This window comes from Macaca nemestrina, chromosome 7 (assembly GCF_043159975.1).
Source record: "Macaca nemestrina isolate mMacNem1 chromosome 7, mMacNem.hap1, whole genome shotgun sequence".
Lineage (NCBI taxonomy): Eukaryota > Metazoa > Chordata > Mammalia > Primates > Cercopithecidae > Macaca > Macaca nemestrina.
The window spans coordinates 102214811-102789602 of NC_092131.1; the positions used below are offsets into that span (position 1 = coordinate 102214811).

Genomic DNA, 574792 nt, shown 5'->3' on the forward strand with positions numbered 1-574792 from the left:
GCATACACAATGGAATGCTATTCAGCCATGAAAAAGAGTGAAATCATTTGCAGCAACATGGATGGAACTGGAGGCCATTATCTTAAGTGAAGCAACTCAGACACAGGCAAATATCACATGTTCTCACTTATAAGTGGGAGCTAAATAATGTGTACATATGTATGTAGACTGTGGAGTGATAGACAATGGAGACTCAGAATGATGAAGGGTTTGAAGGGGGTAAATGATGAGAGATTACTTAATGGGTATAATGGCCATTAGTTGGGTGATAGATCCACAAAAAACCCAGACTTTACCACTACGCAATCAATGTATGTAACAAAATTGTACTTGTACTCCATAAACTTATAAAAATAATTAATAAAGAATTACTTATTAATAATTGTATCTACGGATACAAGAGTTTGGCAAAAACAGCAAAGGTATATTATAAGAATCAGTTGTCTATATGGAATTTACAAAGAGTATTATATATTTTATCGTTATTATTTGTAAATTATGTGCTATACATCCTTTATATCTGTAAAGTTTATGTGTGTATATATGTATGCTTTTTTTGCCACATCGTGGGGTGGACCCTAAGACTTATCTCCTGATCTCCCGTTTGGGGCAGCCATCAGAGTGCAAGTTAAAAGTCTCTAGGATCCTGCCGAAACCCTCAGAGTACCAGCCAGTTTCAAGGTTCTTTAATCCTCAGTTTTGGGGTCTGTGGATTATGTATGTTTGTGTCAGTTCAGAAGGATACACCTAAGAGGATATATCTCAGTTCACTGAGGATACACCTAAAATATATTTTATTTATTTATTTATTTATTTATTTATTTTTATTTATTTATTTTTTGAGACGGAGTCTCACTCTGTCGCCCAGGCTGGAGTGCAGTGGTGTGATCTTGGCTCACTGCCAGCCCCGTCTCCTGGGTTCAGGCCATTCTCCTGCCTCAGCCTCCTGAGTAGCTGGGACTACAGGCACCCACCACCATACCCAGCTAATTTTTTTGTATTTTTTTTTAGTAGAGTCGAAGTTTCACCGTGTTAGCCACGATGGTCTCAATCTCCTGACCTCGTGATCTGCCCGCCTCAGCCTCCTAAAGTGCTGGAATTACAGGCATGAGCCACCGCGCCCGGCCCTTGTTTAATATTTTATTCAGCATTTAGGTTTTTCTTTAGGAGGATCATTCAGATTCATGGTTTCCATTGATTCCCGGCTACACAGGGTTGGCTAACCTTTAGGATTTGCTTATTAATTATACCTGTTCACTCCACAAGGATGCAGACTCAGTCATCTAAGTACGTGCAGCAAATCAGCAGACTATAACTGATTGTTATGCCACTTCCTGTCTCCTCATGAAACATGCTTGGACTTAGGGTGTGACGCTTTGGGTGGCTCCATTGTTCTGAGCTGCTTTGTTGTGCTCTCATTTTGTGAATGGGTACAGGTGGCTTTGGCTTGAGTGTGATTTATTAGTAGTAGTAGTAGTACTTGTACTTGTACTCCATAAACTTATAAAAATAATTAATAAAGAATTAATAATTGTATCTACGGATACAAGACTTTGGCAAAAACAGCAAAAGTATATTATAAGAATCAGTTGTCTATATGGAATTTACATATAGAGGTGAAGCCAGCTGGACTTCCTGGGTCGAGAAGTATTTTGGTTCTTCTGCAGTCCTGCTAAGGTTGAGTAGAGCAGCATTCCACAAAAAGGGGGGGTGGGATTCATTTTAATGGGCATCTTTGGCTGACTGATAAGCAGCTGGGCCCCTGTCTCAGTCTGCTCTGGCTGCCATCACAAAATACCACAAACTGGGTGGCTGAAAAAACAGAGTTATTTCTCCCAGTTCCGGAGGCTAGAAGTCCAAGATCAAATATCAGCCAGCTCACCTCCTGGTGAGGGCTGTCTTTCTGGCTTACAGATGGCTGCCTTCTCTCTGTGTCCTCACACAACAGACAGTGAGTGAGCAAGCTCTCTAGTGCCTCTTCTCTTAAGGACACTAATGCTGTGGGGTCAGGGCTTCACCCTTGTGGCCTCATTGAAACTTAATTACTTCTTTACTCCAAATACAGCCACATGGGGGATTAGGGCTTTAATATATGAATTTAGAGGGGACACAATTCAGTCTATAGCAGGCCCTCTGAAGAGGAAGCCCAGTATGAGTTCTAGAGTCAGACAGACCCAAGTTCAAAGCCCAGCTCTGCCATTCACTAACATTGTGAAATATTTTTCTGACCCTCAGTTTCCTATTCTGAAAAGTAAAAGCAAAAAGTTCAATTTCAGAGGGTGCCTGTAATGATTAAATTAGAAAATGTATAAAAAGTAGCCAGCACAGTGCCTGGCACACCACAGGGGCTCCACAAATAGTTGCCAAGATGATGTTACTTAAAGTGTAGTCCACGGACCAGCAACAGCAGCATCACGTGAGGTCCTGATAAAAATACAGAATGTCGGGCCCCATCCTGGACCTGCCAGATCAAGATCTGCATCTTAACACCATCCCCAGTGATTTGAATGCACGCTGAAGTTTGAAAAGCACTAAAGTAAATGCTATGAATTGGCCCAGTTTGGCAATAAGGCATATTGGGATTGCTGTGACGTAAATCAGGGGGCCATCACGATGAGCCAGGGCCAGCCAGCATTGTGATTTCATTTGACCCAGCTCAGCTCTGAGCAATGCTTGAATGGAGGAAGGGAAGGGAGCCAAAGCCTGGCGACCAAGACTCTTGAGAGCTGACCGCAGGCAAAGTTTCCCAACCATCCAACTGCATCATCTCTAAGGGCAAAGCTGGGCGAGGCCCCAGCTGGTGCTGCTGCTATCTAGGGGCTCTGGTTGGTGGGCTGGGTCAGTGGTCAGCAGTGGATACAGAAGACTCTTCCTCAGCTAGTTTCTTTCCCGCCTTGTCTGAGCTACCAGTTGTTGAGAGAACCTGCCACTTCTCTCTCAACTCTGGGCCTTTGCACCTGATGCTGTCTTCACTGCTTTTTTCCCCTGGCTCTTTCCTACTCATCTTTGAACGCCCAGCTTAAGGCAGGAAGCTGTCTCATAATAATACTAATTAAAAAGCTGTCTCATAATAATAATCCTCAGCTGCTCCTGTCCTTGCAGGTGTCTACCCAGGGCTCACTCTCACCACACTGCCCTATGAATGACTGTGCCCTTGTCTGCCTCCCAGCTAGTGAGAGGTGAAGCCAGCTGGACTTGGGTCGAGAGCGGACTTGGAGAACTTTTCTGTCTAGCTAAAGGTTTGTAAACACACCAATCAGCACTCTGTGTCTAGCTAAAGGTTTGTAAAAGCACCAATCAGCACTCTGTAAAAACGCACCAATCAGCACTCTGTGTCTAGCTAAAGGTTTGTAAACGCACCAATCAGCGCTCTGTAAAAATGCACCAATCAGCGCTCTGTGCCTAGCTAAAGGTTTGTAAACGCACCAATCAGCACTCTGTAAAAACACACCAATCAGCACTCTGTGTCTAGCTAAAGGTTTGTAAACGCACCAATCAGCACTCTGTAAAATGGACCAATCAGCGCTCTGTCAAATGGGCCAATCAGCAGGATGTGGGCGGGGCCAAATAAGGAAATAAATGTTGGCCACTGAGCAAGCAGCTGTAACTCGGTAGGGGCCCCTTGTATCCTGTGGAAGGTTGGTTCTTTTGCTGTTTGCAATAAATGTTGCTGCTTCTCACTGTTTGGGTCTGTGCTACCTTTATGAATGTAACACCCACCATGAAGGTCTGCAGTTTCACTCCTGAAACCAGCAAGACCATGAACCCACTGGAAGGAATAAAACAGCTCTGGACGTGCCACCTTTAAGAGCGGTAACACTCACTGTGAAGGTCTGCAGCTTCACTCCTGAAGTCAGCGAGACCACGAACCCACCAGAAGGAAGAAACTTTGGACACATCTGAACATCTGAAGGAAAGAACTCCGGACACACCATCTTTAAAAACTGTAACACCCCGATGATCTGCGGCTTCATTCTTGAAGTCAGTGAGTCCAAGAACCCACTGGAAGGAACCAATTATGGACACACTAGCTCCTTGAAAAAGTCTAAACAGCCTTGATGTTTGGGAGGTGAGCTTAGGATCCAACAGTGCCTCTGCCACTTTCCATCTCCATGACTTTTAGCAAGTCTCTGAATTTCTCAGAGCTTCACTTTCCTTATCGGTAAAATGGAGACAGCTCTTTTGAGGCTTGAATAAGATTAAGGGAAACACACTATGCAAAACTTTGAGGCCACGATTCAGGTGCGCAAGAAACATCACACTTCCTTATTTTCTTTAGTTCAGGTTAAGTCTGACTGCAGTAGGCTGGAGGGAAGTTTCACTGCCCCTGCAGGGCATTCCTTCCCTCTGTTTGCTCACACAGTAATATTGGAAACTTTCATGATGTCCAGAGAATGAGAGAGAGGCCTGAGATCCGGAGTCCCACCCTGGACATCAGATTTGTGCACTGGAGTGTGCAGGATGATGTAGCAGGTAAAAGGGAATTGGTCCTACCTCCACTACACACCAGCTATGTAGCAACAGGAAATTTGCTTGATCTGCCAGCTTTCTCTTCCTTAACATGGGGATGATGATAGTGCCAACCACACAGGGTAGTTCTGAGCACACAGCTGATCTATAGAAAGCTCTTAGCATAGAGTGAGTGCAAAGCATGTTGATTTAAGAAAGGTTAACTAGGCCAGACGTGGTGGCTCACACCTGTAATCTCAACACTCTGGGATGCTGAGGCGGATGGATCACTTGAGGTTAAGCGTTCAAGACCAGCCTAGCCAACATGGTGAAACCCGTCTCTACTAAAAATATAAAAATTAGGTGGGCATGGTGGTGGGCGCCTGTAATCCCAGCTACTCAGGAGGCTGAGGCAGGAGAATCGCTTGAACCTGGAAGGCAGAAGTTGCAGTGAGCTGAGATTGCGCCACTACACTCCAGCCTGGGTGACAGAGTGAGACTCCATCTCAAAAAAAAAAAAAAAAAAAAAGGAAAGGTTAACTGTTGCTGTTATTGTTACGTATAATGGGAGTCAATGTAAATTGAAGTGATTGTTTATTATTGATTGTATAGTCAGCCATCTTGCTAAATTTTTATTTCTAATTGTTTACTGATTCTTTTGGTTTTCAATGTAATCGCATAATTTGCCACTATAGTTTTGTTTCCTCCTGTCTGAACCTTACTCCTTTAATTTCATTATCCTGTCTTATGACCTGAGTTTGATCTCTGCAGCCATGCTAAGTAGAAGGGGTGACAGTGGGCATTGTCCTCATCTGGATTTTAAAGGAGATGCTTCCTATATTCCCCATAAAGAATGATGTGTTCCTACGGCCCAGAGTTCCCCAAACTTTTTGGCACCGGGAACTGGTTTTGTGGAAGACAATTTTTCCATGGAGGGGAGTGGGGCGGTGGGTATGGTTTCTCATAAGGAGCATGCAACCTAGATCCCTCACATGCACAGTTCACAACAGGATTGGACCTCCTGTAAGACTCGAATCCCGCAGCTGATCTGACAGAAGGTGGAGCTCAGGTAGTAATGCTCGCTAGCCTGCCACTCACCTGCAGCTGTGCAGCCTGGTTCCCAACAGGCCACAGATCAGTACAGGGTGGTGATGGGGGACCCCTGCCATAGCCTTTCAGTAAATTATGTAATCGATGTGTTTACCTTCTTTCATGCCTATTTGTGGATCTCTCACCACTGGCCTTTAGACCCTTGTCAACAAGAGACTGCACCTGCCATGAATTGGAAAAATTCCCCCAGGGTTGAACTTAGCAGAGACTGGCATTAGCCAAGGGTCTAGGCTGCCTGCTCCATTTTGAGGCTGCCCCTGAGTCCAGCCTTCCACCCCATCTCTCAACCCTCAGCTCCCACCACTAGTCCTCTTGTCCCACGTCTGGTTGATTATGAGAGGTGTGTAGAAAAACTTCACCTTCCTGTTCACACCCAGGAGTGGATGAACAGATCCAGGGATTAGATGTTTGTTGGCCTCTGTCTTGAATCCTGCCTCCTAACCTCAAGCCAAACAAGGCCACAAACCAAATCCAGCCCAGAGCATTGGCCCAGCCATCCATCCACCACCACAGGCCACATCTTCGCTAGTTGTGGGAAGTCCTTTCCCAGATTTTCGCTTAAGATTCCGTTCAGGGAGCCCCAATGAGCTGGGTGCGATGCAGTGACACACTGGGGAGTCTGGCTTCCACACACTGCAGATAAACAGACCCCTCTCTCTCTCTTTCACCTTGGAGACCCTTTGCCTCTCCACACTCTTGCCCCGCTTCCTCCCTGTCCATCAAGCCCAGGCCTTGAAATCTCCCAGTTCTCCCTTTACACTCCACACCTTATTAATATCACTTTATCATTGGCAGGTATGAGGCAGAAGCTTCCTCTCCTAAGGGGTGGTGGAGGGAGGCAGCCCTCTTTGGCCAATAGCCAGCATCTGGCCACAGATGGCCCCACTTAGACCTGGCTGTGGGAGTGACCCCAGGTCTTCTCAGAACCTATGGTTTTATGCAGGAGTCCTATTTTCTGGAACTGTCTGGCTCTCTCACAACTCCATGTATCTGTCTCTCCCTACTTAGCACATAGTGAGAAATACAAATGTTTGTACTTTGTAGACAGACAATGTTTAATAAAGAACTCAAACTCCTACAAGGGTCTGCAGGGTTTGCAGTGGTCACTTGATTGTTCATTCTGCCCCAAGCTCCTTCGGTAGAACCAGAACCCACATACTATGGTCTGAATCTCTGTGCCCCTTCAAAATTCGTGATGAAACCCTAACCGCCCATGTGATGGTATTTGGAGGTAGAGCCTTTGGGAGGTAATGAGGTCATGAGAGCAGAGCCATTATGAATGGAATTGGTGCCCTTATGAAGGAGGTCCGAGAGAGCCCAGTCATCCCTTCCATCTGTGAGGACACAGCAAGAAGGTGCCATTTAGGAGAAGGTGGGCTCTCGCCAGACACTGAGTCCACCAGTGTTTTGATCTTGGACTTTCCCGCCTCCAGAACTGTGAGAAATTTCTATTAAGCCATCCGTTTTCATTATAGCAGCCCGAGCAAGCTAAGACCCCAGTGAGGGGTCTGGGGCCTGGAGGACCATTGGTAGAGTCAGGGCCTTGGGGACATGCTTTTGGAAGCCCTGCCTGACATTATATAGAACATATTAAAAGACCCCTAACATTTCACATTAAATACAAATTTGCCATAAAATAATTTGAAATTATCCGGGGACATTTCTGTCTCTTTTTTTTGCTACCAAAGCATACTTTTAAATTTTGTTACAACACTTTTCATATGTACAGAAAGTAGACAAAGTATAATACAATACAAATCTGTAAGATTCACCACCTAGCTTAAGAAATAAAATGTTACCCAGAGGGTTGAAACATCTGTGTGGCCTCTCTGATACACTCTCCTTACAGCAGAGATAACTACCACCCTAAATTTGGAGGATATTGTTCCCATTCATTTCCTTAAACTTTATATCTATTCCTTACAGATATATATATATATTCCTTACATATATTCCTTACAGAGATCTAAAGTGTTCACCTTTTTTTTCAATTCTATTACAATGATCTATTAAAATAATTCTTATAATTTTGCATGTGAAGTTATTTGGTTATGAGTTACATAAGTTATGATTGTTCTGATTTTTAAGTCATCGTTACTTAAATTCTTGAAGAAGGAGAAAAATCTAGCCAATAAATTGATTTCAAGTGTTATGACGTATTTCAGATATAGTTTATAAAGCTGAAGTAATAGTATGTTTTGTGGACATTTAACAAAAGGGTCACTAATTTTGACTTTGCACTTTTCCTTTCATATTTTGAGGCCAGTAATTTTTTTTCTCCAGTCTTATACATGTTTATGTGTGTATGAAAACCTCCTAGGACCTAGCACTTTAAGGACTTCACACTACTGCCTTTCCCAGTCTTGCCACAAGAGTCCTCGATGGGTACACAGCAGCAATGATACCAGAAGCCAAACTAAAGGTGGTGGTCTGGAGCACCTACTGAGCCAGGGCCCTGTCCTAAGATTTTGGATCCATTAATTCACTTACTCCTACAAGGTAGGTACTACTGCCAGCCCATTTTCCAGAAATAGACACAGCATGGTCATGGCCAGGTAGAAAGGGGTGGGGCTGGGATGTGAACCCAGGCAGTTTGGACACTTCACGATTCTGTGTGCCATTTTCTGAGCCCCAAATGTACATATATGTACGTGTATTTTCTCAGACTCCTCACAAAAACCAGGAATTATCCCCATTTTATAGGGGAGGAGACTGACCCAGAGAAGCTCAAGGACTTGTTCCAGGTCACACAGCTGAAAGTGACAGATTCTGTGATTCCAAACACTGCCTGTGCCTTTAAGGACTCCACAGGACTGCCTCTCCCAAACTTGCCACAAGGCAGCCAGGGTGAGTTTCCCATACCAACTCACTACCGCCATCTCACCCCTCTTTCTATCGCACAACCTTGCCGGGGAGGAGGGCGGGGGCAGTCCTGCATGTGTTAAGAGAGGGTGTAGACAGCACCAGGGGCCAGAGGACCTGACCTCACCGCAGTTCTCTGTCTCTGTTAGCCCAGGGCCACTGCAGTCAGGAGGGGGCTATTTGAAGACCCTTGGCCCAGGCCTGGCTTCTCCCCACTCCTCCCCACCATCCTTCTCTCTCTCTGGGTGGCTCTCCTGCCCAGGGCAGGTGGGAATCTGGCTGGTTGCTTCCCAGGTGAGATAGTCTCAGCTGGCTGCTTCTCCTCCCCCAGGATCGAGACTTATCAGTCATCAGAATCATTCCTGCCATCCAGACCCAGCTCAAGGTCATCCCCAGAAGGTTCCAGCACCTGCTTACTACACAGGCCCCCTTCTGCCTTGCCTAGAAATGGGGAGAGAGGGGGTGGCTGTTTTTTTTTTTTTTTACAAGCCAGATTCTTGCCTGGAGTCCTGTATATTCCAGTGCAGGGAACAGAGCCAGAGTAAAGTCAGAAGGTGAAAGGACAGCGGGCTTTAGACCAGAAGACCAGGGTTTGGTCCCAGGCTCTGTGCCTCCCTCCTATAACCTTGAACTAGTCACTTTCTCTTTCTGGGCCTCAGTTTCCCCAACTAGAAAGGGTGTTGTAGGGCTAGACACTCTCCAAGATCCTCGTCTTCTAGGAGTGTGTGACTAAATCTGTCCCCTCCACCAGAATATTGGGTTTGTGGCAGTATTGAGTTTATTATATTAATATATAATAAAAATTATATATCATATTATAATTTTTTTTTAGTTAGAAATACGGGTAAACTCATCCCCTGCCATCTCAGGAAGAAAACTCACTGACTGTTCAGCCAAGAAGGAAAGAGGAGACTAAGATGGACCCAACATCTAGAGGACAGAAGGAGGAAGCAGAGGCAGAAGCAGGAAGTGGGAAGCAGGAAGTGGGAAGGGAAGCCCAGCTTTCCAGTTCTGGCAGTGCAGAGCACTAGAACTGTAGATGGAGCTTTTGAAAATGGGATGCCTAAACCTTACTGCAGCCAATCAAATCGGAATTTTTGGGAGTAGAGCTGGGTACGGGTGTTTTTGGAAACACCCCAGATGAGTGTGATGTGCCATGAAGGTCAAGAACCACCATTTGAGAGCAGTGGTTCTCAAACTTTGGTGTGCCTCTGAACCCCCTAAAGAGCTTGGTAAATACAGGATGCCAAACCCCACCTGCAGAGTTTCCCACCCAGCCAGTCTGAATGGGACCTGTATTAATTTCCTGTGACTGTCGTAACAAATCGCCACAAACTCTGTGGCTTAACCAACAGAAATCTGTTCTCTTACAGTTCTGGAGGTGTGAAATTAAAAATGAGTCTCACTGGGCTACCATCAAGGTGTTGGCTGTGTTCCTTCTAGAGGCTCAGGGAGAATCTGTTTCCTTGCTTGCCCCCTCTTCTAGAGGCCACCTGCACTCCTTGTCTTGTGGCCCCTTCCTCCATCTTCACAGCCAATAATTGCATCATTCCAACTTCTGCTTCCGTTATCATATTTCCTCTGTCTCCAGCTCTCTTGCCTTTCTCTTTCACTTGTAAGGACTCTTGTGATTATATCAGACCCACCTAGATCATTCAGGATGACCTCTCCCTGTCAAGGTCCTTAACCTAAGCACATCTGCAAAGTCCTTTTTGCCATGTAAAGTAACATATTCACAGGTTCTAGGGACTGGAATGTGGACACCTTTGGTGGGGGTAGTGGGTGAGGGCATCATTCTGCCTCCCACAGGCCTAAGAGTTTATATTTCTAGCAAGCTTCCAGGTGATGCTGATGCTGATGCTGCTGGTCTGGGGACCATGCTTTGAGAACCCCCACTTTAGAGTCTATGGAAGATGAGATCCAACTGAGCTGCAGCTGCCCTGAAAGGTCATTCTCTAGGAGTAGAAATGGGGAAGGGGGATTTTAGCTAACATTAGCTGATCTGGTCTCTCTTTGGCTGCCTCTACCTCATGCCCAGGAAATGTAAAAACAACACAGAAACAAGACCTTCAGGGTAAGAGCAGTGTTTCCTTTGGATGCGACATGTTGGGAGAGTCACCTTAAGGTGGGAGCACACAGGCTCAGCCAATTTAAGTCACAGGCAGGATGGAGGATTATAAAATTTTTTTCTTCAAAAGCATGGGATGCTTCAAGTGGGACCCACATGGAGACAGAGTCCATGACTGGATGGTATTTTGAAGCTCTGTAGACGGAGGGGCTCCAAAGGCTCGTCTCCCTGCAGACTTTGACTTCTTGGTACCTACCACCTGGAGTGTTCTCGTTCCCTCTCCCGTTACTATAACATTCTTTTTTTTTTGAGACAGAATCTCGCTCTGTCGCCCAGGATGGAGTGCAGTGGCGCGATCTTGGGTCACTGCAAGCTCCACCTCCAGGGTTCATGCCATTCTCCTGCCTCAGCCTCCCGAGTAGCTGGGACTACAGGCGCCCGCCACCACGCCCGGCTAATTTTTTGTATTTTTAGTAGAGACAGGGTTTCACCATGTTAGCCAGGATGGTCTCAATCTCCTAACCTAGTGATCCGCCTGCCTCAGCCTCCCAAAGTGCTGGGATTACAGGTGTGAGCCACTGTGCCCAGCCCCCACTTTTTTTTTTTTTTTTTGATACGGAGTCTCACTCTGTCACCCAGGCTGTAGTGCAGTGGTGCCCTCTCGGCTCACTGCAAACTCCGCCTCCCAGGTTCAAGTGATTCTCCTGCCTCAGCCTCCCAAGTAACTGGGACTACAGGCACATGCCACCATGCCCGGCTAATTTTTGTATTTTTAGTATAGACGGGGTTTCACTATGTTGGCCAGGCTGGTCTTGAACTCCTGACCTCATGATCTGCCCATCTCAGCCTCCCAAAGTGCTGGGATTACAGGCGTGAGCCAGTGCGCCTGGCCTTTTCTATAACATTCTAACCTCTTCTTCCCTAACTTCCTCTTCCTTTCCCTTCTCTTCCCTTCCTATCAGGTCCTGTCCAACTCCCACTAGAAACACTTTCTTCTGGAGCATTGCATTAATTCTCCTTCCAGATTTTACTGGCCGTTCCTCTCCATTTCTTAACACTTTCTATGCCAACTGAGAATGATGCTCATTTAATTATTTTTTGTTGTTGTTTACTTATTTGCATCAGGTCTGGTTTCAGAAAGGACTTAAATGAGTCTAAGATGATCAAAGAACCCAAGCTCTATGTTGTGTTTGAGTTCAAATCTGCTGGAATCACTTTTTTTTATTATTTAACTTGCACAGCCAGTGAAGAGAAAAACTGCACCCAGGGGTCTGAGATTTTTCTAACAGAAGAACCTATAGTTCGTTTGTAACCTAAGTGAGCAAGTTTTAGTTCCTTCCACAAACATTTTCTATATTAAATGAATAATATACATTGTTTTCAGGGCTTCCCAGGTATGGGGACCCTGTACTCGACACTCAATAGCCACCTCCAGAAGAACTCTGGATTCATTTGCTCAGGAGACATTTTGCTTCATCTTGGAAGAACTTAAATGAGACAGAGACTTGAAATTTAAAACAAAGTTTTTTCCCACTTTGTCTTGATCCTTTTTTTTTTTTTTTTTTTTTTTGAGACAGAGTCTCACTCTGTCACCCAGGCTAGAGTACAGTGGTGCAATCTCAGCTCACTGTAACCTCTGCCTCCTGGGTTCAAGCAATTCCCCTGCCTCAGCCTACCGAATAGCTGGGGCCACAAGTGCCTGCCACCATGCCCAGCTAATTTTTGTATTTTTAGTAGAGATGGGGTTTCACCATACTGGCCAGGCTGGTCTCGAACTCCTGACCTCAAGTGATCTGCCCACCTTGGCCTCCCAAAGTGCTGGGATCACAGGCCTGAGCCACCGCACCTGGCCTTGGTGTCGATTCTTTATGCTTTTGAGATCCTTGGAATGTATATGTTCTTCCATACCTCCCTTCTGTTTCCTTCACTGAAATTCAAAGTCGTTGACATAACAGTACTCCCTGTAGTTTCTTTTCATTTTAACCAAGTCTAAATCGAAGTGATTTTTTTTTTTTTTTTCGGTGAGACGGAGATTTATTCTTGTTGCAAAGGCTGGAGTGCAATGGCGTGATCTCAGCTCACCGCATCTTCCGCCTCCCAGGTTCAAGAGATTCTCCTGCCTCAGCCTCCCGAGTAGCTGGGATTACAGGCAAGTGTTACCATGCTCGGCTAATTTTGTATTTTTAGTAGAGACGGTGTTTCACCATATTGCCCAGGCTGATCTCGAACTCCTGACCTCAGGTGATCTGCCCACCTCGGCCTCCCAAAGTGCTGGGATTACAGGTGTGAGCCACTGCACCCAGCCTATTTTTTTTGAATTATAACTACTATTTTCTTATAGGGATACACAAAACGAAGCAAGATTATATAAGTCAAATGAAATAAAAATGAAAAGGGTACAACAAGGTTAAGGACATAAAATTGAACCAGTAATGAAGCTACTGTAAAAAGACACATCATGGAGTTGTGCATTTTTGCTGCAAGTGGGTACATATTTGGTGTGAGGTTTCCTGGCAGCCAAGACCAAAAGGGAAAACTAGTTAGTTGCATAGTTCATAACTGTCCATGTGGTAGAAAATTCGTCTACTGCTTAGGAATCTACAGCTGAAAGACCAGAAAGACCCTGTGGAAAGTGGGAAGCCACATCCTCAAGAACATCTTTCCAATAGATTCAAAGATGAGTTTTACAAAACATTTCTTTTGGCAAAACACAGGAGAGTAAAACTGATTCTGTAGGGAATGTTGTGAGTCCTCCCAGGGATTCATTCCTCTCTTGTTCTGGCTTAAACCTGGGTTAATTTTAGAGTGTCTGGATCATCTGGTTGACCTTAAAGGAGAGTTAGATTCCCAGAAAATAGAAGGTTGGCCAGTTAGGAAGCATTCTGTTGCTTGATAATTGCAAGCAACAGAAAGTCCAGCCCTATTGGCTGAAATAAATATATGGCTGGTCTCGTGTGATTTAGAAGCTCAGTGGTAGTTTTAGCATCAGATAAGACTTTATTCAGAGCTTAAATGCTCTTGTCTTCCAAGTATGGGAGTATCCTGGACCCTCCCCCCGCACTACCACCAAATGCAACTAAAAAGTTAAAAGCCCAGCATAGCAGTGGGCCTGTGTAAGTCCTTCCTTCCTATAGTGACTTGTCAGATTAGTTATGATTAGTCAGATTTTGAAAACTATTCCTATATTTCTTCTTTATATTGACTGGGGAAGAGAAGGTGTTTTCCTCACCATTCTCAGTGAAAGTCCTGAGTTTTAATCTGATTGGATTAGATTAGGTCACACATTCATCCTTTAACCAATCACTGTAGACTGGAAAGCACTAATTAACCTAGGCTAGATTACATATCCTACCATTGACCTCACTAGACCGAGGATGAGCAACTTGTCTAGGAACAGGGAACAGAAGCAGTGGAGCAGAAACTCTTGGATTTTAGAATCAGACGGGTCCAGGTTAGTTCATTTTCTCATCAATTCAAAACACCGGGTGTAATGTACCAAATAAAACAAATCTAGTCCCACCCCTAACAGAGACATTAAAGCAGTGTATCAGTTATCTATTGCCATGTAACAAACCACTCCAAAACTTAGTGACCTAAACAATGACCATTTTATGTGCTCACCATTGTATGGGTCAGCAATTTGGGCTGGGCTCAGCTGGGTGATTCTTCTGGACTAATTCATGTGGCTGCAATTGGAGCTGGATGATCTAAATGGTCTCACTCCTAGGTCTGGCCATTGATGTTGGCGGTTGACTGAGCCAGGGGCCGCCAGCAGGCTAGCGGGGGCTCTTCACTCAGCAGCAGGGTTCCAAGAGGACAAGCCCAACACACATGTGCTTTTCAAGCCTGTGATTATCAGGGCTGTACTGCAACAATCTGCCGCAATCAGTAACGACCACATAAGAAAGCAATGACAAGTTATGATTACTGCTCTGAAGAGATTGAGCAGGATGGTATAGGAGAGTTACTATTCCAAGTGACCTCTGGGCCAGCAGCATTGGCATCACCTGGGAGTTGTGAGAAATCCAGCATCTCAGGCTCCACTGCAGGTCTCCTAAATCAGAATCTACAGTTTAACAAGATCCCCAGCTGTGTGTGTAAGGTAAAGTTTCAGAAGCTGATGACTACTGGGGGGTACTGAGGAGTGAAGGAGGGGGAAGAAACAGCACAACTAGTTTATGCCACTTGGTGTGCTTCTCACATCCTCATAGTTTCTGCCGTGACCTGGCTACCAAGCCAGCAGGGGCATTCTTCCACGGTCCTGGAGCTCCATAGGAGGGCCCCACATTCACAGTCTCACCGTGAGGACAGCTTTGGTTCAGTGGGTATCATCCAGAGGCAAGCACCTAAAACGGGAGTTCCACTGGGCTTGGCAGGGAGCTTGCCCCTGATAGGTGGGAACAAATGGGGCCTCTGTTTATGCATACACAGTGCCAGGTGGGGACAGAGGCCAGTGTTGGAGCAGCCAGTTCTGAGCTCCCTAAAGACCCCTAAGAAAGCCAGACCCTCAGGGCTGCTTGGTTCATCAGTCCCTCACCTGGCATGGAGGGTGATGGTGAGTTGTTAGGTCCATAGCCGTAAGGCTGTGAAGAAGCTTTCCTGGTGGGCAAGTAGGTGGCATTCTAGAATGCCATGCTAGAACGACTGTGTGTCCCATTTGCACAGGGCAATCCTGTTCACACCTGCCGTCCTGTTGTAATTATTAATAATGCCGCTTCTCATTCTGGTTTGGATCATAAATTAAAAGGGTCACCCTAGTTAAAGCCTGAGTTTAATCTCAGAATACAGGAAGGTGCCTCTGAAAGAGCATTAGACCCTGAATCAGGAATAGGAACTCTTGTCTTTCCCTGTTTCTGGCAAGCTGGGGGACCTCAGGCATGGCCCTTTTTCCTTCTGGCTTCAGTTGCCTTATATGTCAGAATTGAGGGGTTGGATCAGACAATCCCTGCTAGCTGGGGAGTAAATGAATGTGAAAAGTTATCCTTGGGGGTTCTGCTCTATCAGCTCCATGTTGATGAGGACATTGTTCTCTCTCTAACATCTTTGATTCTATGTCCTCTGGGGACCCCACATTCTGCTAGATCCCCCCCTGGTCCGCAGGTTGCAGGAATCCTGGACTGGTGTTTCTGAGGCTTTGTCTCGGGGCTCTGTGCCAGAGGGGCAGCACTGCCTGTCTGCCTGCCTACTCCCCCATACTCTGCTCCACTGGGACCCTTCTTTAGCTTGTACTTCCTAGTTGTGTGACATTTGGTACAAATAACTTAATCACCTGTGACTGTTTCTCCATCTGCCATGGGAGATAGCGATGTCATTCTTGCAGGATCATGGATAGTGTACATAGCATCTGGCCCATAATAGGAACTCACCAAGGCATTTCTATGCCTCATATGTCTTAAAATTGACCACCTGGAGGACTCAGTTCAAGTCTTCAATGAGTTGAGAACTAAAGGAAGTGATTTACAAGCGTGAAGACTCTAGAAGTTTCCTCTCTGTAACACTCTGCAACACCGTGAACATTTCTTTAAAAAAAAAAAATTATTTACTTGTTTAAATAAATAAAAAATTAAATAATAAATAAATAATAAATAAATATAATAAAAATTATTTATTTAGAGACAGGCTCTTGCTCTGTCACCCAAGGCAGAGTGCAGTAGTGTGATCACATCTTACTGCAGCCTCCAGCTCCTGGGCTCAAGCTATCCTCACGCCTCAGCTTCCCAAGTAGCTGGGACTACAGGCATGTGCCACCATGCTCAGTTAATTAAAAAATATATATTTTGTAGACAGAGAATCTCGCTATATTGTCCAGGCTGATCTCAAATTCCTGGCTTCAAGTGATCTTCCTGCCTTGGCCTCCCGAAGTGCTGGGAGTACAGGCATGAGTCCGCATACCTGGTTATAAGTGGAAGTTTCTATGAAAGTTGTCACTCCTCAGCTCTGCCTCACAGACTACATATTCCACCTGCCATTTGACTAATTGCGGGGAGGAAGGAGGGAAGCAAAACGGACATTTTATCCTTTAAAAGGATCCCATGGCTCCTGAGGGCTTTATCCTAAAAACACCATGTTGTGAAATCAAACTTTCTTGCCTGACTCTTGCTTCTGCAGTCTTACTTTGGGACATTTTGCTCCAGCAGAAAGAGCACCACCTCTGCAATCTGACAGCCTTGTCCCCTCTGAACTCTACCGCCCTCTTTTTGACAAAGAAATATTGTCCCCAACTCACAGAATCATGAGGGTTATGCTAGGTGGGATTGTAAAGTATCTGTCCTGTGGTAGGTCTCAATAAACTTAGCTTTCCCTGCCTTTTATCCTGTTCTCTTTCTGATTGCTGAGAATATGTACTTTTCTGTGGGGCAAGATAAGAAAGCAAGAGTTTTAATGTTCTAGTTTCTTTCTTTCTTTTTTTTTTTTTTGAGACGGAGTCAAACTCTGTTGCCCAGGCTGGAGTGCAGTGGCGTGATCTTGGCTCACTGCAAGCTCCGCCTCCCGGGTTCACACCATTCTCCTGCCTCAGCCTCCCAAGTACCTGGGACTACAGGTGCCCAGCTGTTTTTTTTTTTTTTGTGTTGTTGTTGTTGTTTGTATTTTTAGTAGAGATGGGGTTTCACCATGTTAGCCAGAATGGTCTCGATCTCCTGACCTCGTGATCCGCCTGCCTTGGCCTCCCAAAATGCTGGGATTACAGCCTGAGCCATCATGCCCAGCCTAATGTTGTAGTTTCTATTGCTGCATAACAAATGATCCCCAAACATACCTGCTTGAAGCAATAGGCTTTTTGCTCATGATTTTGTAGGCCAGAAATTTGGGAGGCTCCTCTGGGCAGGTCTTGCTGGGGATTTCTCATGTAGTTATGGTCAGATACTAGATGGTGCTGTCATTATCTGAAGGCTCAAATGAAGGAGACCAAGCAAAAACTGCATGACTTTTTATGACCTAGTCTCAAAAGTTACATACCATTGTTGCAGGACTTTTCCTTAGTTCAGTTAAAGATGGGATCCTTGTCCGTCTCGCAAGGCCAGAGTCCCTCCATTAGAGCACTTCCCGTCCCCACCATTTGAATCCCAGGTTCCGCACAGGAAGAGGAGAGCCTGACTCCTCCTTGCTGCAAGGGGTGTGAACTTCTGTGGCTCCACCCAGTGCCAAGGCTGGTTGGAGCTTTTTCTGGGGAGCCCTTCCTACCTGGCTGTCTCACCATCACTTCTGCCATATTTATTTGTGGAAACCAGATTTGAGAGGAGAGCACATAGAGCTCACTTCTCCTTGGAAGGAATAGCAAAGTAACATTGTTGGCCAGCATGTGGATGGAAGACATTATTGAGGCCATGCTGAGAAATACAATTTGTCACATCTCCTAAAGTCATATGTAAATGGGAGCTTTTTAGCAGTCAGGATTCTTGCTCATAAACTACAAAAACTGGCTCTGGTTAGTTTAAGTGAAGATAACTTATTTGAAGACCTTTAGGACTTACAGAATTGATGGGGTTGGAAGAACAAGATTGGAAAATGAGTGAGAACCAAGGAGCTCTGGAGGACTGGGTGGCAGGTGCCCCAACAAGGGAGAGAGCATAAGGGCTGTCCAGTCCAAATAGCCTGAGCCGCCACTGCTAGAATAAATATGACCTCCACGTACCCGGCTCTGACAGGCAACACTTAGGAAGAGCGAGTTGATTGGTTGAGTCACATCCTTGCCTCCTGATTGGACCAGCATAGACAGAGGGAGGAGCCATTTGGACCTCCTGCTTTCTTAGTGGGAAGCTAGGACGTCCTCCCGCAGAGATTGTGCTCAGTATGAGATTCTGCAAAGGAGAGGTAGAATGCTTTAGGGGCTGAGTGGGAGAAGGGTGGGTAGATGTTGGATATTCCCAAATGGCAAACATCCCCCAGAGAGCCCACAGATTCAGACACCCCACCTGCTGTAGTTAGTGCCCGCATTAGTACAAGGGGTGGAGAGCTAAAGAGGAAGCTCAGAGGGAGCAGAATATCCTCAAAATATTAAAGGACTGGCACTTTGAGAAGCAATTTGATTTGTTCAACACAGGTAGTTGTAGGACAGATTTTTGGCTTAATACCAGGAAGAACTTAAATTTTTTAAAAAATTATATGTTTAGTGCTTTGAGTATGTAATACAGTCACTGAAAAAATATTAAAAGCAACGCTGTGAAAGTCCCCCTCCCACTACTGTTCCTTATCCACTCACCCCTTACTTAATTCTCCACCTTCACTTCTGATGCTAATCTTAATAGTGTCTTGTTTATGTTCCCATAGATTAGTTTTTCCTTTTGAGTTTTTAAATTTTACTTTTGGCCAAGTATGGTGGCTCATGCCTAAAAGTGAGACCCCATCGCTCCAAAAAAAAAAAAAAAAAAGCTGGGTGTGGTGGTGTACACCTGTAGTCCCAGCTACTCAGGAGGCAGAGGTGGGAGAATTGCTTGAGCCCACGAGGTAGGCTGCAGTGATCGCACCACTGCCCTCCAGCCTGGGAGATAGAATGAGACCCTGTCTTAAAAAAAAAAAAGAAAGAAAGATAAAATTTACTTTAAAAATTGTGTGAAGATATACATAACATAAAATTTACCATTTTAATCATTTTTAAGTGTATTGTTCAGTGATATCAAATACTTTCACATTGTTGTGTGAACATTGTCACCATCCAGCTCCAGAACCTTTTTCTTTTATTTATTTATTGATTTTTAGTTTCTTTATTTATTGTTTTGAGACGGAGTTGTGCTCTGTCTACCAGGTTGGAGTGCAGTGGTGTGATCTTGCTTCACTGCATCCTCCACCTCCCAGGTTCAAATGATTCTCCTGCCTCAGCCTCCTGAGTAGCTGGGATTACAGGTGCCCACCATCACACCCAGCTAATTTTTTTGTATTTTTATTAGAGACAAGGTTTCACCATGTTGGCCAGGCAAGTTACAAACTTCTGACCTCAAGTGATGCCCCCACCTCAGCCTCCCAAAGTGTTGGGATTACAGGCGTAAGCCACCACACTGGGCCCAGAAATTTTTCGTCCTGCGAAACTGACACACTGTACCCATTAAACAATCACTTCCCATTCTCCCCTTCCCCAACCCCCGGCAACTACCGTTCAACTTCCTTTCTATGAATTTGATTACTCTAGATACCTCATGTAAGTGGAATCCTACAGTATTGCCCTTTTGTGACTGGCTTATTTCACTGAGTATTATGTCTTCAAGGTTCATTAATGTTGTATCATATGTCAGAATTCCCTTCCTTTTTAATAATGAATAATATTCCATTATATGTAGACACCACATTTTGTGGGGTTTTTTGTATTTTTATTACATACATATATATATAGGAGATAGTGTCTGGCTATGTTGCCCAGTCTGGTCTTGAACTCCTGGACTCAAGTAATCCTTCCACCTCAGCCTCCCAAAGTGCTGGAATTACAGGTGTGAGCCACCACACCCAGCCACATTTTATGTATTCACTGATTCAAAGACGAACATCTGGGTTGCTTCCACAGCTATTGTGAATAATGCTGCTGTAGACATGGATGCACAAATATCTCTTCAAGACCCTTCTTTTAATTCTTTTGGCTATAGATCCAAGAGTAGAATTATTGGGTTATATGGTAATTCTATTTTTAATTTTTTGAGGAGCTATATTATTGAGTTTTGAGGTTCTTTCTATATTTTAAATACAAGTCACTTATCAGATATGTAAATTGAAAATATTTTCTTCTAGACCGTTATTTATCTCTTAATTCTCTTAGCAGAGTCTTTAAAAAATCAGAACTTCTTAATTTTGTTGAAGTACAATTTATCCCCCCAAATTTATAGATTATGCTTTTGGTGTCATATCTAAGAAATCTTTTCTTTGAGAAGTCCTGTTGTTTTCTATTTTACATTTAGGCCTATGGTGCACATTAAGTTAAATGTAAGTAATGTGAGGTATAGATTGAGGTTTGTTTTGTTTTTCATATGGATGTCCATTTGTTGTAGTGCCATTTGTTGAAAAGTTTATTCTTGGCTGGGCGCAGTGGCCCACACCTGTAATCCCAGCACTTTGGGAGGCTGAGGCAGGCAGATTGCTTGAGCAGTTCGAGGAGTTCGAGACCAGACTGAGCAACATTGAGAAATCCCATCTTTACAAAAAATACTAAAAAATTTAGCTGGGCATGGTGGTGCACACCTGTAGTCCCAGCTACTTGGGAGGCTGAGGTGGGAGGATCACCTGAGCCCCAGGGGTCAAGGCTGCAGTGACCTGTGATCAGGCCACTCCACTGTAGCCTGGACATTGGAGAGAGAGACCCTGTCTCAAAAAAATGAAAATAAAAGTTTATTCTTTCCTCATTGAAATGCCTTTGCAACTTAGTCAAAATTCAATTAACCATATATGTGCGAGTCTGTTTCTGGACTCTATTTTGTTCTATTGATATGTACCAGGAGAGTCCAATCTTTTGACTTCCCTGGGCCACATGGGAAGAAGAAGAGATGTCTTGGGCCACACATAAAATACACTAACACTAACGATAGCTGAGGAGCTTTTAAAAATTGCAAAAAAAAAACCTCGTAATGTTTTAAGAAAGTTTATGAATTCATGTTGGGCCACATTCAAAACCATCTTGGCTGCATGTGGCCCATGGGCTGCAAGTTGGACCGGCTTGATGTGTACTATCCTCTCACCAGTACCAACTGTCTTGATTATTATAGCTTTGGAGTAAGTCATAAAATTAGTATAAATTCTCTAACTTTGTAGTTCTTGATTGAAATTATTCTGACTATTCTAGTTCCATTGCCTTTTTTTTTTTTTTTTTTTTTGAGATGGAGTTTCACTCTTGCTGCCCAGGCTGGAGTGCAGTGGCGCAATCTTGGCTCACTGCAGCCTCCACCTCCTGGGTTCAAGCAATTCTCTTGCTTCAGCCTTCCGAGTAGCTGAGATTACAGATGTCTGCCACCACACCTGGCTAATTTTTTGTACTTTTAGTAGAGATGGGGTTTTGCCATGTTGGCCAGGCTGCGCTCGAACTCCTGGCTTCAGGTGATCCACCCACCTTGGCCTCCCGAAGTACTGGGATTACAGGTGTGAGCCACCGTGCCCAGCCCCACTGTCTTTTCATACAAACTTTAAAATCAGTTTGTCCACTTTTGTTGTTGTTGTTGTTGTTGTTTGTTGTTTGAGACAGAATCTCTGTCACGCAGGCTGGAGTGCAATGGTGTGATCTCGGCTCACTGCAACCTCTGCCTGCCAGGTTCAAGCGATTCTCCCGCCTGTCTACTGAGTAGCTGGGATTACAGGCACCATGCCCAGCTAACTTTTGTATTCATTTTTAGTAGAGACGGAGTTTCACCATGTTGGCCAGGATGGTCTCAGTCTCTGACCTTGTGATCCACCCACCTCGGCCTCTCAAAGTACTGGGATTACAGGTGTGAGCCACCACGCCTGGCAGCTTGTCCACTTTTACAAAAAAAAAAAAAAAAAAAAAAAATTCTGCTGGAATTTTTATTGGAATTGCATTGAATCTAAATCAGTGTGGGCAGAATTTATATCTTAGCAATATTTAATTTTCTAATCCGTGAACATGGTATGCCTCCTCTTTTTTTTTTAAGGTTTTCTTTGTTTTTTGTTTGTTTTGTTTTGAGATGGAGTTTCGCTCCTGTTGCCCAAGCTGGAGTGCAGTGGCGCCGTCTTGGCTCACTGCAACCTCTGCCTCCCTGGTTCAAGCAATTCTCCTGCCTCAGCCTCCCGGGAAGCTGGGATTACAGGCACCAGTCACCACGGTCCTGGCTAATTTTTTGTATTTTTAGTAAAGACGGAGTTTCACCATGTTGGCCAGGCTGGTCTTGAACTCCTGACCTCAGGTGATCCATATACCTTGGACTTCCAAAGTGCTGGGATTACAGGTGTAAGCCACTGTGCCTGGCCTCTTTGATTTTTTTTTTATTAGTGCTTTATAGTTTTCAGCAGACAGACCTTGCACATATTTTGTTAGATTTATACCTAAGTATTTCATGTTTTCTGGCACTACTGTAAATAATGCTTCAATTTTATTTTCAAATTCCAATTGTTTATTGCTAATATATAGAAATTTATTTGATTTTTTAATGTTGACCCTTCCCTTTTATTGTTAATCTTCATTATAGATTAACTTCCCTCTTACCTTTCTCACATAAAGACTTTATGGCTATCACATTGCCTTAAGATGGAATGTTAAATACACTCTTTTAAAGTGAGTGAGGAAATGAAAATCAGCTGTAAAGTAAGGAAAACAAACTGTAGAGAAAAGCAAACAGACTATAACTAACTAATTAATTTGTTGAACTCTTATACCACTCTCATATAGAAAATGCTGTAATTCCATTAAATTTCTTTGTTTTCTACCTGTGTAAGCAAGAACTTAACTCTTAATTTTGGAGCACAGATCCCATTTCTCTGGATTCTTTGTCTCCTGGATGATCATTTCACCTTTTCACTTGAATAAACTTTAAACTGGATTCTGATCCTTTTAATTCTTTCAGGTTTACAGAGGGAAGATTCAAGCCTCAACAGGTCAGGTCAGTTGGACAAGGTGACCTTTAAGCCCTCTTCTAGCTTCATGAAAACAGATCTGAAATTTGCCTGATCTCAGCAATGGTAGTGAAAAGACTGTGTACCTGAATGATCTGGTGGCAGGTATGTCCTGTGCACTTAGTATTCTCTAAGTTCTGGGAGGGGCGGATTATCTCGAAGCAAATGCCAGGAAGAGGCAGAAGATTCCGGTATCCTGATATGCTTAGCAATATCATCTCATTCACCAGACAGGAAGCCCGTGTGCCTCTCCTCTAAGGCTAACTGTCAGGAGGGTAAGGTGTGGGTGGGTTTTATTCACTGCTCCATCCTCGGAGGCTAGCAAAGTGCCGGAAGAGGGAGAAATCTCTAGCGTTTATAGACAGACCAACACTTGTACCCTGAAAGGACACAGTACTACAAGGGATTGGTAGAGGTAATGATTACAGGCAACAGACTGTTCAAAACAACTATATTTAGACAAGTGTATTTTTGCAAAACAATGAAAGCTCAGTGTTCCTTTCAAAATGAAAACTTTCCTTTTCCATACCTCACTATCAATTATTTCAGTCTCAGATATGCCCCGTTCTGTTTCTCCCACAATATTTGACTTAATTAAGAATACGGTCGATTATTTACAAGGAAGTTATTCCTAAAACTGTTGTTCAAAATCACATCTGATTTTTTCACCTGACTTTTGTGGTATAGACGTTTTTGTTTTTAATGATGTTACTGGGGTTAACTTTTTCCAAAAGTGGTTTCTAAGAGTGAAAACCTGGGGGGAAATCATAAATGGCCAAAGAGGTTAAATAAATTGTTACCTTCATTAAGTAAAATACTTGCAGCCACTATAATGATGTGAAATTTTCTTTACTGGTAAGAAAATTTCATAAGGTATTACTGAGTGGGGAAAAAATCAGTTTATAAAACACTATGTAAAATGTGATTCCACCCGGGCGCGGTGGCTCATGCCTGTAATCCCAGCACTTTGGGAAGCCGAGGCGGGCGGATCACAAGGGCAGGAGATCGAGACCACGGTGAAACCCCGTTTCTACTAAAAATACAAAAAATTAGCCAGGCGCGGTGGCGGGCGCCTGTAGTCCCAGCTACTCAGGAGGCTGAGGCAGGAGAATGGCGTAAACCCAGGAGGCGGAGCTTGCAGTGAGCCGAGATTGCGCCACTGCACTCCAGCCTGGGCGACAGAGCGAGACTCTGTCTCAAAAAAAAAAAAAAAAATGTGATTCCACTTCTGTTTTAAAAAAATTTTATATACGTAAATATATTAATATGCAAATATAAGCATACATAAATATAAGTATATAAATATTCTAGAACAATATACAACAAAATATTGACAATGATTATCTCTAGGATTTCAAATCATTTTTGTATTCTTTGTATTTGTTATAACAGGGTTTCTTTATTTTTTACTTTTATTTTTATTTTTTTTGAGATGGAGTCTCTCTCTGCTGCGCAGGCTGGAGTGCAGTGTTGCAATCTCCACTCACGGCAACCTCTGCCTCCCAGGTTCAAGTGATTCTCTGGCCTCAGCCTCCTGAGTAGCTGGGATTACAGGCACCTGCCACCACGCCCAGTTAAGTTTTGTGTATTTAGTAAAGACGAGGTCTCACCATGTTGACCAGGTTGGTCTTGAACTCCTGACCTCAGGTGATCTGCCCTCCTCGGCCTCCCAAAGGGCTGGGATTACAGGCGTGAGCCACCATGCCCGGCCAACAGGGTTTCTTCATAATCAGGAAAGGCAATAATGCTACTGTCATCTTATGAAAAACATTTAAATAAAAGTACATTTCCCTCTAAGAACACAGCTCTGGAATTATAACATAAGCAATTAGAAATGAACAAGAACTAGATCTAATACAGGTTTCATAAAGTCTGTTGCCCAGCTCTCTTGTGGCCCCCAGAGCTGTCCATCTTCACTTGCCAACCTGTGCCCACAGCAAACCCCCTTAACTCCAAGCCCTGGTACTCAGCACCACCAGCCTGGGCCTGAGTACCTCTCCCTGAGCTGGGCCTGCATGGAGCAAAAAATGTGTAGGCAGCCAGAGTCCCAGCTGCCGGGGAGGCTGAGGCAGTGTTGCTGCTGATAAAGCCACCGTCCATCCAGTAGGGATGAGACTCTTTAGACATCTGTACAATCTCTGGGCCCAAGAGTTTTCCTTTCTCTATCTTCCCTCTCTTCCTCCTCCCTTTCTCTTTTCTTCCCTTGCTTCAACTTTCCTTCCCTTGCTTCCACTTCCCTTCCCTCATTTTCTCCACATCTCCCAAGCACCTGGAGGTCACAAGGGACACAATGATGAATCACCCACAGTCCCCCTCAAGGGACCTGCAACTAGAGAGGGAAGCAGGTGAGTCCTAGAGTCTGCCTCTGTGTGCTCCGTGCCCTGAGGGAGGGCATCCTGGAGGAAGTGACATCTGCATCAAATCCTGAAGGATGAGAAGGAGTTGGTCAGGAAAGACAGTGGACAAGAGCCCAATCTTCATGGGCAAGTTGGTTGCTGCTTCAGGTTCCTGACTGGCCCTGGTGTTCCATAGGACCAGTCCTGCCCAGAAAATGGCTTTAAGTCATTCGTTGGCTGGGGTGAGCTCCCTGGCCATCTCACACCACTGCCTCCCTGGCAGCCCAGCCCACCTGGCCCTACGATGCAGCAGGGCTTGGCTGATGCTCACCCCATAAATTCTGCTGAGTCAGGGTCTGTTTCCATGCTCAGGACTTCCTGGAGGGGCTTGCACAACTGCTCCGCCAGGTCATGCCCAGGTTTTATAGTTCTCACCATCAGCTTGGCGATTCTTCATTATTTTGAATCCAGATCCTTCCTGCTGCATTCAATCCAGTGTCTTTTGCTTTATCACCAAGGTTTTAAAAAGTGAAGAAAAACTGGTCTCCCTGTTCTGTAGAAGAACAGCTTTTCATCTAGAAAGCTGTCCCTCCTTCATTGTTAAGCCCTTGGGCTTTAAGCAAAGATGTGAGGTCTGCTTTAAGCAGGAATGTATTTGGGGATCTTTCTCATTACTCTCGCCTTGACCGTGGACCACCCTGGGCATTCAGATTGATTTGCCACTTGGGGGCCATGATTGAATGAAAGACCAATCCAGAAATTATTAGTTCATATGGAACACTGATTGTCTCTGTGGGTAAATCCACTACCCTCTCCAATTTTCTCCTAGTAACAGTTTTAAAAAGTATCTCGTAAGAAGATAGACCTTGGAGAGATCAGTTTTAGGATGAGTCAACCTTGAAGTTAGACATGGGAGCTGGAGACCAGGATAGGAGTATTGCAGTAAGGGTGAGGAGGCTCACTAAGATCATTCAAAGAAAGGAGAGCAAATAAACATCCATTGTTGTGTAATTTTAAAATGTTTTAATACATTCTAGTCACCAGGTGCGGTGGCTCATGCCAGTAATCACAGCACTTTGGGAGGCCGAGGTGGGCAGATTATCTGAGGCCAGGAGTTTGAGACCAGCCTGGCCAACATGGCAAAACCCCATCTCTACTAAAAATACAAAAATTAGCTGGGTGTGGTGGCACATGCCTGTAATCCCAGCCACTCATGAGGCTGAGGCAAGAGAATCTCTTGAACCTGGGAGGCAGAGGTTGGAGTGAGCTGAGATTGCACCACTGCACTCCAGCCTAGGTGATAGAGTGAGACTCCATCTCAAAAAAAAAAAAAAACACGAACAAAAACAAAACAAAACAAAAAACAAAAAACAAAAACATATGTTCTATTCAACAAAGGAGAGAGAAAGACGGTTTGGAGGTAAGTGCTGGACACAATCATCAGAAGGAAGCATTCATTGGGGAAGTTGATTTAGAAGAATTGGAACGAGGTTGGAGGCGAGAGTCTTGCCAGGTTGGAACAGAATCCGGAACTGCTGCCTGGGCAGCTCCCACCAGAGCCAGTAGGGACTGAGGTTGGGGGATGTGAAGGACTTTGGGGTCAGCGTGGCTACACAGGCCTTTATCTCCTTCCTGTATTCTGTCATCGTGAATGGTAGCCTTCTATGGAGAGGCCACATGGGCAAGCCCTATCTTCCTACTCCACTCTATGATCATCTGTCAAAGCCCTTTGAGTACGTGCTCAGTGCTCTCTAGGTTCAATGCTCTACCCACTTTAAGTTCCTGTAGGGAGTTGGAGAAATAAGTTGGGACATGCACACCCATGTGACTTTTGCCCTCTCCCTGCACCTTTAACTTCTGATTCATCCCTTGCGAGCAGCTTCACCTGCATGTGCCCACGGCATGTTCTGGTGTATTCCCTCATGTTGAAATCAATTCAGTCCAGAGAGGAAGTGACTGGGAGCCACCATGGGGTGTATCACTGGTCTTTAACTGGATGTTAGGTCCAGAGGCAGGACAATCAGAGACCCATCTCAGGGCCTTTGCTCTGTTCTTAGAGGTAGAAAGCAGCCTGTGCCCCAACTCCCTCACCCCCTACAAACCACACTCCAGGCAAGGGGGGCCAGCAGTAGTCTGTGGGTCCTCTTTTCCTTGGGAGCACACCCTGCCACAGTGCTGCTTCCCAGGAGAGAGCCATGTGGACAAGCCCCATCCTTCTATTCTACTCTGTACTCATCCAGCAAGTGCTGCAGAGCCACCCCATGGTGGCTGTGCAAGTGGCCAAGGATACAGGGCTTAATAAGACACCATCTGTTGTAGCCAGCCTCCAAGATGTATCCCTGGGATCCTTGCTTCTGGCATTCACACACTCCTTGGCCCCCTCTCACGTTGAATTAGGGCTGGCATTGATCACTGGATTACAGTAGAAGTCTCAGCAGATGACTTCCAAGGTGAAGGCATTGTAGTTTCCACCTTGCTCTCCTGAATGGCTCCTTCCAGGGAAAGCCAGCTACCAGACCATGAGGACACTCAAGCAGCTCCATAAACAGGACCCTAGGGAAAGGTACTGAGCCCCTGGACAATAGCCAGCATTCACTTTCTAGCCATGTGAGTGACCTACCCTAGAAGCGGACCCCCAGCCCCAATCAAGCCCTCAGATGACATATGATTGCAACTACATGAGAGATCTCAAACAAGAGCTGCCCAGCCATGACATTTCCAAATCTGCAAAAATTATGACAGATTTTTAAAAAAAAGATTATTGCTGTTTAAAGCCACTGCATTTTGACGTGATTTGTTATGCAGTAATAGATAATAAAAAGCAAACCGACTTAGCCATTTTTATTGCTGTTCTCAATTCTCTACAACAGCATACCTCCTTATGTCTTGCACACTGGGTAAACTACAGCACCTGCCATGCCTTGGATGAATGCATGGGAGTGGAATTGCTGGGAATTAGGATAGGGGTATGTTGGCTTTTACCAGTTTATTTTCCCACCAGTAAAATGTATGGGAGCTTAAACCTCCTCAACAACTCTTGGCGTTGTCAGTCTTTATCATTTTAAGCCATTCTGATGAGAGTATCATAGAATCTCACTGAGATTTTATTTTGCATTTCCCTGACAACTAATGGTGTTGAGTGCTTTTTCAGGTGCTTACTAGCCCTTTAGGCACCCTCATTTGTAAAATGCTTATTCAAGTCTTTTGCCCCCAGTGTTTGTTGGTTCGGTTGCCTTTTCCTTATTGATTTGTAGGAAACCTTTATATATTCAGGATATGAGTCCTTTGTCAGATATATGCATTGGGAAAAATCTCTTGTCTCTTGTCCTCTTTTTAATCTTTTGATTAAAAGAGGGTTTTGTTTTAATGAAGTCTAACTTACAAATTTTTAAAATTTATAGTAAGTGCCTTTTATGTCCAGCTTAAAAGATCTTTGCTTGGTCATGGAGACTGCCCCCCACCCTACTCTGTCTGCTTCCAGGAGCTTTATTGGTTTACTTTTCACATTGAAGTCTATGATTTATCTTGAATTAATGTGTATGGTGTGAGGAAGGGGTCAGAGTTTTTTTTCCCCCTTTTTTTCCCTTATGAATATGCATAGAAAAGACCATCCTTCTCTCTATAGAATTGCATCAGCTCCTTTGTTGTAAATTAAGTGACCATATATGCATGGATCTGTCACAGACAGTTTTAAAGGTATAGATTTCCAGATCCTCAACTTCTCTATGTCTTCTTTTCTGATGTGGATCTACTTGCCTCTGCAGTCAAACCTCAAGCCAGTCTTCTTTTCCCATCTCATTTACCTTTCCAAACAAGGCCAATCTGACCAATCCCAGTCTGACCATGGGACATGAACTAGACATGTGCACACTACTGGAAACTCAAAAAAAGCAGTGATTGGAGAATGCACACCCCCTGAGACAGAGACCCCTTCAAAGCACAGAAAGCATCTGCTATAGAAATTGAGGGGAACAGCACTTTGTTCCATTTACGGGACAAATTCTAGGTGGCAAGACTCTGTGTGTCGTCTATTTTGCTTAGAATTAGAATTTAGAATTGAAATATTATGGGCGGGCTTTGTCTTGAGGCTGTGTATTACATTTATTTGAGTCTGAAAATGACTTCAGATTTTCTTTTGATAGATAGTAAGTCTAATTGGGCTGACTGGGTTGGCAATGAATTCTGGCTTTGCCAATTAGCTTATATGGCAGATATTTTCCATAAATTAAACAAACAAAATATGCAACTCTGAGGTTCTGGAGAAACTATACACAACATGAGGGAAATTATGTTTTCTTGCAGCTGTTAAAATTATGATATGAAATTTAGATGTCAACTTAAAATTGTGGAACAGAGTATGCAGTTTTCCAAAATTTATTTAGGGGATGTACAACAGGAAATGTTGAAGACTAGTCTAAAGCAGTGGCTCTCAACTCCGGTTGCAATTGGAATCACTTAGAAAATTTGAAAGATGATGATGCCTGGGCTTCTCCCCAGGCCAATTAAATTAGAAGAGCCAAGAGTGAATAGTTTAAAAGCTCCCCAGGTGATTCAAAGTGCAGCCAGGCCTCAAACCACTTTCTCCATCCTCCACCCTGCCCTGTTTCTGTGTACTCACGGCCATCTCAGCCCCTCTCCCTTCCTCACCCCCAACGCTCAAGGCTGTCTCCCCAACCCCAAGACCCATATCTAGCCCCAAGCGTAGACGTTACCTCTTGGACATCCACAAGCCTTTTGAACGTAGCATGTCCCAAACCAGCCTTGGCAACATTTTTGATCATGCATTAGTAAAAACTGTGGGGAGTGTATACCCCAAAATGTGCATATTTTTAAAAAGTATACACATTAATCACTATGTTAATATGTTATGCGCATTTTAAATGGCTATAAAACAGAAAATATAAAAGTATGAGGCCAAAAATTAGTATAATTACAGATTTTAATATTTTCTCTCTACATTCTATGGACAACCTCCATGTCTTTGCACATGCTGATCCTTCTTCCTGGAATTTCCTTCCTTTGTCCTCATGTACAATTTTCTGCTCATCCTTCAAGATGCAGCTTGCAAGCCTCCCTTTAGACACCTCTACAGGTGGAGCCGACCATGCCCTACCTCCATGGCACTGTCAGGGGACCCTTATAGGCTTCTTTCTTCATACCTGTCATGGTATATTAATCCTGGTGTTTGAATGTCTCTCTCTCCCCTGCCAGCTCAAGAACCTGTTGAGAGGAGCACCTAGCATAAGACCTAGCTTGTGATAGGTTTGTAATAAATGCATTGATGATACAGTGAGTTGAACAGTGGAGTGAGCAAAGGGGAGGTGGTCAAAATGTCTAACAACCCGTAGAGTGGCTGGGTGGGGGATGGCGGTGGTAAGTTCAAGGGCATGGCACCAGAATCTGCTTGACCATTTGGTGAAGGCTTTCATGGCAGAAGGGGAGAGGGCAAAGAAGTGCATGCAGAAGAGACTGCAAGGGCAATCTGAGCTCACTTTTATGATGAACTGCTCTCGTGAGAACTAATGCACTTCCTAGAACTAACTCACTCCTGTGTTAACGACATTAATCCATTCATGAGGTCTCTACCCTCATGACCCAATCACATTTTAAGGCCCCACCTCCCAATTCCATCAGTGACAATTAAATTTCAGCATAAGTTTTTGTGGAGACACTCAAAACGTACTATATATATAAAATATGCCTCTGCAGTCAAACCTCAAGCCAATCTTCTTTTCCCATCTCATTTACCTTTCCAAATAAGGCCTTTAACCCAATCCCAGTCTGACCATGGTGCATGAACTAGACATGTGAGATTTTATTTTGCATAAATAAAAAATATGTATATATATACACTGTGTTTCGAGTGTCCCCATAAAAAATTAACATTTATATATATCGTATTGTGTATGTATATAACATTTATATATATCATATTGTGTATATATATATAACATTTATATATATACATAAACATTTGACCTTAAACAACACAGGGATTACGGGCACCAACTTCCCAGGCAATCAAAAATTCACATATAACTTTTGATCCCCAAAAACTTAACTACTAATAGGCTACTGTGGATTAGAAGCCTTCAATAACATGAATAGTCAATTAACACATATTTCATATTTCATATGTATGATATATTGTATTCTTACAATAAAGTAAGCAAGAGAAAAGAAAATATTAAGAAAATCATAAGAAAGAGGAAATATATTTAGTATTCATTAGGTGGAAGTGGGTCATCATAAAGGGCTTCATTCTCATCTTCATGTTGAGTATGCTGAGGAGGAGGAAGAGGAGGAGTTGGTCTTGCTGTCTCAGAAATGGCAGAGGAGAAAGAGGTGGGGGAGCTGGAAGGGGAGGCAGGAGAAGCAGGCACACTCAATGCATTTTTGTTGTTGTTGTTTTGTTTTGATTTTTTGAGACAGAGTCTCACTCTATCACCCAGGCTGGAGTTCAATGGCGTGATCTTGGCTCACTGCAACCTCCGCCTCCTGGGTTCAAGCAATTCTTCTACCTCAGCCTCCTGAGTAACTAGGATTACAGGCGCCCACCACCGCACCCCACTAATTTTTGTATTTTTAGTAGAGACAGGGTTTTGCCATGTTGGCCAGGCTGGTTTCAAACTCCTGACCTCGTGATCCACCTGCCTCAGCTTCCCAAAGTGTTGGGATTACAGGCGTGAGCCACTGCGCCTGCCAGTGCAATTTTTATTGAGAAAAATTTGTGTATAAGTGAGTACACGCAGCTCAAACCTATGTTGTTCAAGGGTCAACTGTGTGTGTGTGGGTGGGCGGAGGGGGGATGGAGAGAGAGAAGGAGAGAGAGAGTTCTTATAAGGAATTGGCTCACACGATTATGGAGGCTGCCAAGTCCTGAGATCTGCAGTCAGCAAGCTGGAGACTCAGGAGAGCTGATGGTGCAGTTCTAGTCTGAATGTCAGCTGACTGGAGACCAAGGAAGAGCCAATGTTTTAGTTCTAGTCTGAAAGCAGGAAGAGCACTGATACTGCAGCTGGAACGCAGTTGGCAGAAGTAGTTCCCTTCTCCTTCAGAGTGAGGGCCAACCTCTTAATTCCATTCAGACCCTCAGCTGATTGGATGAGGCCCACCCACATTTGAGGGCAATCTGCTTTACTCAAATGATGATCTCATCCACAAACACCCTCATAGACATACCCAGAAAGAATAGTGTTTGACCAAATGTCTGGGCACCCCATGCCCAGTCAAGTTGACCCATAAAATTAACTGTCACAGCAGCCAGGGCAGAAATGGAAGTGAGACAGTGGTGGTGGAGGAGCTGCAGCCAGCACCTGAGGCCCTGCCCTGTGAGAGGTCCTACAGAGATAATGCGGAGCTTATGCCAGGCCCTGTCCACCTGCTCACCCTCAGGGGCAGAGACAGTCCTCCAGCCAGGAATAAGGCTGTGCCAAGAGATTCCCTTCAGCTTAGGCAGAGTGAAGATGCCGTACCCCAGTGATTCTCAATTGGGGCAGTCTTATCTCCCAGGAGACATTTGGCAATATCTGAATACCTTTTCAGTTGTCACAGTGAGGGTGGTGGTCATACTCCTGACCACTCACATCCAGCGGGTAGAGGCCAGGGGTGCTGCTAATGCACAGGACAGCCCCCACAACAGAGATTGATCAGGCCCCAAATGTCACTGGCACTGAAGTTGAGGAACCCTGCCCTCACCTTCTTTACACCACACCTTCCCTCAAACTGCTCCTGGCGTGCCCTTCTCCATCAAGCCAACTTGTTAAACCTCTTCACGGCTGAGATCATGCTACTTTCTTCTTCAGATCTGCCACCCTCTAGCTGGGTGACTTTTAGGCAAGTGATCTGACCTCTCTGAGCCAGAGTTTCCATCTTGTAAAAAAAATCCCTTCCTGCATGGTCAGCTGTCATGAAAAGGACACATGGTGATGGGCAGACAAAGACAAGGCTTAGCTTCATGTTTGACTCCTGGGAGCACCCAGTTCATGGAGGCTGCTGCTGTTACTAATCTCTGTTTCCATCTTCCCCTGGAAATCCTGAGGTTTATTTGTGAGTCTTTGGACTGATATATGGACAACATACTCTGCATTAGCATGAAGAAGTGAGTGAAGACTCTCCCTTGAACTGTGTGACTGAAACAGCAGAGGTCACATCTCGATATCTCAGTGCCTTTATAGTGCCAGGGATGGGGTAGGTGCTGAGCGCCTGGTATGTGCTCACCCTATGCTGTACAAAACACAGAAAGCCCCACGGGGTTTGAACTGTAATTAGGTAGAGGGTGTGTGGGACTCCCCTTGGATCGCTGACTTTGGCTTCTGCTCCCGACCTGCATAGGCAGATATTTTCTAGTAGATATCAGAGACTCCGGTTGATAGCACTACAATGGCTTTTCTCCCAACTTTTTATTTTACAAATTATCAAGCCAACAGAAAAGTTGCAAGAATAGCACAATGAACATGCATATACCCTTCACCTGGATTCACCACTTTTGTTTCGTTTCTCTCAGTATACATGTTTGTGTGTGTTGGAGACATATGGCATTTTACCTCTAAACCAGGCATCTCCTAGGAACAAGAACAGCTTCCCATATAACTACAATACAATGATGACCCTCAAAAAACTTTGCATTAATAAATCCCATTAGTTAACATACCATTCTTAGTTCACTTTCCTCAGTTGTTCCAATAGTTTTTTTTTTTCCCAAGATTTGTTTTGATCAAGGAGCCAATCAAGAATCAAAGCATTTTGTGGATTTGTCATGTCTCTTTAGCCTACAATCTTTGCCCTCCTTTTTTTTTTTTTTTTTTTTTTTGACATCCAAGACACCTACATTTCTTTTTAAGACTGCAGATCAGTTGTTTTGCAGAATATCCCTGGATTTGAGTTTGTCTGCTGCTTCTGTGTGATTAAATTCAGGGTATGCATTTCTGGCAGCAATAGCACATTTGAGGTTGTGTCCTTCTTGGGGCAGCCCATCAGGGAGCAGCACGTGATGTCTAGTTCCCCACTATTGCTGTTCTTATTTTTGATCCCATAAGTTGTCATGCAAGAGAGTTTTGCAGAGAGACCTACATCCTTTCCTCTCACTCCATAAGCCACCTACACTGAAGATCTCCCCATGAGTATGGGGAGGCAGCCCTGTCTGTGGCTGAGGGACTAGAGATGATGGAGGCATGTCCAGATCTGCTTCCCAGGGCCCCTAGCCCCTTCCCCCAGCCCTAATCCCCACTCCCAACTCCAGGGAGGGCATGGGACTCCCTCCCCTGGGCCCTGCCTTTGCAGACTTTTCAGAGAGCACCAGAGGGGAATGCCATTACCCACCATCATAGAAGCAGCACCAATTATATTTGTGACATTTTTCAGTTTACAAAAGACTTTCCTATTGCTTTCTTTTCTTTTCTTTTCTCTGAGATGAGGCTTCACCATATTGCCTAGGCTGGTCTCGAACTCCTGGGCTCAAGCAATCCTCCTGCCTCAGCCTCCCAAAGTGCTGGAATTGCAGGCCTGAGCCATTGTGTCTAGCCCCCATTCATTTCTAGTGGCAAATAGTAAAAACTGCCACTTCATCAAGTATATACCACCAGTCTCGGGGTTAAAAGCATCATTATGCATTAAGGTCATCTTAAGGTCATCCCAGGTACTCCTGTCACCCTCTGTATGGATGGGGAAACCAAGGCCCAGAGAAGTTAAGCAGCTTGCCCAAGGTCCCCCAGCTAGGAAGTGGCAGGGCTGGGACTGGGGCCCCGGCCTCCTAGAGCCTCTGGGTCACTGTGCTAAGCCCCAAGCTGCATGGTCTGCTTTGAGCATCACAGCAAAACGAGAGCTGAGCAGCACAGACACGGAGGTACCCATTTGCAAATCGAGGAAATCAGGCCCAGAAAGGGGGTGTGATCTGAAAAAATTTGTGAAACTGGGACCAGCCCCAAGAACTTCTGAGTCCTGGCCTAGAGTCTTGCCACAGCCTCGGGCTGCTTGTGGGACCAAGGCCAGAGATGTCAAGGATGCCAACAGTCATCTCTCAAGGGGGATGAGTAGAGAGAAGGGTGATAGCAGGGACAGTCCCAGCACCACGCCCTCAACACAGCCACACCAGAGCAGGGGAGACTCCACCTCACTTGGAAGAAAGACAGTCTGAACCACCTTTGCCTCGAAATCCATCTCCCTTCCTGCCAGAGTGGCTACCACACCCTGCCTCTCCCTGGCTGGGGAAAGAACCATTGTGTCCCAGCTGCCAGTCATCCCTACTTGTCAAGGCACACATATTTTAGGAGGAAGAGGCTGGTTCCTACGGAAAACCCCTGCCTGGCCTGATAGACTTGAGCTGCAGGTTTCTTAAACCCCGGTCTCAGATGACAAGCCAAGAATTCCACCTCTGGGTTGTAAGCTGAAGTAGCAAGCTGGGGTGGGGTGAGGGAGGTAGCCTGGAATCATGTGGTAGGGTGTACATGAGACAAGAAAAGCCAAAGGGCAGAGAGTGAAGGTCTACCTATTATCTGCCCTGCAAATCCTAGATCAAAGTCCACCTCTTCCACGGAGTCCACCTCTTCCACGGAGTCCACCCTGATCGCCCCAGGGCCCATGAAGCTCTCCTCAGGTACACAAGTTTGCTTGTTGGGGCAAACTTGTACCTCCTCTTCTATAGTGCAAATCTGGGGGCCATGCTTATACAGTTATTTGGGCCTGATATGGAGCTGTGTGCATTGGGTGCTCCGTACATGTTTTAAATAGCTGAATAAATTGAAAGAATCCATTCATCCATTCATTCCATTGGAAAAATAATTAATGGGCAACAACTGCAAGCTCGGATCTCTTCTAGGTGTCCTTGCCCTTGGGTGCTGATGTTCTAATGTAGGAAGACACCACAGACAGATACTGGAAGCACTAGGAAGAAACAGTGTATGAATGCATGACGTGGAGGTTGGGATAGGAGAGAGCGGGGAGAGAGACCGCCACCCTCCCGCCATCTCATCAAGCCCCTCTAGCCCCAGCCCCCTTTACCCACAAGGACAGACACTCTGGAGAGCACCTGGGCCTTGCCTGAGGTGGGCAGGCAGGCTGCTGGCCATGCCTTATGTGAGCTGGAGACAGAATGTTCTGGGAGGGGACATTTTTCCTAGGCTTCTGGAATAGTGGCCATTTTTTTTCCCAGGAGCACCAGAAATAAAACTTCCAGCCACCCAGGAGAGAAACTGAGAGCTTGGCCCATACTAAGACCAAGGGCAGTTGAGGAAGGGGACAACAGCCTGGGGTGTTCAGAAAAGGGCAGTCACAGCTGGGCGTGGTGGCTCACGCCTGTAATCCTAGCACATTGGGAGGCTGGAGCTGGCAGATCACCTGAGGTCAGGAGTTTAAGACCAGTCTGGCCAACATGGTAAAAGCCCGTCTCTACACAAATACAAAAATTATCTGGGCATGGTGGTGGGTGCCTGTAGTCCCAGCTAGTCGGGAGGCTGAGGTGGAAGAATCGCTTGAACCCGGGAGGTGGAGGTTGCAGTGAGCCGAGATCATGTCATTGCATTCCAGCCTGGGTGACAGAGTGAGACTCAATCTCGAAAGGGAAAGGAAGGAAAGGAGAGGGGAGGGGAGGGGAGGGAAGGGAAAAAAGGCAGTCGTATCAAAATGCTGTGGGCTGGGAGTGGGGCACCGACAGATGAACTGATTTTCCCTGCTTCCCTCCATGGGGCCTTCCTTGGCCACTCAGTGTACATTGTACTTCTGGCCGCCTCTCTCCCACTTTCCTCCCCTCCGCTCCACACAGCACGTATCACCCTCCGACATGCTGTCTGCTTTACCTATCCATTGTTAAACACAGTAAATAAGTAAGGTACGTACTAGCAGGTTGTTTGCCAACCTTTCCCACCCTTCCTAGAATGCCAGCTCAAGGACTGGGATTGTTGCTTCATTTGTTCACTGCCATGTCTCAGCACCTAGAACAGTGCCTGTTTCACACTAGGTGCTCAAAGAATATTATTCATTCCTTCCTCCAACCTTCCGGAACACTCCCCAGGTGCCTTTTCTGTGCCCCATACTGGGCTGTGAGCAGGGGACAGATTTATAAATAAGATGTTACCCCTGTCTTAACAGAGTTCATGGCCCCCCTGGGGAATGAATGACTTCAGAGGGTGGTGTGCTCCCCACCCACCTCATCCCAAAAACTCTCTGTCCTAGCCCAGCTTTCAACTTGGACCTCCAGTAACTGGGCCTGTAGAGCCTGCAGAGCTGGTATTAGCAGTTGCTCTGCTGTCCGTGGTCTTATCTTCTCAAATATTATGCAGGGGGCACTAGGAGAGGGCCCCACTGTGTCAAGGTGGCAGGACCTCACACAGGGGACAGGTGCCATGATCGATGTGGCTGGGAGGATGCTAGGTGTGGGAAAGAGAGGGCTTAAGTGATCCTCCCACCTCAGTGGGAAAGAGAGGAGAATGTGGAAAGGAGGAAGAGGGCATGATGGGAGGAGAGGCGGAGGAAGCCGAAGAGGGCAGCCTGCAAACCCCACACAGGATAAGACACAGTGGATGTGGTTGAGGTCACTCCAGGATCAAGGGTGAGTCCTTTCCTGGGTGACTGAGGTCCTGGCAGGGCTACAAGAGGCTGTGAAGCAATGCACTCGGCTTGTCCAACCAGAGAGAAGGCTGCATGTGGGTGGTGAAAAGCAACAGAGGGGGCTAGCTCCTCTAGGCTGGGGGGAGCCTTGCTGCTAGAAGCAGCTTTGGAAATGACCCATTCACACACTTCATTTTCCAGGTGAGGATGCAAGCCCAGAGAGGTTAAGAATTTGCCTGCGATCACCAGCAGAGGCCAGGACTCCTTCCAGCATCCCACACTTGCCTGCCTCAATTCTTCAACCTTGATTACTTATCTTTCTCTGGAGAATCTCAAGTGTCACATACTTTTTAATTGTTCCAGGCACTAGGAAAAAAATGAACAGGAACTGAGGGCATGTCACATTCCAGGCACTGTCTGGGCTCTTCACTGTGCTGTATCTCAGAGTAAGTCTCACCAGCTGGGTACAGTGGCTCAAGCCTGTAATCCCAGCACTTGGGGAGGCCGAGGTGGGAGGATCACTTAAGCCCAGAAGTTCAAGACCAGCCTGGGCAATATAACAAAACTCCTCCCCTACAAAAAAAATACAAAAAGCATTAGATGGGCGTGGTGGCACAGACCTGAAGTCCCAGCTACTCAGAATAAGCCTCACCAAGACCCCAGGGGACATAACTGTCTTGGTTTTACAGATGAGAGAGTAGAGACTCAGAGAGGTTAACAATTTGCGCAGGGTCACACAACTACTCCGGAAGCAGAGGTGAAACCAGGGACTTCAATGCCTAGCTTTCCCTCTGTTCCCCCTATTCTGCAGGGGTCACACCACCCAGGCCCTCAGGCTGTGGAGGCTCTGGCAGTTGGTCTTGCCACAGAGAAAAGGATGGAGAGAAGGCTTCCGGACTGGAAGAGGCTCCCTGGGCCCCTTCCTTGATTGGTGATTGCTGGGGCTCACTGAGGTCAAGAGAGACCTAGCAGCTTCCTGGAATAAAACAAAGGGAGAAATGCCATAAAGGGTTAAATGCAATGGTATGTTGATATACTATAAACAAATAATTTTTTTTTTCGAGATGGAGTCTTGCTCCGTCACCCAGGCTGGAGTTCAGTGGCACGATCTCGGCTCACTGCAACCTCCACCTCCCGGGTTCAAGAGATTCTTCTGCCTCAGCCTCCGAGTAGCTGGATTGCAGGCACCCGCCACCACACCCAGCTAATTTTTGTATTTTTAGTAGAGATGGGGTTTCACCATGTTGGCCAGGCTGGCCTCAAATGATCCACCTGCCTCAGCCTCCCAGAGTGCTGGGATTACAGCCACAGTGCCCGGCCAGGATTTGTTTTTGAATGTTAATTCATGATGACCTATATTAGTTGAGTGGCCCAAAAATGTAACCCAAGAAAAAAACCATCTGATAACAGGGTCTCCCTTCAACCTTGTATCCTCCTGGTAGTCTGAAGTCCGTCATTTGTACCTCTAGTCTACCAAATATGAAGGTCAAGGGCAAGTGGCCTTCTTGTGCTGGCTGTGGGTAGTGACTGTGCTTGGCTGTGGCTCCAGGTTTGTCCCACTGAGCCTCTGCAGGGCTCCCGAGTCAGCATCTCTCTCCTGGACCCTGTGCCTTGCCCCAGCAAGGAGTCCCCCAAGGGGCACCGGGGTTCCAGCACCACAGGTGTGCTAGGGGACTCTGGAAGAGGTCTGGATGGGAGGGCAGTTCTAACAATGAGCAAGACACCCCAGCTTCCCTATCCTTAAAGCTGGCCAGCCTGGCGAGGAGGTCTTCCACCTGCCCCCTCCCGGCCCAGGCTTCAGGGACCACGCCACCCACTGCCCTCTATCCCATAACACCACCGCTCCTGTGTGGAACCTAGACGCTCATGAATCTACTTGCAGCAGCCTCCCCATCCCAGTCCTTTTCTCCCTCCCTCCACTTACTCCCATTGCCGTGTACTTAGATGGTTTTCTCCCCAGCAGTGAACGCACATGCCTGAAGTCAAACCCTCCTTCTAGCTCCTTCCAGAGGGGACAAGCAGAATGGTGCAGTAGAAAGACTACAACTTTTGAAATCAGACAGCCTGGGGTTTGAATCTCCAGCAAGTTCCTTAGCCAATCTGAGAACTCAAGTTTTTCAACTGTAGGATGTACCTACAATGTCCACTTAGCAAGTATTTAGTTGAGAATTTAAATATATATCTAAAAGATCTGGCAACTGCAGGCACTTAATAAATGGTCCCTATTGCTGGTATTGCTCAGGCAGTGTCTGGCTGCTTCTTTGCCAAGGGAGTGGGAATACCCTGGTACCCCACACTGGCACAGTATGGCCACACTCAAGTTCCAAGCACCCTGATTAGGTGCTTAGCCTCAGATGTTATGTATGGCATTAGTGGCTTTTACAAATCTGGGATTTCAACTGGCAAGATATTTTAAAGCCAGCATTGGCAAGAGTGCATGGGAAAAATCATTGACCCCTGGTTCGTAGGGTGCACGCTTTGTCTGGTAAAATCTTTCTAGGGGAACATCTAGAGATATGTATTAAAACAGCTCTGCCTGCAGGAATTCATAGAAAGTTGTGCAAAGAATTACATATCTGGATGTTCATGACAGCATTATTTGCAATACTAAACAAATAAAAAATGTCCTCATCGCTCCTCACCTAACACTAGGGATTGTCGAGAAAAGGCACAGTATATCCTGCTATAAAAGTAACATTGTGGCAGGCTGGGTGTGGTGGCTCATGCCTGTAATCCCAGCATTTTGAGAGGCTGAGGCAGGGGGATCCACTTGAGCCCAGAAGCTCGAGAACATCCTGGGCAACATAGGGAGACCCCGTCTCTACAAAAAAAAAAAATAATAAAATAAAAAATTAGCTGGGCCTGGTGGCACATGTCTGTGGTTTCAGCTACTTGGGAGGCTGAAGTGGGAGGATCACTTGAGCCCAGGAGGTCAAGGCTTCAGTCAACCACGATCAAGCCACTGCCCTCTAGCCTGGGCTTCAGAGCAAGACCCTATCTCAACAACAACAACAAAAAGGAGTTGTAGAAGTATAATATGGGGAAGTGTTTACAAAATATGAAAGCAGTTAAAAAGGCTATAAATTAGTGTGATCGTTTGAAACACTCCCCCTGGTCCCCTCCAGCCCCTCTTCAATGAGATAGAAAAAGACAAGAGTACATGCACTGAAATATTAGTATTGCCTCTGGGTGGTGGGATTATGGGTGATTTTTACTTTCTTCTTTGTGTTTTTCTGTATTTTCAAAATCTCTACAATTATCTCTGTATTTTTAAAGAAAAATTATAAAATCACATTTATTGTGACAATATACAGACTAAGCATAGATTTTACCTAAATATTATGGTTAACTCATGTCAAGATCACAGATCTTAACCAAAAGACAGTTTCTGATTATAGATCAATGAACTTGTGAAAAACTCTTAAATTGTTCTTACAATCCTTTATACGTGTGTTTTTTTTCTTTCTTAAAACCCTTGTATTTTGGAATAATTTTAGACTTACAGAAAAGTGCAAAGACAGTCCCCATATAGCCCTTACACAGTTTACCCTACTGTTAACATTTTACATAACCGTGCACATTTGTCCCAACTAAGAAAACAACATGGGAACATCACTATTAACTAATTTTCAGGCTTTATTTGGATTTTACCAGTTTTCCCATTAACATCCTCTTTCTGTTCCAGGGTCAAGTCTGGGGTAGCACATCACAGATGTCTCCCCAGGCCGCTCTGTTGTGTGACAGTGTCCCAAACATTCCTTGTTTTTCATGTGCCCTGTGTGAATTTCATAATCAGAAAAAGGACAGATGATGATGCAGATGATGATGATGATGATGATGATGATGATGACTTAGGTCTGGAAATTCCTTCTGATCTTGTTTGGAGGCCAATGATCCCCGTTTCCCTGTTCAGCAGAACAAAAGGAGAAAGGCCCCAGTATCAACCAGAGACACAAAAGTTGGGGCACCCTGATCCTCTTGCCCACTGCCTTATCGGCCTCTGCTCCTGCCGCTGTCCCCCACCCCAACGCGGGGAATCTTTTGGGACCCTTGGCTTGGGTTGGGCCCCTGCCAGTTGGGCGAGCGAGGCGCGGGCGGTGCCCAAGTCAGCTGCTCCGTGCCCCACGTGGCCACCCCGCCCCCTTGCCCGGGTCTCAAAAGCCCCGCCGGCCTCCGAGCGTCCGAACTGCCCTCTGCCCGCCCGGCCAGGCACCCCTGCAACATGGCCTGGAACACCAACCTCCGCTGGCGGCTGCCGCTCACCTGCCTGCTCCTGCAGGTAGCTATGGTGATTCTCTTCGGGGTGTTCGTGCGCTACGACTTCGATGCCGACGCCCACTGGTGGACAGAGAGGAAGCACAAGAACTTGAGCGAGGTGGAGAACGAATTCTACTATCGCTACCCGAGTAAGTCCCGCCGCCTGCAGGCCCAGTGGAGGCATATCCGCGCCGGTCCCCACCTGGCCAAGGGCTCGGCCCAGCGCAGGGCAGAGGAGGGGATCTGCCCTGCAGCCGCGGACTCCCCATCTCGCCAGCTTCTGCAGGGCATGCGTGGGAAATTGTCAGACGTGCACAAACTCCTTCTCCCCGTGAAAAACTAGTAGGGAAAACACCGGGATAAGGTTTTTATTTGACCGCCCTCCCAGCCGTCATAGGCCCCCAACATCCCTGTCAGAGAGCCCTGCTTGGTATCCTAAAAAGACCTGAGTCCTCTCGCTCCATTACCAACCAGTGGGTGACCTGGCTCCCTTGTCCAGAGGAGCGCTTACTCCAAATAAGCGGGTAGGTTCCATGTCGAGGGCCACAGGGATGGTTCAATGGCCGGCCAGCCCTGCTGTGGGCAGAGGTGTTGTGGGACCACTGGTGGGCCAGAAGGCCAGGACACCCACCCCCTTTTAGTCTGGAGAGGGAAAACAAGCACTCCTGAATTTTCTGGTGTCAGCGGTGCTGCGGTTAAGAGCACTACCCTGCAATCACATACCTCTCTTTCTCTCGTGCTCTTGTGGCTCTTACCATAAACCAGGTGGGTGGCCTCAGGCAAATGCCAACCTTCCTAAACCTCAATTTCCTTATCTACAGAATGAAAATAATGGTAGGGCCTCCCTCACAAGGGTTGGGGTGAGGCTGTGGCGAGGCAGTGTAGGTAAAGCTCTGGCAGAGAGTTGGGGTGGGATCCTCTCTTCATAATGGAGCAATTGCTACAAGAGCACCAAACACAGGTGTCCTAGGACTCAGGAGCAGGGAGAGCTAGCCCAAGGTCACTCTGAGCTGCCCAACCTCTGGACTCCCAGCCCGGGGCTCTTCCCAAAATCAGAATGTCCTTGTACTTTCTGATTTTCCACTCCATCCGCCATCAGTCAATGACAATTATTCTAGCTGGTGGTGTTCATGTAGTCATTGACTGTTAGCTCGGAAGGGACCCTAAAGCCCCTCTCCAGCATCCGCCTATATCAACTGGTGTTCCCTCCGCACTTTAGACATTCTCGGCAACAGGGGATTCTCTATCTCCAAGAAAACAACTGCACACTTTCAGAATGGCAGCCTGCATGAGAAAAAGACTGAGTTTGGGGGGCTGCAGGCTTGGTGGAAGCCAGCCATATTAAGTGGCTGCCAAAAAGTTAGGGCTATCATGGGCTGCATTAATAGTTACATGATGCCTAGAAGGGAAGTAACAGACAAGGGGTGCGCCCCCTGCTGGGGAGACCACAGTTTCTCCTGGGCTCCATTTAGGGATGTTTTTAAAAAGGCACCTTGACAGCTGCAGCCTTGGGATTCAGGCTCCAAATCCACTATTCACATTGTCCACCTTTCCTCTCCTCAGCGGGGGACTTTCCAGCAAACAAGTGAGGCAGGCAAGCTTGAGACCCTCCTTTGCCTGTTCTTGTCCCTCCCTCCTGCTCTTGCTTCCCACTTGACCCCAGAGCACAAGGGGCAAGGCCTCCCATAGGCGTTCACAGGTGCTCAATGTGTCTGGGGAGTGGAGGACCTCAAGATCTTAAATAGGCTGGGTGTGGTGGCTCACACCTGTATTCCCAGCACACTCTGGGAGGCCAAGGTGGGAGGATCGCTTGAGCTCGGGAGTTTGAGGCTACAGTGAGTTATGACAGCACCACTGCACTCCAGCCTAGGTGGCAGAATGAATCTCTATCTCTCTCCCTTTCAAAAAAAAAAAGAGAGAGAGAGAGAGAAACTCTGTAATAGGAGCTGCAGAACCTCACCAGTGGGGAGGTACAGTCCTTATATCTCCCCAGCTCTTATCCTCCCACCACTCTCACCCACCCACCTTTCACACCCCACCTTCACGTATTCATGCAACAAGCGCTTATCTGTAATGTGATCATATAATTTATCATCATCGGAGGACACCTTTGAGAGTGAAGGTGATGCTGGTAGTAATTTGCTGGGACCCAGGGATAAGCTATGACTGTCCCGGCAAACCAGGGCTGTGGTCACTCTGGATAAATAAGTTGAATATCCTGGGTCTCTGTTCCCAGACTTTTTGGAAGCAGAGAGGGGCACCGTGGTGCCCAGGGCTCAGTGGGACCAAGTGCTCTGAGCAGAAGGGATCTGTGATGGCTTCCTGGGAAGTGGTGGATGGCGAGGAGGGGAGAAGCCGAGCAACCAAGGGGGCCACTAAAAGGGGGTGGTGTTGTGAGGAGGGGGAGTGGTTCTGTGTGGCCCAACAGTAGGGTTTGTGAAAGGGATGGGGTAAGGATGCTAAGAGGGGGAGAGCCCCAGCATCAAGGAGGGCCTTGAGTTTCCCCTGCTAGTTCTCTTGGGGAGCTCTTGGCCACTGGAGCAGGAAGCAGCAGAGGAGAGGGGTATAGGGAAAGAATCTCGGCAAGAAGTGGTGGCCACCCCTCCAACTGCACGTCTTCTCTCCTTTAATCATCACCACAACCTGTGAGGGAGGCACTGTGACGACCCCTATTCTGCAGATGAGAAAACTAAGGCCAGAGAGGAGAAGTGTCTTGCAAAGGTCACTCATCTGGGAAACCAGGGAGTAAGAGGAGCAGCCCTGGGGTCTGAGCCCATACTCCTGACCTACTCTCCTCCCTATTCTCAACCTTCCTCCTTTCCCCTCCTCCACTCACGGTGGCTGTGGTTAGGAGTTAGAGGGCACAAGGCTTCCTGGCCCATGTGAGTCCCCAAGCCTGGGTTCCTGGGCAGCGAGGTGATTCCTAGGGGATTGGGGTGATGGCAGGCCTCAAGGTGCCCTCCCTGTTCCTGGATCCAGGCCATCAACAACTGTGTGAGCCTCGTTTCTACTCAGGGGGCTAGTGAAGCCTGCTGGCCATCTCCAGTGTCCAGAGGAGTCCAGCTCCAGTTGGCTTGGCCTGAGGATAGCTCCCTAGGCATGGGCCCCACAGCAGGCAGCAGGCATGGAGCCAGTTGGGGACTCACCCTGGCAGTGCCCTTGGAGGCCCATGATGGGGGCAGTGGCTGTGGTTGCTGAACATGCAGCTTCCCTGTGGGCTGGTGATCCAGGGTCTGGGTGAGTCGCTGAAGGCAGTGGCTTCAGGGAGGCTGGCCCAAGGAGGAGCCACCAGGGCCTGGACTCCAGAAGCTCCCTGGAAGACCAAGGAGGGAGTGGGACACATTTTGGGAGATGACCCAGGGTGGAGGAAGCTCTGGTTTCAAACACTGGAAGGACTGTGTCATGAGGCCAAAGCAGGCTCCATTTGATAAAGGACAAGCTTACCCACAGGCAGGAGGCAGTGGAACTTTAGAATTAAACAGATCCTATTCGGGTGCATCACTGCATGGAGGAGCCAACCACCTCACCACAGCGAGCCTCAGAGTGCCCATGTTAAGGTGGAAATATTATTTAAAGTATAGGATGTCTAAGAAGAGTCAAGATGACAGGTGACTGTTAGGGCACTCATCTCCTGGCATAAAGAGAGAAGACAGTAAATGCTGCCACTGAGTTCCCCAGAAGGGAGTAAGTGCTCCTTCCATTAAGGTGATTAAGTATCAGCACCTTGTTAGAAACATGGTGGAGACACGTCTCCCTGAATATTAGTTGGAACTATTATAGGATTTAAATTATTTTGTGCACTTCCCAATCACAAAATGCTTTTTGCCTGCCCTGTCAGGTGGGGCATTTATAATTTCCATTTTATGATGGAAGTAATGAAGTTTCAAGAGGTGCTGGACACTCTCAGCCAGCCAGTGGCACAGGCAGGGTCAGAGCCAAGCCCCCCTGCCCCAGGGCTTACCTGCTTTCCAGGGTCTTCTGTGGCATTGCTGCCCCGACCATCTCCCCAGGAGATTTTGCAGTGTTGATGTGGAAGAGGTGGGCACGGAGTCTTGGGGAAATTAGGGAACTGGCCAGTAGGTCTCAAACCAAACAGTTAGGCTGGGCTGTGAATGGGAGGGGGAGGGGGACGGCACCCAGCCCCTGGAGGGCACTGTCCTTCCTGTGCTGATGCAGCAGAGGAGAGGGCTGCAGGGGCCCATTAGTGTGGGACCCTAATGATCCCCTAGACTCAGCCATCTTGGTGGGGGACTCATCTACAGAGGGAAGCAACAGGAGCTAGAATGGGGCTGGGGGCTGGGAGTAAGGGAAGAGGGAGAACAGCTGGGTACTAGTGCCCCCTGGAGGCCAGAGTGCCAGCCCCGCCCCATCAGGGACCTCCAGGTTGAGGAAGACAGTTCTGGGCAGGATAGCTGGAGTCACCAAAGCTGGGGAGGGAGACTGAGGGTCAACTTTGGTTGACCCTCAGCAAGTTGCCAACCAATGCAACCTTGTCAGTCTTGAAAGAGAAAAAGAGAAACAATAACTAATATTATGGGGCAATTGCTAAAGAGCCAGCTGCCTTTGCACAGGGCTTTGATTGGGTTATCCCATTACGTGTGTGCTACAAAGCTCTGCAGTGAGCACTGTCCAGGGGCTGTTACTGTCTCCCATTTGACTGACAAAGAACCTGAGATCTGAGAGGTTCTGTCCTGTTGTGCTGAAGGTCCATATAGTTTGGACCCTCAAATCATCACTATTAAAAATCTTTTTTTAAATTATTTTTATTTTTTTGAGACAAAGTCTCACTCTGTTGCCCGGGCTGGAGTGCAATGGCACAATCTCAACTCACTGCAACCTCCGCCTCCCTGGTTCAAGTGATTCTCCAGCCTCTGCCTCTCGAGTAGCTGGGATTACAGGCGTGCACCACCATGCCCGGCTAATTTTTGTATTTTTAGCAGAGATGGGGTTTCCCCATGTTGGCCAGGCTGGTCTCGAACTCCTGACCTCAAGTGATCCACCCACCTCGGCCTCCCAAAGTGCTGGGATTACAGTCATGAGCCACCACGCCCAGCCTAAAAATCATTTTAGGTAGCACCAAACTTCATGAAACAGAAATTAATAAATGGATACATTTCGATGCTGAATTAAGACCAGTTGGACAGATAAAGAGATGGGAAGCAAGAGGACAAATCGGGGAGGTGCCCAGGGAGAAGGAAGTGGGTGTCTGTGTTCCTGATGGAGGGAAGAGAAAAAAAGAGACACCCAAGACAGGGTGAAAAGGAGAGACAGGGCACCCGCCAGAGCAGGGAGAAGAGCAGGGTGAGAGGGGACAGGCAGGGAGGATGGACCAGGAAAACAAGGGCTCTCTGCTCCTGCTCTCAGGCCACACAGAGGCCAAGGCAGCCCTGAAACCACACACGCCTTCCCCTGCAGCAGTGGCTCCCTTGGTCCTCTTCAGCTTTGCCCCTGCCAGCATGGCCCCTCTATACCACCAGGCAACTGATACTCCTCTCCTCGAAAGGACCTCACTTGCAGTGATGCTGTCTTTCCCCAGGGGCTCCTCCCACCTCCCTGCCAGCGCCTTCCTTGTCTTCTCTGCTAGCTTCAAGGCACAGCCAGTTCTCAGCTTGTGTCTTTCTCTCCCTTCATTCCCACATTGCAATTCACAGCTCTATTTGAAGGCCTGCCAAATCTCAGACCCCAGCTCCAAGCCCCCACGGCCAGGCTCCATTTATCCCCTCACCCCGCACCCACTGCCCAGCCCTCACCCCCGTGGTCATCTGAAATTCACCACGGCCAGGCCAGACCCAGCACCTCCCTCCCACACAGCAACCTCTTGCCATTGCCTTGTGTTTGTCAACAGCACTGCCATCCTGTCATCCTGCCAACTCCCCTCCCTGCTTCTGGAATTGTCATCTGAATTTGTCACCTCCCTCTGTTTTACACCTCTCTTCCAGTCTGTCACCCATCAGTTCTTCCCAGAATAACCATAATACCATTTATGGTGTTTCACATACATCAGCTCAATTTCTTCCACAACAGTTAGAAATGTGATAAACCCTGCAACACGATCATACATGAAATCAGCTGCACACATTGAGAAACCTAAGCTGAGGTGTGTTTGTTCATGTAAACTCAGCACCGATGCTAAACTCAGAGGGAAGCTCAGAGCACCACCCTGGAGCAGGACCCACAGCTCTCCCACACTGGCTTGTACCCCTGCCCTTCAGTGTGCCAAGCCCCCTAAGCCTCCTCCAGGTAGGTGATAGCTGAGGGGTCTGTGGCCTTGGCCTGAGCCTCAGGGAAGCCTGGAGGGGAAACAGATGAGGGCAGGCAAGGTCCAGGCAGCTGTGCCGTAAGCAATGCTCCTGCAACCTTGGCCAGGCTACAGTGGGCACCAGAACCTATCAGCCCTCCTGGTGGGAGGCATTGGACTGGAGGGGGGCTGCAGCCCCTCCTGTGAAATCCCACCTGAGCTCCTGGACCACTGCTCAGCTGGCACACCTGGGTGCTTCTGAGACAATAACAATCGTTCATTCATCCATAGCTATTAACTGAGAGTCGACCTTGGCACAGGCATGACTCTGCCTTCTTGGAGTTTTATAGTGGAGTGGGATAGACAAACAAATGCATAACTTCAAATTATAACAAGAACTGTGAAAGAAAAAAGGATGCCATAAGAGAGAGAACCTAGGAAAGAAAACAGGGTGCCATAGGGAGAGAACCTATCTTAAATGGGTGGTGAGGGAGGCCTCTCTAATGAGGCGACAATTTGCTGAGATCTGGCCATTCTGCAGGAACAGCATCCCAGGTGGTGGGAACAGCATAGGCAAAGACCCTAGAGTGTGGGACTGAGAAGCAGAAGGAAGGCCAGAGCAGCTGGAGCACCAAGGGGAGGTGAAGATGTGGGGAGGTAGAGATCCCCTGGGAGGCAGGTAGGTGAGGGAGTAGGAATCCCTGGGGAGACAAGTGGATGGGGCTGGACAGGCCAGTCAGGGCCCTGAAGTCACTTTTCCTTTTGACTTTTTATTTGGAAATAATTCCAAATTTACAACAAGTTGCTCAAACAGAAATAGCACAAAGAAGGCTACACTGTGGCCGGGTGCAGTGGTTCATGTCTGTAATCCCAGCACTCTGGGAGCCCAAGATGGGCAGATCACTTGAGACCTAGAGTTTGAGACCAGCCTGGCCCACATAGCAAAACCCTGTCTCTACTAAAAATTCAAAAAAAAAAAAAAATTAGCTGGGCGTGGTGGCACATGCCTGTAATCCCAGCTGCTGCAGAGGCTGAAGTGGGAGGATCGCTTGAACCCCAGGAGGCAGAGGTTTTGGTGAGCTGAGATTGCGCCACTGCACTCCAGCCAGGGCAACAAAATGAGACTATGTCTCAACATTTAAGAGAATACTATATACTCAGACTCAGCTATTTGCTCACTCTTTCTCTACACATATGCACACACACATACGCATACTCACACATACACATGTGTGCTTTCTTTTTCTGAACCATTTGAGGGTCAATCACATACATCATGGCCCTCTACCCTAAACTACTCCAGTATATTTCCTAAGAATAGGGATATTCTCTTCCATAACCATAGTAATAAACTTCATAAATTTCCATTAATGCAATATCTTCATCTGTTTATATCTGATTAATACAATATCTTCATCTGTTTATACCTGATTTTCTCAATGGACCCAATAATGACCTTTATAGCACTCCCCCAACCCTCCCAGCCCCACCAAATACAGAATCCAGTCTAGAGTAAGGTATTGACTTTAATAACTTTTGTCATGTCTTTTAATCTGGAACATTTTGAAGGTCTTTTATGACTGATACTTTTCAAGAATACAGCCTTACCCCTTTTTAATAGCATGTTCCTCATTTTGTGTTTGATGTTTTCTCATGATGAGATTGGGTTCTGCAGTCTCAGCTAGAATCCCACATAGGGGATAGGTCCTTTTCAGGGTATCACATGTGGAGGCATGGGTGATATTAATTTTGATCACCCAGTCAATATGTTGCCCAGTATAATTACTGTTTTCTTCCTCTGCAACTAATAAGCAGTCTATAAGGAAACCCTTTAAGACAATGCAAATGTCCTGTGCATAATCAAAATTCCCGCCTGCATTTACCATCCACTGATTGAATCTTTACCATGAAAATGATGATTTTCCAACTCCAGCACTTTTTCCACATTTACCAGCGTAGCCTCAGCGTTCTACTGTAGGCAAGAGCCCTATCTGCTACCTCATTTATGTGTTTACCAACTTATTATCAGTATGATCTCATGAGTTCCTTTTTTAATGGTTTTAATTCATTATAACACATAATTACTTTGGTGCTCAAACTGTCCCAGATTTGGCCAGTGGGAGCCCTTCCATCTGGCCCCTGTGTCCTGTGACATCTGCAGTTCCTATTAGTGTGTTATGCTTCTGCAATTCTCTTTGCTTCTCAAAGCTCTTTGTCTTCTCTTATTTTCTTGGAGTTTAGAACCATACAACATAAGTGCCAAGAGGGCAGTTAAGATCATCCTAATACATCCCTTTAGTTTGGTCGTTGAGAAAACCGAGGCTCTGAGAAGGGAAGTGGCTTGCCAAGGCCACATTGTGAGGTGGAGAAGATTTGGGTCAGAACTCAGAATTAGGCCATGCCTGAGTGAAAATAAACAATGACATCTGCCCATTTGGATCACCTAGTATGGGGTAGACACTGTGCTAGATGCTTCTTAACATACACATCTGCGTTTAATCCCTGCAACATCTGTGATGTAAGCGTTACAGAAGCAGGTGCCGAGCCCTAAGTTAAAACACTTAACTTTCCCAGAGTCATCCACCCAGGAGATGGAGTAACTGGGGTCCAAATTCAAGTCTCAGTGATGCAGGGATATGTATCTGCTGGAGTCGGTGGTGGGATGTGGGGATGTGATCAGCGTAACTGATGTGCTTGGCCTGTCCAGGCTACTCCTTGGCCAGATGAGCATTGATTCTCCATAGCAAAGGAACAGGATTGTGGTGGAGAGGGCAGGGCATCATAGCCTCAGATGGTCTGGGCTATAAACCTTAGACCCTGCGTGTAACCCACACCTGGCCTCAAATTCCGATGCCCAGCTGCCACCTCCAGCCTGGGCCAGCAGAGCCACCCAGGGAGGAGGGTAGAACCAAGGAACTGCCATCTCTCAAGGAGGGTGCTTGGGAATCTCTTGGCACTACAGCCCAGTGGTTTAAATAAGCTAAGGTGGGGGCCCACCTCGGGTCCCCCCGAGCGCCTCCCTTTCTAGAGAGGCCTTTATGAAGGGACTGGAGGCTCTGCTGGCAGCGTTACCGCGCCCAGCCCCAGGGTTCAGATGTAGGGATGGGGAAACGGGGCTAGGATGGTGGAGCAGGGAGACGGGCCAGTGGCGGGGAAGACTGAGGCGCTGCCCCAGCCCTCCTAGTACAACCCAGGGCTGGGATGAACCTTTGCTAGACCACCGAGTCCCGGGCTGCACTGTCCCTGCAGGCTTCCAGGACGTGCACGTGATGGTCTTCGTGGGCTTCGGCTTCCTCATGACCTTCCTGCAGCGCTACGGCTTCAGCGCTGTCGGCTTCAACTTCCTGCTGGCGGCCTTCGGCATCCAATGGGCGCTGCTCATGCAGGGCTGGTTCCACTTCTTAGAAGGCCGCTACATCGTCGTGGGAGTGGAGAAGTGAGCGTGGGTCGGCCCCGGAAGCGGGGCAGACTGGGAGGGGTGGGGCTGGGCAGGTGAGCCTGCGGGAGGAGGGCGTGCCCATTGGCGGGGCCGGGGCTTGGGGCTGGAGGGCAACTCCTCCTTCGGGCCACACTGGGCTTGCGAGACACACACACGCACACACACACACACACACACACACACACACACTTACTTCGCTTCCTGATCAGCGACTCTCCAGGGTGGGAGTCGTCCACGTGTCATAGGAGGGTCTCCCTTCTCCTACGACAAAAGCTGCAGGGACTTGAGGCTAGACTTTCCTGTGGGGGCAGGGTCCGGCCGGGTGCAGCCGGGCCCGGCACATCAAAATCGCCCAGCCCTGTGCCCTGAGAGACCGCAGCTCACGGGACTCCGGTGGGAGAGCCGGGATGTCTGCGCCAGCCTCTGAGGCTCCTTGTGAAGGGAACAGCGAATGGGGACTCCAGCCAAATGGAAGTACCTCTCTCCGTGCCTTGCCTCACCGCCCCACCCATCCCAGGGAACAGGTGCTGGAAACAGCTGTGAGACAGGTGTGGGTGTGGAGTGTTAGGGCTGAAGCCCCCCTCCCCCTGCCTCAGCCTCCAAGGGTGGAGCACCCTACCGTCACTTCCCAGCTCCGTCCTTCTCATGACTTCTCTATGATGACTTGGCCTGATAAGCACCACCAGCCCCTTCTTGTCAGGTTACTCAGCCCCTCCCTCTGTTCTGCAGTGACCTCCTCCAAGCCTCAACACACCTCCCCAACCCACAACACCACCAACAGGTTATAAAATAAATTCACCCAAAGCCAACTTGCCAAAAAATCAGTGGACAAAGTGGTCAGCTCACTGAATGACTCCTTTATCAAACTCTCTATCCCATGGCAACTTATGAAACCTATAGCAATTTCTGTTGCTCAGGTCCTAATCAAGAGCCTTTGGGAGATTTTTCCCGCTTTAACCAAGTTTTAGTTTATTGGAGGTTCTTCTTTAAGTCCAGTTTAGGCAGACTTTTATTTCTGTAGATATACGACAAGGTTGGCTAAAGAAAAAAAATTGTTTTCCTCCATTCTTCCATCCTTCAAGAAAAAAAAATTTAATCTGAGAAAAGTAATCATTGGTGTTTGAAAATGAACATTCATTAGCTCACTCATAAACTGTCCACAGAAAGGGCGTAGAGGCGAACTGGTATAAACCATCTTTAAAGGGCAAATCCCTGCTGTTGCTTTTAGGATACCAACCAGTTCTGATAGGCCAGGTGTCTGAAATCTAGGACACGTGTCAAATATTTGCAAAAAATTACCTCATCCAAGCCAACTAATTAACCCATGAATTAAGAGAAACAGGAAAGGTAGTTGACTGGATAAGTGTTGGAACCAATAAATGAGTCTTTTTGTGTATAAGACCCTTGACACACATATCATATCACCCTGAAGTTCAAAATGCACAAGAAGTTATCATTCCCAAAGCCATAGATCCGAAGTATAAAAACACCTTTAATATATATCATTGGCCACCACAGCAAAATAGCTATGGCTAAATGAATGTTTTTAATCTAAAAAAAAAATTCAAAGGGAATTATTACAAACCGTGAGTTAACAGGTTTGTGGTGAACCAGCTGTTCAGCAAGTTGGTCACTTGAAAAATCTGAGTTTGGACAAATTGGCTCTCAGGAGACTGATTTTTCAGCACCTGACTTGGAGCTGATTTCTGGCGCCCAAGGCTGGGATGAGCATGTAGTCCCCAGACCTGACCTTGTGGATCCAGAGATGTGGAGCCCCCGCCCCCGCTGGCTTCTGTCCTGTCCCTGCTGAAGAGTCTTCCAAGTTCCACCTGTCACTGTAGAAAGTGCCCCTCTGCCAGCCCTGCCCAAGCCTCCTTGGCCCTCCTGAGATATGTGGCATCTGGATCTCCATCTCCCAGATGCTGATAGCCCAAGGGATGGGCCTTTCTGTTCTCTCTCTCCTTGTTTTTTTGCTTTGTTTTGTTTTGTTTTTTGTTTTTGAGATTGAATCTCACTCTGTCTCCCAGGCTGGAATGCAGTGGCATGATCTTGGCTCGCTGCGACCTCCACCTCCCGGGTTCAAACAATTCTCAGCCTCCTGAGTAGCTAGGATTACAGGTGCCTGCCACCAAGCCTGGCTAATTTTTGTATTTCTAGTAGAGATGGGGTTTCACCATGTTGGCCAGGATGGCCTTGAACTCCTGACCTCGTGATCCACCCGCCTTGGCCTCCCAAAGTGTTGGGATTACAGGCATGAGCCACCGGTGCCCGGCCTCTCTCTCTCCTTTCTAACCATCACTTCTATCAAGATGAATCGTCCAGCTGCAGTTATGGGATCTTGGGCAAATAACTCAGCCTCTCTAATTCTCCATGGCCCATCTGAATGATGTGGTTAATGACAGTGCCTGTCTTGTATGGCTCAGGGATGGCACAGGGGAGCATATATAGTACTTAGTAGATACCCTAGAGCCTAGCACTTAGGAACTGCCATCGCTCATTTAGCCAGGCCCTACTAGGCCCTGGGGACACAGTGGTGAATGAGGCAATAGTGGAGTGGACAGTTCAGTGAACACTCTGTATTGGGAGGGACTGGGAGGGACTGGGAGGGACTGGGAGGGACCCCACCCCCATTCCACTAACTGGCCCTACAATTAGTTTCATTCTTGCTCCTCACCCCATTCTCTCTCTCACACACACAACCCTGAGCATGGAAGGGGAAGGGAGTCCCCAGTAGATGTGACAGTCATGAGGAAGTAGCCCCTTTTATCCCTACACCCACCCCATCAGCAACTCTCCCAGCCTAACAGCCACACTGAGGGTCTTGCCTTGGAATCCAGAGGACAGCTTTGCTGCTGGCAGGGGACAAGGAGGCCAGGCTTGGGCAAAGTGGGCACATGGATGGAACCAGGGTCTACACAATGTCCACTCAGCTGTCTGCCTCATCAGCCCTCTACTGGGCTGGCAGGGTGTTCAGGGTCCATGCTTCAGCAGGACCTATGTACCTGCCCCTTTGCCTCCATCCTCCCTGCTGGCCTTCCTGCTCCCTCCTTCCATCCAGTACCACCCCAGCTCCCTCCTTCCTGCAGAAAAGCCTCTGTTTCTTCCCTGGACACAGATCCTCTCTCATGGGTAAGGTAAAGGAAAGGTCCCAACAGTTCAAACTCAAGCAAGGCCCTGGTCACCAGCAGAAGAGGTGTGTGCAGAGTGAGAGATAAGGATCTGGAAGCAGAAACTGCATCTGGTTGGAGGAAACAGGAAGGCTTCCTGAAAGAGGAGGCAGCAAGAGGAGGTTCTGGAAAAGCAGGTAGAAGTTACAGGGCAAGGCAGGACCCCAAAATATGGGGCATGCTCAACAATAGCAGCGAGACCACATGGCACCCTGAGCCCAAGCTGTCTGCAAGCAGTGGGGGCCTGAGATAGGGCTGCATGGGAGGGGGCATCTAGTGTGTGCTGCTGTACTGGTCTTGTCTCATGTGTGGTTTCTTTTCATTCTTGGAGTAGCTGTAAATGTTAGGTGCCCATTGGTGTAGATGATGAAACTGAGGCTCAGAAAGGTTCAGCCACAAGCCGAAATCCACATATGACCAAAGTCCAGGGCTTCCAGTGCCACTTTTTGCTGTTGCCCCAGCTTCTCCACTGGCCTGTCTCCCCACAGTCTCATCAACGCTGACTTCTGCGTGGCCTCTGTCTGCGTGGCCTTTGGGGCAGTTCTGGGTAAAGTCAGCCCCATTCAGCTGCTCATCATGACTTTCTTCCAAGTGACCCTCTTTGCTGTGAATGAGTTCATTCTCCTTAACCTGCTAAAGGTGAGCAGGGCTCAGAATGGGGATGAGGTGGGTGGAGATGCTTTCGGGGGACAGGGTATGGAGAAATATACAGCTGGGGAGACATGCCAGCCTGGTGAGTCACTCAACCTCCTGAACGTCACTCAGTTTTCTCATCTCTAAAGTGGGTACCAGACAGGTAGATATCATCGTCCTCCTAGCAGATCAATCCAGCACCTGGGCAGAGCAGGGCTTCCTTGAATGTTGTTTTTTTCCCCCTCCTTTTTTTCTCAACATCAGATGGAATGAATAGGATATCCCTGCATATACTCTTGCACACATACCACATTTCCAGATTGCTCTGCCAAGAAAAGGCATCCAGTGTATTGAGGGGGCAAATCTGTAGGGCAGGATCCCAGGTGAATGGCCAAGGTGGCCATGGTGTGTACGACACAGCACCAGAGCTGCCATTCACATGGGCCATGACAGGAGTGCTGCTCCCTGGGGGAGGTCAATTCAGTGGCTCAGATAAGAGGCACCTTAGACCTTTGACTCTATCTCAGAAGCCTCCTTAGTGCTTTTGGACAGTAGGGGAACTCACGTAGAAACTGCACCCTTTTCTTAGCACCCTCCTCTTCTATATTTGGACTCTGTCTGGAACTCCCCCTCCTTGGCAGGGGGTGATTTAGGTCACCCTAAATTCAGTCATTCATTTTGTAATTTTTTTCAGCTACGAGATTAGTCCAAGCTACCGTATCTTTTCCTCCTGACTCATCTCCCTGGCTGCATTCTTGCCTTCCTTGCCCCTAAGGAAAATCATCTCCAGCAGCCAGAGTGGCCTATAAATAATGCATAGAGAAGAGGCCAGGCACTGTGGCTCATGCCTGTAATCCCAGCATTTTGGGAGGCCAAGGCAGGCGGATCACCTAAAGTCGAGAGTTCGAGACCAGCCTGACCAACATGGAGAAACCCTGTCTCTACTAAAAATACAAAATTAGGCCAAGCGCGGTGGCTCACGCCTGTAATCCCAGCACTTTGGGAGACCAAGGTGGGCAGATCGCCTGAGGTCAGGAGTTCAAGACCAGCCTGGCCAACATGGGGAAACCCTGTCTCTACTTAAAACACAAAAATTAGCTGGGTATGGTGGCGCCTGCCTGTAATCCCAGCTACTCAGGAGGCTGAGGCAGGAGAATCACCTGAACCCAGGAGGCAGAGGTTGTGGTGAGCCGAGATCACGCCATTGCACTCCAGCTTGGGCAACAAGAGCAAAACTCCGTCTCAGAAAAATGAATAAACAAATAAATGAATAATGCATAGAAGACCATTCACCCAATGAAAATCTCTCAGTAGTTTTAACATTTCATTCAGGAGAAAATCCAAACTTGCTATAAGGCCCTTCCTGTTCTGGCACCAACTTTTCTCTCCACATATTGTCTACTCTCTCCCCATCTTATTGTCTACTCTCTCCCCATCTTCCCGTGCTTTGTCATAGCTTGCTGTCTGCTCTTCAGGCACAAAGCTTGGTCCCACCTCAAGGCCTTTGCACTTGCTGTTCCCTTTGCCTCCAAGGGTCATCTCTCAGTCCTTTGCATTACTGAACCTCAGTATGCATACCCTCTCTCTCTCTTTTTTTTTTTTTTTTTTTTTGTTCCCGAGATAGAGTCTCGCTCTGGAGTGCAGTGGCATGATCTCAGCTCACTGCAACCTCTGCCTCCCGGGTCCAAGCGATTCTCATGCCTTGGCCTCCCGAGTATCTGGGATTACTGGTGCGCACCACCATGCTCAGCTGATTTTTGTATTTTTAGTAGAGACGGGGTTTTGCCATGTTGGCTGGGCTGGTCTCGAACTCGTGACCTCAGGTGATCTGCCCGCCTTGGCCTCCCAAAATGCTGGGATTACAGGCATGAACCACCACTGTGCCTGGCTTACCCCCATTTTGTAGATGAGAAAGCTGAGTCTCAGAGAGATTAAGGGGCTCACCTAAGGTCACACAGCTAGTAGAGGCATCCATTAGGCTGGGAGTTGAGAATCCCAGCGCTGTCAACAACCAGCTCTATGACCTTGGATGACACACTTACCTCTCTGGCTGGGTTTCCCCCATCAAAAGTGAAGGAGTGAGTCTGTGATTCTATTCATCTGAGATTAGTTCTGAGTGGGCAGGAAGGAGGAGGTTAAAGAGAAGGGGAGGTGAGTGTGAGTGGGACCAACATTAATCGGGCACCCGTTAAGCACCAGGCCCTCGCCAGGGGCAAGTCGCCTGCATGAATCCTGATAGCAGCCCTGCTATGGCACTAGCAGGTGGTGTAAATGCAGAGCTTGTCAAATGAGAGGCACAGAGGTGGAAACCAGTGGGTGACAAATCAGGTAGGGCGTTTCCCTCAGTTCTGCCTCTGCCTTACCTCCTCCAGTGGTATGAGCAAGTCCCTCTCCAGGCCTGGGTTTCCCTATCTGGAAACAACCAAATCTGCTGGGTGAGGACACCCTGGCATTTTGCTGATGGGAATCGCTACCTTCTCCCCATTACCAGCCGATTGGTCTGTGAGGGCCCCAGGCTCCATCCTGCACCCTGAAGAGTCCGAGAAGGCTGGAGCTCTGGGCGTGTGTGTGTGGCAGGATAGGGACGGCTATGAGGAGGGAGGGAGAGAAGGTGCCAGAGTCTGACAGGTCCCTTGCACCCCAGGTGAAGGATGCAGGGGGCTCCATGACCATCCACACATTTGGCGCCTACTTTGGGCTCACAGTGACCCGGATCCTCTACCGACGCAACCTAGAGCAGAGCAAGGAGAGACAGAGTTCTGCGTACCAGTCGGACCTCTTTGCCATGATTGGTGAGAACTGCCATGATAACCGAGGGCCACCATGATGGATGAAGGCGGCCATGATGGGTGAAGGCCACCATGATCAGACCTGATCCCCACATGGTATGGTGGGTGGCTGCCAGTTCTCTTTGGGGGAAGGGCAGACAGAGTTTGCCTGTAGATACTTCTAGAATCCCATATGTCTGTCCCTCTTCCCCATGGAGCTGAAAGAAGTTGGTCACTCATCCTGTATTTCCCCTAGAATGCCCCAAGGCAGACACAGTGGTAACCAGGAGCTGCTCACTCCATCCCCTGGGCTAGGGCAAGATGTGCATTTCCACTTCTGTGTCCATTCATTCCAGAGAAGACACTGACCACACCCATTCTGGTCTCTCAAAACCCAGCCCTGCCCTCCAGGAGCTCCTCACAGTGTAGTGGAATAGACAGCAGTGCCACCTGGAGGATCTTCCTACAGTAGAGAAAAGATTCTCCCTCCTGGCGCTGTGGGAACAGGGTGCGGGCATTTAGCCCAGAAATGGGGGTCAGGGTAGACTTCCTGGAGTGGTGTGGAAGGCTAAGTGGGGGGTGAGGAAGGCAGGGAGGGCCTTCCAGAAAAAGCCCCTGCATGACTAAAGCTGCAGAGGTGGAAACAGCTGGGTGTGGGGTCACCTCTAGAGCTAAAGGACAGGATGCCTGCCTGAGCTGTGGGGCTCTATCTAATGCCTCTCCTCCCGGGCCCATCGGGCCTGTCTGGTCTGACCAGGCACACTCTTCCTTTGGATGTACTGGCCCAGCTTCAACTCAGCCATATCCTACCATGGGGACAGCCAGCACCGAGCCGCCATCAACACCTACTGCTCTTTGGCAGCCTGTGTGCTTACCTCGGTGGCAGTATCCAGTGCCCTGCACAAGAAGGGCAAGCTGGACATGGTGAGCATGAGGGCATTGGGGGTGTGGCTCTGACTGCCTGGGCCTGGAGGGCACTGATCATCATGCCCTGCCAACAGCTCTGAGGGGATCATCACACCCATCTTGCAGATGAGGCTGGGGGAGAAATGATTTGTTTTGAGAACATGGCCAGTTTTCAGCAGCACCCAGAGCAAGGACATTCTTTACCTCGTATTTTTTTTTTTTTTTTTTTGAGATGGAGTCTTGCCCTGTCACCCAGGCTGGAGTGCAGTGGCGCTATCTAAGCTCACAGCAACCTCTGCCTCCCAGGTTTAAGCAATTCTCCTGTCTCAGTTTCCCAGCTAGCTGAGACTACAGGCTCAGGTCACCATGCCCAGATAATTTAGCTAATTTTTGTATTTTTAGTAGAGAGGGGTTTCACCATACTGGTCAGGCTGGTCTCAAATTCCTGACCTCAAATGATCCACCCATCTCAGCTTCCCAAAGTGCTGTGATTACAGGGTGAGCCACTGCACCCAACCTGTCTTATAATCTGACACAAGCTTCTTTTTTTTTTTTTTTTTTTTTTTTTTTTTTTTTTTTTTTTTTTTTTTAAGACTGAGTCTGGCTCTGTCACCCAGGCTGGAGTGCAGTGGCCGGATCTCAGCTCACTGCAAGCTCCGCCTCCCGGGTTTACGCCATTCTCCTGCCTCAGCCTCCGGAGTAGCTGGGACCACAGGCGCCCGCCACCTCGCCCGGCTAGTTTTTTGTATTTTTTAGTAGAGACGGGGTTTCACCGTGTTAGCCAGGATGGTCTCGATCTCCTGACCTTGTGATCCGCCCGTCTCGGCCTCCCAAAGTGCTGGGATTACAGGCTTGAGCCACCGCGCCCGGCCACAAGCGTCTTGACATGGGCATATGTGTGCTGAGACATTGTCAGGAGTATCAATTATTTGGGGACACTGTCACCAGGCAGAGAGGTGGGGACTCAGGCACCTGGGGAAGGGAATCAGACACAGATTGGCACACCTGTGTTTATCCATACCCACTTGCAGGGAGTGACATGGAATAGGGTCAAGGACAGGGACTCTGGGGCCATACAGCCTGGATCAAGACACCTTTCTGCGTCTTGCTAGCTCTGTGGTCTTGGACAAGTCATTTAACCCCCCTCACCTCAGTTTCCTCATCTGCAAATGTTGCAAGATAACTGTCCTCACCTTGCAGACTTGTAGAGATGGAAAGAGCTGACCTCCACAGCCAGCAGCACGGCACCCGGTGCAGATTAGCGTTCAGACAGCAGCAGCCAGTACGTGTGTATGGCTAGACCCCATAGGCACTTGACGTGGACTTGCATCCATGGCAAGAACATTCAGACACGCTAGTCTGGGCACACAGGTATACATGGTACACATAAAACAACTGTGTGATTGTTGTCAGGGCTCACTGGCAGGTGCACCAGCACGTGGAAAATGCCCAGACCTGCTAGGTGGGATGGGTGGCGTGTGCAGAGAGACTCAGGGAGCAGCTGTAGCAAGCCTGGGTGGGGGCTGAAGTCCTCTGCACGCTCCTGGCTTGCTGAGGTGAACTCCCAGCCATCCCTGGCTCCCAGGGCCCAGGATACACCCTCGCACAGCCAGCGAGTGAGCTCCTCCAGGCCTGGTGCTCCAGGGAGAGGACTGAGTTCTTGCCTGCTCTGCCTGCCCTGCCCAGGTGCACATCCAGAATGCCACGCTCGCAGGAGGGGTGGCCGTGGGTACCGCTGCTGAGATGATGCTCATGCCTTACGGCGCCCTCATCATCGGCTTCATCTGTGGCATCATCTCGACCCTGGGTTTTGTATACCTGACCGTAAGTGTCCCAGGCAAGGGGCTGGGGGCTGGAGAATGCTGAGGTCTTTGTGTTCCTGACAGTGAGCTGAGGGTTCCTAGGAAGGGGGCTGAGGGCTAGAGAATCCTGGGTCTCTGTGTATTTGAGGGCCTCTGGAATCCCCACCTCCCCACAACCTTGATGCAGCCCCTGGCCTGAGCAGCACCCACCTCCCCTTTCCAGCCATTCCTGGAGTCCCGGCTGCACATCCAGGACACATGTGGCATTAACAATCTGCATGGCATTCCTGGCATCATAGGCGGCATCGTGGGTGCTGTGACAGCGGCCTCTGCCAGTCTTGAAGTCTATGGAAAAGAAGGGTAAATGTGGAGGAGGCGCAGTGGGACGGAGCTTCCCCCTTCCTTGTCCCATCCCTTCTTCCTGCTATTCCTCTGGGACCCAACTGCCTCTTTCTCCCTTTCCTTCCCCACTCTGGACCAATTGTTTCATGGGCCTCTCTCCCCAAACTCTGTCCCTTCCCATTAGAGGCCAACTGGTATGTCTGGTGTCCCCAAGTTGTGATGGGAAGTCTGGGGCCCATGGTACCTGCTCACATTTTTGGGGTGGCAGCAAGCGGTTACTTGGCTTCTCCATGGGGCCCTGACCTGCCCCCTGTCTCCACCCCAGGCTTGTCCATTCCTTTGACTTTCAAGATTTCAAGAGGGACTGGACTGCAAGAACACAGGGAAAGTTCCAGATTTATGGTCTCTTGGTGACCCTGGCCATGGCCCTGATGGGTGGCATCATTGTGGGTGAGCAGAAATGGCTGAGCCAGAGAAGGGGGGACTGCTGTGGGGCTCCCTGGGTGGGGAACCAAAGGGCGTGCAGCACAGGTCAGCCTGGAGCCTCCAGGAATCCTTGATCTCTGCACTTCTAGCTACAGGACTAAGGCAATTTGGACTTCAGCCCAAGGGCCCTAGGAGGATTTTCCCAGCTGAGGGAAATGGCTGGGGTGAGCAGAGGGAAGGCATTTCCTGACATCCTGTAATCTCCAACTTTCTGTAGGGCTTATTTTGAGATTACCATTCTGGGGACAACCTTCAGATGAGAACTGCTTTGAGGATGCAGTCTACTGGGAGGTGAGTTCTGAGGGATTTGTCCCTCCGAAGGAGTGCAGCTGCGTTCCCTCCCTGCCTCCACCTGCATCAGCTGGGCTGGGGCCTGCAGACCCAGATGCCGGGGGTGGGGGTCAGAGCCTGCATTACCCTACTTCTTCATCGGGGGAGGCTGTATCTCATGGAGGTTGAAGACTCTTCCCTCTAGACCCCAGGGCTCGGAGTGGGTGGTGTGTACCTCTCTTTCTGCACACCCTAGCGGGGGTGACAGAAGCAACCTACAGTCAGGGCTGCAGCTGGAGTTTACTCTTGTCCCTAAAGACTCAGTCAGCTTTATTCTAGAGCAGTGGTTCCCATGGTATGGTGCCCGGCACCATCAGCATCACCTGCAGACTGGTTAGAAGTGCAAATTCTCACGGGTGCAGTAGCTCACAACTGTAATTCCTACACTGGAAGGCTGAAGTAGGAGGACAGCTTGAGCCTAGGGGTTTGAGACTAGCCTGGGCAACATAGGGAGACCCCTTCTCTATAAAAAATAATAGAAAACTTAGACGTGGTGGCATGCGTCTGTAGTCCCAGCTACTCTGGAGGCTGAGTCGGGAGGATCACTTGAGCCCAGGAGGTGGAGGCTAAAGTGAGCCCTGATGGTGCCACTGCACTCCAGCCTGGGCAATAGAGCAAGATTGTGAGAGAGAGAGAGAGAGAGAGAGAGAGAGAGAGAAATGCAAAGTCTTAAGTTCCTCAGACATATTGATTCCAAAACAAGGGGGTGGGTCCAGCACTCTGGTTTAACAAGCCCCCGGGTGATTCTGATGACAAACAAGTCTAAGCACCACTGTATTTGAGCAGTGGTTTTCAGCGCTAAGACGCACACTGGAATCACCTAGGGAGCTTTGACAGCATTCTAAAGCCCAGGCCCCAGCCCACAGAGACTTGGATTTAACTGCTCTGGGGTAGGGTCTAGATGTTAGAATTTTTTAAAGCTTTCTTGGGGATTCTAACACCCAGCCCGGGTTAGGAATCACAGTGCAGTGCTCAGCTTCAGTCTCCATAAGAACCACCTGGAGACCTTCCCAGGCACCACCCCAGAGGTTCTGATTCAGTAGGGACCAGGACTCTGCAAGTGACAAGCTCCCTGGTGATTCCGATACAGAAGCTGAGTTCTGGACTGTGCGCAGTGGCTCATGCCTATAATCCCAGCACTTTGGGAGGCCAAGGCAAGCAGATCACCTGAGGTCAGGAGTTCGAGAACAGCCTGGCCAACATGGCAAAACCCTATCTGTACTAAAAATACAAAAAATTATCTGGGCTCAGTGTCTCCTGCCTGTAATCCCAGCTACTCAGGAGGCTGAGGCAGGAGAATCACTTGAACCCCAGGGGGCAGAGGTTGCAGTGAGCTGAGATCGCGCCACTGCCCTCCAGCCTGGATGACAGAGCAAGACTCCATCTCAAAAAAAAAAAAAAAAAAAAAAGAAAGAAAGAAAGAAAGAAAGAAAGAAAGAAAGAAAGAAAGAAAGAAAGAAAGAAAGAAAGAAAGAAACTGAGTTCTGCAGCATCCCACCACTTTGAGCAGCTTGAGGAACATTGTTCTAGATATGAAAGTGGTGGAATGTCACAGAACTCAGTTTCCTTAAAATGCCACAATCTGGGCTTTCTGTGACTTCAGGCAGACCTCTCCCCATGAATCATGATTGGAGGTACCCACTTGCCATTGGATGATGCAGGATGGCAGGACTCCCCTCATGCTTCCTACACTGTCCCCTCATGACAGGGTGAGGACTGGCCTGTGTCTGTGGCTCCTGGGACAAGGGGCCACCCATAATGCCTTTCACTTAGCTCTGTATTTTTAAAACCATACCAGAAGTTTTAAGGGTAATTTTAACTAATGTCTACTATAACTTCATGCATATAACGAATGTCTCTTAAATTAACTCTTTAAAAATGTTTTAATTAAAAATGACTAGGTGCTCATTAAAGAAAATCTGGAAATAGAGAAACATAGAAATCCCATCACCCTATGTCAAGCAATATTAACGTTTTCTGATATATTTCCTTTCTATCTTTTTTTCTCTGCATAGATTTTTCTTACATGGTTGAGATTGTATTATTCACCCAATTTAGTATCCGTCTCTTTCTCCTTACTGCTCTATCATAAGAATTGTTCTGTGTTATTACATTCCTAATAAACTTTCTTTTCTCACAGGATAATTATTTCTATTCTATATTTAATAAAGTCAGAACTTAAACTATTTTAGACACCACAATTAGAAAGCACACAGATTTTATGCTAATGAAATAAGTCAGAAATGTTATCAATTCCCCTATGTAGAAGTTCCCTCTTGGTTCTGTTTGGATCTTTGTAATTTATTGCAAGTTCACACCTCTCAGCTCTATATACCTTGAGCAGTACAGACATCCCCCAGTAACCTCAGGGAATTGGTTGCAGGATCCCTTGCTGGGATGCTCAAGTCCCTGATATAAAATTGCATAGTATTTACATATAAGCCTACATGTATCCTCCCACATATTTTAAGTAATCTCTAGATTACTTATACTACCTAACGCAATGTAAATACTGTATTTTTATTTGTATTATTTTTTATCGTTGTATTGTCATTTTTTCTTGTTGCTCTTTCTGAATATTTTCAACCTGTGATAGGTGTAACCTGCTGATACAAAACCCATGGGTATGGAGGGCTGGCTGTACCTGGTTGGGAATAATGAAATTCCATGCCAATGGAAGGAACACTATCAGGCAGTCCCTGAGGCCCTGAGTGGTTTACCTTGGGAGTGAGGTGGCTTCTCAAAGGATGGGGATTGGACCAGTGTTCCCTAGGACCACGGATGAGACAAGGGCAGGGCTGACCTGCCCTGCCTGCACTCTACCTCTCTACCCACTTCTGGCATTCCCTGCACCTTCCCCATACCACTTTCGGACCTGTCTGCAGTTTACAGAGCTTGCCATACTGCCTTTTACTGCCTCTGCCCCTTACTCCTACTCATCTTTTAAAAGTGGGTTCAGCACAACTTCTCAGCATCCCCCAGGCTGGGTTATAAGCCTCTGGTGTGCACTTACAACTCTTACTGTCACTGGGCGTTTCACTGGAATGCCTCACCATTACTCTCATGGGGCAAGGACCCTGTCTTATCCTTGCCATGCCCCAGCACCCAGGATAGTGCCTAATATAGGGTAGGGGCAGGACACCTGTGTTGAAGGACCACCCTGCTTTCCGTGGCATGTGATCCGCATGGCGATCACAAGGTGGCGCTCGCCACACACCATTTGCAGCTCCAGGAGGTTCTAGTCACCAGGGACACCCTTGCCTGGCCTGGGACAGGGCCCTCGGAGTTGCATCCTCTCTCTGCAGATGCCTGAAGGGAACAGCACTGTCTACATCCCTGAAGACCCCACCTTCAAGCCCTCAGGACCCTCAGTACCCTCAGTACCCATGGTGTCCCCACTACCCATGGCTTCCTCGGTACCCTTGGTACCCTAGGCTCCCAGGGCAGGTGAGGAGCAGGTGAGTATGGGCTTGGCTTGGTCTGTGGGGATGACAGGGAGGTTCTCCCAGTGGGGGCCCAGCTCTCAGAATCAGATGCTACCAGCAAAGAGGCAAAAAGCAAACATCAAGAAATGAGGGCTTCCACCCCTCCTGCCTGAGGTGCAGTGGGCACACGGGTTGGCAGGAGAGCTTCTTAGAGTCAGACAACGTGCATCCAGGACAGACACAGAAACATGTGAAGACACAAGGGCATGGAAGGAGACCTGGGAGCACACTTGGCTTTGTGACTGTGCCTGCTGGCTGTGTGACTTTGAGAATCTCTTCATCCCAGAGACTGTGCCTTGATTTCCTCATCTATAAAAGTGTAGCTGACAGGTCTGGCTGTATTCAATTGCTCAACTCAGACGAGACCCACCCTCCCCTCTTTTTTTCCATCAACTAACACTTTTCCTCCTCTGCAGAATGCACCAAGCCCTTGCTCATGGCTTTCACATCTAACCTTCCCAAGATCTCTACAAGGCAGGTAGAATTACTGCCCTCTTTTTGATAGATGAGCAAACTAAGGCTCAGAGAAGTTCTGGTTCTTCAAGATCACGCAACTAGCAAGTGGAGAAACTGAGGTCCTTGCTGGTCATTGTTACTGTTCTTATTATTGTTATTTAACTTCCTTGGAGGCCAGAGCTTGGAAATAGCTGGGTCTGGGGCAAGAGGCTGAGTGATGTGGCAAGAGAGGATGTTAGGGTGCCAGGAAAGAGAAAGGTGAGGCTATGCCCAGTTGCCTTTAATGTCCACCCCATCCAGAAAAGAAAATGGTACCTGAGAGGCTACAGCAGGACGGGGCAGTGACCCACTGCTCTTGGCTGTCTCCCTGCAGGCTCCACAGACTGTCCCGGGACTCCAGAGGAGCTGGTGCTGACCTAACTAGGGACACAAGAGCGAGCAAGCAGCACCCCCACCTGCTGGCTTGGCCTCAAGGTGCCTCCATCCCTTCCCTCCCCTTCATCCCAGGGGGTCTGCCTGAGAATGGAGAAGGAGAAGCTACAAACAAAGTGGGCATCCAAGCCAGGTTCTGGCTGCAGAAGTTCTGCCTCTGCCTGGGGTCTTAGCCACACTGGAGAAAAACAGGCTCAGAGTGGGGCTAGAGCCTGGGGGTGAACCTGAGCACTCCTAGGAGACAACTTAGCTGCCAGTCACCACCTATGAGGCTCTTCTACCCACTGCCTGCACATCAGCCAGCATCTCCTATGCTCCCTGGGTCCCCTAGACTTCTCTGTGTTGTGTAGGTGGCAGCCTCCGGGAATAAACATTCTTGATGTCCTTTGTAAAATGGGTGTGAGTGCTCCAATGGGGCCAGTTTGAGAGAGAAAAGGACCTAAGAGATCTGCTTCTGCCCCAGCCCTTACCTTCATCCAAGGGTACCACCCACACTACAAGGAAAACCATCCCAGGCTGAGGAAGCAGAACCTGGGTGCTGGAGCTTGCCTTCAGCCTGGGGCACCCAGCAGGGCTCAGCTCTGGGCTGGGGTCTTGCTTCAAGCCCCCTCCATCAGCTACTCCAGAAACTCAGCCCTTGAGAAATCTGGCATCCCTTTTGTGCCCTCCATGTGGTCCTGCTCTGGGCACTCCAGCAGGACTGGGAGAAGGGAGGGAGGGCTTCTTTGGGCCCATCTCCTCCTCCCCATCCCTTCCCTTCTTCCTCTCTGCCAAGCCAGCCTTCTTCTCCCTGGACAGTGCGGGAAGGTTTCAGGAGGGTAGATCTCCCAGGCTCACCACCACCCTGGGCAGAGTAGTACACACTTCCTGGTCTCAGGGTCTCACAGTCTAGCTGGGGGACAGACCTGACCCTCAGAATCCATGCTGAACTCTGACAGGTGTGGCTGGACAGGAAGTCTGTGCCCCGTTGGCTTCTCAAAGCAGGGCCACCTGATCAGGGTTCTGGAGGCTGAATAAGAGTTTACCAGAAGGATGGCAAAGAAGCAGCATGGGCACAGACGGGTAGGAATTAACACGGTGAAGTATGTTACTGGCTAGAAGAGAGGTGAGGCAAAAGTGTGCCAGTTGGAGAATAAGACATGGAATCCGGATCTTTTGTGGAGCAAAGGCTCCTGGGAAGAAGGGGTGAGGGAAGAGGGAGGAGGTCTCTCAGCCTCCAACTCCGCCCTCTCCTCTGCCCCCTTGCAATTCACACACACACACACACACACACACACACACACACACACACACACACACAGCTGCATGCCTCTTACTAGTGCAGTGGGGAGGGGAAGGTGGGATCGAAATGCAACCTATTCATGTTCCCGCGATGTAACACCCCTCATTTTCCATGCTGGGTAAAGACAAAAACCCTTTACAACCTGTTTCTGGAACTTGTCAGCAGCTGCCAAGAGGAGCATGTTAATTAAACGTCGGCAAAGATGGAAGCCGGAGGCCCTGGCTGTAATTGGACAGTTTGCTTCACCGGATTGAAAAACATTGTGACAAAGGAGGAGGTGCGCGGCGCTCGGCAGGGGTGCGGTGTGGCGGGGAGGAGAGCTGTGGCTTTGATTTCAGCTGATCTGAGCCCCAGTCTCCCTCCCCCAGTAGAGCCGCCTGGCCCAGCCCCATACGCCTACGAAGGGCCTGGGAGGGGCCCGCAGCTTGAGAGGGTGTGGGGTGATGTGGCTGGGGATGCCAGGGGGTTTTGGGGGGGGTTCCTGAAGCCCACCTCCCACCAATCCCCACCCCAATCCCAAGCACCACCAGGCCAACAGTATTGGGCCCAACCCAGGGCCAGGCTTTTAGGGCTCTGGGGCTCACCCCTCCTCCTGATCACATGACCTGGGTCCTGGGGGCTGCACAGGGAGGGCAGGGGGCCAGCACTGGCTGGGCCATGTGCAGGCTGCACCGAGAGCCTATGCCCAGTGCATCTGTTACTGGTTGAGGATAGTTGTCCAAGTGCTTGGCATTTTGAACAAAGAATTGGACAAAATGTACAAAGGCAGCAAAAGCAGAGATTTATTTTAAACGAAAGTACACTCCACAGGGTGGGAGCGGGCTCCAGCAAGCAGCTCAAGAGCCTGGGCTACAGAATTTTCTGGGCTTTAAATATTCTCCAGGAGTTTCCCATTGGTTCACTCTATGCACATAAAGTAGTGGCCCGAGACCAGTCTGATTGGTCGCAGAAGAGGACCAATCCAAGGTACTTTCATTTCCAACTGCCAAGCAGCAACTGCCATGCAGAAAAAGGAGGGATTGAAAGGCAGTAGCCTCTGATATCTAGTCAGCATGCATCAGCCTTAGGTTCCCTGCCTCTCGACCCTATTCTCCTGCCTCATTTCCCCCCTGAGAGACACGATCCCCGGAAATCTTTATAGGGGACAGATGGACTGATGGTCTTTCTTCTATAACTGTGTCACACTGACTTGAGGCGCAGTCCCTACCTACTGGGGATCACTGAACTCCCGCCCTGATCTATTGAGTGGAGACAGGGTAGTTTCTTGATGGCCAGGGGTGCTGTCTTCATTTGGAACAGGCTGAAAACCTTGTCACAGGATCATCTGAAGCTTGATGGTCTCTAGATGAGAGGAAATGAATTTGGTTAAAAGATTTAATGGGAACTTCAGGGGGTGGATACCTATGCTGTCAGGAATGTTTGTTATAGGAATGAATTACAACAGTCTGCTTAATTTCTATAAAGGAAGTGATTCCAATCATTTGAAAGAAAGCAATTAAACTGCAAAAAATCTGAGAACATGGCTGCTATTATCCAGCCTACAGTAACTATGCAACAAAAACACCAAGGAAAGTTGGTAGACATTTACTTGTCTTTTGGCTGTCTGATGGGAGCTTCAGGCTCCTGGTCCGGGGCTTCAGGTATCACAGACTTGATCCTTGAAACATGTATCCAAGTATCTAATCCTAGTACCTTGACCGTAGAAGGCATAGCCAGTACCACTGAAAATGGTCCCTTCCATTGGGGTTGCAATTGTTGAGCAGGCGATCCCTCCTTCCATGTGTTAACAAGTACCTTATCCCTTAGCCTGATTTTGGGTTGCTGGTTAATTCCCGGTATGGGGAGCCTTTGAGTTCCAAACTTTTGCAAAGCCTGCTGAAATTATCTTAAGTTAGCTAGGTATTTTACTAAACCAGCTGTTTCTGGATCAGTAATTAGATCATTAGTTAAGAATGGCTTTCCATATAACATTTCATAGGGGGTTATTTTAATTTTTGCTCTAGGGGTATAACGGATTCTTAAGAGGGCTAGAGGCAGTAAACTGACCCAAGTTTTTTATGTTTCCTGACATAGTTTAGCTAACGCTCATTTTAGAGTTTGGTTAGCCCTTTCTGCTCTCCTGGAGGATTGAGGCCTCCATGCTGAATGTAAATAGTATTTGAATCCAAGAGCCTTAGCAACCCCTTGAGTTATTTGGGAGATAAAAGGTGTGCCATTATCACTTTGGAGGCTCTGAGGTAACCCAAACCAGGGGATTCTTTTAAGAGAAACTTTATAGCCTCATTAGCCTTCTCTGTTCTGGTAGGGTAAGCTTCGACCCAACCGGTAAAGATATCTGTTAGCACTGACAAAAACTTGTATCCTCTGCAAGCTGGCATATGAGTGAAGTCTAATCGCCAGTCTTCCCCTGGGTAAGTTCCTCTCCTCTGGACTGGTTCTATTAGAGGAGACATTTTGTTTCCTGGGTTAAGTGCACACAGTGAGCAGGCTTGACAGACCTGCTTGACCACCGAAGCTAAGTCAGGCCCAATGAAGAGCCTGTTAACCATGGCCAGGGTGGCATCTCTCCCCTATGGAAGGAGTCACCCAGGGTTTTTATAATTCTCCACTGGGCTGTTTGAGGGAGATGTATTTTTGATCCCATATACCACCAGGATCCTTTTTTTTTTTTTTTTTTTTTTTTTTTTTGCCCCGCCCGCCCTCTCGCCCTTGTTCCTTTATTAACTGTTCTTCCTGTAGTGTGTGTTCAGGATCCATTGGAAATTGTAGAAAGGAAATCAGTGCTAGGATCTGTTGGGATTGCACCCTGAGGGATGTGGCTTTGGCTTCTCTATCAGCATTTCTGTTCCCTTGTGCTATAGGGGTTAAGTCCCTTAGACGCCCCCTATGGTGGATTATAGCTATGGCCTTTGGCAGGTGTATTGCTTCCAATAGCTGAAGAATTTCAGGCCCATGCTTTATGGGGGAGTGTTTGCTAGCTAGTAGTCCCCTTTCTTTCTAGATTGTAGCATAAGCATGAACTACAAGGAATGCCATATGTAGAATCTGTATAGATGTTAAGCTTTTTCTTTTGTCTCAACATTAATGCTCGGGTGGGAGCAATGATTTCAGCCTTTTGTGCTGATGTGCCAAGGGGCAGTGACTGGGCTTAGATAATGGTGATGTGATTGACTATTGCATACGCAGCTCAGTGCTCTGCATTTGACACAGAACTGCCATCTGTGAACAAGTCCTCAGAATCTGGGGGAGGCTGATCTTTTAAATTAGGCCAGCTAACATGTGTGTGCAATGACTGGCTCACAGGAATGATCTGTTATTGGGCCTATGGGTATTAATGAAGCTGGATTCAAAGTATTACAGGTTTTAAGGGTTACATCTGGATTGTCTAGGAGCATGGCCTGGTATTTGGTTAACCTTTCCCCCATCATCCAGATGTGTCCCTTTATCTCTAAGACTGACTTTACCTGATCTGGGGTTAGAACTTCCAGTGACTGGCTCAGGGTGATTTTAGTGGCTTCCTCCACTAACATAGCAGTGGCTGCTGTTGCCCACAGGCAATTTGGCCATCCCAAGGCCACCCTCTCCAACTTCTTTGAAAAGTAAGTGTTTGGTCCGGGTTCTGATCCTATTTCTGGACTAGCATTCCCAGAGCTATGCCATTCGTCTCTGCTATATACAAGACTAGGGCTTAGTTAGGTCTGGGATCCCAAGAGCTGTAGCCTGGGTAAGGGCTTATTTCAGCTTGCAAAGGCTTCTCTCATTTCCAGGGTCCATTCCATTAGCTCATTTTCAGGCCTCCTTGTTGCTTCATACAGGGGTTTTGCCATGAGCCCTAAATTTGGTACCCATATTCCACAAAACCCAGACATTCCCCAAAAAGAATGAAACTGCTGCTTGGGGTGGGGAGGAGGGGAAGCAAACCACATATGGCTTGCATTCATTCTGGGAATACTTGCCAGGTTCCAGGTGTTAAGATATACCCTAAATAGTGGACCTGTTGGAGAGTAATCTGAGTCTTCTTTTTGAAACTTTGTATCACCTGTAAGCCAGGAAATGTAAGGTTTTTATAGTATTTTTGTCAGAAGCCTCTTGGGTTGGGCTAGACACAAGAAGGTGATCCACATACTGGAGTATATTCCCGTCCCCCAGTTTCAGACCCCTCAGATCCCTCTCTAAGGGTTGGGCAAAGAAGTGGGGGCTATCCTGAAAGCCCTGGGGGAGCACTGTCCAAGTGTATTGTTGTTTTTCTCTGGTATTAGGATTTTCCCATTCAAAGGCAAAAGGGTATTGGGACTCTGGGACCAGAGGAATGAAAAAGAAAGCATCTTTTATGTGTAGGACTGAGAACCATTTTGCATCCCCTGGCACCTGAGCCAAGAGAGTACATAGATCCACCACCAATGGGTGGAGAGAGATAACAGCCTCATTAATTATTCTGATATGCTATACTAGCTGGTATTCCCCCAAAAGCTTTAGAATGGGTAAGATGGGAGTATTGCAGGGAGAATTGCAAGGTTTTAAGAGCCCATGGGTAAGTAATACCTCAACTATGGGCACTAGGCCTTTTCTTGCTTGCAGCTTAATTGGGTATTGTTTTCAATTGGGAAAATAGCTAGGATCTTTAAGCCATATTTTGACTGGCACTGCTGTTTTGGCCTTCCCTGGTTTCCCAGTATACCATGCTAGTGGGTTAATCTGTTTATTAATGTGGTCTGGGACACTGTCCGTATTTTTTACTATCAGCAATTTCACTAGGTGATGCTTAAATTATAGTAGTGCCCCTATTTTAACCATAGTATCTCTTCCCAGCAGGGGGACTGGGCATCTTGGTACTACTAGAAATTCCTGTTGGAAGATTTGTTTCTTAAATTGACAAATCAAAGGAGGAGTAAATAATCTTGTTTGTGGCTTTCTTTCCATTCCCATAACACTTGCGGACCGGGAAGAAAGTTTTCTTGTATAAGCAGTAAGAACAGAGTAACTTGCCCCTGTATCAAAAAGAAACTTAATTTGGGTGCCCATGACCTACAGAGTTACCCAGGGCTTCTCAGTAGTAATTACGATATTCCTAGACAGGGGCAGTGAGGAAGACCTGGGGCCCCTTCAGTCTTCATTTGATTCCTCCTTGTGCACAGCTAGGGTTTTACCTGATGGAGCTCCTCGGTAGGAGCAAAGGTAATGAATTCTCCAGTGCCAGGGGTCATAATTGGTGCCCTCACATTTTCAGCAGGGGCTTGGAGGGGGATGAATACAGTCCTTTGCCCAGTTCCCAGCTTTCTTGCACTTGAAGCAAAAGCCCTTTCTGGCATCATCATTCTGGCCCTTTGGGTTTCCCTTGGATGCTTTCTGGGCATTCAGGGCATTGCCGATGATGGCTGCCATAATTTTGGCTTGCTATTTTTCTTTACTCTTTTTTTTTCCTTCCACCAGATCATGATTGTTATACACCACAAAGGTGATATCAAGAAGCTGATTGTGATTAGTTTGTGGCCCCACCTGTAGCTTTTGGAGCTTATGTCTAATGTTTGGGGTGGATTGGTGAATGAAATGTGCCATTAATATTTTGCTTTCAGGAGAGGAAGGGTCCAGATTAGTATATTTTTTAAAGGCTTCCTTCAGTCTGCCATAAAACATGGCTGGATTTTCCTTCTTGCCCTGTGTAACCTCACTTACTTTATCATAAGTTACGGCCTTAGTTATTTCCTTTTTCATTCCTCCAAGGAGAGCCTCAAGAACTTTAGCCCAGTTGTTTATACCCATGGGTGTGTTATAGTCCCAATTAGGGTCAGTAGTGGGGACTATGTCTGGGCCCAGGTGATTGCCCTGTGGGTTTTGGGCAAATAAATTGTTTGCTTCCTGGCGGGCAGCCTCAAAGATTCATTCCTTTTCAAAAGGGGTGCAACAAGTTGCTAGAATGAATTGAACATCTCTCCATGAGAGATCAAAGGCTAAGGTCAAAGTTTGGAACCCATCTGCAAATTTCCTGGGATTCTTGGAATAGCTTGCTTGCTTTTCCTTACATTGTTGTACATCAGTTACAGAGAAGGGGGCCTGCACTAGGACTGTCCCCTCCGCTCCTGCTACTTCCGCAATGGGTAGCAGGGCTGGCGGGAGAGTTGAATATGGTGTTCTCCTCCAAGTGTGAGGGGGACTTAGTAGGGTCCCCGGTGTTTTGGTTTTAGCCTCAGGAGCCCTCGGCAAGGGGTTATATGGGGGTGGTTTCTGTCACCCTGAGAGAGAGGTGGCCCTTGTGAAAAGGGGTCGTCTATATCTAGTTCTGCATTTGGACTTTCCTTTGAGGGGATTATTGGGTTTTGGTATAGTGCCATGAAGGCCTATATGTGTGGGATTTCTGACCATGTGCCCTGCCTTTTATAAAATAGGTCTAATTGCAGGATGGTGTCATAATTAAGGCTACTATTGACCACCCGCTGTTCCAGGCTGAGCAGCTCATAATGAGGCCAAACAGTATTGCAGGAAAAGAGAATCATACATTTTCTCTTTAGATTGTCAGGGTCAAGTTGATTTCAGTGGTGGAGGATGTAGCCAAGCAGGGAATCAGGTGAAATAGATGGAGAGTTACCCATAGAGGAACAGGTGGAATTGATGGAGAGTTGCCCATAGTGGTCTGGAAAAGAGAAGAGGACTTTGACAAGTGGAGGGCTCATTAGGTGACCCAAATTTTACACGGGTCATCCCCCTGGAAAAATTCTGGGCCCTGACTGGGGTCCTGGGGGGGCATCCTTCTTTAGGGCCCCATCTTAGTCTATCAGATGTCTCTGACCTTAGATCCGACACCACTATGGAATGGTTTCCTCCACCACTGATGGCCCACTATGAACTTTCCCTCTTGTCCCTGGATGAAGGCATTGACTTCTAGAAATTAATTTTCAGTCAAACCTTTGGATTTTTTCCTATCCCACTTAAAACAATTATTTAACTTTCTAAATTTAGGCAAGATTAAATTGTACATAAATTCCCTTTTATGAATCCCCCCACATGACACACACAAACCATCTGCCCAAACCCTCTGACTTGTCCTTAGCCAGTTGAGTAGGGGAAGGGAAGAATTTAGCATAAGAAAACAAGGTTTAAGTCGCCTGAAATGTAAGCTCACCCTGGATGGGCTGCCACTGTCAACTGCATCACATGGAGGGTTCAGGGATGATAACTGGACAAGACAAAAAAGAGTCCTTCCTGCTTCCAGGCAGGCAGCTATACCCGTTCACTCCTTGGCCTTCAGGTAACACCAGAGGGTGGTCCTGGCCAGTTGCCCTCAATTATTAAAGAGCTGCTAGGAAACGGCCACTCAAAGACTGAAAAAGAAAAGGACTTGGTCCCTCACCCAAGCCAGGCAGTGGGGGTTAGGTGCTTCCACATAGAAACCTTTTGGTTTCACCATAAAGTAGCCCTGGCCAGAAACCTGCAGTTGCCTCTGTGCATAGGCGCTATCCACCGAGGGTCCTGAGTTGGAGAGAAAAAGAGAGAAAGAGGAAAAAGAGAAAAATAAATCCTAAACATTGGGCTTACCTCCTGACTGGCTCCGCAACATATGTAACCAGTTAAGGGTAGTTGCCTGGGTTCTTGGCGTTTTGAACAAAGAACTGGACAAAACACACAAACAAAACAAGGCAGTGAAAGCAAAGATTTAATTTAAACAAAAGTACACTCCACAGGGTGGGAGCAGCCTCGAGCAAGTGGTTCAAGAGCATGGGTTACAGAATTTTCTGAGGTTTAAATACCCTCTAGAAGTTTCCCATTGGTTCACTCTATGCAAATGAAGTAGTGGCCTGCGGCCAGTCTGATTGGTTGCCAGAGGGGAAGAGTAGGCCCATGACCAGTCTGATTGGTTGTGGGAGGGGACCAATCAGTGGTACTTTCATTTTTCAACTGCCACACAGACAAAGGAGGGGTTGAAAAGTCAGTAGCCTCTGATATCCAGTCAGCATGCGTTGGCCTTAAGTTCCCTGCTTTCAGACCCTATTCTCCTGCCTCACCTCCCTGGCAGAGATCTGGGTTGAGGCCCCTCTTTCCAAAACCAGCCCTAGGTCACATAATCAGCTAGATATGACAAACGTGGGCAACTGAGAATGTCCTCCTGGAAAACCCAACTGTAAAGTGAAGTTCCTTAGCCCTGCAGAGCCCAAGTTTCTCTCCACAGGGATACAGGGGGTGCACACAGACTGCCCCATCCGTGTGTTTGATGGTTGTACTTCAAGTCCCCTCTTTGTTCTTGACTTGTGAACAATGACACAACCTGGCATGGAGCACTGACTGCGCTGGGCACCGTGCTGAGGGTCTTATGTGCCTCAGCTCATTTAGCCTCCCAGCAACCCTGAGAGAGAGAGAGGCTGCAGCATTCCCATCTTACACGTGGGGAAACTGAAGCCTAGATCAGATAAGTTACTCAGTCAAGGTCACAGATCCTTCTGATTCCAGTGTCTGAACCTGGGCTCCGTGTTCCCTGCTCTCTGACTCCAGGCTCCAGGTATTTAGGATGACCTGACAAAAGGATGGGGTTCCTAAGTAGACAATACCCTTCCCAGGGCCTCCAGACTGGGAAGCACAAAAGATGGGGTTACAGCAGACTGGGGGTCACTCCGGAAGGCCGTACACATGTTCCCTATTCTCATACACACGCCCAACTTGCATCTTCTAGGGTGGAACAGTTAACAAGGGCAGAGCCCCCACTTCAGTCCACTTCTGCCTTGGCCCCTACTTTTCCCCCCACCCCACTCCTATCCTGAGCTGCTGCCCAGTGGGAGCTCTATTTGGGGTGGGAGGCCAGGCTGGGGCCTATGAGAGCCCCAGCAAGTACAGGAAAAGGAGCCATTGTGGCTCAGCCCCAGGGATTAAGAGATACAAATTGGATGTGGATGGCTGAGGCCATTGACTAAAGTCCCTGTGAGCTGAGTTCCCAAGCTGGGAGCAGCCCAAGTCCTGTCCCTGGGCAGCCTGTGCCTGAACGGTGTCCAGGCAGCCTGCTGGGCCTAATCCCGTGGGAGCTGCAGCCCAAGGAGCCCCAGAAATACCGCTGCTGGGGAGAGAGGCTGCCCTTGATGGGGTCGGGCAGCCTAACCCTGGATGCTCAGGGCAGCCGCCCTGAGAAGGGATGGGAGATGAGAAGAAGGTGCACTCACAGGAGTGTGTGTGCACATAAGCCCCTGGCCTGGGCATTGTATCTGTGTGAGACCCTCTAAAGATGGGCAACCCCATGTATTAGGGGCAGTGTCAGGCCCTTTGTGTGTCTGAGGTTTGGGGCACAGGGAATGGGACCTGATATGCCTGACTGAGGGAGTGAGGCATGAGGACGAAAGTGGCAGAGCCCCCGCCCAGCAGGCCCAAGTGGGTGCTTGGTGTGTGTGTGTGTGTGTGTGTGTGTGTGTGTACTTGCACATCGTCTAGCGGGGCGCTTGAGAACAGCCCTTCAGAGGTGGTTGGAGGGGCTCTGTAAATTGTAATCAGATTAAGGGACCAATCACTTAGGGCTCTTGAAAAGGCCACAAGGTTTCTAATCAGCCCTGAGCGCCCGGCCCACAAAGCCCAGAGGAACTCGGCGGGAGTCGCCCGCTGGGGAGCCAAGGGGGTGGGGGGCGTTTTTCTTCCCTCTCTGTCTCTTGTAATTATGTCAATTTGCTAGCCAAATTGTTTGCTCGAGTGGACAGGGGGGCTTGTGCCCCATTCATGTGGTAATGTGGGAACCGGCGGCCTCCTGGCTGGGAAAATAGAAGGTACCAGGGACCCTTCTGCAGGGAGCAGACAGGCCCAGGGGGTGTGGGGCACCCAGGCCTCAGGAACTCATTCCTCACCGTCGTGGGCCTTTTTTCCCACCAATTCCAGCATCTTCCAGCTTGCGTTGTTCTCTGGGATGTCCCTTTGGGCTGGCTGAGATGAAGGATGGGGTAGAGAGGCAAGGACCCCCAGAGGGAGGGCTGGACAAAAGAGGTGACCTCCAGGCTCCCTCAAGGTGAAGGTGGGCAGCTCTCTGTACCCTGTGTCTGTTCCCTTGTGGGACAGGCTGAGGCTTGAAGTTTGGGAGCAGCAGAGGACTCAAAGATGCCAGAAAGATGGGGTCCTGAAAGGGTGAGTCGCACTACACACAGATTCAGGGACAAGCAGAGACTTGGAAGAAAGTTCTTGCTTTGTTTCCTGAGCCTTTAGGCAGGCACCAATCACTGTGCCACCCTTTGTTTACACAGAACCTGACAGCAACGCAGAGAAGTAAGTACTGGGTATCCTATTTCACAGACAAGACTACTGAGGCTCAGAGAAGCTGAGCGACTTGCCCAGCACCACAGAGCTAGGAGATGAGGAGCAGAACTTTGAACCCAGCTCTATCTGATTTCTCTGCCTCTTCTGCCCTGCCCCTACCATATGGGTTCATTCCTTCCTTCAACCAGCAAACAGGAACTGGCTGTTCCCCAACCCCAATTCTGTATGAGGAACTAAGGATGCAGAAGACTAAGATGACCAAGGGAGGGCACTGTCGGGACGGTTAGCACTAGCATACTGCGGTGTGTGCTGCAATCACTGTCAGCGTGGGGCTGTGGCACACAGCAGTGTCACGCCTTGGACACATTGCTCAGGAACAAAGGTCATTAGGAACAATGGTTGTTATCAGTCCAGACACAGAACCTGCAGTGCATGCATTTCTCTGCCTCCTGGGCTACTCAGACAGGGTCTTCTCTCCTCCCCAGGTCCCCCTTCAGCATGGAAAGACTCCTCCTCTCTTCCCTGGGTGTGGCACCCCCAACTACTTCGTTTCTCAGATTTGAAGGCCTTGTCCACCCTGGCCACTTCCCACTGGACCCACCTGGGTCATCAGTTTCCTTGTGAATGTGAAGATCCCCCTGTCCACAGGTGTTCACAAGACCACCGTCCTCACCACCCACCCTGCCTTCACCACCAGTGCCCCTCACTCTTCCATTCCAGGGCCATTGGGATGTGCCCTGCTGCCAGCTGGCAGGAGGCTGGGGTGCGGGGTGGTATTGCGAGTCAGGGTGTGGAGAGAGATCTCAGAGATCAGAACCCCTTGTCCCCCAACTGGGAGAAGAGGCCAGAGTTCATGTTTACTTCCATATGGGAGATGGCCAGAAATTCATTCTTCTTAGAGCAAATCCAACTGGTTAGGCAGTTACCATATGACTTCCACTGGGCAAAGTAGTAGGAGGCAGGAGTGCAGGGAGACCTAGGCACTCCCTAAAGTTCCCTAGCCCTGTGAGGAGAGGCAAGACTGAAACCAATGATATAGTACCCAGTCCAGGACAGGAGAAGACTAAAGACCAATAACAGCAAACACAAGGCACTTCTATGTGCCAGGCACAGCTCTAGGCACTTTACATATATTATTAATTCATTTAACCTTCACAATAATCCTATGAGGTCAGTGCAGTTATTATCTCCATTTTACCTCATGAAGAAACTGAAGTACAGAGAAGTTGAGTAACTTACCCACAGCCACACAGCTAACTGCAGAGCAGGCCCCTGACCTCACTTCCCTCCCTCCTGGCAAAACCTACAGAGAGCGCTTGGATTTGAAGAGGCAAACAGGAGAATATCCATTCCAGCTTTCTAGAGACCATGATGTCTAGGCTGAGTCCTGATGGACCGGTAGGAGTTGCTCAGGCAAAGGATTGGGGATGGAGGGACCAGTGTCTGGGAGGCAACAGAACATCCAGATCAGGAGTGGTGAGGCCAGAGGGGAAGGCAAGGACCTAACCAAGGGCAAATGTGGATCCTATACTAAAGCTAGTGGCAATGAGTCATTGAAGAGTTTTAAGCAGTAGGGGTGACAGGATCAGGAACAGCATTCTCCACTCCCTTCCTCGCTGTTGGGGATACCAACCTCAGGGCTTCATTTAATTCTAGGAATTGTCACACTCAGTTTTGCCCCAGGGCCTTTGCATAGGCTGTGCCTGATGCCTAGAATGTTCTACACACCCTATCCCATTCCATTTTTTTCACTGCTACACATGCCTTTTTTGTACTCTGTACTTTTTCTCCATAGCAGTAATCAAGTTTGTGTTGCTATACTTCTTTTTTGTTTGTTTGTTTGTGTGTGTGGTTTTTTGTTCTTGTTTTTGTTTTTGTTTTTTTGAGACAAAGTCTCACTCTGCCACCCAGGCTGGAGTGCAGTGGCGTGATCTCAGCTCACTGCAACCTCTGCCTCCTTGGTTCAAGAGATTCTCCTTGTCTCAGCCTCCCAAGTAGCTGGGATTACAGGCACCCATGATGGTGTACTTCTTTGTGCCTTTTGGCCAGTCTCCCCAGTTCCAAAGGGCAGAGACCCCATCTGCCAAGGGATGAGCTGGGCACATTGCAAGATTGATCATTACTTGTTGAATGAATGAGTGAAAGAATGAATGCATGCATTCACTTTGGATACACTGGGAGAATGAGATGGAGGTTAGCAAGCAGAGATACCCTTTATGAACACTTATGAGGCTTTTCTGGGACTGACCCAGGTCAGCGACATGCAGGCTGTGAATGTGGGTGGCAGGCGTGTGAATTAAGACAACAGACATACTGAGGGGCTTGGGAATTAATTCTGATGCAGGACTTATAGGACCTAAATCTACCACCTGCTGCATTCTTCCCTTTTTTGAGCAGGGGCTGTAAGAGTAGAAGGCCCAGATCCTACCTAGATAATTTTTTCCTCAGCCTAGACACCCCGTCTCACCTTACACACCAAAAAAAAAAAGTTGGAAAGTTGTTCTTTGAGTTGGAGAAGGAGATAACCAGAGTGAAGTGTCTAGGCACAGCACAGCCAATCAGGATGGCAGGCAGTAAGAGTGGACAAGGCTGTCACCCTTGGAACTTGCTTTGGGTGCAGAACACCTAGCAGGACCCCCATGCTGACCCTCCTTTCCTTGCTTGCTGATACACTTGGACGTGGCTTTTGGCCCCTGTCCACTCTTTTCTTGTTTCCTGAAGGCACCAACAGATGCAAAGCCACCGTATTAAAAGATTTTATGCCTGAAACTCTCCTAAACAAAGAATCAGAGCTAAGGCCAGAAACTCTCCTAAACAAAGAATCAGAGCTAAGGCCACAGGGCTGGACCACATAGGACCACTGGTAGAGACTGCTAATTGTCCCACTCTACCTATTCTACCCTTCATAACTATTTGTAGAATAAAGGGGCATGTAGCCTCTCAATATAAAACTACATTTCCCAAACTCCTTTGCCGCTAACATGTGGTCACATGATCAAATTCTGGCCAATGACTGGAAGTGGAGTACACAACTTCCTAAGTCAGGCTCCAGGAAGGAAGCACTTTTCTCTTCCTGCCCCCTGACATGCAGATTAAATTGAAGTTGCATGTTAACAAAGGCAGAGCAACAAGACAGAAAGAGTCTGGGTCCCTGATAATTATGGGGCCACCATTCCAGCACTAGGCCATCCACCCAGATTTTTATGTAAGAAAAATAAACTTGTGTTTAAGCCCTATTCTTTTGGGTCTTTTCATGCAGCAACCAGACTGACATCCTGACAAATATACAACCCGTTGTAGAGGGATAGGAAGGGCTCAGAGAAGGGGGTGTGGGTTGGAAACACACCTTAAAGTTGAGGATTTGTGAATCTCAGTCTGTAAATTAAGGCAATAACACCCAATCATTCTGTCACCCCTTTCTTCTCTCCCCAGCCTGGGAGAATTTTTCTCTATTCCAAGGGTGTTGGAGAAAGGAGAATCCCCTCCTTCCTCTGCTTCTCCAAGATATTGTGTCTTTGCTCACAAATCTGAATTTTTCTAGGGGCTTGGGCATTGAGAAACAGAAGCCAGGAAGGTGGTAGTATACCTGTATTTCGTGGACAGCCCCATGCCAACAGGATGGCAGTGAGTACAGAGTGGACTACCCAAATGGGAGCAAAGGAAAGAAAAATACAGGCTCAGGGGAAGGATATAACTGATAGCTATTTACTTGGACTCAATGGCACATGTGTGACTGGGGAAGGACCCAGAGTCTCACCTCACCAAAGTGAGGAAAGACATGCCGTTGTGTCCAAGCCCAGAGATAGTTGGCTTCACTAAACAACATCCAGGATGCTTTATTCATTAGCTTTTTTTTTTTTTTTTTTTTTTTTTTTTTTTTTTTTTTTTTTTGAGATGGAGTCTCACTCGGTCATCCAGGCTAGAGTGCAGTGGCATGATCTAGGCTCACTGCAACCTCCACTTCCTGGATTCAAGCAATTCTCCTGCCTCAGCCTCCCAAGTAGCTGGGATGACAGGTGCATACCATCACTCCCAGCTATTTTTTGTATTTTTATTAGAGACGGGGTTCACAATGTTGGCCAGGCTGGTCTCGAACTCCTGGCCTCAAGTGATCCACCCGCCTTGGCCTCCCAAAGTGCTGGGATTACAGGCATGAGCCACTGCACCTGGCCTCATTAGCATCTTGATATAAGGAAAAGAGGAGATGTGTTGCAGTTAGATAGACTTAGATTGAAATCCATCTTTGCCAGTAATTACATATGTGATCTTTGGTAGATCGCCTCACTTCTTTGAGACTCGGTTTTCTTATCTGTAAAATGTGGAAAATAACATCTATCTCAGAGTGAGTTGTGAGCATTAAAGGGGATAATTAGCACAAAGCAGATGGACAACAAATACTATGAATATTAGATATAAAAAAATAGATGATCCCACTTTCTGGTATTCTTGCCCTTGTGTAACCTTTTCTCCTTTTTGTTTGGCAGGACCTGGAACTTGCTGCTAATGAATAGAATACAGCAAAGGTATGGGATGCAGGTGATTCTGTGTACCTGGTTACATAATTAAATAGATAAGATTGTAGCACCTGTCTTGCTGGAGTGTTTCACACTCTTGCTGGCTTTGATAAAGCAGGTGGCCATTTCAGGTCCAACTGAGAGTGGCCTGTAAAACTGAGGGCAGCTAACAGCCAGCAGGAAAATGAGCCCTCAGTCCTGTAAATGCAAGGAACTGAATTCTGCCAAGAGTTGCATGAGCTTGGAAGTAGATCCTTCCTCAGTCAAGTTTCCAGATGAGGACCCAGTCCTGACCCACACCTCGATTGCAGGCTTGCAGAGGGCCCAGCTCAGCCATTCCAAGATTCTTGACCCACAGAAACTGAGATAATACATATGCGCATCGCCTGCCTCTGAATTTGTGATAATATTGTTCTGCAGATATCTATATCTAGCTATCATAAATGATGTATGTAAACAACCACGTATCACACATTTGTTTGGTCAAGCATGGTATCCCATCCCTCTGACCACAGTGATTGGCACAGATAAGGGCACCTGACAAAGCTAGGCCAATCAGCCTTCTTCCCTGGGATTTTGTAAACAAAGGCAGAGAAAAAGGAGCCTTGTCTTTCCTCTTGGCTTGCTCAGACACTATGACGTAAGTTTATGGTTGTGAAATCCATGTTCTTCTCCTGCTGCATGGAGGAAACTCTACACAGCAGGAAAGAATAAAACTGGCTCACAAAGAGGAGCCCTGAGACACATTGAAAAAGGCTGATTGCCATAATTTGAGTAGCAGGGACTGTGACACCTGAGGCCAGTCCAGCCCTAGATATCCCAGGTTCATGAGCCATTAAATTCCTCTTTTTGCTTGTCCTGGCTCCCCTTGTATTCCCTGAGCTCCTGGAGGTCAGAGCATCTGCCAGCTTCCACATAATGTCCCCATATGGCCCAGCTCTGAAGGTTTTTGCAGAATAAGTATAGAAAATGGTGACCGGATGTGAGAACCTTACTATGTGTCAAGGTCCCCAAAGAGCATTCACTTATATGACCTTATTTGATCTTTACAAACAATCATAATCATTACTGCATGAGTTAGATGGTTTTGACTATTACTATTGGGAAAACCCCAATAAAATGGCTTAAATCATAAGAGGATTTATGAATTCATATAAGAATCTCCCCAGGGACATTCCAGGCTCATGTATCCATCCAGTTTTGCTTTCCTATGAGTCTTACAGCTCCACACCTCTTGCCATTGGCTTCAACCTGAGGTCAATATAAAGGTGGCGAGCAGCTCTGGGTATCACATGCAGACCTAGCAATGCTCAGGGGAAGAGGAATAACCATCTCTTCCTTTTGTGTACTTTCTTCTTTTCAGACATGTTTTTAAGTTAAATTTTATATATATATATATGTTGGTTTCATTTTAGTTCTAGAGTCTTTTTTTTTTTTTTGAAAACTGATGTTATTTTGCAGCTTACCCCCCTTGTGTTTCTATCAGTTTTAGAACATTCTGTAATTCAGTGGTTCTCAAGTGTGGTCTGGACCATCAGCATCACCATCATCTGGGAACTTACTTGCTACAAACACTTGAATGAATGCCTACCAACCTGTTGACTCAGAAGCACTGAGAATGGGTCTGGCCATCGTATTTTAGTGGCACTCTGGGTGATCCTGATGTATGCTCAAGTTTGAGATCTACTGCTCTAATTTACTTATTTATTTATATTTTTTGAGACAGAGCGAGAGCAAGAGCTCTGTTGCCTAGACTGGAGTGCAATGGTGTGATCATAGCTCACTACAACCTCAAATGCCTGGGCACAAAAGATCCTCCCACCTCAGCCCAAATAGCTGGACTACAGGTGCACACCACCACACTCAGCTAATTTTTAAAAAAAAAATAGAGACAGGGTCTCACTATACTGCCCAGGGTGGTCTCAAACTCCCGGGCTTAAGAGATCCTCCTGCCTCAGCCTCCCAAAGTGTTGGGATTACAAGTGTGCACCTCCACACTGGCCTCCACTCTAATTTATTTACCTATTTCCCTGTTGACATTCAAGTTGTTTCCAATTTCTTGTTACCTGTGCTACCATACAACGCTTTTTATGTGCTTTTGCATCCTGTAAGAACATCTCTTCTCTCAAATTTTTCTTGGTTAATTTTTCACGTTGACTCTTCCAGATGAACTCTTCCAGAGGAGTGAGTCTGCTTGTAATTTCCAATCGCAGTGGGATTACACTGAATATATGCTTTAATTTGGGAAGGATTGACATCTTGACAATATTGAGTTTTCCCATCAAATATTGAAATCCTACAGGATTTTTAAAGTCACACAATTATATGTAATTTAGTTATGCTTTATTATTATCCCAATTGTAACAATTGTAGAAGATACTTTAATGGTCTTCTCCTTTCCCTGAATTTTATGAAATTAGGAACATAATCATGAAGGGTCAAGTGTATGATCTTCTTGTTTTTCTTGAGATTGTCTCATTTCTTATGTTGGACTCTCAATTGTTATTCTGTTATGCTTATGTCTCTTTTTGAGAGCAAAGAAACCTTTCCCAGAAATCCCCCAATAGACTTCCCATGTTCTCTTGGCTATGACAGTTTTAACAATGTTGCTCTTAAATTATACCTCTCCCTTTGAGAGGTGAAGTCTATACCCTCCCTTGAATCTGAGCTAGGTGGGTCAAGCTCCTGCTTGACCAATAGACTAGGACAAAAGTGACACTGCCAGTTTCTTAGGGCCCAGACCATAAAAAATCGTCAGCTTCTACTTCTTGTCTCTTGGGACCCAGCCAAGCAGGAGTCCCCTGGCCCCCAGCCTAGGCTGAATGACCAGTCTACAGCTGGCACAACTTGCCAGCCATGTGCGTGAGCCCTCTTGGAAACGGGCCTTTTAGTCCCAGTCAACTTTGCCCAACTGACACCACATGGCAGAGACAAGTTGTCCTCACTGTTTCCTCCCCAATTACAGATGTGTTGAGCAAAATAAATGCTGCGATTTTAAGTTTTGAAGTTGTTTGTTAGGCTGCAGTAGATGACTGTGCCAATGGCACAGCACACTTTGATGCCTAAACCACTCACTGGTGTGGGGACTGGGACCTCTATGAATGACGTAAGCCACCCAGAACCCTCCCCCAGAGGGTGGGGCTAGTGCTATTAATAGAACTGGGTTAGGCCGGGCGCGGTGGCTCAAGCCTGTAATCCCAGCACTTTGGGAGGCCGAGACGGGCGGATCACGAGGTCAGGAGATCGAGACCATCCTGGCTAACACGGCGAAACTCCGTCTCTACTAAAAAATACAAAAAAAAAAAAAAAACTAGCCGGGCGAAGTGGCGGGCGCCTGTGGTCCCAGCTACTCGGGAGGCTGAGGCAGGAGAATGGCGTGAACCCGGGAGGCGGAGCTTGCAGTGAGCTGAGATCTGGCCACTGCACTCCAGCCTGGGTGACAGAGCCAGACTCAGTCTCAAAAAAAAAAAAAAAAAAAAATAGAACTGGGTTACCCTGGGGCTGGGCACAGTGGCTCACACCAGTAATCTCAGCACTTTCGGAGGCCGAGGCTGGCAGATCACTGGAAGCCAGGAGTTCGAGACCAGCCTGGCCAACATGGCAAAACCCCATCTCTATCAAAAATACAAAAATTAGCCGGGTGTCATGGCACGTGCCTGTAGTCCCAGCTACTCGAGAGGCTGAGGCAGGAGAATCGCTTGAACTTGGGAGGTGGAGGTTGCAGTGAGCTGAGATTGTGCCACTGCACTCCAGCCTGGGTGACAGAGTGAGACTCCATCTCCCAAAAAAAAAAAAAAAAAATTATCCTTGGGCCTTTAAGTTGCTCAGCAAGTCAGGATACACAGTATCATAGTACGATATATACAACTCTTTACAGTAATATGCACGTATAAATGTGTCATGGATATATAATGTGTAGTATGCAAGAAAGTGCATATTCAACTGTACTTGCACAGTATTTTTTATTAAAAACATCTTGAGTGTGAATCATTACGTGCCTGTCGATTAAATGCATACAAGATAAACACCACTCACTGTAAATGCTAGAAGAAGGACTCACTCATTGAATAAACAAAAGAATGAGCCCGGCCTATCTGCTCATCTTTCCCCTCAGGCATCTCCCCTGCTGGCCAAGTTTTGTTTGTCTTTCTCTTGTGCCTGAAATGCCCCCACCTGAGTCGCTGAGAACAAGACAGTGAAGTGTCCCAAAGGCCATAGTTATGAGCAGCACACCAGTGCCTGATACGTGATCCAGCCTCCCTAGTTGGCTGCTACCCCCGGTTGCAATGAAAGGTGACTTAGTTGAGCCCCTGGATACACTAGGGGCTGCACCTGAAGCATAAATTGTGTGTGTGTGTGTGTGTGTGTACTTACACACATGGGTACTTGTGAAAAGCTGTGTCATTAAGGACCTGGCATTTCTCATGTTCCTAAGAGATGCCACCATGGCGTGATGTCAACCAATAGCCCCAATCTCATCTCACACAGGGAAGGGAAGGATAGGGGTACCCCCGGTATTTTAAATCCCCTAGACTGTACTTGAGGGTATTGTAGGGGAGGAGAACTTTATGTTTCACTTGATCCCCTCCTGTGCTGTTACCCTAAAAACCAATAACATTTTTTTTTAATTTTAAGAATTTGAAAAATTGTGTCTCACCTGTTCCCAAATAAATGTAAACTCCTTTGATGGGCAGGTGGGGTCTCCCGTCTGCAGCGCCTCCCTGGATATCAGCATAAGCCCCGCTTCTGCCTTTCAGAGCATGGTCTAGAACAGGTGAGTTCTGGAAGTCTGCATTGTGGACCCAGCTCAGGGGTAGCTCTGGCTTCACCTGGGCTTCAGATGCAGGTGGGCATGGCCTGGGCATCACAGCAAAGAGCAAATCGTCTGGGAGGGTGCTGATTCTCACCCCTCAGAGCCTGAGAACCACAGAGACACCCCCCACCCCCTCCCACATCCCACCCGTCAAGGGCAACGCCCAGACCTGGAGCTGTGTGCTCTCTGCCTTCTCTCCTCCTCTGGCCTCTCACCTCCTCTCCTCTTGGTCTTTTTCCTTCTCTCTGTCGCTCTGTCTCTGGCTCTCTCTGCCTCAGTCTTGTTCTCCGTCTCTCTGTGTCTCTCTATCTCTTCAGGCAGCCCCATTTCCTATCTCTCTCTCTCTGATCCTCCCACTCTTTCTCTATATCGATCTGATCCTCATCCTCCCTCTTTCTTTCTCTCCTCCTCTCTCCCTCTTCCTCTCTGCTCCCTTGCCTCCCTTCCCTTTTCTCCCTCTACATCTGCCTCCTTGTCACTCTCTTCTTGTTTTCTCTCTCTCTGTGGCTGTCTCTCTCTTTGTCCGTCTCTCCCACTCTGGTCTCCTCTCGCTCCCTCTCGCCCTCTCTGGAGGATGCTGCAGGATCATGCCAAGCCCAGAGGGAAGGTCAGGGCACCCTGCAGGGACCAGCACACCATGAACCTGTCACTTCTGCCTCCAGCCTGGGAAATAGCAGGGCTCAGGAAAGCCGAGGAATTGCAGTCACTCTAGACAGAGCATCTCAATCAGGACTGACAACTGAAAGCAGAAGCCCCACAGTCAGAGCGCTGCAAACCTGCTCTGGGGCACTACGGACAACTGGCATGGGTTTCTGGGCACCAGCTCTGCACTGCAGCCCTCTTCTGGCTTCAGGGCAAGGGGGCCAGAGGGAGAATCTGGATTCGTGTGGCCACATTGGAGCTTCCCTTGCCTGCAGAAGAGAGGAGGAGGAACTCAGTGAGGCAAAAAACAAAAGTCTCAAACTCTACTCTCTGCAAGCTATGAATCAGCATTTTTTAATTGGCAAATTTCCCATTTTTTAAAAGTCTAAGTTTTCCCCTGAGGGTCTGGCACCACTGGGCTTACCCTGGCAGATCATTGCACATTCCCCTGTCTCCCTGGCCCCTCCTTGGAGAACCTGGTTGCTCCCCTACGGTAACCTGCCTGGCCTCTGTGAGCTCCCAACTGTGTGGTGTCTGGCAGAGCAGAGAGTCTTTGAGCAGAAGTAAAGACCCAAGTGCTACCACCAGCTTATCACGTGACATTGGGCATGTGCTCTCTGGGCCTCCGCTTTCTAATCTGTAAAATGGGAGTTTAGGTGAGCCCAGCAGTAGGACTTACCTCTTTTGTTTTTTTAAACAGGATCTCACTGTCACCAAAACTGGAGTGCAGCGGCAGTGGCATGATCACAGCTCACCGTAATCTCAAACTCATGGGCTCAAGGGATCATCTCACATCAGCCTCAGTAGCTGGGACTACAGATATGCACCTCTATACCTGACTAATTTTTAAAAATTTTTTAGAGATGAGGTCTCAGTATGTTGTCCAGACTAATCTTGAACTCCAGGGCTCAAGCGATCCTCCCACCTCAGCCTCCCAAAGCCCCAGGGTTACAGGTGTGAGCCACTGTGCCTGGTAGGACTTACCTTTTTGAGCACCTGATGAAAGATATGGAACTTCTTCCTAGAGCAAAAGTCTGTGCATAGAGCTGCCTGTGATTTCAGTGGTTCACATGTCCCTCCCCTGGGGGCGCTGGGTCCCAGGCTAAGAACCCCTGCTCCGCTACAAGGTCCCTTCACCCACCATCTCAGCCAACTGAGTCTGGGTTCAGGCGGACCCACCGACTGAGGTCTGGCTGCTGGGAGCCACCCCTTCCCCGGTGAGCCAGGGCTCTGCCTGTTTCAGGGGCAGTCCCTGCCGCCCATCGATATGCAGGAGGGGGTCTGGGCTGGCGCTAGATTAGCATAGAGCACTCCAGGAGGTGAAGGCCCACCGGGTGGCTTCTGTGTGCAGCGCCCGCCTTTGTCCTGGCCCAGGGACCAAGCAGGAGAGCCCAGGCGGCTCCTCCACTTTTGACTGCCAGATGAAAAGGGGCGACATAAAGAGGCTGCCCGGGCCAAGCATGGGGGCGCTTTGTGTCCCTCCAGACGGAGTTACAGACGTCTGTGAAACATCAATTACAGCTGAATAAAGACGTCTGCTCAGCCCAGACGCGCCTCCTTTCAGCTGGGAGGTGTTTCCAGGCCAGGCCGGGGATGCCTTTGGCAACCTAATTTGTGACTCTGTAAGCAGCCCTGGCATTCATCACACCCAGAGAGGATGGGAACGGTCTAGGGTGGGCTGGCCCAGGGCGCAGCACAGCTCCAGGAGGTGTCCTGGAATGCGGGTGGGGGTGGGGAAAGGAAGAAGCCACTGACCTCCCTTTCCCTCTCCTCCAGGCCAGGATGGTGGGGAGGGTGCAAACTGGGAGCCACATGAATCCCCTGTATTAACCAGGCTCCCTACCCAGGCCTTCATCCATGCTAGAGTCGCTCCTTGCTCCAACAGCTCCTGGCTGTAACAAATTAGGGTTCACTGGTCCTTTTCCCTGATGGGCTGGTGAGATGTGTTGTAAGGGGACAGGAAAAAAGAAAGCCTCAGACTCAAGTCCCACGGCTACCAGAAAAACTGAGCCCATTCCTTGACATCACTGAGTCACAGGACCAACCCTGGCCCACCACCCTCTTGCCGTGTGAAATGAATAAGGCCGCATTTGCCTTAAGTCCCTGTCCATCAATTACTTGCAGCCGGAAACAGTTCTACCTGAACATATTCCTGGTCTTGCACTTTCAGAGTGACAGAAGGGCTTCTGCCATTTAGCGCCACCTTGGGAGGATGTGGCAGGGCCATGATGGGCATGAGGACCCAGGACAGGGCACTGGTTCTGGGCAAGGTGAGCTGGGCTACCCCTTTCTAAATGGTGGTGGTCTCTGGGATGCCCTTGCTGCAGGAGACCTCACCCCTGGGCAGTCTTGGGCAGCAAAGGCATTTCCTGAGGACCCCATGCACCCAGGGGCACTTGTCTTGAAACGTGCCCAGCAGGACCAGGCCAATGACCCTTTGGCCACCATGTGTCAGACCCTGAACAAAAGCCAGTGAGCCACTTCTTATGGGAGTATGGAGGAGAAAGGGCCCTAACAAAAACCTTCTTGCGTCCTAAGCACCCACTTCTCACCCTATGAGGTGTGTTTAGAAGGCCCCAGAAAGCTGAAAGAAAGTCCCACGATCCACAGGACTTAGAGGCAGCCAGTGGTGGGAAGAGGATCATAGCCTCCGAGCCAGCCTGCACAGATACAATCCTGGCTCCACTGCTCACCAGCTGGGGGACTTCAGTAAGTCAGTTGACTTCCCCGTGCCTCGGTTTCTAGACTTGCCAATGTAAGGATGCAGGCCCTGGCACACCTGGAGCAGGCGGCAGGGCTGGGGTTCCAACCCAGGGTGGCCTGCCTCCTGAGCTCGCGAGCGCCCCACTCCCCAAAGTCCTGGGGAATGTGGAGCCTCAGTGCCCACTTTGACCTGGACTGTGTGAGGCAATGGCCCAGAGGGAGGGGGAGCTCCCTCCTTTCCTCCAGCTCCTCCTCTCCTGGGTGTCACTCACACCCATCAGTCCCCTGCTCCTGCCTGTGGCTGAAGCATCTGTAATGTGAGGAAGGGCCCAGGCCTGCGTGTACCCAGGTGTGCCTGTGTGCTTACAAGTGCATGTTGTGTACGAGCCTGTGTGCATGTGATTGTACGTGTGTATGTGTCACAGATACATATGGCTGGGGCAGAGACCACAAAGCTGCCTGACACTCTGGAGGTGTAAGACAAAGAGGGGCCACAGCCATGTCTGGATGATTGGGTAAGTCCTGATGTGAGGCCAGCTAAGTAAGACCAAGGAAACTGGGATGGATGCCCCTGAGGAAGGAAAGGGAAAAGCAGGCTCAGCCCTGGATACTCACGTGGCCAGGCCACAAGTGGTGTTGTCCCAGGGCATGCACCTCCTATGACAGTGTATACCCACTGGGGTGGGCATGTACACCTAAGAGAATGGGAACCATCTGCTGGGGGTGGGTGACATTTCTAGGAGCTTGTAAGTAAGCCTATACCAGATCAATAAGGACATATAAGATCATTCATATTAATCTTTTTGAGTAGCTAACACTTTCTTTTTTTTTTTTTTTTTTTTTTTTTTTTTGAGATGGAGTTTTACTCTTGTCACCCAGGCTGGAGTGCAGTGGCACAATCTCGGTTCACTACAACCTCCACCTCCCAGGTTCAAGCGATTCCTGCCGCAGCCTCCCGAGTAACTGGAATTACAGGCAGCCACCACCACACCCGGCTAGGTTTTGTATTTTAGTAGACACAGGTTTCACCATGTTGGCCAGGCTGGTCTTGAACCCCTGACCTCAGGTAATCTACGCACCTCAGCCGCCCAAAGTGCTGGGATTAAAGGCATGAGCCACTGCCCCCAGCCTTAAATAGCTAATACTTCCATCTAGTACAAAAAAAGTTCTGCGGTGAGAAGTCTTCATGGCCTTGTCACCCATCTGCTCAGTTCTCACCACTCCCTAAAAGATAATCACTGTTATTAGTTTCTTATGTGTCCTTCCAGAGCTTCTTTGTACATAAACATGTACAAAGAAGAATGCATGACAATGCAAACGTGACTCTTATTTTCACACAAAAGGTGGCATAGTGCACTATGTCATGCTGTTTTTCTTTATGGTAGTGTGTCATGGGGATCTTTGCAACCTTTCTCTATCAGAGCAAGGAGATCGTTCTCATTCTCTTACTCAGCTACATGGTTTCACCTGAACCCATCCTCTCTTGAGGCTCATTTGGGTGGTTTCCAACCTTTTTCACAAATGATGCTGCAACAAATAGTCTTGCACATAAGTGAGTTCTCACAGTATGAGTGTACCTGTAGGATAAATTCCCAAAATGGGCCTTGCTGGACCAATGCTTATATGCATTCGTAATGGTGCCAATCTTGCCAAATTGCCCTACAGGCAGCAGGTACCGCCCCCAACCCACAGCTTATCATTAGGATCTTAACCAGGGTGGGTCACTGACTATTTAGGTCTGGGTTTCTTTTGGAATCAGCTCTCTGTCGGAGATCGAGAGGGGATTTCCTTCTGCAGCATGCTGGCCTTCCCGCTTCCTCCAGCCCTGGTCCAGGCCCACACTAAGCCATGCACACGTCTTGGCTTAGCCAGCAGCGAAAGGGCCTTTCCAACTTTCCTAGCCCAGCACATCTGTGCAGGGGTCTGCACAGCCACACACAGAAGCCCTGTTCATGCTTGTGACTGTCTCTCTTTCTCTCCTGCCCATTCCTCTGAAACAGTCAATAAGGATGGAGCTCCTTTGCCCCCAAACCTCTGCCACCACCACACAAATACACAAAAATCCCTTCTGAAAAATGCAACAGTAGAGCCCTAAAGGAAGAAGTACATCTTTCCATGTTTACTATTTAACAGATCCATGAGCGCCTGCTATGAAGCTGGCACCTGCTAAGTGCTGCAAATGTGACTTTTGATGTTGGCCAAGTCTCTTGACATTCAGGCCCCAGTGTCCTCTTGAGTAAAAAGGGGCATGGACTCTGAGGATTCCAAGTTTCCTTCTAGCTTCAATGACCTACCACCCCCAAATCGTGCTGTCATTGCATGTATATATCAATGGAAGAAGGCTTGGAAACACTTCCACAGACTGACTAATGATGGCAGTTGTTTGCAAGAATGACTTCAAAGAGATCAACCCGGAGAGCCCTTTGCAAGCTGGTGAAGAGTTTTGTGTGTGCGTGCGTGTGTGGTGTGTGGACGCGTGTTCAGTGAGGTCTCCCGTGACCTCCTGCCAACTACACGAAGGCTAGGTTTTGGATCAGCCAGTCCTTGTTGGAAATCCTGTTATGACCACTTCTGAAGTTTGTGAATTTGTGCCTCTGCTTGCCCCTTTGTAGAAATGGGCATCTTCACATTTCTCTCAGGTGGCTATTGTGAAAATTGAATGAGATCTTTTAAAGTGTGGGCACCCAGCAAGTGCTCAGCAAACATGATCTGACTTCCTGGGAGTGTCCAAAAGCCAGCTTCTGGGCTGCCACGCAAGGGCAAGCCAGGGTCAGGCTTGGAGGCGGACCGGCCCGGTGCCCCCCAGCCAGGCTGCTGGTGAGTCTGGCGCCACCGTGGAGCAGGGGCCCTGCACTCTCCCTCCTAGGCGTCTGGACAGGCCGGGGAGGCAGACGAGGCGGGCGAGTGACAGCTGGGAAGGTTTAATTGCTCCTCAGTGGCTTGGGAGCACCTCCCTCCCTTGCCAACGATCTGCATTTCAATGTGAGAAGAGTGGGAAGTGGGATGCTGCTCAAAGGGGTTACAATGATTAATCATTTAAAAAGCAAGATCTTAATTACAGGCCGCAATTTTTGCTATTTAAGGAGTCCATTAGTTGCCAGAAAGAAGAAGAAAAAATTATCACAGGTTATTCTCCTCGGAAAGTAGAGTGGAGGGGGGAGGGACAGCAGGGGAGGGAATCAGCTGCTGCTTCAGATGGGGTGGGGGGCAGGGGTCCTACCCCAGGAAGAGGCCTGGGCAGGAGCAGGATGGGCCCTGCCTTGGTGTGTGGGGAAGGGAAAAAGCTGTTCAGAGTCCCCTGTCTCTCCCCAACTTGGGCCTGCCTGGAATCCCACCTGTGGGTGTCCCGGGAGGCCTCCTCCTGGGCGTGGCAGCTGGTGGTCAGCCCCTCCCCACCCCCACTGACCCCTGACTCCACCCTGCTCAGGATGCAGGGTTAATTGCCAGGCCCTCCCCTCTGACCCCTCTGTGGATTTTAGTTTTGTCTGGTCTCTCAGCCCCCAGGGTATACAAAGGGGACTGGTGGGGCAACAGTGTTAGGAGTCAAATAAAAACAACCGAGCTTTAGTGAATTAATTGACTGATCCTCAGGGGACTAACAGGTCAGAAGATCAAGTCCTAGCTTCCCTAACCTGGCCACCTAGAGGTTGGGGCACACTTCTGCCTCAGAGGAGGGCACTGCTGCCTGCCCAGGAGATCCAGATCTGAGCTCCAAGCCTCCTCCTGAGCCCTGGCTGGCAGCGCGCTGGATCCTAGAAAACAGCCCCAACGACAAAGGGGGCCCCACCAGTGGCAGGCTGGTGCTGTGCGGTCAGAGACCATTCCCGGGGCTCATCCTGCAAGGAATGCCAGAAACCCCAATCCAGATTGCAGTGCGCCTGATGCTACAAGTGCCGACAAAATCAATAACTTGGATGAGTGAAAAAATGAAAAGTGTGAGCTGCAACCAGGCTTCAGGCTATCCTTGTTCCTATGATACCATATGTTTCAAACATGCTTGCAAACAAGTTGCAAAGTTTACCAGCCTACCTAGAGGAAGGGTTTATTCCCCGCCAAGCCTCCACAATATTGGGAGTAAAATAAATGAAATCTCTTGTATAAACAGTCCCTCCTGCCAGACGGATTAAATGGCTCTGTGTGTTTGAGTCTCCATCAGCCTCATCTGTTCTAACATTTAGGCCCCCAGAGGGCAGGCTGCTAAATTGGATTGAATGATAACCCTAGGGATTTGGGGGAGTGGGGGAAGAGAAGACCCTAGGCACAGACCGACAATCTGGGTTTGAAATCAAAATAACCCAACTGATTTCTTGGTGACTGTACCTTTGTCCCTGCCTCCTCCATCCTCAGACCCACCTACCAGGCTGTTGAGGGGAGGAGAGTATCTGTCCCTTTAATTGCCGTATTCCCACCTCCTGGGGTGGGAGCTGCACAAACCTACCCCCAGCTTCTTCTCGTCCCCCTATCACCCCCACCACTGCTGATTAATTACAGGGTTAGGCACCCAAAACAGGCAGTGACTAGTGCCTTTCACTGGTCACTGCCTTCAAGCCACGGTAATCAGCAGTTTTAGCCTGTCACTCTCTTGACACTCTACTTAGATCAGGAAATGGCAAACGTGATGGAAATAAGGACTTTATTAACTGTTTCCTCCTTTCCTAGTGATAGGGTGATGGGCAGGTGGGAGCTGGGCTTGGAGGATCGAGAGGGGTGTCGGACATTTGGAAGTCTTCAACCGGTTGCCACCTGGGCAGGTGATGTGCAGATCCCGGGGCGACCGTGGAGCATAGCCCCGGACTTGCTGGCCGCAACTCCACGCACGGATCTCTTGCGCAGGTCATCCAGGCCTCTCATCTGCCACTGGGGATGGGATCCCCACTCCGCCTGCCTCCGAGAACTGGCAAACATCCGCACCAGGGAAGGTGCTTTAACCCCAGGGAGTCCCCAAGGGCTTCCGGGTGGCAGGCCACCCTCTCTCCTGATAGGGCCTGTGCCCCATCGCGGCTGCTGGCCCCTGCAAATCTTTTGTGAAAATTAGGAAAGGGCGCCCTCTTGGGGCAGATGCAGGCCTCGCAGGGCACAGAGGCTTAGGAATTAGGGGAAGGCGGGATTTTAACCCAGCACAGCCCTTCAGGGGCCTTTTAAAGGTGCTGCCAGGTCCTTCCTTCCCTTCAGTCTTCACAACAGCCCCTAAAACAGGCAGGTTGGTATCTTACACATGCAGAAACTGACGCTCCCTGTTCTAGGACGTCATGCAGAAACTGACGCTCCCTGCTCGCCTGCAAAGAGCCTCGTGGGGCCTAGGACCTAGGGTTTCATATCTCCCAGGTAGACACCCCAGCAAGCTGCCACCCCACTGCCACCCCACAGAGACTTAGGATGGGATCAGGACCCAGTCATGAAGGGGGGCAGGTGACTTCCAGGCAACCCAGCCACCACCTACTGCCTTCCCCGGGGTGGCAGGTGGCAATCAGAACCTAGAGCCCCTGCCCCTACCCCCACCGACATGGAACACCCTCAGCTGCCCCGTGTAAGCCACTGCAGCCCGGGTCCAGAAGCACATCAGAGGCTCCCAGCCACCACCATGGTCTCTGATCACACGGCACCACAGTACTGCAGACCCTGCGTGACCCGGGAACCCAAGCAAGATGACATAGTCTTGCCTGTACACAGCAAACGTCCCCGCCCTGGAGCTGGCCTGTGCCCGCGCCCTCCCGCCACCCCGCCCCTTGCCACTTTTCCAGTAGGGTCAGTGGTTTTCAAGCATTGTCCCAGGAGGGTGGGGGCTGGAATCTTCACCAGGAGAAACCCAGCACCAGCCCCGGCAATGACTGGATGCCAAACAACTCCTTTTTTCATTTCTATCATATCCACAAATACTTATTGAACCAGGCACCAGGCCCCACCCAAGTGCTTGGGATCCACCAGTGGAAAAAACCAATAAATACCCTTGCAGTCTTGGAGCTGACATCCGAACTTGACTCCAAAGCATGAATAGGTGGGTTCGGCATCAGAGTTGGCTTCATGCCTTTGCTCAAATGTCACCCTGTTAATGAGGCCTTCCCTGGCCTCCTTATTTGCAATGGCAGCCCCAGCACACCCTGTTCACCTTCCTGCTTTATTCCTCACCTTCAGATCATGTCTATAGTGTACTTATTTATCTTGTTTATTGCCCACCTCCTCCACCAGAATGTCAGCTCTGTGAGGCAGGGATGGTCATGTGTTTTGTTCAGAGCTGTATATCATGATGCCTGGATCATCATGCTCAGTAAAAGGGCTCAATAAAGGTTGTTGAATAAGTCAACGACACTCAGCCTTGTTTCACTGTAGAGCTCCTTGCTATGCAGCCTCAGCTCCTCTCTCAGCTCCTCTCCCAGGCCTCGCCCACAGGTGCTCCCCTCAGGCTGTGAGGTTTGCTCTGCCCTCCTGGCTCCACCCCTCCCTATGCCCAGGATTAGTGGGAAGCCACAGTGGCCTTGGGAAGAGGATGGGCATCTGGATGCCCTAGACCTCACCCAGGCCACTGACCCTGGTCTGCCCACTGGTCCTGCCTGACCTGGTGCCGGCTTTGTGCCCACTGCCCCGGCAGTGCCCTCTCTTCCTCTCTTCCCTCCTCCCTGACACAGCAGGTGGATAGAGCCTGTGCAGCCACAGCTGCATTACCTCAGGGGGCAGCTTTCCAGCTCCTTGTGACTTGCCACCATCTCACTCCCATCTATGCTCATGGCACAGTGGACAGCTACCAGCCTGGCTCATGGCAACCTCCAGCTCCTGGGCTCAAGCGACTCCCCCTGCCTCAGCCTCCCAGGTAGTTGGGACTATAGGTGTGCACCACCATGCCTGGCTAATTTTTAAAATTTATTTATTCATTTATTTATTTTTTGAGATGGAGTTTCACTCTTGTTGCCCAGGCTGGAGTGCAATGGTGCAATCTTGGCTTACTACAACTTCTGCCTCCTGGGTTCAAGTGATTATCCTGCCTCAACCTCCAGAGTAGCTGAGATTACAGGCACCTGCTGCCACACCTGCTAATTTTTGTATTTTCAGTAGAGACAGGGTTTTACCACATTGGTCAGGCTAGTCTCGAACTCCTGACCTCAAGTTATCTGCCCGCCTCAGTCTCCCAAAATGGTGTAAAAAATTATTTTAGAGACTGAGTGTCGCTATGTTGCCCAGGCGGGTCTCAAACTCCTGGCACAAGGGATCCTTCCACATCAGCCTTCCAAAGTGCTGAGATTACAGGATTGAGTCACTGCACCCGGCCTACCATTTTCAAGCATGTTGACATTCAGGATTGGGCCTGAGCCCCTGAAACCAGCATGCAGATAGCCAGGGCAGGATTGCAATGCCCATTTTACAGAGGTGGGCCCAGAACTCACAGAATGAGGTGCATACATCTCATACCTGAGGCTTGGACCCAGAGCTAATCTCAGAAGGTTCTAGAGCCCCTTGGGCTGGGACACAGTCCCTGCTGGGGTCAGGGACCCGATGCCACCCTCTGGTGAGAGAAGTAGCCCAGTTTCTCCCTGCCCATCTCTGAAGATCCTTGCAGTTTATTCACTGGTTCATTCAACCCTCATTTTCCCAGAGACGGTACCTATCACAGAAGATTGAAACATACTCCTGAACAGGAAACTTTTCTGGGACTCAGTTCTTTACCTGTAGAAGGGGCTTAATGATAGCATATATTATTGTTAGTACTTATTATTAGTAATAGAATATAAGAGGTCATTGTGAAGAGTCACTGAGGTATGGTATATAACATGTTCTGCACAGTGTCTGGTACACAGGAAACATTCAATATATTCATTAAATAGTAGCGATTTTTATTCTGGGTCTAGGCATAGAGATGCAGCTGGGTGACAGATAGACTCCCTTGCTCTGGAAGCCTTGTGTCACCTGGGGAACCAGAGTGTCAGCATGCAGCATGCAGGCCCACCCAAGGAGGAGCCTAGCAGAGGGGCAGCTAAGTCAGCCAACGGGGTCACAAAGGTGCAAAGGCCTCCTAAAAGAAGGGACCACTAAGACCGGATACATGCTTAGGAGCAGTCCAGGAGAGGAAGGAGGGATGGCGTCTGGCCCAAAGGCACAGCAGGTGCTAAGGTGGGTCTGCTGGGGCAAGCAGAGGCAGAGGGAGGCCAGCAAGAGGCCTGTGGAAGGCCCTCTGTAAAGCTGGGACTTCTGGGGGTACTGGGGACATGGCCCAGCTGAGCTCAGAGAACGAGAGGGTAGATAGAGAAGGAAGAGGGGCTGTAGAGAAAGGTGATGGCAGAGGGAAGAGAGGGGCATGGAGAGGGGCCAGGTGAGTGGGGTGCCCTCAGGCACTGGATCAGAAAGTCTGGATGTGGGATGGGCATGGTGGCTCACGCCTGTAATCCCAGCACTTTGTGAGGCCTAGGCAGGTGGATTGCTGGAGGTCAGGAGTTCAAGACCCGCCTGACCAACATGGTGAAACCCCATCTCCACTAAAAATACAGAAAAATTAGCTGGGCATGGTGTTGGGCGCCTGTAATTCCAGCTACTTGGAAGTCTGAGGCAGGAGAATCGCTTGAACCTGAGAGGTGGAGGTTTCAGTGAGCTGAGATCGCACCACTGCACTCCAGCCTGGGTGACAGAGCGAGACTCTGTCAAAAAAGAAAAGAAAAGAAAAGTCTGGATGTGTTTACCATCTAGCAAAGGGAGGTAAAGTGATAGGGAGAGGGGTCCTTTTGTCCAACTCAAATGGAGATGCCGTATGGGCTAGCTCTGGTGCTGCAGGCAGGACCTCCATAAGCACTCCCTGTGGACCCAAGCCCTGTTCTGGGAAGAAGTTGCCCAGCTTCCTAATAGCAGTCCTCCAAGCTCTGAGCACTCTTGGGCTGGTGAGCCAGTATGGGATGAGGAGGGGGATCCCCTGGTGGTCCTCCCAGAATCCTCTCCTCCAAGAGCCAGGAGTGTCTGTCATCTACTGTGTGAACTCACAAAACTCTTCCCCAATCTGGGTCTCAGTTTCCTCATCTGTCAAGTGGACCCATTTCTTTTCTCCTCTCAGGTCCTGGTGTTGGCACACATTTAGTCTGGGGTGCTCAGCCAGCCAGCACCAGGGACTCCCTGCCACCTGGATCCCTTACTACTCCCACACTCATAGGGCCTGTGACCGACGAGTGCAGGGAAGCCATGTGAAGGGCAAGAACCTAGTTGCTGGACTGAGCAGCCTCCTGCAGACATTCTGGCCTACACTGACCTGGCTCAGCCGGGGTCAGGCTCTCTTTAGAGCTGGCAAGAGGCCCAAGCTTAGCACCTCTTCGAGAGGGTGTAGCCCATTGCCCTCCCATATCTGACAGGTCTCCTTCTGCTCCAAGAGACAGCGAGGGGTTGGAGTGTCTCTTGCTGCCTCCTTCCTGGCCTCATCCCCACAGCTGTAGCTGCACTCTCACCTCTGCCCTGAGCTTTTGTGGATGCTGAATTCATACAACATCTCAGAGGGAGAGCTCCTGGGTGGGCAGACAGATGCAAAGAGGAGATGCTCCAAGGCCTTCCTCCCACCCTGCTCTCCCAAGATTCTCCTCTGCCCTCATGTGCGAGGCCTGAGCAAGCAGGACAGGCTCCCTGGTTGAACTGATGGTCTCATCTCAGGCAGGATCTAGGTGTATAATGCGGCCTCAGGTCTGGGCTGACAAAGGATAGTCTGGTGTAACACAGAGGCCTCGTGGGACCTCAAGCAGGCTCTGGGGAAGTCAGTGACCAATGAGTCCTGAAGAGGAGGAAGCTAGAGCTAGTGACCCTAGCAGATCTCATGAATGCTCAGAGTTGGGCCCGGCACAGTGGCTCATGCCTGTAATTACAGCATTTTGGGAAGCCAAGGCAGGCAGGTCACTTGAGGTCAAGAGTTCAAGACCAGCCTGACCAACATGGCGAAACCCCGCTCTAGCAAAAAGTACAAAAAATTAGCCAGGCGTGGTGGCATGCGTCTGTAGTCCCAGCTACTTGGGAGGCTGAGGCAGGAGAATGACTTGAACCTGGGAGGCAGAGGTTGCAGTGAGCCGAGATTGTGCCACTGCACTCCAACCTGGATGACAGAGAATAGATGTCATATGGCTTAGCATGCCAAAAAAAAAAAAAAAAAAGCAGATCAGAGTTGAGTTGAGCCAACCCTGAATCCTTGCTCTTCTGCCTTCTAGCTGTGTGACCTTGGACAAGTCATTGGATTTCTCTGTGTTTCAGTCCCCTGTGCAAAGTAAAAGGCAACAGCAACACCTATTCTAAAGGGTTGATATCATGGAATAGATATAAAGTACCTGGCACAGGACTAACACTGAGTAGTTACTCAATGAATGGTAACTGTGATTATTTGTATGCCCATGGACAAGTGGCTACATGGTACTTCAGTGCTCTGAGCTATGTGACCTTGTGCAAGTTGCATACCCTCTCTGGGCCCTCTACTGAGGGACTTCAGTAGAGGAAGCCCAAGACCTCCCTTTGATGTAAGCTTTGTGATTTGTGGGCACTCTGGGATGACAGGAGGAGACTGCTCACTACATTGTTTATAAGAGCTTCAAGTCCTAGGCCCTTGGAGAGGACTGGAGGTAGAAGAAGGAGGAAGAGGGAGGGAAAAAGGAAGGGACAGAGGGCCCAAGGAAGAAGAGGATGTGAAGCAGGAGGAAGGAAAGAAAGAAGGGGAGGAGGACTGGAGAGGAAAGCAGAGGAAAGGGAGAGGAAAAAGGGGTAGGAAGGAAGAGAAGATGAAAGAGGAAGAGGAGAAAGGGGAGGAGGAAGACAGAGGAAGGGAGAGGAAGGAAAATAGAAAAGAGAAAAGGAGGAAGTACAGGAGAAAAGGAGGAAGAACAGGGTGGAAGCGAAGGGGGAGAAGAGAGAGGCAAGGAAGAGGCATGAGAAGGAAGTGTCAGCAGGGCTGGCTCGGTCACTGCAGAGAAATCCAGAAACGAGCTTGCTCCTAAGGATACCAGAAGGACCCGGGCTTGTTGGAGGCTAGAGCAGGGCTGGCTCTCTCTGGAGGGTTGATGTCCTGAGCCTGGCCCCTGGGGCTAGCAATGCCCTTCTGGATTCCAGGAAAGGACCTCTAGACCTTGAGTCACCGCCTCGTCTAACCCAGAAGAAAACAGGTTGGGTAAAAGCCGTCGGCCACTAGGTGGGCCAGGATTTCCTCCAGGAGTGCTCCCGGGGCATATGGATAGGCCCAGGAGTGCCATCCTCAGTCCCTCTTTGGCAATGAGGGGTGGGCAGAGAGGTAAGGGATGAAACAAGGGTGAAGGGCTTTTCTGGCCCTTTCCTAGACAGGCCAGAGCCGTTAGACTGAGCAGAGGGGGCCATCCCCAGGGGATCAGCCGAAGTTGGGTTCCCAGAGAGCCCCAGTACCTGGGCAGGCCAGGCAAGGCAGCCAGCCCTGGAGCAGCCTCTGCAGGCTTGGCCATGTAGTTCACCCCTCTGGCCTTCCCTGCCCCCTTTCCTGAAGGGGAAGCACAGACTTAAGTGTCAAAGACCCACTACCTTGAATTCCACTGTGAGACCTTGAGAAAGTCACTTGACTCCTTTCAGCCTTGGTTGTCTATAAGAAGGGGTAGTACTAGTACTAGAAGGACTGAGTGCAGTGATGGCAGCCCAGGGCTTAGCATGCCAATGCTTAAAGGCATAAGGAGAGGAGAGGAGGAGGTCAAGATACCTTTCCTTCTCCCTCTTCCCTCCTTCACTGTGTCCCTCCTCTGGCACAGCTGCTCTGTGTTCACAGCAGGCACGAGGACCCTGCAGGCATGCCTTCCAGCCCACTCCCAGGCTGTACCCCACTTTCCAGCTGCCTCTTGGGGTGACCCACACTCAATCCACCACCCCAGGATGCCTCTATGTCAGCAAATCCTCCAAAAATGCTTTGCAGCAGGTGAATGGAGCACACAGCGTCTTCCTGGGGTCTCCCTCGCCACCCCAGTGGTAAGCCTGGGAACCATTTGCCCGTGTGTGTCCAGGATGGGCAATGGAGGAGCAGTGAGTCCATGGCCTCTGTGAATGCCTGGGCCCCCTGGGGGACGGGGGAGCTGGGATAGGCTAGATGAATAGATCCTGGGCCCGGAAGTAGAAGGTCTGGGTCCCTGGCTGCCTAGGAGGGGGCAGGAGTCTGCCTACTTGAGGAGCCTGGGAAACCCTCTCCCAGGCAGGCCACAGGCAGGGGTGGGAAGTCAGGGCCCGCGGGGGCTTTGTGCCCTGCACAATTGCAGCCGCTCTTCTGGATAAAGGGACGGACAAAGGGGCCTTCGGAAGTGGCCACGCTGCTCAGTCCCGGGGAGGCCCCAGGAAGCCGGCTCTCACTGGCCGCCCACGGAGGCATCCTCCCCACACCCCCCACCACCCACCGGGGGGGCCAGCTGGGCCCCAGCCACCCACAGCCTGGGCAGCTGCATTGGGAGTGAAGGAAAGTTCCTTTGCCCAAGGGGCCTAGAAAGGACCAGAAGAGCCCCAAGGAGGGTTGAGTTTGGGGGTGGAGGAATGCTGCTTTCTTATTTCCCAGGACAGCAGCAGGAACTGGTGACGGAGGAGGGTGGGCTTAAGAATGGCCTTCAGGCCTCTGATGAACCATGGGGCTACTTTTAAGTCTTCTCCCATGAGGAGCCACTGGTTTGCAGACAGAATGCAGCTCCTGCAGACTTTGAAACGGCTCCTCTTCCGGACCATCCTCACATCACAGGACCCATTTCCTTAGCCAGCTGCTTTGTCAGATACAAGTCTCACCCTATAGGCACAGTACCCCAGCAAGCACCCCCAAAGCACCCCAACTCGGAATTCAGCAAGACTGGGCTCTGCAGTTCTGGCTTTGTGGCCTCAGCAAGCTTCACAATCCCACTGATCCAAGGTTTCTCCATCTCTCAAACAAGTTAGAGCTACTGCTTGTAGGATGGGGAGTGCATTAAACGAGATGCCTGGGATCAAGCCCCTGACATTCATGACGATCTGGTCTCTAAATAGTAGTTTTGTTCCTTAGGCCCAGTGTGAATGTGGAATGGTCATTAATGGCACATTAGCTGTATTCAGAAGCAGTCTTGGGCTAAGGCTTGCAGCAATCTTAGAGTATGTTGAGGGTAAGGAGATGAGGTGGTAAACACTCCTGCTACAGCATCTACCTGCCTTTTAATTTTGAAATGACTTTAGATTTATGGAAATGTTGCAGATGGTACAGTGAGATTGCCCTAACATTAACCTCTGATATTGCCATGGTACATTTGCCATAACTAAGAAATTAACATTGTTTCAACACCATGAACTAAACTCCATACTTATTTGGATTTCAGCAGTTTTTCTGGGAATGAGCTTTGTTCTAGGATCCAGTCTAGGGCACCGCATTGCATTCAGTCACCTGTGTGTCATGGATGAAAGAGCAGAAGGTCCCTTCTTCATTAGCTTTGCTCACTCCCAGAAGGAAAGGCCCGTTTCCTGGAATAGGGAAACGACCCACACAAGCCTCCTGTCCTGCTGAGTCTCCCCATCAGGAAGCGGGTTTCCTAAGCTCATCAATGCATTTAGGAGCTCCCTTCCCAGAGCTCTAGACTAATGAAGGAGTTCTGTGGCTTCTTGCTAGCGTGGAAAGCTGAGGGAAGAATGCCAGAGCAGAGCTGAACCACACAGATGGGAACTGGGACACCCAAAGCATCTGAGAGGCCCTGTGTCCCTGCTGCTTGGTACACACACACACACACACACACACACACACACACCCAAATCAGACCTTCCTGTAGCTCAGAGGGTGGTTCAGAATCCAGAACTCTTTTCCCAAACTCCAAGCACTTGAATGAGAACGAGAATGAGTCCCAGCCCATCCCCCAAGCCCACACCTGCCACTCCTCCCACAGAGCTGGTTGTGGTGCCTGGATGTGGGCACTTCTGGGTCCCAGCCCACCCTGGCAGCAAGAGTCGGCCAGGCTCCCAGGAGCAGTGGAGGGAAGGCCCCTTTGGTGTGGATGAAGACAGAACAATGCCTACTTTTTCAGGCAGCTGGCAGAGCCTGCCAGGCCCTGGGTGTCTGAATGCCCATTGGAGCCAGACACTGGACTCTGTTTCCCAGGCAGTCCCGTGCCAGCACCTGCCCCCACCCAAAGAGAAGGAGCCTTTCTTTCCTGCTGGCCAAGGCCAAGGCTCCCAAAAGAGCATCAACGGCAAGAGGGGCTGACCTTTGTTCAGGAAACGGGTTTCCTGGCCACCCGCACCCCACCTCCACTTGGGAACCTTGGAGCTGGAAAGGGAAGTGTGTATAGAGGCCTCCCTTCCCCTCTGTGAGTCTGCCCTGCTCCCTCCAGACCCTGAAGCTGCAGGACGGCCAGCCGGCCTTGGCAGGCCGCCTCCCTGCCCCCACCCCACCCCACCTATTCATCAAGGGCTCTGAATGCTGAAGACCTTCACAAGGCTCATCCTGTTGGCCTTGAAAGGGACTCACATTGAAGACTGCTGCAGGGTGTGTTTGGAGGGAGGGAGGAAGGGATTCCAATTGAAGTGACTGTGCCCACTTGGAAGGTTGCAGAATTGAGACCCACAGAGGTGCCTGATGATGAGCCCAGGCTCCCCAGCTAGGGGAGGAACATGGATTGTGTCTCCAGACAGCAGTTCAGGATTTGAGTTGCATATGGCTCCCAGGCCATTTGCTCTAATGATTCACACCACTAGTTCTGTGTAAGTACGTGAATCAAGGTATCCTCAAGGGGCCTTGGATACTGCTGGGGTTATTTGCTATCCAATACTGACAGTTCCATTTGGGGCCCATGGACGAGCAAGTGCAGAGCCAACTGGGATTTCTGGAAAGCCTGGGACTCACCCAGAAGACAGCCTCAGAGACATTTTGGTGTGGCTGTCCGGAAAGCCAGGCTGTGGGGCATCCTCTTCCATCAGGCCAGCTCTGGGAGATTCCTAAGCCTGAGAACTGAGAGCAGCAACACCCCTCCCTGACAGCTCCATCCACTCACCCCTCGGCCAGAGAGAGGGAGCAGGGGTGGACCTTGTGCCTGTCACACACAGTGCTGACACATACAGAAACATATGCAAGAGACACGAGATCCCCTCACCAATAGATGCAGGGAGACACAAAGATGAACACACACACACAAGCACACAGCAGACAATGACTGTTGGATCTTTATCATGGGCCCTGTGACGTGTGCCTGGCCCTGATCATCTCATTTAATCCTCACACAACACACAAATGTACACAAAATGGGACTTAAGCAGAGAGACCAAGACACACATATTGGAAACCCAGAGACAAATACCTTGGCCGGGCGCGGTGGCTCAAGCCTGTAATCCCAGCACTTTGGGAGGCCGAGACGGGCGGATCACGAGGTCAGGAGATCGAGACCATCCTGGCTAACATGGTGAAACCCTGTCTCTACTAAAAAATACAAAAAACTAGCCGGGCGAGGTGGCGGGCGCCTGTAGTCCCAGCTACTCTGGAGGCTGGAGCAGGAGAATGGGATAAACCTGGGAAGCGGAGCTTGCCGTGGGCAGTAGGCTGAGATCTGGCCACTGCACTCCAGCCTGGGCAACAGAGTGAGACTCCGTCTCAAAAAAAAAAAAAAAAAAAGACAAATACCTCACAGACTCAGACACACAAAAAGGACAACCAAACCATGGACCCACAAAGGTAAACACACCAGTGATGTCCCAAGGGCCAGGAGGTAGGACAGAGCCAGCCAGGGGCAGGCAGGTGCTTTGTCTGTAGAGAATTTAAAAGTCATCATGCTTTTGATTATCAACTTGCGCTGCAATTCCTTAACTGCGTCTGTAAAATGATGCTCCATTCCCCTCCCCAAATTATTCTGTTAATTCTAACCTGTTTTATTCTGACTTTTTATTGGGGTAAAGTATGCATAACATAAAATTTACCATCTAACTGCTTTTTCAATGTGATGTTTTCTATGATTTTTAAGTGTACAATTCGGTGGCATTAAGTACATTCACGATGTTGTGTGACCATCACCACGATCCAGGACTTCATTATCCTGAACAGAAACTCTGTACCTATTAAACAATAACTCTCCATCCCCCATCTCCCAATTGCTGGTAACCTCTATTCTACTTCTGTTTCTGTGAATTTGCCTATTCTAGGTACCTCACATGAGTAGAATCATACATTTGTCTTTTTGTGTCTTAAACTGTTTATTTATTTTTATTATTTATTTATTTATTTATTTTTGAGATGGAGTTTTGCTCTTGTTGCCCAGGCTGGAGTGCAGTGATCTCGGCACACTGCAACTTCCGCCTCCCAAGTTCAAGCAATTCTCCTGCCTCCGCCTCCCGAATAGCTGGGATTACATATGTAGGCTTCAAATGTGCACATTTATATTACTTATCCTTTAGTTAACCTTGTGTTCTACATGAAAGTTAATTCCAAGAACTCCTGGCTCCGCTGTTGGCCCCTAGACAGGTTTTGATGGTTGGAATCTACCAAGTCACTTCAGGTGCAGCCTGTGTCTCCAGGCCCTAGCTCAGTGATAGTGAAGTTGTAGAACAGAACTTGAATTGTTTAATTTTATTTGTGACTAAAATTTAAAACTGTGAATCAGAGAGCAAGCTGTGAAGCTGCAATAGTTTTTGTTTGGAAAATGCAAATTTTACATTATATAGGGAATATTTTATTGAATTTGAACAATGTGTTTAAAAAAATTGAAGTCTCTTTGCAGATTGTTAGTATTTTAGTCTTATTTAATTCTAATGTAATGTTATTCATTACTGGGACAAATCAATATGTAAGTATATTTCCCCTCTTTGTTTAAATAATGTAATTTAAAAGTATTTGCCCATTTTTTCCCTTTTTGAACTATAATGACTATTTCTTATTTTATTTATTTTTGAAATGGCATGAGTTTATATAGGAAATTCAATAAAAGAAAATTTTGGCTGCCTGCCATTTATTGTTATTCATTTCATGATTACTACTGCCAATAATTTTGTCTTATAGAAGAGGGGTAGTGTTAAAAATCTGCTCAGGGTATATGCTAGGTACCCCGAGATACGTGTGCGTGTACACACACACACACGCCCACGTGCACCATCTGCTAAGTGCCCAAGTCCGCTGGTCACGAGTGGGTGGGTCTCTCCAGCCAATAGCAGTACCGGTGGTGGGAGGGTGGGTCCCAGAGTGGGCGCTGGCGGACAAGGTGGGGTCGGGAATGGAAGGCAGAAAGGAATAGAAGAGGATTCAGGGCCCAGCGAAGGTCCTGAGCGACAAAGGCCGCCTCTGTCGCCTACTCCTGCCCCTTGCCCGGTCTCTGCTGCACTTCCGAAATCTACCACGAGGTGTCACTGTGGCAAAGGGATCCCCGCCTCCGGACGCTTCCGAACCCGCTCGGCGACGTTTGCTGAGCGCACTCGGTGCCAGGAGCCGTGACTGGCCCTGGGGAGTCCAGACAAATGAGGTACAGCCTCTGTCCCTGAGCACCTCACAGCCTGGCGGGAGGCTCACAAGGAGATCCAGTTGTGTACAGCCTGGCGGTGAACAAGGACGTGGAAGGGCGCTCAGAAGCGGCTGGGTCCAGAGGGCCTTTAGTCCCAGCAGGAAGAGCGCAGGCTTTCCCACGAGGCCCATCAGGGAGCCCAGCAAAGTCTGAGCGGACGTGTGCTCAGAAAGGCGCTCTGTGTGCTATTATTTGTGTTTTTAAAAAACGAAGGAAGGGTGCAAAATAAAGACTATACATTGTGAGTGTTCATAGGATATATCTGGAAGATATTTTAAAATGGGGGACATCAGTGTCCTCAGGAAATGAGATTCGTGGCTAGGCAAAGGGATGGGGAAACTTTCACTGCGTGTATTTTGTTCATTTTGAGCCATGGGAATGAATCACCTTTCTGAAAAATACATGAAACAAAAACTATTAAATTAAAATGTGTAAAGTCTTTATAATAAAAACAAGTCAGTTAAGATCATTTCAACTGTGTTGTGTAGGATGAGCTGGAGAGACCTTCAGAACTGGGCATTGGTCCTGGGGAGGAGTTGGAGGAGACCTGGCCTGGTGGGGAGGTGGGGTGTGAGCACAGCGCTGGGTTCTCCAGCAGTGATGACAGGCACAGGGCTTGGCTTATGGATTTTTCTAGGGCAACAAAAATATAAAGGCATGAAAAACAGAAGTATCCAGATTTTTTAATGGAAACTACAAAATCCAAATGAACAAATGTTTAATTAGATGTCTACAGAATGGAACTCATGCCAACCAGCCAATTGTCACATAATTCACAGAGCAGAATGTGAGTGTGTTTTAATAGGTTTGATATGTTGCAGGCAGGGAAGTCCAGTGGGGGATCCCCAGGACCTGCCTCCATTCTATACTTCCAGGGCTGAAGCCAGGCACCAGGGAGGCTCAGAAATCACATCCCATACCAGGAGCAAGTTTCTGAGGTTTGGATACTCCTAGACATCCTCATGCCACAGCCCCCTCCTGCCCTAAGTGAGGAGTCAGAGCACACCAGGTTGAGGGCAGCCTCCAGCAGTGGGGCTCTTTCAAGGGTGTGTGTGTGGAGCAACAGTGGTGGGACAGCATCAGTGAATGTAAACTACACCACAATGGTCAAGCCCACTCCCTGGACAGAAAAGGAAGCTGAGCCCAGAGCAAGGCAGGGACTGCCCCAAGGCCACACAACCAGTTAGTTGGTGCACTGAGACTCATCCTGCCCACTCTGGCTCCCAGATCTTGGTGGCCTCCACTGGATCACATTGATGCCCTGCACACCCTACTCCTGAAGCCAAGAGAGGACCTTCAGGGACCTCTTGGCCTTCCTCAGATAGCACTGCCAGCTATTCATGACTCCAGAGGATTATGTGGTGGGATTTAGGAGAAACTCCACACCCCAGGCCTTGCAAATGGCTGTGCCTCCTGGGGAGAGGAGTGGAGGGGAGGGCCTGTCCAGGCTGCTGGACATTTGCCAAGTCTCAAGGCACAAGCCTGTGAGTTGGCCTTCCTGTGTCACAATTCCACCTCGCCACAGCAGGCCTCCATCACCAGCTCACCCCGCCCCACAATCCTGGTGCATGCAAAGGCATCTGGATTCCCAGGCCTGATTACATAAAAATTTAAAACTTACATGAAGCAAAAAATACCTCATATGAAGGTAAATGAAAAGTGACCGATGGAAGAAGATGTCTACAACGTAAGTAAAAGAGGAGTGATATATATAATACGTAAAGAGTTCTTATAAGTTAATAATAAAAAAAATATGAGTAACCCAACAGGAGGCAAGGGTCCAATGAGTAATAGCAGGAAAGGAGCTTTGCAGGAAGAGCTGGACATGTCTGAGGGTAAGTGTCCTGGGAAAAGTTGAGAGGAGGAAGCTTATTCTCTCCTGGTAGGCACAGAATCAGAACTGAACCATCTGTCTATTATTTCTTTATGACTGAGAGGCATGAATATTCCCTATACGTCAGCTCAATGGAAAACACACACACACACATACACTCACATATATACACACACACACATACACCCCTAAGCAAATGTCCTCCTGAGAGCCCCTCTGTGAGTCTTCTAAGATGTTTCAGGCCCACAAAGGGACTCTAGGAGTGAACCATGAATCCTATGAGTAACAGGTGAGCTTGAGGCCTGGCGGGACACTTGTAACCTCCCTACCTCCACTCCTTCCTTCTCCTTCCTAATAGAATCCCAGGCAGCCACCCCATCGCAGGCCCAGCAAAGGATTCATGATTGGACCAGACCACAGATTTTCAAGAGGAGCAGCGGCGTCCCACAGGGTGTTACATTTTTGTGGGACATAATTTGTAATGGTGGGGGCACTATGGATATTTGGTGAGCAGGGATCGAGGTTAGAATTCCTGACAGTTGGCCGGGCGCAGTGGCTCAAGCCTGTAATCCCGGCACTTTGGGAGGCCGAGACGGGCGGATCACGAGGTCAGGAGATCGAGACCATCCTGGCTAACACGGTGAAACCCCGTCTCTACTAAAAATACAAAAAAAAAAAAAACTAGCCGGGCGAGGTGGCGGGCGCCTGTAGTCCCAGCTACTCCGGAGGCTGAGGCAGGAGAATGGCATAAACCCGGGAGGCGGAGCTTGCAGTGAGCTGAGATCCGGCCACTGCACTCCAGCCCGGGCTACAGAGCAAGACTCTGTCTCAAAAAAAAAAAAAAAAAAAAGAATTCCTGACAGTTGCACATAGCAAAACTTTGGCCTGAACCCCACATGACTTTCAAATGTTCCACTGGACAGGAATATAGGTGAAAAATCTGAGCCTAGAATCTAATCTCACATGACATATTAACAGAAAGGTTTTTTTGCAAGACTTTCATATATATTGAAAACATACTGCAGCAAACCGCCACTGTGCACATTGAGGAGGCCTATGCTTTGTTTCATTGGTATCTTCCCAAGAGTTACCACCTCAACACAATCATGTCACTAGTAGCAGTGTTACCACTGGCGCTTTGGTCACCAAAAAACCCATCTGTATTTGCCTGTATCCATTGCTGCTGCATTCATGGAGCTTTTAGGTGCAGGTGAAAGCATCTGATTGTTTCATTATGCTTTCTAGAATACTTTTGCCTGAGCATGTTTCTTGAAATATACTTTATTAATTATATATTTCCTTTTGTTTTTCTTTTAGAGTTAGGTCATTGCATTGCTATTTTCGCAATTACATGTGTAAGTAGGTCCCACTTCTACAGATTTCATCAGGATAGCAATATTTGTTATGAGAAGGGAACCCTGAGCCTGATGGGATCGAGAATGGCTGGTCTGAGCCAGATGGCAGATGGCACTCCCCTGGTGATGACTATGGGTTTGTGGATTGGGCGGAGCAATTTTTGGCATCTTCACTCTTTGGCATGAACAAGGAGGCAACAACACGGGCCTGATGGCTATTGGCAGCCATCTTGTGCTCATGAGGGAAATGTTCCTGAGGATAAAGCCAACGTGGAGAACAGAGGTGGGGGACCTGGATCTTTGGTGATGTCACCGAGCCCTGATGCTACGGCATCTGAGGATACCCTGCCTCTGCATCTCCAGCCCTGTGAGGTAAATGTTCTTACAAGAAAAACAGTGGCAACCAACTGTTAGGTTCAATGGCATGAATGGTTTGGGTTAAATGGCACTACTGCCCCGGTTTCCCTTTCAGAAAAAGGGATCCTGGTGAGCATGGATACAGCTTCCTCTTACAGTGATGCCAACATGGCCATTCATGTTTCTGACCACTTAAAGGCCACCTTTAAAGGCCAGACGTCAGAGAAGACAGTAGCAGCTGCAGTCTTCTTCCTGCTATAGGCTTCTCTCCACCTCTGAGAAATGTTCATGGGGCTCAAAGTGAGTGGGGCAGAAAGGCTATGAATCTAGGTCTCCATAGGAGCTCAAGGCTGAGTATCCACTGTGTAAACCAAGAGTGGACCCAAGCCACAGAAAAGCCAGCCTGGCGGAATCCTGGCCTGTTGTGCACATCTGGAAGACATGCAGGAACTACCCAGTCCAGCTCCCTGTGTATCAGTCAGGGTAGGCTATGTTATGGTGACAGCAACCCTCCAAACCTCAATGACTTAAAGAAACTATGTTTCATTCCCACTCCTATTTACATGCCCATTGAAGATGGGCAAGAAGCCTCTGCTCATCCAAGTCACTCAGGGATGCAGGCTGCAGGGAGTTCCATATTGACCCATACGCCCACCATTCCTGGGAACAGAAGGAGAGCACAGCAAACCCCAAACTTACTGTCCTTTAAGGCTTCTGCTGAAAAAGTCACATATCTCTTCCCCACATGTTTCATTGGTCAAAACAAGTCACATGGCCATGCCTGCCTTCACCAGAGATAGGTGCATACTCCTCCTGCCAGGAGGGCCAGTAAAGGAGAAGACACTGCATATGAGGACAGTATACAGCCTCCTGCACCTGATTTGTGGTCATCTATGTGGTCACCCTGATTCTACCTGAGCTCCCAGAGGACCTTTCCATGACAGCAGGTCTGACTGTGCTGGCCCCCATATGAGGGCCTTCAGGGGACCTCGTCCCTGACCAGAGAAAATGCAAACCTTCAGCATGGCCATCAAAACCATTCATGGGGCCAGGCACGGTGGCTCACATCTGTAATCCTAACACTTTGGGAGTCCAAGGCAGCCAGATCACTTGAGGTCAGGGGTTCGAGACCAGCCTGGCTGACATGTTAAAGCCCCATCTCTACTAAAACTACAAAAAATGAGCCGGGAGCCGGGCATGGTGGTGCATGCCTGTAATCCCAGCTACTTGGGAGCCTGAGGCAGAGGTTGCAGTGAGCCGAGATCGTCCCACTGCACTCTAGCCTGGGTGATAGAGCGAGACTCTGCCTCAAAAAAAAAAAAAGAAAAGAAAAAGAAGAAAAAAACCACCACAGTCTAGCCTCTATTTACTTCTCCAACTCCTCCCTCTTTATTTGCTACTCACTCACTGAGCCATAAACATTTAGCAAGTGCTTCTGTGTGGTGCTGACCACTGTGCAAAATGCTGAGCATGAAAGGATATACATCCTTGTGAGTCCCTTAAAAGCCCGGATCACCTCTTCTTCATACCCAAAGACTCTCAGCAGCAGCAGCCTGCCATGTGTTAAGAAAGAATGAGACAGCTCTGTACGTGCTGATATGGGACCACCCTTAAAATAGAAGTGAAGTTTAAAAAAGCGAGATGCAAACCAGCCATAGTGACTTGCATCTGTAATCCCAGCTACTCTGGAGGCTGAGGTAGGAGGATTGCTTGAGGCCAGGAGTTCAAGACCGCCTGGGCAACACAGCAAAACCTCACCTCACTACCCCCTTAAAATAATTTTTTTTAAAAAATTAGCCAGATGTAGTGCCATGCACCCATAGTCCCAGCTACTCGGGAGGCTAAGGCAAAAAGATCCCTTGAGCCCAGGAGTTTGAGACCAACTTAAAAACAAAAGTCGGGGGCAAGATGTATAACAGGGTGAATAGTGTGCTAACTTTGTTGCACAGTGTGATTGAACACATGTGGAATATCTCTGGACAGATACAAAATAAACTGATATTAATAACTGCCTGTGAGGTGGGGAACCCACCCCAAGGGACTGGGGGATCCACCTAAGAAACTTACCTTTCTTGTCTACCCTTTGTTTAGTTTGAATATTTTACAATGTGCTTTAAAAAAAAGAAAAAGTCAGAGCCTGGTGCAGTGGCTCACACCTGTAATCCCAGCACTTTAGGAGGCCAAAGCAGATGGATTGCTTGAGGCCAGGAGTTGGAGACAAGCCTGGACAACATAACAAAACCCCATCTCCACTAAAAATACAAAAATTACCTGAGCACGGTAGTGTGTGCCTGTAGTCCCAGCTACTTGGGAGGCTGAGATAGGAGGATCACTTGAACCTGTGAGGTGGAGGTTGCAGTGAGCCGAGATCGCACCACTGCACTCCAGTCTGGGCAACAGAGCGAGACTCTGTCTCAAAAAAAAAAAAAAAAAGAAAGAAAGAGAGAGAGAGAGAGAAAGGAAGGAAGGAAGGAAGGAAGGAAGGAAAAAAAGAGAAAAATGTTGTAGTATATGCTATTTTAACTTGGTTTTATTTTACACTTTCCTGGTAAAGATTCAAACAATAGACAAGGATATAAATGAAAAAGTACATGTGTCCCATCCCTTACCCTCTTCCCCCTGCCCCAAACCCAGCTCCTGGTTGCCCGTGCTCAGCTTCTTGTCACATAGGCAATGTGTGCACTGCACTCAATTCCATCTTAGGTGTGCACTGCAGGAGATATTCTCTTTTTATGCTTTTGTGAAATTTTTAATTTTTCTCAACAAGTGTATTGTTATGGAAATAAGAAAAAAATACATACTTTTCAAAGTGCTCTGAATTAAGACAGGGCTTGAGGCTCCTGCCTTCCTCCTCCCTTCAACTTGGGAGAAACAGGCTTGACACTACCCCCGACCCCACTGCCATCCACACCATCCCTGCCACCTCAGTTTGGGAAGTGACTGGGCGGCAGAAGCAGTCTTTCTAATTCCAGAAAAGGCCTCCAGTTCCATGTTGAATAAAATTCAACATAAGTCCCTTCCTCACCTCCTCCTCTGACCTCATCACCTCAACCCTCCTCTCCCTTTCCAAGCATCTGCCAACCAGGCCTCCTTTCGGATGCCAGAGTAGTACCACAAAGAAGAAACCTGTTGCCCTGTTGATTTTTCAGAGGGACTCAACCCAGGAATTTTCCTCTGTCTTGTTCTTCAACAGGAAGTCTCTAGAAATGGATCTGAAATACAGCAAAGGAAGAAAGGGAAGCAACTTGAAAAATCCCTCTTTCACGTAGATGTCAGGTTAAAAACGACTGGCCTTGTTAAAACCGCACCTTAATGAGGCTCCTTCCCAGCCTAATTGTCACCATGGCAATGACCCCTGGTGGCCATCTTTAATTAACTCAGTCAGAGTCACCAAATGAGCTCCTCCAGCAAATTGCTCACTAGCCCAGGCAGTCACGCGGCCCCTCCTCTGTCCTCTGCCCTCTCTCTTCTGGCACGGGTGATGGGACAGAAAATTCTCAGCTCTGGTTTTCCTCTCTACCTGCTGGTTCTCCTTGGCATGGCCAGGGAGGGACTCAGACACTGGTAATAATAATAAAGTAATAACAATACTAGTGTTATGCTAAGCACTTTTTCTGTATTATCTCATTTAATTTTCACAGTAATCCTAGGAGGGATGCACTATCATTATCCTTTTTTTTTTTTTTTTTTTTTTTTTTCTGATGAGAAAACTGAGGCACAGAGAGACTCAGTCAGTCAGAGGCAGAGCTGGAATTTAAACCCAAAGTGTCTGGCTCCAGAGTCACTATGGTAGTCCCTCTGCTAGAGATGAAGCTCACAGGGTCTCCTGCTTCTTCTGCAGCACAATAAAGACCTGGAATTGCTTCCATGCCCACTACTTTCCAACTGTATGACCTTGGGCTACTCACTTCACAATTCCGAACCTGGTTCCTCATCTGGAACAGGGAGGGTCATTAAAGTGGGCTGAGGGTGGATCAGGGGCATGAACAGCCTCATCAGTTCTGTTCAATAATGACCCCCCATCTCCACCAGAACCTTCCTGTTTGTAGTCACCCTGGTGTGGCTTTAGAAGCAAGTTGGCATGGAGGTTAAGAGACAATAAATGAGGCCAAATGTTGTGGCTCATGCCTATAATCCCAGTATTTTGGGAGGCCAAGGCAAGTGGATCGCTTGAGCCCAGGAGTTTCAGACCAGCCTGGGCAACATGGTAAGACCCCATCTCTACTATATATATATATATATTTAAATATATAATAGATCTATTTTATATATTATATTTTATATAGTATATGTAATATATATTATATACAATTATACATTATAATATATTATACATAATATATCATATATAATAGATATTGAATATATTAAATATATCTATTATATATTAAATTTATATATTTATATAATATATATCATATTAAATATATGATATATGATATATTATAATATATAATGTTATATATTAATTATATAATATATTATATATTAATAATATATTAATTATATTAATAATATATTAATTATATACACTATATTATATGTAAATAACAGAAAGGACCTCTGTGAGGCCATATCGAAAGGTCAATTATCAATCCTCATCTTTCTTGGCCTGTCAGCATATTGGATACTTTTGATCTCTCCCTTGTTCTTAAGATACCTCCACTGCCCCCAACCCCCAGCCTCAAGGACATCACTTTTTTTGTTCTCTCCTTCTTCAAAGACCCTCCCTCCCAGTCTCCTTTACTGATTTTCTTTAATTTCTTTCTCTAAAATGAAAGTACTCCAGTGTTCTGCCCCTGGAACACTTTTCTTCTTTGTACTTTTACTCTCTAGTGATCTCATCTTGCTGCATGGTTTTAGATAAGACCATAAGCTTACCTCTCCCACATTAATATCTCCAGCCAGAACCTCTCCTCTGAATGCCAAGTTTATATGTCCAGTTGCCTACTATGCTATCCCCTTTGGCTATCTAGTAGATCTCTCAAACTTAACATGTCCAGAAACAGCTTCAGATCCCCATCCCCAAAACTCTACTCCTCCTTCAGCCTTCCCCAGTTCAGGAAATAGAAACTCCATCCTTCCAGGTGCTCAACCTCAAACCCCCAGGGTCATCCTTGACTCCACTATTTCTCTCCTGCACACCCCTCTAATGTCTCAGCAAATATAAGCAGTTCTATCTTCAAAACATCAGAATTAAGCCAGTTCTAACCCATCCCTGCCATCCTGATAGGCAATTAAGGTGGAAGAAGGAGACAGGGGCTAGATCATTGAGGAGGAGGGATCTCTTAGCTCTAGCAAGAACTTTTAAGTTTTAATCTGAATGATATGGAAAACCATATGAGTACTTTACATAGGATCAGATTTGCCTCTTGAAAAGACCATTCTGGGTACTGAGTGGAGAATGGATTGAGGCACCAAGATGAAAAGTAGTGAATCCTGTTAAGTGGCTATTAAGGTTTTGCGGAATGATCATGGCGTGGACTACTTCCCTTCCAGGCTGAATCTCTCACCTGAGATGGGAGGAGGCCGTCTCAGAGGCGGAAAGGCTGACCCAGGATGTGCCTGAACAAGTGAGCTTCTGTCGGTGACCCCAACGGAGGCAGCCCCAGTTTCAGCACCACTGGGAGGACAGCTCCCATCTCGCCTCAGAACCAGAGAATCCAGAGCCTCTGCACTGAGGCCAGTCCTGCAGTCTTGGGGTCCAGCGCCCTCTCAGAGACTGGCAGCTAGAAGAAAAAGGCGAATGCCCTTTCTCTGAAGACTTCTGTTTGCTACCCTTCATAACGGAGATAACGATGCCGCCACACCGCCAAGCCAGACCCTTACGGATTTTAGGGGTCACCAGTGGAAGGGGAGACCCAAAGCAAACCCTCTGAAAATAGTGTCTGTCGTAGACACCGGAGTTTATTTCCCCGACTTCGGAAAATTAAAAAAGATGCCAGGTGTGCAGTTGGTTGGGGAAAAGGGCGTTTCTGCACAGCTTCTGTTAGCCTGCACTGCTCTGTTGTATATCTGCTGACAAAGCTCCCAAGAACTAAGTTGCTTCTCTGAGAGCTGGACAGTTTAATCATTCCAGACCCAGTGCAGATTTTCTCCCACCAATGGCAGAGTTTCTCTAGGATGGGGTAGTGAGAGGCCCGCCCTCTACTCCTGGCCCTCCTGGCTCTGCCCTCTCTAACTGAATCTAGTTTCCCCTGATCACTTTTGAACTGGATTGATTTTTTAATCTGGAGCCCATCAGGATTCCTCTTTCAGGAGTTGGGGGATGCCACTTGGGGTCGGTGGCCTGGGGAAGGCTTGCTGTGCCGCTTCTGGCTCCTAAAGGTGCTGTCAGGAGGGTCAGAGAAGATGGGAAGGGTCTCAGCCTTCTCACTCAGAAATGACCTTTGGGTTTCAGAACCCTAAAGAGGAGCTTTCTCTCAGCTTCCCTATGAGAGGGGAAAGGGAGCAGCAAAGACTCTGACTTTGACCTTAGGGACACCCCAGACCACAGTGGGAACCCACCCTGTCATAGCCATCTGCTCCACAGTGCTACACCCTCCATTTCTGCCATTGCCCAGGTCCACATGGGCACCCTGTGCCCACCTAGCTTCCCTGCACTAGGTGGGGGCTTGATCCTTAGGCACGCTTCATCCTGGAAATGTCCCTTAAATGGGCCAGGCTCCAACTTCAGAACTACCCTGCTCTAAGGGACATCATAAGGTAGATACAGAAGTTGGGGGATGCCAGGACTAGGTTTTTGGTGTGAAGGCAAGGCCAGACCAGACCTAGAATCAAATCCCATCCCCTTCTCTTTTTGCTCCCTCATTATGTGACCTGGGGTAAGTCACTTTTCACTTCACCGCTCCTGGACTTAGATTCTAAACCTAAGTAGCTCCTCCCAAGGGGCTGCTGTCAGGAGTCACTGAAACAAAAGTAAACTTCTGATCAATGCCCCATAATTGGCCCTCTGTTGATAAAATATGAATGCCTTTTCTGGAAAAGGGATACGTGAGGAGGCTTCATAGAAGTAAGGGAGACTCCCCCTTCCGCCAACCAGCCCATATCCTGTATCTTTCTAGACTCCTGCAACCTTCAATGGGGACTGGGCAAATATGCTGCCATCCAAAAAGTGAGGCCCCGAAGGTCATCTGTCCTGACCAGGTTCCCACTTCAGTTCCTCAGACCAAGACCCCAGGTGAAGGAGACCTCTCCTCTCAGCCAGAATTATCCTGTGTGACTCTCCTCCCTCCTGGGGTCCCAGTACTCCATTTTAGGAACTTCAAAAGGGGCCTGAGGGACAACAGGAGGCTTCCAGTTGGCTGCCCCAGGAACAAGGGCATCCACTTCCTTTCATCAAGACTTCCACTACCCCATCTGTAAAAGTGGGAGAAAGACTCCTCAGATGAGGATTAAACGACACAAACATCCAGCAAGACACTCAACACTCGGTCTTGACAGGCATCCACAGAGGTTTACAGTCTCCCTGAAGACGCTTGCTGGCACTCCTCTGAGGGGCTGGTATTTTGGCTCCCAAGGGTTCAAGAGGTTAAAAGATCTGGCCGAGTTCACACAGCTGGACATGTGGAGCTTCGCGACTCCAACCCAACTTCTCCAGACACAGAGCGTCTGGGAGGGCAGAAGCCAAGTTTCTGAGCTTGCTGGGCCAAACACCAGGGGCCAGGAGTGGGCAGGGCCGGCGGGACCGCCAGCTGCCTCACTGGATTCACTGGTTCAGCCACTCTTCCGGGACCACGTGGGCCAGCAGAGAGCATGCGTCCCCCGCCTCTCCCTCTTCCGATCTCGCCCTCATCTACAGGGCCAAACCCAAACCAGCCTGCTCTGGGGCAAAGGGGAAACCGTCTCCAATCATTTGCTCCTCAATATCTTTCCGATTCTGGCATCTTTTGAGCTGAGGTGCAACTCCTTTTGCTAATTAGCTGCAATGATGAACTCTCGGGAGCTCTGATATTTGAAAATATCTATGAAAACTACTCCATATATACATAGATGCATGCATATATACATAAACACATACCAGGGCCCCCAAATTAGCTGTCCCTCCAGCTGCCGACCCGCCACCGCCACCGCAGAGTAGTGGACGAGAAAACCTGGCGCTGCGGGAGGCAGAATGAGGAATGTCCCGTTCAAGGCCAGAACCCACGTGGCACCCCTGCCCCGTTCCAAGGTGGAGTCTCTGGGCTTTACCTCTTCCCGGTCTAGCCGCAGGGATAGGGGGAAGGGTGGGGTGCGGGGGGATGGTACTGTTTCCACCCCCAAACTGCCATGAGGAGGCCCCTTGTACCCACGCCTGCAGCCCGGAGTGTCCTGGCCAGGCAGCTTTACTTCGCTGAGTTGTACTGAGTGCCTGCTCCGAGCCGGGTGCAGCGGAGAAGCCGAGCTCCGGGTGGCCCTCCTGCAGCGCAGGCACGCACCGACTCGGGATCGCGGCCGGGACACCGCCCTCAGCCCTGCGCTTCCCAGGCCAGGCCTGGCCAGGAACCAAACCCGTGCCCCGCTGCAGCAAAGGGACGCTCAGGAAGTCGGCCCTGCAAGTCTGCGTTGGTTCAAAAGCACCTCACTGCGCCCTCTGCAACCACCCGCCACTTCCCGGTCATCCTGCCTTCGCGGCGCTCCCCAGCGCCTGGCGGGGGCACTGCACACAGTAGGTGCTCGGTCAAGGGTAATTCCCTCCCGCCTTGCGGTCTGGAGACCGCAAGCGATGACTACCTGGGCTCCCCCTGCTGGAGACCGCAGTAACGACCCGAGGCCCCATCCTCTCTGAACGCTTATTTTTTTTAACTACTGTAGACCCTCCACGCACCCCCACCCCATCTCCGCCTCCTGCCAGTTACCGGGCAGAGGCTACCAGGAAGATCTTATTTTCCCACAACTTTATCCTGAACGCAAACAAAATGAAAAATGCACACATTTACCCAACAAATATTTACTGAGCACTCACTCTAATATTAATCACCACAGTGAACACTGGGTACTTACTGCATGGAAGGCATTGTTGGGCTCTTTTACATGTATCAGCTCATTTAATCCTCACAACAACCCTAGCAGGATGGTACTATTATTATTCCCGCTTTGCAGTTGAAGACACACCCAGGCCCAAAAAGACGTGGCCAAGCTCTCTCAAAGCGGGGAACAGGCTTTGAACCGGGATGTCTCCGGATCCCAGGCTCCTAACCATTACATCACACCATGGAACGCTATGGTAAAATTAAATATATATATATATGACACAAGAAGTGGCTTCAAAGCATCCCTTGTTCTCTAATTCTCCCTGTGAAATTTTTCCTACTAAGAGAAACAGACACACGTTTTACCTAGAGAGAGATGTTGAAGTTTTCTGGTCATTTTCTGGGTATGCATTTGCTTGGGCCACCGGCAGATATAAGAGTAAGATGGTTGCCCCACATATTGAACAAGATGTAAGGTTTAAAAAAAAGTATGCAAACAACTACCTGTCTGAGGTCCCCACCCCATCACTTCAAAGCTGTACTTCCTTTTGGAATAGAAGAGAATGAGGCTCCATAAGACGCAGTGGACTGTTCTTCACTCCTAAGAAGTCAGGAGCATGAAGGAGCCTGACATACTTCTTTTGGACACTCCCCCCACCCCGCCCCAGCAAACTGAATTCGTCACACTCTTTATGAGCCTCTCCTTTGTTCCTGGAGACCTTGAATGGGTCCAGCCACTACCCTCACTAAGAGCCTGGGCACAGCTTTGGTGGAGGTGATAAGTGCCAGGGTAAAGGTACACTGTGCAGCCTGAGTTAGGGTGAGAACACCCACCTTGGGAAGGGTGCCATAGTGAGAAAGCCATGGACCTAGACCAGGAGTACAGGAATTTTAGAGTGTAGAGAGCCCTTGGAGACCAGCTAACGCATCACTTATCCAGCACAAAGACTTGCAAGGTGCAGGGTCAGATGCGGTGGCTCACGCCTATAATCCCAGCACTTTGAGATGCTGAGGCAGGCAGATCATTTGAGGCCAGGAGTTCAAGACCAGCCTGGCCAACACGGCAAAATCCCATCTCTACTTAAAAAACAAAAATTAGCCAGGTGTGGTGGCACACAGCTGTAATCCCAGCTATTTGGGAGGCTGAGGCACAAGAACTATTTGAACCTGGGAGGCAGAGGTTGCAGTGAGCCGAGATCATGCCACTGCACTGCATCCTGGGTGATACAGCAAGACTCTGTCTCAAAAAAAAAAAAAAAAAAAAAAAAAACCTTCCAAAGTGCCACAAGTGTGCCTTGGGCACAGGATGTTAAACGATCCACTTCAGTCCCTGATGCCAATATTCCATTGTGGAAACTAAAGACCCATTACATCACTTTCCTCTCTGCCCCAGCCTTATCCCTGTCCCCTGGCCCAGGCCTATCTATTAACTGTGTGTGTGTAACTTTCCCATTTAAGACTCTAAGATCCTTTGAAGACAGGCTTGTATGTTACTCACCACTGTACTCCAAGCACTGGGCACAGGATCTGATAGAGAGTAGGAGCTGAACTAAACAAATGAATTCTCCCACAACATCTCTGCCTGGTTATCATGCTGCCCCTATTGGAATCCTCCTAGAGATGAGGCACTCACTACTTCTCCATGGGACTGCATCCCTGTGCATCAGTTAGCAGGTGAGGTCTCCCTTCTGCAGACTCCCAGACCTAGTTATCACCCTCTGAGCCTTTCCTGAATCCTGAAAAAAAGCTACTGATTGTACCAGAGAGCCAGACACCTGCCTTCTGTCCTTGGAGCATGGTCCAATCTAGAAAAGGGAGATCTCCTCTCCCCAAAGGGCATAGGAGACCCACCTGAGCCCCAGAGAACCCAGCCCACTTGGGGGCTGAGTTCATAGCATAGTGTGTAGTTGAGTGGGGGCTTATCCTCAAAACTCCCCGGCATGTCTGGTAATGAGCGTCTGGGAGGGGCTGGATAGAAAATATGGAAACACTGCAATGTCATGTTGGTTCTATAGTATTTTCCTGAGTTTTCACATGTCAGTGTGAGCCAAAGGATGAGCATGCATCCATGCATGTGCGTGCATGTCAAACTACTTGCACGTAGGCAAGCATGGACCTAGGAATGTGGCCAGAAGTGAGTCTATGTCCTGGGGAGGAGGGGTGGTGCGCCACAGTGTGCACAGGCTGGTGAATGCCCCCAGAAAAACTGGGGTCTGGATGACCCTAAGGGTGTGTGTATGTATACGAGTATGCAGGAGTGTGTGTGTGTTCACAAGCAATCTGTCTGAGGGGCTGGCCGTGTGTGTGTGTGTGTGTGTGTGTGTGTGCGCGCGCGCATAGATATAAAGACAAACTGCAGTCTGGTTCTGTCTGGGTAGCATGTGTGTGATGTGTGTATATTTACAGATATTTCCTAACCTAGTTTGGTGACATTGTAATCTTGTGGCTGAGCATGCATGTGTACATGTATGTGTATATATGTGTTTACAATGTAATCCCAAGCCTGCATGTGAGTGACTAGTGTGACTGTGTATGTTTGTGTTTTACATGCACATTCCAGCCTGGTTTCACACCCCAGGACTCTATGGAATATGAAGGTCCTCAGATGAGCCCAGCACATCCTGAGGCTGGCTGAGTGCTGGGTGGAGTATGTATAGGTGACTGGTGTTTACCAGTAACCGTGACCAGCCACCAGCCTTTGTCTGGTGCCCACTTCCCATGGCCCCTAAATTCCTCACCCTGGTAGGACCCTGGCTGTCCTTGCTCTGGACTGCTTTCCCCAAGGAGTCCCTTTAACTCACAGCCCCTTTCCTGGCCAGGGGGCTGGGAGTTGGGGGATATTCATCTCGGGGAGTTTTTGTTCTGCCTCATGAAAAGCCTCAATGGCTGGGAATACCATTCTAATTACGGGGAAGCCCAGCTTATGTGGGGGACACAAAGGGCTGTGGTCTCATAGCAGCTCCTTCCATCCGTCAAATAAGGCCGTCTAATGACGGGGTGAGAGCTGTGAATGCCTAAAACAAACTCGAAAAGGAGGGAAAATAAAGCCGCCGGGGGCTTAAAATATATTAAATTACCCTGATTAGGAGCTGTGGCTTTGCAGGCACTAGTTGGAGAGGCTGGGGAGGCTGTGAGTCCTGCTATTCACGTCAGGGGGGAAGAGGGGTCAGTAGGTCGGGGGCGGGGGGTGTTCACAGAGCCCTGGCCCATTCTCATGCTAACACCAGAGACACACTGCAGGCTTAGTGGGCTGGAAAATAGAAATGAATTTGCCGTAATCCTCCTTCCTCCCTCATCCTCTCCCTCCCTCCCTCTCTCTCTCTCTCTCCCTCTGCAGCCCAGGAGAAGCTTTGCCTAATCGCAGCCCGTTAGAGCCTGCTGGGCATTGGGGCAGAGCCACACCCCAGAGCCTGTGTCCCTCAGCTCTCTCATTCCTTGCGCCTTTCTGTGGGGCCCAGAATGAGAATGGGCTCTAGGGCATATGTGAAAGAGCAGTAAAGGCAGGCGGTGGGGTTCTAGTGGATGGGGAGTGCCAGGCCCCTTTCCAGCATACAATTATTTACAATCCACAATTACTCCTTTAAGCACATGTACACAATTCAGAGACACAAATATCCCTTCACTCTTCTACACACACCTCCTCACAACACATCTCTTCACAAACACACACTTGAATAGGCACAAATATATCTGTACACAATTTACAGACACATCTACTCCTTCAAGGGCAAACACACCCAGGCACCCACGGAGCTCTTTACAGGCACCCACGCATGGAGACATAGCCCTTGTCAGATGGCCATAGGCTGCCTCCAACATACACGTGCACCAACACGTGCACCAACACACATGTGCATACCCATGCAGACCCCTGCACACCCCTTCAGGCATACCTCCAGAACCACGACCTAGTACAACTGCAATGTTTCGCAAGGAGGAACTGAGGCTCAGAGGGCAGCGGAGGGGCCGCCCTTCCCCAGTGCTAGTTGAGTCAGCCCTGTTTCTAAGTGCTGCAAGACCTTGGATAAGTCATTGCCCTCTCAGGGCCTCAGTTTCCTGCTATTAAAGAGGATATTTGAACTAACATTCTAGAAAACCCTCCCAGTTCAGAAATTGGTAGGAGCCAGTCTCAGGGACTATCGCTTGTGTCCCTCCCCTCCCTCTGCACACTCAGGTGGAAGTCCACGCCTCCACGGTGCACACAGTGAATCCCTCCAGTGTTCACAGGGTTACAAACTAGAGGGTCCGCCGGGGAGTCCTGTAGCCATATCCTCGTAGGTCCCGCTGTAAGTGGCTCCACCGTCCCGCCCGCCCGCCTACCGTCAGCTGTGCTCTCCTTCTTGTGACTTTGTCGGTGCGACTATCCCGGTTTGGGACGTGAGGGTGTCAGGTGTGGCTCTGAACCACCGAGCCCCACAGAGTGGTGCCAGGGACCCGGGAGAGGCTCCCGAACGCGCTCCTCTCCGGCCCCCAGCGCCCTCTGTCGGCGAATCTGGAACAGGCGCGCCCGGAGGAGGCCAGACGCGTGCACGTGACCCTGGGACCTGACCCCGGGAGTCTGCACAATGAAACCTGCGCCCGCTGATTCTCGGCTTGGCCGTGGGGAGCCAGGGATCCGCAGGCCAGACTGGAACAGAGGCCACGAGAGTGAACTGAACAGAGGGAGCGTGGGAAGCGCAAGACCCGGCCCCGCCACCCGCTTCTCCTCGTGGCTCCTAGAACACCTCTACCTACCAGCACCCCACAGAGAGCAAGCGCGCGCGGGGGTATGGAGGGCACCCAGGCCAGAGCGAACACACCAGGGCCGGCTGCGTGCTGCTAGCGAACCTGAGCCCATTGGCCGCAGCGTTTCCATCCGTGATGTGGCAGCCAAAGTGTGCCAGGGAGAAGCCCTGGGAAGTTCAGGAACCTATCTCCCACCCACCCTAGGCAGAGAAGGCAAGGACCCGCGAGCCCCCACTAGATACCCCACAAGGGCACCCGGGTCAGCGGAGGCTGCTGCTGCCCCTCTTTCCTGGAAGGCAGCACCAAGGCTGAGCTAAGCCGCTTGCTGAAAGTCGGACAGGACAAAACCTGGAACCGCAGTGGGGAAAGCTGGTGCAACCGAGATCCTTCCAGCCTGGGCATCAAGACGCTCTAAGTGGTGATCTAACGGCCTGGGAGTTGAGTAGGGTCCTGGGGAAGCAAAAGCCACAGCTTTAAGATGGACGCTCCTGGTGTGGGCTAGATTGTTTCAAGGAACCCAGGGCCGACATGAGAGGGGGACCACAGATCCTTCGCTAACCCCTCCAAGGGGTCCGAGGCTTGCACATGATGACTATCCAGGAGCCACAAGTACTCCCAAGTCGGGATGTGAGAGCCCAAATCTCAGGCTCTGGCACTTGGTGCTCCTCCTTGCCCCTGCGGACACGCTACTCCCTACCTGGTCTCAGGTTTGTTGGGCCCTCACTGGAGCTGTCTTTTTGGGGTTTATTTAGGTGGAGCCCCACGTGCCTTCTCCTGGCTTCCCAGCTCTAGGTCAGCTTTCCGCACACTGCTGTCATGGGCGGAGGCACTCCCGGTGGCCACCCCTTCAAAAGAACCAAAATGAAGGGGGGTGATTAGTGAGGGTGGACTGTAGTGGGGCGATTTGGGGAGGTGGGAGGTTTGATGACAAGCCACACTATGTGAAAGGGCTGGGCTTATGCTCTTTCCTGCGGTCTGAGTCCAGTCTGGAGGGCCTCGACTCTAGGGTTTCCCAAACGGCCGTCCCAGGCCTCAGGCCTGGCTGCACCATGCAGGTCGGGGAACCGGCCTTGGGGGAGCCCTGCTCTGGCCCTGATTCAATTCCACTTCTCCTTGGTCTTTTGTGAGGGGTCGGCTTGGGACCCCAGAGGGCGCAAGAATGTGAAGGAAGGGCTTGGCTGAGAAGGGTGAAAATGAGGGCTGCTAAAAGAGAGGGGGTCGATTTGAAGCCTTTACCACTTCCACCACTCTCTGCTCCAGCCGTGCCTTGGGGGCCAATCCCTGGCCTGGAGAGCCTGCAGGCACCCTCCCTTACTTGTCCCCCAAACCTTTCCCGGCCACACTCACCGCCCATAAATTCCATAAATTTGTGTGGGTGCGCACACACCTATGCCACCAAGGCATTTAACACAAACACACAAGAGCAACGAATTCGAATTCCAGAATTTTCACCAAATAAAATTAAGCTTCATTTGGGAAAGCTCGTCCCCTGCACCTGGAGGTGGGAGAAGGCGCAGAGGAAGAAGGGGCTTGTGATATGCCCTGCGGAGCTGAAAGGAATCCCTACCCCCAGCCCTCTCGGAGGCTTCCCACGGCCGCGACCTGGAGCCCTTGTTCCGGGACTAGGAAGGCTCGGGCCTGACTCCCCGGCGACTAGACGAGCCTGCGTGGGGTGGAGGCAGCCCGAAAGCCACAAAGCAGAAATGTCTGGTTTTCCCGCCACAGCAGCCGCGGGGGTCCGATTTGCAACGGGAAAGGCCGGAGATATTGGGAATTTGGAACCGTTCATACTTTAAAGCCTACGTCCAGAAGTCACTTTCACCCCACAGTGTCTGCCCTCATGTAAATGGCCCACCCATCAGTTACCTCCCGTGAATCATAAAGGCAAACAAGATCTTGTTGTTTTTCTAGAATATTCCAAAAATGAGCATCTGTGTTTGGGGCGAATTCCGGCGGGGCCGAGCTTGTTTTCTCCGACATGATGGCGCTACCAGGGCTCTGGGAGGTTCTCCGGGCCAGGCGCCGGCCTAGTGACGGGGGCTGGGAGGAGCTGGGGAGGCATGGCCATTGGTGTTTCTGCGTAGAACCGCAGTCCAGGGATCCCGCGTCCGCCCCGCAGCAGTCTCGGGTTCTCCGGCGCGCCCGCTCGCCTCTCGAGAACCTAGTCCCCGCGCAGGCCTCCCCAGACCCGAGCCGGGAACACCCTCCGGTGCGGTCGAAGGACCCCGAGGGCCCTACCCAGTCGATGGCAAGAGTCGAGGCTGGATTTTCGGCGGCCGCCTGCGTTCAGTATAAATGGAACGTGCTAGGAAACTCCGATATGCAGCGATTTTCTAAACATCCCTATACCTGAACCCCGTGTGGCCACCGCCATGAGTCACGCAAGGACTGGGCGACGGAAGCTCTGAGCTTCTATTTGTAAAACACAAAATAAATCGAGAGGTGAATGAAGACAAAGCCATTTTTAAACGTTTGATTGGTGAGATCTCCCCCACTTAGCAAACACTTTCATTTTCAGAGCTGCCTGTGGCCATAAGCAGGTTCAGAAAATCGATTGTATTCCTGGGTGAATTCCACCCAGGGAAACGAGTTCTGGGAATGCGCGCCCATGTACACAGAAAGCCCACAGTTTAGAAGGAATGTATGAGTGAAAAAGAAGCGAGCATTCAGTACGCAAATGTGTTTGTAAATTTACTTTTTTGCCTTTGTGGGGATCTTCCCTCCGTGGTGCTGCCACCGGTGCGCGGACTGAGCAGGCCGCCCTTCTCCCCACTCGGAGAACTCTAAAACCTGAGGGCCTGTGCCGGAAGCTGCTGTTCGGCCCATCCGGGTTCCCAGAGGAGCCACTTTTCCTCCTACAGGTCCGGGGATTGCATAGTATCTGGATCCTTAAATTCTCTATCCCCTATGCCCAAGACTTAAGAGCCAGATCAAGATGTAGGGCCCTACTGGGGGAAAGTAGGGGAACCCAGGGTGCAGCTGGGGCCCACCCGACCAATGCTGACAGGCACCACAGACACCTCGGGCCGCCTTTCCAATATTTTGCTCAGTGTTTGGGGGACCCAAGGGGCAACGTGCCCGCACGTTGATGCAAGTGTGACCCCTGTGACTGGAATGCCGGACAGGGCTTTCCTAAGTCCCTGCATTCCGCGCATTGACTTTTCCTATCAATGGGAGAGACGCAGGCTATTGACCCAACGGCCTCCTTCTCGCCGCCTATTGTCGCGGCTCAATCACGCACTTACGGGAAGAAAAGCGAGTTTATCTTAGCTTGGAGGAGCCTCGTGTTGCGAGTGTGTGTGTGTGTGTGTGTGTGTGTGTGTGTGTGTGTCTCAAGGGTGAGGGGAATTCTGCAACCAGAACTGCGCAGATGGGTTGTGGAGAGACACTTTCAAAAAGGGCCAATTTCCCCTTCACAATGAGCGCTAAGTACCTGATAAATGGGGTTGGTGTTTATTCATGAGCAGGTACTTTGGAGACGGCGATTAGAACAGCCGCCCGCGCTGCCTCGCCAAGGTACTTAAAGCCGGGCAGGTGCAGCGCGGCGCGCGGCCCCGGCGCACAAAGCCCGCGGCAGCCGTGGAGCAGGGAGGGGCGTGAATGCGGGTCGCGCCTGGCCCCGAGGGCGCGCTGCGCGCAGGCACCTTAGTCCTTTGTTCCTCACTTGAAGCCAAGGCCACTTCACCAAGGGGCGCCCCGGGAAAACCTCCCCTTTAATTACCAGGAATTTCCCTTCGTCACTCCTCTGGGAGCCCAGCCGGGCAACTATAGGTCTAGCGGTGACGGAGACTCAGCATGGGTCCAGGCTTGGCGTTTGCATAAGTGCTGCCTGTGAGCTGTCTATTAGCTAACCAGCTAAGTAACTAACTAAAATAGGAAGAAACAGAACCCAGGCCTGGGAACCGCGCCGGCACGCGGCTCAGGTCGCCCCCGCCGCCTAGGCGCCGCCTCTGGCGGTGCGGGCAACCTCGGGCTTTCAGGTTTTGTTTCAACTCCAAGGGGAGAAAATTGGGGTCTGTCTCTTTCTACAACTTCTTGGCGCCGAGGTCGTGGGACAAACCCGATCTCGCCCTCCGAGCTGCTGCGGAATCTCTAACAACTCCCAGCTTTTGCTCACGACAGGCAGCCTCTCCTCGACGCGCGCGGAGAGAGCTCAGCAAACGCCAAGGCCTTGCAGGAGAGAGCGCAGGATCCCCTGCGCTTGCGGACTGGGAGCGGGCGAAGGGACTCCTGGGGCTGCGCTGGGAAATCTTTTCTGATATACCCCTAGTAGCTCAGGCGCTTGGGGTACGTAACGTCCGGAAGTCTGAGGCAATAATGGCTGGCTCACCTTCAGCCCGACTCCTCGGGCCTGCCCGGATGCTTCTTAAAAAAAAAAAAAAAAAAAAAAAAATCTTTTCGAAAAGCAGATCGAGATTTTTCCCCAGTGCAGAAAATCAGAGAGGAGAGACCTGTTTCAAACAAGTTGGATTCCCTCTGGGGAGAAAATTCTTTCAGAGTGATAGGAAACAAGGCAGGGGGACCTGAAGTCACCCACTGCGAAGAACCCGACGGCTCTCTCACCAGGCCCGATGCAGATTGACCAGGAGTCTGTAGATATTAACGTTCATTACAAATTTTCTTGGAACCTTGGGGTTAGAATAAATTATAGATAAAATAATTATGATTCCCTGGGAAATTCGACAACCCGGATGTAAGCGCAAACCGAAAGTGGTAATCCAGGGGCGCCTCAGGAAGGAAAACAGAGGTGGGTCGGGTGCCCACGGCCTGGACCGCGCAGCCACCAGCCAGTCCTCTACCGAGCTAGACCAGGGGCCAGATGTGCGGGCGGCCGAGATTTACTAAGAGAGCAAGGCTTCCTCTTGCATCTTTTGCCAGGACCTGAGTTAGGGTTCCAGGGTGAAGTGGTTCCTCCTCTTACAGCCTGAGTCTCCTGCGCCAAAGAGACGGGTGAGGTGGTTTGCAGGATAGTCGGGCAAGCCGCGGAGGGCCGGAGACGCGCGCGCCGCCGCGTTGACAATGCCTTACGAATAGTCTCATTGCACGAGGCCTCGGGTAAACATTACTGAGAGGTTGAGGAGCGGTGGCCTAGGCGCTCAGCTCCTTACTCCAGAAAGGCGTGTAACCTACAATACTGGGCACAGGAAGCTAACGGCATCACCAGCCTGGGGTGGACAGAGCGCGGCCTCCCCTATGCCGGCGTCAAGATCATGGCCTGCCCCGGCAGGGGGCCCGGAATTTAGGCTGGAAGTAGAAAGTATATTGGAATGGGTGGGGGAGTGGGGGATAAAGATGACGCATCACGAAGCAGTTTTTATATTTCCATTCCCAAGACCTTTAAGGCACACTCAAGAGATGCAGGTGTGATCAGGAGGGCCACCAGTACTAACACCCACTATTGATTTTCTTCGCATGAAAGATTTAGAATAAATTACAAAATTACAATGAATGTGATTTCTAGGGAAACATATGTCCAGGTGTAATCTTTGCAGCCCCCTCCTCACCTCCTTGGGTGGGCTCTCCACCCACCTTTTCCCCCAATCCCAAATCCTAACCCCTCACCCTTCGCTGTAAGTTTGTTTTTTCTGAAATGGAGAAAAAGCTCCCCAAACTGGCAGGAAACCATAGCCTACAGAGGCATTTGAGCACATGCATTCCGGCTGGCGCAGCACCTCCCGCTTTCTGATTTGTGTATTTCACTCTGGCTAACCCCCACTGACCTCGGGTCCCCCTCAGGCAATCTAGTGACTTAGGCCAAGACCTGCCAAGCAGGAGCCCTGGGCGGGCACAGCTGGGTAGATCAGACCAAATGCACCCAAATCTGACTCCAGAACCATGAAGAGCAGAACCCTTTAACCCATGAAAACTTTTATGTGGTTTTGGGGTATGTTCAAACAGGAATCTCCAAAGAGTTTTGGTTACTCCAGCTATTATAACACAAATGCCTAATCTTTGTTTGGTGATAGAATCTCCACATCCAGCCAGGAAAGTCAGGAACATTTCATTAACCTGACATCCTCTTCACTGTCAGTTCAGTGACTGATGTAAAGCTGGTGCTACTAATGTCAAATTCTAACCAGAAACCACCAGGCTAGAAGATAGACTCCTTGACTCACAGGGTGTGGTGTAGGCTGGCCCTTCCTGAGGCTCACTTCCCACCCCAGCTCCCTCCTCACTGCAGCAACCCCCTCCATGGGGTAGGAGGGTGGTAACCTTCAAGATGGAGCCTCTCTGGGGAAACTTGGAGGAAGCCCAACCCTGCCCTCTTTCCCCTAATCCTCCATCCTCTCTCTTGGTTTGTAATGAAAGGACTGAGATTTCTCTGACCCAGGACCTAACAAGGCAGGGATTAGGTAAGCATGTGATTGGGTAAGCAGGATCTTCCACCCACCTCACCCTTTGCAAAGTACCTTTACACGCAGCATCTCCTATAATCCCCCCCACTTGCCAGGCCTCCCAAGGAGGCACTGTCAGCTTCCTTCAGGAAGTAGAAGCTCAAAGAATGAATCTGGGTTACCTGGAGATCTCCTAGCAAGGAGAGGTAGAGCCAGGATTCCTCCTGGCATTCTGATTCCAAGTCCAGGGTGGTGGTCCTTGACCCTCCCCACACAATTCCAAGGAGGACGGGGGCATCTTTCAGGCAGCCTTAAGGGATAATATGCGGACCTGACTTGGCACCAAGAGGTGAAGACATTCAATTGAATGCCACTGTCATTGAGTCCCCACTTCTGTGCAAGGTATATACCAAGAGTGGGGAGGGCAACAAATGTGGCTTCCATGGCCCCTGGCTCAGGGATGGAGTAAAGCTCCCTAAATTGGCAGGAAACTATATCCTACCAAGGGCATGCCCAGAGCATGGGCAGTGCTCCACAAGGACAAAGACAGGTCTCCAAGGACCAGATATAAGGCCCATTGGCTCTCTAATTGGACACCATGGTACCTCGAGTCCACTAAGGCCTTTAGAAACTATCTGGGACTTATTTTCAGAGCAGGCAGGTGTTTTACTCTGCTGGCAGTAGAAGAAGCTAGGCCCTTGAAGAGGCTCCAGTAAGGTAAGCAGCTCTTCTCCCCAAGACCTTGACACGCAGCCCCAGTGTGAGCTCTGCTAAGAGATTACGATTCTAGTGTCCACTTTGATAATAGCCTCCAGCAAGTCCTTCTCCATCTGCTTGTTTCCTCATCTGCCAAGCGAGGGGGCTTATAAAAGAAGGTTCCTAACATCTCTAACCTGGGCCTCTAAGAAGTGTGTGTGTGGGGAGGGGGGTGGCTACAAAGAACTCCTTGCAGACTTCTAAGGATACTTGGAGAATGAGTTTCACCCAAAAGAAGCACACACTTCTTTCTGAAATTTGGTCAAATAAATAGCTTGATAGTGGGATAAGGCACACAGACCCTGGAGCTAGCTCCCTGGGTTCAAATCTGCCCCCGATCTGCAAGGAATAGCTATGTGGCCTTGGGTCACTTTACTCAGTCTCTCTGTGCCTCAATTTCCTCATCTCTAAATCAGAGGTCCTGGGGAGGATTAACTGGCACAGGCTAGCTATTAATATGATTTGCCCACACCCCTGGATACAGACTTGTCCCTTCCCAGTCCTCTTGGTTTATGCCATGGACTGTCACCAATTCTACCCCTGTTCCAATGCCAGGATTTCAGCCTTCCCTGGATCCAGTATCTGGTCAGGAATGGGATGAAGAAGGCAGGCACCGTTGTGTTGCCTGCTTGACGGGTACCTTGACTGAATAAACTTTTTACCTCGGCCTGTTACCTATTTTTGGATATGGAGAGAAATTGAGCCTGTCTCTGTCTCTCTTCTTAATAATACCCCCAAGTGGAGACAGCTGTGTGAAAACATGTGTCCTTGGCTTTAAGGGGTGAGAGAATGAGGGAGACCAAGCTGACCAGTCCCACTCATGAGGGATCCTGTCAGGGGGAGGCACAGCACAGAGTTTCTGATGTTTTTGTTCACACACACACACACACACACACACACACACGTCAGATCCCTGAGGGCAGGGGCTTTTCTGTTTTGTTCTCTGCTGTATCCCCAGTGCCTAAAACAATGTCTGGCACAGAATAAACACTGAATTAAAAAATAAATATAAATTACATGAAAGGAGGCAGAAGCATTCCACTGACTAGATCTATTATAGCTATTATACGCACTACGTAGGTCAGTCTCCATTTTTAGTCAAATTTCTGGTGGCTCCACTGAGACCTTGCGGAGGGGTCCCAAGTCATGTGCAGTTCATGAAACGTTAGCTCCTCTAGGCCCTCTAGAGACCCCGTCAGATGAAAAGCAGGGTCTAGTCTTAATTTATTTTCCTCATCAATAGGTAATAGTCAGAGTTTATGGCTAAGAAAGTAAAAAAGAACATGCTTCAGATTTCTCTCCTTAAGAGTCATCTTGGCCTCTAATTCTCTCAATTATCCACAGGGCCTTTCAACCCCTCCCCCTCTCCGCCCCCGCTCACACACTCACACCTTTCTAAGTGCTGAGAGCCCAGGAGAGACATGGTTTCAAGGGTCTGTATTTAAGACATTGGGAGTCCACATGACCTACTGAGAGTTTGAATTATCTGCGTACAGAATGAAGCTGCTGTCATTCCACAGTCCTGGCACCCCTCAGCTGCTTGGTTAAAGCATGTGGAGATGTATTGGTGTTGTATTTTCTTTTCGGAGTAGGGAGGGGCATTGTTTTCTGAAAATGCATAGTGACAGTAACATTGTCATTAGAGGTGATTGATGGTAATAATGGCTGTCATTCAAGGATACATTTATGACTCAGGCCATGGGCCAAACCTAGCATCTTCTTTCATCCTCACAAGTCCATGAGATGAGATCAATTTGCAAATCCATTTTACAGATGAGGATATGGAGATTTGACAAAAGTCACATGGTATGTAAGGGAGAGAGCCAGAATTTAAACTAAAGACTCCAAAGGGGGCTGTTCACTGCCCCCCAACCCCTGACTCCTTTCTGTCTCTGGGTGATAAGGAAAGCAAGGAAATCCACATGAAATATGACTTGGGAGAGGAGGCATTTAGCCACTACCTTAGGAGCAAAGCTACAAAGTCGGTAGCATAGTAAAGCACAGTGAGTCTAACCCTTCCTGCCAAGTATAAAGCCTACTGGACCTTCTTCTGGATGTGAGACTGAAGGCAAGTTACTTAACCTCTTCACACCTCAGTTTCCCCTTCTATAAAAGGGAGCCATCTCCTTTAGTTGGGAGGACTAAATGAGTTAATATATAAATAAATTATTGTTCTCTCAGTCTACTGCAGAGTAGTATTTATACCACCCCTTGCCAACTGTGGCTGCCTTAAATGTCCTCATTTTACCCATCCAAGTTAGGGAACCTACAGGAGAAAAATAGTGGTTTGTCCGAGAGCTCAGGCCGGAACTGCCCATGAGGAAGAGGAAGAGTCTAGAGCAGCCTTTACAGATGGTTTTACAGATGGTTTTGCAGAAAAACGTTCCGTTTTCCCTTTTTAAAAAAGATGTAAACATCTTCCCAGGCTCCTCTGACATCAGCGTGTCAGTGATGAATCATCGGGAATCTAAACGCACACACTAGGTAGGTCAGTCTCCATTTTTAGTCAAGTTTCTGGTGGTTCCACTGAGACCTTGCAGAAGGGTCCCAAGTCGTGTGCAGTTCATGAAACGTTAGCTCCTCTAGGCCCTCTGGGGACCCCGTCAGATGAAGAGCAGAGCTGCACAGGGGCTGAGGGGATCCCTTCTGGCATTTCTTCTTCTTTTTTAAATTTCAAAGCAATTTGCATAGAATTTTTCTCCTTTCTTTTTTTAACAGAGCACACAGAACCAGCGTTTTCAGGCTGGTTCTTTCTTGCAAGTGAGAGACTTCACATGTGATGGAACAGAGGAGAGGAGCCCCTGGGAGCTGTTATATTTGAATCAATATTAAAAACAAAAATTTGACCATCTCAATGCTTGTTAGATTTATATGTATGTATGTTTTCTTATTCATTCATCCAGAAATGACTTCATTTATTGAGTATTTACTAAATACTCAGATATGCAGCTGACCCTCTGCTGAAGGTGTCAAGAGAGGGAGAGATGTGAAGAAAATCTGGGTAGGCCTCCTGGAGGAGGAGGCACCCGACAAAATTTGGCCAATTGGAGTTGGGAAGAAATGTATTCGGGTAGGCTGGCGCTTCAGCATGAGTCAAATCCCAGAAGTGAGAAATCCCAGGACTACATAGAGAAGAGGGGAAGGAACACACAAGGACAGCAGTATAGCTGCAGGGAAAAGACCTTCTTCCCCTTTCTAATTTGTTACTTCTAACTTGCTGTGAATTTAGAAGCCAAATATTGTGGATGTTAGAACTGTATGTAAAGCACGGATACAAAAATGACCTCAAAGCAAGCACCTGAGAGTGAAAGGCAGGTATAGGGGACAAGATTTGGGCCACTCAGAAGAAGCCCCCTGTGCCCTTTCAGCTTGGGAGTGCACTGGGGCAGCGGGATGAGGTATAAGCTAGGTACAAGCTAACACCTGTCACCGCACGGAATCCAGGAACGAGGCATGCAGGGACAGCAAGAGGTCCCCCCGCACACACAAAAGAACTCGTATGGTCCTTGCACTGCCACTAAGTCACTGCCCAGCCTAGCCCACCCGACCCCAGCAACCACCATTTGGCCCAGGACTTTATTTTAGGCTCTGGGAATGGGATGGGGGAGTGAGTGGGCACAGTTGATTCCCCTAACAGCTGAGCCACACACACATGTCCGGCTCTTTAGGAGGGGCCTCAGGACCTGGGGAGCTACATTCTAACTAGGATCCCCTCCAGCCCAAATTTGAGAGGAGCCAAGGAAGCGCCAGAGTCAGAAACACAGAAGGGGAGACCAAGAAGCTAACCGGGAGAGATGGGTGAGCCAAACGACTTTGGGAAAGGCCAGCGATCTTACCGGGCCTCGGCTGGGCGCACTTGCCCTCCATAGCCACTGCCCAGGCCTGGTACTCCCCAGAGCCCTGGAGCGACAGTGCACTCCCCATCCCACCGGAGGCCCAGCGGGGCTGCCCAGCAGGTTTTCAGCACACCATCCTCCGCCCCGCTCCTTGGGGCCCGCAGAGTCCCTGGCGGGGGGCGGGGCACAGGGATACCGGCGAACCCCGCAAAGGGCTCTTACCTCCGCGCGGGCATCCGTCCGACCAAGCACAGTTTGCCGCTGGGACTGAGGGGTTGGGGAGGCTCCCACGGGCTCGTATCGCGCCTCCACTCCCCTCCGCAGCCCCCCTCCCTCCACGCCGGCCCGAGCCCCTAGATCCTTCGGTGGTACCGAGCGGCGACGCCGGGACCAGGGGACAGGCGCCGCGCCGGCGGGAGGAGGAGGCTCCTGCGGGGCGCGGCGGGGCGGGGCGGGGGTCTTTTCTGGGCCCCGCCCGGGAGGGGACGTGGGAGCGATTATCCCAGAGAACAAAGGCGGCCGGGTAAGGCTCAGCGCCCCTCGGGCCTGGCCCTGAACTTGAACTTGTATTTGACACTTTGTCCGGAAGGTGGCGGGGAAGCCCATCTGAGCTGGGACGGGGCTCGTCGGGCCACCTTCCGTCCTGGGTAGGGGGCAAGCCCGCCCCTTTCTACTCCCAGAGGGAGCGGGGCATCCTAAGGGTCCCGGCGCGCCCCAAGCAATCTTGGGCTCGAGGGTCCTGAGATCCCCGCGTTCCCTCGGAGAGTTGGAGTGAGGACGAGGTCCTGGGTCTCCGGGCCAGAGGAGTAGGCCGGGGTCCTACGCCGCGTCCCCCTCCCTCGGTCCCACCCTCTTGGGCCAGGCCCGCCGCCCTCGCTGCCCGGGGCAGGCCGGATTCTTTGCACGTCGTGTCGGCGGCCGCTATTCAGCCGCTAATTGAACGTTAATGGCAGGTGCGGATGAGGTCACCGGAGCTGGCTTTTCTCACACATTTTTCATGCAAATTCGCGAAACTCTAAACAAATTTGAATAAAAAGCTCTTTGTGCCGCGCGCCCCCCAGTCGTCTCTCTCCCGCTCGGGGTCCTGGCTCCTCCCGGTGCCCTGGGGCTCGAGCCGGGAGCTCCGGGGAGCGCCGCCTGCCGGTCAGTGGTTCCGCCCTACCAGTGGTTAAACGCGGCCCGGGCTACTGGGGGGCGGGTGAAAGATGTTTCATTTGGGGTCGTGGGCCCGGGTTAGGTTGATGGGGCTTTTAGGGAGGCAGTGTGTGCAGTTAAGTGCCTGGCATCTGGACAGACAAACGTGAGTGTGCTGGCATCCTGGCTGCAATCCCCCCTCCTCCACCACACACGGAGCCACACGGGCCACTTTGGATGGCCAACTTGGCCTCACTCTCGTTCTTGGTTAAATAGGAATAAGGATAGTGCCCAGCTATGCACACAGATGTGAAGATTAAGCCACGATTTAAGACACAAACTAGCACTTAGAATAGTGCCTGGCACAGTAAGTCTTGATTATTCTCTGCAGTCCAAAGGCCTTGTGAGAATGAATGCTGTGATGAAAGCAGGGTTGTGAATTAGCTCATACACGAGAAAACTTACCAGGGGCTTTCAAGAGACTCACCACCCCCGCCCCCCCCCCCATCCCATTCTGGTCACAGAGATGAGATCTGGAGGCCAACTCCACTGCTTCCCAGCTGTGTGGCTTTGCCTATTTCTTAGTCTCTCTGAGCCTCTGTTTCCTAGTCTATAATATAAAATTCAGTCTTACGGAGTCATTGTGAGAATTACATGAGAAGACACTGATGGAAGTTGAGGAGGAGTGTGGGGGCTAGCTCCCAATCTAGAACCTCCAGGACCCCTCTCCTGAGGGCAGGGCACCCTCGAGGCAAGGTGGGCCTTGCACTGGCCATGACCTTCTCTTCTTGCCCAAGTGACCCTAGCTCAGGTCAAGAAGACAGATTTCTAAGCCTTGTAAGACTTCTTGCTCCATCCTTTGCACCCATACCAGGGTCCCCACCACACCCCAAGACATGAAGAGTTGTTTTTGCTGGTGGCAGAGTGCTACTTTCCTCACTCATGTCCTCCTAGAAAAACTGACCAGAGACATGGAAGGCTTTGCAAAGAAAATTTATTCATTGTAGGTTGCAAGAAAGGCAGGGGGTTCACAGCATAGGAAGAGACCTCTCCCAGAGGATGCTCTAGTACTCCCTCAGGAGGACCTGTGGGGCTTGGAAGGGTCCTGGTGATTCAAGCTACCTGAGTGCCATTGCTGCTCTCCTACTTCTGCCTCTCCAGCCTCAGTCTTTCCAGAGCCCACCAGGCCAGCCTCTGGCAAGCACTGGAGCAGGTCTCGGGAGCATCCTCATCTTCCTGCCAAGGACCCCAAGGAACAGCCAATCCTGCAGGGATACAGATGACCAGCAGCCATGGGCTCCAATCTGTATGAGGCTCTGTAACCCTGTAAACCCCTCCTCTCACCCCGCTGCCCAGTCCAGGTTTGGGCAAAACCCAGGGGATGGCATTAGGTGGAACTGTGGGAGAAGCCCAGCTAAAAGACTATTTGAGGTGACCCTGCAGGGCAGGGGTTAATGTCTCTATATGTGGGCACCGGCAAGGGGAGTCTGCAGCTTTAGGGACCTCCTATAAGTGGCCAAACGAAACAGGATGTCTTTGGAGCAAGGTACAGACTTCAAAGTCAAAGAGACTTGGTTTTGATCTCAGTTCTGGCACTTACAAGCTGTGTGACTTAGGACATGTAACTTAACTTTTCTGGGCCTCAGTGTCCTCATCTGCAAAATGGGTGTACCAATGACACCCACACACCATAAAATGATGAGGAGTCACTGCACTAAGGCATGTGACCTGGGACCTGACAGCCTTCTGCACTTGGTCACTCTTAATGCTTTTTTCCTTCCCAGTCCACTGGCCCCACAGCCAATCTGAAGTGACTGTAGCTGTGCCCAGGCCTCAGGGACCAGGTTTCCCAGACCCCTCTGGACAGCCCCATTATGCCTCTTCCTGCCCCCTGCCCCTGCTCCCTCCCAGGCTACTGAGGCACTACTGAGAGCTCTGCAGGCTGCTGCAGCCCCCGACCTAAGGCAGGTGTAACCTGACCCAGTGCCACCAGGGAGGGTAGTGTGCAGCATTACCTCTTGGAGACACTTTCCAGGCCATTTACTCTTTCAGGGATGAAGTAGGGGTGGCAATTGCCCTACTGGGCACCCACACCTCTTCTGCTCTGTGATGTCTTTCTCTCCACACATGCTGCTTATGCAAATAGGCCCATTCACAGCCCTGTTCCCCACCCCCCAGCACGGTGATACTTTTGGGCTATGGCCAAATGGGAACACTTCCCAGTTCACCATGTCCAACACCTGGCATGACCCCGGTGCCTCCAAAGGCCTCCTCCCCCAAACAAGCAGGTCCTCAGGGCAGAGGGGCAATGTCTGCATGGAAAGAAACTGAGAGCCGAGATCTAGCCACCATCCCCCACCCACCTCCCCTGTCCCTAGCCAAGCTCCTGGCTCTGCCCCTCACCTGCAGAGGAGCTGCAACAAACCAATTAACTTCTTTTGATTTGGTGAAACTGGAATAATGATACCCACGTAAGCAAGACCCAGAGACAGTAAGCCTGGCACTTAGTAGGTTTTCGATTAACACTAGCAACCATGATGATATGTGATTATTAGGCCCCAAAATGGCCCATGGCTGAAGCCACCAGTAATTGTGGGATACCTTCTCCAGTAACATCACTACCACCCTCTTAAAGCACCCACGCCAAGTTAGTTGATAGAAGTTAAGCCTATTATACTGAACAACCCTTTACATCTTTCAATAAAAGTATCTTAGGAGCACGAAAAGAAAACAGAACAGTATAGAAGAGTGCATTCCCCCATGCCCACTCCCTAGAGGTAGCCTTCCAGTACATACTTCCGTATATAAGCATACTTATGACTCACTTTTAAACATCTACAAATAAGATCATACTCCACAGCCTGTTCTGTAACTTATTCTATTCACCTTATCATGTGAACTGGCCAACCTTCCACATCAACTCATATACGGAGATCTACCACACTGATTTTTACAGCTGCATAGGTATTCCACAGTATGAACAGACCATAGGTTCATGTCCATTTCTTTACACTCTTCAAAAGAAATGCTCTGATGAACATCTTTGTATGTAATTCTTTGGGAACTTTTACAAATATGCCCACAGAGTAAATAGTGCCATTTTTGTGACCAAGTATATTTGCCTTTTACATTTTGATATTGCCACATTTCAGAAAATATTGTAGAATTTACACTCCCCAACTGACAGTGCTTGAGAGTGTCTTGAAATAGGCATGTGATGGTACAGAAACCACAAAATTAGCCTGCCAGTTGGTGCAGGCCACAAAGGCACCCACAGAGCCAGCGGAGAATGGCACTGGACTAACATGATGTCCTCAGGGTTGTTCCTAGTGGCTTCTTCCTACCCAGGCCTGTATAGGCTAGGGGCCCAAGGGTGCCCTGAATCAGAAGGGAGTGGGGCCCACAGGGGGACTGGGTGGAGGGCAGGCCAGCATGTCCCGCCTGAATGATTTCCTGCAACCATTGTCTCTGCCCTGCCTGGTCTCCTTGGGGGGAGTTTATTCAGAGGCCCTTGGAAAGGGGGCTAGGCAGGAGGAAGGTATGCAGTCCTCACCAAAGGCACCCAGGAATGTGTCATAGGAGGGGGAGAAAGAGGAAGGGGGGGAACCCATCCCTGGGAGAGACGGGACGTCAAGAACCCCTGACTAATGAATAGCGAGTTTGCCCTTGAACCTCACTGGGTTTCGCCATTCTCAGGCACAGAACAAGAGCTGAGACACGTCTGAGCCCAGCTGCACAGGGACGGCGGCGGTTCATCTCAGACACTTTGACAGGCCGGGCCTTTTCCCTGCATAGCTCAGATCTGCCTCCGGACTCCCCTGGCAACAGCACAGCAGCATGGCTCCCGGGTCCAGGCCCTGCCTGCTGTGAGCAGGAGGAGGGAGGAAGAGGAGCACCAAGGGGAGGACAGCTGGGGAGAGGGAGTCGTTAACTCCTAGCAGGCTGGAGTCCCTTGCTTTGGCAACTTTGCCAGTGTGCTGCTCTTGGTCCTAGGCTGGAAACACGGTGAAGAGCTTCCGTTTGCTGGAGGCCTACCCAGAATGTTCCATGCACCTCAGACCCAAACAGATCTGACAAGAACAGACATAGTGAAGAAGGAGATGCTAGGCCAATGGGCCAAAGGCAAAGGCCCTTGAGGGATGGATTGGGGTACATTTTCCCAGGTCCCCTGCCAAGTCCCAGATGGGCAGGATTACGGAGTCCTCCTCCTCCATCCTGGTCCCTGGCTGTTACAACCTCAGAACAGAGGCTACTTGTTCTCCCTTCCTGCTGGGCTTTTTCCCTTCTGAGGCTCTTGCATGTCCTGGGGTGGCTTGGCTCTGTGTTCCAATCCTGTGACCTTGGCAAGAGCCACAATTCCTCTGTCTCCATTTTCATAAAAGCTGAAAAGAGGCTGTCCGATCATACTTCACTTCACAGGACAATCTAAAGATAAGAGAAATAATATGTGAGAAGCTTTGCACTCTGGGGAGGAAGGTGTCCTATAAATCTCATTCAGGTATTATTAGGGCTGAAATTAGGTATTTCTGCCCCCTGGGGAAAGAGGGGCAGTGGGCTGGGGGGAGGCGCTCCTCCAAGGTTGTCTCAGCACTTCCCCAGCAGGGCAGTCCTGAAACTCAAAGGCAAGAGGTCAGGAAAGTTAAGCGTTTATGTCTGTGGCCTCTGAAGCCTCTGGGTACAGCTGGCACTAGGAGGTAAGACAGAACATCATTTCGAGGTACTTTATCTGTGTTATTTCTATGCCTCACTGCAACTTTATGAGAAAGGTGTGGTTATCTTCATGTTAGAAATAAGGAAATAGGGGGATTAGAGAAGCTAAGGAGCTGGCCCAAGGTCACGCCAGTCATATAAGATGCTGAGCCCACATCCATGTATCAGCTGTACCAGTGGAAGAGCCGCCTAGCTGGGGTGCTTCGGAGAGGGGTCAGCACCAAAAAGTAGTGTTTCCCCCATGGTTGCTTCTCAGGGATTGGAGCTTTTGAGTCTAAAGGTTCTGGCCTAAGGAAGTGGAATGGGGCAAGTCCCAAGGAGAACACTGCAAACCCACCTTGAGGGCCACCTGAGCAAACAAAGCCACCAAGGCAAACACCATTCAGAGCAAAGAGAAGTAGAAGAAAGGACAAAAGCATCCAGATTAGAGACTGGGAGCGCACCTAGGTGAGACTCATGTTCTCTGCCCAAGTCTTGCTCCAGGACAGGTCACTGCCCAGCCCCATGCCCCTTGCCAGCAGTGAGCTGGGTTTTCATTTTTGTAGCCTCTAGGTAATGGTGCCTCCTTGCATCCCAGGCCAGCTTGAACAGGACAAAGCTAATTGTGTTTCCTGTAAGCCAGGGGGCTGGGAGCAGGGGTTACTGGCAGGTAACAGAGTAGAAGCAGCAGGAAGAACTCCCAGATGAAAAAATGCAGGGGCTAAAAGGGACCTCAGATACCATCCTATTCAATGCTCCTTTTCTTTTTTCTCTTTCTCTTTCTTTTTTAAGAAATAGGATCTTGCTCTGTCATCCAGGTAAGAGTGCAGTAGTGCGATCACTGCAGCCTTGGAACTACTGGGCTCAAGGGATCCTCCTGCCTCAGCTTCCCAGGTAGCCAGAACTATGGATGCATGCCACCACACTCGGCTAATTTTTTCATTTTTTAAGAATAGCGTCTCACTGTTCTCAAACTCAGGCTGTTCTCAAACTCTTGGCCTCAAGAGAGCCTCCTACCTCAGCCTCCCCAGTTACTGGGATTACAGGTGTAAACTACTGCACTAGCTCAATGCTACTTTTCTGGGTCCAGTAAAGGAGGTGGCTTGCCCAAGACCACTCAGTGGAAAAGTGGGCTAGAGTCCAAATCTCTGACTTCCAGCTAGGTAAGGTTGTGTCTTCCTATGCCCTTGTCACTTAACCAGACCACCTTAGGCCCTCAAAGCCATTAATTTCACCTAACAAGGCAAAGAGATAGGCCAGGTAAAAGGAGTCAGTGTTGGCTAAGTGCACCACATGTCCAGGTGTGGCCTCGGAAAGCCTGGGGCTGGGAGAAGATGCTGCCTGCCTTGAGGTCAGAATCTTTCCACGATGACAGAACATGGCTCCACACTACCCCAACACGACACTCCATACTCCACAGTCAGGTAACAGAAACCATGAACTTCCCCTGGCTGATTAAGAAACAGCCATGAGGAGTTAGATCAGAGCACAAACAGACCCTCTAATCCTGACCCACGGTGCTTCTGAGAAGAAGGGACAGGAAGGAGGGGCAGCTCTAGGGGACATGAGGATGGCGAGAGCCCACAGAAGCAGCTCTTCCTCAGAGCCTGGTGGCAGGTCTGCTGCCAGCTTGGGGCAGGAGCTGGGAAGGCCCTCAGCTCACTGCCCTCTGCTTCCAGGTCCTCTTTCAGGTCAGGCAGGGTGCGCCATGCTAAGCACGCCTGACTTGCTTGAATGCAAAGATCTCAGGATCCTGCATCCTGCAACCTCCTCAGGAGCTGCCCTCAAGGGATGTCTGTATGCTTGCTGATAAATGGACTCATGACGGGGCAGAAAGACACAGGGACAAGTTCTGCTCAGCTGTGCCCTCCTCCCTGGGTGATGGTTTGGGCCAGCTGTCATTCTGACTGGTTGGTGCCCAACCTGTACAGGTGGTTAAATATTCTGAATATCACCACTGTCCACATTCCCCAAATCTCAGCTCTCTTAAATGACCTGCAGAACCTTAACTCCTTCATCTCTGCCCCATATCTAAAGGAAAAGGAGAAGAAAAATTAACCCCATTGAGTGTTTCCCATGTGCCCAAGAGTCTTCATAGCAGCTCCAATGGAGGTAGGGATTATGATGCTCATTTTATAAATGAGGGTTTGGAGGCTCTGAGACATCCAGGGTCTGCTGCAGAGTTTTATGCAGAAGCAGAGCCCTGGGCCTCGGCCCACAGCACCTTCTCCTCTGTTCCTACCCTTCAGCCAAGGTCCAAGGCCTGGGGGCTGCCCCAGTTCTGCTAAGCTGGATGCCTCAGAACCACTCGGGCTTGCATTCACACCCCCACCTCAATTTCCTGTCTCTCCTGGCTTCTCTCAGGGCCCATCGCTGAGAGAATCAGGGGTTCATCTCAGGGGTTCTCTCCCCTGCTCATCTAGGCAGGGAAGCCATTCCACCCAGCATACTTGCTTATTTCTAGACAAATCCCCACCCCCGACTAACCCAACAGCATATTCCTGGCTGACCACGGGGATGATACCTGCAACTTACAGAGACTTCTTCTAACTGGGATTGGCAGCCAGAGGATTTGGGGGCTGGGGTAAGGGTGGGGGCAGCTACCAAACAATAAAAACTTAGCCATGCAGAAAGGGCCAGAAAGCCCTAATCTTGGGAACTTTCCTCCTGAGGGACAAAGAGGAGGTGACGCCCGACTGCATGCAGGGTCTGTGCCTCAGCCCTCCACTGGGTACCACCTGTGCTGGGTCCAGCCCTGCCGGGCCACTGCCTTAGGAGTGGGAGCTGCGCTCGGAATGTGATTCTCCAGCTTTGCATGACACTCTGTTAGCAGAGTGCGACTCCCAAGATCCCCTGTCACCTCCTAAAGCCTCTGCTAGCCTGCCCCCCAGCACCACAAGGATCACCAGATTAAGGAGCTCAGAGCTACAGCTGAGGCGGCTAAACCCTGGGAGGTAGGAATGGGGAGGGGCAGGGAGGCCAGTGGGCAGCTCTCCCAAGGCCCTGCTGCCCTGCCTCTTCTCCCAACCCGTACTGTAGGCAACTCTCTCACTCTATCCCTGCCATGAAGCGCTAACTTCTACCTTCTTTTCTTCTTGAGCTTTGGACTTTACCACCAGTTATCCAGCTTGAGTGAGGAGCAGTTCAGGGAGACAGGGAAAGGGGTAGAAAGAGAGGCCCCCCAGAAACAGAAATAAAAAGAGAGAGAGAGGCGGGGAGGAAAAAGGCAGCCCAGATGGAAGGAACAAGTGCACTGCGTATGGGAACTGGCTGGCACAGCGGCATGGGAAGGAAGGTCCCTGCTGGAAGGGAGGTCCAGGGTCTCTCCCCTGCCTGGCCTGAGTGGCTACCTGAGGTTAATTCCAGAGGCTCCTTTTGGGTGGCTCTGGTCAGCTGCCTGGCCTCAGTGCAAGATACATCCCACAACACCTGATGAGAGAGTGGGAGAGTGACAGAGATTGGGAGGCTGGCAAAGAAGAAGCCAGACCCCCTGGCCACTTAACCTGAGAGCCCTGCACTAAACAGCAGGGTGATGCTTCATCCCACTCCCCACCTACCACCTGGGGTTATTCTGAAGGGCTGTGGAGAGGTGGGAACTCTGAAGTTCCCAGATGAACCCTGACCCTTCTCAGCCCTGTCCCCTGCCCACCCCCACCAACCCTGTCCCAGGACCTGCAGGGGGCAACCAGGACACACCTAGGGCCCTGGCTAGCAGCTGCTCTCCCTCCAGCTTCTCCTTTGCCACTGCCAAGCTCTCTTCTGCTTGGCAGTCTCTGTGCAGAGAACCAGGGCCTGCTTCTCACCACTGCAGGTTTGGGATGGGGAAGAGCTCCTCTGTGAAGACCTGGGAAGACAGGCTCTGCCTGCTCTTGGTCCTCCCCACACTCTGAAAACAGGAGCCCGCACTGAATATCAACAGGGATGAGGCCAGGCGCAGTGGCTCAAGCCTGTAATCCCAGCACTTTGGGAGGCCGAGACGGGCAGATCATGAGGTCAGGAGATCGAGACCATCCTGGCTAACCCGGTGAAACCCCGTCTCTACTAAAAAGTACCAAAAAAACTAGCTGGCCGAGGTGGCGGGCGCCTGTAGTCCCAGCTACTCGGGAGGCTGAGGCAGGAGAATGGCGTAAACCCAGGAGGCGGAGCTTGCTGTGAGCTGAGATCCGGCCACTGCACTCCAGCCTGGGCGACAGAGCGAGACTCCGTCTCAAAAACAAAAACAAAAACAAAAACAAAAAACAGGGATGAAATCCTTCCTGCAGCACTCCCCTCCACCCCAGCCAGAATTCATTAGTCCCATTCCTGTCATTGTGCTAAATTAGCGAATGCTAAATCAACATAGTTTTGAAATGATCACCACTGTTACCACCATCAGAGGCTTTCTGAGTTAGAAGAGAGCCAAGAGATTCCTGAAGTTCAACTCACTCCTCTTGCCAACAAGAAAACTAAGATTCAGGATTTGGGGTCACTTGGCCTGCCTGAGGTCACATAGAAACCGGTAGCAAGGACAGGCCTTACACCCTGTCTACCAGACCCCTTTCCTTTCAGGCCAGGCCTCTATGAGGTCCTAAAAGGAAGCTTCTCCATCATATCCCACACAAGATCCTGGTCCAACCACAGGCGGCAGGGGTCTGGGGACAGGGGAGGCCGTAATGCGATCAGCAGACTGGCCATCTGGCTCGGGGACGGAGAAGAGTCCAGACTGGCTGTTTCTGCTGCCCGGTCCCAAGGGGCCCTGTGTCGCAAGAGACAGACTGCCAGATGGACAGGCACTGGCCTGGGTCTGGGAGGAAGCCAGTGAGTCCCAGCAGTCAGAGCTGACCAACTTTCAGACATGGAGGGGTGGCGGGAAGAAGGCATAGGGAGCAAAGCCAGGCCTCCCAGACGGCAGAGAGACAGAACTATAGGATGGGAAAGCCGCAATTCCCTGGCCAGGCTCAGAGCCTGGCTCTCCAGGTAGGCCCAGCCCCTCTCAGCTCCAGGCCCCCAGGCTACTAGCCAGCCACAAACAGGGCCCCCTCCCGGGGAAAGGCAAACACATCTCCCCTGGCACCTTCTCAGACATGCATGCAAAACTAATTAACATGGGGAGACATGCGAGCAGCCGGCCAGCTCCACACCCTCGAGTCCACGCAAACAAGGCGAGCCCTTGTCCAGGGGACGTGCACAAAGCTTTGTTGCTAATTTAGGCATCTGTCTCTGTCTGGTCTGGTCCTCCTGCCTGCGCTGGGGTTTTTCCCAGCCCCTTGGACAATGCTGGGAACAGGCCCACCGATCCCTTATTCAAATCACACCCGGGACAATGAGCTCATTGTGCAGGCCACAGAAAAGGGGATGCTGGGGGGTGGGAGTGTATAACGGGGCATCAGGGAGTAGAGAAGGGTGGGGGGTGTACAGAAAATGGGAACCCAGGAAAGTGTTTACTAACACAGCCCCTGCAGCTGCCTTGGGCCCCTTGCCCCCTTCCAACCTGGCTTGGAGCTGGGGGGAAGTGCTGGGACTCAGAGCTAGGGGGCCCAAGAGTAGAAGGCTCAAACCTTACTTTTGTTGACCTCTCCCACCTTCAACAGTTTATAGCTACCTCTGCACATCTAAGGCCAGGCACATTTTTTAATAGGGTGGTTTGGGGGCTTGTTTTCTTCTTACTTCAGGCTTAAATGTGCAGATCCCAACTGCAGAAGAAGAGACAAGGCTGAGGGAAGAGATGTTGGCGGCTGTGCAGGGTGGGACCTGCTGTCTCGGCCATTGTCTTCAAGCAACGTTTCATGTTCTCCTCCTTTCCAGCTAATAAATTAGAGAGGAGACGGTGAGCTGCGAAGGGAGAGGCTCCCCATGGATGGCAGCAGAGGGCTAGAAGGCAAGTCTGGGAGCTCACAGCAGATGGGGCTCACCCAGCCCAGCGGCTGCTCACACCACACCTGGTCAGACACTCGCATGCAGCCCCACACAATGAGCAATATGGAAAAAAATACACACACACACACACACACACACACATACACACACACGTATCTCCTGAGGTCCCTGAGGAGGACAGCTGGGCTTTGAAATGCCCTCCCCCTTTACTGCCACCTCCCCAAGCTCCTTGTTGCACTGAGCACGCCTAGACAAGCCGACAGAAACAGACACACATAGCCTGTCACTGACACACAGACACACACAAACACACACACACACACACCCAGAGGCAGCCCCAGACACACACACTGACAATGGTGTAATGAATGCGGGAAGGCGAGAACATTCAGTCAAAAGCCCACACTCTGGCTGCCCAGCACCGGGGTGGCTAAAAGGTTGTGGAGAGGCTGTGAACTGGCTCTCCCAACAACCTCCTCCCCAAGTCTCCCAGGACTGCTGCCGGTGACACAGGAGGTGAAGTAAAATACCGTTTCAGGCATCCAGATGGAAGCAAATTCCTCCAGAGACAGAAAAGTTTGGAACTGGTCTCAGCCCTTAGTCAGTATTGGCTGAACTGTCTGGAATTTTTTTTTTATAACAAAAGAAAGGGTGCTCAAAACTCATCTGAAGTATCCTGCATTTTGAGATGATATACCTTGAAGCTGGGGCAAAGTGGAGCCTTGCTAGGATAGTTTCCTACTGCAGTACAATCCACAGGTTACAGTGATTCCTTCCTGCTGTTAAAAAAAAAATTCTGCGAAGGGTATCATAGGATGAAGAGGAACACAAATGGTTAAAGTATCAGAAACTCTTTAAAATGTGTTTCTGGGGATCCCTCTACCATCCCAGAGGAATGGAACTATAGTAGGTTGAACCATAAGAAATTGTCAATATTTGACTATTTTTCATCAACAAGAAAGAAATTTCATACGGGTCAACCTAGTAGGTGCTGGTTCCAAGAACCACCAAGGATATTTTCCCCTTTTAAATTAAATTACATTTTTTTAAGAGACAGGGGTCTCATTCTCTCACCCAGGCTGGAGTGCAGTGGCGTGATCATAGCTCACTGCAGCCTGGAACCCCTGGGCTCAAGTGATCCTCCAGCCTCAGCCTCCCGAATAGCTGCGACTGCAGGTGTGCCATCATACCTAATATTTTCCCTTTTTAAATTGTCCTTCCCAAACTGGGTTATTTTCTCCCTGAATGTAGAAAAAAAAATAACAGTATTCTAAAACCTAAATCTACCTTGGACCATCCATCTACAGCCACAGAAATACATCTTTCCAGCAGCTGGAAAGAACTGCAAACACACATGTGCAGCCCAATGCCCATGTCAGGAAGGGACCCACCTTTGGACTCTTGCCACCGGGACTTCTGCTTCTCTTTTTGCTGTCTTCTGACTCCAGAGCATGTCCTGGATGGGGACAGAGGAACATGAGAGGGAAACTAGAACTGGAAATTGGTCAACTGCACACCCGGCCTCTCCAGCACTGGACTCGGCATATGCTCTGCCTTGGAAAAAGCATCTCCTGGGCAGCCTCATAACTGAAGCACATGCTGTCCACTGGCCGCCATATTCAAACCCAAGGCCAGATTCTGTGCATGCAGTATTCATCCAGCAAATCACCTCCAGGAGACCCAGGCAATGGAAGCCAAAGGGTGTGGACGCCACCCAGCGTAGGAAGGCCTACTCATTGCCAGCATCCGGACATCCGTTGGTCCCGTTGCTCACTGTCACAGAAGTCGGAGCACACCACGTCTTCCTGGGAAATCACCATCACCAATCTCTCTGGGGTTTCCTAAGAAAGGAAAGGTTGGAGGCTTCAGAAGCAGAGCACAGCACCGCTCTGTGTCTCGCCACCTGCTTCTCACCTGGCCACAGAGGAAAGCCTGTTCCATGTGTGCCCATCCTGTCCACCAGCAGCAGCTGCTGAGGGTGCACACTTCCCCTGAAAACGTTTCTGGTGGCTAAGGACCTGAGGTTCTATTTAAAGATACAGAACCACCTTCTATACAGCCAGAAGTGGCAGAGTCCCTCTTATATCCTTGACAAATGCTATGTAATTTCTGAGAGCTTTATCTTACTAACATACACACACCAACGTCAACAAAACCGCCAAAATAGCAATAATAATAAGATGAAACTTATTGCCCTTCCCATTCCTGGAAGGCAAGAAAGAATGACAGAGGCTGCAATTTGGGCTTTAGGGCTAGTGAATTCATTTGCAGGACTAGGCCCAACCCAGGGGCTGTGAGAATTACTCCCCAAAACCTCAGCTGTATGAAGAGAGGCAGCTGGGTATCCCCCATTGCTAACTTATATACAGGCCCACCTGCCAAAAACTGTACTCAGGATCCAACCTGGGTGCAGGGTAGCATGAGAACCAAGGTAAAATTCTAGCCTTGGTGCTCTGAACAGCATCTGATTTCTTCTGAGGAAGAGAAACCTACACGAATTCATCAAGATGTAATTTATTGTTTGATTACATTTAAGATGTTTCCTACCAATCTCACAAGTAAATCTCGATAGATTACTGCTATTTTGATTTATAAAATCAAACTGCCTTTTAGTCTGGGTGTGGTGGCTCATGCTGTAATCTTTTTTTTTTTTTTTTTTTTTTTTTTTTGGTGAGACAGAGATTTATTCTTGTTGCCCAGGCACGATCTCGGCTCATCGCATCCTCTGCCTCCCAGGTTTAAGCAATTCTCCTGCCTCAGCCTCCCGAGTAGCTGGGATTACAGGCATGTGCCACCACGCCGGCTAATTTTGTATTTTTAGTAGAGACGGGGTTTCTCCATGTTGCCCAGGCTGATCTTGAACTCCTGACCTCAGGTGATCCACCTGCCTCTGCCTTCCAAAGTGTTGGGATTACAGGCGTGAGCCACTGTGCCCGGCTCATGCTATAATCTCAACACTTTGGGAGGCCCAGGTGGGAGGATCGCTTGATGCCAGGAGTTTGAGACCAGCCTAGGCAACAAAGAAAGACCCTGTCTCTACAAAATAAATTTTTTTTAATTTTATAAAATAAATATAAAAGTCTGAGTGTGGTGGCACATGCCTGTAGTCCCAGTTACTCTGGAGGCTGAGGCAGAATTGCTTGAGCCAGTTCGAGGTTATAGTGAGCTATGATCAGGCCATTGCACTCCAGCGTGGCCGACACAGCAAGACCTTGTCTCAAAAAAAAAAAAAAAAGGTGTTTTTAAAATGAAGAAAGGGTAACTGAAATGTCACAATTCTATACAGAAACAATGGAATCTAGAGAATTACAGTTCTAGCTGAGGCTAAACCACAGCTTAAGGTCATCACAGGCAAAGCATGACATGGCCTCTGACGCTGTTCTCCCAGGCTCTTGGGACATGGAGAGGGGCAGGAAAGTCAATAAGCCACAAACTGATGATAACTGTCAGACCCGGAGTGCCTGCTAATCTAGCACACCACCCCTGCTAGCCTGGCCTTCCAGCTCTAAACAGATATATGCCTTTCCACATCACACAAGCTAAAGTGCTGGGCCAGGGACTGTGGTTTCCTTCTCTGTATCCCCAGGGCCTTGCCCAGAGGCTGACACATAATGTGTGGTCAATAGACATTGAATGAATAAATGAGTGTGGTAAGAAAAAATACAGTGTGGCCGGGCGCGGTGGCTCAAGCCTGTAATCCCAGCACTTTGGGAGGCCGAGACGGGCGGATCACGAGGTCAGGAGATCGAGACCATCCTGGCTGACACGGTGAAACCCCGTCTCTACTAAAAATACAAAAAACTAGCCGGGCGTGGTGGCAGGCGCCTGTGGTCCCAGCTACTCGGGAGGCTGAGGCAGGAGAATGGCGTAAACCCGGGAGGAGGAGCTTGCAATGAGCTGAGATCCGGCCACTGCACTCCAGCCTAGGCGACAGAGCAAGACTCCGTCTCAAAAAAAAAAAAAAGAAAAAATACAGTGTGGCATGGGAAGACTTCCAATTTCAGAGCCCCGTAGTTCCCTTGCAAAGTGGGAAATGGCTCCACAGCACAGCCCTGGGGCTGCTGACGTCCAGGCCAGGTACCATAAGAGGTGAGTGGCACAGGGTGGGTGTGGCTGCTTAGCTCAGGTTGGCCTGGGCAGCACAAGGCCTGATAGCCTCCAATACCCACAAGTCTTGCACATGGTGACCAAACCAATTCTCTTAGCCTGCTCCCTACCTCGTCATTCTTATCCTCCACCATCTGACCTGACCTACATCCAAATCTCAGGCCCAGGCCAGCAGGAATCCTCCTCCCACTTCATCTCCACAAAAAAAAGGCCCTAGTCGAAGAGTTCTCCCCATTGGCAGGGATGCCGTCTTGCCCTCTCAACAGCCTAGAAGACCTGTTTGGGCACAGCGAGGCTTCTCCACCCCAATCTAATTCCTCTTCTCTTAACTCCCAAGGACAGAGACAAAACATCAAAACACTCTGCTCCTTGGATGTGTGCCGCTTTAGGCTGGTAATAGCTAGTTTCTCTGCTCCTAGAGGTCAGGAGTTCTCCCTGCACTGCAGAGCTTATGGCTGTTCTATAAACACCACAGCTTATGGTAGAGTGACTAACAGAGAGCTGACCCTGGTCCCTTGCTGGCCAGGAAAGGTGGCCTTCACTCGTGACAGACCAGCAAGATGGGGGATGCATCTTGAGTGTCACAAGGTCAGTATTACTATTCCCAATTTTGCAGATGGGAAAACTAGCTCAGACGAAGAGGGGAAGGAGTGCCCTGTGGGCTCTGAATTAGATCAGACCAACCCCTCCACCTGGATATCCACTGGGCCACACTGCCTCTGCCTCACACCACCATGGTCTCGGAGTCTGTCACCCACGGTAGAAGAGAGAACAGTGAACTCGATACTGGGTAAAAGCAGCTGCACATTCAAAGGGAAGGATAGCTATAAACTTGAGACTTGTTTCTTTACTCCCCTTTTCCCCAGCACTCATCAAGGAGGTAACATGCCTTCAGAGGCATCTGCCACCTCTCCTAACCTAAGGAGACAGTAGGAGCTATAGTGCAGAACTGGGCAGATAGGAGGAAGGCTTGACATTGTCTGCTTAAGGACAAGATGAGATGGGACAGAGGATGTGGGCCCCCTTCCCTCCTCCAGAAGACCATGGGTGCTACATCAGGGGGATACAACATTGCAAAAAGCAAAAGGCCAGCCTCATCCTGAGCAGCCACAGTCCCTTGTCACTGTGGGCAGGCTGGTGGGCTTGGGCCAACCCCGTAATTTTACAGACTGAGGCACAGCAGGGATATGGAACACACAATTAGGAGATAAATCCGGACTGGGTGGTATGCTGCTCACCCCTCTAGCACTGCACCAAGGCTCCCAGGGGCCCAGCATAGAGCCCTCCCATCTTGATTCTCCAGGTGTACTGCCAGCCCCAAGCAGGAGACACTGCAGAGGCATCCTTTGGCAACCCAAATGAACTCAAGCTGCTTCCCAAAGCCCAGGCTGATTCTTTGGGAGACAAGGACTCACTGGGGGCTGATAGTCCCTCCTATGCAAGGGCTGTAGCCCCTGTAACACACCCCATGCAGTCACCCAAATGGCATTTGGCTTAGAAAAGAAGGGAAAATCCCTGGTCCAATTTACTACTCTTTTTTCTCCCAAAGAGACAGCCCTCAAAGGAGATACAATATACAAAGCATTAGCACAGAACCTGGCACAGAGTAAGTGCTCAGTAAATGGTTCCTGTCCCCATCATCATGACTCATTATGACTTCCTCGATGCCCATTTCTCACCTCCCAGGTTCATGTGAGGAGCCTTCTTTTTATAAATTCAAAGCTTACTGGAGCTGGAAGGCCCTTAACCCAGTCCAGGGTTTCCAGGGCAGGAAACTGGAGTTTCTGAGGGGGAAAGGGGGCTGGAGGCAAGCCCAGACCCACAGCCAGGGGTCCTCCAAGGGGAGAAAGCTAACTGAGGCCCCTCTGCCCTTTGACAGCAGTATGAGCCCAGCACCTCCCCGGAAAATCTCTCTGAGGCCCTGAGGCTTGGCAGGGAGCCAGGGCAGGAGGCCTCTCCAAGAAGACGCTGGCTCTGAGCCAAGACGCATCCCAGAAGCTCCAGCACAGGGAGAGCAGCAGAGGCTGAGGGGAGGAGGGGCAGCCAGGAGAGGGGTGACAAGGAGCCCTCGGGCCAAAGGAAACAAACCTGCTGAAAGTGGGTTTGGCACGAACCTGGGATGCATGGCTGCCTTCCCGTGCCCTGTGGTTTCTGCACATCTGGGAGACTATGAAATCACTGCTAGGGACGGGGGAAGGAGGACAACCCTCCTGTTATCTACAGCTGTGCCCATTCAAACTCCACTGGGGCACTGCTAAACCTTCATCCAAAGATTCTTCCGGGGTTTACCTATTGGCTGCCTTGTCCCCACCTTAAATGCTGAAAAATACAATGTTGTCTACAGATTCAAGCCACGACTTCTGCCTCCAAGGACTGAGGGGTAATCCCCATTTAAAGGGCTGTACTAGGCACTCCTAAAAGCCCCTTAAGGCACGAGGTTCTCTATGTGCCTCCTCTCTAGCTTTTCCATGGACCTCTATGCACAGAGCCCTGTGTGGCCACAAGCCTCCTGGGGGAGATCAGGATTAGTTACTAAGCACTGGGGATGGAAGAGGTCTTGAGCCTGTAGTGTAGACCTCACTATCCAATGAAAATATGTCAGTTCCAAGTATAATTTTAAATGTTTCCGAAGCTTCATTAAAATGTAAGAATGAACATGTCGTTTTAACAATATATTGTACTTAACCCAACATTATCATTTCAACATGCCACGTTGACCACATTTCATGAGATCAACAGCATGGGTGTCTAGTGGTTATACAGGACAACAGCAACCTCTCCCCATTTTCAGATGAGGATGAGAATGTGGTCCAAGTATCTAAGAAAAGGGCAAGAGGATAGAAAGGGAAGTCCCAGCTGTGCCCATCAGCCTTTCTCTTCAGCTTCCAAATACACAGTCATGGCCTATGAAATAGATAATTTTATGATCAATCAAATTCAGGGAGACTGCAACGTAAACCTATTTTGAAGCAGACAACCCAGAGAGGAGCAGAAATGAATATACTTGACATTACAAGGCTAAGGAACAAAGACCAACAGGAAGACACAAGAGGGAGGCTCTGGAAGACCTCTGCATTAGATGCCAGTCTTGCTAAGGACCTCTGTTTGTACAGTCTCTGCTCAGGGCTACCTGGCTCCTATGGGGTGTAAATACTCCAGCACTGGGTCTGGTGAATTTTCTACCATGTATCCCTGTAGGAACTACCCACAAAAGCTCCTCTCTGCTTTAGAAGGCAAGAACAAGTCGTGCATTTACCCAGTGCTTCTAGTCTTCTTACTCCGAGTCGCCATGCCAACACACAGTCATAATTACCGAGGAACGCGTCAATAGTGGCAGCATTGACAAAGACACTATATCAGGGCCTGTAAGCTAAGCAAGGTCAGGCTCCTCGAAGCCCCCCAGCTTCCTGCCCACTTCCTTTATTCCACTCTGATCCATTTCTTTCTCTTCATTCTTTCTCTCCCACCCAGATGGTCTCTGATTATATTTTCTCTGTAGAGAAAGGAACTACAGCTCAGCATATAAAACACTTTTATAGCAATTGGGAGACAGGTTCTCCTTGGAGTCCTGATTTTAACTTGTGGGAAAAGTCCCTTTAACATCCAGGCCTCAGTTATTTTGCCGTGAATGGGGAGAATATTTTGGATATTGCCTATTCAGCAGATGGGTGGCTGCATTTAATTCGCCTTCTAAATTCAGGGCTGATTTGTGTTATCTAGTCAACTCTCAGATCATGTTTCTGATCTGCACCAGAGGTACCAGAAGCTCAGGGAAACAAAAGACGGTTCAGATCAGAGAGGGAGCTGGTTTTAACACCTCAAGAACAGCAGGGCTTGTATTTCTCCCCAGGAAAGGCAAAAATCTCAAAAAAGGAGCCAGGAGCAGCTGAATGGTGGGCTCTATCAGATTATAAAAAGACAAGTGGGATGGATGAGAACTATCAGGCTAAATGACAAGCATCCTGAGGCCCCCAGTGAAACAGGACATGCACCCATTTAAAATGAGAGGTCAGAAAAAGAAGGCAGACAGCCATCACCAGAGCCCTACGCAAGAGCGCCCCAATTTCAGAACACCCAGTGCACCAACATCTGAACTTACAAAGGAGATAAATTGGAGGTTGATGATTAGCATCACAAAATGATTATTCCCTTTGTAAAAGGCTTCACTGCAGGACTGCTTTAAATAGTGCATTTAGACCATGATCTGATTTGCTAAATTCGATTTATACACATCTACTGCCTAAGCTGGCGTGCGGCTGTATTTACATGTCTTCCCTTGGCACAGAGGAGGGGAGAAGCCAGCCATTATTTGGGGCCTTTAATCCTTGTAGACAGTAACTAATCTGGGGAGCTGAACCCTGTTTTTCTTCCACAGCTGGGGCTTTAGCTGCAAACCAGCCCTAGTTACCTACTCTGCTTTGTTCATGCAGATTCTACCCAAAGACGACAGAATTTGGCCAGGATCTGTTGGAGCCTTTCTGCCAATAGGGACTCCCATCAAGAAGCACAACCCTCCCCACACCCAGGGGTGACACTTTTCCAGCCTAGAATTCCAGAGAATCTGGTCTGTTGCAGGTCACTAAATTTATTCAGCACCTACAGTTATCATGCCAGGGATTCAAATGCTACCTTTTGGGAGCCATGGAAATTTACTAATCTAAGCCACATTCTGTGATTTGTACTTAAGCTGTGGGAATCAAACCTGAGCAAGTACAGAAAGGCTGTCTCTCCACCCAAAGAGGACAAAAAAAAATGAGTCGGCCAGGTCTCATGGCCACTGTGCTGGTGGGGAAACCTCCCTTGGTTCACCTAAAGGGACTTGCAGGTGTTACTGACAACATAGTCCCCCAAGAGACAAATGACCCTTTCCTATAAGGTCCAATAATGTGATGGGGCAGAATAGGATGATTGCCAAAAGGGAAAACACACTACCCACCTCGTACCACTTGCCAGGAGAGAGACCTAGGGAATCAAGGATCAGGAACCTAACATTAAAAAAATAAAGGCCGCCTTGAAAACTGAAGTCAGGGACTTCCCCTCTACCACCCCCCCCATCCCCTCATTATCAGAGGTTTTAGCCCCACTCAATTATCAAATATTTAGAGACACCCACAATGATGAGTCCAGCCCAGCACTAGGAACTGGGAGAAAAGAAAGGAACAAGGCAGCATCCAGGTCTGAGCAATTTATAGTGAGGAATGGAGTCGCTAGACCACAATTAAACTGTCTCCAAGTTGAGAAGCCCACTAAAGCCTGCTCACGAGAGGATGGGAACTGGACTGGGAGTCAGGACCCCTGGGTCTCAGTCCTCACTGTACTAGCTAATTTTGTGACCTTGGTGAAAATCACGTAACCTCTCTGGACCTGGTTCCTCATCAGTGACATGAGCAGTTGACCTACATAACCACTAAGCTTTACATTTTCTATAAGCCTCATGCAGGAAAAACGTTCATCTCTCTAAAATCCTGATGAGTTTCATTTTAAAAACAAGGTTATCACCACCATGTTTTCTTTTCGTGGCTGCCAGGAAGCTCAGAATAATCACATTATTCAGTCACACAATCTGAGGCCAGGGCTTTAGACTGGGAGGTTGGGGGATGACAGGAGAGCCCTCACTTGTGAGGCAGGGCTGTGTGGGGATGGGGACTTGGATTCAGGAGAGGCTTGGTGCTTATTTGAAAGATGAAACCACAACGGTGATGAATCCCTGTGTTCCTGTGTACTTGCAGAGAGACAGGTTGGGAACGCAGGCCTTGGGGCAGATAGCCCCGAGTCCACAACCGGCTCTACCACATCCTAGCTATGGCAAAAGACACAAATAGTGAATCATCACCCTATCTGTGAAGGTGAGGTCGAATTCTCTTGAAGCTGTTAGCAATAGCCCTGGCACAAAGCGGGACTCCAAAGACACAAACTAGTATTACTGAAGTTTCTTGGTCACTCTGCATATAAATGCACACATCTGGGATCTGCTTCAAGGCAGCGGTGGGTCAATGCGGACAGCTAGAAAAACAGTGATTGTGCTTAAATTATTCACGAGGGTAGGATAGGGGCAAAGGAGGCAGAAGAGCAGAAGCTCTGGCCCTTAGGCCTGGAGGGGGCAAGCTCAAACATGCAGCTCCAATGCCCGGCCCCCTTCATTCGCATCTGACCCGCAGCCTGCCCTGGGATGGTGTGAATGGAGCCTCTCGGCGGGTCCTCAGACCCAACCACACGGACCATGGAGGCCCTCGAAAGCTCCTGTCCGGGTCTCGAGGCCCACGGCTCCCTGGCCCGTGGCTATCCTTGCACTTGGGACCACACTCAGTCCCAGGAGGGCGGCTCGCCATGTCAGGCTTCGCGGTTCCAAGAAAACGCGGGCGTTAGCCACGCACCTAGCACTCCTCGAAAACAATCAAAGAGCTCGAAGCGCTCTCGGTTGCAGACTCCAAAATAACGCCATTGTTCCCCACGCGGGGAATACCGTTTCCGCCCCTGCCCGGGGCGGGCAGCCCAGTGAGGAGGGCTCTTACCGGACGCCTTTCTCCCCAGCAGCCACGACACGCACAGCCGGGTTCGGCGGCTGCGGCTCCGGGGACCGGGCAGCCGCGACGGAGGGTCCGGCTGGCTGTGGGCAGGAAGACGGCGGCAATTCGCTCCTCTAGGCCTCCGGGTAATGAATAACGGGGCATCTGTCTGGGGCGAGCGGGCAGGGAGCGCTCGACGCGCGTTCCGCTTCCGTGGGCCGCGCGGCTGGACGAGTGCGAGGAGGGGATCGGCGGGCCCTTGGCGCGGTGACCTCCCGGGTGCCCACGCAGCCATCTTGCCGCCCCTCTTCGCGCTCTCAAAATGGCCTCCCGGGTCCGCGGCGCGGGCCGAGGGGAAACAGCCGCGGGCCTGCCGGCGTCCTTCCCTCCTGCCTCCCCAGCCCCGGGCGGCCAGTGGGCGCGCGCCCCCAGTGCCCGCACTCTGGGGCCTGCGACGACCTTCCCGGCCTGATGCCAGTTCTGGGCTGCGGGCGCTTCAGGTTGCGAAGGCCGTAGGCCCAGGCGGTGCCCTGGCATAGACAAGGTGTGAATGCTTGGAAAGGATTCTTTGCTTAGGCTCTTGCCCTACTGCGGCTTCCGAGTTTGTGCCTCTTTTTCCCGTTTCCCTAGCTCTGGGTGGGGAGCGCGGGTCCAGGCCCTGAGCTCCGCGGGGGCCGGCCTGGTCCTACGCAGGCGGGAAGCAGCCACGCCACTCCCAGCTAAGGCTCTAGCAACCCAGCGCCTCAGGCTCCCGCTAACGTCGGGTGTCCAAGAAGCCGCCTCCGGTGCTAGAACCGCCAGAGCCGCCATTTACTTTGCGCCCACTGTGTGCTACACGCCGTGCTCTGCCAAATTATGTCATAGAGCACAACAAGCCAGCAGGTGTATGGTTAAAGCCATTTCACAGGTTGAGGGTGAGGGATGACATTGGATCCGGGCCTAGGGAGGAGGGGAGTAGTCTTGCTGGTGACCCAGGTAAAAACATAGGCGCACTACCAACCTGATCCTGGAATTTCCCAACCTCCCAACCCGCAGCCCACTCTCTGAGCCATCTGGGGCGGAGTGCGGGTGCGGGCAGCCAGCTCCTCCTCCCACTCCCTGGCTCTGGTCGCTCACCTCTCCTCCGGTGGGCCCTCCTACTAGTAAGTGCTGCTAGCTGCTGGCGAGTTCGTGACTGCGAAGAGGGCGCTGATCGCAGGCAGAAACCGCGCCAAGGAGGGAGGCACCAGCAGGGGAGTAACTGTAAAACAGAGCCGAGATATCAGGCACCCCCCACGACCGCCCAGAAACATACCAGGCCTTCTTGAAGGTGCACTCAGGGTCGCCTAGCGTTGGCCTGGGGGCGGAGACACACGCGTCCTCAGGTCACAACCACAGCCTGGGGAGGTTGCTGGTCACTGGTGGCGCCTCAACCATGCCCTCCCGGGACGCAGGAGAGAAATTGGGTGGGGCACCGGCTAAGGGGATTGGGGGTCTCCGGCTGTTCCGTCTCACCCGGAGCTCCTTACCCGCCAGCTAGCCATGCTTCCAGCCACCTGCTTGGCTACCGCAGGGGCAGGCGAGGGCAGCGCCCCTCTGCCTGCTCAGAGCTGGAGTTCCGGAAATGGAGAACCATGAGGTTCTCACCTGCGACCCAGACAGCACATCGTGGAAAGCCTGCCAGAGACCACCTCGGGACAACCCTGGCTGCTCCGGACAGCGCCACTCGTGAATCCTGAGATTCGGAACCTTCCAGAGCTGGAACCCCAGGCCATTTTCCGCAGGCGCCAACTGTTAGAAATGTCATACCCCAAGCTAACGCGGGCCTCCCGGCAGCACCCCCTTGGCTCCCAGCCCCAGCCGTCTTGGCAACGCAAGTCAGTCCAGATCCTGCTCCCTTCAAATCTCTAAAGACATTTATGTGTCCCCCTCCCCAGGCAGCCAAGCTGGGAACTTTACACCCATGTGCAACCCCGCTCCACAAGCCGTTTTTTGGGGTGCCGATTCTCCCACTTCAGACCCAGTGTGTATGGCATGCCCTGGGGGAGGAAGGCAGCCCGTCATCCGTCCTTCAATACGATTTGGGGTATCTATTGGGGTGTTCACTGTCTCCAGCAGGTGGAATTTCAAACTTCGGATCCAGACATTTATATACATCCCTTGCCCCAGCCTGGAAAAAAGAGCTACCATTTGCTCAGTGCCCATTGTATGCCAGGCACTTTATTTGTATATTTTACTTAATTCTCACATAACTCTTGGAGGTATGGGTACTATTGTCCCCATTTCACCCAGAGATGCCTGTGACTTGTCAAGGATACAGAGTTGTAAAGTCCAAAGCATGCAAAAGAACTCTGTCCCACAGGCATGGGCATGTCTCCAGTCCCCAGCTGCTGCCCTTCTGGAATCTGGACTGCCAATTTATTAACCTGGTCCTGGATAGTCCTGGATCTTCCACCCTAGTGCCTCAAATCAGGAATTGTCACCTTCAGAGGCAGAATAGGCCACAGAGGGAAGTCAGTCCTCCTGCTCTCCCCATGACCAGTGATGGGGAATTTCTGCAGCCCTTCTGGACACCCCAGAAGCATTTCCACCCCTCTTTAGCGTAGGTCCAGAACCTTGAGGGAATCTGGTGAAGTGTCACACTGTCCAACAATTCACTCCCAATTTTTAAAATCCTAGTCTACACTGTCAAAGAAGTGGGTGAACTCTCATTATCAGGATAATTCAAGCAGAAGAGAAGGAGATGCATTGTCAGGGAGGGCTTGGTATTTTTACACACAACCCCAGTGTAGACCTAAGGAGACTCAGGAGCTAAAGAAAGCATTTTGAGGAAACGCTCCTCTCTTGAGTTCCTTACAAGGGATTTCATCCCTTCGTTTCAATAGAGGAACTGATATTCAGGCAGGAAACCCTAGCTTTCCCAACCTCCATTCTGAGAGGTGCTTTTTCTTTAAATGACGTTAATGTGACGTTGTTTCTTCTTTTTCAATGAAACCTCTGTAAGAGACAACTTCCATTAAAGAAAAAATTATATCCATTGGGCCTGAAATGAAAGGAATAAAAAGCAAAAGTGAAGGAAAAAAAAAATAGGTTTTTTTTGTTTTGTTTTGTTTTTTTCAGAAGAGGGCCAAGGACACAGCCCCTACCTGTAGGCTGCCTGAGATGGCAAAGATGGCAGCTGTAGTTGAGATGGGTGGGTACCATCAGACTTGGGAGACATCAGGACTAGGGGTAATGGAAAGGACAAGGGTCTGAAGCCACAGTCTCCAGAGGGCAGAGGAGAGAGGTCTTTCATAAAACAAATTCAGGTCAATGATGTAAGTCCAGCCTACCCAGGAGGGTGCCCATGGTGCCCAAATCCCTTTCCAACTCCATCTTCCAACTCCATCTTCACCCCAATAAGAGAGAGAAGGCCTGAGAAATACCACCCAGTGCAGTTCTGCAATACACAAAGAGCCAGGATTTGACCAGAGATAGAGGAAAGCAGCTCCACTCATAGTACCCCCTAATTCATGGAGGGCGGGGCAGGGGGGACAAAAACTAGGTTGCAAACTGAGGGGGGTTGGAACAGTGAGGCTGACCAGTGAGGGGCTCCAGTGTCTGTGCAGATGGAAGCTGAAAGGAAGTTCTAATTAGCACAAAGCCAGCACCTTCCATTAATAGCTCACCACTGCTCCTGGATGCCGCTGAAGGCAGCCAAGTTGGAACGTGTGAGGCTCACCTGTCCCCAGCTCATTAACAGACCTCGGGTGAGAACAGGGCTCTCCTGGAGGACGACCAGCCCACACCAGCTCCCCCAACCAAAAAAAAAAAAAAAAAAAAAAAAATCTAATGACAGGTTTGACTTCCGGGCCCATCCAAGGGGACAGTGTTTAACACAAGTCCAGTGCTCCTGGACACATGCTCAACCAGGCCTCCCTGGACAGTGCTCCCTCCAGACTCGAAATAAATTCATTTTTAAAAGCCCTGGCATACATTCCATTTATATGAAACTCTGGATAGGTAAAACTAATCTATGGTAAGAGACATCGGAATGGGGACTGGCAGGGATTGACTGCTGAGAGGTAGGAAAGAAGTTTTTGGAATGAAGGAAATGAGGTTTATCTTGGGTGTTGGGTACATGGGTATAAATGCATTTGTCAGAACCCACAGAACTGTACACCTATGATCTGTTTCTAGATGTAAATTATACCTCTATTAATATAGGTGCGTGTATATGTATGTGCATCTATATCACACACATATCCTTACAAAGGTCTCGGCCCCTTACTGTTTTCCCCATAGCCTGTGATCTCGTTGATGTGAAGGTTCACACCCTTTTCAAGGGTCACAGTGGAAAAAGAGGCCAGAGCAGATGGGGAAATGGGGCTGTGCACATCTCACAAACACGTGGCCAGGGCCGGGTGGGGAAGAGGAATGTCTGAATTGAATCAATTAGCTGCAGAAAACTTCAGAAAAGAAGTAAGGCCCTTTATAAAAACAAAGCCCACTCCTTAATCCCCAAAGGCAATCCTCTCCCCTACTCCCATGGCCATTCCTCAGTAAACAAAGAAATCCCTCCTTCCACATCCACACCTCAATATTCATTATGGGCTGACGTTAAAGCCTGCATTCCAGCCTCCCAGAGTGCCCTAATGACTGGAAACCCAAGGGCAGATGACTGAGGGCTCTCTCTCTCTCTGTCTCTCTCTCTCCCCCCACTCCATTCTCTCCCTATCTCCTCTGTCCATCCCATGGCAGTCTGTAGCAGTGTTCTTTCTTTGCTTTTCCCACTTTCTTTCTTCAAATTAGTGAATAAGCAAACCAAGCAAATCAAGGCAAAGACATCACTAACTCTACTTTGTTCATTTATTTTGACAAGTGCAGTTTAATTTTAATTATTTATGGTAATACTTCATAGTAGGCGAGTAAATGTGCCAGGGTATATTTGGTAACATTAATGAAGTCTGCCTAATAGGAACCTTCACTCCAGCACACCGCCTGGAGAACTGCTTGCTGGAGAAGTGGGGTGAGACCACTGGTCTGTGGTAGGGTTTGCAATTTTTTGTGGGGGTGGGGAGGTGGGGAACTTAATGGGTTTGAGGATTAGCGAAGGGAAAATTAACCCGATTCTAGAGAAGAAGCAAATACGTAAGCCCATAATCATGTGTCGATGTGGATTGTGTGTATTTAAACACCGAGAGAGCACACTTTGTGATAAGGAGGCCCAGGCGTGCACACATGCCACATACATATTTACACATGAATCTCAAATGTGCAAATCAGCAGAGGCCCAAAGAAATTAGGCTCTGGGCAATTAAAAATTGAAATAAAAATGGAAAATGTGATACACAGAGTTCTATATCTCTTCAAAGTGCCTTTCTCCTATTTATATGCGTCAAGTGGGCAAACAGTGAAAAATTTGGATGATAATAAAAAAGGTAGGGGGTTTCTTCAGCCTGTGATCACATAGGAATGCTCCCCTCAACACACAATGAACCATGAAACACTGGTCTCAGTCAATGCAACGTTGTTATTTTAAATGGGGCTGATGATTTATAGCACCCCACCCTGCCTTCAACCTTAACATAACTGATTGTTAATATAAGCATATGATTTGATATATAGACCATGTATACATATATATATGCACACATAGAATGGGTATATTACATATACGAATGTGCAATCATTTTGTCCAAACACATAGGTAACTGGTACACCTTAAGATATATGCTTCAAGCCATTTATATTAAAATTATCTATAATGATGATAGATTTAAGTCATAACATAATTAATACTGGACTTTTGAGAATAGAAATATTTGATTTTTTTTTTTAAAGTACCAAGGGCTTCCTGTTTCTCATCTCTGCTTTGTTTGTCCATGCCCAGGGTAGTATAAGGACATTTCAAGAGACAGAAGTGGGTTATCACCTTGAGACCAACTGCATACCTGCCTCAGGATAGAGTCCAGAATGCCCCCAGAATATAAAAGCCTGGGTTTAGTCCAGCTCCTGGGGCAAGAAATATTAAACCTGGCCATTGCTGGCTTCTTTTACTGGATGATCCCACTTGAGAAAATGGGGCCTCTCCACCACTAAGGTACGCCAAAGGAGGAGGCCCCTTTCTTGGCACAGCCACGTGTAGGAGAAGGTTAGGAATATATCCAACTGACTCTCGAGTACCTGACAGGTCATAAATGCAGGTGCTCCTGGAAGTGGCCTCACAACAGCTTCCTACCCTCTCCAACCAGAGGGCTGTCTTGGCTATGAGAGCAGGGTCATCAGCTGAAGGCACCTCGCTCCCAGCTTTCTTGCCTGGCCCCAAGCTCCTTGAACCCTTCTCCTTAAAGCCCTGGCCTGGCTCTGGCGTGGGAAAGGCGGTTTGGAGCTTTTCACAAATCCACTATCCCCTTGAACCAAAACCAATTAGCCTGGCCCAAGGTCCTGTCATTGAGGCCCTGGCCCTCTTTTCAAACCCCTGCAGCTCAATTGCGGTGAGGGGCTGGCCAGTGAATGCCGGGACCACTTAAAGTGGTGCTTAAGCCAGACCAGGCTTGAAGGAAGGAGCCAGAGCTTTTGGAGCTGTAGCGCCCCATTCTCAGAGCCACTGACCAAGGTTTTGTTCCAGCCACAGCCCCCACCCTGGCTCTATTTTTAAAAATCCTCCCCTCCTCTGCCAGCTGTCTGGAGAAGAGATGAAAAGCTGGCTCTAGGAAGCCACCAGACACCCAAACTTGGCTGCCCTGGACAGAAAGGACATCCTCAGGTTCTGAATCCTGCCCCCAAAGGTCTTGCACTCCCTGCTAAGGGAGAAGGAGCTGTAACACTGAAAGAGCACCCAGTGTGCACTCAAGGCTTTCCATGCATGAGCCTGCACAGCAGCCCATCTTCTGGATGCAAAAACTAAGACCTAGGGAAAGCGACTTGTCTAAAATCACAGCACTTAACAGCAAGAAAAATGAGGGGCAAGCGTCTGGAGGCTCCTGAACACCACTGTCTTTGGCAGAGAGACATAGAAGAGGATGAGAGACCAAGATAAGCCTTTATACCAGAGCTAGGTCCTGCGGGGGATGAGACGACTCGTGGAAGAGCCGCCCCAGAACGAGCCCAGGCCCCTACCCAGGCGCCTTCCACAATATCCATTTGTCCCCCGCCTGACCCAGCTGAACTGACTGTAGGCAAAATGGGGTGGGAATGGGGAGGAGGTGCCACGGCCTGCCTCCGTCCGCCCCTCCCCAGCACCTGTCCCCACCTTCCCTTCACACCCATCCAGGCGGAGTGAAGACTCGCCCTCTACGATGGGCAGCATCGCCAGGGCGCCCTAGCCGTCGCCATGGTGACGTGCATCCCACCCTAGGTCAGAGCTGATTGGTCACTCTATCCAGGCTGGTGGAGCGAGCAGCCAAAGTCAAGGCGGGATGGGGGAACTGGGGACACCCAGCCACAACGTACACGACAGATGCCAAGGGGGAAGGAAGGCCACTAAAATGGCGCCGCGGCCTCCAAAGGCCGCTGCTGTGGGTGCGCATACGCGGGTTGGAGAAATCCCGGCGGTTCTCCACCGCGCGGCCTCGCCTGGGCCCTGGAGGGCGCATCCGTCCCGCCTGGGCTGTCCAGTGACTCGAGGCCAAGCGCTCCTTGCCCAGCCCGGACCCGGGCGCCTGAGTCAGCGAACAGGCCGGCTCGCCCCAGCTGGCCGAGCCCGACCCGCCGCGCGCTCGGGCCAGGCGAGCGCGGCGCGGCGGATTAGCCCTGAGCCCGAAGCCTCGAGGGCGCAGGGCGGGCGCGTTTGGGGTGTGAGGGCGGGGCGGGCGGCGGCCGCGCCTCTAATCCCGGCGCTGCGTGTGGGAGCGGCCGGATCAGGGAATTAGCGCTGTAACTTCGGATTAGTAACGCTCGCTCAATGAGTGCCTAATTCCGACCCTTCATGCTTTTCAGCGTCGCGGCTGGGTCCTAGGAGGCCTCCTGGCCAGGCTCCCTCCGCGCTCTGGTCCCATTTCCCGGGAGGTCGGGCCGCGGCCAGTAGAGAACTCTCCGGCCTGTGGAGATCAGGTCTCAGGGCCGCGCCGCAGCCTCCTCTTGGCGGCGCATTTCATTGACCCGGGCAGAGGCCCATGCAGTCCCACCGCGTTCGGAGTTGGGAGTTCGTGGACCAGAGAAAAGGAAGCCCCGGATGCCTCGCCCACCACGGTGGCTGTCCCGATCGCTGCCCTGTCAGTGGCCTTCTGTGCGACCTTCCGCGAGCCACTGGGCCTTTTTACACCATTTCTAGGTGTAAAATCAAAGGAATGGGGTGAGGAGTATCCGAGATTCTCTAAGATTCTGGCTTCCAAGCTGCAGCAGATTCTCGGAATCTCCAACGCCTTTTTGGATGAAGAAAGAGTAGCACAAACTGGAGACAAAAATGAAGCCCAAACGTGGGGACCCAGTGGCCAGAGGAGGGTTGGGGAAGGCCTTCCTGGGGCACAGGAATGGAGGAGAGGAGGGGCTGAGAAGGCCCCAGACCCGTCCCGCTACTCCAGGTCCAGGTAGGCCTGAAGAAGTTGATGGGCCCAGGCACTAATTTTAAGTCTGTGCCTTGGGCTTTAAGTGTCCAAGGGGGATTCGAACATTGCTCTATTAGGGGTAGGCACTCGTACCAGGAGGCCGAAATGGGATGAGTTGGCCTCTGGCCTCTCTCCGAGGGCCATTTCGGGAACGTGTGGGATGGGCTCCTGGAGATTAGAACTGGCATGCTCATCGCCCTCCGCAGCCTTGCTGCCGCGATCTTTCTCTGAAGCGGGAGGTTTGCATCAACAGATTTTCGTAGAAAGCGGAAAAATGCCGCGTTGCCCTCTCGCACAGACTCCTCCTTCATTGGACCCTCAACTAGGGTTTCAGCCCAGCCCAGATGGTATGGGACAGTGGTGTTTAAAAACAACACTCATCTGAACTGCGTAGACACTGCTGGGAAGCTGCAAAGCCACCCTGGCAAGTGAAGGATTAGTTCTTGCAACACAGCAAAGGGGTAGGGGTGGTGGGAGGGGAAGATCGAAGCCTGGGGCCCGGGGTTTGCCCACACCCGCTGGCCGGTGAGGGAGGGAGGCAGGGAGTGCAGGGCAAGGGGGCAGGAAGCGCTGCTCCGGTTTCCTCCGAAATGAGGTCACCATCAGCACACAGGCTCCCAGGTGCGTTGGGAAGGGAGGGATGGCCCAAGGGATGCAGCCCATAGCCTCGTGAATCCCAAAACACTCTAGTCACCCTTCACCAGCCTCCTGTCAGAAAAAAAGGGAGACTGGCCTTTCAAAATGGAGGAGGGGTACAATGGGATTCAGAAAACCTTCTGTGCGTGATTATCTCTGAGGAGAACTGGGGACCGAAGTAGGAGGGCAGCTGACTTTCCCTGCCTGGTCTTTTGTTTGTATTTTTATTTAATTTTACTGTGAATGCTAACACACTCACAGGGTTCACAATTCCAAGGTATACAGTGAATATCTCCCTCCACCATCCACCTCAGCCACACAGTTCTTCTCCTCAGAGCCAAGGGGTTTTCCTTTTGCACTGTTTGAATTTTCACCATTTACATATATACCCTATTTTCAAAATACTTTTGTTAGGCAAAGAACAAAAAACGCTTGCAAGAGTGAAGATGGAAAAAATACTTCTATTTTTACAAGAGGGCTGGGCAAAGGCTGGGAGAAGAGGGGCCATGAAAATCACTGAGGGAGAGGCTCTGGGGAATGAAGTGAGCCAAGATGTACATAAGGTGGCCTGGGGTCCAGCTCTGCCTTCTGAGCTGTGTGACCCTTAGGGAGTCACTTCAGATCCCCAGATCTGTTTCCTCTCATGTAAAAGGGTGAGGGGATTGCGGTCAGGGCTGGGTGGTGGTGCCAGTTCATTTCAGCCTGTCTATCACAGCACTCACATACCCATATACTTAGAAAGCCCCCCTACCAACCAGGGAGTCTGAGCCTACCTTTCTTCCTTTCTTCCCTGAAGCCGGGCAGTGTCCCTTCCTTGGTCTACAGCCACTGGTTGGGGAGCTTGGGAGGTTTCCCGAGCTGCAGGAGCCCTGAGCTTCAGGACAAGCCAAGGCATCAGGGTGAAAAGTGACCTGAAGGCAGATGAGAAACTCCAGAGGGACCCTAGCACTGTGCGGGGCCAGGACCCCCACGCACTGAGCAGGGGCAAACCCCACTGCCTGAGCCCAGTTAAGGGGGCTGGGAGCCCGAGTGGCCGGGTGTGCTGCATTGGGTTGCCATGGGAACGAATTCAGATTTCCCCCAATTGCTTTTTTATTTGCTAGACATTGTAATACATCTTATGTCGTGACTTCTTGGGGCAGGGAGGAGGGGGAACTCTGGGAGCTTGCCTGCACCTTAACCTTGCGGGAAGTGGGGGAGGCTCGGGCAGGAGCAGTCCAGTCGGGGCTGGCGTAGAGGTAGGGAAACTGAGCTCGGTTCCTCCCGCCTGCCGGCTCTTGGTTTGTATGCAGGGCAGGGCCGGCCCGTCGGGGAGGGAGGCCCCTGCCCTGGCCCCTTGCCATTGAGCGCACTCCCCGCCAGTTCTGCTCCGCTTTACGCTGCACACAGACCCCCCAACTGCACACAAAGGCAGCTGCCAGAGCCCGTGAAAAGTGATCAAATTATCAAGAACTTGACCTCACCGAGGGGCGAAGCTCCGGCAACCCCCCAGCCGTATGCTAATGGCGCTCAGGGGCTGACTCGTCGAATAATTCGATAAAGGCCGCATTGTTGGCGGCAGGGCAGCCCCCAGCCCACCCCATTCACTCCCTCCACCCACCCCCTACCGACCGCTGTCTCTCTCCCATCGCATTTGCATCCCAAAATCCCCGTCCGCGGCTCCGGGAGCGGATTGTTCCAGCCTGATTTATGGGGTGAAGGCGAAGGCTGGCGCTTTCCCCTTCCAGCGACCCCTCTGCAACCCCAACCCCCTCCCTCTCCCCGGCTCGCTCCACTTTGGGGTTCCTGCTCCGGCGTTGGGGGATAGGGGTGGGGTACCAGGAAAGAGGAGAACTGGGGGAAAGCTGGCACTGCAAGTGGCCCCAGAGAGAGAGCCGAGGTCAGGTACCTGGTCGGGGCGCGGCCGCTCCGTGGAGCTGGAGTCCGCTGGGCCGGCGCTGGGCTCCTCTCAGCTCCTCTCGGCTCCTCTGGCTCTTGCTGGCCGGGCCGGGGCGGTCGGCGGGGCGGGCGCTCGCACGCAGAAGTTGTGAGAGTCATTTCTACTTTCGGTTATCTAGCTTTATGACGGCTCTGTGGCACTCATACAGCTAGATAACCAAAGAGAGAAACGGGCCTCCCTTCGCCACTGCCGCTGCCGCGCCGTGGGCTCCACGTGCTGCTGCCGGCCGGGCGCGGAAGCCTGAGCGGACGCCGTTCCCGGATCCCGGGGCGCAAGCGGAGAACCAGAGGGAATGGACAGACACATGCACACGCTGACTCCCGCCACCGAGGCCGACAGCCCCCGCCCAGTTCCCTTCCTCCCTCGCCTTCCCGGCGCATTCCTCCCCTGCTCCCCGTTCCGTGCGTCCAGGCACCGGCGCTGGCGGCCTCGACGGCGTCCCGGGGCGCACGGAGGGCACCCGCGCCGAGCGCTTAGAGAGCCTCGGGCGCCCCCGCCGCCCCCAGCGCACTGGACCGCCGGCCCTTCTCTCGCAGGCTAATCGCCCCGCGGGGAAGTGACGTCAGTCCAGGGATCGGCCAATCACAGGCTCTCATTCAAATCCCAGCCCCCTTCCCGCGCTCCGCACCACCCAGCCTTACAATGGCCTCGGCGTTCACGGCTTCCCAGCCCGGAGGGTAAGGAAGCGCCCCCTCTGCCCTCAGAAGCTTTAGGGCTGCGCGCTTGGGTGCGCACCGTCTAGTCTTTCCCCCAAACTCCTCCGTCTTCCTCCCAGGGCCCAGGGAGCCCAGTAGCCACTGCAGACCATCAGAGTTTGGGAGACAAGAATGCTCGAGTGACAAGGTTTAGGGACTCGTGTGATAGGACCTGGAGGTCTCCACAGGAGGGCCGAGAGCGCTCACGGAGAGGCCGAGAGCAGAAGCCGGTTCACGTTTAACTTCCCTCTTCCTTTCCCCATGCCCAGCACTTGCAGTAGATCTAACCCACACGGCAGAGACCAGGGATTGGGGGAGGAATTAAGTGTCCGGGTGAGCGCAGGTCGGTGTCTGACCCATAACACCTGGCACTCAGAGGTTCCTGAGCTATGCTCCACTTGGGCCAGGCCTTGGCCTTGGCCCTGAGTACCAGGCTGCTGGGTCCCTTCTCTCTCTCGGTTCCTAACCACACTAGGAGTGTAAAACTGATTGTGCCAAGCACCTTGGAGAAGTCCTAGGCTCTATCTTGGCTCCTGGTTAAATTCAGATTTCACCAAAAATTAAAGCACAAAGCCATGCCTCCACTCTCCTTCTCCAGCTCTCAGCACACACGTGTCCCACTCACTCCGAGTAGCCACAACAGTGGAAAGAGACTGCCACCTTGGGTCTCCCTGAATCACCCCTAAACTGAGCCTGGCAGCTGAATTGGTGGTAACATTGCAGCCTTCCAGAAGTGAGTGGCCTATGGGTACCACTTTGTGCTCATCCCAGCCATCACCCCCTTCTTCCCTGCTGCTGTGGCTACCCTCCAGCCTTGAGCCCTATGATTCACCTCCACCTGTCAGCCATCCCCAAGAGGCAAAGGACTAAATATGAAAAATGCAATATCTTTGCTCCTAGATGCCCCCAGAAAAATCTTAAGCCCAATAGCTAGGGAGAGATTTTACGTGGGACTAGGCAAGTGGATTCCCAGATGCCAGCCGTCAATACATGGGAGTCACAGAGACTCTCACTGCTGCTGTCTACAGTGAGCACTGTGGGGTTAGATGGAGCTACACGCGCAGATTCATTTTAGTGGGGTCTGGGGCACTGGGCCACTCTGGGCCAGGCAAAATCCTGGCAGGATGGGTTGGAAAGAAGGGGCCAAAAGTGGATGGTTTGGAAAATACTTCATGATTTTACTAAAAGCCCCTTCCTTCTGTATACTCCCCTAAAAATGACCACGTGGATTTTGTCAAGTTTCGGATTTTGTCAAGTGCCTCTTTCCCCACTACTTGTCTGTAGTTTGTTCTAATTTCATCCCAACTCTAAATCCGAGGCAGGTGACATCCTGCTCTCATCCCAGCCAGCTTGTGACCAACCAAACCTACCATTTACATGTCTCCCTCGAAATCCCACTTCACAGACACATTCCTTTTTCCAGAAGGTGAACAAGGGCTGGACAGCTGAACCAGCAGAGGATCAGAGAGGCCCTTCACGGTTCAGGAAGGAAGCTCTGAATTTGGGCCCGAGACAGTTAATTCCTAGGATTTCCATAATTGGGAGGCGCCCCTTGCTTCCCCTCCTCCTGCAGCTCCAGGAACCTGCACCCTCTTCCCTTCTTGATGTGTGTGTGGGCGGCCTTCAGAGCCCTAGTCCTTTTGGGGCCACCCAGGGGTGGGAAGGGTGGGGCTGCGGAGGCAGGGAGAGGCCCAGAAGCATGGTTCACCTGAGAGAGAGGGAAAAAAGAGAGGAAGCGAGGGGGAAGAGAGAGCGAGGAACGAGCCCCTCAGAGTGTGATTTAAGCAGGATGCTGCACAAAATGGCTCCTCAGCGAGACTCACGGTAACCGCGCGCGGAGGCCAGCCTGCAAGCCTAGGGCGGGTTGGGGCTTTGGGAGAAAAAATTAAAAGCCTGATTTTAATTCAGTTCAGATGCATCAGAGCCACAACTCTAGTGTCTTTTTGGGAAATCGAGTCCCTTTTGGGAGCAAGTGAGGCTGGCCAGGGGGAGGCTCCCACACCCTGCTTGAGTGGGACCTGCCCCAAAATCAGTGCCTCCTCCACCTCACTGCAGCCCCATTCCCTGGAAGAAAGCCACAGAAAGACGGAGACTCAAGGCCATAGGCTCCTGAGAGGAGGCTGTTCCGGTGGGTCAAGGCAGCTGCAGTCTCCGTGGGTTGGCAGCCAGCTTCCACACACAGCTTAACAGGAGCCCGGGAAGCCATCCAGGTCGACACCAGGCAAAAGCGCATTGTGTGGGCTGGGCACTGCCAGCTGAGGCTGGCAGACTGCTGGGCAGGCCAATTCAGAGACCAAGTTGGGAGAACCTGACCTGCCACCAGCATTGACCCAGATTGCCCCTTTGCCTGCAATTCAGGCTGGGTCTGGGTTCCATGAGCTTTCCTCACACCAAACCCCCGGCCTTGGCCTTCAGCCCCAGCACAGTCCCTAAATTTTCGGAAGATCAGGTACTGGGTCTGGTTGGCCACTTGGGCACCCAGGCCAAAGCACCAGTGGCAGTGGTCGGGCCCTGGCCATGGTGCTGAGAGCTGCCTGCCAGGCCTGCCTCTCCACCTCCCAACTTGCCCTGAACTTCTTCCACCTCCTCCCCTCAGTCCTGAACCCAGGCTCCAGGGGCACCTGCAGCTACCAGGAGAAGCTAACAGCCAGAGAAAGAGAAAGCCTCAGCAACTAGGTGCTTCCACTGAGGGCCTGGGACTCAATTTTTCATATTCAAACCTCTACTGAGGAAAGAGAGCCCCTGGGCCATGAAACTCCCATATCCAGATCAATGGAAATGCCCATTCCTACTGCAAACACATGCATGTCCTGCACTCCCTCAACTCAGCAAATCTACACAATACCCGCTCACACACTTGGCCCATACACCCATCTAGCAGCCAGTCTAAGACAGGTGGCTGGTACCTTGCCCATGTCTGTACACGTGTACACTCTTGTACCCACTGGCAGTGGCAGCTGCTTGGACTCTAAGCTGGCTTTGGCCCAAGTTCCTGTTTCCTATTGGTAGTTATACAACTCAGTGCAGGGGACCTGACAATCCACAGGAGTGTGTCTTCTATTTCAGGACATAGCAAATTAAGGGGTTAAGTGGCAGGAGAAGGGGACAGTTCTGACCCTAGTCAATAGCCCTGTGCAGGTACCCTTCTACTGAGACCAGACTTGCCCTGATCTAGAGGCTGGGAGCCGGAGGCCAATGGAACTCCCCAGTTACTACTCCAGGTAGATGCAGCCACCCAGCCTGCGATTCAACCTGGAGCTAGTGCTCCTTTCCTGAGCCCCAAAGGTTCTTAATTAGGAGACAGTGTTTCCAGCCACAATCTAGGCTAAGTCCAGGGTGCCCTCACTCCACTGCCCCCTCCCTCCCTTGTTCCTTCCTCAGGCCCAAGCTTTGATTAAGCTGATCTCCCTATTGTCTGGAGGCCGGCAGGACTGCTAGCTGAGAGACCCAGCATTGGGCCAGTTCAGATAGACCCAGCTCCCTGTACCCAGGAGGTCCCAGAGCCTGCACACCCACCTTCACGTACACATGGTCAATTGTGCGCTAATGCTCTCTCTGGTTCCCACATCCAGCCTCTCTCCTCAGCAGCTGAGGTGTGGGCTCTGGGGAGGCCTAAACTGGGCAAGAACCTGAAAACACCCCTCCTGAAAAGACCTGGACAAAGGAGAACCCCTTCCCTGGGGTCTCCAGCAGCAGATACTGCTAATGGAAGTCCTGAGGGGGACCCTGTATGATGCCCCCATCTCAGTGTCTACTTAGCCTAACCTCTGACCACTGTTCCTTGATTGAAAGGTAGACCCTCAAACTCCATCGTCTTCCACTCCATGGCTTAAGAATCCCCCTCCTCCAGGATATGGGGACACAAAAGGGGGCTCCCTCCAGGCCCAGCACCTCGATTTATCCCCAGCCACAAAGACTCCTTGTGTTTTTCTGGATTCCAGTACTGCTTCTGTGATCTGAACCTGGAACTTCTCCCAGCTTCTGCTACCTCCTGCTCTGATGGGTCCAAACTGGACCAACTCCCCCACCAACCCTTCCCCCAAAGAAGCCCCTCACTTGGCTCGACCTCCACCGCTGCCCTTATTCTTCTCCAGCTCAGTGGAGCCTAGGCTGGAGGAGGCTGCAGAGACGCCCACGGACAGACCAAAGAGGCCTGTTCTGGGGCACGGAGTGGGGAGCAGAGTGGATAGGATTTTCCAACAACTTCCCATTTCAGAGGGGGAAAAACGTCGTAAATCTTGTCTAGAGTGGGTGCTGTGTGGTGCATTTTTCTCAAAATATTTTTTTCAGGAAGCTGCTTTCTAGGTTATTATTTTTTGTGGGGGAGGGGATAAGAAGGAAGGGGTGGGGGGCAGTGGCTAGGGAGAGGGCGATCCTGGGACTCACAGGAACCTCACTTCAGAAACCTTCCTTTCTGCTAAACCTGTCTGCAGTCGACAACTTCCAACCAACCCTGCACCCTTCCCCTTTCTGCTCACCCAAAGTCCTCACCTCTGGGCGCTTCCCACTGCCCCACAACCCTTTGCCCGGGATGACTGGGTCCTGCCTCCCACCCTCAGTGGGAGCGCACCCCTCATCCCGCCCCAGCGGCAAAGGGAAGCCCCAACTGCCTGAGCTGCCCAAGGGGGCCGGGCAGGGATGCCCCAGCCCCCTCTCTCAGTCCAGCCCAGCTCCCTGACGCTGCCCTGGCAGAAGCCACCGCCCTCACTCCCTAGCCCTCGCTCCCCAGCCTCGCCGAGACACAGCGGGCAGTGGCACTTACGGACCAGGAAGGGGGCCCGGGCCCCAGCGAGGCAGCGGCGCGGGTGGGGCGGCTGTGGGGACGGCGGCTCCTCCGCCCCGATCAGGCGCGTTCCCGGGCTCAGGCCCAGCTCCCGCCGCTCTCCGGGCGCCCCTGCCCCGGCGAGCGCATGGCAGACAGCTGCGGGAGGCAGGCACGGCAGTGGCGGAGCGGGGGCTCCTGGCCGCGCGCCGCTTCTCTGGGCTCTGAGCGGCTCCCAGCGCCGCCTTCTCGGGCGGGCACGGCCCGCAGTGACGTCAGCGCGACTCCCCCGCTCCCCCCTTCACCCCGACCAGTGCGGAATGGAGGGGGCGGAGGCAGGCTGTGAGGGGCGCCCAGCCGTGTGCTTTGGCCTTTCCTCCCCACGCCCCGCTTGCCTCCCAGCTTTTCCCTGGGAGTCGCAACGCCATTCGTCCCCTCTCTCCTTCCTGCGCCGCCAGACTCACCCGGAGCCACCAACGACCTGGGAGGTGATGGCAAGCAGCGGGTTGGAAGCCTCGCTGGCAGCTCCAGACTCAGGGATCCGGGCTGCTTTGGGAAGAATGGAGAGCTGAGGGCATGAGGGGCGTCCACCTCCGGGCTGAAAGGGGGCGTCTTGTCTTCACCCCCAGCATAGGTGTTGGTTATGCTGGGGATATCCACGCTGGCTTGGCTGGTGCCGGGGGGGCCCCCGTGTGAGCTCAGAAGGGATCTTTTAGCTCGGGAAAACATGTCCCATTCGGAGCTGGGATGCCCTCCAGGCTGGGTCCTGCGTCTCCAAGACCCAGAGCAGCCCCGCGGCCCTCCTACCCGCCATCTGCCCGAGGTTGTGCACCTGCAAACTCGCGGGGCCGACGGCGCCGCGGGGCTGACTGCGCCCCGGAGCCGCTGTCCAAATGCTGAATCTGGCCTCCCCTGGACCGGCTCCCGAAGTCCCGCTCCACGTTTCCCGCAGGGGCGGGCAAGGGGTTCTGGGACACACAACGCGGAGGACCCAGGAAACTTTGGGGCTCCAAGATGATATTGGAAAGCTTCAGGATAGGGGGCGATCGGCCGAAGGGAGACAGAAGCCAAGAGAGCAGGCAGAGCAGCACTCCTGGCACGCCGAACCACGCGCCCCTGGTGACTCGCCCCGGGTCCCCTCCGCCTGCGTGTGTTTCTCCCACTTCCACAGCAGGGGAGGTCCCTAGGCTGAACTTGTCAGCAGGTCTCACCATTCATCACGAGCCAGCCAGACAGGCCAAGTTCATGAGCAATACTGTTAACCCCTTGCAAGCCAAGCGCCTTCCACAGGGGGAAGCCTCCTGGCCAGGGAGTGTTCTCTAGGATTCCAGAGGCACCGCCTCCCACGAACGTGGCAGCCACTTCTCCTTTCTTCTTTTTGGCTCCTCTCCTAACCATTTATTCCATCATTTTATTTACCCTTTTGGTTTCCACAGTCTTTCAAGTTCCTCCTCTTCTAAGTTAGTTTGATACCAGTATAACTGACTGCCTTTTAAATGTCTTCTTTTCCTATGCTGTGGCTGTGCTCATTGTGGAAAAATTAGAAAATTTAGAAAAAAATGAAATAAAATAATAATTGGCACTATAGTTTACACCTAGAGGCCTGACTTTAAAATAAAAAAATATATTCTCATAGAAGAACCTAGATTGCTGGTTGTGTGGGGTGGGGAGTGAAGAAGGGGTTGAGAGAGAGAACCCAGTCTTTCTGAAGTGGATGGGGAAGGAAAAACAAAAACAAGCTCTGCGAAAGGGCTCAAAGAGGAGGCCCTGTCCTCCTGTTAGAGGAGCCAAGGAGGGAAGCAGCGACAGGTATGGTTAGACATAGGGGCGCAGACACCCCCTCCACTCACTGGTCCCTGTTCTAGCTCCAAAGCTCTAGGGAAGCTTCTCCTGGCCTTGACCGTGTGTGTGTGTGTGTGTGTGTGTGTGTGTGTGTGTGTTGTGGGGGTAGGTGCTTCCTGCCCTGGGCGAAAGCTCAGTCCTGCTCCTGAACCCCAGTCATCTCCTGGAGAACTTTATCTGACTCTGCTTGAGGTCTGGTAGACTTAGGCCACCCCTCCCCCATTTCCTATTGAATTCCTGGCGTCTGGTAGCTGGCGGCAACTAGGGCGACCTACCAACTTTTCCCCTGGGCATTTTCTCGCCCCCTTCACCCCCCAGTGCTTTCTTTTCTTCTCCCAGCGCTCCTTTTGAAAGGAGGCACCCAGGCCCAGAACGTGTTCTGCAGTTTAACTACTTCCAAATTCTTTGTTCAGGTCACCCCGGGACTCCATTGTCCGCTATTGAGAGCGCGGACAGGCCGCCGGGTGCGCCTCTGCCATGCAGGCCTGAATCCATTAGGCCACCGATCCGGCCCCCGTGGCCCATTGACGCGCCTCACTCGCCGGGCGCCGGCGGCCCCCCTCCCGTCCCCTCCGCTCCCACCCTCAGCTGCCTTTTGGACTCCGCGGTGGAGTCACAGAACGCTGCGGGTCCGCGCGCGGGGGTTATTTGGGTCTCGCTCTGTCTTGAGGGACTGGGCGCGGTGCAGCCTCGGATGATTCTTGTGGGCTCTGTCCCATCCTGCAAGCCTCTTCCGGGGTCCTGCCCAAATTCTACTGCTTGACCGCTGGGTACTACTTGGACCTGCAGGGCAGGTTTTGAGGGGGCTGCAGCCCCAACCTCAGGAATGGGGGTGGGGGAAGAACAGCCAGCGACATCCTTCCTCCGACTTCTCCAGCTTTCCAGCTGCTCCCCTACAGCCTGGATTTCTGTTCCTCTCTTTCCTCCAGGCCTGCGCCCTCGAGCTTCCGTAGGGTCAAGCCTCTCCTGAGCCGGGGGAATGAAAGGGGGGCCATCCAGTTTCAGGGGGTAGCACAGCAGGGAGGGCCGGCCGGTTCCTGCCCCAAACACGCTCTCATGTCGCCCTCGAAGGTCGGTCTTCTCAGGAGGGTAACTTTCCCCCAGCTCACTGGAAAAGAGGCAAGAGTCGCTCTGGCCTCAGATGTACGTCCAGGCTTCCAGGGCGCCAGGGTACGGCTGTGGGGAGGAGGCTCAGTCCGCCCCTGCAGCCTCCTCCTCTCCTGCCTCAGGACTCAGGGAGACGCAGAGCTTGGGAGTCCCCAAGGGGCTCAGCTCTGAGGTGCGTGCCTGGGGAAAGTCGAGGTTCAGAGGAGCAGAGCTCCCAGAGACAGTGTGCAGACAACGATGGCTTGCTGTTGCGTATCTTTTCTCGGTGCCAGAAGGTTGCCTTACCCCGTAGCGAGCCTGTTCCTTCTGCTCTGGGGTTACTGGGTCACTGAGTGCAGGGCGAACATCGACGCCCAGCCACCGGGCTTCTCGAAATCACTCGGGCCTCTGCTCGGGCCAGCCTTCTCCAGTCTGTGAATCGGCCAAACCCTTCCCGAAAGCTAAATTCCAGGAGAGAGCCGTGGAGGAGCCACGGGGACCGGTGCGGATACCAGGAACGGCGGCGCGGGGAAGCTTGGCCCAAGAAAGGGTGCGGATGGGGGTGCAGGGCGCGGAGGAGCGGCACTGGATGGCGGGCGCCACTCCCCGCCGGCCGAAGAGGGAGGGAGGGAGGGAGAGGAGGAACGGGTGGTCTCCGCCGCACCTTCTCCGACCGCTGGGCCAGGACCGCGGGGCGCGGGACCTCGTGGAACAGCCGCGGCCTGGATCTGCTGCGAGGAGCCAGCTAGCGCCCCCTGGCGCCTCCGCCGAACCCTCACAATGCCGCCGCCCCGTCCCCCAACCCGCGGGATTCCAGACCTGAGACTGGGGAGGCTGGTGTCCGCGCGTCCCCGAGACGTGGCTGGACTACGCCAAGCCTCTTAGAGGGCGTAGGAGCTCCTGAAGGTCTCCTGCGCTCCAACCCACGTCCTGCACTCGTCCTCCCCACCCGCCCCAAGTGCTCCAGTCCGTGGTGCTGACCTCGCCGCTCTTCCGCCCCAAAAGCGTGACTCTGCTCGCTGTCCAACAGCGCGCTCTGGCGGGCGCTCCGGGGAGATGCAGGTGAGCGCAGCTGAGGCTGCCACCGCTGTCGAGAACGGCTCGGGACCGGCGCAGCGCGGGCGGTGCTTGGGTGCCTGCCTAATGGTTTGTGGCTGAGTGGAGGGGACGGAGATGCAGTAGTCTAAGAAGAGCTGGGCACCTCTTTGCCTCTCAACCACTACAGGTCAGGTAACAGAATGAGAGACAGGGTGAAAGCTCACCTCCTCTTCCACCTGAGACTGGCGCCTCTGCTATCCTGGCCTCCTTCAGGAAGGCTTTCTGGAGACTGAAGCAGACGGGGCAGGTTCGGGACCTTACCCTCGATTCTTGCAGCCTGGCAAGAACCCTGCCTTCGTGGCAGGGCCAGTCCATTTGCAGCTTTGCCTCCCCATCTCAGTGGCTTTTATTCCAAGGGCAAGGTGGGAGATAGGCAAGAGGTGACGATGGGGTAGTGAGCAAGGCCCAGGATTTGGAAAGTCTGGAGATGTTCCCCAGGCTCCCAGTCCAGTGACACGAGCGTCCTTTCAGGCTCGGCATGGTGTTCTGTCTTCAGTCTGGCCATGCATGTCGATGGGTTCTTGACATTCATTCACTTATTCATTCAACATGTATGTACTGAGCTCCTGCTATATGCCAGGCACCGCTAGGGACAAAACTCAGAAAGGGTAAGTAATGTGCTCAAAATCACACAGCTGGAAACTGCTGGGGCCATAATGCAGCCCCAGTTACTCCAGTCCCACCTCTCCCCTCTCACCAGGATGACTTCAGAAGTCTCCTGACTGGGGCTCCACCTCAGAACTCAGCCCCCTCCAATATGGCATCCACACTGCTGGGGAGAGACCTTTTTAAAATGCCAGTCTGATCATGTCTCTTACTTGCTTGACATCTGTCTGTAAGGGTCTTCTGGCTCCAGGAGAAAGCTTCAAGTCCCTCACAGGCATACGAGCTCCCCCTGAGGCTCGTGCCCCTGAGAGCCTTGTTCCCATTTTCAGGAACTGGACACTCCCACCATCCCAGGCATCTCCCATTTCTTTAAGGCCCAAGCTCTTGTACCACTCCCTGGCTTTGTGTGCACCTACAGTGTCTCTGCCTGGGGTGTCTTTCAGATTCTCAGTGAATGTCACTCCTCCACGAACCTTTCTGACCTGAACATATCCATCGTGACCTCTCCCTTCACCTGAAGACTGCAGTGAGCAGGGGGAGCTCGACAGCCTCTGGAGTCAGTGCTGTGGTCAGTCCAGGTGATGAGGGGGCAAAGAAACTGGGAAAATGGAGCAGGTGAGTCAATAAGCTAGCAGAGAAAAGGCCATGGTACTCGCAAGAGATAAAGGGCAAGAGAGAGACTTTCTCAGATGGCTTCTGCCCTGCCCTAGCAGGGGAGTCTTGCTCCTTTCCCCCGGCCTGCTTTGTGTAGGATTCTGTCCTCTGCCCCTGCCAGCCCGTTGACCCCAACCCCCTTCTACCAAGCCTGGCCCTTTTTCTCTGTGTGCTTTCCCGCCTAAGCAGCCCCTGGGCTGTACTGCAGGACAGTTAGCATGTCTCACAGTGGCCAGCCTCCTGAAGGCCTGGCACCATTCAGAACTGGCATAATTCAATTTCTCCAGAGCCAGCAGCAGGCACGCCACCACGTGGCAATTGTGACAAACACAGTTTGCAATCCATTTGGATGCCAGCTCAGAATGATGAGTTTATTGATTAACGTTTAAAGTGTTTTAGGATTTGCATTTTTCAGATTTGTTCACAGGGTGAGAATTTGCTAACAGTTAACGATTACTGAGTGGGTATGTTGTGCCAAACACAACTCCAAGCACTTTATTATTAATCTTCACAGCTGTGCTTATGCCAGAGCTGCTCTTACTATCCTCACTCAGCAGATGGGAAAACCCAGGCACAGAGAGGTTAAGCAATTTGCCTCAAGTCACAGCTAGTTAGCAAGTGAAACAGGATGAGAGCCCAGAGTCCAAATTCCTAGACACTATGTTACACTGCCTCTTAATAATAGTTCTATGTGTCACTGCACTCCAGCCTGGTGATAGAGCGAGACTCTGTCTCAAAATAATAATACTAATAGTTCTATATTGTCCCATTCCTGGTTCACATAATCCAAATGTCCATAGGACAAGCTGGCCAGTACTTATCAGACTCTTGCAAGCCTCTCTCTCTTTTTTTTTTTTTTTTTTTTTTTTTGAGATGGAGTCTCGCTGTGTCGCCCAGGCTGGAGTGCAGTGGCACGATCTCGGCTCACTGCAAGCTCCGCTGCCTCCCAGGTTCACGCCATTCTCCTGCCTCAGCCTCCCAAGAAGCTGGGACTACAGGCGCCCACCACCACGCCCGGCTAATTTTTTTGTATTTTTAATAGAGACAGGGTTTTACCAGGATGGTCTCGATCTCCTGACCTCGTGATCCGCCTGCCTCAGCCTCCCAAAGTGCTGGGATTACAGGCATGAGCCACTGCACCCGGCCCTCTCTCTTTATTTCTTACTTTTTTTTTTTTTTGAGATGGAGTCTCGCTCTGTCACCCAGGCTGGAGTGCAGTGGCACAATCTCGGCTCACTGGAATCTTCACCTCCCAGGTTCAAGCGATTCTCTTTTTTAAAATGCCAATCTGATCATGTCTCTTCCTTGCTTGAGATCTGTTGGTAAGGGTCTTCTGGCTCCAAGAGAAAGCCTTAAGTCCCTCACAGGCATATGAGCTCCCCCTGAGACCTGTGCCCCTGAGAGCCTTGTAATCCCCAGTAGCTGGGATTACAGGCACCACCACCACACCTGGGCAAACCTCTTTCAACTCATATGTTTCCCCCATATGATTGTGAGCCCACTGAAGGAAGGAATGCTGTCTCAGTTATCCCCAAACTCCCAGCTCCTGACACAGAAGACACAGTCAACATTTGGTGTATTGAAAAATGGCCACTTCCAGACATAAGAAGCTGTGGAAACACCCAGCATGTTTCTGTATGTTTTCTTTGTTCCCATGGCGAATTCTGGCATCTCTGAAAGAGACTGCAACAAAAGCCTTTGAATTTTTCCACACACAACGTCCCCACACAGTGTACCCTGGGGCAAGTTTTGGAAAGCAAAAATTCTAGGGTTCCTATGGACCACAAGTTTATCACAAACAGTTTGGTGGCAAGAGCGCTAACAAAGTTAGTTAAATGCCAACCTGTACTGTAAAAACTAGAAAAGCAAAACTACTTTCTAGATGCCCTTCAAACTAATATTCTGGATATGAATTAGATGCACTAATTAGAAGCAACTTGCAAGGGGGAAGTGAGGCACGGGCCATCTTCCAGCTACTTTTAAGCAATGCAGTGGAGATGTGGGGCTTTTCCACCAAGATGCTCCAGTGTGCAAGTCTTCTGCTTCCTGATAGTCGAGAAGCAATTTCATAGTTGGCAGTGGTGACTTTTTTTTTTTTTTTGGGACACAGTCTCATTCTGTTGCCCAGGATGGAGTGCAGTGGCGCGATCTTGGCTCACTGCAACCTCTGCCTTCCGGGTTCAAGCGATTCTCCTGCCTCAACCTCCCAAGTAGCTGGGACTACAGGCATGCGCCACCATGCCCATCTAATTTTTGTATTTTTAGTAGAGATGGGGTTTCACCATATTGGCCAGACTGGTCTTGAACTCCTGACCTCAAGTGATCCACCTGCCTTGGCCTCCCAAAGTGCTAGGATTACAAGCATGAGCCACCGTGCCTGGCCGTGTGATGACTTTTTGATCTCCAGACCACAACCACAGCACTGTGTTCTTAAAGTCAACAGTTCTATGGGATGGCTCTTAGTTTCCTACCTCCCAGGTAGTGATGGAAGTGGTAGCTCTTGCAGCTGGCTGGCTCTACTGTGTTCTGGGTGTCATTTCTGCAGACCTAGTCTACAATTACTTTTCTAGTCCTTCCAACAATTTTGTAATTGCCTAATTCTCTATATTAAGTTCCTTTCTGCTTAAAACATCAGCATTGTTTTTATTTCCTGCACAAATCCTGCTTGATACTGTGTTTTTCCTTCCTTCGTTAATTTCCCAGACACTTCTTGGATATGTGGCACAGGTCAGGCAGTGCACTGGGTGCTCATGCCAGGACACTGGTAAAGAAACAGCTCCTGGCCGGCGCGGCGCCTCACACCTATAATCCCAGCACTTTGGGAGGCCAATGCGGGTGGATCACCTGAGGTCAGAAGATCAAAACCAGCCTGACCAACATAGTGACATGGTGAAACCCCGTCTCTACTAAAAATACAAAAATTAGCTGGGCGTGGTGGCACATGCATGTAATCCCAGCTAGTTGGGAGGCTGAGGCAGAAGAATCGCTTGAACCCGGGAGGCAGAAGTTGCAGTGAGCCGAGATCGTGCCACTGCACTCCAGCCATGGGCGACAGAGCGAGACTCTGTCAAAACAAATAAACAAACAAACAAACAAACAACTCCTGCCCTTCCCAGACCTGTGTGTGGAGACCACACTGGGGCACCATCCTTGGGATGGCTGCTGTAGTGGACAGAGCTGGTTCTCCACCCAGGTCCCCTCCCAACCTGCTTACTGGATCTGTCTGTCCATCCCCCAGCACTTGCAACCTCCTTCAGAGGACTAGAGCTTCATCAACTGCATGAGAAGAGCTGCAAGTGCCTGGGAGTTTATACCCTGACCCCAGCCCCCAAGCAGCCTGAAGCTAATGACGTCTTGTGCAAGAGTAGGAAAGCTCAGCTCCCTCAAGCGAGGACAAGCTCTAAGGTGCAACCCACACTCTGAAGCCCTCCACAGGATTAGGCTGAGGCTGAGACTTCACTGGAAATCCCCATCCTTGCCTGGCTTCTGCCCTTTCACTGGCCTGCTTCCCCCACTCCCCAGTTCTCCTGGAAGTCCTTCCCCGATAAATTATCAGCATGCAGATGATTGGGGTCTGCTTTAGGAAATGCTGACCTAAGATGGGTACCATCAATTAAAAGGGGCAGCTAGGCGCAGTGGCTCATGCCTGTAATCTGCCAAGGCTGGTGGATCACTTGAGCTCGGGACTTTAAGACCAACCTGGCCAACATGGTGAAACCCCGTCTCTACTAAAAATACAAAAATGAGCTGAGCATGGTGGTGTGCACCTGTAGTCCCAGCTACTTAGGAGGCTGAGGCAGGAGAATTGCTTGAACCCAGGAGACAGAGGCTGCAGTGAGCCAAGATTGTGCCACTGCACTCCAGCCTGGATGATAGAGACTCTGTCTCAAAAAAAAAAAAAAAAAAGTGTGGGGGAGCATTGAGCGACTGAGTGTCCAGGCCAGTGAGGACTTTGGTCATCAGGCTGAGTGAGTGCATGAGCCTAGGGGAAGGAGTTTGTCCCGGAAAGAGAAGACCAAGAGGCTGCTTGACCATTTTCTGCTACATCTGAAGGGTCCACCTGTGAGACAGCAGGTGGAACAGTGCAAGGGTCACTTCAGAAGCCAGAACTACCCTTTGAGAGAGCAGATGGAACAGTGTGGGGTCACCCCATAAGCCAGAACTGCCCTGTGCTGGTTAATTTCGTGTGTCAACACAGCTAGGCTATGGTGCCCAGTTGTTTGGTCAAACACCGGTTTAGATGTTGCTGTGAAAGTATTTTTTAGATGTGATTAACATTTAAATCAGTAGACTTTGACTGAAGTAGCTTATTCCCCATAACTTGCTGGACCTCATTCAATCAAGTGAAACCTTAAGAGAAAAGACTGAGATCCCCCAAAGAGAAAGAGATTCTGCCTCCAGATTGCTTTTGGACTTAAGACCACAAAGTCAACTCTTGTTGAAATCTCCACAGCCCCAAAATTGTGTGAGTCAATTCTGTGACATAAATCTCCTTCTCTCTTTCTCTCTCTCTCTCTCTATATATACACACACACACACACACGTACATATATATGTGTATATGTGTGTGTGTCTATGTATGTGTGTACATATATGTGTGTGTATATATATATACACACACACACACACATACACAGATACACACCCTATTGGTGGTTCTGTTTCTCTGGAACACCCTAACACATGCCTTAAGCTGGGCCCGGCTTTAGGTTGGTAGCAGCCAGCAGAGTTCACCACAGGAGCCCGTCAAGTCAGAGCAGTGTAGACACTGAATGGGAGTAGGGGAGAGTAGAGACCAACACCCCAGGGACACGCAAGTCAGCAGCAGGAACACATCCTAAAGGCTCACTGAGGACAGACCTGCCACCCCAAGCCCTAGCTGAGCAGCTGAGCAGAGGCCATGGGACAGTGGAGCAGGGGGACCAACTCCAGAGCCTTTCCTAGTACCTCCACAGAGAAGTGTGTGCTGATCTGCCTAGCACCTGCCAAGTGGGGTGGGACTGGAGTTCCTCAGCGGCTCCACTGGGGACTCTGAGCCTGAGACCAGTGTTCTCATCTCCCCAACTCCCATTTCTACTCACCGCTTATTTTCTGTGGGACTTAGGCCAACTGACAACTTTTTTGTGCTTGAGTTTTCTCTTTCTTTTCTTTTCTTTCTTCTCTCTCTCTCTCTTTTTTTTTTTTTTTTTAACGGAGTCTCGCTCTGTTACCCAGGCTGGAGTGCAGTGGCATGATCTCAGCTCACTGCAACCTCCGCCTCCCAGGTTCAAGCGATTCTTCTGCCTCAGCCTCCCTAGTAGCTAGGTAGCTGGGATTACAGGTGCGCACCACCATGCCTGGCTAATTTTTGTATTTTTAGTAGAGACAGGGTTTCACCAGGTTGGCCAGGCTGGTCTCAATCTCCTGACCTCAAGTGATCCACCTGCCTCGGCCTCCCAAAGTGCTGGGATTATGGGCATGAGCCACTGCACCTGGGCATATCTGAGTTTTCATATCTGTAAAATGGGCTAGTGGTAGGCCCCTCCTCACAGGGTTATTGAAAGGGTTAAAGGGGACACTTTTTAGAAACCACTGAGAATAATGGCCGCAAGTAGGTGATCAATCCATATTAGCCTCTGGCAGCTACTATAGTTGCCTGAGATTTTCAGTAACCTGATTTGCCCAATTAGGAGATGGGCTTCCTGCAGAGTTGGCGAGTTCTCTGTTGCTGGAGGTGTGTAAGCAGAATTACGAGGGTGGGTAAACCAGGCAGGAATGCCCCCAGGCTGCAGGTCATCTAGGGCTTTGGCAACTGCGTTCAAGGCTGTGTGCTGGGCACCTGACTCGGTGCTGCGCCCTCCTCAGATTCTACCCTTCAATGGATGCTGGTCTCCATCTCCTGCTTTCATTACTCAGTTTTCTGTCTCTGCCAAATCCCTATAACTTGACTGCCTTTGTATCCCTTTTAGTGAATACTGTGACCCTCCTGGCTAAGGCCACAGGATACCAACCAAAGTTTGGATACCACCCTTAGGCCTGAAATAAGTTTTCGGGTTCCTGCTCTGTCCTCAGAAGGAACCTGGCAGGCACTCTCCCTCCCTGCAGACATCTCTGCCTGTGTTAGTGACTGCAGCAACCCCCACACTGTGACAGGTCCAGCTGGGTTTGCCTCCTGAGCCAGGGACACCACAGACAGTTTTGCAGGTTGGGAATCACATAACTCTAGGGGGCATCCTTCGCATGTGCCCTGGTCCTTCCCCTCAGGGGTGCATATTGCAAAGGGAGAGGAATTAAGGGGAGATGATGCATATCAGAACACTTAAGTAAAGAGGAATGCCACTTATTAAAAAGTCCGGCCAGGCGCCTGTAATCTCAGCACTTTGGGAGGCCGAGGCAAGAGGATTGCTTGAGGCCAGGAGTTTGAGACCAGCCTGGGCAACAGAGCGAGACCCAGTCTCCACAAAAAAAATTTTTAAAAGAAAATTACACAGGCATGGTGGCACGTGCTGTAGACCTAGCTACTCATGAGGCTGAGACAGGAGGACTGCTTGAGCTCTGGAGATTGAGGCCGCAGTGAGCCATGATTACACCACTGCACTTCAGCCTGAGCAACAGAGTGAGAAGAAAAAAAGTAAAAATAATAACTTTAAAAAATCCTAGCTGGGCATGGTGACTTACATCTGTAATCCCAGCACTTTGGGAGGCCGAGGTGGGAAGATCACTCGAGTTTAAGAGTTCAAGACCAGGCTGGCCAACATGGCAAAGCCTCATCTCTACTAAAAATACAAAAATTAGCTGAGCGTGGTGGTGTGTGCCCGTAATCCCAGCTACTTGGGAGGCTGAGGCAGAAGAACCGCTTGAACCCAGGAGGTGGAAGTTGCAGTGAGCACACTGCACTCCAGCCCTGGTGATGGAAGTGAGACTCTAAAAAAAAAATTAAAAATAAAAATAAATAAAAAAATTAAAAAAAAATCCTACGTTGAGATACAATTTCCTTTGTGGAAATTCTGCATTGTTTATGCAAGGCACCTATAGAAAGTAAAGGTAAGCAAACCTTTTCTTCTGCTGAGGCATATGGAGACCTTGGTTCTTAATGGTGTGTGCAACCGAGGGGGAGGCCAGGAGACGCTTAGGTCTGTTAAAAGGTGATGGGCCAGGCACAGTGGCTCATGCCTGTAATCCCAGCATTTTGGGAGGCCGAGGCAGGCAGATTACCTAAGGTCAGTAGTTCAAGACCAGCCTGACCAATATGGTGAAACCCCATCTCCAGTAAAAATACAAAAAAATTAGCCGGGCATGGTGATGGGTATCTGTAATCCCAGCTACTCGGGAGGCTGAGGCAGGAGAATTGCTTGAACCCGAGAGGCAGAGGTTGCAGTGAGCCGAGATAGCAACACTGCACTCCAGCCTGGGTGACAGACAGAGACTCTGTCTCCAAAAAACGAAAAGAAAGTACCATGGATTGTGTGGCTCAAACAACAGAAATTTGTTTCCTCTCAATTCTCATGGTGTTGGCAGGGCTGGCTTCTTCTGAGGCCTCTCTCCTCAACTTGTAGGTGGCTGCCATCTTCTCCCCAGGTCTTCACCTGGTCTTCCCTCTGTGTGTGTCTGTGTGCAAATCTCCTCTTCTTCTAAGGAAGACACCAGTCATATTGGATTAGGGCCCACCCTAACAACCTCATTTAACATAATTACTTCGTAAAGACCCTATCTCCAAATACAGTCGTGTTCTGAGGTACTAACTCTGGAGGTAACAACTGTAACACACAAATTGAAGTGGGGGGACACACTTTAGCCCATAAGATATGGGCACCATCCCAACCCCATGTCCCACCTTGGCTGAACTGCAGCCTGCTGGGGCCAGTGTGGGTTCAGGAGCACAGAAATTGTTACAATGCAAAGACCACCTCCACCCATTTCCCCAAGCGTGTGTTCCAGGCTCACAGGCCTTAGCTGCCATTGGGCCATTGGGTCATTGGATCACCGGGACCCTCCTGGCCCCCTGGCTGAAGTCGCCACCACCATCCTTTCTGAAAGCCCATTTTGATCCCTCTCTCCCCGAGGGACCTGCTGTCATGTTCTGACCACACACTCCCCTGTGCCCAGGTCCCACACACTCAGGAACCTGTCATCAGCTCCTTTTAGCCATGAAGTCCCCCCTTTACCTTTGAAACACAGGCTGCACCAGGCTGACTCAGCCCTGATTTCAGCCTGGCTGGGGAGGGAGGGTCTGTCCTGCCACATTTATCCTGCGCTGTCCCCACTTTGAGGCCAGCCAGGTCAGGGATGGGCACCATCTCATTCCAATCTAGAGTGGGTCAGAACGTCCGTCTCTCCAAAGGTCAGTTTCCATCTGTCCAAAAGCTTTCTTCTGGAGACAGGATAGTTCTAGATCAGGAGGGATTTTGTGGTGTAAATCAGAGCCATGTTCCCGGCAGCCTGTGCAGGTGGCATCTGTGGGTGTTCTGTCTCAGCTAAATCGAAACTCAGTGATGCCACCCTTCTGTGTCACAGAGGCGGCTGCCAGCCCTGCTAACGGGTTAGTCATCACCTTAGAGCACATGGATCTGCAGAAACCATCTGGGGTGAGGGAGGCGATGTGCAGCAAGAAATAAATGGAAAACAGCCTCAATGTCCAGGCTCAACGTCCCCACAAACATTATTAGTTAAGGGGTCATGCAATGCCACAGAAAAATAATCATATCACGGTGCAGGTGAGAAAAACAGGTTTGTGGGTGCACGGTACATGCTGAGAATTACAAATATAGTAACATCACAAAGTGCCCTCACCAAAATGTTAGCAGTGATTATCTCTGGGTGATGGGCTTATGGAAGGTTTGAGTTCTCTTCTCTTTGTTTATCCATGTGGGTTGGGGGATGGATGGTGGTGAGGGCCAGCTTGGGTCTAAGTGGGAATCAAGCAGTCCAGGCTGTCCTACTGAATGGAGAGGGTTACCGCCAGAAGACTATTTTCTTTTCTTCCTTCCTTTCTTTCTTTCTTTTTTTTTTTTTTTTTTTTTTGAGATGGAGTCTCGCTCTGTCACCCAGGCTGGAGTGCAGTGGCCGGATCTCAGCTCACTGCAAGCTCTGCCTCCCGGGTTTACGCCATTCTCCTGCCTCAGCCTCCCAAGTAACTGGGACTACAGGCGCCCGCCACATCGCCCGGCTAGTTTTTTTGTATTTTTTTAGTAGAGACGGGGTTTCACCGTGTTAGCCAGGATGGTCTCGATCTCCTGACCTCGTGATCCACCCGTCTCGGCCTCCCAAAGTGCTGGGATTACAGGCTTGAGCCACTGCGCCCGGCCTTCTTTCTTTTTTTTTTTTGAGACGGAGTCTCACTCTGTCGCCCAGGCTTGAGTGCAGTGGCACGATCTCAGCTCACTGCAACCTCCACCTCTGGGTTCAAGCAATTCTCCTGCCTTAGCCTCCCGAGTAACTGGGATTACAGGCACCCACCACCATGCCCAGCTAATTTTTGTAGTAGAGATGGGGTTTCACTGTGTTGGTCAGGCTTGTCTTGAACTCCTGACCTCAAGTGATCTGCCCGCCTTGGCCTCCCAAAGTGCTGGGATTACAGGTGTGAACAACTGCACCTGGCCCAGAAGGCTATTTTCATGTTAGCTTTGAAAACTTTCTGAAATTTTATAAAGTCTGTGATAACAGTAATAATAATTGCTAACCTTTATAAGGTCTTTATAAAGGGCCAGGTATTTGCCAGACAGTTTGCATTAAATTTGATGCATAGGTACCACGGATGTCCCCATATTATAGATGAAGAAACTGAGGCCAAGAGAGGGTAAGTAATTCACTGAGGTCACACAGTACTAAGAAGTGGTAGAGCCAGGATTCAAAGGCAAATTTTTAGTCACTCACTCTGTCCACCCTTCAAAATACTCCATGGTCTCAAGAATGACTGTTTTCTGTCTGCTCACTGGAGGATCAGGGTCCTCAGGTGCATTCTGGGGATCTGTTGGCACTCAGACAGGCCTTGGTGAGCCAACAAACTGTGCACCTTGTCTCTGAATCCATGTGAGATGTTGCCAGAGGCTCTGAGGATCATCTGGGGCTGAAGGCTGGGGTCACTGGCAGGAGGCCAGGGGTGAGGATCACTATTGTCAAAGTCATTCCAGCTGTATCCACAGGCTGGTGCTGCCAAGAGAAAGGCCTAAGGCATGCAGTCATTCCTGCTTTCTTTGTCCTTGTACGAAACTTGAAAAAAATTATAAAAATGGCACATGCCTTTGATCACAAAACAAACAATGCAGAAGTGTATAAAGAAAAGATTGGTTGGGCCTAGTAGCTCACACCTGTAATCCCACATTTTCAGAGTGAGACCCCATCTCTTAAAAAATTATAAGAAAAAAAAGAAAAGAGAACAGTCATTTTTTTCCCTCTCCAAGTATCCACTTCCATGCTTGACACACTTTCGGGGTAGGAGTGGGAGTGAGTGTTGGGGAGTGTTGGAGTTACTCTGATTCCTCTGGAAGCCACATCTGTGTTACTCCCCCCTCCCCAAAACACACACATGCTTGTCTCCCACAGGTGGTCCCAAAAGAACTATGGTCCTCACCCAGGCCCCAGGGACTGGTCTTATGGTGGCAGGTGACCCAAACAAGACCCATCAGAGTCTTGGCCTGGAATTTTGTAAACTGGCTAGAAGAGAGGGTCAGGTCTCAAAGCCGGGCAGATGCAAGGTGAGAGCTGCCACAGCCTGTGGCATGGAGGAAGCTGGTCTAATCTGCAGAAAGAAGGAACGAGAGCTGGACAAGACCCCAATGACATCAGGCTCTTTTTGTCCCGTCCCTTTCTGCAGTTTGGCTGTATATGCTAATAAGTTCCCCTTTTGTCTGCCAAAAATTGATTTTAATCAGGCTTCTGGTGCTGGTAGCCAACAGAATCCGAAGTGATGTGTCTTCCCCTCTGTAAAATAAGGGGACCGGACAGGCTGGTCTGTGGGGGGGGCCTGTGGGCTTTGGCAATGGGGAGCCCTTGGCCCCATGTGCTGGGTTGAGCTGGGATCTGAGCTGGCTGTGGCTGTCTCAGCTCTGGGGTAGAGGGACCTCAACATGTACCTCCCGCTTCAGTGTCAGGCAGCCTGGCTCAGTCTTGGGACACAGCATTTAGGATGTGGAGCCAAATGAATGAAAGGCATGTGGCTGCCTCCTCTGGCTCTCTCCTGCCATTACCGGAGCTGCTGCTGGGCTGGCCAGCTCGGGGAGGGGCAAGGAAACAGGCACAAAACCAAAACCTCTGCTGAGGAAGGAATCTGCATGTGTCACTGCAGCAAAACCTCACAAGCTCCCTATGAGGCTATCACCTTCCCATTTTAGAGACGAGGATGCCGAGGCGCAGCAAGCTCCCTTGTAAGTTACTCAAGGTCACACAATGTGGACAGGTGAAGCCAACAGGCTCCATCAGCAGGGTCTCCAGAGCTCCTCTATCTGCCTGGGCTAGGTCTATCTACCGCCATCCCAGGCCCTCTGCTTTGCAAGATGCTGCTGGTCCCTGAGCTGAGGCAATTTAGGCCCCAGCTACTGGCGTTCAGCCCCTCTTGCCTGTAGCCTCTCGACTCCTGGGAGCAGAGTCAGAGGTTGACAGTGGTTTGCAGACAGTTTTCCAAGGGTATCTAGGGCTGGGCGCAGCGGCTTACACATGTAATCCCAGCACTTTGGGAGGCTGAGGCAGGAGAATCACTTGAGCTCAGGAGTTTGGGACCAGCCTGGGCAACATAGTGAGACTTTATCTCTATTTTTAGCAAGGAAAATACATTAAAAGATGATGATGATGATGATTTTTTTTAAAAAGGGGTAACCAGGCCGGGTGCAGTGGCTCACACCTGTAATCCCAGCACTTTGGGAGGCCTAGGGAGGTGGATCATGAGGACTCCAGGTGGCACTCTCCAGTCACCGGCTTCATGTGTGGTGGCAGCACAGTAGCCGTAGCAACAGTGGCCTTCTTTCCCTCAGATTTTGGATCTAGATCACAGCTGCGATGGTGTAACCTTAAAGCAAGTCACCCTCTGATGTCCACCCCTCCAGCACTTCTAATTGTCTTGATTCATGTAGGTCAAGCCCTGCATTACACCTCTTCTAGCTTGAAATAACCAGAATGAGCTGGGGGGCAGTGGCTCATGCTTATAATCCTAGCTGCTTAGGAGGCTGAGGCAGCAGGATCACTTGTGGCCAGGAGTTCGAGATCAGCCCGAACAACATAGCAAGACTCCCATCTCTAAAAAAATGAAATAAAATAATTTATCTGGGCACGGTGATGCACACCTGTAGTCCCAGCTGCTTGGGAGGCACTGCTGCACTCCAGCCTGGGTGACAGAGAGAGGCTCTGTCTTTAAAAAAAGCAAAAGCAGCTGGGTGCTGTGGCTCATGCCCGTAATCCCAGCACTTTGGGAGGCCGAGGCAGGTGGATCACCTGAGGTCAGGAGTTTGATACTAGCCTGGCCAACATGGTGAAACCCTGTCTCTACTAAAAATACAAAAATTAGCCAGATGTGATGGTGGCACATGCCTGTAATCCCAGCTACTGGGGAGGCTGAGGTAGGAGAATTGTTTGAACCGGGGAGGCGGAGGTTGCAGTGAGCTGAGATTGCACCACTGCACTTTAGCCTGGGCAAAAGGGCGAGACTCTGTCTCAAAAAAATGAAAATAAATAAATAAAAAATAAAAAACTCAGTCTGTTTCCTAGTTCTTGATCTGAACTCTGAATGATACAATGGGTACAGAGGCGAAAAAGAAATTTATTCTCACTGGGGTGGTTCATTTAGCACATACTAATTGGGTACCTCCTAGTGCAGGCCCTGTGCTAGGTGCTGGGGATGTAAGAGAATCTAGGCAGAATCCCTGCCCTCAGGGAGCTCCCACTTTGATGGGGGAGACATTAAACAATCTTAGTCCCTGCAATCCATGCACAAGGTGCAGTGGGAGCCCAGAGGAGGGCACTGGAACCAGTCAGCGTTCACCCGCAGGAAACGCAGGCCTTTCCGGATATTTTAATGAGAAAGAGATGTAGTACAGAAGATTAGGTGCTTACAAAACTTTGGAAGGGCCAGACAGTGGGTTCTCAGTGGGGTCTCCAAAATGACTTCCAGAATGCCACAGAACTGGCCCTCTAGCAAAGCAATGACCCTGGCTACCATCCCAGCCACTCCTGGGACTGCTGACTTGGCATCACTCTAGTGCTCCAAGTACTGTGGGGAGAACCGCCTGAGCTTCCATGGCCGGGATGTTCTGCCAGCCTCCTCATCACCACATGCTGCAGCACTAGCTCCGGTGACCCTGGGCATCCTGTCCTCTCAGATGAGAATGGCCAGGGTCCCTTCTCACAATTCCCTAAAGAAGGTGATATAACTGGGATGCTTTGTCACCATCTGCTTTGGATCAGCTCTATTGGCCGAGCCTCCTCATGGACGTTTGGTCTCCCTCAAGCCTGGCCGACGCATACCTACCTTGCTCAGGCACTTGCCTGTGTCCAGCCTGCTATGGCCAGGGAGCATGACCAGATTCCTGGGCGGTGGGCCTGTGGGAGTGGCAGGCCCTGCTATACCTCCTGGCAGGACGCCACCAGGTAGTTTGAGCTGCTTCCCTCTTTATGCTCAGATAGCAATGATTATGCGATCACAACTAACCTCTGCCACCTCAAAGTCTTTCTGGAACAAAGTGGGCAGTAAATAAATAAATACAGACCAATCCAAACTGAATGACACTATGCAACGACCAAGCATGTCCATCATTTTCCCTGAAGAAAAAAAATACAGAATCTTTCCTCCAAGCCCTGACAATTAAATGAAAAAGCAATGTGGCTATTTGCTTCCAGATACAGGATGCGGGAGATGATGTTCCCTGACATGTGAGTACCTGCTCACGGAGTCTTGCTCTTGTTTTCCTGCATTGCTTGGATAACTTAAACACTTGTCGTTCCTGGGATAGGATGGGGTGTTGTTTCCCCTTTCAACAGGAGAACACCACCATTTCCACAAAAGTTCTTGACCCCAAGAGTTCAGCCCAATGCATTCCTCAAAAGAAGGAAATACACTGCGAGAAAGAAATACACATTTATCTTCACCCCTTTTACACTCAGCTAATATTTTGAGCTGAAAAGCTCCTGTGATAAACAAATTGCAAAAAACCCATCTACCATCTGCACCAGGCCCCAGGCAGTGGGTTGTAGGTCAAGGCTATAAGCTAAGGCTGCCCTCAGCGGGCAGTGCTGTGCTGGCCTGGACCTGACTGGGATCTAATAGGTCAGGAGGTGGAATGTACAATTTTGCAGCTGGTGAAACAGGCCACAGGACCCTGACCAGGACTCAGAACCCATGGATGTTTCAGTCATTCAGAAACTGAAGATTCTGCCCTTCTCTCTGAAGGACACACTGCCCTGACGACATGCTTCCAGAATGGATCCTTCTATTCAAGTGTCCACTCTTTTTAATTTTTAAACCATTATTTTAAAAATTTGTGTTTAGTAGAGATGGGATCTCACTATGTTGCCCAGGCTGGACTCAAACTCCTCGCCTCAAGCGATCCTCCTGCCACAGCTTCCCAAAGTGCTGGGATTACAGGTGTGAGCCACCAAGCCTAGACTTCGAGTGTCCACTCTTTTTTTTTTTTTTTTTTTTTAGTTTTGGAGACACAGTCTCACTCTGTCACCCAGGCTGGAGTGCAGTGGTGCAATCTTGGCTCATTGCAACCTCCGCCTCCAACCTCTACTTCCTGGGTTCAAGCAATTCTCATGCCTCAGCCTCCCGAGTAGCTGGGACTACAGGTGTGTGCTCCATGCCCGCTAATTTTTTTGTATTTTTAGTAGAGACAGGGTTTCACTATGCTGCCCAGGCTGGTCTCAAACTCCTGAGCTCAGGCAATCTGCCCGCCTTGGCTTCCCAAAGTGCTAGGATTACAGGTGTGAGCCACCGTGCCTGGCCCAGTGTCCACTCCTATTGGAACTTTTTTTTAGTAATTTATAGAAACGTTACTACTCGAAATCAATATTTGTTTAGTATGTGTAAGTGTGCAAAAATATATCAGAAATGGCAGTTTAATTTTTTTGCCTTTTCTGGTGGCATACACATGTAGACTGAGATTCTTGAGGTTAACATCAACATTTTCAAAATTAACTTGTCTTATTGACATAGAACCTCATCTTTGTCTTAAACTATGAGACATTAATGGAGTATCACCTTATTGCACATTGCTCAAAAAGTTTCATTCTTCTGATCAAGGAACTTACATTCAGGTATGACTTTTTGTAAGCTGGTTGACTTTCTTACTGGTGCTTGTTATTTTTTTTAACACATTAAACTAAATGATATATCAAATGTATATTATATATTTTAATAAATAAATTATATATTGTGTAGTTATATATAGTTGTCTATATTTAAATTGTATGTATGATAAGTGACAGCAGTTTTCAATTTAGGGCAGAAATACACCACATTTCCTTTGAAAATACTTACCTGTATCATAGATACCTCCCGTATCATAGATTGTTGTGGTAGTATTATAAGTAGTTGCAAACAACAAACTACAAAGCATTTTGCAAATCGAAGAATCTCACTTGTAGCCTAGCTAGTCTCATCTCAGTGAAACTTACTACTGTGAAATTTAGCTGAAGACTTTTTTCAAAAAGTTCATTCATTTGTTTAGCAAATATGTAATAAGCACTCAATCAGTGAGAGCTCTTTCCATCACAAGTGACAGAAAATCCAGCCCAAACTAGCCAGAGCAAAAGATGCTCTTGCCATTGGCAATTTCAACATTGACTGGATATTTGATGATATGAAGGCAATGCTGTGGGTCCTGATTGGCTCAGGTTAGTTAATAAGCCTTGTCCCTAACTCCCTGTGCCAGGAGCCTTGGTCAGGAGCTAAGGAGGGACAAATTGGGGTAGGGACAAGGCGACAGACGTCTGTCTCTGCGTGCCAGACATACGGATGACAGGGCACAGTTTATTCCCATCAGGAAGCTTCCCAATCTTCAAGAAATTATTTGCGTTTCAATCAATTTCTTTTTGACCTGTTCGTAAACTGTGTAGAGTTGATGGAACCAATTATTCCCCCTGAAATAAGAATCATGTTTTGAAAACAGTCTATGGCTATCATCCTGAATTTCACACATAGGTCACAAGGCCACATTCTCATTTTTTTCTTTTTATACGTTTTATTTATTTATTATTTATTTATTTTTTTTAGAGATGAAGGTCTTGCTATATTGCCCAGGCTAGATTGGAACTGCTGGGTTCAAGCGATCCTCCCACCTCAGCCTCCTGAGTAGCTGGGATTACAGGTACATACCGCCACACCCAGCCAGTTACAAAAAAAAATTCTTTTTCTTTTTTAGAAATGGGGGTCTTGCTGTGTTGGCCAGGTTGGTCTTGAACTCCTGCCTCAAACTATTTTCCTGCCTTGGCCTCCCAAAGTCCTGGGATTACAGGCATCAGCCACCATGCTTCACATTTCTTACTTCACACTTCTTACTGGAGTCTGTCTTCTCTCAGCTGTAAAATGAATAATTTTGCACCTACTTTATGGGGTTGTTGAAATGATTAAATAAAATGGTGCTCTAAAGCGTTCAGCCTGGTTCATTTGGAAGTGGTAGCTGTTGATAAAGGAAGAGCAGTGATATTTTCTGCCTGTGGTAGAAATTGCTGGAGTTGGGCTTGGCAAACAGGAGAGAAGACCATGAAAGTCACCAGGAAGTACACACAAGAGGGACCCTGGAGGAGCAGGCTGTCACCTGAGGGCCCCTTACTTAGTTAGCCAGCAGCAGTGATGTAGGAGGCCGCACCAGTCTGCACGTGCAGCGCCTGCAGCGCCTGGCACACAACCGTGCAGTAGGGATCCTCCGCTAGCATCATAAACCAGTATTTGCCGTGTAGTGTAGTTGCTGAGATCCTGGTTCCCATGAATTCAAATCCCAGCTCTACCAATGACCAGTTATAGGACTTTAGGCAAGCTTCTTTGCGCCTCTGTGCCTCAGTCTCCCCGTGGGTGAAAGGGGATAATAACAGTACCTCTATCCAACGGTCGATGTGAGGATTCACTTAGGTGACATATGTGAGCCCTTGGAACAGCACCTGGAAGCTAGCAAGTGCTGATTATTACCAAGCTCCAGGCAGGGCCTGGAATTGAGCTCAAAATAAGACATAAGGTCAGTCCCTATGGGCATTTACAGCAGTGGAAGGGGGAGATTTTTTAAAAATCATCATTAGTTACAACTGAGGTACATGCTTTGAAAGTACAGGGTGTTCTGGCCCAGTGCAGTGACTCAAGCCCGTAAACTCAAAATTCTGGGAGGCTGAGGTGGCCGGATCCCTTGAGGCTAGGAGTTTCAGACCAACCTGGCCAACATGGTGAAACCAGTCTCTACTAAAAATACAAAAATTGGGCTGGGCACGGTGGCTCAAGCCTGTAATCCTAGCACTTTAGGAGGCCGTGACGGGCGGATCACGAGGTCAGGAGATCGAGACCACCCTGGCTAAAATGGTGAAACCCCGTCTCTACTAAAAAATACAAAAAACTAGCTGGGCGAGGTGGCGGGCGCCTGTAGTCCCAGCTACTCGGGAGGCTGAGGCAGGAGAATGGCGTAAACTAGGGAGGCGGAGCTTGCAATGAGCTGAGATCCGGCCACTGCACTCCAGCCTGGGCGACAGCGAGACTCCGTCTCAAAAAAAAAAAAAAAATTAGATCCACATGGTAGTGCACACCTGTAATCTCAGCTACTCCAGAGGCTGAGGCACGAGAATCGCTTGAACCTGGGAGGTGGAGGCTGCAGTGAGCTGAGATCGCGCCTCTGCACTCACAGAGTGAGACCCTGTCTCAGAAGAAGAAGAAAAAAAGTACAGAATGTTGTGATGAGAACAGGGGTCCTGATGAACTTTGCCTCTTGCTCTGTGGGGGGAGAGGTCCAGGGAATTGTGGGAAAATGTAACTGTTTCTCAGGAACTACTATCAGGGACAGACTTTTCTAGAAGGATGTGGGGGAGCTCCTAGAAAAGGAGGCAGGGGAAGTGGAGGAGCTGGGCTCAGAAAGGACTGGAAACGGTGTAACTTGGCAGGAAGGGTGCAGGCCTTCAGGTACCCTCCCTCAGCAGGAATCAGTATTAAACATTTTTGTCCTTGTTGAAGATTCTAATTCCAGGGCCAGGGCACTAGGCTAGCCTGAAGTAGTCTATGTGAGGAGCAGGCATCTTGATGGACATCTCCTGAGACTGAATCTCAGTGGAGGTCAATCAGGACTGGTAACAGCAGCCCCTGTGGACAGTTGGGCCAGGGGTTCTTAGCTTTTTTTGTGTCATAGACACCTTCTTAGAATAGTGTTTTTTATTTTGTTTTGTTTTGTTGTTTTTCTTGGGTGGGGGCAGGAGGATGGAATCTCACTCTGTTGCCCAGACCGGAGTGCAGTGGTGCAATCTTGGCTGACTGCAGACTTCGCCTCCTGGGTTCAAGCGGTTCTCCTCCCTCAACCTCCTGAGTAGCTGGGATTACAGGCGTGTGCCACCACACTGGGCTAAGTTTTGTATTTTTTTGGTAGAGATGGGGTTTCGCCATGTTGGCCAGGCTGGTCTTGAACTCTTGAGCTCAGGCAATCCATCCACCTCAGCCTCCCAAAGTGTTGGGATTACAGGCGTGAGCCACTGTGCCTGGCCTAGAATAGTGTTTTCTGTTTTTAATTTTTTTCTGTGAAATATGTTTTATTAATTTTTATCTCAATAGTTTTTGGGGTACAGGCAGTCTTTGGTTATATGGAAGAATAGTGTTTTTAAGCACATAAAACATGCAGGATTACAAAGAACATCAAAGGTATTGAAATATCAGGACAAATAGGTAAATTTATTAACTAACAGGATCTAGCGGCAGTCTAGTAACCACCGTTATTTTGAAGTACAGATGAGTGCAAACAAATTTTGAAAAACCTGCAGCACCTGTAATGCGTTATGAAAATATCTGTGGTCGCTAGAGGGGACAAAGTCACAGGCACTGTTAATACCACGGTGGCTGACAGCCTGTGCTCATAATTGGAGGAAATGCCAAGTATCAGTAGGCGGTTAGAAGAAACAAGATGAAAATGTTTTCCCCGTTCAGGGACTCCCTTATTTAAGCTGAGAGCCTCTCCTTCCAGTATTTTGTAAAAGTCAACCGTTATGTGAAAAAAAAAAGAGATGAATTTCCGATTGTGTTTTTTTTTTTTTTGGCAAAACAAAAAACCACAAACATTAAAACACTGTGTATATTAAGTACATCTAGAAAAGTGTATGCAAAATATTTCATATTTAAATAGAAGGGACTAGAGCTCAATGCTGCTTGGCTCGGGGCTTCTCTCTACCTCTCCAGGTGGCGGGAGCAGGTGAGGGTCGGCATCAGCCCGCAAGGCCGGCGGAGGACTGTTTCCTTGCACCCCACTGCTGAAAAACGCCAAGGTCAATTTCTCAAGTCCGTTCATGGTGTCTTGGGATCCACGCTGGACGGTGGCTGCCGACTTTCAGCTTGACCTGAATTTTATTCCTAATCAGCTGTGTGATCTCGGTTGGTCCTAAACGTCTCCGAGCCTCCCTTTCATCTGTGCAGCTGGGCCTCCAGACCCCAACCCTCAGGCGGTGGTTAATCACGTAGACCTTATTCTGCGTGCACTTTACCACAGTTCACCAACCACCGAGCGCTGCGAGTTGTTGAAGCACCTGGAGCAACAGAAGACGGATGCGGAGACCGGAAACAGCCGGGGATGGGGACAAGGTCCAGCCGCGCTGTGGGCTGAAGGCTAGCATCTGCCAGCACATTCAGGTTCAACGGAAGGCAACGTTTTTACCCATCAGAATTGCTCAGGACGAGGAGACGAGGAGGCAGGGACATGGGCGAGGGAGAGAGCCTCGCTTGCGGCTGCGAGCCCCAACTCTTGGAAACCATCAACTGAGTATAAATTGAGATTTCTGTATAGGATGCCCCGCCCTCTCCACTTTCCTCCACCTGCGACGGGGTGTGAGACCCGGCACATTTTAGAAATGTGCCTCCGCTGAGACAGGTAGGCGGGCAATCTCGCAGGGACTTGTGGGCGTGGTGGGTGGGAGTGGTCACTTCCGCTGATCTTCGCGTTCCACACATCTTTGAATTGCGGTGAGAATCGGCGGCCACTACATTCAGATCGTCTCAATTCTTCGTTCCTGAAGGCGAATAAACTAAAAGTTTGTCATCACACCATTATTCGACCGCGGCAGGACTCGAACCTGCAATCTTCTGATCCGAAGTCAGACGCCTTATCCATTAGGCCACGCGGCCACCTGGTTCCTACTCTTCCTTGAGCAACTCATAAAAATGTTACCTCCGCCCACCAGCTAGCTCGGGACCAACCCACCTGCTCCTTGAGAGGGGGAGGTTGGCCTTTAGTTCGCAGTGTTCCGCAGGGAGAGCCCACCCAGAAGTCCCCTTTCTCCCCCCGCGGGCGGATCGCACCATTGGCGGCCCTCCTATTGGTCGCGCTGGGAGTCTCCCGCTTGCCTCTCGGGTAGCAGCGGGACCTAGTCGGGTGCAGACGGGAAGTTGCTGCTGCCAGCGAAGCGGACCGGCCGGGTGGAGGCCACACGCCACCCCGAGGCTGCGTAGGCCGCGCATAGGGGGACGTCGCGCCGTGGGCCTGGGGTCGGGAGAACCGCAGACCAGGAAGCACCGTGCGGACCGAGGTTTCCGGCGGGTTCGGCGGCGGGGAGGCTGGGTCGCTGAGCGGCAGCGCGGCCCCTCCCTCTCCAGTCGGGGAGCGAGGCCCGGAGCAGGGCGGCGGCTCGTCCCAGGGCGCACCGCGGCGCCTCTGCCGGGCGCAGGCGGGCGGCGGGGCGCACGGGGGTGGCCGCCCACGCCCGCTGCAGGACGCCCTCGGCCGGCTGGGCCGTGGTCCGGGTGTGGGTGGAGGTCCCACGGGACGGCGGCCCACCCTACGGGTTCGAATCCGGGTTCTGGCACTTCTCGACGCTAGGCTCTCGGGCCGCGCCGGTCGCGGTAATGGCAGCCACCATTTGCCGAGCGCTTGCCAAGAGCAGGGCCGCAAGACGTAGGCGCCCTGTGTGCTCCGGACAGCGGCCCTGTGTGACAGGCAGAATCCGTAACCCCATTTTACAGAATAGGATATCAGGGCCTAAGGAGCGTTGCCCAAGGTCACACAGCTCGAGAGAGCCAGAAGCGGGGTTCAAAGCCGCGTCGCTCTACTCCAGATACTGCTCTCTTACTCGCTGCCTTCGGCTTCCCCACGTGGGTCCACTGACGAAGCTGCGTGGACCCCGGTTCCCCCAGGAGGGGTATTGACGTTTCCCAAGTTTTGAGGCTTAACAGAAAATGCAACTGAGGCGCCTGGCACAGTGCTGGGGACGCAGTAAATGCTCAAGGAATGGTGACTATGAATACAGCTTTTACATATATGGTAAAATAACGCTTTATATCATCTGTCTCCTTTAGGATTTGGGGTGGAAGGCAGGCATGGTCAAACCCATTTCACTGACAGGAGAGCAGAGACAGGACGTGTCTCTCTCCGCGTCTTCCAGCCAATAAAAGCAGCCAAGCTGGAGTCCAAAGCTAGGTGTTCTGACTCCCAGCGTGGGGGTCCCTGCACCAACCATGAGCCGCCTGCTCTGGAGGAAGTTGGCCGGCGCCACCGTCGTGCCAGGGCCGGTTCCAGCTCCGGGGCGCTGGGTCTCCAGCTCCGTCCCCGCGTCCGACCCCAGCGACGGGCGGCGGCGGCAGCAGCAGCAGCTGCAGCAGCCGCAAGTGCCATCCTCGGAGGGCGGGCAGCTGCGGCACAACCCGTTGCACATCCAGATGCTCTCGAAAGGGCTGCACGAGCAAATCTTCGGGCAAGGAGGGGAGATACCCGGCGAGGCCGCGGTGCGCCGCAGCGTCGAACACCTGCAGAAGCACGGGCTCTGGGGGCAGCCAGCAGCGCCCTTGCCCGACGTGGAGCTGCGCCTGCCGCCCCTCTACGGGGACAACCTGGACCAGCACTTCCGCCTCCTGGCCCAGAAGCAGAGCCTGCCCTACCTGGAGGCGGCCAACTCGCTGTTGCAGGCCCAGCTGCCCCCGCAGCCCACGGGTTGGGCCTGGGCGGAGGGCTGGACCCGGTACGGCCCCGAGGGGGAGGCCGTACCCGTGGCCATCCCCGAGGAGCGGGCCCTGGTGTTCGACGTGGAGGTCTGCTTGGCAGAGGGAATTTGCCCCACATTGGCGGTGGCCATATCCCCCTCGGCCTGGTAAGTAGGGGCAGGGTTGGGGACATAAGTAGGCATGGGGGCCCAGCTTAATAGTTTGTTTCAGTGAACATTTACTGAGGTCCTGTTAATGTGCTGGGTGCTCACGTAGGGAGCACTGATGTGGTGAATTAGGACTAGACCCCTGTTTATGTGGGACTCACTTTCTGGTGGGAAGATCACAGGCAGTAAGCAAATACCCAAGTAAATGTCAGGCAGTAAAGGCCATGCGGAGAATCACAGTAGAGCGCTGTACATGAGACCTGTGGGAGGCCGCTTAAGATCACCATGATTTGGTGCCTTTACCCCCTCCCCTAATAGCGTCATGAGAAGTTAGTCTGAAAAGTCATTTGAACAGTGTTTCTTTTTGGGGAGCTATTAATTATTTTGGGCAGTAGAAAGCTCCCTTTTGTGGGACTGTCCCAGACAGTATAGGACATTAGCATCCCTGGCCTTTCCCATAAACGCCAGACCAACACCCCCCTCCCCACTGTCCCAGCCACCAACGTTTCCACATGGCCCCTTGAGGCGGCATCTGGTTTACCACCCCTAGTTGAGAAACATTGCTTCCTGCCCCCAGCCTTCCAAGCAGGCATTTTGGTCCCAAACAAGTATATCCAATCTCTCTTTTCTTTTTAAATAACTTTCTAAGTGCTACCCAAGTTTCTTTTTCAAACAATGATGGCAGTACTGTTTCTCCCCTTTTTTTATTCTTCATTCCAGGATTAAAATACTATTTACAACCTTAATGCTTTCAGGCATGGCCAGCAAAAAAGTTGGCAGTTTCTTTATTCCTATTGGAAGCTACATCTTTGTAAAGAAAGCTGCGAAATGTTAAATATGCAGTTGAAAATGGTGAAAACATGGCTAAATAGATAAGGTAGGCATTAATGGCTGAAAAGAGCAAAACTAGATGATTCTGCATTGATTGAATTCCAGTTACAATGAGAATCACACTACTTAGAATATGTAACTTGATGGTCAAAGTAAAGGGGAATACCGGCCATCATTTGGAAAGATAAAGTAGGCTTTGGTGGCTGAAAGAAAATTAGGAAATCAGTGACAAGAAAGATTTGTTTTTTGATCTGTTGGTCATTTTTGGCCAAGTTACCTCAAGTCCCCTTTTCTCTTCCTCCTCCTTTCTCTCCTTTTACCTCTCCTTTCCCTCCCTGTCCTTCCCGCTCTGCCCTCATTCTCATTCCATTCTTGCCAGTGGTACTCAGGGCATTGGCCTGATGGCAGAAGTCATTGTTAAGGCCTGGGCTCATGCTGGGGCCTTCCTCCTGGGAGTCTGACTGGTGGGTGGAGGTGGGTGCCACATGGTGCCCTAATAGCAGTCCACTTTGAACCTGGGCATGCCCCTGCTCCTTAACTGAGTAACATTAGGTACCTGACCATCCCACAGTTTACAATGGGAGGAGAAGCCTTCGTCAGCTATGAGCCTCCCACAGGGCAGCTTCTTCCCAAAGGCTGTTGGTAAGGGCTTTGGCCATCAGGCTAGAGGGACATCACTCCGGCTATCAACATTTATCTGAGATTCACAGTAAAACTAGTATTAATGGCATGGATCCCTACTCATCTTAAATTTGGCTTTCTTCTTTTTAATCACTAGTGTATAATGAGATGGCTTCATGCACAGCTGCAGAGCTGCATCTTGACACCAATGTGGCTTTTTATTGTAACCAAAGTCCCTGTTATCACCATGGCCTCAACTATTTGACATTCTTTAGCCTTTTTGTCTGTGTTGTTGTAAGGGCTTTGACATGCTGAATTAAAAGGTGGGGGAGATTTCTTTCAGTCCCTTGGCTTATTTTCACCATTTGGAGTATGAGTTAGATTTTGTCAGGTTTAAAACTAGGACCCTCTTGCTTTCTCTTTGAAAGAAATTAGTTTTATATGTGTTGAATCTGTTGAGGCAGATACTCCCTCTTCCATTCCATAAAGGTTGCAAGGAGCTCCTTCTCTGCAGTGTTGTCCACACATGGCCTCGTCACTCACTTTGATGCTGAGTGGGCCTTGACTGTTGAGAACAATCTGTGGCTTGCAACAGGCATTTCCTCAGTGGCCATTCCCCTACACCTAGCCTTGTGGATCTTGAGCAAACTGCAGCCTTTTACTGAATTAGTGTCAGGCCCCCAACAGGCCGCACTCATCCCTTATCCTCCCACCTCCACCTTATCACATGCGCATGCATTTTCTCATTCTGGCACTTTCCCTGGTCTCTCACTGAGGGTGAGATTCTCCAAGGTGTGTGATTTGTTCTTTGTCCACCAGAATCTTTTCAGCCATGAGATGATTCATCCTGTACATGTGTGCAGTATATGTCTTTTTTTTTTTTTTTTTACCAGTTCAATTAAAAAAAACTCCACTTTTGGTTCTGTTACTGTCTATCTCCTTTACTAGCACTTTGAACAGTAGCTGGTTTGTGCCTATAGACAACAAGGGGTTGATAATGTTCATAAAACCTCAGAGCTAGATGTAGACTTAGTGAACACTAGGTCTAGCAAACACCTTGATGGCCCAGACTGTAATATAATACCTGCGTGTAGGTCTAATAGCCCAGTAGTTCCATTTTTATGTGCAGAAGTTTAAAGAAGCTTTTGTAGCTCTTGCCCACCAGCACACACACCCACCCTGCTACACCTGACCTGTAGCTGAGTTAGGAGCACCCTTTGGTCTCACTTGTGTCCCCAGCTGCCAATACGCCATCTGGCATGTAGTGGTAGGTGTGCAGTGGGTGTTGTGGAGTGGAAGTTTAATGTCTCCATGGTGAACCTGCCTGCCTCTCGCCTCCCTCAGGTATTCCTGGTGCAGCCGGCGGCTGGTGGAAGAGCGTTACTCTTGGACCAGCCAGCTGTCGCCGGCTGACCTCATCCCCCTGGAGGTCCCTGCTGGTGCCAGCCCCACCCAGAGAGATTGGCAGGAGCAGTTAGTGGTGGGGCACAATGTTTCCTTTGACCGAGCTCATATCAGGGAGCAGTACCTGATCCAGGTAAGGTTCCTGGGGCCAGCTACAGGTTCTGGCATGGGATGGGCCAGGAGCCCGAATCTCAGTGGTTAGGGAAGGCACTGCTTGCTTGGCAAGTGTCTCTATTGCCTTTGCTGAAGCCACAAGGCCCATCTGTTGACCAGCTGTGCCTCTGGTCCCTGTGCCTAGCTGTTTATGTCCCCGGGAAAGCCTGGTATAGGACCTAAGTTGTCACAAAGTAATAATGGCCTTTATCTCTGTGGCATTTTAGAGCTTAGCATGGATCTTAAAGGTTTTGAGCCACAGCCTGGGCTCATTTCCTGCCTTAACCACTGATGACTATTATGAGGTCCTTAACATCTCTAAGTCTTAGTTTCCTTTTTTTTATAAAAAAGCAGAGATAACATAAATCTCATAGGATTAATAGGAGGGTTGGAACAATGCCTGCATGTCAAACACTCAGTACTCTGCCTGGTGTATAGTAGTGGCAATTCTTAATTTTATGAAGTGTTTTTTCATTGTATCTTCACAGCAGCCCTAGGAGACAGGTCGGGCGGGGGAGAGCAACCTTAGCCTATAGCTGAGGGTGCTGAGGCTCAGACAGCCTTGTTGACATGCCCAGGGCCACAGAGCTTATGAGTGGCAGGGTTGGGGCCAGACTAGATAGCCCTGAAGGCTTTGTTTTGGCCACTCTGTATCTACGTTGCTCAGAGCTACTACTGGAAGCTGGGAAGGACTTGCACGTTGGGTTTGAGCCAGGCCTGTATCTTAAAGGGTGGCTAGGATTTGGGAAGGCAGGCCCCTTAAAGGTGATGGGGCAGGCGTGAACAAACATGAGGATTCTGTATTTTGTGCTGGAGGCTGTGTGCTGGGAGGGGAGGCTGTTTGAGGAGCTGAGGTGGGGCTGGAGGTCCACACCACTAAGCAGTGGTGGGCTGGCCCCACAGTTGCAGCCTCCCTCCTTCCCTTCCCTTTCCTCCTCCTCCTCCTCAGGGTTCCCGCATGCGTTTCCTGGACACCATGAGCATGCACATGGCCATCTCAGGGCTAAGTAGCTTCCAGCGCAGTCTGTGGATAGCAGCCAAGCAGGGCAAGCACAAGGTCCAGGGCTCCACAAAGCAAGGCCAGAAGTCCCAGAGGAAAGCCCGAAGAGGCCCAGCGGTGAGAGCACACTGCCAGTGGGCAGGAGCATAGTAGCATAGTGCTTGGGACCCCCCTCACCAGCCCGTCTGACCCGAGGCCAAGCTGATCTGCCGTGTCCCTTGCTCTGGTTCCCCAGATCTCATCCTGGGACTGGCTGGACATCAGCAGTGTCAACAGTCTGGCAGAGGTGCACAGACTTTATGTAGGGGGGCCTCCCTTAGAGAAGGAGCCTCGAGAACTGTTCGTGAAGGGTACCATGAAGGACATTCGTGAGAACTTCCAGGTATGGTGCTAGAGGGGGCTCTCAGGAGATGGGCTGTGACACACCCCTAGCTGCGCTTGGGGAGATACAACTGCCAGGCCTGACCCTGAGACCTGGTGGTGGTAATGGGATGGCTGCCCACCTTGCGCCTTCCTGTCATCTTGTGCCAGGACCTGATGCAGTACTGTGCCCAGGACGTGTGGGCCACCCATGAGGTTTTCCAGCAGCAGCTACCGCTCTTCTTGGAGAGGTGAGGGGGAGCCCATGTGGGAATCTTTGGGGGTCAGTGGGTTCCTGGTACCCGGGCCTGCTGTAATCAGGTGGCGCTGGTTCTATCTCAGGTTGGGGACCTTAGCTTTTCCAGGCTGAAAGAACGGAGCCCTTCTGTCCAGTGGTGTCCATCTGGGCCCTGGACTCTGGATTTCTACAGAGGCCCTGAAGGGGAGGGCCATGGAGTTGTGCTTGTGTTTCATGTGCATGGTGCTGGTTTACTATGCACCTTCTCTGAACTAGCTCCTTAACCAAGGGCTTCATGTACATCATGCTTGTGTTTATTAATGAGTCCGTCTTATGAAGTGACCCTTGTGTAGCTGAAAATTCAGGTATATTTGTACCAAAGATACTGAAAGAAGAAAGAAGGGAAGAAAATTTGGCTAGAACTTTTGACCCAAAGCTTAACTACTAATAGCTTACTGTTGGCTAGAAGCTTTACTGATAACATAATACATATTTTGTATGTTATATGTATTATATGCTATATTCTTAAAGTAAGCGAGAGAAAAGAAAATGTATTAAGAAAATCATGAGGAGAAAATGTGTTTACCATTCATTAGGTGGAAGTGGATCATCATAAAGATCTCTGTCCTTCACGTTGAGTAGGCTGAGGAGGAGGGGGGTGGGGCTTGCTGTCTCAGGTGGCTAAGGCAGAAGAAAATAAGTGTGTAAGTGAACTTGCGCGATCCAGACCTGTGTTGTTTAAAGGTCAACTGTATTTTACCACCCAAGTTGTGAGGTTCAGGCATGATGTTTTTCATGTATGGGATTATTAGCACAGTGCCTGGCACACAGTCATTACTCCATGTGTGGCAGCCATTTTCACTTTTGCCATCTATATTTCCCACATTACCCCTGAGGATGGGATGATATTGTTCCCATTTTATAGATGAAAGAACTGAGACTCCAAAAGATGGGGTTACTTACCCAGGGATGAGTAACAGTGAGCTGGGATTTAATGCCTTGTCTGTTTGACTTTTGAGCTGTGCCATGTCGGTGGCTCGGTTGAGGCTTGCTAAACCAGCTCAGGGATTGGGCCAAAGTCTTGCCTCCTGTGGTCATTTATGGCAACTCCTGGTGTTTGCCTCCAAGGTGTCCCCACCCAGTGACTCTGGCTGGCATGCTGGAGATGGGTGTCTCCTACCTGCCTGTCAACCAGAACTGGGAGCGTTACCTGGCAGAGGCACAGGGCACTTATGAGGAGCTCCAGCGGGAGATGAAGAAGTCGTTGATGGACCTGGCCAACGATGCCTGCCAGCTGCTCTCAGGAGAGAGGTAGCCAGATCTTGGGTGGGCAGGATCTAGGCAGGGGTCTGGCAAGTGGGTGGCCTAGCCTTTGGCTTAGCCTTAGCCCTGCCCTAGTGGACTGACTCTGTAGGTACAAAGAAGACCCCTGGCTCTGGGACCTGGAGTGGGACCTGCAAGAATTTAAGCAGAAGAAAGCTAAGAAGGTGAAGAAGGAGCCAGCCACAGCCAGCAAGTTGCCCATCGAGGGGGCTGGGGCCCCTGGTGATCCCATGGATCAGGAAGGTGGGGAGCATGGGCAGGAGGTAGAGGTAGGGTAGGGGTTGTTGCTGGGAAGGTCCTGTGATTGAAGGGGTCCTTGGAAAGGGTTGCTCCAGCCTTCTGGAGATGAGCGGGTGGGAGCAGGTCTTACTGAGAGTTCCTTCTCCTGCTCCTGATTGTCTTCCCCCACCCTCACAGACCTCGGCCCCCGCAGTGAGGAGGAGGAGTTTCAACAAGATGTCATGGCCCGTGCCTGCTTGCAGAAGCTGAAGGGGACCACAGAGCTCCTGCCCAAGCGGCCCCAGCACCTTCCTGGACACCCTGGGTGAGCCCAGCCCACCCCCAGCAGTGTATCTAGAGTCCACCCTTGCACCATTCTCAGGACAGACCTGGTCTGGGTTCTGGCACAGAGGCATCATGCACATGTGTACTTATTGACCTGCTGCCATTCATTCACACTGTCTTCCAGTCCTGTTCTCATTTGCTCACTCTGGACTGGCTTACTGGACTCATTCAGCACTGTTCTGAGCACCTGCTGTGCACTGGCCCGTGGCAGCCACTGGGTGTACAGACTGGAACATAGCTCCTCCTTTCCAGTAGTTCCTTTTTTCTAGGAGAAGCCAGGCATGTAGACCAGCTAGTGCAGCTAGTGTCCATAGGTAGTTCTGACTCTGCCTGGGGAAATAAATCAAGAAGCCTTTCTTGAGAAGGTGCCCTTTCCTTTGAGCCTCATAGGGTGGCAGAGATGAGAAAAAGGGCAGCCAGGGTGAGCAGCAGGGTGCCAACTTTGCACTTGCATGACCCTGAGAGCAAGTGTCCTGAGTGCCTTCCTAGCTTCACCCTGGGCTCAACTCTGGTGAATAGCCTGCAAGAGAGCACCCAGAAGGACTGGTGTTTCTCTAGAGGAGTGGGGAGGGCAGATGAGCTCCCTCCTCTGGTCAGTTACACTGAATGAAATGGAGCTTGGGAAGGAGCCCTGCCCTGGGCCAGGGTATGCTTTTGTGTCCTGGCTTCTGACTAGTGCAATGGGACTGACTTAGTGTCTTTGCTTTTGAAATATTCTTCTAGAGGATTCCATGGGGGTCCTGGCTAAAGCATCCCAGAGGAGGGGATGGTGGCTGTAGGCCGGGGTCACCAGAAAGCCCCAGGGCTTTGGAGGGTGGGTGGGGCACATTGTGGGAGAGAGAACCTTCCCCCCAACAACTGCCCTTACCATTGTGACACTGCTGTCTTCCTGGTGGGACGTAGATGGTACCGGAAGCTCTGTCCCCGGCTAGACGACCCTGCATGGACCCCAGGCCCCAGCCTTCTCAGCCTGCAGATGCGGGTCACACCTAAACTCATGGCACTGACCTGGGATGGCTTCCCTCTGCACTACTCAGAGCGTCATGGCTGGGGCTACCTGGTGCCTGGGCGGCGGGACAACCTGGCCAAGCTCCCGACAGGTACCACCCTGGAATCAGCTGGGGTGGTCTGCCCCTACAGGTAAGGCTCAGGCCCAGGGGAGGAAGGGGCTGGAGCCTAGGAACCCCTTCCCCTGGCTGGTCAGCTCAGGCTAGTGGAAAGAGTTTGGGTTTAAGAGTCTGGGTTCAGAAGAAGGGAAAACAAAAAAGGAAAAAATTTAAAAAAAAAACACACACAAAAAGGCGTCTGGGTTCGTGGTTTTTTTTTCCATGGCTACCCTTACCCTCTGGATCTCAGAGGCCTTGGGAGGGAGTACGTTGAGATGTTCAGAGTGGGGAGGACTAAAGGCCTTCCTCTTGGGCCTGGCAGCACAGCTGCCTTCACAGGAACATGCAGAGGGCTGTTACAAGTAGCAGGGAGATGGGCTTTTTAAAAAATGTATATGTAATTCGAGTGATAATTATGGGCCAAGCAGTGCTTCCCTCATTTGTTCCCCAAGGAGCCCCATGAGCTAGAATGATTATCCCCATGTTGTAGTTGACAAAGGCTCGGTTGACTTGTTTAAGATCACAGAACCTGAGCTTTAGACAAGCAGGTGTTGGGGAGAAACTTACAGTGGCCCAGAATTAAGAGTCCTGGCTTTTCAGGGCAGCCTGAGTCTCTTGCAGGGCCTTGGGACAAAAGGGGTAAGACTGGCCTTGTTCCTTTGAGCCCAGTGGTAGGTGAGCTGGCAGGAGCCAGCCTGCAGCTGGGCCCTGGGTCCTGTCCTCTTGCTGTGCGCTCAGAACTTCTGGAGGCGGCAGTTCTGTAGTGTAAGAGGAACTTGGATTTGAGTGAGACAAGGCCTCGAACCCCAGCCTGCTGCCAGGGTGCTGTCATTTTTAGTTTGTCAAATCCTGTCTAAAACCTGGGGAAAGTGCTGTCTGGTTCTGCCTCAGAGCTGATTCTGAGGACTAAACAGAGAATTGTGGAAGGCACCAGCAAGCTGCCTGGCCCACAGTGGGCATATGGTAATCAGAGGCTGCTGCTGCTGTTCTCTGCCCAGAGCCATCGAGTCCCTGTACAGGAAGCACTGTCTCGAACAGGGGAAGCAGCAGCTAACGCCTCAGGAGGCCGGCCTGGCTGAGGAGTTCCTGCTCACTGACAATAGTGCCATATGGCAAACGGTGAGGGCAGGCTCTGAACCTGAGCTTTGGGGAGGGGAGGTCTCTGTATTCCACCCAGGGAAGGAGCAGCCTTTTTGGGTGGGAGGCTGGCACTGGTGGCTCACCCCAGACTGACCTGCGGTGTCTGAGTACCATGCAGGGAGGGGCTGGTGGATTGGGACCTACCCAGTCCCCTGCTTCACTCTCTTGGTCCTTGGACCACTCCAGGTAGAAGAACTGGATTACTTAGAAGTGGAGGCTGAGGCCAAGATGGAGAACTTGCGAGCTGCAGTGCCAGGTCAACCGCTAGCTCTGGTGAGCAGTGTGCCTGCTCAGGGGTTCTCTGGGTGGGTGCTGGGTGGAAAGGGCTTCCTCTTGCCCATGTAGTTCTTCCCAGCCAGAGTTCCCTAGGTCTTAGGGGGGGTTGGAGATGCCACCCTGTCCCTGGGAGGCCCCACACATGTTGGAGGACAAGGAGAAAGCCTGAGTGAGACCTCATGGCCATCTTGTCATTTCCCAGCCGATGACGACAGTTTCAGGCCCTTTTCCCACTCCCTACCCCCTGGCCCTTGCTGAATGCAGGTGCTGGAGCAGGGCCTGATCTAGGTGTGTGGCCCCCACAGACTGCCCCTGGCGGCCCCAAGGACAGCCAGCCCAACTATCACCATGGCAACGGACCTTACAACGATGTGGACATCCCTGGCTGCTGGTTTTTCAAGCTGCCTCACAAGGTGTGTCCTGGGTCATGGCCTGTCCTGTGGTGTGTCCTCACTCTGCTCAAGGCCCACAGCAGGCCTTCAGAGTGACACACCTGAGACTGTCCTTTTTGTGGGAATGACTAGTAGTGGGACAGAGTGTGATTTCAGGCACATACTGTCATGTCTCGGCTTTTGTTTTTCTAATGAAAGTTGGGTGGCAGGGGGTACATCTGGTAAGTGATAGATTCTGCCGATTTGTCACTATGTGGGGAGCCAGGTTTGCTTGTGTCTGTGTGTCCTGGGGGCGTGTGTGTGCGCATGTGTGCGCGCGCACGTTTGTGTGTGTGTGTGCGCGTGTGATGCAATCAGGGATTTGCCTCAGACTGCTGAGGTTCTGAGCTCAGTGTTGGGAGAAGTGCAGGTGCTCACATTGGTTCCCCACCCAGGGGTCTGCCACCTGCCTCCAGCCCCTGCTTCCTTTGCTCTGTCCAGGATGGTAATAGCTGTAATGTGGGAAGCCCCTTTGCCAAGGACTTCCTGCCCAAGATGGAGGATGGCACCCTGCAGGCTGGCCCAGGAGGTGCCAGTGGGCCCCGTGCTCTGGAAATCAACAAAATGATTTCTTTCTGGAGGAACGCCCATAAACGTATCAGGTGGGCCACCATGGGAGGAGTCCTGGGACGCCTTTCCCCCCTCGTCCCACCCAGGGACCTCTGACTAACCTTGGATTCCCAGAGGGCCAGCCTAGCTGTGGTCCAGAGGCCTAGCTACTTTTGGTCCTGGTGCCATGGACCTTGGGCAAGTCTCCCCTCTAGCTTCAGTTTCCCTGTTAACGTAAAAAGAATGGTGCTGTAGGACCATGAGAGCCCTTCGTAGCTCCCAACAGAACCTCTTGGTGTAACTGCCGGAGCCATGGGATATGGCTGAGGACCATGGAGAGCTGGTGGCCTATAAGCCCTGTTGGGGGCTGGGAGCTGGGTCTTGTAGTCTGGAATGGCAAATGTATTCATCTTGAAGGCCATTTCCAAGGTGATTGTGGCCACCAGCACTCTCTGGTGAGCAGAGTGGGTTTTGGGATGATGAAGTCTGCCTGTGTGTAGGAAGAGGTAGTGGTGGAAGGAGTGCCTCATGGATGCCCCCCAGAGAGGAGGAGGAGCTCACTCAGAGGTCTGGCCGGTTCCCAGATGGCTTATGCTCTTGACTGGTGTATCACAGGGCCCCAGGCCTTGGCTGAGCCAGGGCTCACGTTGAGTCCAGTTAGTGAGGCTGGGTAGGAGTATAGCAGTCCAGGAGGTGGGCAGGTGAGGGCCATGGTGGGATGCGGGATAGATTCTGCTTCCCATGGCTGTGCTGAGCCTCACTTTGTCCCCACAGCTCCCAGATGGTGGTGTGGCTGCCCAGGTCAGCTCTGCCCCGTGCTGTGATCAGGTATGGTCTGCTGAGTGGTTGTAGGGATAGGAGAACTGAGGTGAGGTGGTAGGTCCTAGGGCCAAAGCAACTAAGACCCATTTCCTTCCCCTGCACCCCACCAGGCACCCCGACTATGATGAGGAAGGCCTCTATGGGGCCATCCTGCCCCAAGTGGTGACTGCCGGCACCATCACTCGCCGGGCTGTGGAGCCCACGTGGCTCACTGCCAGCAATGCCCGGGTATGTGTCATCTGCACCTCTGGCCCCTGCTCTTCCTCTCCCAGGTCTGTAGAAACTCAGCTCTGAGGGCCTTTAGGTATTTAGCGAGGAGCATGAAAAGGATCCTGTGATCTGGGTCAGGCAGGACTCTAGTTCACTGCCTGACCCAGATCTTGGAGTGGATGGAAGACAGGAAAATCTGGCTTCATGATTCCTGTCCACTCCTTCAGTAAATGTGTTTTGGGCACCTGCTCCTGGCCAATGACAGGCGTAATAGCTACAGCTCTCATGGAATTTAGATGGGACCATGTAGGTGAGGGGTCTGGCATAGCGCTAGGCATAGAGTAGATTCTTTACCTGTCACCCCAATTGCTGATAGGTGGCTGTCTATAGAACTGTGGAGTTTCACCAGTGCTGTCTGGCATTCTCTAAAGCCATTCCCTTAGGAAAGGCTCTCAGTCAACTCTGGCTCCAGGAATAGGGTAGGAGGAGTCTCATTTGGGTATCTCACTCTTCCCACAGCCTGACCGAGTAGGCAGTGAGTTGAAAGCCATGGTGCAGGCCCCACCTGGCTACACCCTTGTGGGTGCTGATGTGGACTCTCAAGAGCTGTGGATTGCAGCTGTGCTTGGAGACGCCCACTTTGCCGGCATGCATGGTGAGCAGGAGCCGGGGTTGGGGCAGCCCAGCCCCTCAGGTAGCATATTGACAGTTCTGATGAACATTGGGCAGAATGTTCCTGAGTTTCTTTTCTCACTCCTGCTTATCTTCCAGGCTGCACAGCCTTTGGATGGATGACACTGCAGGGCAGGAAGAGCAGGGGCACTGATCTACACAGTAAGACAGCCACTACCGTGGGCATCAGCCGTGAGCATGCCAAAGTCTTCAACTACGGCCGCATCTATGGGGCTGGGCAGCCCTTTGCTGAGCGCTTACTAATGCAGTTTAACCACCGGCTCACGCAGCAGGAGGCAGCTGAGAAGGCCCAGCAGATGTACGCCGTCACCAAGGGCCTCCGCTGGTGAGGGTCCCTCTCCCATCCACTTTAACACCCAGGACCTGAGGCCTGCTTTACTGTCCTTTAGTATTCCCATCTGTTCTATCTCGTGCCCATTACTTGAACCCTCACCTAGCCCCTCTCCTTCCACAACTGTGTAACCTAGTTCCAGGATGATTTGTCCTGTTGTGATATTTGCTTGCTTTATGGTCAGCCTTAAACAGTTTTTCCTCATGGGAGTAAAGCTATACTTTTGGTTTACTGTCACCAAGTGGTAGCCTCTTGACAATTCTGATTATGCCGCATAATCAACAATACAGGGGTTGCAAACTCAGATGCCTACAGGGAATGAAAGCAAATGGAGTGGGTGGAAGACAGGAGTTGACAGGAGGGCGCTGTGGCAAACTGGAGCATGTAGGCTGATGTTGATACAGGAGAAAGCATTACCAGGCCTCCAGGTTACTTAGCCTAGCTCTCCAATTTGTTTCCTTTCATAGTACTGCATACTGTGTGCTCAGGGCCTTAGCAGACTCTGGAGGGTTCCAAAAGTGTGAGGGAAGAGAGGTACAACTTCCTGAGGTACAATACACTGTCCACATTTAATTAGCTGGCTCATTGTGGAAACTTTCTTATGAACAACTAAAAGTTAAGTATGTGATAAATGATATAGTGGTTGATGACTGTAAATGCAGGAAAGGGGAGCTGAGTATCATCCAGTGGATAAAGTGAGGTTGGCTAAGGCTCATACCGTGAGCAGCGTGTGCTGGTAGAGGCAAGAAAGGTGGTGGGGCTTTAGTTGTGGACACCTTCGAAAGTGTCACAGGAGTTTGGACTGCGGGCGCAGGTGGTAGGGAAGCCGTTTATACAAGTGAGTGACAGGTCTCTGGAGCCTTCAGGCAACAAGCCTTGTGAAATCTGCAGGTTAGATGGAAGCTGAGTTGTCTAGGGTTGTGGCAGTTGAGAAGGGTAAGCCAGGCCCGGCTGTTGTGTTTTCTGCTTCAACAAATGCCCCCTCCCCTTCAGGGTAGCGTATTCTTACCCCATCCCCCCAAATCCAGAGTGATGGTCCTTGCTGCCTCCTGAATATAAGGCCCGTGTTGGTCATTGGGCAATTCAGTGTCTAAAGAAACAGGACAGTAGGAATAGTGGTTGTTTGTGTGCTGGAGTCTTTGTCCTTTATTGGGCTACCATGGGGTGTCCCAGGCTTTGGAGCTACAAAAGCCTGGGCTGCATCTCTTTCTAGCTCCGTGATCCTAGGCAAGGCACTTAGCCTCTCTGAGCCTGTTTCTTCCTCTGAATAAAAGCCTTTAGGGGACTGGCATGATGCCAGTGTTTTTGAAAGTTGAAGTGATGTGAACATTCCACGCCAAGGCACTAGGTGTGACACAGGAAGCACTCCTGTGGAATGATGGTGATAACGCTGCCCCCAGGTATCGGCTGTCGGATGAGGGCGAGTGGCTGGTGAGGGAGTTGCACCTCCCAGTGGACAGGACTGAGGGTGGCTGGATTTCCCTGCAGGATCTGCGCAAGGTCCAGAGAGAAGCTGCAAGGAAGTAAGAACCTTCTTTGTGTTAAGGATGGAGGGAGGGGTCTGGGCTTGCCCCAGAAGAGCTTGGATGCTTTGTTTTTCAGCTTTGAGATGCTGAAAGACAGAGTCTGCCCTCTGTTTCTGGTCCCTTAGGTCACACTGGAAGAAGTGGGAGGTGATTGCTGAACGGGCATGGAAGGGGGGCACAGAGTCAGAAATGTTCAATAAGCTTGAGAGCATTGCTACGTCTGACATACCACGTACCCCGGTGCTGGGCTGCCGCATCAGCCGAGCCCTGGAGCCCTCGGCTGTCCAGGGAGAGGTATCTTGCTACCTTTGGAGCATAGGTAGAGGGGCCCCCGGGGAGGGCAGGGCAGGGCACAGGCTCCCTGTGGACCTTACCGATGTTCGTAGGTAGGGCCAGAGTGAAGCTTCTCTTGGGGCTTCTACCCTAGAGTTAATTGGTATGTAGCATAGCCCCTCTCACCTGTGCCCACCTTCCCTCCCCAGTTTATGACCAGCCGTGTGAATTGGGTGGTACAGAGCTCTGCTGTTGACTACTTACACCTCATGCTTGTGGCCATGAAGTGGCTGTTTGAAGAGTTTGCCATAGATGGGCGCTTCTGCATCAGCATCCATGACGAAGTTCGCTACCTGGTGCGGGAGGAGGACCGCTACCGTGCTGCCCTGGCCCTGCAGATCACCAACCTCTTGACCAGGTATGCGGGGCCCATGGCCTCTAGCCTGGCCATGTGCTCCTATGTGGGGCTTTGGGTGAGCGCTTCTTGGGCCAGACTGGGCAGTTTTGAGTTTTCATCCCCCTAGAAGTGAATGTTTCATCTTCTTATTTCTAATTTTTAAAAAGTTATAGAAGTCCTAAAAAGACTAGCCTGAATTTTTAAAAAAAGAGTTCTTGGGTTTGAAAATGTCAAATACCAAGACTGATCATTGAGGAAGCTGTGAGGTTAGGGGAATTATTCCAAAGGGTGGTACTCACACTTTTCTATTTTGAAAATCAAATGACAGAAGCCTTTTCTCATTTCATAGAAAATTGAGACGTTTTTCTTTCTCCCATAAATGTTTCCTTTCTTAAGTGTCAAAAGTTTGTTACTTGACTGCTAACAGAAAACATTGTTAATGGGGACACTCAAATGTGATTTTTTAAAATATCTTACATATTTTATATATTGAGTTGTATTTTCTTGTAGTAAAATTCCTAGTTCTTATGGATGAATTAAATGATATTACTGTTCCATGTTGATCTGCCACTCAGAACCAGTTTGGGAACCATGATCTATCCTGATTATTGGGTAAATAAGAGACGTTTACAATATTCAACATTGTTCCCGTTGCCCTCTTAATCATCTCCGGGGGGTTATGCTTAACAAAGCTAAAAGTCCTCATTTATGCTTCAAACTCTGGCCCAATTGGAAGTGATTTCGTATATTAATAAAATGTACCAAACTGGAAAAAAAAAAAACCAGTGTGTTGAGTCCATAATTGCATTTCAGCATCTCAGTGGGAGGTTAGGCTGCTGGATGGAAGACAGTGGTGGACCTTCACCTTTCTTGACTTAGCTAAGTGAACAGATGGGGTGTTGGACCAGGGGAAGCCCTGCTCTGAGGGGTGCGGGGTCATTGTTCCAGGAGTGATGCGTCTGTGTTCACAGGAGGGGCATGACTGTGAGGGGAGATTGGGTCTCTTTCAGGTGCATGTTTGCCTACAAGCTGGGTCTGAATGACTTGCCCCAGTCAGTCGCCTTTTTCAGTGCAGTTGATATTGACCGGTGCCTCAGGAAGGAAGTGACCATGGATTGTAAAACCCCTTCCAACCCAACTGGGATGGAAAGGAGATACGGGATTCCCCAGGGTGAGCACAACGCATTTGTTCCTCGTTACAAATAGGATCTGAGGTGGACTAGCAAGTGGGTTTTGGAGAACAGGAAGCTTGGGGTCCCAGAGATCACCCTCTTGATTCATGCTATATTCTAGGCTAATTTCAGTTTAGAAGGTGCCCTGTATCCACAGTGAATGTGACATGATGTTTCAAAAATGAAGACAGCAGAGCTTCAAATATTCTACCTGTACCTGTCCCCTACTTCAACCACAGCAGAAATGTTTAAAGAGGATTTATTCTAGAGAGTGCATTCTTAAATGACAGAAAAACAAACTGTGCTTTAAATACCAAACAAATCAGAAAGCTTATTTTCTATTTAAAATGTATCTAAGACAGACTTATTTTATATAAAAAGAAAATAGACCCTCCTAACATGTAACATTACCATTCGTGACAATTGTTCTCAACCTTTCACTCTCCTTTTTGACCTCAGCATTAAGCTCCTTTGCTCACTTCTGAGCTCTCAGTTACAGTTATTGAGGTGGCATCCTAACCAATTTGCACTATTTTTCAGGTGAAGCGCTGGATATTTACCAGATAATTGAACTCACCAAAGGCTCCTTGGAAAAACGAAGCCAGCCTGGACCATAGCACTGCCTGGAGGCTCTGTATTTGCTCCCATGGAGCTTCGTCGGGGCGGTGCAGGCTCCCAAACTCAGGCTTTCAGCTGTGCTTTTTGCAAAAGGGCTTGCCTAAGGCCAGCCATTTTTCAGTAGCAGGACCTGCCAAGAAGATTCCTTCTAACTGAAGGTGCAGTTGAATTCAGTGGGTTCAGAACTAAGATGCCATCGGTGTGGGCTGTAGGACAAGGGGCATTGTTGCTTGTTGGGTAAAAACGAAGCAGAAGCCCCAAAGTTCACATTAACTCAGGCATTTCATTTATTTTTTCCTTTTCTTCTTGGCTGGTTCTTTGTTCTGTTCACCATGCTCTGATGCAGTGCCCTAGAAGGGAAAAGAAGTAATGCTCTAACGTGATAAACCTGCTCCAAAGCAGTGGAAATAAAAAGAAGAAGAAAAAAAAACTCTATCTTCTCATCAAAGCCTGTGTTACTCATGCTTTCCCCCCTTTCCCACTCACAGGAGGTAATTATGTTGAAGAGGAAGGAGTCCTCCAAAGTGTAGAGTAAGGCAGTGCCACCTCCTTCTCTTAGGACTTTTGCTATACTGAGGAAACTCATGGGACAAAATGATTGATAGAGAAGAAGCTATTGGCATCAAAATGCTACATGACTCTCCCGAGTGCAGCTGCCAAGTGGGTAAAGGGAATGGATGGGGCCAGGTACATTACACCCTGGAGTGTGATCATCTGAAGAATGCATGTTCAAAATTCTTGAGAAGTCAGAAATCCAGGGCATTTGTATGTAAACTTCCAATTTTGAAATGGGAGTGGCCTACTAATTTGCTACGTATCAGATGATCCTAAGGTGAAAATTTTAGGTGCTAGAACTAAGGAAACATTTGGTTCTGTTTCAAAGATGATGCAGGGATGGGGATGTGGCACTGTCACTGGTAAGAGTAAAAAGAGAGGAACAAACCACAAGGGAAAAGGATAAGACACTGGCATGAATTGAAGAAAGAAGCCTTAACCCAAACTAATGAGTGGCCTTTGAATGAGGGCATGACTTGAGAAGTAAACTAGTTTCTGAGCCAGACTGCTATAGCTGGTCATCATCCAGTAGTTTAAAGGATAACAGGAAGAGGACCCACAGCAGGACACTGTTTTGTTACCACCTGTTTCCTGGAAGTGTTTACCAAAAATGTATGCAAGTTGGGGCAACTTCATTGGTCCAAAGTTTACAGCCCTTCTGAGAGTCCTTGACTCTCATCTTTGCCAGATCACCTTTTAGCCCTTTCCCAGTCTGTTGCCCTTCCACTAATCTGTGACTGCTCCCAGATAGGCTGCTAACCAGCTAGGAAGAGTGGCTGGGATTCGCTGGGCTCCAGCAAGAAGCCAGCACTGACCTCTTCATTTTCGTCTTCGCCATCCTCTCGAAGAACCATGTCTAGGATGTTTCCTTTGATCTTGAAGTCTCGTGAGGTGCTGAGCTTCATGTGCTGCATCAGGTTCACCTGTGACAGGATTGTAAGCATGGGACATCTCCCTACTCATAGGTCCTGCCAGAACAGCTTAAGCTATTTTTAGTGCACCTCTGAGAAACCTTTCCATTTCTACCTAAAGAAAGCACACACCCACACTTCCTTCTGTATGCTGGGGTTCAGACCAGATCAGGAACAGCAAAGAGGCTGAGTGTGGTGGCTCATGCCTGTAATCCCAGCACTTTGGGAGGCTGAGGTGGGAGGATCACTTCAGGCCAGGAGTTTGAGACCAGCCTGGGCAATACAGACCCCATCTCTACAAAAACAAACCCGGAAAATTAGTAGGTGTGGTGGCATATGTCTGTAGTCCCAGCTACTCTGGAGGCTAAGGCCGAAAGATCACTTGAACCTGCACTCCAGCCTGGGTGACAGAATGAGACACCATCTCAAAAAAAAAAGGGCGGGGTTGCGGGGGGATGGCAAACACACAAATGGCCTAGAGTCTTTTTTCCTCCATTGTAGTTGTGCTGCTTTAGTTTGCTAGATCTGTCAAGAAGGTAAATGGGAATGGAAGGACATAATAAGAGAATGTTTACCTTGGACCTCTTAGAAAGGTGGATGAGAAATTTTTCATACTGTTCAATGGCAAAGATGAGGTTAGGGATTGGCTTGGTTTCCCGAAGAACTCTGGCCTAAGGGCAAAGAACATAAGACAAATTTCAGGTTGAACAGTTTTTGAAGTTTTCCTCTGAAGCTGTCACTTAAAAAACTGTGTATGGCTTTGGGGGAAAAGTCTGTTTTCCAATCAAATGCAGTTTTACTTATATACCAGTAATCTAAAATTTTTAACAGTTCAATCTGGAAGGACCCAAATGCCAGTAGAGATAATTGCACTGATCTCTCCATTTAAAATTCCAGTATTTGTTGTTATCTAGAGACTGGCTGAGGAGAGCAGGATCATTTGCAGAAATTTAGTTGCTTTTCTAACTTGAAATTCTTAAGCCTATTCTGACCCTAGCTCTATTTCCTTGTTCTGGTTTGGATACGAGTTTTCACTGCTGGGATTATATATCTTTCCCCCTAACTTGAATTGTAATTTGTAGGTCCTTATACATTTTTTTGTGTGTGTATATGTATATCTGTGTGTGTCTGTGTGTATATATATATTTATATATTTTTTTAACCCATGAGGATACTGTACACTATTTTTATTTTTTTGAGATGGAGTCTCACACTGTCGCCCAGGCTGGAGTGCAGTGGCCGGATCTCAGCTCACTGCAAGCTCCGCCTCCCGGGTTCACGCCATTCTCCTGCCTCAGCCTCCCAAGTAGCTGGGACTACAGGCGCCGCCACCTCGCCCGGCTAGTTTTTTGTATTTTTTAGTAGAGACGGGGTTTCACCGTGTTAGCCAGGATGGTCTTGATCTCCTGAGCTCGTGATCCGCCCGTCTCGGCCTCCCAAAGTGCTGGGATTACAGGCTTGAGCCACCGCACCCGGCCCACATTTTTTTTTTAACATTATCTTGGAGCTAAATCCAGAGAGCCGAACATTTAGATGTTTATTTTTTCATATCTCTCCAGCATAAATATACTATAACCTATTTAGCCAGTCCTCTATTAATGGATATCTTTGTTTCTAATATTTTACTTTTATGAATAATGTTGTGAGGACCATCCTGTACACAGGCCTGTATATCCTAAAAGTGAAACTGTTACATCAGAATGTATGTTTATCTTCTGAGATTCAGTAGTCATTGCTAAGCCTCTGGAGAGGCTGTACTAATTTTCACCTTTGCCAGCAATGTACTAAGTGCCTCCTTTCCTGTACCCCCACTGACTCTTACACATCTTTTAGGGAGCACCTTTTGCATTCACCAACTTTACCTAAAAATAATTTCTCCCAATTGAGTATCACAAGTTATTTTACTATTTCTATTTCAACTCAAGGTTTTCTGATGCTTCCTGAATAAAATGTTTTTGGTTCAGAGGAAAAATAAGATGCTCCATCTGATCATAAAATCCCTGATTTGAGAAGCAGTCATGTATATAATACACACACATACACACACTTTTTGGTAACAGCTTTGTAGAGCTATATGCCATACAATTCACTCACAATGTACTTTTCAGTACTTTCAGAGTTGTGCAACCATCACCAGTCAATTCTAAAACATTTTCATCACCCCCAAAAGAGATTCCATACCCTTTTTAGCTGTCACCCCAGTTTCCCCATCTCCAGCTACTACTAATCTAGTTTGCCTTTTTAGATTTATTTATTCTGGGCATTTCATGAAAATAGAATCATACAACATGTGGTCTTTTTGTTACTGGCTTCTTTCGCTTAATGTTTTCAGGGTTCACTAACAACCATATTTTAATGGTCAGTGTCAGCAGCTTACCATGGCGGTGGCAACAGTGGCAAGTTTCTCCTTTTTCTCTCCCGTATAGTTCAGGCTCTTACTCTTATTCTAAAGAAACAGAAACACATTCTCTTATTCCTGATGATTTTTCTGTAGAGCTAGCATGCTAGTGGTGATTTTTTTTTTTTTTTCTTTTTGAGATGGAGTCTTGCTGTCATCCAGGCTGGTGTGCAGTGGTGCGATGTTGACTCACTGTAACCTCCGCCTCCCAAGTTAAGCGATTCTTGTGCCCCAGCTTCCCGAGTAGCTGGGACTACAGGCACGCGCCACCACACTCAGCTAATTTTTGTATTTTTAGTAGAGACGGGGTTTCGCCATGTTGGCCAGGCTGGTTTCGAACTCCTGGCCTCACGTGATCTGCCCACCTCAGCCTCCCAAAGTGCTGGGATTACAGGCCTGAGCCACCACGCCCACCAACTAGTGGCAATTTTCTTAGAAGGTAATTACACAGGGTATGAAGGCCAAGTCTGGAATAGGATTATCTGTGTGACAGATGTTAGAAGATAGGGAAAAAATGTGATGCTTTGTAATCCTCAGATATTTTTCTTTTTTAATTGTTGGGAGGTTTACAATCTGTTGTTCTTAGAGCTGGCACGTGGAAGTTGAAGGTGGGACTATTACTGCACTGGGTCAGTCAAGGGGCTGGTGAAGTACTAAAGAGTGGTTAAAATGGGGACTGTCAAGGTGGTAGCAGGAATAGGCATTTCTATTTCTATTTTAGCCAGTGGACTAAAAGGATTCCATAAAGGAGAGGAAGCTGAGGAGGCTGCTGCAGGGCCCTGCAGTCTTCCCACTTACAAGCAATCACCAGATATATTTTATTTTAGTTACTCAGCTAAGCCAAAACTAGATACATTTTATGTGCAATGGGTTATCATGCTCAAGAAGGGTTTAAAGGGTCACAGAACACTTCCCTGTGTTGTAAATTATTGGGTAATAAAGAGCTCCTGGAGAGGGATGAAGAACTAATAAAAGGAACCAAAAGGTATAGGATTCTGATAATATCAAGACTTGAGTCAGGAGAGACGGGAGAAAAACCTACCCAAATGTAAGGTACGGAAATGTAGGACGCTTTTTACCTCAAGGGGAGTTCTAAACCTTCTTAGGAAGGGAATATACCAGGCTCCACGAGGACAAGAGAATTAAAGAAACAGACCTGAAAATAAGAGAAGCTCTGCAACTGGAGCCATGAGAGAAACAGGTTTGTTCCACGTCATGTTCTGGAAAATGAACTGTAGACATTCCAGAGGAGCTGGTATGTAGGAATCTGTTTTTGGCCCTGGAAGGCAGGGTAGAGGATGGTAGAGGGTGAAGCCCTATTAAGTCGGGGGCAAGGAAGCAGTCACAGATCGACCTCACTGACCAAGTGGGAAGTGAAACATCTTCCCAGAGGTTGTGTCCAAGATGGGACCCTGTTCAACTCCTTAGATCAACCCTGTTCCCTGCCCATTGCAACTGATCCAGGCAGGACTAAAATTAGAGCCAGAAGAGAAGCATCTTTTTTTTTTTTTTGAGATGGAGTTTCACCCTGTCGCCCAGGCTGGAGTACAATGGTGTGATCTTGGCTCACTGCAACCTCTGCCTCCCAGGTTCAAGCGATTCTCCTGCCTCAGCTTCCTGAGTAGCTGGGATTACAGGCACGTACTACCACGCCCCGCTTTCTTTCTTTTTTTTTTTTTTTGAGACAGAGTCATGCTCTGTTGCCCAGGCTAGAGTGCAGTGGCATGTTCTTTTCTCACTGCAACCTCCACCTCCTGCGTTCAAGTAATTCTGCCTCAGCCTCCCGAGTAGCTGGGATTACAGGTGCCTGCCACCATGCCCAGCTAATTTTTGTATTTTTTTTTTTTTTTTTTTTTTTTTTTTTTTGAGACGGAGTCTCGCTCTGTCACCCAGGCTGGAGTGCAGTGGTGCAATCTCGGCTCACTGCAAGCTCCGCCTCCCGGGTTCACGCCATTCTCCGGCCTCAGCCTCCCGAGTAGCTGGGACTACAGGCGCCCGCCACTGCGCCCGGCTAATTTTTTTCTATTTTTAGTAGAGACGGGGTTTCACCATGGTCTCGATCTCCTGACCTTGTGATCCGCCCGCCTCGGCCTTCCAAAGTGCTGGGATTACAGGCGTGAGCCACCGCGCCCGGCCAAATAAAATGATTAGACAATGTGACTTTTGAATCACAACAAGGGTAGTAAATAGGATCTAACAGCAGTATTTCCCAGATTGTACTCTATGGAACATTATTCTGCCAAATAGTAGTAACATTTGTTATTTTTTAAAAAATGTTCTTGAATAGGTCTGAAAACTACTAATGAACATACTGTTGGAACTCTCAGCATTGTTTTTATTTTTCTTGATACAGGGTCTCACTCTGTTGCCCTGGAGTACAGTGGCATGATCATGGCTCACTGCAGCCGTCAAGTCCTGGGCTCAAGTGATCTTCCTGCCTCAGCCTCCCAAGTAGCTGGGACTATAGGCAAATACCTGGCTAAATTTTAAATTTTTTGTAGAGATGGGGTCTCACTATGTTGCCCAGGCTGGTCTTGAACTCCTGGCCTCAAGTGATCTTACCTCCATTAACCACCATGGCTGGTCTCAGCACCTTTAATATGCAAATGGACACCATGAATCTCTAAGGTGAGAGATACGGTATGAGCATCTCTCCCTGAATTCCTTTTTTTGAGGACTGTCTCAGTCTATATAGGATATTTTGTGAAATGTGGCTTTATAGGTAACCTTAAGACTTGGAGATGAAGAAACTCAAAACCCAAATACGGTAATGGACAGATATATATCCAACAGATTTGTTTGACGAATGGCACCCACATGAAAATTTACAAGCATGAGGTTTGAGAAAGCATTCCTGCAAGCATTTGGGTGAGATAAAAGGAGAGGACCAGAAGTAATAGCTTTATGACAGTTGACTACTGGCTGGATGGCTGGATATAGAAAATGGATGATGATGCATTCCTGACCCAGATCACAAAACTGATAGAAAGACAAGGTGACAGGGAGTCTCAGCTATCAGTCCATTACTAAGAACTCCTTCAGCTAAACCCAGATGACAGCCCACTTGATGGCTGATTCTTTTTTTCTTTTTTTTTTTTTTGAGATGGAGTTTTGCTCTTGTTGCTAGGCTGGAGTGCAATGGCGCGATCTTTGCTCACTGCAACCTCCGCCCTCCAAGTTCAAGCGATTCTCCTGCCTCAGCCTCCCAAGTAGCTGGGATTACAGGTGCCCACCACCATGCTCAGCTAATTTTTTGTATTTTTATTAGAGATGGGGTTTCACCAGATTGGCCAGGCTGGTCTCGAAGTCCTGACCTCAGGTGATCCACCCGCCTTACCCTCCCAAAGTGCTGGAATTACAGGCGTAAGCCACCGTGCCCAGCCGATTGCTGATTCTTAAAGGGAGGGGAAGAGGCACCCTGAATACACATACTGAGGCAAGTTACCGATAAAATGATATTGTGCCTGTAAATGATGCAGAGGCAGAAAACAAGTGAAGCATCACTATCAAAGTGGTCACAATCCATTGCTTTAATAATTGGTTCTAGAATCTTGGTTGAGATTGACACTTAGTGGACTCATTCTCTCTGATTCCTCAAAGATCAGTAACAGCCCTGTGATACATTTACTGCATGACTAAGTGGCCTTAGGAGACAGTAGATCTCTCGTTTCTTCCTCTTTCCAACCAGGGGTGATTCTGTCCCTTAAGGACAACTGGCAATTTCTGGAGACATTTTTGGCTGTTACAACTAGGGGGCTGCTATTGGCATCCGGTAGGTGGAGGCCAGGGATGCTGCTCAACATCCCAAAATGCACAGAACAGGTCCCACAGCAAAGAATTATCTAGCCCAACATGTCAATAGTGGTGAGGTTAAAAAACTCTGGTTTAAGCAAACAGTAAAGGAGATTCAAGTACTGCCGGAATCTGATGGTATTTAGGACCAAATGACACCTACAAAGCCCACGTCCTTCCACTTCCCTGAAAGTGCCCTCACTGCACTGCCATCTCCTCACAGCCCTTCTTCATGTGCTTGCTGCTACTCTGCTCACACTCCCAGAGGATGCCTCATGGCATGGACTTTCAGTCACCCAGGAATAAACCAAGTCCATGAGCCCAAGCATGCTTGTTCCTTCCTTGCTCCAAATGCAAACATATATGCTTCCTTTCTCCAAATTAAGTGAAACAGTTTTCTTTACATAAATAAAGATCTCCTTGCTCCAAAGCCCTCAAGCCTTGACTTGGTCTCTGATGGGTGCCTCCAGCTTGTGGTAAGCAGGGGAAAAAGTTTATATATGCTCAGTTCAGGTGATCAATAGTCCCCTGGGCATGTAAGAAATCCTTTCTTGAAGACCTATTGGGTACTGCCTCTGAATCACTTACCTGTACATAAGAAATGAAAGAATAACACACAGGGGTCAGATGAGAACCAGACAGCTTCACCTGCAACAAGGGAAAAGGAAACCAATGTAACCAGCAATAAAAGTGCTTCCCCCATTCCTAGGAAACACATTCTCAACTCACCAGCTTTTCCATATTTTTTGGAATTCCTCCAGAGCTCTGACACACCTGGAGATACTAATAAAAAAAGATTACTAGATTTAGCAGACTATCCTATGAAGCTACAAGTGACTGCTGTAGTGAGCTTATGGAGTGTGACTCATCATTCTGACTGAAGAGGGAAAAGAAAAATTCACAGAGAAGCCAAGACACAAGGCTTATTCCTCTCCTCCAAAGCTCCTAAGCTTCCCAGACAATAGGTAATGAAGGGTTTGTTTCTGACTTGCTCATTTCTTTAAAAATTCCTCAGGTTGATAGTCCCTGTATATAAAACCCAACAACTTTGCTGTTTTTCCTTTTAAAGATGCCAAGAAAGAGAAGAGGCTCTCAGTGTTTCCACTACAGCAGCTTAGCCACATGTAGCTAGAGCTGCACATTCTGAGAGAGCCACACTGCTGTGATGCAGGGTGGTCCACATCTTTCTTGGGTTATCTGTGCCTTTCTAAGTATTTAATATGGATCGTTGCTAGAAACATAAACAGTAAGGGCAGGGTACGCCTTGTATTTTTATAAAAAACAATTGTCTTCCCCACCTTAGTACTTGATCTATAAGGCATTTAACACCTACATGTTAAAGGAATGAAAAAAGGAATAAACATCTCTTTAGTGTCCAGACTGGTTAGAAATGGTATAATTTCTATGCATTATGGGCTCAGATTTAATTCTAGGATAGTTTTAGATTAAACCTTAGAAGGTATTTAAAAGAGGCATTCATTCTCAATCAGGTGCCACATACATGCCAAGGAATTAAAGGCCTCCATCCCAGCACTTTGGGAGGCCGAGACGGGCGGATCACAAGGTCAGGAGATGGAGACCATCCTGGCTAACACGGTGAAACCCCGTCTCTACTAAAAAATACAAAAAACTAGCCGGGCGAGGTGGCGGGCGCCTGTAGTCCCAGCTACTCGGGAGGCTGAGGCAGGAGAATGGCGTGAACCCGGGAGGCGGAGCTTGCAGTGAGCTGAGATCCGGCCACTGCACTCCAGCCTGGGCGACAGAGCGAGACTGCGTCTCCAAAAAAAAAAAAAAAAAAGGGAATTAAAGGCCTCCAAAAGCAGATTTTTTTTTAAATTTTTTTTATTTTTGAGATGGGGTCTCTGTTGCCAAGGCTGGAGTGCAGTGGCACGATCTCAGCTCACTGCAACCTCCACCTCCCGGGTTCAAGTGATTCTCCTGCCTCAGCCTCCTGAGTAGCTGGGATTACAGGTGCCCGCCACCACGCCTGGCTAATTTTTGTATTTTTAGTAGAGACGGGGTTTCACCACGTTGGCCAGGCTGGTCTTGAACTCCTGACCTCAGGTGATCCACCCGCCTCAGCCTCCCAAAGTGCTGGGATTATAGGCATGAGCCACCATGTCTGACCCAAAAGCAGATCAGAATTATAAACTCTTTTTCCCTGGCTTGTGGAGATGCCTGCCACGTACTGACCAAACTAAAATGAAACCATGACCTGACAAGATGGAGGCAAATGCTCTCTTGTTTAGGGACATTCTGCAGCAGTGGGCTACTGCCCCAGCCTCATCTCCTGGCTCACTGGGGTAGAATGGTGGGGGTGAATCTGCTTGTCTCAAATACTCACATATCTGACAAGTGCTGTAAGTGTGGTGTACATTTTGCACAAGTCCTTTAACAAGGTGTCCACACAGCTGCCTGATGGCAGAGCTGTCTGCACCAGCTCATGGAAAAATGTAAGCAGAGTTCCCAGTTGCATGACGATGGCTTTCTCGACAGGCTGATTTGGCAGAGTTGTCTGAGAAGAGGCCTCTTCTAAAGAAAAATAAAATTGGCACATTCAAACCCAACTTCATTTTCTAGTTAAGAGTAAAGGAGATTTAGAAATTGATTACTGCTAACTAAAAAGTCTTTATGGAAAAATGAACATTCAATATGCAGAGTGAATTAATAATTGTACTGTGATAAGACATACGATCTTCTACTTCTTTCATCACATAGGAAAAAATCTAGCTTAAAAGCAAATAAGAAATTTAGCTCAGGGGCTCCATTTTTATGCACTAGCCGAGTATGAATTTTGACCTTGCTCATGTCAATTCCTGGAATCCCAGTTGAACTTATCTTACCTGATACAGTTTCTTGGCTCACTTGTCCCTTAAGCTTGGTGATTAGCCAGTCCACTTCTTCTAGAACCTTCTCGGCCTGACTCAGAACAAGTAACTGAAAGAAAAGAATGCCTGGTGTGATTCACTACACACAGCTGTCGGGGTAATATAATAACTGTGGTCACCTGGCCACCTACAGGTGGGTTACAGGTCTCAGGACACAAGCCATTATAGGACACAAGTCACTTCACATAGAGTAGAATGGAAGGAATGACAAAGCTATTCTCCATGGCTCAGGTACAACACTTACACAGATAGTGGGGGCAGCAGTTCTCAAATTCACTATTGCAAAGTGGTTTGTTTTCTCCACCTCTACATCCTGGGGAAAAAAAGAGAGGTGAGACCTAATGACAGTAAGGTTGTTCCCTTGACCCCCATCCCCACACAGGGTATTGTACTGAAGGCTCATTATAGTACCTGGTCTATATCTCCCAGATGCCCATGGATATCCTGGGACAAGTCACGCAGCAGAATGACAGGACTCTTATACAAAACATGCAGGCTGAAGAGCAAGTTCATCAAGCTCTTGCAAAACAAGGCATCCTCTAGGAATAGGAAGAAAAGCAAATTAAAAGGTAAGTTATGGCCAGGCGTGGTGGCTCACGCCTGTCATCCCAGCACCTTGGGAGGCCAAGGCAGGTGGATCACCTGAGGTCAGGAGTTCGAGACCAGCCTGACCAACATGGAGACACCCCATCTCTACTAAAAACACAGAATTCGCTGGGCGTGGTGGCGCATGCCTGTAATCCCAGTTACTTGGGAGGCTGAGGCAGAAGAATTGCTTGAACCCAGGAGGCAGAGGCTGTGGTGAGCCAAGATTGTGCCATTGCATTCCAGCCTGGGCAACAAGAGCGAAACTCTGTCTCAAAAAAAAAAAAAAAGAAAGGAAAAAAAAAGGTAAGTTATAACCCAGTCAGGTCCCTCAGGTATGTGTACAGGGTATGTGGGGTGGAGTGCCTAACCAGAACAGGAAGTAACTTGTCATGTCCCAGGCACAACATCCCAGTGTTACACATACTACAGCCAAGCAGTTAGTCTGCAATGATGCCTCTTTATCCATGTGCCCAAAGAAGGCAGACATTTCCCATCATTAGTCATGATTACTGTGTAACTCGCATCCAGATCAAGTACATTACGAGTATTTTAGGGACTCCCTCCTAACTTGCCCCACCAAGGAAACTGCTATCCTGACTTCTAACATCTCAGATGAATTTTGTCTAATTTTGAACTTCATCTAAATGGAATTCTACAGTAAGTACCCTTTTTTTCTATCTGGCTTCTTTTGTCTTACAGTACATTTGTGAGATCCTCTCCAAGTTGTGTGTACATGTAGTTTGTTCATGCTCATTTGCTGTATAGGATTCCACTGTGTGAATATATCATAATTCTTTTATCCTTTCTACTGCTGATGAACACTTAGGTTTGTTTTTACCTATTAAAATAGTGCTGCTAAGAGGACTCTTCCACATTTTTCTGTTGTGGCTGGAATTGTTGAGTCATGGGCATATATTTAATTTTAGTAGATATTGCTGAACAGCTTTCCAGAGTGGTTATACCAATTTATACCTCCACCCCCAGTGAATGAAAGGCCCAACTACTCTACATTCTTGCCAACACTTAGACTTGGTATTAGGTGTCTGTTTCATTTTGACCACTCTGGTGAATGTGTAATGAATGGGGAATACCTTTTCTTTTCCCAATGCCATTGGAGGATAGTGATTTTATATAAAGCCTTTAGGAAAACATGGCAGGAAACTTACCCCGGCTGTTTTCCTTGCAAATCTTTGATGTCCAGGATAACATCTGCACAAACTAAATTAGAGATCATTCAGATATTAAAGAAACATGCCAGAGATAGACCTAAGTGTTGTCAGAAGAGTTCTAGACCTTTCCCTGTCTAAGCAAATCAGCTGCTAAAATATGTTCTTAGATCTCAAGTGGTAATATATGACGAAGGGCATAAAAATAAGTCCAAAATTCTAAGAATTATGAGAATAATATATAATTTAATTCTCAATGTCTATGTCCTTATTGAGGGCCAAAAGTTTTGGGGTCCTTACACCTGAACTTCCTCTGCTTCTACCATAGTGGTCTAGGGCTAAAGCACCCTCTTTTCTTTCCCGTGCACCCAGACTCTCCGCTTGAGAATATCAGGTTATCAGAAAGGTGTGGGAAAGAGAAATCCTGGCTATAAGAACAGTAGAATTAGCATTTAGAAGCCGAAAGAACAAAGGAGGTTAGAAGAGAGAAGGGCAGAAAAAAGAGAAATAAAAGAGTCAAGAAACCAGACAGAATTTTCTTAGCTAAGTGAAGGAGACTTAAGGTCTTTAGATAGCAAGGGTCTGCATCACCAGACACACAGTCACCTTTCTGCTTCAGCAGTTCTTTCAGCTACAAAGGCACTGAAATGCGGTTATACTTAAGTGTAAATGACTAACAAGAATGCAGTTTTGATCTGTTGAGAAAAAAGGTAAATTAAGAGGCTAACTGAAAGCTCTCTACAAACTGATATTAAAAGATCTTCAGAATACTATGTTCAATGAAATAAGCAGGATGTACAAGTTTTCCTGTGAAGAGGGGTAGGATTGGGAATAAAACTCTGTATTTACTTGGAGAGGAATAAAGAAGGTTGAAGGACACAAAAAACTAAAGGTGTTTACTTACTGGGGAGAGGAGGAACTAAACAGATGGAGGACATGGGTGGGGGAGACCATTCACCATAAATCTCTTGATAATCTCTGGTTTTCAAATCACAGGACTTTATTACCAATTCAAAATTAAATGGAAAAATTTTTGGCCGGGCACGGTGGCTCACGCCTGTAATCCCAGCACTTTGGGAGGCCGAGGCAGGTGGATCACAAGGTCAGCAGATCCAGATCATCCTGGCTAACATGGTGAAACCCCATCTCTACTAAAAATATAAAAAATTAGCTGGGCGTGGTGGCGGGCACCTGTAGTCCCAGCTACTCAGGAGGCTGAGGCAGGAGAATGGCAAGAACCCAGGAGGCGGAGCTTGCAGTGAGCCGAGACTGCGCCACTGCACTCCAGCCTGGGTGACAGAGCAAGACTCCATCTCAAAAAAAAAAAAAAAAAAATTTAAAGAGACTACCTGAAGTTAAGGGAGAAGGGGTAGGTGGTAAAACATTTAAAAATCTAAAAGTTTAAAGTTTAAGAAAGAAACATTTTTTAATTTTCCTATAAATTTTAGCCTTTCTAAATCCATTTATTTTCTCTCAAATTTCCCCCTGCCCCAATTACCTATTTCCTTCCCAGTCCTTTACTCTTTGCAGCAAAAACAGCAGTATGAAATAATGATGCTGAAAGCAAAGTGGGGGTGAGCTGTTTGGAACTGGGATGAAGTAACAAAAGGGACTTTCTTTGGGCAAACCTGGAAGTAGGACGACAGGAAACAGCTCTGCTTTCTAGTGCCAAACACCTTCATACTCAGAAGGCTACAAGTCTTCTGAGGCAAGGGCTCACATAAAGAGGAGTATACTGCAGGGCTTCATTGTCTTTCTCAAGCCCAGGATGTAGATGTGGTAGGAGCACACAGTCCTGGGCTCCAGTAGGTACTCTATCATCCTACAGGAAAATTACTCCTGAATGGAACAGACCCCCAACATGCGGTCCTTCTCTTATTCTTGTGTGTGTGAACGCTCATGTGGGTGCACACTTACACATATATACATACAACCTATCTCTGCAGAGGTGTTTCTGCTTTAGGGATATAGTTACACTTTCTGAATTAATCATCTTTGGTTGAATTTCCTCCAAAGTCAGTACCAGGTAATTGTGCTGAGAAAGTCAGCTGCTGAATGTCAACTGCCTTCTTCATAATTAACAGACTTTCTTCTTAGAAAAGGGGAAACATCAAGAGTGGCAAAGAACATAGGTTTAAGAAGGTTGAAGGCACCAAAGATCACACAGGATTATTTCCGTGGTGTTTCACTCTACCCGGAACAAACAAACAAAAGCAGTATGTTCTTGCCCTGTATGGCTGCATATAAGTATGTTGTGGTAGACATATTACGTAGGAAAGAATATATCTTACAGGTCTTATATTAACTCAGGTGTATAATTTAACATATTATGTAAAATAAGTTCAACTTCAAGAGGACATTTAGATATACACTTTTATGATGCAATAATCCTTGCCTTCTAAGGAATGCTAAATGGAATTGAGTGGTACTAGTACCTGAGGAGAGGAGGGCTCCAGTAGCTTGGACAAACTGGTAAGAACAGTGACTAGCAGGAGGGCTTCTTTGCTATTAAAATCTTCCTCTTGGCTGCTAAGTAAATTCAACAAGGACCTCTGAGAAAGGAAGGCACACACAGCAAGCAAGGTTAGCAGACACAATCCTATCAGGAAGAAGAGGCATCTAGTCAGAGACTCCTAAGACTAGGACACAAAGAATTCAAAGCTACCAAAATTCCAAGAGGATAAAATCTGAAAATAATCCTGAATTGAGCAGTAGTTTCCTAAGCTGTTTTTGACCATAAACCTCTCTGAGAATTCTCCTGAAAACTGGCTCTTTCTGTTCCAACCCCATGCTAAATGTAGATAAGGAACTATGTACCCAATTTCTGGTGGCTCACAGCTCCCTGGAGCCTATCCATTGATCTCAGGCTTAGACCAGGCACCAAACCCAGCGTTCCTTATATACCTTCCCTGTTACCTGAAATAACTATGTATTTGATTATTTGTCAGTGTCTTTCTACTATAATGTAAGCTCCATAAGGATAGGAATATTTTGTTTCTTTTATTCCCTGCTATATCTCCAGCACCTAGAACTGTTTCTGGCACATGGTAGGAACTTCAAAATTACTTGTTAAGTAAAAAAGTCCTGTGATAGAACATCCTGATATTTTGACAACTATTGGTTAGAAACTAACAAGCTATGCAGTGAGCTGAGATCCGGCCACTGCACTCCAGCCTAGGCGACAGAGCCAGACTCCGTCTCAAAAAAAAAAAAAAAAAAAAAAAGAAAGAAAGAAACTGACAAGCTATATTGTCCAGTCTTTACGGAGTCTATCAGACCAAGCCAAATTATACCACAGACTCAGAAACAAAAACAGACTCTATACCTTGAAGATTCCTTTCTGTTTACATCAACTCAAACAGTGGTCCTTAGAGGTAATGAGTATTGCAGGTTGGGTGGCTAAATACACATCCTCACTATACATTATCTTCCATTCTGAGAGCTATGTCCTGTGGCTTGGATGACCCAGAAAAAATTCATTTCCTACTTGGTCACTGTCTGCCCATTCTTATCAGCTGCCCCTGCTAACAGTTCCTTTGCAAAGCCCCTCAGGCTGCTACAGCAGCTTCGCAAGGCTTCTCACCTGAAATTGCCGGATCTGGAATGCTGTTCTCTGAGTGACACTGACGTCTGCGTCTTCTCTCTCTTCTCCTTCCTTATCTGTGACATCTATGAATGGAAAAGAAACTCTATCTTCTTTGATATAAACTCATGCTTCTTGGCCTTTTAATAGCTAAAATTTTTGAAAGCCAAAAAAAGTCTAAAGGCAGAGTTAAATTTATTTCTAAAATTTTGTGATTTCTTAATACTATATTCCATTTTCCAGTCACTCTTTGTGGTTGAATATAATCCAGTAGGTGCCAATCCTGAATCCACTAGATGTCACTCCTTAGCAACATTAGGACTGTTCTCAAGTGTCTTCTGGTAGATTAACAAATGGAATTAAGGGGTTGAGTTAAGGAGAAACCTAAATCAAGTCAATTTATTGATACTGCAATGCTCACCCAGAGCTCTGAGAAACTGCTGAATCTTGGGCTGATAGAACTGTTGCACAGCACTGAATATTTTCTGTAAACCCTCCAAGCACAGCAGTGAGATGCTCTTTCCTTTCTCTTTCTTTCCCAACTCTTCCACTGAAGTAGGAATTGAAGTGTATCTCCACAGCAAGACTCTGAAGCAGGGTAAAGTGGTTTTGTTTTTAAAGACAGGTTCACCAAGATAAAATTACATACAGTAAAATTCATACCCTGTAGGCGAACAGTTCTAGAATTTTAAAAAAACTTATATGGTTGTGTAATCTCCCCACAATCAAGGTATTTCTATCACTCTAAAAGTTCCCTTATGCTCACTGATAGTCTATGCTCTCCTCCCATTTCCAAGCAACTACTGATCTAATTTCTGTCCCTATGGTTTTACTTTCTACAAAACATCATACAAAAATGGTTATCATTCAGTATATAGCCTTCTGAGTCTGCCTTTAACACAGCAGACTCTATATTCATGAGGGATATTGCTATGCAGTTTTCTTGCAATGGTCTGGGTCTGGTTTAGTATCAGGGTAATGCTGACCTCATTAATTAAATGAGGTGGAATATGTTCTCTCTTATTTTCTAGAATTTGCACAGAATTTACATTACTTCTCCCTTAAATGTTTGGATGAATTTATCACTGAATAGACCTAGATCTGAAGTTTTGTGAAAAGAGTTTGAACCACATATTCAATTTCTTTGAATAGAAATATGATTACTCAAGTTTTTTTTTTTGTTTTTTTTTTTTTTTTTTTGAGACAGAGTCTTACTCTGTCACCCAGGCTGGAGTGCAGTCAGGTGATCTCAGCTCACTGCAAACTCACACCTCCTGATTCAAGTGGTCTTCCTGCCTCAGCTTCCCGAGTAGCTGGGACTACAAGTGCACGCCACCACATCTGGCTAATTTTTGTATTTTTTTAGTAGAGTTGGGGTTTCACCTTGTTGGCCAGGCTGGTCTTGAACTGCTGACCTCAGGTGATCCACCTGCCTTGGCCTCCCAAAAGCGCTGGGATTACAGATGTGAGCTACCACGTCTGGCCAGGTTGCCTATTTTTTGTTGAATGAGCTTTCAAGAAATCTGTCTATTAAAGTTTACTGGCATAAAATTGTTAATATTCAGTTATCCATTTTTTTTTTTTTTTTTTTTGAGACGGAGTCTCGCTCTGTCGCCCAGGCTAGAGTGCAGTGGCCGGATCGCGGCTCACTGCAAGCTCCGCCTCCCAGGTTTACGCCATTCTCCTGCCTCAGCCTCCCGAGTAGCTGGGACTACAGGCGCCTGCCACCACGCCTGGCTAGTTTTTTTTTTTGTATTTTTTAGTAGAGATGGGATTTCGCTGTGTTAGCCAGGATGGTCTCGATCTCCTGACCTCGTGATCCGCCCGTCTCGGCCTCCCAAAGTGCTGGGATTAAAGGCTTGAGCCACCGCGCCCGGCCCTGTTATCCATTTTTTAGCATCTGTAGGATCAGTAGTGATGTCCCTTCTTCCTCAATTCTGCTATTTGTAATGTGTCTTCTCTTTTTCTGATTAGTCTGGCTAAAGTTCATTAAATTTATTGATCTTCTCACAGAACCAACTTTCTTTTTCTGTTTTCTATTTTAATTTTCTGCTTCTTCATAGTTGTGCTTTTGTCTATTTCCTTCCTTCTGATTGCTTTCATTATAATTTGCTCTTCTTTTTCTGTTTTCTTAATGTGGAAGTTTATATGGGAGATTTAAGATTTTTAAATCACTAACTGCTTTAATTTCCTCAGTAGTGCTTTGGCTGGATCATATGTTTTGACATGTTGTCTGTTTGTTTCCATTCTATTCAAGATGTTTTCTAATTTCCCTTATGACTTTTTGACTACGGGCTATTTAAAAGTGCATTTAATTTCCAATATATGGGGATTATCTAGATATCTTTCTGTTACTGCTTTCTTCTTTTATTCTGTTGTGGTCACAGAATTTCTACTTTTTAGTAGAAATTTGCTGAGTTTTTATGGCCCAAAATATGGTTCATCTTGGTGAATACACCATGTGCATATAAAAAGAATGTATATTTTGAAGCTGCTGCACAGTGTTCTTTTAAGTGTCAATTAAATCAAGCTGGGTGACAGTGTTGTTCACTTCTTCTACCTCCTTCCAGTAGATTTTCTATCTACTGCTTTTTTTTTGTTTTCTGTTTTTTGACTACAGAGAGAAGGCTGATTACATTACTTAAGGATTTGTCTATTTTTCCTTCAGTTCCATCAGTTTTTGCTTTAAGTATTTTGAATCACTTAACCATTATGTAGTATCCCTCTTTTTTGCCCCAGTAATAGCATAACATTTTATATGTGACTAACAATCTATATCAAAGCAAAACTAGAAGCCCTGGTGAACCCAAGAGTTCAAGGCCAGCCTGGGCAACACAGCAAACCCTATCTCTTTAAATGGAAAACAAACAAGCAAACAAACAAAAAACAAAAGCCACAGAGGCTCAGGCCTGTAATCCCAGCACTTTGGGAGGCGGACGTGGGTGTATCGCTTGAGCCCAGGAGTTCAAGACCAGTCTGGGCAACATGGTGAAATACTATCTCTACAGAAAATTAAAAAAAAAATAAGGGTCGGGTGCAGTGGCTCACACTTGTAAACCCAACACTTTGGGAGGCCAGGGTGGGTGGATCCCTTGAGGTCAGGAGTTTGAGACCAGCCTGGCCAACATGGTGAAACCCCGTCTCTACTAAAAATACAAAAATTAGCAGGCATGGTGGCACATCCCTGTAATCCCAGCTACTTGAGAGATTGAGCAGGAGGATCACTTGAACCCGGGAGGCGGAGGTTGCAGTAAGCAAGATCACGCCACTGCACTTCAGCCTGGGTGACAGAGCAAGACCTGTCTCCAAAAAAAAAAAGTAGTAAATAAAATAAATTAAAATTAAAAATTAAAAAGTAGTTGGGCATGGTGGCATGCACCTGTAGTCCCAGCTATTCAGAAAGCTGCAGTGGAATGACTGTTTGAACCTGGGAGAAAGAGGTTGCCGTGAGCTAAGATTGCACCATAGCATTCCACCCTGGGCAACAGAGTGAGACTCTCAAAAAAAATCCCAAAAAACAACAAAAAAGAAACAAAAGGAGGGGTGCGCCAGGGGAAGGCAGGACTAGAAAAAAGACCCTATGTCAATGACTGCACTTTTTTTCACTCTTTTGAGACAGAGTTTTGCTCTTGTCACCCAGGCTGGAGTGCAACGGTGTAATCTACGCTCACCGCAACCTCCACCTCCCTGGTTCAAGCAATTCTCCTGCCTCAGCCTCCCGAGTAACTGGGATTACAGGCATGCACCACCAAGCCCGGCTAATTTTTGTATATTTAGTAGAGACAGGGTTTCCCTATGTTGGTCAGGCTGGTCTCGAATTCCTGACCTCAGGTAATCTACCCGCCTTAGCCTCCGAAAGTGCTGGGATTACAGGCGTGAGCTGCCGTGCCTGGCTTTTTTTTTTTTTTTTTTTTTTTTTTGAGAGTCTTGCTCTGTCACCCAGGCTAGAGTGCAGTGATATGAACTCAGCTCACTGCAACCTCCACCTCCCAGTTCAAGCAATTCTCCTGCCTCAGCCTCCTGAGTAGCTGGGATTACAGGCACCTGCCATGACGCTTGGCTAATTTTTTATATTCTTTCACTCTTAAAATATGTGTAACCTCAAATTACCTTCATCCTCCGTTCCCAGTTTGTTCTCTTGAAGACACCACGGCCAGGTGGAGTAAGTTTCTAAGGGGTGGGAGTGGCTTACCGAGTTATGTCACAGAGGTTCTGAAAGATCTTGTCTGGGTTTTGGCCATCAGGGCCACTCACATGCCCCGTTTCCTTTAGCTGCTGTACTTTCTGCAGAGCAATGTTCACTGCATAGCGCATAAACTCACTGCTAGACCTGAGAACAGAAAGGCTTTCTTGGTGGCTTTGGATACTATCCCTAGAGAGAAAGAGAGAGAGAACAAGAAAGATTCCCTTACTGCTATTGGTATATGGAATTAAGCTTTCTAGAAATTGTTCAGAACAGCAGCACCCAACAGCTTGCCAGTAAGCTCCAACTGGCAGACTCTCTAGGCAGCCCAAGCTATAGTCACTGCTATGGCTGCCCTTTTATAATTGTTATTCCTAGTGGTTCCTCATTTTCTCCCCCTCCCCAAATCCTTTACTTTGATAAAATTTAAATGTCAGTCTTAGTCTCTTTTTCTGTTCCTTTGTATTTTTAATTCAGTCACTCCCCACCTATCTGTCTATTTATTTATTTATTTAGAGACAGAGTTTTGTTCTTGTTGCCCAGGCTGGAGTGCAATCACGTGATCTCATCTCACTGCAACCTCTGCCTCCTGGGTTCAAGTGATTCTCCTGCCTCAGCCTCCCAAGTAGCTGGGATTACAGGTGCGCACCACCATGCCCGGCTAATTTTGTATTTTTAGTAGAGATGAGGTCTCACCATATTGGTCATGGCTGGTCTTGAACTTCTGACCTCAGGTGATCCACCCACCTCAGTCTACCAAAGTACTGGAATTACAGGAGTGAGACACCAGGCCTGGTGCCCCCTACCTTTTTAAATCTGTTATCTTGCACAAGCCACTTATATAGACTTTCTTAAAACACCCTGTTGGAATTCATCCCTATCTTTTCATTTATTAGCCCACTGTTCCTCATTTATCCTTTAATAATTCAAGGTACCTATTTAAAGTACCTACCTAGGATTGTCCAGCATTCATTTCAAGAAAATTAAAACCTCCTGACTTAATTCTTACTGTAAATAATCCAAACGAGGTGAAACAAGTGAGCCTAGGTAGGCATACGATCCTCGGGGAGTGGCTGTCTTTAAGCACTCTAGCAGAACCTTACCTGAAAAGAACAGTGAGAAGACTGGACACAAATTTCATGGACAAAAGACTATCATTTGTCTTGTTGGCCATTTTAGTTTTGGCTTTACCAGCTTTTTCATTAAGGATGTCAGAGAGCTTTTTGTAACACATAAATAAGCTCAGAATGTCCTCAAATTTGTTCTTACTGTAAAAAACAAAAAAGAGACCGCTAAGGACAAACATCAGAATATTGTGGTTTACTTTTACATATGATAATAAATAAATCACAATGCTTCTTTAAATATCATATTTTAGACAAAACATTATAAATGAATAGAACTTCGTTAATATAATACTCCCAGGTCATAGCAATCTATCTGGGTTATGTTTCCCCTGGTGTGACCTCGGCTCACCGCAACCTCTGCCTCTCAGGCTCAAGTGATTCCCCTGCCTCAGCGTCCTGAGTAGCTGGGACTACAGGTCCCCACCACTACCACCCGGCTAATTTTTACATTATTAGTAGAGACGGGGTCTCACCATGTTGGCCAGGCTGGTCTTGAACTCCTGATCTCAAATGATCCACCCACCTTGGCCTCCCAAAGTTCTGGGATTACAGGCGTGAGCCACTGTGCCTGGCCTCCCCTCCCTTATTTATACCAGTCCCTGCAGAGCATTAAAGTCCAATACTACCACCAATCAAAATTTCCATTAGGAGTTCTTGAAGTCAGGGTCTGGGAAATTCTGAGTAAGTGAAACCCTGCTGGAGGGCTTTCATTTTATAGGCCTGGTAAGCATATACTTCAGTGTTCTCTAGTGGAAAGAACACAGTTTAGTCTTAGACTAGGTGCTCATTTAGTCTGTTTACTGCCTGGAATATTGCTACAGTAAAAATATATAAATAAAATGGAGAATTCACCAAATTACAAGTGGAGTTATAGCAATACCTTACCTGAAATTACTTATGGAGAAATTGTATTCTATTAAAACCTCACAAACTCCCATCACAAGAAAAGCACAGATATTATTTTTTATGCCAATACTGGTGCTCTGAGAAAAATCTGCTGATTTATCCTAAAAGATACAAGATACAAATTAATAAGCTACTAAAGAACTCCATCATTCAATACAGCTGAAGACTCGCAATTACCAGTTCAAAGTCTTCCAGCTCACTCTTAATCATTCTATTAGTAATGGACTCCAATATATCATCTAGGGCTTGGTAGAATGCCTCTTCCTCCTCCGCTTCCTCCTCTCCCTGCTGTAAGGGTATCACTGTATTCTTATACCAGGCTAAACAATGCTGAATACAACACAGCAGATAATCCTGTAGGAGAAAATAAGTAAATTAAATACTCTTGAGTGTTGATGGATAACCTATAAAGTTGTTCATAACCAGCAAATAATTCTTATCTATAAGGATAAAGAAAATGATTCATTAGTGTTACAAATTAAGTCCATCTAAATTAACGAAACTGGGAAAATAAACTGAATAGCAGCATCCTTTTCTAATGCTGCCCCCCGAAAATTGGCCTAAGGGGCTGACACCTCAAAATGCAACATTAGATGTGCTATCTCTGGTCTGATACAAATAACCCTGGAGCTAGGTGGTGAAGTTAAATCTTCTGTAGTTCATTTGAGTCCCAGAAGCTATTCTAAAGATAGAGGTTTATGTTGAGGGAATCTTTAGGAGACCAACACAGCATCTTAGATCTAGGCTGAGGACATCTCATGTCACAGAAGGCACAAAAATGAAGGTAAGATATGACAACGGAAAGACTTCCTCCTTTCTTCTGCCATGAGTTATAAGTTACGTGGGGTGAGAGTTTCCATTTTTATCCTCTTCGCTGTCCTAAGGCTAGATAAGAACAGAAAGTCAACCAGGCCAGCTCCTTTGAAGGTTCAACAGTGCCAATCCTAGTTCAGCCTAAATCATATACATCCTCTAGACTAATGAAGCAGGTCCCCATTCTAAAGCATATTTAGTAAATGTAATCAAAGATTCATAAATGAGATAAAATATTCTCTGGGGGAAGTGATGGAAGCCTTGATTTAGTAAAGGGCTAACACAGAGATAACTTACCAATAGATCCAAAATAATAAGGGTTCAGAAATGATAAGCAGGGAAGACTTAAAAGTAAACATTCATTGGAAGAACCAGGAAGAGAGTTTCACAGGGAAAGGTATCTCTTTGCGAAGTTCAACCCTATCCTTAATACTAAAAATAATGGTTGAAGGAAGAATAAAAGTCTCACCAGTGGTTCTTGTAGAGAGATCTTATCTCCTTGGGTCAGAATACAAGCTTCTAATTTCAAAGGAGGCAGCAGATCAGGTTTTGGCTCATAGAACTGTTTTAACTGTGTATAGTAAGGAAAAAAAGACATCTTGGCTCATAAATGCTTTTTACTTTTTTAACTTGTCAGGTGAAAGGTATCTTTAATGTCTAACGCCTTCTAAGACACATTTCCCAACTGTTCAAAGAACAATGCAGCCAAATTTTTATTGCTTTGGCTTACGCACATCCTGTGCTCTTGCTTTGGATATGGTACTGATTAGGTTCATCTTTCCTATTCCAATTCCTTCTATTCCTAAACTTGTACATGCAATCAACATTTTCAGTTAACTTAGAGGTTAAAAATATAGGATCCAGAGTCAGAATGGCTGAGTCCAAGATCCCAGTACCATTACTTATTACTGGTTTTTATAAGGGTATCTGTACCTTGGTTCCTCATCTTAAAAATGAGGATATTATTAATATTCATTGTATAAGGATTAAACATGACAATACATGTAAAGTACTTCAAACAGTATTTGGTATATAAGAGAGCCAAAAAAATATGAGTTACTATTTTTCTTTTAACTTTTGGAGTCTGCAGAATTTTACTGGCCTGCACATTAACTTGAGTCAGAAAGTGCTATTCTATGCCTTCAAACACAATTTTCTATTTTTGTTAAACATGCCAATGTAAATGTGTTGATTACAGTTTGAAAGATACAATATAGCTAACAGAATATAAATTTTATATAGGATCAAGCCCAAGGCCAAATGAAAAGCTTTTGATGGATAGTATGGGACCTTCCAATATTTTCACACATCTGAGACCTTAATTTCAAATGAAACTTCATAACTATCATAAAGCAATGGCATTGAGAGCAAACAAAATGACAGACTAGGGGTCTAGAGGAACCCTCCTGGTAGAGAGTCTGTAATCTTGAAGATTAGAAGAATTTAGTGTTCTAATTTAAAAAATTGTTAACTGAAAAGTGCAGAAAGGAACGTAAAAGACATCCATGTACCTGTTACCCAGATCTAAGAAATAATATTTTGCTATATTTGTTTTGTATTTCTTTTTTCTTTCAGAAATACAACATAATGGATACAGCTGCTGATAGTCCTTATATAAACGGTTCTCCAAAATGTCCTTCTGACTTGGGATACAGACTGTTAATTCACAGGGATAACTGCTAGATGACGGTATTATGGCAGCCAGGTAAGCGGTGACCGAGAAAAGACAGCCCAGAACAGCATCACATACCCACAGCATGTTCACAAAGTACCAAGGTACTCGTTGGGAATTATTTTATATTTTGAAAGGTCTAAAAACCATCAATTGTCTCTCAATCCTTGATTATCTGTTTTCCATATATCCGTAAAAATGTATTTTACCTGTGAGAGCAGAGTTTGCATGATTGAATTAGCCAGCTGAGAGTTCCTTCGAAGAACATCATAAAACCCCTAAGAGGAATCAAAGAGAAGAAATAAGCGCTTTAACAGGGATACTAGTGATTTGGACAATCATAACTTAAAAATAACACTTTCTTTATCCTCTTCTCAGTTCTTTCCTACCGAGACCATATTTGATGGTCCTAAATGACCGTATTTTTTTCCCAACCAAAATTTCCTAGTCTTAGTTAAGAACTGCTCAGATTAAAATCCTGGGGAGGCCAGGTGCAGTAACTCACACCTGTAATCGCAGCATTGTGGGAGGCTGAGACAGGCAGATCACTTGAGGCCAAGAGTTCGAGACCAGCCTGGCCAACACAGCAAAACCCTGTCTCTACTAAAAAATACAAAAATTAGCCAAGCGTGGTGGCACACGCCTATAATCCCAGCTACTCAGGAGGCTGAGGTATGAAGGTTGCAGTGAGCTGAGATCACGCCAGCACTCCAGCCCAGGCAACAGAGCAAGACTCTGCCTCAAAAAAAAAAACAAAAAACAAAAAACAAAATAAAAAAACAACAATAATCCTGGGGAGAACTTTCTTTCTAGAACCTGGAAAAGAGGTTATACAGTTCATCTGTGAGTAAAAGCAAATGAGAATTGATCAAAAAAATATTTTTTGTTTAAAGAAAAGAAACAGGCCAGACACGGTGGCTCATGCCTGTAATCCCAGCACTCTGGAAGGCCAAGGCAGAGGATCACCTGAGGTCAGGAGGTCAAGACCAGCCTGGTCAACATGGTGAAACCCCATCTCTACTAAAAATACAAAAATCAGCCAGGTGTGGTGATGCACGCCTGTGGTCCCAGCTACTTGGGAGACTGAGGCAGGAGAATCACTTGAACCTGGGAGGGGGAGGTTGCGGTGAGCCGAGACCTGAGATTGCACCAGTGCATTCCAGTCTTGGCAACAGAGTGAGACTCCGTCTCAAAAAAAAAAAAAAAAAAAGAAAAGAAAAGAAAAGAAATGAAAGAAAATTAATCCTAACAGGAATTAAAATATTTTATGATTGTGTAATGATAATAAAAAGACACTTTGTCTTGGCACAAAAATCTACAGGCAAAATAAAAAAATGGCATACAGAGATACATAGTACACATAAAGGAGGCAATGATGTCTGAACAAATGGTTAGCTTGGGGGAAAAGCTCCTTATATATATTATCATACAAATTCAGGATGAATTAAGTAGCTAAACATCAAAAATAAATGCATTAAAAAAAAAAAGAAAATGTTAGTGAATATTCACTGGAAGGATTTGGACTTTCTACAGATAAAATGGGCCAGGCACGGTAGCTCATGCCTTTAATCCTAGTACTTTGGAAGACTGAGGCAGGAGGGCCGCTTGAAGCCAGGGCATTTGAGACCATCCTGGGCAACAAAATGAGACCGTGTCTCTAAAAAAAAGTTAAAAAAAAAAAAAAAAATTAGCTGGGTGCTGTGGCTTGTGCCTATGGTCCCAACCATTTGGGGAGGGGGCTGAGGCAAGAGGATTGTTTGAGCCTAGGAGCTGGAGGCTGCAGTGAGTTAGACTGCACCAGTGCACTCCAGCCTGGATAACAGAGCAAGACTCTGTCTCTTAAAAAAAATAAAAAAAAGTAAGAGAAGACATCTCAAAGGAAGAAAATCAATAGATTTAGTAACCAAAAATTATTATTTCTGTAAGTCTAAAAGGATATTTAAAAAAAAGCAAATGGCATTCTGGCATATACCTGCAACAAATATGACAAGTTATTTAGTTATTTATATCACTACATAAGGTATTTTTATATACCAATGATATACTAAGACTGCTGAATAAATGAACAGCAATATTTTAATAGGTTTAAGTCTATGATTCACTTCATGTTAATTTATTTTACTTTAGAGCTAAATAAGGGTGAAGTTTTTTTTTGTTTTTGTTTTTTTCCGTGGGGGCTGCATATCAAGGACTGTACAAGAGTTAACACATGAAGTCTAAGACTGTCTATCCTTAGTGCACCTTTGCCAGCTGGTGGCTGAGAATTTGGCTGGTAAACAGTTACTTACACTGATACAACGCTCACCCTAAATCAGAGTGGCTCACCGTGCCTTAACTGTTTAAACAATGTGGTTATACAGAATATGGGCATACCTAATTTTATTGCAATTTGCTTGATTGCACTTCGCAGATATTACTTTTACAAATTAAAGATTTGTGGCAACCCTATGTCAAGCAAGTCTATCAGCACCATTTTTCCAAAAGCATGTGCTCACTTCATGTCTGTGTCACATTTTGGTAATTCTCACAATATTTCAAACTTTCTCATTATTATTGTATGTGTTATGGGGATCTATGATAAATGATCTTTGATAGTAATTGGTTTGAGGAGTCACAAATTGTGTCTATATAAGATAGTGAACTTAATTGATAAATGCTGTGTATGTTCTGACCATTCCACTGACTGGGCCATCCCATCTCTCCACCTCTCCTCAGGCCTCCCTATTCCCTGTGACAAAACAATATTGAAATGAGATCAATTAATAACTCCTACAATGGCACATAAGTATTCAAGTGAAAGGAAGAGTCGCACATCTTTCACTTTAAATCAAAAGCTAGAAATGATCAAGTTTAGTAAGAAAGGCATGTCACAAGCTGAGGCAGGTCAAAAGCTAGGCTTCTTGCACCAAAGAGCCAAGCTGTGAATGCAAAGAAAATGTTCTTAATGAAAATTTAAAGTGCTACTCCAGTGAACACATGAATGATTAGAAAGCAAAACAGCCTTATTGCTGATGTGGAGAAAGGTTTAGTGGTCTAGATAAAAGACCAAGCCAACCACAACATTCCCTTAAGTCAAAGCCTAACCCAGAGCAAGGACTAAACTCCTCAATTCTATAAAGCCTGAAAGAGATGAGAAAGCTGCCAAAGGAAAGTTGAAGTGAGCAGAGGTTGGTTTATGAGGTTTAAGGAAAGAAGCCATCTCCATAACATAAAAGTGCAAGGGGCTGGGTGCGGTGGCTCACACCTGTAATCCCAGCACTTTGGGAGGCCGAGGCGGGTGGATCACGTGGTCAAGAGATTGAGACCATCCTGGCCAACATGGTGAAACCCAGTATCTACTAAAAATACAAAAATTAGCTGGGCGTGGTGGCATGAGCCTGTAGTCCCAGCTACTTGGGAGGCTGAGGCAGGAGAATCACCTGAACCTGGGAGGTGGAGGTTGCAGTGAGCCGAGATTGCGCCACTGTACTCCAGCCTTGTGACAGAGTAAGACTCAAAAAAAAAAAAGTGCAAGGTGAAGCAGCAAATGCTGATGGAGCAGGTGAGGCAAATTATCCAGAAGATATAGCTAACATAATTGATGGAGGTAGCTATATTAAACAGATTTTCAAAGTAGATGAACTAGCCTTATATTCCAAGAAGATTTTATCTGAGACTTTCCTAGCTAGGGAGGAGAAGTCAATGCCTGGCTTCAAAGGACAGGCTGTCTTGTTAGGGGTTAATGTAGCTGGTGACTTTAAGTTGAAGTCAATGCTTATTTACTATTCCAAAAATCCTAGGGCCCTTAAGAATTATGCTACATCTACCCTGCCTATGCTCTGTAAGTGGAAAAACAAAGCCTGCATAATAACACATCTGTTTATAGCATGGTTTACTGAATATTTTAAGCCCAGTGTTGAGACCTACTGCTCAGGAAAAAAAAAAATTCCTCTCAAAATATTACTGCTCATTGATACTGTGCCTAGGCACCTAAGAGCACGGATGGAAATGTACAGAAAGATGAATGCTGTTTTCATATATGCTACCACAATATCCTCTGGGTAAGTTATATGCTACTCACAAGTTAGTTGTATTTCTCTTAGCTGTACTATCATAATAACGAGTGATTTAATCAGACATTCAGTAAACTGTTGAAAACCTAGTGCAAAAAGAAGTTGCTTTTATAAAAACTAAGTTAGGCTGGGCATGGTGGCTCACACCTGTAATCCCAACACTTTGAGATGCTGAGACAGGTGGATCACTTGAGGCCAGGAGTACAAGACCAGCCTGGTCAACATGGTGAAATCCCATCTCTACTAAAAACACAAAAATCAGCTGGGCGTGGTGGCGCACACCTGTAATCCCAGGTACTCAGGAGGCTGAGAAGCAGGAGAATTACTTGAACCCAGGAGATGGAGGATGGAGGTTGCAGTGAGCCAAGAATTGTGTCACTGCACTCCAGCCTGGGTGACAGAGCAAGACTCTGTCTCAAAGAAAAAAAAAACTAAGTTAAATGTTCAGAAAGTCAGTCTCTCAAACCAATTTCTGATAAATTAGGCGTAAGGCAATTGTAAAAAGAGAAAAAACTGAAGCTATCTAAAAGATTTTTGTACTAAACTGTCTGAAGTAGCTTAAAGTTTTTATACCACTTTAGGTAAACACAAATTTGAAACTATAGGCAATAAATTAAGGGTATGGGTTTGTATGAGAGACAGGAAGTAAACTTGTACTCAATAACAAAACAAAGGACTTGGTCTTAAGACTGGCAAATTTATAGTACATTTAAATATTTCAAATTAAAATAAAATATTTAAGGTCTATCAACTGTGTTTTATGATTCCTCACCTTAAAAACCTTAATTTTTTTTTTTTTTTTAGAGACGGAGTCTCGCTGTGTCGCCCAGGCTGGAGTGCAGTGGCGCGATCTTGGCTCACTGCAAGCTCCACCTCCTGGGTTCACGCCATTCTCCTGCATCAGCCTTCCGAGTAGCTGGGACTACAGGCGCTGCCACCACGCCCAGCTAATTTTTTGTATTTTTAGTAGAGACAGGGTTTCACCATGTTAGCCTGGATGGTCTCCATCTCCTGACCTCGTGATCCACCTGCCTCGGCCTCCCAAAGTGCTGGGATTACAGGTGTGAGCTGCCGCGCCCGGCCAAAAAAAATTTTTTTTAGAGACAAGGTCTCATTCTGTTGCCTGGATTGGAGTGCAGTGGTGTGATCATAGCTCACTGCAACCTCAAACTGCTGGGATCCTCCTGCCTCAGCTTCCTGAGTAGCTGGGACCACAGGCGCATGTCACCACACCCAGCTAATGTTTTTTATTTTCTTATTTTTTGTAAAGAGAGTCTTGCTTGATCCTCCTGCCTTGAATTCACAAGGAGTTGGGATTACAAGTGTGAGCCACTGTGTCCTGCCTTAAACAACTTTTTGACTAAACATTACTAGCTACTGGTGCTGACTACATCAAATAAGAGCATATCTACTGTACTTTTATAATCACACAAAAAAATTACTAAAATAAAAAGAATTATTAGTTGGGGGTTTGCTACATTCCTTCCATTCTACTGACTTACCTCATAAAGCATGAGTCGAACATCAGCTTGCTGGCTTAAGCATCTCCTCAAACTATCCATGATCTCAAGGCAAAAAGTTTCATTGGCAACAGAATTGTAATGACTGTGAACATCCACATGAACCTGAAAGGAAGACAGGCCAATTCATGTCTATCTTACCAAAGCAGTTTCCAATAAGGAGCTAAATAAGCCTATGTTCTTGGTCAAAAAAACTTAGCTTTCTCCACATCCCAAACTCCAGGGGTGAGACATACAGTATAATCATTACCATGCAGTAATAAGTGTCATTCTTATTCTGGTTTGGAATAAGAGAATTTTTAAGCATTTTAATAAAACTAACTGTTCCCATTCCTTAAGGTTTCCTTGACAATATCAATTGCTTAGGAAGGCACACTGCTTATTTCAAGCCACTAGAATCCAGTAGTAATAATATACATAATTTTATTTAAAAGCTCTAAGACTTCTTCAATAGCTAGAAGAATCTCACTCTTCCACAAATTCTAGAAAGGTTTAGAGGAAGACAGTTTTTTGTTTAGAAATGGACGTGACAAAGAATTGACATCCTTTGTGTAAATTATATAATAAAATCAGCAATTATACACCAAGAATTCCTAATCCTTATTCCAGGTATCACAGTAATGTAGTTCATACTGCCTGAAGCCAAATCCTTCTTCCACCCTTTCTTGGTTATATAACCTTGGGTGAGTTATTTAACCTGGCTCAGCCTCAGTTTACCTATCCTTAAAACGGGGATAATAACACACAAATGATAACTAGTGTTCCTAATATTTAATCTATGCTATAAGTTATAGACAAAGCTTTATATAGTTATACCAAAGCAATAAAGTGAGGATTCCTAGTCAAACTGTTATATATAAATATGTCTCCTATTTATAAATCTTATAGTACATCATTTAAATTATGAAGACAATTTTATTGCTCCAAAGCCTAGATTACCAGATTATAAAAAGTTTTGTTTTCTCAGATTACAAGGTATAATATATATACATGTGCAAAGTAAATAAATTGACATAAGAAAATAGGGATAATAATAGTATCTAGCCTCAGAGGACTGCTTTGAAGATTAAATGAGATAATAAATGTAAAGCACTTTAGCACAATATCTAGCACAGTGCTATCCAAAATAAATATAATATGGGCCGGGTGCAGTGGCTCATGCCTGTAATACCAGCACTCTGGGAGGCTGAGGTGGGCAGATCACAAGTTCAGGAGATTGAGACCATCCTGGCTAACACAGTAAAACCCTGTCTCTACTAAAAATACAAAAAATTAGCTGGGTGTGGTCGTGAGCACCTGTAGTCCCAGCTACTTGGGAGGCTGCGGTAGGAGAATGGCATGAACCTGGGAGGCGGAGCTTGCAATAAGCCGAGATTGTGCCACAGCACTCCAGCCTGGGCGATAGAGCAAAACTCCGTCTCAAAAAAAAAAAAAAAAAAAAAAAAAAAAAAAAAGAAATATAATATGAACCACAAATGCAAGCCATATATGTAATTTTATATTTTCCAGTAGCCACGTTAAAAAAGAGAAAGAGGTAAAGTCAATTTTAATATTTTCTGTAACCCTACACATACAAAATTCTCTCTGAAGATGTAATCAATATTAAACATTATTAGATTTTTACATTCTTTTATTTCAAAATCTGGTATGAAGGCTGGGCGCGGTGGCTCAAGCCTGTAATCCCAGCACTTTGGGAGGCCTAGACGGGCGGATCGCGAGGTCAGGAGATCGAGACCATCCTGGCTAACGCGGTGAAACCCCGTCTCTACTAAAAAAATACAAAAAAACTAGCCGGGCGTGGCGGCGGGCACCTGTAGCCCCACCTACTCTGGAGGCTGAGGCAGGAGAATGGCATAAACCCGGAAGGCAGAACTTGCAGTGAGCCAAGATCTGGCCACTGCACTCCAGCCTGGGTGACAGAGGCTCAGCCCCGTCTCAAAAAAAAAAAAAAAAAAAAAAAAAATCTGGTATGAATTTTGCACATACAGCACAACACAATGTGGACTAGTCACATTTCAATCAAATGTTCCATTTAGTAGCCACACTGAGGATAGTGGCTACCATACTGGATAGCACAGTTTAGCATACAGTAAATCTGCCATTAATAAGTGTTAGCCGATATCATCATCATCATCATCATCAGACTCTTTAGGATCATTCTTATAACCATAACAGGAATAAAAGAAAACAGCATGCATTTCATCAATGCACATGAATGATATGCACACACTGCAAGTTAACATAAATAATCCTTACCTGACTGAAACTAAGAGACTGACTGCACTGAGAGGATGACAGGCTGCCTAAAACTTTGAAGTTCTTCAGGAGCAGCAAAAATCCAGCAACTGCAGATTTTCGGGCATCAAGCTGGCTAGCTCAGAAATAGAGAAGTTAACAAGCCTGTTTCACAGGAATATGCTTCTGGGTCAGAAAAATACAGCCAGTTGCATACAGAGAAGGCATATGTATAAACAATGAAGTGTAGAGCAAAACAGTGAATTTATGTACTCAAAATAAAGTATCAGCTGTTCAAAGCAATTTATAGTACAGAAATTGAACTGACATTTTTCATTACTTAACTCATGATACTCTACTTCCTTCTATCCTGCTCTCAAGTCTATGTGAGGAATAAGAATAAGAGTGCCGAGAGACTGCAAAATTGGCTGGTTACTCAAATGTAGGAAATCGCTGATTTTAAGCCCCAGTACTCAGCAGGAGAAACAGAATGGAGAACCTCACGAGGACATACTTTCCTCCCCTCCAGATGGCTAGACACCGAAGAAGGAAAAATACTTTTGCCTGCAGCTAACCAATAGAAATTACTTAAAACTGTTCACCAGACCTTCCACTTAGGCATTGATAGCACCCATCAGATGGCCAAATTATTATTTACACTGGACCAAGCCTTTTCAAAACTATCAAGCAGATAGTCAGGGCCTGTGAAGTGTGCCAAAGAAATAATCCCCTGCACTGCAGGCCATACATTTGAATCCCTATACCTTTAACCTCCTTTTTAAGTTTGTCTCTTCCAGAATCGAAACTGTAAAACTACAAATGGTTCTTCAAATGGAGCCCCAGATGCAGTCCATGACTAAGATCTACCGTGGACCCATGGACCAGTCTGTTAGCCCATGCTCCGATGTTGATGACATTGAAGGCACCCTTCCCGAGGAAATCTCAACTGCACAACCCCTACTAGGCCCCAATTCAGCAGGAAGCAGTTAGAGCGGTCATCGGCCAACCTCCCCAACAGCACTTGGGTCTTCCTGTTGAGAGGACGGACTGAGACAGAACTAGCTGGATTTCCTAGGCCAACTAAGAATCCCTAAGCCTAGCTGGGAAGGTGACCGCTTCCACCTTTAAATATGGGGCTTGCACCTTAGCTCACACCTGACCAATCGGATAGTAAAGAGAGCTCACTAAAATGCTAATTAGGCAAAAACAGGAGGTAAAGAAATAGCCAATCATCTATTGCCTGAGAGCACAGCAGGAGGGACAAGGATTGGGATATAAACCCAGGCATTCAAGCCAGCAACAGCAACCCCCTTTGGGTCCCCTCCCTTTGTATGGGAGCTCTGCTTCCACTCTATTTCACACTACTAAATCTTGCAACTCCAAAAAAAAAAAAAAAAGAAAAGAAAAGAAATTGCTGATTTTGCCATGTTTGAAGGAGTGCTTTCCTTCATATGCTCTCTTTCATCACAGGATAATGTAGTACTTGATGCCATGTAAACTCTCCATCCAGAAAATGTCACACTCATCTTCTCACTGAGGCTCAATGACTAATACATGTTAAAGATGTTACAACATAATATCTCAGTCTATTCGCCATGCCTTTGGGTGAGGAGTAACAAAAACTGTTAATTCTAGAACAAAGATAATAGCATATGGCTTAGTTGTTCCTGTGGACACCCATGAATATATTTTAATATGGCCAATGTGATGTTAATTGGGTATCTTATCCTCAAAGTACCAAATGCTTTTCACATATTACTGTCTTAAATTTTTAGGAGATGGTATGATCATCTCTAGCTTATATACTAAGAAATAAAGGAAGAGATGTTAGGAGGGATTGGCTAAGCTACAAATAAAACTCATTCCCCTCAACAATTAATTTGATCTTCTAGCCTCTAGATCATAATTCAGATGTTCACTAAAATGAGATTCTTAAGTATATTCCTCTTGACTAAGTTCCAAAGCAGTCCCCTTTGGTACTGCTGCCAGCTCAGGTTTCAGAGTATTTGGCACTAGAACATTATCCTGAAGATTATTCTAATGTAGCAGAGTAAAGTACTTGACATCACAAGCTCTGATATTAGAACTGACTTTGAATCCTTGCTCCACCACCAGCTATTGTTTTAGGTTTGGAAAGTTACTCATCTTCTCTAAGCCTAAGTTTTCTTATCTGTAAAATGGGAATTGCAATAATTCTTACTTCATAGGGTTGCTCTGAAGACTAAATGAAAAAAGCACACAAAGGACTTAGCAAAATGCCTTATTTGATGAAATTGCTCTGCGGGGCTGGGAATTCGCATGATCACTGTGAACAGGTTGTACTAGGAGATGGCAAAGATAACTTTAGCCCCAACATTAGAGGGCGACATCTTCCTATGATATAAAAAGATGCTACCTACTTGGCAAACATAGCTTTCCGAAGAACAAGTATCAAGGAGTCTCTCATTGACATGCTGACTTTGAGAAGAGGCTGAAAAAGAATCAGTGGGTAAAAACAGAACAAGTTTGCTTATTAGCCTTAGCTCATTTCCAATACTGTTACCATATGGCTTCTATAAGGAAGCTTACTTCTGTTTTATATATGCTTTAATGTTTATTACAGTTAACAAGGACAATAGTATACTTTGTAACACTACAATGAAACTGGTTGTGAATGCCTTTGTAAATCTATTGTACTCAATAATGTTCTAAGAGTTTTAATTATTTCATTAACTTGAAAATGAGTTAACAGAATAGTGCTATGGATAGTAAATAAACCTGGAAAACAGTCTTGCTCAATGCTCTTGCCCTTTTCATGCAAATTTTATGTTTCAGACTAAAGTGGAATAGATTTCTTAGACATATATATTTATACAGAAATGCATCAGACTTCCACTAGACAGTTAAACCTCAGTTTTGGCAAGTTACTTGGGAATCTGAAGACTTACCTGCACTGCCTTAAGTAGCCTTTGTACAGTCTGAAGGGGCAGAAAGGACAAATAGTCAAAAGCTTCTGTGACTTTAGAAGAACAACTTTGAAGAACTAAGGGTGCATACATGACAATATTTGAAAGCAGGTCTGAAAAACAGAATCTATAATCAGTTGCCTCAAATAACTACAGATGTTTGAAATAAAAGAAAAATAAGGAGAAAGAAATGTAAGTCTTTTGCTTCCTTTCTCAAATAAGTCAAGTATACTGCAATACAAATTTCTACTGATTCTATATATACTTTTTCTCCAATGTAACCAGGATAATTTTAGCTTTTTTCTGTGATAGTTTCAATTTCTCTAAAAATTAAACTGCCTAAAAGAAAGGAAGAAACCAATTACACTCCTAGACATAAGTAGTAGCACACATCTTTCTACTTCTAAGCTAAAATAAATCAATAAATATTTCTGAATTTTTAGTATGTGCAAACATAATATGGTTCTATTAGGAACATAAAAGTATAAAACATAGTCTTTCTTCAAAAATTTTAATAATTTAGTTGGAAGTAAAAAAAAATTTTTTTTAAGAATTAAAGAGGTAAATCACAGAGCAATATCAAATATCTAATAATTCCAAACATAGTTTATTGCCTACTAAATGGTAAAAGGAGAGTTTAAATAGGAGTTCAAAGGAAGAAGAGATCATTATGAGTTGGCATATATTAGGAAAGCAATGAGAAGGAACTTAAACTAGGTTCTAAAAGATGGGGAACATTTAAATGCACAAAGAACCAGAAAGACCTACATATATAAAGGGAAAAGTATGGGTAAAGGTCTGAGAAAGGTAAACATAAGACATATTCAGAAGATGGTAGGGAAATCAATGATGCTAGGGTGAAGAATCCAGGAAAGTAAATAACTGACTTTAACATTGGAAAGGTAGGTTGGGATCCACTTGTCAAGGACTTTCAGTGCCAGGATAAAGAGCTGACGATTTGGCCAGGTGCGGTGGCTCACACCTGTAATCCCAGCACTTTGGAAGGTCGAGGCAGGTGGATCATGAGGTCAAGAGATTGAGACCATCCTGGCCAACATGGTGAAACACCGTCTCTACTAAAAATACAAAAATTATCTGGGTGTGGTGGCGCGTGCCTGTAGTCCCAGCTACTTGCAAGGCTGAAGCAGGAGAATTGCTTGAACCTGGGAGGCCGAGGTTGCAGTGAGCTGAGATTATACCACTGCACTCCAGCCTGGGTGACAGAGTGAGACTCCATCTCAAACAAACAAACAAACAAAAAGAGCTGACAATTTATTAAAGAACATATTGATGATTTTATAGTCATAAAGTGGTATTTTAGGAATACTAACCTGTGGTAATATGCAGGTTAAATTGCTGAAGGGAGAAGAAAAAGCCAGGAAACCAGTTAGAAAGCTGTGGTAGTAGTCTAAATTTAAGGTTGTAAGAATGGGAACTAGACAGTGGATGTGAGGTTGGGGGAAGGAGGGAATAAAAAGATAGAAAAAAATAACAGTATGAGGCAGAAAAATGACAGAACTTTGGTACCAAGTGTGTTTGAGAAAATAAAAGGTAATTCCAGCCTCCAGGACCTGGAGAGCCATGCTTCAAATAATGGAAATAGGAGCAGTGGAAAGGAAAATTTGTTTGAAGGGAGCTGTATTATATTTGAGGTAAAAGAAAAACTGGTCACAGGCAGGAAAAGAAGCAAACTCTTACAGTAGTCAGAGAACTTACCTAAAAAAGTTTCAGGGGAGTTATAAACAGTGATGAATGACATAGAGAAATTTTTAAAATTGGTGATTAAGACCAGTCAATTTAGACATTAGGAGTTATGTATTAAAAACAGCAAATTCAGGCTGGGTGTGGTGGCTCAAGCCTGTAATCCCAGCACTTTGGGAAGCTAAGGTGGGTGGATCACCTGAAGTCAGGAGTTCGAGACCAGCCTGGCCAGCATGGCGAAACCCTGCCTCTATTAATAATACAAAAATTATCTGGGCGTGGTAGCGTGTGCCTATACCAGCTACTGAGGAGGCTGAGACACAAGAATTGCTTGAACCCAGGAGGCAGAGGTTGCAGTGAGCTGAGATTGTGCCACTGCACTCCAGCCTGGGCAACAGAGTGAAACTGTGTCTAAAAAAGAAAAAAACAAAAAAAAACCCAGCAAACTCAGAGGTTACCAGAGACAAATGCTGTGCAGTCCAAATGTCAAGGCTAAAAGGACTAGGAAGTCAATGAGTGGCAGCAGGACAGCATTCATTTGAGAGGTATTAATAATAACAGAAAATGTTGAGGCAAAATGGAAGTTTTACTTATTGGTTAATTGTTGCTTTCCTTACTGACAACTACAGCCTTTTTGACAATTGACAATCCCAGACAACATAAATGGATTTGCTTTATTGGCATCCTATCAAAGATACTGCATTTAAATGCTCATTAAATTTTTTTTCCCAGGACCAAATGATTATGACATTTAAATGAAAATATTTCTAAAAACTTTATTCATCCTTTCAAAGTTTAATACCTAAGAAATGACTGATGGGAGAAGATGCTCTGGTAACAACCCTGTTGAGGACCTGCTCCAGAATTTCTTGTCTGATCATCTCATGGATCTAAAAACAACAGCATAAATAAAATATTCCTGGGTGACCTTCAGCTTTTAAGTATATCAATGCATGTCAGGCAGATGAAGAACAGTTTGGATATGGGTAAAACTCAAAAACTCAGAATATAATGTGAATCACCTGGAAAGACAGAATCACTCAACTTTCCCCTTGTTCTGTGCTTCGATGATTCATTAGTAGGGTAAATACCATGTTTATTAGCCTAAAAGTACAGATCACATTAAACTATTGCTAATATAAGGTTCAGCATCAAACAGGACAAATTCTACTTAGGTATCCATTACCTGACAATATCCATATTCCTGACAGTACACATAACTTTTATTCTAAAAATTAAAATGTAAAAGCCCATGAAAATTTCTAGAAACTTAAAAGATCTTCCCTAACCCCTGTCTCAGTTTCTAGAAGCACAGCAGTTGCTGTTAAAAAGACCCATTCTGAATTTTCACTTAAATTTTAGTTAAAATTCTTACTTGAACTTAATTACTTTATGGTACAGACTAATTTCGTTCAGACCTCAGACTGTTAGTGACTTAGCAGCAATTTATAAAGATGACTTGATAAAGCTGACATCTATGTGAAATCAAATGGAGCCTCTTTAGTTTTGAAAAATAATAATTTAAATACAAAAACATACTCTAAGATAATGTGTTTAACAATATCACTGTAAAGCAGGGTAATTTATATTACATCATCAAATACACTTACAACTCTCAAGAACTATTCTGACATTTACTTCATAGTTCTGGATTAGAACACTAGATTTACATTTAGATCAGCCTCCCAAATAACATTTTCAGCAGACACTCTTCGTGTGTAGCTACATTAAACAACTGAACATTAAGAAGACTTAGAGGAATTACTAGCAAAGTTGTTTAACCTCAGATATGATCTAGCATTTTTTTATTCAAAACAAAATACATTTTTGAAAACTGTTTTGGAAATTAATATTGTCAGTGATAATTTGGTAATAATGTCAAAAAAATGTAAATTTCCCATTTTGGGTTCTTCAGAAACAATGAACCAATAAGTATGACTTTTTTTTTTTTTTTTTCTGAGATAGGGTCTCACTTTGTTACCCAGGCTGGAGTGCAGTGGTGCAAACACAGCTCACCATAGCCTTGACTTCCTGGGCTCAAGTGATCCACCTCAGTCACCCAAGTAGCAGGTGCACGCCACCATGCCTGGCTAATTTTTGTATCTTTTGTAGAGATATTGTTTCGCCACGTTGCCCAGGCTGGTCTCAAACTCCTGAGCTCAAGTGATCTGCCCACTTCAGCCTCCCAAAGTGTTGGGATCATAGGTTAAGTCATGCCCAACCAAGCATGATTCTTTTTTTGTTTTATTTTCAGTAAAAATTCTTAGAGCATAATTCTTTAAGCTTGATGCTCTACAGTGACCTAAAAAAATTTCTTCTGTGTAAAGGAACAGCATTAAAACAAAATAAAACAAAAACTAGAAAGGTTTACTGCTGGAAGAAGGAAAAGTCATGAAAAAGCTATCTTATATTCAAACTTCTAGGTCAGAAGCAATTGGATTACGTGGAATAAATGAAAAACTTACATAAAAGAATAAGAAAGTTAAGTATTCCATCAAACTGGATCTATAATGTTTCAATATTATCCTAATCTCTGTCATATATCCTCTGTCAAACTAATACTCAAATTTCCTTGTCCAGCAAACTCCCAGGCAAATGCCAAGCCCTACTTGGATTATTTAAACAAAATTAGGGAGTGGTTGCCAAAATAGTGTCTCACCTTAAAAGTTTCCAACAGGATATTAGCTCCGAGCTTACATGCATGCTGGTTTGGCATTCTAGAAAGACTTGGGCTGGTTTCAATAGTTTTTCCATCAAGAACCTTCTTTGGCCCGTATGAATCCATCAAAATGAAACCAAGTTCAACGAGGCCCTGAGTAACATGGTCCCAACTATGAACGCTACAAGAAAACAAAGCTTAGTTAAAAAAGAAAAACGTAGTAAGATATCTTACCTTTATACTCAATGCCCTGTTACACATTTCCCAAACTTGACCTGGATAACCAACGTACTCTGCATATAAACCTTTTCTTTACACACATCATCTGACAGAATTCTGAATTCCTAAATGTACCATAATGGGAATAGCAGGCAAATGGTCTCCAATGACAGACAGAGTACTGGGAAAATCCAGAAGCTAGAGAATATTCAAAAACATACAAAAGAAACTGGAATATTTCAATATGATGACAATTAAAGATTCCCATTCAAGATTTCATGATGAGAAGTTCATTGCTGCCTCTTCTATTACCCTACAGCACTGACAACGCTTATGTAGAGGCTTACAAATTAGCTCCTCTCCATAGACAGAGATTCTGTAAGAGAGAGGTCATAGTATAGTCATATTTTTACCCACATTGCTTAACACAAGGGTGGCATATAAAAGACACTCAGTAGATATTTATAGTATAAATGGATGAATGATCTGGTGTCAACAGCATGAGCTAAAACTACAAATAATCTTTTGTAAAGGAGTAGAATGACTGGTGGTTTTATACCACTTAATGTTATACCCCACAGTGGAAATAATGTGCATATAACCTTTATCCATTATATCTACCTGTTAAATTGCAACAAATTATAATGCAGCACTACAGAATGAAGTAGATAGTTATGGATAAATTATAACATTTTAACAGAGTTAACAATATTCATACTCTGAAGAGCCAAAAATTCAATTACGTAAAATGGAGAATGCATTATTTAAAGGTTCATTAACTGACTGGGGCAAGCATGTGTAACTAACCAGCCAGTTATTTTACAGGATCTAATAAGGCTATCCAAATCTCTCCCAGCTGAGGTTTGGTCCCACCTGGTGACAAGTACCCACTCCAGGCTAATTATACATGGAGATGCTTTCAAGTCCTATGATGGAGACTTTCAGAAGACGGGCAGCTTTCCAGGAATTTCCTAGTTAGTGAGTACCTGTTTCTTTAGCCCAATTTGAAGAGATTGGGTTGGGAAAATACTGGAGACACAATTATAAGCCTCAGGAAAAAGAATAATCAGATACAAAGATTAAAAAGCTTTAAGGCGGCCGAGCGTGGTGGCTCACGCCTGTAATCCCAGCACTTTGGGAGGCCAAGGTGGGTGGATCACGAGATCAGAAGATCAAGACCATCCTGGCTAACACGGTGAAACCCTGTCTCTACTAAAAATGCAAAACATTAGCCAGGCGTGGCAGCGGGCGCCTGTAGTCCCAGCTACTTAGGAGGCTGAGGCAGTAGAATGGCGTGAACCTGGGAGGCGGAGCTTGCAGTGAGCTGAGATCGCACCACTGCACTCCAGCCTGGGTGACTGAGCGAGACTCCGTCTCCAAAAAACAAAAGCTTTAAAAGCTTTAAGGCCTATCAATGGGTAAAACACTCAAACAATTAACTCTAATTTCAAATTTGCCCTACTGCAAAGCTCACGTAAATTCAATCTATTAATAAACAAGAATTCCGGGCCAAGAAGAGACCTACCATAAATTATGCTTAAATTACGAAACTTTAAAATTTTTTAATGCATAATGAAAGCATGACATAGTAAAGACTGTTAGAACAGCTAATGCATATCCTGAAATTAAAATAAAAACCAGGATAGTTACTGATGTTTTCCATGTGGTTTTAAATGAATTTGTCTAAACTGGCTAATCAATAATTCAATTCCAACCATAAGCTCCAAATTTCAACAAAGTAAATAAAACTCTTAATGTTTTTTACTCACTTTAAAAAGAGGCCATTAGCCAGATGCAGTGGCATGCGCCTATTGTCCTGGCTACTTGAGAGGCTGAGGCAGGAGGATCAGTTGAGCCCACAAAATCAAGTCCAGCCTGGGCAACATAGTGAAAAGTTCCTACGTCTCCAGGAAAAAAAAAAAAAAAAAGAAGAAAGGCCAAGCCAGGCACAGGGGTACATGCCTATAGTCCCAGCTACTAAGGTGGGAGGCCAGGAGTTCGAGACTTTACCGTGCTATAACAGAGCCTGTGAATAGCCATTGCCCTCCAGCCTAGGGAACATAGTGAGACTCTGTTTCCTTTAAAAAAGAAAAGAAAGGGCCCAGACCGGTGGCTCAAGCCTGTAATCCCAGCACTTTGGGAGGCCAAGGCAGGTGGATCGCTTGAGCTCAGGAGTTCAAGACCAGCCTGGGTAACATGGCGAAACTCTGTCTCTACAAAACACACAAAAATTACTTGGGCATGGTGGAGCATGCCTGTAATCCCAGGTACTTGAGAGGCTGAGGTGGGAGGATTGCTTGAGCCCAGGAAGTCAAGGGTGCAGTAAAGCCAAGATTGTGGCACTACACTCCAGCCTGGGTGACAGAATGAGACTGTCTCAAAAAAAAATGGAAAGAAAGCAAAGGAAAATAGAGAATTGTAGTATCATGAAATAAACAATAGCACCTAATTCAGTTTTGTGTGCTTGCTGTCAAGGTGAACAAGAAACCAAGTCCTGAGATTCAAGGATATTTCCATAGGGAAAAAGTATGCTCTACCAGTTTTAAGAAATTGAACCTTGATGTGTGAAGTCAACAGCTGTAAGTCATCAGCTTCCCCTCATAGCCTGCAAGTATGATACCACATTGCATTTTCTAACATTAAACACCTTATAAACCTTTTGAGATATGGTTCACCAACTTACCTATTCTTTACCACTTCCAAGATCATGGTTGAAACATAAGACCTATGAGGAACTAGATTCTGAAGAAATTTTGAGCCTTGGAGGAGTTGAAGATCCTTAAAGCTCTTTACAACCGAAGTCTTTAAAAGATCAAGCACCTTGGGTATAGTTAATAAAAATAAATGAAAAAAACAAATAATTAAAAGATCAAGCGCCTAATAGAATGAAATAAGAAAATAAAGCAAATATTATAGCTCATGCTATAAATCTTAACCCTATAACTGTTCCTATGAGCTGCCATTCACTATATCCCTATGACAACTATTTTAACTAGATGAAGATGTTACAAAAATTATGACGTTCAGTGGGAACTTTAAAGAGTTGAAGACAAGCCTTCCTTAAGCAAAAAGGGGGAAAAAAAGGCTAAAAGTCAATATAAATATTACCCACAACCTGGAATACATATAAGAAAAAAAGAGTAAATTTCATCCTTGCAACTAACCTATTCTTGGAAAGCTACAACATAATAAAACTGCTGGTGAATATCCAGCTAAATTGTCCCTTCCTCCAACTTGGGCTGTGTGATATCCTTCCACTCTTATTCCCACCTCATCACCTAGCTTACCATACAATAGGAAATGAAAGAATAAACCAAAAACCTGTAGAAGTCTTCCATCAGTCCCCAGAGAACAGAGGGGACATACATGTCTTATAGCAGCTTTGCTGCTGGCAGGAAGGGGGTAAAATTGTTTAGGAAAGGATACAACAAAAACAGATTTCTGTGTGTGTGTGTGTGTGTGTGTGTGTGTGTGTGTGTGTGTGTTTTACCAACTACAGAAGGAAACAAAATGGCATTAAAAAAAAATACCTGGTCCTGAAATCTTTGTATTCTTGTTACAGAGAGAAGAAGAGCAATGCTGAAGGGACTTAAGTTATTAGTGGAATCTCCTTGCTGTCCTGCCTAGAAAAGAGCAACCAAAAGAAAGTCATTACTTACATTTTCTTTCTTTTTTTTTTTTTAAAGATAGGGTCTCACTCTGTTGCCCAGGCTGGAGTGCAGTGATGCAATCATAAACCACTGCAGCCTTGATTTCCCAGACTCAAGGGATCCTCCTGGCTTAGCCTCCCAAGTAGCTGGGACTACACCATGCCTGGCTAATTTTTTAATTTTTAATTTTTAAATTTTTTGGAGAGATGAAGTCTCACTGTGTTGCCCAGGTGAGTCTCAAACTCCTGGCCTCAAGTGATCCTCCCACCTTGGTCTTCCAAAGTGCTGGGATTACAGGTGTGAACCACCACACCTGTCCCATTACATACATCTTAAAAGTATAACAGCCTATTTAACAATAAGTCCCTTGGCCAGGTGTCATGGCTCACACTTGTAATCCCAGCACTTTGGGAAACTGAGGCAGGTGGATCACTTGAGGTCAGGAGTTCAAGACCAGTCTGGCCAACATAGTGAGACCCTGTCTCGTAAAGTACAAAAATTAGCTGGGAGTGGTGGCACATGTCTGTAATCCCAGCTACTCAGGAGGTTGAGGCAGGAGAATCACTTGAATATGGGAGGCGAAGGTTGCAGTGAGCTGAGATTGCGCCACTGCACCCCCCACCAAAAAAAAAAAAAGTCCCTATGACTCAAAGGACATAAAAAAAATTTTTAATAGTAATAAAAAATAAAAATAGGTCCTTGAATGGATCAGAAATCCAAATGTAAGAGCAAAAATTATAATACTTTTAGAAGAAAACATACAGAAAAATTTCGAGACCTTGGATTAGGTAAAGATTTCTTAGATACAATACCAAAAGCATAATTTGTACAAGAAAAAACTGATAAACTGGACCTCACCAAAATTTAAAACTTTTGTACTTCAAAAGATACCATTAAGAAAATAAAAAGACAAGTCACAGACTGAGAAAAAATATTTGCTAATTATATACCCAATAAGGAACTTGTCACCATTCATAACAAAGTTATTGAAAAAATAAAAAAGAACTTGTCAGTAGAATATACAAAGAATTTTAATTAAGAAGACAAACAACACACTCAAAAAATGGGCAAAAGATTTGAATAGACATTTCACCAAAGAAGATTTTAGAACAGTTAATGAGCACATGAAAAGATGCTCAATTATCATCAGTCATTAAGAAAATGCAAAGTTAAACCTCAATGAGGTACTGTTTCATACCCATTAGAATGGATATAATAAAAAAGACAGACAACAAATGTTGGCCAAGAGACAGAGAAATAGGAACCCTCACACAGTGATAGTGGGAATGTCAAATGATACTGTTTTGGAAAGCAGGCAGTTTCTTAAAAATATAAACATAAATTTCTCATACGAGCCAGCAGTTCTACTCCTGGGTATATGCACAAAAGAAATAAAACATATGTCCACACAAAGACTTGCATGTGAATGTTAGTGGCAGCATTATTTGTAGTAGCCAAACAGTAGAAAAAATTCAAATATCCACCAGCAGGGAGACTGCTAAATAAAACTCACATATATCCACAAAATGGAATACTACTCAACAATAAAAAGAAATGAGCCTAATATGGTAGCTCACACCTGTAATCCCAGCTAGTTGGGAGGCTAAGGCAGGAGGATCACATGAGGCCAGGAGTTCACAGCAAGACCTCCGTCTCTTAAAAAAAATTTTTTTTGGCCAGGCGCGGTGGCTCAAGCCTGTAATCCCAGCACTTTGGGAGGCCGAGACGGGCAGATCACGAGGTCAGGAGATCGAGACCATCCTGGCTAACACGGTGAAACCCCGTCTCTACTAGAGGTGGCGGGCGCCTGTAGTCCCAGCTACTCGGGAGGCTGAGGCAGAAGAATGGCGTAAACCCAGGAGGCGGAGCTTGCAGTGAGCTGAGATCTGGCCACTGCACTCCAGCCTGGGTGACAGAGTGAGACTCCGTCTCAAAAAAAAAAAAAAAAAAAAATTTTTTTTTTAAATTAGCCAGGTGTGGTGGTGTGCGCCTGTGGTCCTAGCTAGTCAGAAGTCCACAATGGGAGGATCACTTGAGGCCAGGAGTTTGAGGGTGCAATGAGCCATGATCACGGATATTGCACTCCACCCTAGGTGACAGAGTGAGACCATGTCTCTTAAAACAAACAAAACAGTAAAAAGAAATGAAATACTGACATACACTACAACACAGGTGAACCCTGAAAACATTACACTTCATGAAAGAAGATATACACAAAAGACCACATATCATATAATTTCATTTATACAAAATATCTAGGAAAGGTAAATCTATAGAGACAGAAAGTAGATTAGTGGTTACCTGAGGCTGGGAGTGCTAATGCAGATTAAATGGGCATAAAAGATCTTACAGGGTGATAAAAATGTTCTAAAATTGGATTATAGTGACAGTTACAAACTAGGTAAACTTATGAAAAACATCACTGGATTGCATGCTTAGAATAAAATAATTTTATGCTATGTAAATTGTGCCTCAAAAAGTTTAAAAAATACATTTTCAAGGCCTAGAAAAGATGATACCAATAAAACAAAAAATATATAAAATAAAACATCAATCAAACAGAAAACAAAAACAAAACAACAGAGTGGATCAAAATACATAAAGCTGGTGAAATGGCCAGTAATATAGTTACTACGAACCTAAATTTAAAAAAAGAGTGAACAGATACAGAGAAGATAAATTAAAGCCTACTCACAGATTATGGTCTTTAAGTATCCTTTCCTACAAAAGGGACCCAGGGCTTTTTAGAGACATGGTTGGCATCAGGATGGGGCAAAGAAAGTACCATAGTGAGCCTTGGGCATATCATGCCACAGCTCAAAGACTAATGGGGTCACATCAAAAGAACACATAAGCTGACCTGAAGGATCCAACTGGCTAAATTTGGGTAATTTTGTGCTCAAAACAAATAACGACAGTAATGAATAATGAGTACATTGAATTTAAAAAGGTTCATGAGTGCATAATGATATTCATGAATAAACAATAGGGAAAGGAGAGGCTCTTTTTACAGAAGAATGCCAGCTAATATTGTAGAAAGAAAAACGCAATTAAAATTTTCTAATTAAAATCAGAATCCTTTGGGAACAGATTGTGAGGACAAAAAGAAAAAAATAATAAAATATAAAATTCAAATTCCTGGTATAATTACTGATTTAGGCCAAGAATCATCAATAGACAGGAAAACGAAAACCACTGTGTGAAATGTTGTTGGGAAAAGGATTTTCAATACTATCTCGAACTATGATCCTATAGATTCCTTTCTAATTACAAAGGGATACATATATACTTATAAATGAAGAAAATCGATGGTCATTTTCTTAAAAGCAAATGATTTAGCATCACAAATAGTAAGGTAGTTAATACTATGTTCCTCCTGATGTAATGCATAGAACAGTGGTTGGCTAACTACAAAAAGCCTGTTGGCCAAATCCAACACACTACCTGTTTTTGTGCAACCCATGAGCTAAGACTGGTTTTTATGGTTTTAAATGGTTGGGGGGGGGTGGAAATCAAAGGAAGGCCAGTGCAGTGGCTCACCCCTGTAGTCTCAGCACTTTGGGAGGACAAGGCAGGCAGATCACTTGAGGCCAGGAGTTGAAGACTAGCCTGGCCAACACGGCGAAACCCCACCTCTACTAAAAATACGAAAATTAGCCAGGCGCGGTGGCATGCGCTTGTAGTCCCAGCTACTTGGGAGGTTGAGGCATGAGAATCACTTGAACCTGGGAGGTGGAGGTCGCAGTGAGCCAAGATTGGGCCATGGCACTTCAGCTTGGGTGAGAGTGAGACTCTGTCCAAATAAAAAACAAAAAACGAAGAATAATATCCCACAATATAAAAATGGAATAAAATTCAAATTTCAGTGTCCATAAATAATGGGAAAACAGCCACACTCATTAGTACATTTTGTCTGTGGCTGCCTTCTTGCTGCAATGGTAAAGCTGAGTAGTTGTGACAGAGCCTGCATGGCCTGCAAAGTGCAAAATATTAGTATCTGGCCCTTGCAAGAAAATGTACACAACATCACTTACAAAGTATTCAAGTCAAAAATGTCTAACTTGAACCCAATCATGAGGAAACAATCAGATAAATCCAAAAATGTGGGACATTACACAAGTGGGCTGATGCTTCAAAAAAATCAGTCTAAAACTAGAAAGACCAACCAAATGCAATGCATGAAGCCTGATGAGAGCCTGGAGCGGAGGAAAAAAAAAAAACACAGCTGTAAAAGACATTTTAGAGACAACTGTGAAAATGTGAATAGGGAATATAAATTAAATAATATTATGGAATTACTGTTAATTTTCTTAGATGTGATGATGGTATTGTGATAATATGTCCCTGTTCTTAGCAAGCTGAAATATTAAGGCATTGAGGTGTTAGGTTTTGGGTTTCTGCATCTTACTTTTAAATGTTCAGAAAAAGAATATGTATGAGAGAAAAAGTGAGGTAAATGTGGCAAAGCGTCTAATAATTGGTGAATCTAGGTGAAGGGAACATAGGTGTTCTTCATGCTATGTAGTGTTTTAACTTTTCTAAGTTAGAATTTTCAAACTAAAAAGTTGGAGGAACAAATATATCTGTACACTACTTTTCTTTAATATAGTTCAAAACACTTGAGTTTTATTTTACTACTTTACAAATACTTCATGATGAATGACTTAGCATCACACAACTCCATGATCTACTACTAGATGCAACATCCTAATTCATAAATGAGAAAGCAGAGGCCATAGGTGAAGGTCACATAAGATAGTGACACATAATCTACTTAGATTTTGAGTTTCCTGCTGAATAGTTCTCAGCTTTTTTTCTACTTTTTTGCATTAGAACATTTGAGGCTTTTTTAATAGACCTTTCTGGCTTGCTTAAGGATGTGGTATACAGCTAAAGTGAGGACTTTAAAAAAAAGGGAGTGTGGTAACATGTATTGTCCACTTTTAAAGTATAAAAAAAAAAAAAAAAAAAAAAAGAGAGATCCTCCACACCCAGAGTCATTTTACAGTATTTATTTCCTGTCATTAACTGGCATAAAAGTGGCTTAAGTTCAAACACTTTCATTCAAAAGAGACCCAGATCACCTTACAAGTTTGGTGCTACCTTTAAGTGTTTCAGGAGTTCTCTGCCTAGTTCATAGTCCAATTTGATGGCAAACACAATGTGTAGAATAATGGTGCCTTCCACATGACGAAGTTCACCTGATGGCACAGTAACAACATCCAACAGCCTAAAAGATTCAACAGAAAGGTATGAGCTATAAGGTGCAGTGCCTCATGCCTGTAATCCCAGCACTTTGGGAGGCCGAGGCAGGCAGATCACTTGATCCCAGGAGTTCAAGACCAGCCTCTACTAAAAGTTTAAAAAAACCAGCCCCATGTGGTGGCACACCTGTAGTCCCAACTACTTGGGAGGCTGAGGTGGGAGGATTGTTTCAGCCCGGAAGGTGGAGGTTGCAGTGAGCCAAGATTGCGCCACTGCACTCCAGCCAAGGCAACAACAAAAAAAAGGTATGAGCTATGGTTTTTGAGTGAGAGACAAGGGCAGGTGCTACGATGAACAAGTACACCAACTCAATCTAAACTCATACAATCACTGAAGGCAGGTGTTTACTAGAAATTCTACTGCCCAGTTCTCTACTCCTGTCTGTCTGTTCTGTCTATCTATCCATCCATCCATCCATCCATCCATCCATCCATCCATCCATCCATCCATCCGAGACAGGGTCTTGCTCTGTCACTCAGGCTGGTGTGCAATGGCATGATCATAGCTCACTGTAGCCTCAACGTCCCAGGCTCAAACAATCTTCCTACCTCAGCCTCCTGAGTAGCTGGGACTACAGGCATGGGCCACTTTGCCAAACTAATATTTCTATTTTTTGGTAGAGATGGAGTTTCACTATATTGCCCAGCTGGTCTCGAACTCCTGGGCTCAAGTGATTCTCATGCCTCAGCCTCACAAAATGTTGGGATCACAGGCATGATTTACTGTGCCCAGACTCCACTTCTTTTTACAAGATTTCATAAAATAAATGTCTATAGTCATAATTTCTTCTTTTTTATCTCACAATCTCTTCCCAGTACAATCCAATTCAATCAGGTTTCTATCCTCTTTCTACCCTCACCCCCGCAATAACATTAGATTACTTTTTCAAGGGTCACAAATGACCTCCAAGTTGCCAAAAACAATAAAGTCCCATCTTAATTAACATCTCAGATCTGACACAATTAACCACTTCTTTCTTGAAAAATTTTCTTCTCTTAGCTTCCAGGGCATCATCACTGGCCTCTCCTCAAACAAACATTTTTTTTTTTTTAGACAAGGATTCATTCCCATTGCCCAGGCTGGAATGCAAAGGTGCAATCTCAGCTCACTGCAACCTCCGCATCCTAAGCTCAAGTGATTCTCCTGCTTCAACCTCCCGAGTAGTTGGTACTACAGGCATGCATCACTGCACCTGGCTATTTTTGTACTTTTTGTAGAGATGGGGTTTTACCATGTCATCCAGGCTGGTCTTGAACTCCTGAGCTCAAGCCATCTGCCTGCCTCAGCCTCCCAAAGTGCTTGACCTTGAAATGCTGGAATGCCTCTGAACTCAGTCTTACGTTTCTTTTAATTCATGCTTTCCCTTGATAATCCCATTCAGTCTCTTGGCTTTAGTCCCTTCCAGTCTTATCCCAAGTTCCGCCCTCTCCCTACTACTCCAGGGTACCTGGTTAATATCTCCTTATGGGACCCTAATATATTAGTGTGGTCAAAAGTGAGCTAATAAAAAAAAAAAAAAATGAGCTAATTATTTTCTCCAAAATCTGATTCGTCAGCTTATTCTAATTTAGTATCTAAGACCACCTTCTCTGCTGGGTGTGGCAGCTTGCTCCTGTAATTCCAGCACTTTGGGAGGCTGAGGCAGGAGATTGCCTGAGGCTAGGAGTTCAAGACCAGCCTGGGCAACATAGTGAAACCCTGTCTCTAGAAAAAATTTTTAAAATTAGCCAGGTTTGGGCCGGGTGCAGTGGCTCATGCCTGTAATCCCAGCAGTTTGGGAGGCCAAAGCAGGCGGATCACTTGAGGTCAGGAGTTCGAGACCAGCCTGGCCAATATAGTGAAAGCCCGTCTACTAAAAATACAAAAAGTAGCCAGGCATGGTGGTGCGCACCTGTAATCCCAGCTAGTAGGGAGGCTGAGGCAGGAGGATCACTTGAACCTGGGAGGCAGAGTTTGCAGTGACCTGAGATCGTGCCACTGCACTCTAGCCTGGGCAACACGGTGAGACTTCATCTCAAAAAAAAAAAAAAAAAAAAAAAATTTTAGCCATAGTGGGGGTTGCCTGAAATCCCAGACACTTGGGAGGGTGAGGCAGGAGAATCACTTAAACTTGGAAAGCAGAGGTTGCAGGGAGTCGAGATTACGCTACTGTACTCCAGCCTGGGTGACAGAGACTCCATTTCATAAAAAAAAAGAAAAAAATAGAAAAAAATTAACCAGGCTTGGTGTCACGTGCCTATACTCCCAGCTATTGGGAAGCTGAGGCTGGAGGGTCACTTGAGCCCAGGAATTAGAGACTACAGTGAGCTATGATGGTGCTACTGCACTCTAACCTGGACAACAGAATAAGACACTCTTAAAAAAAGAAAAGAAAAAATGAAAAAATAAACCACCTCTAATTAATTGCTCAAGCCAAACTAACTAAATTCTCTGTCTCTCGATTTCCATATCCATAAAATAGAGGTAAAATAGGGTTGTGAGGTTTAAAGTGCTTGGAATAGCACCTGGCACAGAATGAACACTCTACAAATGTTTGCTTAAAAAACAAAAATCTGGCTGGGCACGGGGGCTCACGCCTGTAATCCCAACACTGTGGGAGGCCGAGGTGGGTGGATCATCCGAGGTCAGGAGTTCAAGACCAGCCTGGCCAATCTGGTGAAACCCCATCTCTACTAAAAATACAAAAAATTAGCTGGGCGTGGTGGCGCGTGCCTGCAATCTCAGCTACTCAAGAGGTTGAGGGAGGAGAATTGCTTGAACCCAAGAGGCGGAGGTTGCAGTGAGCCGAGATCGTGACACTGCACTCCAGTCTGGACAACAGAGCGACATTCAACATCAAAAAAAAAAAAGAAAGAAAGAAAAAACAAAAATCCTTGGCCAGGCACAAAGGCTCATGTCTGTAATGCCAGCACTCTGAGAGACTGAGAAGGGTGAATCACTTGAGGCCAGGAGTTTGAGACCACCCTGGCCAACATGGCAAACCCTGTCTCTACTAAAAATACAAAAATTAGCTGGGCATAGTGGTGCGTACCTGTAGTACCAGATACTTAGGAGGCTGAGGCAGGAGAATCACTTAAACCTGGGAGGTGGAGGATGCAGTGAATTGAGATATGCCACTGCACTCCAGCATGGGCGACACAGCGATACTCTGTATCAAAAACAAACAAACAAAAACACCCAAAATCCTCTTTCTCAGACATGTCACACTGTTCTGCCTTTGTACTATTCCCCTACCTGAGAATGCTCTCTGATCTATATATTATGGATCTTATCATTCAGGCTTCAGTTAAAATAGTACATCTGAGAGAGGTTTTCCCTGACCCAATCTAAAGTAGCTATACTGTCAGTGTTAGATCAACCATTTGAATTATCTGCATAGCACTTTTCACTCTAATATTTTTCTTGTTATTTATTTTCTGTCCTCTTCTCACTAAAACTGAAGCTCTGCAAGAGCAGGGACGTTGTCTGACTGGTTCAACACGGTAGCCCCGAGACTAAACAGTTCCTGGCAGAGAGTTGACACTTAATAAATAGGTTTTAAACTTGCAGCTTATAGGACAATTATTGCTATTTTCCTGGAAAGGTGAAAATGAAAGAGCTGAAGAGATCATGTTATTCTCTTTATTACTGAAGAGCCAAGAGAAGATTAGAAAAGCTTTGTGCTGAGGTGAAGTTAGGCGGTAAAAGAGAAGAAAATGAAGTAGCTAAAATACACAATGAGAAGATGAATTTGTAAAAATGATCTTTATTTCTACACTATATTACTCACTCATCACCAGTCTGTTCCTCATTGTGCTGCTTATCTAGTGCACTGAAGAAGGCTATGATTCCTTCCAAAACACTCTTTCTGCTTCCCTGAAAACAGTACAAAATTTATAAGGTCTCCCAATTAACAGCAAAATAACCAAGTTGAATTCAAAGTACTTTTCAGCTTAAAGAATTCTCCAGTACAAATTTAAATAAATAATCTATGACTTAGACTCAAACTAAGAATGTATAGAACACTTTCATGTTGAAACAAGGTTTGAAATACCTCTTACTGTAAGAATTTATGGGGCCTATAGTCTACCCTTTCTGAGATCTTTATCCCTTTTACCACCACAAAGAAAATGTAGCAATAGAAGAGATAATGCATGTTTTCCTTGGATGAGAAGCATGATCTTTTTACCAGGCCAAACCAAACCACTAAACATGAAATGAAAGCATCTATGTTCGGCTATGTTTGTTCTGCTATGTAAACCAAGGGTATGAATAAGTTGAATGGTCATAACTGGTCATACCACAAGAACTAAGGAGAAACAATTTTCCATTTGTACCTTGGAGGAGAGAACCAGAAGCTGATAGACCAAAGGTGGTATTTCTTGAAGATTCATCTTGGAGAACATGCTCAATGCTTTTTCCACCACAAATTCCACCTCTTCTGCAGTCAGAGGGACATCCCTGTGGATCAAAGATTCTAAAGGCTACAGACAGAGTCCAACTGCCTTGTTTTCAGAAATTCAATTCAGGGCTTTACAGTGGTTAAAATTCCATTAAACATATTTTAAGAAATAAAACTTGGGAGCAGAGAATTAAAGAGATAATAGATTATTATAACTGTCCCTTTTGATTTTTCTCTAATGAACCTTTAAGGGAACCGATAACCTTACCTAAGCAAAGTCATCTTAGAAAAAAAATCATAAAGTTACATTTTAAATAAGTAAATAAAGCCAAAAAGGAGGCAGGAGTGGGGAGGAAATCTGTAACAGAAAACATAACTACTAATATTCTTACAGTCAGGAGAGCGTGATGTTTACGTTTGCTATGGTTTAATTTCTAGCAAGTAAGTTCACAAAGTAGGATATACAAAGAAAAGGGAAAGATGATGCTTACTTGAACATGGAGGTGAGCTGGATTACATATTGCTGATCCCACCTGGTAGAAGAAAATGACAAAGAAAGTTTATTTCATTCCAACTTATTTAGATATAACTTTGTAAAATTAATGAGGACAAAAAAAAGGGCCAATTCAAGTTTGATTTTGCAATACTGAGAAACAAGATCAAATAAATACCATTTAAAACAATAAAATAGCGGTTGTTAACCTATCTGACTTGCAAAATCAAAATTCTGATGATACCCAATGTTGGTGAAATTGTGGAAAACACACACTCTTCACATACTGTTTTAGGGAATGCATGACAAGTTGGCGGTATTTATCAACTTTAAAAATGCACGTAATCACAGACCTATCTGATTTACTATTTGAAATATATGCCATGTACATGCTTACAAAAGGTCATCTAGATATATAAAAATGTTCAGGCCAGGTGCAATGGCTCATGCCTATTATCCCCACACTTTGGGAAGCCAAGGATCACTTGAGGCCAGGAGTTCAAGACCAGCCTGGGCAATAAAGCAAGATTCCCATCTCTATTTAAAATTTAAAAAGACGTTCATTGAAACACTCTTTGTAATAGCACAAAAACTGGAAACAACCAAATAATCCGACAATTGTAGATTAGCCAAATAATAGATTACTGCAAACCATTAAAAAGAATGATGTAGAGTTGTATATGCTGACATGGACAGCTGTATTAAATAAAAAATGAAAGGTATGTTACGACATGTATTGAATAAACTCTTGTGTAATTAAAAACAAATAAATTGATACATATATGCTTAAAATTATTTATGAAAGGGATCTTATGTAAGCAACCATAAAAACAATTATCTGGTTTAGATAATCTTGGGTATTCCCTTCTTGTTCTTTTTAACAAACCTACATGCAATCACAGTGTTATATAACAGTAATCTCTTTATTTTGTTAATTATATGGTAAGAATTTTTCATCTTTGATGTATACATTTCACTTTTAATAGGTATAAATGTCATGGAGTGGCTCTACCTTAACTTACATAGTTTACATGTTCTATTACTGTATGCTTATATTGGTCACAAATTTCTTGTTGAACATGTTCATATGTGAGGATTTTCTTGTATGTTGGAGTCATTCTTTAATGTAGATTCCCAGAAATACAATTACTGGTTAAAGGATACATTATTTGTATATTCTACTCCCTCAAAAAAAAAAAAGAAAGAAAAGATGCAGCAGCAGGGTGACTTCCCCAGCCTTCACGACCTTGAGACTCCAATAATGCTTAGATTGGAGCATTAAACACACTAAATTAACATTTAATTATGTGTATCTTAACACAATAAATTGCTGTACTAAGATACACAGTCAAGCAAATAAAACTATACGAACAGTCTTAGAGGACAGAATATAGTAAATCATCTCTTTCTCACTAATTCATTGCAGACTAAATAGTTTTATAGTGTTATATTCAAAACTACAAAAAAGAAGGACTTAAAACCTTCACAGATATAAATTCCTGAAATAAAGTGGTTTTTTTTTTTTTTGGCCACTTGTATTCCTAAGAAAGTTCTACATATTAATAAGACTCACCTGCCAGAACACAGGATGTTAATCAACTGCTTCTTACACTCTTCCCCACTCAGAACACCTAGAAATGCAAAATATACTGAGCAATAAATTTGAGTATGTGAATAGAGAAAAAGCCAATAAAATTGGAAGAAAATTACCTTTTCCATAAGCCAGATTTTCCTTTTTGGTAGCCAGGGCAGTGAGAATGATAGGTAGTAACTCCAAAGATTTTCCATTCACTAGGCTGCCTTCTCTGACAGCACTAATAAACTCATTGGCTAATTCAACCAATAATGGTCCTGGAAAATGGTGAGCCTAAAAGTTCACAGGATAAAGGAAATCTCAAGCAGAAATCCCATGTTTGATATATCTTTCTAAGAAATAAAGTCTTTTGCTGAAATAAATTAATTGTCTGAGATCCAGAATTGGTCCCATAAGGGATTTATGGAATCATTCTGCTCTGTCTAGTACATAGTTATAATTGCGCAGGGCTTCAAAAGTTAGAATCCTCTGTCGGTTCCCTAATGCTTTCAGATATGCCAACTCTTCAAAGAGATATATGTCCATGGTACCAGAAATGTAATATGAACATCTAAGTGGATTATAACCCATTCATCTGCCTTTTTTTGAGATGGGGTCTCACTCTGCTGCCCAGGCTGGACTGCAGTGGCACAATCTCGGCTCACTGCAACCTCCACCTCCCTGGCTCAGGCGATCTTCTTGCCCCAGCCTCCCAAGTAGCTATGACCACTGACATGCACCACCAGCCTGGTTAATTTTTTTTTCTTTTGTATTTTTGGTAGAGATGGGGTTTCACCATGTTGCTCAGGCTGGTCTCAAACTCCTGAGCTCAAGCGATCCTCCCACCTCAGCCTCCCAAAGGGCTGGGATTACAGGTGTGAGTCACTATGCCCAGCCTGCCTGCTTCTTTGTTTTTTAACAACAGGTCTTATTCATAAATAAGAACTATGCTAGGTTAGGCACTTAAGTTTTCCTTCCCTCAACAAACTACAAACCCCCCAAAATCTACCCTCAAATAAAAGTTTTTGTTTGCCATCTTACCTCCAGCATCAGTAATCCTATGATCTCAGATGCTATTTCTTTCTGCAAATCCCCTGATTCCACCAACTGGATACAATAAGTGTATATCTTACGTCTCCTAAGTGCTCCAGCTTCCTCACAGCAGGGGGATCCTTATTGTTTTAAACAGGGGGTACAGAAACAAAGGAAGAAATCTTACAAGATTGATAGATAAATAGGAAAAATGAACAGGTTTGTAGTTAAATACAAAAAATAGAATTATCAAACAACTGATTACTATAGTGCTTAGAAAAGCAATGGTTGAGGGCTTTGAAAAAGTGCTTAATTTAGCCAAAGTAAAGGGACGAAAATGTCATCTTTTCTTCATCCACCTATTTTATTAATTTATTTGAATAATTATGTAGTACAGGATGAAGTAACCTTCTAATAGGTCTTACAGCTTTTGAGAAGTCCAGTAACCCAAATTTAATAAGTTAATAAATCTATTTTCTTCAAACTTCTGCAATAGTTCTTTAAAATCACAACAGTTAGCAAGCTTTTTTAATGTGCTCTATACAAATACTTATGAACTTTTAATATGTTCAGTGCTTTCATTTTGATAACTGGATCTCCATTTGGTATTTTCACTTGTATAACTCATTTGCAGTCTGAAAATTTTTTTTAGTGCCAGTCCCTGAACATATCATTAAAAGTTAATTTTCTTTGCATTTTAAAATATCTGGATCATGAAGAAAAAGTGATGAAAATAAATAAAAACTGAAAAAAAAAAGATAATAACAAGTGTTGATGAGGATGTGAAAAAATGGGCATCTTAATCCAGCCACAGTGGAAAACAGTTTGGCGGTTTCTCAAACACTTAAACATAAGAGTTTCCATATGATCTGGCAATTCCACTCCTAGATATATATCCAAGAGGAAGGAAAACATATGTCCACACAAAAATTTATACATAAATGTTCATAGCAGTATTATTTATAATAGCCAGAAAATAGATACAACTTAAGTCTTCATCAACTCATGAATGGAAAAATGTTGTATATCCACATAATGGAATATTATTCAGCAGTAAAAATAAACTACTGATACATATTACAACATAGAAGAACCTTTGTAACATTAAAAATGAAAGAAGTCAGTCACAAAGGACCATATGTAGAATGATTCCACTAAATGAAATGTCCAGAATAGACAAATCTGTAGAGACAAAAAGTAGATTCGTGGTTTCTTAGGACTGGAATGGACTAGGGGTTTGGAGAGGTGACATCTAAGAGATGCAAACCTTCTTTCAGGGGTAATGAAATTGTTTTAAAATCAATTGTGGTAATGGATACACAACTGTGAATATACTAAAAGCCATAGAATTGCTCTTCCATTTAGTAGTGCACATAGGCAGCTGCTATTGATCTTTCATTATTTCCTTTTCTCTGATATTTCTATAAAACATTTAGCAAGTTTCCATACAGGTTGACTCAACCAATCTTGAAAGTTCTTTCGGCCGAGCACGGTGGCTCACGCCTGTAATCCCAGCACTTTGGGAGGCCAAGGCAGGCGGATCATGAGGTCAGGAGATCGAGACCATCCTGGCTAACATGGTGAAACCCCGTCTCTACTAAAATACAAAAAAAATTAGCCGGGCTTGGTGGCGGGCGCCTGTAGTCCCAGCTACTCGGGAGGCTGAGGCAGGAGAATGGCGTGAACCTGGGAGGCGGAGCTTGCAGTGAGCTGAGATCGCGCCACTGCACTCCAGCCTGGGACAGAGCAAGACTCCGTCTCAAAAAAGAAAAAACAGGGGCACGCCCAAGATGGCCGAATAGGAACAGCTCCAGCCTCCAGCTCCCAGCGTGAGTGACACAGAAGACGGGTGATTTCTGCGTTTTCAACTGAGGTACCGGGTTCATCTCATTGGGGAGTGCCGGACAATCGGTGCTGGTCAGCTGGTGCAGCCCGACCAGCGAGAGCTGAAGCAGGGCGAGGCATCGCCTCACCTGGGAAGTGCAAGGGGGAAGGGAATGCCTTTTCCTAGCCAAGGGAAACTGAGACACACAACACCTGGAAAATCGGGTAACTCCCACCCTAATACTGCGCTTTACCAAGGGTCTTAGCAAGCGGCACACCAGGAGATTATATCCCACACCTGGCCTGGAGGGTCCCACACCCACGGAGCCTCCCTCATTGCTAGCACGGCAGTCTGAGATCTAACTGCAAAGCAGCAGCGAGGCTGAGGGAGGGGCGCCCGCCATTGCTGAGGCTTAAGTGGGTAAATGAAGCCACCCGGAAGCTCGAATTGGGTGGAGCCCACCACAGCTCAAGGAGGTCGGCCTGCCTCTGTAGACTCCTCCTCTGGGGACAGGGCATAGCTAAACAAAAAGCAGCAGAAACCTTGGCAGAGGTAAATGACCCTGTCTGACAGCTTTGAAGAGAGCAGTGGATCTCCCAGCACGGAGGTTGAGATCTGAGAACAGACAGACTGCCTGCTCAAGTGGGTCCCTGACCCCTGAGTAGCCTAACTGAGAGACATCCCACACTAGGTGCAGACTGACACCTCACACCTCACACGGCAGGGTACACCCCTGAGACGAAGCTTCCAGAGCAAGAATCAGACAGCAACACTCGCTGTGCAGCAATATTCTATCTTCTGCAGCCTCCGCTGCTGATACCCAGGCCAACAGGGTCTGGAGTGGACCTGAAGCAAACTCCAACAGACCTACAGCTGAGGGTCCTGACTGTTAGAAGGAAAACTAACAAACAGAAAGGACACCCACACCAAAACCCCATCAGTACATCACCATCATCAAAGACCAAAGGCAGATAAAACCATAAAGATGGGGAAAAAGCAATGCAGAAAAGCTGGAAATTCAAAAAATCAGAGCACATCTCCCCCTCAAAAGGAACGCAGCTCATCGCCAGCAACGGAACAAAGCTGGACAGAGAATGACTTTGACGAGTTGAGAGAAGAAGGCTTCAGTTGATCAAACTTCTCAGAGCTAAAGGAGGAACTACGTAACCAGCACAAAGAAACTAAAAACCTTGAAAAAAGAATGGATGAACGGATAACTAGAATAATCAATGCAGAGAAGACCTTAAAAGAACTGACAGAGATGAAAACCATAACATGAGAAATACATGACAAATGCACAAGCTTCAGTAACTGACTCAATCAACTGGAATAAAGAGTATCAGCGATTGAAGATCAAATGAATGAAATGAAGCAAGAAGAGAAGTGTGGAGAAAAAAAGAGTAAAAAGAAATGGACAAAGCCTCCAAGAATTATGGGATTATGTGAAAAGACCAAATCTACATCTGATTGGTATGCCTGAAAGTGACAGGAAAAATGGAACCAAGTTGGAAAACACTCTGCAGGATATCATCCAGAACTTCCCCAACCTAGTAAGGCAGGCCAACATCCAAATTCAGGAAATACAGAGAACACCACAAAGATACTCCTCGAGAAGAGCAACTCCAAGACACATAATTGTCAGATTCACCAAAGTTGAAATGAAGGAAAAAATGTTAAGGGCAGCCAGAGAGAAAGGTCGGGTTACCCACAAAGGGAAGCCCACCAGACTAACAGCAGATCTCTCAGCAGAAACTCTCCAAGCCAGAGGAGAGTAGGGGCCAATATTCAACATTCTTAAAGAATTTTCAACCCAGAATTTCATATCCAGCCAAACTAAGTTTCATCAGTGAAGGAGAAATAAAATCCTTTACAGACAAGCAAATGCTGAGAGATTTTGTCACCACCAGGCCTGCCCTACAAGAGATCCTGAAGGAAGCACTAAACATGGAAAGGAATAACAGGTACCAGCCATTGCAAAAACATGTCAAAATGTAAAGTCCATCAATGCTAGGAAGAAACTGCATCACCTAACGAGCAAAATAACCAGCTAATATCATAATGACAGGATCAAGTTCACACATAACAATACTAACCTTAAATGTAAATGGACTAAATGGTCCAATTAAAAGACACAGACTGGCAAATTGGATAAAGAGTCAAGACCCATCAGTTTGCTGTATTCAGGAGACCCATCTCACATGCAGAGACACACATAGGCTCAAAATAAAGGGATGGAGGAAGATCTACCAAAAGGAAAATCAAAAAAGCAGGGGTTGCAATCCTAGTCTCTGATAAAACAGACTTTAAACCATCAAAGATCAAAAGAGATAAAGAAGGCCACTACATAATGGTAAAGGGATCAATTCATCAGGAAGAGCTAACTATCCTAAATATATATGCACCCAATACAGGAGCACCCAGATTCATAAAACAAGTCCTTAGAGACTTACAAAGAGACTTAGACTCCCATACAATAATAATGGGAGACTTCAACACCCCACTGTCAACATTAGACAGATCAACAAGACAGAAAGTTAACAAGGATATCCAGGAATTGAACTCAACTCTGCACCAAGCAGACCTAATAGACATCTACAGAACTCTCCACCCCAAATCAACAGAATATACATTCTTCTCAGCACCACATCGCACTTACTCCAAAATTGACCGCATAGTTGGAAGTAAAGCACTCCTCAGCAAATGTAAAAGAACAGAAATTATAACAAACTGTCTCTCAGACCACAGTGCAATCAAACTAGAACTCAGGACTAAGAAACTCAATCAAAACCGCTCAACTACATGGAAACTGAACAACCTGCTCCTGAATGACTACTGGGTACATAACGAAATGAAGGCAGAAATAAAGATGTTCTTTGAAACCAATGAGAACAAAGATACAACATACCAGAATCTCTGGGACACATTTAAAGCAGTGTGTAGAGGGAAATTTATAGCACTAAATGCCCACAAGAGAAAGCAGGAAAGATCTAAAATTGACACCCTAACATCACAATTAAAAGAACTAGAGAAGCAAGAGCAAACACATTCAAAAGCTAGCAGAAGGCAAGAAATAACTAAAATCAGAGCAGAACTGAAGGAGATAGAGACACAAAAAACCCTCCAAAAAAATCAATGAATCCAGGAGCTGGTTTTTTGAAAAGATCAACAAAATTGACAGACCACTAGCAAGACTAATAAAGAAGAAAAGAGAGAAGAATCAAATAGACGCAATAAAAAATGATAAAGGGGATATCACCACTGACCCCACAGAAATACAAACTACCATCAGAGAATACTACAAACACCTCTATGCAAATAAACTAGAAAACCTAGAAGAAATGGATAATTTCCTGGACACATACACTCTCCCAAGACTAAACCAGGAAGAAGTTGAATCCCTGAATAGACCAATAGCAGGCTCTGAAATTGAGGCAATAATTAATAGCCTACTAACCAAAAAAAGTCCAGGATCAGGCAGATTCACAGCCGAATTCTACCAGAGGTACAAGGAGGAGTTGGTACCATTCCTTCTGAAACTATTCCAATCAATAAAAAAAGAGGGAATCCTCCCTAACTCATTTTACGAGGCCAACATCATCCTGATACCAAAGCCTGACAGAGATACAACAAAAAAAGAGAAGTTTAGACCAATATCCCTGATGAACATCGATGCAAAAATCCTCAATAAAATACTGGCAAACCAAATCCAGCAGCACATCAAAAAGCTTATCCACCATGATCAAGTGGGCTTCATTCCTGGGATGCAAGGCTGGTTCAACATACGCAAACCAATAAACGTAATTCAGCATATAAACGGAACCAAAGACAAAAACCACATGATTATCTCAATAGATGCAGTAAAGGCCTTTGACAAAATTCAACAGCTCTTCATGCTAAAAACTCTCAATAAATTCGGTATTAATGGAACATATCTCAAAATAATAAGAGCTATTTATGACAAACCCACAGCCAATATCATACTGAATGGGCAAAAACTGGAAGCATTCCCTTTGAAAACTGGCACAAGACAGGGAAGCCCTCTATCACCACTCCTATTCAACATAGTGTTGGAAGTTCTGGCTAGGGCAATCAGGCAAGAGAAAGAAATAAAGGGTATTCAGTTAGGAAAAGAAGAAGTCAAATTGTCCCTGTTTGCAGATGACATGATTGCATATTTAGAAAACTCCATTGTCTCAGCCCAAAATCTCCTTAAGCTAATAAGCAACTTCAGCAAAGTCTCAGGATACAAAATCAATGTGCAAAAATCACAAGCATTCTTACACACCAGTAACAGACAAAGAGCCAAATCATGAATGAACTCCCATTCACAATAGCTTCAAAGAGAATAAAATACCTAGGAATTCAACTTACAAGGGATGTAAAGGACCTCTTCATGGAGAACTACAAACCACTGCTCGGTGAAATAAAAGAGAACACAAACAAATGGAAGAACATACCATGCTCATGGATAGGAAGAATCAATATCGTGAAAATGGCCATACTGCCCAAGGTAATTTATAGATTCAATGCCATCCCCATTAAGCTACCAATGACTTTCTTCACAGAATTGGAAAAAACTGCTTTAAAGTTCATGTGGAACCAAAAAAGACCCCGCATTGCCAAGACAATCCAAAGCCAAAAGAACAAAGCTGGAGGCATCATGCTACCTGACTTCAAACTATACTACAAGGCTACAGTAACCAAAACAGCGTGGTACTGGTACCAAAACAGAGATATAGACCAATGGAACAGAACAGAGTCCTCAGAAATAATACCACACATCTGCAGCCATCTGATCTTTGACAAACCTGACAAAAACAAGAAATGGGGAAAGGATTCCCTATTTAATAAATGGTGCTGGGAAAATTGGCTAGCCATAAGTAGAAAGCTGAAACTGGATCCTTTCCTTACTCCTTATACAAAAATTAATTCAAGATGGATTAGAGACTTAAATGTTAGACCTAAAACCATAAAAACCCTAGAAGAAAACCTAGGTAATACCATTCAGGACATAGGCATGAGCAAGGACTTCATGTCTAAAACACCAAAAGCAATGGCAACAAAAGCCAAAATTGACAAATGGGATCTCATTAAACTAAAGAGCTTCTGCACAGCAAAAGAAACTACCATCAGAGTGAACAGGCAACCTACAGAATGGGAGAAAATTTTTGCAGTCTACTCATCTGACAAAGGGCTAATATCCAGAACCTATAAAGAACTCAGTCAAATTTACAAGAAAAAAACAAACAACCCCATCAAAAAGTGGGCAAAGGATATGAACAGACACTTCTCAAAAGAAGACATTCATACAGCCAACAGACACATGAAAAAATGCTCATCATCACTCGCCATTAGAGAAATGCAAATCAAAACCAAAATGAGATACCATCTCACACCAGTTAGAATGGCAATCATTAAAAAATCAGGAAACAACAGGTGCTGGAGAGGATGTGGAGAAATAGGAACACTTTTACACTGTTGGTGGGACTGTAAACTAGTTCAACCATTGTGGAAAACAGTGTGGCGATTCCTCAAGGATCTAAAACTAGAAATACCATTTGACCCAGCCATCCCATTACTGGGGATATACCCAAAGGATTGTAAGTTATGCTGCTATAAAGACACATGCACACGTATGTTTACTGTGGCACTATTCACAATAACAAAGACTTGGAATCAACCCAAATGTCCATCAGTGACAGACTGGATTAAGAAAATGTGGCACATATACACCATGGAATACTATGCAGCCATAAAAAAGGATGAGTTCGTGTCCTTTGTGGGACATGGATGCAGCTGGAAACCATCATTCTCAGCAAACTATCACAAGAACAGAAAACCAAATACCGCATGTTCTCACTCATAGGTGGGAATTGAACAATGAGATCACTTGGACACAGGAAGGGGAGCATCACACACAGGGTCCTATTGTGGGGAGGGGGTAGGGGGAAGGATAGCATTACGAGATATATCCAATGTAAATGACCAGTTAATGGGTGCAGCACACCAACATGGCACATGTATACATATGTAACAAACCTGCATGTTGTGCACATGTACCCTAGAACTTAAAGTATAATAAAAAAACAAAAAACAGAAAGTTCTTTCATGAATAGGAAGATGTGTTTTTGTACCCTTGCAGAAGAGATCTAATTTACTTGGGCGAAGAAAAATAAACCAAGTTAACATACCTAATTAAGAGTCCAAAGACACTTAATTTTTGCCTTGTAAAATTTTATCCTACCAGAATTTATAAAACCACTATAAGTCACAATCTGCAACAACTTAAACTAGCCCTTGTTCAAGACAGGAGAACAAATATGTCTCACTGGGCATGAAGAATCTCTACACAAGGCACCTTAAGATACCCCATTTCATTAAACCCCAGCGGTTACTCGCCCCTTGTTAAGCATGGATTATGTATTAAACATTGCTGTTCTCTTCTCCACAATCTTAAAAGCACAAGTAAACCAAAGCAGATTTTACGAAAAGCACATTATGTAATTATAGGCTCCAAAATCAGCAACACAATCTCAGGTAGCCACTTCAACTCCCTTCAGTAAAATTATTTAAGTCCACTAGACAGGAAACTGCTGCTGTAGTTGATTCTGCAGAAGCCTCAAAACATGGAAAATGTTCCAGTGGGGCTTCAAACAGTAAGAAAAGTACCAAAACTAAACAAATCTACCAATGAATGTAGGAGATAGACAGAAGTTACATTAATTATTATTACCTTTGAAGATGGCTCTCAGGAGTGCTCCAGCAACTTTTCCTTTCACTGCTTGATTCTGAAGGAGATTAGTCAACTGCAAAGAAAGAAAAAGCTACAAGTCTCTGGCAACAGTCTTTTACCCCAATGACCTAAACACTCCATATGAAAAAGTACTCCTGTCAGGTTCAGATCATTCAGAGACGCCAAGTATTACAAACACCATAATTTTTAGACAGAGGAGGGTATATCTTAATATGATCCTGGACTGTCAAGACTAAAATCTATTCATACTCATTCTATAAACATTTATGGAGCACTCAGCACTAAGCTGGGAACATACATTCATCCAACAAGTACTTTGTGAGCATGTTATTTTCCTTAGGCATGTTATGAAGATGAACAAGACAGACATAGTAATTTGACTCAGAGTTTATAATAGAGCAGGAGGGGAAAGGATGGCAGAAAAAAAATTGTAAAAGAACCAAATAAGAGGCTGAGATAGAAAATAAGTGAGGAAAGGAAGGAAACTTCATTTAGGGTAGTAAGGGGAAGCTTCTCTGAAGTAGGTGACATTTAAGTAGAGACCTGGAGGACAAGAAGGAGCTAATTATTCAAAGGAGTTAGAGAAGGATATTCCAGAGAGAAGTATGATCATGTGCAATGGCCAAGAAGAAGCAAAGAGCTTGGCATATTTGAGGCCAAAGTCTTGTTAAAAAAAAAAAAAAAAATTCAATATGGCTGGAGAATAATAAAGAAAAGAATAGATGAGTTTGAAGAGAGACAGGAAAGGACCAGATTATGAAGAATCTTACAGGCCATGGTAGAAGTTTAGCTTTTGTCTATGCAACAGAAGTTACTAAAGAGAAAAGAAGGAAGTGAGATGATATTTTCAAAAATCATCCTTGCTCCTTGTGTGGAGAATGAGTTATGGGGGTTTAAGAGTGAAATGGGGATACCTGTTAGTAGACTGCTACTATGTTTAAGAGAGAGATGACAGTGGCCTAAACCAAAGTAATAGAGGTGTTATAAATTGAATTGTGTCCTCCCCACATCCCCAAATTTCATATATTGAAGTTCTAACTCCCAGTACTTCAGAATGTGACCTTATTTGGAAATTGGGTTCTTGTAGGTGTGATCAGTTGATGTCATTAGGATGGGTCCTACTCCAATGACTGATGCCCTTATAAAAAGGGGAACTCTGGACACAGAAACACAAACAGGGGGAATGCCAAGTGAAGATGAAAGCAGAGATCAGGTGATACAAGCCAAGGAATGCCAAAGGTTGCCACCAAACCACCAGAAGCTAGGCAAGAGACACAGAACAAATTCTCATAGCCCTCAAAAGGAACCAACCCTGACAACACTTTATCTTGGACTTCTAGTCTCCAGAACTGTGAAACATTACATTGCTGCTATTTAAGCTACCCAATTTGTGGTACTTTGTAACAGCAGCCCTAGCACACTAATACAGAAAATGAAGAAAAGTGGATAGATCCAAGAATATTTGAGAACTAAGAATAGAAATTCCTTAGTTTGGAAGTGAAGTAGGGGGTGGTGATGAAGGAAGAAATCAAGGAGGACTCCAGCTAGCTGGGTGAATAGTGGCACCATCCGTTTACGTGGTGAAAATCTGGGATTAAGGAAGCATCTAAATCACCCTGAGAGTTTACTAAAACAAATTTCCAGGTTCTACTCGCAGTTTATGATTCAGGTCTGCTGTGAGGCTCAGAAGCACTATTCTGAGATACCCAAGTAGAAGTGCCAAGTAGATGACAATGAAATATGCCAAAGTGGAGCATCAATGGAAACAGATGAGACCATCCAGGAAAGAATATAAAGAGAAGAGAAACACCAAGAGTCAGTCGTTAAAAAGAGAAGCAGCTGCCAGCAAACACAAAGGTCAAAAACACTGGAGGATAATCTAGGGAGAGAAGTGTCACAGAAACCAAGACTAATAAAACAATAAACTATCTCTTCCACAAGTACATGAAGCTGGTGTTTCCAGCTGGAGTCCATCTCTCTACTAAATATATAATAAAGAAGTATCTGACTACTCTTGCCTGTACCTTCCAACAGAGTACTTGATCCTTGACATAACCCTTAGAGCAGCAGTTCTCAACCAGTGATTTTTGTTCCCCAGGGGACACTATACAATGTCTAGAAACATTTCTGGTTGTCACAGCCAGAAGGGTGCTGTTGGAATCTAGTGGGTAGAGGTAAGGGATGCTATCATTCTGCAGTGCACTGGACAGCCCACAACAAAGATTTATCCAAGCCAAAACGTGAGCACTACCAAGGCTGAGAAGGTGTTGACTCTTTTTGAAATAGTTCAGTTTCAACAGAAAGCAGTGTGGCATAGAAGGCAGGGGGAGAAAAGCTGGATCCAGAATCAGAAGCCCTGTATGTAAATCCTAGCTATACCATTTACTAGCTATATAACCTCAGGCAAGTTATTTTATCTGTCATGTGTGTCCATTTCTCCACCTCAAAGGACTGAGATAAAGGGTAGAAGAATTTGCACGGAGCCTAACACACGACAAGTACTCAACAAATGTTAATTTTCTTCTATTGTCTCTGTCCTCTACTCCTCTTCCTCCTTCCACTTATGTGATCTCAGTCTTCATTTTGACCATGTTCAGTTATGCTTTTCACTACCTTTTAAAGCTCAGAAATAGAGCAAGTAAGATTTAAGTATCCCTGTTATCTCAGAAGGCTTTAAAATTTTTAATTGGCAGACTGGAACTACCAAGTTAACAGTACAATCCAAATAAATTTTAGTTTTTTTAAAAAAATAGAACATTCTTCATTTTGTGTTGTCTGATGTTTCCTTGTGGCTAGATTGAGTTTGTGCGGTCTCACAAGAACACAGGTGATATCATGTCATTCTGGGAGTATCACATCAGGAAGCACATGATGTCCATCTGTCCCTCATTGGTGATATTAATTCTGATCCCACTTTATAATTACTTCCCCCACCCTGTCCCTTTGCCACCAGTAAGCAATTTATAGGGAGACACTTTAAGACCATGCAAATATCTTGCTCCTCATCTAATTTTCTCCCTGTAAAATGGAAAAGCCCAGCAGAAACCACTGTTACCAAGTTATCAGTCAGTATCACCAGGAATGACACTGACATCAAGAGCTCAGTGATTTGATACACTAAAAAGGGCATGGTACCATTTCTGTGGTCCTTATGCCAGGCATACATAACCTTGGTCCAATCATGAGACAACACCAAACAGGCCCTAATTGAGACACATTCAGCAAAACAACTAATCAATACTCCTCAAGACTATCATGATCAACAGAGATAAGGAAAGACTGAGAACTGTTGCAGAATGCAGGCTATCAGGGGGAAGTGACAAGTAAGAGCGATGTAGGATGCTGAATGGGATCCTGGAACATAAAGAGAACATTAGTGAAATAATTACTGGGGAGAATTGGAATAAGGTTCTTAGCTTCACTAATTGTATCATATCAATGTTTTTCAAGTCCCCCTGGATTTAGCATTCATTGGTATTTCTTGCCTGGTTCAATCTTTACCATGACAATTGCAAAGTAATGATTTTCCAACTCCTGCACTGTAAGTAAGAGAACTCCTTTCTACCCATGTATTCATTTACATACTTTACTTACCTTACTTACTTAGAGACAGAGTCTTCTTTGTCGCCCTGGCTGGACTGCAGTGGCACAATCATAGCTCGCTATAACTTCAAACTCCTGGGCTCAAGCAATTCTCCTGCCTCAGCACCCCTCCAGTTAGCTAGGAATACAAGCAAGTGCCAATATGCCATGCTAATTTTTTAAATTATTTGTTTGCAGAGGTGGGGTCTCACTATGTTGTCCAATCTGGTCTCAAACTCCTGGACTCAAGTGATCCTCTTCTTGAACTCCCAAAGTGATTTACTTATTATTAGTATGAACTTATACATCTCTGTAATTTTCAATGGTTCATTACTGAACTTAATTATTTTGATGCTCAAATAGTCCCAGATTTGGCCAAAGGAAAACCCTTCAAGCTGGCTCTTGTGTCTTTGTGACATGCCCCCATTGTCTTTTTTGAGCACTTCTTTACTTTCTGGTATAGAAAGATGTTCCAGGTTAATCTTGTATCCATCCTGCCCACCCATAAACTCAGCCATTTCTCTGAAGAGCCCTGGTTCCCTTGAGTGGGGAATGGTTATGAAACAGCAAAGATCTAGGTGATGGGTTTGTTTGTTGTTACCATGGCATCTTTTTAAAATTTATTATTTTTCTTTTATAGAGACAGGATTTGATCATGTTGCCCAAACTGGTATTGAACTCCTGGGACTCAAGTGATCCACCGATTCAGTTTCCCAAAGTGTTGGGATTACAGGTGTGAGCCACCACATGGAGCAACTATGGCATCTTTGCTTCATGGTTCTTTCAGTGGAGAGAGCAAGGAAATGTATGCATGTTTATACACATAAAAATATACACGTGGCCAGGCGTGGTGGCTCACACCTGTAATCCCAGCACTTTGGGAGGCCAAGGCGGGCAGATCACGAGGTCAGGAGATCCAGACCATCCTGGCTAACAAGGTGAAAACTCGTCTCTACGAAAAAAAATACAAAAAAAATTAGCTGGGCGTGGTGGCATGTGCCTGTAGTCCCAGCTACTCGGGAGGCTGAGGCAGGAGGATCACCTGAACCCAGGAAGCAGAGGTTGCAGTGAGCCGAGATTGCACCACTGCACTCCAGCCTGGGCGACAGAGTGAGACTCCGTCTCAAAAAAAAAAAAAGAAAAGAAAAATACATGTACACATACACATATCTGAGAAAGCCTAAGTTCACAAGTTCACACCAGTACCTCTATTTCTTTTTTTTTTTTTTTTTGAGATGGAGTCTTGCTCTGTCGCCCAGGCTGGAGTGCAGTGGCGCAATCTCGGCTCACTGCAAGCCCCACCCCCCGGGTTCACGCCATTCTCCTGCCCCAGCCTCCGGTGTAGTTGGGACTACAGGCGCCCGCCACCACGCCCAGCTAATTTTTTTTTTTGTATTTTTAGTAGAGGCGGGGTTTCACCGTGTTAGCCAGGATGGTCTCGATCTCCTGACCTCGTGATCCACCCGCCTCGGCCTCCCAAAGTGCTGGGATTACAGGCGTGAGCCACTGCGCCCGGCCCAGTACCTCTATTTTTAATCTGTCTCCACAGGATTCTTCCTTGCCTTCCTACATTTCATAATTGCATGTCCCTTTACCAGTGAAAGAACACTGACTCTGAATATCAACATGTTTATTACATCTAAAATAGTTTCAAAATTGCTTCACCAGTACCACTACAATAAACAATCCTACTAAAGAGTTCAAGGTTTATTTGTATTTTTCCCCACCACTCCCATACCCAGACTGTGGGTAGATAATAAAATACTTAGAATAGTTCTTTCTCCCCTCCCCACCTTCAGTATGGTGAAAGTATTCTTTCTTTTTTTTGTAATGATACCCAGACATATGTATGTTTTCTCTTCTTCTTCATATGAAAGGGAGAATACTACACATTTTGCACATTTCCTAGAAGTGAGATGACTGGGTTGAGGGAAAATGTATATGCAGTTTTGCTGGGTATTACCAAATTCTAACCATGGTCATACCATTTTTCATTCCTACCAGCAATGAATGAGTACCTGTTTCCCCCAAATGGCTCAATCGGACAAGAAATAGTATCTTTTTAATTTACATTTCTCTTATTATGAGTGAAGTTGAGCATATTTTCTTATGTTTAAGGCCATTTTTTACATATCTTTTAGTGATTATTCTCATGTTTTTTGCCTTTTTTAAATATAATTTTTTTTATCTCCCCCCAAGTTATTTATGAATTAGGTATATTAATCCTTTATCTGTGATATGTTTACAAATATTTTTTCCCAGTTTGCCATTTGTCTTTTGACCCTGCTTATGGTATTTCTGGCCACACAAACTTTTTAACTTTTATGTCGACAAACTTATCTTTTATTGCATCTATATGTTGTACAATAGTTAGACAGCTTTTCACTGCACTGAGCTTAAAGAGAAATTCATCCATGTTTTCTTCTGACATATACTTAGTTTTTTATTTATTTTTTTAAGAGACAGAGTCTCACTGTCACCCCTGCGAAGTGCAGTGGCACAGTTATATCATAGCTCACTGTAATCTCAACCTCCTGGCTCAAGCGATCTTCCCACCTCAGCCTCCCAAAGTGCTGGGATTACAGGGATAAGCCCCTGTGCCCAGCCCTAACATTTATTTACATTTGTTTTTTACATTTACATTTCTGATTCATTTGGAGCTTACTCTTGAATATGAGAAACATCTAATCTTATCTATTTTTTCCAAATGTCCACCCAGTTGTTCCAATACCATTTGTCAAAGACTATATTTCACTGTTTTAAGATGTAATTATATTCTAGATTTTACTTGTAGTTGGGTCTATTTTGAGACTTTCCACTCTTATGCATTACCTATTCTATTCTTTGTATCCTATTCCGTTTCTGTTCATCTACTCACGTACCAGTACCGCACTCTTATTTATAAAAGTTTTTGTGGTGTTTAGTCTCCGCTAGGGTTAATCCTCCCTCAGAGCTCTTTTCAGTTTTTCCCTAACTATTCCTGTGTGTACAATCTGCTATATGAATTTTACAGTCAGCTTATCTAGTTAAACAAAATAGCTCAATGGAATTTTTATTGGTATTAAATTGATAAATTAACTTGGGGAGAATCGACATTTTCATGATGCTGAGACTCCCCAATCAAGAACAGGGGATATCTTCCTAGTTTTCTACTTTTGTCCTTTAGAAGTGTTTCATAGTTTTTTTCACATGGGTTTTGGACATTTCTCAGGTTTATCCCTATTTTTTGTTGCTACTGTAAATGGGGCTTTCTCATTTACTGTATCCTTTTTTTTTTTTTTTTTTGAGACGGAGTCTCACTCTGTCACCCAGGCTGGAGTACAGTGGCGTGATCTCAGCTCACTGCAACCTCTGCCTCCCGGGTTCAAGCAAATCTCCTGCCTCAGCCTCCCAAATAGCTGAGACTACAGGCATGCACCACCGTGCCCAGCTAATTTTTGTATTTTTAGTAGAGAAGGGGTTTCACCATGTTGGCCAGGCGGGTTTAGAACTCCTGACCTCACGTGATCTGCCTGCCTCGGCCTCCCAAAGTGCTGGGATTACAGGCATGAGCCACCCTGCCTGGCCAACTGTTTTCCAACTTTATCTTCTAACTGACTATTATGTATGAATGCTACTGATTTTTGCATATTAATTTTATATTCTGATACCTTGAGGAATTCTATTTATAGATGGTTTTATCACAGATTCTCCAGGGTTTTCCAGGTATACTATCATGCCGTCTACAAAGAGAGATGTTTTACATTTTATTTTTCTTTTCTTTCCTTCTTTTCCTTTTTTTTTTTTTTTTTTAGATGGAATCTCACTTTGCCCAGGCTGAAGTGCAATGGTGCAATCTGGGCTCACTGCAACTTCCACCTCCCAGGTTCAAGTGATTCTTCTGCTTCAGTTTCCCGAGTAGCTGGGAATACAGGCATGCACCACCATGCCCAGCTAATTTTTGTATTTTTAGTAGAGAAGGGGTTTCACCATGTTGGCCAGGCTGGTTTAGAACTCCTGACCTCAGGTGATCTGCCCACGTTGGCCTCCCAAAGCACTGTGATTATGGGTGTGAGCCACCACGTTCAGCCTTTATGTTTCTATTATCATGCCTGTGATTGTTTTCTCTAGGTTAACTGCATAGGCTAGCCAACCAGAACATTTACACAGTAGCGGAGACAGCAGGCATCATTGCTTTGTTCCCGGCCTTAGAGGAAATGCCTCTATGGTTTCCCACTAAGATGCTGACTCTAGAATTTAGATGTATACATTTTATGATGTAAAGGAAACAGCCACCTATTCTGATTTTCTCAAGTTTTTATTAGGAATGAGTGTTGAATTTTGTCGAAGGCTTTCTGTGATCCATGAAGATAATCGTATAATCTTTATAGTAATATACTTTCAAATATTGAACCAACCTTGTATTCCTGCTATTAAATCCCACTTGATCATGGTGTATTTTTTAAAATGTGGTGTTGCAATCTGTCCCTTAATATTTAAGACTTTTATATCAATATTCATAAGTGATATTAGTCTATAACCTCTTTTTTCCATGCTATCTTTATGAGGTTTAGGGTTATACCTGATAAAGACAGCATAAAAAATCAATGTTATATTTGTTTAATTCAATGTTATACTTGCTTCATTCAAAGTACTTGGAAGTTTTCCTTTATTATTTATGCTCTGAAACAATTTATGTAGCATTAGGACTATCTACCTGATCTTTAAAGGTTTGACAGAAGTTTCCTGTCAAACTATCTGGGCCTGGTGTTTTTATATGAAGTAGTTCCTTCGTAACTTTCTCTTTTCTTCTATGGAAACTGGTCTGTTTAAGTTTTCCATCTCAAATTGGCTCAATTTTATTAAACTGTATGTGCCTAAGAAATTACCCATTTCCTCTAGGTTTTCAAATTTATTTGCACAGAAATGTACTGTAGTCTCATAGTATTTTTTGAGATTTTCTCTGTATTAACAGTGTTTCTCCCTTGTCATTTCTCATTTTGTGCATGTTTTTACTCCACTGTTTTTTTTTTTTTTTTTTTTTTTGAGACGGAGTCTCGCTCTGTCGCCCAGGCTGGAGTGCAGTGGCCGGATCTCAGCTCACTGCAAGCTCCGCCTCCCGGGTTTACGCCATTCTCCTGCCTCAGCCTCCCGAGTAGCTGGGACTACAGGCGCCCGCCACCTCGCCTGGCTAGTTTTTTTGTATTTTTAGTAGAGACGGGGTTTCACCATGTTAGCCAGGATGGTCTCGATCTCCTGACCTTGTGATCCACCCGTCTCGGCCTCCCAAAGTGCTGGGATTACAGGCTTGAGCCACCGCGCCCGGCACTCCACTGTTTTATTATATTAATTAATGGTGTTTTTTTCCCCCAAAGAACCAAGATTTTGATTAATTTGATCCACTATTTTTCTGTTCTCTACTTTATTAATTTCCACTTTTATCTTTAGTAGTTTCTTTGTGTTTTTTTGTTATTGTTTACTTTCTTTTTTCTAGGTTTTTGAGTTGGGAATTTGTTTATTTTCATTATTTCATTTGTATTGATTTCATTATTTCATTTGTTAAACACTGTTGTTTTTAACATTATTCCATGGATTTTAACATATAGTATTTTTGTTATCTGTAATTATTCTTCAAAAATCCTGTAATTTCTGTTTGTATCTCTTCATCCAAGAGTTATTTAGAAGGCATTTTAATTTCCAGGTAAAAGTGTCTTTTGTTTTTTGACTTTTAGTTTCAGTTTTCATTTCCAGTTTTATTGCATTGAGATCACAGAGAATAGTTTGTAGTAATTCTACCTTATGGGACCTACCCATGTTTTCTTTGTGCTCTAGTATATGACACATGATTAATTTTTATGAACATCCTGTATGTTTAAGAAGAAAATATATTATCAAAGTTCTCTGCGTATATTTCAAATATTCTTTATATTTTCCACCTTTTTACAATCTCTGCTTTATTTAGTTATCCTCAGCTCTGTATTCCGCTTTACTAATTTTCTCTTTAGCAATGTTTCATCTACTGTTAAACCATCTACTGAGGTTTTCATTTCAAGAAGTTTTCCTTGATCGTTTTCTAAATCCATCCCTTATTTTGTGGGTTCTATTCCTTCATTTACATCTTCAAATATGTTAAATACTAAGTCAGGCAGAGTGGCTCACATGTGTAATTCCAGCACTGTAGGAGGCTGAGGTGGGTGGATTACTTGAGCTCAGGAGTTCAAGACCAGCCTGGAAAGCATGGCGAAACCCCATCTCTGCTAAAAATACAAAAATTAGTCGGACATGGTGGCACATGCCCGTACTCCCAGCTATTCAGGAGGCTGAGGTGGGAGGATCGCTTGAGTCCAGGAGGTTGAGGCTGCAGTTTGCCGAGATCGCCCCACTGCACTCCAGCCTGGGCAAGAGTGAGATCCTGTCTCTAAATAAAAAAATAAAGTTAAATACTGTATTAAGTATTTGTGTTAAATATTTAAAGTTTTTTTCAGATTGCTCTAAATCCTTGAATATGAATTTTCCCATTTCTGGTCCTGTGGGAGTCTTTCTTGCCACAGGACTTCTTTATGTGTTTTATAATTTTTTTACTCGAGTTCATCTTCTGTGGATCATTTTATCGAATGAACTGCATGCATATATTACTGACATGCTTAACAAATTTGTAGAGGATAAAAAGGTGATTAATATGGTTAATAGAATCATACAAAATGACTTTGATGGAATAAAACAAGATGAATCTAAAAAAGATGACAGTTAACAGACATAAAGTTTGTTGTTTTAAGAAACCTGGTCTCATTATGTTGCCTAAGCTGATCTCAAATCCTGGCCTGAAGGAATCCTCCCAAAGTGCTGGGATTACAGGTGTAAGCCACCATGCCTGGCCCATATATCATTTTTAACATGGGTTCTAAAAGGACTTCAGAGATAAAGGAAACTTAGCTTAATATCAACATATACAAAAATAAGGCCGGGCATGGTGGCTCACACCTATAATCCCAGCACTCTGGGAGGCTGAGGCAGGCGGATCACCTGAGGTCAGGAGTTCAAGACCAGCCTGGCCATGGTGAAACCGTCTCTACTAAAAATACAAAAATAAATAAATAAATAATAAATATAAGAGCAATGAGACTACAATATAATGTTGCTGCTAAAAAGCTGATTTTGCATTAATGGAAAAATGAGGGAAATATTAGCATTACTCTATCCTAGACTCAGAATACAACTGGAACACTGTCTTCAATTTGACAGTGTTCATGCCTTCAATTTGAGGCATGAAACTTTAAATAAATAATTTAAATGCTGGTTTCAATGAATCTTGTCTATAGAATGATTCAAGTTACAACTCATGCAACAAGCCATCTCAAAAAATAGCTATAAAGGCAGTCTTCAATAATTTCAAAGAAAAAAAAAATCAAAGAGCAACCCTACATCAATTCCTAGTATGTCAGATAACACAGACTGAGATGCACCTTGCTTCAATAACTACGACACTAACACATAAAAATTCCCTTAAAAACATAATACTCATCAACTGACAAAGAAAAAAACCCCATGATATTCAATGTCTTTACTTGTTTATACATATACCTTGAAGAGGGATTCTTTTCTAGGCAGGGACCTGGATAGGATGAGATCATTTATTATGGAAAAAGGAGCAGTATATCAGCTGAGAAAGAACTTTAGGAAGAATAAACAGCCTAACATATAAGGCAATTACTATCCCATTTTATAATCCTACACTTACAGTGAAAACAGAGGCCCTAATTTTTACTAATAATCTCAAAATATTTTGCTGCTTATAAACTTAAGGAAAAATACAGAGAAGCATCAAAATGCAAAACTAATGTCTCAATAACTATAGTCTGGATATTATCTTCAAATAGGATGGTTCTAAGGACGATAAAAGTATACTAATTTGCTTTTATAAATACAGTTGTAAAAGCATCCTATTCTTAGGCTATTTCAGGTTTAAATTTGGTCACAAATGCCCTCAAGTTGTCTATTTCTCTCATTCCTTCACCCCAATTTCTTTACCTCTATAAATTATTATTAAATAAATCCTTGTCTCCTACGGTGAATGGGGAGTAGATGAAGAAGCAGCATTTTTCTTTCTCACATGTCCTTTGAATGTGTCATCACGCCTGACACTTATTTTAGCAGAACATGCTTCCTAATACTCACATCATCTTCTCTCAGGGTTTGAAGAAATTCTTGCAGTTTGTCTGCTGTTTTTTCTGCTGCTAGAGATAAAATCTTCTGGTCCATTGTTGCTCATATCACAGAACTATAAGGGAAAAGCATCAGAGGTGGGTGAAGATTCCAGAAATGAACAAACTTGATTTTTTTTCCTTCCCTGTTAACTGAATATTTCATACCTATTATTCAATGGGTGCTCAACAAACTTAGGACTAACTATCTTTGAGTAGGTGATTGTTTTTTTTCTTCTTCTTCTTAAGTTCAGTGGCGAGATGATTCTTAAGCTAACCAAAATAATCTTGAAAATTCCCTGGTATTGCCTTATTAGGAACCTATATTCTAATCAAGTGGCTTCATAATTTTTGCCCACACTTGTTATCATCTGCTCACCATACTACCTAGAACAAAGCCTCCACTTAACAGCATATCAAGTATGTAATACATTATATATTATCATAAGCATGTAATAAAGTATTTGACAAATAAATGAACCAATAGCACTATAAATGCTATGTGCCAATTAAATGGTATAAAATCAAGTGAGAAGGAGAGCCCAAGAGTGTGAGGCTGCAGTGAGCTATGATCATGCCACTGTACTCCAGCCTAGGCAACAAGTTAAGACCCTGCCTCAAAAAAACAACAAAAAAAGAGGCGGGGCACGGTGGTTTACGCCTGTAATCCCAGCACTTTGGGAGGCTGAGGTAGGCAGATCACTAGGTCAGGAGATTGAGACCATCCTGGCTAACACGGTGAAACCCTGTCTCTACTAAAAACATACAAAAAATTAGCCGATGTGGTGGGAGGCGCCTGTAGTCCCAGCTACTTGGGAGGCTGAGGCAGGAGAACGGCGTGAACCTGGGAGGCGCAGCTTGCAGTGAGCCGAGATCGCGCCACTGCACTCCAGCCTGGGTGACAGAGCGAGGCTCCGTCTAAAAAAAAAAAAAAAAAAGAAAAAGAAAAAAAGAAAGAAAAGGTGAGAAGTTAACAAGGTAAAAGATGTAATTGTGTTCTTAAATGTCAAGGCTTCCCATCAGAGGAAAGCTTGAACTGGAACTTAGAGATTAAATTTAAATAGTCAAGACAACCAGGTTGTATACATTATTGAGAAGGGTATCATGAACAAAGGCATTCATATGGGAAATGAGAAATTTATTTGGGGAAAATGAGTAAAATGGCTGAGATAGACTCCAAGTAGGAAAATAATGAGTAGGAAGGCTGGAATGATAGGCTGCGAGTAAACAGGTTAAGGAATTTAGATTCTATTTCGTAAATCACTGAGAACCATTAAAAAATTCTGAGCAAAAGACAATCTCACAAGATTGCAAGTGTTTGAGGAAACAGAAACTAGCATCTTTGTGCAGATTAAAGTGGGGAGAAGGTAAGGAGAAACAGCAAATGCTAAGAGACCATTTGGAAGTTATTTTAGTGGAAATAATAAAGACCTGTACTAGGGTGGTGACTGGAGACTAGAAAAGATGGGATGAAATGGAGGCACATGAAGCAGATAGAATTCAGTGAGTAGCTATGAAAATAGAAGGGGGAAATACAGCCTAGTAGAAAGAAAATCTGTTCCTCTTCTTCCTCCTGTGTTTCCCGTCTCCATAAATGGTACCATCATCCACTCAGCTGCTCAAACCAGAAACCTGGGTAACATTCTTAACAACTTTGCCTTCATCCTTCACCACATCCATTCCAAGTCCTGTCAATGTTACCTACTAAAAATCTCCCAAATCTGTCTACTTTTCTCTATCTCCACTACTGACACATTACTCCAAACCCCCATCATCTCTCACCTGAACTACTGCAATCGTTTCCTAACTTGTCCCCTCTGTGCAGCCACTAAAGTGATGTTTTTGAAACACAAATCTGATTATCTGACTTATCTTCCCTCCATGCCATCCTCATCTTAAAGCTCTTCAGTGGCTTCCATTGCTTTCTTATCAGTCCCAAATCATTAAGTAAGGATAAAAATTAAGTCCTGCAAAGTCTGACCCATGCCTAACTCCCCTTCATCACTCTGCTCCAGCCATACAGAATTGCTTCCAGTCCTTTAAATCTCCAAGTTCTTTCTGCCACAGGCCCTTCCACATGTTTGCAGCTGGAACTTAAATAAATATTCCTCTTTCCATCCACTGCCCCGCAATCTTTTATTACTAATTCCTACAAATCCTTCAGATCTCAGCTGAATACACATCTCCACAAAAAGTCAATCTAGGCTGGGCGCAGTAGCTCACGCCTGTAATCTCAGCATTTTGGGAGGCCAAAGAGGGCGGATCACGAGGTCAAGAGATCAAGACCATCCTGGCCAACATGGTGATACCCTGTCTCTACTAAAAATACAAAAAAATTAGCCGGGCGTGGTGACGCACACCTGTAGTCCCAGCTACTCGGGAGGCTGAGGCAGGAGAATCACTTGAACTCGGGAGGTGGAGGTTGCAGTGAGCCAAGATAGCGCCACTGCACTCCAGCCTGGCGACAGAGGGAGACGCCATCTCAAAGAAAAAAATAATCTATCTATCTATCTCAGTCTAGGTTAAACGTTTCCGTAGTACATCCTCTCATGGCACCAGTAAACTCTCTTACATACTGTCACCAATTTTTAATATTACATGTGTAATTATCAGATTAACAAATGTTATCTCCCACTAGACTATAAGTCCCGTAAGGACAGGGACCGTAGCTGTTTTTATCACTGTATCTCCAGCACTTAACACAGTACCTAGCTCAAACTAGGTAACTAACAAATATTTGTTGAACAAATTATTGAACCCCTATAATAGGGAAGACACTGGGCCCAGCACTTTACGTTCATTAACATGACCTTCACAATACCACCTATTAAGTACGTGTAATATTAGCCCCATTTTAAATGAACAATTTTTGGGATTCAGAGATTAGGGAATTTTCCCCAAGATTAGAAGGCTAGCAAGTCGCATAGAGAGAAGTGAAACCCAAGTCTGTCCAGCTCCAGACTCCAAGATCTCATGCTTTGAACTACCGGATGCAAATAGGGCACACCAACCTAATAAGGTGTCCAGCCAGAAGGGACAGGCGGCTTCGGAGGGGAATACGTTTATATCAATCTAGGCACATTTGCTTAAATCATCCTAAAACCAGAGGTAAGACCACAGGCGGGTGGCTGTCAATTCCCTGAGCGCGAAGTAAATTTCTTGTCAAGAGACGCCGGAGAGCATGAGATCTGAAGTCAAGATCCGAGAATGGCAGAGCTCCGCCGGCGGGAAACGCTGCGGCCTTCCCTTCCGGGTTCTTCAGTTAACAAGCCGTGAACGCAAATACAGAAACCATAACACGAAGCAGCTGGTGATGGAGACCGTGACTGGACAACAAATGCAAAGCAAAGTTAAGGGAAATTTCTCAGAAGAGCTGAACCTCGACCAAGGGAGAAGAATTTAACCGGAGGGGCTCCCACTGAGGCACACCCCTAGGAGGGAACTGCGAAAGCTGAAGCAGGCAGCGCGAGACAGCGGAGAGCGTCTACTTTCCAGGCCACAGAACGCCAAGTCAGAACACGAGCCTCCTTTCCCCCACGGAACTGCTCCCTCCTAGGGTCCCAGTCCCACAGCCCGAGCCCGAGCAACTCGCGAGCCGCTCTACAGTCACCACGGCCTCACCTCCGCCACAAACTTCCAAAAAGCCCGCTCAACCCAGCGCCGCCACACTTCCGTTACCCGTAACAACAAGTTCCGCCCTCGCGGCTCACTTCCGCCGTCCGAGTACCCGCGGGCGGGGTGTAAGATGAAGACTCAAGGGGTGCCGGGAAGCGTGCGGAGTTCTAGAATGTCCCCGCTCACAGTCGGAGGGGGGCGCTGCCTGTCCGAACTCGCGCTCGGGACTGCCGATGAGCACGCGCTGTGGTACCTGAGCGTGCCCGGCGCGGTGTCCCGACAGGTTCAGCTTCCCTCGTGCCCTGTTGCGGGAATAGTCAGTGCGGGAGGGGACTCACAACTGGTGGCCCTACAGGTCTTGGCATTGGAAAAGCCTGGAAGGCAGAGGCGGATTTCATACTCCACCTTGTGCCAAGAGACAGTAACCCCTCAGATGTCAGCCCCCTGTTACTAGGGGTCTTAATGGACTTTTGTGGGTTGTGGTTTTTGTTTGTTCTTTGCTTTGTTTTGTCTTGCGCTCCCCTTGCGTAACCCCAGCGTTTAGCGCGTAGCCTGGTAAAAGCAGCGAATATTTGTTAAATGAACAACTGACAGTAGAGCGAAGACCGACAGAGGGTGGGCCGAGATTCTGTTTTGGGTTGACGGATCACCTTGTGCAAAGGGTCTGAGAGCAACGAGCAAGCAAGAGAGCCCCTGGCCAGTTCAGAAGGCGAAGGTGCTGGGTGGGAGTGGGAAGGCAGGGGTTCCTAACTCCTTTTCACATTGGGGGCAGTGGGGAACCGCTGAAGGGGAAGGATATGACTATGTTCGCATTGTAGAATGCTATCTCCGGCAGGTGAGTACCGCAGAAACTGTTCAAAAGATGAGCCAGGTGGGGAGGACCGAAGGCAGGACCCCTTAGGAGACTAAGTTGTCCCAGAGATAGGTGGTGGTGGCCCAACCGCGGCAATGGGGACAGAAAGGAGTGGACTGCATGTGAAAGAGATTAGGAGGTAGAGATTTAGGAAGCCCAAATATCCGGATTTGAGGGGGTGTGGGAGTTGTTGAGGAATGTTCAGGCTTGAGCGACTGGGATTGGGGGGTGGGGAGTTAATCCTGCAGTTGACTAACACAGGGAGCACCGGAAAAGGATGATGGGGTGACGATGAACCCTTCAGATTTGAACTCACCAAATTTGAGGTGCCTGTGGGATGGCAAGTGAAGGAATGCTAAGATCAGGGAGCACTCAGTATGGAGCCTGACTCGACTCCCAGTGCGCGGGGGTAGAACGGGTCTACATGGCCAGTTATTGAAGAAACATAGCTGTTGGAGGAGAATGGTGCCTCTCAGCTGTCTAGACCTGCTCCTTGCTTGTGACCCTTCGGCATTTTTTTCCTTCTACATTTCTGTCCCAATACTGAGCTGTGATGTTTAATTAACACGGCAGCTTGAGGTAGAAAATGATTCCTGAAAGGAATCCTTTACCTTGCCAAGGAAACAGATTACTTTGCCTCATCTCCCCACACAATCTCCCAGGCTACTTGTGGGATTCAGAAGTGAATCTGTGGGTCTGGTTAGCTAGGACAGGCTCATTAGCCTTTCGGAGCCTCCACTGGTGTATCCCAGGCGTACTTACTGAATTGCTTGTGTGTCTACCCACTGGCATTGATGTTTCAGGGCTCTTGGCTCCCCTTGTTGCATGAATGTATCATCTGTGTTTTCCATTTGCATTAATAGGTGTTACATATGCAAAAGAAGAGAAGAACAGATTCATTCAGATGAACAACAATGGTTTTTCACCCTGGTGCAGGCTTCCTTAATTAAAGAGCAAATCTTATCCGTCTGTTTCATCAACTAGACACTATACACTGAGAAGCTAGTGATACACTGATTCTACAAAATACAGCCAGTTAAAAACAGGTTTACAGTAATGGAACTAAATGTTCTTCAGACCTTGTCAATAGTACTTGTTTATCTAACAACATTATAGCTATTAATATTTACAGGAGTCCAGAGAAAAAGTACAAATGGAATCCCCTTACCACTCCCAACTCAGTCCTGCAGTGTGAGGTCTCAGGCTTCCTATGCCTGCATGTGGACACCCAGCCTGAAGATCCACACCATGACTCCCCCACAAAGCTGCCCTGTAGCTACCCTTTGGGTCTAGAGCTGTACATACTAGCAGGTCCACTCTAGGGAGGGTGGACCTAGGAAAAGGCCTCTCTGGGCCCTGGAAGCAAATTTGAGGATGGTTAAGTAGATACCTAGAGCATGATCTAAAGGAAGGTATGTGGGCACATCCTCTAGGTTCCTTAGACTCTGGGCAGAGGAGGACCAATAAGGCTCCCACCCAGCCCAAGAGCTCCAGTTGCTCGGGATCAAGGGCAGCACTGCTTGAGAGAATGATCAAGGTAACACATATAAAGAGCCAAACTTAGAAGCACATGAAAGTGTTATTTCCTTCCAGCAATCCCACTACTGGGTATATATCCAAAAGAATTGAAAGCAGGATCTCAAAGAGATATTTGTATATCTATGTTCATAATAGTACTATTTACAATAACCAAAAGGTAGAAACAACACAAATGTCCCTCATTGTATGAATGGGACATATGACCGGGTGCAGTGGCTCAAGCCTGTAATCCCAATACTTTGGGATACTGAGGCGGGCAGATCACGAGGTCAGGAGATTGAGACCATCCTAGCCAACATGGTGAAACCCCGTCTGTACTAAAAAAAAAAAAAATACAAAAAATTAGCTGGGTGTGGTCTCGCACGCCTGTAGTCTAAGTTACTCAGCAGGTTGAGGCAGGGGAATTGCTTGAACCCGGGAGGCGGAGGTTGCAGTGAGCTGAGATGACGCCAGTGCACTCCAGACTAGTGATACAGTGAGACTCCATCTCAAAAAAAAAAAAAAAAAAAAATTGTGGGACATACATACTATGGAATATTATCCAGCTTTAAAAGGAAGGAAATTCTGACACGTGCTACAACATGGGTGAACCTTGAGAACATTATGCTAAAGTGAAATAAGCCAGTCACCAAAAGACAAATACTAATGTACGTGATTCCATTTATATGAGATATCTCATCAAATTCATAGTAACACGCCGGGCACAGTGGCTGACACCTGTAATCCCAGCACTTTGGGAGGCCAAGGAGGGTGGATCACCTGAGGTCAAGAGTTTGAGGCCAGCCTGGCCAAAATGGTGAAACCCTGTCTCTACTAAAAATACAAAAATTAGCCAGGCGTGGTGGCAGGTGCCTGTAATCCCAGCTACTCAGGAGGCTGAAGCAGGAGAATTGCTTGAACCCAGGAGGCGGAGGTTGCAGTGAGCTGAGATCATGCCATTGCATTCCAGCCTGGATGACAGAGCAAAACTCCATCTTAAAAAAAATTCATAGAAACAGAAAGAAGGATGGTGATTCTGGGGTCTTGGGGGAGGGGAAATTAGTTATTACTTAATGGGTACAGAGTCTCAGTTTTGCAAGATGAAAAAGTTCTGGAGATCTCTTGCACAACAGTGTGAATATACTTGACACTACTGAACTATACACTTAAAAACCATTAAGATGGTAAAAGAAACAAACACAATACCACCTGGATAGCTCACAGGTTGTTAAGGAGAACTGGTTTACTCCACAGGGAAGAAATTCCAGTTTGGTAGAGTTTGAGGCAGAGGTTTAACTGCTCACTATTTATATCACCAATTTGTAGAAAAGTGCCTGGCATAAGATAGTGCTTCATAAGGTTGTTTTGTTTTGTCTTTTGTATTGTTTTGTTTTGAGATGTGTTGGGAACAGGCCCCCAAATCTGGCCATAAACTGGCCCCAAAACTGGCCATAAATAAAATCTCTGCAGCACTGTGACATGCTCGTGATGGCCATGATGCCCACGCTGAAGGTTGTGGGTTTACCCGAATGAAGGCAAGAACACCTGGCCCACCCAGGGTAGAAAACCGCTTAAAGGCGTTCCTAAACCACAAACAATGGCATGAGTGATCTGTGCCATAAGGACATGTTCCTGCTGCAGATAACTAGCCAGAGCCCATCCCTTTGTTTCGGCGCATCCCTTTGTTTCCCATAAGGAATACTTCTAGTTAATCTATAATCTATAGAAACAGTGCTTATCACTGGCTTGCTGTCAATAAATATATGGGTCAAACTCTGTTCAGGGCTGTCAGCTCTGAAGGCTGTCAGCCCCCTGATTTCCCACTCCGCACTCTGTATTTCTCTGTGTGTGTGTCTTTAATTCTTTAGTGCCGCTGGGTTAGGGTCTCCATGACCCAGCTGGTCTCGGTAAGTGGTGTCCATATGTGGGGCTTGAACTGGGGTTGAAGGATCGCTAGAGCGACGGTTGGAGAACATGGAACTAAGCTGGAGGACACTTAGTACTCTTTTTTTTTTTTTTTTTTTTTTTTTTTGAGACGGAGTCTTGCTCTGTCACCCAGGCTGGAGTGCAGTGGCCGGATCTCAGCTCACTGCAAGCTCCGCCTCCCGGGTTTACGCCATTCTCCTGCCTCAGCCTCCCGAGTAGCTGGGACTACAGGCGCCCGCCACCTCGCCCGGCTAGTTTTTTTGTATTTTTTAGTAGAGACGGGGTTTCACCGTGTTAGCCGGGATCGTCTCTCGATCTCCTGGCCTCGTGATCCGCCTGTCTCGGCCTCCCAAAGTGCTAGGATTACAGGCTTGAGCCACCGCGCCCGGCCAACACTTAGTACTCAAGCAATCCCTGTGGTGAGTAAGAAGGGGAGCTCAGAAGCATCAGGGTAACAATGGGAAAGGTGTGGGCTCTGGTTTGTTCCACCTTGGAACCTTTTCACACTAATGATGAGGAAGACGGAAAGTATAACAAACTAACAAGAGGTAACAGAGCAGGTTTGTTTGCCAGCTAAAGCTAAAGTGGCAAAGGAGGAAGAGGTTTATCCCTACCCTTCTGTAACCCCTCATTATTTTGAAGAAAAAGAGTGGCCTGACCCTCCAGAACTTTCTTTTCTGGAGGACACTGGGCAAAAAATAGTTGCCCCAGTGACTGTTCAAGCAGCTCCTTGAGCAACCGCTCTCAGTTCTATTCAGGCAGGAATTCAGCAAGCTAGACGGAAGGGTGATACAGAGGCTTGGCAGTTCCACGTTAGGATACACCCCCTGGATCGACAGGGAAATGTTATAGCTACATTTGAGCATTTTCCTTTTAAATTACTCAAAGAATTTAAACAAGCTATTAATCAATATGAACCAGGTCTATGCCCAAAGTGTAAAAAAGGAAAACATTGGGCTAATCAATGTCACTCTAAGTTTGATAAAGATTGGAACCCAGTTTTGGGAAATGCCATGAGGGGCCTGTCCCGGGACCCGTTCCAACCTGGGGCATTTCCGGCTCAGGCCACTCCCTCACCCCGTACAATGTCTGTCCCCCACCACAGCCAGTAGTGCTGCAGTAGATTTATGCTGTGCAAAAGCTGCAAGTCTTCTGCCTGGGGAACCCCTGCAAAAAGTTCCAACAGGGGTCTGTGGACCTTTGCCAGCAGGGAGGAAGCAGAGTGGAAAGTAATCCATAAAAACTGGCCCCTTACAATTGGCAATATTTGATTAAATCATATAGATTATCCAATGGTGTCTATGTTCAATTCCTGATTTTGATGATTGTACCGTGATTAATTAAGAAAATCTTAGTCCATTCAGGCTGCAATAACTAACTACTATGGACTGGGTGGCATCTAAACAACAAAAATTTATTTCTCACAGTTCTGGAAGCTGGGAAGTTCAAAATCAAGACACCAGCAGTGTTGGTATCTGGTGAAGGCCGTTTTCTCATAGACGGCAACTTTTTGCTGTGTCCTTGCAAGGTGGAAGGCGCGAGGCAGCTTTCAGGTGCTCTATTATAAAGACACTAATCCCAAACCACCGCCTCCTAATACTATCTCTTTGGGGCTTGGGATTTCAGTGTATGAATTTAGGGGAACACAAGCATTCAGACCAAAGCAAAGAGAATGTCCCTGTTTTTAGGAAGTCCACACTGAAGTATTTAGGAGTAGAAGGGCATCATGTCTGCAACTTAACGCTAAAATAGTTTAGAAAAAAATATGTTGGCCGGGCGCGGTGGCTCAAGCCTGTAATCCCAGCACTTTGGGAGGCCGAGACGGGCGGACCACGAGGTCAGGAGATCGAGACCATCCTGGCTAACACGGTGAAACCCCGTCTCTACTAAAAAATACAAAAAAAAAAACTAGCCGGGCGAGGTGGCGGGTGCCTGTAGTCCCAGCTACTCGGGAGGCTGAGGCAGGAGAATGGCGTGAACCCGGGAGGCGGAGCTTGCAGTGAGCCGAGATCTGGCCATTGCACTCCAGCCTGGGTGACACAGCAAGACTCCGTCTCAAAAAAAAAAAAAAGAAAAAAGAAAAAAATATGCTTGGACATGGAGAATGAAAGAGTAAACGTGAAGTGTTAACATCTAGGTGAAAGGCATGTGGGAATTCTGTGTACCATTCTTGCAGCTTTTCTGTAAAGCTGAAGTTATGTCAAAATAAAAAGTTAAAAAAATACTGGCCCAGTTGCAAATCTAGTGGACCTCTCTGGTCTATAAATAATCAGCAAACTGGGCCTTTGAAGTGCTATCTCAGCCCTTTTCTGTGGAGAGGTAGATACCTGTTCTCCTTCTACTTCGCCCCTCTTCTGCTGTCATCCTAGATCATCCTCATCCTATGGCCTCTTGGCCACTCCCCTCTCCACCTCCATGACTTTCTCTTCCACATCACCTCAGCCACTCACCCTCCTGGTCATACCCCAAGCCACCTCCCAAATCACTACTCAGATAGCAACCTCTCAACCATCCAATTAGCCTGCTCAATTATTCCCACCTACCTAGTCTCTAATCTTCACTGCCTCTGACTCCTCATCTTCAATTGCAAGGTTAAATAAACCATGTATGCAATATTTATTTATTTATTCATGTATTTAATATGGGTTTTTTTGTTTGTTTGTTTTTGTTTTTTAAACAGTCTCGCTCTGTCACCGAGGCTGGAGTGCAGTGGCATGATCTCGGCTCACTGCAACCTCCGCCTCCCAGGTTCAAGCGATTCTCCTGCCTCAGCCTCCTGAGTAGCTAGAACTACAGGCGCGTGCCACCACGCCCGGCTATTTTTTGTATTTTTAGTAGAGACGGGGTTTCACTGTGTTAGCCAGGATGGTCTCAATCTCCTGACCTCATGATTTGCCCACCTCAGCCTCCCAAAGTGCTGGGAATACAGGCATGAGCCACTGCGCCCAGCTGTTTTTGTTTGTTTGTTTTTTATTTTGTTTTGAGATGGAGTCTCACTCTGTCACCCAGGCTGGAGTGCAGTGGCACAATCTCTGCTCACTGCAATCTCCGCCTCCCTGGTTGAAGCAATTCACCTGCTTCAGCCTCTCAAGTAGCTGGGATTACACCACCATGCTTGGCAAATTTTTGTATTTTTAGTAGAGATGGGGTTTCACCATGTTGGCCAGACTGGTCCCAAACTCCTGACCTTATGATCCACCTGCCTCGACCCCCCCCAAAGTGCTGGGATTACAGGCGTGGGCCACCATGCCCAGCCTATTCATTTATTTGTTTTGAGATGGTCTCACTGTTGCCCAGACTGAGTGCAGTGGGGTAATCATGACTCACTGCAGCCTCAGCCTCCCAGGCTTAAACAATCCTTCCACTTCAGCCCCCTGAGTAGCTGGGACTATAGGCACGCACCACCACACCCAGCTAATTTTATTTTTTTTGTAAGGAAGGGGTCTTGCTATGCTACCCAGGCTGGTCTCAAATGCCTGGACTCAAGCAGTCCTACTGCCTCAACCTCCAATATTGCTGGGATTACAGGCATAAGCGACTGTTCCCACCATTTGCCCCCTTTTGCCTTTCCTTCCATCCCATTCACTCAGCAAACCCTAACCCTGTATGAAGCCATCTGTATTCTCTTGTTGGAGCTATACTTCAGCTGCTGGATTGTGCTAGAGAAGTAACGTGTAAGTGGATGCCCCAGTCTCAAGTGGGCCTTCAGCACTCTCAGATAATCTTCCCCAGTAAGTTTATCCTTCCTTTCTTCATGAAGTTGTACTTGACCTGCCCCCACACCCCCAAGAAAGAGAGAAAAAAATAAGTGCCGTCGGATGGATATTTGTATTAACTCCCCACCATCAAGTCTTTAAACTCAGTGTCGTCAGCACCAGTTCTTTCCTCCAGCTCCCTGTAGCAGTGGAGGGTGTTCCACCTTCCCGGCCGATTCTGGTCCCTCTGCTAGAGGGACAGAGACAGGTGCTGAAGGCTTCCACCTTCTCAGCGAGGACCTTACTACCACTTACCCCTCTCAGACCTTGGTCTTTAACCTCTAACTGTCTACAGCTGCCCTTTCATAAACACATCTCTTTTGGTGGTGAGGAGTTAAAACCTCCCATCTGAGGGCACCAATTTTTTCCCCCCTGAAGTAGTGAGATCATCTGTGGAGAATAAAGGAGGAGATGGAAAAGTCTCCCCCATCCATCTAAACAAAGCTCCCCTTGAGCTCCCCTTGCCTTACAATTACTGCCCTCTTTCTCACCTGCTTTCAGCCAGATTTCTTGAAGTAGTCATCTGTTGTCTTTCTCTGTGTTTCTGTATCTCCTATTCATTCTTCTGCTGTTTTCTTTCCTCTGGTAATTCACCAAAACAGCTGTGGCCAAGATCATGGCAGCCTTCTTGGTTTTTTGTTTGTTTGTTTGTTTTAGATGTAGTCTCGCTCTGTCACCCAGGCTGGAGTGCAGTGGTGCGGTCTCGGCTCACTGCAAACTCCGCCTCCCAGGTTCAAGCAATTCTCCTGCCTCAGCCTCTCGAGTAGCTGGGATTACAGGCACCCGTGGCGGTAACACTTGGCCCTCCCTTCTGTGACCTCCTGGGCTCAAGCAATCCTTCTGCCTCGGCCTCCTAAGTAGCTGGGACCACAGGTGCAAGCCACGATATCAAGTTATTTATTTTATTTTTTTAGAGACAGGGTCTCACTATGTTGACCAGGCTGGTCTGAAACTCTTAGGCTATCAATCCTCCCATCTCAAGCCCTGCTAATTTTTGTATTTTTAGTAGAGATGGGGTTTCACCATGTTGACCAGGCTGGTCTCACACTCCTGACCTCAGGTGATCCGCCAGCCTTGGCCTCCCAAAGTGCTGGGATTCCAGGCATGAGCCACCGCGCCCGGCTGCCTTCTTTTTTTTAAATCCTGTGGACATGTTTAATCCCATCTTGACCCCCTATAGCACTTGGCACTCCATTATAAGACTCCCTGTCTTATAAAGCAACAGCTCCCCAGTACCTGGCACAGGGCCTGGTACATAGTAGGTGCTCAACAAATATTATTTTATATTTACATTGAAACAGAATTCTTTGAATTGTGGAATATAGCATCTTAGGGCCCAAAGGACCTGGCCACCGCCTTCATCTTTTCACTAGGCTCCAACCATACTACATAGTTGCAATTCTCCAAACAAGCCAAACTCCTACTTTTCCGTATTTTTTAAATGTGCTGTTTACCGTCTGGTAGTCCTTTTCAGGGATACCTACTCCATTTCCCCACATCGTCTCCCTGGTGAATCTCTTGGTCTTTTCTTAGTTTGAAAATCACTTTCTTTAGGAAGTCCTTCTTAATTCCCCCCAGCAGAGCTGTCTTCTCCCTCCAAGCTCTTCCTAGATTCTTTCCACAGACCACAGCTATCACAGTGATTCCCAAGCATATTCAGAGAAACAATTGTTCCAAGGTTGTTCATGAAAGGGTCACACTGACTCATACATTTGGGACATGCTGAGTTAAACTGGTTTTTTGTTTGCGTTCTTGAGAGAGGGTCTCACTTTTTCAGCCAGGCTATAGTGCAGTGGCAAGATGATAGTTCACCTCAGCCTTGACCTCCTGGGCTCAAGCAATCCTTCTGCCTCGGCCTCCTAAGTAGCTGGGACCACAGATGCAAACCATGACACTGAGTTATTTATTTTATTTTTTTAGAGACATGGACTATGTTGACCAGGCTGGTCTGAAACTCTTAGGCTGTCAATCCTCCCATCTCAGCCCCACAAAGTGCTGGATTAAAGGTGTGAGCCATTGTACCCAGCCTAAACTGGTTTTCTAGATTTCTTTGCTGCAGGACTTCTCAGAGCCTTTGCATTGCTTACTTTCATTAATAACTTCCAATATAATTTGTAACATTTCTCAAACTTAATTAACCAAAGAACAATGCCCCATTTTCGTGGAGCATTTTTTTGGCACTACCACATAGATCATTTCAGAACCTTTGTCTTGTCGTAGAACTTGCCCTATTTTATAATTATTTTGTGCAGGCCTCTCCCCTTCTAAGCTGTGAGCTGCTTAAGGCAGAGACAGTATTTTGTTTATCTCTGGATGCACAGTGCCTAATATATAATAGCTACTCAATATATGTTGGTTGAAAGAATATGGGAAAGGGAAGGTAAGAGAGGAAGGGAAAGAATGGTGAAATAAGAGGAAGAAGGCTTCTTGAGGCTGGGCATGGTGGCTCACACCTGTAATCCCAGCACTTTGGGAGGTCAAGGTGGGTGGATCACCTGAGGTCAGGAGTTCAAGAGCAGCCTGGCCAACATGGTAAAACCCCATCTCTACTAAAAATACAAAAATTAGCCGGGCATGGTGGTGGGTGTCTGTGATCCCAGCTACTTGGGAGGCTGAGGCAGGAGAATCGCTTGAACTCGGGAGGCAGAGGTTGCAGTGAGCCAAGATCGCACCACTGCACTCCAGGCTGGATGAAAGAGCGAGACTCTGTCTCAAAAAGAAGAAGAAGAAGAAGAAGCCTTCTTGATTTTTACATTTAACATCCCAGAAACCCAGTACTTAGATTCTATCATAAATATTTTATTCTACTTGCTTCATCACATCTATCCATCTATCCATCCCTCACATTAGCCATGGATCCATCTTCACTTTCTTATTACTTGTGTGTGTTTGCAAGCTTATTTTTCCTCAGATCGTGGAATCACCTTAATTCTGAAATCCTCTCAGAACAAGCATCCTGATAAACTGTATTGTTCAGCTCCTCCTTGCTCATTCCCAGCACCTCCCACTCTTCCCCTGACACGGGCAGGCCTCTGTGGAATGAGCGGTGCCTCCTAGAGGGAGGGAACTTTTTAGAACATGAAGAGGCTGCCAGCCTCAGGGGTCAGAGACTCTGCTTGCTCGCTCTCATTACCACTGTTTAATTTTAAGGAAAATGCAGAATGTTCCTGGACTTGGGTTTTCCCACTTCTCAAAGGAAAGGTTAAGGTCTAGGATTCCATAAGGTCCTCCCTATCCCAGGATAATTATTACTGACCAAAGTAGGGATTGCATTGACCAAACTCTTGCCCACTGAAACTGCTCCCAGGGAGGGTCAGGTGATGTCACTTTCCCCAGGAGCCAGGGGGCAGGGGTGAAGTCCCTGGGCAGACACTCCTGTGTTGATCTCGCTTCTTGAGGAGGGATAACCTTGTGTGTTGAATGCTGAGAGGGCTTTAGAATGGCTAAGACTCTATTTCTAACCAGCTATGTGGCTTTGGGAAGACCCCTCACCTCCTGGACTCTCAGTATCCTAGTCTGTGAAAAAGGGGATTATACTCTCTCACATCTGGAAGGATTGGCTGAGATAAGCCTGGTAGGGCACAGGCCATGGTACAGAAAGGGGGCACCACAAATGTGAGCCATCCCTGCCTTCAGCCAGGCAGAGGGCAGCAGGCCAGGGAGCCCACGGTTGTCTGCCAGTGTTGCCAGCACAGGTGTCTGGGCCAATGAGTTAAACTGATTGGGAAGTGAGGAGGGAAGATTAGAGGCACTAGGAGGGCTGTGAGCAGAAGATAATGCTGCAGAAAGCTCTGCTCCCCCAGAATGACCTCATAGCCTGCTAGTATCCCAAAAAGCTCTGTGCAGCCCACTCCTGTCAGGGCTGGGCCATTAACTCAAAAGTGTTCCTGGTGCACAGGAATGTTCTTTGTGACGGAGTCTATCACCCAGCATTGACAGAGCCTCTTCTGAGCCCTCATGGTTCCTTCCCACGGGGCGGCCTGGGCTCTCATTCTCATAATCTCCAAGGAGACTTGCACTCTGTGAAGTACCTGGGAAAAAAACCATCATCCTATCTGTATTCGTTTGCTATGGCTGCCATCACAAAGTACCATAGACCTGGTGGCTTAAACAACAGAAATTCATTTTCTCACAGTTCTAGAAGCCGGAAGTCTGAGATCAAGGAGTTGGCAGAATCAGTTTCCTCTGCGACCTATCTCCTTTCTTTGTAGGTGGCGTTCTCTCCCTGTGTCTTCCCATGGTCTTCCCACTGTAACTGTCTGTGTCCAAATTTCCTCTTCTTATAAGGATACCAACCATATTGAATTAGGGCTCACACTAATGACCTCATTTTAACTTAATTGCCTTTTTAAAAGCACAATCTGTAAATAACAGTCACATTCGGAAGCCCTGGGGGTTATGGCTTCCACATATGGATTGGGTGGGTGGGGAGTGGACAGATGCAGTTTGGCCCATGTGGCATCTTACAGGTGAAACAACTGAGGCCTAAGAGGGTCAGTGGCTCGTACTGGGCAGGGCCAGACCTAGAATCAGGACAGGACACCCTCCCTCCCTGCCTTCACTCACATCCCAGCCTCCACTTGCCTGTCCCAGAGAGGAAGAGGATGGTGGGTGAGAGCAGTCATCAGTCTGACTCCCCACCAAACCTCCCAGCTGGTGGAAGTGACAGGTCAGGCAAGCCACTGTGTTGGGCACAGCCAGGAACAGCAGAAGGGCAGACATTCTCTAGGGCAGTGCTTTTCAAACTTTTATATGCATAGGAATTATTATACCTGGTGAACTCCGTTAAAATTATTTTTTATTTAAATTTTTTTGGGGTCGGGGTCTCACTGTGTTGCCCAGGCTGGAGTGTAGTGGCTGTTCACAGGTACAATCATAGCTTACTACAGCCTTGAATTCCTGGAGTCAAGAAATCCTCCTTCCTCACCCTCCCCATTAGCTGAGACTACAGAGCTGTGCCACCATTCTGGCTAAAAAATAAGTAATTTTAAGTAATTAAGTTAAAATGAGGTCATTAGGGTGGGCCCTAATCCAATCCAGGCTCTGACTTGGCCTCTCTGGGGAAGGGCATGAGACTCTCCATTTCCCACAGGCTCCCAGGTAATGCCAGTGCTGCTGGTTTCTAGACCACACTGAGCAGTAGCAAGGTTTAGACCAGCACACTCCATGAGAAATAGATGTTATTCTAAATTTTCTAATATCACATCAAAAAAAGTAAAAACAAACAGGTGGGCCAGGTGCCTTGGCTCAGGCCTGTAATCCCAACACTTTGGGAAGCCAAGGTAGGAGGACAGCTTGAGACCAAGAGTTTGAGTTGGGCAATATAGTAAGACCCCATTTCTACAAAAAAAAATTTTTAAAATTAGTTGAGGCCGGGCGTGGTGGCTCATGCCTGTAATCCCAGCACTTTGGGAGGCTGAGACGGGCGGCTCACTTGAGGTCAGGAGTTCGAGACCAGCCTGGCCAACATGGTATAACCCTGTCTCTACCAAAAATATATACAAAAATTAGCCAGGCATGGTGGTGCCCACCTGTAGTCCCAGCTACTTGAGAGGCTGAGGCAGGAGAATTGCTTGAACCCAGGAGGTGGAGGCTGCAGTGAGCTGAGATCACATCACTGCACTCCAGCCTGGGTGACAGAGCAAGACTCCATCTCAAAAACAAACAAACAAACAAACAAAAAAAACCAATTAGTTGGGCAGGTTAGCACTTGCTTATAGTCCTAGCTACTCAAGGGGCTGAGGCAGGAGAATTGCCTGAATTGAGTAGTTGGGAGTTGGAGGTTGCAGTGACCTATGATCATACCAGTGTACTCCAGGCTGGGCGACAGAGAGAGAGCCTACCCCTAAAAAAAAGAAACAGGACTAGGCGCGGTGGCTCACATCTGTAATCCCAGTAATTTGGGAGGCCAAGGTGGGATGATCGCTTGAGTCCAGAAGTTTGAGACCAGCCTGGGCAACGGAGTAAGACCTTGTCTTTACAAAAAACAAACAAACAAACAAAATGGCCGGGCATGGTGGCTCCTGTCTGTAATCCCAGCACTTTGGGAGGCTGAGGCAGGTGGATCACCTGAGGTCAGGAGTTCGAAACCAGCCCAGCCAACATGGTGAAACCCTATCTCTACTAAAAATACAAAAAAAAAATAGCTGGGTGTGGTGGTGGGCACCTATAATCCCAGCTACTCAGGAGGCTGAGACAGAAGGATTGCTTGAACCCGGGAGGCAGAGGTTGCAGTGAGCTGAGATTGCGCCACTGCACTCCTGCCTGGGTGACAGAGTGAGATTCTGTCCCCCCACCAAAAAAAAAAAAAAAAAATTTAGTCAAATGTAGTGGTGCACTCCTGTGGTTTCAGCTACTTAGGAGGTTGAGGTAGGAAGATGGCTTGAGCTAGGGAGATCGAGGTTGCAGTGAGCCATAATCATGCCACTGCACTCTAGCCAGGGTGAGAGAACAAAACCCAGTCTCAAAAAAAAGAAACAGACAAAATTAGCTCCTGTGTGTGTATGGGTATCTTTTTTTTTTTTTTTTTTTTCAGAGGGAGTCTCACTCCATCACCCAGGCTGGAGTGTAGTTGTGTGATCTCAGCTCACTGCAACCTTTACCTCTGAGGTTCAAGTGATCCTCCTACCTCAGCCTCCCGAATAGATGGGATTACAGGTGCCTGCCACCATGCCCAGCTAATTTTTGCTTTTTTTGCAAGGACTAGGTTTCACCATGTTGGCCAGGCTGGTCTCAAACTCCTGACCTCAAGGGATCCTCCCGCCTTGGCCTCCCAAAGTGCTGGGATTACAAACTCTAATATATTTTTAACCCAATATATCACAAACATGATCATGATAATTTCAGAACATTAAGCCTTATAAGAAGTGTTAATGAGATATTTTACATTATTTTGTTTGTACTAAGTCTTTAGGTACTTTATAGCACATCTCACTTGGGAATCTAAATTCTTATGAGAAATACTTCATCACAAAATTTACAGTTGAAAAAAATAGGATCACACATCTAAGTTGTTCTAAACCTACTTACAAGTTTTCAAAAAACTGAATCCAGTATTAGTTTTTAAATTTACATTTAAGTTAATTAAAATCAAATAAATTTAAAAATGTGAGACTGGGCACAATGACTCACGCCTGTAATCCCAGCACTTTGGGAGGCCAAGTCGGTGTAATCACTTGAACTCAGGAGTTTAAGACCAGCCTGGCCAACATGTGAAACCCCATCTCTACCAAAAATACAAAAATTAGCCGGACGTGGTGGTGCGCGCCTATAATCCCAGCTCCTTGGGAGGCTGAGGCACAAGAATCACTTGTACCTGGGAGGCAGAGGTTGCAATAAGCTGAGATCGCACCACTGCACTCCAGCCTGGGCAACGTAGTGAGACTCTGTCCCCTGCCAGCCCCCACCAAAAATTTAGTTCTTGGGTCGTATTACCCCATTAAAAAAATTTTTTTTTTAGTGAGACCCAATCTCTAGCATTACCCCATTGCAAATGATGAAAAGCTACGTGTGGCTAGTGGCTACTGTATAAGACAGCACAGGACTAGACCACCAGGAAGAAGAATGACATAAATGAAGGATCCCCAGCTCCACAGAGGACTTGGGACAGAAACAGCCCAAGACCCAGAGAGCAGCCAGAGTAGGAGCCCAGGGAAAGAGCTGTTGGAAACAAAGAGCTCAAGGTGACTGAAGTGTACCCCAAGATCTAAGCACCAGGCATTGTAGCCTGCTTTGGAGGAAGGGCTCGGCAGGAAATGGGGAGGTGTGAAGAAATCCCAAACCTGTCAAAGTAGGAATGGGTGGAAAAGCAAGAACTATGTCCAGGGAAAATAAAAAAGCACTTCTGGGGTTGAATTCTGGAGAGTGACCTGTGCAGGGGAGTTTGACCTTGTCCTGGGCACCTCTAGGAGGCAAAATTAGGACCAAGGGTGGTTATTACAGGAAGCCGCTTGGGGCTCAAACCAACACTGAGTTTTTAAACAAGGAGAGTCCTCAGTAATGGAAACAGGGAGCTTCCTGCCCTTGGAATCCTAGATGGAAAAATGTTCTACAGGAATCACCTCCTCCTCATCCAGTGGAATAGCGAAACAGAGGCTGGGCAGGTACCCGTTGAGAGGCTGCAGAGGGGTTTCTTCCTGTATAAAGGGTTGAATAATACGTTCCCTCCAGTTAGGTGCCTATTGATTCTGTATTCGGAGTAATTGACCTTTCCAGAGGACTTATTAAGTGTCAGGCAGCTAAACCCCTGAAATAAGCACTTTACTGCCATTTCATCCACACTAAAGTCATGAGCCTGGTCCTCTAGTTTTCTCCACTTCTTAGAGGAGGAGACTGAGCCACTGAGTTTTGAAGTCACGTCTTATGGCCAGAAGATGCTCCAGCGAGGCTTTATAAGTGGGCAGTCTGGTTCCGAGGCATGCCATTCGCTGCACCACACTGCCCAGAAGGAGGCTCGGCCTGTCTTATCCTCTCCCTGCTTGGCCTTAACCAGCCACATTTCCCAACTGATCCCACTCACTGCAGAGGTGAAAACTACCATGCCAGGTCCTGCTGACTGGGAGAGGGGTGGGCAATAGGCCTGGATTTGCTGGAGCTTCCACTGTAGATGTAATCACATGTACAATTTCCCTTCACCTCTTGTTACCCTGGGGCGGGGGGAGGAGGGGTGCTCTCTCAGCAACCCCACCCTGGGATCTTGAGGAGAAAGAGGGCAGGGAAAAGAGGGAATGGGACTGGCCCAGATCCCAGCCCCACGACCGGGCTTCCACATGGCTGAGCAGGAACTCTAGAGCAGCCGCACACAAAAGAGGGCTTTGATGCGCCTCCAGCCAGGCCCAGGCCTCTCCCCTCTCCCATCTCTCTCCAGGTCTTCCTTTGCCCCACTCTGGGCCTCCTGTGAGCCCGATTTAACGGAAACTGTGGGCGGTGAGAAGTTCCTCATGACACACTAATCCCAACCTGCTGACTGGACCACGCCTCCAGCAGAGGCAATCTCTAGAGCTCCAGGACATTCAGGTACCAGGTGGCCCCAAGGAGGAGCTGCCGACCTGGCAGGTAAGTCAATACCTGGGGCCTGCCTGGGCCAGGGAGCCCAGGACTGGGGTGAGGACTCAGGGGAGCAGGGAGACCACATCCCAAGCTGCCTGTAAAACCGAAACCACCTGGCCATTCTTCAGGTTGAGCCAGACCAATTTGATGGCAGATTTAGCAAATAAAAATACGGGACACCCAGTTAAATGTGAATTTCAGATGAACAGCAAATACATTTTTAGTATTAAAAAAGTTCACATGTAGGCCAGGTGCAGTGGCTCACGCCTGTAATCCCAGCACTTTGGGAGGCCAAGGCAGGCAGAACACCTGAGATCAGGAGTTCAAGACCAGCCTGGCCAACATGGAGAAACGCTGTCTCTACTAAAAATACAAAAAATTAGCTAGGCATGGTGGTGGGCACCTGTAGTTCCAGCTACTCAGGAGGCTAAGGCAGGAGAATCGCTTGAACCTGGGAGGCAGAGGTTGCAGTGAGCTGAGATCGCACCATTGCATTCCAGCCTGGGCAACAAGAGCGAAACTCTATCTCAGAAAAACAAACAAACAAACAAACAAACAACAACAACAAAAAGTTCACATTTAACTGGGCATTCTGTATTTTCATTGGCAACCTGAGATGGCAGGGAACAGCACTGGCACGGTGCGAGGGATAAGCATTTTTTCATTGTGTGCAGCTTGTAAATCAGTATTTTTAAAACTCAAAGTTAACAGCTTGGGCATATTTAGAAAAGAGTTCCTGGACGGACTTGAACCCTGTATTCCTAAGATCTCGGATCTCGTTCTGATGGTCTGCACAACTGGCTGCGGGTGTCCAGTCACTGTCCCTTTTGTCTGGGCTCCCCAGGGCAGTTCTGTCAGCCTCTCCATTTCCATTCCTGTTCCAGCAAAACCCAACTGATAGCACAGCAGCATTTCAGTTTGTCTATCTCTGTGCCCACTTATCTGGACATCTACCAGCCAGAAAGATGGCTTAGATTTGGTTCCTGTGGGTGGATTATGGCCCCCAGAACTTCCCTGTGCTTGCTGGGGCTGTGGAGTGGAAGGAGCAGGAAATGGGGGACCCTCAGATACTCTTTGGGGGTCCTCCAAGTCTCTTTGTGCAAGTTAGGGTAATGATCAATATGTAGCTAAGAAAGAGAAGGGGAACTATGTTTTAGAACAGGACACTGTGCCAGGAGCATTGCAGAAATTATATGGTTTTCATGACAGTTCTTTTTGGTAGGTACTATTATTATCCTCACTTTGCAGATGAGGAAACTGAGACCCAGAAAGGTTAAATAACTTGCTAGAGTCACACAAGTTGTAACTGACAAAGCCTGATTCAAACCCAGGTCTCCCTAACCTTAAAGGTTTCTATGATGCCAGCTCTCCTAGGAAGTTTGCCTGCAGATGTCTTGGCTCTAGGTGTCAAAAAAAGACTTGGTGTCAGGCAGGCACAGGTTCAAGTCCCAGCTCTGTCACTTACCAATTGTGACTAGCTGATTGAACTGACCATGGAACCTGGTCACAGGTAGGAGCAGGATGGTGAAAGGTTCCTGAAGGCACTTAGGCAGGACATTTAGGCAGGAGAGAAAACCTGGAAACAGAAGAGCTGTCTCCGAAAATACCCACTGGGGAAGCAGGTTGTCATGTGGGCCATGAATGGGATCTGTTCTGGTAACCAAGCATTACTTATGTGTCCATTATTTAACTACATCTCATCACCCTTCCATCCCACTTTACAGGGAACAACCAAGACTGAGGTTAAATCACACAGCCTGCAAGTGGAAGAGAAGAACTTGAACCCAGGTCCGACTTTTGCGCCACAGCAGGCTGCCTCTTGGTGCTGACAGGAAGTCACAACTTGGGTCTGAGTCCTGATCCCTGGCTATTTTTTGGCTGTGTTACCTTGGACAAGTCATTTATTCCCCTCCTCTGTTTCCTCCTATGTAAAATGGGAATAATAATGCTGACCCTGGGTCTGAGAGAGTGGATTTGAAAGTACTTAGTGCATCACAAAGCACAGAACACACTTCCAGTTTCATGGTTACGTACTTACGTAACTGGTCATCACCCATCTTGAGAACGAATGCACTGGGGAAAGGGCCATCCACTAGGCTGTGAAGTTTCTGAGGGACCCCTTTGGGCTGGAGAAGGATGGCCACAGGAGAGAGGAGAGATTGCCTTATCCTGCAGTGATCGTGTCATTGAGAATAGAGCCAGACTTTTTTTCCTGGCAGGGCCAACTTGTAACATCTGAGGACTGAGCTATTTGTGTCTGTGCCTTGTCCAAACAGTGTTTCCCAAAGTGTAGCCCAAGAGCCATCTCCCTCAGAGCCACCAGGAAGTGTTTTAAATTGCAGGTTCCTAGGTCCCAGCCTGCACCTTCAGAGTCAGAATCATGGAAGCTGGGGCCCAGACACCTGCATTTCTTTTTTTTTTTTTTTTTTTGAGATGGAGTCTCGCTTTGTCGCCCAGGCTGGAGTGCAGTGGCCGGATCTCTGCTCACTGCAAGCTCCGCCTCCCGGGTTCACGCCATTCTCCTGCCTCAGCCTCCGGAGTAGCTGGGACTACAGGCGCCCGCCACCTCGCCCGGCTAGTTTTTTGTATTTTTTTTTTTTTAGTAGAGATGGGGTTTCACCGTGTTAGCCAGGATGGTCTCGATCTCCTGACCTCGTGATCCGCCCGTCTCGGCCTCCCAAAGTACTGGGATTACAGGCTTGAGCCACCGCGCCCGGCCCAGACACCTGCATTTCTAACAAATGCCTTGGGTGATTCTGATGCATTTGAAAGTTTGAGATCCACTATTCTGAGACAATAACAAAATGGTTTTTCTAACCCCTGCAGCCCTGACTTCCTATCCTAGGGAAGGGGCTGACTGGAGAGGCCAGGACAGAGAAAGCAGATCCCTCCTTTTTCCAAGGACTCTGTGTCTTCCAGAGGCAATATGTCAGAAGGGGTAAGTACCGTGTCCTCCAGGGCTCCCCTCCACCCACCTTCCCTCTCTTCCCTCTCCCTCCCTCCTCACTTCTCTGTCTTCTGCTCTGCCCAGGAATATAGGCACACACTCCTATAACCTCTGTGTGGGTCCTGACCCCCACAAAAGGAGAAGGCTTAACAATGACCTTGGGAAAAAAAAATTAAATGTCTGAACAGGCCCATTCCCATGGCTGGCTCAGGCTGATGGGGTTGGCTCTTCCTGTTTTTCCTTTCTTTGCCCAGGTGGGCACGTTCCGCATGGTACCTGAAGAGGAACAGGAGCTCCGTGCCCAACTGGAGCAGCTCACAACCAAGGACCATGGACCTGTCTTTGGCCCGTGCAGCCAGCTGCCCCGCCACACCTTGCAGAAGGTGAGGTGGCTGACAGTGCAGGGAGGAGCAGCCTAGGGAGGCAACATGAGGGGAACATGACCGCATTCTCTGTTCTGTGAAAGGGTCTAGCCCTGGCACTCCAGATCATCCTGGACCTGATAGACTGGCCTGTTCTAGGGTCCTTCCTGGTGGTCACGGCTATGGCAGCAACTGGGTTGACCAGACACCCAGCCAGGCCAGCCCAACCCAATACTACAGCCCAGAGCCTTGGAACTAGGGCCCTCTAAACTAGACTCAATATGACGAGCATTGGTTTGGAAATGGCCCCGGGGAGCAAGCATCCAAATGCTGCCCCTGCTAGACAGGCAAGAGACGTGAGTTCCAGAACCAGACCTACTTTCAGCTTGCTGTGTGACCTTGAGCAGATTGCTTTCCATCTCTGGGTCTTGCCCTCTGTACCTGTGAAAGACGGTTGGCGGACTAGCTCAGAGATGGTCAGACTGTGCTCTGTGGAGGCTGACAGAGCTGTCTTAGGGCTGCCGGGGAGGATGAGAAGTGACTGAACTGAGCCTGGGCTCCCAGCTTCCATCTCTGCTTCCTTGGGCATCTCAAGGGAAAGGTGCTATTAGCTCCTTCACACTTTACTCCCCCTCCTTTCCCTTCCCTCCTCATGCTGTCCAAGGAGAGAGCTGTCTGAGGTGCGGGGAGGAGTTCTGACCCAGCAGAGGGGAGGAATGTGAGGCTCTGGGCAGGCGGCAGGCTGCCATCTGCTGGAGAGCTGTGTTTTTGAAAAAATCAGAATGGAGCCTGGGAGGCAGCAGAGTGAAGTGATGAAAAGAGTCCCAGCTCCACTCCTTTCTCTCTGGGTGACCTTGAGCAAGAATATCTTCACCTTTATGAGCCTCAGTCTGCTCATCTGAGAGATGGGGATAAGAACGCCAACCATGATGGTCTGTGGCAGATTGAAAAACACAATGCATTTAAGGGACTTAGGTTGCTAGGCAAAGGCTTAGTGAGTGTAGGCAGTCATTTTTTGAAACATTTAGACTGTTGGCCATATTCTGCAAATATCCAGGATGAACAGTTTGACCGAATTCTCTCCACACACAACAATCTCAGGTGTTGCCAGTACAGATGCTGCCCCTGGGGCAGAAGAGCAAGGGCTGCAGCTGCAGACCTCTGGGCCCCCTCAGCTTTGGCAGGAGACTCATCACCTGTGTGTCCTACCCCTCACCCGCACCTAAGTCTAACTTCATGCACACCCCACCCTGTTCCAGGCCAAGGATGAGCTGAATGAGAGAGAGGAGACCCGGGAGGAGGCAGTGCGAGAGCTGCAGGAGATGGTGCAGGCGCAGGCGGCCTCGGGGGAGGAGCTGGCCGTGGCCGTGGCGGAGAGGGTGCAAGAGAAGGACAGCGGCTTCTTCCTGCGCTTCATCCGCGCGCGAAAGTTCAACGTGGGCCGTGCCTATGAGCTGCTCAGAGGTGAGGCCCGCGCTGAAGGGACGGCCCTGAGAGGACGGGAGGCCATGAGGATGGTATCCACTCTCACCCAGGCACTGAAGAGGCCCGCTTCCATACTGTGGGCGAGTCTGTTTCTCTGAGCCTCCATATCCTGACTTGTAAAGTGGGTCAGCTCTGGCAATGAACGAATGAATGAATGAATGAATGAGTGAAGTGTGTCAGGAGCAGATTCCTAGAGGTCAGAGTCCTCTCAACTCTCTCTCAGTCTTGGGATTCAATGAGTAAAATTTGGGTACCCCATTTGGTTGACGAGGGGAGGAGTTTCCACTCCAGAACCCCACCATGAGAATCTAAGCTTTGGCTCTGGAATGCTGCAGGAAGGTGGATAGTGCCTCCCTGAAGGCAGTTACCTAAGCCCCATGTGCAGTGGAACTGAAGATGGTGTCAGACCTGGGAATGAGCCCCGGGGACAGAACTGCCCTGGCACTGCTGGCTGGATGAAGACAGGATGCCTCAAGAAATCATAGGCGGGGTGCGGTGGCTCAGGCCTGTAATCCCAACACTTTGGGAGTCCAAGGAGGGCAGATCATCTGAGGTCGGGAATTCGAGACTAGCCTGACCAACATGGAGAAACCCCACCTCTACGAAAAATATAAAACTAGCCAGGCGTGGTGGTGCATGCCTGTAATCTCAGCTACTTGGGAGGCTGAGGCAGGAGAATCACTTGAACCTGGGAGGCGGAGGTTGTGGTGAGCTGAGATCGTGCCATTGCACTCTAGCCTGGGCAACAAGAGCAAAACTCCATCTCAAAAAAAAAAAAAAAAGGGGGTCCCTCAGGAAATCAAATCTTGGGCACTGGTGGAGGGAAATGGGGTCTGAGCGGACCCTCTGGAGGCTAATTATTTTCCTTTTCTTACTTCTTCCTTCTCCAAATGGTAATTCAGGGCCATGCTATACCAAGAACTGTTTTAGGCCAAGGGATGCAGTGGAGACAAAACAGACAAGAGTTCCCTGCCCTGGTGGGACTTATATTCTAATGGCGGAAACGATATATCCAATACATAAAGTAAAATTATATAGGGTTAAATAATGGTAAGGAATAAGGAAAGAAATTAAGGAGGTGGATATAAAGTCTTGAGGGGTTGAAGTTTTAGATAAAGTGGCCAAGGAAGTCCCAGTGCAAAGGGAATTTTTGAAGAAAAACCTAAAGGAAATGAGATATCTGTGGGGAAGAGCAGCCGGGGCAGAGGGAACAGCAAAGACAAGGGCCAGGGTGTGGGAGGTGCCCGGAGTGTTCCAGAGCAGTGAGTAGGTGGATGTGGCGGTCTCTCGGCAGATGTACCCAGCTCCTCTAGGGGCTCAAGTTTGGTGGTGCAGGCCACAGAGGTGGGGAACTGCTCAGGATGGGTAAGGATGGAGTTTGTGGACTGTAGAGGTGCTGCTGGAATCAGGAAGGGCTCTGTGTCCTGCTTGGGGTTTGGATTCTCCTTGGGAGCTTCTCCCCAGCCCTGTGCACACCTCACCACTCAGCTTATCCTGTGCCCTGTGCCTTGTCCCCATGGGGAAGAAAATAACAAGTAATGCTTATCCTCATATTTAGGACTACGCCTCATGTTTGCACAAGCTTATGATGATGTTTACACCTTGAATCATTTGATTGCCACAACAATTTGGTGAGATAGGCCACTATCTAGACTATCTAGAACAGATAGGCCAATATCGAGATCCCATTTTTTGGAGAGGCAACATGGGGCTCAGATAGGTTGAGTAGCCAGCTTGGTCACACATAGGACACATGTGGAAGAGCCAGGCAGGAGGCCAGGTCTCTGAGTCCCACTAGGTGGGATGGGGTAGGGATGGGATGGCTCCCTGAGGGGTTTCCTCTGCTCTCCTTCCTCCAGGCTATGTGAATTTCCGGCTGCAGTACCCTGAGCTCTTTGACAGCCTGTCCCCAGAGGCTGTCCGCTGTACCATTGAAGCTGGCTACCCTGGTGTCCTCTCTAGTCGGGACAAGTATGGCCGAGTGGTCATGCTCTTCAACATTGAGAACTGGCAAAGTCAAGAAATCACCTTCGATGAGGTTAGTGGGGGCTTGCCTGGCTCCCACCCCATGGGTTGGGTTCCCTCCCTCAACCCTGGCCTCTACTGAGCCCTCATTTCTGGTTCCCCAGGAGGCAAGGTCTGTAGAGGGGGAAAGGTGGGCAGCCACCTGCCACCAAGTCCTTTCCAGGCAGGGAGAGAAGTCCTAGGATGTGCCAGGGCAGCTGGAAAACCCAGCAGCTTTGCAGGTGGGGCTTGATGGTCAATAATACATGGCTCTTCCTGGGTATCCCAGCCAAGTGCCAAGCGGGGGTAACAGCTGTGTGCCACGAGCTGGGGGCTGCCCTGCCAAATGCTAAAAGCTGATAGCAACAGAAAGAACAAGGATTAGTGGACTACAGGCTGGAAGAGATTCTGGAAAGCACAGGTTCCAGTCTATTTAGGAGCCCGAGTTCTTTGTGCTTATATATGTACACAATTTTGCTTGTCTGAGCCGTTAAGGGGGCTGCCCCAAGTCAGGGAATTAGGGTTTGTCTTGGGAGAGCTTTGGCATGTGCCACTGAGCCTGAAAAATATTCCTTTAATTTTAAAAAAACCTGCTACAAACTTATTTTATTTTATTTATTTTTGAGATGGAGTCTCACTGTAGTCACCCAGAATGGAGTGCAGTGGCATGATCTTAGCTCACTGCAACCTCCTCCTCCTGGGTTCAAGCGATTCTCACGCCTCAGCCTTCCAAATAGCTGGGATTACAGGCGCACGCCACCATGCCCCGCTAATGTTTGTATTTTCAGTAGAGACGTGGTTTCACCATGTTGGCCAGGCTGGTCTCGAACTCCTGAGCTCAAGTGATCTGCCCACCTCGGCCTCCCAAAGTACTGGGATTACAGGCATGAGACACTGCACCCAACCCAAACTAATTTTAGATAATGCTATCTAGTTGTGCCAACACAATTTATTAAAAAGTCCATCTTTTTTCAATGACTTGAAATGCCATCTTTATCATATTTTATATTTTCATGTGTACTTGGTCTCTTTCTGGACTTTCTATTCTGTTCCATTGGCCTCTTTATCTATTCATACTCTAATATCATACTGTTTTGATGATAGGGATTTTGTGGCATGTTTGATCTGTTAGGGCTAGTTTTGTCCTTACTGCTTTGCTTTTTGGGGGGCTTTTCTAGCTACTTCTACATGTTCATTTTCCCCTGTGATCTATGATTTAGAATTAATTTGTCTAGCTTTAGGAGAAATATTAGGAATATGTTTTTGGGGATAATATTAAACGTAAATAACAAGCTTGGGGAGAACTGGCTTCTTTCAGAATGTCACATTCTTGGCCAGTTGTCCTATCTACAAATGTGAGATGCCTTCTGTTTTATTCAAGTCAACTTTCGAGTTTTCAGGAGTGTTTTAAAAGTTTCTTCATAAGCTATGATTGTGCCATTGCACTTCAGCTGGGGGGACAGAGAGAGACTCTGTTTCTGAAAAATAAAAAGTTTTTAAAATTTTTTCCTCACAATGTCCTGCACAGTTCTCATTAAATTTGTCTTAGGTATTAATTTTGTTGTCATTGCTAAAAATGGGGCTCCTTCTTCCATTATATCTTCTAGTTGGTTAGTGTTTGTATAAATGAAGGTTATTGTTTTTGTTTTTTAATTGTATGTCCCCCTATTTTACTGAACTCTTTTAAAATTTATGTTAGTTTTATAATGGATTCTCTGGGGTTTTCTAAGTATACTATAATACTATCTGTAAGTAGAGGAGATAGTTTTTCTTTTCCCTTTCCACTTCTCATGCCCCTGATTTTTTTTTTTTTCCGAACAAATTGATTGCATTGGTTAGTACGTTCAACATGGAATTAAATGGTGGCAGAGAAGGTGAAATCCTTATCTAATTCCTGATCTTAGTAAGGATGCCTGTAGTGTTTTCCCATTAAATAAGACACAGGCTGTAGAGCTGAAGCACACACCTGCGTATCTGTGTGTTTTAAGGAAGAGACTTAAATATATATTTTTTCTTATTACATAAGTGATATCTACTCATTTTAGAAAATACAAAAAATTGGCTGGGCGCAGTGGCTCATGCCTGTAATCCCAGCACTTTGGGAGGCTGAGGCAGGTGGATTACCTGAGGTCAGGAGTTCGAGACCAGCCTGGCCCACATGGTGAAACCCTGCCTCTACTAAAAATATAAAAATTAGCCAGGTGTGGTGACAGGCACTTGTAATCCCAGCTACTCAGGAGACTGAGGCAGGGGAATCATTTGAACCCATGAGGCAGAGGTTGCAGTGAGCCGGGATGGCACCACTGCACTCCAGCCTGGGCAACACAGCAAGACTCCACCTCAAAAAAAAAAATTACAAACAAATTTAAATCATTTGCAATTCTACTACCCAGAGAGCTCTACTATTGACATCCTTTCAATCTTTTTATTTTTATTTATTTATTTTTTTTTTTTTTGAGACGGAGTCTCGCTCTGCCGCCCAGGCTGGAGTGCAGTGGCCGGATCTCAGCTCACTGCAAGCTCCGCCTCCCGGGTTCACGCCATTCTCCTGCCTCAGCCTCCGGAGTAGCTGGGACTACAGGCGCCCGCCACCGCGCCCGGCTAGTTTTTTGTATTTTTTAGTAGAGACGGGGTTTCACCGTGTTAGCCAGGATGGTCTCGATCTCCTGACCTCGTGATCCGCCCATCTCGGCCTCCCACAGTGCTGGGATTACAGGCTTGAGCCACCGCGCCCGGCCTCAATCTTTTTATACGTCTATGCACACACATACACACACACATGCACACACATTTTTCTTTTTTTTGAAACAGAGTTTTGACACAGGTTGGAGTGCAGTGGCATGATCTTGGCTCACTGCAACCTCTGCCTCCCAAGTTCAAGTGATTCTCCTGCCTCAGCCTCCCAAAGTAGCTGGGATTACAGGTGCCTGCCACCACGCTCAGCTAATTTTTTTGTATTTTTAGTTGAGACAGGGTTTCACCATGTTGGCCAGGCTGGTCTTGAATTCTTGACCTCAGATGATCCACCCGCCTCAGCCTCCCAAAGTGCTAGGATTACAGACGTGAGCCACCATGCCCAGCTCACACATTTTTCTTATAATAATGGTATTATATTCTACAATAATACATCATGCACATTTTCCTGTATTATTAGTCTTCTATATTGTTTTTAATTGTTCCAGAGCATTCCATGGCACAAATGTACCATAATTTCACCAGTTCCCATTGTTGGACGTTTAAGTTGTCTCCAATGTTCGCACTATTGTAAGAGTACTGGGATAAACCTTCTGGCCTCTAACCATGGATGTGACATTCAAGCTTATTTTCTTGGTATACATTCGCAGAAGTGGAATGTCCGAGATCAAAGCCTGCAGCAATGAAGAATGAAGAATGTACCAATTAGCTCTCCCCTTAGGACCTCAAGCCTTAATTATTGTTGCGGGTTAGGTCTTACAGCCTGTTCTCTCTGTGCCCAAGATCTTGCAGGCATATTGCTTCATCCTGGAGAAGCTGCTGGAGAATGAGGAAACTCAAATTAATGGATTCTGCATCATTGAGAACTTCAAGGGCTTTACCATGCAGCAGGCTGCTAGTCTCCGCACCTCAGATCTCAGGAAGATGGTGGACATGCTCCAGGTGAGGCTTAGAGCTCTATACCACAGGAGCCTCCCACAGCTGGGGAGGCTGAGAGGCTGGGCCTCCTTTCCTGGTGCTTGCAGGGACCTGAGAATTTGGACCACCTCATGCCATAAAGAGCAGTGACAGTCACAGTCCCAACCACAAGCACTTGCATAGTGATTGACAGTTTGCCAAGTATTCACTTTCATTTTTCCATTGACTCCTTGAGAGCATTCTTTCCCTCCTTCCCTGCTTCATTTTTCAAACCTGGAAACGAAGGCTCAGAGATTTAAGTGACATCTCAAGGTCACACAGCAATCAAGTGGCAGAGGCCAGACTTGAACCTGCATCTTCTGACCTGTAATCCCATGTTGTCTGTCCACATATGTCGCACTGCCTCTCTTTGAATGTGGATTCACCCCGAGAAAGGGATATCACTAGCCCTCTGATAATTCACTCCTATATATGCTGACATGTCAGGAGTCCTTTCTTAGAGCCATCTTGGATCTGCTCTGTGTATTTGGGAAAGGAGGGGTGGGAGGTGGAGGTCGTGGGAGGGGCTGATGGACAATGAGGGATGATAAGAGTGTTCCTGTGGTTTGTAGTAGTTTGCAGTCCCTTCGGCAGGCAAGTGGGTTTGAAACAACTCACCAAAAGGCCAAGAAAGGCTACTTTCATTTCTTGACCTAATTCCTGGTTTTATTTGCATCAGCAGGGAGAGGGTTGGGTCATATGAATCTTGGGGCTTCCTCCCTGCAGTCTGGGCCACAGTAAAGCCAGGGATCCCTAGTTGCTGGCCTGGAAATAGGACCTTCAGTGGGCCCTTCTCCAGGGCAGCCCTGTGATGTTGGACAAGTCTGTTCTATGCCATGAGGAGAGGCAGCAGGGATGAGTGGGAGCCTCAGAGGTCATCAGGGCCATGGGGAATGGGATGTCTGTCTGTCACTGCAGGATTCCTTCCCAGCCCGGTTCAAAGCCATCCACTTCATCCACCAGCCATGGTACTTCACCACGACCTACAATGTGGTCAAGCCCTTCTTGAAGAGCAAGCTGCTTGAGAGGGTGAGTACATGGGCCGCCCAGACAATGAGACAAGAGGGCCGAGGGTGGGGCCCCATCTGAGCCCTCCTCACACTCTACCATGGTCCTGAGCTACGTGGATCCCACTGACACCCAATATGGAGACCTGCGGAGAGGGGTGTCGCCAGGCAAAGATTGCACACGATGGGGCTTTGTCCTCCTGCCCCTTTCCTTCCTCAACCCTCATCCTTAGGGCACCTCCTCCTGCTCAGCTCTCTCTCTCCCTTGCTTCCCTGCAGGTCTTTGTCCACGGGGAGGACCTCTCTGGTTTCTACCAGGAGATTGATGAGAACATCCTGCCCTCTGACTTTGGGGGCACGCTGCCCAAGTATGATGGCAAAGCTGTTGCTGAGCAGCTCTTTGGCCCCCGGGCCCAAGCTGAGAACACAGCCTTCTGAAAACATGTCCTGCCAGCTGAACTGTAGTTAGAATGCCTGGGCCTCTCCTCAACTGTCCTGGACCCAAGGCTAGGAAAGGGCTGCTTGAGATGACTGTGGTCCCCCCTTAGACTCCCTAAGCCTGAGTGACCTCAGATGTCACCCTGTTCTCAAGGTGGGGGATGGGGAATAAAGGAGGGGGAATTCCTTTGAACAAGAAGAACTGGGGGTAGTTATATTTCCAGCCGCCCTTGAAGCTTTAAGACAGTGATTTTTGTGTGAGGTTGTATTTCGAAGACTCTAATTCGTTTTCTCAATCATTTCCTTTGTAACAGAGTTTTACGACTTAGAGTCTGTGAAAACAGGCAAGGAGCCTGGGTTAAAATATCCCCTACTCCTAGCAAAAATGCAATAAAAGAAGATAAAAGAGGGAGGACATATGTTCAAATGATTTGGCAAACACAGCAGTCCTGGTGGCCTCTAGGCAGGCGAGGGGTTTTCCACACAGAATTCCAGGGTGGAGGAGGCCTGGAAGTGGCTTCACTCAGGGGTGGCCTGCTCCCCTTGGTGAGGTACAGTCTCGCGTGTGTGGGATGGTCAGGAACTCGGACCTCTTTCCAGGGTGGCAGTCACGTTCCCTCCATCTGTCCGGGAGAGGGGGTCTCTCCAACAAACGCTGTCTCCTGCCGTCCCCTTGCCTGGATGGACGGCTCTACTTAGATTCATAGGTGGCATCTTCTCCGAGCTCACTCAGTCCTCAAGTTATAGAGTTAAAGCTCTCTTTTTGTCTTCACTCTCAAGCACTTTACAGTGATGAACTTACACTTTCCAAATCTGCGGGGTTTTTTTGTTTTGTTTTGTTTTGTTTTGTTTTGTTTGAGACAGGGTCTCACTTGTCACCCAGGCTGGAGTGCAGTGGTGCTATCATAGTTCACTGCAACCTCAAACTCCTGGGCTCAGGCAAGCCTCCTGCCTCAGCCTGCTGAGTAGCTGGGACTACAGGCACATGCCACTGCACCTAACTAATTTTTTACATTTTTTTTTTTTTTTGGTAGAGATAAGGCTCTGGCTGTACTGCCCAGGCTAGTCTTCAGCTCTTGGCTTCAAGCCATCCTTCTACCTCAGCCTCTCAAAGTGCTGGGATTGTAGTTGTGAGCCACCATGCCTGGCCCAAATCTGCATATTTTGACAAATACAAATGCTTTCCTTCTATGGAGTTGGCTTTCCTCAAGTGCTTGATGATTTTCAGGTGTGTGTTCATTTCTGTAGGTGAGAATCCCTGTTAGATGCCGTTTGCTGAGCGTGCTGTTCCCTCTTGGGGAAGTGCTGGCTTCTTCTGGGCATGCGTCTCCTAAGCACTGACAGATACTTTTTCTAAGATGCTACACTCATTTTCCCACATGGAAGCAGACACTGGCTGGCTAGTGGCAGTAGGTGAGGCCTTGTTGTTCCCACCAAGGTGTCCCAGTCAATCAACCCAAGACTTGTCTGCTCTTGCCTGTAGGGTCACCTCCATTCTTTGTGGGTATGAAGCACCCTAAGTGCTGCACCTACCTTTTGGGGCAGGATATTCCAACCGTTTTCTGGACTATGGATTCAATTCAGTCCTGTCTGCTTTCACACCTTTGGGAATTTCTCTGATCCACTGAGAGTTCTCCTTCTTGCTTTTCAGTGAGGCTGTGTACATGTTCATGTACATGTCAATATATATATATGTGTGTGTGGGTATATGCGCTTATTCCTTACATACTTTCTTTCACTGCTAGGGTTTGTAGTGTATGCTCATTACCCAAGAAACTGCCTTCTTTATAACATTCACAGTCAACAATCCATGGTCATAAAATCCATGAAAACGAAAATGGTATTTACATAGGACTCCTAGGCTGGAGGAGGAATCATAGCAAATTATTATGGGCAGAAGGGTAGGAGATCAACCAGTGAGGATTTTGTCCCAAAAGTTGAGGCTTCCTTTTTGCAAACCAAATCTCACATGGAACCTTGGTATTTAAACCTAAAAAGGGCAGGCATGTGGCTCATGCCTATAATCTCAGCACTTTGCGGGGCCGAGGCAGGAGGATGGCTTGAACTTGGGAGTTTGAGAACAACCTGGGCAACATGGTGAAACCCACCTCTACAAAAAATACACAAATTAGTTGGGCATGGTGGTGCACGTCTGTAGTCCCCACTACTCAGGAGGCTGAGGTGGGAGGATCACCTGAGCCCAGGAAGTCGAAGCTGCAGTTAGCCATGCACTCCAGCCACTGCACTCCAGCCTGGACAACAGAGGGACACCCTGTATCGACAAAACAAAACACAACACCAACTTAAAAGAGTGAAGCTGCTCTGATAGAAAGTGCCTCACCCTGAGAGATCGCTTAGGAACATCTGGAGCTAAGAAGGTATTTCAAGTACGAGAACTGTCAATGGTGCTTTGGGGTCCTGTGAGAAAGGAATAGAGACTAGCGTTTGCCAAGGTGGAGGGCACTGGTGACCCACGTGGAGGTGTTGATGGAAGGAGGTGGTGATGAGGCTGAATTAAATAATTAAAAGGAATGGGTATTTTTGGTCAGGCATGGTAGCTCATGCCTGTAATCCCAGCACTTTGGGAGGCCAAGGTGGGCAGATCACTTGAGTTCAGGATTTGAGACCAGCTTGGGCAACATGGTGAAACCCCATCTCTACTAAAAATACAAAAATTAGCCAGGCGTGGTGGCGGGGACCTGTAATCCCAGCTACGTGGGAGGCTGAGGCAAGAGAATCACTTGAACCCAGGAGATGGAGACTTCAGTGAGCCGAGATCACGCCATTGTACTCCAGCCTGGGCGACAGAGGGAAACTCTGTCTCAAAACCAGCAAACAAACAAAAACAACAACAAAAAAACGTAGCTGAGCTTGGTGGCGGGAACCTGTAATCCCAGCTACTTGGGAGGGTGAGGCAGGAGAATTGCTTGAACCCGGGAGGCAGAGGTTGCAGTGAGCTGAGATCGTGCCACTGCACTTCAGCCTGGGTGACAGAGCGCGACTCCGTCTCAAAAAAGAAAGAAAGAAAAAAAGAATGGGTATCTTTTACATTTTCATGATATAGTTCTAATTGTTCCTCAAGACCTGGGTCCCAAATCTGAGGGAAACACTGGTTGATCCCTGTCCACTGACTCCCATCTTCCCCCCAGCCCCGAGATGCCAGGTGCCCTCCTGGACACAGCCCAGGCCCACTCTGAATTTGTGGCAGCTCTAAATATATAAATGAAATCAGGCACATGCTGAGCAGAAGACTCTTGGGGCAGCCTTAGCTCCTACTCAAACCCGAATGGGATGCTGGGGTCGTCCCTAAGGTCAGCAGGGCTTGGGCCTTAGCTCAAGGACCCCGTCTGATAAGAAAACTCGGTGGCTTTCTGAGGAAGAAGCTACAGGGTTGGGATCCTGTGAGCCGGCTCTGACTGTGTGCTCGCGCTGCCCCCTGCTGGCCGTGCCCTGACACTGCCCCTCCAGGGACAAACTGGGTAGGAGGGTTAGCTGGGTGGGCTGCGCCAGACCTTGCCCGAGGTGGTTCCACTTGTGGGAAAACGTATTTGAAGACCACCAATGTTAAAATCTGACGTGCTCAGCCTCACAAAATCCCAGCTGCCTATGTGTGTGATTCCTACAAATGGCCCCCACATTGTTGGAGAGAGACAATAAAATACTCTTTTGAAGGCCACCAGCTATGGGAAGAGGAACGACAAAATATGAATTTTATGACAACTATTTGGTGCCCATAACAACTTCCTTTCTGGCGACATCTGTTTTTTTTGTTTGTTTGTTTTTGTTTGTTTTTTTCTTTTTTTTTTTTTTGAGACGGAGTTTTGCTCTTGTTGCCCAGGCTGGAGTGCAATGGTGAGATCTCAGCTTACCACAACCTCCATCTCCTGGGTTCAAGCGATTCTCCTGCCTCAGTCTCCCAAATAGCTGGGATTACAGGCATGTGCCACCATGCCCAGCTAATTTTGTATTTTTAGTAGAGACAGAGTTTCTCCGTGTTGGTCAGGCTGGTCTCAAACTCCTGACCTTAGGTGATCCTCCCGCCTCAGCCTCCCAAAGTGCTGGGATTACTGGCATGAGCCACCACGCCCAACCCTTTCTGGGGACATCTGGGATGAGGCAGAGATTCTGCCTCATCAAAGTAATTTGAGAGTTGGAAGGTTGCAGCGATGCATTTCTGCCATGCTAATTTGGTCGTTGGGAGAATGCAGACAGCAGAGTCTGGAGGCAATTTCAGCTGTGGGTGGAGGTCTCAGGAAGGAAACTGGCGCCAGCTTCAGAGAGCCTCTCAATGAGATTGGCCACTGCCTCGGGTTTACCCAGGGGAAAGTAGAGGAGTTTAGTGCTGCCTGGGGGCATGGCAAAGCCTTACTGGAAGAAGCATACCTTTCTCTTAATTCAAGCTAGCAGGGAAAGAGGTGAAGTGGACCACTGCTGATCCTACTTTTTTTTTTTTTTTTTTTTTTTTGAGATGGAGTCTCACTCTGTCACCCAGGCTGGAGTGCAGTGGTGTGATCTTGGCTCACTGCAACCTCTGCCTCCCAGCTTAAAGCAATTCTCCTGCCTCAGCCTCCCGAGTAGCTCGGATTACAGGTGCATGCCACCACACCTGGCCAATTTTTGTATTTTTAGTAGAGGCGGGGTTTCACCATGTTGGCCAGGCTGGTCTCGAGCTCCTGACCTCAGGTGATCCATCCTCCTCAGCCTCCCAAAGTGCTGGGATTACAGGTGTGAGCCACCATGCCTGGCCTCTGATCCCACTTTCTGTTGGGGGCTTGGCTCTGGAGTTTAGGAAGCTCAGAAGTGTCAGATCTGGAAGCCTGTGGGATCTCCTGGAGCCTCACTATTCAAAGGGTGGTCCAAGGAGGGCTGGACCTTAGAGCTCCCAAGCTCCAAGGCCATATCTCAGACATGCTGCATCAGAATCTGCATTTTTAACAAGACCCCCAGGGGACTGCACATTAAACAACCAATCAGGCCAGGCACAGTGCCTCACACCTGTAAGCCCAACACTTTGGGAGGCTGAGGCAGGAGGATTCCTTGAAGCCAGGAGTTCAATACCAGCCTGAGCAACACAGCAAGACTCTGTTCCTATAAAAAAAAAAAATCAGCCAAATGCAGTGTAGTTTTAGCTACTAGAGGCTGAGGCAGGAGGATCTCAAGTCTGGGAGTTCAAAGCTGCCTGAGCCATGATCACACTACTGCTGTCCTATAAATGGGCAACAGAGTGAGACCCTGAGAGAGGAGAGAGAGAGAGAGAGAGAGAGAGAGAGAGAGAGAGAGAGAGAAGGCAATCAATGCCTACAAAACAGTGGTTGTCTACCTCCCTGCAGGTGTCTGAAATGTGCACTGCCTAAACCCTGTATGTTGACATATGGAGGTGAGGATATGGAGGAACCCACTCTAGTAAGTATTCATATCTGTGGGTTTAAAGGCAAACTTTGCACGTGAGCAGAGAACAGAGAAGAAGGCTGCAGGAGCCCTGTGGGAAGACCGCAGCTGATAGGCTAAATGTCCCAGAACTTTTTCCGCTGTGGGGCTGTGCCCGGAAGTTGCCTTGCCAGTAGGCAGGATACGTAGTACACCTTGATTTCTCAAGGTGGCCACATATGAAGAAGGAAGAGACAAAGATGAGGGTTTGAAGGTGCACACAACGTGGCTCTTCAGCACTTCTGAGCCCAGGAATGTTTTTGGAAAGTATAACCAGGCCGGGCTCCACTTTCCTCGAAGTCCATCAGTTAGATACCTTGGTGTGGAGCTGGACCACGTCAGACACTTTTCTAGTAGTTTCTACCTTGGAGATGACGTATGAGTGGCAACCAAACAGATAAAGCCAAAACCACTGTCCAAAGTAACAACGGCACTCTGAAAAATATCATCTGAACCTCTCAATTATCCTGAGGTAGGCATTTTTAGCATAATTATTCCCATAGGAAAATAAATAAATAAATAAATAAATAAATAGAGGTTAAATTCTGCTTAGGATCAAAGAGCTAGAAATGGCGAGGATGGGACCCTGACCCAGCACCTCTGGCTCCAAATCTCTTTGGCTCTGTTACCACTCATGCTTTGTCTCCAATGTTTGTTTTATTTATTTCTGGGGGTGGGAGAGGTGCAGGTAGGAGAAGGGAGAAGAAACAATGAAATGAGAATTTCATATATTTCAGGTTAATTTCACCAACTATCATCAGATGATGAGGAAATGACTTTAAGAGGAAACCGGCCGGGCGCGGTGGCTCAAGCCTGTAATCCCAGCACTTTGGGAGGCCGAGACGGGCGGATCACAAGGTCAGGAGATCGAGACCATCCTGGCTAACATGGTAAAACTCCGTCTCTACTAAAAAATACAAAAAACTAGCCGGGCGCCGTGGTGGGCGCCTGTAGTCCCAGCTACTCGGGAGGCTGAGGCAGGAAAATGGCGTAAACCCGGGAGGCGGAGCTTGCAGTGAGCTGAGATCCGGCCACTGCACTCCAGCCTGGGGGACAGAGCAAGACTCCATCTCAAAAAAAAAAAAAAGAGGAAACCAGTCGTTAGTAGAGATGCTGGGGTAAATGTGGTAGGCAGCATGAATCAAAAGGAAGGTGTGGGTGACACAAAGCCACATGGAGAGAGGTGTTTAACTTAGCACCTTTGGGGAGGGGTTCACCAGTCCGAGGCCAAATTGCCTGTCATGTCTTTCAACCACTCCGATACAGGGCAGCACTTTCATGGAACTCCCTCTAAAGATACCCAAGAGAGAGGTGAGGAGGGGAGGCTGTCATATGAAGGGCCATCCAGTTAGGTGTTTCATCTTCACCAAGGGAAAGTACTCCCCATAGGACTAGAGCAGAGAGGCCTGTTAATGAAAGGTAAAATAAAAAATAGCATCACTGGGGCAGTGAGTGAGGTGTCACTGAACACAAATGCTGTACGGCTGCCTCAGGAGAGGGCAGCTGTGTGCTACTGGTCCTGCCTGACCACACTGGCATGCAGCTGGCACTGACCGGCCTCATGCCCTGGACCTGAAATCTCTTCCATGTAGTCTTTCCATAGGTAGTATTCTTTGCAAGTTGGTTTTCTTGGGCCAAAATAGTCTGGCTATTTTGTGGGGGATATGAATCGAGGGGAAGCTTGCTTACCAGAGAGGGATGAAGTTTGAAATTTGGCACTGGGCATTTTTAGGTCTTGTTAATGCACAACTTCTAAAGCTAACACTCCCCACCCTGCCTAACTTGACAAAGGTTTTGTGTGGCCAAGGAGGGAAGGGAGCTGTGAGTGTCTCTTGGGGTTGGTACAACCCTCCTGGCTGAGCCAGTGCTTGGTCCTGGGAGACCTTAGCTTGGGTTCAGACAGATTCAAGTAAGAAACCACCACCAGCACCCAACCAACCCAATATAATCTTAACTTGGGAAATGTTCACTTAGTCTTTTTTTTTTTTTTTTTTTTTTTGAGATGGGAGTTTCACTCTTGTGCCCAGGCTGCAGTGCAGTGGCGCGATCTTGGCTCACCACAACCACCGCCTCCTGAGTTCAAGTGATTCTCCTGCCTCAGCCTCCCGAGTAGCTGGGATTATAGGCATGTGCCACCACGCCCAGCTAATTTTGTATTTTTAGTAGAGACAGGGTTTCTCCATGTTGGTCAGGCTGGTCTTGAACTCCCGACCTCAGGTTCGCCTCAGACCTGCCTCGGTCTCCCAAAGTGCTGGGATTACAGGCGTGAGCCACCGCACCCAGCCTCACCTAGTCTTTTCAAAGAACATTATTGGAAAAGCCTACAAATCACACATGGCAAGCACCATTTACACCTTGCCTTGCATTTTGTCTTCATGATTCACTTTTAAGAAATGATTAAAACACTGAGGCTGGGCATGGTGGCTCACAGCTATAATCCCAACACTTTGGTAGGCCAAGGCGGGAGGACTGTTTGAACTTAAGTTTGAGACCAGCCTGGGCAACACAGCAAAAAACTAAAAACTAAAAAATTAGCCAGGTACAGTAGCAAGTCCCTGTAGTCCCAGGGGCTACTCGGGAGGCTAAGGCAGGAGGATTGCTTGAGCCCAAGAGGTCAAGGCTGCAGTGAGCTGTGATCATGCCACTGCACTCCAGCCTGGGCCACAGAGCAAGAATCTGTCTCTAAAAAATAAAAAAGTAGAAAACAGATACTTCACTTATTTTAGTTCTTGGCTTTCTTGCCTGGAGAAGATGGGGTTGTGAAGATGCTTGTGGCCCGGTCAAGGTTTTGGTATTTGTTTGCGAAGATGGACTAACATCAGTTGTGGTGCAAAAATGGGGTTTTGTGTATTTCCATTAATCTCATACTTTGGTGAAGACACAGGAAGAATCCTTTCAGATGGAAAACTGCCACTATACAAAGGACACATAGCCACACCACATTTTTAGTCTTTATTTTTTAAGTAAATTCCATTGAATCAAATATAACAAAATTACAGTTTTTGTTTGTAATGATCTTTGTTCACCACCACACAATCATAGTAGAATCGAAAGTAATATGAGCACATAAAATGATCAAGGACATCATTGTTTAGTATAATTTCTTATTAAAGGTAAATATCCCCATATTTAGAAAAAATTGCATTGCTAGTTGCAAATCTTAAACACCTCAATGCTGAAGGATCCTGTATTTCCCCCCCAAAGATCCAGCAGCACAGAGGCTTTCAGAACACAAACTCAAAAATATAGTATTTTCAGGGCAGCATTTTAAGTTTCAGAAACCCAAACAAAACAAAACAAAACAAAATCAGAATTAGGAATGTGAAAGTGATGGTTCTCAAAAAGTCAATCGGGAAGCAGATCTGCCAACATAAGAATGTGGTTGAACAGAGACTAACCAGGAAAAGGAGAGATGCAAACTCGCTCCCCCTCCCCCCTCGCCATCGTCCCCGCCCCCAGCGAGCAAACCGCCTCGCTGCTCTGTGCCGTCTCTCTGATGGCGTCCACCTCCGGGGCCATGGCGAAGCACGAGCAGATCCTGGTCCTCGACCTGCCCACAGACCTCAAATTCAAAGGCCCCTTCACAGATGTAGTCACTATAAATCTTAAATTGCGAAATCCATCGGATAGAAAAGTGTGTTTCAAACTGAAGACTACAGCGCCTCACCGGTACTGTGTGAGGCCCAACAGGGGAATTATTGACCCAGGGTCAACTGTGACTGTTTCAGTAATGCTACAGCCCTTTGACTATGATCCGAATGAAAAGAGTAAACACAAGTGTATGGTACAATTTTTGCTCCACTGAACACTTCAGATATGGAAGTTGTGTGGAAAGAGGCAAAACCTGACGAATTAATGGATTCCAAATTGAGATGTGTATTTGAAATGCCCAATGAACATGATAAATTGAATGACATGGAACCTAGCAAAGCTGTTCCACTGAATGCATCTGAACAAGATGGACCCATGCCAAAACCACACAGTGTTTCACTCAATGACACCGCAACAAGGAAACTAACAGAAGAGTGTAAAAGACTTCAGGGAGAAATGATGAAGCTATCAGAAGAAAATCGACACCTGAGAGATGAAGGTTTAAGGCTCAGAAAGGTAGCACATTCGGATAAACCTGGATCAGCCTCAACTGCATCCTTCAGAGATGTCACCAGTCCTCTTCCTTCACTTCTTGTTGTAATTGCAGCCATTTTCATTGGATTCTTTGTCTTTTGGAGACGGAGTCTCACTCTTGTCCCCCAGGCTGGAGTGCAGTGGCATGATCTCGGCTCACTGCAACCTGTCTCCTGGGTTCAAGCAATTCTCCCACCTCAGCCTCCCCTAGTAGCTGGGATTACAGGCGCCCACCACCACACCCAGCTAATTTTTGCATTTTTAGTAGAGACGGGGTTTCACCATGTTGGCCAGGTTGGTCTCGAACTCCTAACCTCAGGCGATCCACCCGCCTTGGCCTCCAAAGTGCTGGGATTACAGGCGGGAGCCACCATGCCCGGCCTTCATTGGATTCTTTCTAGTGAAATTCATCTTGTAGAGTGAAGCATACAAAGTGCTATTTCTTTTTTTTTTTCTTGACCAGAAAAAGATTCGTTTACCTACCATTTCATTGGTAGTATGGCCTGCGGTGACCATTTTCTTTTGTGTGTGTACAGTGCCGTATAGGCTTTGCGTTTAATGATCTCTTACGGTTAGAAAACACAATAAAAACAAACTGTTTGGCTACTGGACAAATTGTATATTACCAGATCATCACTAGCAGGTTTCAGTTGCACATTCAATCCTTTATGAAATTCATAAAGAATTGTTCTGGGAAGTGGGGAGCGCCTCTGCCCAGCCTCTATCCCGTCTGGGAAGTGAGAAGCCTTTCTGCTTGGCCGCCCACCCTCTGGGAAGTGAGGAGCGCTTCTGCCAGGCCCCTGCCCCATCTGGGAAGTGAGGAGGGCCTCTGCCTGGGGGCTGCCCATCTGGGAAGTGAGAAGCGCGCCTGTCTGGCCGCCCACCCTCTGGGAAGTGAGGAGCGTTCTTCCTGGCTGGCTGCCCACCCTCTGGGAAGCAAGGAGCGCCTCTGCCCAGCTGTCCCACCATCTTGGAAGTGAGGCATACCTCTGCCCGGCCCCTGCCCTGTCTGGGAAGTGAGGAGTGTCTCTGTCCGGCCACTGTACCTTCTGGGAAGTGAGGAATGCCTCTGCCTGGCCACCCACCATCTGGGAAGTGAGGTGCGTCTCTGCCTGGCTGCTGCACTGTCTGGGAAGTGAGGTGCGTCTCTGCCTGGCTGCTGCACTGTCTGGGAAGTGAGGTGCGTCTCTGCCTGGCTGCTGCACTGTCTGGGAAGTGAGGTGCGTCTCTGCCGCCCGCTGCCCCGTCTGGGAAGTGAGGAGCGCCTCTGCCCGGCTGCTGTGCAACCCTCCAAGTGTGAAGTGACAGCCTTATGTGTGATCTTTTTGCTCTCCCCAAGTTTGCATTTTCGACATTAATAATAGTTTACTTTTTAAATAAAAGTTTTAAATTGGAGAATAAAATAAAACTAACTTCAGCTTCTTATTATTGGAGATGCATGAAAGCTCTACCCACATACATGCTAGGAAAAACAGTTCAGAAAACACGGGGGACTGACTCTTCCAAAAGAAGCAGCTGTCTACTCTGCGGCCTACTTCCAAGGGCCACTGTAAGAGGAAGCCTGGGCTGCAGCATTCGGAGGTAGCAGCAGCAGAGACGGGAAGGAAGCAGGCCTTGCCTTGTGTGGCATTCCAGTTCCCTCTGTCAGCAGGGGCCAGATCCCCCTTCCTTAGCTTCAACTACAATTTGGCAAAAGCAATTCTAGGGTAACTGGGGGCAGTAGGGGCGTAAGGGGTTTACTTCCCTCTGCTTAGATAACAGAGGTAGAAGAAACACTTTCCATCAATTGCTTGGCCTCTAAATGCCACAGGCAGGCTACTTTTCATGGCTTTTCAAAGCATCCAAGCAATCCAAAGTGGCTTTGAACAGCAGAGTAAGGCCAAGAAGGGTAAAAAGGGGCCAGAGCTGAGGTGTTTGGGCCAGTTCTGGATCACTCATATTGTTGAGGGAGGGATGGGAGCATAAGATAACAAGGAGCCTCAGTCCACTTGAGGAAATTCTCTGGTTTTGCTGCAGTTTCGCTTCAAACTTCCACAGCAGAAGAATTTGAATTCTAATGCCACAATATTGTTGTAATACCAGGGATTCTCTAGAGGCAAGTTAAGGCTTTCTGGGCAAAGAAAACAATTCCAGATGATATTGTGACAGAATGCTACAGTGAAATGCTTCTTAATGACTCTCCTGTCCTGCCTAAAGGACAAAGACCTATGAGTGACTTCAACTTGACGTGATGTTTCAGTGATCTTTACTTCAGCTCTAAGTCGGAATCAATGGCACAGGAAAAGAAAAGCCTCTTACATCTCAGACATCTGCTTGCCGAGCAAACACAAACAAGAACACGTGTATTGTTTCTCAGGAGCTGGCAAAATAGATCTCCAGTCCCACAGTTACAAAGAGAGCTCTCATTCAGATGCCGGGCATATAAGCTCAGCTACCCAGAAAGTTCAGCTTTAATGGAGACTGTAGTTTTAGAAATGAAAGCCTGAGCAGGAAGGATTTCTGCCCTGGGAATTCTCAATGCTCTGCCTGAGTCACACTGGAGGATGGAGATAGGCTCCTCATTCCAGCGGCCAGCACCTGCCACAGTCACAAGACCACCCTCAGAATAGCAAGGATCTTACGATCACAATGGGGACTCTGAAGAGAAGCCAGTCAAAGACACAGGGCTTTGGACAAGATCAAGGGTCTTCACCAGGAAAGCTTAATGCAGAAGCCCCCTCCCTCCAAGTCCCCTCAGCATGAGCCTTGAGCCTTGACATAGTTGTTTCCACCTGCAAGGGCTGGAGAAGCCAAGTTCACACTGATGTTCAGCAATGTTCAAGCAAATGATGTGTAAATAGATTAAATGGTCTTAGAGATGGTCTAAGAGGAGGGTACAGGCTCAGAGAGGTGAGGTGATTTGCCCATGATCCACTGTGAATTAGAGACCATTAGGACAAGAACTCAGGTATATTTCCACTCTTATGGTGACTCATAAGGTTCCCAGTAAGCGTAAAATGCTGCAGAGAGGAGAATATTGCAACCAACAGCTTTCTGCTTTCACTCTGCTCTGGAGTCATTCGTGTAAACTCACAGCAGGAAAAGATAACAGTTTTCTTCAAGTCTGTTAAACTCACTTCTAACATAAAAACATTAAAGAAACTTGACACAATTTTTTGAGTCAGTTAAACCTAATTTGACTGGAATCAGTTACTTATAAGTATCTTCAAATTGCTTATGAGACACGGAGTACTACAGGAGAGATGTGGGTGCTTCTCCCCATTGGTTTTTAACACATTATTCCTGCAATGGAATTGTCCGGTTGATGCAATTTATAACCTCAGTTTGATTCTAAAATATAATATTCAAATACTCTTTAAAAATTCAGCCTTGTTTTCGCCCAAATAGAACCTTACTAGCAAAAGGGGGATTCATATAATCATCAGAAATGAATGACTTTGGGAAGAAAGGCAAGGACACCTGGAGGAAGGAAAAAGGATGACCTATCTAGAAACTGCCACTCCCTCATTTATCAGGCAAGTTTGCAGCTCTGTAAATTCAATGCCTCTGTGCTCTCATTCAGGGACAAACAAGAATTCTCCAGTAAGACAGCCACAGTCACATTCGCATTTCCATGCCCAAGAGCCTGAAGCTTGAACAAAGGGCTTCAGTTAATTTCATGTGAGCCAAAATGGAATGTGAGTGCCATTCAGAGTCACACACTAAAAAGATTTCAGCTGGGACATTGGCTCCCACAGTCCTGGGGGAGCAAATTCCGGTTGTGTAGCAACAAAGGCTATGCTGCCAGCCCTGCCTGTCCTCCACAGGGGCCACCAGGACTGCCATGCAGACCAGGCTCCACCCTCCCCCACACCGGTTTGTGTGACAACAGGGCTGTCTTTTCTCTTCCCAAATTTCTGAATGGAGCTAGTACCTGGGCCAGCCACTATGTTGTCAGAATAGGTTAAGGGGTGTGGCCTCAGGCATATGAAAGGAGCCTCTCGCTCTTTTGTGGTGGTGATTCAATCCTAGGATGTTATTGCTTGGTTCACCTATTCTCATAAAAAGCCTTGAGAAATGAAGGTAGTAGTGGCAGAAATATGACTATCAATCGTCAGGATCACAGCTGTAGTTGGGTGAAGGGAAAAGTAAAAGGAGAGGGAATAGCTTCCAAATTGAGGGGTAAAGTGCCAGTCTGTGCTAAAAGAACATGAAAAGGAAATGTATTCGAGAAATAATACACTGGGGGGAAGAAAGTCATAATGATAGAGGTTGGCGAGTGTCAGAAATTATACCAAAGCAAAGTTGAGACCACAGAAATCTCAATTTTCTGAGACAAGGGCTGTTTTTGATGTTATTCAGACGATTTGGTGATTGTCAGAAAACAACTTCTTCAGGTTACGGACGTTCCCGTCACAGTCACTTGGACCCGTGCCCAAACCACACCCACCTGTGGCCCTGAGGGTTGGCACTCAGGTGCTCAGGTGGCTCCTTTCATCCCTGAAACATCCATGCAGACCCATTACTTATATTCCAGTCTGTCCTGGAGTCAAAGGAGATGAAGGAGGGAAACTATCTTTTTAAAGTATCCAGGCAATTTTACTCATAGTTCTGTTTAGTTCCAGATAGCAACTGCTGATTTTTCAAAGTGCAGGGTTTTTAGATATTCAAGTACCACAGGATCGGAGAAAAGGAGTACTTGAAACCTAGAGTTGTGTTTTCACTTCAGAAGACACACTTTGGAAACACCTATCCAACAGACTACAAATATAGGCTATTAAATTAAAAATCTGGTTTCAAAATAATACCCACTTAGGTTGGAAATATCTGTCTCCAAACTCAGGTCCAACTTTTGAATTGTTTGGTATCAAAAAGCAAAGTTAGAGGAACTTGGGTTTAAAAACTAAAATTACAAGTGAGTGCTTAAAAAAAAAAACAAAAACAACACCAAAACATCTTTTTATCAAATAAGGGACACACACACACACAAAACGCAAATGATGATATCTACATGCTTAGACTGGGAGAGCAGCTCCCAGGCTCCCCTGGAGGGATGTTCTCTCAAACCTCAGTAAACTGAGTTTGTCATTGAACTTTGAACCTGGTAGTGAGCTCAGCAATCTACCTGGTCCAAGTCCCCCATTTTAGAGGTGAAGAAACTGAAGTCCACAGGGACTTTGTTGAGGGTGAAAAGCTGAGCCAGGGCACAGCCCAGATGCTCAGCCCACCCAGAGCCCTTCTGAGACATCACACTGTGGTCACATGATGGCAGCTCCATAGCTGGCCTTGCTGCTCTGGAGACCATGGGAGCTAGGGGATACCCCTGATTGATTATGAATTCCAATAAAATGAGCTATGAAGATGTTTCCAATTCAAGGGCGCTGTTGAACAGCACTTCCAAAATTTGCTTGGTGATGAGAATCATCTGGGGCACTTGTCAAAAATTAAAATCCCCAGGCTCCTTCCCAGACCCAGTGATTCAGCCTCTCCGAGGGGAGGGACCTGGGAGGCTGAATTTTTAACAAGTGCCCCATGTAACTCTCAGCAGCAGCAAAGTGTAGGGAAATGATCTTAGAAGATAGGGTGAAAACTTGGCTTGTGACTCAAAGGAATATCCTTTGCCATTTAAGAAGCCACACTCTGGCCTGGGAAGCCTGGCTTCTCAGGCTTCCAAGCTGAGCTGTGTCTTCAGCATTGGCCTGGAAGGGTGAGCTCTTTTTAAGGTCTACGTAAGGACACATACAAACCACCACAAAATGACATACACCCTTCACTGTTCTCAGGGAAAAGCCTTTTGGTGGCAAAGCAAACTTGCTATTCAGACACATTTTTAATAGGCAAACTAGATGTACTTGGCTTAAAAGCAACCAGATGCTGAAACTGGACAGAGGGCAAGAACTCTGTCACTTGTCACCATGACTAACAATGCAATGGAGAAAACCAGTAACTAAGCACAAAAATAAGCTGGAGCTCCCAGGAAGAGCTGCCTACTCCGAGACAGGTGTGCATGGTGGGTGCCCCCTGCTGATGGTGTGAGGTCAGATCCAGGTCACTGAGGGAGATGGGAGACCTGAAACAGGGGGTGAGGGGACGCAGCTTCCAGAGGAGGGCTGCTGGAGCATGCCAGAGTCCGGAGGCCTCACTCCAGGTCAGCCTCCACCTGCTCCGTGTCAGAGCACTGTGACTTGTTACGCTCCCATTGGCAAATGGCGTTGGCGTACTCCACCACCAGCTTATCCATCCATGTCAGGGGCTCCGGGAACAGCACAGAGCCCTCAAAGAAGCCCAAGTGGCCCCCATGCAGAGGCAGCACAAACATGACGTTCTCTCGTTTCTCTGCAGGGGAAAGGCAGCTGAGTGAGTTACTGTTCTCTAGTTTGCTCCAGGACAGGAGGTGCAGAGGTGAGCTGGCTAGGGTAGCCTGGGTTTTCCCCACAGGGGCAGTCACCTAAGTGGGCATTCAATCTCTACTCACTCTGCCTTGTTCAACAAAGAGGGGGCAGGCAAGACAGTGGTACCTAGCAGGTTTTAGAATACAGCTTGGCTTGGAGCTGAATGGGCACCAGCTTACACCCAGGCTGGCCCAGATGAATTAAATCAGAATCTCTGGGGGTGGGAGGTTGAGGAGGAGTGAGGGAGGGGAATTCCCAAGTGTTGGTATTGCTCAAGCTCCCCAGGTGATTCAATGTGTTTCCTAACTTTGTGCATCGGAATCACTGAGGATATCTTATTAAAATGCAGATTTTGATTTAATAAGCCTGAAGGGGGAGCTGAGATTCTCCAGTTCTAAAAAGCTCCCAGGTGATTCCCATGCTAGCGGTGGCGGCTGGGCTCTGAGTAGGGATTCATGGCATTTACAGTATCATTTGCTAGAGAACAAGGAGAATTCAATGGAGTCAATGATTTTTCACTACAGACATTTATCTTCAAGATTGGTTTTTTTGTTTTTTTGAGACGGAGTCTCGCTGTGTCACCCAGGCTGGAGTGCAGTGGCACGATCTCGGCTCACTGCAAGCTCCGCCTCCTGGGTTCACGCCATTCTCCTGCCTCAATCTCCCAAGTAGCTGGGACTACAGGCGCCCGCCACCATGCCCGGCTAATTTTTTGTATTTTTTTTAGTAGAGACGGGGTTTCACTGTGTTAGACAGGATGGTCTTGATCTCCTGACCTCATGATCCACCCGTCTTGGCCTCCCAAAGTGCTGGGATTACAGGCGTGAGCCACCGCGCCCGGCCTATCTTCAAGATTCTTAAAGCTGCATGTTGTGTTAAAAGATGCCTAAGCTCTCAACGCCACATGCTAAGTGGCCATCCTGAAAAATAATAACCTAGAGCTTAACTTTATTTTTTATTTTTGATTTTTTTGAGACAGAAAAAATTACTGCAACCTCCACTCCTGGGTTCAAGCGATTCTTATGCCTCAGTCTCTCCAGTAGCATGTACCACCACGCCCAGCTAATTTTTGTACTTTTAGTAGAGATGGGGTTTCACCATGTTGGCCAGACTGATCTCAAACTCCTGACTTCAAGTGATCCGCCTACCTCGGCCTCCCAAAGTGCTGGGATTTATAGGCATGAGTTACCACACTCGGCCCAGTTGCTTCTATTTTTATGTTTAAAGCAGATGGAGAGGCTATCACAAGAGACAGCAGAACAGGATTTTTTGTTTTGCTTTTCAAGTCAAATTTTATTTTTTTTTAATATTTATTTATTTTTAGAGACAGAATCTTGCTCTGTTGCCCAGGCTGGAGTGCAGTGACACAATCACAGCTTGCTGCAGCCTTGAACTCCTGGACTCAAGTGATCTTCCTGCCTCAGCCTCCTGAGTAGCTAGGACTACAGGCATGTGCCACCAGGTCCAGCTAATTTTTTTTTTCTTTTAGACAGAGTCTCGCTCTGTCACCCAGGCTGGAGTGCAGTGGCGCAATCTCGGTTCACTGCAAGCTCTGCCTCCCAAGTTCATGCCATTCTCCTGCCTCAGCCTCCCCATGTCCAGCTAATTTTCAAGTTTTTTGTAGAGGTAGGGTCTTACTATATTGCCCAGGCTTGTCTCGAACTCCTGGCCTCAAGTGATCCTCCCACTGCAACCTCACAAAGTGCTAGGATTACAGGTGTTAGTCACCGTACCTAGTCCCGAATTTTAAATCTAAATATCTCTTTATGTCAAACTCTCAAACTTAAGGGAACCCTAACCCTGAGATAATTTCACAGAACATCAGGTGATTCCCCAGAGCCCTACTGGCTATGAATATACATGGTGGTCCTGTCTCATGCCCTGGGAGGAACATGAGGGGAGCCTGATGCCCAGGCCCCATCATAGCCCGAGGACTATCAGGCTACACAAAATAAGAACACTGACTGCTATGAGATGTCTTTCCCTAAAGAGGGTGTCTCCAGGAGATGACAGCATAGTGAAGGTGACAGAATTTACTGTGGCAATTTGCTGAGCTGCTGAGAGGGCAGTAGGAAGAAACACTTACCTGAAAGAGATTTTGGAATGGTTAGAAGACTTTCATGCACCAACGGATCGTCAGCTGCATTAACTAGCATGAGAGGAACATAAATCTGCAACAAGAAAATAAAGCAGAATTAAATGACTGATTCCCATTTTCAGACCCCATTGATTCAAGGCTCAAACTCACTGCTGGACATATTTTTGAAGCAAAGGGAAGAGGGTCACAGTTCAGCTTGCTGAACAGGTAGAGTAAGGACGCCTTGTATTCTCCGGCAGTGTGATGAGTTACATCTGCCATTGTGATTACTGCCCTGGAAGCAGGAGTGTGCAGAACCAAAGCTTCCTGATGATCATCAGAGTGTTTCAGATTAGCCATGCCTTTTAGGAAATGACTTTATAATGAATTATGTACATATTAATTCAGTTTATATCACGGGAAGGAAAAACGAAGTGCACTCCACACCAGACAAAAGAGATTCTAGAGGAATCTAGGCCAAGGCTGGGCACAGTGGTTCATGCCTGTAATCCCAGCACTTTGGGAGGGTAAGGTGGGAGGGCTGCTTGAGCCCAGGAGTTTGAGACCAGCCTGGGAAACATAGTGAGACCCACAACCCAGTCTCTATTTGTTAAAACAAACACAAAAACAAAAACAGAACAAATCAAAAGAATCTAGGTCAGGAGTGTGGCTCATGCCTATAGTTCCAGCTACTCAGGAGGCTGAGGCAGGAGGATCATTTGAGCCCAGGATTTCAAAGTTGTGGTGAACTATGATCACGCCACTGCACTCTAGCCTGGGAAACAGAGCAAGACCCTGTCTCTTAAAAAAAAAAGAAAAAAGAAAAAGAATATGAAGGTTGAAAACAGGAGTAGGCTGGTGGATATTGGAAAACCATTGGCAGGGTTGCATTCAACATCCACTTTACTAAAACAGCCAATAGCCTTCTTTTTCATTTTAGTGGAGATGGTACTGATAGGGAGACTCAGATGTCATTGAACAGCCATACTGAGGCAGTGAATGATTGTGCTATCCTGTAGGTCTCTGATGTTGGCTCTAGACAGCTCAACATTCCTATAATGGCTTAAATGATGACATCAAAAGTCTGATGATGCTAAACTAGGAGGGATGGCTGATAAGATAGCACAACTACAGTTCCCAGTGATCTGCTTTAGCCAGGGGAATGGTGGGCCAAACCTACAAGTGGACATTGACAAGAATAAATGGGAATTCCTGTGTTTGGATAAACAGGGGAGACTGGCTTGTTGGTCATTCAGGTTAAACAAACATATGGAGATTTTGGTTGGCCACAAACTTAATACACACAAGGTTTATTGTAGCTGCTAAAAGTTGCATTAATACAAACCAGTCTACCTTATCAACAGACACACTCAGCTGGGCGTGGTGGCTCACGCCTGTAATCCCAGCATTTTGGGAGGCTGAGGCAGGTAGATCACGAGGTCAGGAGTTTGAGACCAGAATGACCAACATGGTGAAACCCCGTCTCTACTAAAAATACAAAAAGTAGCCAGGTGTGGTGGTGCACTCCTGTAATCCTAGCTACTCAGGAGGCTGAGGCAGGAGAATCGCTTGAACCTAGGAGGTGGAGGTTATGGTGAGCAGAGACTGCGCCATTGCACTCCAGCCTGGGCGATAGAGTGAGACACCATCTCAAAAAAAAAAAAAAAAAAAAAAAAAAAACACCAAGAAAAAAGAAAAAAAAGAAAAAGAAAAAGAAAAAAAAAGAAATGCTCATCTTCACTTTGATGCAGAAACACATCAGCTTTACTCTGTGCTTTACCAGATAATGGCAGGAATTTTGAGTTCAGTCTTAGGCACTATGGTAACAAAATACAGAATGGCCAAAAGAGGGTCCCGCATGGTAAGAAACCTAGACAGATCTCATTGATCTGGCAGAAATCAGACAGGATTATGCTGTCAAAGGAAGACTAACAAAAAGGTGGGTGTTGGAGCAATTTTAAAGGCCCTCACACAGATATGGGAGCACACCAGTCTAAGGGGCAGCTCTGGGATTAATGTATGGCAGTTACAGAGGGAGAAAGTACGGTTCAATAAACAAATCCAAGCTAAAAGAGCGGTTGGAGCCAGATTCCAGCTAAGCTTCCACCAGGAAAATTTAGGAGGGATATTTGTTGTATTGTGTGCGAGGCTGGATGGAGTGATGCTAATTCTGAGCCAGTGATGGTCACTCACCCTGTGCAGGTACCGCATGCAACTTTCTTCCTCATAGTATTCCTTCAGGGAGTTATAGCCATGAAACTTCCTGGAACACACCAGAAAAAGAAAAAAAGAAAAAGGATAAAACATTGGTCATAAGATCAGAATGCTGAGCCGATTATGGCTCCAGTTCCTCATGCTAACTTGTGGCATTGGTAGAGTAGACAGAGGCAGGAGTTAGGCCTGAATGCTGAGCTGATTTTATGACTGTTCCAGATCCTGCGCTAACTCATCATATCAATGTAATGTATGTAGGTAGCAAGATTCGGGGTTAAGAGCACTGGCTTTGGCATTGGGGTTCAAATCCTGCTTCGGTCATTTACTAGCTATGTGATCTTGGGCAAATGGTTCAACTTATCTGAGCCTCAGCTTCTCCTGTATAAAATGAATCTGAAGGCAGGGCCTTCCTCAATGGAACTGTGAGACTTATGATGTTAAAGTGCTTACTACCATCATGACCCACCCAGAGTAATTACCCTGTAGTAATTGTTATCTATGTAATTATTAGTGTATGTTACATCTCTTGAGGCAGTATAAAACCAGTTGTCACTACAGATATGGAGAAACTGAAATTCAAGGACATTTACTGGAAGTTTCCTATTAACAGAGTTCTTGGTGGAGTAACAGGACCACTGTGAACTGGAATAAAATATGTATTAGATAACAGAAATGAGACTGTCATTCAAAGTTACCAATTCTGTCCCTTTATCTCTGACTACTGCTCCATATCTCTGACTACGGAGCAATAGAGATAAACTGGCAGGTAACAAAACCTTCGGTGCTCGGCATGAATGAGGGGCCGCAGCTCTGCCCTGCTCTGCTCTGTGCTCCCAGAGGCCCCACAAGGTTCATCCTGGAGCTCTGACACCAGGAGGCCCAGGCCAGAGGATCTCAAAACCTCTTTCCGACACAGATTAGGGCCTCTGACTTCTGAATGGCGGGTCTTCCTGTTCTGACTAGGGTCTTTAAGCTATCCTCCCTCCCCGAAAGCTGTGGATCTCATTAGACATCTCTGCCTGGGAATGGCCTGGAAAGCTCAGGCTGGACTATTAGGGCCCTCTTGACAGGGAGGAGGCCAAGTGTAGAGATCATCGCCAAGATGCCTGTCCTTGTGAAATCAGTTCGTTTGCAGTCTCAGCAGGCAGGGAATGCATTCTATCCCTCCAGTATTGCTGGGATGGATCTATGAGGAGGCCACCAAGACTGGTTATGATCATAAAATTGCTACTATCCAACACTATTAAAGAGGAAAGACTTTGGAGAGTGTTGAGAAACATTCTCTTTTGGGCATAAAAAATTTAGGAGATGAATGGGAAATTTAATTTGTTTTTCTTTTTTTCTTACTACACACCGCAATACAGTCACACACCTTATCTTAAGTGAGGGTGGGTAAGATGCGTTTTTCACCTTCTGAACATACCAGCAATTTCCTAGTTTTCATTTCCTTTGAGAAACTGTTAGCAGGCATATTTCAAGGTTACTTGGTGTAAGAAGGCTACTAAAATCTCGTAAGGAAGCAAAGCAAAGCAGAGATCCTATACCCTCAGGTCAATATCTGCCTATCTATTAGATGAAGAATAATTGCTTGTTTTAAACTACATCTAAAAATATCAAATAATTTATTTTTTATTTTTTAGGGACAGGACCTTGCCCTGTTGCCTAAGTTGGGCTCCACTGCAGTGTTGTGACCATAGCTCACTGTAATCTCAAACTCATGAGCTCAAGTGATCCTCCCATCTCAGCCTCCCAAGCAGCTGGGACTACAGGTGTGTGTGCCACTATGCCTGGCTATTTTTATTTTTCAATTTTTTTTTGTAGAGACAGGGACTTGCTATGTTGCCCAGGCTGGTCTCAAACTCCTCACCTCACGTGATCCTCCAGCCTCAGCCTCCCAAAGTGCTGGAATTACAGGCATGAGCCACTGTTCCTGGCCTCAAATGATTGTTAAATAAAAAGGATCACGTCTTTAAAGAGAATGATGAGGTCAGAAGTCAACTTTTCCTTTTTCAGCTAAGGGTAACCTCAATCAGAATCTACTGGTACCAGGAAAGAAGACACTATCAAGATTGCAACCTCAGGTGCCTGGAGGAGAGAGGCAGGTAGAGTAGATGAATGAAGTGGGCAGTATTTGTGTCTCACACTCAGGGGAGTCTCCATGCCCCAAAGTAAGAGGCTCTGTTCATTTTGCTTGAAACACACAGCCCTCTTGGTCTATCTTCTGTTTTCCTACTTTTTTTTTTTTTTTTAATTTTGAGAAGGGTCTTGCTGTGTCGCCCTGGCTGGAGTGCAATGGCATGAACACGGCTTACTGCAGCCTCAACCTCCTGGGCTCAAGCGATCTTCCCCCATGGCCTCCCAAATCCTCCTAGGATTACAGGCGTGAGACACTGCCCCCAGCCAGTTTTTCTATTCTTGTTAGAGACACAGAGAAGTACAAGAAATACTTCCTTTGCCTTTTACTTCACTGCAAAATGCAGATTAATGTGGCACCTGACACTTGCCCTGTTGTTGAGGCAGGACAGGTAGGGTGAAGACTGCCCACGCTAGGGCCTGCACGCCCCAGTTCCTTGAATCAAGCTAACTATGCTTTGTAGGAATGCAGAATGGGTCGTCAGATCCTTTTCCTATTTTCCAGGAGAAACTAGACATTTAAATGTTCCTGTGAAATCTTCTGTTTTTAAACACTAGACACTTACTTAAAGGGAAAAAAAGCACCCTTAACACTAAAGTAGGCAGAGCAAAGCACTAGTGCTAGGCAGAGCTGACCTGCAGCCTCCCGACTGGCACCCTGCCCCAGAGCATCTCTCTCCCGCCTGCGCGGACATACCTCATCACATTGTCATCAATCTGCATCAGGGATGTTGCTGTGTAGAGCCGGCTCAAGTCCGTGTCCTCCAGGCTCTGGGGTTTCTTAACGTGGTCTCCAAAAAGAGCTTGCCTAGAGCAAACAAAAGCAAACAGAGATTAAGATGTGGGGGATGAACAATCACAGCAGAGCCTGCTTCCTTGCCAGAGCAAGCCAGGAGGCAGACCCACTGTGGTCAGTTAGAAATAGAATCTTTAACCTTTGGAACATCCCAGAGGATGAGCTGGCGCTGTTGACTTTTGAATAACTATAGAAAGATGAATGTCAAAACCTTATTTCCCTTTTCAGGGGTACCCAGACAAACTAAAGATTGGGTTTGAACCTAGTTGAATATTCAAAAACCTTCAGCACAGGGGAGGGGGACTCAAGATGGGCCCTGTGGTGAGTGGTGGGCCGTGGGCCAAGCCATAGGGGCCTCGTCCTTACACTGTGTTGACCATGTCCCCCTTGGCAGAGACCCTTCCCCTTAATGAGCTGTTTGTGTTGCTTAACAAGGAAGGCTCAGTGTGCAGGAAGGAGTGGGAAAAAAACAAACAAAAACCAAGGAAGACAAGGGTTAACTCATTTAGCATTTGGGCAAATCAACAGCTCTCTAGTGTCTCAGATAAAAGCTAACATCTATTCAGGAGAGCAATCATTTTTTTTTTCCCCAACCCCCAAGTGGAACCAGCATTTCTATTAAGAAAAAATCCATCTTGAGAGGATGACATTAGAGGTAGGGGTCACAACATGCCCTTTTGACCTCTCTTCCCAGCAAGGGCTCTCAGTCACACACCTAGAAGCAGACTGAGTTTGCTGAAGCATAGCCCTGGATTTATTAAGGAAGGATTTATTATGCCAACTTGGTGTTCTGCTACCCATTCACAACCTCTCCAAAAGAAGAACACATTTCTGTAGCATTTATTTTTTTCAAAAGACTGTTAGGAAGATTATATACCTACTGGACAGAATGTACAAATTCAAAGTTAACCTAAAATTTCTAGATGTTTGACTTTCTGTAGTAAATTTGAAAAATGTAAATACTTAGCACACACTCAAAGGGGTCTCATAATTTGAACATTCTAGACTAATTAGTAGCAAGACCAGGTTCCTTTAGCAAAACAAATGTTTCCTGGGAGGAGTCACTTTCGACTCCAGAGGTGCAGAAAGGCAGACAAAGGACTTGGACTTGGTGTCAGAGGCCTGGATCCACCCCTTCTGGCTACAAAACCTCTGCAATCTCCAGACCCATCCAAACCTCGGCTCAGCCACATGCACCTCAGTGCCCAGCACACTGCTATATCTCAAACATGAGCCGAGTGGGAACAGCTGATTTGTCAGCCAGCACAGGGGACATAAGTCTCCCTCTGCTCTCCTTCCTGAAACGAGGACATGAGGACACATCTGGCAATGTGGCAGCCTGATGGGGCCTTCGAGCCCAGCCTTGCTCAGGCACCATGTGAACGCCCACCCACAGGAAGTCCAATCTGGGGTGTGTGGCCTGCTTTAGCCAATGAAAAAAAGATAACAAGAAACCAATCATTTAGTCAGATTGCTTTTCCTAGGGTGGTACCAAAAATGCCCCAGATTTTTTTGAGTGCACGGGTGTGTCTCGGGTGCTGGGAGCAATCAACACATGCCTAAGCCCTCCAATGCTCTCCAGTTTGGTTTTAGACATAGGATTTACAGAGGGGAAGCAACAGAAAAGCAACTTGGGCATGGATGAGTTGGCTTCACAAAAATAGGAGAACTGAGATGGACTTTAAAGGATGGGCTGGGTTCCCACCAGCAGAGAAATGGGAGAGTATTCTCAGCAAGGGCAGTGTGGGAGAGGCTGGGGGCATGGGAACCTCTAAGTAGCCTAGTCCAGCTACAGGGAATGAGAGATGTAGAGGAGGAGGCAGAGATGTCAGCAATAATAATAATCATAATGAAAAAGTCATTGCTAATATTTATCTGGTGCTACACATACCAGCACTGCTCTAAGCACTTGACAGGTTAATTCACCACAGGATTATGAGGTGGAGAGACAGGATAAGCATGAAGAATATGCAGAGGAGGGAGGTGCTGAAACCATGCCCTGAGACTCCTGTCCCCCTGCTGCTTGGTCAGAAGCCCAAGGGTCAGTCAAGAATGAGTCCTGATCCCCCAGGCACAGAAGCATCCTACGGAGAAGGTCTCCTCAACAATGACAGCCACCTCGTGACCGCTCTAATTTGGGAGAAAAGGGGGTAGAACTGGTTCCTTGTCTTAGATTTACTGGGAATTACAAAAGCATAAGGTGATTTGGCAAAGTTAGTAGCTTGGGACAGGTTTCTTTTCTTTTCTTTTCTTTTTTTCAGACAGGGACTCGCTCTGTCACCCAGGCTGGGGTACCTTGGCACAATCTTGGCTCGCTGCAACCTCCACCTCCTGGGTTCAAGTGACTCCTGCCTCAGCCTCCCGAGTAGCTGGGATTACAGTGGCACTATCACGCCCAGCTAATTTTTGTATTTTTGGTAGAGATGGGGTTTCGCCATGTTGGCCAGGCTGGTCTCGAATTCCTGGCCTCAAGCAATCTGCCCGCCTCAGCCTCCCAAAGCGCTGGGGTTACAGGTGTGAGCCACTGCGCCTGGCCAAGATAAGTTTGTTTCTAATCAAGTCACAAATGCAGGCAGCAGAGAGTCTGTACCATACCTGTATTTTTTTTTCCCCTGAAGGAACAGGAGCCCTGGCTTTTCATGGCTCCCAGATGAGCTCAGGAAGGAACTGTCTGTCTCCTGAGAGAGAATGGAAGGTGACCTACCTGTGCGAGAGGATGATCTTCTTCATGTTGTCGGCCATGAGGAAGTTGTAGAACCGCCGGCACTGGTCCCATTGCATGAAGGTTTCCTGGGCCCTGGAAGAACCACAGCGAGTGAGGGTGACTGCAGTGTGGGGCTGCAGATGGGCAGCCAGGAGTGGGCTCTAGCCATGGGGCAAGGTGCTTGTGTGGAGAGGGCCAGCTCTCAGGCTGTGGCCTCTGCATTAAAACAGAGGCTCTAATGTGCAGAGCTCAAACATCTCTGGAGAAATCTATGGAGACACCAAGACAGCGCAGGGGAAGGGGACCCCAGCAAAGGCCCTCTCTAGCGCCAGAGGCTTTGTTGGTGGCACCCCCGACACTCTCTTCTAGCACCTGGGCCTTCTCTTAGTCACTGAGCCTGCCAGGACCAAAGTCTGCTTCAATTGTCATGTGAACACTTTCTGTATTTGGCTTCCTACCTGGCAGGCAAGTTTTCTGGTTTAATGACAGGCACATGGAAGGGGAGAGTGGATGTGGAGGGGAAAACCTAAAAAAACTTCTGTTGTTGCTGATCAAGAGGTAAGGTAAAATCATTAACTGGGATCTCCTCCAAATCTATCTTTCGATTAGCCTTATGCCATTGAAGGGGCAAGGAAATCGAAGTGGAAATAGACGGGCCCTTAACCCTTTCTAGGCACAGCTGGTGCGTGCCAGCTGTGGTCTGGAAGCATCTTTCTGCCTCTAGGGCTAGGGTGTGACTGGCATATGCTAGGTGGCTGTGAGGGCCACCCTCTGACCTTTCAGTGGCAGCAGTAGGCAGATGATATTGTCCCTGTTTTCCAGAGCCCAGGTTCTGCCAGCAGCACATGCAGAAGGAGGAGACAGCACCACCAGCCCTGGCCATGTGCTTCACCAGCCAGATTTCCATGCCCACACAGCAGGTGAACAAACACCAGTGGGCTCACTCCCACCAGCCATGCCTGCTCAGCCCTCCCCACTCACTGCTCTTCTCCCTTGGGCATAAATCCAAACGCAGGTGGACACTGAATCCACACTCATTAAAGGGAAATTTTCATCTTGCAGGTTTCAAAATCTCCAGGCCTGACTCCACCCTGTGAATGGATCTGGACATCACTACTTCTACTAGGTTCCATCTTCCAGATGGTGAGGGGACTAGGTGGTTTATAAGGTTTTCTTGTTTTGTTTTTTTATTATTTTTTCAATCCAGAGAGCTTATAAAAGTAATTTTATAAAAGTAATTGCCCCAAAGTTGCTACAATTGTAGAATGGCAAAATTCCACAATTTTTGAGTGACAAACATTTCCCACGATGTCATGGTTAAAAAGTAAGAGGTAGTGGGGAGTTAAGAATGAAATGGTTTGTGAATTTAATGGTCTGTGATGTGCCCATCAAACACAGACTAAGCTCAAAGTAGACTAACACCACCTCGAAGGGTCAAAAGGCCACTGCATAAATGTGCAGCCGCCATCCCCCCCGACTCCAACCAAGCACCACAGGAAGAATATAGGACCAGATCACTATGAGGGACCCCAGCTAAAGCAGGACTGTGCTCACCTGCCTGTGGTCAGAGGGAGGGGGGTCACCTAATCACCCAATCAGTGAGCCACAACCGGCTGCCTCTCCTCTGACTTTGGATCCAAGCTACCCAGAGAGCCAATGGTCTCTGGCAATCCCAGCGTTCTCTTGCCCTGGTTCATTTTTCCCTTTGCCGACCTCCTAACTGAAGGGATGTTCTTGCTTTTGTTAGTACCTCCTTCATTGCAGACAGGCTGCAGAGGTAGGGAAGGGAGAAGTGTGTGGTCATAAACTTAAGATATAAAAAGATGCTGCAGTCCTGCAGTTGATTTTTTTTAATTGAATACACCACAGGCACTGCTTGTTGAAAGGTTCTAGGGATTCACAGGGACCCAGGGCTCAGGGAGGGATCAGGACAAGGATGTTGGGACTAGTGTTCCACTCTGTTTGTTTTGGCTAACATTGATTTTTAGTATCTTTGGTTTACCACTCAGTATATGTAGGGGCTGTCCTTTACCTTTGGCTGTAGAATTAAGGAATTGAAACTTAAATTTATATTGGTTTAATAAAAGAATCAAGATCAATGTATTACATTCATCTCATATATATATATTTTTGAAAAGGACTGATGTCTTCAATACCACCACCACCAACAGCAAACTGAAACGCAATAAAAGGGTAACCTACAGACTAAAAGAAACATAGAGAAATCGATAAATGCAAATGTAGGCAATATGTGGATCCTAATTCAAACAAGCCAACTGACAAAAAAAAAAAAAAACTTCTATGAGACAATCAAGGAAATCTGGACACTGACGAGAAATGGGATGCTATTAGGGAACTATTGCTAATGTTTTGGGTGATAATGGTATTTGTGGTTATGTTTAAGAAAAAGTCCTTAGAGTCTTTTAGAGCTACCTAGTGAACTACTTACAGATGAAATGATATCTGGGACTTGCTTTAAAAGAATGCAGTTTCTGAGGGAGTGGTTGAATGGCTGGGTGTAGAGGAAACAAGATGGGGGTATGAGTTCAGTGTTGGAGCTGGTAGTGGCTACACTGGGGTTCAATTTTAGATGCAAATCACAAAATGGGCATGAAACCAGGGGACTTTAGCTCTCTAGACACCGCACAAATACCTTACTTGGCTATCCAAGTTCTTTTTTTGTTTTTGTTTTTTGAGATGGAGTCTCACTCTGTAGCTCGGGCTGGAGCGCAGTGGTGTGATCTCAGCTCACTGCAACCTCCACCACCCAGGTTCAAGCGATTCTCCTGCCTCAGACTCCCGAGTAGCTGGGACTACAAGTGTGCGCCACCACGCCCAGATAATTTTTTGTATTTTTTTAGTAGAATACGAGGTTTCATCATGTTGGCCAGGGTGGTCTAGAACTCCTGACCTCAAGTGATCTGTTGGTCTTGGCCTCCTTCCAAAGTGTTGTGATTACAGGCGTGAGCCACTTCACCTGGCCTGAATATCCAAGTTCTTGACTTGCCTCTAGATGGCTATGTTCTCCAGAAGAGAAAAGGGGTGGCAGGAACTGCTCCCCAGGCTGGGCCAGATATTGGCCCACCAGGATAAACTGGCTGAGGACACAGGAGAGAAGTGTGGAACCCTGGGAGGGGCAGCTCGGTCAGAATTACAGGGAGGGAATGGCTTTGCATAATTCAGAGTGAACTCTTGTTGGAAGGAAGGTAGGTTTCAAAACTTCAGAAAGAACCAGGATGACTCCAAAAGGAGAGATGCCTCCTGAAAGTTGAAAAACTCTCAAAAAGTGATCATCACAAATGAGAAGAGAAAATCACCCCCCAAACCCAGTATAGTTTCACTGGGAGTCTTATTTGAGAATAATCCATATGGATTTTTAAAGAACTTTATGCATCCATTGATCTACCTATTACCAAAATAAATAGAATTCCCTGAAAATGCCTTCATTTCTAATCAATGTAACATTAAATTATAATAAAATATTACACATACTGGTTTCACAGCCATTTTCTAGTGAGATTTCTCTTTGGACTGTTAAAAGAATTTTAAAAGGTGTTGTGGAAGGCAATGGATTTTAATCGCTCAGAAGAGGGTCCCAACAAACAGGCATTTACAATTAGGTTCAGAGCAATCACTTAGGCAAGGAAGAGCTGAGCCAACCACTAAGCTGCTGGGGTAACTGCTTAGAGAAGGCTCAACTTTCCAGCTCGTATTTTGCAAAATGAGTGGATCAAGTACTGATGAAAAGGAATTAAAGTCAGAAGAGAATGAACTGGGAGAAAGAATGCATCTAATACCCAAGTGAATGCAGATCTCCTGGCTCAAATAAATTATGTCTCAGAGTGCTGAGAGACTATGAGAATAGTGAAACAGCTTTCCAAGTGGTCTTTGAAAAAATATGGAGAATATGAAAGAGGTTCTGTAAGAGTGGGATGGGCATGCATGACCTTAACATTCTAAAAAGGGGAAAAAGGCAAGGGCACTATGAATTAAGATTGGAGATAAATTTATGGGATGTGGATCTAGACTACACTAAAAAAAAAATCTTGAAAGCAATATGCTAATGAAACCTTAAGAATAAAGTACATTAAGTACTTTCCCAGAATGCTATCACCCCAACCTAAGAAGTATTTTTACTTGCAGAAGGAGGGGTTTCTTTCCAGATTTTGCCTATATACAGTCATATTTTAAGAAAATTATGATAAAAATACAGAACATAAAATTTACCATCTTAACCTTTTTTTTTTTTTTTTTTTTTTTTTTTTTTGAGACAGAGTCTTGCTCTGTCCCCCAGGCTGGAATGCAATAGCATGATCTCGGCTCACTGCAACCTCCGCCTCCCAGGTTCAAGAGATTCTCCTGCTTCAACCTCCTGAGTAGCTGGGATTACAGGCATGCGCCACCATGCCCAGCCAATTTTTGTATTTTTAGTAGACACAGTGTTTCACCATGTTAGTCAGGCTGGTCTCGAACTCCTGACCTCATGATCTGCCTGCCTCGGCCTCCCAAAGTGCTGGGATTACAGGCATGAGCCACTGCACCCAGCCCTTTAAAAAAAAAAAAAAAAAAAAAAGACAGGGTCTCACTATGTTGCCCAGGTTGGAGTGCAGTGGCTATTCACAGGTGGTCATAGCACACTATAGTCCTGAATTCCTGGGCTCAAGTGATCCTTCTGCTTCAGCCTCATGAGTAGCTGGGACTTATGGCATGTGATACCATGCCTAGCTTACCCATTTTTCAGTGTACAGTTCAGTAGTGTAAAGTGTACAGCTCATACTCATTGTACAATGTGAAAAGTTCTCTAGAATGTTTTCATCTTGTGGAACTGAAACTCTAGACCCATTAAATAATAATTCTCTATTTCTCCCTCTGTATAATCAAATTTTTACAAAATTGCTTTCCTCCCCTTTTTTTTTTTTTTCTTTTTTTTGAGATGGAGTCTCGCTCTGTCGCCCAGGCTGGAATGCAGTGGTGTGATCTCAGCTCACTGCAAGCTCCGCCTCCCGGGTTCATGCCATTCTCCTGCCTCAGCCTCCCGAGTAGCTGGGACTACAGGTGACCGCCACCACACTCGGCTAATTTTTTGTACTTTTTAGTAGAGACGGGGTTTCACCATGTTAGCCAGGATGGTCTCGATCTCCTGACCTCGTGATCTGCCCGCCCTGGCCTCCCTAAGTGCTGGGATTACAGACGTAAGCCACAGCGCCTGGCCCTTCCCTACTTTTAATGTATACATTCTGTCATGTTATATATTTTTTCTTGATTTTTTAAAATAAAAGCTGCCTTGTTCCTCACTGAGTTAGTATATTATTAATTTATTTAACTATGTCCCTACTGGACATGCAGATTATTTCTAACTTGGGCACTATAAGAGAGTAATCCTGCAGTGGGGGCAAAACCAGGACCAGCCCAACCCCCAGAGAGAGGAAGAGGGCACGATCCTAAGCAGGCCGGCCAAGCCCAGAACAGGGCTCCTGCCTTGAACAGCTGGGCCTCTGGGAGGCAGGATGGTGGAGCCTCTGGACCCAAAAGACCCAGCCAGAAGGTTCTGGGCTGTTAGCAGGTTGCCCTTCGGGGCAGAGTCAATCTGTAGACAGAGGTCATCATCTCCAGCTAGTTCAGCTTGAGAGTGTGAGCAGAAGAAAACCATGTTTGTACCACACAAGGGAGTGGGCCAAGAGTCTTTGGTACCTGCCAGGCTGGGCTTTGTTAGTTCCACTGGGGTGGAAGGATGGGGCAGAAAGATGGACTTCAGACTAGGGGAGGGAATGGCCACCTACCAAGCCCCTTTCCTCCTTATCAGAATCTTTTCCCTTTTACAGGATGTACTTTTACAAGAATGAGTTAGAGTCAAAGAGTATTTATATGGCTTCTCATTATTCTGATTAAAAAAATTAACAACAACAAAAAAACCAAAAAGCCCCAAGGCACTAAGGGCAACCATGTGGTCAGGTCGACTTCAAAATCCAGTGGTGGACAAGCTGAGCTGTTTCCCAGGTTGAAGTTTGTCCACAGAGTCTCATTTAAATGCTGCAGTTTCCCCCTCTCTGTTTGGATGTGATTCAAAGTTACTGATGGCACAAAGTTACTGTATTTTATAGCTCTTCAACTATAAAATCAAATTTTAGGAAAGTCCCAGTCTCTGGGGGAACTTTACAAATGATAACATTTGCTTTTGTCATAAACTCATTTCTAGCCTGGAATTTGCCATCAAAAGCAAGAGACAATAATCCTACCATATGGCAGGAAAAGTGGTACCTGCCTCTGCCCCATGGCGGGAAGGCCTTGCTCAAAGAATGCTAGGATATTCAGGTGGCCAGGTCTTAGTGATGCTAACACATTCACTTAGCCAGGAGTATAAAGTGCCTTTAAGGAGATTTGAAACACTCCTCTGATAATTCCTCTACTGTCCTATAAGGCAGCAGTCCTGGGGACTGGCTTTTTGGAAGACAATTTGTCCACAGACCAGGGAAGGCAGGGGGCAGGGGGATAGCTTCAGGATGATTCAAGCACATTACATTTATAATGTACTTTTTTCCCTGTTATTATTACATTATAATACAGAATGAAATAATTATACAACTCACCATAACATAGAATCAGTGAGATCCCTGAGCTTATTTTCCTTCAACTAGACAGTCCCATCTGGGGATGATGGGAGACAGTGACAGATTATCAGACATTAGATTCTCATAAGGAGTGTGCAAACTAGATCCCTCACATGCACAGTTCACAATAAGGTTCATCCTCCTATGAGAATCTAATGCCACTGCTGATCTGACAGGAGGCGGAGCTCAGGCAGTAATGTGATCAGTGGGGAGCAACAGTAAATACAGATGAAACTAAATACAGTTGAAGGTTCACCCACCACTTCCCTACTGCTTCGCCCACCGTGACCCGCCCACCGCTCACTTCCTGCTGTGTGGCCTGGTTCCTAATAGCAGTTGGGACTCCTGCTGTAAGGAGCTTCTGCCCCTGGCCTGGGCCCTGTGCTACTGTCCTCCTCACTCTCACCTCCTTCAGAAATCCCTCCTCATGGACCCCCCACTTGACTGAGGACCTCCTCAGCACCCATACGTCTAATGTGTAATATGTTAGTAACACGTATTTGTTGCTTTGTGGCTTTGTAAATATCACTCTGTTGTCTTAAGTACTGTGAGGTCCTCATATACAGACTGACTATCTTTTATACCCAAATGGCAATAAAATAATTTTATTTTAGTTTTATTATTATTGTTAAATTCTGCAACATAGGATTGTTGAGGGCTTCCTTAGGAAAGAAGAATTTATTTTACCTGAAATCAAACCAAAAATGCTTCCCTCCCCATTTTCTTTAAGCTCCACGAGGGCAGGGAATTAGTCAGCCTTGTTCAGGGCTGTGTCCCTATGACCTAGGAGGATGTCTCACCACACAGAGTTCCCAGGCGGGTTGGCAGCTATTTATGCTGAGGGAACATGTTAAAGTCTGCTGGATACCAGGTGATTTCAGGGCATTTGTGTCCCTCCTTCAGTGGTTCAGCACATGGTAAAAGGTGAGCTAGTTTAGCAGCAACTAGACTTTGCTAACTACAGCAAGCAGGTGGCTGGCTTCTCTCTAAGCCTTCAACTGGCTCTGGCTAGACGGGAGGTGAGCTACGGGAGGAGAAGCCAGAGGGAGGGGTTCACTGAGGAAGCGGGTCTCCAGACTCAGCTAGGAGAGATTTACCAGATGCATGAACTCTTGTGTGGCCCCTGCAGAGGCAGACGGGCCTCCCCGGCTCCACCTTGGTGTGACGGGAAGCACTTATACAGCTGCCACCATCCCAGTGCTGAAAGGTGCATCGCCCTCAAGCCTTGGCAGGAAAAAAAGGTTATAGTGGTTTAAAGTAAGGAACTGTGCTCCATTTATTCCACAGATCTGGTTTAAATGTTGAAGGCACCTGAGCCTCACACCAGCACACACAGGACAACGGTGTCTCTCTGACCTGATGCCAGTACCCATATGCAGGACCACATGATCTTAGCCTGGACAAGTTAGTTGTCTATGCTCCAGAGAATAAAGTTGCAACTTGCTCCTTAATGCATGAGGTTGGTGTGCCAATAGTTAGTTATGTGTACGAAGCCCTCTGAGGTCTCAAGGAAGAGGCTGCGTAGGCTATGTCTGCAAAATTTATAGCACCTCACGGATTTTAGTTTCCTAGTTTCTTGAGCCTTCTTTGCCTTAGTTCAAACACCTTAGTTTGCTGTGTCAATCATGTGCTCTTGCTGACAGCAGATGGCGCTACTGCAGCAAAATGAGATGAAGCGATTGTCATTTTAAGATTTTGTGCACTGAAGAAAAAGAAAACAAAACAAATGTCCTAGCTCTGCTCCCTTGGATCCTGGGGTAGGCCCCTTGCTCATGTCTTTCTTATCCCAGTGACTGGGCCCGACAGGACTTTGGTTAATTCTGGTTACATGTGGCTATGAGCTGGGAGTTGGATATTTCTAGTCACACCAAGATAAAGACACATGTCCTCTCAGCTGACTCCCCAGTGTCCAGAGAAGTGAAGAAAAAGATTCCTGGTAGGAGGATGGGGGACTAGCCTGGTCCTGGAACGGGACAGCTGGAGAGACCACTGAGATCACTAACCCCAGGGACTGCTAAACGTGGCTAAACATCAAAAGTCAGCTATGAAATGTATCCAAAATGCAGATTTCTGAGGTCCCATGCCTCCAACTTCATGAATCAAAATCTCCAAGGGTGGGGCCCAAGAAACAGAATTTCTTTTTAACATGATCCTCCAAGTGATTCCTTATGAAGTGAGGCAGTCACTAGTTCATTGGACCAGTCTTTGTGATCTGCTGATCAAACCCACCTCCTTCATTTTACAGTGAATGACGATGATGACAATAATGAAAATGAACAGTGGCTTACGTCCTGTGGGCTGGGCACTGTTCTAAGCACTCCATATGCATCAACTCATCTAACTTTCAGTGGTGCTATGAGGTAGGTACTGCTTATTATCATCATCCCCATATTGCCAGCAAGGAAAAACAGAACCCAGACCTTGGCCCTGGGACTCAGGAAGGGTTTCATCAGAGATGTTTCTCATGTCTATTGTGGGTACATTTATAGATCATCTTTTTCAGCCAGCTTTAAGCCTCATAGGGAGAGGCTGAATCCTGGGCCCATATGTACCTTTTGGGTGTGCTGGCTTTAAATTCCAGTAATATGTATTTTTAGAAATAATATAGATAGCCTCTATCCATCAGAAAGTAGCAAGGTATGTTTAAACTGCAGCATGAGATATACAGGTGAGGCAAAAAGAAAAGATTCTTTGAATAACGATAAGGACTGTTTGGCATTAGACTGGATCAACAGGGAGGTGTTTTTAAACTTTCCCGTGTGTTTCAAATTTTTTCAGAAGATTTTTAATAACTGGTTATACTCATTTGTAATACAAAAGACACCATGAAGAGTACAGAAAAAAATATGAATGTATTTGAAGAGCCTAGAGAGATGTGTGTGTATAGTGTGTGTGTGTGTGAACACGTGAGTGTGGTGACTCGAGAGAGACCTGGGACACCAGTGATCTTGAGGGGAATCAGGGCAGATGACCATGCCCTCCTAGGACTCATCCTGTGGGGTATCTACTGGCAAGAGACTAAGGGCTGGGAGAAAGCTTGACCCAGTAGATCAACTCCTTTGTGATGATGCCTAGGATGCCTAAGAGAGATGAATACTTAAAGGTAAGGACACTGATTAAATGATTTCTACAGATCCCTCCCAGATGCCATCTGAGACTCAGCTCTTGCAGGAAGGAGGGATCTGGGATCCTAATGCCCAGCTTTCAGATCCCAGCTTGCCAGTCTCCTGTGCTCTTTCATTAACCCACGTTTCTATAAAAACTCCTGAAGCCTGAACAAATTAAGTCACCTGACAGAGATTCCCTAGGGAGACAGCAACTATCAAAGGGTGTTTTGACTTCTCCAATTACAGATCTGATCCCAAAATGCAGCTGCATATCCCAGGCTTAAGGGGTCTGATGGGACAACTCCAATGTGTGATACGCAAACAAAACAAGGTGAGTCCAAGACTCAGAAACTTCTACTCAGTTGGCCACAGTGTTCCCCGGTCTTCACAGAACAGTGTGTTTTGCGTTGGGGCATCTCCATAAATAAGGGCTAACTGAAGGTCCTGATGGAAGGCGGAGATGACTCACCTCAGTGCACTGTACCCCTGGCACACACTGACGCAGCACAGGACCTTCTCTTGGTTTGCCTGAGTCTCCCCCAAGTATTTGCACACGATGTTACCACCCAGGCTGAAGCCCACGACGACCAGCTGGGTCAGGGGATATGTCTTCTTGATGTAGTTCACCATGGCTCCAAATTCCCACGTGCAGCCTGTGGGCAAAAGGGTGAGGTTGCTCAATCATTTCAGGTGCATTGTATATGGAGAAAATGCAAGCTGGAACGTTACTAAACGGGTGCCAGTACACTAAAAGAGAGAGAAGTATGTATATGTGTGTGTGTGTGTGTGTGTGTGTGTGTGTGGATGTGTGTGGAGAGAGAGACAGACAGACACTGCTCTTTGGCTATCCAGAGAGACGTTCCCAGATGCCCCTTGGGATAAGAGGAAACAGGGCCTCAGCAGTGCCCAAGAGTGGAGGTACCATGTATCAAATGTACAATGCTTCTTAAAAAGTAGGTCACAAGAACCTTGTCTAGATGCTCATGAATATCAAAGCAGATTTCAGGGTGTGCATGAGCACATATGCTCACACACAGACCTAAATAAAAGCTAGGCCTGCCTGGGCAAAATGGTGAGACCCCATCTCTACACACTACAGGTGTGTCCCTGTAGTCCCTGCTACTTAGGAGGCTGAGGCAAGAGGATCCCGTCGGGGAGGCAGAGGCTACAGTGAGCCAAGATCACATCACTGCATTCCAGCCTGGGTGACAGAGTGAGACCCTGTTTCAAAAAATAAAATAAAATAAAATAAAATAAGGTAAATAAATAAATAAATGCAAGAGCAAAATCCTTTAAGATTAGCTTCCTAGGCTACAAATTGGAATGCTATACCCATGTGTTTGATGATGATTCATGGTGTTAAGAAAAGTAGCAAGTGGATGTTATTTATAGGATCTTCTTGACAGACTTGGAAAGGAGAGGAAAGAGAAACTTCAGTCCAGAGGGACTGCCAGGATGCTCTGTAGGATTAGGGTAAAATGTTCTTGGTGACGTAGGGACAGGGTGTCAAGGGAGGCAGGCTCATTCAAAAATACACAGAGGAGACCTCTGAACAGAGAGGGTGTTTGGGCCTTGTTTGCCCAGGAGGTATGATCTCAGCTGGTGTCCCCTTGGGAAGTTACTGAAGCCATGTTATGTCTCAGCAGCTTTGCTAAGAGGAGGAGGTGAATGGCCATATTACAAGTGAAGGGATTCATCACATCCTTCTAAGGCCCAACCCCAAACTCTTTAGGGAGCCAATTTAGAATCTAACAGGGAAAGTTAGGGATGTCTACACAAAGCATATACAAAATACACTGGCATGGGAAGAGTACGGATTTACAATGGAAACGGGAGTTGTTGACTTTGGCACCAGCTCAGAGGTTTTGGCATTCTTAATAGAGTTGAACAGAGCTCCTTCCCTAGTCATCAAGCCATGGGGGAAACTATCTTTTAAGCCTGGGGTAAACTCCCCTTATATCTGTCTTCCTTTTGTAGTAGGATGTAGCCTAAGCCAGGCTGGCACAACCCCATGCAGTTCTTAAGCTGCAGTATGCATAGAATCACTTGGAGAAGGTGTTAGAAATGAGCATTCCTGGGCCTAAACTCCAGAGAAGCTGATTCTGTAAGAAGGGGGCCAAGCCCAGGAATCTACACCAAATTTGTTTTTGAGTAGGTAATTCATGCCCATGGTAGAAAATTCAAATGCTGTAAAAGATGGAGTGAAAGGTACGTTTCCTATATTCTTTCTAAAATACCAGTGGTAACATACACATTGTTTGGTGCCTCATTTTTGCCCTTTACAATATGTCTTGCAATATTATGCATCAATACACTTGAAACTGCCCTATTCTTTTTTATTTTTAATGGGGAATAACATACATACAGGAAAATGCATAATCCATGAAGTTTTACACATTTACACCCACATAAGCATAGCCCAGATGAAGATGCAAAATATTTCTGACACCCCTGGAGGCCTCCTCATGCCTCCTCCCAGACAATATCCCCTTTACTTTTGACTAATAATCATCATCTGGAAGTGCTGGGGGCTTAGAAGGAGCTTAAGCAAAAAATGCTTAAAACTAAGGGAAAAACCGGGCCAAGAGCTACTTCCTCCCAAACAGCAGGACCCAGGCACCACCTCCGAGAAGGCAGCCCATCTCCCTCTCCAGTGAGATAGCAGAGGATCAAGTTGCCTATTTTTCTCCCTCTCACACTCAGCAAAGGCTGGGGCAGTTTGCAGGCCTTCAATAAAGAGTTGCTGAATTGAGTGGATTCTCATGACAAGGCCTCTGAATGGGCCCTGAGGACAGGGAAGAAACAAAAAGTGGTCTGGAGGGAACTTTGAACTCTTAACTTTGGAATGTGCAATGCCAGACTGTTGTCCCCACCGAAGTCAGATTCATTCAAGTTTCTTTTTGTTTGTCTGTTTGTTTTTGAGACAAAGTCTCACTGTCACCCAGGCTGGAGGGCAGTGGCACAATCTCAGCTCACTACAACCTCTGCCTCTGGGGTTCAAGCGATCCGCCTGCCTTAGCCCCCCGAGTAGATGGGGTTACAGGCGTGTGCCACCATGTCTGGCTAATTTTTGTATTTTTAGTAGAGATGGGGTTTTGTCTTGTTGGCCAGGCTGGTCTTGAACTCCTGATCTCAGGTGATCTGCCTGCCTTGGTCTCCCAAAGTGCTGGGATTACAGGCTTGAGCCACTGCGTCCGGCCAAGTTTCTCTTTTTAAGAAGGTAGCAATGGAAGGAATATTATGCCTCCAGGTAATGCTGGATTTCAAAATGAAGCTGTGATGTAAAAAAGGGGATGTGCAAACAAACAGCTGAGATCACAATGAGCAATTAGCTGATATCAGCTTCTACACCATGCAACAAACAAAAAATTCAGAAATCCCATTGGAGACATTGTTCACCTCCCTTGGTAACAGGCACTGAAAACTGAACCTTAAAGGAACAGCCTGGCCTCACGGCTAAGTGAAAAGGCTCTGTGGCCAGACTGCTTGGGCCTACCACTGAGTGGCCCCAAATGTTCTCAACTTCTCTTTGATGACAAGTAACCCCTGTATACAGGGAAAATCTACAGCTTCCAGGCACCTTCCTGGAGGCTTAGAACCCGCAGGAATAGGATGAGGCCTGGGAATGGGAACTTTCAACAAACAGCCCAGACAATTTTTATAAGGAGGAAACTGCAAAATATTGTTACCATGGGTAAGTTACCAAACTCTCCTAGGTCTGTTTCATCATCTGTAAAATGGAGGTAATAATTGTAAAGACCTCACAGAGTTGTCTAGAGATCTGAATAAAGTGATATACATAAACAGCTTAGATCAGGGTCCAGAGCATAATAAGCATTCAATGTTAACGGCTATAACTTACTCTGATTATTTTTTCTTTTAAAAAAATGTAAGTGTACCCATGTTTATAGCAGCATTATTCACAAGAACCAAAAAGTGGGGCCAACCCAAGTGTGCCTTGATGGATGAATGGACAAGTGCAATGTGGTATATGTGTACAATGCAACATTATTCAGCTTTAAAAGGGAAGGACATCCCGTCACATGCTACAGCATGGAAGAACCTTGAGGACATTATGCTAAGTGAAGTAAACCACTCACAAAAGGACAAATACTGTAGGATCCTACTTATGTGACATATCTGGACTAGTAAAATTTATAGATGGAAAATAGAATGGTGGTTGCCAGAGGCTAGGGAGAGGGGATAGGGAGTTATTGTTTAATGGGTATAGTTTTAGTTTTGCAAGATGAAAAAATTCTGGAAATTGGCTGCAAAACAATATACTTAACATTACTGAACTGTAAACTTAAAAATGGTTAGGATGAAATATTATTATGTACGTTTTATCACAATTTTAAAAATATTTAAACAAGAATGTAGCTTATCTAAAATTTAGGGTTTTCTCTAAAGCAGTGTTCTTCAACCTGATTGTACATTAGAATCACCTGGGGATTTTTTTTTAAAGCAGGAAAAGTATTTATTATAGGGTATTAAACGGCCTACTGAATCGAGAGAGTTAAAGAAATAGCCTCAAAGCCAAACACCTGGGGAGCTTCTAAAACAACCATACTAATGCCTGGGTCTTCCCCAGCTTAATTAAATCAGAATGTCTGGGGGTGGGATCTGGCCATGGGTGTTCTCTACAAGATCCTCAGGTGCAACCCCTGTGGCTGTGGAGCACTCCTCTAAGGAACAAGGCTCTCTCCATCTCAGACCAATATGAGAAAGCATTTTTTTGAAGCACTCTCTCATCTGTTTCTGGGCCACCCCTTTTCAGACTCCCTTTCCTTTCTACTTGCAGTAAATAACCTTCACAGATGGGGGCGCTGCTTAGCTTTTCGGAAGCTTAGCCTGGTAGCAGTTTTCCAAACAATTCCCCAAAGCAAGGTTTCCACAGGTAGCACATCCCCGTTCAACACAATCAGGCGCTTCCTGTAGATCCACTAATACCTAACAAAAACAAAATTTAAATCCCTTTAAATATATATAATTGCTTTCTAGTAATCTTTCTTGTAAAGAGTGAATTGGAAAAGCTGCACGGAGGTTATATATTACTGCAAGAATGACGTTCTAGCTCAGTGGTTCTCAAAGTGTGGCCCCGAGCAAGTAGCATCAGCATTGCCTGGGAACCGGTTCAAATGCACATTCCAAGCCCACTGAATCAAAAACTCAAGCGGGTGATGCCTAAACAGAGGGCTTGCTAAAATGAGCTTGCAGGACCTCACCTCCAGAGATTCTGATTCCACTGGTCTGGGTGGGCTGACAATATGCATTTCTAACAAGTTCTCAGGTGATGCTGACGTTGGTCCAGAGACCGTACTTTGAGAATCATTGTCCTAGTCGACAGAAAAGCTGGATGAAATCTTTAATTTTCTACCTTTTTTTTTTCTTTGGAGACGAAGTTTTGCTCTTGTTGCCCAGGCTGGAGTGCAATGGCGCAATCTCAGCTCACTGCAACCTCTGCCTCCTGGGTTCAAGCGATTCTCCTGCCTCAGTCTCCCGAGGAGCTGGGATTACAGGCGCCCGCCACCATGCTGGGCTAATTTTCGTATTCTTAGTAGAGACGGGGTTTCACCAGGTTGGCCAGGCTGGTCTAAAACTCCTGACCTCATGATCCACCCACCTCGGCCTCCCAAAGTGCTGGGATTACAGGCGAGAGCCATCGCGCCCAGCCTCTTTTGTCTTTTAAAAGTGCAGCTCGAAAAGATGCTTCATGTCACTCATTGTTAAATAAATGCAAGTTAAAATGACACTTAGAAATCATTTTCCACTGCCCACATCAGAAAAGATGAAGTCTGCCAATACCCAGGACTGGAAGGAGTATGGGTAGCAGGACCTCTGGTCCATCCACTGATGAGGGAGTACACATTGCTATAGGCCTTGGAAGGCAATGCGGTAACATCTGTTAATGTTTTCTAAAGCACAAACCTTTGGTCTAGTAATTCTGCCTGTGGGGACTTTATACTGCATATGTATGTAAACAAGTACATGCAAGAATGTTCACTGCAGCATTTTGCTGTTTGTAGCAGCAAAGGTTTGGAAACAACCTAAATTTCCATTAGTAGGGGAGTGGTTAAATGAAGCACTACACTGCTGGGAAAAAGGATGAATCTGGCCAGGCACGGTGGCTCATGCTTGTAATCCCAGCATTTTGGAAGGCTGAGGCGGGTGGATCATTTGAGGTCAGGAGTTCAAGACCAGCCTGGCCAACATGGTGAAAACCTCTCTACTAAAAATACAAAAATTATCCAGGCAGTGGTGACACGCGCCTGTAGTCCCAGCTACTTGGGAGGCTGGGGCGGGAGAATCACTTGAGCCTGGGAAGCGGAGGTTGCAGTGAGCCAAGATCACGCCACTGCACTCCAGTCTGGGTGACAGAGTGAGAACCTGTCTCCAAAAAAAAAGAATGAATCTGATCTGACATGGAATGGCTCTGAGCCATCTTAAGGGACAAAAACAAGGGGCAAAACAGTGGGGCTGGCACCCTCTCCTGTGTTTGCTTGGGCTTTAAGGGATTACATACACACATATCTGATTGAATATTCACTGGAAAATTGTAGCAGACATTGATTTCCTGGGAAGGAAAACTGGGGGTTTAGGGTAGGAAAGAGATCTAGTTTCACTCATTGTATGTAGCCTTTGGCACAGTTTAACTGTTTTTCTCATGTGTATTAATTTCTTTTAAAACATGAATCTAGCCAGTTTTAAAATCTAGCAAAAAATAAGGAGAAAAAAAGATGTTTAAATTTCCTTAGGCCAGTTTCGACTACGCTAAAGACACCCAACATATCACTCATGCTGGAGAATGGTTTGTGCTGGGGACATTATTTGCCTGCATAAGAAATAGTACTGAGAAACATATTTTAAATTGTTACTAAGTATTTACTTCTCCACCACTTCCTAAGTTTTCTGCCTAATTTTTTCATCTCTTGGCTAATTATATCTTTATGTTTTGTTCTAACGTTGAATGAGCCTCTATTAGATTATAAGCTCCATGAAGCAAAGATATTCTTGCTCTTGTTCACCACTGTATCTGTGAGGCCAGATACTTGGTGGGCACTTAATCAGTGTTACCTAAATGAATGGATGAAAGAACAGATGTACAACGTTCAGCCTCTCTGCTAGGAACTTAAACACAGACAAGGAAGCAGATTTAAAGACATGAAATGCCTTGTCCACCCTCACATAATGAGTAGGACCATGTCTACTCATGACTGTGTCTACTCTAAGTCCAATACTGGACTTTGGACCATGTCAACCCCAAAGCCCAAGCCCCTTGCCTTATATCACAAATCTACTTAGGTAATAGTACTGCAGAGATTTATGCTTCAATTATTAAACATCTTACTTCCACCCCACCATTTGATTCCTTTTATTATTTTTATTTTTATTTTTTTGAGACAGGGTATATCACTCTGTCTCCCTAGGCTGGAGTACAGTGGCATGATTATGGCTCACTGCAGCCTTGACCTCCCCAAGCTCAAGGTGTCCTCCCACCTCAGCCTCTTGAGTAGCTGGCACTACAGGCACATGCCACAAAACCCAGCTAATTTCTGATTTTTTGTAGAGATGGGGGAACTTGCCTGGGAAGTTCCACTATGTTGCCTACGCTGGTCTTGAACTTCTGAGCTCAAGTGAACTGCCCTCCTTGGCTTCCTTTCCCATAGTGCTGGAATTACAGGTGTGAGCCACTGCATCCAGCTTTGATTCCTTGTAGACCCATCTATCATTACTCAGGTTTGAGACTAATTATTTGAGACCTAGAGCAGATGTTCAGATGTCATTGGGACAGTTACAAAACTCAGATTTGCTATACTACTGAGGAGCAATTACAGCTAATTATGTAGGCGCTTTGGGAGCCTCAATTTAATTAAATCCAAACACATCTGATCTGGATAAAGGGCCAGCCCTGCCTGATATCAGACACACTGTTGGATGTTCTGTGAAGAGATGCCACCTCTCCCATGCAAGGGAAGGGCAAAGACATGGTGCCCAGCTCCAGGATCAGCCTTCTGGAAGGTCCTGGGATCTCCCCTGATGTCACTTATCAAACACCTTTAGTGCCTGGGAGCCTCTCCCTGGCCTGTTATTACTAACAGCTACATTAATCTGTTTCAAAATGAGGTTCTATGCATTTAATTCATATGGGATTAGCACTAGGTAACTATATAATCTTGAACCTTTTTAAAGACAAGATGAAATCTGAAACACTAGCTGGGTCTTAGACAGATGAGTGTTACAGGGCCATTTTGGAAAGGCAACCTGCTGGGAACAGGAAAGACCCCTTACCTTTTTCTCAAGTCCCTACACCTAAAGAAAGACAAGGCAAAGGCTGCCTGAAAGCTACTATTTCAACAGCCACTTCCCCAAATGACACTAGCATGACTAAATAGGCTAAAATACAGGGACCCAAGACTTGGTGTTCCTTGTGGATGGAGAGTCTGAGTCATCTCTGTATGTTCCATGCCAGGCATGGGCCTGGCATCTGTGGGCGTGCCACAAAATGTCAGGTGGATAAGAAGGAAGTTTGAATCATTTGGAATGAAGGCATGCAGTACTGGCCAACATGAGTATGCAGGGGACATTAAAGAGGTACTTGAATATCTTTCCCACTAAGTTTAGCCTAAGAGAAAAATATAGTTAGGCTAACAACATGGCTTGCTGACAGGTGGGCGGTTAGGGACCTAGCAGCCCCTGTCACTTCCATAGTAAAAGTATGTGAGTCATTTTTTAAAGTCAAAGGGAAACTATTGTAAAGCTGAGTCATCCAGGAATACAATAGCTGTAGAAATAAAGTTAGGGCGCCTCTGTGCTATCAAATTAGTTGACCTTGTCCTTATCTCCGAAACAAGGATTTTAAAAAAATGAGTGTTTTCAGCTTTGTTTCCCCAGGTGTAGGATGCCTAAAACTAAAACTGCCCTCTTATGGCTAAAGGTTTAAGTATTTAGATATCGTCCTGAAAGTGCAGAACTCATCGCTGCTTGGCCACTGTTCTGCTTTGGATATGACTCCCTGACACACTTCCTGCAGCTTCTGGCCCCTGGCTCTCAGCAGACGACCCTGACAGGTGTTTTACTACGATGTCTGAGCTTCTGCAAACTCACTACCTTCACTTTCACATTCTTTCTCTCCCTTCACCCATCTCTTCCTCCTCCCTTCCCATTGTGCCCTTCTGCCATTATAAAACTCAACTGTTTAATGTAGAGGCAACACAATTCATAACTATGAATATAATCCAAAATTGAGTCTACAGCAATGAAAATGGTAGACATGAGAAGCTTATCGAAACACCTATGTTTATGATCTAATAGAAGACTGTAAGATATTAAGCAGTAAAAACACAATAGAAGTTCCTTAAAAATAAGTTCCTTAAAAATCACTGCCTGAAACTCTTACAGTGAGATGTCTTGGATTGTGGGTGATCTCTACAGCATGCTAAAGGTAGGTAACCCTATATCCTAGTCTCTCCAAGAGGGTCCTGGAATTTGTTGTTTGGATGCAGTTATTAATAAAGTTATTAATTATCATTATAAAGTTATTAATAAAGTCCCTTTTCAAAAGTGTCTCTATTGGAATGTGAAATTATATGGAGGAGGGCCTCCCTCCCTTCTAAGACTGAAGGCCCGTCCTCTAAGCAAGACCAAGTTTTCTGACCTTAGCTTGAGGTTCCGAAAGATTGTTTGTATGTATATTTGTTTGTTTTAAGTGATATGGTCTCACTCTGTAGCTCAGGCTGTGCAGTGACATGATCACAGCTCAGTGCAGCCTTGAACTCCTGGGCACAGCTTCTGGAGTAGCCGGGACTACAGACATGAGCCACCATGCGCAGCTAATTTATTATTTTTTTTTTTTTTTAGAAATGAGGTCTCACTGTGATTAAAGGTGTGAGCCACTGTACCCAGCCCAAGAGATAAATTTTGTTTGTTTTTGAGACAGGGTCTCACTCTGTCGCCCAGGCTGGAGTGCAGTGGCATGATCACAGTTCACTGCAGCCTTAATCCAAAAGATAGTTTAAAAAACAAGAAAGTTCCTGTATTAAACCCAGTTGGACATTAAAGAGTTCCTCCTTCAAGCAAGAGAATACAATGCTGTGATTTCAGGTACTTCCTCACAGCTTGATGTCTAATGCCAGAGACTCAAGAGTTTAGAAATAAGGGCAGGGCCCACTTCTTCCCTGTTTAAACTCACAGGAAAAAGCAATTTAAATATTCAAGGCCATTTTCAATGCCAAGTGCCCCAGCTTGGTATTTTGGTGGGAGATGGGTGCTAAGTTCTTAGAAGGCTCATGATCTTAAGGGACTCAGTTACCTTTGGGGGGCCAAAGCCAGGTTATTTTTATTCCTTTCACTTGACATAGAAGATAATGTTTTTAATCCTATTTTTGTCTCTCTCTCTCTCTTTAAATCAAGATCAAACTAATAAGATCCTTTGTTACTTGGCTCTTGACTTTCTGGTGATAAAACTTTCAAGATATGAAGGTATGATATGGAGGCCAGAATAACCACAAGCTGGAAAATTCTGGTTTTCAGTTTATTCTTTGGCTAGTGGATTTGATCTACCTCTACTGTGCTCTGAACATGAATAATAGACTGTTGGGATAAGGCACTTGGCCAAAGAAAGAAGCAGCAGAATGCTTCCTGAATTCACTGGTCCCCTACAGAATCACTGACAAAAACATTCACATTCCAAACATTGTCTAGTTTAGCAAATCAATTATGTCAATAAAGAGTAAGCCAACATGTCTACTGCTGCAGTGCTCCAATTAAAGATTAGGCTCTTTATAATAAATTCACTTCAAGAAAATCTTCATGACTTCTTCATCTTCCTTTATTTCCAAGTGTTATTGACCTCACCCACATGACAGGGTTGTTTACCTGGCCTGACTCAGTAGAGTACCCTATTTCTTTAAAATAAATTTTTTTTTAGGGACGAGGACTTGCTATATTGGACATTAAAGAGTTCCTCCTTCAAGCAAGAGAATACAATGCTGTGATTTCAGGTACTTCCTCACAGCTTGATGTCTAATGCCAGAGACTCAAGAGTTTAGAAATAAGGGCAGGGCCCACTTCTTCCCTGTTTAAACTCACAGGAAAAAGCAATTTAAATATTCAAGGCCATTTTCAATGCCAAATGCCCCAGCTTGGTATTTTGGTGGGAGATGGGTGCTAAGTTCTTAGGAGGCTCATGATCCTAAGGGACTCAGGTCTTGAACTCCTACCCTCAAACTATCCTCCTGCCTTAGTCTCTTGAGTAGCTGAGATTACAGCTGCATGCTACCTCGCTTGGCACAATAAGAAATTTAAGACAGTTTGGTAAACTTTACTCTTTTTTTTTTTTTTTTTTTTTTGAGACGGAGTCTCGCTCTGTCGCCCAGGCTGGAGTGCAGTGGCCGGATCTCAGCTCACTGCAAGCTCCGCCTCCCGGGTTCGGGCCATTCTCCTGTCTCAGCCTCCTGAGTAGCTGGGACTACAGGCGCCCGCCACCTCGCCCGGCTAGTTTTTTGTATTTTTTAGTAGAGACGGGGTTTCACCGTGTTAGCCAGGATGGTCTCGATCTCCTGACCTAGTGATCCGCCCGTCTTGGCCTCCCAAAGTGCTGGGATTACAGGCTTGAGCCACCGCGCCCGGCCAACTTTACTCTTGTGGGTGTTCTTCACGTTTATTTTTACTCAGGTTGGCTAATGTCTTTATCAAAAGACACATATTTAATATTTTCCAGTTTAAAGAATTTATGCGGTGGCTCACGCCTGTAATCCCAGCACTTTGGGAGGCCGAGGCGGGTGGATCACAAGGTCAGGAGATCGAGACCACGGTGAAACCCCGTCTCTACTAAAAATACAAAAAATTAGCCGGGCGCGGTTGTGGGCGCCTGTAGTCCCAGCTACTCGGGAGGCTGAGGCAGGAGAATGGCATGAACCCGGGAGGCGGAGCTTGCAGTGAGCCGAGATTGCGCCACTGCACTCCAGCCTGGGCGACAGAGCGAGACTCCATCTCAAAAAAAAAAAAAAAAAAAAAAAAAAGAATTTATGAACTATACAAAAGTAAGTGGTGAGGAATTAAAAAAAAAAAACATTTTTTAGAATGTAACATGTACTACAGTGAAAACATCTTTCCAGTACTGATTTTAAGGGCTGGCTCTGAATATAGAAGCCAGTCGCTTTGAGCTGGAGGCGTGTGGCCCAAACAGATTTGGCCAGGAGGCCAATACTGAAGGTTGTCCAGTTGGAAAGCAAGCATTGCATACTGCAGAATAATCACCACAGATGACATCCCCGTACACAGAGCTGTAACTCAGACTCAGCTCAAAGAAGGAAGAATTTTATGCTCAACACGAGCAGGTTCTTAAACCGGTCCTTGCGGAAATTCCAAAGTTCACATGCGGTATGAAGTGGATGCAGAGGCAAGGTCGTTTAACAGTTCAAGTAAATGTTTGCCTTTTCTCCTCTAAGGTGGCTCACAGAAAACAAAGTTAGAGTGAAGGGCCAACGAAGATGATAATCAGTATCATTTACTGGTATTTGCTGGACTCTATGCCACGCACTTTTATATTATTGCCTTTTTTTTTTTTTTTTTTTTTAAGATGGTCAGTCTCTGTCACCTAGGCTGGAGTGCAGTGGCGTGATCTTGGCTCACTGCACTCCCGGGCTCAAGTGCTTCTCCTGCCTTTGCCTCCTGAGTAGCTGGGATTATAGGTGTGCATCATCACACCTGGCTTTTTGTATTTTTAGTAGAGACGAGGTTTCACCATGTTCTACCAGGCTGGTCTTGAACTCCTGGGCTCAAGTGATCCACCTGCCTGGGCCCCCAAAGTGCTGGGATTACAAGTGTGAGCCACCATGCTGGGCCTTATTGCCAAATTTCTTAACAGCTTTTCTCAGCTTTCTCGACCAGGGAGTCAAACCCTCAGCTGTTCGACTCTAAATCACAGGTCATCTCCCTATCCAGGCCTTTCCTGACCATCTCTCTCTAAGTGATACACTAGATAGAGGAGATTAACACACAATAATATAAAAATTAAAAATGCAGATCTGGTCCCTGTCTGTGAAAAGGTTGCTGTTAGTAAATATTCCTTTTGGACAAACCTAGCCAATAAGCTTAGACTAATTGTGACTGTGCACCCTCCTTCCCCAACTAGATGGTGAGAGTTCCTCATAGACTGGGATCTTCCTGAAGGCAGGGACTCGAACTCACACCTGTATTCCCACTGCAGAGGCTGGCCCCAACATTGTCTGGAGGATGCTGGATGAACAAAAGATCAAAGACCAAACCCACAGGCCCAATTCTGTGGCTCTGAGATGCTCTTAGATGCTATTTTGCCTTAAACCTAAAATGTATCTGACTGGGAAACTATTTCCTCACTCCTTAGTCTCTTACACGGAGAGGCAATGGAGCCTGTTGTTTAGGAGCACGGATTCTAGGACTAGACTGTGAGACTGCCTGTGTTTGAAGCCTGGGCTGCCCACTCATTAACTCTGTGATTTGGAGCAAGTTAGTCATCTTTGCTGGGCCTCAGTTTCCTCACCTGTAAAAGGGGGGTGACTGATTTAATATATCCTACAAAGTACTCAGAACAGTGCCTGGCACACAGCAGATGCTATGTAAGTAATAGGTATCAGTAAGAACAGTAATGACCACTACCACCAAAGTGAGGAAAAAGTCTTTTTAAATAATGAAACATCACCCCTGCTCCTCAGTATTCTAATGAAGAGTATCCTAAATAGGAAATGAACACTACCACAGAGGTGGTATTGAGTTGGGGTTAAGAGTCACACTGATTGAAGGCTGGTTCCGCCACTCACTAGTCGCATGACTCAGGGCAAGGTACTTAACCTCTGTAAGCCTGTGAAGTGGGGATACTAATTAAAACCTACCTTTGAGGCAGTAAGGATCAAGTGATGTAAAATGAAAGCACATGCCTGGCACTCATTAGAGTGAGATAAATGGTAACTGCTGTCATGAAGGATCTTCCTTAATGAATTTATCTTTCAAAGGCAGCGCGAAGGGTTCTAAATCACAAGCATGCGTAATTATCCATTTAGGAAATTCTGTGCAAGGCAGATCTGTTTTCAACAATTTCTAATCACATTAGCAAAGCTTATGTGGTTTGGAACAGAATTGGGTTGATAAACGGGAAAAGATCCTTTACAATTTTCTCAGAGAGATCCGAGGCAGGTGCATAACAGGAAGAGAAGAATATAGAGTTTCATGTTAATGCCCTCTTTAGTTTTCTTCTGGTCAAGATCACAGTTGCAAAAAGCCCAAAGGATATTCACAGTGACTTGAATGCCTGACATCTGCTCAAAAAAGAGGCAATTTGCCTAACGGAAAACTCACATGTAGGGCACAATGGTTTGGGATGTACTAGTTTGTAAAGTATCGCCTTACATCCACAAACTGCCAGTTCCCATCTCAGTAGGCATTCAGTAAACAGTGATGCAGTGAGTGCTTTTTATCATCCAAGCAAGATTCTAGGCACTGGGGAGCTACAGCAGGGAGCGCAAAAAACTGCCTGCTCTCAGGGAGTGAACTTTTCGGATGGAGAGACAGATAACAGACATATAAACAAATAATTTCACAGATTATGAAAACAAATCCTTAATTTCAAATCTTAAGTGCCTTGAAGAAAGTAAGGAAGGGCATTAGATAATGACGGGGTTTTGGGGTGGGGCAACTTTAGATGGGGGAGAGGAGTCAAGTAAGGGCTCTCTCAGAGGGTGACATCTTTGTTGAGTCCTGGATGACAAGGAGAAGCCAAGTGAAGACCACAAAAGGGCCTTCCAAACAGAACTTGGGCAGTCCTGGGATTAGCAGGCCCTGGAGTTCAGTGCCTGGAATTTCTATATACTCAGGGTGGGAACAGGGGGCTTGATGGTGGACTGCAGTATGTCCTGGGGATCCAGAGAACTCCCCCAATGTCACATCCAGTGATCCCACCTGGAAGAGAGGCTTACTTGGTTGGGGACCTGTTAAAAACGCGGGAAAGGAGATTGAAAAGCGGCATAAGAAACCTATCAGCCAACTAGAATATATGGACTTGGATCCTAAATTGAACAAATGAATTAAAATGGAAAAAAGCAGAAAGACAATGGGGAAATTGAATTGCTCTTGAGGAATACTGTTTTAAGTGTTTCTGTTGTGATGATGCCCTTGTGCTTCTGTTGTATTATGGGCTGAATGGTGTCTCCCCCAAGATTCATATGCTGAAGTCCTAACCCCCAGTACCTCAGAATGTGACTGTAGTAGGAGATAAGGCTTTTAAAGATGTAATTAAGCCAAAATGTGGTTGTTAGGGTGGGCCCTAATGCAGGATGACTGGTGTCCTTTCAAGAAGAGATTAGGACACAGAGAGATATCAGACAGAGACACAGGTGACTGTAGTGTCAATCCACAGCAAGAAAACAGTCATCTACAAGCCAATAAGAGAGGTATCAGAAGAAACCAACCCTGCTGACACCTTGATCTCGGACTTCTAGGCCCCAGAACTGTGAGAAAATAAATTGCTCTTGTATAAGCCACTCCCACTGTAGTACTTTGTTATGGCAGTCCTAACAAATGAAGACAGTTTACAAAGAGCCTGTGTATCTTAGTGATACACACTGGAAATAGTCACAGGTGAAACTAGACAGGCTGTCTGGAGCTTGCTTCAAAATAATCTTTGAGGCTGGGCGCAGTGGCTCACGCCTGTAATCCCAGCACTTTGGGAGGCCGAGGTGGGTGGATCACCTGAGGTCAGGAGTTCGAGACCAGCCTGGCCAACATAGTGAAACCCTGTCTCTACTAAAAATACAAAAATTAGCTGGGTGTGGTGGCGGGTGCTTATAATCACAGCTACTAGGGAGGCTGAGGCAGGAGAATCACTTGAACCCGGGAGGCAGAGGTTGCAGTGAGCTGAGATTATATACCACTGTACTCTAGCCTGGGCGACAGAGTGAGACCTTGTGTCAATAAATAAAATAAAACAAAACAGCCGGGCGCGGTGGCTCACGCCTGTAATCCCAGCACTTTGGGAGGCCGAGGCGGGCGAATCACGAGGTCAGGAGATCGAGACCATCCTGGCTAACACGGTGAAACCCCGTCTCTACTAAAACTAAAAAAAAAACTAGCCGGGCGAGGTGGCGGGCGCCTGTAGTCCTAGCTACTCGGGAGGCTGAGGCAGGAGAATGGCGTGAACCCGGGAGGCGGAGGTTGCAGTGAGCTGAGATCCGGCCACTGCACTCCAGCCTGGGCGACAGAGCGAGACTCCGTCTCAAAAAAAAAAAACAAACAAAACAAAACAAAACAAAACAATCTTTGAGAGGGGATGCAAGAAAATAGTAGTTTATAAAGCAAACAAGATCGGCCATGAGTTGAACAACTGTTGAGGTTGGGTAAAGGGTACACTGGGGTTTATTCTACTATTCTCCCTACTTCTGCATATTGTCTGTAATAAAAAGTAAAAAAGCAAAAATAGAAAAATAAAACTAAAGAGGGAACAAGAAATAAAACCTATATCTGTGGCTCTGAAAAATCTTGGCTGTACCTTAGACTCCCCAAGAGCTAAGCCACTGGCACTGGTATTTAAGAGCTCCCGTGGGGAATTCTAATGTTGACAACAAACTGACCTACACAAAGAGAACTAGAAGTTCTTTTAGGTAGAAATAAAGGAAGACTTGAAGGAAAAGGTCATGCTCCTGGATGAGAAAAGTAAGTATTATAAATTTTTCTACATGAATTTATATATTAAAGTTCCCCTTCAGAAATTGTGATAAGCTGTGCGAGAGTTCACCACCAATAACTACTTTCCATCTCTAGGAAGGATGCATCTCCCCTACCCCACTAAGGTTAGGATTGGTCATGTACTGTACTTTGACCACTAAATTGTGACCAGGAGTGACCTCTGTCATTTCTGAGCAGAAGCTTCAAGAGCCACACTGTTCCTACCCTTGGGAAATGTTTCAGCAGGTAGATGCTCTGTGGGCCTGGTTCCTTGAGTGAGGATCATAACAATGGAGACAGAGGCCCCTCAGCTAAGCCATAATGAATGGTTAGTATGGACAGAAACAATTGTTTTAAACCACTGAGATCCAAGTTGTTAGCTTCCACAGCATAATCTAGTCCATCTTGACTAATACAAAAACTCAACATGGAACTTGATACATTAATTCTGTGGTTCAAATTTAAAAAAAGGTAGGGAGACAAGAGCATACTCTGAAAGAGCCATGAGTCAGGGTTGGTACCATCAGATATCAGGCCTTATTGCAAGGCAACAATAATTAAAAATTGAGAACAGTACTGGGTGTAGAAACAAAAGTTGACAAAGATCTTTGTACTAAAGTATAGAAAGCCCACACATCAACAGCTAACACACTTACATGAGGACATGATTAACTATGATAAAAGGTTTCCGGTTCTAGCATGTTAACTGTGGACCTACCTCAATCGACCAGTCAAAAGTAACAAGCATGCGCTTTGCTCTAATGTGTTAGGTCACCTTTGGTGAAGGATTGCTCCTTTTCCACCAGCCCAGGAAAAAGTTTACTAAAAACATTATTTTAAACTAAAATTACACCAATAGCACCTAACAAAACAATAGCGCTTTCTCTCTCTCGGCTCTTTGGAGCTACCAAAGATGTTTTAATTTTTACATTTCAACAAAGCATCCAAATTCTGGATTTCTGATCTTTTTAATGTCATATTTGTTTGATCTTATCCTCCAATGGTTAAAAGAAATTATTAACAAGTAAAACATGTACTGATACACACAAAAAAACAAATAGTATGGTTAGAAGAAAACACTCATTTTTTTTCTAGGTAACCTGTCTTTCTAGAACATTTCTAAAGTATAATAAACTACAGAAATTTGCTTCTAAAATTCTGATGAAATAAAATGTAACAACACCATCCACAGATTAAAGGAGATAGTTAATTTTCAAAACTGGGGGCCTGAAGCTCTCCCCTGATGGATTCACCTCATCTCCAAGGGTTTTTCATGCTCACAGGCAGCTCCTCAGCCCAAACATAGAGTGCTCTTAAGGCAGCCGTGAATGCTGCTCTTCTGCATGGGTTGCCCTTCCACAGCCCACTCCCCTGTCTATAAACTCCAACTGTTTATGAGTGCCTCCATTCAGGAGCTCATCTTTGAGAACCCAGCTCAAATGCCTTTCCTGCGAGAATTCTTCCTCCCACAACTTGACTCCTCGCCCACAGATCCAGGCTGGTTTCTCCATGCTGCTGCAGCATATTCACCAGGCCCGCGTATTAGTCCACTCATCATGCTGTATTGTAATTTTTTTTTTTCTTTTTGAGACGGTGTCTTGTTCTGTCACCCAGGCTGAAGTGCAGTGGTGTGATCTCGGCTCACTGCAACCTCCGCCTCCTGGGTTCAAGTGATTCTCCTGCCGCAGGCTCCCAAGTAGCTGGGATTATAGGTGCCTGCTACGACGCCCAGCTAATTTTTGTATTTGTAGTAGACACGGTTTCACCACGTTGGCCAGGCTGGTCTCAAACTCCTGACCTCAGGTAATTTGCCCGCCTCAGCCTCCCAAAGAGCTGGGATTACAGGTGTGAGCCACCGTGCCCAGCCCTGTATTGTAATTCTTTAACGATACTCACATCTCCCCGGCAGAACACATCTTATTTATCTGGGTCACAAAGAGCATGGTTAATCTCTCACCAACATGAATATACCTTCAAGTATTTGAATAAGAATAAACCTGGCTGGCATGGTGGCTTACGTCTATAATCCCAGCACTTTGAGAGGGCGAAGCGGGTGGATTGCTTGAGCTCAGGAGTTTGAGACTAGCCTGGACAACATAGTGAGACCTTGTCTCTACAAAAAATTAAAAAATGAGGTGGGAAGCTCGCTTGAGTTTGGGAGGTTGAGGCTGCAATGAGCCATGATTATACCACTTCACTCCCTCCTGGGTGACAGAGTGAGACTCTGCCTCAAAAACAAAAAAAAAAAAAACAAAAATAATGAACCTAACATACAATAAATGTTTACTATATGTTAATCAACTGCCTACCAAGTCGTCAGTAACCCACATTTAATTGTATCTCCACCTTACTGCAGCTGAAGAATCTGGAACTGAGTTTAAGAAACTGCTCGAGCTACACACAGCATCAGTGGCAGTGCTAGGGCATTGGATCCACAGCCTGTCTCCTGACCCAGGTACTCTCTGGGAGCAAGGCCTTCACTTAACCTATTCTTCTCTGCTGCTTCGGCCGCTGGACTCCCCTGACCTGGTGTGGTAACGCCTTCCAATCTGGTCTCTCTGGCCTACAGCCGCACAGTACAGCACTCTGGGCCTGGGAGGCCTAGACCATACAGACCCAGTTACTGTGCTATCGCTGAGATGATTCTGGCAGCCAGATCCAGGCTCCTCTCTTAGCTCTTCTACTTACTGGCTCTGTGCCCTTGCCCAAATCAGTTAACCTCTCTGTGCCTCAGTTTTTTCATCAGAATTTTATGGTCCCATGAGTTGCTGTGGAGATAAAAGAGATTGTGCCTACATGTGACATCAGCACTGTGTCTGGTGCACATTAAGTGTTCTCACTGACATTTCTCGTATTATTGTTGGCACACTGTACTGTTAGTGCTCCCAAATCTCCATCCTGGCCCTGCAGCCAAGCCATGCCTCCCGATCTTCTACTTGTATAGACAATCTATATATCCAAGCACAAGACCTTACCATTATTCCCCATTGTTTTCTTTGTGTTTGATTTGGCCTATTTCTGACTTTTGGGTCCAATTCTGTCTACCACACACTCACTATTCCCCATGTGCCTGTGCTGTCTGTAAATCTGGATATTCACTTATATTTTCTTTTCTTTTTTTTTTTTGAGACAGAGTCTCGCTCTGTCACCCAGGCTGAAGTGCAGTGGCCTGATCTCAGCTCACTGCAAGCTTCACCTCCTGGGTTCAGGCCATTCTCCTGCCTCAGCTTCTCGAGTAGCTGGGACTACAGGCACCCGCCACCATGCCCAGCTACTTTTTTGTATTTTTAGTAGAGGCGGGGTTTCACCATGTTAGCCAGGACGGTTTCGATCTCCTGACCTTGTGATCTGCCCACCTTGGCCTCCCAAAGTGCTGGGATTACAGGTGTGAGCCACTGTGCTCGGCTGAATTCACCTATATTTTCAAGCTACTGACCAAACTGCTGAACAGAACAGAGTCTGTAAAATGGGTATCTTCAGTTGTGGGTGTGAATACAGAAGAGGAAATGAATTCAGTGCACCCAGAACCCTGCTTGGCACAAAGCAGGTGTACCTGTTCATGCTTCCATACCTGTGACTTTCCCTCACCTGCCCTTATAGGAGACAGTGCCCTTGCATGTTACCAGTGGCAATGTAACTGGAATGATCTTGCTGGAGGTCAATCTGACAAGATGTACAAATATGCAAAAAAAAAGTTGACTCCACAATTTTACTGGGAATTTACTCCAAGGTCATTAAAGAGAAAATAATTCTATGTATGAGATACAGTATTTATAGCATTGTTATTTAAAATGCTGAAAACCTTTAAATAATCCATATGTCCTACAAAGATAAATAGTTAAATAAACTATAACAGAGTAGTAACAGCAATGTGGCTCTTAAAAGATTAAACATCTTTATGTTGGTGAATATAAAGCTATTTAAATAAATTACCATAGATATACATGCTATGACTGCAATAAATAAAAACTATGTATACATTGATAAAGACAGAAGGGTAGTTTGAGGAAATAGAAAATTATAGTTATGGTGAGATGATAGATATGTTTATGTGTGCATATATAATCTAAAGAAAGAGCTAATAAGAATCAAGAACAAGTAGTCCAGAAGCCAGACCCTTAGTTAAAACAGGATTATTATTATTATTATTTTTTTTCAGACAGAGTCTTGCTCTCTTGCCCAGGCTGGAGTGTAGTGGTATGATCTCTGCCTCCCGGGTTCAAGTGATCCTCATGCCTCAGCCTCCTGAATAGCTGGGATTACAGGCGTGTACCAGCTAATTTTTATATTTTTAGCAGAGACAGGGTTTTGCCATGATGACCAGGCTTGCCTCGAACTCCTGGCCTCAAGTGATCCACCTGCCTCAGCCTCCCAAAGTGCACTATTTATGGTGAAGGGTTCGTTTTGAAAATGTCCGGTAAGATACTTTTGAAAAAGACAATAAAAAGGCTGGGCGCGGTGGCTCATGCCTGTAATCCCAGCACTTTGGGAGGCCAAGGTGAGCAGGCCATGAGGTCAGGAGATTGAGACCATCCTGGCTAACACGGTGAAACCCTGCCTCTACTAAAAATACAAAAAAATTAGCTGGGCGTGGTGGCAGGTGCCTGTAGTCCCAGCTACTTGGGAGGCTGAGGCAGGAAAACATAGTGAACCCGGAAGGCAGAGCTTGCAGTGAGCTGAGATTGCGCCACTGCACTCCAGCCTGGGCGACAGAGCAAGACTCCGTCTCAAAAAAAAAAAAAAAAAAAAAAAAGACAATAAAAATTAATTACTAGAGAAGGGATTACAGGCATGAGCCACCACACCTGGCCCAGCTAACACACAATTTTAATCCAAATCAAGAAGCATTTGTCGGCCGGGTGCAGTGGCTCACGCTGTAATCCCAGCACTTTGGGAGGCTGAGGCGGGTGGATCACGAGGTCAGGAGATCGAGACTATCCTGGCTAACATGGTGAAACCCTGTCTCTACTAAAAATACAAAAAATTAGCTGGGCATGGTGGCACACGCCTGTAATCCCAGCTACTCGGGAGGCTGAGGCAGGAGAATGGCATGGACCCGGGAGGCGGAGCTTGCAGTGATCCGAGATCACGCCACTGCACTCCAGCCTGGGCGACAAAGTGAGACTCCGTCTCAAAAAAAAAAAAAAAAAAAAAATGAAGCATTTATCTAAATACGGGATCTAGTTACTGTTCCCCAGGAACCTAAAATCCAGTGAGCTGCTACTGTGCCAGGCTCCCTTCCCACTGACATTCACATGCCTCATCACACCCTTGCCCACCAGTCACAAGAGTCCTGATGAATGAGCATCAGAATAGCACAGTCCTGAAGGGCATGAGCTCTGCTACCCGATCTACCTGGCTCCCAGCCCTGCTGTGACTCTTACTAGCTAAGGGACCTTGGGCAAGACTTTCCCCTGTAAGCTTCAGTTTCTGCCTCTGTGAGGGTGGTTACAGTGCCCATCTCAAAGGCTGGTGTGAGGCATGGCATCATCAATGCCCAGTACAAGTTGGCTGTTGATATAACCATGTAACCTACCATCTCTTACAGATGGGCATAGGTTTAAAACTTAAAAAAAAAAAAAAACCAAGGCAGAAGCAGAAGTAGCAGCACACTTGCAGAAAAAGGGAGGACTCCACTTAGCCATGCTTACCATAGGTGAACATGCGTGGCGAGGTCAGTTCAATGTTGGGCAGGGCACCCAGATGGTTCAGCACGGCGCACCGATAGCCATTTTTCTGGGCGTAGTCAACGAAAGTGCGGATGTACTGCTTCTCGCTGTGATTGGCAATTCCAGGACAGATGACCATGGTGATATCATCTACAGGGTAGAGAAAGAGATCCCGATGTATCCAAGAAATATGACATGATAAATGGACACAATTACACTTCACTGGCCTAGAAAACAGGGGGAGGGAATTCAACATACATCTTTCACTCAGTTCTCTGGGGAAGAATTTTTCCCTTCTAGCTGGAGCTGTCTATATCTGTATCAGTGTTTCTCAAGCTATTTATAGTGAAGGGTTGGTTTTGAAAATGTCCAGTAAGTCATGAACACATACTTTTGAAAAAGACAATAAAAGTTAATTACTAGAAAAATGAAATGAAAAATATATAAACCTCAATTTTCTACTATAAGATTCAACAAATATAAAATTAACTCTGTCACATCGCTATAGAAGTTCCTGAACATTACTCTTAATTTCTGTAAGAAATTCTACATGAATGAATGAATGAATGAATGAATGAAAAAATAAAAAGTGGTATTTGCACAGACCCTTTGACCCAGCAATTTTACTTTCAGGTATTTATCCTACAGAGGTAACTGTACATATGTAAAATAATATATATGTATTAGGTTGTGTTCAATCATGCAATATATATCCTTTTGCATATGACTGAACACAATCTAAATGCCCAGAAATAGGGGTCTGGTTGGATAAATTATTGCCTATCTAAGTGATGAAATATTATGAAGCCCTTAAAAATAATGAGACTTTTTTATATACACTGATGTGGCAAGCTCTTCTATAAATTAAGTGAAAAAAAATGCTAAATGCAGAAAGGGGTTATAATAATGCTGCCTTTTGTGTGAAGAGAAAAAGATATCTGTATTTATAAATGCATCCACTATCTTTGGAATCACACACAAGAACCTTGGGAGTGGGTAGCACTGAGCTGGGGTAGGGATGGAGAGTAGAGGACAGAGAGCGAGATACTTTCTCTGTATACTGTCAGTACCTTGTGAACTTTCTATCATGAGTACGAACTGCCTACTTAAAAATATGAATATATACTTTTATTTAAAAGAAAAGAGGTGCTTCGGTCATTAAATCTGATTATAATTTTTGTTCAAATTAAGATTTTTAAAATTTACAAATTCTTAATGCTGGTAGGGAAATGTGAATTAGTAAGCAATTGTCTAATATGCATAAAGAACCTTAAAAATTTTGTAAAGTGCTGGATGCAGTGACACATGTATGTATTCCAATTATTTGCAAGGGTGAGACAGGAGGATCACTTGAGCCCAATAGTTTAAGGCTGTAGAACACGATGATTGTATCTGTAAACAGTCACTGTACTCTAACCTGGGCAACACAGCAAGACTCCATCTCTTTATAAAATGTATAAGCTTTGACCTAGTAAATTCCAATTCTTGAAATCCTGCCTAAAATTTTCTGATGAAGGATGACATAATTATTGATAGTTACAAAGTTGTAATTAAGTTAAATGCCCAAACATAGAATGGTTAAATTATAATATGACCACCTTGTAGAATATTAAGCAATCATTAAAATTGTGTTTTTGAAGACTTTTAGATTTTTAATGACATGGGAAAGTCTTTATAATATAATGTATGATAATTCAAATTTTGGAAAAACAATGCATAGAACTATAAGAAAATGGAACAAAACATTAACAATATATGTTGGGTGACAAAATTACGGGTGATTCTTATTTTTTAAATGTGTTATCCATATTTTCTAAAATGAGTACTTATTCCTTTTATAGTCAGAAAAAAAATCAGAAAAGGGGGAAAAGGGCTGTTTTTCTTAGAGTACGTCTTAGGTACAAATACTGCCTTCCCTGGAAGCACCTTTGTCAGTCATTTCTGGGGGCAGGAGTGATGGAAAAACATGAGCAAGTACAAGGAGGAATCACTGTTCTGCCCTTTTCAACTTCCCATGTTGGTCCTGGTAGGAAGAGCAGATGGTCAAACTAAACTTTGTGCTTTAGTGGTAGAAGAAGAAAAAGCATTAGAAATCAGGGAAAGAAAACATTTAACTGTTTTAAATAATATTTAAATAAATATAGGAAAAACCAGCTACAGATTTATAAACACAATGTGAACTCCTCATCTATTCATGTATTCATCCTTTCCATGACCGTTTATTAGACGCCAGCTATTCTGGGCTCTGGGGATTCCTACATTCTAGCAGATAAATAATACACAAGCACACAAATAGGTTTAGAGAGTAGAAGCTACCATGAAGAACTAAAGCAGGAAGGCGTGATGGATTTACTGAGAAGGAAACCTTAGTTAGGGGAGTCAGAGACAGTCCCTCTGAGGAGGTGATGTCTGAGCTGAGACCTGAATGACAAGGAGGAGGTAGCCACGTGAAGGTCTGGGGACCAGCATTCCAGGCAGAGGGAATATCAGTTAAATCTTTGTCACCAGCTACTTAGCAGTTCTAACCACTTTAAATACCTAGTATGTTTACTGGAATTTACCCATAAATAAATTCTGAGTTCCTATTAAAAAAAAAAACAAAAGCAAAAAACAAAAAAAAAAAACTAGGTGCTTTGGAATACTACATAATGCAAAAGACATGTTCACTTCTGGTAGAAATAGCATTCAAAAGGATGCTTTGTACCTAACTCCATTTCCTCAAAAGTCTTCCTTATGAAGCATTTTAGAATGAATGCTTATTGTATAGGCTAGACAGAACAATGCCAAATTCCAGCAGCAATGAAAATTTCAGTTATTTCTCAGAAATAGGTGTCCTACATCATTGCATGATAGATACGACCTTAATGTGTCTTTTTGTCCAGGGAAACCTAAGCAAAGGGAAACTGAGAGCCTTTTTATCTACTGCTTATCCAACAAACGCCAGCCTATACTGCACCTCTGAGCTTCAGTTTCCTCATCAGTAAAGTAGGGATAGTAAATACCAGCCTCACAGCACTATTTGAGGATTAAATGAGATAACAGTATACACGAAGCACTGAGAATGGTCTGGCCTCTGTTGCTGTTATCAACCCAGAAACCTGGTCCTGGGGTGCCTGGGCTCCAAGCACTCCCTCATCCTCTTACATCAAGCTTCTGTATTTCACAAGAGGATTAAAAACTATTCTACAATGAGTTCTGAAGAGCTTTACATGGTGACTGGCAAACACATGCTGAAGCTAACCTTTGCGGGCTGCTCCTAAGTGATGAATCCCAGCAGACTTCCCAACAGCCCCCGATGCCACGGGCAGAGTGAGTGGCACGAGTATTCATACTGTGCTGTGCTCTCCACTGACTAGTGCTCCTTCTCCGAGTGATGGCCCAACCATACAATCTAAAGCAGCTCACCTCCAACACAGTGCTCCGCCAAGGGCTCGAAGAGGTCAAATGTAGAAGTGGCTCCATCAGACATAGTGATGAACTTTCGGTGCCCGTAAGGATGTGGCGACCTCACCCTTCCCATCTTCCCATACAAGGCTGTCTGGATGTGTCCACTTTTCCCCCAGATCAATGGTGGAATGTATCTAAAGAAAGGACAAAGGAGGTCAATTTTCGCTACATTCCTTGAGCAATGTTCTGAAAAATCTTTTAGCAAAAGTCTTTCAACCTATTTTTTCCCGGCAAATTCTGCACACAAAGCATAAACATGAGGTTTTTATTACATTACATCCATACCATGATTTACCGCCTTTCCCCATTTACTAATACACTCTGCATCAGATTAGCTTTAGAAATCAGCCAGGACATGTACATAAAGAGAGGATTTCAATTTAGGGTAACTCTTAAGTAATTCAACATGGGTTATTTCCATAATATAGAATAAAAAGAAAGCAAGTGATACATTTTGGACACATTCTAACTTGACAAGTTAGCTCATTATTAAAGGAGCTGATGTATATGAAATAGCACAGTGCCTACACTCACTAAATGCTCACTTCTTTCCCTAACAAGACAGGCCACAGCTGCAGCGGTTATTCCATTAGCCAAACCTGCTGCTCTCAGTTACACTGGGAAGGGCTGCAAATTCTTCTAAGAGCCTGTAAGTGCCTTGCGGGGTGAGGGCACTACTCTATGCTCCAGAGAATGTGCTGTAAGGGCAGTGCAGTGTAAATATTTGTTGGGTTGATTAAAGGTAAAGGCTTCTTAGCCTAAGCAAGGCATGAAGCCTCACTAACAACAGTCCATTGTAAAAACACAGAGTGACTCTAGGCGTTGGTAGGAAGTGCAAAAATCACAAATAGTTAATTACCAGGAAAAGAAGATGTTCCAAGTTACAACTAAGAAATGATTATGGTTTACAACCACAGTACAAGATGACTCCATTTACTGAAACTGCTGTTGGTTTCACTTGCCATGGCTTTTAGCCCAAGCTTGATTGTTGTCCAGGATTTGTATCCTACATAAACTGGAGTCATATAATATAAAATGGTAGTAACATCAATCATTGCCCTCTGTATTATATGGCAGCGGTGAGTGTTTTATTAATAATTTACCTTAACCTACTTGTCAATTCCTGCCTATCATTTCTCACAGAACCAGATGATCCCCAAAATCCTTTGATTTACTCCTTGTATGTGTAATTAATGAAATCTACACAAAGTTAAGAGAAGTGAAGCTATCACCTTAAGCAAACCAGTCCCCAGATAAGCTTCCTTTTTGGGGGAGGGGAGGAGAGGAAAGGGTATTTTAAGACATTAAGGACATGAAGTCACTTGCCAGCATAACACCACAGGTGCAAATATCACTGCAAAAGCCATGGCATTTGGAAGGCAGGCAAAGGCATTTATAAGAGCTGAGTGGATTATGACAGTAACAAAAAGCAAGCTTATAAAAATGTCAATTGGACAACCAAACACTACACAAAATCTAGATACAGAACTTATAAAGGATTTCAGACAACCAAGTTAGATAATAAGTTTTGCATAGAGGGAGAGGACTATCCAAGAAATCAAACTTTTGATCACTCCTGGAGTAAAGTTTAAAGAAAATTTTGTTTATAATATAAATTAAAAGTGGAAATATGCTAAGCTTAAAAATGTCAAAAGAATGAGTAAATTTCATATGCCTACCTTCTGAACATGTTTAGAATACAATATAATCTCAGAAAATAGAACAAAAGAATAAAGTAAAATTTCTTTTTGGCTATTCAAAGATTTCACATTTAATGATGACACATGTGACTGTCCTGATGCCACATTCCCAGTTTAGAGTCAGGTCACCTCCTCAGAATCTTGGCAGCAGCCCCCCAAGCAGCCTCCTAGCCTCTCGTCTTGCTCTCACCTACTCCATCATCCACCTGCCAATGGAGGGATGATCTCAACACACAAGCCTGGCCCCCACCCTTCACTGCATGGGTCCTCACTTGGCCTAGGAGGCTGGCTACACCCTAGTACTCACTTAACTTTTCCGCCTAAGCTCAAATAAACCTAAACTACTGGCCCCAACTCCACCCAGAACAGGTACACCTGGTGTTGAACTACTTTTATCTGAGGAGTCTTTGCTCAAGCTGTCTCCTTTGACTGGAATGCTGCTTCAAACCCAGCGTCTCTTCGGGCCAGCTATTTCTTGTCTTTCAAGACTCACTTCCAATCAGGTTGCTGGGGGAGTTGCCCCTTCTCCGTGCACAGCTCTGTCCTAGCACCCAGGTGACTTGATCACTTTAGAAACTCTTTTCAAGCAAACCCCTCCCACTGCTCATTCACCTCTAGCTCTATCCCCAGAGCACTGGATGTACATTACACACCTAGGGGAGATTTGCTTCAATGAACAGAATATACAGACACTTAGTAAATCTAAAAGGACAAATACATGTTTTTAAAATATACAAAAATATATTTTAAAATAATATGTGCCATAATAATGTGAATTCAGCTATTACATGATTGGCATTTGGTGACTGTCTTCTTTCCAGCCTACCTAACCCCATTCTCAGAGTGGGGTGCAATAATTCTCTCTCTCTCTCTGTGTGTGTGTGTGTGTGTGTGTGTGTGTGTGTGTGTGTGTGTGTGTGTGTTAGGGATCAATTGCCTCAGAATCATTTGGGACTTTCTCAGTTCAGTGTAAGATCAATTATACACAGTGGAAGTCTCACAAGATTTGATTTTATGACAATACCACCTACTGATAAAACACTGTTTTTAATTAACTTCATAATAATACAACACCAGGGTTTACCAAATTGAATTTTTAGACTGCATTTACTATGGTGGGGTTCAATGTGTAGTTGTTTGTTTATACAACCTATCCACAGACCACAAGAAAAAAATTTAAAAACAAAAAACTCAATAGGTGCCCAGTCACATGGTTTAGGTCAGGAAGCAAATATGGACTAAAACAATAGAATATTTTGTAATTTATATAAACATATAAATACGGAAAAAATGCTGCATGGTACATGAGGGAATACGCTTTTTCTATCTATGTGGTAGTTTGTCTGAAAATGTAGTGGCCAATAATTCCACTTATTCCATTCTTCTGCCAGGAGCTAGATTCCCTCCCTGTGATTTGTACTGGCCTGTGGCTTGTCTGGGCTTACAGAAGGTGGCAGAAAGACTGCTGTGGCAATTTAGGCCTGGTCCTTAGGAGACATCGTTGCTTTTGCGCTCTCCTCCTTATAAGCCTGATGAGAGGGCATACAGAAGGCACTGTGATGGAACTGAGAGGTATGTGCGTTTTACATTTTGTAGATACTGCCAAGTTGCCTTCTAAAAAAGATGGGTCCATTTACATTCCCGCCAATATTGAATGAAAGTACCTGTCTTCCTCACCCTCATTAATAATTGGCATTATTAATCTTCTACATTCTGGCCACTTTGATGGGCAAAAAATGGGTATCTTGTTTCAACTTGTGTTTAAGGTTGATCCAATCTATGGTTGAAAAAAAGTTGCTTATTTGAATTTGCACTTCCCTGATTCATGTTTATTAGTCATTTGTACTTCTCTTCTGTGAACTATCTGTTGATATCCTTTGTCTATTTTTCTATTATATTTTTCTATTGATTTATAAGTATTGTTTTTATTATCCCTACATTAAGCTATTATCTATTATATGTTACAAATGTTTTCTCAAAATCTATTGTATATTTTAACTTTATGTACTTTTTTTTTTTTTTTTTTTGAGACGGAATCTCACTCCATCGCCCAGGTTGGAGTGCAATGGCGCGATCTCAGCTCACTGCTACCTCTGCCTCCTGGGTCCAACCAATTCTCCTGCCTCAGCCTCCCTAGAAGCTCAGATTACAGGCACGCACACCATCATGCCTAGCTGATTTCTGTATTCTTAATAGAGATGAGGTTTCACCATATTGGCCAGGCTGGTCTTGAACTCCTGACCTCAGGTGATCGGCCCACCTCAGTCTCTCAGCCTCCCAAAGTGCTGGGATTACAGGCATGAGCCACTGCGCCTGGCCCTAGTTTTTAATCTTTTATAGTTAAAAATATCTTTTATAGCTATAAAAATATCTTTTATAGTTAAAAATATCTTTTATGGTGATACGAGATAAAGTTAAAATATACAATAGATTTTGTTGTTTTTTTGTTAAAACCTTTGTGTTTTGCATTTTGCTTCAAAAAAAGCTATTGCAATACCCAATTATAAACATAATTCCCAATGTTTCCTTCTATTAATTCTATAGTTTTAGAAAATGTATTAACCTTAAATCCACTTACTTTTATAAAATGAGTGAAGGGAAGATATAATTCATTTTTTTCTGACAGACTAGCTCATCGTCCTTGCACAATAAATGGCCTATCCCTTCCCTACTTTCAGTTGACATCTTTAATATACACCAATTTCTCAATTAAATATTTAGGTTTGGTTCTATATTCTCTATTCTAGCTCATTGATCTATTTGTCTATTCATATGCCAGTATGACACTGCTTTAATTAATACAGCTTTATGAGACACTTCGATAGTTGATAGTGCAGGCTGCCTTTGTTATTTTTCAAAATTTTCTTGGCAGATTTCAGCATTTTATTTTCCAGATAAATTACAGGATTAACTTGTTTAGTTCCATAAAAATTTTGGATTTTTAGACCAGGCGCAGTGGCTCACGCCTGTAATCCCAGCACTTTGGGAGGCCGAGGCAGGCTGATCACGAGGTCAGGAGATCGAGACCACGGTGAAACCCCGTCTCTACTAAAAATACAAAAAATTAGCCAGGCGCGGTGGCAGGCACCTGTGGTCCCAGCTACTTGGGAGGCTGAGGCAGGAGAATGGTGTGAACCTGGGAGGCGGAGCTTGCACTGAGCTGAGATCACGCCACTGCACTCCAGCCTGGGCGACAGAGCCGTCTCAAAAAAAAAAAAAAAAATTGGATTTTTGATTGGAAACACGCCAAATATATATTAGCTAGGAAATAACTGACACCTTTACAATACTGATGGGTCCCATCCAAAAACATGGTATATCTCTCCATTAAATCCTATAGTAAAACTTCATTGCTTTCTCCATGTTTTACAGAATATTCCATTTTTACTACACTAATTTGCATGTCTTTCTGTCTGTATTTTTTAAAGCTATTCTTGAGTTGAAGCATCTGGGCATGTTTTACCCTTAACTCCCCGAAAGTAGGAACAGTCTCTTCTACTTCTTTACTAATCCATATGGTATTGTGGCCAATGTTGTGCTGTGGCCAGTGGTTAACAAATGTTTGTTACTAACAAACAAGCTGGGCCACAACAAAATATAGAGGTCAGCCTGTCCTTATCTTCTGAGCCTATTTATAATCGACATCTGGCTTACTAACAGAATTGCTCAGTGGGAAAGACCACAAGGGTCTGGGCCTCCCTCCCACCCCCCATATACATATGTACGTACACACACACACACACACACACACACACACACACGTCTTTGAGCAGATGAAGCTCACATAGGCAAAGACAGCTGGTGTTTTAAAAAGAGAGTTGAAAAAATAGTTGACTGATGCTCATCTTTGCCTTAAATCAGTGGGTGACCAATTCTTCCTTATGGTACCTAAGTCCCTTGGCTGTAAATCAAACTATTTTATAGCTAGTGATTAAACTCAGACTTCACTGTTATTTCCTTTGATTCTCCCTTGTACTTCTCTACCAAATTAGCACAGGACTTGGCACACAATAGATGTTTAGGATATGTTGTCTGAGATTGAGTCCTCACACCTCAGCAAGTTGCAACAAGTCCTTTCCAGTGAACCAAATGCCCATCAGCAGCTGCTCCTCGGCATTTGAGGTTTCTATCAGATAGGATGCATTGCTTAAAGCAACAAAACCCAACTCTGACTAACTTAAGAAAGGAGTACACAGAAGGACACTGGGGTGCCTACTAAATGGAAAAGAGGCTGGAGAACCAGGCTTGAAATGAGGGCAGGATCCAGGAAAGAAACCAGGGGGCTGCTCCAGGGATGTGCTTTTTACAACATCAGTACCAGTGTTCCCCCAACTCCACTCGAAAGTCAACGTCCCAGAAGTACAGCAACTAGAAGGGATGCCTTCAATTTCAGAGTGGGTGGGCAACACACTTTGATTTATTACCTGCATGCAGTGGGAGAGAAGAACTTTCCCAAGGGGAAATTTGTATGCCCTTAGAAAGGAAGAATGAATGCTAGGCAGCCAGAAGGGGACAGACGTCCCCTGAAAGGTTTTGAGCTGGGCTTGTCTTTGATTGAAGAGGCTTCTTTACTGCCCTGATACCCCATGGCCCACATTAAACCATCATGTTCCCATCTAGTTCTTCTGAAGGCTCATCTTTCTGTCCCTGTCCCCACCTCTTAGCACTTCACATACTTCTCAAATGTATTTATTTCAGCATCTGCTTTACCTGCAACACAATGTACATAAGAAACAGGAGAAACAGGTAATCTCCTTAAGTGTTGTTTTCTTCCCCCCATGCATCCATTTTCTAAAAGCAAATCTGAGCACACAAAAGGGCTGGAGTGGTTTGTTTTGTTTTGTTTTTGCGAAGGAGTCTTACTCTGTAGCCCAGGCTGGAGTGCAGTGGCACGATCTCGGCTCACTGCAAACTTCACCTCCCGGGTTCAAGTGATTCTCCTGCCTCAGCCTCTGGAGTAGCTGGGATTACAGGCACCTGCCACCATGCCTGGCTAATTTCATATTTTTAGTAGAGATGGGGTTTCACCATGTTGGCCAGGCTGGTCTCGAACTCCTGACCTCAAGTGATCTGCCTGCCTTGGCCTCCCAAAGTGCTGGGATTACAGACGTGAGCCACTGCGCCCGGCCTACTGGACTTGTTTTTTTAAGGAGACATCTAGGAAAGTAGAGTTTCTAAGATTCCTGTCAATGATCTTTACTGGTCTTAAAGCACAGTAGCACATTTTGAATTCATCACTTTGCCCCCACGACTTTTTTGAGGTAAAATACATATAACATTTTAAAGTCTACAATTCAGTGGCATTTAATACATTCATAATGTTGGGCACCCATCACCTCTATCTAGTTCCAGAATATTTCATCACTGCAAAAGGCATGAAGTAGTCACTTCCCATTTTCTCCGTCCCCTATTCCCTGGCAACCACTAATCTGCTTTCTCTCTCTGTAGGTTGACATATTCTATATATTTCTTATCAATAGAATCATCAACATGTGACCTTTTGTCTTGGGATTTTTCACTTAGCATAATGTTTTGAGAGTCACCCTTGCTGCAACATGTTATCAGTAATTCATTCCTTTTTATGGCTGAATAATATTTCATTGTATGAATATACCACATTTTGTTTATCCTTTCATCAGTTATAGACATTGAATGTAGGCCGGGTGCGGTGGCTCACGCCTGTAACCCCAGCACTTTGGGAAGCCAAGGCAGGCAGATCACTTGAGGTCAGGGGTTTGAGACCAGCCTGGTCAACATGGTGAAATCCCAATACTAAAAATACAAAATTAGCCGGGCATGGTGGCCCATGCCTGTAATTCCACCTACTCGGGAGGCTGAGGCAGGAGAATTGCTTGAACCCAGGAGGCGGAGGTTGCAGTGAGCTGAGATCATGCCACTATACTAAAGCCTGGGCGACAGAGTGAGACCACAAAAGAAAAAAGACATTGGATGGTTTCCACTTTTTGGCTATTGTGAATAGCACTGCTGTGAACATTTATGTACAGGCTTTTGTTTGAACATCTGTTTTCAATTTTCTGGGTTGTGTCCCAGGAGTGGAATTTCTGGGTCATATGGCAATTCTATGTTTAACTTTTTGGTGAATCTCCAAACTTTCTCCCACAGCAGCTGTACCATTTTATATTCCCAACCAGGAACATACAAGAGTCCCAATTTCTCCACATCCTCACCAACAGTTGCTATTGTCCATTAAAAAGAAATTACTACAGCTATCCTAGTGGGTATGAAGTGGCATCTCTTGGTGGTTTTGATGTGCATTTCCTTTATGACTAACGATCTTGAACATCCCCTTTTGACTTGAGGCCATTTCCTTCTACTCTATCTCTATTTTCATCTCTATGTCTAAAATTAATCACAATTTTTTTTGTTTGTTTGTTTTGAGATGGAGTTTCACTCTTATTGCCCAGGCTGGAGTGCAACAGTGCAATCTTGGCTCAGTGGGATCTCAGCTTGGCACGATCTCGTCTCACCGCAACCTCCGCCTCCTAGGTTCAAGCGATTCTCCTGCCTAAGCCTCCCAAGTAGCTGGGATTACAGGCATGCACCACTACGCCCAGCTAATTTTGTATTTTTAGTAGAGATGGGGTTTCTCCATGTTGGTCAGGCTGGTCTTGAACTTCCGACCTCAGGTGATCCACCCGCCTCGGCCTCCCAAAGTGCTGGGATTACAGGCGTGAGCCATTGCACCTGGCCACAATTTTTTAAAAAATAAATAATTAGTTGATAAATATATATTATCAGTCTCCTGTTTATCTCCCAATGGCTCGTTCAAAGAAGCAACTGATAATAAAACTGGCAATAGTTAAAACTGCATGTGGTATAACTGAGTATTGGGATTGTTCAAACATTGACAGAAGAATCTAGTTTTCATAAAAACATTTAAACCTGTAAAATTTAACTTAGAGAATTGGACTTGGTGGAACTAATGGTCACAAGACAACTTGCTATAGCAGAAGCTATGGTCATAATATATGACATGGTCAAAAAAATGACTAATGACTCCAGTCTTTGTAGTAAATTTAAATGGAAAACAACTCTGATGAAGACAAAATTTAACTGCATTGTATTAAAAAAAAAACTCATCATGGAATCGAATTGGCTCAGCAGACTTTTAGAAAATATTTTCCCAAAGAAAAATTCTTTAATGTTAGCCTAACTCTGACGAAAATATTTATATTCAAAATTGTCACTGGGTTCAACCCCTCCTGCATTCAATGGGAATGCAGGTGGCTAGAATGCGACTGGCACTCCATTCCTGCATATTCCTCCTTCCCAGCCCAACCCAGACAAGAGACTTGAAACCAATAAATGCGATGATATGAGCTGAAAAGTAAGGAATTGGGTGGAGAAGAATATCCCAAATGTGGTGATGGCTCAGGGGCTGTGGAGGGGAAGGCTGGGCAGGCCACTTGCTGAGGAGCTCCGTGGAGGTCCTCTGAGTAGTCTGGCTTCTCCTCCTTAACAAGGCAAGAATAAGGCTCATGATTTCACAGATTAAAAAGGAATGGGAGGAAATAGTTACCATGCTCTAATTTAGCTGCAAGAATGAGATACATGCTAAGGCAAATGCCACTGGAATCTTACTACAGCAAAGAAATTATGTCACCCGGAGCGAAACCTGGGGCCTCTCCCTTCACAACTTAAAAAACATTAAGGATGTTCCCCCAAGTTCTTTAACAAAGGAAATCAAGGATGTTTGAGGTATTAATCTCAGGGAATGAGAATTTATTCACCTTTTTTCTTTGAACACGACATAATAAATAAAACTGCTATTTTATTTATCTATACAGCACTTCATAGTTTTCCAGTCCTTTTTTACATTATCTCATTTGCCTTCAATGACAATTTTGCGAAATGGGCAGATATTGTTAACCCCACTTTACCACAGGGACTCTGAGGCCAGGGAGTTCACGGTTTGACCACATTCACACTGCTAGTTGAGAGCAGGGTTGAGACTTCAACTGGGGCCTTGGCCACTGTGTCCAGGGCTTATTTGGATGATAAAACAGACATGAGGAGGATAGATAGATGCTTTCATTCCAGAGACTCCTATGAGTCTATTAGTCATCCTTTAAAAATATTAGTTCTCTAGAACCAATGTAATGAGACCAAACATATCTGGAGTAGTCAACAGCGAACCTCTACCTTTAAAAATATATCAAATTAGCATGTATGTATTCTGGTGCTGGCCATTTTAAAGGTTATCTTGAACTAGGGACTTTTCAGCAACATGGAGAACCCTGATAGATATTCTTGATAGAAATCTGTTTATTGAGGAGCTGGTGAACGTGGGCTTCCAAGCCAGAAGCTGGCACTAAACAGGAGAAACGGCAAAGAGACCAAGTTCTGGGGCTCAGGCAAGTACTAAACAACAGTAGTCACAACAAAGGGGAATCACTCAGGAGTAACTCCCTCTTCCTGCTTTAACCTTTTTTTTTTTTTTTTTTTTTTTTTGAGACAGAGTTGCCCAGACTGGAGTGCAGTGATGTGATCTCTGCTCACTGCAGCCTCCATCTCCTGGGTTCAAGCGATTCTCGTGCCTCAGCCTCCTGGGTAGCTGGGGTTACAGGAGCACGCCACCACATCTGGCTAATTTTTGTATTTTTAGTAGAGATGGGGTTTCACCATGTTGGCCAGAACTCCTGACCTCAAGAGATCCGCCCACCTCAGCCTTCCAAAGTGCTGGGATTAACAGGAGTGAGCCATAGTGCCTGGCCATTCTGTTTTTACAGTGGGGTCACATCTCACCAGCAGCTTGGTTCTCAAGTTAAAAGGCGAAACTATCAGGCTGGGTGTGGTGGCTCATGCCTGTAATCCCAGCAATTTGAGAGGCCAAGTGGGAGGATTGCTTGAGGCCAGGAGTTCAAGACCAGCGTGGGTGACACAGGAAGACCTCATCTATACAAAAAAAATAATAATAATAATAATTAGCTGGGTGTGGTGGCGCATGCCTGTGGTCCCAGCTACTTGGGAAGCTGAGGTAAGAGAATCAATTGAGCCCAGGAGGTCGAGACAAAAGTAAGTTATGATCGGGCCACAGCACTCCAGCATGGGTGACACAGTAAGACTCTGTCCAACAACAATAAAAAAGTGAAACTAAACTATTAACTATAATCAAATTATGCCCTGAGCATCCCTTAGTAACACACTGTCTCTGGGCAAGGGGAGTCCAAGCAGTTCTCCTCCAGTGCCGGGAAGATGGCTGGGGCTGCGGATAAGCACAGATGGCACTGGTGGCTTGAGGTTAAGGCCATGTTGTGAAACAAAGGAAACGGAAAACAAAAACACATCTTTAAATGTGAAGATACAGTCAGGTGCTCTCTCTCGCAGGAGAGACACACAGGCCCTGGTACCAGCAGAGGTGACGTGAGGCTCCCAGATCACATAGGGACAGGGTGGCAGGGGGGCTGTGCTCCTGTGAATGGAGAGGCTGGCAGAAGGCTCAGCACAAATAAGGTGATGTATGTGTGTGTGTGTGTGTGTGTGTGGAGGGGTGTCTCTCTCTTAATCTGTAGAGTTGGATTTGCATAAGTTAAATGTACATATGTAACTCCATTATATATTAGAAAGCATATCAAGGTAATAGCTAACTATATTGTAACATAAAAAAAAAAAGAAGAATTCATCTTTAATTTATCCCCTGCCTAAATTCCAAGGCATCAGGTACAAGAAGGAACTTCCAGCACAGAGAGCTGTTTTTGCTGGATTCTGTTGGGCATCCACAGCCACCTCCGGTATTTGCCTGGAACTCTCTCTAGAGGTGTTTGTTTGTTTGTTTTTGCTTTTGTTTTTTTTTTTAAATACTTTAAGTTCTAGGGTACATGTGGATAACGTGCAGGTTTGTTACATATGTATACCTGTGCCATGTTGGCGTGCTGCACCTATCAAACTCGTCAGCACCCATCAACTCATCATTTACATCAGGTATAACTCCCAGTGCAATCCCTCCCTCTAGAGGTTTATTTAAAAGGTCATCCGGCAAAATGAACGGCTATCTTCTCCAGGGCTCATGACTATAAAATGTCAGGACCACAAGTCTTTCAGTAGAGCTTGAGGAAAAGAACCGCTAACATAGCACGTGAGTGGAAGCCTCACAAGTCCAGAGGCTCTGACTGTTCCTAACACAGGCTGCTCAGCTCTACACACCGGCTGTGTAACTTTACACTCTGCCCTCAGACTCCCCCCTCTTTCTGCAAAACCCAAGTCCAAAGGGACTCTTCAGCCACTGAGGCAAAAGGCAGAGGACTTACATCATTTTGGGAAGCCCTCCCAAGAAGAAAACTCTCTCCATCACATCTGCAGAGACCTGCTGCATGGCTGCTCCAGACCACTGCACATTCAAATGGCTGGTGATGTTCTCTGCTGGTTGTGTGCTGAGACTCTGGTCAGATTCTAGTTAGGTGCCAAGACTGTTAGGAGACATAGGCTCGGGATGTTTCCTCAGTTTCCAGAGAGAATGCCCATCTCCATAGGCCCTCCACTCTGCTTACTTGAGTACGCACACTCAAGGGAAGAAAAGCAAATTTTTCATCTCAGAAAAAAATAATTGTTCACTGAGGAAAAAAAAAGGTGACCTTTACTCTGACAAACAGATTGTTTTGAGAGTGACAACATGGACTGAGGATGCCCAACTAGGAGTGTGCTGCTGGCACCTGGGGCCAAACCAAAGATGTTATCAGGTCCGAGCCTGCCTCTACCTGTATTTTCTTTTGGCTCTTATGTATTGATTTAATAAAATTCAACAAATACGAGTGCTGTGAGGCATACAGAGATTAGAGCCGGACACAGTGATCGCCCTGGTGGCATTTGTAATCTGAAGGTAGGATGCATGATGAATACACAGGTAGCTACTGTCACAGACAGGAGCAGTGGGCAATGGGGTCAGAGGGATAGAATAGGATGATACTATGGGGAGACAATCACGAGGCTGAGAAGTACCAATTTCACTCAGTGCATGTTGGGGAGTACCAGGATCTCAGAGAGGAGGGACATTTCTGAGCACCAAATCTCTGCATCAGGAGCTGGGTGAGTCATGTCTCTAGTTTATTTATTTACTTACTTATTTTTAGAGACAAGGTCTTACTCTGTCACCCAGGCTGGAGTGCAGTGGTACAACTCCGACTCACTGCAGCCTTGATCTCCCAGGCTCAAGCAATCCTCCCATCTCAGCCTCCTGAGTAGCTGGGACCACAGGTACACGCCACCATGCCCAGTTAATTTTTTTTTTTTTTTTCTGTCTGTTTGTAGGGACAGGGTCTTGTTATGCTGCCAGAGCTGGTCTTGAACTCCTGGGCTCAAGCAATCCTCCCACCTCAGCCTCCCACAGTGCTGGAATTATAGAAGTAAGCCACCCAGCCTGGCCTTCTAGCCTAATCTTCACAATTCTGAGCAATGGTATCTTCCCCATTTTAAAGATGAGGAAAAAAAAAAAAAAAGAGCTAGGATTAGAGGACAGGTCTCTGATTCAGTCCAAAGCGTTCCTTACTTTATCACACTCAAGACTCATCAACTCCCCCAACCAGAAGCTAAAATAACAGCTGTGTGCCAATTTTCTCCTGTCTGATCAACTGTCAAAATGTTCTATATTAAATAATGTTTCTTCAAATAGATAACTGAATTTGTTGGAGCTTCTCTACAGTGGTCTTCACGTGTCTGACAAAAAACCATTTCTTTCATTTTGCATGTTTTTCACAACTGTAACTGACTTCTTGTTAGTGGAGTTTTTTATGCAGAAGATACATCTGGGGGCTAATTAATTTGAATATTCACATTTAATTATTTCTAAGATGAGGCCAAGATGTTAATAAAATCATACTGAATATCTCCCCAAAGATAATGAGATCCAGGACAGCAATGACAGTGACAGCAAGACAGGATGGAAGTGCCTCTAAAGAGGTGACAGGTGTCTGATTTGGGGACACATTTTTACCCTACTTTCATGCATGAGAATAAACCCACAAGGACAAGCATCAGTGGTAGGGGAAACACTGGGAGTGAAGCTTTGTGGCAGCTTCACAACTCTGCAAACTGAGCTCTGGGCCTTCCTGTGTGTGCACATGTGCATGTGTGTGCACACAGGGAAGGTAAGGAAGCCAGGAAGGGCCAGAGTTTAGGAGAACATTTTGTCAGTTCTTATCCCAGATCCTGAACTGCCAGAGCCTCCCTGCTCCACAGGCCTGGAAGCCAGGGCCCCTGCTGCTCCTACCACAGATACCTCTGGTTTCTTTTCTGGCCTATCTACCCCTAGCCCCGGGGACCTGAAGCCAGCAGGTCAACAGCAGGTCTTTTGTGAGCCCTCCCCACTGGGCTTCACCCTTCTCCACTAGGATACGGCCCCCACTGGAAGCCCTTCTTTTCAGGAGGGCCAGATGTGGAGTAGACCCTGCGTGCACATCTCACCAGTCCTGCTGGGGAGGCGAGGCTGAGGCTGGGAAAGGGCTTCCTCATTAGCTTCAGGAACAAACACCTTGGGCCTTTTATCTCAAAATGGCAGCGACATATTCAGCTTCCCAAACACCCATTAATAGGCTCATCAGAAATCCGCTTTGAACATAGCATTTTCCCCTCACTGGAGGCAAATTCTTCTCCACAGCTGTCACACATTACATTTTCACTGTTGTTGCTAAATGCTCTGTTCCTGAATTGCAGGATCTGTACAGGAAAATTCCAATGCAGAGACTGTTTCTGCCTGAAATGACCAAAAGTGACCTGAGGAAACAAAAGAGCAATCCTCTTCTGTTCCTGTAACTGGTTTCTAAATACAGGACGGAGGCCACTGGGCCAGGCTGGCACATCTATGACCTTCGTGCATATCGTGCAAACTATAAAACATGAATGTTGGGAGAACAGCCCCATGAGTTACAATAAAACCACTTAAAAAGAAACAGTACTTTTTTACTCTAAGGGAAAATAAATGTGCTTTTCTAATGTTCAAAGAAAACCAGTTAAAACTCCTCAGAACTGTATCCGTATGTTAAATACATCGGATCCCAATATCTTCCTATTCCACAAACAGCAGGTGGAACTGGTCACACCCCTCCCTACACAGCACAGTCCTCTCTCCTTACGTTGCATTTCAACCTGGTTTTGACATCATGCATTAAGTGGGGAGGCAGTTTATTAAGAAGCTCCAGGGTTCCACTTGACAAATGCCATCCATTAGAGAACTGGTCCTGCAAACAGCCAGTCGAAGATTAGTGACCTAACTTTAGGAGAAGGCACCACAGTTCCCAGACCTGGGCTGCCAAGGTGCTAAGTGCAAAGTTCCCAGACTCACTTTGTGCTAACCAAACAGGACGCACGCTGACGCTCAGAACACAGAACACCGGTGTCTTGTCCCCATCTGCTTGGTCACCTCTCTCCTGTCTGGAGGACATGCACATAGATGCCAATGGACTGTTCTTTGTCCAACCCAGTATTGCCTTTTGGCTACTTCCCAGGCCAAGGCTACCTCAAAATCTGTGCCAGGGTTATGGAGGAGGGAAGATTAGAGCTGGAAAATCACATTATATTTGCCACTATTCCTAGTGAAGAAAAACTCAAATATCTAAATGTGAAGCCCCTGGATTATCTACACAGAATGCTCTTTTAAGAACACACTTATCGAATAGGAGCTGCACTGGCTGGACAGCAATGGTATAGAGCAGAGAGAGTGAGGAGGCTGCACCTGGCTCCCGATATCACAGCCACTGCAGTACACTGAGCTCCACAGAGATAGCACCGGGGCAAGTGAGATCCGGATGGGCACTGGGCAACTCTGTGCCTTGCTGAGGGAAAATAACTAAACATGGGCAAAGGAGACCCTAAGAAGCCAAGACAGAAAATGCCATCATATGCATTTTTTGTGCAAACTTGTAGAGAAAGGAAAATCTGAAGATATGGCAAAGGCGGACAAGGCCCATTATGAAAAGAAATGAAAACCTGTATCTCTCCTAAATGGGAGACAAAAAAAGATGTTCAGGCCGGGTGCGGTGGCTCATGCCTGTAATCTCAGCACATTGGGAGGCCGAGGCAGGTGGATCACCTAAGGTCAGGAGTTCGAGACCAGCCTGGCCAAGACAGTGAAACCTCGTCTCTACTAAAAATACAAAAAAAAAATTAGCCAGGCATGGTGGCGGGTGCCTGTAATACCAGCTACTTGGGAGGCCGAGGCAAGAGAATCGCTTGAACCTGGGAGGCAGAGGTTGCAGTGAGCCGAGATTGCGCCATTGCACTCCAGCCGGGGCAACAAGAGTGAAACTCCATCTCAAAAGAAAAAAAAAAAAGTTCAAGGATCCCAATGCACCCAAGAGGCCTCCTTTGGCCTTCTTCCTGTTCTGTTCTGTTCTGTTCTGAGTATCGCCCAAATATCAAAGGAGAACATCCTGGCCTGTCCACTAATGATGTTGCAAAGAAACTGGGAGAGATGTGGAATAACACTGCTGCCTTATGACAATATGATAATATGTCTTTCATATGACAAGCAGCCTTATGAAAAGAAGACTGTGAAGCTGAAGGAAAAATAAGAAAAGGATATTGCTGCATATTGAGCTAAAGGAAAGCCTGCTGTAGCAAAAAAGGGAGTTGTCAAGGCTGAAAAAAGCAAGAAAAAGAAGGAAGAGAAGGAAGATGAGGAAGTTGAAGAGGATGAGAACGAGGAGGAGGAAGATGAAGATGACGATGAATAAGTTGGTTCTAGCATAGTTTTTTTCTTGTCTATAAAGCATTTAACTCATTCCTTTTAAAGAAAAAAATTGAAATGTAAGGCTGTGTAAGATTTGTTTTTAAACTGTACAGTGTCTTTTTTTTTGTGTAGTTAACACACTAGCAAATATGTCTTTAGATATCCCTGTCCTGATGGTATTTTCAATAGCCACTAACCTTGCCTAGTACAGTATGGGGGTTGTAAACTGGCATGGAAATTAAAAGCAGGTTCTCGTTAGTGCATAGCACAAATTAGTTATATATGGGGATGACAGTTTTTTCATCTTCAGTTGTCTCTGATGCAGCTTATATGAAATGATTGTTGTTCTGTAAAGTGAATACCGCTCTGTAATTGCAAAAAAAAAAAAGTTGCAGCTATTTTGTTGACATTCTGAAGCTTCTAAGTAAATACAATTTTTTATTAAAAATATATAAAGAACACACCAATCAAGAGATGACTTTAAGGATTAAAATGCTGACATTTGACATCAGCATTTGAATTACATCTTGCCTTTCTCTGATGTGCAGAAAACAACTCACAAAATGGCAAGCAATGATGTTAGGAAAAAAATAGGTTCTAAAAATATTTAATGAAAATTATGTTTCTTTTGTCGGTAATTATATAGATCATTACTAATTGGCCATACTCAAAACTTGACTCCATTCTTGCTCCCAGGGAGTTCACAATCAAGAAAAGGAGATAAGAAAACTTCATAATGGGCCGGGCGCGGTGGCTCAAGCCTGTAATCCCAGCACTTTGGGAGGCCGAGACGGGCGGATCACGAGGTCAGGAGATCGAGACCATCCTGGCTAACACGGTGAAACCCCATCTCTACTAAAAAATACAAAAAACTAGCCGGGCGAGGTGGCGGGCGCCTGTAGTCCCAGCTACTCAGGAGACTGAGGCAGGAGAATGGCGTGAACCCGGGAGGCGGAGCTTGCAGTGAGCTGAGATCCGGCCACTGCACTCCAGCCTGGGCGACAGAGCCAGACTCCGTCTCAAAAAAAAAAAAAAAAAGAAAACTTCATAATGCTCTTTCAGGCTCAAAAGACTTGAATAAATGAACTCGCATTGGAAAACTTGGCATCACAAACATGTCAATTTTCCCTAAATTACCTATAAACTTAACAGATACACAATAAAAATAGTAAGATTTTTATATTTGGAATTAAGCATTCCAAAGTTCATTTGGAAAAATGAACCAGCTATAATAGCCAAGAAAAGTATGAAAACAAGCAATCCTGGGGTATGAGCACCGCCCCACTGCCCACAGCAAAACATAGCACAAAGCTGCAATCTGCTGATGGTACGTGTTCATGATCATCAACGGAACACAAAAGACTGGAAATATACCTAAATACATCCAGGAAATGTAGTTGGTGAAAAAGGTGGCATTGGAATAATACAGTAAAGATGGATTGTTTAATAAATAGTGTTGGACAAAGCATAGCCATCTTGAAAAAAATTATGTTGGAGCCACACTTCCCACTAGGATAAATTCTGGAGGGATCAAACATTTCAAAATAAAAATGAAATCACTCATATGCTAGAAGAAATTCTAGGTTTTCAAAAATGATCTTGCAGTGAAGAAGACCCTTCTAAGGAAACCAGAAATCCCAGAAGCCACAAAAGAAACAATAGAAAAATTTAATTATGCAAACATTTAAAAAATTATGCATGGCAAATACCACTATGGGCAAAGTCAAAAGACAAATGACAAACTGAGAACAAATATTTGCAATTCATATCACAAAGGGCCAATTTCCCTAGTACATAAAGAGCTCTCTCAAATGATTAGGAAAAAGACCAATGACCATCAGAAAAATGGTCAGAAGCTACCAACAGGCAGTGAACAGAAAAGGAAATAAAAAGTTCTAAAATATAAAAAGATACACAGTCTCTTTAATCAAAGAAAGACTAATTAAAACCACAGTGAGAAAACACTTTTCACCTACCAGATTGGCAAATATCAAAAAGTAGAAGAACTCCTTATGTTGGCAAGGTTTTGGGGAAATGTGCTCACAGTGCTGGTGTAGAGAGGCTTGAGGGCAACAGCTAACAAAATTTTCCATGCACATCCCCTTTGACCCAGCAGTTCCACTTCTAGGAGTTTATCCTACACTGACAGGTGTGCATCACACACATCGTGATGAAAATACAGAAGCATTCAATGCAACATTGTGAAAGCAAAAGTTTACAAATAAAGGAAACTATCTAGGAGACTGGTTAAACAAACTACATTTGTTTATGGAATACTAAGCAGTCAAGACATAAATGGAGGAAGCTCTTTCATTACTCCTATGGACAAATCTCTGAGTGATATTTCACAAAGAAAAGATGGAAGGATAAACAAGAGCCTACCGACAGGAAGGGCAACATGAAGGATGGTACAAGGTCATAGGTTCTACTGGCTGATGAAAGAACTTCTGGGAAATGCAGCCAGGGCTTCTTGAGCAGGGTGAGCCTTGAGCACAAAAGAGGAAGGAAATGATGCAGCTGCCCTGGAGCTTTCCATCAGAGGAACACAGTTACAAAAAGCTGATAGAAGCTATTGTTGACGGCTGTGGGTTAGCCCTGTTGAAATGGCAGCCCTCCCCTATGGCATGTGGGCACAGGAAAACATTTTCTCAGATGGTCAACAACTCCATCCTTGAGAAAAGCCAGCTTAGGCACCAGACCCTCATCTTGTCCACAAAGTGAGAGAGCACCACAAAAACCATGCAGATAAGCATGTTCTAGAAAGTCCTACTAAAGCAAAGTCCATCTCTCTTTATGTATAAAGGACAAATGCAAAGGACAGTGCTGGTGTCACTGCTTATACTTATTATTAGGACCGAACAAGATAACGGCTTTCAAAACTATGAAGGGTGAAATGAATATTCAGAGTCCTCTTAATTTCGTATCAATTCAAAATAGCTTTAAGAAATGAGAAGCATAAAAATCACCCATATCCTCACAAGCCTTACAAAAATATTCTCATTTTTGTTTCCTTTTTGTCTGTATCTATCTGAAAGCACAGTATTTACATAGTTACAACAATGGTGCTCAGACAGAGATATATAATTGTCTTCTGCTTTTTTCACTTATTCTCTATTTTTATAGATAATTAGTATGCTAAGTTCTGAATGTCTGCATAAAATTCTATCCTGTTTATTAGCTGTAGTTAAGGGAGGGAGCAAACATTTATTTAGCCCCTTCTATGGGCATGTTACATAATTCAATTTGTCCTTTACAGTGATTCTTATTATTAGGACCCCCTTTACAGACAGAAACTGAGTGTCCAACAGTCTACAGTCTACTGCAGGGCAGACCCTGCCTTTGAACTCTGTGTGTGTCTAACCTGACAGCTCTCTTTCTTTCCCCTGCATTATATTGCTGCTGCCTCCATTGTTGGATACTGCTATTCGCAATTTTTACTATAATAAGCAATGTCAGCAAAATATCTTTACGTATTTTGTTTTTACCTTTTTTGACTTTTTTTTCATGTGTTTTCAACTTCTGTTTAAAAAGTCCAACAGGACGCCTCATCTGTCTCCTGACTCCTGCCCCTGAGAGATGACTATTCTTAACTCCTTTAGTCGTCCCTACCACCCCACACTTGTCTCTATTTCTTAATGCCATGATTATCCTGCTTATGTCGGTTCTTCAATTTCAATTTTCAATAGCACCTATTCAACCTCCTACTCTGGAAGTTGCTAGCTCTCTTACATCTCCCCTAAGACATACATTTTCTCCTCCCCCATTCTTTTCAACACTGTTACAGCAACACTTATGGTTAAATTAATTTTCGGTGTTAAGCATTCCATAATAAAATTATAATTATGGAAATATTAGCCACAAAGAAGTCATATGTTGTATTCTTTTTTGTGAAAATTATTTTCCCTCAAGTTATCACTTTTGTCATTTCCTCATCAGCTTAGTTTTCTATGTGCCAATCACCAATTTGTCTCCAAACTCTAGGGGACCTGTGAGTGTCTCAATAGTCAGGAACCAGTTTTGCTTTCTCCTGGACTCACGGCTGAGGAGTCTCTGTGCCTGTTCCCCTCTGGAAGGGCTTCCCGTCCTGCCCCTTCACCTCTCTGCTAGGTCCTAGATCCCAAGGCCACACCAGATGCTATCAGACAACAGAGAAGAGAACCACAAATGTCAAGGAAGCATTCATCAGAGAGCAGGTGATTATGTTCTCTCAAATAAAGAGGCTGTGAGAGGTATGAAGGGATTCCAGCTAGAAGGCATTGCAAGTGTAAGACATAGGCAAGAGAGAACATACAGTATGAGAAAATGTGGAGAGATCTGATGTGTCTAGAACACAAGGAATGTGGGGAAGAAGGAGTGAGGGCTGATGCTGGACCTCGCCCTACAGACAGTGAGGAGTCACTTGTTTTAAAGCAGGGGCATGGCATGATCAATTTGTGCTTTAGGAAGGTAAGTTGGTGGCCTGCAAGATCAATTAGAAAGGGTAGAGAATGGAGGAAAAGCTATTGCATTCTTCCAAGTGAAAGCTGATGACATCCTGCAGTAAGGCAGAGGCACTGAATGGCAAGAAGAGATGAAGTGAAGGACAGAAGGAAAGAGGTCCACGTGACACAGGCTGCTGCCTGTGGCCATGATTATTCTCCTCCTCTCTGGACACAGGTGAGTGTGTGCTGCTTCTCAAGTTAGGCATGGGCATGAGCCTTGCTTTAAACCAGGGGTGTCTAATCTTTTGGCTTCCCTGGGCCACACTGGACGAAGAATTGTCTTGGGCCATACATAAAATCCACTAACACTAATGACAGCTGATGGGCTAAAAGAAAATCACACAAAAAATCTCATAATATTTTAAGAAAGTTTACGAATTTGTGTTGGGCTGCAATCAAAGCTGTCCCAAGCCACATGCAGTCTGTGGGCTATGGGCTGGGCAAGCTCTCAAGCTTGTCCACCCTGCCTTATTTTGTTGTTATTGTTCTGTTTCTTTTGTTTCAGGTTTTTAGCAGCGTGAAGTCATGGTTTGTAGTTTCTGTCTCTAGTGATAAGTGAAAAAGAGTGATGAAGAAGGGGCTTTACCGGCCCAACCAGAAACAGAAACTAAGCACTCATGACTGTGTTTTCTCCCTCGGACACCCAAACCAATGAAATGGAAAAGGAAACAACCAAGTGCCATTTCCAGTAGCAGCCTTTAAGAGCCAGTGTGTGAGGTGTGACATTGCTCTTCCTGGCTCGGTGGTGACCACAGAAGCAGGTGTTGAGATGTCACCTCCATCAGCTGGAGTCCTAGTGGGACGACAATCAGCAGAGCCCTCCTGCCCACTGAAATAAACACGTAGCATGAGTGAGGAATAAACATTTGTGGTTTTAAGATGTGCAGGTTTAGAGGTAATTGGTTACCAGAGTATAAACTAGTTTACTTTGACTAATACAACGTCCAACTTACTATAATTTTGACAATATTGTCATATTTTCCTCTGAGTATCAAATAATATTTCATATTTTAAGACTTTATTGTTACCAAGTCTTAACATTATGTGGTGTTTATCACATGTATTTCCTTATGTGGAATTTATCTAGGCACACCTTTTACCCACTTATCCACTGATGTCCTACTGACATTCAGGTGTGCTTGTGTGACCTTTGTGTACATTATGTCTTTTGCTATTTATACAACTGATCTAGCTGATAATATTAAAATAAAAATAGCTACAATAATAGCAGCTATATTTACTGAACTCTTATACATGCCAAGTATCCTATAAATCATCTCACATGCTGTTTTTTTTTTTTTAAAATCAGCATACTGAACCTATGAAATAAGTGCTATTATACCCATCTTACAAACGAGGAAATAGAAGCTCGGCAAGGTGAAGCCACTGGTCAGCAGGGGGCAGGGCTGGCATCTGAGCCCAGGTGGGTCTCACTGCTGACCTGGGCTCTGGATTCCCCGGGGGCAACAGGTTGCTAACGTCACCCTCTCACTTGGGCCCCTGGATTTACCCTCTCAATCTTAGAGGAAAAAGCTTCAATCAATTTGGCTTTCTCCTCCAGTTTCTATTTTTTCTCCTTCCTTATCTGGCGTTTGTTTCCTGACTAGCTTCTTTGGTTGCTATTGCGCTGACCTGTTTATTCACCTCACTCCTGAAAACACATTCTCAAAAATCTCTGATCCTTTCTGGCCAAGGTAGATGGCCTTTGGTCAGCCCTCATCCTTCCTGAGTTTCTGACACCCTCTTCTATGTTTTCCTTCTCTGGCTGCCAGGACACTGGAGGCTCCTGGTTCTCCCCCTACCTTTCTTACTGCCTGTCTCTGGCTCTTCCTCCCACCCTAGCCATGGCCTGCCTCAGCCATCAGTCCTTAGTGTCTCTCTCTGCCCACTCCCACAACTTCCCCTACCTGTAGCTGATCTGGAATCTACACATCTGGTCTTGAGCTCTCACCTAAGTTCTAATGCCACAGTTGCACATACCCCTGTGCACATCCTGTGGACAAGCCCCAGACTAAACAACTTTCCCTGAGAAAGCAGCTTCCCCATTTGACTTCCCTATATCTGTCAATGACTATTCTCTCAACCGCTCAGTAACCTCAGTATAATCTGTGATTCAGTCCTTTCCTCTGATGCCCAAGGCCATTCCATTATCCACCAATACCACTGATTCCACCTTAGAAGACCTCTGGAATTTGTCCCATCCTTCCCTTTCCTACCACCTACCACCAGTGCTCACAGGATCAAGCCCAAACTCTTACTCTCTGGGAATTTGAGACTTCTCATGATCTGATCTCCTCTTCCTCCCCCCGCAGAGACTCCAGGGATCTCTGCTACAACCAAACAGCTCTCAGCTCACCAGATCGTGGCATAGGGACCTGGCGAGGAGCTGGCCAGGAAGAAACTGTAGAGACCAGATCAGTGATGGGGCCCGAAGTCCATTAGCAAACAAAATCAAAGGGCACAGTGAGCAAAGGGCAGACTGGGTGACAGGGCCAAACATGATGCAAGCAGCACCAAGATCATTTTTGGGAATTACAAAAGAGATAAAGTCTAGCCAAATGAAGATCCAAGAATAGAGTGGCTGTGGTCAGGGCAAAGCAGTGACAACGTGGATATGTGTCAATGGCAGCAAGGCCTCTACCACCTTCTTATCCTGCTGACTGGTTGGAAGGTCCACAGGACAAAAGGACAAAGGTCGATGGGTGAAAAGTGTTGGCCTGGGCAGCAAAGCCAGTTTTCTGCCATGAGTGCTTGTTTAAACAATTGATTTTACTGTCATGCTCACACCAACATCCGTGCCTTCTCTCCTGTTGTCCCATCTATCCAAAGCCAACTAATCTTTCAGGTTATGGAAGACCTCATCAGTCAAGCCACCACAGGAATATCCCCTCTTTCTCTACATTCCTTTATCACTTACCTGAATTACTCACTCTGTCAATCACGTTCCTACCAAAAGACTCTACTAAAGTTAGTGTATACTGACTCTATGAGAAGCAGCAACCACAGGGAAGACAGAAAATTTTTAAGACAGTCTCTGTCCTTAAGCCTCTCAGAATAGAGTTGAGGTGTGACGAGAGATACATATGTGGAAACTTATTGTTTCCATCCCTGTCCTTAGGTAAGAGCCAATGAGAAAGAGACAGGTAAAAGTCAGGAGATGCTAGAAGAGCTACGATTTGAGAAGGCCTGAGGATTCTGATAGACAGAGAAGGTGGAAATGTGAGAAAAAGTATTGTGTGTGATATAGGAGGGGCTGAGTATGGTGTACAGACGGTGAACAGACTGGAAGAGCAGGTTACTAAATATTACTACTTGACTAATTATATATATATATTTTTATATATATATATATATATATTTTATATATATATATATATATATTATATATATATATTCACTGAGAAGAATCTTCCTTTATTCAAATCCCAAGGAAGGAAAAGTCCATACTGCTGTGGCTTGGCAGGTTTCAACATTTTAAAAAGCATTTATGGAGTTTCTCACTTTACATCAGTAAGAAATTACTGTTCAAGCTTTTGTGATCTGGCTGAAAACACCAGTTCAGGGTCTTCCCAGTGGGAGGATTTGGTGCTACATATCACAGGACAGTCAGGTTGGTCATGGCAATGGCATTAGTACTCAGTGGAAGAGTGGAAAAACATAACCTGCTGTTTCTCACAAATCTCTCCCTTCCTGGGAGGTCACAGATGGTTCTGGATCAACCACTGACCTCCAGGCGGGGTTCCCAAATGTTTTGGATTACAGACGCTTACAATGGCTATCTCAGAAGTTAAGCCATGTGGCTTGATGCCATGCACCCACGCTGACCCTGAGCCCTCACTCTATGATTAGAAACTGACAGCAGGTAGAGTTAGGGTGGTTCACAAGCTGCCACAATGGCTGACTCATTTCCATGGCTCACCATGATACTACATTGCAGGCAGCTACCTCAGGCAGATGGAGGGCCTCTGAGGAGTACCCGGCCCTTGGTACTTGGTAGAGGGCACTTCTCAGTCTGACTACTGACAGTCGTGGGGTAGCAACAGCAACAGCATCTCATCCAATCATGCATAAAACCAAGTCTTCAAGGACTACAGCCTTCTGTATTAGTTATAGCTTTCTAGAATTTCATGGAGTGGTAGATTTCCTTATAAACTCGGGAAGATGCTTTCCTTAAGTAAACATTACACCATCTAATAAATTCTGACCCTAAAGCTCAGGCTCCCAAACAGACTCCATTTGCAGAGAAGTATTCTTGACGTTGCTGAAGAAGACTGGGCTTCTAAAGCCAGTCACTTCACTCACTGTTGCTTCAGACAAAGAAAAGTGTAAACAGCCATCAGCTCTTAACTCTCCGTATCACTGCATGACACTGGCACTGACAGTTTAGGAAAAATTTTTATTTACCCTCCAGAATATATTTTCCAAGTCAGTTTACTGTCTTAATTTTATTTTACCAATAAAGTATATACTATTTTGTAGTAAAAGTGTGTTATCATCGTGAAGGAGGGCATGCGGAGAAGCAGGCAGATAAAAAGAACAGTTGAGATAAAAATGGGCAACCTCTGAATTCACAGGGTCACTAAAACATGAGAGGCTGATAAAAGTTGGCTATCCTTAGAAATTTGAGACTTTCTAAAAAACAAGGTCCATTTCCTACTCCTGGATAGTGGAGCAATTTTCAGTCAACCACACATTGAGAAGGAGTATGAAAGTAGATCTGATTCCATGCAAGTCCTGTAAAGCAAATGAGGTTTAAGCTAAAAGTTAAGGATGAATGGTGGACCAAGGTGAATTCTGAAGTCAAGTCTGGGAAGGGCTGACACAGAGGGGTGACTCAAAACAGGACCTTATACGTGGAGCCAAGGCCCACTTACCATCCACATGTGCTGGATTTGATACCATGTGATGGAATCAGTTGTAGCATATATTTCCTTTGCTTTTTTGGAGACATAGTAGGGCCCTGAAGGTATGATGAATAGGGCAGTATAAGGGTCATACATTTTTGGAAACTGGAATTGGTTGTTTTAAAGAATGCTTGGCACATGAGAGATGAGCCTTTTTCCATCTGAACTAAATCAAGGGAGTCTTGACTGTTTTGGATTCTGAACCTTTTTTTAGATCTTTCAGGCTTCAGCAATTCCTATAAGAAGGAATAAAGTCTCTAAGAAGAAGCTACAATCTGTATCTAGGTTAGAGAATGTGGATGAATTCTGCAGCAGACTCAGACTTGGTTATCTTGATTCGATATAGGAGACCTCCAAGATGGCAGTACTTTTCTTCCCAATGTGGCTGGCCCCTTGCATAAATGACCTGCTAGAGCAGAGACAGGGCAGGCAGGCAACATCCAAGATAGTGAGTAGTCGAGAGGGGCAAGAGCTCATCCCTGTTTGACCTGGAATTCCCCGGTATTAGCACTGACAGTCCCATGCCCCAGTCCTGAGCAAACAAAATGTTTGGTCAGCCAGGTAATAAAAAGAGTGTCCCAGGGTCAGCAGTTTAACTTTCTTACTTTGACAGTTTTTGTTTGGGCTATTTTGCCAGAAACATGAGCAATTTTAAGATGAAATGGCCTAAAAGTTTGACTTATTGAGGCTAGCCCTTAATACTTAGCCTCAATCAAGATGATTTTGAGTCTTCCATTTTTCAGTAATTTTCTAACAATATAAGTTTGCAAGTGAATATGCTCTGAAGGTCTGGTGGCTATAAAATAAGCACATCAGAACACTACAGTTCTGCCAATCACTTGTTAATAGTTTACCAGAAATATCCAAAGAAATATTTGCACAACTCTTTTTTTTTTTTTTCTGTCGCCAGGCTGGAGTGCAGTGGCGTGATCTAGGCTCACTGCAACCTCTGGTTCCCAGGTTCAAGTGATTCTCCTGCCTCAGACTCCCGAGTAGCTGGGACTACAGGGGTGAGGTGTGCCACCATGCCCAGCTAATTTTTTTTTTTTTTTTTTTTTTTGAGACAAAGTCTCACTCTTGTTCCCCAGGCTGGAGTGCAATGGTGTGATCTTGGTTCACTGCAACCTCCACCTCCCGGGATCAAGCGATTTTCCCATCTCAGCCTCCTGAGTAGCTGGGATTACAGGTGCCTGCCACCATGTCCAGCTAATTTTTGTATTTCTAGTAGAGACAGGGTTTCACCACATTGGCCAGGCTGGTCTCGAACCCCTGACCTCAGGTGATCCGCCTGCCTTGGCCTCCCAAAGTGCTAGGATCACAGGTATGAGAAACTGCACTCGGCCCTAATTTTTGTATTTTTAGTAGAAACGGGGTTTCACCATGTTGGCCAGGATGGTCTCAATCTCTTGACTTCATGATCTACCCACCCTAGCCTCCCAAAGTGCTGGGATTACAGGTGTGAGCCACCACGCCCAGCCTGCACAACTCTTAAAACAGATCAAGTCAGGTCAATGGAATTAAGGTTCTTGGCAATTAGGAATTTATCCTGTGAAAAGGATAAAGCTTTAGTGTTCAGCCAAGAAGGAAAGGATCTAAATCTGATGTGGAATGTCTGTGAGCAAGAGGGAATTAAGAGAAATTTAACTCGAAGATAATGAAATTCTTTTCAGCTTTAACTTGCTATAAATAAATAAGCTGTGCTGGCTCCAGAATTTTTTACCTAGGAGGGGCCTAGGGTGGCAATCTGACTGGAAGGGAGTGTGTGAAGTTGCATTTGCCTGATGCTTTAAGATTGAGAAAACACCAACTGTCCATCTCAAAGCTCCTAACCCCGGCCTCTGCATTGGTACTGCCTCTGCAAAGAAACAGCTTTATAACAAGGAGGCAGAGAAGAAAATGGAAGGAGTGGCCGTTTCATATATGGAGTCCCGTGCTCTTTAGATCCAGAAAATAACTCCATATATTGCAGTATCAGAGAAATTTGAATTAGTGCTTTTCTGTAGTGTACTTCTAATTATTTAATACTTCCTTGGTACAGTAGGACAAAAATAGCATATTTTGCACATCTATGATAAATATAGTGCTTGTACATACAGAACTGAGCTCTTATTTGGGGCAGATAAAAGAAAAATTGATATTTACTGTTAAGAAGTAAGTATGTACAACAACAATAGAGAGGGAGTTGGCACTGTTCGAGAGAAAAATCAAAAATAGATTTGCTCTGCTTTATTAGAAATAATTAGGGGCTGGGTGTGGTGGCTCACACCTGTAATCCCAGCACTTGGGAGGCTGAGGCTGAAGGATTGCTAGCCCAGGGGTTTAAGACCAGCCTGTGCAACATGGTAAGACCTTGTCTCTACAAATATATTTTTAAAAATTAGCCAGGCATGGTGGTGTGGACCTTTGTTTCCAGACACTTGGGAGGCTGAGATGGGAGGATCTCTTGAGCCCAGCAGGTTGAGGCTGCAATGAGCCACGATTGTGCCACTGTATTCCAGCCTGGGTAACAGAGTGAGACACTGTCTCAAAAAAAAAAGAGAAAGAAAGAAAAAGAGAAATAATTAGGAAGCACATTTGTGAGGAAACTGATTTTTAAAAAGTGCCTCTAGAAAATTTCCATAATTAAAAAGCTTGAAAAAATGATATTTTAAAAATGCCTCCCCACAATGAGTCTCAGAGAAGTAGATCCTCAAATGTTCATTAACCAAAACTGATGGATGACTAATTGGCAGGGAACTAAAGGTTTGGACACATTATGATGAGAACGGCATTCCAATTGGATTCTCTTTTGTACTCTTGTACTCCAGTGAGTGAAGAGAAAAAGGGAAAACCACAGACCGTAATGAATCCATTACGGTCTATGGAAGGGCCACAGGGCTCCCCCCATTCTCTTATGACTACCTGAAGCAGCTTCCAGGAGGACACGTCCGGAGAGGGCACCATGGCATAGGAGAGCCAACTGCTATTTTTGGCTTGGTGTTAGTGGGTATGCCCCTCACTCCTAAGTTTCAGGTGTCTCTCAAATCCACAGAGAACAATAATGTCCCGTTCTTACTAATACAGGTGGCAGCTGGTTGCAGAAGAAAGCGATTACATTTTCATCTCTGGGGAAGAAAGTACCCACACACATGTGGCTGTGGTCTTCATCACACTGCCTCCCTTCTCTGGACTCTGCAGGGGCTTCTAGATGTCTCTTGGATCCAGTGAAGAAAACTCAACTCTTTGTTTTTAGGCCTGTCTATTAGCTAAGCCCTCCATCACACTCCTCCTAAATGCCTTCAGCTTTAGCTGTAAGACAGCCCATACTGGCAAGCTTGCTAATGAGTGAAAAAGCAGCAGCCCGCTTCCCACAGGGGAGTATGTACATTTTAATAGCAGGCTTCCAGAGACAGGACACCTGCTGCCTGTCTACTTTCCAACCGGGACCTGGTGATAAAAACTTCAGCCAGGCCCAGACGGAAGGGTGGAGGCTGTGAACTGCCATTATGCATATGCCTAATATTGTCCGGCCTTAATTTAAGACCATAAACAATCCATCTTCTTCCAGAAACAAGGTAGAGCCTTCCCAGATCAACAAAGCTCTGTCAGAGCTGAAGGTACACCTGATTCCCTGGAGTGCCACTGAACAAGCCGGAGACAGTGCAGTTTGTTTCTCCTGGGCAGGCACACACGGCGTCTGCCAAAATGAGAACATCATTCACTTATACCTGTTTATGGAAAATGAGATACAGGACAGCATTGTACTTGAGATTTGGAACCACCAGGAATCCTGTTCTGTCTCCCCAAGTATGTGGCTCTTGATTTGGGGTATACATTCCAGTGATAAAGAAAAGAGACACAAATTCTCATAAAACAAGATGGAACATTTTAAATGAACACAGAAGTTATATGTTGGGGAAATATGGTAGGAAGATGGAAGAAGGGCTCATTCTGGCTAAAGAGGAGTAGGGGGGCAAGTTAGAGAATAGTAGCTCAGAATGTGTGCTATTTAGGGCAGGGCACAGAGGCTCACACCTGAAATCCCAGCGCCTTGGGAGGCCAAGATGGAGGGATGGCTTAAGGCCAGAAGTTTGAGACCAGACTGGGCAATATAATGAGACTCTGTCTCTATAACAATTTCTTAAAAATTAGCTGGGTATGGTGGTGCACACCTGTAGTCCCAGCTACTTGGGAGACTGAGGCAGGAAGACAGCTTGAGCTCGGGAGTTTGAGGTGACAGTGAGTTATGATTGTACTACTGCACTCCAGCCTGGGCAACAGAGTGAGACTCTGTCTCTTAAAAGCAGAATTGATGCTATTTAAGTTTTCTTATAGGATAAGAGGCATTTTGTGCTGAGAAAAAAGAGGGGATTTGGGATAGTGGGGAGACAACAGCCCAAAGGTCAGGTACTTCACAGGCAATGAGAGAATGCTGTGAGTAATGAGGCTGGACAGGTAGGTTCATGCCTCAGCTGCTGGCCTGCGTGAGGAAGCCAACTCGAGTAGTATTATGACAGACGGGTGGGTCAGAGGCAGGGAGGTCACAGTACACGTTTGGAAACACCCAAGGGACTGGTAATTACACAGCTGAATACATACACAAAAGCCCCTGAGCTATATACTTAAGATTTGTATATTTTACTGTATGTAAATGATAGCTTAAAAAAGTACTTTAAAAAAAAAGTCAAACGGAGACAGTGCCAGCCTGTCCAGGAGTACGGGGGCTGGGAATAGTCAGAAGAAGACAAACACACAAGAAAACCAGTCTCTTTACCCTGCAGTCAAGGACACTCTCCCAGGGTCCTTCCCCTAAAAAGACCACTCTGATGCTTGCTAACAAAGCAAAGGTACCAGAATCAGAAGATGTCCGTGCTGAAGGGCACCATGGGAGACATACCTATTTCATTTTACATAGAAGGAAACCAAGGACCAGAGGGGCTATCATTTTGTCTGGGGTTCTGTGGCCAGTTTAGAGGTAGAAGACCTAGGTTTGCATCCTAGTTCAAATTTCAATTCAAAGGTCTTTCTCTACCCAACTGTTGCCAGCAGCCATGAGGAAATTTGAATGAATGACAGAATTCTGAAGCTATAAAAAATCAAATGTGAGTAGATAGGTAGCAGCATGGGTGAATGTTCATGGCAACGTTCATCATGGTTTGGTGAAAGCAGGTTACCAAACAATATCTATCACCGTGATTTTGTGGGGGCAAGTATAAGCAGAAGGAAAACCACAGGGATGATTGCCCACATATTAATAGCGCGTTATCTCTGGGTAGAATTATAATTTTTTTTTCATGTGGGAGGTTTTCTGAAAAAACTGAAAAACCTGTTAGACAAATTCCAAAAGAGCTATAAAGCCAGGCACGGTGGCTCACGCCTGTAATCCCAGCACTTTGGAAGGCCGAGGCAGGTGGATCATGAGGTCAGGAGTTCGAGACCAACCTGACCAACAGGGTGAAACCCTGTCTCTACTAAAAATACAAAAATTAGCTGGGTGTGGTGGCACATGCCTGTAATCCCAGCTACTCAGGAGGCTGAGGCAGGAGAATCGCTTGAACCCCGGAAGCAGAGGTTGCAGTGAGCCGAGATCGCTCCACTGTACTCCAGCCTGGGCGACAGAGTGAGACTCTGTCTCATAAAAGAAAAAAGAAAGAGCTATAACATTTATTGGTAATTTTTGTGTGCTCTACCTTTTCTATTTAAGAAAATGAATATGCATTAAGGTTTTTATTCAGAAAAAAAGATTTATGTGACTATCTAGATTTTTGTCATAATTCTGAACTGGGCGTCTGCTCGTTTCACTAAAAGTAAACACTTCGTGAGAACAAAAAATGAATCACTAGGTAAATATTGATCTGTTTCTAAGTGAACAAGAGACATAACATCCCACTGAAGCAAAGTTTTCCTGCAGACATTAAAAGATTCATTTATAATGTATCTTTGGGTATATCATCTTAAAACAGATTTTCAAATTGACTTTAATGCTGAGAGGGGAAAACAGTAATCCCTGCTCCTTAAGCATGCTTTCAATGTTCACCTTTCATCAACTTTTTTTCTTTCTTTTTTTTTTTTTTTTTTTTTTTTTTTGAGACGGAGTCTCGCTCTGTCGCCCAGGCTGGAGTGCAGTGGCCGGATCTCAGCTCACTGCAAGCTCCGCCTCCCGGGTTCACGCCATTCTCCTGCCTCAGCCTCCCGAGTAGCTGGGACTACAGGCGCCCGCCACCTCGCCCGGCTAGTTTTTTGTATTTTTTTTAGTAGAGACGGGGTTTCACCGTGTTAGCCAGGATGGTCTCGATCTCCTGACCTCGTGATCCGCCCGTCTCGGCCTCCCAAAGTGCTAGGATTACAGGAACTTTTTTTCTATACCAGAACAGTAAGAGGACATGTCCTGATTCTGCACATGTCATCATAACCAGCTACCCGCGGTCAGGATTACTGAATAATATTAATAGCTTGTTGTAAATCAGTTAACAGAATTTTCCAGCCTAGGCGAGTGGTTGTCAAGGCTGCAGACAGCCTTCCTTGTAGGAAAAAAATCTTCAAAGTCCCAGGAGAAGCACTTTCCCTCATAACAGACGTGTTTCCTGCCCTTAGCTTCCAACACATGGGAGTTTGTTACAGACATGTGACACAGAAAAAGACCTTGGGCGACAGTAACTTCCAATGGAGTGACAGAAACAGAAAGAAGGTCAGATGGGAAACAAAGGTCACCCAGGGACTGTCATCGGGGGCTGGCCTCTGCCTCAGTTCTCTCACCTGTACCCAAGAAAAGTCCCTGTTCACTTCCCCACAGATAAGAAGGCAGCCAACCTGGTGTCACACTCCAGTTTGGGTTCAGTTTCCCTCTCTGCTACTCTCAGTTTCCTCATCCCTAAAATGAAAGGAAAAATGAATCCAACCTCAAGGTTGGTTAAGACTGAATGGCATAATGTCTATGAAAGGTACTCAATAAATTTCAAATGCAGTAGTAACATGGACAAAAGAGAGTAGTAATGTGAAAACATTTTGGTGATATGAGACATGAACACAGGATACAGTGATTCCTAAAATTAAAATCTAAAACAGAAATAAGGGGTGAGTTGAAGGATGGAGGGGCAATAAAGTGAATTTTGCCCTTTAGTCATTTGTCATGCTGAAGTCAGACTGCTCGGGTGTTTAGAATTTAGCTGCTTAAGCAATGCTCCAACATGCTCTAAAAGGGCTGGTCCTATCATCAAAAGCAGAGGCTTTGGAAGTAAATTGGTTCTGGAGAATTTGTCCCTTCACATACACCTTCAAACCATAGCTAACTCCTAAATGATCATCAGGTCTGCCTTTAACCTAGGCTGACCTCCACCCCTCCCTAGTTCAGGCAATCAGCCAATGACCAGGGAGCTCCATGTTGATGCCCCTGGCTCAGGCTGATGCTAATTTTCTAAACACAGACACAAGGTCCAAGGAGATGGGGCTGGGGATGCACTTCCACCTCCTAAGGAGGTGGGTGGGAGCCATTTCAGTAGAGGTCACACCTTAGACTCATCAAGAAAATGTGCCAGGGAGGGAAAAAAGCAAAGAGAAACCATTGGGCTTAATGTCTCTGGATTATTTTTAAAAGAAAAAAAAGAAAAGGAGGTAAAAACTGCCACAATCAGCTTTCTTCTACACTTTGAACAATTAGTATGGAATCAAACCTTACATGATGCTTTCCTGGAGCCTGGGCAATAGCAGCTTTTGCATGGCTTCCTCCCTCTAATTACTCAGGAACCAATACTGGGTGGAAATTTGCACTCATCTGCACAGAAACTTGCAGGGTTTTAAATACTTTGGTTTTCAAGAGCTCTCTAAAAATGAGATGACCAAAGAACTGGGCCTAGCAGTCCTACCCAAACTGACAGCTGAAAGTGAGTGCAAATTTCAGTAGTCAGTCGAAATTATTGATCTAAATTAAGTATCAAAAAAATTCAGGCTGAGCGCTGTGGCTCATGCTTGTAATCCCAGCACTTTTGAGGCAGGTGGATCACCTGAGGTCAGGAGTTCAAGACCAGCCTCGTCAACATGGTGAAACCCCATCTCTACCAAAAAATACAAAAATTAGCCGGGCATGGTGGCACATGCCTGTAGTCCCAGCTACTGGGGAGGCTAAGGTAGGAGAATTGCTTGAACCTGGGAGGTGGAGGTTACAGTGAGCTGAGATCATGCCACTGCACTCCAGCCTGGGGGACAGAGTGAGATTCTGTCTCAAAAACAAAAAAAAAAAAAAGAAGAAAGAAAGAAATATTCAAAATACAACTATGAAAAATACTGGATGATTTTCAAAACATATACTATGCATACCCTTTACAGAGCTGATTTTTAACTGCAAACACTGCATATAAGAACACCATGTCCTTGCTCTTGTGCCTGGCCGTGAAGCCTACTGTAATGAAAAGTCCCCTCAGCAGGGGCAGTTCCAAATTCAATATGATGACATTTATAGTGTCCACCACTATTAGGCAACATATCTCTTGACTTGGGGTCATGGCATCACCGTCACAACTATGAGAAAACTGCATAAGAATACCACACGTCAACACCCAAAACACCCAAAGCCCATAATGGTAGCTGTTCATCCTTGGCAAACAGCATATGAAAATTAACTAGACAACTACACAAAGCAGGGGCCCAAACTCTCAGATGTTGGTTGCCCATTTGTCTGCTCTTAGAAGAGAATCATTCACCCAGTGTCCCCAACAGCCAAGAGAGGGGACGAGAGGTGGTATCAGGATGCAGGGAAGAGCTTCTACCACCATCGGGTCTTAGCAGCTGCGTTAGTCATGTGCTGAAGGGACACACTTGAGGAAGACATCTCCCTGAGTAGCTGCAGTCTGAGAAGGCACAGGCAGAATGGAGTAAGCTTCAAGAAGTACAAAGCGAGTGAAGCAGCATGACAAGAAAGGAGACGAATTCAGACCGACTGTGCACGAGGTGTGGCCTGAGCCCCAGAGGAAGACACAGTCATTCAGAAGACATCCACAGGGAAAAGGTGAACACTGCATCTCTTGAAAACAGTATGTGTAGGCCGGGCACGGTGGCTCAAGCCTGTAATCCCAGCACTTTGGGAGGCCGAGATGGGCGGATCACAAGGTCAGGAGATCGAGACCATCCTGGCTAACCCATCTCTACTAAAAAATACAAAAAACTAGACGGGTGAGGTGGCGGGCACCTGTAGTCCCAGCTACTCGGGAGGCTGAGGCAGGAGAATGGCGTAAACCCGGGAGGCGGAGCCTGCAGTGAGCTGAGATCCGGCCACTGGACTCCAGCCTGGGCAACACAGTGAGACTCTGTCTCAAAAAAAAAAAAAAAAAGAAAGAAAACAGTATGTGTGACACAGAGTGTAGACTCCCTTCATTTTACAACTATGGTTTCTTCTATCAGAAGCAGAGCCCTCCCCTGCTGTCTCCAAAATACAGATCTGGGGGCAGGTGCAGTGGCTAATGCCTGTAATCCCAGCACTTTGGGTGGCCGAGGCAGGCAGATCACTTGAGGTCAGGAGTTCGAGACCAGCCTGGCCAACATGGCGATACCCCGTCTCTACTAAAGAGCACACCTGTAATTCCAGCTACTCCAGAGGCTGAGACACCAGAATCGCTGAAACCCGGGAGGTGGAGGTTGCAGTGAGTCGAGATCATGCCACTGTACTCCAGCCTGGGTGACTGAGCGAGACTCTATCTAAAAAAAAAATACAGATCTGGGCTTCTATATGGAAACCTGGTTCACTCAGACAAAGCACTCTCTTTAAGTGCATTCTCTTAGCTAATGCTTGGTACATTTTTCAACAAGGTAGATGAAGAGTACTCAACTATTGGATCTGTGCTTTTTTGCTTATTAATTATTTTGGGTGAGGATAGTTCCTCCATCCTAGAACTGGCAACAAAGCATTTGTTAAAGGACTAGAATACTGTCCAACTTTTCCATATCTGCCTAAAAATGACTACTATTTTCTGCAAAGTCCCTGTCATGGATAATGACATCACACTGTGGAGGAAGGAATGTTTCAGGCAACAGAGATCTGATTCTCTCCTACCCTCCAGGATTCAAACACTAGACTGCAATCAGACTGTGGCTATTTTAACACCAGTGACGCCATATCCCATTGATGCCTTAAGGACACGACGGGATAAGATTCTTCTTTGAACATCACACAAAGCCAAATACATCAGCAGCTGAGCATACAGAGGGCATGAGGTCTACTCACTCTTTGGTCAGAAGAGGACAGGACTTGAGCAGAAAGCGTGAGAGGCCCGAGTCCTGGAAGTAGAGGTCAGGTGGTGCTGTGGGGCTCTTCAGGTTCAAACACCGGACAATCACGTACAGCACAGCAGCCACTGCAGCCAGCTTCACTCCATCAAACACGGCTGGGAGCTCGGGGGTCTCCAGCATGGCATTCATCTTGATCTGGAGAGCAGAGGCATAGGTCTAGGTTTACAAGCACAGTGAGGACAGGTGATGCCCACAACCCTACAGATGCATGGTGGGCTAAGAGACACTGCCAGTGATGGTGTGCCACAGTTCAGATGTTTCCATAGGCTCCTGCCAGGCAGACACCGCCAGCACCTTGCAGCTACTAATCAACTGGCCATAATCCAAATCACAAACACTGTGAGCATGGATAAACTAGGTACTGTGTTTTCTTTTTATAATCTCACAAGCATTTCTAAGATGAGCAAATCAAAAAATCGAAAAATGCTAAGAACAGTGTTCTTTATCGGAGGGGTAAAAATAAGATCAAAGTGGTGGCAACAGGACCACGAGTAGAACTTTGATTTTTGTTAACAGGTCATCCTTTTGTTTTTTTTTTCCTCTCTGTAGACTTTACCTGAACCTTGTGCCCCAGGTGTGTGTTAAGTGTTGTGTTTACAGCCTTGAACAGAAACCCGGAAAGGACTGCTGGTGCCACCAGGTGTGGTTGTACTGCCTGCTGGCCTCACCCCTTTATTTGCAGAGCAGGCTGAGATAAAGCAACCTCAGTCTGACTCAGCCATCTGCTCCCCAGAGGCTCCCCAGTGCTGGAGTCTGAGTCAGACTCAGCCCAGGTCACAGCAATCCTGGCTCCTAAGGGTTTCAGGTGTGAGAGCTTGGTTAGTTGTTTTTTTTTCCCCCCTGTGGAGGCTGACTGTAGCCATTAGTCCAAAATTAGGTTAAAAGTAAACCAAATTGACCACTAGGCCAAAATCTAAAACTGGAGTACAGACAATATATATATGCTTATCTGTCCTTTCCCAAGCTTTCCCAGTACTTCATCTTTTGAAGTAACTTCACCTTATATACAACACATGCCCCTCCAAACATATAAAACCAAACATCAACAATGACAAAAGCAACAGCAACAAAAATCCAGCATTTTCCTTGCTGCTCGTCAGAAAAACAAAACATCAGCTGTTACCTTAAAAATCAGGGAAACCACAAGCTAACAAAAAAGAGAAAATGGTAACTCTCACAGCCAAGGTAGCTATGGCAACAGCTTCCCCTGGAATGGTTTCAAGTAGCCTCTGCTAACAACTGTCATCATGAGAGCTCTGGTAGCCAGTGCCGGAGACAGGATAGGCAGAACAAAACAATCTCCACCAACTGTGTTTGGGGTATAACCAACCGAACTTTCCTAAGACCTACAGCAAGTCCAGAAAGGACTTGCTGTAGAAACCCTTTTCTAAACTCAAGGTCACTTTGGCAGACAATCTCTGGCAGGGATTCCCAATTCAATAATGGAAGGAAATAAAAGATCACAGCTCCGTAACTAGTCTTCCACCATCAGGGCAAGACAAGGATTTTTTTAAACTTACCTGACACAATTTCAAATCAAGGCTAGACCATTAATATAAACTCAGCTACACTGAACTTCTGTGAGGAGACAGTTTTCTTAAAACTTAACTTCTGCGCTGGGCACCATGGCTCATGCCTGTAATCGTAGCACTTTGGGAGGCCAAGGAGACCACTTGAGGTCAGGAGCTCCAGACCAGCCTGGCCAACAAGGTGAAATCCTGTCTCTACCAAAAATACAAAAATTAGCCAGGTGTGGTGGCACATGCCTGTAATCCCAGCTACTTGGGAGTCTGAGGCAGGAGGATCACTTGAATCCGGAAAGCACAGGTTGCAGTGAGCCAAGATCATGCCACTGCACTACAGCCTGGGGACAAGGGCGAAACTCCATCTCAAAAATAAAAAACCAAAAAACTTAACTTCTGGTGACACTTCTCCTCACTCCTGGGGTCATATCCCCTAAAAGCTATCTATAAACCCCTAAAACAAGGATCCTTAACTTGGGGTCTGTGGGTTCCCCATGGGATCCTAGGGTCTAAGAGCCCCCTGAAATCACATGAAAGTTTGTGCACATAAGCAGTTTTCTGGGGAGAGAGTTGGCAGCTTTAATCAGATTATCTAAAAAGGGTCTGTGGCCTAAAAAAGTACACAGCACTGCACTAAGATGCCCAATAGGTTTAATCTGTAGCTCCCATTCCTCACCTTGTCCGAACCCGCCACGGATGCCAAACGAAGGCTAAACAAATGTCCAAGATGATGCAGCTTGTTAATATAGGCTTCTAAGTCTCCACATTCTATTAGAGGACCAAAACTAAAATCCACCAGAAATTCTCTGACTATACGCTGGTAATATGGAACTGAACTGGAAGTTCTTCCTCATCACCTTTGTTGGAAAGAGAACAGGGTAATGCAGCAAGTAGTTTCTTGTTGGTTTGGAGTGGACTTACTAAATCAAACAAGTAAGTTCTTTCCTTCCCACTTCTACTCACTGCTTCCTAACATAAGGGGAGGAGAAGCAAAAATAAGAGTCTCAGCAATACATACCAATGTTATTTATTCTTCTCACTGCAAATATGAATTTTCCTTGAAGAGTTGTACAGTTGGGCCGATCAGGTCAGATCTCTTATTCAAACTAACCTAAAAGCTAAAAAGATTGGATGGTGATGTTTTAAAGTTGAAACGTAAGCACAGTCTAAGTTTCTCTGCATTTAAAGTCTTTAGGGAAAAGACAATTTGGTTAATTAACATGTATGCCACACTCTTGAACGTTTGGCCTTTTTAACAAGCCTGCTGCGAGAAGGCTTTGTGAATCCACCAAGACTGACAGGCTCTCTCTGGTTTCTAGGGCAAGTTTTCTGCTGTGTTCCTCATTCTGGCTAAAGCCAATTCACATTGCTTTGAACCTTTATCTCACAATATAATCTCCAGAAATGCCTAACAGGACAGGTAACATCTCTGTGTGACCAATGAAATCACTTAGCAAGGTTTGAGATCAAGACAGCACAGCCAGTCCCCTCATTTGTTCTCTTCCAAACATACAGCAGGGACAGAAAAAAATATGAGCTGAGAAAAGTAATAGGGCACAGATGGGCTCAAAACCAAAGTACCAGAAACAGAACAGGGCCAAAAGCAATGGGTAGGGGATTGCATTGCTTGTAGGGTCTCAGTTCAGACTGGGGCCAGAGGCTGGCTGCTAAGAAGTGCCAGAAGCTAAAAGTGCTCGCTGTGAGATGGGGGACCTGAGCTGAGCCTACTGCAAGAATCTGCTAAAAGATCTATGGCTTCCAAAAAAGCAGAAGCAAAAAGAGAGAACATGGGGGAAACAGCCAATGTTTATGCAGCACTATCTACGTGCTAAGCTCTGTTCTTCAAATTTGACATATGCTATCTCATTTAATCCTTCCCATACCCTATGAGGTAGATGCTATTATTACCCCATTTTATAGACAAGGTAACTGAGGCATAGGAAGTTTAAGTTACTTGCCCAGTGTCATACAGCTGCGGGGTAGAAAAGCCAGCATTTATATCTGGCCCAAGAGATCCTCCTCTTAATCACCATGCTGTGCTACTTGAAGGCAGGTAAGTAGAGAAAGAGAGAGAGGCAAGCAAGAAAATGCATGGTGCAGGAGACACACACGAGACACCAGAGACTTGCCCAAAGTCAGACAGCTGTAAACAGCAGAGCTGGGATTCAAGCCCAATTTTTTTTTTCTGATTCTACCACACCGAAATGACTTCAGAAGAAAATCAAAGCCAGTTGAAGGAAAGAATCAATTAACCTTCGGAACAGTCCTGCCTAACTTCCAATTATTATCTGTCCCTATTCTGAGACAAATTAGTCATAGGCTAGGCTGTGGTGAGGTAGGCCGGAAGAGCAAAGTCTTCAGCCACATGATAGGCCACCTGACCCCACAGGCTTGGCTGCCAAATGAAAAACAGGGCATGGACCCGATCAAAGATCCTAAACTGGCAGTCCACTGGGCAGTGTTGCATTCAGTTGGCATTTAAAAAACAAATTTATTCATTGCCATATTATTAACACCAGGAGATTTCAGATAAAAATCTAGATTTCTGATTTCTCTTGGAAATAAAATCAGAAGATTTGGCAACACAGGGCCAGCATTGTCACACCACGACAATGGACAGGGCTGAGCAGGGCTGCCCCCTTCAGACCCAGCAAGCTCTCTCCAGGTGGCCACAGTCCCCACCACTCCCTATTATGGGGTCCTCAACACTGACCCCTGGCCCGCTTTAATCATTTACAGTACCTGAATGGTCCCCGTAAACATCTGAATATGCAATCTTTGGATAAAAGCATCTAAGGTCCCTTCTAGCCCTGAAAAGGTCTGTGTTGACTGAATATTTGAAAAATATACAATCTCTCTCTCTATATATATATAAAAATAAAAAATTCCTAGAAAAAATGATGGAAAGGCAAGAGTGGCAAAGCTGATAGGATAACAAGATGTAGTGCCTTTTATTTATTGATATTTTCACTGAGGTTTATTTATACCTTAACTCTTTCCACAAACTACTTGAGACAGCTTCAAGATAACACCCTTAGTGAATCTATACACACAGCGAAGGATCTGGAAATGTGTAAGACTGCTAACTGCTTTCTGATAGTAAATGTCCCCTTCATCCTTAGTAGAGAAACCTGGGAAATGTGCCCAGCTGAAAAAAACTACATACTCCCGCTTCCCTTAGCTAGGTGAGTCCATGTAACTAAATTCTGGTCAGCTCTGGAGGGGTTGATCTAATTTCTGGGAAGGCTCCTTAGAGGGCAGGGAGTTCACCCTTTGTCTGCCCTTTTCCCTTCTTGCGTCCCTGGAATGCAGAAAACATGGCTGCAACTCTAACAGCTGTCTCGGGCCCTGAAGTGACCTTGAGGTCTCTCTAGGAGCCCCATTAAGATGACAGCAGGGCAGAGAGACAGAAATCTGAATTCCTGACAACTTAATGGAGCCACCATATCAGATCTAGACTGCCTATCTCAGGACTTCTTTTACATGAGAGAATGAACAGTTGAAGCCACTATGACTTCTAGACTCTTTTACTTGGCAATTTCTAAAGATACAGAAGGAAAACTATGTATTCAAATCTTTATGAATGCTAAAATCACTAGGTTATAAGACTATTGGCAATTTCTTTTTTTCTATTTCCCAAAATTAATGACTACAAATATTTTTATTATTAGAACAAAGCATTAAAATAGTAACTAAGAAAATCTAAGGAGAAATTTTAAAACCCTGGAAAGGAAAATATGTATGTCAACATACACAACAATTATGTATGTGATAAAGCTTTAATGCATGTGATTATGCTTTAATTAACTTATCTGAGCTTTCTGTTGGCAGAAAAGGGAAACCCAGTCAGACCTATGGTTTCCAAAATGGAAAGAGAGCTAACATATATTGTGCTCTTCACCCAGTGTCATAACAGATACTCAGTGGAAACAGGGCTTATCTGGCACAGAATTATTAAAAAAAAAATGTGGGACTTTATGTAAGGGGACCTTGAGTGATGTGACAGACAATGTCCTCCCACAACTTTTTTTAAATAGCAAATGCAGTAGGTAATTAATTTCCTCAACCCTCGAAAAATGCCAGGGTTTTAAAATTTAATTCAATTCAGGGAAGGCAATTCTATGAGAGATTATTTATAATTATTGTGGTCCAACTACACAGCCTTGATCCAAGCCTTCATTCAACCTGAAGTCCTGAGGAACAGGTCAGTTCTGCATGTCCCTGGGGACACTTCCTGGCGTTTCAGCAGGCTTATTTAAGTACCTGACTACCTCCAGTGCACCTAGCATTGTGCAGGTTGGCAGTTAAGTAAATTCTCATTTTAACCAGGAGGAAAAGAAATTTATGTTAAGGCTATCTGTACTTTAGAAGCTTAGACGAAAATCAGTCCAGGAAAAAAAAACAATTAAGCAAGGAAGGACTCATGGAGCAGCTAGATCTAGAACCCAGCCTTAGTGAATGAAGTACAGTTGTTCCTCCTTAACTGCAGATTCAACCAACCACTGATGAAAAATTTTGAAAAAAAAGACAACAATAAGGCTGGGTGCGGTGGCTCACGCCTGTAATCCTAGCACTTTGGGAGGCCAAGGCGGGTGGATCACTTGAGACCAGGAGTTCAAGATGAGCCTGGCCAATATGGAGAGACCCTCATCTCTATCAAAAATATTTAAAAATTAGCTGGGTATGGTGGCACGTGCCTGTAATCCCAGGCTGAGGCAGAAGAATCGCTTGAATCTGAGACGCGGAAGTTGCTACCACCGCACTCCAGCCTGAGTGACAGAGACTCTTAAAAAAAAAAAAAAAAAAAAGGGTAAGAGAAAAGATAATATAAAAAGAAAAAAAATTTAAATAAAAGCAATACAGTATAACAATTACTTACATCATTTACTTTGTAAATCGATATTATAAGTAATCTAGAGATGATTTAATGTATATAGGAGGATACGCATAGGTTATATGCTAATACTATGCCATTTTATATCAGACTTGATCATCTGTGGGTTTGGTATCTGCACGGGACCTGGAACTGTTTCCCCATGGATATACAGCAAAAACTGTATAAAATGTAGAAGCATATGTAAGTATGAGTGTGTGCATGTACAGTGCATATACATAGGTATTAAATGAGGAGTTAAGTAATTTTAGAAAAAAAATTTTCACATTCACTTTATCTTGCTGCATTTTGTTTTATGGTATTCTTTTATCCCCAAGTCTGACTTGTCACAAAATATTAATATTCTGAACTTGTTCTAGATACAGCAAACTCCGATTCCATTGTATTATTTTGTGTGGCCCTCCCCACTTTCCAGGCAGATGAAATCCAGTTAAAATGAACATCAGGCAGCCTAGATAGGGAAAAGAAGTCACACAGAACAGCTGGAGGGCTGGGTATGTTGCAGATGAAAAGGAAGCTACCCCCACCCCAAACCCAGCTCCACCTCCATGATGGGCTGGGCTTCCTGTGTACCTGCGGCAATCCCTTCTCTGCCGGCTAGCCCACACCTCCCCTGCCATTTTATGAATGGGATTTAGGTGCTGTAAATGGGAGTCAGAATTCCATTTATAGTCTGCATTAACAAAGGAAACCAAGGTGCTGCCAAATGCCCAACATCTAGTCACTAAAGGAACTCGCAGTGTTGCCCCTGGTCTCTAAGATAAGCTTGACTGGTATTTCCACCAGAGGTGAAGGCCTGAGCTGTGTCTCCCACGCCCCTTTCTGCTCTCCCCTGGCTAAGAGCATTATTTTCAGATGGAGGCACAGATAGAGTGAGAAACCGCCACTGCACTGGGAAAAGCTCCAGTCTGGGGGCTCTGAGACCTGGGTCCTAGTGTCTGCTCTGCCCCTTCCTGGCTGATGACCTTGAATCAAGGCACTTAACCTTTTTGGGCCCCAAAGGCCCCATCTGTAAAATGAGAAAGTTATATTAGAAGTAGATGATGCCAAAGGTCTCTTTCAGCTAGAAATGTCTGAGATTCTAGGGATAGAATTGCGGTCCTCGGCTAAAGAGCATAGGAAAAAACTATCGCTGTACTTTGTAACAGAAAATGGCCATTTTCCAGCCTACTTCATAGATGATTACACAGTTCATAAGAACTAACAACCCTCAGGGCCTTTGTTCTTTCTTCAAATAAATTAAACAGTTATATATTTTCTTTTAGCTGTGCCAATAATTTCATCATATTTATTCCACCTGCATGGGATCGTGATGCTTTTAGCCTTGGAACACCAATATTCACTGACAGGACGCAACTTACACTGCGGAAAGAACAAACAAACTGAGCAGAGAGACCCCAAACAAAGGAAACCCTTTATCTGGTGTAGCAAGTTGAATAGTGACCCTCCCCCCAGAATTCATGTCCATCTGAAACCAGTGAATGTGAAGTTATTTGGAATTGGGTCTTTGCAGATGTAATCAAGTTAAGATGGGGTCATACTTGTTGGAGGGGGTCCTAACCCCATGACTGGTGTCCTTGGAAGAAGGGAAATCTGGACACAAAGACACAGATACACAGGGGAGGAGGCCACATGAAGATGGAAGTGGAGACTGGAGCCACGTATCTACAGCAAGCAATGCCAAGGATGACTGGCAACCATCAGAAGTCAGGAGACAGGCGGGGAATAGTCTTGCCTTCAGAGCCTAAGGAAGGAACCAACCTTGCAACACCTGTTTTCAAACTTCCAGCTTCTAGAATGGTGAGAGAATATGCCCAAATTACCTCTCATGACTCAGGAGTTCCACGCTCCTGTCCTTAGTGGCTGAAGGGACTGTTTGCCACATCCTTCTGAAAGGCCCCTTGTTACTCAGACAAGCTCCAATCAATTCAGATGATAGCTAACTGACATGAACACCCTCAGATGACTCGTTGACATAATACAAATTGCATTCTGTGAATAAATACTTATTGGCTTGGCTTCTTTGCCTCTGTGATTCAGCTGTCAGAACCATCCTTTCCTTTCCTCTTAGCTATCAGCAAAGTGAGGGAGCTCAGAGGACACAGACATCTGGGGGAGGGGGAGATCTCTCTTCCTTGCAACCCAAAAGGACCTAACATAACAAGCTTTGATACTTATGGGTCCTAAGGCAAATACCTCTCAAAGAAAACCAAGCCAAACCCCTAAAGGATTTCTCTGTTCCAATTCCATCTGGTTGAAAATGTAAATTTCATTTAGGGTCCAGTCCTGCAGTGAGACAGCCAGTGCCAAATCCAGCTACAGTGTTTGTCCTGGGGCAAGTTCCTTAATCCCTCTGAACCCCATCTGTAAACTGAACATGTTAATACATAAAGAACATTTTAAAACAATGCCTGGCATACAGTACTACTGTATTCGCTATTACCATCTCCACTATTAAACTTTCCTCCATTTTGCCTCAGTAAACAACCTAAGTTGACAGAAATGACCACAAAACATACTCCTTCCTAACTGACATACAAGTCTCATTAGCAGAGAACTCACTAGCTGATTGACTGCTTGGGCCTCCTCCAATGAGTTTAAAATTAATCCCAGGACATACTCTTGTTGATTCTTCTAAAATGGAACCATATCTTCTAAAATGGAACCATGTGAGACTTAATAAATTACTGGATAATAAGTGGTGATCATCATGTCCCATAAACAGTTCCAAGATGCATTGTTCTTGTTTTCTGTGCTAAAATGCATCCTTGGCAGTGCACAGCTGGAACCCCTCCTCCTGACACCACCCCGCTCCTGCTGAGGGGCTTCTCCTGCCCATGGAAAGGCTACCCATTCCTCCCTGCAGGTAAAAATCCCCTCTTGCCTAGCCTGGCTCTCCCAGCAAACTGTAATGCCCTGAGATAAAACTTTGTCCCCCAAAGTACCCTGTGAGGGTGTCAGGATACGGATAGCAGAAGGCCACATCACATTGCCCCAAAAACATGGTTTGTTTCCATCCCATGTCATCCTGATTTTTCGGCCTCTTTGGTGGCAACTTAGGTAAAAGTACAACCCCATCTTAACTTGATTACATCTGCAAAGACCCAATTTCCAAATAAGGTCACATTCACTGGTTTCAGATGGACATAAATTTTGGGGGGTCACTACTGAACTTGCTACACCAGATAAAAGTGGTCAACCTTAAATGTGGGCAACATGTTACCCTTGGAGAGAAAGTAAGGAGGAAATGGGCCACCTTCTCCCCACTTTATCTGCCATTTAACTAAAGAAGTCAGGGCCAGGCGCGGTGGCTCAAGCCTGTAATCCCAGCACTTTGGGAGGCCGAGACGGGCGGATCACAAGGTCAGGAGATCGAGACCATCCTGGCTAACACGGTGAAACCCCGTCTCTACTAAAAATACAAAAAAACTAGCCGGGCGAGGTGGCGGGCGCCTGTAATCCCAGCTACTTGGGAGGCTGAGGCAGGAGAATGGCGTAAACCCGGGAGGCGGAGCTTGCAGTGAGCTGAGATCCGGCCACTGCACTCCAGCCTGGGCGACAGAGCGAGACTCTGTCTCAAAAAAAAAAAAAAAAAAAAAGAAGTCAGAGCCATCATAGGGGGAAAAAAGCCATTTTGCAGGGACAAGAACAAGCCCAGATGATTTGGGGGAGAAGGCCCAGCCATCCCCATCTGAGTTGTGCCTTTGTGTCCTCTGAGTCACTGCCACGGGATAGGAGAGCCTCAGAGCACAGCCAGGAGGCTTCGGGAACTGCACAGCCTGGCGACTGGGCCCTGTTCTCACTCTGGGTAAGGTCTGATGAGGTGAGTGAACACCTTAGCCAGCAGCTCACCAGATCTACTTTTCAGCAAATCAGTTTTGGTCTAGGCCCGCATGTCCTCCCACAGAGGGTTCTGTGGGACGGAGTCTTCACGGTGCTCAAAAACTCTGGGTTTGTTTTTGAGATGGAGTTTCGCTCTTGTTGCCCAACCTGGAGTGCAATGGCACAATCTCGGGTCACTGCAACCTCTGCCTCCTGGGTTTAAGCCTCTGGAGGAGCTAGGATTACAGGCGGGTGCCACCATGCCTGGCTAGTTTTTTGTATTTTTAGTACAAACGGGGTTTCACCATGTTAGCCAGGCTGGTCTCGAACTCCTGACCTCAGGTGATCCACCCACCTCAGCCTCCCAAAGTGCTGGAACTACAGGCGTGAGCCACTGCACCTGGCCAATACTCTGGGTTTTAAAAGATCCCCTCTCGGCTGGGCACAGTGGCTTACATCTATAATCCTAGCCATTTGGGAGGCCAAGGAGGGCGGATCGCTTGAGCCCAGGAGTTCAAGGCAAGCCTGTGTGACCTGGAGAAACTCTGTCTCTATTGTTTAAAAGAAAAAAAAAAAAAGACCTCCTCCCACCACCACCACCTCAAGCCAGAAGGGATGGGAAAGCCCTGGAAACAATAGGGCCAATCCTGTTTTCCAGAGATGCTGAGAAACACTGATTTTTGAACATTAACTAACTCAAGCCAGGGACTGCCCTGAAAGGGTGGGAGTGGGTTACCATAACAAGGAAGGATAAAGCCCCTGGTTGATCCAGTTCATCTCTTACAAACCAGGTCCTACAAGGTGAAGGGATCATCAAGTCACACACAATTTGGTAGAAGAGAATTGGAGGGATTGACAGATAATTAAATGTATTTAAGGCAAGGTTGCCCTCTGTTGTATTCAAGATAAGACCTTGAAATTGTCTTTCTGTGCAAACCTACTCATGTGATAACAGTTTTATTTAGTCATATTTCTTCCACAAAGTCATAAGGTCACAGACTCAATCTGCTGGAATTTCAGAAAATAGTCTACAAGTTCTCAGGGGGAGTAAAGTTACCCAATGCAGGAAAACGTGAACCTCACAGTTAAATGTCAGGAATGGCTACTAACCCATGAGCTTCCACAAAGAAAGTTACCAAACTGAAAATGTCTGAAGACTGAGTCACCAGTTAAACAGGAACATTTAATTGGGCACTTTTATGTGCCCTTACTAAAATACTGAACGGAAGCTGGCCTCTCCCACTAGCAAATAACCCTGCTGAAAGAATAGTACTGTCTACGAGAGAACGAATGGGTAAAGCACTTAGTAAAATCACAGGCAAAATTGTTTTCTCTTCCACTGAGAAACCATGAATCCATACCTGAGAGCAAACAAAAAAATCTTAAGCCAGGTATTTCCTCTAGGCAGATTCTAGATTTTCCAAGAGAAAAGGCACTTGAATTGTGAGATTTATCCTAAACATATTTTTAAAAATTGATACCATAATTAAATTCTGTAATATCAAAACCAAAATTCCAGTTTACCAGAACCCAATGAGCACAAGTGCCTACTTTAGTGGAATTTTAAAGAGAAGGATAAAACTAAAGAAGAGGGCATCTCCAGATTGATTGTCCTGGGCACCATACAGATGCCACCCACTCTTCTATGTCTGGAAATAAGCTTCCAGAAGGAGGAAATGGAGATGGGGGTGGGAGGGCAAGAACCAGCGCCTGGCACGGCCGTTGCCTGAAGAACCACTCACCCCATGGAACTCCCTAAGGCAGGCAAAGAAGAAAGTTTCACCCAGACCTGCAACAGAAAAGGACGTACAGCTACTCTCAGTTAATGAGAAAATAAAAATAACTAGGACTCCTCGTTCCTGAGTGTTCTGGTTTACCAAGGCTCCCAGTGCCCCCAATGCCTGGCTAATACACACTGTAGGGCCCGTAATGAGAGCATTAACACGTGCAGCCCATTATCACTCTGACAGTCTTGCATTTCACCATGGCAGGCATCTGTGAGGAAACCCGACCAATGACCAATGGGCCAAGCTCCTCTCCTTCCCTGCCAAAGGAGAGACTTGCTCGGCACACTCACCCCAGCTGGGCAAAGCTGAGGTCACTCGCCCATCCGTTTCAGCTGTGTGGCTCTCTGATGCTGAATTCTGCCACCTGGGAGCAACAGGACCCCTCAGGGCTTGGCCACCAGACCCTGTTACACAGGGATAGACAGCAGGAAAAGCTCTGTGCTCCTTGCCCTCCAAGACCAAGAGAAGGTTCTGGAGGCAATAGTACATGGTGTGCACAGCATTTTGAAGCATGCTTTACTTATTTCTGTTTTATAAATACCTCGGACGCTGTGAGCAGAAACAGGATCGCCTGCCAGTTTAGAGCAGAAGGCCTGAAGGTCACGTGGATTCCTTTGTGACCAAGTCTTAGGAGACAAATGCTACCAGCTAAATCCAGATAAATATGAAGGGCTGATTTGTGCCTGACATGAAGAAGGGATACTGTGAGACAAGCGCCTATCTGCTACTGCACACGCCAGCCTAACGCTGGGCCTCCAGGGAGCCCTGCCCAGCTTCCGCTATCAGTCCTGCTGATTATGAGAGCTAAAGAGCTTTGCCCCCACTTGTAGGTCACAACCCAAGTGGAAAGACCCAGAGATTCTGGATTCTGGATGTGAGAGGAGGGAGAGGATCCCATTTGTGTCTCTACACTACTTGTCTCCAGTGGCATCTGGAGTTATTCCACCCCCTACCCTCTCTGAACATTCTGTGCTGCACAGCTCTGGGCAGGTCACTTGCACTTTTGGAGGATTTTGAGGCCTAGCTTAAGAGTCCATGTGATATAACTGAATGACACAGGGACGAAGGTTTTAGAACCAGAGGACCTGCATTTGATTCCAGATTCTGCCAAGTGACCTTGGGTGAATGATCTAAACATTACAAAGATTTGCTTTTTCTTCTATAAAATGGGGTAAGGGAGGTTACATTACATGTTACTGAAGGAAAGAAGTTGATGAAATTCTGTAGGCTAAAAAAATGACTTATAATGATAAATTATGCACAGATATCCTCAAGATAAGGTTTGTAAAATGTTTTCAGCTCTTTAGCAGAAAGCTGCTTTATTAAATATTTCAAGATTAGAAAAATGTTAGTTTTAAAGCAACTGCTAAGGAATTATAACACATGAGGAGCATGAGAATTGGTCCCCAAGTAGTCCTGAGCTTGGCTTTATCACATCTTTGCATTGAGGATACTGAACGATCTAAAAACTAACATCTCGGCCGGGCGCGGTGGCTCACGCCTGTAATCCCAGCACTTTGGGAGGCCGAGACGGGCGGATCACGAGGTCAGGAGATCGAGACCATCCTGGCTAACACGGTGAAACCCCGTCTCTACTAAAAAGAAGTACAAAAAAAAACTAGCCGGGCGAGGTGGCGGGCGCCTGTAATCCCAGCTACTCGGGAGGCTGAGGCGGGAGAATGGCGTAAACCCGGGAGGCGGAGCTTGCAGTGAGCGGAGATCCGGCCACTGCACTCCAGCCTGGGCGACAGAGCGAGACTCTGTCTCAAAAAAAAAATAAAAAAATAAAAAAATAAAAATAAAAATAAAAACTAACATCTCGAAAGGAAGCCCTCTGGGTTGTTACATTTTAGGGTATTAGCTCAGTGGATTGCTTTTTCAAGTAAAGAGTCAGAAATAAGTTCATGCCCTCACATGTTCCTCTCTCCCGTCCGTCCACCACAAACTCTCCACACTGTTGTTCCAGGCCTCACTCCTCCTGCCTACCACTCTGGAAGTAAGTTTTCTCAGCCTTCTTTAAAGCCCAAGGGCAATCCCACCTGCCACCCCCAGCCCACCAGCAGCCTTCTTCCTTTGGTTTTTGTGCAAACGTTGCCTGCATCAGGTAGGCATTTGCTCCGAGTCCACCTCTAGTCCACCTAAAAAATACTCTACACTACAGAGCAGGAGTGCCCCACATGAAGCAGATAGCTACGCCACTCACTCCTCAGGAGCTCTTCCTACGCTGGGCTTTTCCAATACATTCGTCTTGCTTCCTCATCAGTTTCCTGGGAGGCAAGGAACTGGCCATCAAGGAAGATGGTTTCATAAAAAATGGCAGAAATATTTCTCTGAGATTAGGTAAGAAAATTACCCCACTTACCAAAAATTGATTCACTGGCATAAGTAGGGAGCACCCTCATGGATAAAGCAGTGGCTTGCAAATGAAGAGGACAGAACCTGCTGAAAAGGCATCAATATCACTGGGAGGGATGTTCTGCAAACTATGCCCTCCTGACATTCCACCTCACTCCCCACAGGGACCAAAGACATCACTCTAACCTCTGTGGGGGCTATGAAAGAAGTACAATACACAGCATCCATAAAACAATTGGAAAATAGTACAACAAATCTGTATATAATGAAGTACTAAACTCTGAGTACCAACTATAAATACTGGAGGAATTCAAATGAAGGAGGCAGAAAGAAGAAGGAGGTGGACCCAAAGCTGGGAACCACTGGAAGAGATGGAACAGAAGAGAAGGTGAGATGTAGGGGTGGATGCAGACGTCAGGCTAGGCTCACAGTTGAGCCAAGACCCGAGAATGCTGGGCAGTCAGGAAATGGGCAGACGGGACAAGAGGGATGTGTTTCGGAGCAGTGGCAGTGAGTCATTATGGAATGAAGCTTCAGTGCTTTACTTACAAGGGGAATTCCAGACATCAGCCTGGAAAATGCCACACAGGTGCTGCCTCGGCTGTGTGCGTAGGGCTGTGCACTGTTGTTCATGTGAGGCCATAGGTGTGAGAAGCATTTACTTGGCTACATGTAACCTGACCCATGGCGATGTTGGACAAGCACTGACGTTCACTATTCGAGCCCCACTGCAAGTCCTTGATGGCATCTAACTAGTTTTGTACAACCTGCTGAACCATACAAGGATATTCACTGGGTGCCCATCCCCTCCAGGCCCTAAAAATCATACTATTTCTCAACTTCACACTATGTAACCACCTTTTCATAATTAGAACATTTGCTAGTCTCATCTCTACATAAAAGTGATGATTCATATCTCTTCTCTGTTGGGAGTTCTGATCTTCGCACTTATAATTCAATCCTGTTTAAATTCTACACAAATTTAAATTTAGGGTGTTAAGTACATAGTGGACACTGTAAATATTTACTAATTGACTAAGTCTGTGGCATTAGCCTAAAGCATCATCATTGTGGTTCTCTGAACAGAAGTTTCTTACCAGATTATTACATTAGGCGGAGAGGTACAGGCCTTTATGAGTAATCGCCACGCCACTGTACATCAGGAGAGAAAGCTCACTGTGGCCTGGGCTGTCAGCAGCTTTTGGATATTTAAAGAACATCTCAAAGTTCAAGCAAATAATTATCCATCCAAAAAAGACAGTTTTCACTTTCCACTGCTCAGAGGAGTTACTGTCCCAGGACATATTTCTTTCACACTTTCCCCTTTTGTCTTAAGAACATCTCACTGGGCTCAAAGATCTACTCCAGAAACTGTTGTCTCACAAATAAAGAAATACATTCAAAGCTAAAACAGGATGTTGGAGGTAGCAGAAGAAAGGAAAGGCCCGCAAACAGAAGGCAGATGGAAATCTACCCATTGATTGTTGACATTCAGTTAAATACTGAAATACCATTAGAAGACTCATGATTTCTGCTATTCTCTCCAAAACATACAATGCAACAAAATTGTCTATGGTATTTTCCAACTGACATGAGCTTATGTGGTCCAGAAAATATAAAACAGAATACAATTAACTGTAGTTTAACCTAGATTAAGAGGTTGGTGAAATTATAAAATAAGGTTCATTTTTTTTTTTTTTTTTTTTTTTTTGAGATGGAGTCTTGTGCTGTTGCCCGGGCTGGAGTGCAATGGCACATCTTGGCTCACTGCAACATATGCCTCCTGGGTTCCAGCGATTCTCCTGCCTCAGCCTCCCGAGTAGCTGGGATTACAGGTGCCCGCCACCACAATTGGCTAATTTTTTGTATTTTTAGTAGAGACGGGGTTTCACTATGTTGGCCAGGCTGGTCTTGAACTCCTGACCTCGTGATCCACCCACCTCAGCCTCCCAAAGTGCTGGGATTACAGGCGTGAGCCACTTTGCCTGGCCAATAAAGTTCCTTTTCAACATCTAAGGAAAATGGAAAAATATTTCTACAAAGATTTCTGCTTCATTGAGATACTTTCTGTAGATGTGCATTGGAGGTGGGGTAGAGAGGCTACTTGCAGGGTTTGGAGACAGACAGATTTGACCCGAACTGCAGTTACACTACTTACTAGTTGTGTGACTTCGGGCAAGTGGGAGGATCACTTGAGCACAGGAGATTGAGGCTACAGTGAGCTATGATCGCACTATTGCACTCCAGCCTAGGCGACAGAGTAAGACCCTGTCTCTTTAAAAAAAAAAAAAATTAACAACACAATGTGAACTTGGGAGTGGTGTGCTCACCAGAGAAGATAAGGAGAGACTTCATTCACCAAGGCTGGAAGATCCCAGTATAGTGGGTCCTCAAGCCTGGTTAGTCTGGTCTTGACTTGCCTGTGAGCAATCATGACCAATGCTAATTTAAATGACTTCTACAGGTAACATATGGATCACACATATGTTCCTTCTCCCATTCTAGGCAATAAGCTCCTCTACTGACCGCCCAGACAAAATATTAAATCTGTGAACCATAAGTTAGGGTAAAGACTCTCATCCTAGGATCTAGTATTGTTCTTTGGCTCTGATACTGTTATCTTTAAATCACTGTATCTTTATTATTTATTTATTTATTCTTTGAGACAGGGTCTTGCTCTGCTGCCCAGGCTGGAGGGCAGTGGCATGATCTTGGCTCACTGCAACCTCCACCTCCCAGGTTCAAGCAATTCTGTTCTCATGCCTCAGCCTCCCGAGTAGCTGGGACCACAGGTGTGCACTACCATGCCTAGCTTAGTTTTATATTTTTCACCATGTTGGCCAGGGTGGTCTTGAACTCCTGGCCTCAAGTGATCCACTTGCCTCGGCCTCCCAAAGTGTTGGGATTACGGGTATGAGCTACTGTACCCAGCCTTTTATTTATTTATTTATTTATCTATTTATTTATTTTACAGAGACAAGGTCTTGCTCTGTTACCCAGGCTGGAGGGCAGTGGTGCAATCATAGCTCAGTGCAAACCTGAACTCCTGGGCTCAAGTGATCTTCCTGCCTTAGCTTTCCGAGTAGCTGGGACCGCAGGTATGTGCCACCACACCTGGCTAATTAAAATTTTTTGTTGTTGTTGCAGAGATGGAGTCTCACTATGTTTTCCAGGCTGGTCTCCAACTACTGGCCTCAAGTGATCGTCCCACCTTAGCCTCCCACTGTGCTGGAATTATACAGGTATGAGCCACTGAGCCTGGCTAAATCATAACTTTAAATGAAGGAACAAAGCTAGATGATAAGAAAATGTTCTATTTGTGTAGCTCTATCATTTATAAAGTATTTGTGATTTTAATACATTACCTCATTTACTCCTCAAACATGTCACAGAATGCATTTGTGTTGACAGTAAAGATTGAAATGCCTAATTTACTGACAAAGTGCATCCTCAGACATTACCTCATTTGGTGCTCACAACTGCTGTGAGTTAATATTAGTGCAAGCAAGGAAACTGAGGCCCAGGGGCCCTCCATGTGCCAGGCCCTGGTAAGGCTCTAGGAATACAGAGAAGCAAGGCACCCATCCATCTTATAAGCTGTTTGCAGAGCTGGATGGATTCTAATCACTTCAGCCTTGATACTTCAGCCTTACAGAAGCTCCATAAGGCCTCTCTACTCAACCATAAGAGACTTAAAGAAATCTGCATTCGGTTGGGTGTGGTGGCTCACGCCTGTAGTCCCAGCACTTTGGGAGGCCGAGGCGGGCGGATCACGAGGTCAGGAGATCGAGACTATCCTGGCGAACACAGTGAAACCGCATCTCTACTGAAAATATAAAAAAATTAGCCGGGCGTGGTGGCGGGCGCCTGTAGTCCCAGCTTCTAGGGAGGCTGAGGCAGGAGAATGGCGTGAACCTGGGAGGTGACAGAGCTTGCAGTGAGCGGAGATCGCGCCACTGCACTCCAGCCTGGGCGACAGAGCGAGACTCTGTCTCAAAAAAAAACAAAAACAAAAGAAACCTGCATTCCTCTTATAAGCTCTTTTGTGGCAAAGTGCTGATTTCTCTTGTGATTTCAGTGCAACATCCAGAATTTCTATGTAGAGTCAATAAATAGACTGATGGGTGATATTAATGATAGATGGAGGGAAAGGAACTATGTTTTCTAAATTGGGAAAAATATCCTTGGCTATAATCTACTTGGCATTTTCCATCATCCCACTATTTAGAAGGTACATTTGTCAACATCATTGACAAGAATGAGCAAGCACTTTATTAACATGATCAGAATAGAGGAAAGAACTGCAGCCAGGATATTTGGAACCTGAGAAGCTAATGTCTACAGTGTGAATACAGGTCAGGCCACACAAGGAGCTGGAAGGGGTTGGAAGCTCAGTTAACACTGTGGAAAGCCTCCTCTATGGCCCATAGTGGGGCACAGGGTGTTCAGGCCCCAGGGAAACTCCTCAGGGCAGAGTGTCTGGCACAGCGTCCAGCAGAGAAAGAGCTCAATAAATGCCTGCTGAATTCTGAATTTTTCTCATTCTCTGAATGAGAAAAAAGAACATTTCCCAGCTGTGAGGACTCTAGCACAATCACATAATCCTAGGAATATTGTATGTCCCTCAATTTTTAGGAAATAGTAATGACATAATTGGATACATGAGAAAAAGTAATAGGATGCCAAACAATATATGTAGAAATTTACTAAAATTTGACTGGGTGCTGTGGCGCACACCTGTAATCCCAGCACTTTGGGAGGCCAGGTGGGTGGATCACTTGAGTTCAGGAATTTGAGACCAGCCTGGGCAACATGTTGAAACACTATCTCTACAGCAAACACAAAAATTAGCTGGGTGTGATGTAGTCTCAGTTACTGGGAAGACTGAGATGGGAGGATCACTTGAGTCTAGGAGGTGGAGGCTGCAGTGAGCCCAGATCCTACCACTGCAATCCAGCCTGGGCGACAGAGTAAGACTGTCTCAAAAAACAAAAAAAACAAGAAATTTGCTAACATGTATAATTCCATGTTAAGTGACTAAAACAAAGAGCAGAACAATATGTACAATATGCTACCAGTTGTATAAAAAAGAAAGAAAAAAAAATAGATGCACACACATTTGCTGGGACACACATAAAAGATCTCTGAAAAAATATACAAGATACTAGTAACATTGACTGCTTCTTGGGAGGAAGTTTTCCACTCTTTACCATGTTGTACCTTTTGAATGTTATAACACATGAATGCATTATCTGTCAAAAGTAAATAAATACCTCTACTGGACAGACTACCCAGTTTCTCCAACAAATTACAGGGAAAAGAAGAAAAGAAAAGAAAAGAAAAGAAAAGGGGATCTGTAGCTTAAAAGAGACATAAATGGTAGAACAATAAATCAGAATGTCTAATCCTTACTTGAATCCTAATTCAAAGAAATTAAGCTTAAGGAGAAAAACACTTATGCCATTTTTAAACAATTGGAAATTTGAACAATGATGATGTTTGATGATATTAAAGGATTAGTGTTAATTTTTCAAAGAGTAAAAATGGGTGTTTAATAAAGGAGTCTTTACGTTTAAGAATTATCATGGAAATATTTATAGATGCAACTATATGTTTGGAATTTATTTCAAAATTAATGTGAGCTGGGAAAAGTAGCTAGGAAGAGTGGTTATGAGTTGATTATTGTTAAAGCTGGTGATGGGTTTTGTGGGGCATGGAGGTTCACTATCTGATTCTCTCTACTTCTGTATGTCTTTAAAATCCTCAGAATAAAAAGCTAATAAATGAACGAGTGATTATTTAGCAATATGACAAACAGTCCTGCTAGTCACCAAGGCCTAAGCTCACCCCAACTTTCAGCTGCGATCAAGCCTCTACTGTCCCTGGGCTGATGAGTTGCCTGTGGAAAATAAACGTGAGGCTGCTGCCAGCTACTGCAATTCTGGCAAGAGTTTAGGTCACGCAAATATCAACAAGAAAACTTTATCACTCACTCCAAAAATAAACGAAAAGAAACACAGAAATTAGTTTTGGAAGGCCTCCTTTCATTAATGTGGAAGGTAAGCGTTGGCTGCACGTACAAACGGGTGTGATGACTTGTACCTGCGGCCCTGTAAAGTGTCTTTCCCAAACCCATAAGCAATTTTTGTCACTCTCCTTGGGAGTGTTTCTCAAGTTCTCCAAATGACTTTATCACTTTCAGGGTCTGAACAGACAGGACCTCAAGGCAGAAAACCAATTAAGTCAACTCTTCAACTCAGTTAATATTTCTAAAATGTTCAACACATGGAAAGGAGCCATATGAATGACACAAACATGACTGGAAACCTCTGTCTGCCTCCCAGAGCTTCGATTCCTGCACTGGGGTCTTTCAAACTCAGGTACCAAATGGCTCCCTCCGAGGGGAAAAACTAGTCCTGCCAGATGCCCCTGGCTACATTACTTTGTGTTCGACTCTTAAATTTAAGTTAAACTACTTTTATCCAACTATTATTTATTATACTATTTCTTAAAATGCACAAACAGTACAAATAGTACTCAGTATGGTGCATAAACTTCCTTTGGCACTTTTACAATTACAGAGATCCAAGCACATTTATAAAAACAAAATTACTAAAATAGTAAAATTCAGATGAGCTACATTAATGTAATGAGACTAATGCCATTTTTCAGACCTGAAATACCTGCAGACGATGTCAGTGTGGTCCTGCCTACTCCTGGGCAGGTTCTATGGATCCTGAGAGCCTACACTTCCAGGTACAGTGTGACATGTCCATTCTCACACTCCTTTTCTCACTGGGACCACTACTACAGCCTTCATTTACACAGTGCTGTGTGGTGTCATTTGACTTCACTTGATGCTCTCACATCTTTTCTGCACTAAGTCCATCTATATATTTTTCTCTATAGCGGGGTTTACCTGGCTTCGATTCATCAGAAATTCACATACAAATGGGGGAGGCATTGAGACTGTGTGGGTGGACCTTGATATTATAATTAGGTATCCCAACATTCCAGACAGGCTTATAAAACATTTCCAATTATCATTAACACGAAACCAAAAAGTCTGAGTTTATAATCTAATGAGAACCCAAGGAACCTCAAGGACATATCCTTAGCCCTGGATTAGGAAATCCATAGCACAAAATGAATGTGGTGGTGGTACAGGAAGAAAGCAAAAAGTATGGTGGGGACTCGGATGAGAGGTCACGCTGTATCTCAGAAGCCATCTGGGCCATTACCCGGCATACTAAATCATGGATTTAGTAAGTTTAAGTGCATGCTTCCAAAGAACTTATGTGTAAATACCACTGAAGAGCCTTACTTAATTCCAGCAGGTTGCTGAGGTCTTACCTCAGACCCCTCCCGCTCCTCGGTCCTTAAGAACTAAAACATGGCACTTCAGACATGACAAATCCAGACTTCAGGAGTCAAAGAACAATTTCCAATATCAGTTCACCTCACTATAAGGTGCTACAACTGCCTATCAACATTGTGTAGTCTGTACCACCTAAAAAATTGGGCGCAAAGCCCCACCAAATGCTGCTGCAGTTAGGTTAACTTAACTAAATCAATGGCCTGGTTTTGTAGCAAAAGAGTAACCAGGATTGTTTAAGGAAACTGCAAAAGAGGAACCTCTCCTTGAGTAGAATCCTCTACTTTAGGCCCTCCCAAACAGCATAATTCAATAGCCATTAACTCAACCTTTTTAGTAAGCTAAATATGTCCTGGTTAGAACGTGCTCTTTAACCTGAGATACTGATCTTCCAACATTTTTGGTGCTAAAATATCTCCTTTTTTTTTTTCTTTTCTTTTCTTTTCTTTTTTTTTTTTTGAGAGAGTTTTGCTCTGTCACCCAGGCTGGAGTACAGTGGGTCAATCTTGGCTCACTGCAACCTCTGCCTCCCGGGTTCAAGCAATTCTTCTGCTTCAGCTTCCCGAGTAGCTGGGATTGTGAGTGTGCACCACCATGCCCAGCTAATATTTTGTATTTTTAATGGAGATGGGGTTTCATCATGCTGGCCAGGCTGGTCTCGAACTCCTGGTCTCAAGTGATCCGCCTGCCTCGACCTCCCAAAGTACTGGGATTATAGGTGTGAGCCACCACGTCCAGGCTAAAATATCTTTTTAGATGACAGGGATTTTGTATTTCCTTTTGTTGTTGTTGTTGTTGTTGTTGTTGTTGTTGTTGTTGTTTTGAGACAGAGTCTCGCTCTTTCGCCCAGGCTGGAGTGCAGTGGTGCGATCTTGGCTTACGGCAGCCTCCGCCTCCTGGGTTCAAGTGATTCTCCTGCCTCAGCCTCCCAAGCAGCTGGGATTACAGACACATACCACCATTCCCAGCTAAGTTTTGTATTTTTAGTAGAGACGGTGTTTCACCATGTTGCTCAGGCAGGTCTGGAACTCCTGACCTCAGGTGATCCGCCCTCCTCGGCCTCCCAAAGTGCCGGGACTACAGGCGTGAGCCACCAACCCCTGCTGTATTTCCTTATTTGAAAGAATCAGAATGTAGCAATCCATGTTGGGCTTCCTGATTTTTGTTTTTTATGGTCCTCATTGACATGACTAAGTAAACAGTACACAAATACATGCCTACAGTGACTGTGCACACAGGGAGGCAATCTTTCAGAGCTTCTCTTTTATCCAAGATAAAATGAGAGGATGAGGCAGGAAAATCGCTTGAACCCGGGAAGCAGAGGTTGCAGTGAGCCGAGATTGCACCACTGCACTCTAGCCTGGGAAAAGTGGAACTGATACCACCACCTCCTCCTCCTCACCTTATGTAACAGAGTATCTATGGTACAACTGACTAATAATGTGGGTACTCAGCAATGAGCAAAGGCCAGAAGGTAAGAACTCTAGATTAGACTAATAGACTAAAGATTCCATTCAATTTCCAGGTGGCTCTAAACCAGACTCAGAGGTAAATAAAAGCAAGATGAAGGTTAAGACACATTCAAAGGAAAGACGGAAAAAACAACAACAACAACAACGAGGCAAGATCTGGGAGCCACTGAAGACTATAAGACCATGTTTAAATCAGTGTGGTTATTTAAAACACAAGCCTAGCCATAGAAAATTCAAATACAAAGAACCTTGAAAACTTTCTTCCTAGAGTCAGCATCAGTGGAAACCTTTGTTAGCGAGGCCAGGTCAGGCTCAGATCTTGGAAATTTAAAGTGGTTTGGAGATCTTGGGAAATACTTCCAAGCACAGCAACAAAACTATGTGCGGGCTTGGGGAAGACACTTTACAGATGAGCAGGTGTGAGAGCTGGTTTTTCCTGGGGTGAGAGAAAAGAAGGGGTGAGACACTTCAAGCTACCCAAACAGAAAGTGTTGTGACAAAGGGCAGGCTTCCTCTTGGATGCCCAAAGGCAGGACAAGTGGAGTGATGCTGTAGTACAGCAGACGGGATGAGATGCAACAGAGATGCCGGAAATGAGGTCAGGCACAGTGGCTCACGCCTGTAATCCCAGCACTTTGGGAGGCTGAGGCAAGAGGGTCATCTGACGTGAGGAGTTTGAGACCAGCATAGTGAAACCCTGTCTCTACCAAAAATACAAAATTAGCTGGGTGTGGCGGTGTGCGCCTGTAATTCCAGCTACTTGAGAGGCTGAGGCAGGAAAATCGCTTGAACCCGGGAAGCAGAGGTTGCAGTGAGCCGAGATCTCACCACTGCCCTCTAGCCTGGGCAACAAGAGCGAGACTCTGTCTCCAAAAAAAAAAAAAAAAAAAAAAGGAAAAGAATGAAAAAAGATCCTGGAAATGTGACTTGGGGAGGCCAGGAAGCTTCTCTGGAGAATAGAGAGCAAACAGCAAACTTTCCCTGGAAATGCTAGCACATTCTGCACAGATGGCAAGGCGAAGGGCCCAAGGACCAATGCGTTCCTCACTCACCAATGCCCCAGCTCTCCCTTCACAGCTGACCTTTAGAAGCTCCCCTGCACCTCCCCCCAGACTCTCACCAGAAAAGAAAAATATTTGCCTCCAAATATCCACAAGATCTTTAAGATCTCCAGCAAAGCTGCTGCCTAAATAAGACTGTTTTTTAGCATCCTTAGAAACATTAAACAGATATCTAAAATAGAAGGCCTTTATAAAAAATGACGTGGAAGCTCTTTTCACGCTGCCAAGAAATATTAAGTGAAAAAGGCAAGGTTCCAAATAGCATGTATACAGTGCGCTACCATTTCTGCAAAAAGGGGCGGTGTACAGAATATGTTAACGAATTTGCTTATAGATATATAAAATCCCTTGAAAGGGATTTTCAGAGACCACTTCTGGAGGATGAAGAAATCACTAATGCTGGTTGCCTCTGAGGTTCAGGGGTCAGGGGTACACAGAGATGTATTTACTAGTTAACCTTTTGTGCTTTTCAAATATTTTCTTTCATCATGTGAATGTATTGCCTATTTTTAAAAACTAAAATTTGAATTAAAAAATTTTAAATTTCTAATAAAAACAATTTTAAAACAAAAAGTTTTTAAGCAACAAACCAAACTAATTTGTTAATCTTGTCAACTGTGTTCCTGGCACACACCAGATGCTGAATTTGTTGAACTTAATGAACCTCCACTTAAAGACAATAAAAGAAAATCAAAAACCAGGCAAATCCAAGGGTACCAATGTTCCACTTCGCTAAAAAGCTCTTCACCTGTCTACTATTTATTGTGAAAGATCAGACAATGGGTCGGTGTGTAACAAGCCCCTCACCCAACTGGCCCCAGTCCACAAGCTTCAGGGGTAACGGTGGAGCTTATCATCTGTCCACACCAACCATTTTACAAACAGAAAACATTCAATCCAAAACCACGATGCCCTGAACAAGACAACAAAAAATAAATCTGCAGATATGAAAATAATCCTGAAAGCAGATAATGTAGCACCTGTATGGTATCAACACAGAAACAGCAGCACAGGGCTTAAAAATGTCCTAATCATGCACTGGCCAAAAAGGCTGAACCATGAAAAGCTGCTATAAAATCCTGACACCAGACAAATTTAAGAGGCACCCTGAACTTTTCATTGCTCTGTTCCCGGGGATAACTTAGCCCAAGATGAAACAGAAAGGCTTAAGTACCTCATGCCCCACATCATCTATACTCTGAAACTGGTCATGGAGTATTCAAAACTCACAATGCAATAAAAATAGGAATACTGTAAGTTGTAGGTCATGGTAGAAATTCTGCCACACAAAATTCAATTATATTGGAAATGTCTCTCTGCTGGGGCTTTTAAAAGAGCCAGATTTTAGGCAAAAAATAAGACAGACTCTACCCCTGTCTCCCATAAGATCAAAGAAAGTATTTCCTGCTTGGGGCAGGAGCTCTGAACAAGGGCAGTGAGAACCACTACAGAGGTTATGGGTCCTGCCAGAGATGACCAGGAGAAGGTATAAATGCTCAAAGCAACGAGTAACAGCGAATGAGAAGCCCTTCCACCAAAATGTTGAGCAAAGAGAGTGAGAAAGAGAGAAAGGGGCCCTTATTAATACACAAGCAGAGAAATGAAAACTATTATTCTAAAATGGCTGATCTCTAGAGCAGCTTAAACAAAAACCAAAATTCAGAATCAACTCAAGAAAAACAAAGCATAAGAAGGTGCGATTTAATGAAGTGATAATCTTTGGTTCAATCTAGAAAACAAGTAAAAACAGAAGAGAAAATCAAAGGTGACTGGATTCCTGCTAAAAATGAAAGTGGCAGGCATCTTTTCATCAAAAGGGAATTGGCTGGCACAGTGAGAGTGGCTATTTGTCAGACCTGTGAAGGCGATAAAGGAAATGAAGGTGAGAGTAAAAAGGAAAGAAAGTGAATGACCCTGACTAAAATGAGAGGAAAAAGACCATTCCATTGTACTTGCCATCTGGTTTATTTCAAGCTTTGGAAAAGAACAAGAAAAACGCAGATAAACCAGTGAACCAGCTATATTGCCAGCACAGATCAGTCACACACCTCTGCTTCTGCCAGGCCAGGCAGGCGCTGCTGGTGCTCCCCCTACTCGAATGACTAAGTAACTTGCTTAAATGCAGTTGACACACGATCCCTTAACTTCCGAAAAGCACTTAATACAGTGGCTCATAAAATCTTAATCTAAAAATGTTCATCCATTTAGAATCAAGCTGCATCACATGCATCGCTCGGGAGGAGGGCTGCAGAGAGGGAATACATATTTGGAAGAACACCATGGACATGGTATCATCCAGGACTTTACCATTTCGAGGGATTCCCACCCCTCGCTGCCCGCTTTTAAAGATAATTTTAAAAGGTTCAGAGCCTAAGAAGAATGTAACTGCAAGTGGGGAACTAACATAGAAACTGAATTACCTGAATCAGTAAAATAAGTAAGATATATGCAACGTGACTTGGAATCCCCTTGAAGCTGTCTGTGTTAAAATGAAATCTGGAATATGTTTAATGAATTGGGGGGTGGGGGGAAGGGGAATGGGGAAAATTAGCTCTTGATAGATTATTGGGTGGTGGATATGAAGAAAAATGTATAAAAAGGCAACAGAATATCATATCTAGCAAATCTATTGTGCTTACCCTGTGCCAGGTACTGTTCTAAATGCTTCAGATGTAGTAACTCCATGCCCTTCTCAAAGCAACCTTCTAACATAAGTATCATTATTATTTCTGTTTTAGAGGTGAGGAAACAGAGGCACAGAGAGGTTAAGTAGCTTGCCCAAGGTTGCACAGCTAGTAAGAGGCAGGGCTAGGATTCAAATCCAGGCCCTCAGGCACCAAAATCTGTCCCCCTAACCCCTCTGGGCTCCCCTAGAACTTAAAACACTGAGAATAGGCAAACTAAGCTTAGAGTGAAGTAAGTCATGCACTGGCTAGATCTAAAGTCAAGAGATCAACCCTTAGTCATGGGCCTGTGATGACCAGCCAGCCCTGTGACCACCCCAGGCCTCAGTTTCCTCACCTGTGCATTGAGGAGACTGAATTAGAGTCTATCTAATTAGATTTAGATAGAGATGAGCTCTATCCAAGGTGCCTTCAGCTCTAAAATGTCACAAGTCCGTGCTGACTACCAGCTGTATATGGATTGGTCTGCTTTCTGACTAGATATTCAAAGATTAATTCATCCTAAAACACACAGCAAGTTGTGTTAAGATTCCTTCTCTGCCTCCTGACCTTTAGAAGATTATGTTCTCTCTATTCAGGCAAATGACAGAGGGTAGTGAAGGATTTCTCTTTTGGACTCTGCTTAATGTGGCTGTAAGGAAACGGCCTTCGAAAAGCTCTGGGCACAGGTCTTGATGACTCTGCCAAACCTGCAGTCTCTCCAGGTCCCTCTATGGAGCCTGTTCTTGGAACTTGCCTTTGGATTTGGTTGCTGGAATGCAGGTGAAACTGACAAACTGGAGGTCGAGCAACCAAACTAGAGGGATTGGGAAGATTAAGACAGTGGTCCATGGTAGTTCAAATTAAGGAGTTTCATGGCGGCTAAACAAACCTCTATCTTTTTGTATAACCCAGTCTCTTTGCTAACACCCACTCTTGAGAGCTGAAACCTCAAAATTCATTATGGGTGAATTTAACAGCCACTTGGAACCTAATCGACCCCCAGAAGTACTATCCTCAAGCTAGGCATTAAAGGCCACTTAGAGTGCATCTGCGGGTAGAGAAGGCCCTTACAGATGGGTCATGCAGTCCTCCCTTGGGAGTCCTAAGCATCCCGCACAGGTGGCTGTCATCCGGCCACTGCTTGGACATTGCCAAGGTCGAGGCGCTAGCTGCCCGGCCTGGCAGGCAGCCTCCTGCGCTGCTGGACAGCTCTAGATGTGGGAAAAGCTCACGAAGCGCCTAGAACAGTGCCGGTCGCCAGGCTGAACTCGGTAAATGTGCTTCCAAGTGGGTCAAAAGCTGCCTCCCTAGAACTTAAACCCACTGGTCCTGGGTGCGCCCCTGAAGCCCCGAAACACAGAGGTCTCTCGGTTATCTCGGGTTGTAATCAGGACCCTCGGCCCTCTCCTCCCAGGTGCGGATCCCGGACCTTCTTCCCCAAGCCTGAACCGGCAGACCCCTCCCCAGACTCCAGAAGCCCCAGGAGTGAGCACCAATGGGGGAATGGCAGCCAGAGAGGCCGCGGTTGGGATTATCCCCAACCTCGGTTTCCCGGGCACGAGGGGACAAAGGGCCTCAGGAAGGCGTATCCCCCGCCGCGATCTGGGCTGTCCCCGCCACTGGGCAAGCCAGCCCTCTAGACCCCCACGGCGCCATATGACAGGCCCCCGAGGATCCCCTCAGGCTGCGGCGTGATGGGCCGAGCTACGCCGGGGAACTCGGGGCTCGGAGATTCGGTTCGACGGGTCCGGCGTGCGATCCCTGCTCCGCGGAGCTCGCTCGGCCGTGGCTTTACCTGCGTGTGATTGACTACAGGTGCTCAGCTCGCCCCCAGTCTGGTTCCTGCAGCTTCCTGGCTACCGGCGGCGCTCATGGATATACAGCCGGAACCCCTGGCCAGTGCAGCTCCCGCCGCTACCGGCCCCGCCCAAGTAACTGCCGCCACGCCCCTGACGACCGCTTCTGCCACGCCCCCAACCGCGGAAACCGCTTGTTCATTGGGCAGTTTAGCCGCTTCTCCACTTGCCCCGCGCGCTCATGGCATTACGAGGGAATCCACTGGTCAGCGAAGCTGCTCCTCAGAGTGGAGGCGGGATTCTTAGGGGAGAGCTCCTCAACAATTGGCTACATTTGACGGCTTTAGTCCAGGGACCCAGACGCTATTGGATAAGGCCAGCCCGGAGTGGGCGGGGAAAGGGGAGGAGGGCTAGAAGATGGGTAGTGTTTGCTGTGGATGGGGGCGGGGTGAAGAGAGGCGTAATTGTGACCGCAAGCTGCTTTAGAGGGCTGGGTAAGGTCAGTTGTCAACTGGGGCTCAGAGGAATGAGGTCGGCCGGTAACTCAGCTGCGGGGCTTTGATGGGTCCAGGCCGACTGACTGACTCACGTATACTCGAATTTCGCAGGGGGTGAAATTTGAGGTCATATCCCGGGAGAGAGGAAGAAGGGTCGTGAGTCACCGAACCCCAAGGAGAGGAAAAGATGTGGAGGCAGCGACCTATGGCCTCTTCCAGCTCCGGACGGGGGATGGGGACGCTCTGAGCAATATGGGCCTCAGTTATTGTCCCACTGTCCTTTCAACCCTTAAGCAACCCAGTTGGAGGCCGCCTGGAAGAATGTAGCCTTTGAACTAGGGCCTGAAATTGGGGCTCCTACCGGTTGTGTGGGCTTGGGAAAGTCACTTACCTTCCTGCATGCTCCCTGATTTCTTCACTTGGCAACTGAGGGTAGCAATAGTAGTTGATGAGAAGATTAAATAAACTCTGATAAACGCCAACAGTGGCTGGCACTCAACAGGCATTCAATGAAGGGTGATTCTTCACCCATCACCCACTCACCTCATCCGGCTGGGAAACTAGGCCCATTTCTAAAATTCTATGAGCCTGAAACTGCTTTTGCAGTGGCATGTCGTGTACCAAGAATAGAACACTTGAGCGACTTGAAATGCAACCCCTGTAGGGCAGAGAAGGCCACCCTACCAAGGTCCCATAGGGCTGGGAGACAGGGAGCACGGGATGAAGTGAGAGGAGCAATTTAGTCAGAGAAGGGAAGTGGTGTTTGTTGCCATGTAAATTTTTCCCAACATATTTCAGGTTGTGACAAGGAACAATGGGCTGGCTCAAGTTTTATGAAGCGTGACCCAACAACATCCTCTGAAGGCTGATCAGCACCGGACTAGAAATCACTGCATGAGCTATATCCGTCAGAGACCCCTGAAACCCATTCCCCATTCTGAAGGTGTAGACATCACAGACTGTGGACAGAAATAGCTTCTCAGACTTGAATGTAGCCCCAGACCCTTTGTGTCTGCCTTTGAAAGAACTCACAGCCATGGTACATCAGAGTGAAGGAGAAGAAAGAATCCTTTGCCATTGCTCTATTTTTCATTCAGTTGTCATGTTACCTTGAAAATAAAGGTTTCATCTCAGTGTTTATATATTCCTCTGTATTCTCTTTCATCTTGGGAAAAAAAAAAAAAAACAAACCCAGGCTTCAGTAGCAAAGTCTCTTAGTGATGAACCCCATCATCCTGACTCTGAGTTAAAACAGTTTGGACTTCCAAAAAACAGCTTTAAATTTATCACTAGATAAGTATATAAGGTAATGCATATGTTAACTAGCTTGGTTTAGCTATCCCACAATGTATACATGTATCAAAACATGGACCGCTGCAGTGGCTCACGCCTGTAATCCAACACTTTGGGAGGCTGAGGCGGAGCCCAGGAGTCTGAGACCAACCTGGGCAACATAGTGAGACCCCGTCTCTACAAAAAATTTAAAAATTAGCCTGATATGGTGGTGCATGCCTGTAGTCCCAGCTAGTGGGGAGGCTGAGGCAGGAGGGTTGTTTGAGCCCAGGAAGTTGAGGCTGCAGTGAGCTATAGATCGTACCACTGCATTCCAGCCTGAGCCACAGAGTGAGACCCAGTTTGACAAATAAACAAACATAATAACGTGATAAACATAAATAAGTAAAGCATGTTGTACATTATAAATATATACAAATTTTGTCAATCAAAAATTAATAATAATTTTAAAAATAGGCTGGGCACAGTGGCTCACGCCTGTAATCCCAGCACTTTGGGAGGCCAAGGCAGGAGGATCACCTGAGGTCAGCAGTTCCAGACCAGCCTGGCCAACATGGTGAAACCCCATCTCTACTAAAAATACAAAATTAGCTGGGCTAATTTACAGGGTGGCACACGCCTGTAATCGCAGCTGCTCAGGAGGCTGAGGCAGGAGACTCGTCTGAACCCAGGAAGCAGAGGTTGCAGTGAGATTGCACCACTGCACTCCAGCTTGGACGACAGAGTGAGACTCCGTCTCAGAAAAAAAAAAAAAAAAAGATTTGTCAGTAGTTTTGGAGGGGTGTGTACACATATCTATGCACACATTTGGTTCTGATCCACAGTTTTCTGGTTCTTGTCTTTAAATAGTGCTGCTTGGTAGCCATACACATGGCTGCATGCTACGGAAATAGGCCCAGCCCAATACGGGTTTGCTTCTGCCTGTGTTTGTTAGGCCCTGAAAAGCATGAAGTGGCTCCAGAGATTCAGGATGATTTCTCCAACTTGATTCAGAGCCACGAAAAGCAGCTGTTAGGAGTATATTGCAGATGTGCTCACCATTGTGTAAATGGCTTTTTTCTCCCATCTCAGGAACATAGGTTCAGCCAATGCTTCCAGTAAAGGACATCTATCCAGTTCAGGAATTCTAAAACACAATTGTGTCACAGAGGCTCAAAAAGAGGCACAGACGGAGCCCAGGAACAGGAGGAAGAGTGAAAGGATCCGGGCATCTTCTTTGCAACTCAGGCAGGCTTAAAGAATGATCCATTATCATTTTCCAGCGCACAGAACTGTTTCCTTAATTGTCTCTGGTTTCTGTTTCCTCCCCTCTGCTTGCAGTCTTGCCATATTCTGTTTAATCATATTATTTCATTCTATAAATCATTTCCGAGGGAGGCCATTTAGGAGACAAAATGGACTTATTTTTGCCTTCAAGTTTAGTGGCCCATTGAGATTGAGGATTTGGTGAGCCTTGGCCTAACATAAGCAGGTGTTGGGATGTGGCTGTAAAGTGAATTTTCAAAACCATGACAGTACCTTGTTATAAAAAAGAACAAGGGAGACGGTTTGCCCCAGTCACTTTCTGGGATGGCTAAAGCTGCAGGACTTCATTAAAGTAGAACTGCTTCTTTTTTTTTTTTTTTTTTTTTTTTTTTGAAACGGAGTCTCACGCTGTTGCCCAGGCTGGAGTGCAGTGGCGCGATCTCGGCTCACTGCAAGCTCCGCCTCCCGGGTTCCCGCCATTCTCCTGCCTCAGCCTCCTGAGTAGCTGGGACTACAGGCGCCCGCCACCGCGCCCGGCTAATTTTTTGTATTTTTAGTAGAGACGGGGTTTCACTGTGGTCTCGATCTCCTGACCTTGTGATCCGCCCGCCTCGGCCTCCCAAAGTGCTGGGATTACAGGCTTGAGCCACCGCGCCCGGCCAAAGTAGAACTGCTTCTAACCAACTGGAGGCTCTGCAGGATTTCCTAACCTGAGAAAGTCCTCAAGGTACTCTGGGAGACAGCAGGGAGCAGCGGTTGGAGCAGATAATGTGTTCTATTTATTCTCTTCAGGGAAAATCAGCAATTCACTCAGTTTGTCATTTTTGTTATTCTGCATCCATGGGGGATGGTTCAGAGAAATGGGATTTGGAAGCTCTGCCGCTGGGGCTTGGATCCTGGTTCCATCCTTCCTAGCCTTGTGACCTTGGGCAAGTACAGCACGTCTCTGTTCCCACTTTCTTCTGTAAAATGCAGAGGACAGTGAAGTGCTTGTCTCATGGGTTCCTTTGAGTGGCAGATGAGTTCACAGATACAAAGTGCATCAAACAGTACCTGGCACATACCTAAAAATGTTAAATAAATGTTTGCCCTAGCTATTATAGGAGCCCATTTCAGAATCTCCCTCTAAGGTCCTCACTCATTTTTTAAGTTCTAGCCCTCAAGAAGTAGTGACCACAGGATTCAGGATTTTCAGAAAATATAGATAGACTTTATTTTTTAAATCTGTTTTAGGCCAGGCGCCATGGCTCATGCCTGTAATCCCAGCACTTTGGGAGGCTGAGGTGGGTGGATCACTTGAAGCCAGGAGTTTGAGACCAGTCTGGCCAATTGGCAAAACACTGTCTCTACTAAAAATACAAAAATCAGCTGGGTGTGGTGATGTGTGCCTGTAATCCCAGCTACTCAGGAGGCTGAGGCAGGAGAATCGCTTGAACCTAGGAAGTGGCGGATGCAGTGAACCAAGATCGCACCACTGCACTCCAGCCTGGGCAACAGAGGGAAACTCTGTCTCTAAATAAATAAATAAAGCAGTTTTAGGTTTACAACAAAATTAAGTGGAAAGTACAGAGAGTTCCTATATACACACTCTCCAACACATGCAGGATTTTTTTTTTACTAGCAAAATCTCACCACCTGGTGCGAGAAACTTTTCCTTTGGAATGTGGTTACCAAAAATGGTTTGAGGACCGAGTAAAGGTTTTTGAGACTAGACCTCATCAGTGTTCATTGTGAGGGAAATGGAAAGGATGAGGCTAAGAGAATAACAGTAAAAGCTGCAGCCTGGAGGGTCATAAAGTATTCCTACAGTTGTGACATGGTGCAGTCTGAGGGATCGAATATTGTGGCTTTATTGTCACACCCAGTGCAGTCTGCATGCAGTCTAGGAAGGAGGTTCAGAATGCCCTGTAAGCAGGTCCACTGTCTGGCTTCTTATTGGTAATGGAGATGAAGTTTGTTTAGAGGCTTTAAGTCCCAGCATGCGATAGTTCCATGAGGACAAACTATGATCAATTTCAAAAATGTGGTCCTTTTGTTATTAGAAAAGGCTTTCTGGTGGCCAGTGAAAACGATCATGAAAAATAACCTTGTCTGTGATTTGGGCTGCTTTCTTAAGCTATATGTGAGTTGTCTATAGTAAAATCATAAGATGAACACACCTGGCTTATGCCTGTTGTCCTGGCAAAATTTTAATAGTGCCCTCCTTCCCATCAGGTGATTCTCAAATAGTCCCAATTTGGATGATACATTTTATGGTAATATTTATACTTACATATATAGGACCTAGTACTAAAAATGCTCAGGAAACAAACACACACACACGCACGTGCATGCCCGCACACACAGATGAAAAAGTGTTCTAATCTTATAATCAGATACAGAATATCTGACAGGTGACTGGCTAACGATGACTTCTTCTTAGTCACCATGCATTCCTCTTCCTGATGTCATTCTTTTGTTTTTTTGTTTTTTTTTTTTTGAGACAGAGTCTTGCTCTGTCGCCCAGGCTGGGGTGCAGTGGCCGGATCTCAGCTCACTGCAAGCTCCGCCTCCCGGGTTTAGACCATTCTCCTGCCTCAGCCTCCCGAGTAGCTGGGACTACAGGCACCCGCCACCTCGCCCGGCTAGTTTTTTGTATTTTTTAGTAGAGACGGGGTTTCACCTTGTTAGCCAGGATGGTCTCGATCTCCTGACCTCGTGATCCGCCCGTCTCCTGATGTCATTCTTAATTACAGAAATAAAAATTGAGTTATTCATACTATTAATTGCAAAGGAGTTGATAAAACTTGTGTATTAAATAAGCTCATCATACACCCTTTCCTACATAATTTTAGGTTATTGAGCTATTTCAAAACTATTTCCGGAGAAGGCGAGATGCAGCGTAAAAAAATAACAACAACAACAAAAACCCCCCCCACACACACACAAAAACAGCTGGGCACAGTGGTTCACACCTGTAATCCCAGCAGATTGGGAGGCCCAGGCAGGTGGATCACTTGAGGTCAGGAGTTCGAGACCAGCCTGGCCAACATGGTGAAACTCTGTCTCTACTAAAAATACAAAAATTAGCCCTGCGTGGTGGCAGGTCTCTGTAATTCCAGCTACTTGGGAGGCTGAGGCAGGAGAATCACTTGAACCCAGTAGGCGGAGGTTGCAGTGAGCCAAGATTGCACTGAGATTGCACCATTGTGTTATGCCCAGACCGTTTATTCCCCGAAGAAGACAACCAGAGTCCAGAGTCAAAGCTAAGCAGCAAGGATCTTTATTACAGGTTCGAACCTGGAACTCTCCCTCGCTCGTGAAACGAGACGGGCAGGAGAGCTCCCCCACTGAGCTCCGAGCAGTGTTATATAGTCTAAGAAAAGTGGGCATAGAGTTATTATACAAATCAGATATATGATTGGCTAGTGTTTGAACAAGGCGATTTGGCTAACTATGATTGGTTCCCGCCATTTCTGATATTTTGGTTCAAACTTTGAGGCGGGAGAGCAGGTTTATGGCAGCAAGAGTTTATCTTACTTAAACACGTCTTGTGACCTTGCCTCAGAACTTACAAAATCTCTGGTATGTGCAAAACAAAATCTCTGGTACGTGCAGAAAACCAGGTACTCACAGAACTTACGAAATCTCTGGTATGTGCAAAGATTAGAGAGCAGAACAAGGGTGTAGCGGGTGGGGGGCGGGTACACATCTATCTTTGTGTCCTTTCAATTGCACTCCAGCCTGGGCAACAGAGTGAGACTCTGTCTCAAAAACAAAAACAAACCATTTCCATCTTTCCAGAGACCCCTGTATTGTTTTGCCATATATTTAAATTAATTTACAAAACAGTAAACATTTTTTACTGAGCAAGACATCTAATACTAGAAAGACAGACAGAATCATAAAGTCCCATTCATTCCTCGGTGGGGATGGATATAGGACAAATGGGAAATATTGACGAGATAACTCAAAGGACTGAGCAATAAGCACAGAGTGCCATCAGTGTCAGCAATAATTATTCAGAGGAGGCAGCAATTTCTTCTGACTTGGATTATTGGAGATTTGAATTGGTTTTTGAAGGTCTATGGGCTGAATCTGGCAGGGCAGCATTGGCGGTGAGGGAGCATGGCATTCCAGGTAGGCCTCTGAGTGGATCAACACAAGATAGTTTGTCCAGAGCAGAGTCAAATTGGGGCCTAGCAGGCGAGAAGATGAACAAATGGATGGGGCCAATGGTGGAGGCAAGATAATGCCTTCGTCTTAGTTAATGGCTTCATCTCAGCCCTTTGGGTATTTGGATATCCTCACATAGTTGCAGAGCAAACATCCCAAACTCCAGGCATCTGCAAACCACGTAGATAATTTTGACCCTATCTCTTTACTCTCTGCTTTATTATTTACTTAATAATGTCATCAAATTGACTCAACTTTTAAAATGAAATACCTTATTAAGCCCCATCCTAAACCAGTGGTTCTCAACTGGGGGTAGTTTCGTCCCTCAGGGGACACTTGACAATATCTGTGGTTGTCACAACTGCAGGGGTGCTGTTGACCTCTAGTGGGTAGGGGCTAGAGATGCTGCTAAGCACCCTTCAGTTCCCAGGACAGCCCCACAACAAAGAATTATCCCAAATGTCAATAGTGCTGAGGTTGAGAAACCCTGTGGGCCAAAGCAGTAATATCTGTGATATTGCAGGCTTGAAGTGTGATTATAGTTATTCTAATTACATTAAAATCATTTCATAAGGATTACATTTTATTATTTATTTTTATTTATTAATTTTTTGAGACAGAGTCTTGCTCTGTTGCCCAGGCTGGAGTACAGTGGCACAACCTTGGCTCACTGCAACCTCCACCTCCTGGGTTCAAGGGATCCTCCCACCTCAGCCTCCCGAGTAGCTGGGATTACAGGCGTGCGCCACCATGCCTGTCTAATTTGTGTGTGTGTGTTTTTAGTGGAGATGGGTTTTCACCATATTGGCCTGGCTGGTCTTGAACTCCTGACCTCAAGTGATCCCCCTGCTTCGGCCTCTCAAAGTGCTGGGATTATAGGCTTGAGCCACCAGACCCAGCCAACTATTACATTTTTAAATATTCTTCCATGTGCTATTCTATAATCATCTCTTGTATCACAATGCAGACATGGCATTTAAGTTAAAGTTGATTCAAGGTATTAGTATGCCAATGTTCATAGCAGCATTATTCATAATGGCCAAAATGGGGAAACAACCCAAATGTCCGTTGATGGATGAAGGGATAAATAAAATTGGTAAGTACAAATAATGGAATACTATTCAGCTTTCAAAAGGGATGAAATTGGCCAGTGCAGTGGCTCATGCTTGTAGTCCCAGCATTTTGGGAGGCAGAGGCAAGAGGATTGCTTGAGCCCAAGAGTTCAAGACCAGCCTGGGCAATACAGTGAGATCCTGTCTTTACAAAAAAGTAAAAAAAAAAAAAAAAAAAAAAAAAATTAGCTGGGCGTGCTGGCATGCTCCTGTAGTCCCATCTACTTGGGAGGCTGAGGTAGGAGGATCGCTTGAACCCAGGAGGTTGAGGTTGCAGTGAACTGTGATTGTGCCACTGCACTCCAGCCAGGGTGACAGAGTGAGACCCTGTCTCAAGAAAAAAAAAAAAAAAAAAATGAAATTCTGACACATGCTGCAATATGGATGATACTTGAAGACATTATGTAAAATGAAATTAGCCAATCACAAGAGGACAAATATTGTATGATTCCACTTACATGAGGTGCCTAGAAGAGTCAAATTCAGGCCGGGTGTGGTGGCTCATGCCTGTAATCCCAACTATTCGGGAGGCTGAGGCAGGAGAATCACTTGCACCCAGGAGTGGGAGGCTGCAGTGAGTTGAGATTGGGCCAACGCACTCCAGCCTGGGCGACAGAGCGAGACTCCATCTCAAAAAAAAAAAAAAAGAAAAAAGAAAAAAAAAGGTCTCCTTTCCTCTTTACCTTATCTCTTTATTAAGCTGTCAGCTTGCTATGGTATCACATCCAGCTGTTAAGCCTCCACCAACTGCTGGCTGATTGTTCTTTTGTGTTTGACAATCCCCTGGAGGCATGAATTGCTCCTGTCTTGTATGTTAAATTTGAGCCCCTTTGCAAGGGTAATCTTTCAGGTCAGTCTTTGAGGCTTATGCTAACACCAGGAGGGCTCTTCTTAGCTGATGCTTTCCCTGGTTCTCTCCAGGACACTTCTAGCTGGTCTACAGTTCAGTTTGTTGCTTGAATGGAGTTCCCAGGCTCCTCTTAATTGCTTACCAACAAAATCTTCATTGCTTTTGAGAACACCCTTACACTTGAACTTTCCCACATTGTGTTCCACATAAAGTGTTCTCTTGGGAAGAACTTCAGAGGTCTCTGTATCTATGGCCTGCCTCTCCCCTCGGGCAAAACCTCTGCACCACTGCTCTGGAGCTTGGGGAACTCAGGCAGAGACAGTGGCCCCCTTATCTCAGGATGACAATCCTGCTTTATGAGCAGAGTGCTGGACAGAGCGGTGGCTTTTGCTCTTCTGGGCTTGCCTTTCCTGTAAAGAATCTCTGCCCCATGAGCAAGCTGAGGCCAGGGTAACACAGGCTCCAGTATGCTTAGCCTGCCATGGCAGAGGTGGAGTTTCTGCCATATGAGTGGGGGCAGGTTTAGGAAGTGAGCCCCAGATTTATCAGCCAGTCTTGTCCAAAGTAGAGCTTTTGCAGCATGAAACTGGAGGGCATGAGAAATGCTGGCAGCCTGCCCCTCCCAGGGATATATAGTAGTCCTCAACTGAGAGCTGGGGGAAGAGGTAGCCTGTGTTCTTGGCTTCACCTACTTAGAGTAACTTTTCCATGATGCTGAGCTAGGAGGAGGAGGGAGGAAGTCCTTTGTGGTTCAAATGTTATTGACTCTCACTGTTCTTACTGAGACTTTGCACATTTTCTTGAATAAAAATGTGTTAATTTGCCATGTCCCCTTAAAACAATTTCCAAAGGCTTTAAATGGTTGTGGCTTTGATCTTAAGCAATTTCCAGTGGTTATGGTCATTTCACTGGGGAGACGGTTCATGGAGCTCCTCGTGCTGCCATTCAGAAGTCATGGAAATCAAAATGTGTCTGAGACAGATCTCAATCCATGTAGAGGTTTACTTTGCCAAGGTTGAGGACACTTCTGGGAAAAAGAAACACAAGTTACCATAGGATCTGTGGCCTGTGCTTTTTCCAAAAAGGGTTTTTTGAGGACTTTATAGAGGAAAGGAAAAAAGGAAGGGTAAACAATGATACAGGAGATTACTTTATCCTGAGGCTTTGATTAGCACTCGCTGAATCTACATTTTACATGTGAAAGGGGTGGGTAGAGGAACAGTCAATTATGTTAGTTTTCTTGCTTGGTAAATCTACATTTTACATAAAATAAAGTAAACACAGAGGAAGAAATCTAACATGCATTTGTCTGGGGTGGGCAGAGGAATGATTTCTAGTCTGGTCTTGGTTCCATATCTGTGAAGATAAGATGTTAATCTACATAGTTGGCTGGGCACGGTGACTCACGCCTGTAATCCCAGCACTTTGGGAGGCTGAGGCAGGTGGATCTCTTGAGGTCAGGAGTTCGAGACCAGCCTGGGCAACATGGTGAAACCCCCGTGTCTACTAAAAATACAAAAAAATTAGCCAGGTGTGGTGGCAGGCACCTGGAGTCCCAGTTACTCAAGAGGCTGAGGCAGAAGAATTGCTTGAACCTGGGAGGTGGAGGTTGTAGTGAGCCGAGATCGTGCCACTGCACTCCAAGCTGGATGACAAGACTCTGTCTCACAAGAAAAAGAAAAAAGAAAAAAAAAAGTCTACATTGCCAGGGTGAGATTCAACAGAACTGTGTTTTAGGGTTAGTTTATCGGGAGGATATGTATTCTGAAAGATTTAGGAACCACAAGAAATTTCCTTATAAGCAATTGTGAGGGAGACCACCTGGGGAGATAGATGGCCTTCCGTTATCACATACTTATTCCTAGGTATGTACCCAGAGAGAAACATGGACAATAACATTCATAATAGCACCATATGTAATAGCTTAAGGTTGTAAACAGTCCAAATGCCACGATCTGTTTAGGAGAAAAAGGAAGGCAGTTTTTGTGTGACTCAGTTTCCAAGCTTAACTTTTCCCTTTGACATAGTGAGTTTGGGGTCCCAAGGCTTTATTTTCTTTTCACAGTTATATGCCCTATCATGATGATTTATTATAAAGCCAAATTGTAGTCAAGTTAATCTGGAGGCAATGTTCAGAGAAAATTAGAAATAGGAGAGGTTGGAGCCAGGTAGAAGAGGTTATTGCATTAGTTTCAATATAAATTGTTAAGGGCCTGAACTAGACAGTGAAAGTAAAAAGAAAAGAAGAATAACAGTGATGTGAGCATAGATTCTTCAGGACTTCCCCACAGATTAAATATGGGGTGCAAGAAAGAGAGAAGGGTCAGAGATGATCCCAAGGTGATTCTAATACGGGAGAGAAAGGCAAATTTGCTTTAGATCTGTTGAGATTTTGGTGACACATATATTCAAGGGAAAGGGAAAATAGGACATCATTACTAGAAAGGGAGAATTGTTGAGCAGGGGAGAGGCTGAGTTTTGTAGACAAGGGGATTTGGAGTCATGGCTTCTAGGTAACATGTTGCAAAAGCTGTCCACAGTACAAGGTAATGGAAGTCCTAGGCATAGACAAGTTTCAGAGACAGGGAAAAGCAGACCAGGTTAACCTGAACTTAGGAGAATGAAACTTGGCAGGAGGAGAAAGACAGTGAAGGAGATTGAGAAGTTACCACCATAAAGGGAGGAAGGATTGATAGCTAACATTTATCAAACCCTTACTAAGAGACAAGCAGGATTCTAAGAGTTTTAGATTTTTAAAAATATTTAATCCTCCCAATAACTCCACAGGGTGAACATGATTATGCCTGTTTTACAGATTAAGAAACTGAGGTCAGAGAGGTAAAATAATTAAAACCTCGGCAATCATGAGCATGCATAATTCTCATTCTTAAGTATGTACCCAAAGAAACACATGGACAATAACATTCACGATGGCACCATTTGTAATGGCTTAAGATTGAAAGCAATCCAAATGTCCATCAACACTAGAATGGATAAACAGATTGTGGAACATTCATATTCAATGGAATACTATGCAGCATTGGGAATGAACAAATCATGATAAGCACACCACCAGCATAAGGTGAATAAAAGAAGCCAGTCATCCAAGAAATGCGTGCTATGATTCTATTTATATAAAGTTCAAAAAGAGGTAACACATGGCTATGGTGCGAAAAAGTCACCTGACTTTTGTGAGGTAGTAGAGACTGGGAAAGGGCCTGAGAGGGGGTTCTTGGGTGCCAGTGATGCCCTGTTCCCGAGCTGGGTGGTAGTTACACGGGCATGTTCACTTATGAAAATTCATCAAGCTGCTCACTTATGATTCATGTACTTTTCTGTGTGTAGGTAACAAACAAAAAGTACTAAAAACCAAGAAAGCAAAATAGAACTAGGTCATCTGATTTGAGGACCCACCCCCTTAACTACAGAGTGATTCAGAGAACAAGGGTCTTTTCTCCTCTTCCACAAAGAAAAATGTGGAAGGGGACCTTATAAAATTATAAATTTAAAAGGAATTAAAGAGATAGATCAACCAAATGGAATGTATGGGTCTTATTAGCAGCCAAATGAAAACAAACCATAGCTGGGTATGGTGACTCATGCCTGTAATTCTAGCACTTTGGAAGGCTGGGGCAAGTGGATCACTTGAGCCCAGGAGTTTGAGACCAGCCTGGGCAATATAGTGAGACCCCCATCTCTACAAAAATACAAAAAATTAGCTGGACGTGGTGGGATGCACCTGTAGTCCCAGCTACTTGGGAGGCTAAGGTGGGAGGATCACCTGAGCCCAGGAGGTAGAGGCTGCAATAGGCCATGATCGCACCACTGCACTCCAGCCTGGGTGACAGAGCAAGATTCTGTCTCAAAAAGAAAAAAAACAAAACAAAGCAAAAATTAAACTGTAAAAGACAATACAAATTGTCTTTTATAACAAAACAATTGGTGAATGAATATTAACTATATTATGATTATGTTTTATAAAAAGTCCTTCTATTTCAGAGATACATATTGACATACTGATGGATGAAAGAATATCTGGCATTTGCTGCAAAAGAATGAGGATATGAGTGTTGAGATGAAAGATTGGCCATGGGTTGATCATTGCTGAAGGTGGATGATATCTACCTGGACTTCACTGTACTTTGTCTATTTGTTTGAGTATTTTGTGAAATAAGGTTTTTGCAAAAGAGAAGAAGAAAACTAACGTTCAGTGTGTTAGCAAAGGAACTGATTCCCATGGCTCCATATTTTTAAATTTGGATTTCCCTTGAGAGAGAAAGAGAGCAAGCACATGGGTCACAGGACTCAAGGAGAAAGGGGACATGTGGGTGGAGTGTGAGCTTGGGATGCCTGCTCCCGTGGTTTTCTCTCTGCCCCTACTGCTCCACTGGAACAGTTTGGACAAAGGCCACTGTGACCCCCACTCACTGCTGCATCCAGCAGTTGGCTTTCAGTTCTTCTTTGCTTGACATCTTTGTAGCTTGGGACTCTGGTGGCCAGGCCCCCTGCTTGGGAAGCACCTCTGGTTTTCCTTTGTCCATTTCATAGTCTGCTCCATGAACTCTTCTTCCTGTGCCTGACTCTTCAGTCCAGGGCCTGTCCTCAGCCTGCTGCTCTTCTTCCCCATACCCTCTTCCCCAGTGGTTCTGTCCTCTCCAGCGCTTGAGTTGCTGCCAGGTCTGTCTTTCTAAACTGCAGTTCTCATCAATTGATTCCTTTAAGAAGATCCAGGAATAGCTACCCATTGCTCAAATGATAACATTCAAACTCTTCCTGGAGGTACAGGTTCAGCATCTTTTTGCGCCTCCACTTCCTTTCCACTTGCCCTCTCCAGCCTTCCCTCCTCCTCCTCCTCCTCCGTCTCCTCCTCCTCCTCCTCCTCCTCCCCTTCATACCCTCTGAGTCAGCCAGTGACATTATCAACATTTCTGGAATGCACCAGGCTATTCCTTGCTCGCATACCTTTGACTCCTTCTGGACTACTCACCCACACACTTCCCTACCTGGAAAACCCTACTCATCCTTTGAGACTCTGCTGCAAGGTCACTCCATTCATAAAGGCTTTCCTCATCTTCCTGTGGAGTTCATTCATCCATTCATTCATTCATTCATTTGTAATAGATGTAGATGCAAAGCCCTATGATAAGGCTGAGTGCTGAGGGCAAGAACCCACATCATACACACTTTACCTCACAGTTCCTATCTCAGGTATTGCCTTGCTTACATGATAGCTGCTCCCAAGCCCTACCCCTTGAGGCCAAGGAGGGTGACTTATTCCTCTTTCTACCCAAGTGATAGTAGGCACTAAAACATGCTTGTTCAATTAAATTGAAGGAGAAGAATTACCGAGAAAAGGCCTCTGGGTTTGGCCATTCAAACACTTTTGATAAACTTTGGTGCCTATGTACTAAAGTTTAGGGGTGGGGGTGAAAGGAATGAGGCTTTTTCTCCTAAGGGTTAAGGAGAAGCTAGGAATTGGTACCGCTGTAGGTCACTTGCTTGAGAAATGTTATCAGTGATATGAGGCAGGAAACAGGATGACGGTAACATTGAGTGATGGCAGAGTTCAGCATATTTTAAAAGACAGACAGGGAAGAGCTAGTCGAAGCAGACTTAAGACGCTGGTAAGAGGCAATGTTGCAGAAGAAAATGACAAAGAAAGCTAAGTTCTTTTCTTTGTGGGGGAGGGGTGGGGACAGGTGAACCTTACACAGGCCTGGGGACAGCTCTTCCTCTAAGATGGAAGGGAAGGCTAGAAAGTGGAGGAGTAATAGCAGCCGCTTCAGGTGCCTGCCTTATGCCAGACTCTTTCATTTCTATTACACTTAATCCTCAGACAGTCTTCATTTTCAGATAAGGAGAATGGCTCAAAGTGTTTCAGTGGTTTTCTACCTGGCGACACATTAGAATTCCCTGAGGAATTTGTTAAAACAGTGCACCTGGGTCTCACTCCCAGCTTTCCTGATTTAATTTGATCTGGGAAAGAACACTGGCATCAGGATTAAGTTCTTCAGGCGACATTTTTTTTTTTTTGCAGACGGAGTTTCACTCTTGTCCCGCAGGCTGGATGCAGTGGCACGATCTCTGCTCACTGCAACCTCCGCCTCCTGGGTTCAAGCACTTCTCCTGTCTCAGCCTCTGGAGTAGCTGGGATTACAGGTGTGCACCACCCCCCCAGCTAATTTTTGTGTATTTGTAGTAGAGACTGGGTTTCCCCATGTTGGTCAGGCTGGTCTCGAACTCCTGACCTCAGGTGATCTACCCGCCTCGGCCTCCCAAAGTGCTGGGATTACAGGCGTCAGCCACCATGCCCGGCCCAGGTGACTCTTATGTACAGAGTGGAGAACCAATGTAAGAAATCTGTCAGAAGTGACCCGCTTGCTGGGATGGATCTTCATTCAGGTCCGCCAATCCCAAAGCCCTTTCTCTTTCTCCTAGCACTGTGATCCTGAGTGTGGGTCCCAGAGCAGCAGCATCAGAAACACCTGGGAGCTTTTCTAACAAAAACAGTAGGTCTTATCTACTAAGTAAAAAACTCTGGGGTGGGGCCCAGCAATGCGGTTTAATAAGACCCCCGGGCGGTTCAAGTTTGAGACCCACCACTCTGAAGTGTTGCTACTCAGTGTGATCCACAGCTGTGTAGCATCAATATCATGATGTCAGAAATGCAGAACCTCAGGTCCCCTAAGACCTGCTGAATCAAAATTTGTGTTTAGCAAGATCCTGAGATGCTTCGCATGGTTAGAGTTTGAGAAGTAGACCCTTAGGCCACTAGTTTCCAAACCTGGCCAATGATCAGAATTAACACACTTTTTAAAAAGAAAACTACAGATTCCCTGTAATCCCAGCACTTTGGGAGGCCGAGGAGGGTGGATCACTTGAGGTCAGGAGTTGGAGACCAGCCTGGCCAACATGATGAAATTCTGTCTCTACTAAAAATACAAAAAAATTACCAGGCATCATGGTGGGCACCTGTAATCCCAGCTACTTGGGAGGCTGAGGCAGGAGAATCACTTGAACCTGGGAGGCAGAAGTTGCAGTGAGCCAAGATTGTACCACTGCACTCCAGCCTGGGCAACAGAGCCAGATTGTCTCAAAAAACTACAGATTCCCCAGATATTCCACACAAGTTTCTAACTAATCAGGTCTGAGTTCACACCTAGGTCCCTTTTTGAAAGCTCCCCATAAATCTGCTGACAGATTAGGGACTGCTTCGCTCCACAATGCTGCTCTCTGTAGAAGTGGAAATTTTCTGAGTATATTCTTTGTCCCAGGCCCCTCAAAAAGTGCTTTCCTCACAACTAGAGTTGCTAAATTTAGCAAATGAAAATACAGAATGCCTAGTCAAATTTGAATTTCAGATAAAGAGCAAATACTTTGTTAGTATAAGTATGTCTCAAATATTGTGTGGGCTATACTTATTAAAATTATTTTAAGTAGTGAAAACTGGTTTAGCAAACTTACTAGTCAAAAATTAAATTTTTAGCCGGGCGCGGTGGCTCACGCCCGTGATCCCAGCACTTTGGGAGGCTGAGGCGGGCGGATCACAAGGTCAGGAGATCGAGACCACGGTGAAACCCCGTCTCTACTAAAAATACAAAAAAAAATTAGCCGGGCGCGGTGGCGGGCGCCTGTAGTCCCAGCTACTCAGGAGGCTGAGGCAGGAGAATGGCATGATCCTGGGAGGCGGAGCTTGCAGTGAGCTGAGATCGCGCCACTGCACTCCAGCCTGGGGAACAGAGCGAGACTCTGTCTCAAAAAAAAAAAAATAAAATAAAATAAAAAATAAAAAAATTAATTTTTATTAAAACAATGAATTTAAATTTAGGAAAAATTTCTAAAATTATATATTGTTTATCTGAATTTCAAATTTAGCTGGGCATTTTGTATTTTACTTGGCAGCCCTACTCACAAAATTACTGAAGTTTCAAGGAGAAGTTTGGCATAACCATATTGAGGGCAAGAAGAGGCAGATCTTGTCGGACATCAATAAGAACTGGATGAATGGATGAATACCAAAGATCGTGTAGAGCTGCCTCAGTCAGCTTAGGCTAAGTTATCCTGCAGTAACAAATGACCTTCTCAACTCAGTGGTTAAATAAACCCCAAACTTAACTTTCCCTTCCCTTCCCTCGCCTTCCCTCCCCTCCCCTCCCCTGCCCTTTTCTTCTCTCCTCTTCCCCCTCCCCTCCCCTCCCTTTCCCCTCCCCTCCCCTTCCTCTCCCCTCCCCTTCCCCTCCCCCTCCCCTCCCCTCCCCTTCCCCTCCCCCTCCCCTCCCCTTCCCCTCCCCCTCCCCTTCCCCTCCCCCTCTGCCTCCTCTCCCCCTTACCTCCCCCTCCCCCTCCCCCTTCCCCTCCTTTCCTATTTTGAGACTGAGTCTTGCACCGTCACCCAGGCTGGAGAGCAGTGGTGCAATCTCAGCTCATTCAACCTCTGCCTCCCAGGTTCAAGTGATTCTTGTGCCTCAGACTCCCAAGTAGCTGGGACTACAGGCCCCCACCACCATGCCTGGCTAATTTTTGTATTTTTAGTAGAGACAGGGTTTCACCATGTTGGCCAGGCTGGTCTTGAAATCCTGACCTCAAATGATCCACCTGCCTCAGTCTCCCAAAGTTCTGGGATTACAGGCATGAGCCATTGCACCTGGCCCAAACATTTGTTTCTTATTTGCATTACATATTCATAGAGGTCAGCTATCTCCTCATTCTGTGACCAAGGCTCATAGGAGGTTTCTAACTAAGACATTTTTGTTCTCCTGAAAAAAGAAAAAAATAAAAGTGTGACATGACTCTTAAAGCTTGGGTGACCAACTATCCCTGTTTGCCCAGGAATGGGAGTTTCCTGGATACAACACTTTAGTGTTAAAACCAGAATAGTCTTCATCTTCGGGAAACTGAAATTGGTCACCCTACAATAAAGCTTCTACCCGAAAGTGGTGCGCACCACTTCCATTGGCCAAAAAAGTCATATGACCAAGTTTGTCATCAGGGAGTGAGCATTATAATCGTCCAGTATTCAGGCACCCTGTAGGATAAACATACCCAATAGCAATAACTTAAGCACAGCCTTAGAATGACCCTGTATGGCAGACGCACGTGAGTGTGTGCTCTGAGCTAGAGAATCTGGGAATGGCCAACCCAGAGATTCCTTCCTGTCTATGAGGAACATGTGAGCTCCTCCCCACTCCCTCCCTGTCTGGTAGAATGTGGGCCGTATAGGGTATGGAGGCCATTTGTTTTAGGTTAAATGCAGGTTACCAGGCGAAGGTTGTTAAGGGGAGGGTGTTAAGTGAAAATGCTCTATAAACTGCATGCTCTTTGCAAGTGGTTGCGTTTTTCCTGTCCAGTCTGTCGCTGCTGGAGACTCTCCCCTATATGTAAGCCCTAATAAAACCCTATGTCTTTTTTTTTTTTTTTTTTTTTTTTGAGATGGCGTTTTCTCTTGTTGCCCAGGCTGGAATGCATTGGCACAATCTTGGCTCACTGCAACCTCCACATCCTGGGTTCAAGTGGTTCTCCTGCCTCAGCCTCCCAAGTAGCTGGGATTATAGGTGCTCAACACCATGCCCAGGTAATTTTTTATATTTTTAGTAGAGATGGGGTTTCACCATGATGGCCAGGCTGGTCTCGAACTCCTGACCTCAGGTGATCCACTCACCTTGGCCTCCCGAAGTGCTGGGATTACAGGTGTGAGTCACCGTGCCCGGCCAAAACCCCATGTCTTATTTGCTACCTTTGGGTCTCTTCTTTGGCCTTTTGAACCTGGTGCCTTCCCTACTGGGGTTAATTAGGGTTCAGCAAAACAGACCCATGGAGAGGAGCAATGAGTATTTAATAATGCAGTCTACCACAGAGAGCAAGTGGAGGCACACTCCAGGAAGGCACATGCCCTCAGCAGGAGGAAAATAGAAAAGGAAGGCCCTTCCAGATGGCAGAGCCAAGGTCCATGAAGGAGAATGGCCTGAGAATCCCCCTTCTTCCAGGGGCAGGACTAAGACCTAATCTAGAAATATTCCCTCTCCCCAGCATAGGGGGCCCCTTATGATGTCAGCCCAGTAGAATTTCAAGATGTCCATAGATCAATGATTACCAATATCTCCTGTCCACATGCTATTCTAGAAGTTTGCCCACTCCCTCATGCCTTGAACCTGTAAAAACTGTGTAACCTTGACCAATATCATGTTTCTCATTCTTTCCTTTCTAAATAATGTTAGAAATGCAGAACCTCAGGCCTTCCCCCAGGTCTGCTGAGTGTTTATTGAGATTACCCCATCCCTGTTCTTCCTTGTCCTGTGGGGGTGTGTGGAGGGCTGATAACTAGACTTCTTAGTTCTGGATCTCCCGACCAAGATGAAACCACATCCATACCCAATGTATGAACTACCGTGAGCTCTTGGACTTAATGTCTGATGATGTGGTTAGATGGGAATTGGAGTTGTCTCCTGTGAGAACGTGTGAGTTTATTTTGCAGAAAAGAGGGAAACAAGTATTTGTGACTAAGGGGGAATATTGAGGTAGGTTGTATTAGGGATGCAAATAATTGTGACAAGGAGGGATACTACGGTAGCTTGTGATACTATTTCAAAATATCTGTTGCCCCTCTAGGAGTGTTCTTTCCGGGTCCCTTTCTACATAGGGATTATATTTGTAACCCATTGACCTTAGGCTTAGCCATGTGACTTGCTTTGGCCAATAGAATGGGAGTAGAATGAACACATGTCACTTCTGAGCAGGAGTTTGAAGAAAAATCACGACTCACCATTGTTTCTTTTTCTTCTATCTGGAGACCAGATAGAGACTGCTCCTTCAGCCTGGATCCCAGAGCAGAGTTACAATCCACAACATCTGTATAGTATAAGTGAGAAATAACTGGAGTTACAAGCCACTGAGATTTTGGTGATGTTTGTTACCACAACACAACCAAGCCTACCCTTTCTTCCTGATACAAGAGTAAATAGCCGGGTGTGGTGGCTTGTGCCTGTAATCCCAGCACTTTGGGAGGTTGAAGAGGGCAGATCACTTGAGGCCAGGAGTTCAAGACTAACCTGGTCAACATGGTGAAGCCCTGTATCTACTAAAAATACAAAAATTAGCCGGGCATGGTGGTACGCACTGGTAATCCCAGATACTTGGGAGGTTAAGGCAGAAGAATCACTTGAACCTGGGAGGCAGAGGTTGCAGTAGGCTGAAATCATGCCACTGCACTCCAGCCTGGGTTACAGAGCAAGACTCCATCTCCGAAAAACAAACAAACAAACAAACAAAAAAGAGTCAATGAACAAGATCACAGGAGAATGCTTCTGTGTGATTCCATTTTTACGAAGTTTGCAAGCAGGCAAAACTAAACAGTATATTGTTTAGGAAAAAACCTGGAGTGGCAAAATTATAAAGAAAGCAAGAACATGAGTAACACAGAACTCACAAGCTTGGTTACTTTTGACTGAGGGTCAGAGAAACACAATTGGAGAGTTCTAAACTACTAATATTTACTCTCTTGTTTGTGAATTTTACAACTTAAAGAAAAAGATTATGCCTGTAATCCCAGCTACTTGGAAGGCTGAAGGGGAAGAATCATTTGAGGCCAGGGATTTGAGACCAGCCTTGGCAAAATAGTGAGACCCCATCTTTAAAAAAAATTACTTAATCAGCCAGGCATGGTTGTGCATGCCTGTAGTTCCAGTTGCTCTAGAGACTGAGACAGGAGGATTGCTTGTGAGCCCAGGAGTTTGAGGCTGCAGTAAGCTATGATTGTGCCACTGTACTCCAGCCTGGGCAACAGAGAGAGACCCTGTCTCTTAAAAAAAAAAAAAAGAAAGAAAGAAAAAAGAAAAGAAAAGATAAAAAGAGTTTGTCATACTGTTTTCCAAGAGGACATGCCAATATCTCCTGTCCACATGCTGTTCTAGAAGCTTTCCTTTGGGAGACTGAGGTGGGTAGATCACAAGGTCAGGAGTTCGAGACCAGCCTGGTCAATATGGTGAAACCCCATTTCTACTAAAAATACAAAAATTAGCAGGGTGTGGTGGCATGCGCCTGTAGTCCCAGCTACTTGGGAGGCTGAGGCCGGAGAATCACTCGAACCCGGGAGGCGGAGCTTGCAGTAAGCCGAGATCTAGCCACTGCACTCCAGCCTGGGCAACAGAGCAAGGCTCCATCTCAAAAAAAAAAAAAAAAAAAAGGAAGCTTGCCCACTTCCTCATTCCTTGAACCTGGGAAAACTGTGTAACCTTGACCAATATCACATGGTGCCATATGGCACTCTGTTACTTCTGAGGCCAGGTCATAAAAATGCCGTGCACTTGTGCTTTGCTTTCTTGGGACACCTTCTCTTGGACTCCAGTTACCAGCTAGTCTGACAAAGCCCAACTAGCCTGTGTGCAGAGAATACATAGAGGGACCACGTGTAAGTGTCTGGGCTGACAGCCCAGCTGAGGTTCCAGCCAAACCACCAGACATGTGGGTGAAGACACCTCCAGATGACTCTAGCCCCCAATTGTTGAGTCTTTCTCAGCTTTCAAGTCTTTCCAGCTCAGGTACCAGACACCAGGGAGCAGAGGCTAGCCACCCCTGCTTAGCTGCTGTCTAATTTCCTGACTCAAAGACTCTGTATGCAAAATAAAATGGTTGTTTTGTGCTACTTAGATTGGGGTGGTTTGTTATGTAGCAGTACATAACTGAAATCATTTATACATGCACACACACAGAGTTTATGTGTGTGTGTGTGCACGCATGTGTGTGTATATAAAAATCTCTCCCTTGGGCCCTATAAAAATAACATTAGATGGTTAGTTGCCCACAGAATGCCCTGCGGGAGACCCTGAGGGGTAGAAGTCCTGCAGGGGAGAAAAACAGGAAAAGACTGTGAAGTCTAGGGTTTGGCCTTTGAGAAAGAAATTCTCCCTTCTTCTGTGGTAAAGAAGAGGAAGGTGATTCAGTATTTGTGGCCAGAGAGTCCCACTAGACCGTTTCTTTCATGTGATCATTCACTGGTTTATTGAAGAATAAGTTCACTCATTACCAGTGGCTGATCATCTATAGGCATCAGGCTGTGTGTGGGTGGAGAGCCCAGTGTGCCATGGTACCTACCTCAAGGTTTGGACCCTCGGAGCCCAGAAGGGAAAGATGGAAAACAAATGAATAGAGTTTGCTTCACAGAGTGTTAGGATAGAAGCAGGCAGGAGGTGCTGTAGAACTCCAGCCAGGTCTCAGGGAAGACACCTGGGGTGCTGGGGAAAAGCCAAGTGTTGGGAAAAAAGCTGAGGCAGGGCTTGTGTGTCTGACATAATGTAAAAGAGTCTTGGAACATGTCCGGGGTCCAGGGTCTGAAACCCCTTGTGGCCTTTGGAACACCAAGCTCTGGGCCAAAGGGTGGAAGGCTGTCCTGCCACACCACAATCTAAGCCCAGGGCATAAAACTCCTTGTGGCTTCGACGGAATCCAGGGTTTAGGGTTTAAAACCTCTTGTGGCCTCTGAAATGTGTCTAGAGTTGCTGGCTCCTTGCTTCTAGCACTCCCAGGCTAATAGATTGATTGTATCTTAAACTAGAAGAACATGTTTCCTATTATCTCAAGTAGCAGAACATGTTCCATACACTTCAAAGAAAATGCTAAACTGTCACAGCTGTAGATCATATGCTTTCTACACTGCTTTCTTTCAACCCCCACATCCTCACCACCTGCTTCTTTGTTTGATCACCAATAAATAGTGCGGGCTTCCAGAGTTTGGGGCCTTAGCAGCCTCCATACTAGCGTTGGCCCCCTAGTCCCACTTTATGCACTCTTAACTTGTCTTGTCTCATTCCTCTGACTCCACTGGACTTTGTAGCCCCTGTGGCCTGGTGTTTGGTCTGATCACCCCAACATGGGGCCCCACTATCAATTCACATCTGCTCTCTCAACCCTATAGAATCCGGAGCAGAAAGAGCTGTGAATCTCAAGACTTTCTGCTGCTTGTTTATTCAGAGCCCAAACTCACTAAGCATGGTGACCTCACAAGGATTCAGCCACATTTTCCAAACTTCATGGCATCTGGAGAAAGGATGACTAACACAGCCGTGCCACGCCACTCTGCGATCAGGGGCTCAGCTGCAGACACCAACGGGAACTGTCTTACCACAGCTTGACTTGGCCTCTTGGCTGGTCCATGGCTCTGTTGCCCTGCTACAACGATTACCCTTTACTGAAAAGGTATCTTGCTCAGCACAGGTTTCTGCCCAGCCCTTCTGTGGCTTTGTCTGGAAAGACCTGAAGCACCTCCTATTTACTTGTGTGAGCAGGCAGCAGTGTTCCTCCATGCCTTGGGAAGGAGATACGGTAGGAGAATGCCTTGGTGACAAGGATGCCCAAGGTATTGGTTTGAATTGTGTCCCCCCAAAATATATGTTCAAGTCCTAATCTCTGGTATCTGTGAATGTGACCTTATTTGGAAATACGGTCTTTGAAGATGTAATCAAGTTCAGATGAGGTCATACTGGATTAAGGTAGGCCCTAATGCCAATGACTGGTATCTTTATAAGAAAAAGGAGGAGGAGATTTGAATACAGAGAGATGCACAAGGAAGAAGGCCAAGTGCAGATGCTGGAATGATGCATCTACAAACCAATACCACTAAGGATTGCCAGCAGCCACCTGAAGAGAGGAGAGAGGCAAGAAAGGGATCCTCCTTTGTATCCCTCAGAAGGAATCAATCCTGGCCAAACTTTGATTTTGAACTTTTAGCCTCCAGAACTGTTAGAGAACAAATTTCTGTTGTTTTAAGCCCCCAGGTTTATGGTACTTTGTTACAGCAGCCCTAGGAAACTCAGGGAAAAAATCCTAAATATTGCACAGCTTTCTCTTTCCAAAGAGAGGATATAGAGGAGTGGTCACAAACACAAACATTTTAGTGATGCACACACCTGGTCCAAACTCTGAATCAATCATTCACTCATTAATGTCTTTGGATGATTGAACCTGAGTTTCCTTATGTGCAAAAGTAATAAAATGTGCCCTTCAGATAATATATGTAAAGTGCCAGGAACATAGCAAGTATTGTGTAAATGGTAGCCAATACCAGTATACTAGCCTCAGATTCCATTCTCTGCAATTACCAAGGAAGCCTACCTTTTCCATGGGATCCTGCATTAGGACAGAAGCGAGCAGGGTGCTGTTATTTCTATATCATGGGGGGCTTCTGGAAGGAAAGAGTTAGCACATGCTTGAAGATAACCAAAGCTAGAGTCTGCATAGACATAAGGAGGGTGAGGCAAAGTGGGGAAGCTAAAACTTCTCTGGAAAATTGTGGAAAAGCCTATATTCATTTGGAATAGAAGGGATCTTAGTCAGTTATGCTGCATTTAATGAAATGCCTCCTTGATGTGCATTTAAACAAAGTAGTGTCTAAGATCATTGTTTGTTCTTAGGAAGGGAGTGTTTGGCATTAATTTTATCCAAGAGCAAGCTACAGATTGTCAGGAAAAGAAACAAGAGCCCTCAGGAGGAAGAGGATGCATATCATATGCCAGAGGGCAGGACCTCCAAAGTGGTGAGACTGGGGATGCCCAAGTCCGCCCTGAACAATTCTGTTGAAGCCCCCTAACATGGTGTTATTCTAGACCCTTAATTAACGTTTCTGGAAAGTGTGCTATGGACAATGATTCTAAATGGGTTTGCCATAACAGGTGGATGGGAGTAGAGGCAGAGGTATTCTAAACTGATACCAACCTAGTAGGAAGGAGGGTTTCCTTGAAGGAGGAGGTGGAGAATCACACCAATGATGGAGGAGGGGCTCTCTGAGCTGGAAAGAATTGGATGTGTTGAGTCTGGAAGGAAAGGCCAAGATCCAAGATGCCCATAGCACCCATGTTTTTTCTTTTATCCAGTAGACTTACATTTAGGCTCTAGATTTTTGGGGAGGAGTGTACATATTCATGATAAAATCACAGAGAAAAGCATGGGAATGGTTAACACAAAAATCAGGATAGCGATCCCTCAGGGGGGATGAGAGGGCAATGACATGGGGCAGGGCCTACAGGTACTTCCAAGGTTCTGCAAATGCTCTATTTCTTCAGCTAGGAGTAGCATACAGACTGTTCATTTTGTTAGTATTCTTGAAGCTTAACATATACATTACATCCTCTCCTGTGTGATATATTTCTTAATAAAAATTGGAAAGATTGTTCATCACTGAAAAGTTTATTAAGCAAAAAAACTATAATCAAGTGTTCATTGTTAGCAATCTAGTTAAATAACTTATAAAATATCTGTTGAACAATATACCAAATAGTCATTAAAAATAATAATGTAATTATACTTTGTTGACATGAAATGATGTCTAGAATATATTAAGTGGAAAAAGCAGCCTAAAGAACTATTTGTACCAAGTGTCCATCAACAGATAAATATAAGAACACCATGTTGGCCGGGCGCCATAGCTCACTCCTGTAATCCCAGCACTTTGGGAGATTGAGGCGGGTGGATCACGAGGTGAGGAGATTGAGACCATCCTGGCCAACATGGTGAAGCCCCGTCCCTACTAAAAATACAAAAAATTAGCCGGGCATGGTGGCACGCACCTGTAGTCCCAGTTACTCGGGACGCTGAAGCAGGAGAATCGCTTGAACCCGGGAGGCAGAGGTTGCAGTGAGCTGAGATTGTGCCACTACACTCCAGCCTGGGCAGCAGAGCGAGACTCTGTCTCAAAAAAAAAAAAAAAAAAAAAAGACACAATGTTATATATAAATACATACAAAGAAAGGAAATTCTGACACGTGCTATGCTATAACGTGGATGGAGCTTAAAGGCATTATGCTAAATAAGCCAGATACAAGAGGGCAAATACTGTATGATTCCACTCAGATGAGATACCTAAAGTCACCAAATTATGCAGACACAAAAAGCAGAATGGTGGTTGTCTGGGGCTGGGGGGAGGGGTAATGGGGGTTCTTATTTAATGCAGGGGTCCTCAACTCCTAGGCCATGGACCGGCACCTGTCCGTGGCCTGTTTGGAACCGGGATGCACAGCAGGAGGTGGTTTCAGAGGTGGCAGAGGTGGAAGAGTTTCATGTTGAAAACATCCCCCCCACCCACCCTGTCCATGGAAAAATTGTCTTCCATGAAACCAGTCTGGTGCCAAAAAGGTTGGGGACCGCTGACTTGATGGGTGCAGAGTTTCAGTTGGAGAAGATGAAAAAGTTCTGGAAGTGAATTGTGGTGATAGATGTACAACAATGTGAATGTATTTAGTGCCACACAGGACCGTACACTCAAACATGCTTAAAATGGTAAATTTTGTTATTTACGTTTTAACACAATTTAAAAATCTGTATGTATAGTATGAATACTCCCCTTTCTCTTCGTGTTTATGTGTGTGATGTGATGTGATGTGTGTGTGTGTGTGCGCGTGCGTGTGTGTGCGGGAGACACACAGAGAGAGAGAGAGGCAGAGATTCATTGAGAATGCATATATAGGAAAAGAGTCTGGTAGGACTTATATTAATATATTAACAGTGGTTATCTTTTGGTAGTCAGATTGCTGGTGATTTTTATTTATTTCCTTATATTTCATGCTTTTCTATATTCTAGGAGTTTTGTTTATGAGTAAATTTTTCATATGTAATAAGAAAAAAATACACCTGACCTCAAAATAAAGGAATTCCATACTCTATCAAGAAGCAGCAGTTTTTGGCCAGGCATAGTGGCTCACACCTGTAATCCCAACACTTTAGGAGGCTGAGGCAGGGGGATCACTTGAGGCCAGCAGTTGAAGACCAGTCTGGCCAACATGGTGAAACCCCATGTCTACTAAAAATACAAAAATTAGCCGGGCATGGTGGCGTGTGCCTGTAATCCCAGCTACATGGATGGCTGAGGCACGAGAGTTGCTTGAACCCAAGAGGTAGAGATTACAGTGAGCTGAGATCACGCCACTGCACTCCAGCCTGGGTGACAGAGGGAGACTCTGTCTGAAAAAAAAAAAAAAAAAAAAAAAAGCAGCAATTGTGACTGATTAAACAGACCTGACATAGTCAAATGAGTAAGATAAAAGAAAATGAAAAGGAAGTTATTTTCCAATAAAAGTAATGCATTCAGTAAGCACCGGAAATCAATAAGGTAAGACAGGCTGGCTTTAGCGTCTCTTCTTTGACATACTCATGCTCATGTAATAACCGAACAGCTTCTGAAACTGCTCCTATTCTTTTCTTGCTAGTCTTAGAACCACCACACAACCCCTGGCCCTTCCTAAATGTATTTTTTAAAAATCAATTCCAGCTGGGTGCCAAAACAAACGAAAATCAATTCCATAACTTCCTTCAGTCTTACTCGTAGGGTACCTTCTGCCCAAATGCCTGAACGACCTTTATATTCCTGACGAACAGCAAACTCAGGGCCTTAAACACCCTTCTTCACACACTGTGCTTTTTCCTGGATGTCAGCATGGTCTCAGGACCCTAGCCATCTTTCCTTTCAGCCTTCAGTTTCAAAAGATTTCTTTCCATCTGTGTGCTGTATCTTCCAGCATTCCTATTTTTGAAATAACCTCAGGCTTTGGTGGTAGCTGTGAGCTTAAACCTTATTGCTGTGCCTGCTCCAGTTCCTTGACGCCTGGCCTACTGTTCCCTCACTTCAAGCTCAGTCACTTCTGACTGGTGTAGCTTCCGCCTCATGATCATGCAAACTATGGCATAGGCATATTATGAATAGTTAGACCGCTATTAATATGTTTGCCTTGGGAAAATATTCTTTTTAAAATGATCTTTTTTGGGCCAGCCACCGTGGCTCACATCTGTAATCCTAGCACTTTGGGAGGCTGAGGCAGGCAGATTGCTTGAGCCCAGGAGTTCAAGACCAGCCTGGGCAACATGGCAAAACCGCATTTCTACAAAAAATTATTGAAAATTAGCCAGATGTGGTGGTGCACACCTGTAGTCCCAGCTACTGGAGAGCCTGAGGTGGGAAGATTGCTTGACCCTGGGAAGTTGAGGCTGCAGTGAGCCGAGATTGTGCCACTGCACTCCAGTCTGGGTGACAAAGTGAGACCCTGTCTCAGAAAAAAATAAATAACTGTTTTGAATTGTTTAGATTCAGGAGGTACATGTGCAGGTTTATTACATGAGTATATTGCATAATGCTGAGGTTTGAGCTTCTATTGAACCCATCACCCAAATAGTGAACACTATACCCAGTAGGTCGTTTTTCTTTTTCTTTTTTTTCCTGAGATGGAATTTTGCTCTTGTTGCTCAGGCTGGAGTACAATGGTGCGATCTCAGCTCACTGCAACTTCTGCGTCCTGGGTTCAAGCAATTCTTGTGCCTCAGCCTCCTGAGTAGCTGGGATTACAGGCACACGCCACCACACCCGGCTAATTTTTGTATTTTTAGTAGAGACGGGGTTTCACCATGTTGACCAGGCTGGCCTCAAACTCCCGACCTCAGGTGATCCACCCGCCTCAGCCTCCCAAAGTGCTGGGATTACAGGCGTGAGCCACCATGTCCGGTCCCCAGTAGGTAGTTTTTCAATCCTTCCCTCCCTTCTTACCTCCCTCCCCATTTTTGGAGTCCCCAGTGCCTATTTCCATCATTATGTCCATGAGTACCCACTGTTTAGCTCTACTTATAAGTGAGAACATGCAGTATTCGATTTTCCGTTTCTTCATTAAATAATTTAGGATAATGGCCTCTAGCTGCATTCCTGTTTCTGCAAAGGACATGATTTCATTCTTTTTTTCTATGGCTGCAGAAAATACTCTCGATCCGCATTGTTTATGCAGTCTTTATTTCAAATGAAACTTTAAGATGCACAGGACAAACCTAGGAAAGAAATATTAAAAAAAAATTAATAGTTTGCTTCTGGGTAGTGAGATGATGGACACTTCGCCCTTTGTCTTTATTCTTATACGTTTCAAGTGTTCCACAGTGAACATAAATCACTTAAAATCTGCAGGAAAAAGCTTCAAACAACTTCCTACACATAAAAGAAGAAACAAATTACACTTGGACTTGGTGCTCTAGTCTTAACTGCTAGGCCTCTGTGTATATCAGGGTGGCCCATTGAGAATGCGACCTGTGTTTTGTCTCTTTGTTGTAGCATGGAAGGTTCCTGTTTGTGCTGGGATGGGGCAGAGGGCAAATAAGTCTTCAGGTTTTTATATTTGTGTTCTTCATGGTAAAGCTTTAGTATGGAGAAAATGAGCGAACAAATTCTTTGTTTTGGGGGGAGTTAGTGTTTCTTAAAAAAAGGCTGGCTGGGCGAGGTGGTGCGTGCCTGTAATCCCAGCACTTTGCAAAGCCTAGGCGGGTAGATCACCTGAGGTCAGGAGTTCACGACCAGCCTGACTAACATGGTGAAACCCCATCTAGAGTAAATACAAAAAAATTATCTGGGCATGGTGGTGGGCGCCTGTAATCTGAGCTACTTGGGAGGCTGAGACAGGAGAATTGCTTGTACCTAGGAGGAGGATGTTGCAGTGAGCCGAGATTGCGCCATTGCACTCCAGCCTGGGCAACAAGAGCAAAACTCCGCCTCAAAAAAAAAAAAAAAAAAAAAAAGAAAAAAAAAAAGAAAAGAAAACAAAAGAAAAAAGAAAATAAAAGAAAAAGGCCTTGGAGTGGTTCTCAGGGGCTGGTTGAATGGACAAGCTTTTCAATGAGACACTGCTGTCTGAATCCAGATCCCGCTTTGAATGGAAAAGGCTGCATAAATGCCTGGAAGACCTGGGAACCAAGAGGCAATGCATTGGGAGCCCAAGAGGGGCCCCCAAGTTCATGGAGGACCTGCATTCCACAGCTGGCCTGGGCAGGGGACAGTGGAGTGAGGTTCTCCTTTGGCCACGGACCCTGCAGCAGGGAGAAGGAACTGCAGTAGGAGACTCAAGTTTACCATTTCCCATTGACAGTAGAGTCTGGTGGACTTCCTTGGTGGCAGATTCCTCTGCGATGGCAGCCTGCCCTCCTACCTAATTTCTGGGGATCAATTACTGCCCTGGAACCCACCATCTCTGGAATGGCACCTGCGACTGCTGTGCCATTCTGTATATTATGGGGCCAGTCGTACTTCTCAAGCCCATCCCTATGATAGAGTTCAATTCTCCAGTTCATGGTTCAAGAGTTATTTTTCCCCTTTCATTTCATCCAAACCACTGTCTGCCCAACATTGTGACAAGAAATTCAGGGCTGCCTTCCCAAATTATGAGTTGTGACCAATGATCAAACTAATGAATTTTGATCAAATCTGTGGGTCAGAAAATTGGAACAGGAAGTAATCTGTAGGTGTCTCCCAGGGACAAATAAATACCCAGTTTGGGTTTCCTCCAGGTCTAGCCTAGGGAGGCAGGTGGTCAGAACCGTGCCAGCTTGTCTAGCCACAGTGAACATTTTGTGAGGATGTGAGTGGGTGCCAAGTAGCTGGCCTGGGTGGGCAGAGATACCCGTCTTCCTGGATCCCCTGGAATGTGGGCATTGGTGAGACTGCAGATCTGTGACCAGGTACAGCAGAGAAGAGAGCCCCAAACATAGAAGGGGGCATGATGGGAGACGCTGGAGAGGAGAGAAAATTTCCATTTGGCTTTTTCAGCTTCTTGTCAGGTCCTCAGAGCACAGCATCTTGGCAGCTTTCTGAGTGCCCCATTCCTAGTCTTTCTTCATGAATTTTTCATTTCAGGCAAAGAGCCCTTATCTCTTGCTGGAGCTGCTTTCCCATCAGCTGGTGACTGGGCAGATGAAGGTTGCATTAAGGCAGGAATTATCCATCCCTTGAGAGAGAAATGACACTCTGTGCCCTTGAAAGGACGGCTTCTGCGCCACCGCTCATTACCGTAGGCCTCTGTCCAATGTTGGGTTGCTGTTTTTATTGAGATATTGTTGAGGACTGAAAGAGAAAGGCTTCAAGGGCAGATACTATGGTCCTGTCTGAAGGGTGAGGTCTTTCCTGCTGCCAATCTTTGGACATGATGGGGGCTCCACAGCAAGAAAGAGGAATTAAGAAGGGACTTGGCCTCTCACAATCCAGATTTCCAGGAGTCTCGATGTCCAGGGGCACTCCTGAGGGATGGAGTGAGTTAAGGATGTCATCTCTCCCTGCCCCCATCCCCCGGGCCCAGAGCAGGAGAAGCTCCTGCTGTGCACCTTCTCGGGCCATGCTCCTTCTTACAAAGGGAGTCCATACACCCACCCAAGACTAGGCTCCATGTACCAGGACCCCAGAGTTTCTGTCCAAATTACAGCAAGCCCCCTTCTGGGCCTGCAGGGGCATCTTCATTTTCTCTGGGTCTCTCTTCCCAAGAGTGGACTCACTCCCTGTGTTCACACGCTAGGTCCTAGGAATGGCCAAGGGGTAGCTGTTGTCAGGGTTGCAAGGGGTGTGGGTGTGGAGGAAGCTTGGACGTGTGAGCTGGAATATCGACGTGTATGTGAGGCTCCTCACGATCTGAGAGGATGAGCGTGGGTGGGTGGACCAGTGACCAGAAGTGGAAAGCCAGGGGAATGGATCTCCAAGGAGGCTGGAAATCCTAAAAGTCAACCTGGTCTTTTAGGTGGCAATGAAGGTATCTATGTCAAGGCGGAAGGATGGAGCATACTTCATTTAAGGATTTACCAGTTTGACTGAACAACTTGAAAATGTGCAGACATAGAGTATGTGAACCTCCATTCGTTCTCTTGCCTGGGGCCCCACAAATGTTAGTGGGCTTAATTTGTAAGTGGGGAGCTAGGGAGTCCTAGTCCTGGGGTCCCTAATGGACTGGGTAGAGGGCCAAGAGCTGCAGGAAACAAGTCAGACCTGGCAAACTAAAGTTCTGACTCACGGTGTCCTCTGAATCTATATTCTTTTTCTTAGTCCTCAGCTTTTAGGACAGTGTGATCGGAATGTTCTGGCAGGTTTCTTTTTTCTTTTTTCTTTTTTTTTCCAGTCCTTCATATTAATAGCGGATTTCACTGGGAAGCAGCATGGCGGCGATAGATGACCCCAGTTGGAGAGGGAGCAGCGCCACCCTGAGGCCATGGAGGGAATAGCATCAGGAATGGGGGTGAGCCCAACGGCGCCTGCCTCTCAGGAGCCCAAGCACCAGGCACGCCCCCACCGTGATTCCACGGCCAGGACTAACCAAGAAGGGGCTGTATTCTTACCCTCTTACCAAAAATAGCATTTTTCCCATTGAAGCTTCCCAAAGAACTCTCAGCTGTTTGCTAACCATGAAAATCAATCCTTGGAGCTGCAGAGGCCAGTCCCCAACTTTCCAATGATCACTGTGTAACCTCTGCCCCACCTCATCTTCAGAAACCCCATCACCACTGCGCCAAACGCCAAAGGGAAGTGGGGATGAAGGAAGGGAGTTAGCTATGAGCAGCTTAGAAGAGCTAACCCGGGGGGTGGCTTCTCAAGCATAACTCACATGCTTACAGAGGGGCTTCAGTAGATCCTTTACCCTTTTCACTTAACACTTTAAAAAATGGAATCACATTGGCCGGGTGCGGTGGCTCACGCCTGTAATCCCAGCACTTTGGGAGGCTGAGGCGGGTGGATCACCTCAGGTCAGGAGTTCGAGACCTGCCTGCTAACATGGTGAAACCCCGTTTCTACTAAAAATACAAAAAATTAGCCGGGCGTGGTGGCGTGTGCCTGTAATTCCAGCTACCTGGGAGGCTGAGGCAGAAGAATCGCTTGAACCCAGGAGGCGGAGGTTGCAGTGAGCCGAGATGGCGCCATTGCACTCCAGCTTGGGCAACAAGAGCAAAACTCCGTCTCAAAAAAAAAAAAAAAAAAAAAAAAAAAAAAAAGGTATCCCTTATAAACTGGATTAACAGTGTGACAAAAATTTAATGCCTACTGACTATATTTCCTGACTGACTGCACACAAACTCTGACGGGTAGAGATTGCTATTGTCCCATTTTACAGACAAGAAAACTGAGGCCCAGGGAGGTGAATGACTCACTCAAGGTTATGTTGTAATAAGGAGTGTTGCTGGGTCTAGACATCTGATTTTTTTTTCGTTGCACTGTTCTATCTTCTGCAAGCACCCCTGAAGGAATTTTTTAATTTTTTAATTTTTTTATTTTTTGAGACGGGTCTTGCTCTGTTGCCCAGGCTGGAGTGCAGTTGCGCGATCTCAGCTGAATGCAAGCTCCGCCTCCCGGGTTCACGCCATTCTCCTGCCTCAGCCTCCGGAGTAGCTGGGACCACAGGCGCCCGCCACCACGCCCGGCTAATTTTTTTGTGTTTTTAGTAGAGACAGGGTTTCACCGTGTTAGCCAGGATGGTCTCGATCTCCTGACCTCGTTATCTGCCCGCTGTGGCCTCCAAAAGTGCTGGGATTACAGGCGTGAGCCACCGCGCCTGGCGCCTGAAGGAATTAAAGATTCAAATTCCTGCCACAATCCTGCACTGGGGCATGGTGTTCTTTCTTACTGTTTCATTCAAGTTGCAAAATCCATACATATTCTGGAAACTAGGCAAGTATCTCCAACGCCATCTCCTGAGGTGAGCAATATTAACAGTTTTGTGAGGTTTTTTTTTCCTATTATTTTCCCTATGAAGATACAAATAGATAGAAATTTGCAAAAATTCATAGAGGGATTCCTACCTCCATTTATAAAATTTTAATTAAAAGCAAAAATCAGGCTAGGCATGGTGGCTCACATCTGCAATCCCAACACTTCGGGAGTCTGAGGTCAGAGGATTGCTTGAGGCCAGGAGTTTGAGAACAGCCTGTGCAACATAGGCAGACTCTGTCTCTACAAAATATTTTAAAAAATTAGCTGGGCACGGTGACTCTAGCTACTCAGGAGGCTGAGGCAAGAGGATTGTGTGAACCCGGCAGGTCAAGACTGCAGTGAGCCATGATCATGCCACTGCACTCCAGCCTGGATGACAGAGTGAGACCTGGTCTGAAAAACAAAAAAGCAAAAATCACATTATATAATTAGTTTGTAAGCTACATTTTCCCTTAGCCACATGTCATGATCATTTTGACAAGTAATATTGATTCATCTCACTTCATCTCACTCTTAATAGCAGTTCAACATTTCATGTGCTGTGGATTATTCAACCACCCCCATATTGGTAGACATCTGGGGTGTTTCTTTTTTTTTCTTTTTTTTTTTTTTTTTTTTGAGACGGAGTATCGCTGTGTCTCCCAGGCCGGAGTGCAGTGGCGTGATCTCGGCTCACTGCAAGCTCCGCCTCCCGGGTTCACGCCATTCTCCCGCCTCAGCCTCCCAAGTAGCTGAGACTACAGGCGCCCGCCACCATGCCCGGCTAGTTTTTTGTATTTTTAGTAGAGACGGGGTTTCACCATGTTAGCCAGGATAGTCTCGATCTCCTGACCTCGTGATCCACCCGCCTCGGCCTCCCAAAGTGCTGGGATTACAGGTTTGAGCCACCGCGCCCGGCCCATCTGGGGTGTTTCTAGTGATTTTTGCTATTATCAATAATATTGTGATAAACATCTCTGTAAATATTAGAAACTAGTAGGCCGAGAGTGATGGCTCACACCTGTAATCCCAGCACTTTGGGAGGCTGAGGCCAGCAGATCACTTGTGCTCCGGAGTGCAAGACCAGTTTGGGCAACATGGTGAAACCTCGTCTCTACAAAAAATACTAAAAATTAGCTGAGCATGATGGCATTTGCCTGTAGTCCCAAGTACTCAAGAGGCTGAGGCAGGAGAGAGAGGATCACTTGAGTCCAGGAGGCAGACGTTGCAGTGAGATGAGATTGTGCCACTGCACTCCAGCCTGGGCGACGGAAATGAAACCTTGTCTCCAAAAAAAAAAAAAAGAAAAAAGAAAAAAAGAAACTAGTGCTTTACTTTTGTGGGAGACAGCCCTAAAAGTAAGATAGTTAAATCAAAAGACATACACATTAAAACTGGACACAAACTAAATTACCAACAATAGGAGATTAAAAAAAAATTTTGTTTTAGACTGGGCTTCAATTCATCACTCAGGTTGAAGTACGGTGGCGCAATCATGGCTCACTACAGTCTTTTTTTTTTTTTTTAGACAGAGTTTTGCTCTTGTTGCCCAGGCGGAGTGCAGTGGCACGATCTCAGCTCACTGCAACCTCCACCTCCCGGGTTTAAACGATTCTCTTGCCTCAACCTCCCGGTAGCTGGGATTACAGGCATGCGCCACTATACCTGGCTAATTTTTGTATTTTTAGTAGAGACGGGGTTTCTCCATATTGGTCAGGCTGGTCTCAAACTCCCAACTTCAGGTGATCCACCCACCTCGGCCTCCCAAAGTGCTGGGATTACAGGTGTGAGTCGCTGTGTCTGGCCTCACTGCAGTCTTGAACTCCTGGGCTCAAGTGATCCTCCCCGCCTCAGCCTCTAGGATAGCTGGGACTGCAAGTGTGCGCCATAGAGATGGGGTCTTGCTAGGTTGTCCAGGGTGGTCTTAGACTCCTGGCCTCAGGTAATCCTCCTACCTCAGCCTCCCGAGTCACTAGGATTACAGGTGTGAGCCATCTTTCCTGGCAACAATAGAAGATTGATTAAGCACATTGCGCACAATGGAATACCCACTACATATAATGACAATTTTTAATTGATTTAAAAAAATGTTTTTTAGAAGTTGTTTAAAGAAAAGCCATGTTACAAACAGTACATATAGTATTACCCTATTTTGTAAAAAATATACGCAGAGAATAAAGGACTGAGAAAGAATAAACACTGAAATATTAATAGTGGTTGTTTCTAGGTTACAGGTACCTTTTATTTTTCTTTCTTTTCTTTTCTTTTTTTCTTTTTCTTTCTTTTTGAAATGGAGTGTTGCTCGTTTGCCCACGCCGGAGTACGTTTGCCCAGGCTGGAGTACAGTGGCACAACCTCGGCTCACTGCATCCTCCTCTCCTGGGTTCAAATGATTCTCCTGCCTCAGTCTCCCAAGCAGCTAGAACTACAGGCATGCACCACCAAGTGCTGGGATTACGGGTGTGAGCCACTGCACCTGACCAAAGTACAATTTCTGACATGCATATTTTTTGGTGGCACAGCATAAATTAAGTCTTTTTTAAAAATCATTCTTTTTTTTTTTTTTTTTTTTTTAAGACAGAGTCTCTCCCTGTCACCCAGGCTGGAGGGCAGTGGTGCTATCTCGGCTCACTGCAACCTCCACCTCCTGGGTTCAAGGGATTCTCCTGCCTCAGCCTCCCGAGTAGCTGGGACTACAGGTGTGCGCCACCACGCCCAGCTAATTTTTGTATTTTTAGTAGAGACAGGGTTTCATCATGTTGGCCAGGCTGGTCTTGAACTCCTGACCTCAGGTGACCCACCTGCCTCAGTGTCCCAAAGTGCTGGGATTATAGGAGTGAGCCGCTGTGCCCGCCTCTTCTTATTTTGGCTTGTCTGTGTTTTCTACTGCCTCTGTAGCAATGTGTTAGACTCTCTTGGGTTGCAGGGGGGCAGAGAGCAGCTCAGGTGCTGTACCTGGCAAGGGAGAGGTCATTTTAGGCTCCATGGGGAGGTGAGGTGTCCAGGAGGTTGGCACCTTAATTGGGATAATGACAGCTCTGGCAGCTTGGCAGCCCCTAGAAGCAAAGGCTTGAGCATCTCTTTACCCTGCAAAGGCAGTGGGACTGCTCTTGCTCAGAGGGGCGCCATCACAGGTGTGTCTTGGCCCATTTTTGCCTTGGCTTCCGATTCACCCTTGAGTATCTGCTTCTCTTGCCACTCCCAAAGCCTGCCTCCATTCTCCCCTTCTCTTGAAGGCTCTCCTCATGCATGATTCTTCCATGGCCTCTGCTTATTGCTTCCTGTGTCCACCTTCTTTGAGGGCCTTACACTCCCTTCAAATTCCCCAAGAAACACTATCTGATTGGGTGGCTGGTATTGGGAGCTGCTGTTGGTCACAGTGCTGGCCCCAGGCCCTATTAGAAGGCACTGGTCAGCCTACAGTTGGCTGCCTTTGTTTCTATAAGGGTCCCTGGCCTGCTCAGTTCTACTAGTGTGGTGGGATTATGCTGCATGTCGGTTATCCACCGCTACTGCCTGTACCCTAATACCTGTATTAGTTTGCTAGGGCTGCCATAACAAAGTACCACAAGCTACCACTGTCTCTGGGCAGGGCTGTGACAGAGCAGAAAATAAAAGCTGCCCACAGGCCGGGTGTGGTGGCTCATGCCTGTAATCCCAGCACTTTGGGAGGCTGAGGTGGGTGCATCATGAGGTCAGGAGATAGAGACCATCCTGACGAACACAGAGAAACCCTGTCTCCACTAAAAATACAAAAATTTGGCCGGGCATGGTGGCATGTGCCTGTAGTTCCAGTCACTCAGGAGGCTGAGGCAGGAGAATCTCTCGAATCCCAGAGGCAGAGGTTGCAGTGAGCCGAGACCCGCCACTGTACTACAGCCTGGGCAGCGGCGTGAGACTCCATCTCAAAAAAAAAAAAAAAAAGCTGCCCACTAAATACTAACTCCCTTCCTGGACTGTGTTTTCATAGGTCTAGTCTAAGACACCCTGAGGTGGAAAGAATTTCCTAGAGAAGACAAAATGTCTTGGAGAACGGTGAAAGGCAAAGGCTATAGCCCCTGAGGGAAGGGGTGCCATGAGCAGGGAGAGGTCTGTGGCTTAAACCACAGAAATGTATTGTTTCACAGTTCTGGAGGCTGAAGTCTGAGATCAGGGTATTGGCTGGATGGGTTCCCTGTGAGCTCTGTGGGAATCTGTTCCATGCCGCTCCGCTGCTGGTGGTTTGCAGGCAATCTTTCAAGTTCCTTGGCTTGTGGAAACATCAACCAATCTCTGTCCCCATCTTCGCATGGCCTTCTCCATGTATGTCTGTCGTGTGTGTGTGTGTGTGTGTCTGTCTGTCTGTCTCTGGGTCCAAACCCTCCTTTTTAATAAAGACACCAGTCATATTGAATTAGGGATTAGGAGGCATTTACATCAAAAGGTACTGCTTTGGCCACTATGAAATTCTAAGATGAGCCTGACTGCTGATTTGATAGTAATTTAGAATTTATTTCATCATTTTCTCCTGAATACTCTAATATGTAATTATACATGTATGTCAGCTGATAGTTTTGCTGTTAAATGCAATTAGAATCAGCCTTATGATTTCTCAAATTTAATCTCCTCCTAAACCATTCCATACCCCAGACAAAAAAGTCCTTGACCTAGGGCAGGTCCAGCCCCACAATGAGGTGGGCCACAGGACTCCCATCTCCCTGAATTCTGAACTAAGGAATGCTATGAGTAACCTAGTTGAATAATACTGTGGGGGTAAATCTGTTTCCATCCTCTGGCCTAAGATCCCAGCCTCCATGTATGGAATTGTTCCCATGGGAAAATGCATTCCAAATTCCAAACGACTGATTTGCGCGTGAACTTTCACTCTGGAAGTTAGTGACTGCCAGAATATATTCTCCTGTGGCTCAGTCTACCAATAGCTTCTCACGAGTCCTGTCCTCTGTCCACCTCCTCACCTCCCACCTCCCCTGTATGTCCCCTCAATCTTGACATGGCACCTGTATTAGTTTGTTCTCACACTGTTAATAAAGACATACCTGAGACTGGGTAATTTATAAAGGAAAGAGGTTTAATTGAGTCACAGTTCCAGATGGCTGGGGACACCTCACAATCATGGCAGAAGAGCAAGGGATGTCTTACATGGCAGCAGGCAAGAGAGAGCTTGTGCAGGGAACTCTCCTTTATACAACATCAGATCTTGTGAAACTTCTTCACTATCACGAGAACAACATGGGAAAGACCCGCCCCCATGATTTGGTTATCTCCCATCAGGTCCCTCCCACGACATGTGGGAATTGTGGGAGCTACAATTCAAGATGAGATTTGGGTCGGGGCACAGCCAAACCATATCAGTACCTCAAAGTGAAGCCTTACCCAGGTGTTCTCTGTCCCTCCCTTGAGCTGTTGGATCTTTAGGCCTGAGCTACGGTGTTCGTCTTGCTTTACCTGGGCTGTAGAGAGTTGTGCATGAGAGTCTTGACCCTCTTACAAAATCTTAGGATCCTTGAGAGTGAAACTGTATTTCCCACATCTTTGTATCCTTCCAGGAAGAGTATGAGGTATATAGGATTTATGAAGCATCTACTGTGTGCCAGGCTCTGAAACAGTGCTTTCTAGCATACTCATTATTATTAATATTATTGAGATGGAGTTTCACTCTTGCCACCCAGGCTGTAGTGCAGTGGTGTGATCTTGGCTCACTGCAGCCTCCACCTCCTGGGTTCAAGCAATTCTCCTGCCTCAGCCTCCCAAGTAGCTGGGATTACAGGCGTGCACCACCACACCCAGCTAATTTTTGTATTTTTAGTAGAGATGGGTTTTTGCCATGTTGGCCAGGCTGGTCTCCAACTCCTGATCTCAGGTGATCCATCCACCTGGGCCTCCCAAAGTGCTGGGATTACAGGTGTGAGCCACTGTGCCTGGCCTGTTTTTCTTTTTTTTTTTTTTTTTAACTTATCTTCCAGATTTTAGCCCAGGACCTGGTACATAGCAGATGCTCAGTAGATCATTCTCAAAAAGGTTTTAAATCCCCAGCCTGCATGCAGTCTCCTTTCCCTCAGTCTCCTGGCCACTTGTGCATGTTTTCCCCAAGCTCCCTGACTCATGGGGGTAACTCAGGCTGCCCTTGCCTTCCTCAGGGCTGAGGGAATTGGGCAGGTGGCAAGATTAGCAACCTAGAAACAGTTGCCTGGCATCTGAGGGAAAGCCAACCCTCTCCTCTCCACCTCCCATCCCAGCAGATGGGACCTAGTGAGTTTGTGGGCTCCCTTGTTCCAACAAGAACGGGAACAGATTGGATCCCCAGGACTCACAATGTGGGAACATGTGCAGTCGGTGGAAATGTCAGTTCACAAACTCAGGTGCACATGAAGCTTAACTTTGTGCTTTACAAATCAGCTAGTCTGCTAAACTGAGGGGAACTTAACCCCAGTTCTTGAAGATATGTTCCCTGCTCCTCCCTGACCCATAGCCCCGTGGTTGTTCTCTGGGTCTGGAATCTTAGGCTGTGTGCAAAACATTTCTTCACTGGACACTGGTCCACATGGTTGCTGCTGAGACATCCGCCATCCCTGCTCCATAGGCTCAGGCCCAGAATCTCGGCAAATTCTGTCTAAGTGACTCCTTGCCCCATGACGCTCTTCCACTATTCTTCTCTGGGGTCGTGTGTGTGGCTTCTGGGGTCTACTAGGGAGCCAGGCCAGGTCTGCTGTGTTCCTGGGACCCATGACCTCTCCCTCCTCAAAGCCCCTCTGCCCTGAGGGGATGAACCCTTTGTCTTTCACCTTTCTCCAAGACATTTTGTCTTCTCTAGGAAATTCTTTTTACCTCAGGGTGTCTTAGACGAGACCTATGAAAACACAGTCCAGGAAGGGACTTAGTGTTTGGTGGGCAACGTTCATTTTCTGCTCTGTCACAGCCCTGCCCAGAGGCAGTGACCACAGAGCCCACTACTTACACATTTGGAGGAATAGAAAAGGGAAAAATACAAAGAGGAGGGGAACGAAACTGATAGATGAATATATCAAAATATTTATCCCAACCTGATGTATCTTGTAGATTGCCTTTAACTCTAGATCTCCTCCTCCTCCTTTTTTTCTTCTCCTCCTCCTTCTCCTTCTTCTTCTTTCTCATCTCCCTCCTCCTCCTGCTTCTTCTTCCTCCTTCTTTCTTCCTCTTCCTCTCCTCCTCCTTCCCTTCCCCTTCCCCTACTTCTCCCTTCCCTCTTCCCGTCCCTCCCTCCCCCTCTCCTCCTCCCTTCTTCTCCCCCACTCCTCCTCTTTCCTTTTCCTTCTCCCTCTCCTTCTCCTTCTCCTTCTCCCTCTCCCTCTCCTTCTCCTTCTCCTTCTCCTTCTTTAAAAAAGAGACAGGGTCTTGCTTTATTGCCCAGGCTGGAGTGCAGTGGCATGAACACAACTCACCCTAACCTTGAAATCCTGAGATAAAGTAATCCTCCCACCTCAGCCTCCTGAGTAGCTGGGACTACAGGCATGAGCCACCATGCCCAGCCCGAACCCCAGCTCTTCTGCTGAAAGCAAACTTGCCTCTTTAGGGTGCTAGAAGAGCTCAGGCAGGGTTGGCTGCCACCTTCTGAGGGACTCTATGTCCTATTGCTGTCTGTCTTCTCCACAGCCCTGTTGGTTACCTTTTCCTAGCTACTCCCATGGTTTTGGGAAGAACATTTGTCAGAATGGTGTAGGGAAGGCCCCGGGGCTCATCCCAGTGGTCAGCGTAGGCATCACAGCAGATTGTGGCAAGCCCTGGAATATGAGCTAGTGGGGGAACCAATGGTGCTGGGCAAATTAAGAAAGAATTTATAGGGTGGGTGCCGTGGATCATGCCTATAATGCCAGCATTTTGGGAAGCTGAGGTGGGTGGATCATTTGAGGCCAGGAGTTTGAGACCAGCCTGGCCAACACAGTGAAATCTTATCTCTATTAAAAATGAAAAAAAAAAAAAAATTAGCCAGGCTTTGTGGCACACACCTGTAGTCCCAGCTACTTGGGGGGCTGAGGCATGAGAATCGCTTGAACATGGGAGGCAGAGGCTACAGTGAGCCAAGATCAACCCACTGTACTCACTGTACTCCCATCTGGGCAACAGAGCAAGACTGTGTCTCAAAAAAAAAAAAAAAAAAAAAAAAAAAAGAAAGAAAGAAAAGACAAAAAGTCTCCAAGAAAAAAAGAAAGAAAGAAAGAAAAGGAAAGACAAAAGAAAGAGAAAACGTATAAATTTCCAGGAGGGAAGTAACCAGGAAGTCTTCATGGAGGAGGTGGCATTTGGTGTAAGGATTTAGAAGAGATGAGAGGGAGGGAAGGCAGGAATGATGGTCTAATTGGGGGACCAGAGAGGGTGTATCTGGAGCATGTGCTTCAATAACAGAAGTGTCTCAGTTTTTAAGCTAATGTTTACCTGGTAAAAAGATGTTGGAGGGAGTAGGGTAAAAGCAAGACTACAGGGCTATGGAGAAGGTGGCTGAAATCCTCAATAGTGTCACTGAGTGGTCCTGAGCAGGCTCTGGTGCCAGACTGCCAGGGTTCAAATCCTGGCTGTGCTATGTTGCTGCTGCATGTCCTTCAGCAGGTTACAAAACCCTTCTGTCCCTTGAGTCCTCAGCTGTGATGTGGAGACAATAATGTACTGGTGTCCGAAAGTGGCTGTGAGGATAAGTTCAGAAGTTTAGAAGTGTAAAGGGCTTAGATGAGTGCTTGGCACACAGTAATGCTCACTGTATGTTAGCAGTAATGGTGATGTTGATGGATAAGATGATGATGGACGCCCCTCCCAACCAAACAACCTGGGTGACCTCTGCTCCAACCCCCTTCAGGCCCTCCTGCCCTGATGTTTGATCTAAGCTATGCCTCTGATTCCAGGTAGGGGAAGATGCTTGTGCCCTTCCAGGTCTCAGGTTGCTTACTCTGTGACCATCTGACCCCTAGCAACGCTGTCTCAGCCCCTCCAGGCAGTGTCTGGGCGCCGTGGGCCCTGCTGATGAGGTGGTGTGTCATGCCTGGTCAGCAGGGCAGGCCGAGAGGCAGAGCTGCTTTCCCCAGCAGGGGAATAGAGTTGAGCCTTGCCTCAACTCTGCCTCTCCCTGGCTTCAGTTTTCTTCTTACTGGCCTCCTAGGACATCTCTCCAGATCCTGGACAGAGGCACAGGCTTGGCTCAGGTCTTCCAGCCAATGAATGGCCAAGGCCGGATTCACACTAGGACGGTCTGGCTTTTAACGACTGCACTAAGAGTCACTGCAGTAGATCCAGACATCAAGGAAGGTTCCCAGAGTCCTGGTGCCTCAGTGCCCTTAGGCAGGCGAATACTGATGGTGGAGACAGAATTGTTACAAATGTATAACAAATAAGTTATAATAAAGCAGAATTCAATCCAAAACTCAGACGGAAAGCAATGCTTTCTGTTCCATTGCAAACCATCTCTAAACTTCGTGGCTTAAAACTACAAAACTCACATTTGCTCATGATTCTGCAACATGGGCAGAGCTTGACAGCGGCAGCTCATCTCTGTTCCACATGGCATCAGCTGAGGCTGCTCCACCAAGGCTGCAGGATCCAATTCCAGAATGGCACACTCACATCGCTGGAAGCTGATGCTGGCTGGCAGCCAGGACCTCCTCTTGGCCTCCTTACATAGTTAAGTTAAACTTCTGCAGCACAATAGTTGGGTTCCAAGTAGGGGCAACCCAGGAGGAAGCATCCCAGGCCAGGGGTAGGCACTTTTCAAGCCTCTGTTGGCATCTTGTTGCTAGAGCCCTATTGGCCAAAGCTTGTCACCTGACCGAGCCCAGAGTCAGTATGGGAGGAGACTATACACAGTGGTGAATACTGGGAGCTGTGGTTTGCCAAAGTGTCTGTGTGAACTTATTTTTCATAAGGCTCGCTTTGGTGCTCCTGATACTCTCCCTTCAGCCTCCTCTGAAACCTGGCTGCATCCAATATCCTCTTTCTCACCTCGTCCATTGCTCCCCTTCAACGAATCCCTCCTTTCAGCCAACAAACCCACTCAAGCCACAGCTATCCCCAAACAGCTCTGCTCAGCCCTGTTTCTCCCTCAAGGTGCCATCCTGTCTCCCTCCTTTCCTTTGCTTCCAAAAATCTCCAAATAGCTGCTGAATGCTGGAAGCAGAAAAAGTTCCCTAAAGCCAATTTGCTACATTTATGACATATTCTAGGCTGGGCACTGTGGCTCACACCTGTAATCCCTACACTTTGGGAGGCTGAGGTGGGCGGATCACGAGTTCAAGAGATCGAGACCATCCTGGCCAACATGGTGAAACCCCATCTCTACTAAAAATACAAAAATGATCTGGGTGTCGTGGCACGCACCTGTAGTCCCAGCTTCTCGGGAGACTGAGGCAGGAGAATCACTTGAATCCAGGAGGCGGAGGTTGCAGTGAGCCAAGATCGCGCCACTGCACTCCAGCCTGGCAACAGAGCGAGACTCCATCTCAAAAAAAAAGAAAAAATAAAAGAGAAATATTCTGATTTCTCCATTCTAAAGAAATTTTTCCTTAATGTTTTCAACGAGTATGAACATATACTTTTAATAAATGCATTAGTAAATATATTCAAGAATATACTCTTCATGAATATAAATAAAAATCTACTGATAAGAAGTCTAAACTACACTGTGACACTTAGGTTCCAGCAAGCCCATAGTCTGTGAATAGACTCACAAGTGGAATATATTCATATTCACTGAGAATAACTTTCTTCAAAATTTTTGACAAATTTGCCAAAATTGGCACACATCTCTTAAGTAAAAAATTTCATCCCTCCTTTCCTCCATCCATTCATCCATCCAACAGATATTTATTTGAATGCCATGGCATGCTCAGCACTGGGGCATAGTGTGGTTGAACACAGACCCAGCCCTGGCCCTCATCAAGTTTACAATCTAGTAGGGGAGACAGTTATTCATTAAGTGATCATTTCAAACAAACACTGAAACTGGCCCGGTGCCATGACTCATGCCTGTAATCCCAGCACTTTGGGAGGCCAAGATGAGAGGGTCATTTGAGGTCAGGAGTTTGAGACCAGCCTGGCCAATATGGTGAAACCCTATCTCTACTAAAAATACAAAAATCAGCTGGGTGTGGTGGTGGGCACCTGTAATCCCAGCTACTTGGGAGGCTGAGGCAGGAGAATTGCTTGAACCCAGGAGGTGGAGGTTGCAGTGAGCTGAGATCATGCCACTGCACTCCAGCCTGGGTGACAGAGTGAGACTCTGTCTCAATTAAAAAAAAAAGAACACTGAAATTGCAATCATGGTCAGTGCTACCACACCTTTTCCAGCTCATGACATGCCCTTTGGCATGCACTGCTTTGGAATTTTGATCATACTGCTCCCTTTGTTGGCAATGCTCTTTCCTGATTTCCCTGCTTGGCATATGCAGCTGAATTTTGAGACCCCAGTCAACAGCGCTCACTGTGGCTCTGGCTCCTATCCCCAGGAAAGATTAAATGCTCCCTTATTTATGTTCTAGCAGCACTTGGCATAAACTTCTAGTAGTGAACATATCAAACCATAATATATTATATCTGTATCTCTTCTATTAGAGTGTAAGTGTAATCGGGTCAAGAATTCTGTTTTCAGAGCCTTGCGTGGAGTGAATGTGCAATAAATGTTTAAAAAGAAAGAAGTAGGGGGTCGGGGGGTGGGGCGCAGTGACTCACACCTGTAATCCCAGGACTTTGGGAGGCAGAGGGGGCCAGATAGCTTGAGCTTAGGAGTTCAAGACCAGCCTAGGCAACATGGTGAAGCTCCATCTCTACAAAAATGTACAAAAAAAAAAAAAAAAAAAAAAGTAGCTGGGTGTGATGGCAAGCACCTGTAGTCCCAGCTACTCAGGAAGCTAAGGTGGGAGGATTGCTCGAGCCTGGGAGGTCTAGGCTGCAGTGAGCTGTGATTGCCCCATGCACTCTAGCCTGGGAGACAGAGCGAGACCCTGCCTCAAAAAAAAAGGTATCCTTACCTGACACGGAAAAATTCCTCTGGGCACCCATTAGGGGACAGACACCTCCATTTACACTCATCCTTTTAAAGCCTCTTATAATTTGTTCTACAATATAGACATTAAAAATAAGCTTGAGGGAGGCCCAGTAGCCATGGTGGCAGACAGGGCCGGTGGGTAAGGCTCTGGCGGCCACTGACCTGAGGGAGAACAGCCTGCTGACCTCAGCCAGGGCTGCAGCAGTAGGACCAGTGCCAGACAAGGTGCTCCAAGGGGTTAGCACCAAGTGCAGTCATCTTTGCATCTCTAGCATCTAGCAGCATTGACTCACACAGTCGAGAAATATGTGTTAAATGAACAGTCCCTGTGACAATCAAGCAGACTTTTTTCTTTCTGATGACACATCTCCTCCGGCTGCCACTGTCACCCCTGCAGAGCAGGCGCTGGGGAAGCCAGAAGGGAAACAAGACAGGACAGCCTGGGTGAAGCAGGACTGCGTTTTGATGAGCTGAGCAAGCCTGGGTGCGGGACCCTGAGGTTACCAAGCAGACCAGCGTACCCAAGGAAGAGTGTATGGATTTTGTGGGCAAAATCAGCCCATTTCTGAAATAGTTGGTGGTTTAATTGAGCCTGTGGACCAACTTGCAAAAGCAGTAGAAAATGAGAAGAGGAAGGTAGTCAGTGCTTGGAACATGCTCCAATTTATGGCAAAGCTGAGAGAAGCCCAACAGCAACAACTTCCAGCATGAACAGCAGAAGATAAAATGTGGCTAAAAAGGTGGTGGGTTGAATATGAAGCCTCGTGGAAAGTAGTTGCACAGAAGGAAACACATTTATTGGCCAGTTTATTTTCAGATGTGACTAACGACCTGAGTATGCCGTGTGAGATGGAGTGTGAGGAATGCAGCCTTTCTGAAGGCGATAATACAAATCTAGAGGGGGCTTGTTTTAAACTTCAGTGCATATCTGCTGGGAAACATTGGTGCCATGCAGCCAGCAGTCACAGCATTCTTGGTCTCAACTAAACAGTCTGTAAACGTTGATCCTTTTTTTTTTCTCTGTAAATTCACAGATTTGGAAGGAAGAGCAATAAATTATTGTTTTCCAAACAAATAAACTTGAGAGAAAAATAATCCTTTTTTTCTTTTTCTTTTTCTTTTTTTTTGAAATGGAGCCTCGCTCTGTCACCCAGGTTGGAGTGCAATGGCGCAATCTCAGCTCAGTGCAACCTCGGCCTCCTGAATTCAAGTGATTGTTCTCCTCAGTCTCCTGAGTAGCTGGGATTACAGGCGCCTGCCACTATGCCTGGCTAATTTTTGTATTTTTAGTAGAGATGGGGTTTCACCATGTTAGTCAGGCTGGTCTTGAACTCCTGACCTCAGGTGATCCACCTGCCTCGGCCTCCCAAAGTGCTGGGATTACAGGCATGAGCCACTGCGCCCGGTGAGAGAAAAATAATACTTTTATATATGTGCTTTTATAGGCATAAGATATCTCTAGAAATATCCATGAGGAACTCTCATATTTCATCAGATCTAAGATGCCCTCAATTATAAGATATGCCATTGTTGTGTGCACAAGAAAGAAAAAATACTGCTAAATGGAGAGGCAAAAGGTTCAGAATAGCCAACACAATATTGAAGAAGAGCAAGTTGGAGGACCGATACTACCCAACTTCAGGACTTACTATAAAGCTACAGTAATCAAGATACTGTGGTATTGATAAAACAATAGATAAATAGATGAATAGAACAGAATAGAGAGCCCAGAAATAGACCCACATAGCTATACTCAAGTGATGTTTGATAAAGAAGCAAGGACAATACAATGGAAAAAAAAGACAGTATTTTCAACAAATGGTCCTGGAACAACAGGACATCCACATGCAAAAAAAAAAAAAAAAAAAAAAAAAAAAATTTAGACACAGACCTTGCACCTTCATAAACATGAACTCAAAATGGCTCAGAGACCTATATGTAAAGCACTAAACTAGAAAACTCCTAGAAGATAACATAGGAGGAAATCTGGATGACGTTGGGTATGGACATGACTTTTTTAATGCAACACCAAAAGCATTAACCATGAAAGAAATCATTGATAAATTGGACTTCGATAATTTAGAAAAACTTCTGCTCTGTGAAAAACCACTGTCAAGAGAATAGGAAGACAAGCCACCAACTGGGAAAAAAATATTTGGAAAAGAAAACTGATAAAGGATTGCTATCCAAAACATACAAAGAACTCTTAAAGCTCAACAATAAGAAAATGAACAACTCGGTTAAAAAATGGACAAGAGACTGGAACAGACACCTCATCAAAGATTTTACAAATGGCAAGTAAGCATGTGAAAAGATGCTCCATATCATGTGTCATTAGGGAACTTCAGAGTAAATCAACAAGGCGAGGACCCAAACACATGTGTTGGCTTCACATCCTCACCAGCATGTCGTGTTGTCAGTGTTCCGGATTTGGGTCATCTCATTGAATCAGTGTGAATGAATGAACTCTCATTCATTGCTGATGGGAACGCAAAATGCTACAGCTTCTTTGGAAGACAATTTGATGGTTTCTCTCTCTTTCTTTCTCTTTCTTTTCTTTTCTTTCTCTTTCTTTCTTTCTTTTTTTTTTTTTTGAGACAGGGGCTTGCTCTGTCACCCAGGCTAGAGTGCAGTGGCAGGATCACGGCTAACTGCAGTCTCTAACTTCTGGGCTCTAGCAATCCTCCCACCTCAGCCTCCCGTGTAGCTGGGACTACAGGCATGAGCTACCATACCAGGCTAATTTCTAAAAAAAAAATTTGTAGAGACAGAGTCTTTCTATGTTGCCCAGGCTGGTCTCAGACTCCTGGACTCATGATCTTCCTACCTCAGACTTCCAAAGTGTCGAGATTACAGGCATGAGCCACCACACCCAGCCTAATTTGGCAGTTTCTTACAAAACCAAATATACTTTTACCATATGAACTAGCAATTGTGCTGCTTGGTATTGACCCAAAGAATTTAAAAACTGGTGTCCACACAGAAGTCTGTGCATGGATGTTTATAATCAGCTTTATTTATAATCATCAAAACTTGGAAGCAAGCAAGATGTCCTTCAGTAGGTGAATGCATAAATAAACTATAGGTACATCCAGACGATGGAATGTTATTCAGCACTAAAGGAAATGGGCTTTGGGTGATAATAACATGTCAGTGTAGGTTCATTGATTATAACAAATTTACCTCTCTGCTGCAGAATGTTGATAGTGGGGGAGGCTGTGTATGTGTGGGGCCAGGGAGTGTATGAGAACTCTCTGTACTTCTAAATTTTGCTGTGAACTAAAACTGCTCTAAAAGATAAAGTCTGTTTAAAAAAAGACTGCCAGTTAACTATATGACATGATGCCATAACGACAGCCTTGCATAACACATGATTGATCACACCAGCCCTTCATGGCTTTGAAATTTCTTGCATCTATTCTGAGAGATCTGGCAATTTCCCCAGTCTTAAATTGCATTGTCTGGCATGAATTTGAGTATGTAACATTCCTTTATCTCCTTTGGGAATCTTCCACTTTGGGGTCCTCAAATGGACCAAGCATGCATCAGCAGCATCAATATCACCAGGGGTCTTGTTAGAAATGTGGAATCTGAGGCCGGGCATGGTGGCTCACGCTTGTAACCCCAGCACTTTGGGAGGCTGAGGCAGGTGGATCACAAGGTCAGGAGTTCGAGACCAGCCTGGCCAGCATAGTGAAACCCCGTCTCTACTAAAAATACAAAAAAAATTAGCTGGGCATGTTGGCACACACCTGTAGTCCCAGCTACTTGGGAGACTGAGGCAGAAGAATTGTTTGAACCTGGCAGGCGGAGGTTGCAGTGAGCCAAGTTTACACCACTGCACTCCAGCCTGGGCGACAGAGTGAGACTCCGTATCGAAAAAAAAAAAAAAAAAAATTAGCCGGGCATGGTGGTGTGTGCCTGTAATCCCAGCTACTTGGGAAGCTGAGGCAGGAGAATCGCTTGAACCCGGGAGGCTGAGGTTGCAGTGAGCAGAGATTGCACCATTGCACTCCAGCCTGTGTGACAGAGCGAGACTCCGTCTCAAAAAAAAAAAAAAAAAAAAAAAAGAAAAGAAAAAGAAAAAGAAAAAAGAAATGCGAAATCCGACCCTTGCCAGACTTAGTGAATACGAATCTGTGTTTTATCCAGATCCCAGCGGATTTGTGTGCACATTACAGTCAGAGAGGTCCTGCTGCTGAAAGCCTCTCAATGGTTGCTCTGCAAGAAAATATGGAATGGATCATTACTCCAACAACTCATAAATTCTCTTCACTAATATCAATTTTGCACCTCCCTGTTGTTTCTGTAACTTTCTGCATCCACAGTGACCTTTCATTTCAATGCTGATTGTACAGTCTTTTTGAAGATATATTAAATAGCAGCTCAGCATGTGTAGCATCAACAAATGAGTATAAATCATTTGAAATGATGACAATACAAAAGCTATAGCCAAGTTTGCTCAAGTGCAGGCAATGGTATCAATGTGATGAGAGCCACCTAGCTGACAGCTATTGTAAGACACATCCTGATTTCAGAGATGTCAAAATGTGAAAAAAAAAAAAATGTATATCTTAGAAGTCAGTGAAATATGGTAACAAAATAGACTGCTTCTGGGGTAGGAACTGGATGACTAGAGAATAAATGGGAGGGAGATATTTCATTGTATACTCATTTGTGTCTGTTGAATTTTGGGCCTTGCAAATTTGTTAAAAGCCATATAGTATTTTAATTAAGTAATAAATTTGGCTCTAATCTTAATCTTCCATTTTGTAATCCCAGGACCCAAACCCCAAATCTCTGAATCACTCATGGACTATTCAGTGGTAGTAGACACTGTTTTTAATGTATTTTAAGATCGAGTTGGCTTGGCAGGTACAGTGGCTTATGTCTGTAATCCCAGCACTTTGAGAGGCCAAGGCAGGTAGATCACCTGAGGTCAGGAGTTCCAGACCAGCTTGGCCAACATGGCGAAACCCTGTCAGTATTAAAAATACAGAAATTAACCAGGCATGGTGGCAGGCGACTGTAATCCTGGTTATTTGGGAGGCTGAGGCAGGAGAATTGCTTGAACCCAGGAGGTGGGGGTTGCAGTGAGCTAAGAACACATCATCCAATTCCAGCCTGGGTGACAAGAGCGAGACTCTGTCTCAAAATAAATAAATAAATAAAAATATTGCCTTGGCTTGGTAGGGTGCAGTGGCTCATGTCTGTAGTCCTAGCACTTTGGGAGGCCAAGAGGAAACATGGCAAAACCCCGTCTCTATAAAAAATTTAAAAGCCAGGCGTGATGGTGCTTGCCAGTGGTTCCAGCTACTCAGGAGGCTGAGGAGGGGGGATTGCTGGAGCCTGGGAGGTCTAGGCTGCAGTAAGCTGTGATCACACCACTGCACTCCAGCCTGGGCAACAGAGCAAGACCCTGTCTCAAAAGAAAGAATTGACTTGCCTTTTTGGAATGCTCTATGTTTCAAGGTTATAGTAAAAAACAAAAGAAAACAAAAATCTCTAAAACTTCTGAGCCTTTTCCACAAATGCTATTAAATGACTTATGTTCCTGATTTGTAACTTTTTTTTTTTTTCTTATTTGGGTGTGAAGGGATGGGTGGAGATGATGGGAAGGCTTACATTTATCCCTGTTGAATAAGAGGCTGTTGGAGTCAGCCCACAGGTCTAAAACTTTGATTTTCAAATTATAGTGTGCATCAGAGCCACCTGGAGGGCTTATTAAAACACAGATTTCTGCTGGGTGCGGTGGCTCACGCCTGTAATCCCAGTACTTTGGGAGGCCAAGGTGGGTGGATCACTTGAGGTCAGGAGTTTGAGACCAGCGTGGTCAACATGTTGAAACCCCATCTCTACCAAAAATATAAAAATTAGCCGGCCATGGTGGCAGGCATCTATAGCCCCAGCTACTAAGAGACTGGGGCAAGAGAATCGCTTGAACCGGGGGGCAGAGGTTGCAGTGAGCCAAGATCACGCCACTGCACTCCAGCCTGGACAATACAGCAAGATTCTGTCTCAAAAAAAAAAAAAAAAAAAAGATTTCTGGGTCCCACTCCTGGAGTTTCTGATTTCAATAAAAGTTTGAGGTGGAGCCTAAGAATTTGCATGTCTAACAAGGTCCCAGGTGACACTGATACTGCTAGTCTGAGGACCACACTTTGGTCCGTTGCTCTAGCCAGCCTGTGGAAATTCCTTTGGATCATGATGCCATCCTCCAGATATTAACTGTCGCTCCCAGCGATTTTCTGTACCTTCATCTAAATCATTGACAAAAGGTTGAACAGGGAGAGACTGAGGACCCAGCTTTGCAGCAAGAATCTTCAGACTGCCATGGATCCACTCATCAGTGTTTGTAGGATATGATGGGTTTCCATCAGCGAGAAACCAATAGTCATACTCCTCAGCCTACAAGTCTCCATCCTGTTCGTGGAAACAGCCCAAGGAACTTTGTGAAAACCTTGCTGAAATCTAGGCAGGCACAATGTTTATGTATTCTAGTCCACACTTTTGAGGGTTGTTGCCATGCCCTATTGAAGGCTGTGTGACCATCGGCAATTGCCTAGTTTTCTTTTTTTTTTTTGTTTTGAGACGGAGTCTTGCTCTGTCGCCCGGGCTGGAGTGCAGTGGCCGGATCTCTCAGCTCACTGCAAGCTCCGCCTCCCGAGTTCACGCCATTCTCCTGCCTCCGCCTCCCGAGTAGCTGGGACTACAGGCGCCCGCCACCGCGCCCAGCTAGTTTTTTGTATTTTTTAGTAGAGACGGGGTTTCACCGTGTTAGCCAGGATGGTCTCGATCTCCTGACCTCGTGATCCGCCCGTCTCGGCCTCCCAAAGTGCTGGGATTACAGGCTTGAGCCACCGCGCCCGGCGCCTAGTTTTCTTTCTCCATCTCATTTGCGGTGAGGCAGGAGCCAGCTCAGATGCATGAGTTTGCATCGGTCCCACTCCTCAGCATCACTGGTCTCTGAAAGATCCTCTCTTGTTTTATTTAGTTGATTATATCCAATATTAATCAGAGTAGGCTAGGATTATGCTGCAGTAACAAACAACTCGAGTCCCAGGAGCTTCAAACAAAAGTTTATTTTTCACCAAAATTACCTGTCTATTAATGCAGGTTAGCAGGATGGAGGCTAGGAGAGGGTTCAGCTCATTGTATTCTCTCAGGGATCCAGGGTGATGGAAGTTTCTTCTCAACTTTTGCCCTCAGGATCATCTGTGGTAGTGGATCAGAGCATTGAATGACCTTCCACCACAAATTAAATGTTCTGGTCTACAACTTGCATACATGATTTCCACCCACAACTCTTCAGGCAGCACTGATTCCATGTCCTTGCCCAACTACACGATGCAGGAGGCAGAGAAGTACGATCCACCCAGGAGCTTGGGAGGAAAGCAGAATAGCCTCGGGATGAGTCATAGAAGACTCCATGGCAGCTGCTTTTGTCTCCCTTTGTCACTCCCACGCCTCTTCTTCCTCTCCATAAATAGCTATTCCAGGGCTTTTGGTGTGTATCCTCTTTATTTGCATGTGTTCTTGCAAAATGTGTAGTGTTGTTTTATGGACATGTGCTTTTGATTTATGTAGATCTATTGTGCTACAAGGCTTTAGTCTATTTCTCTCTCTCTCTCTTTTTTTTTTTTTAACTTAACACTGTTTTTAATATCCATCCATTTTGCTAAATGTGAATCTAGTCTGTTACTTATAACTGCTGCATATATCACATTTTACTTATTTACTCCCTCCATGATAGGTACCTAGATCACCTCACTGTCACAATACTACTATGAACATCCTTTTTTTTTTTCTTTTTGAGACAGTCTCGCTCTGTCACTAAGGCTAGAGTGCAATGGTGTGGTCTCGGCTCACTGCAACCTCCACCTCCTGGGTTCAAACAATTCTCCTGCCTCAGCCTCCTGAGTAGCTGGGATTACAGGAACCTGCCACCACACCCGGCTAATTTTTGTATTTTTAGTAGAGACGGGGTTTCACCATGTTGGCCAGACTGGTCTTGAACTCCTGACCTCGTGATCCACCTGCCTCAGCTTCCCAAAGTGCTGAGATTACAGGTGTGAGCCACTGCATTCAACCTGAACATCCTTTTACATGTACCCATATGGAACTATAAAAGAACTTTGGGAAATTTACCTAGAAGCAGAACTGCTAGGCTATGCAGTACATGTATTATTCAACTAAGTAGTACCTGGCTTATCCCCCAGCATCAGTTGGCACTCCTACCAACAGCGACTCAGGTCCCTTCTCTCTTCATATCACTGCCAGCCCTAGACATCATCCATTTTTCGAATTTTTGCCTTCCTGACGGGTGTGCACATGATGTGCGTGATTGTTTTCATTTGTATTACCTCAATTACTAGTAAGTTGTGGCATCTCTTTGAATGTTTTTTTTTTTTTTTTTTTTTTTGAGACGGAGTCTTGCTCTGTCGCCCAGGCTGGAGTGCAGTGGCCGGATCTCAGCTCACTGCAAGCTCCGCCTCCCGGGTTCACGCCATTCTCCTGCCTCAGCCTCCCAAGTAGCTGGGACTACAGGCGCCAGCCACCTCGCCCGGCTAGTTTTTTGTATTTTTTAGTAGAGACGGGGTTTCACCGTGTTAGCCAGGATGGTCTCGATCTCCTGACCTCGTGATCCGCCCGTCTCGGCCTCCCAAAGTGCTGGGATTACAGGCTTGAGCCACCGCGCCCGGCCTCTCTTTAAATGTTTGCTAAACTTTTGGGCTTTAATTTTTGAGAATGACCTATTTTCAACTTTTGCCCATTTTTCCTTTCAAATTCCAATAGGTTTTTTTTTTGTGTGTTTTTTTTTTGCCTGATGAGAAGGCATTTTTATATATTTGGGGCTAGCCTTCTGGTGTTTTACATTCCATATGTATTTTACCAGTCTGTGATAGGTATGTTAACTTCCTTCATGTCTCCCATGGAATCAAAATCCTTAATTTTGGCCAGGCGCGGTGGCTCATGCCTGTAATCCCAGCACTTTGGGAGGTCAAGGCGGGCAGATCACTTGAGGTAAGGCAGGCAGATCACTTGAGGTCAGGAGTTCAAGACCAGCCTGGCCAACATGGTGAAATCCTATCACTACTAAAAATACAAAAATTAGCTGGGTATGGTGGTGCATGCCTGTAACCCCAGCTACTTGGGAGGCTGAGGAATAGGAATGACTTGAACCTGGGAGGTAGAGGTTGCAGTGAGCCAAGATCGCACCCTACACTCTAGCCTGGACAACAGAGCAAGACTCTGTCTCAAAAAAAAAATCCTTAATTTTGTATTATCAAATCAGTGAAATTTTTGCCTATAGATATGCTTTCAGAGTTCTAAAAAAATTCTTCTGTATCCCTGTGTTCTCCTATATTATAATTCATATGCTTATTATTTTCCATTTCAAATGTAGATATAGAATCCATTGGATTTCCAGCTTCATATATAGTATTAGGGAGATATACAATAGTATTTTTCTTTATATGAGTAATCAATCTTCCCAATGCAACTTATTAAATATTCTGTCCTTTTGTAATTGGTATGTGGTGATTACTTTTTCTGTATCTATGGTGTCTGCAGCTGTCTCATTTACTTATTTGCATATTTTCTCTTTCTATATTAACTAGTCTTACCATAAGTCTATGTACTGATGTATATTTTTAAAGAACCAACTTTTGGTTTTACGAACTTTCTTTATTTGTTTTCTATTTCATTACATTTTTTATTTTTTATTTTTTTATTCCTTATTTCTTTAGGCCTGCTTTATTACTCTTTCTCCAACTTCTTGAGCTAAATATTTACCCATTTATTTAAATCTATTTTGTTCTCTGGTAAATGTAAGGAAAGCTATATATTTAACTCTCTAAGTAAGTATTGCTTTAAGCATGCCACTCAGGATTTGACTTATTTTTGAGACAGAGTCTCACTCTGTCACCCAGGCTGGAGTGTAGTGGTATGATCTCGGCTCACTGCAACCTCCACCTCCCAGGTTCAAGTGATTGTTGTGCTTCAGCTTCTTGAATAGCTGGGATTACAGGCATGTGCCACCATGTCTGGCTAATTTTTGTATTTTTAGTAGAGAAGGGGTTTCGCCATGTTGGCCAGGCTGGTCTTGAACTTCTGACCTCAAGTGATCTGCCTGCCTCAGCCTCCCAAAGTGCTGAGATTACAGTTGTGAGCCACTGTGCCCAGCTAATATATATCTATTCTTTATGTGCCAATATATAATGCTCCTCTTGTCCCTTAATGATATGTATATTTTGGTCTTAAATTCTGTTTTGTCAGTGATTCTGGTTGCTATCGCAGGATTTTTTGGTTCATATTTGCTTGGTATTTTCCCTGTCTCTGGATGATTTCTATGTAGACATTTCCTTGTGTATTCTTCAGCTTCACGAAAATGTTTCTAGATGTGAATTTTTAAAATTATGCTTTATTTATTATTTTTTGTTTGTTTGTTTGTTTTGTTTTTGTTTTTTTTTTGAGACGGAGTCTCGCTCTGTCGCCCAGGCTGGAGTGTAGTGGCCGGATCTCAGCTCACTGCAAGCTCTGCCTCCCGGGTTCACGCCATTCTCCTGCCTCAGCCTCCTGAGTAGCTGGGACTACAGGCGCCCGCCACCTCGCCCGGCTAGTTTTTTTGTATTTTTAGTAGAGACGGGGTTTCACCGTGTTAGCCAGGATGGTCGCGATCTCCTGACCTCGTGATCCACCCGTCTTGGCCTCCCAAAGTGCTGGGATTACAGGCTTGAGCCACTGCGCCCGGCCTGCTTTATTTATTATTAAAAATAATAATTAATTTTTAAATTTTTTTAGTCAGTTTTGGAAAATATGTAGCTGTTATCACTTTAAATATTTCCTGTTGTGGCAGACACACTCTAAGGTGCCCTTCTCTCCATCGATCTCTACCTCCTGTTGTTCATGCCTTTGTGTAATCCCCTCCCCTTGTGGGTGGGCAGGACCTGTGACCTGCTTCTAAGCAATAGGATATGGTGATGGTGATGAGCTGTCACTTTTGTGAGTGTTACATTATAAAAGAGTCTGTCTTTTTTGACTCATTCTAGAGGCTCTCCTTGCTTGCTAGATGAAGTTAACAGCCAAGTTGGGAAAGCCCATGTGGCAAGGAACTGCAGGTGGCTTTGAGAAACTGTGGATGGCATCCAAGAGCTGCCAGCAAGAAGTTGGGGCCTTCTTGCCCACAACTGCAGGGGAATAATTCTAACCAAAATCTGAGCAAATTTTGAAGCAGACTCTTACCCCATTGAGCCTCCAGATGAGAATGCAGCCCAGCCAACACCTTGATTGCCACCTGCAAAACCTTAAGCAGAGGATCCAGTTAAGTCATGTGCAGGCTCCCGGCAAAGAGAAACTGTAAAATAATAAATGTGTGTTATTTGAAGCTCCAATTTAAAAAACAAAAATAGTCAAGCCTCTGTATCTGCAGGTTCCACGTCATTGGATTCAACCAACTGCAAATTAAAAGTATTTGGAAAAAAATACACATAAAAAACCAATACAGTATAACAACTATTTACATTGTGTTAAATAATCTAGAGAAGATTTCAAGTTTATGGGAGCATGTGCACAGGTTATATGCAAATATTATGCCATTTTATATAGGGACTTGTGTGTCTGTGAATTTTGCTATCTTTTGGGGATCCTGGAACCAATCCCCCAAGGTTATCAAGAGAATAACTATACATCTCCTTTTATCCTTTTTATTCTTTCCTTCTGGGACTCTGATTAGATAGATATTTTAGACCTTCTCAGTCTGTCTTCCATATCTCTTAACTTTCATGTCTTCCATCTCATTGCCTCTCTGGGTAACTCCTTTATGTATAGCTTCCAGTTAACTAATTCTTTCTTTGTTTGAGACAGGGTCTTGCTCTGTCACCCAGTCTGGAGTGTAGTGTCACAATCTCACTGGCTTACTTCAACCTCTGCCTCCCAGGCTCAGGTGATCCTCCTGCCTCAGCCTCCTGAGTGACTGGGACCACAGGTGTGTGCCACCATACCTGGGTAATTTTTTATATTTTTGTAGAGATGGGGGTCATACTATGTTGTCCAGGCTGGTCTCGAACTCATGAGCTCAAGTGATCCTCCAGCCTTGGCCTCCCAAAGTGCTGGGATTACAGGCATGAACCACTGTGTCTGGCCACTGCTGGTCATTTTTGACTGTATCTTGTTGTTTACTTAGCCTTGTGATTCCTCAACATTTAGTACATAGTTATCTTATAGTCTGTAACTGACAGTTCAAATATCTAAAGTCCCTGGAGGTCAAAATCTATGGTTAATTGTCTCCAGACTTTCATTCATAGAGGTTGGTTTCCTTGTGTTTTAATCACTTTTGATTGTGAGCTCATTTTAGCTGACCCGTATGTGGAAAATGTGGAGAACTAAATTGAGAAATCCTTTCTCAGAGCAGAGAGGATTTGTACTTGAACCCATAGGAGCTATTGATCTGGATTTATTCCAACCTCCATTCCAGGCTCTTATGCTTCATCTGGGAAACTCAGATACATTCTGTCTCACCTTGCCACAGGCCCAAGCCCTAGCTTTCAAGTAAATGCCACCCTTGATGGAGGTGAATACTTTGGTTTTCTCTCAAAACATTTTACTTCTTTTTAATTTTTTGGAGGGAGGCTTGGTGTTATCCCTTATAGCCTATAAGTTTAGGAAATCAAAAAAAGTCATATTTTATGCAGAATTCAGTTTGGGTTGAAGAATATATTCTCCCTATTTCCTGATAATCTAGTCCACCACAATGCTAAAATCTTTTGGTTTCTTTTTAGTTTAAGTATGCCTATTGTAGACAATTTATTGTTGGATTTTTTAACCTGCTCTGAGGGTCTCTAACTTTTAGTTGATGAGTTTATTGCATTTACAATGGCTTTAATTGCTGTTATATTAGTACAAATTTCTATTCCTATTTTGTATTTTGCATTTATTGTCTTTTCTTTTTTCTTTTTTTTTTTTTTTGAGGCGGAGTCTTCACTCTGTCGCCCAGGCTGGAGTGCAGTGGCACCATCTCGGCTCACTGCAAGCTCCGCCTCCCGGGTTCGCGCCATTCTCCTGCCTCAGCCTCCGGAGTAGCTGGGACTACAGGCGCCCGCCACCGCGCCCGGCTAATTTTTTGTATTTTAGTAGAGACGGGGTTTCACCGTGTTAGCCAGGATGGTCTCGATCTCCTGACCTCGTGATCCGCCCGCCTCGGCCTCCCAAAGTGCAGGGATTACAGGCGTGAGCCACCGCGCCCGGCCGTCTTTTCTTTTTATCACCTCCTTTTCACTGGATAGATCAAATTTTCTTCTGTTGTCTTAAAGCTACACATTCTAATTTATGGTTAAAAGCTACACGTTCTATTCTATGGTTATGTTAAAAGCTATACATATCTATCTTATGGTTAAGAGCTTTGTTTATTTGCTTCTACTGAAATCTTAAATTTATCACTCTCTTATCTTCCCCTTAAAAGACAAGTAAAATCTATACCGCTATTTACCCCATCTATTTTTATTTTTAACTATTTTAATATGTAATATTTCCACTTGGTTCTTCTTATGACTTCATTCCTGATGTACTCATTAATTAATATAACATCACTGCAGAACTCGGCATCTTAAAACAACCAACATTTATTTATTTATTTATTTATTTATTATTTATTTTCTGAGACAGGGTCTCTCTCTGTTGCCCAGACTGGAGTGCAGTGGTGTGATTTTGGCTCACTGCAACCTCTGCCTCCTGGGTTGAAGCGATTCTCCTGCCTCAGCCTCCCTAATAGCTGAGATTACAGGCACTCGCCACCATGCTCGGCTAATTTTTTTAATTTTCAGGAGAGACGGGGTTTCACCATGTTGCCCAGGCAGATTTCAAACTCCTGACCTCAGGTGATCTGCCCACCTCAGCCTCCCAGAGTGCTGGGACTACAGGCGTGACCCACCCCACTCAGCCATTAAAACAACAAACATTTATTATTTCAGTTTCCATGGGTCAGAAATTTAGGAGTGGCTTAGTTAGGTGGCTCTGGCTCATAATCTCTCGAGTGTGCGGCCAAGGCTGCTAAGTGAAAGCTTGCTGGGGCTGGAGGACTGGTTTCCAAGGTTGCTCACTCACGTGGCTGTAGGCAGGAGGCTTCAGGTCCTTGCTGACTCTTCGTAGGAGGGCTCAGTTCCACAACACATGGGCCTCTCAGTATTGTTTCTTGAGAACCTCCCTATATAGCAGCTGGCTTTTTCCAGAACCACTGACCCAACACGGTGAAAGCAAGGAAGAAGCCATGGTGTATTTTATGACTGTCATTTCTGCCATAGTCCATTTGTTATAAGTGAATTATTAGGGGCCGGGTGCAGTGGCTCAAGCCTATAATCCCAGCACTTTGGGAGGCCGAGACGGGCGGATCACGAGGTCAGGAGATCGAGACCATCTTGGCTAACAACACGGTGAAACCCCGTCTCTACTAGAAAAATACAAAAAACTAGCCGGGCGAGGTGGCGGGCGCCTGTAGTCCCAGCTACTCGGGAGAACGGCGTGAACCCGGGAGGCGGAGCTTGTAGTGAGCTGAGATCCGACCACTGCACTCCAGCCTGGGCGACGGAGTGAGACTCCGTCTCAAAAAAAAAAAAAAAAGAAGTGAATTATTAAGTCTAGTCCATACTCAAGGAGGGGGGAATTAATCACTACTTGAAGAGAGGATTATGAAATAATTTAGATACAAAGTTTAAAATGATCCCATCTGTTAATATTACTAATACTCTTAACTCTTTGAAGATTCCTATTTTAAATCCTTATGAATTTTGCTTCCTGTACTATATTTTGTCCCATTTTCTCCAGGTCTGTGTATGTACTAGGGTATGTACTCCTCAGCTATCTGTAGGGTTCCTTGGAAATATCCAATACTCTATCTCTTGGGGACGTTCATGTCCTCTCAGGTGCCCCGATGAGTTCATGAAGAATGGTATGGGCCGGGCACGGTGGCTCATGCCTGTAATCCCAGCACTTTGGGAGGCCAACGCGGGTGGATCACCTGAGGTCAGGAGTTCCAGACCAGCCTGGCCAACATGGCGAAACCCTGTCTCTACTAAAAATACAAAAATTAGCCGGGTATGGTGGCAGGCGCCTGTAATCCCAGCTACTCAGGAGGTTGAGGCAGGAGAATCACTTGAACCCGGGAGGCAGAGGTTGCAGTGAGCCAAGATTGCGCCACTGTATGCCAGGCATACAGCCCCTGGCACCATGCAATCACAACTGATTCTCCATCCTCCCCTTCCTGTTTGTCACTGGGCCACCAAGCAATGCCTCTGGTCAGGTATTTGTGCTTGAACTCTTAGGAGGAAGCTGTACTGTGAGGAGGAAGCTTTCCTACAGGACTTCACCAGCCCTGGTGGTGAAACAGAGAAGGGGGGAAAAGTGAATGTCCGAGGGAATCTGGTCATCTCATACCCGTTTTCACCAGCTTCTCACTCCAGTTGTGCTACTGGGGTGCTCTGATATTACCCCACCATTACTGGAACCTGAGCTATTGCTCCTGACTTCTGTCACAGAGAGGCAGTGGGGCAGCAATGACTGTCCCGATCAATGTGAGGAAGAAGTAAGAAAAGGCCCTGAAAGAGCTCTTCCAACCCTTCCTCCCACTGGTGGATCAGGTGGATGCCCGCTGCCATGGACACGCTAGTTCACAGCAGCTCTTGCTCTTTCTGGGAGCTCTGACAGTTTCTAGGCTTGTTGCTCAGGTCCAAGCTTCTCTGCTTCTGTAGTTTCTCTGGGGTTGACTTTGTGAATAGGAACCTGTAGCCCACCCTAGATTGCTATCTTCTGAGGAATCAGAATTGCTCCCACTTCTGTTTCTTTTCTCTGAGTATAAAATAATGTCATGGTGTGGATCATATCAGGGCCACACACTCAAATGCCTGCTGGAGCTGGCTAGATTAAAATAATGAATGGGCCGGGTACAGCGGCTCATGCCTGCAATCTCAGCACTTTGGGAGGCTGAGGAGGGCAGATCACTTGAGGTCAGGAGTTTGAGACAAGCCTGGCCAACATGCTGAAACCCTGTCTCTACTAGAAATAACAAAATTAGCTGGGCATGGGGACGGGCGCCTGTAATCCCAGCTACTCAGGAGGCTGAGGCAGGATAATTGCTTGAACCCGGGAAGTGAAGGTTGCAGTGAGCCAAGATCGTGCCACTGCACTCCAGCCTGGGTGACAGAGTGAGACTCCATCTCAAAATAAAATAAAATAATGAATGAAGCTGGTCAAGGGAGAGGCACTAGGGAATGCAGGGCCAGGGTGGACGGGAGTGTGCACACTGCATGTGCGTGCTTCATCTATTGAGGGCAGTGATACCCATTGCTGGCAGGAAGGAAGGTCAGTGCCATCATGAAGCCAGAAAGGCTGATTCATTTAAATATCTGAGGGTTGAATTCAGCTGGAGTCACCAGTTTGCCATCCCTGGTTTTTTAATCCCTAAAGGTTTTTTTCAGATTTAACAAGCCAGAAGTCTTGGAGTCTGGAGTATTCCTTTGAGTAACCTGACAGGCTAAGAACTTTCTCAAATATGGTAACGACGCCCATTTGGCACAGCCCGTCCTTAATAAGCCCATACTGGAGCCTTGTCTAGTTCACCAGCCTGCAATTCTTGGAATCTGCTTGTTCCTCTTTTAGAAAATTAGAAAAACATTTGCCCATTTCCAGTCAGGTGGGGCCTCGCCCATTCTCCAAAATTCTTCCAAGATTATAAACACTGGTGGAGCCTTGGAATTTACCACAGCAGCCCTTGTTGACGTTAGTTTTTTTTTTTTTTTTTCTTTTTAAACCAGCCTCACCTCTTTCTATGCTTTCTTTACCCCCATACTCTCTTTCTATGGGACTCTATCATTTAAAAAATGTTGGTCTTGGCCCAGTATGGTGGCTCATACCTGTAGTCCCAGCACATTGGGAGGCTGAGGCAGGAGGATCACTTGAGCCCAGGAGTTCGAGACCAGCCTGAGCAACATGGCAAAATCCAGTCTTTACAAAAAATACAAAAATTAGCCAGGTGTGTTGGCAGCTACTCAGGAAGCTGAGATGGCAGCTACTAGTCCCATCTACTCAGGAAGATGAAGTGGAAGGATTGCTTGAGCCCAAGAAGTAAAGGCTGTGGTAAGCCTTGGTTGTGCCACTGCACTCCAGCCTGGGTGACAGAGCAAGACTGTCTCAAAAAAAATAAAAAATAAAAAATAATTTGTCTTCACTCTGACAGACCAGGTTTTTTTGGTTTTGTTTTGTTTTTGTATTTTGAGACGGAGTTTCATTCTCATTGCCCAGGCTGGAGTGCAATGGCGCAATCTCGGCTCACCGCAACCTCTGACTCCTGGGTTCAAGCGATTCTCCTGCCTCAGCCTCCTGAGTAGCTGGGATTACAGGCATGCACCACCACACCTGGCTAATTTTGTATTTTTAGTAGAGATGGGGTTCCTTCATGTTGGTCAGGCTGGTCTCGAACTCCCGACCTCAGGAGATCCGCCCACCTCAGCCTCCCAAAGTGCTGGGATTACAGGTGTGAGCCACCGTGCCTGGCCTCAGACCAGATTTTGACTCTTCCTTCTCACATATCTCTTTCCCCACTTACATCCAGTCAAATGCAGAATCCCATCATTGTTGTGCTATCTTAGGCAAAACACCTACATTCTCTGTAGCTCAGTGTTCTCTTCTGTAAAATGGAGGAGTTGAACTGGTTGGTCACCGAGGTCCCTTGGAGGACTATTTTTGGGTTAGGGATCCCCTTGACAATTGGTTAAAAATGGTGACCCTGGGGCCAGGTGCAGTGGCTCACGCTTGTAATGCCAGTACTTTGGGAGGCCAAGGTGGGCAGATCACTTGAGGTCAGGAGTTCCAGACCAGTCTGGTCAACATGGTGAAACCCCGTCTCTACTAAGAATACAAAAATTAGCCAGGCACGGTAGTGGGCGCCTGTAATCCCAGCTACCCGGGAAGCTAAGGCAGGAGAATCACTTGAACCCAGGAAGCAAAGGTTGCATTGAGCCAAGATCGCGCCATTGCACTCCAGCTTGGGTGACAAGAGCGAGACTCCGTATCAAAAACAACAACAACGACAACAACAAAAAACCAAAAAACACAAACAAAAAAACAAACAAAAATGGTGGCCCGTCGTTTCACACAAAAGCAATCCCATGGCATGTACTGGCTGACTTTGTTTTGTCTGCTACAACCATCATCCCCTTCTTTTAGGGGACATTTCTTTTTTTTTTTTTTTTTTTTTGAGACGGAGTCTCGCTCTGTCGCCCAGGCTGGAGTGCAGTGGCGCGATCTCGGCTCACTGCAAGCTCCGCCTCCCGGGTTCACGCCATTCTCCTGCCTCAGCCTCCCAAGTACCTGGGACTACAGGCGCCCACAACCGCGCCCGGCTAATTTTTTGTATTTTTAGTAGAGACGGGGTTTCACCGTGGTCTCGATCTCCTGACCTTGTGATCCGCCCGCCTCGGCCTCCCAAAGTGCTGGGATTACAGGCGTGAGCCACCGCGCCCGGCCCTTTTAGGGGACATTTCTCCCCCACGCCTACTGTTTGGCTCTGGATGGGTGACCAATGAAAGTACCCCACCCCACTCTGCCCAGAAGAGTGGGTACTTCAAGTCCTTTTCTGTTGGTTTGTTTGGTTTGTTCTTCTTTTAAATGGAACTGGGAGGGAAGGTTTCTTTTCCTTTTTGGTAGAGGACCAAGCCTATGAGTCTCGAACTGCCTGGGGCCGTATTTCCTGGTGTGCAGAGAAAGCCCTTCTGTGTGGAAGAGAAGGAAGGCTGCAGAGAGGGGGAAGCCCAGAGTTTGGGGAAAGTGGGTGAAGTAGGAAGGGAAAGGGTGGGGGTTATGGGAAAGGGGAGAGAAATTCCTCCTGGCATTCAGTCCCGGATTCCACTGTCACTGAAGCTCAGCACATTCTTCCTATCCTTTGGTTCAGTGAATCAATAAATTCCTTTTTGCTATTGTTGTTTAAGTGGATTTTAGTTGATGAACTGACATTAGCAGCAGAATGAGTCCCGATTAGCAGAGGCACTACCTTCCCATGCTTTGCATTTTTGACCCTGATATTTTCATACTGCCTCGCTTTTCTTGTCCTCATTCTCATTGTCCTCAGATTCTAAGCTCTTTTAAGGCATCTCTAAAATGTCTTACACAACTCTTACACCAGTGCTCAATTGGGTTTGAAGGAATTAAACAGAACTTTATTTTCTCACATGTCCCCATGTTATTACCCTCTCTCCCACTGGACTATATATTTTTGGATGACAAGGATACTATTTTCTAACGTTTATAAGCTCCTTGAAATTAGGCCAGGCACGGTGGCTCACACCTGTAATACCAGCACTTTGGGAGGCCGAGGTGGGCAGATGACTTGAGGTCAGGAGTTCCAGACCAGCCTGGCCAACATGGTGAAACCCCGTCTCTACTAAAAATACAAAAATTAGTTAGTGTGGTGGTAAGTTCCAGCACCTGTAATCCCAGCTACTTAGGAGGCTGAGGTACAAGAATCGTTTGAGCCCAGGAGGCTGAGGTTGCAGTGAGCTGAGATCATGTCACTGCACTCCAGCCTGGGCGACAGAGGGGAACTCTGTCTCAATAAATAAATAATAAATGTTCCTGAAATCTGCTGTACACATAGTAGGAACTCAAAAATGCTGGAGATTGTGATGGTGGTGGTGACTGTGTCATGAAAGGAGCCCATCTCATTGAGTGCCGGTGTCACTGACAGGCTGTGAATCAAACGATTGACAAGGTCACAGGGCCACAGTGGATATCCTTCTGCTAGAAGTCCTGAGGTCCAGCCTAGAAGCTAAGAGTACATGTGACCTCTCATAGGCCCCCTGGGAATTTCAGTTGGGCCTGGCTGATTGGGCAGCAGTTCTGGAATTTCTCCTGATGAATGGAGCACTGGGCTGTGAGACCAGATACTGACAGGAGTGGCTAAAGCCACGGTCTATTTTTAACATTGGGGTCAGAGTGCCCTGGCACGGCTAGCGGATCTCTGACCTAAGGCCCTGAGAAGCTCGTGAAATTATAGTGAGGAAGCTCTGTGCATACGCAACACACACATGTACACATCAAGGATGTTGTCAGCAGATAATACAAATAATGCGCCTTATCTATTTATGTAACTGCAATTTTTCAGAAACATTTTCTCCAGCAATGGAAATTAAAAGCACATATTAATCATGAGTATTTCAGGAGTAGAGGGTGAATGCTTAAGGGTGTGATGCCGTCATTAAGGTGTTTTGACTTTCAAAAGGATTCTTTATATCCGGAAAGCAGAGTCCGGTGGGCTCTGACAGGAGAAATGTCGTCAGTCGAACGCAGGACCCCTGGCAGAGCAGAGGTGGGTCAGTGTTTCCCAGCCTTAACTGCACATTGTAATCACCTGGGGACTTTAAAATCCCGACGCTCAGATTGCATCAGGCCAATTAAGTCAGAATCTCTCGCGGGGGGAGGCGCGGATAGAATGGGGGGACCCAGGCATCGGTGTTTTGCAGGTCCCCGGGTGATTCCCACGCACAGCCAAGGTTGAGAACCGAAATTTAGGTGGTTGGGGTCTGGGGAGAGAAAGCCGTGAGTTCAGTTAACCACGAGAGGGCGCGGTGGAGCAGGAAACTAAAGGTTGGGCGGAGGCCGCACATTTTTCTCTCCAGCATCAAACATCAGAGACTGGGACCTCTTTTACAGATAGAGACCGAGGCGCGTGGCCAAAGGTGATCGCGCGGGAACAAAACTGCACAACCCTGTCTTATGCTTTGGCCATTTCACGGCTTCCGCTCCCAGGAAAGGCCAGGGAAGTTCCGCCTCTGTGGCTAAGCTTCAGCCGTGCAAGGCAGGGCTCAACTTCGGTACAGTTCCCAACTGGGCGTCTGTCCTGGCTGAGCTCTCCAGCCTCCAAGACACACCCGTGTTCCTCCCTGCTCACTCAGGCACCTAGGGCAGGTCCCCCAGGCAGTGAGGGAATTTCGTAAGGGGAGGCAAGGAGAGAGAAGGCAGTCCTTTCTATTTTTTAAATTGACAGATACAAATTGTATGCATTTGTGGTGTACAACATGTTTTGAAATATGTATACGGTGCAGAATGGCTTAATCAAGATAGTTAACGTATGTACTACCTCACAGACTTACTTGTTGTGGGAACGCTTAAAATCTACTCTCCTAGCAATTTTCAAGTATTGTGTACAATGCATTAATTACAGTCATCAGATTGTACAATAGATCCCTTGAACTAAGTCTTGCTGTCTAATTCTGTATCCTTTGACCAACACCTCCACCCTCCACCCCGACTCCAGCCCCTGGTGACCACCGTTCCACTCCCTCCTGTCTCTGTGTTCCGCTGGTTTAAATTCCTCATGTGAGTGAGATCATGCGGTATTTCTGAAAGCCCCCATGTCTGCCTACACTGAGCCTGTCTTTTCTGCCGGCAGCCACAGGATGCACTCCTTTTGGACCGGAGCAACCTCAGTGTTTCCAGGTGAGTGGGTGTCCAGGAAGTGCCCAAGGAGTTGCCTCCAGGAGAATGAATCACTTAGTGGGAAAATAACAAAAACACTTACTTGCCAAGACGGTCAAGACAGTTTACCCAGGAACTGAAAGCATGTCTTTTTCCACTGCTGCCCTGATGTTGTCAATGGCAAGGAGACTGACTGCAGAAGCCAAGAAAAGGATTCTTGCCCCTTAAAAAACCTTTTGGACCACCGATGGTGGCCCGGGATGCTTAAACACTCTATGAGGGGCTGAGATCAGCGGATCACTTGAGGTCAGGAGGCTCCCTGCACTTGGAAGACTCAATAGAAACTTCCCCCGTTTAAAATACTGAACCGGGTATCCCTTCTGAATCAGCAGAGCTCTTTGCCTTCCTAGAGAATGATCAGCTACTGAGCCTCAGCTGGGCCAAGAGGCATTTATTGAGTGTTTTGCATATAGTACATAAGGTCTGTGGAGTGAATGTCTGCTTCATTGAGAAAATAAAGGTTTTAGCCAGGTGCGGTGACTCACGCCTGTAATCCCAGCACTTTGGGAGGCCAAGGTGGGCAGATCACTTGAGGTCAGGAGTTCAAGACCAGCCTGGTTAACATGGTGAAACCCCATCTCTACTAAAACTACAAAAAAAAAAAAAAAAAAGAAAAAAAGAAAAATTAGCTGGGTATGGTGGTGTACGTCTGTAGTCTCAGCTACTTGGGAGGCTAAGCCGGAGAATCCCTTGAGCCTGTAACACAGAGGTTGCAGTGAGTTGAGATCACGCCACTGTACTCCAGCATGGACAACAGAGCAAGACTGTGTCAAAAAAAAAAAAAAAAGGAAGGTTTAGTAATTCCTTAATTTCTTTCCCTAACTCCTCCAAGTTTTATATGCATTTGTACTCTTTCTCTCACCTCTTCCTTCCTTTTCCACATACCATAACATTCATCCTGTTAAAGTATACAATTCAATAGCTTTTAGTATAGTCACAGAGTTGTGCAACAATCACTACTATCTGATTCGAGAAACTTTCCATCACCCTAAAAAGAAACTCTGTTCCCATGAGCAGTTGCTCCCCATTTCCCCTCCACCCAGCCCCTGGAAACCACAAATCTACTTTCTGACTGTACATATTTCTTATTCTGGACATTTCATGTAAGTGAAATAAAAGGATATGTGGCGTTTGTGACTGGCTTCTTTCACTTAGTGTAATATTTTCAAGGCTCACCCATGTTGTAACATTCATTAGCACTTTATTCCTTTTTATTGCTGAATAGTATTCCATTGTATGGATATGCCACTTTGTTTATTACAGACAAGTGATTTCCAAATGTCTTCTCCTATTAGGTGGGTTGTCTTTTTAGTGTTTTTGGTAGTATCCTTTGAAGTACAAAAGTTTTTAGTTTTGATAAAAGTTCAACTTGTCAAACTTGTCTGTTTTATATTTTGTCACTTGTTGATGGACATTTGGGTTGTTTTTACCTTTTGGCTATTATGAATAGTGCTGTAATGAACACTTGTATACAAGCTTTTGTGCAGATACATATTTTTATTTCTCCTGGGCATACGCATAGGAGTGGAGTTGCTAGATCATATGGTAATTTTATGCTTAATCTCTGAGGAACTGTCACACTGTTTTACAACATGGTTTTGCCATTTTATATTCCCACCAGCAATATATGAGAGTTCCAATTTCTCCACGTCCCCACTAATCCTTTTCATTGTCTGTCTTTTTGGTTTTAGCCATACTAGTGGATATGAAGTGCTATCTCATTGTAATTTTGATATGCATTTATCCAGTGATTGATAATGTTGAATATCTTTTTGTGTGCTTATTGGCCACTTGTATACCTTTTGGAGAAATATCTATTTAAATCATTTGCCCATTTTAAAATTCGGTTGTCTCTTTTTTCTTAAATTATAAGAGTTCTTTATATATTCTGATATCAGACCTTTATTAGACATGTGATTTGCAAGTATTTTCTCCCATTCTGTGGGTTGTCTTTTCACTTTTTTTGGTAGTGTCCTTTGAAGTACAAAAGTTCTTAGTTTTGATAGTTGTCTCAGCACCATTTGTCGAAAAGATACGTCTTTTCCTTATTGAATGGGCTTGGCACCTTGTCAAAAGTCAATCGCCCATAAATATGTGGGTTTAGTTCCAGACTCTCCGTTCTGTTCTCTTGGTTTATATGTCTATCCTTGTCCTAGTACCACTTAGTCTTGAATCAGTAACTGTGAATCCTCTAACTGTTCTTCTCAAGATTGTTTTGTCCCATGTATTTCCATATGCATTTTAGGATCAGCTTGTCAATTTCTGGGAAACAGGCAGCTGGAATTTTGACAGAGATCGTGTTGAGGCCGCGCATAGTGTCTCATGCCTGTAATCCCAGCACTTTAGTAGACTGAGGCAGGTGATCACCTGAGGCCAGGAGTTCAAGACCAGACTGGCCAACATGGCAAAACCCCATCTCCACTAAAAATACAAGAATTAGCCAGGCATGGTGGCATGTGCCTGTAATCTCAGCTACTTGGGAGGCTGAGGCAGGAGAATTGCTTGAACCAGGAGGCAGAGGTTGTAGTGAGCTGAGATTGTGCTACTGCACTCCAGCCTGGGTGACAGAGCAGGATTCTGTCTCAAAAAAAAATAAAAAGATTGTGTTGAACTTGTACATTCATTTGAATAGTATTGCCATCTTAACAAGTCTCCCAATCCAAAAACAGATGATATCTTCCTTTTATTTATTTCAGTGATTGTAGTTTTAAATGTATAAGTCATTCCTTCTTTTGTTAAATTTACTTATAAATATTTTTTCTTTTTCATGTAATTATAAATAGAATTGTTTTCTTAATTTCATTTTTGGATTGTTTCTAGTGTATAAAAATACAGTTGATTTTAATATATTGGTCTTGTGTCCTTCAACCTTGTTGAGCTCTCATAGTTGTGTGTGTGCATGTGTGTATGTGATTTCTTAGGATTTTCTTTTTTTTTTTTTTGAGACAGAGTCTTGCTCTGTCGCTCAGACTGGAGTGCAGTGGCCGGATCTCAGCTCACTGCAAGCTCCGCCTCCCGGGTTTACACCATTCTCCTGCCTCAGCCTCCCGAGCAGCTGGGACTACAGGTGCCCACCACGTCACCTGGCTAGTTTTTGTATTTTTTAGTAGAGACGGGGTTTCACCGGGTTAGCCAGGATGGTCTCAATCCCCTGACCTCGTGATCTGCCCGTCTTGGCCTCCCAAAGTGCTGGGATTACAGGCTTGAGCCACCGCGCCCGGCCGATTTCTTAGGATTTGCTATGTACAAGATCAAGTCATCTGTGAACACAGATAGTTATACTTCTTCCTTTTCAATCCGTATGCCTTTAAATTATTTTTCCTGCCCAATTGCCTTGGCTGGAACCTCCAGTACAATGTTAAATAGATGTGGTGAGAGCAGACATCCTTGTCTTTTTCCTGATCTTACTGGGAAAGCATTCAGTCTTTCATCGTTAAGTCTAATGTTAGCTGTGGGGTTTCCGTAGATGTCCTTTATTAGGTTGATGGAGTTCTCTTCTACTCCTTGTTGAGTATCACAAAAGTTGTTGGAATTTGCCAGATGCTTTTTCTGCATCTATTGAGATGATTGTGTGGTTCTGTCCTTTATTCTATTAACATGGTGTAATACACTGATTGGTTTTCAGTGTTAAACCAACTTGGCATATCCTGGAGCAAATCTTGCTTGGTCGTGGTGTATAGTCTTTTTTATATGTTGCTAGAGTCCACAAATTCTTTCTTTCTCTCTTATGTACCTCCTTGTCTCATAGGTTTATTTTTACCTAGCCTCATAATATATGTTTATTTACATCATAAAAATAATCCATTAATTGCATTCTGTATTTTTTTTTTTTTTTTTTTGTAGACAGAGTCTCACTCTGTCGCCCAGGCCGGAGTACGATGGTGCAATCTTGGCTCACTACAACCTCCACCTCCTGGGTTCAAGTCATTCTCGTGCTTCAGCCTCCTGAGTAGCTGGGATTATAGGCATGTGCCACCACACGCGGCAAATTTTTGAATTTTTAGTAGAGACAGGGTTTCACTGTTTCAGCCAGGCTGGTCCCAAACTCCTGACCTCAGGTGATCCTCCTGCCTTGGCCTCTGAAAGTGCTGGAATACAGGTGTGAGCCACTGTGCTCAGCCCATGAACACCATTTCTTAATACTAATTCCCTCAGTTTAACAAAGTAGAACATGAAACATCAAAGTCTCCTGCTTCATCTTCCCAATTCCATTCCTACCACCCACAGGTAGTGATTTTGCCACTTTGTTTTGTGTCTTTTCTGTTACCACTATTACACTAAATCATGTTTATGTCTTGTTTGAAATGCTTGTTCCCTGGTGCCATAAAGAAATAGCACTTGAACATAAATTTAATTTCCTCAGCAAGGCCATTTGTATACTTTCTGCAGAAAGGGTACACTCACCAGCAGTTTTGCCATGAGAGTACACTGAACAAAGGAGACAGGGTCATTTATAAACTGACAAGTCCACCCTACTGCTGTGTCCAGTTTCCATTGGCTGGAATGGGACCTCACATTCTCTATTTGTCCCAACTGGCTAGCAACTTAGAACTTTTTTTTTTTTTTTGAGACGGAGTCTCACTCTGTCACTCAGGCTGGAGTGCAGTGGCACCATCTTGGCTCACTGCAAGCTCCGCCTCCTAGGTTCACGCCATTCTCCTGCCTCAGCCTCCCGAGTAACTGGGACTACAGGCGCCCACCAGCACGCCTGGCTAATTTTTTTGTATTTTTAGTAGTGATGGGGTTTCACCATGTTGGCCAGGATGGTCTCGATCTCCTGACCTCGTGATCCACCTGTCTCGGCCTCCCAAAGTGCTGGGATTACAGGCGTGAGCCACCGCACCTAGCCACAATTTAGAACTTTTTTAAAGAGGCAAAGGCAGAGGAGAACAAAGGAAGGAGGAAGTAACTTGTGGAATGCTGAGAAAGGTAAAAACACCTTCATATAAGGAAGAGGAACAGGCTATTCTTGGACCAGTATAAGCATGCCAGGGCATGTATTTAGGCGAAATTGTGGGAGCGAAGAACATAAAGTACATTGATTTCTTTATTACGGCTAGCAGGTATTTAAGAATGTTAGCACAGGTCTTTGAATAAATTTTGCTGCTAAGAAAAGTTACTATTTATTCCTAATTAGACGGGGAGGAAAGTCTTTGAAGAGGAACCTCTACTTTTACTTTTTACAGTTTCGTATTTATTGATTTATCAACATCTGACTGTATCCAGAGTAAATAATTTTCAAGCTAGCTCTCTCAGCTCCCTTCCCAGCAGTCTTCTCCCCGAGTGTCTGTTATCTGTTTTCTTCTAGTGGTTTGGTAGATTGTGTTCTCAATGTCAGATGCAACTAGATGTCCCATCCCACGTGCTTTTTTGCAGTATTAATTTTCTTTCACGCCATTAAGAGGCGGAGTCTAGTTTCCCTTCCCTTGAATTTTGGCTGGCCCTGTAACCTATTTCTATCAATTAAATGCACGAAAAGTAAAAATGTGTACCTTCTAAGGCTGGGGTTCTTTTTGTTTTTGTTTTGTTTTTGAGATGTAGTCTCACTCTGTTACCCAGGCTGGAGTGCCAATGGCATGATTTTGGCTCACTGCAACCTCTGCTTCCTGGGTTCAAGGAATTCTCCTGCCTCAGCCTCCCGAGTAGCTGGGATTATAGGCATGTGCCACCAGGTCAGGCTAGTTTTTGTATTTTTAGTAGAGACAGGGTTTTGCTATGTTGGCCAGGTTGGTCTCAAACTTCTGATCCTTAGGTGATCCGCCGCCTAGGATTCCAGGTGTGAGCCACCGCGCCTGGCCCCAAGGCTGGGTTTTAAGAGATCTGCAACATCTATCTTCAGTTCTTGAGAGGTTCCTTCTTAGAACGCCTTCCCTGAGGAAGCCTGAGCAGCCTGTAGAGAGGCTCACAGGAGAACAAAGGTCCCTGGCCAGCAATCCCAGGTGAGTTTAAACTGGCTGATAGCACCCACTGCCAGTCACGCGAGTGGGCCATTCTGGAGTCTCCAGCTATCCCAGTGCTTCAGCCATTGCCATGAGAAACAGCACCCCCCAACCAAGCGTGACTTGCATTCCTGGCCCACAGAACCACAAGCAAATAAAATCGTTGTTGCTTTAAGCCACTAAATGTTGGAGTAGTTTGTTACTCGGCAATAGACTGAAACAGATAGTTACATTATAATTCGAAATTCTATACTTAAATTTCTGTTGATTCACTTTCTATTATGTAAAATTTGTTCATCCTGTTATCTCCCCACATTCCCAACCTCTGTGACTATATCCTTACTTTTACTTTGTCAGTGTTTGTAATACATACATTGTATCCTCTATAATGAATTATTCCATGCATATAAACATACTCTTCTATAAATTACTCTGTGCATTATCTAGATTTGCTCTGTCCACTATAGTAGCCACTAGCCACATGTGGCCCTTGAAACATGGACAGTCTGAATGGATTTGTGTTGTAAGTGTAATATACAAGATTGCCAAGACTTAGTGCTAAAAACAATATAAAAGGGCTGGGTGCGGTGGCTCATGCCTGTAATCCTAGGACTTTGGGAAGCCGAGGTGGGCAGATCACCTGAGGTCCGGAGTTTGAGACCATCCAGATCAACATGGAGAAACCCCGTCTCTACTAAAAATACAAAATTAGCTGGGTGTGGTGGCGCATGCCCGTAATCCCAGCTACTCTGGAGGCTGAGGCAGGAGAATGGCTTGAACCCGGGAGGCGGAGGTTGCTGTGAGCCAAGATCACGCCATTACACTCCAGCCTGGGCGACAAGAGCGAAACTCTGTCTCAAAAAAATATATACAGATATAGATACACATATATCTATATGTATGTATATATATGTATCTATATCTATATATGGTAAATTATCTTAATAATATATATACATATATCTATATCTATATATGGTAAATTATCTTATTAATAATTGTATGTTGGTTAAATGTTGAAATGGTAATATTTTGGATGTTTCATTAAATAAAATATACATTAGGTCAGGTGTGGTGGCTCATGCTTGTAATCCCAGCACTTTAGGAGGCCTAAATGGGCGGATCACTTGAGGCCAGGAGTTTGACACCAGCCTGGGCAGTGTGGTGACACCCTGTCTCTAGGCCGGGCGTGGTGGCTCACGCCTGTAATTCCAGCACTTTGGGAGGCCGAGGCGGGTGGATCACCAGGTCAGGAGATTGAGACCATCCTGGCTAACACGGTGAAACCCCGTCTCTACTAAAAATACAAAAAATTAGCCGGGCGTGGTGGCGGGCGCCTGTAGTCCCAGCTACTCGGGAGGCTGAGGCTGGAGAATGGTGTGAACCCGAGGGGCAGAGCTTGCAGTGAGCTGAGATCGTGCCACTGCACTCCAGCCTGGGCAAAGAAAGAGCGAGACTCTGTCTCAAAAAAAAGAAACCCTGTCTCTAAAAAAAAAAATACAAAAAAATTAGCTGGAGATGGTAGCATAGACTTGTAGTCCCAGTTACCTGAGAGGCTGGGTGAGAAGATCACCTAAGCCTTGGACACTGAAGCTGCAGTGAGCTGTGATCATGCCCCTGCACTCCAGCCTGGGTGACAGAGACCTTGTCTCAAAAAACAAACAAACAAACAAACAAAAAACTACTTATCTATCAATTACATTAAAATTAATTCTACCTGTTTCTTTTTCCTTTTGTAATGTTATTAGGGGCGGCAAATATGTGGGTTACCAAATCCGTATCAGTCTGTAGCTACCTTAATTCTTGCTTCCTCAGAATAAAGAATTTGACTGAGGGGCATAAGGCAGAAAAAGAGACCGAGGCAAGTTTCAGAGCAAGAGTGGAAGTTTACTAAAAAGCTTTAGAGCAGCAAAGGAAGGCAAGTGCACTTGGAAGAGACCCAAATGGGCACCGTGAAGGTCAAGTGTGACGTTGCATCTTTTGACTTAGGGTTTTATATGCTGGCTTACTTCCTTCCCTTCATCCTTCCCATAGCGCGAGCTGCCCGCATGCACAATGCGCTCCCTGCACTTGGGAGGTGAGCATGCACAGTGTGTTTAAGAAGTCGTATGCATGCTCACCTGAGCCGTTCTTTCCTTTTCTGGGGGAATGCCCACAAAGGTCATACTCCACCATTTTGTCTCTTAATGCGCACGCCTAGGCTCACTTGCCCAATTCTGGAAAAACTGTTGGAAGCTGCTGCTGCTGAATTTCAAGTGTTTTTATCTATTGAGAAATCCCTGGTGCCTGCAACCAATTATCAATTTAGTGTGACAACTGTGGGCCATCAGGAAATTGCCTCTCCCTAGCACCGGCTGCCAAATATCATTTTTAGAGAGGCTGTGTGACAATTGCCAAACCATCACCTGACGGTGCCTGACATTCCTGGTGGGTGGGGGGAGCCCTCTCCTGCCCCACTTATGCCTGACTCAACTTCCTACTGTAACAATGCGGCTACTAGAACGTTTAAAATTACTTAATGTGGCCGGGCGCGGTGGCTCAAGCCTGTAATCCCAGCACTTTGGGAGGCCGAGACGGGCGGATCACGAGGTCAGGAGATCTAGACCATCCTGGCGAACACGGTGAAACCCCGTCTCTACTAAAAAAACACAAAAAACTAGCCGGGTGAGGTGGCGGGCGCCTGTAGTCCCAGCTACTCGGGAGGCTGAGGCAGGAGAATGGCATGAACCCGGGAGGCCGAGCTTGCAGTGAGCTGAGATCCGGCCACTGCACTCCAGCCTGGGCGACAGAGCGAGACTCCGTCTCAAAAAAAAAAAAAAAAAAAAAATTACTTAATGTGGGCTGGGCACGGTGGCTCACGCCTGTAATCCTAGCACTTTGGGAGGCTGAGGAGGGTGGATCACAAGGTCAGGAGTTCAAGATCAGCCTGGTCAAGATGGTGAAACCCCGTCTCCACTAAAAATACAAAAATTAGCCGGGTGTGGTGGCGAGTGCCTGTAATCCTAGCTACTTTGGAGGCTGAGGCAGGAGAATCACTTGAATCTGGGAGGCAGGGGTTGCAGTGAGCCAAGATCATGCCAATGCACTCCAGCCTGGGCGACAGAGCAAGACTCTATTTAAAATAAATAAAATAGTCCAGGCGTGGTGGCTCACGCCTGTAATCCCAGCACTTTGGGAGGCCGAGACGGGCGGATCACGAAGTCAGGAGATCGAGACCATCCTGGCTAACATGGTGAAACCCCGTCTCTACTAAAAATACAAAAAGAAAAAAAAAAAATTAGCCGGGCGTGGTGGCGGGCGCCTGTAGTCCCAGCTACATGGGAGGCTGAGGCAGGAGAATGGCGTGAACCCGGGCGGCGGAGCTTGTGGTGAGCCGAGATTGCGCCACTGCACTCCAGCCTGGGCGACAGAGTGAGACTCCATCTCAAAAAAAAAAATAAATAAATAAATAAATAAATAAATAAATAAAAGAAAATAACCTATGTGGTTCACGTTTCCATTGAGATATGGGCGTTAGGAATTGAAAACCAAGTGTAGGCTGTGTGTGGTGGCTTATGCCTGTAATCCCAACACTTTGGGAGGCCAAGACAGGCAGATCACCTGAAGTCAGGAGTTTCAGAGTAGCCTGATCAAAATGGTGAAACCCCGTCTCTACTAAGAACACAAAAATTAGCTGGGCTTGGTGTGCACCTGTAATCCCAGCTACTCAGGAGGCTAAGGCAGGAGAATTTCTTTTTTTTTTTTTTTTTTTTTTTGAGACGGAGTCTCGCTCTGTCGCCCAGGCTGGAGTGCAGTGGCCGGATCTCAGCTCACTGCAAGCTCGGCCTCCCGGGTTCACGCCATTCTCCTGTCTCAGCCTCCTGAATAGCTGGGACTACAGGCGCCCGCCACCTCGCCCGGCTAGTTTTTTTTTTTGTATTTTTTAGTAGAGACGGGGTTTCACCGTGTTAGCCAGGATGGTCTCGATCTCCTGACCTAGTGATCCGCCCGTCTTGGCCTCCCAAAGTGCTGGGATTACAGGCTTGAGCCACCGCGCCCGGCCAGGAGAATTTCTTTAACCTGGTAGGCATCTTGGTGCAGTGAGCCAAGACGGCACCACTGCACTCCAGCCGGGGTGACAGAATGAGATTCTGTCTAGGACAAAAAAAAAAAAAGAAAAAGAAAACCAATTGTAGTGGGCTGAATGGTGGTCCCCCAAAGGACATGTCCATGACCTAATCTCTAGAACCTGTGAATATGACCTTAGTTGGAAAAAGGATATTTGCAGATATGATTGATTTAAAATCTCAAAATGAGATTATCCTAGATTAGCCAAGTAAGGCTTGAATACAGACAGTGACAACTGTCCTTATAAAAGACACACAGAGAAGATACAGAGAAGATACAGAGAAGAGGAAAAAGCGGTGTGACCACAGAGGCAGAGATTACAGTGATGTGGCCACAAGCCAAAAAATGTCTGGAGCCACCAAAAGCTGAAAGAGGCAAGAGAGGATTCTTCCCCAGGACTTCAGAGGGAGAGCAGCCTGTCAAGACATTGCTTCCAGACTTCTGGCCTCCAGAACTGTGAGAGAATAAATGGTATGTTGTTAATTTAAGCCACTATGTTTGTGGTAATTTGCTACAACAGTCCTAGGAAACCAATACACCCATAAATATTATTTATAATGTTAGGACGAAAAGTTGTGATGGGTGGCCGGGCACGGTTGCTCATGCCTGTAATCCCAGCACTTTGGTAGGCTGAGGCGGGCAGACCACTTGAGGTCAGGAGTTCGAGACCAGCCTGGCCAACATGGTGAAACCCCCGCCTCTACTAAAAATACAAAAATTAGCTGGGCTTGTTGGTGTGTGCCTATAATCCCAGATACTCGGGAGGATGAGGCAGGAGAATTGCTTGAACCCGGGAAGCAGAGTTTGCAGTGAGCCAGATTGTGCCACTGCACTCCAGCCTGGGCAACAGAGCAAGACTCTATCTCAAAAAAAAAAAAAAAAAAAAAGGCCGGGCGCGGTGGCTCAAGCCTGTAATCCCAGCACTTTGGGAGGCCGAGACGGGCGGATCACGAGGTCGGGAGATCGAGACCATCCTGGCTAACACGGTGAAACCCCGTCTCTACTAAAAAAATACAAAAAACTAGCCGGGTGAGGTGGCGGGCGCTTGTAGTCCCAGCTACTCGGGAGGCTGAGGCAGGAGAATGGCATGAACCCGGGAGGCGGAGCTTGCAGTGAGCTGAGATCTGGCCACTGCACTCCAGCCTGGGCGACAGAGCGAGACTCTGTCTCAAAAAAAAAAAAAAAAAAAAAAAAAAAAAAAAGATCTATAAGGAATTAAATGTAATTCTTTGTACTGCACTTGTGCTGCTTGAAGGAGACATTCTAAGAATCCGGGTGGAATGGACACCCAGTTATCACACTTCATCTGTTTCTCAATATTAGCCTCTTACAGATCAGCAATTGCTTTGGGGTGAGGAGGATTGACTGGGAAGGGACATGAGGCAAATTTCTGGGGTAATGAAATATTCTTTGTCTTGATAGGGGTGTATGTTAAAAGAGGGTATTTCTATCTCAAAATAAATACAACATGAATCACAGATATATTTTAAAATTTTCTAGTAGCCACATTACAAAACAAAACAAAAAAAAACAGGTGAAATTAATATCAATGCTACATTTTACTTAGATTATTTGATAAAATGGTTGGATGCTACTCTTAGAATCTGAGTATTTTTCCATGTGTACATTAGACCTCACTTAAGAAAAATAGACTGGGTACAGTGGCTGACACCTGTGATCCTAGCACTTTGGGAGGCTGAAGCGGGCAGATCACTTGAGCCCAGGAGTTTGAGACCAGCTTGGGCAACATGGCAAAACCCTATCTCTACAACAAATACAAGTATTAGCGGGGCGTGGTGGCACATGCCATCAGCTACTTGGGAGGCTAAGGAGGGAGGATGGCTTGAGCCCTAGAGGTCAAGGCTGGAGTGAGCCAAGATTGCGCCATTGCACTCCAGCCTAGGCAACACAGAGAGAACCTGTCTCGAAAAAGAAAAGAAGAGAAAAGAAGGGAAAGGGAAAGAGCTTGTTCATATATGGGCCACAACTTACATAACCTTTTGTTTTTCCTGGAGTTTTGTTTGCTTCTCTGGCTTTTTTATTGATGGAGAGATAAAGACCATCCTCTTTCTTTTTTTTTTTTTTTTTTTTTTTGAGACGGAGTCTCGCTATGTCGCCCAGGCTGGAGTGCAGTGGCCGGATCTCAGCTCACTGCAAGCTCTGCCTCCCGGGTTTTTACGCCATTCTCCTGCCTCAGCCTCCCGAGTAGCCGGGACTACAGGCGCCCGCCACCTCGCCCAGCTAGTTTTTTGTATTTTTTAGTAGAGACGGGGTTTCACCGTGTTAGCCAGGATGGTCTCGAACTCCTGACCTCGTGATCCGCCCGTCTCGGCCTCCCAAAGTGCTGGGATTACAGACTTGAGCCACCGCGCCCGGCCAAGACCATCCTCTTTCATAAACATTATTTGTTGACTGGAATCCACTTTCTTCTTGAAATAATTTTTTAATGAAACTCCCTGACTTGCTATTCTAATTGAACCACTAACTTTGCTGGTCTGTGGACAACTGTCATTCTCGGATTGTTTTTCCACATTGTGCTCTTCAGTTAATTTCACTATTTCCTGTTTGTGAATTCCTGTTTTATTTTGCTGGAGTATGTCCTTGAACCTGTTTTTCCCCCAGAAAATGCATGCGGGTGTACATCTATAGCATCAAAACTCCCTGAGAACTTGGAGGACGCTCTTTCAATATCTTAGACATCTTCTAGAACCCAATATTGTTGATGACAAATTTGATGCTAGTTGCAGATGACCTGTTTTCCTCTCTCCAGAAACATGTGGGAAGTTTTTCATTATCCTTAGAGTGCTGCAGCATCACCAGGCTGTGTCTAGTTTTGTTTTTGGCTTTTCTTTATCTTGCTTGACACTTGAACCCTTTCAATCTGAAGATTCTTGCCTTTCTTCAACTTAGGGATATTTTTCCTATTATTTCTTTTTTTATTCCCCCCTCAAGACAGAGTCTCACTCTGTCACCCAGGCTGGAGTGCAGTGGCATGATCTTGGCTCACTGCAACCTCCACCTCCTGGGTTCAAGCAATTCTCCTGCCTCAACCTCCAGAGTAGCTGGGATTACAGGTGTACGCCAGCATGTCCAGCTAATTTTTTTTTTCATATTTTTAGTAGAGACAGGGCTTCACCATGTTGGCCAGGCTGGTCTTGAACTCCTGACCTTGTGATCCGCCCTCCTCAGCCTTCCAAAGTGCTGGGATTATAGGTGTGAACCACTGCGCCTGGCATTTTTCCTATTATTTCTATCCTCTCTCTTTTCTCTATCTATCCTTTTTTTTTTTTCTTTAATTGAGACAGAGTTTCACTCTTATCGCCCAGGTTGAAGTGCTGTGGTGCGATCTCCGCTCACTGCAACCTCCACCTCCCAGGTTCAAGTGATTCTCCTGCCTCAGCCTCCTGAGTAGCTGGGATTATAGGCACAAGCCACCAAGCCTGGCTAATTTTTTGTATTTTTAGTAGAGATGAGGTTTCACCATGTTGGCCAGGCTGGTCTCAAATTCTTGACCTCAGGTGAACTACCTGCCTCGGCCTCCTAAAGTGCTGGGATTACAAGGATGAGCCACCACGCCCGGCCTTTCTGTCTCTTTCTTCTCTTTCTCTGGAACTTGGAGATGGACTGCCCCGCCTGTCCCCCTTTTTCCTCTTTTTTGGCACCTCTTTACCTGCCATCCCTTTGAATGCTGGAATTTCCCCAGCATGGAGCCAGCACATCTCCTGTCACTCATCACTTTTCTTCCACTCCTGCAGGGATTCACCTCTCTCCGGGATTTTGAGGTTCACCCAAACCACAGTGCCTTTCTCCACCGCTCTCCTGAACTGTGGATCCTAACTTCCTTCTGCCTTCTCAGTCTGTCCACATGGGCATTCCACAGATACCTTCAATTTAACATCTCACACCCAAATCACTTTCTTCCCACCCCATCACCAACTCTTCCCCACGTCCTGTGTCAGTGAAGTGCTTCACCTCCCAACAAGCCTCTCGAACACTACCAGGCCCTGCTTCTGCCCTCCGGGCCTCTGACCAGGCTGCTGAGTCTGCACCTGTTCCTGACCTTCCACACCATGCGGTTGGCTTGATTCCTGTCCTTGTGCCTTGCCATGGCTTCCCAGAGTGGGCCCTTTCTCTCTCCCACTGTGTTCACTGTCTGCATATTTGTGGAAACGAGAAACAAGATGAGAAAGAGTGGGCAAGGGGAAAAGGCAGAAAGGAAGGGAAGGGAAGGGGAGAGGAAGGGAGGGGAAGGGGAAGGGGAAGGGAGGGAGGGAAGCAGGGAAGGAGGGAGAGAGAAGGAAAGAAGGAAAGAAGAGACTCAAGGGATAAGTACTTCTTGAAAGGGGAAAGGCTGCTGATAAGTCTTTAATCAATACACTTGTTTTTACATTGATGAAGTTGGGATAAATCATACTAAGGACAGCCTTAAAGAAGAAAAAAAAATCAGCAAAGGATCACAGGCCTGGTGGGGGTTGTGTAAGACATGAGAGGATGGGGGCTCAGGGAGAGGAGGGCCAGGAGTGTGGGGATGAGTTCCAGCTCAGCGGTGTAAGGCTCTCAAGCACCAGCTGGGGGCACCCAGCTTCTCACAGTCCTGCCTCACATCCCCATTGCACCCTACAGCAGAAGCTGCAGCGACCCAGGGCCTTACAGAACATAAGCATAGTTCGACCTGGGAACACAGTAACACCGGGATTGGTTCTGGAGGTTGGTGGGTGGAGGGAGAGAGAGTTTTATTGTAAGGCATGGGCTGTCACGTCTGAAATGTTTAGGGCAAGTTCTACAAGCTGGATATCAGCAGGAGTCAGTGCTACAATCTTGAGGAGGTAACAAACAACTCCCAAATCTCATGGCTTCTAACAACAATGGCTTGTTGCTTGCTCTCACGTTATATGTTGGTGCCTGCAGCTCTGCCCCTGTGATCTCTCACTCCAGGACTCAAGGTGAAGGAGGAGCCCCTGTCTGGAACTAGGTATCCCTGAGGCAGGGAGCAGGACAGCTGCAGAAAGCAACGCAATGGCGCTTGTGAAAGGAAAATAGAAACTCTGGACCCCAGTTCATTGTGCCGAAAGGAAAAAAATTAAGCTGAACGCTGCATCATGCAATCCACTGCCTTTCCTTTTGTTCCTAAGCAGGTAGCTACAGGTGAAAGGTTAGAAACCTCCACAGGTGGCCAGGTGCGATGGCTCTCGCCTGTCCCTCACTTTGGGAGGCCGAGGTGGGCAGATCACAAGGTCAGGAGATCGAGACCATCCTGGCTAACATGGTGAAACTCCGTCTCTACTAAAAATACAAAAAATTAGCCAGGTGTGGTGGTGGCATACGCCTGTAGTCCCAGCTACTCGGGAAACTGAGGCAGGAGAATTGTTTGTATCTGGGAGGCGGAGGCTGCAGTGGGCCGAGATCGTGCCACTGTACTCCAGTGTGGTGACAGAGCAAGACTCCATCTCAAAAAAAAAAAAAAAAAAAAAAAAATCTCCACAGGTAGCTACTGTGTTTACCTTATGTAAAGTCCTGATTATTGAGTGTCAGATGAATACATAATTGACTGTCCCCTTCCCTGCTCCTTTTCTCTTGCAACATGTGAATAACTATGCCCTCTTTTCCCTCCAGCCCAGTTTCCCCTTTAAATATTGACACCTTCAAAATCATCTTTGGAGAAAGGCACTAACCTGTCTCTCAGGTGTGTCATTAACTTTGGCGAAATAAGCTTCTCCATTGATTGAGACCTGTCTTGGATACTTTTTGGTGTACATGCTTAGAGCCTCTGCTTGGAGCTGGCCTGTGTCACCTCCACCATGTTTCATGGGCCATACCCACATGGCCAGGCCTGACAGCAGGGCAGGAAAGGCACACTCTTTGCCCGGGAGGCACCATACATCTCATGGCTGGTGGGGATAAACAGTCCCCTTCTAGGAAGCGGGGCAGTGGATGACAGAAACCAGAATCCAATCCAATTGCCCACACCTGGTCAGCTTCCTTTTTCATGGTTATAATTGACCTTTTTAGCAGCATTATTTTGTAAATGCAGCTGACAAGAAAGAAAGTCATTTTACACCATGGTAGAACCAGGCACTGGGATGAAAAGGTCAGCACCGGGGTACAGGGCCCCCTTTTCAGTTCATTCACAGTGCTCCTGTCGGGGTCAGGGGGTGGCCAAGCCCTCCTCAGGCCACTGGGATTCCCCTCACCACAGGCTGCCCTCCCTCCCTGAGGTTATGGGTTCAGCCTGTCTGGGACCTTGGTGGTAGGGTTTTTTGGTGGTAGTCGGGTGTTTGCTTTTTTTCTCTAATAAACAAAGCAAGAGGTCAGTGGGATGAGCTGGCCACGCTGTCTGAAGCAGGCGGAAGTGCTGTGGTTTCTGGCGACTGTAAACATCTGTGTGCAGGAGGTGGTGTGGGCAGATGTGCTGGCAGAGAGGAGGGCCACTCTGCAGAAGCCCTAGGCTCTCATATATCTCTCTCCCTTGTTGTTTTGGCAAAAGAATCACATTATTAAAATAGAAGAAGTTCAGATCAAAAATAGAACTAGATAGCTGGAGGCAGTGGCTCATGCCTGTAGTCCCAGCTACTCAGGAGCCTGAGGCAGGAGGATCATTTGAGCACAGGAGTTAAAAACCAGTCTGGGAAACTTAGGGAGACCTTGTCTCTAAAAATAACAATAATAATAATAATAAAGATATAATCTGTGTAGAGCACCCTTGACCCAACTAACTCCATCTTAGAAAAAGACTCCATTTTATATTTCACAGGGCACTTTGCCAACAAGGATAAGATGTTTTGCTTAATAAGAAAAAAAAAAAAAATAAGATAAAGGCTATATCCAACCAGATAAAGACACAAATAAGCACAACTTTCCAACTGTCAGTTGTCACCAGAGGGCTCTATGACTCTAAAGGAGCAGGCCTGGCTGTGCACGGTGGCTTATACCTGTAATCCCAGCACTTTGGGAGGCCAAGGCAGATGGATCATGAGGTCAGGAGTTCAAGAACAGCCGGGCCAACATGGTGAAACCTCGTCTCTACTAAAAATACATACATTAGCCAGGCATGGTGGTGTGTACTATAATCCCAGCTACTCAGGAAGCTGAGGCAGGAGAATTGCTTGAACCTTGTCTCATGACCACAGAGATCAAGGATGCAGACACACAAAGAGTGAGGGGTGAAGAGCAGAAATTTAATTGGCAAAAGAAAGAGAATAGCTTTCTGCTACAGAGAGGTGTCCTGAAAAAATGGGTTGCTGATCAGTGGTGAAATGCAGGGGGTTTTATAGATGAGCTAGTGTGAAGGTGGTGTCTGATCTACATAGGGCATGAAAAACTGGTTAGGACCAAGTATCCTACATCTGCCACCCATCTGCATAGGGTGCAAATCTCTGGCAGCCCCCAGCCAGTCTTTTATTATGCAGGTGGGTTCTCTGCCTGAGCTGTGCCATGTTGCCTATTTCTTTCTTACTGTACACATGCTGACAAAAAATGGGAAGGTGGAGCTTCCATGGTGGACGTGCCTGGCCCCCAGGTAGCCCTTTTCTATTGGCGCAGCTGCCGGCATTCCCCCATGCAAGTTTCCAGCTTCCTTATTTATGTTTGCAGCTTGATTTTTCAGGCTGCTCTTTGTTAGGGAAAAAAAAAAAATTTCTTGGGCTGCTTTTTGTTAGGAGAGGAGTTCTGCCAAGGACTCTTTTGCCCTCACTATCTGCCTAAATAATTTCTATCTCCTGTTTCAACACCAGTGTCTTGACTGACACTTATCATGAGTGACAAGAACTCCACATCTGCACCCAAGGCCCTGCCATCAAAAACTTTTTTTTTTTTTTTTTTTTTTTTTTTTTTGAGACGGAGTCTCGCTCTGCCGCCCAGGCTGGAGTGCAGTGGCCGGATCTCAGCTCACTGCAAGCTCCGCCTCCCGGGTTTACGCCATTCTCCTGCCTCAGCCTCCCGAGTAGCTGGGACTACAGGCGCCCGCCACCTCGCCCGGCTAGTTTTTTGTATTTTTTAGTAGAGACGGGGTTTCTCCGTATTAGCCAGCATAGTCTCGATCTCCCAACCTCGTGATCCGCCCGTCTCGGCCTCCCAAAGTGCTGGGATTACAGGCTTGAGCCACTGCGCCCGGCCTAAAAACTTTTTTTTTTTTTTTGAGATGGAATCTTACACTGTCACCCTGGCTGGAGTACAATGGTGTGATCTCGGCTCACTGCAACCTCCGCCTCCCAGGTTCAAGCGATTTTTCTTCCTCAGCCTCCCAAGTAGCTGGGATTACAGGTTTCTGCCACCACACCCAGCTAATTTTTTGTATTTTTAGTAGAGACGGGGTTTCACTATGTTGGCCAGGCTGGTCTTGAACTCCTGACCTTGTGATCTGCCTGCTTTGGCCTCCCAAAGTGCTGGGATTACAGGCATGAGCCACGGCGACCTGCCAAAAACTCTTTCTTGCAAGACTGACTGATGGCCCGGCCCAGACCAGGACTCTTCACTATCCTTCGCTCCCCCTAGACTGGTTCATTAACTTTTTCTCCTTTCTGTTTTTCCTCTTGATGTTAAATATGACTTTGTTTGTTGTGGCCTGTTTAACCTATAACAATTCTATATTAAGTATACTATTATGTATGGTTTGCAATATTGATGGACTTGTGGGGTGGCTCGAGCCTGTGTGCCTGCGACTCTGACTACCAAGTGAATGGCAAGTACTGAGGAGAACTGCCTCCTTGGGAACTCCCTGTAGCTCGTGGCTTTTGTGATGGAAACAGCATCAATAAAGGCCTGACATTATGGTGTGATAAGAAAATAAAAACTTGGGACCCCAATTCACTGTGCCAGAAGGAAAAAATGAAGCTGAAAGCTGAGTTATGCAGAAAGCTAAAGAAAAAAGAAACCAAAAAAAGGTTAAATATCTGTGCAGAGAGTTACTCTATGCTCACTTTATCTTTTTGTTTTTTGTTTTTTTTTGAGATGGAGTTTTGCTCTGGTTGCCCAGGCTGGAGTGCAATGGCACAATCTTGGCTCACTGCAACCTCCGCCTCCCTAGTTCAAGTGATTCTCCTGCCTCAGCCTCCTGCATAGCTGGGATTACAGGCATGCACTACCACGCCCAGCTAATTTTGTATTTTTAGTAGAGACGGGTTTCTCCATGTTGGTCAAGCTGGTCTTGAACTCCTGACCTCAGGTGATCTGCCCACTTCGGCCTCCCAAAGTGCTGGGATTGCAGGCATGAGCCACTGCGCCCGGCTGCTCACCTTATCTTATGTAAAGTGCTGATTTGCTGAGTGCAAGATGAGTATGTAATTGACTATTCTACTACCTGCTCCTTTTCTCTTGCAACATGTGGATTCAGTAATATGACCACACACTCCCCTTTCTCCTCCAGCCTGCTTTTCCCCTTTAAATAGGGAAACCCTCAAAAATCATCTTTGGAGAAAGGCACATGAAACTGCCTTTGCAAAAATTGTATCAGTGAGAAAAATTGTAACAGTAAGCTAAGCTAACTGTTCAACCCTCACTTCCCCTTTCTCTTAATTTTTCCTGGGCTATTGGGCCACGATAACTTTGGAAGACATTTAGGCTGTAGTTTAAATGATAATAGGCTTTGCCCCAAACTCAACTGCTTTTGTAAAGTTAATGGAAGGCCATCAGGTTCACTGGAGCGACCTGAGTCCTGGTAAGGCGCAGACATGAAGGGATCAGCCAGGCCGGGCACAGTGGCTGGTGCCTGTAATCTCAGCACTTTGGGAGGCCAAGGCGGGTGGATTACCTGAGGTCGGGAGTTCAAGACCAGCCTGACCAACATGGAGAAACCCCGTCTCTACTAAAAATACAAAATTAGGCAGGCATGGTGGCACATGCCTGTAAACCCAGGTGCTAGGGAGGTTGCGGCAGGAAAATCGCTTGAACCTGGGAGGCAGAGGTTGCAGTGAGCCGACATTGCGCCACTGCACTCTAGCCTGGGCAACAAGGGGGAAACTCCGTCTCAAAAAAAAAAAAAAAAAAAAGAAAAGAAAAAAAACGGGATCAGCCATTATTCCGGAGGTTATAAGATGCAACTTCCCCAATTGCTCCTGTAAATAACACTATTGTAGATTGGCCTTTTGAGATTTATTTCCAGTTTTTTTGTATGTCCGATGCCCATGGCTCTACCTGGACCTGATGGCTCCACCTGGACTGCCAACCCTGTTCCTGTGGCCCCACCCAGAAGAGATTCAGCTCACAGGAGAACTTCAACCCCTATGATTTCATCCCCCCCAACCAATCAGCAGCAAGTATCTGTTGATACTTGGCCACTCCCACCGCTTCCCCCAAACTGTCTTTGAAAAACCCCTAACCTGTGAGCTTAGGACAAGATGATTTGTGTATGAACTCCATCTCCCATGTGGTAAGGCCGGCCTGGTGTCTATTAAACTCTTTCTCTACTACAATGCTGTGCTCTTTCTTTATGCAGGAGGCAGGAGGAACCCCTCGGGCAGTTACACACAGACCTGTCTCCCAGGTATGTCCCTAACCTTGGCAAAATACACTTCTAAGTTGAAGACTTGTCTTGGATACTTTTTGGTTTACAGTGGAAAGACACAAATATGCATGGACCTGGTTATCGCTAACCTTGCACCACTCATGACATAATCACAAAAGGCAAGATTTGAAAGAGACTCTAGAAACCAAGGTTTGCTGAAAAACCAACTGACAAAAGGCAAATAGGAAAAAAGTCACACAAATTTATTTGGTCATAGTTTTATGTGACACAGGAGACTGCAAAATGAAAACCCAAGATATAGCAGAGTATGAACCCCAAATATCTGAGGCAGGTCTCAGTCGATTTATTTATTTATTTATTGAGACAGTCTGACTCTGTCACCCAGGCTGGAGTGCAGTGGCATGACCTCAGCTCACTGCAGTCTCTGTCTCCTGAGTTCAAGAGATTCTCCTGCCTAAGCCTCTGGAGTAGCTGGAATTATAGGCGCCTGCCACGATGCCCCAGTAATTTTTGAATTTTTAGTAGAGATGGGGTTTCACCATGTTGGCCAGGCTGGTCTTGAACTCCTGAGGTATCAGTCAATTTAGAACATTTATTTTGCCAAGGTTAAGAAGGCACTTGTAACATAGCTTCAGGAGGTCCTGATGACATGTACCCAAGGTGGTTGGGCATAGCTTGGTTCTAAGCACTTTAGGGAGACTTGATCGTCAATCAATGTATGTAAGATGTATTTAATACATTGGTTTGGTCTGGAAAGGCAGAACAACTCAGAGTTGTGTGTGTGTGGGGGGGTGCTTCCAGGTCATAGGTAGATGAGATATAAACAGTTGCATTCTTTTGAGTATCGATTAGCCTTTTACTGAATGCACAGTTTACAGGAATATGCCTTAGTCTGGATTAGTGTGAAACAACAAGGCAAAAGAAGCCATCAGCCGGGCGCGGTGGCTCAAGCCTGTAATCCCAGCACTTTGGGAGGCCGAGACGGGCGGATCACAAGGTCAGGAGATCGAGACCATCCTGGCTAACACTGTGAAACCCCGTCTCTACTAAAAACACAAAAAATTAGCCGGGCGAGGTGGCGGCGCCTGTGGTCCCAGCTACTCGGGAGGCTGAGGCAGGAGAATGGCGAGAACCCGGGAGGCGGAGCTTGCAGTGAGCTGAGATCTGGCCACTGCACTCCAGCCTGGGCGACAGAGCGAGACTCCGTCTCAAAAAAAAAAAAAAAAAAAAAAAAAAAAAAAAAAAAAAGAAGCCATCAGATATGCATTTGTCCCATGTGAGCAGAGGGATGACTTTGAGTTTTGAGTTCTGTCCTTTGTCCACAAGGAATTTCCTTGTGGGCAAATTGTGAAGGAGGTATGTAGTATTTTTTTTTTTTTTTTTTTTAATCTTTGTAGCTATCTTATTTAGGAATAGAATGAGAGGCAGGTTTGCCCAACGCCATTCCAAGCTTGACTTTTCCCTTTGGCTTAGTGATTTGGGGAAGATTTATTTTCCTTTCACAGGAGATTGTCCTTTTTTTTGCTTAGGTTCAACGAAGTATGGACAGCTGTATAGAAATATGATTGGACGGGCCGGGCGCGGTGGCTCAAGCCTGTAATCCCAGCACTTTGGGAGGCCGAGACGGGCGGATCACGAGGTCAGGAGATCGAGACCATCCTGGCTAACACGGTGAAACCCCGTCTCTGCTAAAAAATACAAAAAACTAGCCGGGCGCGGTGGCGGGCGCCTGTAATTCCCAACTACTCGGGAGGCTGAGGCAGGAGAATGGCGTGAACCCGGGAGGCGGAGCTTGCAGTGAGCTGAGATCCGGCCACTGCACTCCAGCCTGGGCGGCAGAGCCAGACTCTGTCTCAAAAAAAAAAAAAAAAAAAAAAAAAAAAAAAAGAAATATGATTGGACAAAAAGGGTGTGATGTAGCGCTAACAGCCTGAGTGGGGAAACTCAGCAAGCCCTGTCCATGTAGATTCTTCTTGGCCTCTCTCTGCAGCAGTCCCTTTTTTCTGGGTGTGGGGAAGGACTCTCTCTGGAATGGAGGTGTTATGACCTGCAGTCAAACAAGGCAGGTTAATTTCTTTATGACCAGTTTTTACACAGAAAGGGGGCAGGATTAGAGCAATATTTTTGGGTTTTATGGCTTGCCATGGGGAAGAGGGGCTCTGGTTTCTATGGCTTGCCTTGGGGAAAGGTTCTAGTTTCTATCCTAGCCTATGGGGGAACAAGGGGCTAGAGACAAAAGAGCAGAAGGTCAGAGAAAAACTTATTTCTGGAGCTGCTTCTGAGACCTTCATCTTGGAGTATGGTATTGTGGGCCGCAACATGCCTGTAGATGAAAAGAGTCAAACTCTGTAAAATATTTGAAGAGATTTATTCAGAGCCAAATGTGAGTGACCATGGCCCAGGACACAGCCCTCAGGAGGCCCTGAGAACATGTGTCCAAGGTGGTCGGGATGCAGCTTGGTTTTATACCTTTCAGGGAGACATGACACTTCAATCAAATACGTTTAAGAAATACATTAGTTTGGTTCAGAAAGGTGGGATAACTGGAAGTGGGGGCTTCCAGGCTATGGATAGATTAAAAGATTTTCTGGTTGACAATTGGTCTTTATCTAACAATCCATTAGGATCAATAGAAAGGAAATGTCTGGGTTGAGATAAATGATGGTGGAGACCAAATTGTTATTTGCAGAAGCCTCCAGGTAGCAGGCTTCAGAAAGAATAGGTTGTAAATGCTTCTTATTAGACTTAAAGGTCTGTGTTGGTGTTAATACTGGAGAGGTTTAATGAGGCATGTCCGACCCCTACTTCCCATCATGGCCTGACAGGTTAAATTTTAAGAGCAATTTAGAATCATTTGGGTATATACCCAGTAATGGGATTCCTGGGTCAAATGGTATTTCTGGTTCTAGATCCTTGAGGAATTGCCACACTATCTTCCACAATGGTTGAACTGATTTACACTCCCACCAACAAATGCAAATGTTTATTGCAGCACTATTTACAATAGCAAAGACTTGGAACCAACCTGAATGCTCATCAATGATAGACTGGATAAAGAAAATGTGGCACATATACAGCATGGAATACTATGCAGCCATAAAAAAGAATGAGTTCACGTCCTTTGCGGGGACATGGATGAAGCTGGAAACCATCATTCTCAGCAAACTAACACAGGAACAGAAAACCAAACACTGCATGTTCTTGCTCATAAGTGGGAGTTGAACAATGAGAACACATGGACACAGGGAGGGGAACATCACACACCAGGGCCCGTCAGGGGATGGGGGTCAAGGGGGGGAGAGGGAGAGCATTAGGACAAATACTTAACACATGCGGGGCTTAAAACCTAGATGATGGATTGATAGGTGCAGCAAACTATCATGGCACATGTATACCTATGTAACAGCCCTGCACATTCTGCAAATGTATCCCAGAACTTAAATAAATAAATAAATAAATAAATAAATAAATAAATAAATAAAAGCTGAGTGCGGTGGCTCACATCTGTAATCCTAGCACTTTGGGAGGCTGAGGCGGGCAGATCACGAGTTCAGGAGATCGAGACCATCCTGCTAACACAGTGAAACCCCGTCTCTACTAAAAAAAATTACAAAAAATTTGCCAGGCGTGGTGGCACATGCCTGTAGTCCCAGCTACTTGGAAGGTTGAGGCAGGAGAATAGCTTGAAGCTGGGAGGCGGAGGTTGCAGTGAGCCCAGATCATGCCACTGCACTCCAGCCTGGGTGACAGAGCAAGACTCCGTCTCAAGGGGGAAAAAAAAAAAAAAAATTGCCGGGCGTGGTGGCTCACGCCTGTAATCCCAGCACTTTGGGAGGCCGAGGCGGGCGGATCACAAGGTCAGGAGATCGAGACCACGGTGAAACCCCGTCTCTACTAAAAATGCAAAAAATTAGCCGGGCGCGGTGGCGGGCGCCTGTAGTCCCAGCTACTCAGGAGGCTGAGGCAGGAGAATGGCGGGAACCCGGGAGGCGGAGCTTGCAGTGAGCCGAGATCGCGCCACTGCACTCCAGCCTGGGCGGCAGAGCGAGACTCCGTCTCAAAAAAAAAAAAAAAAAAAAAAAAAAAAAAAAATTAACAGCGCCCTGGCCAAGGAGAAAGAAGTCCATTCAGATGGTTGGCGGGGTTGGGGGTGGAGAGGGGTGGCGCTTAGAATTTTATTTTTGGTTTATACACTTCACAAAAAGAAAACCTATGTATGTTAAGTGCGCAGTCCAAGGTCACTCAGGGAAAGCTGCGTACACTGCATTCTGCCATCCCCAGTGCTCAGCACTGAGTGGGTATTCGGTAATGGGATGGAGTCATTCACGAATCCTGGAGCTCCCGTATATTCCACTCCAGGGTTTCCAGCTGACAGGGCTCAGGTAAAGAAGCCTCCACCGCAGTGTAAAGGTCTTCAAGATCTGGGATTCCTTTTGTTCTCCAGGTAGTGGGGGAGGGGCACCTCGCAGCCTCTCCTGGTTTGTCTCTCCAGCTTTTCAAGGTAATGTCAACCTAAAAGCTTTTTTAGGTGTCCTGTGAACAATGTAATATCCACAAGCGAGCCAAACAGAACCCGTAACTATTGGGTCCACAGATCTGACATTTCCTGTGGGAATGGGACTCCTCGGACTTCATTTTTTGAGATAGGGTCTCGCTCTATCACGCAGACGAGTGCAGAGGCATGATCACGGCTCACTGCAGCCTCAAGGGATCATCCTGCCTCAAACTCCCTAGTAGCTGGGACTACAGGTGTCCACCACCTTGCCCGGGTAATGTTTATATTTTTAGTAGAGATGGGATTTCGCCATGTTGGCCAGGCTGGTCTTTAACTTCGGAGCTCAAATGATCCGCCCACCTCTGCCGCCTAAAGTGCTGGGATTACTGGTGCGAGCCACCGCACCCAGCTTGGTGCTGTAAACTTGGTCTGAGTTACACTTTAGACTCTAGGATTCCACTTCAGAAGGAGGATACTTACAGATGTGAATGGAATTTATAAAATGCCAAATTAGGCCGGGCACTGTGGCTCACGCCTGTAATCCCAGCACTGTGGGGGGCTGAGGCAGGCAGATCAAGAGGTCGAGTTCGAGACCAACCTGGCCAACACGGTGAAACCCCCATGTCTACTAAAAATACAAAAATTAGCTGGGCCTGGTGGCGCACACCTGTAATCCCAGCTACTCAGAAGGCTGAAGCAGGAGAAGCGCTTGAACGCGGGAGGCGGAGGTTGCCAGTGAGCTGAGATCGTGCGATTGCACTCCAGCCTGGGCAACAGAGCGAGACTCTGTCTCTCTCTCTCTATATACATGCCAAATCAAATAGAATTCAACAGGTTGTGTTATCAGGGGCAAAGCTCACCTTTACTGAGCCCTCACTAATCTGTCATGGACTCTTCTGAATGTTACAATTAAAAGAGTTCGTGTATTCAGAATAAACACCTATGTGGTAGGTACTATCATGAAAACACCGGAGCACAGACAGGGTCAGTAACTTATCCCAGATCAGGCAGCAAGAAAGCAGCAGGAGCTGAGATTCAAGTCCAGGAAACCTACACTCTTAGCCCATAGCACACATTGCTACATTGTCTGTAGCCACGATTACTATTCATTGAGCATTTTCTTTGCCTGGGACATGGAACTAGTGTCTTAGAGCTACCTAATTTCATTTACTCCTCAGCACAGTCCCTTCAGGTGAGAGGTATTATTCTCACTTAAACGCAGAGACTGAACTACTTACTCAGGGTCCTGGTGTGTCCGGAGTATGGTTCCTTCTGGTGGGTTTGTGGTCTACCCTGACTTCAAAGAACGAAGACGTGGACTTTTGCCATGAGTGTTTCAGCTCTTAAAGGTGGCACGAACCCAAAGAGCTAAAGAACAAAGCTTAAACAGCATAGAAGAAGACCCCAAAGGGTTGCTGCTGCAGGCTGGTGGTAGGGGCCAGCTTTTATTCCCTTATTTGTCCCCGCCCATGTCCTGCTGATTGGTCCATTGTATAGAGTGCTGATTGGTTCATTTTACAGAGTGCTGGTTGGTCCATTTTACAAACCTCTGGCTAGCTACAGAGTGCTGATTGGTGCATTTTTACAGAGCACTGATTGGTGCATTTTACAAACTTCTAGCTAGCTACAGAGCATTGATTGGTGCATTTTACAAACCTCTAGCTGGCTAGAGAAAAGTTCTCCAAGTCCCCACTAGACCCAGGAAGTCCAGCTGGCTTCACCTCTCACTGGTACTAATTGGTGGTGGAATTGGATTTGGACATCACGTTGACTCCCAAATCACTCCTCTCCCATATTCTTTCTGTTTTTTGACAGGCAGGGTCTTGGTGTGTTGCCCAAGCTGGAGTGCAGTGGTGTGATATAGACTCACTGTAGCCTCGACCTCCTGGGCTCAGGCAATCCGCCTCAGCCTCCTGGGTAACTAGGATCACAAGTGCGCATCACTATGCCTGGCTAATTTCATTTTTTTTTTTCTTTTTTAGATACAGGATCTCACTATCTTGCCTGGGCTGGTCTAGAACTGCTCAAGGGATCTTCCCACCTTGACCTCCCAAAGTGCTGGGTCTCGAACTCGACCTTTTGATCTGCCTGCCTCAGCCCCCCACAGTGCTGGGATTACAGGCGTGAACCACTATGCCAGGCTCTCCATATTCTATATTTCTTGAGGCACGGTCTCACTTTGTCATCCAGGCTGGAATCACAGCTTTACTGCAGCCTTACCTTACCAGGCTTGTATGATTTGCCAACCTCAGCCTCCCCAGTAGCTGGGACTACAGGTGCATGCCACCATACCCAGCTGATTTTTTTTTTTTTTTTTTTTTTTGAGATGGAGTCTTGCTCTGTTGCCCAGACTGCAGCGCAGTGGCACAATTTTGGCTCACTGCAAGCTCCGCCTCCAGGGTTCACGCCATTCTCCTGCCTCAGCTTTCCGAGTAGCTGAGACTACAGATGCCAGCTACCACGCCTGGCTAATTTTTTGAATTTTTGTAGAGACGGGGTTTCACGGTGTTAGCCAGGATGGTCTCGATCTCCTGACCTCGTGATCCACCCGCCTCGGCCTCCCAAAGTGCTGGGATTACAGACTTGAGCCACTGCGCCCGGCCTTGTGTTTTTTGTCGAGATGGGGTTTCATGTTGCCCGTGCTGGTCTCAAACTCTTGAGCTTAAGCCATCTGCCTGCCTCTCCCTTCCAAACTGCTGGGATTACAGGTGCGAGCCACTGCGCCTGGCTTCTCCATGTTCTTTTTTTTTTTTTTTTTTTGAGACGGAGTCTCGCTCTGTCGCCCAGGCTGGAGTGCAGTGGCCAGATCTCAGCTCACTGCAAGCTCCGCCTCCCGGGTTTACGCCATTCTCCTGCCTCAGCCTCCCAAGTAGCTGGGACTACAGGCGCCCGCCACCTCGCCCGGCTAGTTTTTTGTATTTTTTAGTAGAGACGGGGTTTCACCGTGTCAGCCAGGATGGTCTCGATCTCCTGACCTCGTGATCCGCCCGTCTCGGCCTCCCAAAGTGCTGGGATTACAGGCTTGAGCCACCGCGCCCGGCCTTCCTCCATGTTCTTAAATGTTAATTGAGTTCAGCAAAAATCCCCTGGTGACCATCAAGTAGACCTCCAGAGACAAAAACTCCTTCTCTGGGGAATTCAGAAGTAATTAGGTTTCCCTATTATCTAAAGGCACCTGGTTCCAGGCCTCTTTTCAAGTTAAAATGTGTAAGTAACTAGAATTTCTATACATCTCCGGAATGCATGCATGCAGAAACTCATTGTTCAACCCTTGCTGATATCAAGGCACCAAATGTCTAAAAATGTAATCATGTATCGTGCAAATTACCCTTCAGCTCCTACTTTAGGTCCATATATATCCCTATCTAAAAGTCCGCTGTGATGCACTCTGTCCTGTCTTGCTGAGGCCTCCACTGAACTCTGCTGCAGGGTTCCTTCTTTCTAACCAAACTTCCCTTTTTCTTTCTTTCTTTTTTTTTGAGATGGAGTTTCGCTGTTGTTGCCCAGGCATGATCTCCGCTCACCGCAACCTCCGCCTCCCGGCTTCAAGCGATTCTTCTGCCTCAACCTCCCGAGTAGCTGGCATTATAGGCAGGCGCTATCACACCCGACTAATTTAAAACTTTCCTTTTTCAAACCTATACTGTTAGTAAATTCTTCTTTTTTTTTTTTTTTTTTGAGACGGAGTCTTGATCTGTCACCCCGGCTGGAGTGCAGTGGTGCAATCTCGGCTCACTGCAAGCTCCGCCTCCCGAGTTCACGCCATTCTCCTGCCTCAGCCTCCCGAGTAGCTGGGACTACAGGCACCCGTTACCACGCCCGGCTAGTTTTTTTTTTGGTATGTTTTAGTAGAGACGGGGTTTCACCGTGTTAGCCAGGATAGTCTCGATCTCCTGACCTCATGATCCGCCCGTCTCGGCCTCCCAAAGTGCTGGGATTACAGGCTTGAGCCACCGCGCCCGGCCAGTAAATTCTTCTTACCAATCCACAAGCCGATCACTTTCCGAAGCCAGAGCTCTGACCCCTCACCTGGCATTAATAATTGTTGAAGGTGGACGATGGGTCCTGTATGGAGCCTAATGATCCGTTTAATCCATTGTAAAGGAAAAGAAAAATCTCAGGACCCCAAAACTCTTTATGCCAAAGTGAAGCCTGGAGACTGAGTCATGCAGTAACACCAACCTTTTCCCAGGCGGAGAGCTGCTGCTTCACAGGCTTGTGCTGAAGCATTATACAGTAGCCAGACTCCCATGAGGAGGTGAAAAGTCTCATGGCTGCCCTCACAAATTGCTCATACATTCTTTGCTGGGCCCTAAACCTTTCAAGATATATAGATCCTCCCATAAAACAAGGACATATTAAGTATAACTTCAGGTTTGCAACCTAAGTCTAACCCCTAAAACTACAGTCTTTTAGGTTTTTCACACTGACAAGGCTGATTACAAGCTTATCTTCCTAAGTGCCTCACCTCCTAACCCTCTCTTCCTAGGTGCCTTCTTCCCTTTAAAGACATTTGTAAATTCTGAAAACTGCTTTGGAGAGCATGGGCCACGGATGTTTCTGTGACCTGTCTCTCCTGGGTGTGACCTCAAACTCTCACTCAACAAATCTCGATGAACTGAGTGAGACCCTTGGCTCAGTCTCTAATTTTGGATTAACACTGTCTTAGTTCTTCAGTGGAATATCCAGCTGGGTTTAGAAACCAAATTAAATACAAGAAAGATTAACAAGAGAAAAGCATGCAAGTTTTCTGTTGTTGTTTGTTTTTGAGTCAGGGTCTGGCTCTGTCACCGAGGCTGGAGTACAGTGATGTGATCACAGCTCACTGCAGCCTCAAATTCCTGGGCTCAAGGAATCCTCCCACCTCAACCTCCCGAGTAACTGGGACTATAGGCACGCACCACCACACCCAGCTAGTATTTTTTGTAGAGAGTCTCCCTATGTTGCCCAGGCTGGTCTTGAGCTCCTAGGCTAAAGCGATCCTCCTGCCTTGGTCTTCCAAAGTGCTTGGATTACAGGCGTGAGCCACCAAGCCCAGCTACAAGTTTTGTTAATTTTATGTGCACATGAGGATCTTCACAAGAGAGTGAAGACCTAAGAAATGACCAAAGCAGAAAGCCTTTTGGACAAAGAATGATCGGTTTTATGAAGGCACTGGGAGAACGGGGGTGGCGGAGCGGGGAGAGAATGGGGTAGAGCCATGGGAAGTTTCACCCTTTGCAGGGGAGAGGAACCTGGCCTCTCCTGTTCCTTGGTGGTAACCTGGGATTCAATCTGTGAGGCGGAAAGCCTGCTAGCAGGACTCTTGCTTTGCTGAGAGTCCCTGTTCCCTTTTTTTTAATTGTTTCTTTTCAAACAATAAACCCTACCCTTCTCACCCTTCAAAGTGTCTGTGAGCCTAATCTTTCATGATTGTGAGGAAAGAACCCAGTTTTTTTCTACAACACTAATGAGAGACCACTAGAGGTGTAGACATGAACGACTGCAGCCATTATTCCGGAGGTCATGAGATATGCCAATTCCGGCCAGGTACGGTGACTCACACCTGTAGTCCCAGGACTTTGGGAGGCCAAGGCAGGAGGATCTCTTGACCCCAGGAGCTGGAGACTAGCCTGGGTAATATACAGAGACCTCGTCTCTATTTATTTAAAAAACGATTATTTTACAAAAAGATATAGGCCGGGCGCAGTGGCTCATGCCTGTAATCCCAACACTTTGGGAGGCTGAGATGAGAGGGTCACTTGAGGTCAGGAGTTCAAGACCAGCCTGGCCAACATAGTGAAACCCCATCTCTACTAAAAATACAAAAATTAGCCCGGCATGGTGGCACACACCTGTAATCCCAGCTACTCGGGAGGCTGAGGTGGGAGAATTGCTTGAACCCGGGAGGCAGAGGTTGCAGTGAGCAGAGATAGTACCACTGCAGTCCAGCCTGGCAAGATAACATCATTAGGATAGAACCTAAGATTGGCCTTTTGAGATGTCTTTTTTTTTTTTTTTTTTTTTTTTGAGACGGAGTCTCGCTCTGTCGCCCAGGCTAGAGTGCAGTGGCCGGATCTCAGCTCACTGCAAGCTCCGCCTCCCGGGTTCACGCCATTCTCCTGCCTCAGCCTCCCGGGTAGCTGGGACTACAGGCGCCCGCCACTTCGCCCGGCTAGTTTTTTTGTATTTTTTTAGTAGAGACGGGGTTTCACCGTGTTAGCCAGGATGGTCTCGATCTCCTGACCTCGTGATCCGCCCATCTCGGCCTCCCAAAGTGCTGGGATTACAGGCTTGAGCCACCGCGCCCGGCCCGAGATGTCTTTTTGTATATCTGACAACCGATGGCTCCACGTGGACCGGCCAGCTGCTCCTGTGGCTCCACCCAGAAGCAACTGAGTACACGAGGACCGTTTTCCACACCCCTATGATTGCACCCGGAGCCAATCGGCAGCAAGCACCCATTGCCTAGCCACCCGCCCTTTCCCCAAACTGTCCTTGAAAAACCTCAGCCTCCAATTTTTGAGGAGGCTGATTTGAGTAATAATAAAACTCCAGGGGTGGTGCGCGGCGCGGAGCACCGCAGGGAACTAAGTCAGGTGGCCACTGCCGCCGCCCCCGCCCCCGCCCCCGCCGAGTTTGTCGCTAGAAGGAAGATGGCGGGTCTGGAGGAGCAGTTATCTGATGAAAGAAGGGAAAAAGCAGCCCGTGCACAGTATAACTCGGAGCAGTTTACTTGTGTAAAAATGGAAGGTTATGAATATCAGATATTGATAACAAAACATGGCGATTCAGGAAATGGAAAGTTTTTGGATCCAAAGAACAGAATCTGTTTTAAATTTGATCACTTAAGAAAGGAGGCAACTGATCCAAGACCCTGTGAAGTAGAAAATGCAATTGAATCATGGAGAACTTCAGTAGAAACTGCTCTGCGAGCTTACGTAAAATAACATTACCCGAATGGAGCCTGCACTGTGTATGGCAAAAAATAGATGGACAGCAAACCACTACTGCATGCATGGAAAGCCATCAGTTCCCAGCAAAAAACTTTTGGAATGGTCGCCGGAGGTCAGAATGGAGGTTTACAATCACTCCTCCAACCACTCAAGTGGCTGGCATCTTGAAAATTCAGGTTCATTATTATGAAGACGGTAATGTTCACCTAGTGCGTCATAAAGATATACAAGATTCCCTAACAGTGTCTAATGAAGTGCAAACAGCAAAAGAATTTACAAAGATTGTAGAAGCTGCAGAAAATGAGTACCAGACTGCCGTCAGTGAGAATTATCAGACAATGTCGGACACTACTGTCAAAGCCTTACATCGACAATTGCCAGTTACACGCACTAAGATTGATTGGAACAAGATCCTTAGCTACAAGATTGGCAAAGAGATGCAGAATGCATAAAATGAACATTGTATGACTGGATCATTTTAGTGTCTTTGTGTTAAAAAATTATTGCAAAAGTATTCTGAACTGTCAAGCTGCCCAGTCACATGGGCTATTGCCATTTAAAATCACTGTAATTAGTTTGATTAGAGCACAAAGCTTAGCTAATTAACCATTATTTTTCATTTTGTTCTAAGAGGACTGAAAATCAGTTTAGTTTAAATGTCTTACTTTCTGTTAATCCTTTCTTTCTTACAATGAAGAGATGGTTCTTCTAGTTTATGGTTAAAAGTTTTTGAAGTGTTTCAAAAATATTTTACTTACTGTAACCCTAAAATTGTTATCTTTTGGTTTATCAAATGGTTAATTTTGATATTTCTCCAGTTGGTGGTTGATGGATTTAGCCATATATGCTGCTAAAGAAATTGTCTATCTTCTCTCCTTCACCTGTTCCATTTATGTAAGGTTGAGATTAGAGGGAAAACATTTTCTATATCGATTGTGTTTTTAAACCTTTCAAGAAGGTTATTTAGCTAGCTTAGTACTTAATTTTTTAAATTTTTTTATTTTTATTATTATTATTTTTCTTCTTTTTTTTTTTTTTTGAGACGGAGTCTCGCTCTGTCGCCCAGGCTGGAGTGCAGTGGCCGGATCTCAGCTCACTGCAAGCTCCGCCTCCCGGGTTTACGCCATTCTCCTGCCTCAGTCTCTGAAGTACCTGGGACTACAGGCGCCCGCCACCGCGCCCAGCTAGTTTTTTGTATTTTTTTTTTTTAGTAGAGACGGGGTTTCATCATGTTAGCCAGGATGGTCTCCATCTCCTGACCCCGTGATCCGCCCGTCTCGGCCTCCCAAAGTGCAGGGATTACAGGCTTGAGCCACCGTGCCCGGCCTTAATTTTTTTTAAACAAGGCAAGGTCTAATGCTGTTTTGAGATTCTGAAATTAAATGAAAATACTTATTTCAGAAATGCATTTAATGCTTTTTTCTTGTGACAGTTATGCACATCAGCCTGAATTCCATATGTCCCAGAGTTATTTTTATCATAAAGCCACAAATGTATTATAACAAGGGAAATTGTAATATATATAATCCTGAACTCAAAAAAGAAAAAAAACAAACAAACTCTGATCTTCTGTATACCCGGCCCTACGTGTATAAAAGTCTTTCTCAGGCCGGGCGCGATGGCTCAAGCCTGTAATCCCAGCACTTTGGGAGGCCAAGACGGGCGGATCACGAGGTCAGGAGATTGAGACCATCCTGGCTAACACGGTGAAACCCCGTCTCTACTAAAAATACAAAAACTTAGCCGGGCGAGGTGGCAGGCGCCTGTAGTCCCAGCTACTCGGGAGGCTGAGGCAGGAGAATGGCGTGAACCCGGGAGGCGGAGCTTGCAGTGAGCTGAGATCCGGTCACTGCACTCCAGCCTGGGTGACAGAGCGAGACTCCGTCTCAAAAAAAAAAAAAAAAAAAAAAAAAGAAACCCCGTCTCTACTAAAAAATACAAAAAACTAGCCGGGCGAGCTGGCGGGCGCCTGTAGTCCCAGCTACTCGGGAGGCCAAGGCAGGAGAATGGCCTAAACCCGGGAGGCGGAGCTTGCAGTGAGCTGAGATCCGGCCACTGCACTCTAGCCTGGGCGACAGAAGGAGACTCCGTCTCAAAAAAAAAAAAAAAAAAAAAAAGTCTTTCTCTTGCAATTCCCCTGCCTTGATAAATCTACTCTATCTAGGCAACAGGCAAGAAGAATACATTGGGAGGTGACAAAAGGGTGGCTCAGAAGGTCCTATCGTATCTACAACTGCTGCTGCTCAGATGCTTTCAGCTTGAAATCATCAATATGCCAGGTCAGGGTATTTTGGGGTGTTATGTCCTTAACTCCTTTGGTCCAAAGAGTTGATTTTACTAATCATTCTGCTTGTGTGTATTTGAAAATTGCCTTCAAAACAAAACCCATGCCTTAGCCACTATGTGGTCCCAACTTAGCAGGTTACTGTAGGTTTCTGAGATGGGTGGGGGAAGGGAAAGGAGGGGGAGGGTTGAACATGGGTTAGCCAAATTCCTCAAATGTTTGTAGCTGTAGAACCCCTTTTGTTTTATTTGAAGAATTTTTATGAGACCAGAAATCGAAGACCTTTCCTTGGGAAGCTGATCTCTCACTCCCTTGGGAGGATGCTCAGCCTTGCCTGACTTGGTGCCCTCAGAGAGATGCCTTCTGTGGCTCTTGCGGTGGGGTCGGGTAACAGCAGGAAGCCTGTTGACAGGTAACAGCAAGAGAACAGGTGTGGGGGCGCTGGGTCTGGGGAGAGGGCTCTCAGCGACCTGCTTATAGCTCCAGGAACCTTCCAAGCAGGCACGGAGGAGACCTCTCTGAGTAGTGGCCCAGGAGGAGCAGGCAGGCGCCCGGGCAAGGGAATAGGTGGTTACAGCATTTCTAGGTCACTGCAGAAGACAGAAGGGGAACATGGCAAGTCCAGCTGGGACTTGAAATTCCCTGAGTTCATTATGCTCATTTATCTTTGTACACTTTCCCACACAGCAGCTTACTCCATCTCCACAACGCTTCAGGAAGTGGGCAAGGTGGATACTGCGCCTCATAGTTTTCAGCACTGAGGGCAGAGTTTCTGTGACTTGTCAAGGTCACACAATCAAAGGTCACAGAAGGGAGGGCACCATGGGAGCCCAGGATGTCCATGCTCTTTCTACTCTGTCATTCAGCATCGGCGGGTTTGGAATCTTTAAATTTGGGGGATCCATTTGGTCTAGAAAGTGTGGGTGTGGCCTGCGGTTACCTGGGAGAGGCATGAGTGCCCCTGGGAGGGGGGTGCCTCATGCAGGCTGTGCAATGCCCCAACAGGAGAGGAGGTGCCTCATGCAGGCTGTGCAATGCCTCAGACAGGAGAGGGGGGTGCCTCATGCAGGCTGTGCAATGCCCCAACTGGAGAAGGGGTGCCTCATGCAGGCTGTGCAATGCCTCAGACAGGAGAGGGGGGTGCCTCATGCAGGCTGTGCAATGCCCCACCTGGAGAAGGGGTACCTCATGCAGGGGCTGGTTTAGGAGGCAAGAGGTTAGATTCATGAACTGTGAGCGAGGGGATTGAATGTGGAGGAGGGGGCCCGAGACCGGGAGGGGCAGAGAACAGATCCAGGAAAGGGTTCCGGGGCCTTGAGGCCCTGATGGGCCAGATGCGTCCCCGGTCTGGGCCCAGCCTGCAGTGCAGGCCCAGCTGGGTGGAGGCACCGCCCCGGGGCTCCAGGCTGATTCAGACACCAGACGCCCCCTTCCGGGGTCCTCACCTCCCACATTCCATCAGCTGCTGCTCCCTCTGGTATTGTTTACTTTTCTCTGGGTTTATTTACCCGGTCCCGACCCCCTCATTATTGCCTTGTGTTATCACCCAGAGTTTTACCATGAGTAAAACCTACCTGTTTTGTTTATTTGTTTCATGACTTTCTTTTTTTTTTTTTTTGAGACGGAGTCTCGCTCTGCCGCCCAGGCTGGAGTGCAGTGGCCGGATCTCAGCTCACTGCAAGCTCCGCCTCCCGGGTTCATGCCATTCTCCTGCCTCAGCCTCCTGTGTAGCTGGGACTACAGGCGCCCGCCACCGCGCCCGGCTAGTTTTTTGTATTTTTTAGTAGAGACGGGGTTTCACCGTGTTAGCCAGGATGGTCTCGATCTCCTGACCTCGTGATCCGCCCATCTCGGCCTCCCACAGTGCTGGGATTACAGGCTTGAGCCACCGTGCCCGGCCTGTTTCATGACTTTCTTAAAAGTAAAAATAAAAATAAAAAAACAAGGAAGTCATTTGGATGTTTACAAACAAACAAACAAACAGAAACAAGGTGGGCTCCTATCACCCTGGCTTGGAAAGGGGCGGGCACCAGTTACACTCCTGAGAGGCAGGAGCAGAGCTGTGACTCCAGCTTGATTAGTTTACTATGGTAAAGTGTGCATAATGTAAAATTCATCATTTTAATCAGTTTAATTTATTATTTATTTATTTTTAGAGACAGGGTCTCCCTCTTGCCCAGGCTGGAGTGCAGTTGCGTGATCACAGCTCACTGTAGCTTCAAACTCCTGGGCTCAAGCAATCCTCCCACCTCAGCCTCCTGAGTAGCTGGGACTACAGGAGGGGACCACGGTGGCAGGCCAGATCTCACTAACGCAGGCCTCCAGCACAGCTGTTTCAGGACTGACTGAGTGGTTAAGTTAAATATTAAAAGCTGAAGAAAAGCCAGTAGGAGTTATTGATAAATCATTTTTAGGCGGATAGTAAGTGTAAAGGTTCTCGGTGGAAATGTTCTTGTCATAAGAAACAACCCCTGAACTATCTCTTTTCTAACAGAAAAGGTGGCTTGAAGGGCTGCGCTGGCAAGCTTTAATATGCAAATGCAGGCCATTAGAAACTGGGCTCATTCAATATGGCGATCCCCACCATCTTCTCCTTGTAACCAGGTGTACCAGGTGTCTTGGGCCACCTCAGATAACACCATGTGTTCGGAACATCTTAGCGACCCACATTTGCATATTAAAGGACTAAGGTGGGAGGGCCAGGTTTTTCGAGGGCTATGTAAACCACTCACCTGATCAAACCAATCCCCTGGGGCTTATGGAAACCAGACATCACTTCCTCCAGCATCCCAATAGAAGCAGACACTTTTCTGCCCCACATGGGGTTTTCTTTTTGTTTGAATCCCCCCTCCCTCTGTCTCTGTATAGGGGAGTTTTCCTCTTCCTTCCTTCCTTCTTGCCTGTTAAACTTTTCATTCCTTAAAATCACTCCACGTGTGTCCATGTCGTTAATCCTATCAGTGCGAGACCGAGGACGCTGGTGTTCCTCCAGTCATCGGAGCCGTATCACAAAGGCTGGAATGTAACAAAAGCCCACCAAGAGTTTTGCCTAGGCCTTTCCTGGGCCTTAAAGCATGACAAAACAATGAATGAATTCTTAACAGGACCCATTTAGGATTAAACAACTTTTATTGGGGGTCTGAAGAAACTCCCCAAGCCTCCACAAACCCGTTTATTGGAGGTCTGAAGGAACTCCCCAAACCTCCATGATTTAGCAGGAGACAAGATAAGGGTAATCACCCCAGCACCCAGACCCATTTAGATAAACTTACTGAGGCTCCTGAAGAAGGTCTTCGGACTCAGACCTTAGTTATAGATTGAAAGAAGTTATCACTTATGTCTTTAGATGAATGCACACTTACACACAGACATAGAGCTTAGAAGGTATATAAGCTCTGAAAAACTTTGTAATTTTGAGTTGGTCTGGTGATAATTTCCAGGCCTTCTTTCTGTAACCGGTTACAGAAATAAAAACTCTCTTCCTCCCCAGTTCATCTGCATCTCATTACTGGGCCTCGAGAACCAGCAGCCTGACCTCAGTTTGGGCCAGGAACACTGCCATGCCCAGGTAATTTTATTTTTTTTAATTTTTGGTAGAGGCTGAGTCTCACTATGTTGCCCAGGCTGGTCTCCAACTACTGGCCTCAAGGCATCCTCCTGCTTTGTACTCCCAAAACACTGGATTATAGGCATGAGCCATCATACCTAGTCATGCCATTTAACCATTTTTAATTGTATAACTCAATAGCACTTAGTACATTCACAATTTTGTGCAACCCTCCCCACTATCTAGTTCCAGCATATTCCATCATTCCAAAATTCCAAATGGAAATCCTTCTACCTATGAAGCGGTCATTCCCCACTCCCCTTTTCCTCTACCCGCTGGCAACCACCAATCTATTTTCTGTCTCTACGGATTTGCCTAGTCTGGATATTTCATATAAATGGCATCATGCGGCTGGGCACGGTGGCTCATGCCTGTAATCCCAGCACTTTGAGAGGCCAAGGCAGGCGGATCAGGAGGTCAGGAGATTGAAACCATCCTGGCCAACATGGTGAAACCCTGTCTCTACTAAAAATGCAGAAATTAGCCGGGCATGGTGGCGGTACTTGTAGTCTCAGCTACTTGGGAGGCTGAGGCAGGAGAATCGCTTGAACCCAGGAGGCCGAGGTTGTGGTGGGCCGAGATGGCACCACTGCACTCCTACCTGGGTAACAGAGCAAGACTCCATCTCAAAAAAAATTAAAAAAAAAAAAAATAAATGGCATTATACAATATGAGGCCTTTTGTATCTGTCTTCTTTCACTTAGAATGTTTCTTAGGTTGGTTCATGTTATAGCATGTAGTACTTCATTCCTTTTTATGACTGAATAATATTTCATTGCATGGATATGCCACTTTTATTCATTCATCGGCTGATGACATCTAGTTGTTTCTACCTTTTGGCTATTGTGAAGAATGTTGCTGTGAACATTTGTGTACACATTTTTGTTTGAACACTTGTTTTCAGTTCTTAGGAGTTGAATACCTAGGAGTGAAATTGCTGGATTACACTGCTAATTCTATGATTAACTTAGGAACATTGGTTTGATTTTAGTTACATAACTCAGATTCTAATTTTATGTCACCATGCCTCAGTTTCCCTATGGGACAGGGTGCTGAGGTGTCAGGTCAGACTGGTACCACAGCCTGCCAGGCCAGGGCCACCTGCAAGGGTAAAGAGACTGTATCTCCCATTGTGCTAGTTCTCCCCTTCTTGTTCCCTGGCTGCTAGGAATGTGCATAACGACCAGCATGGATTCAGTGCTTACCAAGTTCCAGACGCCATTCCCAATGGAAAGTGTGAATGAAATGGCACTTGTCCTTTTACCTGAAATCCTTCCTCATGGCACTCTCATCCATTTTATTTCATTTTTATTTATTTATTTAGAGACAGGGTCTTGCCCTGTTGCCCAGGCTGGAGCGCAGTGGCATGATCACGGCTCGCTACAGCCTTGACTTCTTGGGCTCAAGTAATCCTCCAGCTTCAGCCTTCTGAGTACCTGGGACTACAGGCATGCACCATCACACTCAGCTAATTTTTAAATTTTTTGTAGACACGGGGTCTCGCTATGTTCCTCAGGCTGGTCATGCCCTCCTGGGCTCAAGCGATCCTCCTGTCTTGGCCTCCCAAAATGCTGAGATTACTGATATGAGCCACTGTGCCCAGCCCCTCCTCTATTTGAATATTATTTCAGTCATTTAATCAAATGTCCAGGTGTGTATGGAATGGTGAGGTGTATATGGAATGGTAACAAGGTTTGGCTTCCTATGTCCCAGACCCCCTTAATCACTGTGGGAATGCGCTTGTGTCTGGGACCCCAGGACTTATGGCAGGGGCAATATGATATGGTGACTACGCTACCTCCTGGCTGTGTGACCTGGCCCAAATTCCTTAACTGCCTATACCTGAGTTCTCCATCTATAAAAAAAAGAGCATTTAAAAAAATAGAGTTGTGAGCATAGAAGTTAGTACATGTAACACAGAGGTCCATGTTCTAACCCCAAAACCTGTGAATGTGACCTTATTTGGGAAAAGAGTCTTTGCAGATGTAATTAAGTCAGGGATCTTGAGATAAGGAGATCATCTTGGATTATCCAAGTGGGCTCTAAATCCAGTGACAATGACAGGGGCAGAAGAGGAAGAGACATGCAGGGAGGAGGAGGTTGGAGTGAGGCAGCCACACACCAAAGAACACCTGGGGCCACTGGGCGCTAGAAGGGGCAAGGAAGGAGTCTCCTCTTGAGCCTTTGGAGGGAGCTTGGCCCAGCCAAATACCTTTTCAGATTCCAGTTTCCAGAACTGTAAGAAAATAAGTTCCTGTTGTTTTAAGCCACCCAATTTTTGGCAATTTATTACAGCATCCACAGGAAACTAATACAATGCTTAAAGTAGGACTCTTCTTAAGGAAGTGAGAGTGAGCTTCTATTATATTAGGGTTAGCTATGATTTTGCTCCCTGAGCTGTGTCAACCACAGCCCAGAGAGTGCTGGGCCACAGGCACCCCTGGGCTGTATGCTGGGACTACGGGTGGCTCCGGGCTCTCTGCAGCTTTTAAAATGGTCACACAGGCTCTCACGCCTAGTGGATACTTCCTCCCCTGAGGATTGACTTAGAATTTCAGAAGACCTCCGGACTCAGGCCAGTTCCCACAGCATCATGGAATGTCTGGCTACGGGGAGTCCTCCTGGGAGCTGCTCTAGCAGGGGCCCGGGGCTGGGGCTGCAGCTTTAGCAACCTTCAGGGACAGTGGGGGTGCCCATCCTGCATTGCCCAGTGCCAGAAGGTCTATTCTGACCCAGTGTGCCCTGTCCCCTTAGATGCAGTGCCAGAGCCATCTGATTCAGGGCCGTCACCCTTGTCTAGAGCCAGCTCATCGGATGCCAGGTCAGAAGGCCTCGGCAGGAAATGCTGCCTCCCACTTTTTTCTTTTTTTTCTTTTTCTTTTTTTTTCTTTTTCTTTTTTTTGAGCTAGAGTTTCACTCTTGTTGCCCAGGCTGGAGTGCAATGGCGCGATCTCAGCTCACCGCAACCTCCGCCTCCTGGGTTCAAGTGATTCTCCTGCCTCAGCCTCCCGAGTAACTGGAATTACAGGCATGCACCACCACGCCTGGCTAATTTTGTATTTTTAGTAGAGATGGGGTTTCTCCATATTGATCAGGCTGGTCTCAAACTCCTGACCTCAGGTGATTTGCCTACTTCGGCCTCCAAAAGTGCTAGGATTACAGGCATGAGCCACCGCGCCCGGCCCCACTTTGTTCTTGAGGAAGGATCAGGCTGAAATTCTAGGAATTTCCAAATGGACTGGGTTGGCTGGAGGGAAGTGGAAGTTAAAGGAATGTGAGGCTCAGGACTTGGGGTCTAGCTGGGAAGATGGTGAATCCCTCTTCAGTCCAGTGAGGGAGAAGCCCCTTCTGACTTCCGGCACTTTGACAGGAGCTGCACAGGATGCCAAAGTTCCGTTTATTCCTCTGTTCTCCGCAGGGTCTGCCCTCTCAGGATTTCAAAGTATTTATAGTGTCTCGATCATTGTGTTTGCTCAGTGGATGGATTACTGCTTTTAAGACATCGAGTAAAAATGTAAAGAGCCGAACAATGGTTAGTGAGTCATTTTATAACTAGAATTATTACTCACTGGCTTATTCTCTCTTCCAAAATTTGGGTTTTTGTAAATTGAGTTTTCTGAAGTGGTTACATATTTAAAGGGCAAAAAAAGGGAGAAAAGTAAATTCTGCAGTCATACGTTCCAAAGAAGTAGCTACTATATATTATTCGGGACTTTCTATGTGCCAGAAACTGTTTTATTGATTGATTGATGGAGACAGGGTCTTGCTGTGTCGCCCAGGCTGGAATGCAGTGGTATGACCATGGCTCACTGCAGCCTCAATCTCCCAGGCTCAAGCAATCCTCCCACCTCAGCCTCCTGAGTAGCTGGGATTACAGGATCATGACACAACTCCTGGTTCCTTTTTAAATTTTTTTATAGAGATGGAGTCTTGCTATGTTGCCAGGACTGGGCTTGAACTCCTGGGCTCAAGGAATCCACCCACCTCAGCCTCTCAAAGTGTTGGGATTATAGGCATGAGCCATCATGCCCAACTCAGGCACTATTTTAAATCATTAAATATATTATCTCATTTAATCTTTATAGTTACTCTGTGTGATAAGCATGATCATGCATCACTTAACAATAGGGCTACGCTCTGAGAAATGCATTGTTAGGTGATTTCTTTGTTGTGAGAACATCATAGAGTGTCTTACACAAACGTAGATGGCATGGCCTACTACACACCTAGGCCGTATGGTGTAACCTATTGCTCTTAGGCTACAAACCTATATAGCATATTACTGTACTGAACACTGTAGGTAATTGTAACACAATGGTAGGTTTTGTGTATCTAAATATGTCTAAACATAGGAAAGGTACCGTAAAAATACTGTAAATAAGATTAAAAATGGGCCAAGCATGATGGCTCCTGCCTGTAATCCTAGTGCTTTGGGAGGCCAAGGCAGAAGGAATGCTTGAGGCCAGGAGTTCAAGATTAGCCTAGGCAACACAGTGAGACCCCGTCTCCAAAAAGTTTTTTAAAAATTAGCCAGGGAAAAGGCCGGGCGCGGTGGCTCAAGCCTGTAATCCCAGCACTTTGGGAGGCCGAGACGGGCGGATCACGAGGTCAGGAGATCAAGACCATCCTGGCTAACACAGTGAAACCCCGTCTCTACTAAAAATACAAAAACTTAGCCGGGCGAGGTGGCGGGCGCCTGTAGTCCTAGCTACTCAGGAGGCTGAGGCAGGAGAATGGCGTGAACCCGAGAGGCGGAGCTTGCAGTGAGCTGAGATCCGGCCGCTGCACTCCAGCCTGGGTGACAGAGCGAGACTCCATCTCAAAAAAAAAAAAAAAAAAAAAATTAGCCAGGGACGGTGGCATATATCTGTAGTCGTAGCTTCTTGGGAGGCTGAGGCAGGAAGATCACTTGAGACTAGGAGTTTGAGATCAGCCTGGGCAACACAGCAATACCCCATCTCAAAAAAGGAAAGAAAAAAATGGTATGGTATACATATGGTACATGTATATAGGGCACTTACCATGAATGGAGTTTGCAGGACTAGAAGTCACTCTGAGTGAGTTCCTCAGTAAATAGTGAGTGAATGTGAAGGCCTAGGACATTACTATACATGTTTGTGTGACTGGAGCACAGTAGGTTTGTTTACACCAGTATCATTCCAAATGCACAAGTTATGTGTTGTGCTATCACTCTCAACATGTGAATAATATCAACAGCTAAAATGTCACTAGATGATAGGAATTTTAAGTTCCATCATCATTTTTTTTTTTTTTTTTTTTTTTTGAGACGGAACTTCGCTCTTGTTGCCCAGGCTGGAGTGCAATGGCGCAATCTTCGCTCATTGCAACCTCTGCCCCCCAGGTTCGAGTGATTCTCCTGTCTCAGCCTCCTGAGTAGCTGGGATTACAGGCATGCACCACCACGCCCAGCTAATTTTGTATTTTTAGTTGTGGGGGTTCAGTCAGGATGGTGGGGAGAATTATAAGCCACAAACCTTCTTTTTGCAAAAGTCTCAGGATAAGGTTATGGCTGAAGGCAACCGAATTCTTACCTTGAATAAATAGCTTAAAGTGGGTACAAAGGAAGGTAAAGTAGTTTATCTAACTAGCTTGTTTATTCATGTGGTCTTAAGACCAACCTTTGATCATTTAGGGGTGCATGATAGCTCTCTCTCTGGGGGCGACCAGGTTAATTACCCACAGGTGTGTTTACTCACAACCTTTGTCAATTAATCTTTACTGAATGCAAGTCTCGCTGGCAAGTTGAGGCCGTGGCTGATGACTCGGTACAGAACCTTCCTTGGTGTCTGTAAGTGGCACGGACACTCAGCCGGACTGGCAAAGCAGAATGTCTATGTGTCAGTGCACATTATTCATCCGTCGTTGGGTCAGGGTCTGTAGGAGAGACCCCTGCATTTAGTAGAGATGGGGTTTCTCTATGTTGGTCAGGCTGGTCTCGAACTCCCGACCTCAGGTGATCCACCCGCCTCGACCTCCCAAAGTGCTGGGATTACAGGAGGGAGCCACCACACCCGGCCCCATTATAATCTTATGGGACCACCATCATATATGCAATCCATTGTTTACTGAAATGCTGTTTGTGACACATGGTGTACTATTATTATCATTATTTTTGAAACAGGGTCTCACTTTGTGAGACCTGGAATGCAGTTGCACAAACATGGCTCACTGCAGCCTCAACCTCCTGGGCTCAAGTGATCCTCTTGCCTCAGCCCCCCACAAGTAGCTGGGACTACAGGTGTGTACCACCATGCCCAGCTTTTTTTTTTTTTTTTTTTTTTTTTTTTTTTGTATTTTTTTGTAGAGACAGAGCTTCGCCATATTGCCCAGGCTGGTCTTAAGCTCCTGAGTTCAAGTGATGCACCTGCCTCAGCCTCCCAAATTGTTGGGATTACAGGTGTGAGCCACTGCATCTGGCCTGACTGTACTGTTATTTTATCCCCCTTTTTAGGGATGGATCCAGGTTTTATGAAGTTTATAAAATAGAGACGGCCAGGCATGGTGGCTTATGCCTGTAATCTCAGCACTTTGGGAGGCCAAGGCTGTAGGACCACTTAAGCCTAGGAGTTCTAGACCATCCTGGGTAACACAGTGAGACCCCCGTCTCTACAAAAAATAAAAAATTAGCCAGGCATGGTGGTGCATGCTTATACTCCTAGCTAAATTTGGGAGACTGAGATGGGAGGATCACTTGAGCCTAGGAATTCGATCATAGTGTGAGCTATGATCACGCCACTGCACTCCAGCCTGGGTGACAGAATGAGACTCTTTCTCTTAAAAAAAAAAAAAAAAAATTCAGAGGACTCTCTTTAAAAGATTAAATTGCAATGATACAGTTATAATATAAAATTAGGTAGAGAGCCTTAGCAAGTAAGTTGTCCCAAAGCTTAAGCTTCATTAGCTTCATGGCCTGATTTGAGGATGGAGAAAATTAGTTTAGAAGAAACTAAGTTTTTTTTGTCCAAGGTCACACAGCTCAGAATCAGTGGAGAAGGAATTTAAAGCCAGGTCTGCCCAACTTTTCATCAGCAACTTACCCTTCTCTGAAAATGGGAATAACACACATACAGCATTCACTATGTGCCACACACATAGGAAGCACTTTACGTATTTTAAATAATTAATTTTCACAACACGCTATGATGTAGGTTTTATTTTCATCATCCACTTTTATATATGAGGACATTGAGGCCCGGAGAGGTTACGGATTAATAACTTGCCCAAGGTCTCACAGCTAATTGATGGGAACGATAAGAAATCATGAGAACTGGTTTGCTGAGGCATCCACTTTGAGTCTGTAGTAAACAGAAACTAGAAGATGCACCCTGAGCCTCATAAAAGGCAACTTGAGCCTGAACCTCTGCTTCATGATTTCTTTGAGATCTTACTTTCTAAACCCAACCAAATCCTTGGTTCTCAGCCTGCCTGTATGGGAGCTTTGTCAGGTAATTTGGTTCATATAATTAGGATTTAAAGGAGAATGAGAGGTTGGGTGCAGTGGCTCACACCTGTAATCCCAATACTTTGGGAGACCAAGGTGGCAGGATCACTTGAGCCCCGGAGTTCGAGACCAGCCTAGACAACATAGGGAGGCCCCGTCTCTATAGCAAAAAAAAAAAAAATTAGCTGAGCATGGTGGTGCACACTTGTTGTCCCCGCTACTCAGGAGGCTGAGGTGGGGAGGTTGCATAAGCCTGGTAGGTCCAGGCTGCAGTGAGCTGTGATGGTGCCACTGCACTCTAGCCTGGGTGGCAGAGCAAGACTCTTGTCTCAAATAAATAAATCAATACATAAAAATAAAAGAGAATGGGCCAGGTGCAGTGGCTCACGCCTGTAATCCCAGCACTTTGGGAGGCCGAGGCAGGTAGATCACCTGGGGTCAGGAGTTCAAGACCAGCCTGACCAACATGGAAAAACCCTGTCTCTACTAAAAATACAAAATTAGCTGGGTGTGGTGGTGCATATCTGTAATCCCAAGTACTTAGGAGGCTGAGGCAGGAGAATCTCTTGAATCCAGGAGGTGGAGGTTACAGTGAGCTGATATCAAGCCATTGCATTCCAGCCTGGGCAACAAGAGTGAAACTCCATCTCAAAAAAAATAAATAAATAAATAAATAAAATAAAATAAAATAAAAGGGAATTAACTGTACCCTAAAAAGATAGGGTGGTAAATTTATCATAACTCATGTTGTTAAAGGTACCTTTTTGGGGTCTACTCTTTGACCTAATAATTCTTATGGATGCCTGGTCTGAAGAAATCATCTTTTTTTTTTTTTTTTTAATTTTTTTTTTTTTTTTTGAGACGGAGTCTCGCTCTGCCGCCCAGGCTGGAGTGCAGTGGCCAGATCTCGGCTCACTGCAAGCTCCACATCCCGGGTTCACGCCATTCTCCTGCCTCAGCCTCCCGAGTATCTGGGACTACAGGCGCCCGCCACCTCGCCCGGCTAGTTTTTTGTATTTTTTAGTAGAGACGGGGTTTCACCGTGTCAGCCAGGATGGTCTCGATCTCCTGACCTCATGATCCGCCCGTCTCGGCCTCCCAAAGTGCTGGGATTACAGGCTTGAGCCACCACGCCCGGCCGAAGAAATCATCTTAAAGATAATGCTTTATGCATAATAGTGTTAACCATACAGTGAAAACTGGAAAACAATTCATATGTTCGGCAATAGCAAAATGGTTAAGCAAATCATGGATGAATTATTAGACAACAAGCAAACAAAGTTTACAGAGAGGTATAATAACCTGGCAGAGTGCTTATGTTATGATGTTAGGCTTTGAAAATGATCTATACAATTATATGCATGGTTTATCAGTTAAATATTGCTGTGTAACAAACCATTACAAAATGTAGGGCTTAAAACAACACACATTTATTATTTCAGAGTGCATGGGTCAGCCTAGGTTGACTCCTTTCCTTCAGAGTTTGTCATGAGGTTACAATCAAAGTATTGCCCAGGGCTGTGTTCCCATCTGAAGACTTGACTGGTGCAGTATCTGCTCCCAAGCTCAGTCTCATAGATTTTGTCTGGATTTAGCTCCTTGAGGCTGTTGGAATGAGGCTTCCCTCAGTTGACCAGGCAGCTGCCTCTATCAGGGCAGGCATGTGAGAAGAGCCAAAGAGAGAAAATGCTGGCATGATGCAATTCAGTCTTTTATGACCTAATCTTGAAATTGACATTGACACTTTTGCTGTATTCTGTTTGTTAGAAGCAAGTCACTAACTAAGGTTCAGCCCACACTCAAGGGGAAGGAATTATAGAAAAGTGTGAGTACTAGAAGATGGGATGAATGAAGGCCATTTTAGAAGACTGCCTATTATACAAGTCATAATTTTTAACTTTGTTAAAACCACATGGATAGGATAAAAGTTGGAAGGACATACACAGCAAAATGATTACTGTGACTCTTTCTGAGTTGAAGGATTCGAATATTGATTCATTCCTTCTTAAATGCTTCTGTACTGAATAGGCAACCTAGAAATAAATCCATATATTTAGACCCAACTGACTTTTGAGAGGACAAACATTGGGGAAAGGATACCCTCTTCAACCAATGGTGCTGGAAAACTGAATATACATAGGAGAAAAACGAAACTAGACGTCTATCACCACACACAAAATCAACTCAAAATGGATGAAACACTTAAATATAAGACTTGGAACTCTAAAGCTACCAGAAGAAAACAAGCGAAATGCTTCAGAACATTGCTCTAGGCAAAAATTTAATGGCAAAGACTCCAAAAGCACAGGCTACAAAAACAAAAGTAGAAAATTGAGTCTGCATTAGACTAAAAAGCTTCTGCTCAGCAAAGGAAACAATCAACAGAGTGAAGACACAACCTGTTGAGGCCGGGCGCGGTGGCTCAAGCCTGTAATCCCAGCACTTTGGGAGGCCGAGACGGGCGGATCACGAGCTCAGGAGATCAAGACCATCCTGACTAACACAGTGAAACCCTGTCTCTACTAAAAAATACAAAAAACTAGCCGGGCGAGGTGGCGGGCGCCTGTAGTCCCAGCTACTCGGGAGGCTGAGACAGGAGAATGGCGTAACCCCGGGAGGCGGAGCTTGCAGTGAGCTGAGATCCGGCCACTGCACTCTAGCCTGGGCGACAGAGCGAGACTCCATCTCAAAAAAAAAAAAAAAAAAAAAAAAAAAATGAAGAGACAACCTGTTGAATGGGAGAAAATTGCCAGCTATTCATCCCCAAGGGACTAATATCCGGAATGTACAAGGAACTCAAACAACTCAACAGTGAAAAACCAAATCCCATCAAAAAGTGGGCAAGAGGCCGGGCGCGGTGGCTCAAGCCTGTAATCCCAGCACTTTGGGAGGCCGAGACGGGTGGATCACGAGGTCAGGAGATCGAGACCATCCTGGCGAACACCGTGAAACCCCGTCTCTACTAAAAAATACAAAAAACTAGCCGGGCGAGATGGCGGGCGCCTGTAGTCCCAGCTACTCGGGAGGCTGAGGCAGGAGAATGGCGTAAACCCAGGAGGCGGAGCTTGCAGTGAGCTGAGATCCGGCCACTGCACTCCAGCCCGGGCTACAGAGCGAGACTCCATCTCAAAAAAAAAAAAAAAAAAAAAAAAAAAATGAAGAGACAACCTGTTGAATGGGAGAAAATTGCCAGCTATTCATCCCCAAGGGACTAATATCCGGAATGTACAAGGAACTCAAACAACTCAACAGTGAAAAACCAAATCCCATCAAAAAGTGGGCAAGAAGTCAGGTGTGGTGGCTCATGCGTGTAATCTCAGCACTTTGGGAGGCTCAGGTGGGAAAATTGCCTAAGCCCAGGAGTTCAAGACCAGCCTGAGCAATATGATGAAACCCTGTCTCTACAAAAAATATAAAAATTAGCCAGGAGTGGTGGTACACACTGTAGTCTCAGCTACTAGGGAGGCTGAGGTGAGAGGATGGCTTGAGCCCGGGAGGTTGAGACTGCAGTGACCCAAGACTGTACCACTGCACACTCCAGCCTGGGCAACAGAGCGGGGCTCAAAAAAGAACATGGATAGACATTTCTCAAAAGAAGACATACAAATGACTAGCAAATATGTGACAAAATGCTCAATAACACTAATTACTAAAAAAATGCAAATCAAAATCACAATGAGATGTTATCCCACTCCAGTTAAATGGCTATTACTAAAAGACAAAAAATAACAAATGCTGTGAGAAGTCTGAGAAAAGAGAACTCTTATAGATGGTTGGTGGAAATGTAAATTATTATAGTCACTATAAGAAACAGTATGGGGGTTTCTCAAAAACTAAAAATGGACTTATCATATGATCCAGCAATCCCACTGCAAGTCAGTGTATTGAAGAGACACCTGCACCCTCATATTTATTGCAGCACTATTCACATAGCTCAGATATGAAGTCACTGTAGGTGTCCAACAACAGATTAGTGGATAAAACAAATGTGGTATATATTCATAGTAGAATGCCATTCAGCCAGAAAAAAGAATGACATCCTGTCATTTGTGGCAACATGGGTGAGCCTGGAGGATGTTGTTACAAACAGATACGATGTTTTGTTTTGGGCAGAGAGGGTGGATACCCACACCTGCCTTCCAGAAAAAAAATATATATTTTTTTATTTTTTTGCTTTGAGACAGAGTCTTGCTCTGTTGCCCAGGAGGGCAGTGATGCGATCACTGCTCAATGCAACCATGATATCTCGAGCTCAAATGATCCTCCCACCTCAGCCTCCTGAGTAGCTGAGACCACAGGTGTGTGCCACCATGCCCACCTAATTTTTTTTTTTTTTTTTAACGTAGAGATGAGGTCTCACCATGTTTCCAAGGCTGGTCTCAAACTCCTGGGCTCAAGCAATCCTCCTACCTCAGCCTCTCAAAGTGCTGGGATTACAGCCGTGAGCCACTGTGCCTGGCTGAAAAATATCCTTTATAAAGCAAGCTTTCTTGGTAAAGCATGCCGCTGGTCATGCTTCAGACTTTCTTGCGAAATTTGTAACCACTGGGGAGGAGTTTAAACATTTGTATGAGGGGTTATCTATGTTATAGGCATTGCTTCTTTGTGAGGGGTAATCTACGCTCTGGACATCGTTTAAAGACCTTGCGGCAGAAGAAGTCAAACATTATCCATTATGGCAGTTTCACTTCAAAATGGTATCATTCTTGCCAAGCAACATGCTGTTTTCCTATAGGGCAGACAGTGAGAGGTTGGTTAATGGATACAAAATTACCGCTAGATAGGGGCAATGAGTTCTGGTTTTCTGCAGCCCTATAGGGTGAATACGATTAACTATATTTATTTTATTTATTTATTTATTTATTTATTTATTTATTTATTTAAGACGGCATCTCGCTCTATTGCCCAGATTGGAGTACAGTGGCGTGATCTCAGCTCACTTTAACCTCCACTTCCTGGGTTCCAGCGATTCTCCTGCCTCAGTCTCCTGAGTAGCTGGGACTATAGACACGTGCCACCACGCCAAGCTAATTTTTGTATTTTTAGTAGAGACGGGGTTTCACTGTGGTAGCCAGGATGGTCTCGATCTCCTGACCTCGTGATCCACCCGCCTCGGCCTCCCAAAATGCTGGGATTACAGGCATGAGCCACTCCGCCCAGTCTATATATATATATATATACACACACACACACACACACACACACACACACACACACACATATATATATACACACATTTTTTTTTTCCCCAAAAAGCTAGAAGATAGGGTTTTGAACGTTCATGTATTAGGCCATTCTTGCATTGCTCGAAAGAAATACCTGAGACTGGGTAATTTATAAAGAAAAGAGCTGTATTTATTTATTTATTTTTATTTTATTTTATTTCTTGAGACGGAGTCTCACTCTGTCGCTCAGGCTGGAGTGCAATGGCATGATCTCGGCTCACTGCAACCTCCGCCTCCTGGGTTCAAGCAATTCTCCTGCCTCAGCCTCCGGAGTAGCTGGAGTTACAGGCACCTGGCACCATGCCTGGCTAATTTTTGTATTTTTAGTAGAGACGAGAGACGGGGTTTCACCATGTTGGCCCAGCTGGTCTCGAACTGCTGACCTTGTGATCCGCCCGCCTTGGTCTCCCAAAGTGCTGAGATTACAGGCATGAGCCACTGTGCCCGGCCAGAAAAGAGCTTTAATTGGGTCTCGGTTCTACAGGCTGTACAGGAAACATGATGCTAGCATCTGCTCTGCTTCCAGGGAGGCCTCAGGAAACTTACTATCATGGTGGAAGGTGAAGAGGCAGTAGGCAGGTCAGTCACATGGACAGACCTGGAGCAAGAGAGAGATGAGGAAGTGCCACACAAATGGCCAGATCTCGCGGGAACTCACTCACTATCATAAGGACAGTACCAAGGTGATGGCACTAAATCAGAGATGAGAAACCTCCCCCATTGAGGCAGGAGAATAGTGTCTGGAAGCAGGGAACTTAAGGCCAGCTGGTACTGACTTCTTAAAGCTGAATCAAGGGAAAACACAAAGTCTCAGGGCAGGGAATCTGAGGCCAATTCATGATAATTTCCTAAAGCAGCATCAAAAGGGAAACACCTGGGTCTGGGGCAGGCCCCCGCCCCCGCAAGGCAGTTAACACCAACTTTCTACAGCTGAACTAAAAGGAACCCACCCACTCCCCACCCCCGCCCCCACCACCCAACTACCACCTGAGTAGCAAAGGATCAAAGGCTGCTCTTCTGCACCCCTCCGGCTTCCACCACTCTCAGATAGAAAGAGAGAGTGCCTTGGATTGGCAGCAGGCCAAGCACAGGCCATCCCTTCATCTGCAAGGGGTGCCAGTTCACCTTGGCCTTTAATTAGCCACAGGCCAAATCCTTCATCTAGATCAGGAGTAGCCGACAGGGACCTCAAATGGAGTATTTTAAAACCCAGAAAACTTTGTAACTGGGTCCTTTAGCCATTTGCTCCAGCCCACTCCCTCCCTGTGGAGTGCTTTCTCACCTTTTTTTTTTTTTTAAATTTATTGAGATTCAGAATTGCTCTGTCGTCCAGGCTGGAGTGCAGTGGCTCGATCTTGGCTCACAGCAATTTCTGTTGCCTGGGTTCAAGAGATTCTCATGCCTCAGCGTCCTGAGTAGCTGGGATTACAGGTGCACACCACCATGCTCGGCTAATTTTTTTTTGTATTTGAGTACATTGTATTTGAGTATTTTGATGAGCCCAGACAGCGTCATTACCACATTCTCATTACTGGGTTAGTTTCCAAGCTGGTATCCTGCTTCCCTCTCTGGTCCTTCCCAAGCCATTCTACCAAGGCATGACTCATGACTTCCCGTCACCTGGACCTCAAGGCCCCTTGAGCATTCAGCCTTTCAGCCTCACCTCCCATCATGACCTCAGGCAAGTCCTTCTGCTGTAACTGAACTAGGACTCTAAACATATGGAACTCATGCCTGCCTCCTGCCTTGGCTATACCTGATCCTCCCCCTTGGAAAACCCTCTTCTTTTTTCTCTGCTTCAAGGCCCAGTTTAAGTTTCACCTGCTCATAGGGCCTGATAAGGTTTGGCTCTTTGTTCCCACCCAAATTTCATCTTTTTTTTTTTTTTTTTTTGAGATGGAGTCTTGCTCTGCTGTCCAGGCTGGAGAGCAGTGGCACAATCTAGGCTCACCGCAACCTTTGCCTCAGGGGTTCTAGCAATTTTCGTGCCTCAGTCTCCCAAGTAACTGGGGCTACAGGTACACACTGCCATGTCCGGCTGATTTTTTTTTTGTACTTTAGTAGAGACAGGGTTTCACCATGTTGCCCAGGCTGGTCTCGAACTCCTGAGTTCAGGCAATCCACCCACCTCGGCCTCCCAAAGTGTTAGGATTACAGGCGTGAGCCACTGCACCCAGCCATCCAAATTTCATCTTGCAGCTTCCATGATTCCCACGTGTTGTGGGAGGGACCCGGTGGGAGACTATTAAATTATGGGGATGGGTCTTTCCCGTGCTGTTCTTGTGATAGTGAATGGATCTCATGAGATCTGATGGTTTTTAAAATGGGAGTTGCTCTGCACATGCTCTTTTTTTGCCTGCTGCCATCCACGTAAGATGTGACTTGCTTCTTGCCTTCCACCATGATTGTGAGGCCTCCCCAGCCATGTGGAACTGTAAGTCCAGTAAACCTCTTTCTTTTGTAAATTGCCTAGTCTTGGATATATCTTTATCAGTAGCATGAAAACGGACTAATACAGGGCCCTTCATTTTATTTTTTGAGACGGAGTCTCGCTCTGTCGCCCAGGCTGGAGTGCAGTGGTGCCATCTCGGCTCACTGCAAGCTCTGACTCCCAGGTTCATGCTGTTCTCCTGCCTCAGCCTCCCGAATAGCTGGGGCTATAGGCGCCTGCCACCACACCCGGGTAATTTTTTTGTATTTTTAGTAGAGACGAGGTTTCACCGTGTTAGCCAGGATGGTCTTGATCTCCTGACCTCGGGATCCGCTACCGGGCACTTCTTGATTAACCCAGCATTCCTACTAGGGATCCTGGTGTACAATATTGACTTACAACAGTCCAACCTTTGGTATACTTTGAAATGCCTCTTCCCTCCTTCTCTCTTGCATGACAACGGTAGCTAATAGAGCTTTAGGTCAGCTTCCTATGGAGTGTTTATGTGCTGTCTGTGAATTATCTCATTTAATTATCGAAACAAGCAAAGTAGCTGTTTTAATGCCCATTTTATAGATGA

General features: G+C 46.4%; 7 protein-coding genes, 5 long non-coding RNA genes, 2 other non-coding genes and 2 pseudogenes across 55 annotated transcripts; 9 read left to right on the forward strand and 7 right to left on the reverse strand.

Annotated features, from left to right (window-relative positions):
- Positions 1–14154: 14154 nt before the first annotated feature.
- On the forward strand, positions 14155–40044 carry LOC105488326 (uncharacterized). Its single transcript, XR_011625407.1, has 4 exons — positions 14155–14591; positions 22978–23131; positions 38107–38351; positions 38717–40044. It is a non-coding gene; the product is annotated as an uncharacterized lncRNA (long non-coding RNA).
- Positions 40045–41469: 1425 nt separating this feature from the next.
- LOC105488330 (uncharacterized) lies at positions 41470–137419 on the reverse strand. Of its 8 annotated transcripts, XM_071100692.1 has the most exons (8): positions 136604–137419; positions 117292–117507; positions 114891–114990; positions 114050–114187; positions 88244–88378; positions 87312–87419; positions 75459–75532; positions 68691–69269 (listed from the first exon to the last, which is right to left on the reverse strand). In XM_071100692.1, the coding sequence occupies exons 1-2, from the start codon at positions 136985–136987 to the stop codon at positions 117427–117429; spliced, it is 465 nt and encodes a 154-aa protein (XP_070956793.1). In that variant the 5' UTR covers positions 136988–137419; the 3' UTR covers positions 68691–69269; positions 75459–75532; positions 87312–87419; positions 88244–88378; positions 114050–114187; positions 114891–114990; positions 117292–117426. The 8 variants fall into 8 exon arrangements, with proteins under 8 accessions (XP_070956799.1, XP_070956800.1, XP_070956793.1 ...); XM_071100700.1 differs by lacking the exon at positions 117292–117507 and having other exon boundaries at positions 114905–114990; XM_071100695.1 differs by lacking the exons at positions 68691–69269; positions 75459–75532; positions 87312–87419; positions 88244–88378 and adding an exon at positions 107595–108263 and having other exon boundaries at positions 114905–114990.
- Positions 42047–67040, forward strand: LOC105488327 (Rh family C glycoprotein). The gene is made up of 11 exons (XM_011752273.2): positions 42047–42311; positions 51650–51836; positions 55495–55645; positions 58284–58431; positions 59165–59331; positions 61000–61137; positions 61339–61475; positions 61783–61907; positions 62161–62234; positions 65579–65731; positions 66588–67040. Exons 1-10 carry the CDS (start codon positions 42128–42130, stop codon positions 65705–65707), a joined length of 1440 nt encoding a protein of 479 aa, XP_011750575.1. The 5' UTR covers positions 42047–42127; the 3' UTR covers positions 65708–65731; positions 66588–67040.
- Positions 75892–89022, forward strand: LOC105488328 (uncharacterized). Of its 3 annotated transcripts, XR_011626160.1 has the most exons (6): positions 75892–76416; positions 81682–81764; positions 82625–82663; positions 84141–84318; positions 87349–87428; positions 88810–89022. It is a non-coding gene; the product is annotated as an uncharacterized lncRNA (long non-coding RNA). The 3 variants fall into 3 exon arrangements; XR_011626161.1 differs by lacking the exon at positions 84141–84318; XR_011626162.1 differs by lacking the exons at positions 81682–81764; positions 84141–84318.
- Positions 137420–138492: 1073 nt separating the features above from the next.
- LOC105488331 (uncharacterized) lies at positions 138493–176003 on the reverse strand. 22 transcript variants are annotated; one of them, XR_011626173.1, is made up of 6 exons: positions 159790–159958; positions 149794–149901; positions 149452–149516; positions 148758–148839; positions 147851–147988; positions 138493–141940 (listed from the first exon to the last, which is right to left on the reverse strand). XR_011626173.1 is itself a non-coding variant. In XM_071100708.1 (6 exons), the coding sequence occupies exons 1-2, from the start codon at positions 159208–159210 to the stop codon at positions 149794–149796; spliced, it is 639 nt and encodes a 212-aa protein (XP_070956809.1). In that variant the 5' UTR covers positions 159211–159781; the 3' UTR covers positions 138493–141940; positions 147851–147988; positions 148758–148836; positions 149452–149516. The 22 variants fall into 22 exon arrangements, 11 of the variants coding, with proteins under 11 accessions (XP_070956809.1, XP_070956808.1, XP_070956810.1 ...); XM_071100708.1 differs by lacking the exon at positions 159790–159958 and adding an exon at positions 158680–159781 and having other exon boundaries at positions 148758–148836; XM_071100707.1 differs by lacking the exon at positions 159790–159958 and adding an exon at positions 158680–159781.
- Positions 176004–200682: 24679 nt separating this feature from the next.
- On the reverse strand, positions 200683–200755 carry TRNAR-UCG (transfer RNA arginine (anticodon UCG)). The gene has a single exon. It is a non-coding gene; the product is annotated as a tRNA-Arg (tRNA).
- Positions 200756–201334: 579 nt separating this feature from the next.
- On the forward strand, positions 201335–219183 carry LOC105488334 (DNA polymerase gamma, catalytic subunit). The gene is made up of 22 exons (XM_011752282.3): positions 201335–202710; positions 205507–205699; positions 206669–206836; positions 206955–207101; positions 207251–207330; positions 208446–208628; positions 208732–208883; positions 209058–209184; positions 210108–210344; positions 211309–211429; positions 211637–211723; positions 212032–212139; positions 212599–212759; positions 213481–213534; positions 213639–213756; positions 214258–214393; positions 214510–214756; positions 216163–216285; positions 216414–216582; positions 216771–216979; positions 217969–218129; positions 218671–219183. Exons 1-22 carry the CDS (start codon positions 202082–202084, stop codon positions 218745–218747), a joined length of 3687 nt encoding a protein of 1228 aa, XP_011750584.1. The 5' UTR covers positions 201335–202081; the 3' UTR covers positions 218748–219183.
- On the reverse strand, positions 219012–299162 carry LOC105488333 (FA complementation group I). Of its 5 annotated transcripts, none has more exons than XM_011752279.3 (38): positions 299018–299162; positions 295371–295473; positions 283614–283686; positions 275065–275195; positions 274161–274317; positions 274024–274081; positions 272449–272490; positions 271893–272016; positions 271346–271431; positions 267415–267541; positions 262192–262284; positions 261345–261481; positions 258443–258623; positions 255414–255438; positions 254065–254195; positions 253537–253607; positions 251159–251273; positions 248885–249007; positions 243540–243608; positions 242128–242229; positions 241023–241199; positions 240825–240946; positions 239916–240080; positions 238822–239001; positions 235051–235217; positions 234630–234715; positions 233482–233598; positions 231047–231098; positions 229704–229831; positions 229537–229605; positions 229248–229341; positions 228749–228936; positions 227134–227187; positions 226993–227052; positions 222592–222660; positions 220790–220885; positions 220119–220226; positions 219012–219098 (listed from the first exon to the last, which is right to left on the reverse strand). In XM_011752279.3, exons 2-38 carry the CDS (start codon positions 295452–295454, stop codon positions 219036–219038), a joined length of 3924 nt encoding a protein of 1307 aa, XP_011750581.2. In that variant the 5' UTR covers positions 295455–295473; positions 299018–299162; the 3' UTR covers positions 219012–219035. The 5 variants fall into 5 exon arrangements, with proteins under 5 accessions (XP_011750581.2, XP_011750579.2, XP_011750580.2 ...); XM_011752277.3 differs by lacking the exon at positions 255414–255438 and adding an exon at positions 256586–256673; XM_011752278.3 differs by lacking the exons at positions 255414–255438; positions 299018–299162 and adding exons at positions 256586–256673; positions 298408–298953.
- Positions 233451–328420, forward strand: LOC105488336 (retinaldehyde binding protein 1). 4 transcript variants are annotated; one of them, XM_071100712.1, is made up of 11 exons: positions 233451–233518; positions 243234–243363; positions 315930–316117; positions 317836–317958; positions 318938–319049; positions 319313–319441; positions 320680–320884; positions 322765–322943; positions 326387–326545; positions 327479–327589; positions 327847–328420. In XM_071100712.1, the coding sequence occupies exons 5-11, from the start codon at positions 319038–319040 to the stop codon at positions 328003–328005; spliced, it is 954 nt and encodes a 317-aa protein (XP_070956813.1). In that variant the 5' UTR covers positions 233451–233518; positions 243234–243363; positions 315930–316117; positions 317836–317958; positions 318938–319037; the 3' UTR covers positions 328006–328420. The 4 variants fall into 4 exon arrangements, with proteins under 4 accessions (XP_070956813.1, XP_070956815.1, XP_070956814.1 ...); XM_071100714.1 differs by having other exon boundaries at positions 317836–317899; positions 327847–328412; XM_071100713.1 differs by having other exon boundaries at positions 233497–233629.
- Positions 328421–336370: 7950 nt separating this feature from the next.
- On the reverse strand, positions 336371–455207 carry LOC105488339 (abhydrolase domain containing 2, acylglycerol lipase). Of its 3 annotated transcripts, none has more exons than XM_011752287.3 (11): positions 455040–455207; positions 427942–428041; positions 425336–425535; positions 389337–389512; positions 385914–386081; positions 364037–364220; positions 353853–353945; positions 351050–351160; positions 348199–348268; positions 346015–346099; positions 336371–343872 (listed from the first exon to the last, which is right to left on the reverse strand). In XM_011752287.3, the coding sequence occupies exons 3-11, from the start codon at positions 425527–425529 to the stop codon at positions 343676–343678; spliced, it is 1278 nt and encodes a 425-aa protein (XP_011750589.1). In that variant the 5' UTR covers positions 425530–425535; positions 427942–428041; positions 455040–455207; the 3' UTR covers positions 336371–343675. The 3 variants fall into 3 exon arrangements, with proteins under 3 accessions (XP_011750589.1, XP_011750588.1, XP_011750591.1); XM_011752286.3 differs by lacking the exon at positions 455040–455207 and adding an exon at positions 454151–454517; XM_011752289.3 differs by lacking the exons at positions 427942–428041; positions 455040–455207 and adding an exon at positions 454151–454518.
- LOC112427804 (vesicle-associated membrane protein-associated protein A pseudogene) lies at positions 336428–338103 on the forward strand (annotated as a pseudogene).
- On the reverse strand, positions 420419–420482 carry LOC112427811 (U7 small nuclear RNA). Its single transcript, XR_003019552.1, has one exon. It is a non-coding gene; the product is annotated as a U7 small nuclear RNA (small nuclear RNA).
- Positions 425517–452183, forward strand: LOC112427805 (uncharacterized). Of its 3 annotated transcripts, none has more exons than XR_011626177.1 (7): positions 425517–425758; positions 431908–432000; positions 439946–440169; positions 442929–443023; positions 445984–446161; positions 446454–446537; positions 451898–452183. It is a non-coding gene; the product is annotated as an uncharacterized lncRNA (long non-coding RNA). The 3 variants fall into 3 exon arrangements; XR_003019547.2 differs by lacking the exon at positions 451898–452183 and adding an exon at positions 448682–448965; XR_011626176.1 differs by lacking the exons at positions 439946–440169; positions 451898–452183 and adding an exon at positions 448682–448965.
- Positions 435928–438900, reverse strand: LOC139364381 (uncharacterized). The gene is made up of 2 exons (XR_011626174.1): positions 437717–438900; positions 435928–437428 (listed from the first exon to the last, which is right to left on the reverse strand). It is a non-coding gene; the product is annotated as an uncharacterized lncRNA (long non-coding RNA).
- On the forward strand, positions 454533–455790 carry LOC105488338 (uncharacterized). Its single transcript, XR_011626175.1, has 2 exons — positions 454533–454650; positions 455447–455790. It is a non-coding gene; the product is annotated as an uncharacterized lncRNA (long non-coding RNA).
- A 97113-nt stretch (positions 455791–552903) lies between these two features.
- On the forward strand, positions 552904–553747 carry LOC105488340 (F-actin-capping protein subunit alpha-2-like; annotated as a pseudogene).
- The last annotated feature ends 21045 nt before the right edge of the window (positions 553748–574792 follow it).

Bases quoted from the DNA above. Each gene is read 5' to 3' on its own strand.
- LOC105488333 (XM_011752277.3), bottom strand. From the start codon at position 295,454: ATGGACCAGAAGATTTTATCTCTAGCAGCAGAAAAAACAGCAGACAAA. The intron at 274,318-275,064 runs GTAAGATGGCAA...GTGAACTTTTAG, and splicing joins TAGGATTACTGATGCTGGAG to GCTCACCATTTTCCAGGACC. The intron at 231,099-233,481 runs GTACTAGTACCA...TCTCTAATTTAG, and splicing joins TGGAGCCCTCCTCTCCTCAG to TTTGTGCAGATGTTATCCTG.
- LOC105488331 (XM_071100710.1), bottom strand. From the start codon at position 159,210: ATGCCAGGGCACCGCCTGGGCCTACGGCCTTCGCAACCTGAAGCGCCC. The intron at 149,902-158,679 runs GTAAGAGCCCTC...TTCCTTTCTTAG, and splicing joins GCTGGGGAGAAAGGCGTCCG to GAAACCCCAGAGAGATTGGT.
- LOC105488327 (XM_011752273.2), top strand. From the start codon at position 42,128: ATGGCCTGGAACACCAACCTCCGCTGGCGGCTGCCGCTCACCTGCCTG. The intron at 51,837-55,494 runs GTGAGCGTGGGT...GTCTCCCCACAG, and splicing joins ATCGTCGTGGGAGTGGAGAA to TCTCATCAACGCTGACTTCT. The intron at 59,332-60,999 runs GTGAGCATGAGG...TGCCCTGCCCAG, and splicing joins AGAAGGGCAAGCTGGACATG to GTGCACATCCAGAATGCCAC.
- LOC105488330 (XM_071100692.1), bottom strand. From the start codon at position 136,987: ATGGGCTTCCCCGCCACCTTCCGGACAAAGTGTCAAATACAAGTTCAA. The intron at 117,508-136,603 runs GTAAGAGCCCTT...TTTTTCTTCTAG, and splicing joins GGACGGATGCCCGCGCGGAG to CTGCCAGTCTCTGAGAGGGC.
- LOC105488339 (XM_011752287.3), bottom strand. From the start codon at position 425,529: ATGAATGCCATGCTGGAGACCCCCGAGCTCCCAGCCGTGTTTGATGGA. The intron at 386,082-389,336 runs GTGAGCTGCTTT...TCTACCCTGTAG, and splicing joins GGCGGAGCACTGTGTTGGAG to ATGATATCACCATGGTCATC. The intron at 346,100-348,198 runs GTGAGTGACCAT...TTCTTGTTGCAG, and splicing joins GCATGCGGTACCTGCACAGG to ATTTATGTTCCTCTCATGCT.
- LOC105488334 (XM_011752282.3), top strand. From the start codon at position 202,082: ATGAGCCGCCTGCTCTGGAGGAAGTTGGCCGGCGCCACCGTCGTGCCA. The intron at 207,102-207,250 runs GTATGGTGCTAG...ATCTTGTGCCAG, and splicing joins ACATTCGTGAGAACTTCCAG to GACCTGATGCAGTACTGTGC. The intron at 218,130-218,670 runs GTGAGCACAACG...ACTATTTTTCAG, and splicing joins GAGATACGGGATTCCCCAGG to GTGAAGCGCTGGATATTTAC.
- LOC105488336 (XM_071100712.1), top strand. The intron at 320,885-322,764 runs GTGAGGCCCGCG...TCCTTCCTCCAG, and splicing joins TGCCTATGAGCTGCTCAGAG to GCTATGTGAATTTCCGGCTG. The intron at 327,590-327,846 runs GTGAGTACATGG...GCTTCCCTGCAG, and splicing joins AGAGCAAGCTGCTTGAGAGG to GTCTTTGTCCACGGGGAGGA.